Raw genomic sequence first — 555,517 nt, forward strand, 5'->3', positions numbered from 1 at the left:
GCAATCCTTGAATTTTCTTCTACGGGAAGGCCTTCCGCTTCTGCGTGCACAGACAGGCGTAATAAGACTGGATTACTATCGGCTCGTTGGTCTAGGCAGGGATGGGCCAGTCAGGGTCATCCGGCGGGCCGGATGTGGCCCGCGGGCCGTATAATGCCCAGGTCTGCTCTAATTCCATGCCAATAACAAGGTAAAAGTTTCAGCTTTCAAGTGGATTTCTGATTCTTTCCTCCAGTTCTGCTAAACGTCTTTCCAGTTCTGCTAACGATATCCACACACACAAATTCAGGGTGACAAGGCCTTGGAGACACAACCAGGCTTTAGATGGGGGAGGGGAAAAGCATGATCGGAAAACTGCTCCAACCAAGTCATCAGGAGGTGCGTTTTGGAACTTGGGCTGAAGATTCCCTCCCTCCCAAGAGCTCTGCTTGGAACAGAGAAATAGTTGCTGTATTTGAACAGTCCCTAGAAAAAGTGGAAGGAAAGAATCTGCAACAATCGGTTGACAACTATTCCCTCCTACCTCTAATTTGTCAATGAACTGGATTTGCTGCTTCTGCAGGGCAAGCTTATAAGAGCAGGAGATCAAACTCTCACTTCGTGTGGTTTAGGATTGGGAAGGGAGATCTCCTAAGTCCAAATGTTTAAACCAAGGTGCAATCCAGGATGGGCTTCTTAAAAATATCCCCTCCACCCAAGCTCACACCCAACTCGCCTAACTAAGTTATGCATTCACTTCATTGAAAAGGTAAGCCAGCTCCTCAGGAAGCCACCGGCATTCAGGCTGCTTGAATGAGATAAAGGACACTCAGGAAGGGGGTGGAAAGATTGGGGTGGGGGGCAGCGGCTGGAAGAGCACAGCAGCTGTTCCCTTGTTTCAATGAATCTAAAGAAAATGCCATCACAGGGACGCTATTATCAGTTTCCTGTGTTTGGAAAACAGGAGTCTCAAGTTTCCATCGCTTTGGGGAAATATCTCAAGACAGGAGAACTGAAGCCCAAACATCACTCAGCACAGGCAATGGAGCATCTCGATTTGAAGGAGACAGAAGGTCAGAAGAAACTCAAGGATACTTGGTGCAAAGTCACCAGTATGGGACAAAAGGAGTCGCATGGCGTAGTGGTTAAGTGCTTGCGCTGCCACTCACATGGTCAGGAGTTCAAGCCCCCTGTCGGTCAGATATCCTGGCAGCTGGCTCATGGTCAACTCAGCCATCCATCCATCCCTTGGTCGGTAAATGAGTACCTAGCACAGTGGTGGCGAACCTATGGCACTCCAGATGTTCATGGACTACAATTCCCATCAGCCCCTGTCAGCATAGCCAATTGGCCAAGGAATGCTGGCAGGGGCTGATGGGAATTGTAGTCCATGAACATCTGGAGTGCCATAGGTTCGCCATCACGGACCTAGCACATAGCTAGGGGGTAAAGAATAGCTGGAGAAACCAATGGCAAACTACCCCACAAAAACGGCTTGCCTATGAAATCACTGCTTGCAGTGGTACCCCAGGGTCGAACACGACTGAAGGGGAAACTTTACCTTTATGGGACAAAAGGATCAAAAAGATAGTTATATTCCCACAACCACAATTTCTGCATTCTTGGGGCCCCACTATTCTCTAAAAGGCCATGACTACCCGTATTCTCAGGGCCCCTGTACGCCACCCGTTAGACAGTCACAACTATCGAATTCTCTCACCCATTATCAGCTAGTTGCAGGAATAAAAGTTTCATAGGTATAAAGCATTCAGAGGATATATGGTGATTTATGGGGGTGGTGTGGGGGAAATCAACAAAAGATTCTCTGGAATAGTCTGGCCTTTCCAAAATGCATCCAAGATCTGGGAGGATAATGATGATTTTTTAAAAAATCGGGTCACTTAATTTTTAAAAAAAGCTACAATAACAATGCAATTCTGTGCAGAGCTACTTCAGTGTAGGCCCAATGATTTCAATGGGCTTTGACAAGAGTAACTTAGAAGAAGAAGAAGAAGAAGAAGAAGAGGAGGAGGAGGAGGTGGTGGAGGAGGAGTTTGGATTTATATCCCCCCTTTCTCTCCTGCAGGAGACTCAAAGGGGCTTACAATCTCCTTGCCCTTCCCCCCTCACAACAAACACCCTGTGAGGTAGGTGGGGCTGAGAGAGCTCCGAGAAGCTGTGACTAGCCCAAGGTCACCCAGCTGGCGAGTGTGGGAGTGTACAGGCTAATCTGAATTCCCCAGATAAGCCTCCACAGCTCAGGCGGCAGAGCTGGGAATCAAACCCGGTTCCTCCAGATTAGATACACAAGCTCTTAACCTCCTACGCCACTTAGACTTTCTTTTGAAAAAATAGCTATAAAACAGAATCTGAACTTAATGGAAACATTCATTTGCCCAAGACTCAATTTATGATGCTCTCTAGGAACTGGCTAAATCTTTCTCTTTGTAAAGCAAACACCAGAAAAAGATCTTTGTCAATCATCACACAGCACAGCAGGTTATGCAAGCATATATTATGGTTGGACATTGGGGGGCAGGGAGTGGAAAGTCACCAAGAAACCATCCACTAGCTGAGCAACCTTCTATTCCTGTTCCATGACTACATGATCTCGGCAACTGACTCAACACATAATTATAAATATCAAAAGAACATGGAAATTTGTCCTCCATCTCATGGAAAACACTGATCTTCCCCATTAACTACAACCTTACTCCTGATTGAGAATGGTTAACTTTTCTGGGGTGAATGCTAGACAAGGCAGTTCTAGGACAAAGGAGAAGAGGCAGACTAAAGCAGAGATGCCTCTATCTACTTCCTGGAAGTTAGGATCAACAGCAGCTTTCAGCTGAGTATTAGGAATTTGGACAACGGGTCACTATAGCGATTGTGTCTAATCTCTCTCATTGGTTATCCCAAATGGGAAGCCATTTTTACTATTCCAAACTTAGCTTTATTTGATGTATTGTCGAAGGCTTTCACGGCCGGAATCACTTGGGTGCTGTGTGGTTTCCGGGCTGTATGGCCGTGTTCTAGCAGCATTCTCTCCTGACATTTCGCCTGCATTTGTGGCTGGCATCTTCAGAGGATCCTCTGAAGATGCCAGCCACAGATGCAGGCGAAACGTCAGGAGAGAATGCTGCTAGAACACGGCCATACAGCCCGGAAACCACACAGCACCCAACTTAGCTTTATTCGCATTTTTAAAAAATGACAGGGAGGGTTTTTATTTACTTTTTGCCATCAAGCCGCAGCTGACTTACAGTGACATCATAAGGTCCTCAAAGCAAAGGACCTCTGGAGTTCTTTGGTAGGCTCTCCTCCTAGTACTAGCCAGGGCCAACTCTGCTTAGCTTCCAAAATCTGACGACTCTGGGTTAGCCTGGGTCAACCAGGTCCGGAAGGGAATAATTATAACCTATTTTTTCAAAGATAAGTATCTATTTGGGTTGCTCACCACTTTACCCACTAAACTTGAGGAAACAGACATTGATAATACCAAACCAGCCTGCACTTTGTGTGAAGGCAACTGAGTAACTTCTTGCACATTTTTATTCTCACCTGTTTGTACAGAGTTGTTCAGATTTGTTGATTTTTAGTGACTGTCTTTTTAGGATGTCAGTTTAGGAACTTATGATATGAATCAATGCAATTTGTAAAGCCACAGCAACACTCCTAACCGACAAAATTTAGAAAGTCACAATTCTCAGGAGTAAGAGAAAGTAAATTTCGTCTTCTGATATTTTTTGAACATGCTATTGATACTGGATCATTGCACCATAAGCGATTTCAGAATGCGTACTTCTCTTAATGTAGGGCGCCAGGGACATTTGAGTGGTCGGAAAGTGGCTGTTCTAATAATTGGTTAATAGGCTATCTCTCACATGCCAATCAAGATCTATGAACCACAAGTCCCTTGGAAGACCAAAATCCCTAAGGAAGACTGCTACCTCCAGGTCAGTGGATCGGCACCTTGTTCCTAAAGGGCATCCTATGGTCAGACTTTGGCTATGCATGGTATTCAATGCAATTTAATGCCTTCTCAAAGTCTCTCCTTGAGTCTAGCGTGGTTAGTGTGTGGCATGCCACAGTTCCTGGCATGGTCAGTGTGGCTAAAGCATTTCTATTAGGCACTCTTGTTTTTGGATCAATTCTTACATCCTCAGCACACTCCATCTCTCGTAGATAGCCAAGGAAAGGCAGTTAAATAGCTATATAGCTATCATTCAAGTGACTATATAGCAAAAGGGTTTCTTTTAAATCCCACTGTGAAATTAGATTTTTCAATTTTTTCAGGGAATCCTTTATATACAGATTAGTCTGATGAACACTGAACATTGTGAACGTTCTGGCAGGAGCGTTATCTGCCTGTGGACATGGGGTAACCCTATGTCCCCAGGCGCAACTAATCTGGACACAAGGGGAGCCTCCACGTGACCTGATGCCTTCCCCTTGTCTGACTTGGGCTTCCCTCACCCCCGCCAACATCATAATGACATGGGCAGGGGTCTGTGACTGGCGGGATTGGGGCTCCGTGACCGGGGGGGGGGGCAGCGCCCGGAGGTGGTTTTGTCCCCGGCCACCATTTTCCTTCCATATGCCTCTGCGTTCTGGAGTATGATCTAGGCCAGTGGTGGTGAACCTTTGGCACTCCAGATGTTATGGACTACAATTCCCATCAGCCCCTGCCAGCATGGCCAATTGGCCATGCTGGCAAGGGCTGATGGGAATTGTAGTCCATAACATCTGGAGTGCCAAAGGTTCGCCACCACGGCTCTAGGCCATTCTCTGCATGTGCTACTATGTTTCGCTGCTGCACACATGGACTGAAATTGTATAGAAGCATACACCCAACATTTCCATGTGGCTGGCTGCACATCGTGAGGAAAGATCAGTAATGGTAAACAAACTATATCTTGGGTAGCCTGCCTCCAGTAACACAAATCAAAACCACGGAGATGAAACATTTGGATCAAATATGGCCTCACAGCGAATGCCTGAAGAGCAGCCTCACTTAAAAAGAAAACTGGGAGCTGCAGAGGCTTTTTCACTACTTATTTGTTTTGGAATATTCCTTGCTGCCACAAACGGATGTCAGTTGGCGTTTTGAAAGGGAGAAAGAGATTTTTACAGAGAGATTCCAAAGCAACACCGTTGGCTGGCGAAATCAAATTTTAAAAGCAAGAAACCCAAGATGCTACATGTCTCCTAGACTTCCTGTGCCAACTCATGCTGTTTTTCAGGCATCTGTGTTGCCAGCTCCAGACAACCTAATATTGAAAACTGACCCCAGGAGGTGGAAGAAGGCAAGGAATGCAGAAATCCCAGCTTACGGGCAGCAAACTGCAATGAATGCCAACCAAGGGCACAATCAAGCAGGAAATTCTCCTGCAAATGCTGCACTTAATTTACTCACCATTTCAACAGGGCTGATGCAGGAAAGCTTCCCGCTCAACTGTGCCCTACATAAATTTGCCAGAGGTGGGGGGGAATTCAAGTTTCAACCAATTACCAGCCTTGCTCTTAATAGATGAAGGGGCAAAAATAGGACCAGAACAGTGTGCCTTAAAGAAATGCTTCCTTTTGACCTGGCAGTGGTGAGATACTCCTTTGCAAACAGTACCTTGCCGAAATAAAATCCCAGCACAGCCCATAAAATTTTCAAGCCATGGAAAGTAGACAGTTAATTATGCATGGATACATCTGCTGGATAACATACAATGCTTGTTTGGGGCTCTCTGCAGGTAGGTAAGCAAGACATCCAAGAGGTAATTGTGCTACTGGTGGACAAGTCACAGCATACATTGTCCCTCTGGTTCACTGGCAGAGGATCTGCTTCGTATGTGGCCCAATCCCTGGCAATCCAGTAAAAGGATCAGGAAGCAGGCGGTGTGAAATACCTCTGTCTGAGACCCTGGAGCGCTTCTAATATTATGAGCAGACAATGCTGTCCTGGATTCACTATAACACAGCTTCATGTTCCCTCCTGTTACTGAGAACAGTCTGCATGGATGGATCGATGGAAAATCTCACCTATAACTACACTTACTAAGTGGAATTTTAATGGCCCAAGAATTTGAGACACAATACGATCAAACAAACAAACAAAAAATGACTGGGAGAACAGGAATGGTTAAAGCAGTGAAAAAGCAGATTAATCAGAAAATTAATCTGATAATTTTCTGACTTTTCAACTGCGTGGGGGCGGGGGGGAACCACCAACCCCCCCTTTTTATGGAAAATATCACTATTTCATCAATATGTTCTGAAGTCCTAAAACACTGTAGTCATCATTTGTCTAATATTGCCCATTTTTCAGGCATGCTGTTAAAAGGTAAGGAAGAAAGATAGAGAAGAAACCTTGCAAACACAGGGGAGGGTGCCCAAAATCTTTAGAAACAGACCCCAAAGTTTTATTTTATTTTAAAAGCACCTTATTCTTTTTCTTTTAAAAACAGGTACATCTACTTGCAAGCCAGAGCAGTGCGACTTGCTAAAAGATTGCTGTTACTGCAGTCTTTTGTCAGACGCTAGTCTATTTTAAGCGTGTTGAAACGAACTGCCCAACCACGTGCTTCACTTCTCCATCATACGGCTTTCCCCGAGTTTTACTACTTCTGTTGTACAATCTGGTTTATGATGCAGAGGGAGCTCCAAAGCCAATTAACTAACTCTGTTAACTTTGCATGCTTTTTAAAAGGATAATCGAGAACGGATCCAACTGAGGTGTTTGTTTGCTCTGCCGGCAGGCAGGCAACAGCGTGCCACTTGATCTGCAAGGCTAATTAGTCCAATAACAATCAAATTCCTTTAATAAAGATCGGTACACATTCACAAACTTGTGTGTGTTGTGGGTACTTTTCATTTTAAATGCTCAGGACAACCCTCCTTCAAATAGTAATAGAAACACCAGTCACTCAAGAAAGGGTGTTAACCCAGGATCCTGTTTACACAAGATGGTTAAACTAGAGAATCGAGTGCACACTGTATAATTAAGTATCAGCAGATCACACAGAGGAGGTCCAGCCCCAGGGAAGGCCAATACAATTCATGCCCCTGTATAAGTAAGCCCTCATAAGCCAGAACCTTAAAAGGCAAGTCCAGGTGTGGGCCTCCAGTTCACATTTTAGGACACAAGAGAGCACAATTACATGAACAGGATGGTGACCACGATCTGCATCCTATTGCTGGTGTGGTCTTAGGATTTCTCACACCTTTGTGGCAATTAACAGTGCCACCTGCCACAGTCTAGCTGTCACTGCCATAAGCTAGCACTGGTTTTGTGCAATTATATAAGTGCCCCCTATGCAGGACAGACAATTTGGAGAAAGATGCTTCCATCAGTTATGAGATCACGCAAGTTACTGAAAAGCTTGCACACATGCTGTTCATAAAACACACCTGCAGATATCGAGGATTCTTAGGGTTTCATCGCACTGTTTTTCCCTTGTGAGCCTCCTCTAGTAGGTCTCTGAAGAGGAAGAACATAAATTTCCTAACTTTGCATTCCTCCTTACAAAGTATTGAACCCAAGCTGCAAGCTTCAGAAACCGGGACAGACCTTGTCTCCTTAAAATTATTCCAGGCAAGTCTTTGTAAAGATAAAGATTGTTTTCAACAAGATAAAGATTGTTTTCAACAAAATGCTTGGCATTTAATCCCAGTCTGTACCTTTGGAAGGTGAAGAGAAAGCTTTAAAATGCTTGAGATTTGAACATATGGCTCCAGGGAAGCTATGCACTTCAGGCCCGACACATAGATCACTAAGCCATCTTCTCTTGATACAGCTATTGTTAGAGGGAACAATGGCACGCAATAGACACCATTCCTCCAAACTGACCGGCAGGCTTTGGCACACACTACACTCAAACAGAAAAGAGACAAGATTGATACAAGAATCTCAAAAAAGGAGTAGTGCCTTTCTCCTTAAAACTCCATCTGTTAAGTTAGCGTGCTCCATTTAACACTCACGTCACAGATCTGCAAACATTTCAGAATGTAAAAACAGGCCTACATTTCTATAATACAACATGACTTCCACAAAAGTTAGGAAATAGCAATTTTGGTTATCAACAGCACTGCGCAATTAATATTGTTTATGCTAGCCACTGTTTTAGATGTACTTCTTTATATGCGACCTTATCTCCTCAGACACAAGGCGGCTAACAGTGCAACTCGAAAGTGTAAGGTCAAATTTCTCCCACAAATGTAAATGGTTGTAAAAAACATAAATATTATATCCAGCAACAAAAGCACCATGTCAACATGAAACTTCGGATGTCTCCTCATATGCGGACCAACCCCTTATAAGTGAGGGAGACAAAAGGAACTACAGATGTTCTGAGAGGGAAAGGAAGGACCCCCCCCCCCCGGGAATGGACACAGATTGAGCAAGCTATCATGGGGGCCACCTGAAATAGATAAGAATGCTCACGACAACATGGGGAGTTGGATGAATTTTTGCTTCCATGCTGAGAGTCTCAAGTTGTCTCAAGTTGTCTGGAGGGTTTTTATTAAATCCAGATATTATCACTCCTTTTCTAAAAATCTAAATCAGGACCCAATCTGGCTTACAACACCATGCTTCTTCCCCCTGCGTTTTAATCATCCACCAATAACCCTGTGAGGTAAATTAGGCTCAGAGCATACACAACAGGCCCAAGGTCCCCCAGTGAGTTTCTCTGGCGGAGTGAGGATTTGGATGTAGGGTCTCCCAGATCCTAACACCATGCTGCCTTGAATCAGAATGGGGCCATTATAAAGGGCATAACTTGCAACGAGTCCCCCTCCCCCCCAATGTGCCCTATGGGTAGAAGCACAACAATTACCTGGTGGACTGGTTTACACCTAACATTCATGTCATACTTTTTCTTCTTTTCTTTTTTTTACGGATCAGGGATTCTGCCTGAAGCAAAGTCACAACCCAAACCAAACAGCCTTACAGCATTCTTTTTGAGACCAGGGAAAGATAAAAGTTGTTTTGATTCGAGCCTAATCGAATTCCTCTCAACTTGCAAACTGGAGCCAGGGCACACCTGACAGCTCAGGCAAATAGTAAAGTATCCAGGAGACAGTTCGTCTGTCCAAGCAGAAGCTGAAAGGCAGCATATAAATAATTAATACTCGCTACTTTACAGGTGTTTGTAGGAACAAAGGCGAATTAGGGAAGACAATGGTTTAAATGTCCTAAGACTTTGGAAAGCAGCAGGGGGAAAACCTTTAACAAATGGGGCTGGACAACAATAAATACCTACAGATTCTAGAGAACTCAGCTCTGAGGCAAGAATATAGGGATATCGTAGAGTTGGTGTGAAGACAAAATGTAGGAGAGAAGAATTATGGAAGGCCCCCACAGGGGAGAAAGGTGGGGCATAAACAAAGATAATAAATATCTTGGCAAATTGCTGTCTCATACATACTAAACCCCCAGCATGCACCCGTGAACATATGGTACCCAAGTGCCTTGTTATACGAAAAGTTTAACACTCTCTCTGAAATATTTGTTTCCTTGCCTTCAAGTTAACAGAGGATGAGGCGATGAACAACACACCGGAACCGTAGGTTCATCCATCTATGTAGTGTAGGGGAAAGCTGAGTTTCTAAGAACATGTTAAAATCCCTCCCAAAGGCCAAGTTAACAAAACTAACATTTGTCGACTAACACAGAGGTTAACCTCAGCTTGCTAAAGCACATCTGCGTAAAAGCCACTTATGCGCCATCTAAGAATTTTAACAAGGCTGAGAACACCCACATCTTTCTCCCCCCTTCAGAACATTATCCAAAGATGACTCCTCTCTCATCTAACTGCCTGAACCCGACACACCCCTGTTGCATTAGATACTCCTTCACCTCCATGTGCCTTATATTACCTCACCTGTCTGTTGACACCTGTTATAAAGCCAAGTAGAATTACATGGAGGGGGAAAAAAAGAAAATTGTGCGTGGAGAACATCTGCAGGGGGATGTTGTGGTTGGATCCCATTTCCCAAGATTGAATACACATATGTACAGTAAAGAAAAGGTTTCTTTCCCTCTTCTCAGGGGAAGAGTCAAGAGTCTCCCTACCACAGTCTAAAAAGAGTCACTTTCTTCTCTCTGTAATACTTTAGGAAGTCCGAATTCCCAGCTGCCTCCCTTCTTATGGGGGGGACCTCTGCAGAACACATTTCAAAAGCAGGAGTCTTTCCCCCATATTTTATTTATTTATAAATTTATACCCCACTTTTCACTCCAATGGAAACCCTAAGCATCCTACAACACTCTTTCCTGCTCCTCTATTTTCCCCACATTCCCATTACCCTATGAGTCAGGCTGAGAGAAACCTACTGGCCCAAGATCCTCCTGCAAACTTTTATCCCAGGACAGGTCCAACTCTCACCACCGCACCTCGCAGTTTTGGAGAAGAATCCACCTCCCTCCCCTCCTGCCCCAATACCAAGTGTTCAGGTTTGACATTCCACCTGTCTGCACTCTTCACCACCTCCCACATTGTAGGGTGAACACCCTCCTCCTCCTTTCTTCACATCCTCCAAGGTTTGAGAGGGAACCTTTCCCATATATACCCTGGGACAACCCCTGCCCTTTCAGGGAGGTCACGCCACACGCTTAGGATGCCTCTCCACCTATTAGGTAGTTGAGGCTTCTTTCCACCCTCTCTTTTGTGGGTGAAAAGTAGAATCCTCCCTCACCCTCGCCACCCTTTTAGGGCGCACTCCCTTCCTACCCCTTTTACCGGGGAAAGCAAGGTCATTCCCATTTTGGGGGATCAGCCGCTTTCCCTTTTTTTATCTGCTGCTCCTCGCCCCTAAGCATCTTTGACTCCCACTAAATTGAGGGGGGGAAGGGAGTCCTACCTGCCCATAAACTTGGGGGTGGGGGGTGGCGGCATGGTGGTCTGTTCCCCTTCCCTTCTCCTATATTTCTGGATAGATTCTCTCCCCTCCTAAACTTTTCTTGGGGAGGGAGCAGAATCACTCTCCTTCTTCCTTCCCTTTGGGAATCTAGTTTGCCTTCCCACCCCATATTTTGGGGGAGCCTCACTCTTGACCCAGTCCAGTGCCTCGATTCCCAACTCACCCCTCCTGCTCATGGGCCGGACCCGCACCGCCACCTTCACTTTGGAGTCCCCCATCTCGTCCGCCCTGCTGCTGCCGCCGCCGCCGCCGCTCCTCTCCGCCTGTCCTCGGGCTTCCGTCTTGGGAGCGGAGAAGGAGAAAGGAGGCGGAGCGTGAACTGGGGGAGGGAACCTTCCCACATGAACTACATTACCCAGCACCCTACGCGGGTTTTCTCCTCCTTCCCAAAGCAATCTCTCGTGTGGCATGACGGGAAACGTAGTCCTAGCGGCGGGAAGGGCGCTTGCTGGGAAGTGTAGTTTGGGAACATGCTTGGGCGTTATACTGGGCGTGCAAGGGGCAAATTCACATTCGGGATTGATGTGGCCATGCACCGAAGACAGGTTTATTTACAAATAAGTGGGTTTAAAAAAAATTAAAAAGTTAATCCGTCTTTCCTAAAAAGGCCCATTTAAACTACAGAGTTTAAATCAAGAGCATGTTGTGTTTGTTAAGTGCCGTCAAGTTGCTTCTCATGGAGATCTATGAATCAGTGTTCTCCAAAACACCCCATCATTAACAGCCTTGCTCAGGCCTTGCCAACTGAGGGCGAGGCTCCCTTTATAGAGCCAATCCATCTGATGTTGAGCTTTCCTCTTTTCCTGCTGCCTGCAGCATTTCCTAGCATCATTTTAAACTTTTATATATTTATGTTTATATATGCTTTTATATTGTTCACCGCCCTGAGCCCTTTTGGGATAGGGCGGTATACGAAATCAAATAATAAATAAATAAATAAATAAATAAATCATTGTCTTCTTCAGTGACTATTGTCTTCTCATAACACTCTCCTGCAATACCACGTTAATATATATATATTGAATATATAATAAAAATACAAAATGATCAGTCTAGGATACAGCCATGGAACCAGTGAGAAATTACAATTCTAGTATATACATGATTCCGGGCACTTTATCACCTGGTTTACGATAATTTGAAATTATGTATATGCGTCTTAAAGGGGATAAATTTAGTTTTTGTAGAATTGGTCTACAAAAGAAAGATCTGCGAATCTAAGAAGTATCACCTCTGGTCAGTATTTTGATGAGCATACCACAGAGAAACACCAGCCTTGCTATGTAGAAGCTGCCAACGGCAAACCACCACTGAACGTCTCTTCCTGTGAAAATCCCGTGGGTTTGGTAGACTGTGATTTGATGGCAATCCCTCCCCCCCAAAACCCCTCCCCCCAACCCAGTTAGGGGTACTAACTGGCCTGGAGCAAACTGTCCCTTTTCTGTGAGCAGCTAAAGTTTAGCATCATTTAAGTAAATACTATCTCATTGATGCCGCAACAAAGGGACCTGTTGCTAACAGCAGGGCTATTATAGCATTCAAGCTGAAAATTATAACCATGTTGCTCTTGTTTTCCACCGGAAAGATCGCAAGGAGGAAACTGTTGTCAGTTGAACTCGGGGCCTAACTACGTGTTTTGGGGGCCTGTTCACCTGGACATGCACTGGGGGCTCTGTGTTAAAACTTAACTCTCAGTGCCAACGTTTGGGAAATTTGTAGATTTGGGAGCAGAGCTTGGGGAGGGCAGAGTTTGGGGAGGGGAGGCAGCTCCACAAGGATGTGATGTCACCCTCTGTGATGATACATCTAAGTCATAATTCAGCTGGTTGAACTCCTTTTCCCGTAAATTCACTCCTCATTTAAAATTCAAATATTAAATGTGTCATATCACTTCCCTCTGTCTTCTTCTCCCTCCTTACTTGTCTTGTAGGCTTCTGTATTTATGCAGTTTCTATCTCAGACTAACCCTTTGATTCTAAATATCTTCAATTCAACAGCCTTTATTAGGCATATTAAAATAGGCTCCAGAGCATTACAGACATTTCTGAAGTACAAATCAAAAGTACATTCAAAACACAGACAGATAAACTGTATCTAGCATTGGACATTACTTAGAAAGTTCTATCACTTGTAAAAGAAATTTTGCTACTTTTTCCAAGAGCACGGCCTCTGTATTATTTAACAAAAGCTCCACAACAGAGTTGTCAGAGGCTCTTCCAGATTTGTCTAAGACCAGCCCAGGAGAGAAATTCCTAATACCCGCATATCTCGGACAGTCAAGTATAATGTGAGCAAGAGTCTCCACTTGGTTTTTACAGTGTGGACAGACCCGATCCTAGAGAGGGATAGATAGGTAGCGACCCTTTGTAATGGCTGATGGAAAAGTATTGCATCTGGCCCTTGTAATAATCCATCTCTGTTGGGGTTCAGTTAATAGTTCAAGATATTTGGCTATGTGCCCCTGTTCTGGTACTATTCCGACAGAAAGGGGTGAGCATGATTTATTTGCTTGCCCCAACAAGATATGGTATTCCTGTTCTAGAAGTCTGCTTCTATTCTGCTATAACTGGCTGGCTAACTGACCAGGATTGCCTGATCTCATCAGATTTTGGAAGTTAAGTAGGGACAGTCCTGGCCAGCATGGGAGACCACATCTGAATGTCACTGGCCTTGAAAACCCTAAAAAGTCACCATAAATTGGTTGTGACTTGATGGCAAATAACAACAACAACATCTGTCAAATTCAGAAGGCAGCCCTGCTGGGATCCGCACGAATACTACGCCGATACATTACAACTTCCTAGGCCTCTGAGTGAGGCTCGAATTGTAATGAAGGCCAACAACCAGCTAAAGATCTGGCAGCTGTGAAATCTACAACAACACCAACAATAACAACAAGCTGCTATCCAATTATGTTCCATACAGTCTAAAACACCTCAAAATCTTCTTCAGACATTGAGGAGAAAAATCTACTCTGAAAACATTTAGGAAGATGCCAACCGACATTTTATGTTATTTTCACATACTCTATTCTATGTATTTGTTTCGATTTAGACTGGGACTGCAAGAAGGGGAGGTTAACTCCCCTTCCGAGCTGTTTTCCTAAGTTGAACCAGATACTTGTACCATGTGAAGTGCTGTGCATCTGGATGGCACTAATAAATAATGGATAATAACAGCAATGTTTTTATCTCCATGATTATTTTTTGCAAACTGAATTGTAATAACTTTTAATGGTGTGTGAGTGTTTCTTTAAATGAGAGGTAAGTTGTAAAAGGAAGGGTGGATGAGAGAGTGAGGTGATTGGCTGACACTTGAGATAAGCAGTGAAGGGTGGGTGTTTTTAAGAGACAGAGAGAGGGGCAGTCAGTCAGCGAAGACAATTGGAAGGAGCTGAAGTAAATAGAGAACAGTATGATGTGAGAAGCATAGATGTCTGACTAGAATCCTTCCCAGTGTTATATAAAGTGCAAAACTGCTCAAAGAAATAGGTTGAATACACGGGAGATCAGAAATGGAGGCAAATCCATAAATTATTTCCTGTAACCATTAAGTGAAATAAAATATATAAATACAATTTTAATTTGTTCAAATTAAGCTGGAATCCTTCACCAGTAGCTTATGAGGGTTTCTTCCTCAGAACCAAAGAGAGCTTCGAAACCACTTTAGAGCTTGGACACAATAGGATAAATTTAAAAAGGAGTTGGAATTAAATTCCTGGTGGCAGCGATATATACTTTGGAAAGGAAGAAATAAACAGTATTTTGCACATATATTTATTCACAAAGAAAAAGAGAGAGTGGTCATCTCAGGAGTACTAGTACTTATCTGAATTAAGCAAATATGCATATTTATTTGTACGTTGAATTATCAAAGGAAAGGTCTATAGGACATACACAGCCAGCCTATAGAAGATACGGATGCCCATTTGTTTTTGAACAAACTGAAAAGTGATCCTGCAAAAGAAAAAAGAAAAAAAAGAAAACAGGTTCAAGAGGAATTCAAAACAAGGGGGTGGAAGAGTCAGGAGAAAACAGGATATATCTTTCTGAAGTTAATGGGAAGAAACACAGTCAAGAAAAACAGGGGAGATCGGCCTTTTAACTTACAGGGAATGTTCCCTGTGGCCAGTGCCATAGAAGCCAAGGGCAAGCAGTGATAAGCCCCAGATCCTTTACCAGTAACTCATTACCAGTAACTCAAGGACTGTTCAGCTAAGACATGACCAACAGTGCCAGTGATGGGTGTTGAGTTGACTCACCTGCTGTCATCTCCATTGCTGCCACCAATTAGCAGTGATGCAGGAGGAAGCAATGGGAAAGCAAAGCCTGTTGCTAGCTCCGTTAGCCAGGTTAAGCAAAGCCCGCTTCCACACAGGCAGAACATTGCACTTTCAATCCACTTTCACAATTGTTTGCCAGTGGATTTTGCTATTCCGCACAGTAAAATCCAGGTGCAAAGTGGATTGAAAGTGGATTGAAAATGCATTATTCTGCATGTGCGGAAGGGGCCTAAGAGGCACTGCATGGCTGGCTTGGAGTGCCACAGGGACAGCTCGGCCTGACATATTCTAGGACCACCTTTAATTTCACAGTCCACCCCTGGAGAAATCTCATATGCTGACAATTAATGAAACTTTTGAAATGAGAAAAAACCCCACCCATTTCTAATCCAAGGTTCTAAAAACGCAGCCTCTGAATGTGAATTTTTGATTTAATACCCCCAACCTCCCTGGCCTAAGCTGGGCTCAGAGCGGCTAACATACATGGCTCACCTACAATCATAAAGTAATAATTTAAATGATTAACGATTAAAACATTTCATAAAAATTCCCCTGATGGTGAGCTGGGATCAAAGTCATACCTGTAGCCACAAAGGTTTGAAACTTTTAAAAAATGGACGATGAGATTCTTGGGATGTTGAATGCATGTCAGTTATCTGTACAAATGAATGTTATAACTTCAGCCATACATACGCCTGTCTCTACTCAATGCCAAAAAACTGAGGACGAAAGGATGGAAGAAAACAGAGGCAGATGGATGGCTTATAGATGGGGCTTTTTTTCACTATGAACAACTCACCTGGGCTCTGAACCAGTTTTCAGTGCCAGTCTCATCCTGAGTGATGTTAAGTAATAGATATATTGTCTTCGCTGCTAAATAACCATAACCAGAGGTGGGATCCAGCAGGTTCTCACAGGTTCCAGAGAGTAGGTTACTAATTATTTGTGTGTGCCGAGAGGGGGTTACTAATTGGTGATTTTGCCACGTGATTTTTGCCTTAGTTACGCCCCTCCTCTCAGCAATAGCGCGCAGAACTTGAAGCAGTCTAGCAGGAGGTGCACCGGCGTGCGTGGCAGCCTGCGCCTGCATGCATTTGTTTCCCGCCCAAGGACCGGTGCAGCGGCTGCATCCTTGCCACAGCCCCGCCCAGGAATGCCCCACCCCCAGAATGCCCGGCCACGCCCCCATCGTGCCCAGCCCCATTGGTGCTACGCCACAGTTTGAATCCCACCACCATGGGAACCTGTTACTAAAATTTTTGGATCCCACCACTGACTATAACTACTGGCTTTGATGGTTAGGGAGAAAGATACAAGTGACTTCCACCTGCACTGGATCCCTGCAGTGTCTGTCTCCTAAGGGCATATGAAACTGCTTTATGTTGAGTCATCCTGTTGGCCCCTCTTAAAGGCGAAGGTAGTCCCCTGCACAAACACTGGGCCATTACTGACCCATGAGGTGACCATGTTTACTAGGCAGACTATGTTTGTGGGTTGTTTGCTATTGCCTTCCACGATTTACTCATTTTGCTGACTTCAGGAGGATAGAAGGCTGAGGTAACCTTGAACCAGCTTTCCTCACGATTGAACTCAGGTCTTGAATAGAGCTTTGACTGCAGTACTGCAGTTTACCACTCTGTGCCTACTGGTCCCGCTTAGTATTTTCTGCTATGATCATTCAGAAACTGCTTTTATTGCACTAGACCCGTGGTGGCGAACCTTTGGCACTCCAGATGTTATGGACTACAATTCCCATCAGCCCCTGCCAGCATGGCCAATTGGCCATGCTAGCGAAGCAATAAGTATAATCCTATACGCCTCACTAAAACAGTTCTTTTATTTGCATTGTTTCCCAATTCTGTAGTGCTAGGGCACTGTTGATGGAAGGTTTCCCCCTAAACCACAGGTGTTAAACCTGCGGCCCTCCAGATGTTCATGAACTACAATTCCCATCAGCCCTTGCCAGTATAGCCACGTTCATGTTGAAAGGGACTGATGGGAATTGTAGTTCATGAACATCTGGAGGGCCGCGAGTTTGACACCCCTGCCCTAAACCATTTTTGTGTTCTGTAATCTGCCTTGAGCTTCAACGAGAAAGGCAGACTAGAAAGGAAGTAAATAAACAAAATGGCAAATTAAAATATTCCTTGTAACGGTGTGTGTGCGCATGCACGTGCATGCGTGTAAAAGAAATAACAGAGGCCATTGCCCTTACATCCTGTTTGTGGGGCTTTCTGGGGGTATCAGTTTATTCACTGTGGATAAAGCTTTCTGGATCAGTAAAATATAACTTTAAGTAATGCTGACACCTTGTGGCTGAAGAAGAGAATGCACCCACAGAACATTTCTGATGTGACTGATCCGAATATACTGATTTTGGTTAAACGAATGTAAAAAACTGTAGACATGGTATATTGTTTTAATTTACCAAGAACCAAGAGGAGGGGGTGTGGCTCAGTAGACAAGCGCATGTTTTGCATGCTGTTACTGTCAGTCAGTGTAGAGAATACTGACCAGTATAGAGCTGTTTCATGTGTGTGGGTAATGTTCTGAAAATCAGCTATAAACACCTGTATCTGTAATGAAAATGGAAAGGCAGTAACCCTTACAGGTATACCAACAATGCAATGTTAAGAAAACTTATGCCCATCTTAGCCCATTGATTTCCATGGGCTTAGACTGGAGTAACTCTGCATAAGATCTCACTTAAAGTCTTTCAGTCAAGGGACAGCAAGTTTCTTAATAATTTAGCACAGTTCCGCTCCTTCTGCAGAAAAGGGAGAACTTTCCACTTGACGTTGAAATATAGGGAGACTTTTATAGCAAACCACTGATGTCTTTTGTAAAAACCGATGACCAGAGATTTTCAGATGGCAAAATTAGCGCATTTGACCAGAAATGTCAGTACACCTTGCAATCTTCATAGGTATTTTTGCTTGTTAGGATCACGCACACAAACACACAAAGGCACAACACACATACTTCTGGATCAATCCTGTGATGTTGCTAAACTCTGGCATTGCTAGTCTGGCTCCTTCATCTTTGAACCAGGAATTTCTTCCTGTCTCTGTTTCCTCTCTTCCCACTCTGCCTGCTTCTGTATCTGGAAGCCTGCTCTTCTGCCTCCCCAGAGGTGGGAGTGAGTGGCCCAGCCCTTGGTAAGGACTACTGTTTCCATCCCTCTGTGTGGGAATAGCCCCCCCCCTCTCACACACACAGAGAGAGACAAAGACCAAATATATGTGATCTCCCCCACTAACTGCAACCTTGCTCCAACCAATCTGTTTGTCAGAATTATTTATTGTATATTTGTACCTCACTTGTATATTGTATTCAGAGGCGTAGCAAGGCGGGAGAGTGCCTGGTGCACTGGTGAGTCCTCTGCCCTGCCCCAGAACGCCCACCCTCAGAACACCCTCGCCACACCCCCACAGGGGTGCACGCCTGGTGCATCGTGCACCCCCCACCCCCTTGGAACTACGCCTATGATTGTATTGTATATTTAAATCTGGGTCTCCCAGATCCTGGTCCAACACTTTAACCACTGAATGATGCTGCCTCTTTTGTTTGTATGCTTCATACAGAAGCAGCTCGAACCCCAGAACCATTTGAGTTTTGGACAGCTACATGTTGAGCATGCGATCTAGTACGGTGAACCTTCAGTTCATTCAACAGCTTAGGATACTGTTTTGTACCTGGAATGGCAGGAGAAAGATGTGTGGCGCACGCGCACCTGAAATCCCAAGGGGGGGGGGGTTGAGTGTCAGATGCTCTGAAACCCATTGCTCTACCATAGGCCTCCTCGCTCTGCCCTGCTCACAGGTGGGTTGGCTCCTGCTCACTGCTTGAATAAACGTGTCACAAACGAAGCGGGAAGCAGGTTCTAAAGAAAGCACGGTGGACGTATGGCAGGTAGCAGTGCATTTGGGTGTGCGCATGATATGCTGCGATGTGTCCGTTGCACTGTTTTCATTTTAATGTTTTTATTAATATTTTGAACAGTTTGATAGGCTTCTGCAAAATGAAAAGGAAATATAAGACACAAGCAGGGATCTGCAAGAAACTCACAGGCGGAGAGGAATTCAGCTGCTGCCCCATTTGCTCACTTGCTCACCTCCTGCCACTCTACCTCCCATGCCCTGCTCACCCCCCTACCACTCCTCCCACCTACCTGATTTAAGCAGCTGCTGCGCAAGGGGCTGGGCCAAGGGGTGGCCGTGGCTCCTGCTCCTCCAAAGAGGGCCCTGTGGTTCCCAAGGTGCCTGGCCCCACCTGCCAATTCTCCAGAGGCATTTTGACATGACTGTGGTGCTTGTAATAATCCTGCCCATCATAGTGAATTGCTGTGATATCAAGGTCCTGTCTGGTGGGTATATGGCCTTGCAGCCACAGTGCAACCCTGGGGTGGGGGTGGGGGTTCACCTCTTTGCCTTTTCCCCACAGGCGACTTGCTCAGCAGGGAACTTGGTGCCAGGCTGTTGGGCACTAAGTCTCCTATTCATGCACTGATCAGATCCAAACATTATTTAGCCTCAGCCAGGGGCATCCAACTCTGGCCCTCTGGATGATCATAGACTACGATTCCCATCAGCCCTTGTCAGCATAATGCCCTCTAGCCACGCCACACCCTATATTTAACAGGTTTCTCAAATGTTGATTGGGCTGCATCAATGATGTTTTCGTGACCTTTAACCTGATTACGATACTGGTTAATTCTTGATGCTCCAAGGCTAGGGGTCTTCACTCTGTCCCCTACAACATATTCCAGGATCTGGGAGACCCAGGAATAAAGATTGTGGTGAGCACAGATTCCTTGGCAGATGCCCAGGGTTTTGGCAGTGCACAGGGTGACATGGCAGTGGTCCCTGAAGTCTACAAATGGCTGCTTTAAGAGATCACGTCAGCTGCAAATTCAGTGCTTCAGGCTGTATGGATCATGCCCACATTCTGAGGCTGGCAAAAATGTAAACATTCCAGCCATCTGATCACAATTCTATCTTGGATGAAGAATGTGGAGTTTGAGTGGAGAAAGCTAAGAAGAAGAAGAAGAAGAAGAAGAAGAAGAAGAAGAAGAAGAAGAAGAAGAAGAAGAAGAAGAAGAAGAAGAAGAAGAAGAAGAAGAAGAAGAAGAAGAAGAAGGAGGAGGAGGAGGAGGAGGAGGAGGAGGAGGAGGAGGTGGTGGTGGTGGTGGTGGTGGTGGTGGTGGTATAGGAAACCTCTAAAATTCAGGTGGGTCCAGCATAAGGTGTTGTACAAAAAGAAGTTCTAAATGAAACTCATCCTTCTAATCTCCGCAATGTCCTCAAATAGTATGTGTTGGGCACTAGAGGGCGCTCCTCTTTTGCTTCTAATGGCAAGCAAAATTAAACAGACGCCTCACAGCATTTTAAAGACTGACAGAATTTTGTTCCAGATGTATCTTCCTGTGAGTGCATTAACTTTCAGTGTGTAATCTAGCTAGAGTCCTAGTGAGAAAGGAGGGCTATAAACAAACAAACAAATAAGCAAAGCTAATGCTGGAACAGGTTGTTGTTAGTTTTTAAGATATTCCAAGATTCTTGTCTATATTTAGCTCTGGGAAGCAAGTGTAACCTCAGCTTGTGAGTTCTGTGTAACCTCAGCTTGTGAGTACTTGGAAGGAGTTGCAAAGAAACTAAATTTAAAACAAAATGGTTTACTTTCTTAACAAATAACACTTTTAACATTTAACACTTAACACATTACAGTCCTGTTAAGTTGCATTTTCAAGTCCTTATATTTACAGTCTACTGATACTGCCAAGTCCAATTCTTCTTTGCAAGTGGGTTGGCTCCTGCAGACTCCAAGGGCTTGATGAACAGGATTCAACATGATGAAGGTTTCCAGGAGAACTCTCACCCATTACAACCACAAAAACCCTGAAACAATAAACTCCAACATTTACAGCATAGCAAAAACAAACAACTACCTTCCCACTAGTTCCCAACAACATTGCAGTTACCTTAACAAGGTGTTAAGGGCTTATTATACAAATCAAGGTCCAAGTCTGGTAGTCCTGTCTCCTCCAAACTACATGAGCTCTGCAGCCTCCTGCTGCTTTGAGTCTCCACCCCTTTCTGGGTCAACCCAATCTGAGCATGGGGGTTACACAAGCAGCTTGAATTAAAGAATGATTTTTAAATTGTTTGAGAGATGTGAAAGCATATCCCCCTCCCCTCTACAAAGACACTGGTCAATGCCATGATTCAATTTGTCTGTTTAGGTGTGCAGCATGTTTCTGATCCGAATTCAGGAGGGGAAATGGTAGAGCTCGTCTGTTCCACTCTATATCGAGCTCTATGGCAAAACTATCATTGGGCTGGTTCCTAGGCTGTGTTAACTCATTGCCAGGTCTGCAGGCTTTCAGACATTTGGAAGCAGAGCTTATGTTTATGCCATCCTTTGTACTTTTAGTATTCGCATGGACACTGATGCCCAACTGAAATAAAGTCTGCTGACCTCTTTTCTCACAGCCCAATCATTCTTCCTTTTCTTTTCTCTTGAAATCCTGACTTGCGCTTGTACATGTTGGATGCCATTTGTTTTTTTAAAAAAACTTATAAATAATAACTGTTGTCATTCCACATGGACTGCAATTTCATACTTGCACTCACGTGATGCCGGATTAGCTGGCAGCTTGTGTAGGGAAATGTATGCCTTAGATTAGGATTTCTATCTTTCTTTCAACTGCAACAAGAATGGGAACAGAATCAACTTGAATGAATGTAAGTTTCACCTTTTTGCAATTAAAAAAATAATAACTGTTTTGGCAGGTCTCAATGGCTCGTGTGAATGTCAGAACACACGTGATCAAGGTCATGACTAGATTGTGTTGCTCGAGGAGGTGTAATAAGGGAGCAGGCAACCCGGATGCCAGCACACTATTGGCCCTCTGTCTTCCCCCTCCCCACTGACTCAAAACAAACCTCAGTTGACTACATGTGTGCTTTGCAACTTCTCAGTTTTTTAACATAATGACTGCTTGTTCAGCATATGGCTGTATGAAAAGGATTCTATAACATTCCTCAGGTAAGTGAAGTTTAGTGTATTGACGAAGGCTTTCACAGCCGGAATCACTGGGGTGCTGTGTGGTTTCCGGGCTGTATGGCCATGTTCTAGCAGTATTCTCTCCTGACGTTTCACCTGCATCTGTGGCTGGCATCCACCGATGCCAGCCACGGATGCAGGTGAAACGTCAGGAGAAAATGCTGCTAGAACACGGCCATACAGCCTGGAAACCACACAGCACTTGAGTGAAATTTGCAAGTTGCAACTATAAACAGGGCCCCAGTTCCTGGGCGCCCCCTAAACTTCAGCCTATTCAGGCTTATGGATAATACAGGCCTGACTGGTCCCTCTCTGTCTGCCGCCAAGTTCCTCCTTCAGGATCCACAGTTTTTACTTGAATCGCAGGGACTGCCCTTAATGTGTAGAGAATCTATTGTTAAGAAGGCACCGTAGATTGATTCTGGAACACATAATGGAACGTTCGAGGAGAAAGTAATCTGCTTGACATATTGGGCTTGTACTAGGTCAAAGTACTTATTCTCTGATGGGGGACATCAACATGATTAAAGTACTTCTGCAATAGAGAGAAAGATGGGTTTTGGAGCATAGAAAGGGCTGGAAATGGGACATCTTAACCTCTCTCCCTTGAAATTCAGAATCACAGACCGTCGGCCAGCACAAAGCAAGCCTGCACAAGTGATGTTCTTTTTACTAGGACGATATGATGTCAGTTGTTCCAAAATGCTGTAGCAGCCACATTAAAGAGACCCTTCAAATCAGTGTGTCTCCCATGCAGTTCAAATGGTTGTGTTACTGACTTTTAAAGCCCTGTAGGGCCATGACCAAGGAGTGGCAGAGAAGGTTCCAGGTTTAATCCATTGCATCTCCAGTTAAAAGCATTGTGTGTATGCGTGAAGTACAGCCAAGTCACAGCTGATCTGTGGTGACCATGTTAAGCCTTCTAGGCAAGAGACAGCCAGAGGTGGTTCACTATCACCTGCCTCTGAATAGCAACCCTGGACTTCATTAGTGGTCTCCCATCCAAGAAATAACCAGGGCTGAACCTGCTTAGCTTCAGAGACCCAACAAAATCAAGCTAGCCTGGACCACACTGGGTAACATGGAAGATCTGCAATCCTGGAAAATTTCTGCCAATCAGCATAGACAGCACTAACTTTGATAGACCAGCAATAGTACAGTGCAGCTTCATGTGTACTTTAGGGACTGCCTCACTGCCTCCACCTATATGAGTCTACTAATAGCTTGAGATCTTCAAATCAGTGTATCAAATCAGGGAGCAGCAGTGGCGTAATGGTTAAGAGCAGGTGCATTCTAATCTGGAGGAACCGGGTTTGATTCCCCGCTCGGCGGCCGCTTGAGCTATGGAGGCTTATCTGGGGAATTCAGGTTAGCCTGTGCACTCCCACACACGCCAGCTGGGTGACCTTTTCAGAGCTCTCTCAGCCCCACCCACCTCACAGGGTGTTTGTTGTGAGGGGAGAAGGGAAAGGAGTTTGTCAGCCCCTTTGAGTCTCCTACAGAAGAGAAAGGGGGGATATAAATCCAAACTCTTCTTCTTCTTCTTCTTCTTCTTCTGGAGATGGCCTGCTCCAAATGTCAACTTCATGTGAGTTGAGGTTGGTGAGTGTGTGCGAGAGAACCTCCTCGGCCAGGCCACGCCCTTCTTCTGGAGATTCATTAACCTTCTCATTACCGTCCATCTGGCAAGTCCCTTAAGACTGTTCTCTACCAGAAGGCCTTGTAAGGTTTTTAATCCTGTGATTTGATTAATGTGGGTTTGTAATACTACTGTGTGTCTTATATATACATCTTTTTTCAGCTGTTTTAAGAGTCAAATCTTTTGTTTCTGATAGGATTTTTGTCTCAGACATTGCTCTGGCATTGATTTAAAGGGCACTTTCACACATGCAAAATAATGCACTTTCAATGCACTTTCACAATTGCACTTTCACAATTGCACAATGCACTTTCACAATTGCACACAGTAACATCCAGCTGCAAAGTGCATTGAAAGTGTATTGACAGTGCACTATTCTGCATGTGCGGAAGTGCCCATAGTACGTTTGTCATTATTAATGCTATTAATTTCATGATTGCTGTTACATGATTAATAGAGCCATCCTTTCACCCTTCTAAGTTCATTGACTTTGACATGGTGAAACTGATAATATTCGAGTAAATCTTATAGAACTAATAAAAATAAATAATTTCTCTAGCTGAGGCATCACAACAAAAAGGGCCCACTCTGATTTAGAAAGTGGGACATAAAGTGAGAATTTCATGGTTGATTGTCACTGATGGACATGTTCAAATGGATTCCCACCAGCATGTTCACAGTCTCTGTGCCCTGAAAGTATGAAGTAACAGAATGAACTATTTGGCTGTGAGAATCCCATGGCAGCAGGAAACGTAAGTCAGAAACTCTGTGTATTGTATGGAGACAGGGGTGGGATGGGGGGGGGAGTTAATTGTCTGTGTCAACACTAAAGATGGAGAATCTCTGTTACAGCAATGATTTCTTTGTCAAATGTTTAGGAATCTTGAAGCTAAGGGAAGAATGTCACCAAAGGCTTAAGAAAGGCGTAGTTCCAGGTGAGGTCTGACCAATGCAGAATAGAGAGGTACTGTTATGTCCTTCAACTTAGACACTACTATACTCTGTTGATAGAACCCAGAATTGCATTGGTTTTCTTGGCTGTTGCATCACACTGCTGACTCATGTTCAGTTTGTGGTCTACTAAAACTCCCAAATCTCTTTCCCATTTACTGTTGTCAGGCCAGGTGTCACCATTCTATATTTGTACATTTCATTTTTCCTGCCTAAGTGTAGTATTTTACATTTATCTCTGTTGGAATTCATGTTGTTAGATTTGGCCCAGCTCTCTAATCTGTCCAGGTCATTTTGAATGGACATTCTCTGGGGTATCAGCTACCCCTCCCAATTTGGTGTCATCTGCAGATTTGATCAGCATGTCCTTATTCCATCAAATATTGAATAGCACCAGGCCCAGTAGAGAACCCAGCGGCACCCACTAGTCACTTCTTTCCAGCATGAAGGTGAGCCATTAGTGTACACTCTTGGGGTTTTGTCAGTCAAACAATTACAAATCCATCTAACAGTAGCGTTGTCTAGTCTACATTTTATTAGCTTGTTTGCAAGATTGTCATGGAGGACCTTGTCAAAGGTGTTGCTGAAGTCAAGGTATGCTACATCCGCAGCATTCTCTTCATATACCAAGCTTGTCGCTCTGTCAAAAAAAAAAGAAATAAATATCGTCTGGCATGACTTGTTTTTGAGAAACCCATGTTGACTTTTAGTGATCATGGCATTCTCTTCTAAGAGCTTACAGAGTGTCTGTTTAATGATCTGCTCCAGAATCTTTCCTAGTATTGATGTCAGGCTGATTGGGTGGTAATTGTTTGGGTCCTCTTTTCCCCATTTTTGAAGATGGGGACAATATTAGCCCTCTAACAGTCTGCTGTTCTCCAGGAGTTTTCAAAGATTATAGCAAATGGTTCTGAGATTACTTCTGCCAGTTCGTTTAATACCCTGGGATGTAGTTCATTAGGCCCTGGAGATTTGAATTCATTTAAAGTATCCAGGTATTCCTGTATTATCTCTTTATTTATTGTGTGTTGAATTTCCCTACTGCATCTTCTGTTCCATTTCCCCCTGGTTGAGCACTGTTTTCCTTTTGGGAAAAAACCAAGGCAAAGAAGGTGTTGAGTACTTCGGCCTTTTCTTCATCCCCTGTTAAAATTTTGCCATCTTCTTCACGCAGTGACCCTATCATAGCCTCCCCCCGCTTTTGTTATGGACATCACCAAAAAAGCTTTTAAAATTATTTTTAAACTCTCTGGCAAGCCCACTCTCATCCTGTACTTTAGGCTTCTTTGGTTTCCCTACATGTCCTGGCTATTTGTGTGAATTTCTCTTTGGTGATTTCCCCCTTTTCCCATTTTTTGTACATGTCCCTTTTAAATCTTAAGTCTTTAGACATCCATCCTGGATTCCTTGGACACCTCCCCTTTTTCCTCCTCTTTGGAACTCTTTGAAATTGTGCCTTCAAGATTTCACTTTTAAGAAACTCCCATCCATTATGCACTTCCTTCTCTTTTAGTACTTTTTACCACAGGATCACACCCAGTAGTTTCCTAAGTTTACTGAAATCAGCTAAAGTCTAGAATGCATGTCTGACTATGCTTGGCATCCCCTTTCCACTGTATAACAAACTCCAGGAGAACATGGTCACTCCCACCTAAAGATCCTATCACTTTTACCCTATTAACCAGGTCATCATTGTTGGTTAGGAACAGATCTAAAATAGCCCATCTCCTTGTTGTCTCTTCCACCTTCTGGACCATGAGATTGTCTGCAAGGCAAGTGATGAATTTATTGGACCTTATAGTCTTGGCAGAGTTTGACTCTCAACAAATATCAGGATAATTGAAATGACCCATTACTACTACTTTTCTCCTTTGTGAAAGTTTGGTCATCTGTTCCAGAAAGGCATCATCCAACTCTTCAGTCTGGCTTAGTGGTCTGTAATAGACCCCCATAACAAGATCAATGTTGTTTCTGTCGCCTTTAATGCTTTCAGCCTGGCTTCCAGGATTTAAGTCATGGACTTGGTCAAAGGTGTAATCATCCCTGATATATAACGCAACTCCTCCTTTCCAAGTTAGTCTATTTCTCTAAAATAGGTTATACCGAGCAATTATTACATTTCAACTATGAGGCTTATCCCACCAGGTTTTCATGATGCCTATTATATCATATTTGCTATGCCGTGTTAAGAGTTTATTTCCCATGCACTGTGCATCAGTGTAGAGACATCTAAGGCCGTGGTTCATTCCCCCGACTGATTATTTAAGCTTTTATCCTTTCCACTGTTGAGTTCTTGAACTATTCACTCAGTTCCCTCTATAACCTTTGGACTATTATCTCTAGCACTTGATGAACTCCTGTCCTCTTGAATGCTGTCTTCCTCCCTTACATAAGTCAGTTAAAAGCCCTCCTGATCAGGTTTGTGAGCCTTTCTACCTACAGCTGCGAGGTGCAACCCATCCCTTGCCAGTAGTCCATCTTCATGAAACTGCAGACTGTGGTCTACAAAGCCAAAACATTCCTGGCAGCACCGCCTGCAAAGCCAGATGCTCACTGCCACTATTCTTCTTTCCCTCCCTGGGCTGTGTCCCCCAACTGGGAGTAGAGACGACATGACAACCCATGCATCCTGATCCTTCAGCTTCTGTCCCAGAGTCTCAAAAATCCCTTGTGATGTCCTGAAAGCTGTGTCTTGTAGTGCCATTTGTTCCCACGTGGACCAAAAGGAATGGATAACTGTCAGTGGCCTTGACAAGCCTTGTCAGCCTCTCTGTGGCATCACGGACATAACAGGAGACAGCACACCTCTTGGGACATCTTGTCAGGCCTGCAAATCACTGCTTCTGTTCCCCTCAGCAGGGAGTCCCTTACTTATCTTTTGCAGGGGTCATTCTATGGGCTGAACCTCCTGTCACTTGTACATTCTCTGAGGGCTGGCTCTGTTGCTCCTGTGCCTGTTCCTTATTCTCACACTGACAAGGGAGAGAACTTCAAGTCAATTCTGTAGCTTCAAACTCACAGAATGTTTCCTGGTCCCTCTACTTCTGTGTGTCACATTCCTCCAAATGCCCACCTCCTGTGTTTGAAAGCTGCTCTCCAACTCAGAGGACTCACCAGTGTGTTCTCCACTCAGTGCCCTCTTCTCCACTCTGTCCAGGAAAGTAAAACAGTGGGAGGGAGAAGGGAGAAGGGGTTGAGAGACTGAGAGAAGTAGGATGAAAGGGGAGGAGGTAAAGGTGGAAGGAATGGGATAGCTACTCCTGAAAGTTTCTTGTGGATCCCTACTTGTCTGATTCTACTCTGTTTGGACTCAAATGGGATCCTAGGTTTCCCCACTACAGGTGTTCTGTTAGTGAAACATAGAATAATTGTTTTGTCACCCAAGGCTGCTGAGGTGAATGAGAGAGCAATCCTGAGGAAGAATTCTACACAGGTCTATTCAATAGAACTTACTCCCAGGAGAATAAGAAGAGTTGGTGTTTATGTCAGAACCCCCAATAAAAGACAAACTCGTGCTGTATTTTAGGCCTCCTGACAGTTTATACCTGACTTTTCTCTACCTGTAAGGAGTTGCCAAGCTGTTTACAATCGCCTCACCCCCCCACGAGTACCTTGTGAAGCAGGGGGGGGGAGGGGCTGAGACAGTTCTGAGAGAACTGTGACTCAACCAGCAGACTTCATGTGGAGGACCAGAGAAAACAAACCCTGTTGTTTGATTGGAACTGTGAACCACTCTGTTCTTGCCCTGTATACAGATGTTGCAAAGACATTTCATGTACAGTGACTCCTAGCATTCTGTGGTCTTTTGGATCCACTGTTTACAATATTGTTTTACTGTACACTTGTGTGTATGTTTTAGTCCCCATAAAAATTCTCCCATTAATCTGTTAAGCGTATGCTGTTTTCCCTGTTAAATACCCCATCTTACCACAAGAGGGCGGTTTCAGGTGAAATGTTCCATATAGTGACGTGCAATTCTTCACATGAGGGCACAGTTAGCTTTCCGTGGGCAGAAGGCTACCACAAGAAATACTGTCACTCCTCCAACTGGTTATGTGAATCAGCAGTGCTTGTTCTGAATTCCTGTGTGCTGCTGATAAACAGGCATGAAACAGGGCAGGTCCGAATGCACTCGTCCCATGTTTTTGAAGTGACTGGTGACTGTGTGAGAAGATTGCTTCACAAACATATTCCAGCCTTCTTGCATTTTGCAGTGCACAATCTGATTTCAGATTTAATTCAGATTTAATTTAGGTGTGGAATGGGGACACGTTTTAACCAACCAGAGGAGCTGCATCAACAGAGAGAAGGGAGCTGTCCACAGAAACCCCACAATTAGTGGTGCTGAAATGGAGCTGCAAATACCTCAGCAGCGGCATCTGTGCTGTTTGGTTGACTGACTCTGCAAGGTGGGCCGCTGTATGAAACAGGTTGTCAGACTAGGTGGATCGCTGGCCTGCTCCAGCAAGGCTCTTAAATTCTTAGCCATGTGCCCCAGCTTCCATTGGTCCCGTGCTTTTAAAGGGCCTGGTGCTCCAATAAAGCATTCTTCTTCTTCATTGGCCACATGCTGTGATGGCAGATGTCTCTCATTACAAAATGGCTGCCTTGAGAGACAGAGCCAATCACAAAATGGGGAGAGAGACTGGCTCTTTTCTTTGGGGAAAAGAAGGTTTTGGTTTCCAAAGGAAGAGGAATATTGCTTGGCCACCGAGAGCTGTATCTGGGCCCAAAGACATAGAAAAGTCTGTGTCTGCGGCCAGATTTGGAGTGCATGGGTGGCAATATGCCTGCCTGTTGTCAGATCAGCATTTTGTTAGTCTGTTAGCCAGCAGGTCAAGCGTCAACCAGCAAGCAGGCACCAAGAAGCATATTTGTAGGTGCCCTGGCATTCCTGGACCTCATGTTGGGGATAAGTGAGCTAGAGGATTCTGGGTTTAATTTGAAAAACTTCCTACACAGAAGGGAGCCTTCAGAAAGGGTTAATACCTTCACTATTTGTGAGCTTTTAAGGAGGGTTAAGCAATAGTGGGCCTTTCAAACACGCACATACATCAGCCTATGTTTTAATTGCTGTTGCCTTGCTGCTTTTGTGGTGTGTATGGTGTGCGCGCGCGTGTAATCTGGCCCTAAATCCTCAGGATGGGGCAGGTTTAAAAACAGACATAAATCCATGAAATGCATTATTTAGTATGCAGAGCCGATTGCCTGCCAAATAGCAGCCTCGCCTTTGTTTCAAGGCATCCTGATAGCAGGTGTGGGATGCCCCTGGTTCATAATAAAAGAAAGCCAAAGGGCCTTCTTGTGTGGAGGCCGGTACTCTTGCCTGCTTCCAGGAAAAGGCAGGGGCTGGGCATTCCCTCAGTGCTCTGCTTGCCCCCTCGATTCCAAGCAATTATGCCAGTGGAAGAACAGTTTTATGGGCCACTCCAGCATTCTAAATTTAGAGCAGTTAAGATGATTTGCAATTCTGTTGCTGGGAAAAGGGAGAGAGGGAGGAGGCACCGGGGCAAAAACAGCGCTGCCGAACCAGCGCTCCCTGCAATCACGGCTCGCCGTGCTTCCACTGATACTGATTTTGGCAGGTTGACAGCACAGTCTAAGCAAGGGGAACAGAATGACACCGCTAGTTCTTTTTATAGATCAAAGCAATTCAAATTAGCTTATTTCCCATGTGGCCTTAAAAAGGATTTCCCTAGAAATCTTGCACCGGCAATAGGGAATTTATCTATCACATGCTTATCATACCTATCACAGTTTTTATCTGCCAAGAAGCTCGGGGTACCTTAAATGGTCCTGCCCTCCTCTATTCCATTCACACACCAACCCTGGGAGGTAGGACAGAGTGACCCAGAATGATTGGCTCAGTGAACCTTGTGACTAAGACAACTGGATCCCAGGTCTGACAGTAGATTATCTATTGATTATCTTTTTTGAATTAAACATCTCATTAGTACTTAAATGGCTTTACATCACCAAAGACATAAAATTTTTTTACAGAAGTGCAAAATATATTTTCTGTAAGGATTCCCAGTTTTGTCTGCACTGAGTATTTCCACTAAAATTAACTTTTTACCACTTGCTCTTTAACAACCGAGGTAAAATTGGATCTTTAGAGCTACTACTACTAAAAGTCACATTTTTCTCTATTAGTTTCTATTTTAATGACCCCTAACCTTCAAAATCACTGATCATCAGTTCATCTCTCTACTTGTTATCTCTGTTTCCCCCATAAATGTGTGGTCTGCGGTGGAGTGGGGGAGACGGATGCTTGTGTCCAGGATGGCCAGTAATTGGCCACAAATGTTCAGTAGAGCATATCTTCTTAATATCAGATTGCATCCCTCCCATCTCTTAAAAGGTAGCAGAGCTGGGATTTCTTATGAAGGCATTGCCAAGATGGAATAGAAAGTGTTAGGTGGGTACGATGTCAGTCTCTAGGGGTGGGCTAGAGTATCATCAGTGGCATACCTGTTTAGAGATAGGGTGTACCCTATGTCCACAGGCGCCCCCATGGGGGGGCACCAACATTTCAGGGTCATTTGTGTGTTTTTTGAATTTTTTTGTGTTTTTTCACGTTTCAGCCTGCAGGGGCACATTTTTAAAGCTAGCAGCACCAAAATTTCAGGGTGTCATCCAGAGACTGTCCTGATGATAGTCCTGATTCTGATTCTGATTCTGATTCTGATTCTGATTCTGATTCTGATTCTGATTCTGATTCTGATTCTGATTCTTCTTCTTCTTCTTCTTCTTCTTCTTCTTCTTCTTCTTCTTCTTCTTCTTCTTCTTCTCCTCCTCCTTCTCCTCCTTCTCCTCCTTCTCCTCCTTCTCCTTCTCCTTCTCCTTCTCCTTCTCCTTCTCCTCCTCCTCTTCCTCCTCCTCCTCTTTTTCCTCCTCTTCCTCTTCTTCTTCCTCCCCCTCCCCTCCCCCTCCCCCCTCCTCCTCCTCCTCCTTCTCTTTCTTCTTCTTTTCCTCCTCCTCCTCCTCCTCCTCCTCCTCCTCCTCCTCCTCCTCCTCTTCCTCTTCCTCTTCCTCTTCCTCTTCCTCTTCCTCTTCCTCTTCCTCTTCCTCCTCCTCCTCCTCCTCCTCCTCCTCCTCCTCCTCCTCCTCCTCCTCCTCCTCCTCCTCCTCCTCCCATATCATGATGAATTTCCCAGCCTGGAGCTGGCAACCCTATGTTATAGCTAAGGATTTTGCATGTAGGAAGTCCCAAGGTCTGTTTCTAATTACAAAAGATGTCAGGGAACAAAGGTGGGGAAGCTACCTTTCCCCCTAAGATCTTGGAAATCTGCCGCTGGTCAGATCTCATGCTCCTGGGCTGATTCAGTAGATGGCAGCTCCATATGTCTTTATTTTAGTTTCTAGGTTGTCCTGATTCTGGGTTTCTGAAGAAAGTGTACATGCGCATGAAAGATAATACCAAGAATAAAACGTTATCATCTTAAAGGTATCACTGGACTCAAAGTTTTTTTCTCCTAATTCTAGGATTGGGCAAGTTGCAATTTTAAAAATACATGAATATGTTATCCTGAATTGCCGGGGTGGTGGTGGGTGGGGGTCAGATTTGACAAAATGCATCCAAAATTTTCATCCCATTATTTCCTCATCCAGGTTTAACCAGAATCTCCCAGAAGTCATTTCAACCGGCAAGCAGTAGTGTAGTCTAACCTGACATCTGCTTGCAAGGAGTTTCCTTTGGTTTTCTTTTAAAATTGGGTTATATATTCCACGCTGTGATTCCCTTGCCTGTAGTCTGAAAAGCTGCAGCCATACGAGATGTGGAACATGTGATGTTAGATCAGTGCTGAGTAGCCAAGGAGAGAGATAGGTCCACAGAGGTCCCATTGTAGCATGCCCTGGTCAATGACATCATTTGTTTGAATAACTAAAGACACAGTTTCTCCTTCCCCCGTCTCTTGACTGTCATCACAGCTGATTTATGGCTACCCTGTAGAGTTTTCAAGCCAGGAGACATTCAGGGGTTGTTTGCCATTGCCTGCCTCTGTGTCACTCCCCTGGTATTCCATGGGGGTCTCCTATCCAGGGTTGAGCCGGAGAGTATTTGACTGGCCCAAGGTCACCCAGCAGGTTCCCACAGCAGAGTGGGATTTAAACCTGGACTTCCTAGAGCCCAGTCTGACACTTTAACCACTACACCTCAGTGGCTTCTTCCTCTAAGCACCAGCAATTGTGACATTCCCTCCTATCCACAGAGGTGACCCATGGAGACCTGGATCCTCATTCTGGGGAGTCTGGGATGCCATATGCTGACCACTGCTGATTGATACCCAGCCAACGTAGAACAGTGGCGGAGCTACAAGGGGATGGTGTGTGTGTGCCGTGCACCAGGCACATGCCTGGGGGGCATGGAAAATCACCCTCAGGTCCCTCCCCCTGCCCCCCACGGTCCCCCACTTCCCTTTCCACACTTCCCTTAGTTCCTTTCCTTTTCCTAGAACTTTTCAGGCTGAAAAAAGGGCCTGTTCACAGTACAGCCTAAAAACGGCCTGAGGAACTACAGTTCCCAGGAGACCTTGGGGCTCACAAGGTCTCCTGAGAAATATAGTTCCCATCAGGCCGTTTTTAAGCCTGAACTGCGAATAGGCCTTTTTTTTCAACCTGAACAAGTTCTAGGATAAGGAAAAGAACTAAGGTAAGTGTGGGAAGGGGGATGGAGGGGCGCTGCGGGGAGGCATGGGGTGTGAAAAATATAGACTGTGCACCGGGTGCAGTTTGGCCCAGCTATGCCTCTGATGTAGAACATCCTTATGGCTTATGAACTGATGGGGGGAGCTCTTTCTTTGACAAGATTGCCTCCTCCTCAGATGGAATGGGATATTCTGAGGGGCTGGGATGGGTGTGGAACTCTGAGGGTTGAACCAGGTATTTCAGAGGCTGATGGCTAACCATGTAAATTATTTACTTAAAACACTTACTAGCCACGTTTCTCCCTTGCAGAACTCAAGGCGATGGCAATCTAACAATGATTAAAAAACACATTTCAAAAATTGCGATGCTCAGTATTCTGCAGTATTGACGCCTTCAATAGGAAGGCAGAACCAAGGCTCGGGATTGTCCAGGCGGATCCTGAGAGTGTTCACTTGCAGCCCTTTCCAGTTAAAGCAGCAAATAACTGGATCAGGCCATCGGCATGATTTCTCCAGGCTAGAAGCATAATTCTCTTATCACAGGGCAAAGCAGCATAGGAAATGAATGAAATTCTGGTCAAAATGGTTGCCTCCACTGCTGATGCTGGAGTGCTTTTATTTTCACAACAGACAGAGACCAAGACTGGAGGCAGGAAAATTCTGCCACCACCAGGAATCCGCCGCTCAAAATGCTGGTTTTCTGATTTTTCATGATAAGGCCGTCCTTATTCTGGCTTATAAATGGTATCTTAAGTGCATTATTATGACAGCTGCGAGCCTTAATCAATGTAATTGATGAATCAATGAACATATGAATCGCAGATTAAAAATTGGCACTCCTCTTCCCAATTAAATAGACGGGGGCATCTCCCTCCCTTGACACTTGATTTGAAAAAAAGCAACAGCACTTGCAAAGGGTGGGAGCTTTTACTTATTAAATTATAAGCCACCCTACACTTTCCACAGTATCTTCAAAAATGCACCTGCATCTGAGCGTTTTGCTCTTTGCAAATGTCTTCCGGTTTAACTGATGAATTAATCAGCTCATTAAACCACGTGATGCGTCTGTCAGCGGCCCTGATGAGGAGTTCTAGCCATTATGATTTGGAGGCAATCTCAAGATTGAAGAGCTGGGTTTCTGGAGCAAGTAAATGAAATGTGTATTGTTGCCTAGGAGGATGAGGGGGAAAACAGGGCAGCTGATGCTGGATCAGGCTTCCAAAGGCTTCCCTTGGGTTGCTGGGCTCCTTCTTGCCCTGTATCTCTCTGCCTTCCCATCCCTGTAAGATTTTGTCGAAGGCTTTCACAGCCGGATTCAACTGACTGGAGTGGGTTTTCCAGGCTGTGTGGCTGTGGTCTGATGAATCTTGTTCCTGATGTTTCGCCTGCACCTGTGGCTGGCATCTTCAGAGGTGTGTCACAGAGGGAAGTCTGTTACACACTGTGTCCAGTGAGAAGGGAATGTTTTAGTGGGGTGTAAACTGTCATGAACCCAGGTGGGGAACCAATCAGTAAGTGTTTGGGTGGAACTTGCTATGCAAAGGTGTGGTTGATAGTATAGTAATGCGGGTGGGGTTTTTCAGTTCAGGGAGTGATTCACATTTGCATTCCCTGCAGCAGCAGCAGTATTGGAACAAGATCCACCAGACCACGGCCACACAGCCTGGAAAACCCACCACAACCTGTAAGGTTTGCTCTTTCACTGACCTTTCTGTCTATCCTTCCATCCAGCATTACATCTGATCTTTCAGTGCATTTTACTTTTTCCCCTACAGGCTGTCCTGGTCATAGAATAGCTAGGTATGTGCCCAGGCAGTCTCCATCAAACCCTCTCCGTTTTCATGCTATCTGTCCCCATATTTGCTCAGCCAGCTTCTTCTATTGCACAGCAAGTCATCGTACAGCCCCCCGTAGTTCACAGCCCCTCCCCTCAATTCACTGAGTGTACGTTGACCTTGAAGCTTGACTCCTGAAGGTCATTCCAGGCTATTGTCTGCCTTTTAAAAAGACCACTGCACCTTCTGTTCCCTAGAATCTCAAAGGAAACAAAACCAGACTGGACCTCTGCTATCACACACACACGCACACGTGTCTGTTCCCTAGAATCTCAAAGGAAACAAAACACACACTGATACTGAGGCTGCCTGACTCCTCTGGCAGCAGGTTAAAGGTGGCAGAGTGTGTCTAAGGCAGTGCTGATTTCCCCCCTCCCCCCACAACAGCAAGTGATTCATCCCTTGGCACTCACCCCAGAGCTCTTGCTTAACTTCTGTTCCTCTGAATGCAGCTTCTGACAGAGAACTTCTTTTGGATACCATTGGCTGATTGACTGAGGTAGTCATACACCAAATTTCTCCCTGATATAGGGACCCAAAGCACCATTGTTCTCCCTCCCCTATTTGAGCATCCTCATAACAGCCATCCCGTGAGGTAGATTAGGCTGACGGAGAGAGTGGTTGGCCCAAAGTCATCCCATGAGCTTCCATGGCAGAGATGGGATCTAAACCTGGGTTTTTCAGACCCTAGCCAGACACTCTAACCATTATACTACAAAATATGCCCTGTGGAAGGAGGACCCCATTTTCTTCCAGTAGCAGAACTGGAACATAAGCTAGATACCTGATACACTTTTACCGCATCCTTCTTTTGATGCACTCTTGGGGATACACATGAGTCTCCTCATTTTATACCAGCAACAACCCTGTAGGGCAGGCGAGGTTGAGAGAGAATGATGGGCCCAAGATCACACACTAGAACTGGAAGGACTGCCTTTCCTGATATAGATCTACTTGCTCACTCGGGACTCAGGAGCAGATCCTTTTTAGAGGTTCCCTCTGTTAGGCAGATTTGGACCTCACTGTCTAGACCTAGAACATTGGGGTGTATGTGGGAATGATTGTAACTTCTTCCCTTCAGCTGTGAAAATCACGTGAGGCGATTGTCTTCCAGAGGCACCAAAGTTCATATTTTTGGCACAGTCAGATGCTGATACCTGTGATCGATGCCCGGTGTTGTTAGGCCTGTTTCTTCTTTTGGCTTTTTAAATGGTAGGTCACTTGCTGCCTTGAGCATTGGACATACAGTCTTTTAAAGAAATAAAGAACTGACTGGGGAACGGAATCCACCATCTTAGCCTGGCACCTTAACCATTTCACTGTATGGGGCTTGCCATCATTAGAACTGAGTTGGAGCAGACCAAGAAGTTCTAGTCTGGCATCCTTGAGTCAGCCAGATGCTTCCGGAAAATCTACTAATAGGGCAGCACAACAGGCCAGAGGCGTATCTAAGGAAAATATAGCCTGGTGCACAATCTGACTTTTCTGCCTCCCCCCACATGATCAGCCGCCCTCCCCCATCATGACCAAACAATGTTTTTTTGCACCAGGTCTTGAAGTCAGTGTATGGACCCAGGGGGAAGGAGGAGGGGTGTGGGGACGATTTTCCACCCTCCATGTGACTAAATGGCCACAGTCTGCGGACATTTGGCCCCATATGTTACCCTGTGTGGCACGCCCATGGTACTGACCCCTTTGGCTCTTGGACTCCAGCATGGGATAACTCCAAGGCAGGCTTCCTCTGAACATGGAGATACTATTCAGCTTTTCAGACATATCCTCCATGAATGTATCCGGTCTCCTTTTTAATATGAGTAATGTAAAAGCCCTGTTGAATCAGATCCAAAGAGCCCAGTGTGGTGTTTCCAGCAGTGGATATCCAGATGTTTTAGATAAGCATGAGGGGGTCAGCCCCCCTGGTTTGCCTGCCATAAACTGGCTTGGGACATATCTTAGGCGGTCCTGCCGTAAATCAAAGGCCAAGTTTGTCCCCCTCTCCACTTTTTTTTTTAAGGGGGAGGGATTTGTTCGAATGCTACTTGGCCATGGTGCATGGGATCTAGAAATGGGCTGATTGCAGAGAACCTGATGGGATAGCCCTGGCTGGGGGATAGAGGCCCTGAACTGAGTGCATGGAAGCCATGGAAAGAAAGCATTTCATCTCACAGCACTCACTTGACCTATGGAACTCTCTGCCCCCGGATGATGGCCACTCACTTGAGCTTTAGATGGGGACTAGAAAAATTAACAGAAAATGGGTACATCCAGGGGCTGGATTGGAAAGACCTGGCTGCTGCGTGGGATATCCGAGTTGATCTGCACAGCACCTCTTCAAAGTAGTCCCTGAAGGGAGCAACAGCAGAGACAAGCTTGTCACCCAGCTCTGCGGGCTTCCAAAACCACATCTGGCTGGCCACAGTTGGCAACAGGATGCCCGGTTGCCACGGCCGGCTGCTGTTCTTTTCTTCTTCTGTCCCTTTGATCTGTTTGCCTCTTTGGCTGAATGATGGGGCTCTTGGGCTCTTTGCACGTGTTCAGAGTGTAGTGCCGCTGCCTAGGGTTTGAAAAGGGATTCCTCCTCCTTTAGGGAAAAAAGCTTTCCCCCAAAAGACGGAAAAGCTTTTGTGCTGCTGAGAGGGGGGAGAAAAAAGGAGGGGGTTGATGCATTTCAATCAAGTGTTCCCTCCAGCCCACCTCCCACCTGCTGTGGCGGGGGAGGGGGAAGTGCCTCCAAGCCTCCCCCAGTGGGACTGACAAAGGCCGGTCAATGTATACATGGATGGACGGGGGCAATGCTTCATGAGAGGTTTATGTATGGAAGTGTCAGATCAGAGGTTATCAGTCTGGAGACCCTGTTTGATTTTGGGGGGGGGGGAATTGGAGGACGCAGGTGTGCCCCCTCCCTCTGTATCACTAAAGGGGTGGGAGAGAGCTCACTTTGCTCTTCTCTTGTCCTTCCTTCTATAGATGCATCCATCATCTGGTTTTGGAAGACTGGTGTTAGAAGGCGAAATTGAATCGGCCTACTGAATTGGACTAAAGGTCCAGCTGATCTGGCATTCTGATTCCAACGTATGCCTCTGGGATCATCATGGGCACCCGAGGGCTTCCTCCTGTCACCTGTCCCAGCAGCCAATATTCAGAGGTAAACTGCCCTTGCACATGGAGGTTTCCATTAGCTTTCATGGCTACTAACCAGAACACTTCTTGCTAAAATGTTATGATTCAGAATTTCCCAGCTCTGATATTTCACCAGGGGGACAGACATCTGGCTTAATACTTCCTACAATGTATTTGACTCCTCTTAGAAGATGGGTAGGTTCCTGTACTAAAACCTGAGCAGGTTTAAGCCACATTGCACTGTGCCGCTGGACTATCCTCCTAATCACACTTATCAGGGAAGTAAGCACCACTGAAATTAATGGCACATAATTCTAAGCAAATACATTTAGGGCTGAGATGGCCATTCAAAAACCGATCCACATCGAGCACTTCTTGAAGTCCCATTGATTTAATGGGAGAGACTACAGTATATTTTACTTGACAGAAAATTCCACTCAATTCAGCGAGGCTTGAGGTAAACATTTCTTTCAGTGAAATAAAAAAATGGAAAGCTGGTTGAACCAGCAAAATCTGTATCTGCTTTGATTTTTAAATGCCTGTTCCTTATACTGCAGTTGGCTGCAGAAAAATGTTTGGTTGTTGCGGGATTTACTTCTGAATCAGCTTTGCATAAGGTTAGATTGCATTTGAGAAAGGATTGATTTGCTTCAGTTCTGGTTTCTAGACTTCTGGTTGGATCTGCAACCCAAATCCTATATCATTGATAGAATATCCCATATTGTTGATTATATTGACTATGTAATCCGCTTTGAGTCACAGTGAAAAAGGCGAGGTATAAATAAGGTAAATAAATGTAACACCCCCCCCCCCCACCTTGTTAATCAAATGCCAGATTTATAAACCCATCCTTACATTCAGGTTGATTTGCCTGCCTCCTTCCTGAAATGAATCTAGTGTTTATTCAGTTTTTTAAGTATGCTTTTCTGGTTTTTTTAAAAAGGTATTTTTAAATGTATTTCTCATGAAAAAGGGCAAGTAAGCTAGTGGATCACAAACTTGTGATTCACTAGGAAGATCTCCAGGGCAACTGGAAACTGGTTTCTCATTTCCATAATATTTCTCCTTTCCATAATGTTGTGGTTGGAAAAAAAATCACCATTGGGCGCATTCTCTGCCCACAAAAATGCCCCTGCTGGGCTGTTTGTTAAGCAGGAACCTTGAGTCTTGGCTGTGACTCCAAACAAATTCATGCAGAAGTAAGTTGCAGTCGGTATATGTTTTACCTTGAAGGAAATCCCAGGAGGGGGAGATGCATTGGCTCAGTAAAAACAGCAAAGAGTTCCTGTGACATCTTAAAGACGACCCTGGCAGGAGATTTTGTGGCTGCTACCCATCCTCCAGATACATTAAAGTGTTACCCTTAAGTGGCAGACACCCCTCTCTCTCTCTCTCTCTCTCTCTCTCTGTCTGGCTGTATTTTTCTCTGAGTTTATTCTAACATGGCATAATTCTTTTTCAATGGGAAAAAAGCCTCTGTGAGCAGAGGAAAGGCAGAGCCCTTCAGGGGTGGGATGGGATATAAATCCAAAGTAAGTAAATAAATAAAAGTATAAATCTATATATATATAAATCTAAACATGTGTTTGTCCCTGATGGTCTCCCTCAGAAGCTGCTGGATGGATTGTCCCCAAATTTTCACATGACATTCCTCCCTGTCGCGGACAGGTAATTGGACCTTCAAATCGCCGGAAGTCAATACCTGAGCCAGGTAAAATGTCTTTTTTCTGGCGCACCAGGCCATGAAGCTGGCTGTGTTTAACTGTCACCCTTAGAATGTTCGTGCAGCATTTCTGTGGCCTGAGGGGTTAGTATGAGGGCTTAGAATGTTCGCACAGATGGGCAGAGATGAGCAGTGAAAACAGTAAATAGGTAATACTGTAAGGTAATACAAGTGGAAGTGAAACACATACACACTTTGCCGTGTGAGACATCAGGTGGGGCTCCCCCCCCCCCGACACAGACATGCAGGTAACTTTCACTCTCTGTGCCTCACCCACTACTACCACACAACACACATACTCTCATCCACATCCAGCTCATCCTCACACACCTCACTCTGCCCTCCCTCACATCCAACCACCACTTACCCACTTCCTCACCCATATTCACCACAGCTCTCTTTTACTAAAAGCGAGCTGGAGTTTGCCTTTTTCTTCTAAGAAAATCCGTGGGGTGGGGGCGAACCAACACTACCGGCTCTGCTTCTTTTGCACATGGCCGTTTAAGAACCCAGGGAGCTGGCCTCGATCTGAGCGCCTCACCACCCTGCCTCTGCTGCCTGACTGGGATAGCCTCCTTGCCCCAGTTCTGCCTTACCCAAGCCAGGACTGTGCGTGTCAACCAGCCTCATGGACAGCAGGATTTGCACTCTGGACAGTTCCGTTGTGGAATGGGAAGGGTTACCTTATACTAAAAAAACAAGACAGCACCAAATAATGATGTGCATTGAAAAGGGAAAGAGGGATTCCATTTGACCACCCCAAAAGGCTATGCTGGGGATCATTGGACCTGCATGGACATCTGTGTGGGTTGCGGACTGTGATGAGAAGGACAATTGCCACAGCAATGCGTGGCCGGGCCCGCTAGTATTTTAATAAAATGAATACATTTGTGCAAGCATGCACAACATTTTTTGTGCAAGCATGCATGCTGGGTACAGCTAGTTTATTTCTTAAAAAAAATAGATTAGGTGTGTGTGTGTATGGGGAGAATGTAAAGAAGAGCCTTACATAAAGATGGAGTCTTCCTTTCTCTGTTATTTTCTCTTCCTTCTGGCAAAGTTCTGATGTGGTTTGCACATGCCTGGATTTAAAGGTGGGTATATGGGGCTGCCTGTATAAGCAGTGGGGTTGGGAAGCCATCGGAGGATAACCCTTCATGCCTCCAATAAAGCAGGTGCTGGCTCATACAAGCCACAATAATTGGCTAGCCTTTAAAATGAATACATGAAGTTGCCTTATAATGAGTTAAGAGCACTGATCCATCAAGGACAGCATTGTCCATTCTGACTAGTGATGGCTCTCCAAGGTCCCAGGCAGAGGCCTTTCACATTACCTACTCCACGATCCTTTTAACTAGAGATCCTGGGGACAGGACCTGGAACTTTCCTGCATGTAAAATAGGTAGAATCAGAGAATCCTAAGAGGCCATATAGGCTATCTAGTCAAATCCCGCTCCCCCCCCCCTTAATGCAGGGTCAAACTGAAGCATTCCCAACAAGTGTTCATCCAATCACCTTTCACTGCTGAACTATTACTGTTACAAAATGTTTTCCTAATCCAGATGGTGCTTTTCTACCTGTAATTTACACCCATTGTTGTGAGTCCTATCCTCTGCTGGAGGACAACTCCCTGTCCTTTAAGTGATAACCTTCAAATACTTAAAGAGAGTGTAACTCCTATGCTAAAAATGGGATGACCCAGAAAGGGGTGGAGTCTGAAAAGAAGGAGAAGGCTGCAGAACTCATGAGGTTGGAGGAAGCAAGGCTACCAGGCGGGGACCTTGATTGATTTTAAGCCCTTAACACCTTGTTTAAGGTAACTGCAGTGTTGTGGGGAACTAGTGGGAAGGGAGTTGTTTATTTTTGCTATATTGTAAATGTTAGAATGTATTGTTTCAGGGTTTTTGTGTATGTAAATGGTGAGAGTTTTTCTGGGAACCTTCAACATCTTGAATCCAGTTCACCAAGCCTCTGGAGTCTCCATGAGCCAACCACCAGCAGGAAGAATGGACTTGGCATCATCAGACTGTAATTAGAAGGACTTGGAATGAAACTTGAACAGGAGCTTGAAGTGTCCAGTTAAATGCTAATGTTTGATAATTGTCATATGTTAAAGAAAGCAAACCATTTTGTTTACAATTTAGTTGTTGCAAACTCCTTCCAAGTTCTGCCCCACAGAACCCACAAGCTGAGGTTACAAGATCATGTCCCCCCCTCAATCTCCTCTTTTCCATACTGAACATTCCCAAGCCCCTCACCATTTCCTCGTAGAGCTTGGTCTCCAGGCCCCTGATCGTCCTTCTTACTCTCCTCTGTCCCTGCTCCTTTCTGTCCATAATCCTTTTTGAAGCGAGGTCTCAAGAGCTGCAAGCAGTACTCCGGGTGCAGCCTGACCAGTACCGTGTGTGGCGAGACAATGGCCCTTTCAGCACACCCACAATAAAATGTGTTGAGGCAGGAAATAAAACATTTCCTCCATGGAGTTCTACATGGTTCCCTTCCCCCCCCCCCCCATTTCCCTTTGAGCCTAAAAAACACTTTAAATTAATCCTCATCTTTAGCAATTCTTTTGTGGAAATGTTTTCACTTTAACCATTGTTTAGTGTCAGTGTTTTCACTTGCTAGACGGGTCTCTTAAAATGTTTCCTATGCTGCTCTACAGTCCCCAGGTTTCCTCCTTGATTCCGTTTTCTGAGCTCACTCCATCTTGCCTGTTTATTTTCACCAGTAAAAAATATTTATTTGGGGGGATTGAATCTTCGAAGCCTTGTGCACACAACCAGTGAGAATTGCAGCACAAGATTTTGAAGAAATGTAGCATCGAATCCACAGAGAATCAAAACAAGGCAAAACCCAGAACTATCACAAAATGGTGGCGAGGAATCACTTTGAGGGGCTGAGTATGGACAAACGGGGGGATAGAAAAGGTTTTGCAGACATTTTGCAGAAGTTTTAAGGGATCTGTACGAAAATGGCCTATGATCTCTTGCGATTTGGTTGTTGTCTTTTAATACATCTCAAGACTGCAGTAGCCTTTTTTTTGCCACTGACTGCTCATATTTAGCTTACAATCCACCCGTGCCCCAAGATCTTATTTACAGAGACTTACTCAGAAGCATATCCCCCCACCTAGCATGCCTGCTTCTCATTTTTGTTACCCAGATATAAAACTCTTCACTTGTTGAATTACATCTTGTTCCCATCTGCTCACTTTCCCCAGTGTGTTCAGATCTCGTTGAATTTGAACCCTATTTTAAGGTGTGTTCATTGCTCTTCCCAATTTGGTGTCACCTGCAAATTTAATGAGCAGTCTCTCCACCCCTTCATCCAGATCATTTATAAAAATAGCAAAAAAGAGTGGCTGCCGTCTCTGCCTGGGGTGGGGCAGAGAGAGGGGCAGGCTCAGCGCCGGCATCAGGCAGCAAATACCCGGCCCAGAACCAAGCCCCGTGGCAACCCACTGGACACCTCTCTCCAATCAGATGTAATGCCATTGACAACTATTTTGGAGGCATTTCTTCAAGCAGTTTCCTGTCCACCTAGCTATCCTAGAGTCTAGTCTGCAGTCCTCCAGTTTACCCATCAGAACATCATGGGGAATTTTTATGGAAATTCAGGTAAACAACAGTGGGCCTGTAGCCACTTTTATATTGCTCACATGCCTGAAGAAGCATTTTCTGTTGCAGTGAACCTCCCTGGCCAACCTCAGTTCACTCTGAGCTTTGGCCCCTCTGATGGCTGACCAACAGTGCCTAGCAACCCGCAGATCCTCGTCTTTAGAGGTATGTTCTTCCCTCCATTTCTGAAACATTTCCTTTTTCTGCCTAAGCTCATCATGGAGTTCTCTGTTCATCCACAGTGGATTCTTGGCTTTCCACCCACGTTTCCAGCTCCTTTCCCTTCCAGCAGCCTTGCCTATGGAATGACTCCCATCATACCTCTTTAGTTAAAGTTTGCCCTACTAAAATGTAACATACACATCTGGATATGAAATTCCTTGGCCCTCCACAGCAAAAGGCACTCTAGGAGAACATGATCACTTCCCGCTAACGTCCCCACCACTTTCACCTCAGCTACCACTTCTTCCTTATTGGTTAATATTAAATTGAGCATGGCCAAGCCCCTCATAGCTTCCTCCACCATTTGAAAAAGGAGGTTGTTGACCAGGCAGGTCAGGAAGTTAAATGACTGTTGATTGACTTAGTCATGCCACCGAGGGGGGGGGAGGGGGCATGCCACCTCTCACTCCCTGCCCTCCCTTGCATGTCACCCCTCCCCCTCCCTCCCTTCCTTCTCCCTCCGCTAGGGTGGGTGGGTCATGTCCAGATGCCGAGTCCCCTCCCTCCCCTCCATTGCATGCCACCCCTCACTCTCTCCCCTCCCTCCCTCCCCTTCCCTTGCATGCCACCCCTCCCTCCCTTCCCCCTCCCTCAGCTAGGGTGGGTCATGTCCAGATGCTGGGGCCCCTCCCTCCCTTGCCTTAAAACCCCCTGAAAGGTCACGTTAAGTCAGTTAAAGACACCCTAACTCTAAAACTTCGACTAATGAAAGTGTGAATTTTTTTATTAATTTCCCTCCTCCCCCAGCAGACTTCTATTGCCCTAGGCAAGTCCTCAGGGCCCTCCATCCCTCAAAAGAAGCATTTTGGGGGCATTTTAAATCATAACAGGAGAGGGTAGGCAGAAGGCACATGCTTTGTAGAGAGGCAGGCCAAAGCAATTGTCAAATTACTGTGACTTAGCAGAGTTTGCCTCCCAGCACACATCAGGGAAACTGAAGTCACCTATGACTGTCAGATCATGTTGCTTGGATACACTGTCCAGTTGCTCAAGAAAGTCAGAATCTATCTCTTCATCCTGGTTAGGAGGCCTGTAGCAGACTCCAATTACAATCCTGTTTGTCTTTCCTTCTCTTATCCTCACCCAGACACTTCCACTGAGCTGTCACTTGCCTCCTCCAGTATTTCCTAACAAGCAAACCCTCTCCTCACATACAGCCCCCCCCCTCCTCTTTGACCCTTTTGGTTTTTCTTGAACTACTCATATCCATCCATCACTACATTCCAGTCTTGGGAATGCCTACTAAATAATATCCTTTGGGCTGCATTAGAAGTTCAACCTCTTCCTTCTTATTGCCCAAGTTTAGGGGATTGGTACGTAGACACCTGAAGGCCTAGATATTTGGTTCCATGTGACCTGACCTTCCCAGGTAGGCCTCTGTGGATTGCTCTCCATTCCTATATTGTTTATCTCCTTCCCCTTGTGGTATCAGTTTAAAGCCTTCATGATGAATCTCCCCAGCTTTCTGTCAAACACATTCTTCCCTGACCTTGATAGGCAAAGTCCATCACAGGCTAGTAGGCTGTCTTCTAGAAGACCTAGCCCATGACCCCAGAATCCAAATCACTCCCACTAGCCCCACCAGTGCAGCCAGTGGTTCAGCTCCATTGTCTCCTGTTTCCATGCATTCCTCTTCCTCTGACCAGAAGAGGAGAAAAGAACACTACCTGTGCCCTCATTTCCTTTCGTTGCCTCCTGAGTGAGGCAGCAGTGGCGTAGTAGGATAAGAGCAGGTGCATTCTAATCTGGAGGAACCGGGTTTGATTCCCCGCTCTGCTGCCTGAACTGTGGAGGCTTCTCTGGGGAATTCAGATTAGCCTGTGCACTCCCACGCATGCCAGCTGGGTGACCTTGGGCTAGTCGCAGCTTTTTGGAGCTCTCTCAGCCCCACCTACCTTACAGGGTGTTTGTTGTGAGGGGCAAGGAGGAGCAAGGAGATTGTAAGCCCCTTTGAGTCTCCTACAGGAGAGAAAGGGGGGGATATAAATCCAAACTCTTCTTCTTGTCTTCTTCTGAGAACTTCATAATCATCCTTAATGCTTGCGATGGTGCTCATGGCCATGTTTTTCTTTCCCACGCAGACCGTGACAAATGGGTTTGATGAGTTTTAGAATCCAGTCTGCCATATCTTTAGTCTTTGCCCCTGGCAAGCAAGACAGCTCTCGGGCTAGGGAGTCAGGCCTAGACACGTGACGTTCCATAGCCCTCAGCAAAGAGTCACCTTTTCCTCTGTGGCTCTTCCTCTGCCAGTGTTTCCATCTCTGTCACCACCGTAAGTACCTGGAATGGAACCCTCAGCTCAAACGGCACTGAGTACCATCTCACTTGATGTTTTTGGGTTCATTCTGTAGAGCTCAGAGTAGTTTCCTTAGGGAAACCAAGCATTCTGTGGCTCCTTGGACCTATCTTCCCAACCCTCATATCTTCTGTTAATGAAATCTTCCCCTTCCTTGACCTCATGAAGGGTAGCAATTCTTTCCTTCAGGCTCTGAACCTTCTCGTCTAAAAGCCCTATCAGTTTACACTTTTGAAAGTGTGCAATAGTAGTACTTGAGGGCACTCAATGACATTGTTGGCAAATGGCTGGTTCAACAAGAAAAAAAACCCTTCTTTACTCAATAAGTAATTGAACTGTGGAATTCAATGTACACAGCTTTTTGAGAGCCAATGTGGTGTAGTGCTTAAGAGCAGGTGCACTCTAATCTGGAGAACTGGGTTTGATTCCCTGCTCTGCCATTTGAGCTGTGGAGGCTTATCTGGGGAACCAGATTAGTCTGTGCACTCCCACACACGCCAGCTGGGTGACCTTGAGCTAGTCACAGTTCTTTGGAGCTCTCTCAGTCCCACCCACCTCATAGGGTGTTTGTTGGGGGTGGGGGGAAGGGAAAGGAGATTGTAAACCCCTTTGAGTCTCCTGGCAGGAGAGAAAGGGGGGATATGAATCCAAACTCTTCTTCTTCTTTTTTAAAGGGTGGTTAGACAGACTTATGGAGGAAAGATCCATCAATGGCTATTAGCCACGGTGAATAAGGGAACCTTCATAGTCATGGGCACTAACTCTCTAAAACCCTGTGCTAGGAGGCAACATCAGGAGATGGCCTTGGCATTTGTGTTGTGTTTTCTAACCCTTTAAAGCAACTGGTTGACTGCTATGTGAAATAAGATGCTGGACTAGATGGACCTCTGGTCTGATCCAGCAGGCCCAGCCTGACCCTATGCAAGTTTACTCAGTCCAGTGTGTGTGTGGATAGGACTGCAGTCTAAATATGGAAAGCATATTCATATTCCACCTTTCTGGAGCTTAGGTAAAGCCTTTCACTGCTGCCGATGAACGTTTGCACTGGAGAAAAACAAATCTTGATCCACGTTGGGGGAAAGAAGAAAGCCATGCACTGGTGTCATCCCCCAGATGTATCAAACAATTGTGATATTCACAAAGTAAATTGGGAGATTCCCTCTAAACCTTTGACACACACAAGCATATCCTTCTGTCTGCTGGATACAGGGACAGAGCGAGGGGGGAAAGCGCCCGGTGCACTGGTGCGTCCTCCACCCCTGCCATGTCCCCATCCACCCCGCCCCACCCTGGAATGCCCCCGCCCCCGGAACACCCTCACCACACCCTGGCAGGGGCACGTGCCCAGTGTGTTGCGCACCCCCCTGTCCCCTTAGAGCTACGCCTCTGGCTGGATATAATCTGAGCTAAAATTGTTTGATGGTGGTTCTTCGATAGATGGGACTGTAATGGCTTTTTAAAATATTTTGCTTATTGTAGGATTTAAATATGTTGTGAGCTGCTGTATTCTAGTAGCATCTTAGAGACCAACAAGGCTTATGGGGTACAATCCTTTGAGAGGCAAAGCTCTCTTTTAGCTGTGGGAGACGTAGGAGAGAAAGGAAGGAAGGAAGAAGGCAGAACGAAAGACAGGTTTTGAGGATATTTGTTTATTCATTTATTTAGATATTTTAATCTCACTTTCCCTCCTAATAGGGACCCAAAGCAGCTTACAAAAAGTACACATTTAAGCACAGCTACATAAAACACGGTGTAGAAAAACAAAATGAAAGACAAAAAGCAGAGGAGACGGTGTGGTTGGTGTCCACCAAGATAATCTGACCAAGACCCCGGGCTCTGATCCAAGAGCTCAGAGCCATGAGCTTCTGCTCTTTGGCTTGGGTCACATTTGATACATAGGCTATTTATTATATCAATGTATACAATATGGACAATAGAAAATTCCGCTGAAGTCAGGACTCAGGGTGGTTGGGAAGGCCCTCCAGCAAAGATTGCTGAGTTATACAAGGGCTTAGATCTCATCCACTGAAATCAGTTGGACTTTGCAGGGCTGAAGTTTGCCTGCAAACTGACGCATCATTACTGAGAAGGATAATGTCAGAGGAAGCATTAGGTCAATGGTATCATCACTATATCACCGTATCTAACAGTAAACCCAGCTGGCCCCTGTGTGCCACCCACAGATAGGTCAGGCTTGGGGAACTACCTAGGTGTGCAACAAAAAAAAGACTCCATAAATTAACAAAAGAAAAAGTCTTTGAGAACCAGCCTGAGGAGGACTGAGCACATTCCAGGAGGCACAAAATAGTGATGGCAGCTGACAATCCATTAAACGAAAAAGAGGGAAAAGGAAACAAGCAAGATCAAGGCCCTGATAGCTTATGGAATCCTGTAGGCCGTGGTGGCGAACCTTTGGCACTCCAGATGTTATGGACTACAATTCCCATCAGCCCCTGCCAGCATGCCCAATTGGCAGCGGGAGATTTTGCATCAGTATCCAGTTTGCTTGCAGCCCCCTCCCCCAGTTATTCCAATTCTACATTGGGGATGGGGGTGCAAGTACTAATGGGGAGGGGAAGGGAAGGGGTAAACCATAGAGAGTGTTATCCTTTTCCTACAGTAAGTCAGTAAAAGATAGTTGTTCTTGAGGTCTAAATAAGCAGCTTCCTGTTCACCTAAGAAATTGGGTGCTATAGCACAATTACCCTCTGCTGCTGATTGTACAGACCTGAGCAGTATAGTGTGAGAATGGTGGGTTTTTTTAAATCAATAGACTGGCTTGGAGCATCATGCTGCCCCCCCATCACACTTCTGCCCCAGAAACTCTGCTCTTAGCGATCAGGAAGCCCCCAGAATGGCACGAGGGGGAAATTGAAGGTCTTGCAGTATGGGTGAAGGGAATCTCCCTCCTTTCATTAGCAAAACAGTCCCAGAGTATTTTGAACTGCTTGAAGCACATGCCATAGATCTGGTTAATGACCACCATTACAACCCTGTAAAACAATCTAATGCAAATTCTAAGCAATGTTGCTATTGGGGCTTACGCCCAGCCTGTCTGCCCCTTTCCTGCCTGTCTCTCTTTGCTCTGTCACCCTGTGAATCACATTTAGAACTGTGAATGCAGTCATTTGTTGGGACGCAAGCTGAGTAAGAATGCATTGGGCAAACATGTCATCTGCATTCAAAATTGGGCTCAGAGTTCCAGAGATCCCCAGCTGTTAATCTCCTGGCACCCAAGCGAGTGTGGGTCCCTTATACACCCAGTCCCCCTTGCTAGAACTCTGCGCATCTCCTTCCTGCTAAAAGCTACTCATTTTTTCCCCTGGAGGCATGTCCAGCAGTTGCCAAAGCACAAAAAAACAAGAGAGGACTGCAAAGAGATGAGCACAAACTGAAGCTGGCTAGCCTTCCTTTCTCAATCATTACATCAGGGCTGGAGCCACAGTTAGGTGGTGATCACCTCCCTTGGCCATGCAAAGCATTCATCTAATATTATTAAACAGAAAAGGATCCCATGGGAATGTTTGTAAAGGATTTTACCTCCCCGATCTGAAATGAAGCTTACCTCTAAAAACAAAGAGTTTTTTGTCACCTTAAATTTTGTCGCCTTACATTTTTTACTTGATTTATTGAAGCATGAGCGTCTGCAGGCTAGAATCCACTTTATCGGACACACGAATTGCCTCGCAGGAGTTTGACAGCGAAAAGGGTACTTGCATTTGTTCAGATTTCAGCCCACTTCTCCTAGCATCTCACCCCCTGCTCCAGCTTCTCAAGGGGAAATGTAAGTTTCTCTGGCCAGGGGGCTCTCTTTGCTCGCTTTGCTTCGGTGCATCCTACACTGTGCTGTGCATATTGGCAAAGGTATAAATAAGCAATTTTAGGCCCTTGGAAAGGTTGCTTGATGCGAGTGGAGCATGCCATGGGACGTGAGAAAACCGGAGAAAGAGAGAGAGGGATTTTCACAAGTACAGTAGCAGTGGATATGTTAATCCAGAGTATGACATTTGTGAGTACTTGTTAATGCATGATAGGGCCTAGGAAGGAAGCCATTTTGAAATCTTGCTCCACATAATCCTCCCATGCAAATTGCAGACGTGCAAAAATGCAGCGTCTGATTTCTGCTTGTGAAAACTGCTAAAGGCTGAAATCTTGTTTGACTGCAAAAGACAAATGAGGAAAAAAATAACCACAAGATCTCTGACTTTGGTAGAGAAAGAGGCAGGTGCATATGAGCCCACTGAGAAACATCGATATCCCCACCCGTCAGCGTTTCACTTTCCTGAGCAGGCCTCAGCAGCAACACATTTCCTGACATGGAACACAACTGCTTGGTTAAATCTAAGGCTCTGCGTGCCACCCTCTCCTTCTCTGTGTTTGGGTCTTGCCAAGTGAGGTCTCCCACTTTCCACAATAGCAAGGAGGACTTCCTTTGAGAGGGTAAATATGCCAGGGCTCATGGCAGGACCTTCTATGTTGTGTCCCCCTCTCCCCAGTTTGCAATCAATTATCTGCTGTGATCATTCATAGTCCATCTTTACAGCTATTTAGAGTACAGTGTAAAATGCTTTTATCTGGCTAGCCTTATTTAGGTCTGAGGGAAATTTTATGATTGTTTTCTAAAATATAATTTTATTGTAATTGTACCGAATATGAATTTTTTGTTATAAATTTTAGATAATATTTCTTGATTAACACTTGTGCTTCTGGGTTTAAAATTATAGCGCTTTTCTCTGATTATGTACTTTCCCTCTCTTTCTGATGTCTCCCTTGTTATCCTATTTTAGACTTTGTAGCAGGAATCTATAATTTTAATTATTTAAATGGCCTTGGTATCTCAGATGCTTCCAGATCTTGTATGAATTCTCCTATATAGGGTTGCCATATGTCCATTGTGGATGGGATCCAACCCCGTGGGGGCCTTGCTGGCACTCCAGCAGTCAATGGGAGAAAGAATTTTTGTTTCAAATTGCTGTCCTGCAATTGTAACCCCTATGATCAGAATGGGTTGACCCAGAAAGGGGTGGAGACTCTAAGCCGCAGAAGGCTGCAAAAACTGGTGAAGTTGGAGGAAGCAAGGCTACCAGGCTGGGACCTTGATTTAATCCATTATAAGCTCTTAACACCTTGTTTAAGGTAATTGCAAAGTTGTTGGGAACTAGTGGGAAGGGAGTTGGTTATTTTGGCTATAATTGTAAATGTTAGAATTTATTGTTTCAGGGCTTGCTATGTATGTAATTGGGGACCTTCATCATCTTGGATCCCATTCACCAAGCCTCTGAAGTCTTCATAAGCCAACCACCAGCAGGAAGAATTGGACTTTGCATTTATCAGTAGTTTGTCAAGATAAGGACTTGAAATGCAACTTAGAAGGACTGTAAATTGTTAATGTTAAATGTAAATGTTAAAAGTTTTATTTGTTAAGTAAACCATTTTGTTTTAAAATTTAGTTCTTTGCAACTCCTTCCAAGTTCTGCCCCACAGAACCCACAGTTAGAGGTTACACAATGACTTGAGATCACTTCTGAGAAAACCCAAGAGGGATATCATGCCTCTCTAGGACTTGCTGGAAACTCCATGGTAAACTCATAGAGTTTGTGGCAATTCCCAGAAGGACTTACATCAGTCCTCCGGAAAACCTGGGTTTGATCCCTCCCTTTGTCCTTGTCCTGCTGAGTCTCCTGCTGGTTGCCAGTCTAGGTCTGGTGACCTGGTTTCCACAGTTCAGGATCAGCTGTAAAGATCCTGCTTCAGTTACATATATATAATCATATAATCTCTATGACAGGGCCTTTTTGGTGGTTGGTCCAGAGCTTTGGATTGCCTTTCCTTAAGTGACTTGCTTAAGGAAGTCCTTTCAGTTTCCTTTGGCCTTTGACCACAAGCTGGTTTCCTAGTCCTTTTTCTACAATCTGTCCTGCTGTTAATAAGTTTTGTTTCATTTATTTCATCAATTATGTTAATGCAATTTTTCCAAGGTTGTAGACCTCTTTGAAACGTCATGCAAAGCCTGTTATATGACATGTTGCAAACAAGTAAAATAATAAATGGTGCTCTGCCCCCAGTTAGTTCTTCTTTTGGACTTCAGTATCTTGTAGCCTCATCCTAAGCACATTCACTTGGAAGTAAATCCCACGATATTTAATGGGACTTCCTGCAAGTCAAGCCTGGTTGTGGGGTTGGAAAACAGCTCCTCCAGTTTCTGTGAGATGACCTGAAAATGAAACAGCTTTTCCTCTTTAGAAGAAGTCCCCTGGGATGGGAAAGACTGACAGCCAATCAAAACCTCAATTTATGTCCATTTTAATGGTTGTTTTTAATGTGCGTTAGCCTGAGTTGTCCTAGGGTTTACTCTTTTTGTTCAAGTTTAAAGTTTAATCAAAATGATTTATTTCTTTATTTTTAAGGACACTCTCGGCTGAAGGACTTTGAGACTCTCTCAGCTGAAAGGTCAGGTAGGAACTTTAAACAAAGCTGATAAATTAAGGGAAATAATAAACCCCTGCATTTTGTGACACAGTTCCTAAATCTCGAGGCAACCACCATGATATGAAAGTCACCCTCCTTTTTATGCAGAGTCAATCAGATCAGAGCCAGAGCATTGACACTTTCACTGGGAAGGAAACGGTGCAGGGACCATTCCTGTGGGGTGATAGGAAAACCTAAACAGACAAATCCTCTGTAAACCCCGGGATATTTATTTCCTGCTTTTGGATTAGGGTGCTAGGCTGCAATGCACCAACCACCTCTTTGACCACAACATTAAAGAAGGCTGTGACATGATTTGGGACTTGCCGCTGCTTTTTTGTCTTAAATATACTGACTTGGGTGGGAGCCTCTCTTTTCCACAGAATATGAAATGGAGTCCCATATTTGCTTGATACGTGCAGGGGGTTTCAAACAGGGCCTCCCCCACATATACGAGGCAGCTCATATGAGTGACATACTGTGGGATGCTGCTGAAAAGTACCATGTATCCCTAAGCAATGACGACAAATGTCTGAATTTTGTATGTGGGTGTGAGAAAAAGGGGAACCATGTGCCCTTACTGAACCATGGATTTTAGAACATGAAGCACATGTGAAAAAAAAACTCCCCCTTCTTTAGTGCCGCTCAAATGGGGCTAGAATCACAGCCTGAGGCCTCTCGCTGCCTGATTTCTCGGCACTCGATTCCTGCCCTGGTTGCCTGCGTGAGTCAACTCCACTGAAAAAGCTTTCCATCTGATATGACTTTGAATGGGCCCGAAAGGCAGTGCACTGAATGACTGAATGAGGGACGGGAGATCTATCTTAGTCTACATCTCTCCTGGTCTTCCGATGCATGCAAGTCATCCCTTGATGTGGCAGACGCAACCAGGCCTTTCTCCAAAGCAACACCATTGATCTAGAAGGCTCTTTCTGGAATAAGCACAGCCCACCAATAGCTGCAACTTCCTGCGGCCAGGGCAGTGGATGGTGGTGGACGTCTGTCTGTGTGTTGTGCTTTAAATCACATGTGAGTGACAGCCTTGGCTGGCCAAATAAAGGCAAGGGGCTTCCTAGCCTCACTCTGCTAAGAATCGCTGTCAGTTCCTGGCCTCCTCAGCACTCCCTTGGGGGCTTCCTGCTGGGCTTCCCCAGCCAAGCCCTCAATGTCAAAGTGACTTGGAGGTCTTTCCTTCCCTTTGTCTGTTCAAGCCTCTTTTGGTTCATGGCCTTGGGCAATTTTTCATTCCCGGTTTGCCAGGGAGCCGGTCAACCCCCTCCCCTCCTTCCTCCTCCTCCTCCTGTTCTTTTCTTTGAGTCCTATAAATAATTTGGTTTATTATTCTGCACACCCCCAACCCCCTCCCCCCCCCCCGCCGCCTTCTCTTCCTTGCAGGAGCTGAGCTGCTGGGATGAGGGGGGGAGGTGTGTATAATGAATGGAGTGGGTACGGGGATCACTTCTGGAGGGTAATTGGTCCCCATTATGGAAATGCTGGGGCAGCTGTTGGGGGTGAGAGGGGTGTAAGGAGGGGGGGACGGGATCTGTATTACCATACAAAGAAAACAAATGGGATGTTTATCCCTCCAAAAGGCTGACAGGCAAACTGCCCCCATGCACACATGCACATCCCCCCCCCCAAATTTAAATTATAAGCAGTTTCTTAGCATTGGGCAATGGGGGGACCAACTGTCCAAGTGACATCTCTTCTGCACCAGTGGATACCCTATTCCCAGACTGCTGAAGCACCTTGCGATACATTTCATTTGTTAAAATGTTAGTTTCCTTTTTTTTTAAAAAAATGCTCTAGTTATTGCATTGGGCGGGGGAGGGGGGAATCTGGTGAGAAATTAATGCTGATCCCACCTAGAGAGAAAGATTTGATTTCCCAGCAGAACTAGCTACAATAAAACTGCAGGTATGAAAGAGAGAAACTCACTTGCTGTAGAAACACAGCTGCGAGTATTGTGCATTTCCTTATTTTCTCAAAAAAGGGTGCAGACGCAGTTGACTTAAGCACTGTTTATGTCACCATGCAATGTATGTATACAGTCTCTCCCCCCCACCCCCACCCCATGCAAACACCAAACATTTACAGATAATTACCGGTATTTGTAAGGATAAAGAAACAGACAAGGGAAAAAATAGAAAACTGCAGCAATAAATGTAATGGGTTGAGTCTGTTATGCATGTATAAAGGGATGTGGGTGTATATAGGTCTAATCTATGTTTGCCTGTAGTATATAGGGACACAGTAGTCCAACATGTAACTGCATCCATTAAATCCATACTCATTTAAAGCCAAGGTCAAAGTCAAATTTAATGATTTTACAGATGGTGCAGATCACAAGAATGTATTCTTTCTGTACAGTTAATGCATTCAAATTACCCTACAGATTATAGTGTGGCATATTCATCACATCTGCCATTAAAATCCATGGGAATTTGGTCCCCTGTCGCAACACAGTATTGAACACATCCTTGCCTTTTGTGTATGTGTACATATGTGCACACAGACGTCTTGCACACAGGCACACCATTGTAAGATATGCACAATCCAGCCCAAGTCGAGCATTGGTACATCTCACTGATTTCAGTGGGAGAGAATGAAGTGCCTGGTGAGTCTCTCTCCCATTTAAATCAATGGGACTTAGAAGTCCTCTGTGCTCTTACCCTGTGCTTGAAACATCTCTTGAGAGATGCTAAATTTCTGCCTCATCTCACATCTTTATATGCACTCAACCGCCATCTATGCTACGTCTGAACTAAGCTACCTCTTGGCGCATTTGACTCGCTTATAACATCTATCACTTCCCTATATCGTATGGTTTCTTTCCAGCCAGGGCTGGAAACTTACACACTAGTGATTAATTTAGTTAGCACCCTAGCTCTGGTGGATTGAACTACACTATGACCAAGCCAAGGTAACATTAAAAGATACACACACCTAGGTCATGGATACGATCCTGTCCTTCTCAAAAGCGCCCAGGGATGCTCCGCTTGAAATTTAAGAGACACACAACCACAGCCTTTAGTGCCAAGATGATGCACCAACACACTGCACAAAATATTTAGATGGACCATTTTCCTCCCATCAAAATGACAAGCTAGCACTTTTGGTAGCAACGAGGGTGCCTGACTGCAGATTGTGGGGTAGAAATTAATGGCATGCAAGGTTGCATGTAAAACTGAGGTCCTGGACGCATGACATTTGACTCAGTGGGACTGAAGTCCTGAGTCAACATGCGCAGGATTTGACCCCCATTACGAGGAGGAGAGGACAGGTCTCTCTTGGAGATAAACTGGAACTGTGGTGACCGAGTCCGCAGCTAGCCAGAAAAAAGGTTTGCTTTGGAAGTGCCTGAACCCTGTCCCTCCAGGAAAAGAAGAAGTCAAAATCCTTGAAGTCCCATTGATTTCAATGGAAGAATAATCCTAGGCGTACTTACCTGGGAGTAAGTCCCATGGTTCCCAGCGGAACTTACACCAGAGTAAACAGGCATAGGGTCTGGTGGTTGAAATCAGGGGACCTGCCTTGCCAACGGTGACCTTTGGCTGGGTGGAGTGTCTTTTGTGCATCTCTTTCTCTCTGACTCACACACACACACTCACACACAAACACAGAGCCTTCCTGGAGTCCCCCTTTTCCTGCGTTTTTTCCTCTTCCCCTCCGGGTCGAAGTTTTTCCAGCCTCGTTCTTAGCATTCACCGCGTGCCTTAATTGTATGGACATTTAAATCAAGGTCCGCTGTGAACACGCAGAGAGGGGCCTTTGGCGGCGGCGGGCGCTGCAGCTGGCCAGGGAGGGGGGAGCCCCGGCAGCGGCAGCCCCCATCAAGGAGCACCCTCTCTCCCCCCCCCCCCGGTGCTGGAGGGTGGGGTAGGATCAGAGGAGGGGTGGGGGTCAGAGCCAGCCTCCCCCTCCTCACAATTCCCCCTTTCTTCTCCCCCACCCCCACCCCCACCCCCACCCCCACCCCTCCTGGCCCTCAAACAATAGGGGGAAGGGGAGACGATGCCTTTGTTCTCCCAGCGCCGAGCGGGATCCGCTTAGATCTGCTGCCGCAATGGGCGGTGGGGCCTGTTTTCTTCCCTCTCCCCCCCCCCCCCAAGACCTGCTGCGGATGCTGACCCAGCGTGGGGGGGGGGGGCAGGGAGAATCTCAGGATGGGGAGGGGGGAGATGATCCGTGTCTGGCCCTTACCTCCCCCAAGAGCATCCTTTCCTCCCCGCGGCTGGTGCTGATGCTGGCGGCGATGCCGTTTTTGGTCCCCTCGCGAAGACGCTGGCCTCGCAAGCTTCGCCAAGAGGAGACCAAGGCCCGGGAGGGAGGGAGGGAGAGAAAGGAAAGGGGGAGGGGAAGGAAGCGACCCCCCTTGCCTCCGCTGGCTGCGGCAGTCCGTCCTTTAAAGCTTAAGTCCCAAGTGGTGTGTCCCCCCCCCCAAAAAGCAAGCCACGGCGGCGGCGGGGGGGGGGAGCGAACGGAGCGGGGGCCCATCTGGCTTTGTCAAGTCTTGCATACGCTAAAATGCTAATGACCTAGATAGCTCATGCAAAATGCAGCAGCGGAGGAGGAGGAGGAGGAGAGGAGGAGGAAGAGGGAGGGGGAGGAAGCCGGGGAGAAAGAGACGGAGAGCACCAGATGTCCCCCCCTCCAGCCACCCACCCCTACCCTGCCCCACCCTGGCCTCCGAGCCCTTCCTGCTCCCAGCTGGACCATACCATGGCCAGAAGTCACCCCAAAAAGGGGGTTGGGGGGCGCTACCCCCCCACCCCCCAGTCCCATGGATCTGGATCCCTGACATCAGCCGGCTGCATTGCGCGGCTCCCCCAAAGCCAACACAAACACCCACTCGGACACTCAAACGCCCCTTCACGCCTCCCTCGGTCCTTTTCCAAGCTCAGCCACAAAAACCTCATCATCCCCGACTCAGGTCCATCTGCCAGCCGCTTTCCTAGAGTCTAGAGCAGGGATCGGTCCTGCCCCGCATCCAGGCGACCCACACACACGACCCCCACTCCCAAGCACACTCCCCGTGGTTTTCTCCCGGGCTGGAGGCAGCGCAGCGCCCCTTGCAGCCCCACGACCTCCCCGGGTCCCCTTCCAGCCTCCCCGCTCCAGCCACCTGCTTCCCCAGCCCCAGGTGAGTTTCCCCCCCTCCTGGGGCGGGGAGCCTTGCGAACTCAAGACCCAAGAACTCAAGTGTCGCTCTCCCTGACACCCGACCACAACCAGATCCCAACAGCTCGGCTGGATCGATCGAAAATGCCATCCGCGCCCCAACATCCAGCTTCCAACAACGGTCAGCCAGCAACCTCCGCGGTTTTGCAAGCAGAGCACGGGGCCAGCAAACCTCCTCTGCTCTCCCCCGCGGCTGATCTTCAGAGATACACTGTTCCTAACCCTGGAGGTTCCATTTAGCTGTCAAGAATGAGAACCGGCGAGACACCTTTCCGCTAGGAAGGTGCCTAGTCTCCTTCGCGAAGCCTGCTGAGTGAGGAACCCGGTTCTCCGCCACACCCCCCCCCCCCGCACAGCTCCGGAGACAGCTGGGCGCCCCCTCCCCGATCTCCCGGCTTCCTGGGAGGGTGCAGCTGGAGGGCGATCTCTTGGCTCTTTGGGGGTGGGGTGGGGAAGGCCAGGCGGGAGGGAGGGAGGGAGGGAGGGGTGCTAGGAAGACAAGGATGAAAGTTGGGAGGGGGGGGGAAGGCTGGCCCGGAAGGCTGACAAGCGCCCAAATCCAAATCCGCCGGCGGTGAGGGCTCCGCGGCGTCTCCAAACCTTCCGGAGAAGGCAGCTGGTCCATCTCGGTCCGCAGGCGGGGAGGGGGGGGTCCCTCTCGTCGGGCGCCCGTCGTCGGGCCAGGGGCCCCGGCCAGAGAGGCAGGCTGGGCGGCTTGCTGCTGCTGCTGTTGCGCTGGGCTGGAGGCAGGCGCCGCTCCTCGGGCTGGAAACCCCGCAAGTTCCATCCTGGGCTAAGGGGGGGTGAGATGGGGGGAGGAGGAGAAAGAAAGGAGGCTGCGGATCACCTGGGGGGGAGGGGGAGGAGGCAGGCGGCCTTAAAGGGCCAGGCGCAAGGTGGGAGCGGAGCAGAAGACCCCCTGCCTGATCTGGCCCAGCCGCCTGCCCTTCTGCGGGGCTCTCCAGAAGCGCCTTCTCTCCCTCCCTCGTAACCCCCCCTCTTTATTCTTGAAAGGATTATGCAGCCAGCCTCCCAGCAATCCGCCCTCCCCCCCATCTGCTGCCCGCCTGCACGAAAAACAGGACTCTCAGCTAATCCCCATCAGAAGCGCTCTTATCAGCCACCAACACCGAGGAGTCCCGTCCTCTTAATTCCCCACCCCCACCCCACCCCTGTGCAAAGTCTTGGAGGTGCCCTTTCCTTCGTTCCTTCCAGTCCAAGGATGATGGAAAGGATATGTGTTTGTGTGTGGTGGGGTGGGGGAGGGGGTGGGGAGGGAAACTAGGTTTAGAAACCTGGCACAGAGTATCCCCCCCCCCCAGCTCCAAAGGAAGAATATATGATCCCTAAACCTCTCTCAGAAGACCGGTAGGAAAGAGAGTGATCCCTCCCTCCTTCCCAATGATCTTCTGGAGGTGTCACCTTGACCACTAAGGTCATCTGAAGGTTCCCTCCAAACCGGTCTTTGGCTGCCCAATATGAGTACAGTCGAGAGTCTGGTCTGTAAGCAGCCCTTTTCGTGCACGACGGGACCACCAATATCTCCTCCTCTCATTACATGCCCAAAACGCAGGGAACATGGATCTACACACATGGCTGCTGTCCAGCGCCCCCACCCCCAGCCATTTCAAGCACACGGAAAGGTCCAGTGCCCTTCTTGGGACACGCCATGCCAGACATTTAGGAGACTGTCCACGTTCGCCAATGCTTCTCTGAACTGGCGGGCGTGGGGCTGGAGGTGGGTGGGAGGGTGGGAGAGACAGTATTCTCTTGTGAAAGTCAACTCAACCACCCCCGCATTGGGGAGATTTTCTATGGCACAGTCCTAGGAGTGTATATCCCGATTGTTGTAGGGAGACCGCTTCCTCCCAAAGCTGCAGGAGGCCCACCGCAGTTTCAAGAGGAAAATGGACAGAGAGGATAAAAAGTAGGACATCCCCTGGAAGACGCCTGCGCTCCTGCATCGCGCCTTCACCCTGCCCAGCTAAGGAACGCTTCATCAATGTAATCACGAATGTAGAAAAGCCGGGTGTGTATTTGTTGAGGTTAATCATACCACCACCTTCATTTCGTTGCCTTGTTTGAGGAATTAATCTCTCTCTCTCTCTCTCTTTGCGTGTTGGGAACAGCAGTTTGACTGCCCTTGATGATGAAACTCGGAACAAGGTTGGGGAGAATGTGTGTGCGCCCAGGCGTGTGTCTATGGCGTTGCTAAGGAAGAGAGGGTGTAGCTGTGTTATGTAGCTGACATCACTGCAGTGGAGTAAAATTGACAGCTCCCCAGGCTGCATGCAAGCTGCAGTGCTTGCTTGCTTGCTCTCTCGCTCGCCTTCTCCTTCTCCTTCTCCTCCTCCTCCTCTTCCTTCTTCAAAAGTCCTTCCTTCCTTTCCCCAGCCTCTCCACTGACAACTGCAGAGAAAACAGAGCGATTCCTTCCCCCACCCAACCTCCCTACGCTCTTCCAACTCACCTCGCCGCATTCAAGGTGAATTTGAAGGAGAAGAGCCCGGCTGATTGCATCCCCTTCGGTCCTGGGCATCCGAGTTCAAGAAGGACGTGGGCAGAGTGGGATGGATTCAGACAGGAGACGTTGTGAGGATTCAAAGCGATCTAAACAAAAAAAAAAGGAGGGAGAGGAAGTAAAGTCTGAAGGAAGAGGCGAGGGTATGTTGAGCCTAGAGAAAGGGAGATTGAAAAGGGGGGTGGAGGAAAGGCAGAGAAGGAGGATGCGTTGATAATTATGGAGCCGTGCAGGAGGACCTGAGAAAAGAGAGCTCAAGTAGCCTTCTTCTGAGGACAGGAAAAGGGAGAAGTGGTTTTGGAGTGCATGGACACAGGCTGCCGATAAACGCTTGAAAGAATTTGCTCACCTGGTTCAAGCCATTCAGCCAGAGATCCAGTTGCTTACGATGGCTGTGTTAAGGGAACCCTGGATGGGTGGCTGTCAGTCAGTGAGCTATTTCATACACTAAGTGGAGCAAATCGGGGGTTTGAGTTTTGTAGATCTGCATTTATGCTATTATGTTTACAATTTTCATTTCTGTTGTTGTGTTCAGGCACCAAGCAACCCCCCAAACCCCCAATTCTTCCAAGCAACCCCCAAACCCCTGATTCTTCTACTTCCTTGTGTCCCCAGTTTCTGATATGGCCACTTTACATTTGATCATGTGCAGTAACCATTTAGACTATTGGTGCATGTTGCAATAAGAAAGATGGTAGTGCCACAGAGTGTGAGGGTAGAAATTGTGGAAAGAGAAACTGGAGGCAATGTGTATGTGTGGAGGTGGACTCTTCATAATACCTGGTTCTCTTTTGTAAGCAAATCCATGCCTCTTCTCTAGTCAGCAAGCAAGATGCACAGAAAAGTTCCCAATTGGATTGAAAAAGGCATATTCGGAATAGATGGGAAGCACTTTCCCCAATGATGGCTGTTCAGAAACTTCTTCAGGACCAAGGACAGCAGTCAGGCAACTTAGACATTGCTCTATCAGCAGCCTCAATGGAGTGCTTACCAAGCAACACAGGATCCAAACACGCTCAGGAAAAGGTCCTTATTGTTTCTGTGTTTGTACATCTGCATTTGAAAATAGCAATGCAGGCCATAAAAATATGAACAGAAATATACTTCCCTTCCCTAGGCAAATAATTTCTAGCTCTTTCCCATCAAATAGGAAGTCCAAAGCTGACACTTGGAGTCACATGCTCTTGAGGATGCATCTCGTATATCTCTGAGAAGAAACAACTCACCAAACAAACTAATAAAAAATCCACAGGCTGATTTCATAAAAAATAGTGGCGATGGAGTTGCCTTGAATTGTTTACAACAGATACGAACAGAATCAGCAACATCTCATCTCAAGTAACCTTCTGAAGGCTCTTAAAACAGAACTGGAGCTCTGCATGGTGCACAGTTGTTATTGTTGTTGTTGATATAATCAATCAATCAATTAATTTGCATATACTGCCCAACCCCTGAAGGGCTCTGAGCAGTGTACAGTAAGGCCAAAAGGCAACAACAATATATAACAATACACAGTATAAGTATAAATAACACATTAAAAACATTTAAAGCAGCAGATTTGCCATCTAGGTCTGGCCAAAGGAAAAACTGATGGTAGACCAGCCGTGCCTGCCACGGAAGCACCAATAAGCCAGGGCAATTCAGATAATACCCCCTTACCCTTATAACTACTTCCAGGTCTGGCTTGTATACTGATTGCTTTGAAGAGCAAATTGAGCAAGCATGAAAAGAACCTAGACACAGGTCAGTCCTGACCTTGTATCTAACGGTGCTTTTTCCTCAGCAGAGGCAATTCGGGTTTGATTCCTGCCATAAGCTCAAGTCTGGTTATGGTGACCCACTCCTTGTTGCTCCATTTCACAAAGGACATTTTCAGCCAGGACTGGAGCTCATAAAAGAGACTCAGCTCCGGCCAAAGGAGACTGACTGGCAAAAGAAAACTTCTTGTACCAAGTATCCAGAGGAGGTCAAGTGGTAGCCCCTGACCTTTAGAAAAGCTTCCAGATCAGACATATTAATGTCTGCTCTTTCTGTCTGTAGAACATCTATGTCTTTGTCCTCCTAGCTGTGCAGAGTGTTCTGTCAGTCTGCAAGGGGGCACCAACAGAAGGAGGACACCCCTCACGAGAGCAAATCTTGGGATTTTAGACTGTGCTTTTTTTTAAAAAAATAGATTTGTAGCCAGGAAAAGCTCTTAGCCAAACACCTGTCAAGGCTGAAACCAATAAAGCTGATTTAATAAAATAAAATGATAAAATCAAAATAATAAATACAATTAAACAAGAAAACAACATAATTAAAAAGCCACCATAAAATAACATTTAAAAAGTAAACATTCACCGGGGGCAAGAACAAGAATGAAGCAAAACTATACACAGAATGTTCTCCAGTGCCCGGTGTTGTTCAGCAGATCAAAAGAAAGAAAAAAAGAAAAAGGAGGTATAAGGGCAAAATGGGCATAAGGTCAAGGCCTTCCTCCAATGTTGCTTCCTAGTCCTGGCATTCAGAGGTTTTCTGCCAGTGAATAGAGATAGTTTCAGAAGGTAGCTGTGTTGACCTTCAGTCGAATAGCTTGATTCATGTTCAATAGCACCTTAGAGACCAACAAGAGCTAGGGCAGAGGCTTTTGAGAGACAAAGTTCCCTTAGTCAAGGCACGAGAAATGGCGATCCCCAAGACTTTTTATTAAAGTCAGAAGGCTGGAGGATGCTTGTAGAGGATGCAAAGGTACAATGTATATTGTAATCAGCTTGATTAGAGCAGAGGGGAAAGGCTTGGAGGCAAAATATTAGCATCCCCTATGAATCAAGACTCCTATGTCTCTGTGTAGCCCTGGGTGGGGGGCAGGGGCATTGCTCTGGACTTGTGAATCCCTTCTTTCTTTAGTGTGTGCTTGGTGTCAAGTCACATATGACTTATGGTGACCCCTGTAGAAAGCCAAAGTCTGTCCAAAGATTGCTTTGCAGGCTTTATGTGGGAAAGTGGGGCATTTCAAGTTGGGAAATACTTTTCTTCACCTAAGACTCTTGACTAAGTTGCTGCCAATTTGGGAAGGATGCTCCAATGCTGAGAAAATGCACCAGTTGTCTCATTTGATTTACAGGAGTGCAACATATTCCTCAAGGTGCATGCAGAGCACGCTCATATGTGACTATTTCCCAAGTTCCCAGGCACAGGAGATACTCAGAGATTCCCAGTTTTTAACATCAAAAACTAATCTTAATGACCTTTGACATTTTATGTCCTTTTCATTGTTGTATATTTCACATAGTAAACAAATAAATAAAACCCTTCAGGGGAAAGAGTGAGGACAACAATAACCTTGACACCAACTAATTCAAGTAACTCTTTTGCACAAAAATATCCTATGATGCCACCATGTTCCAGCAAATAGTCTGAGAGCTTGTAGGATTTTGAGTATGGCTTGAGTATGGCTCAGCCAGAGCAGGAGTTACCTGGCCAGGGGGGTCATTCTATCTCAGTTCAGGGAGTGGGATCCAAAAAGCAGAGAAGCATCATGTTTCAGGACCATGGAAAGCTCCCAGTGAAGAAGGAAGGCCGGCCTGAACTGAAATGACTACATAGCTGAGCAGTCCTTTGAGTGCCTGAGCCCCACTCCTCAGCTGAAAAACAGCAGGGATGTGGACACAGCTGTGGTTGGAAGCTGTTAATTCCTGCCCTGGTGGATAGTGTCCAGGTGAACCTTTGTCTTTTCTGTTGGGAAGCAGGGGGAAAGTGAGTGATGTTGCTGAACCACAGGATCTACTTCCTTCCATTAGGAGTCTGGTGATGTTTAGCAGATAAAAAGAAAGAAAGAAAGAAAGAAAGAAAGAAAGAAAGAAAGAAAGAAAGAAAGAAAGAAAGAAAGAAAGAAAGAAAGAAAGAAAGAAAGAAAAAAGGAGGCTTAAGGGCAAAATGGGCATACAAATCAAGGCCTTCCTCCAATGTTGCTTCCTAGTCCTGGCATTAAGAACATAAGAACATAAAAACAAGCCAGCTGGATCAGACCAGAGTCCATCTAGTCTAGCTCTCTGCTACTCGCAGTGGCCCACCAGGTGCCTTTGGGAGCTCACCTGCAGGATGTGAAAGCAATGGCCTTCTGCGGCTGTTGCTCCCGAGCACCTGGACTGTTAAGGCATTTGCAATCTCAGATCAAACAGGATCAAGATTGGTAACCATAAATCGACTTCTCCTCCATAAATCTGTCCAAGCCCCTTTTAAAGTTATCCAGGTTAGTGGCCATCACCACCTCTTGTGGCAGCATATTCTAAACACCAATCACACATTGTGTGAAGAAGTGTTTCCTTTTATTAGTCCTAATTCTTCCCCCCAGCATTTTCAATGAATGCCCCCTGGTTCTAGTATTGTGAGAAAGAGAGAAAAATTTCTCTCTGTCAACATTTTCTACCCCATGCATAATTGTATAGACTTCAATCATATCCCCCCTCAGATGTCTCCTCTCCAAACTAAAGAGTCCCAAACGCTGCAGCCTCTCCTCATAAGGAAGGTGCTCTAGTCCCTCAATCATCCTCGTTGCCCTTCTCTGCACTTTTTCTATCTCTTCAATATCCTTTTTGAGATGTGGTGACCAGAACTGAACACAGTTATGCAACTGTGCATTCAGAGGTTTACTGCCAGTGAATAGAGATAGTTTCAGAAAGTAGCTGTGTTGGCCTTCAGTCGAATAGCTCGATTCAAGTTCAATAGCACCTTAGGAACCAACAAGAACTAGGGCAGAGGCTTTTGAGAGACAAAGTTCCCTTAGTCAAGAAAGAAGAAATGGCGATCCCCAAGACTTTTTATTAAAGTCAGAAGGCTGGAGGGGTGTTGTGGAGGATGCTTGTAGAGGATGCAGAGGTACAATGTATATTGTAATCAGCTTGATTAGAGCAGAGGGGAAATGCCTGGAGGCAAAATATTAGCATCCCCTATGAATCAAGACTCCTGTGTCCCTGTGCAGCCCTGGCTGAAAAACAGCAGGGATGTGGACACAGCTGTGGATTTGAAGTCGTTCATTCCTGCCCTGGTGGATAGTGTCCAGGTGACCCTTTGTCTTTTCTGCTGGGAAGCAGGGGAACGTGAGTGAGGCTGCTGAACCACAGGATCTACTTCCTTCCATTAGGAGTCTGAATTCAGAGACAGCAGTCAGGTAGCAACTCATTTTCCTCTATGTGATCTGCAGGTGTATGCTTGTCTCGGGTCACCGTGGGAGGAAGTGGATTCAGGGGTTAGATTCCTGCTGACATGTAGCTGCACAAGCCCCTTCTGCTTTGGAATTACTAAGTTATTCGTGAATTAGGTCATGCCAGCCAGTATGCCAGCACCTCCAGGGTGTCTTATTCCACTGCGGAATGCTTCTTAAAATTACAGGGTCTCTCCCTTCCCCAAATTTCTTGTTCCTGGCCGTGTATCAGAGTTAATTCTTTTATAGTTTTTCATAGCAGCCCAGAATAGTCAAAAGTTGTTCTCATCTCAGTAATTCTTACACCAATGAGTGCCAATGAGGTGGAGTGACTAGAGTGCTGGGCCAGGATCTAGGAGACGCAGGTTCGAATTCTCAGTCTGCCATGGAAGCGTGTGTGGTGACTTTGGCCCAGTCACACTCTCTCAGTCTAACCTAACTCACAGGGTTGTGAGGATAACATGGAGGAGAGATGGGCAAGGTAAGTCACTTCTGGTCCCTATTGGGGAGCAAGGCAGGGTATAAATGTATAGAAATAATTAAATACATCTTGATAGGTGGACCGATATTATTATTCCACATTTCAGATGGATGAGAAGTAGGGAGGTGGAAGCTATCTAAGGTCACCTGGTGATTCATTGCTGAGACAAGATTTGAACTGGGGTTTTTCTGGTTCACAGCCACTGCAACAGACCAGGTCATTCTGCTAAAAGGTCACATAATCACTTGCTCCTTGTCAAATACTAGCAGTTAATTCCTTAAGATGCCTGAGTTAAATCTGGCACAAAGATCTGTTCCTTGGAAAGAGGGTGACCTTAAATCCCCTCCTATTCTCTATCCTCTCTGTATGTTTCCATCGCTTATTTTTTTTTGTAGAAGAATTTAGTCTGTGCACCTGTGCCATCTAAACATAAGGCAGATCATCACCCTAAGGAGCACAAACAACGATTAAGTCTTTTTTTCCTTTTCTGCAGCAAAGAATTTTGCTTAAAGAGATAAGCAGCTAGTTGCTATACATTTGCCCTCAATATTACAAGAGCTATCTAGGCAGCAGATTTATCTAGGGAAAAAATTACAGCAAATAGCACAGAAGGGCTTCTAGGCATTCAAACAATTTGAAGGATGCCATCTATGATGGTGACATCAGTTGCATTTCTCTGTCCTCTTCTTTGAAATTAGTGGGGTGAAGCCTAATGGGAAAAATCCTAACTTCACAAACACACCAGTGAAGTCAGAAATGACAATAACTAATAACAATAATAAAGGCATCTTGCGACTGTGTAAATAAGTCAATGATAACATGTCTGACTACCCGATGGCAGTATCAGAGAGAGCCTTCATGTCCTGTATATAGACTTCTCAGAGGCATCTGGCTATCACTGTTGGAAACAGGATGATCCATTACATGGCTCCTTGGTCCGATTTTTCTCTGGAAAAGAGACTGATTTTGACAACATTACACATTTTTAATTAGGATAGCAATTTGATTTCCCCCTGTTCATCGGCAGTTGTAAATTGTGGTTTTGATTATTTTTTAATGCATCACATGTATTTGCATGTTGTTCTTCTGTTTAAGTATAAGCCACCTTGGTTTCTGGAAAGTAAAAAGGCAGCTAATAAATATTGTAAGCAATAAAGAAATTTCATACTTGAGTTCCTTAAGAACATTTGGGCTCGTATGAGTCAGACCCAGTGATGCGTTAGATTTTAATGTGTCCACCAGTTAAATAACTTCATCTCTTACCGCTTCTGTTTGATTCGGTTGTTCTGATGCTCTTCTTTAAAATGGTGCCTGAAGTCAATTGTCCAAATGGTGTTAACTTAAGCATGCCTGGCTATGCACAGGGTTAAGATGAAAGGGGTTTAACGTAAGCAGTTTGCACGTGGGATTGCAGCCTCATACTCTCCTGCTTCAACTGAGCTTTCCAAATGAAACAGCATTGCAAAATACGCAGCAACTGCCTTCAAAATGGCTGCCAGATGTGTCTTTCTAATGCAAGATTTCTTCAGTGTTTTTGAGTCACGTAGCAAATGTTTAAAACCAAGCTGTTTAACCCACAAGCCTGATCTCCGAACGGAGGATACGTTCTAACAGCAGTCTTTCAAATCTGTCTTCTGCTGACCATATATTTATAAGGTTGCTGTGGATTTCCCATCTATTGGAAAAGCGATGTCATATTCTCCTGAACTGATACTGACTCAAACATTTGCAACATGTGCAGCATGAAATCATGGCAGTGCATTATCTGTGGCCAAGGCTTTTACACTGCTGGGTGCAATCCTTTCCACATCACTTTGCATTTATATTACTAGGTCTGTTATATTGCAGGCTGGGTTCCCCCATCTCACCCTGCCCAGCTAATCTTGTTTCACTTTTTCTGTCTGTTGTCTGTTATTTTTTTTCCTGCAAGAAAATTAAGATCTCCAAGGCACAATGTATAATTCATTAAATGATATGTGCGTTTCACTGGCATGTCGTTGGCACAGAAAACAGCTGGTTGCAGACTGCCCTTTCATGCTTTATGAAATTAGTAAGCAAAACAAAAAGAAAACAGTTGCACAAAAGCTAAATCTTTCCAATCATGTATCCTTCACTCATCCCACTCATGGTAAATTTAAAGGCCTATAGCTTGAGAACAAGGTTACAAGAGGTTAAGGAAAGATAGAGGGTCTGAAGGCCGAAGGTGACCCAATTACACAGGAACTGAAGCTGTGAAGTGATGTGTCCTGTTTTAAAAAGTTGAACCCCACAGGATAAGTCTGAAATGCAGGAACAAGTGGAACTCAGCGGGATGTGGCGAATGAGACATTTCACAGGCACAAGAGGATCTAATGCAAGGAGTCTGCTGGATGCAAGATCTTCAGGACCACGGACAGCTCTCAAGCAGCCCTCCTTGTTTCTGCAATTTCTGAGACAGTACCAGTAAAGGGTGCAGGCCGTAGACAGCCTGTAACGTCACCCCTGAAAGAGGCCATTTTCTCTCCCTGAGCCTAGCCCTATTTTTGTTCACAATATTCTCTTTGTGGATGATGCAGCATCAAATCAGGAAGGACAGAACTGGCTCTTCAGAGGGCTGAAGCTGATTACCAGGTAGTCTGGATTGTTGGTTCCTTTATGCAGTGGAGTTGATTATCTCTTCGGTTCTTTCTGAAGTCCTGTTCTTGAGGTGCATGTGTGAGTCACTGTCTAGATTCAGAGACATGACAGCACCCTCCTCTGTGTCTGAGCCACTTGTTAGAGACCATGGCTTGAGGGAAGCACCAATATGTAGCACCAGGGGATGGTTGGAAGACACATATTATGGACATTTTACAGAAACTAAGCAATATATGTTTGTATGGGAAACCTTCTAGGATCCTTATATGCCCCACACTGCATTCCAGGATTCAAAAAGTCAGGATGGAAAGTCAATAGCTAAATAAATAAAGCTGTCTATGCTGTGCATAATTGCAGGATCACCCAATAGCACATCTTAAAATTAACATTTGTGCATCAAGCTAGGAAGTGGAGGGCTCTTAAAAAGATGTTTGTATTTGTTCAGCAAAAGCAGAACCATCTTCAACAGGGCATTCATCAAAACCTGAGCACCTCCCAACACTAAAAGAATAGTTGACAGTTACTATTTTCCAGCCTAATTTTACATTGCTGGGTTGGGTTGTTTAGGGACACATATGGGACAAGTCCCATTTATTCTACCCATGAAATGCCTGAAGGCAACAACTCTGTTGGAGGGTTTTAAACTGCTGCTGTTGTGCCATGATATACAACTTGGCTTACTTACTCAAGGTATCTGGCACTATTCTTCCTCCTCCATCCCCATGGGCACCCCTCCACATTGCTCTGCTGCTCTCTGATGGAGGTGTACTTTGATCAGGACTGTGCAGGTTTATGATGGAGAAACAGTGAATGGGAAATCTTGCTTTGGTGTGAAGGTGGCTTTGGTCCCTTCCCATTTTATGTTTATTTGACTTGTGTCCAAGCAAATATAATTACAAACAACCATAGGAATGGAAGCATTTATTCTGATAAGCCACTTTGAGCAGGGATCTATAAAAGCAGGATAGGCATTCCCCGAGTAAGTAAATACATACACATACCTTTCTAGACTGGATAAGCTAACATAATACAAGTAATGTGATAAAAGTCTATTGAGCACACAGATGCATGAGACACTGTACACAGTATCAGACTTCCCAACCTCAACATGTACATATACATCATAGTGCCATAAAATATTTATTTCAATACAAATATTTATATCAAAATGTTAGCTGGAAGTCCACAATTGGCAAGGAACAAAAGTTAAGAAGTCCTGACTCTTGGTTATTATATCACACTCGGAAGTTTAGAAGCTCCCTTCAAAAGCCTAACACAGTGGCTGCAATTGCCACTGAAGGCAATTGGAAAACAGTGTCAAACTAAATCCCACTCTCAGTTCAAATAGGTCTTGGAATTCTGTGAGAAGCAGCAATGGGAATTTACCACAGCTCCAAGGAATTGCTGCGGCATGGAGCTTCCACAGCAATTCCTGAATTACATCTGGTCCCCTACAGCAAATCAAGGAAATCAAGTTTTACAACCAGATTTGCAATTTTAATAAAGAGTTCTGGCTGTGGAACTGGGATTTTTTAGCTGCAGATCTGAATATTTGAAAATTAAGGATTCCAAACTTCTCCCTGCCACCTCAACAAGATATGTTTAGGTTTGGTGTTGGAGAAAGCCAGGAGCAGAATATATGTTCCCTTCTGGTGATATGTGTAAAAAATGGCAGTGAAATAGCAAGTGGAATTAAAACATGGAACAGGAATGTTTTCCCACCTTTTTAGAATTTCCAACATTTGACACTCTGACTAGCAAAACCAAGGTGGAGCTTTGTGGTATCTTAAACTCTAACAGCTTTATTGTGGTAAAAGCTTATGTGGACTGGAATCAATTTCATCACATGCATACAGATTGTAATCAGCCAACCTGGTAAACAGTGGGGTCAAAAGACAATCAAAGGTAAGAGATACAGACTGTGACATTTCTACAGAGGATCTACAGCTGAATTGTTCATAACAGAAGTAATAGGTGATAAGACAATTTTCCTAGACATGCTAAGCTAATTTAATGCCTGCCGCATGAAAGGAATACTATGTGGTGTAATGAGAGAGTATTAAACTTCCTGATGTAGTTGGTAATTGTGGGTTTTCTGAGCTGCATGGCCAAGGTATGCCACTTTTGCTCCTAATGTTTTGCCTGCATCTATGGCTGACATCTTCAGAGGGAAATGTGCCTCCCCACAACTTTGTTAGGTGACAAAACATATACCCCACCACCAGAGGCTTAGCAAGCAGGAAAAGGACCCAGTGCACCGGTGCGTCCTCCGTCCCTGCCCAGGAATGCCTCCACCCCACCCCCACAGGGGTGCCCCCCGGTGTGTCATGCCCCCCCTCCCCCTTGGAGCTATGCCTCTGCCCATCACATAATCACTCCATGCTGTGTCACGGAGATAAACACATCTCACCATGACATGCCTCTGAAGTTGTCAGTCATAGATGTGAGCAAAATGTTGGGAGATCAATTACCAGACCACAGCTCTGAGCCAAGAAAACCCGCAACAGTCAGTTGATTTCAGCCATGAAAGCCTTTGACAGTACATTCTGATGTAGCATTAGCTCACACGCATACTTCAAAAGTGCCATGGAGAGCCATCCTAAGCAGGCCTATTCAAAATTCTACTCCAGTCTGTTCAGTGGGGCTAATTCCCAGGAAGTGTTCTTAGTATTGCACAATGTTCCCTGGATACAGCCCAAGTGTTTACTACCAAAATGTTCAGCAGGGAATCACAAATACATGTGAAACAGGTCCACAGAAGTGATTATGGAGGCTTCTACACTCCTAGCTTTCCGGCAAGGCGACAAAACAAGGTTATTCTGGAGGGCTTTGGGGGCAGCTTGAGCCCAGGCAAAGGGGGAATATCCTGCTGGTGGGATATAAGGAGTTTTTAGATAGCTTTTTGAATATGATTTTGTGGTATTTTAATGTATTGTTTTAAAATGTATCGTTTTATCCGAATGTCTTCATATATACACATATTTTACATTGTTACTCATCTTGGGTCCTGAAATGCTCAACTGAAAAGCAGGCACATAAAATTTTTTAAATAAATTGTATTTTCCCCCTGTTTTGCTTCATTTATATCCGGCCTTTCTCCCCAATGCAGCTGAAGCAGCTTATATGGTTTTCCTCTTCTCCATTTTATCCTCACAACAATCCTGTGAGGTAGGTTAGGCTGAGAGTACAGTGTGTAACAGACTTCCCACAGTGATACACCTCTGAAGATGCCAGCCACAGATGCAGGTGAAACGTTAGGAACAAGATCCACCAGACCACGGCCACATCCCGGAAAACTCACCACAACCAATTGAATCCGGCCGTGAACGCCTTTGACAAAACATTGGTTCTTGAATTGTTCAAGACTTCCTTCGACACTGGTCCAGGTTACAGAGCTGAATTGCATCAATGAAACACCAGAAGATGAGTGGCTTGCAGAAAGGCCTATTAAGGCTGACTTGGTTTGTCTATAAACAATCTGGAACAAAATGTGGCCATTTGGGGCTCATTTGAGGAGGCTGCTGAACGCTGAAAGAAAAGTTATTGCAAGGAAGAACCAGTGTTGCTAAGGCAGTGAAATCGTCCGTGGGAGGTCCATTAGAAATTCCATTAGGGCCTAGATGTGATTGTTCTGTAATGTAGAGGTGTTTTTAAAAAGTGAATCCAGACATGACAGGTATAATATGGTTATCAAATTGAGTTTTTTTTAAAATCCAAGGATTCAGTCCTAAGTAGAAAAATGTTGTTGGCTTTCATATACGAAGGGTGGCTTTGACACCAGATTTTATAAATGTAGCTCAAGGCACAGAGAAGACAACTCTTCTGGGAGTCTGTGGAGGGAGGAGGGAAGGATGGATAAATAATGTATTGGGGCTGTAGAACTCCACTCATGGAATAAACTTTGGAAACACGTACACAGAAATGCGTCTTTCTTGACAAAAATAGCCACCTGCTATTTATGTTCTGAAAACTTTCCCTCTTCTCACAGAAGCCTCCTTCTGCTGTTCCTCCTAACTATATTTCCTTTCATCTGCGAGTGAGAAACTGAAGCACGCTTGGTGGATGGGTGTGGGCCACATACCTGGAGACAGAGGGATTGCTTTCCTCTGTCTCCCAGATGGGCTCTGAACAAAGGTTCCTACAGCTGGGTTGGCCGTTTCCTCCTCAGACCAGGTATCCTGGTGGTGAATTCAGTCGTAACTCCCCCCCCCCCATTTCCAAGGCTGCTGAGGTTAGCTTTTTGATATCTAGACTGGATCAATCTCATTTCTTTTCCTCTGTCCTTCCTGGAGACAGGCTGTCTTTGTTTCTTGACGCAGCTCTTTCACAAAACTTGAGTTTCCTCAGTCCTGCCCATCTCTCCCTGTCCCCTGACTCTTCACTGCTGCCAGATCTTTTCTCCATTTGTAGCTCTGGCTTGCAGGTTGGAAACCCTCCAGGCCAAGATGATGGCACACAATTATGGTTCACTAACTTTTTTCTTTCATGAAGTATGAAGCCTAAAAACTTGCTTTTCAAATCCTCAGAACACCCAATTTGGTACGAGAGCACAGATGCACGCTTACATACTGAACAAGGGTTCTGCGACAAACTGAAATGCGTCTTAAATTTGTTTCCCAGTCTTTGGGAAGTCAAAATGTAAGCGAAATAGTCGTAGGCTGGTGTCAGTTACATAAGCCCGCTCATGCTGCATTTTCTTAGTGCTTTTTGAGTCTTTCAAAGTCATTCACAAAGTCATCACCTCCACAATTTTCACACTACCCTTGTATGGTAGGCCAGTATCATTGGCATGCATCCCTCCATCCATCCACAGAGCTGGACTTTCCCACTTCCCTCTTCCGCTGACATGCCCTCCCACATTTTGTTCCTGGGGTTCAACGGACCCTCAAGAACAACTGCACAAGGGGCAAAGTAGAAGTTTCTGCTAAGGAAGTAGAGAACTGCCAGACATTGAAACCCTCTCTTTTGCAACTGGAAATGCCTTTCTTCTGCAGGAGGTGTTTGCCAGTGTTTTCATACTGCAGATAGGGAAGACGGATATGAACTTCATACTCAGCTACTGTGTTATTATTGCTGTTTGCTGTGCCTGGAACTACCCGGTGCTTGCAGAGGGAACTACCTTTACTTTAGTGCCTATCTAGAGACACCTGCTCCTACAGATCCTTCAGCAGGAATAGAATCTGACATTGAGGTGGATCCAACCATCTTTCAAAGAAACCACCTCTAATGGAAGAGCTACAAGTTGGAGGAAGACTCCTTCAGCTGGAGGAAATCTTCAAATCGGAGTGGTAGGTTGGGATGACTATCCATCCACTACAGGCTCCACCCGTCAGTACAGTAGTCCCTTGCCAAACAGAAAGGGTAACAGGGGTGAATATTGGGCAACTGCAGTTATACAAACTCGAGCAAACGCTTCAACCGAGATGGAGGTTACATCAGCTGCTGCCCGTGCAGCATATTCCTATCCCCCTCCAAACTCTTTTTCTGCTTGCAGTCACTGTTCCTGGAAGGAATGCTCCTAAATATGCCCCCAACAGGATCATACTTTCCTTATGCTTTGTCTGTTGTGGCTTGTGATGCTCCAAAAGTCAGAAAATGGTGCAAGCTGATTTCATCTCCACCCCAGCCTCCCCTCCTCCTCCCCTCTCCCCTCCCCATGGCTTGATTCACTGCCCAGGGCTGATGCACCAATGGCTGGAATGCTGACTGCAGCAGATTGCCCACTTTCTCCTGTTAATGCAGGGAAACGCAGCACTGAACAGAGCTTGCAGCCTCATTTTGGAGGCTCCCCCCCTTGGTGAAAGTGATTTGTTGAATTTGCAGCAGAGATAAATCTCAGGTGGGGCGCGGGGGAAGGAAAAATCAATTTACAACTGTGTTGGACGTATCTGACAAATCTTGCAGGGCTGAAGCAAAGATGAAAGTATCCTACACATTCCTCAAACCATTTTCCAAACGAATGGCCAGATGTCCCGCTTGGGCCTGCTGCAGGACATTTAAAGGGAGGCAGGTTTAATGCAAAACCTACACCTGTTCCCCCACCGCATCCTAAACATGCTCACAGATGCAGGCTTAAACGTCAGGAGAGAGGTGTTCGCTAGAACATGGCCATACAGCCCAGAAACCACACAGCACAGCAAAAACACACTATTAAAACAATTAAAACCAAAGCTGAGATATGCATACAAAAATCTAAGAACAATTAAAACATTTCGCAGCAAGGAGGCTTCATTGAGGGATTTCTAAGCCAAACGAAAAAGTCCTCACCTGCTGGCAGAAGATGACAACAGAAGGGGACAGGCAAGTCTCTCTAAGGAGACAGTTCTGGAGTACTGGGGCCACAACTAAGAAGGCCATCTCCAGGGTTGCCACATGCCTAATCTCAGAAGGTGGGACACCCAAATCAAGACCTCAGAAGATGATAATAGTCAGATGGGTTCATGGGTTCATAATGGAATAGGTATGTTGGCCCCAAACCTTGTAGAACTTTAAATGCTAACACCAGCACTTTGAATAGTGCCCGGAAACAGGTTGGGACTCAGTGTAGCCACACAGAGGGTAGAAAATATATAATTGTATTTTTAACCAGGGAAGGCAACTTTTTGGGTCTCAGTACCAAACAACCTACAGCATATACCCATGAAACTGTTGGGGCCAGCCCCATGCTTCCAAAATGGGGAGAGAGATGAGAGTTGTATTTGTATGCTGAATCGCTGATGCAAAAAAGATACTTAAGAACATAAGAACTAGCCTGTTGGATCAGACCAGAGTCCATCTAGTCCAGCATTCTGCTACTCGCAGTGGCCCACCAGGTGCCTTTGGGAGCTCATGTGCAGGATATGAAAGCAATGGCCTTCTGCTGCTGCTACTCTCGAGCACCTGGTCTGCTAAGGCATTTGCAATCTGAGATCAAGGAGGATCAAGATTGGTAGCCATAGATCGACTTCTCCTCCATAAATCTGTCCAAGCCCTTTTTAAAGCTGTCCAGGTTAGTGGCCATCACCACCTCCTGTGGCAGCATATTCCAAACACCAATCATATGTTGCATGAAGAAGTGTTTCCTTTTATTAGTCCTAATTCTTCCCCCCAGCATTTTCAATGAATGCCCCCTGGTTCTAGTATTGTGAGAAAGAGAGAAAAATTTCTCTCTGTCAACATTTTCTACCCCATGCCAATTGTGGCTAGACCCCAATCATATCCCCCCTCAGACGTCTCCTCTCCAAACTAAAGAGTCCCAGACACTGCAGCCTCTCCTCATAAGGAAGGTGCTCCAATCCTTCAATCATCCTCGTTGCCCTTCTCTGCACTTTTTCTATCTCTTCGATATCCTTTTTGAGATGTGGCGACCAGAACTGTCCAAGTGCGGTCGCACCACGGCTTTATATAAGGGCATGACAATCCTTGCAGTTTTGATCAGGGGATGGGCCCTCTGTGCCAAGCAAAATGGCCTGGCAGGCTGCTGTTTGGTACGCATGCTGGGGGTTGCCTGCCCCAATCCTCCCCAAAGGCCCTCTCTATGAGTCGTGTCATGGCCAAGGGCAGGACAGTTCAATGACTGGGCTTCTTGCATGTCTGCCTGGCCTCACTTGAACTCTGAATGTGAGCTAGTTGAGACTCATTGTTCTCATACAACCCCAGATTTTAGAGATAAATCAGTACTAACTGGCAAGCTCGACTTCAGGGAAGCTTGTCTTATATTATTAGTCATCCCACTGAAGACCCTCTGATAAATATTCACAGAACCTTATGGGTCACCAGCTTGGATATGACCATAGTAAAATAATAAAATACTTGAGTGAAAATCCCAGCCAAAACCTCAACACCACGGTATACAATAGGTTTACAAAGCCAGCCCTGCTCTAGAATGGAATCTCCCAGCCACTTCTAAACAAATATTTAGGGATCACGCCGGACCTCTCCCTATTAATCTTCGGACTACGGCAAAATGTCCTTCCAGAAATCTCTTTGTGGTAACAGATTCGCACCTGGATAATTATTTAGGGAGGGAACGACAGTGGCTTGATAGAGCCCAATCTTGTCCGATCTCAGGAGCTAAATAAGGTTGGTACTCAGACGGGAGATCACTAGGAAACTTTCTGCAGAGGAAGGCAATGGCAAACCATCTCTGCTTCTCACTCACCTTGAAAGCCCTTTGCTGGCGTGGCCGGACGTCAGTTGTGACTTGGTGGCGCTTGAGTACCTAATTCTTCAGGTTGGTACAGGTTCCTCCATGCCTCATACTCAGCTCTGCTTATGTAAGAAACAGAAATATTTAAGAAATCCAATAACTGGCAGACTGGGAAGCTAGTTAATAGGCTGATGTGAGGAAGATACTCTTGAATAAAACCGGCCAGGAGAGTTTCTTCGGATAATGCATTGGGGCCACCGGCCGCCTTCTAGCCACCAATCCGGGGAGCATGCCACCCAGCTGCTAAACAATGCTCACTGGCAGGAGGACGACGCGCGTTTTGGAATTGCAGGAAGTTAAATCATTTATACTGCACAAAATCAAACGTGTGCAACAGTGTGCTTTATTTTAACCACAAGCTTGTTTAGACTTGTGGCTTGAATCAGTCATTTTAACCCAGCTGAAGGAGTGAACATATGCTCAGGGGTGTTTGCTATCCATAATAATCTGCAGCACATTATGTACTTGTTAATCTTAAATGTGGGCAAATTGGCTAGAAATACCTTTCTTGACTACATGCAAAGACTTAGAGTGATTGGCTGTTGTGGGTTTTCCAGGCTGCGTAGCCATGGTCTGCCCATGTGCCTTGCCCCAACTGCCTCAACGCCTCTGCACTGTGGGGGCTGAACAAATAGGCTTTTGCAAGGGGAAATCTCCTCTGGACCACGCCTTGGTGCTATTACACCTAGCCAGTAAATATTCAATCAATGCAGATAACAAACTCTACGCTGCCTTTATTGATTTAAAGGCTGCCTTTGACTCTGTGCCGAGAGAACTTCTCTGGACAAAACTGGCTGCCCTCAACATTGATGCCAGACTCTTGTTCTTAATTAGGCAACTACACACAAATACCAGTTGCCGGATCAAGTGCTGCCATGAAGGCCTACTGCACAGCACCAAACTCCAAGTACCAAAGGGGTCAAATAGGGCTATGCCTTTTGGCCCCCACTCTCTTCAATCTTTTTTTCTAAGTGACCTCCCCTCTGCCCTCTCAGCAGTGGCCCAAGCCATGTTCCAAAACTGGGTACATCCCAGCCACCACCTGCTTCATGCACATGACTCTGTCCTTCTCTCCCAACCTAGAGTTGCCCTCAGACGCTTAATGAAGGCATGTGTGGACACTGCAACCCAAATTATGACCACAACAATTATGAAAAAACCAAGGCACATTCTCTAGGCGCTTGAAGAAGCTCACATGGGTAATTTAGAAAAGGCACCTGAAACGAAACATGTTAAGTGCCATAAACACCAGGCCTCTCATTCTCCTCAACCCTTCATGGGCAAACCAGTATAAGGCCGCTCTCCTAAATGACATCTAATGGTATGTCAGCACCTACCATGCTTCTTTAGACAGCAGTGGCTACTCCTTTATCCCTCCTCCTGCCCTCAAATTTCTTCTTAATGCCAAAGTCGCCTCGAGATTGTTTCTAATGGAGTCCCACTTTGGATTCATGCCATTAACCACCTCCTTGAATTCTCTTCTAATCCAATTTTTTTCACAAGATAACTGGACTCTAAATTGTGTGCCCTATGCAGCCTTTTTTTGTCTGGAGTTAGGTCAAAACTCCTCTTGGAATCAGCTGCTTGGCTAAGGACTTTTAGGATTCTGAACGGCGAATTCCGTCTCTCCTCGGACTGTAATTCCTTTGGTCCAACTGCCTGCTCTGACACCCATTCCAACCCCTGGTTTTTCATTTGAAGAAAAAATTGCCTCTATCAGACTGTCAGTGGATTCACTTTGCCCTTTGTCCTATTCAGAAGCTTGTAGGAAATTAAAAGGTCAACTATTGGATAGAGAGTTCTCTACCCTAATCACCGCAGCCAAGAAAACGTGCTCCCCCCCTGTATTTTTTTTTTTTTTCTCTCCCATTTGAACGGGGCCACTTGGCACACTACCTGTATTGCTAAATAAACCCTGTTCAAAGGGAGAGCCATAATGCTCGCCATAGGTTTTAATGTTATGCCTTCTGCCTTGTTACATGGCAGATTTAATAAGCAAGACAAGGCTAAAAGATTGTGCCCATGTAACGATGGCTCAGTTGAATCTCTGGCCCACCAATTACTTCACTGTCTCAGATTCAAGGAAATCAGATCCAAGTATGTGAATCTCACTCCTTTACATTTACCCGATTTATTTAGATTACACTACTTGTTGGACAACCCTGATCCTCCTCTCTGTATGATAGTGGCAGACTTTCTCCTGGAAATTACTAAATGCAGTAGATTTCCTTGGTCCTAACATGTATATCCTATATTGTATATGCTTTTTAATCTGTTTTTATTATTGTTGTACTGCTGTCTATGCCAATAAAGGCTTGCTTCTTGCTTCTGTGGCTGGCATCTTCAGAGGCATGTCACTCAGAGGAACACTTCTCTGAGCCGCAGTGGTGTAGTGATTAAGGGCAGGTGCACTCTAATCTGGAGAACCGGGTTTGATTCCCCGCTTGAACTGTTGAGGCTTATCTGGGGAACCAGATTAGCCTGTGCACTCCAACACATGCCAGCTGGGTGACCTTGGGCTAGTCACAGCTTTTTGGAGCTCTCTCAGCCCCACCAACCTCATAGGGTGTTTGATGTGGGAGCGGGGAAGGGAAAGGAGATTGTAAGCCCCTTTGAGTGTCCTTACAGGAGAGAAAGGGGGGGTATAAATCCAAATTCTCCTCCTATTCTTCCTCCCTCCTTCTTCCTCCTCCTTCCTCTTCCTCCCCCCTCCTTCTTTGTCGTCTTCGTCTTCTTCTTCTTCTGACATGCCTCTGAAGCAAGTGAAACATTTGGAGTTAAAACTACCAGACCACAGCCATGCAGCCCAGAAAACCCACAACAGCCAGCTGATTCCAGCTGTGAAAGCCTTCAACAATACATGTTAAAGCTATTGTGCCGGATTGTTCAGTATTTCCTTGGTTCTTTTCAAATAGGGGTCACACAGCTGCCTCTTTCAACACCCTGCAAAAATAAAAATTGAGTCAAAGATGTATTTATTATCCTGAGAATTGTTGTGTTTGCAAGCATGCGTTGACCAAGCATGCTACCCAAGGATTCTGCAGATAATCAAGAAGGGAAAAGATCAAGCATTCACATGATGGTTTTTACAGTCCCAAGGATGCCTGGGTGATCCATTTGAAATAATCTATAGACATCAGGCAAGTAACAACCCCTTTCGGGGGAGGGGACTGTGTCCTGTCCCCCAAGTGAATCTATTTTTGTTGCCCTGTACTTGGCTAGGACAGAGTGGGGGAGACACGACAGTTCTTACAATGGGTTTATTACTTGAGAGAAACAAGACCCTAACTCCTCCCCTGAGTCTATCTAAATCAGAGTACTTGCTTGTCTTGAGCAGGTTTGAAGCTGTAGACTGTGTCTTCTCTTGGTTGCTTTCAAGAAAGTCCACTATGTCTTGCTTCCTTTCAGTTCTTTCAGTCTTTTTCTAGTTCTAATTACTGTAAACTTAACTTGTGCTCTATGGACCACCATACAATAATATGGACATCATGAATATTCCGGTCTCCAACTACCCTTAGCACCTCAATCTGACTGGCTAGAACTAAAACAGGGGATTGCTGGGTAAAGAAAGGACACTGACTATTGGGAAATGTCTTAAATGGTCAGGGCTAACTAAATTACCCTCCATTAGAAGACTTAAAACTGAACTAAAACCATGCTAACTATGGGGAAATTAAAGCTTAATGGGGAAATAACAAAAGCCTCTGTGGGGGCATGACAGACTGAATCTACTGCTGGGAGTGACACAGGGCTGTGTTAGCAGATTTACCCTCCCTGGGCAGTTGCCCTGGTGGAGGGGCAAATTCACTGGCAGGCAGTCACCATGACCCTCCATGGTGGTGGAACGCAGTGCTGAACGCAGCATTAGCATCCCTGCACCCTTGCTGCCAGCAGTGTAATAGGGGCAGTTCGGGGGCATGGCTAGGAAGGAGCCAATGCTAGTCAGCTTCCACCTGGCAGTTATCCGTATTGCGCTGGCAGCGTAAAGTCCATTAAGCCCAGTGGGGGCTTTCCAATGGATGGGGAGGCTTTTAACCTCCCCACGCTGATGGAAAGCCCCCTTGGGAAAGAAGGGCCACAGCACCGCATCCAGGTGCCCAGATTTTTGGATGAGGCTGCTTGTCCCCATCAGCTCATGTTCATCTCCCACCCCTCAAACTGGGAGCAGATATGAGATTTTATCAGCAAAGAATCTCCCATACGTATCACATCAAGTGACTCATTATCCATCATCTCCCTCTAGATGTCATTAAATACCCTACCATTTTGAAAACCTTTTTGGATGAGACTGACCTGACTTGATGGTTGAGGAAAAGGAAGCTTTGTTTGCGATCTTCACCGCCACCACAAAGGACTGCCGGTGGACTCTATATTGTGTTCTGCCTGATCCATTTCAAATCTCTTACCAACATCATTGAGGCTGAACAGCCTCACTGACCCACAGGCCGCACTCCATTTTGGCTCTCCAAAGTGTCTGGGCAGCAGAGGGCATCTCAAGATCCTGGCTATATTAGGGAGCTCTTGTTCTTGCTTAAGGGGGAAGGACACCAGGCAGCAGCCATTCCTACAAGCTACGACAGCGTCATATTCTAAGCAGTTACCAAGGATGTCACCGTGGTGCCACTGAGACTCCCAACATCCCCAGATTAATCTGGATCAATGGGTCGATCAATTCTTGTGGGATCCTATCGCTACCCAAGGCTTCAGCAGATAATGATCACACCACAACAAAGGCTTCAATTTGAGCCCCCAAATTCTTGCCCACTTCAGAGCAGTGAGATGAGGCCGAGAAGGCACTCTTTATTTCTTTCATTCCGCAGAATGTGTAAAATGCAAGTGTTCGGGAGGCGATTTTTTAATAAAGGGAGCAGGGTTGTAGTTATTGCCTGTGAAATACTAAGCAATTAATTACATTCTGCACTGTATACATGTTCCTGTTTTGTTGCATTGTTCTCCAATTTTGCAATCCCACTTTATTGTATGTTTTCAAGCTTGCCTAGAGTTTGTAATTTATGTTTTATTGCTTTGCTTATTGTATGTATAACACTGTTTCTATTATTTGCCTTCAGGCCCAGTGAGAGAGGCAGTCTATATTTGCAGTCAATAAATAAAACACCTGTCCTTTTTTCATATGTTGGGTCTAAAGAATCTGTGACCATCCCATGGTTGCCTTGGAGGAAACGAATTCTTGAGCATAGCCAGATAAGGTGAATTCAGCATGGATGCTGAAATCCCTTGGAATAATTACTCTGACCTAGGGTGCTGTGTGGTTTCCAGGCTGTATGGCTGTGTTCTAGCAGCATTCTCTCCTGACGTTTCACCTGCATCTGTGGCTGGCATCTTCAGAGGATTACTCTGACAGTTTCAACATTAGGCTCCCAACCAGATTCACCAGTATAGGTGTGGCACCTACTGGAAAGTATCAGTGACATTTAAGGAATATTTTCTTCATATTTAATAGACCTGAGTATGGTTTTCACCTGGCCCACTTTGGATGGCCCAGTTTGATGGATAGTACATCAACAGGATCCCTAACCTGTCCTTGGAACCCCCACAAGGGAAAATACAACTATCATTAGGTAGTGAGCCAGCATGGTGTAGTGGTTAAGGCGGACTCTAATCTGGAGAACCGGGTTTAATTCCCCACTCCTTCACATGACCAGCGGAGTCTTATCTAGTGAACCGAATTTGTTTCCCCTCTCCTACACATTCCTGCTGGGTGATGTTGGGTTAGTCACAGTTCCGTCAGAACTCTCTCAGCCCCACCTACCTCACAACGTGTCTGCTGAGGGGAGAGGAAGGGAAAGGAGTTTGCAAGCTGCCTTGAGTCTCCTTACAGGAGAGAAAGGCGGGGTACAAATCCAAATTCTTCTTCTTCCTGTCTGTATCAAGTATCTGCAATAACGGAAAGAATCTCAGAGGGCTATAACAACTCATTTCATGTCCTCCCCTCAACTAAGACCGGTAAAGGAGCACGAACACAGGTGGTACCAACTGACCCATCTTTCTGAGGTGGTTTGACTAGGATCTGGGAGGCCCAGCTTCAAATTCCTTTTTAGTCACGGAAGCATTTTGTGTGACCTTGGGTCAATCACTCACTCTCAGCCTCACCTATCTCACAGGGTTGTTGTAAGGATAAAACAGAGGAGGGAAGAATATTATAGGAGGGGAGAAAATCCCAGTGGGTTTGGGTTCCCACTGGGGAGAAAACCAGGATATTAATATCTTAATAGATAACATTGCATCACTACTTCACCCAGCCAGGTTTAGCCACATATGTCAGGCCTATATCTTCCTCCATAATTAATTCATGGTAAATGAAATCATTACCAGACCTGGAATTTCACAAACCTCCTAGTTATACAGGGATACAACTAGAGTCTTTTTGAACACGTGCCAATGGATGGGGCAGAGATCAGACACAGAGCAAGTGTGGATAGGATTTCTCTCCTAACACTCCTTGCAACATCCTACCTCCTGTATCTACTGGTTACTGACATATCACTGATACCAACCACCAGTGTACTTCTGGGCATGTTTCAATATACCTTCTCTCTCTCTTTCTCCCCTCCCCAGTCAGAAATACCTCATCCCACCAGTTTCAGAATCTTTGCCCAACAATAGGATGTTTGGGAGATCATTAATTCACAGGGCCACCATAATTCAGAACCCACCTCACAGCACATAGCAGACACTCAATTTCAGTTTTACACCAGATGTCCTAAAAGTTCATCGTGGGGATACAGAGGCCAAAATCTCTTCCAATTGCTGCTCCTGAGCAACTAGCAGCCAGAACGCCACTGAATTTTGAGGTCCCGTTTAACCCTCATGATTAATAGCTACGGACCTCCATGAATTTGCCTAATTATCCTTCAAAACCACCTATGTTATTGCCTGTTGCTGCATCCTGCAGTAGTGAGTTTCCCCAGGTAATTATGTGTTGTGTGAAGAAGTATTCTCCTTGCCATAGCTGGCCGACCTGACCAAGTTGAATCTAGGTCAGTGGTTCTCAACCTTCCTAATGCCGCGACCCTTTAATACAGTTCTTCATGTTGTGGTGACCCCCAACCATAAAATATCTATACCATGGGAACTTAATCTGGATGCTGATTGGTCTTAGGCAACCCCTGTGAAAGGGTCATTTGACCCCCAAAGGGGTTGCGACCCACAGGTTGAGAACCGCTGATCTAGGTGGTATGTAGTCATGCTCCATTGTTCACTTTTTATTGGCCCCTCTGAACAGACAATCCCAAGCTCTTTAACATAGCTTTCTCATGTCTCTAGAGTCCATATCAGCCAATACTGTGGAATCATGTTTACCTGGTACAGAATGTATTAAATCGGATCATGCTTCTGCATCAATCCAGTTCTGACCCAGCATTTACCTTTTTGCTCTGACCTGGATAGCCCAGGATAGCCTGATCTTATCAGATCTCGAAAGTTAAGCAGGGTCAGTCCTGGTTAGTACTTGGAGGGGGAGACCTCAATGGAAGTCAAAGAGTTGCTACCTACAGGCAGACAATGGCAAACCACCTCTGTTTTTGCCTTGAAAACCCTAAAGGATGGCCATAAATCATCTGCAACCTGATGGCTCTTCCCTCCATCACCTCCATGCATCTATTTAAAATAAATGCAGTCTTAGCCATGAAAGTTCTCAGAGCAGGTTACAGTAAATCTATAAATTTACAATAAAGCAATAAAATAAAAATTTGAAATGAAAGGAAATTGTTCTTTTTTTTAAAAAAAAGGCCAGGGAAGAGCTTCAACTAAAAAAATCTCCTGAATTTCCCAGAAGCAGCAATGACAATAAGCTAGTAGCAGAAATCTCGTAATAAAAACAGTATCTTAAAACTAGCAGGCCTAATAAAAGAGAACTGTAGTAAAAATGAATAATATGCAAAGGGTCAGAGAAGGCACAGGCATAAAACTACTACCAATCAACCATCGACAGGAGTCCTAGGGAAAGAAATAAGTTTTAACTTGGGGCCCAAAATATAAAAGATGCAGCCTGGTGTGGATGGATGTTGGGAGGGCATTCCACATGCTGGGAGGGCATTCCACATATCCTTAGAAACCTGATCCTGCAAAGTTGTCAATGCCCAGTTTTGTCCCAGCACAGCCACACAATCAGTTAGTAGGAAAAGGAGTGAAAGGGAGAAATTGTGGTTTGGTGGTGGAATATCTGCTTTCAGCAACTGCCTTAGCACATGCGTTCTCTGTTGCATCTGCTGCCTTGTGGTACGGCCTGCCCAGAGAGCTCAGAAAAACTCCCCCTCTCCTGGATTTCCACAAAATATGCAGAAATGAATGTGAACATCCCCTCTGCTGGCCAACCCTGCAGTATAGGCCACGTTGGCCTTATAGAAGTTAGGCTGCCCTTTTGATGCAACTCTGACTTCTGTTCATAAGCTCTTTACTTTCATCCGGTAGTTAACAGCACTGCTGCAAGCTTGAGCCCCTTCATCACACCAACCAACCTCCCTCGTTCCCTGACTACCTTTTATCCCTCTCAGGAGGTTCCCTCACACCTGGGAGCTTTCCTGCATCAGCCTCCTAGTGGCTGGCAAGCTGTCTGTCATGCCCTGCCAGCCTGGGACTGACTCGTCATCTTTCCTGGCCCTCCTCCTTGACTGCAGCCTGGTTGAGGCTGTGGTGGCCCCACCCTATTCTCCAAGGCTGCTGTGGGCTGCTGATTGCAGCTTGGCTAGGGCTGTGCTACCTCCACCTTTTTCCCTGGAGCTGCTGAGGCTTGCACTTGCTGCATAGGCCCTCCTGCCATTTTTATGAAGTCTCTCTCAACTCCTGGCTTCCTGGAGGTCCCTGCTCCTGCTGATAAACCAGGGCTGCTGGTTGTAGGATGCTCCAGGCTCCACAGGTGGGAATCTTTGACGCGGAGAGGGATGGAACAGGCTGACTGGTGCTGGGAGGCAGCCCTGTCTCTGGACATAAACTTTTATAGAAGGCTGACCTAGACTGGCAATTGTTGTTTTTGTAGTCAAATCACGGCTGACTTAGGGGTGACCCCAAAGGGCTTTCAAGGCAAGAGACATTTGGAGGTGGCTTGTCACTGCCTGCTTCTGTATGGGCTGAGAGAATCCGAAGAGGACTGTGACGGGTCCAAGGTCACCCAGTAGGCTTCACGAGAAGTGTGGAATTGAACCCAGTTCTCCAGATTGGACTCTGCTGCTCTTAACCACTATACAAAAACTGGCTCAGTAGGGTGGTAATAAGGCAGCACAATACTAAATGGTTCACCAACTTGTGGTCAAAGGCCAAAGGAAACTGAAAGGACTTCCTTAAGCAAGTCACTTAAGAAAAGGCAATCCAAAGCTCTGGACCAACCACCAAAAAGGCCCTGTCATAGAGATTATATGATTAATACTTATGAGAACATAAGAACATAAGAACGAGCCTGCTGGATCAGACCAGAGTCCATCTAGTCCAACACTCTCCTACTCGCAGTGGCCCACCAGGTGCCTTTGGGAGCTCACATGCAGGAGGTGAAACCAATGGCCTTCTGCTGCTGCTGCTCCCGAGCACCTGGTCTGCTAAGGCATTTGCAGTCTCAGATCAAGGAGGATCAAGATTGGTAGCCCTAGATTGACTTCTCCTCCATAAATCTGTCCAAGCCCCTTTTAAAGCTATCCAGGTTAGTGGCCATCACTATACGCTTCTGTCTCTTTTTGGTAGTTCCAGACTTCTAATCTCCCAATGTGTTAGTTACTGAATGTCCCATTTTGTTTAATGTACTGAGGCACTGTGTGTAATGCACCTTGAGCCCCTGTGAAATAGGTGAACTATGAAGAATGTCAATAAATAAATGCAGAGGGTCCCAGGTTCAGTCCTCAGCATCTCCAGGCATGTGAAAGAAAGACCGCTTCCTGTCAGACCCCAGAGAGCTGCTGCCAACCAGAGTAGATCATATTCATCAGGAAAGGCCAAAGTCTGATTCAGTATAAGGCAGCACCATGTCTTCAAAAGAGAAATTAGGGAATGCTGAAAAGCAGAATAACAAGTTCCCTCTAAACCTGATGCTATGAAGAAGGCTGAACCTACGTTGCAATTGCAGGGATGAACTTCCATAGTAGACTTTGTGCTGAAGCAAGATATGTCTGCTTTCACCAAAATCAATATGACTGCCACACCTTGAAGTTTTGGGAACACCCAGAATATGAATGACAGAAGAGTTTGAGCATTTCCATATTTTCTTTGAATATCAACTATCTGTTGGGGTGCTGTGTGGGTTTCCAGGCTGTATTGCCATGTTCCAGTCGCATTTTCTCCTGATGTTTCGCCTACTTCTGTGACTGGCATCTTCAGAGGATCTGATGGTAGTAAAGCCAGTGGAGTATATATACCTGTGGAATGTCCAGGGTTTGCCTGTTAACCATTTGCCTGTTAACAAGTGTAAAGGGTGCAATTAGCAAGCTTGAGAAGAAGAAGAAGAAGTTTGGATTATCCCCCCTTTCTCTCCTGCAAGGGGACTCAAAGGGGCTCACAATCTCCTTGCCCTTCCCCCCCCCCACAACAAACACCCTGTGAGGTGGATGGGGCTGAAAGAGCTCCAAAAGCTGTGACTAGCGCAAGGTCACCCAGCTGGCATGTGTTGGAGTGCACAAGTTAATCTGGTTCCTCAGATAAGCCTCCACAGCTCAAGCGGCAGAGTGGGGAATCAAACCCGGTTCCTCCAGCTTAGAATTTGCATGTAACAAGTAACTATCTGTCACTTGTATGTATCCTACCCTTTCTCCAAGAAGTTCAAGATGACTCACGTGGTTCTCTTCTCCTCCATTCACTCTCAACAATTTGCTCAAGGTCACCCACCAAACTTCCTGGCTGAGTGGGGATTTGAACTGTGTTCAAGCGCTCTAACCCCTAAACCACCTTAGTCCACAGAAATATTCTGTAGCTGGCTGTTCAGCCTGATAATTCAGAACCTTGTACTTTGGCAGCATCCTTTAGGATTCTGAATCAGCACCCTTGAGTTTGATAATTACTTTGGTTTACTTTCTGTCTTTCTTGGCACAGGGACATCCGTTTGAAAGAGCAGCAGAGCTGTACTAGCAGCGATGTCATTAAAGGAGGAAAAAGATGCATTTTCCCAGAAGCTCTTGGAGCATTCAAGGCTCCTAAACTGTCGCCTTGGGATGCCATCTGGTCTCTTTGAAAGAACTGGCTGTTATCCTTCATTGCAGTGTGCTGTTTAAGATCTTCTCGGTCTCTAAAGTGACATAAGCAGGTCTGTATTGCTGCATGCACCACTTGCTGCTGCAGTGGCATGATGGAGAAAGGATGGGAAGGAGTGGCATGGCCACCACCACCCATACAATTCCATGCAGCATCCTGTAAACACTCCCCTTGGGATAGTGGCCGTCACTTAGAGGCAGGCAGAGTACCTGCTTTGTCTCCACAATGCCCTGAGCCCAAGCTCTAATGAAGAGGGTCTCACTTAGCAGGGCCCTGGGTACATCAGTTCCCTGCTTGAAGTGCTACAGTTCCTTGCATGATCTACATTATCATGTGATTTCAGTTACCTGTAGAAACCAGCTCTCACTGCTACAATCACCCTTTCTCTCATTTGCCTTTCCTTTCTGACTGATAGCACAGAGAGTGCTTAGGGAAAACATATACAACTACTTTGTATATGAGTGAGCTTTTGTCTTTTAGAGGGCTACAAATGGCTTCCTCTCAAACTTCAGAATGTGCTCCATCATTGTATCTGGAGCATGGTTTGGGCCAGAGGTGTATCTGGGCCAAACTGCTCCCGGTGCGCATTCTATATTTTCCACCACCACCCTGCAGTGCTCCCTCACAGCGCCCCCTTTCCCCCCTTCCCCAAGGTCTTCTGGGAACTGTAGTTCCTCAGGCCGTTTTTACTGTGAACAGGCCTCTTGCAGCCTGAAAAAGTTCAAGAAAAAGGAAAGGAACTAAGGTAAGTGTGGGAAGGGGGGTGGGGGGGATGCCGCAGGGGGAAGGGGGAGGGGCCTGGGGCAATTTTCTGTGCCCCAGGCGTGCGCCCGGTGCACCCCCTGTCCCCTTGTAGGTCCACCACTGGTTGGGGCTTGCTTGCATGAATCATCCAGCATTGTTGTTGTTCTGAACTCCTCATAGAATGGATGCAAATCAGGGTACTGGTGGTCCCTGGGAGGGGTGTGAAAACTTGTAGCTTGATGGTTTCCAGTGCACAGGATGAGTGTTCCTCCCCCTGCCCCTTGGAGACGGGACAGGGATCTTTTGCTGCTGGGAGTCCTTTTTCAGCAGAGATCTTGTGACATTGGTTAATTTGTGCTCAGTCTTTTCTGGTGGCTTCCATGGATCATGAACATCATTGCCACTGCCAAAACACCCTCTACACTTCAGCATCTCTGCTGGGGGCCGAGGAGATTACGTGATGGGGAAAAGATTGGATTTATTGTTAAAGACCTTCACAGCCAGAATCAATTGGGCTGTGTGGCCAAGGCCTGGTAGTTTAAGCTCCTAACATTTCACCTGCATCTGTGGCTGGCATCTTCAGACCATGTCAAGGTAAGATGAGCCATGGAGAGAAACACGTCTTACTGTGACATGCCTCTGAAGATGCCAGGCATAGATGCAGGGGAACACTGGAGCGAAGACTACCAGACCATTCCCACACAGCCTGGAAAAACCACAATAACCTGATATGATTTCCTTAAGACATCCAACAAGTCTTGAATCCAGTTAACCTAGAACCAGTCCAGTGCCCTAGTCCTGACCCACAATGAAAGGAAAATCCTGTTGTGCAGTGCCAAGTGGAGATGAAAACTTTGGTCTCATATTGCTTGCTTGCTAGCTAATGAGTGCTGACATTGACCCAGTGTGCTCAGTGGCTTTCTGTGTTTTGTGAACGACCATAGATGGTTGGTGGCTTCTGTCTATGACTTATCGTATGTACTGGATGGTGGTGGTGATGGAGAGTAAACAGCTGGAGGTGGCAACATGGCAAATGGAGGAAACAGGAATCCGAATTTTGAAGTAGCCGGAAGGAGATTCTGAAAGGACAGCTCCAGATGGCTACCCTTGGCTTTTGGTAGAACTGATATTACTTACTGCCCAGCTGAAAGCCAACCTCCTCTTGCCTGCCACATGTATAATTCACAAAGATAGATCACAAAACACCATACATCTCCAGTGCAACTTCAAACAAGGACAGTGCCATACCACATACATTATTTTCCCTGGGTGGCTCAATGGCATCCTGGAACAGGTAGCACATGCAAACTGAGCATTCTCCCATACCACCTCTGTCTTTCTTGGGGACTCTATGCAAAGTAAGAATGGTGGTGGGGTCAGTACAATGGGCCTTATGAAATCTCTGATCTAGCCACTGTCTGGAACCAGCCCCATGAAATGGATCGTGTAAGCAGGCTAGCTACAGCCCCACAACTTCCTATCCCACGAGGAACTGCAGTTTTGGGAAACGAAAACAACGACAACAACCAGAATCTAAACTGAAAACAGTGGCTTTTTGCATGCTTAGTGCTTTCAAATGATGCTTCTTCCACACTTTGTCAGGATCAAAGGCCAAATGAAAAGCGTATTTCACAGCCTAATTAAGAGCGTTTCATCCTGAAAGAGAAAACTGCCTGCATATGAGCTTTGAATCCAAAAAGAAAGGGCTCCAGCCATTTTCTCCATCATATCCTACTGAATTATTTGCCTGTGAAGATGGAATCCCATCTGTTTTTGACACTGCAGACCCCATTAATATTTGGACTGTTCCACCCCAATTAACTAGAAAAGAATGGGAATAATGTTTTAATTTCCTCTCTGGAATAGGAGGAGCAGCATTGCCTTATTAATATCTGCGTGGCCAGGCTGGAACTTTCTCGTTTGCATGCAATGAGATTTGAATCTGCTTTTTGGATTTGTGAGGTTAGCGAAGGAGTTTGTTGTTGTGCTCATGCCCCAAAGGCTAATTAGCATTCAAAAACTAGTGGGGCTCTTGTTCACTTTGGGGGCAACTCGATGGATATCCTCTGATGGGACCTGACCCAGACTTACAGGATCAACTCACTTTTGGTTGAGACCAACACAACACAGATGGCAGAGGAGGCAGCAGACGCCAAGCCAAGAGATATCCAGAAGAAGCAGGATGGGGCTGCAGGATGGGGATGCTGGCAGGGAATGATGGGAACTGTAGTCCATAACATCTGGAGGGCCACGAGTTCAACACCTATGCTCTAGACCACAGGTGTCAAACTCGTGCCACTCCAGATGTTCATGAACTACAATTCCCATCAGCCCTTGCCAGTATAGCCGATGCTCATGTTGGGAGTGACTGATGGGAATTGTAGTTCATGAACATCTGGAGGGGCGCAAGTTTGATGCCCCTGCTCTAGATTGAGTAACAGAGTTTGGCAGATAGGTGGAGCCAGTCACATCATGAACTCCTGCCTGGGAAAGGCAGCCCAGCTTCTGGTTGGCTGGAGGGGTAGAGAGGAGGAGCCAGCTGGAGAGGGGATTGCATCACTGACCTATTTAAGAAGAATCTGCAGCAGGTCAGGGAGGATGAAGTATTGTTGCTTAGGCAGTGTAGAAGAGGAGAGGGAAGTGGAGGAACAAGGTAGTACAACCCCCTTCCCTCTCTAATTGGACGCTTTGTGGGTCCTCCATTCAGGTCTGGCTCTACATTTTTTAAAGGGGTGGGGGGCAAAGGCACAAAATGATGCCCTCATATCTTATATACATGTTTATATGTGTGTCATATAACAATTCTTTTAGAGAAATTATGATGACCTCTATGAAATGATAATCACCTTTTTACATTATTTTTTCCATCTGTAATGCTCGACTATTCCCTCCATCCCTTGGCACACATAAACGCCCAACCCAAGGAGAAAGCTTTTCGGCCTAGCCTTTTCTTGGACCATTTCTAAAATGCAGCATGCATAATTTTGACATGGGAAACACCAAACACGCCTCATGATCCTTTGCAACCTGATAAAGGACAACACAAGAAAAGCATTATCTGGTAGTGATGCTGATAGAGGCTAAATAAGAACATAAGAACATAAGAACAAGCCAGCTGGATCAGATGAGAGTCCATCTAGTCCAGCTCTCTGCTACTCGCAGTGGCCCACCAGGTGCCTTTGGGAGCTCACATGCAGGATGTGAAAGCAATGGCCTTCTGCGGCTGTTGCTCCCGATCACCTGGTCTGTTAAGGCATTTGCAATCTCAGATCAAAGAGGATCAAGATTATTATTATTGTTGTTGTTGTTGTTGTTGTTGTTGTTGTTGTTATTAATATTAATAATAATAATAATAATAATAATAATAATAATAATAATAATAATAATAATAATAATAATAATAATAATAATAATAATAATAATAATAATAATAATAATAATAGTGGGTTTATAAGGGCAGACCCTCCTGGAGGGAAGCTCAGGGTGGCAGTGAAACAACATATAGAGTTAGTACAGTCAGATTGGGTACCAAATGCAAATATAAATAAATTTAAATATGGCTCTAATAAAAATAAACCCAACCCCATTAAAATGCATCATTAAATTAATTAATTAACTCAAGATGGCGCCTACTATCAATTCCCACAAGATTGGTAGCCATAAATCGACTTCTCCATAAATCTGTCCAAGCCCCTTTTAAAGCTATCCAGGTTAGTGGCCATCACCACCTCCTGTGGCAGCATATTCCAAACACCAATCACATGTTGCGTGAAGAAGTGTTTCCTTTTATTAGTCCTAATTCTTCCCCCCAGCATTTTCAATGAATGCCCCCTGGTTCTAGTATTGTGAGAAAGAGAGAAAAATTTCTCTCTGTCAACATTTTCTACCCCGTGCATAATTTTTTATGAAGGACTTCAATCATAATCCCCCCCTCAGACGTCTTCCTCTCCAAACTAAAGAGTCCCAAACGCTGCAGCCTCTCCTCATAGGGAAGGTGCTCCAGTCCCTCAATCATCCTTGTTGCCCTTCTCTGCACTTTTTCTATCTCCTCAATATCCTTTTTGAGATGCGGTGACCAGAACTGGACACAGTACTCCAAGTGCAGTCGCACCACTGCTTTATATAAGGGCATGACAATCTTTGCAGTTTTATTCTCAATTCCTTTCCTAATTATCCCCAGTATAGAGTTTGCCTTTTTCACAGCTGCTATTCATTGAGTTGACATTCCCATGGAACTATCAACTAAGATGCCTAAATCCCTTTCCTGGTCAGTGACTGATAGCACTGACCCTTGTAGCGTGTATGTGAAATTTGGATTTTTTGCCCCTATGTGCATCACTTTGCATTTTGCTACATTGAACTGCATTTGCCATTTCTGAGCCCACTCACCTAATTTATCAAGGTCTGCTTGGAGCTCTTCGCAATCCTTTGTAGTTCTCACCACCCTACATAATTTGGTATTATCTGCAAACTTGGCCACCACACTACCCACCCCTACTTCCAGGTAATTTATGAATAGGTTAAAGAGCACTGGTCCCAAAACGGATCCTTGGGGGACACCACACACACACTTAAATGACCAATCTGAAGCTACTGTGCTGTAATCATGGGGCAAGACTCACTGGAAAATACAATATTGCTAGGAAATATTGACGACAGTAGGAAAAGAGATGGACCCACCATGAGATGGATTGACTCAGTAAAGGTAGCCGTGGCCCTCAGTTTGCATGATCTAAGCAAGGCTGTTATTGAAAGGACGTTTTGGATTCAGAAGTCAGAAACAACTTGATGGCACAAAAAGCACATGAACCTCCATTTGGTTCTGGAGTGTTTTCCAGGCTGTGTGGCCGTGGTCTGGCCACACAGCCCGGAAAACCCTCCAGAACCAGTTTAATCTGGCCGTGAAAGCCTTTGACAATACATAGACCCTCCATTCTTGTTCTCTTCCCTTCCCGTCTTTTCCTAAGGCGCAAAACTAGGCTTTTGGGTTAAGGCCAAGCTTATCAGATGGGGGGGGGGGGTAAGTGTACTTGTGACCTTTGACAAAGCCAAACATAAGGCAGCTCCCAGTTTTAAAGTGGTGGGGGGGGGCGGGGAGGGGCACGTCCTCTTTCCCTCCCCCTCATTTGGCTCCAGGCTGCTACAGGGCTTGCAGCACCTCAGCAACGCACAAGACTGGGGGTGGAGAAAGAGGAGTGCATTAATACTGCCCCCCAGTCACCCCCCCCCAACTCTTCTCCTCCTGTGAGTGTTTAGAACTTGCCTCATGCCCTCCCCCAGAGATCTTGCAAGACTTGAAATGATGGGGGGCAGGAAAACAAGGAATTGGAAGTTCCTGCAAGTTGAAGAGTGGAGAGCACCCTGGCCTGGGAAAGGGGGAAGATTCGCAAAATCAAGGAAGGTTACCTTGGTGTCTGTGTCTCCCACTGCACAGAAATTGACATCTTTGAACATCTCCCACCTCCTCTACCTCCTCACAGCAGACTAATTAGGGGAATGGAGCATGTGCAGAACGAGCCATCTCTTCCATGCAACTCAGCCTCTCCCACCGCCTAGCAGCAGCCTAATTGGTGGAATGGGGCATGCATGCTGTAGAATGAACCATCTCTTCTGGGCAACTGAGTCTCCCCCACCTCTTGCTGCTGCCCCCTCTTTGCCCATCGCCTGGGGCACCTGTCCCCTTCAACCCCCCCTTAGATCTGGCCTTGCCTCTACTGCAGGAGAAGTCATGGCAGAGCAAGAGCAATTCAACGTTGATCATAGGAAGTGTCACAGCAAACAAATAGTTTGATTCAGCATAAGGCAGCTTCAGGTATTCATAGTGATTCAGACAGATCAGTAGTCCTGATTATCCAGTGAAGTTACTTGGGGAAGGGGTTAGCCCCGGGGCCAAAATCAGTATCCAAGATGTTACACAGCTACTGCATCACCAGGAAGTAGATTGCTAAATCTCTCATTTCCTAATGGCAGGTGTGTGTTAGGTTTGAAAATTTGTGGTGTGGGGAGAGGAAGGGAAATCAGAATGGGGCTAGTCATCTCTGTATTAGATTTGGAATGTTACTGATAATAACTGGTTATCTACAAACACATTTCTAATTTCTCTTCAGTTGTTTGGTTTCATTGACCTAATTCCTCCCTCTGTATATGCTATTGTGATTATTTCTCCTGCTACTTCTTTAAGACAAATGTCTTGTTACCTGTTGAATGCAGAAGTTCAAGGCTGGATGGACCTCCAGGGAAACAGAGTTCCAGAGCTGCAGATTGCCTCGCCAAATAATGCTTCTCTATTTCATCTCGCTGTTTGTTTGTGAATCATCGAGGGAGCTCTAGGCTGCACTTAATGAATCATAGAGTTCATGACACTAGGGGCATGGATGGTGTCTTAAGCAGTTATTTTGAGTTCAAAATGTTGACTGCTTTATGGGTCAAAGCCAGTACATTTAAGTGTTCTGGGACCGTACTAGGGAGCCACTGCAAACCATTGCAAACCAATAGAATATAAACAAGCCCTAGTTAAATAAGATGGGATGGGGGACGAAAGGGAGGCAAATCTCCCCCCCCCCCCAATGACTTGTAAGGAGATTTATTTAGCTGGGAAAATGAATTATTTCAACCTGAACAAGAGAAACCAATGAAGTATTTGTTATGCAAATCTTTTCATTACTGCAAAGCCAGAGTGCTGATCACAGATAAATCTCTTTGTAGTCTTTTTTTTTGCAAGAAGCTACCACCTAGGCTGATTATCTCTGCAAAAAAAAAAAAAAGAGAACAGACGAACCCCATGAGTGATACGTTCTCCCCACCCCCTCCGCTTTTCTTTTTGTCACCAGGAGAGAAGCGTCCGGATGGCAGGTAAGAAACTGCTGCGTTCATCAAAGTTTGTTCATTTGAATTTCTCTCCCTGTCTCCAGCTGAGGTGACATCTGCTCTTGAATGACCTCAAGTGGCTTCTGTCAGTGGAGTCTCCTCAGGGTTGGTTGCCCATTCTTCATATGCGCATATATTACAAGCCAGCTGAAAGGGCTCCTCCCGGTCTTCTTGGATTTCTGCTAGTCCTCTCAACAATTCAAAACAAGGAGGAAACTGATGAAAGGCAGGCAGCATTTTGCTTATGGTTGGCCCTGGTCAGACTCTTTGGAATAATAGTGTTATGTGATGGTTTAATGTCCATCCACCTTCCTAGAGGCTGTGTCCAGACAGGGATGCAAAAGCTTTCTTTTACTTATGGTGGCAGCAAGTTGCTCTGAAGCAGGTGCGAACAGCATCTATACACCCCTGTCCCTGCACAGCTCACTGCATATAATCCCACCCTCTGGTCCTTCCGTGAACCTGTGCAAAAGTACAGATGTGATAGTGGTCACATCAGATCCTATTTATTATGTAGGGCTGGCAATTAAGAAGAACAAGAAGAGTTTGGATTTATATCCTCCTTTCTCTCCTGTAAGGAGACTCAAAGGGGCTTACAAACTCCTTTCCCTTCCCCCTCACAACAAACACCCTGTGAGGTAGCAGGTGGGGCTGAGAGAGCTCCGAAAAGCTGTGACTAGCCCAAGGTCACCCAGCTGGCGTGTGTGGGAGTGTACAGGCTAACCTGAATTCCTCAGATAAGCCTCCACAGCTCAAGCAGCAGAGCGGGGAATCAAAGATAAGAGTACCTCCAGATTAGAGTACCTCTGGTTCCTTCAGATTAGAGTACACCTGCTCTTGACCACAACGCCGCTGCTGCTCCTTAAACACTCCAAAACACTTTTTTTACATCATCAAGAAAGCCATTCTGCTGAGTGTCCATGCAAGGTACTCTTGAGTGATCTCCTTCGCAACCACACTTGACATTTCCCAGAGGTGCCTCTGTTCCCCAGCCATGACCTCCTCTTTCTTTTTGATACTGGCTTCTATTCAGATGACTTCAGTTTGCAGTTCACCTTGGACCCTTGGGTGTGATATGTCTGGAGCAATGCTCTTCCCTTACTTTCATTTAGGGATGCTAAGAATTTCTCCACAGAAGTGTTCAACAAGCAAACGTACCATGTTAGAAGGTTTTGTTGAGACATGGGCCAATCGCCCGATGTGTTCTGATCAGGTAAACAGCTGTGAATGCCTACTGAAGAGGTTGGCTTCGGGTGTTTGTAAAACTGCACATGCTCAAAGACGCTGCCTATTCAACCCACTCGTCAGCCATTACCATCACTAGGGACTACTTGGATGTACACTAAAGGGTCCATTTGTATTACAGCATAGAATTTATCGATGACTGATTTGTCTATTTAAACAATTGCCTCCTGAATGGAGCGGTCATGCAGTAAGGACAGTGGCGTAGCAATGGGGGAAAAGCACCTAGTGCAGGGGTAGGGAACCTGCGGCTCTCCAGATGTTCAGGAACTACAATTCCCATCAGCCCCTACCAGCATGGCCAATTGGCCATGCTGACAGAGGCTGATGGGAATTGTAGTTCCTGAACATCTGGAGAGCCGCAGGTTCCCTACCCCTGACCTAGTGCATTGCCCCCACCCTGCCCCAGAACGCCCCCACCACACCCTCGTTACACCCCCACAGGGGCGCACGCCTGGTGCGTCACACCCCCTTCCCCTTGGAGCTACGCCTCTGAGTAAGGAGTGTGGAGAGTATAACTCAACAGGTGTGTGAGAAAAGCTGATTTCACAGGACTGCATAGTTAGGAAGGAATACAGTGAAGCATCCTGCGGAACAGCTGTGAACAGGTTGATGAATAGTCAAACCGATCATCATGCAGTCAGCTCCTGCCTGCAAACAGGCTATGAACCAAACTGGCAGATGTATCTCTGCTTTCATTTCACCACTGTCGTGTGTTAATCTTGGTGTGTGGAGTATTTATTTAAGATGGTACTATCTTGTAAGGGTGGAATTCCAACTCAAAAGGTAAACCCTATGTCATGACTCCTTCCAACCAGACCGGCAAATCTAACTCAGAGTCCTCTGGGGATTAGGGAAGGCACAGCACTACAGAGATGCCTGCCAAGGATGTACCAGCACCTGATGATGTATCATGGGCATCAAAAGCCACACTGCCAGACCCTGCAAGGAAAGCCTTGCCACTCGTGCTTGAGTCAGTCACTAGGCCTCTGCCAGTCAGGACTTGAACCCGGGTGCACAGATCCTCGAGATACTCTCCTCCTCTGCAGGAACAGCAGCAGTAGAAGCCCCAAGCTGAGGCAGCACAAGGGCTGCCAACTTCCAGGTGGCACCTGGAATCTCCCTATATTACAACTGATCTCCAAGCAACCAAGACCTGTTCCCTTGGAGAAAACTGCTGCTTTGGAGGATAGATTCTATGGTGTCTGTCTTGCTGAGGTTCCTCTTCTCCCCAAACACAGCCCTCTGTGTGTGTGTGTGTGTGTGTGTGCCCGTGCGCATGCATGCATAGACTCTTCTACAGCTATGAGGTCACTGCCATCCATCCATTATTTCATTCAATATATATGTTGCTCTCTTCACATGGGTTTGAAATGGCTTCTGTGGGGCTTCCTTCCGTCAGAACCGTAAAGGTGGGGATGTTAATCTCACTACCCCCACCACAAAGTAACACTGAATTTGTGCAAAGGTGTACATAAATACACCCTTAAAAATGAGACACAGTGGAGTTTCATGGCAGGAAATAACACTGAGTGTACGCTGTCCTACTCTCCTCAGCCATCCTTTATCTCCCCAGAAAGCCATGAGCCAGATGAGATCTGAGACAACTCTAAATGTTTATGGAAGTTGACCACCTTCTGCTAGGCCTGGAATTTTGCCAGGATCAAAGTCTTCTCAGCAGTCATCCAGGCCAGCTGGGAAAATGAGATGCCTCCTGGTATTTAAAACCCTCAGCTAGAAGCCAAGCGCAGTATGTTTTTTTCCTCAGCTCTTAGAATTTTCCGAAGCCTCAGCACTTCAGCTGCTGTTGCCCCAACTGGTTTTTCTGGTTTACTTCCTTTTTAGGACCTGGCATTGTGACCCAGGCTTGGACCACCAATATTATGTTCCTTGTGGTTGGGAGAAGGAGTTTGTTGCTGACTCTCAGATCTGTATGGATCTCTGGCAAAAGGGCCACCATCTGCTTGCTTCCTATGCAACTCTGTATTTCTCTTGTTGCCTCTCTCAGCGACATGGACTTGGAGACATTTTATTCCTCCCACTGGCAGTGGAGTTAGAACTTTTCCTATGCATTTGTTCTGAAAGCATTTATACTACCAGTGAAGAAAAAAAATGTGTGGCCAGCATTAGTCCCATTGCCTTCTTTTAATTTTTGTAAATGATTTTTAAAATGTGTGCATGAGGTGGTGGAGGTGAAAGCAGCATGAAACAAAAGGAAAATTTAGTAATAAAATCAAGAAATATTTCACACACATTACTCGAATTACTGACTGGCCTCTACATCTTTCTGTTCTCTTAAATATCTTCTTCACAGATGTCTTCTCTTGAAAAGTTCTTCACATGGCATAGGTTGCCAGGAGAATCACAACCTTGCTCACATGTGGCTCATGGTATTCTACAAATAACAACACACCTATGAGATTCCAGTGGTCGAGTATTTTCTCAGTGCTTGTCCCCGTTACCCTTTGTAGAGTCTGTTTGAAAAGATGGTTTGTTCCTAATCTTGTTGTGAAAGTAACAGATTTTTTTTGTCATGCTTATATAATGCACTTTCAATCCACTTTCAATGCACTTTACAGCTGGATTTTACTGTGTGGAATAGCAAAGTCCACTTGCAAACAATTGTGAAAGTGGATTGAAAGTGCATTATTCTGCATGTGCAAAAGGGGTCTCAGTTTGTGCAAACTATGGAGAGATTAGTCCCACCAACTGGTATACTTCACCTTTCTCCATCCTGGCTAGTTCAATCTGCCAGAGGGAGATTTGATATCCTGGTGGGAGCAGACCATCACTCACTCCAGGAAGGATTTACTTGTATGGTTTTGAAACAATGTGAAGGCCTTTTTATTAAAGAAATCATTTTTGTTTCCCATAGCCCTTAACAACAGCTATTGTTCAGTCTCCAAGGTGCTCAAGTGTGTGGTGGCATCGTCACAACCATAGGCGTTTCTGGAGGAGATAGTATGACAAAACCTAATTCCAAGTTGCTAATTTTTAAACATTTACCCAGCTAACTTGACCAAATTCCATTTTGTCTAAAGGCCAAAACCTCCCCCTCCTTTGTTAGAAGCCTGTAGCCTGTGGATGTGAAACTTCTTTTGCCTATCGCGCCACAGCCAGGCCTACAATTCCTTTCTTGTTTAAACAATATGTTAATTGTATGAACATGAAAACTGCTTGAAGGGAATTTAACCTTGTTGCTATCGAAGGTGTGTGAATTGGCTTCCACAGGTGATATCACACCCTAGTCTGAAAAATTTTGTTAGGTTTCAAAATGTGATTTGAATATTTCTTGTGATTGGCCATCTTATCTTTCTCTTATTGGCTAAAGGCCACCTTGTTGTAGTTTTCCATCCCCTGAGAGGGCTTAAATTAGACTTTGTTTTTGTTTGGGGAAATGTTGTCCCTCAGCTCTTGGGTGAAAATATGTACCAAAATTCCCTCCTTATTTTTTGGTTCTAATCTGCCATGTGGGTTGATGACATCTTATGATCTGCTTGGATTCGTCAATGACTGTGCTTACCATACACACAACAAACCACTTGAAAAGGACAGGTCCCATGTCTCAGTTGTAGAACATCTGCCATGCAGGCAGAAAGTCCCAGGTTTAATCATTAGCCCTTCCGGCTAAAAGAATCAGATAGTAGGAAATGTGAAAAACAATGTAAGATGCTTAGCCAGAGTAGCCAATGGCCTTTTCTGCACAAGTCACTGAAAATATTTGCAAAATGTTTAGAAAACATTTTCACCCCCCCACACACACGTTTGTTCACACCTACCCCCTCCCCCCATGATTCCTGGCTGCCATTTTGTGCTTATGTAACCCCTATGTTCAAAATGGGTTGACCCAGAAAGGGGTGGAGACTCAAAGAAGCAGAAGGCTGCAAAAACTCATGAAGTTGGAGGAAGCAAGGCTACCAGGCTGGGAGCTTGATTTAATTCTTTATAAGCTCTTGACACCTTGTTTAAGGTAACTGCAAAGTTGCTGGGAACTAGTGGGAAGGGAGTTGTTTATTTTTGCTGTATTGTAAATGTTAGAATTTATTGTTTCAGGGCTTGCTATGTATGGAGTTGATGGGAGTTCTTTTGGGCACCTTCATCATCTTGAATCCCGTTCACCAAGCCTCTGAAGTCTTCATAAGCCAACCACTAGCAAAGAAGAATTTGACTTGGCATTATCAGTAGACTGTAAATATAAGGACTTGAAATGCACCCTAAAAGAACTGTAAATTGTTAACTTTAAATGTTAAAAGTGTTATTTGTTAAGAAAGTAAACCATTTTGTTTTAAATTTAGTTCTTTGCAACTCCTTCCAAGTTCTGCCCCACAGAACCCACAGATAGAGGTTACACTTATTCCATCTTTTTTTACTTCTCTGTGGATCCGATGCCTCGATGCTTCAAAGCCTCCTGATGCGATTCTTCTTATGTCGTGGATTTGAAGCTTTGAAGATATCACCCCCTCCCAATTAAAAAAACCTGATGGAAATAAACAGGTGAGATGACAGAGCGAGCTCAGAAAATGGTTCCGAGGAGGAAGTCATTCCAGAGAGGTGCAGGAGACTGAGAAATAATGATTGGCTCAAGTTCACCCATTAGGCAGAGTGGACATCTGAACCCAGGTCTCTCTTATCATAGTGCAGCACTATAACCACAATACAACACTGACTGGTTCTGCACAAGTCTCTTAAAACATTTTTAAGATGTTTTAGATCCCTCCAAAATACAATTTACGTCTGAATTTTACATCTGGCCCCTGTGGCATGGTGGGAAGGGAAGTCACCATCAGATCTGAGTTGTATTTATTTATGTATTTGTTTATTTATTTATTACATTTTTAAACTGCCCTCTCCTGGAGGCTCAGGGCAGTATACAACATTTTCATATTATTTATATTGTTTTTATGGTTATGTGTTGTTCACAGGCCTAAGCCCTACTGGGGAGGGTGGGATAGAAATAGGGAAAAATAAATATTTTTATTCACACTCATCTCCTTGAAATGACTCCAAACCACCATTTTCTGTTTTTCCCTGGTGTGTGGACAAATCAATATTTTTACGCTTTGCAGCCTCATGCTGCAATTCCCAGAGTCTTCTGTAGTCCGTGCTGTGAGGATTAAGGCCCCCCCCCCAAATCTCAAAAACATTGTGAGATACTCCAAAAACAGGGCAAGGGGCTTCTGCAGGCAAGGAGTGAGTTCAAAAAATGGTGCCAATGAGGTAGAGAAGGGAAGGCAGAGAGGTTGTGAAATGTCTTAAAGGGACAGCACAGGCAAATGAAGCCGTTTAAAAAACATTTCAGCCAAAAGCATTGCTAGCAAAAAGAATGTACTTAAAATGTTTTGAGGCTGCAAATAAAACATTTTCTGGGGGAAACAATTCAGAACTCCTTGGAGGAAACGTTTCATTTCCTGCCCCAAAATGTTTTAAAGTGTCTGTGCGGAAAGGGATAGGAAACACCACCTGAACACCAGGAGGTACATCACAGGAACAAGGCAAGGGCTACTGAGCTGTCTTGCCTCACCATCCTGCTGCTCCTGTGAGTGCATATGCAAAGAGTTGCAGGAGGCAAGGCACATATGTTCTCGACACATGTACACCAGCGGCATGGACTTTCCAAAAAGCAACAAAAATGGAAACCTGATCGTGAGTCACCTGACAGACTAACCCATGGGTTGAAGACCACTGACCAAGGATATCATTCTATCTGGTCAGCATCATGGAGATGATGTATGGCATTCCAAATTGATTGGAGGAAGGATGGCCTACAAGTGTAAGAAAAATACTTCAGGGAAAAGTTACAGGGGAAATGCACCTTGACAAATTATTTGAAGGGAGGAAACCTGGGTTAGCATAATGGTTTGTATGCTAAGCTCATCCAACAATCCTGATACCATCTTGAGCAAGATAAACTAACTGAACTACGGGAAGTTACCCTTTATATCGATTACTCATTAAATAGATAGCACTTGTGATGGATGGTATCAATTTTACATTTGTTTCATAATCACACAGGGAAGTTGATCAGCAACCAAAAGGGGATGAAGTCAGAGAGCTAGTGTAGTGAATTTTCCAGAATGTTGACCTAGAGGAGACTTGGGTTTATACTCTTTACTCAGCCATGACGTTACCTAGTGGTGCAATCCTAAGCAAGGGGTTTAGAAGAGTGTATCTCTGTTCAGAATAACATTGTTGGTGACTTTGTGCTCATTGTTTCCTCTTAGCTTAGTTTACTAAACAGATCGTTGGATGAAAGGGCAGAGGAGTTCCTTGGGCCCGCTCCATTCCTTCGAGGAAAAGCAGGATAAAGATGTAGTAGTCAATGGAATCAGAAATTAAATTGCTCCACTATTTATGTAAGAAGCATCAGCTGAACATGCAAAACACTGAAGCACCAAGAAATAAATTCTGTGCCTTTGGGATTGCTGCATCTTGTTATTAGGATCCCCAAAATAGAGGGTTTTCTCCACTTCTCTAACATTCTATTTTTATTACTAATCTGCAGGTACAGTATGTTAAAATGGTTCCTAATTGTTCAGCCAATGTGTGTTGAAGTAAGTGATGTAGAATTCAGGGGTACTTGCTCCCAAGTAAGTATGCTTAGCATTGCAACTTGTAATGTATCCTCACCAAACCCTTTCAAAGGTTCTTCAGTGTCACCCACAGGTTATAGGTGGGTTACTGAGGCTAAAAATGGTGGTTCCTTGCTGGCTCTAGTCATGGCTTCTGTTCATTGTGGTGAGGAAGCAAGGCTTGTGTTCAAACACTGAGAAAATGCAGAAAACATCATCAACCTATTGGACCAGACATTTTCCCCTTGGATTTCTTGGGCCAGTGCAAGCATGCCGACTTAATTTCTGTTGAAACTTCCCCCCTCTGAGTTACTAATGGACATATACCTTATTTTCCAGCAAATGGCACATTATCACTAATGGGGGAAAGAGCTGGAAGGTGTTTTTTCCTTTGCATCAAGTATGCACAACAATTTCTAATGAGCATTACTGGGAAAGTATAAAAAGGAGGCACAGATTAATGTTTCCCTTTTACCATCCAGGAATTATAATGTATATTTCCATCATTTTCTCTTTTTTAAAAAAACCCTCCTCAATTTGGCTCCTGTTGCTGCTTTCTACTGTGATTATCTACGAGATTGTAACTAACATGGCAAGCCAAAGCATGAAAATGTTATTGCACTCCTAGATTTAATTGCAAGCAATATACTCTTCTCTAATCACTTGATCAGCCTTCACGGGCATTTAGTGATTTGTTCCCTTTTCATTTACCTTTTTAATTTCCTCTATTTATTTGTCTAATCCTATGACCTGGGAAAGAGCTGGAACAAAGGCTACTGAATGTTCACTAGATGAGAGTCAAAGGTTGTTCTACTTGTAATAGCTTGTAGCTTCATAAAGGGTTAAAAGGACTATCTCAAAGAGAAACCATGAAGAATTGCCCTCTCAGTCATACTATGTACACAAGACTTTACAAGACTTCCTCATGAAAGACACACACTGGCCTTCAAGCCTACAAAGGACACTGAACGTGTCATTTCCCAGAAAGCAGTTGTGGGTCGAGACAAAAGTTTGGATTATGATGACATGAAAACCCATCCATGTCTGTGCCCCTTCTGTTTTCTTCCCATTCTTTCCCCCAGCTTTTGTTCACTTGTCAGACTTATCCTATGAGGAAATCAAGCCCTCAGGTGAAGAGTGCTAGATGAGCAGGAAATGCTTCAGCGCTATTTTATAAAATATGACCCAATTCTGTAAACAAAACAATTAAGTAGCGAGTGTCAATTATGAGAAAAGACAAATGCATAAATGAACCCAATGAGTTTGATTCCCATCCCCAATCAATTTTGATTAACAATGACATCAAATCTCCTTTTCTAGCTGTACCATCTGATGGATGTTAATAGCTAGCTTCTGCACAAAAGTAGTTATTTTCAACCTATTCATTTCTTTTTGCCCTTCCCATCTTCCAGACACTCAGAAAACCAAATCAGATTGCAAAGAACACCAAGATGATCTTCTGGTGAACAGTGGTTGCTACACACTGAGTTTCAGTGTAAAATGATGCCCAATTGGGGCAAAAATATCTGATCACACAAGTACAGGAAGAATCTGAGCTAATTGTCAGTGACCAGGAAAGAGCTCTTGAAGTTGCAGTGGATAGCTTGATGAAAATGGTGACTCAGGATGCAGCAGTAGTGAAAAAAGGCAAATACTGTGCTAGGAAAAGTGTTAATCAAAGCAGCAGAACACACACACAATCCTAGGACATAAGCAGTGTTGAGGGGAAAGATTTGGAATAGATTAAGGGAATTGGGGAATATGGGTTCTAGTCACCTGGTCTTGGAGTGGAATGGTCTGATGAACAGAACTCAACAACAACATCGTGTTGGGGACAATATCAACACAGAGGTGTCCAGAGATATTGAACACTGGCTATTGGGAGAAGGGGCTTCTTATAGGGAAAAAGGGACCCAGTAGTCACTAGTTCAAATAACTTTGAAAAGGGATTAGACAAATTCATGGAGAAATGGCCAATCTAAGGTAGCTAAGTGGGACCTCTGTATTCAGAGGCAGTATACTTATAAATATTACTTGCTGGGGGAGGGACAACAACAGAGGCAGATTTGGGTCTCTATGTCCTTGCTTGAAGGCATTCAGAGACCATCTGGGTTTGCCAGTACAGGAAGTCGGATGCTAGACTAGATAAGACTATGGTCTGATCCAGCATAGCTGGCATTATGTTTATATGTTTCTACTTTCTTCTATCCCTCATCTATCTCCAGCTTCTTCTCAACTTGCCACCAATGGTCTGTCATGCCCCTTAATATTCTGTGCCTGTTCTTTCATTCAACCCAGGTCATCTTCTTATGTAATTGTCCTTTCCTAACTTCCATGACCACTATCTTCCATTAACTTGATGCTTCCTTGGGCTCCTGACATGTCCTTTCCTCGTTCATTGCTTCCCCTATGCCAGTGGTAGCGAACCTCTGGCACATGTGCCGGAGGTGGCACTCAGAGCCCTCTCTGTTGGCATGCATGCACAGAGTTCGTCATGTGGGGGCAGAAAATTTCCCCCACACCTAGGCTGACCTGGGCCGCTGGGCACGACATGCACTCACCTCGGTGAGCAGGGAGGACTCAGCTGGCGGGTCTGGTGCCTGTGCTGCTGCCCAAGGGGCTGCTGCCCAAGGGGGGGGGGGGCAGAGACAAAGGAGGTAGAGATGCCAGAGAGGTGCAGCAATAGGGCTTGCTTCTGAGTAAACCCTCCTAGGGTTGTGATTCACCCATTCCAAGTATTGCACGGTTGCTTCAAAGCAAAGCCACCGACTACCACCAAGCTTACTCCTAAGTAATGCGCGCCTTGGAGCCAACCGTTTTTTCTAAATAAAAACCTCAATATTAAGGTTAAATTGTTGTGTTGGCACTTTGAGATGAATAAGTGGGTTTTGGGTTGCAGTTTGGGCACTTGGTCTTGAAAAGGTTCGCCATCACTACCCTATGACCACCATCCCCAGACTCCATCATTTAACTTTATCATTTATCATAACTAACAGCCCAGATGCACATGCATCCACTTCTGTGACATTAGAGCAGCTCAGCCAATAGTTGCCAGCGGTTTCCCCATCCCCACAAAATCCCTTTGTTCATTATAATACTGACAAAAAGAGTACTCTGCACTAGCTAGTTTTGCTAATTTATTCATATTTTACAATCCAGTCACAATTTTTTTTCTTGGAAAATAATGTAAATGCATGACTTTGGCAGCTGCTAATGTGATTGAGAATGAAAACGACAATGGCATACTGCTACAGGGGAAAAATCTAATTTTAAAGAGAAGCTGTCAAAGTTTACAGTAATCTAGTCTTAATTACTCCATTTAGAATTTGACTCTGGTGTCTGAGTTTAACTTTAATTACTCAGAGGTCTGATGATGGTTCACAAGGGACAGCCTCACAGAAAGAGATGGGGGTTGTTTCAAACCGAGAATGTCCATCTTTTGGTCTGCTGCTCATCGTTCCTGGGCTGGACCCTGGTGAAGTCATAACAGTGTATTTTGTACCTTAGGCTGCTTCTTAAATAAACAGAGGAGCAGTTTAAGTTCAGGAGGGCACATATTGACCAAATGAAAGAGGACATGGTTGGCTTCAACCACAATGAATAAGCCAATCGAGCAGATTTCTGCAAATGTAACTTTTTGTAACACAGTAAATTGAAAATGGAGGTGGGGTGGGATGTAGCCCCTCTTCCTATCATGTGACTCAGCTGTCACATGGCTTCTTGTAACATGGTTGGAGCTCAGTGGGCCCTAGGCTCAATGGGTTCATCTTAGGTCTGGAAAGGTTGAATACCAGTCTTAGGTTAGCCAGGAAGTCATAGTGAAGTTGGTATTTGAGCCCATCATTCTACTTAATGATCTGACTGAGAATGTATTCACTCAAAACATTAAGGAATTGATGCAAACGGAGCTGATTGACTGAAGGAGTAAAATAGGCAACCCAATCAAAAGCTGCTGGAAAGAAGGTCATCTTTTTAACACTCCTCCCATATAACTCTGTGTAAATGAAAACTGAGCATGTCTGGAACAAAGGTTCTGGTCTAACCCTTAACATTATACAAATTATTAATATAGGGTAACTTTGAAAAAAATGTTACACCAGTCCCTGAAGTGATGAGAACATAAGAACATAAGAACAAGCCTGCTGGATCAGACCAGAGTCCATCTAGTCCAGCACTATGCTACTTGCAGTGGCCCACCAGGTGCCTTTGGGAGCTCACATGCAGGATGTGAAAGCAATGGCCTTCTGCTGCTGCTGCTCCTGAGCACCTGGTCTGTTAAGGCATTTACAATCTGAGATCAAGGAGGATCAAGATTGGTAGCCATAGATCGACTTCTCCTCCATAAATCTGTCCAAACCCTTTTTAAAGCTATCCAGGTTAGTGGCCATCACCACCTCCCGTGGCAGCGTATACCAAACACCAATCACACGTTGCGTGAAAAAATGTTTCATTTTACTAGTCCTAATTCTTCCCCCCAGCATTTTCAATGGATGCCCCCTGGTTCTAGTATTGTAAGAGAGAAAAAATTCTCTCTGTCAACATTTCCTACCCCATGCATAATTTTATAGACTTCAATCATATCCCCCCTCAGATGTCTCCTCTCCAAACTAAAGAGTCCCAAATGCTGCAGCCTCTCCTCATAAGGAAGGTGCTCTAATCCTTCAACCATCCTCATTGCCCTTCTCTGCACTTTTTCTATCTCTTTGATATCCTTTTTGAGATGTGGCGACCAGAACTGAACTTAGTACTCCAAGTGTGGTCGCACCACTGCTTTACATAAAGTACTGTCTATTCTATAACTTCAGCCCTCTTTCTCCTCTTCCCCACCTCTTTCTGTCCAAACCAGTCTGTAGGTACCATCTTTTAAACAGTGTTAGCTCCAGATCTCCCTCTTATTTCAGATTACTGTGCTACAGAAATACTGTGCTACAGATTACTGTGCTACAGCATTCTTCAAAGGCTCACAGATGGGATGACTCCTTTTAGATAAAGGCAATCATGTCCGCTTCCATGTATCCAATGCTGTGAGATTGCCACAGCTGCAAATACTGTTTTTACTGGAAGTGTACTTAAGAGAAGGAACACAAATGCAATGCTGCAGTTACTGTGGAAATCCACCAGATGGCTGAAGGGAATTCATGACTTAAAAGGGGGAAACCGCCTGCAAGGAATAGAAACCCCTGAGGGAAAGATGACAGTTGATTATTCCACATAATGGTATAAAGAAGTAAACAGAACAATCTAAACGCCACAGGATGTTACTCCTTTTCACATGTTCATTACCCACTTGCCTGTGAATTTCTTAGCTTTATTAGGAAGGCGCTGGTGTTGAGTAGAGTTTTACACCAATAGTAAGAACCTAAGAAGGGCCCTGCTGGATCGGCCTCTGGTCCATGTAGTCCAACATTCTGTCTCACACTTACTCTGAAGGGCCAACAATAGGGCATAGAGGCTGAGGCCATCCACTGATGTTGCCTTCTGGTATTGGTTTACTGCTTCTCATCATGTTGGTTCCTGTTAGTCACCATGGCTGTAAGAACATAAGAATAACCCATCAGGAGGGTTAAATCTGACACAGGTCGCATTCGGCCTTTAAATTATCATCAGTGCTGCAGCAGACATACAGCAAGATTTCAGCAATTATAACAAGGTTTGATAGAGACCATTCACATGTAACTTATGTTAGCTGTATGTACGCAGAAACCTGGAGTACTCAACATGAAGCTGTTTTCCATGTTTGCAAACTGATTCCAGAGAAGCATGGCTAATTGCACTTTATAAACTCACAAGTGGAGACCCACAAGAAACTTGTGAGTGTAGCTATCCCATTCCCCCACTATTGCTTCCATCCTGTCCCTTTACTTCTCTCTATCTCTCACACTTTCCCCCTTCTGCCACCATTTTTTACTCTTCCTCCATGCCTGTAACTTTCTCTTTCTTTCTGCCCCCCTCCCCCATCACTCTGCTCCATCACCCTCTTGGCTGCCCACCTCCTTTAATCCCCCATGGCAGCGGTGGTGACAGCAGTGCTTCTTGCTGCCCACTTGCTTCCTGCCATCACTGCAGCACAGGCAGTAGCGCCTCTCCCAGAGATCAGTTCCCCTTAAGAGTTGCCAGTTCCAGGTTTGATGAATTCCTGGAGATTTGGTGGAGGACCACACTGGAGGTAGACAACACTGCACTGGCTTTTATAGGATGGGCTACTGATGAACAGTAGCAAGCAGTCAGGCCTAGTTATGTTGTGTAAGTTAAGTGGTATCAAGTCACCCAGAGGGTGCTGCCAGACCTACCATTGCCAACCTCCTGGTGGAACTTGGGGATCTCCCAGAATCACAATTGAACTCCAGATGACATATAGCTGTCCCCTGGAAAAAAATGGCTGCTTTGGAGGGTAGACTCCATGGCATTATATCCAGCTGAGGCCTCTTCCCTTCCCTTCCCTTCCCTCCCCAAATCCTGCCCTGCTCAGACTTTATACCACAAAGTCTCCAGCAATTTACCAACCTGAAGCTGGCAACCCTAGTCAGGTCTGACCCCAGTGAGTCTTGTCTCAAAGGCCAAAATAGGTCTGGAAGGGGCCCTTCTGTGATTTTTACTCACAGAAATTGAAGGCTGGAATGCTATGGTTGCCTAGCAACAGCCACTGGGGGAATTTGTTGCTTAAAGCTACTAGAGCTCCTTTTTTTAATGCCCCCAATGTATTTTATTATATTTTACATTTTTCTACAAACCTGGGGCCCTTGTAGGAAGATCCGTCTTGCCCTTTCATCATTCCAGTCACTGGATTTCACTATCAAAGATTTGGCCGACTTCACTATTAGAATATGAGATGTTTCCAATTCACAGAGTATACTATAGCTGGATCTTTTACAATTAAAGAGCCAAACTATGTCAAGCTATTAACAAAAAGCTAGAATAAGAAAGTCCATTTGCATAGCTAAACCTGTACAAATTAGCATTATTGACACATTGATGAATAATCCATATAGTTTTTACAGCTTGAACACACATGTTTGCAAGCCCTTTATTAGGAAGTGGTGCACATGAGGTCTCACAATAAGTAATAAGGAGCACCTTAAGTGATTGTAGAGAACTGGCATAAATCTGTTCACGCTTGGGACTACCAGCAACTGTTCACCTGTATTATTTCTATAAGAAGCCATTTATTCTTATGAAAATCTTGGTCTGCTGTTTTCTTCACATACTGACTATTCTAGCATCCCACCTACCCCTCCAGTATGTGCACGTATGGGTTAAGTCACTTTCAACTTATGATAACCCTTGGAATTAATGACCTTGAAAATGCTCTGTCATTAACAGCCTTGCTCAGGTCTTGCAAACTGAAGGCTGTGGCTTCCTTGATTGAATCAATTCATCTCCTGTTGGGTCTTCTCTTTTCCTGCTGCCTTTAACTTTTTCAAGCATTATCCAGTATCCATAAAACAGTATCCATGAAACTTTCAAGCATTATTTTCACAGTATCCATAAAACTGTCCTCCGACACTGCATTTCAAAACGAGTCAACCCGTTTTCCCTGTCAGATTTCTTCATTATTGAACGATGACACCCATACATAGTGAAAGGGGACGTTATGGCATGAATTCTGGGCCTTTCCCCACTTACCTTAAGCTCCCCACTACTCTCCTCAAGTAGCGCGGGGGTCCCGGGGCACTCCCCATGACAGGGGCGGCGACAGCACAGCTGCCCCAACGCTGCCCCTCTCGCGCCCCCTCAGCGTGCAGCATCCCTGGCGCTCTTGTAAATTGCGCCTTTTGATGACCCCGCGCTCGTGGGGACGCCCGGGCGCGTGGCATAGGGGGGATCCTCGAGAGTGGGGCTGCTAGCAACACACCCTTACGCTTTAGGATCTTTTCTAGCTCCTTCATGGCTGCCCTTCCCAGTCTCAGTCTCTTCCTGATTTGTTAGTTGCATTCTCCATTTTGGTTGATAATTGAGCCAAGGAAAAGAAAATCTTTAATCATAATCAACTTTATTATCCAAATCATTATTTGCATGGAGGTCCCATATCCAAAGGCATCCCCTTTTTAACCCTCAGCAAACATGTGTATTTTGGAGCCTTAAATATAAATTAGAGAGGGGCAGGAGGGGGGGAATGAAGCTGGTCATCTGGTTGCGGCCCACCCACTGTGGGGGGAAGGGGAGGGTGGAGGGCGGGGGTCCAGAATCTGGTCATGACTCATTCACCCTGGGGGGAGGGGGAAGGAGGGGAAGGGGATGAGCTACTTTGAAAAGAGAGTGTTTGCATTGTGGAGGACTCGGATCTTCCCTTTTTTCATTGAAAGTATCCAAAATGTTCCCTAGGGGAGATCAGGAAGTTAGATACATAAGTATCTAGGGCTGGATGCTCAACTTGATTAAGGAAGGACAGAAATCTTCCTGTCCAGTTGTTAAAATATAAGGGAAATTTTTAGAATTGGCTCACTGTTTATTGTCTTGGAGAAATGGATTGTTCATTAAGATCAAATTATAAGGGAGGAAGCTCCAAAATCTTTGGGGGACATGGTCCTCCAACTGTCTCCCTCTTAGGAAGGACTTTGCAAGATTGATAGAGGAGCTTCCTTACATTCCTTGCAACCTTAGCATTACTCACTGACATTCAATATAGTTTGATACAGATGCCATCTATCATTTCTAGGCCCATGCTGAGATGTACACATGTACATGTGGGGATCAAAAATGAGGGTCTCCATGGGGTGAGGGTCCTGGGGATATCTGCCTTAATGTTGCGTGATTCCCAATTAGCCATTACTTCTGTTTTCTTTTTGTTCAGCTGTAATTCTGCTAAGGCACTTTCTGCCATAGCCTTCATCTGCAGTCAGCCCTCCAATACGCCTTCAGCCAAAAATTTAATTTTCTTCTTTTAAAAAACATATTTGGCTCTAGAGCTTCAGGTTGCAGACCCTTGTGGTTTTGATACTCCTATTTTGTCACTTATCTGATGAAGCTGGGCTGGATTTTAAAATTTTTAGGGGTGCTCATTTTTGATTAACACATGCCCACTTTACAGGTACTATCAGATTCACAGTTTCACTATATCTGTCAGACTGGGCTAGGAATAGTGTGAAATAATTTCATTGATGACAGAAACCTCCAAAGAGGCACAAAAATTAACGTAAGTTTCAGATAAAATATGAATATATTGCAAACATGCTAGCCTTCTGAAGAGCAGCTTGTTCCATGGCATGGCAGATTGCGGGGAACTTTGTATGTTCAGAGCCAGTGTTGAAAACTTGTTCCTTGAGGAGAAGCTAGGAAGACATTGAATTGCAGTCAGCAGCAAATTAGTGTATTCCTTCACAGAAACTGGTTCAACTGACAAAGCTCAAGCATGCAATGCTGCTATATTGTGCCAGCAACTTACAAGTCCAGGAGGGCTCTACAAATCCCATGGGCCAGGTCATCATGACATCTAGAAATTTCATGGTGGAGCTTTTTGTTTTCAGCAGTGATTTCATTGTGGTGTCTGTCAACAACTCTTGGAGGAAGTATGAAGGGTTGTATCCAACCAGGTTTTCCATTGGTGGGGAAAGGGTCCCCCTCTTTTACCTCCAAAATGGCTGTGTTTGGGATCACTGGACCTGCCTGTAGCAAAGCCATGTGGAATGTAATGAAGGGAATGTAATGAATTGGTAGAGATTGAGCAAAAAAATCTGAATGGATCCAACCCAAAGGCCATTTATGACTTCACATCACAATGTTTTGTTGTGTGGCATAAAATAAATGCACATTAATTTATTGTCACTGCTTTTTGTAAGTAAACTTAATTTTATACCATTCAAAAGTGGTAGATGAATTAATTTCTTACCCATTTGCCTTCTCTACTGGCTCCAATATTTAGCTATATTGAACATTTAAAATCAAACAATGGAATTACGAGAAACTGGGGAGAAGTTAGACTAGGGTTAGAGGTTTGCTTATTGTTGCAGTGATGACAACCAGGGCTACCTTTACATTTATTTAGAACATCTCTTTTGTCATAGCTTTAACAAAATTATGAGAAACTGTGAAGGAGCTGGGAGGTTTTGTGGCAGCAGTAATTAAAAAAATTGGTCATTAAAATATGAACACCCGAAGGCTACACAATTAGTCTGGCTCCTAAATCCCTTTTGCTGTCTGAATAGATGGCTAGGAATGGTGGTGTCTGATTATTGTCTTTCCTGGTTTCTTGCCCTTCCCCAAATTAGACAGGGGTTCATCTTTTTTGCTAGGAAACAATCTTATTATCTTCCTAGGGTTCCCTTCCGCTGGTGAGTTAGGAAAAGTAGCAACAAAATGACTGTACAAGTGTGAAGTCCTCACAAAACCCAGTTCAAATCTGGTGAGAACTGGTAATATTTCAGGGTAACATGAATGGCCAAGAGGTCTAAACTGTTCAGTCATCAAAGACAAAATTATTTACAATTCACCTGCTCCTGAGGATTTATTTTGATAAATATGGTGAGGCAAGGCACCGTTTTGTTTCTCAGTGCCTCATGATTGGCAGTATGCTCAAGGAAATAATTGAATCCTCTCCCCAAAGTACATGGTACTCACCATGGTACTCTGTCCAGCTTCTCCAACAATGTACATTTAAAAAGGTTGACAGTTGTCTCTTCCAACCATCCATACCCCTCAGCTCTTTTTCTGGGGCTACCACATCACTAGTCCCCAATTCCTTCAAAGACTATTCCTGCCATCTAGCTCATGCACAGCATAATTATTTAAATACAAGAATTAATGCATGCACACTGTGGATAGTCAGGTGGGTTTTCTTAGGGGAGGGGAATAAAATGTTCCCGATGCCCTAAATAAAGCTCAATCTGATTTAGCACATATATTTTGGCTCACATTGAGCAATATAATTTTCTGTCCCAATATTAACCAACTAAGTGAACTGAAGTATTCAATTAGGAAAAAAATAATAATCAAGTGTGGTTTAAATATTCTCCAAGCTTACCACTTTAAACTCTAGATTCAGAAGGAAGCTCGTGTTGCTGAATTGCCTCTAAAAACAATAATAATGGTATTGGCTCTGGTTTATAAAGGGTTAAGCCAATGTAATGAGGGTGAGGCAAGTTAGGTTCTTACCTTGGGTGCATAAAGCTGGTTGGGAGGGAGGGGGTGAGGCTTGAGTTTTTAACTTTTGTATGCTGTGTTCTTAACAGATGCATTTATGTAAGAGGATGTTTCAATGCCCTAGCCCCCTAGGGATCTTGTATATAGGCAGGGCATAAATGCAAACAATAAATAGAATGAAATAAAGCTGAGAGACACAGACAAATATATGAAATATGCATCTGCTATCCCAAGGCACCATGTCAGTAGGAAAGGGCACATTTCTACAACTTCAGATTGAACCATCCAAATAGGGGTCTATTAGGACAAAAGAGGCAAAGTCCCACAAAGCTCCTCTCCTTCCTGCTAGCCTCCTCCTCAGTAAAAGAAAAGTCAAACAAAACGCTTACAGAACTTAGGGGTGCAAAAAGAGCTTCTGAGGAGTGGATCACTCATGGAGCAGGAAATCAGCCAGACAAGTGCTTGGGGCTTTGGAAGAGCAAGGAAGGGAAGATTGCTAAAAGAAGTTGGAGAGAAGACAGAGAAGCTCAATAAATTCTTTGCAAAATCCATTTATTTATTGACATTTTGCATGTCTGTTTCACCCAGATAATCATAGGTTATGCCACATTCCAGATTGTATTTGTTCATTTCTACACTATATAAAAGATCACTTAAAAGAAATCAAAATAAGATTTTAATATCTTTGTTTTTAAAGTAACCCCTTGCCAATAAATGACACGTCAAAGTGAAGGGTTACTAGAAATACTGCCCAGAGTCTCCATGGGCAGATCTGAAAAAGAAATAAACATATCCGTGGCCCATGCCTGAGTACTGGCTTTCCTGCTGACTTCAGACTCAACTAAAAGTTGCTGGTTACTATGCAGCCTGAAGCCAGCATAGTTTATGGAAAGCTTCCTCCTTTATGCACCCCTGCATTCTTTCAAGATTTGTTAATGGAGGCATTTTCTGAAGTCATCTAGCAGAAAGGGTAAGGCTAGGTAGTTGTAAGCATAAGTCCTTCTCTTCAGCCCATCAATCAGCAAAATAGCGATAAATATTCTGAACTAACTTTCAGGATTGTCCTTGCTAAAATTACCAAGGTAATCCATGGGCAATGCTGGGAACATACAGAAGCATATAAATGAGTTTTATTGTTCATAATATCTGAGAAATGTGGAGAACTGCTTGCCTGTCTTGCAAATGGACTAGACTGGTTTTGTGCATTTCCACACGAGCCTATATTTTCATTCACAAACGCACCTACAAATTTTGCTGAGCTCTGGCAGTGCTGCAAATAAAGACATACAGCATTTCTGGTGAGATGTTTGGAAGATTGTTTATATATGCATTTAAAATATTTATACGCTTCATTTTCAGTTAAGTTCCCAAGGCAATATAGAGAAATTAAAACAAACACCAACAAGAAGAAATTGGGGGGAAATCAGTGTAAGATTATTAATGTATGATGATAATTGTGTACTGTCAAGTTGCAACTGACTCAGGATGACCCAGGGCCATGGGATCTGCAATGCAAGAAATGCGCAGAGGTTGTTTGCCACTGTCATTGCGTTACAACCTCTGTCTTCCTTAGTGGTCTCCCATCCAAGCACTGACTGTAGCCGACTCTGCTTAGCTTCCAAGCTCGACAGACTGGGTTATTAGGCTTCTCGTTAATGTATACTGCTTCATAAAATAATGATTATGTTTAAAACGATTAAAAGGCAGAGCAGCAAAAGTGTATTGGCAGCAGTAGGACAAAATCAAAATACTAATAACTCCAAGAAAGAACCACAAATGCCTGGGAAACATGGGGAACATATTTAACTGTCTCTTAAAACCTTACCGTTTCTGTTCCAGATAAACATTCCACACCCTAGGTGCCACAACAGAAAACCTAGCTCCTCGTCACTCAACTTTCTTCTGAAGGTGGAGGACCACCGAGCAGATTCTCTGCACAGCAGCCGATTGTTTCTTCTGTACATTAATATTTCTCTGTACATTCTGGGATATGTACACTGTACATTCATTGATGTTCTTCTTCACTTGTCTCCACTGAATAGCACATAGACTGGCCAGTGCCTGTGCATATGGTTGTTATGATACAGAGATGCATATAATTGTATCTGCACAAAAAGGGCCCATAACTGTAGAACTTGCATCCATGGTAATGCAAACTTTAGTTAATGCAGGATGGGACAGGGGACTAACGGAAGATTTCTGTCCTCCTCTTAGTAGCGCTGGTCTTAAGATAGTGCCCTTGGGATAGTTCCAAAATCAGAAAGGCACAGCGGAGAACTCTCTCATTTCTTTCTTACCATTTAAGGTAAGCTCATGGCAGACCAGAGTTCTTTGGGGCGGGGGGGCGGGGGGAGATTGGACAGATTCACCAAAAAAAGGTCAATTAATGACTGCTAGTATAATAGCTGAAAACAAAACCTTCATATTACAAAGCACTTTTATTTCCAGATAAGGGGAGATTTTTAAAAGCACTCTGCTGTGTAAAATCAAGTCCATTGAGTTCACTATCTAGTTTAACTATGATTGAGCAGATGCCCTGACAGCACAAAGAGTAGAGGCTAAAGCCTCCACAGTCAGACATACTGGGCCTTTCCCCACTTACCTTAAGCCCTTCACTACTCTCTTCAAGTAGCGCGGGGTCCTTGGGCACTACCCGACAGGAAGGCTGACCACAGCGAAACGCCGCCCTGCACGCTGCAGCGGATGCGTGCCCCCTCAGCCTTGCTGTAACATCCCTGGCGCTGGGAAAGCGAGCGCCCTGTTGATGACCCGCTTATACAGAGCAGGGGTTGATTAGGGGCCTTGAGCGCACCAGGGAATTGCTGCGCAGCTGAGTGGCATTGCTTGGCAGCGAGCATAGGGATTGCTTCGAGTGGGGAAAGGCCCACTGCCTCTGAATATGGAGATTCCATTTCCATGTAATAGCCTACCTTAAGAATCCTACAGGATCAAGCCAAAAATCTTCCCAATTCCAAGTGGCCAATGGGATATTCCTGAGAAGCTCAAAAGCAGGGCATGAAGGCAGGAGAACTCTCCTGTGTTGCTCCCACTTCACCCAGCAAAAGGTACCCAGAGGAATACAGGAATTTTTTTTTAACATCTTCGAGACTAACACTTCTCACTGGAGTTTTTCCTCCTTCAAAGCTAAAGATCTCAGCCAAGGTCAAAACAACCTAATTTAGAGTCCTGCTGGTTACAACATCAGGAACTGCAACTCCAAGACCATAATCTGAATTTATTTGCTGGGGAGAAAGACACAAGCTGAGACCAGATATAGCTTTACAAATACAGTTATCCCTTCCACATCACATCTTTCCCAGTTTTGATATATCACAGGTTGGCATAAGATATTAAATGGGAATTTTTGGGAGTTTTGCAGAAGCATCAGATGACACGTGAAGACCAGCAGATTACCCAGAAAAGGTTTAGAAACTCAGAAATGCATTGTGTGTATATGAATGCACGCATACATACATTTCTATATATAGTATTGCATAATATAAGTGCCCCCCCAGTTGGCCTTTCCATCTAGGCCACCACCTAATATGACTTGCCGCTCTCCTCCCCCCTTCTTTCCTGGGGAGAATTTTAAAGTGGGGTTGGTCGGACGCCTCTACTATTATTATCATTATGTTTGTATCGCTGTTTTAAAGATTTTAGTAATTCATTTTATTTATGCTTGTGCTGTACACCGCCCAGAGCCCCTTGGGGATGGGGCGGTATAAAAGCCGAAACAATAAATAAATAAATAAATATATCTATATTGTACCTTTTAATACCATAAGCATACACAATTTCTTTTTTAAAGTTGAAAGAGAACATTCAAACTTATTCTTCGGTACAGCAGGAGGGTCAAATTTTTTTACATGGATTTCCAGATTTGTGTGTGTGTGTGTGTGTGGGGGGGGTCCTACTCCTCCAACCTCAGCGATGTGAAAGACATAACTGTAGTAGGATGCTTCCAATGCAGAACTGGCGACTGGGTCAAGTGAGCCTTCGTACGTTTCTAAATTTAAGTCATTCCTGGTCCCAGCATACAAACATTTTTTCTAGATACAAGCCCCATTAAGCAGAAAAGTTTAGGGCAAAGCACTCGACGGGAAGGACGTTGGGCAGCGTGATCCGCAGCAAACCCGAGCGCACAATTTATACTTCGCAGTGACTTCGGGGCTACTTCTCTGCCAGGCCTGACGCTGAGTGACAGCTGCGTGTCCTCGCGCCAGCGTCTGTGCGTTGCCGACTCGCTTCCAATGCTTTGGCGCATGTGCAAAGTCCTCTCGAGCACCCCAGTCCGCATTCCACGTACGCCCTTCCCCGCATGAGTGGGGGTGGGGGTGTGTGTGGCAATGACCTCGGTTGTTAACCGCAGGCTCCTTCGTACGGTGGCTGGCATGGGAAACGCCGTTGCTTCGTCTCCGGCGATATCCAGTAAAGAAGAAGCCCTGCCTGGCAGAAACCGGAGCCTCGTTCGTATCCCAAGTAAGTAAACTGTGGAGCAAAAGAAACTTCTTAACGAGCGCTTTCGCACTAGGAAGCGAAGAAAGGTGCGTCACCCGACGTACGCATGCGCACAAAATAGCAGTGACCACGAAGTCTGGAATAGCGTTCCGAAGGTTGAGCGCATGCGCTTTGGTTCTCGCGAACTTTTCCTGACGAGTGGACCCAGTGTTCAAACTGAGCATGCGCGCCTCTCAAAGAAACGGTGTACTGCGCATGTTCAAAGATGTTCTGAAGTTTTTATATATTGTATGTTTTATTTATCGTGTTTTGTAGTTTTTCTATATTTTGTAGTTTTTATATAGACATATAGGTAGCTTATATATAATATATAAATTATTAATTGTGAGATGTGATAGTGATTACTCAATATTAGTTTTTTAATTTTATTTCTGATGGTCAGTAATCATTTAATTTTATTTCTGATGGTCAGTAATCATTTAATTTTATTTCTGATGGTCAGTAGTTTCATTCTCCTCAGTTAAAACTTGCTCACTGCTGGTTGCTAGGTCCCACTTGGCAACCAGTGAGGGAGGGATGGAGGTTAAGGTTACCACAACCAAGCTGGGAAAACTCCTGGAGGTTTGGGTGTGGGGCCTGGTGAGGATAGGGTCCTCAGTAGGCTCCTATGCCATAGAGTTCACATTCCAAAAAACCTGTTTTCTCCAGGGAAACTGATTTCTATAGTCTGAACATGAGTTGTAATTCTGGGGAATGCCCAGGCCACACCTGGGGACTGGCATCCCTTTAGTATTGTTGATTACAGTATTTATGTATGCCTTTGGTTTGCTGGGTTTGCTTTACCTCTACCAGCAGGTAAAGGTTTTTCCCCACACTATGGAGATAAACACCATCTGTTGATTTATGTACATCAGATTGCTGCTGTCTAGGAGCCAGGGACAGCTGAAAACTTGGCAGCTCTATTGGCAGGTGAGAAGGTGCTTCTAGCTGTGGTTATTAAATGCCATTTCCTAACAACTACCGTACTTACATTTATTTTCAGTTTATTATTCCAAGGCTTTGGCGTTGAAAAGATGCCTCTTCTGCTTCATTGGATTTCTACCCAAATCTTTTCTATTCTGTTTGTTTTTGTGTTCTGTGATGCATTGGTGGCAGCCTAAAGCAGAAAAATAGCATACTAATTATTAATAAATATTTGCCTGGCAGCTTATTCACCCTACTTTTGCACTTAGGAATTCATTCCACAAGTTGCGGTATGTTCAGATTATACCTGAAAACACCTCTTGTTATTTATTGTGGCCCCTGTCCAGTTAACCTTTATGATGTCAGAGGATTCAATGTATTTTCAGCTGGGTTTGAAAACTGACCCACAGTGAAGATTTCTTTGGCAATTTACTGTAATTAGAAGAGCCAAGAATAAATTTCAGTTCTTCACCTACTGAAAATTTGTATGAGTATGGTCATGTGGTTACTGAATATTCTGTGCTTCTTCAGTATAAGATTACAGTGGTAGCTGACAGTGCTTGGGTTTAGTATTATACCCAAGTGTACAAACTCTCTTCCACCTGATGACCCTGGTGTGCATGCAGTGCGAATCTGGCTATATCCGTTATGTAAGGTTTCCTGTTCATACATCCATCCTTCTCTGAAGTTTGAGTGGTTGGACGGTTGCGTGCAGGTGGATATGTGAGGATTGAATGCTTTTCCTGTGTCCTTTTAACACATAACAATGGACTTTGCTGGATTAGACCAAGAGTCCATTTAATCTACAACTTTATCTCTAGAAGTGATCAGCCTAATGCTTCTGTGATGCTCATAAACAAGGCATGATGACAGTACCCTTCCTTTATTGCCTGTCTTAAGCATTTGGTGCTTCTGAACATAGAACAGAGATCCACAACGTGGTACCCATGGGTGAAATAGCACCTGCTGACACCTTTTCTGATGCCCAATAAGTATTTTTAGAAAGTGGGCAGGTCAAGGCCTCTGATTCACTGCTGCAGATCTGGTTGGCTCTGCAAATGTTTAAAAATGTAGCTTTGGCAGCAGCTACCACCACAGCATAAGAATCTGCTGTTACTGAAGTTAAGCTGTAGCAACCATTTTGTAGTTGGCTCCACCACCATTTTGTTGCTGTGTCTACCATGCCATGTCAGAATTCCAAATGTGCCTGCAGACTCAAAAAGGTTGGAGACTCCAACTTGCAAGATATAGTATATTGACTGGTATCCTCTGATAGGCCTGTTTTCCATGAAACTGCCATATCTTTTTAAAGATTTTTGTGCTACTGGTTATCAATCTGAGCTTTTTGTGCTCAAAGGGGCCATGCTGATTTGACTCACCCGATGCTTACAGTCATACTCTAGCAAGATGAGCTTGTCTAGATTGAAAAACAGTGTATGTACCCACCTCCTGCAAAACAGCGTCTTTTTGTTGTCTAATTCCTTAATGCTGTAGGGAGAAGCTGTGACTGTGATATTAATGGAATGGATATTCGTGGAATTCTTCATGTGACTGCTGGAAAGGAGGCAAAATGTCAAAAATACACATATAACCTTTGATGGTTGAATGGTTCCTACTGTGTATGCTGTTACGATGACTGAGCCACCTGTCATATAAGCACAGCTCCTGGGTTAGCACTGCAGTACTAAAAAGCCTACATTTCCTTATCTCCTTTAAGTAACCACAGAGAGTTACAATCTCTAACCCCCTGCACCTGAGAGCTCCCCTTCAAGTCTAGGGAGTTCTTTGAAAACTGCTTAACATTCCTCTCGCACTGCTGTGTGCGTGGGCCTGAAGCTTTATAGCGCAAAGCTGCATCCCCACCCCACTTGGCTTTTGATGGGCTTATCAACCAAAGTCTTGCTTTCTTTCCCCAAGAGTTCCCCTTGGCAACAAAAGGCAGGTTGCTGAGGAACAGCATCACTTGAGAGGTGGTGACTTTCCCCAGTTGGCAACTGCTTGATTGCAAAGATGACAGGAAAGGGAGAGATGTGGCTGGTTCTATATTCATAAACATAACAGGAAATGAAAAGGAGTTTTTTTAAAATATGGGACTGTTGTATCTCTGTTGTGCAAGGGTGAAGGAAAGCCTCAGTGACTGAAATTCCTTATTCTGCATGCTGATTCGAGATATGCATCTGGTCCCACAATAAAATCTAGAAAACAGACACTACATATCTGTAATCTGACATTTTTCCAGCTACCTCAAGATGTTTTATATTATTTTGGTATTTTCACAGAGATTGTGTGACGAAGGTTAAGATGTGAGACCTTAATTTCTCAACCTTTTCAAAGTGAACTTTTTCAATAGGAGTCCTGTCCCAACATGTATTGAAATTAGGGCTGGCCCACCTATCATTGGTCCACTCAGCAGACCACCTGTTAATCCAAGATGCCTCTGTGTAGTTCAGGGGTCTGCAACCCTCGGCTCTCCAGATGTTCATGGATTACAGATCCCATCAACCCCTGCCAGCATGGCCAATCCATGATGTTTGCACGAGTGGATGACTGGATCCAATCCCATACTTGGTTAGGAAAGGCCATAAATAGTCACAGGGCAGAAGTTATGGGTTCTCTTTTATGGGTTCTATTTCTCGTTTATGGGTGCTATTTTATTTTTGTATGCCTAGGCCCCTTCCGCACATGCAGAATAATGCACTTTCAATCCATTTTCAATGTACTTTGCAGCTGGATTTTACTGTGCGGAATATCAACATTCACTTGCAAACAACTGTGAAAATTGATTGAAAGTGCATTATTCTGCATGTGTGGAAGGGGCCTTAGTCTCCTGTATTGGTTTTATTTCTAACTTGTGTTTTTTTTCACTCTCGTCTTTTGCTTGCCTTATGTGGATTCTTTAGTAGGCGATAGACTGCTAGCATTCAGGAGTTTCTCATTTTTTGTTTAAGATATTTTAATTTTTTTCGCCATCAAATCACATCTGACTTACGATGACTCCTGGTGGGGTTTTCAAGACAAGAGATGCTCACAGGTGGTTTGCTATTGCCTGCCTCCATGTCATGACCCTGGTATCCCTTGGAGATCTCCCATCCAAATACTTGCTAGGGTCAATCCTGCTTAGATCTGATGAGAGCAGGCTCTCCTGGGCTATCCAGGTGAGGGAAAGTTAAGATACACATTAATAAGAGTTTGCAAATTTAAAAAACAAACAAATACAGTTTATTAACTACTATGCATATACTCCACAGGCCCTGACCTGGCTAGCTTGATGTCATCGGATCTTAGAAGCTAAGCAAGGTTGACTCTGGAAGTTATTTGGATGAGAGATGCCCAAGGAATACCAGGGTTGCTCTACAGAGGCAGGCAATGGCAAACCACCTCTGAACGTCCCTTGTCTTGAAAACCCTTTGGGGTTACCATGAGGCAGCTGTGACTTGATGGCAAGAACGAAAGAAAGAAATCTCTTTTGACTACTAGTTAAACAGTTGTGGTGCCTTCGTGTAGAAGGGAAACACCTCCCATGATTTGACCCTAGTTAAACATGTTAATTCCTATTATTGTCCTGTTTCCCAGCATTTAGCAATAGTTATACCCTACCAGCTATGTCTTAGGACAAAAGCTGTATCTTGGTTTCTTTTATTTAAGACCATCGAATTTAAATACAGTAACTGGAGATGCTTCCGTCTCCGGGGCTTTTTCCTTTCGTACAAGTCAGTGACAAGACAAAAGTCTTAACATTAATTTAATACAATCAGTGTTTATTAACATTATGGCTGGAACCTCCTTCAAAAGGAGCTCAGCATGTTTACATATCGTCTGCTGACGCTTCTAGAGAACACATTTCTTATCACTGAACGGTGCATTGCTTCCAGGACTCCTGAGTATAAATTTTTGTAACCACTGTTTGTACGAAAGTAGGAAGTCAGGAAGGCGATTTGGCTGGATGAAGTGCTGCCGCCACCAGGGTTTGGTTTCTGACCAACGATTTTCGTTCAAAACGATTTTGGTTCAAAAGACGTATGTGTGATAGATGCAATGCATATTCATTGATCTGCAAAGGGCATCTTTTGGAAACAAGAACTCCGGCAGCCTGGCACAGGCTGGAGGTCTGCCAAGACTGCTTGGGAAGCTTGCCACGCTGTGAGCGAGAGAAAGAGAGAGATGAAGAAAAAAGGGAAAAAAGGCAAGACTTGGCACAGCTCAGTCAAACCGGCTTCTTTTGTCTGCTTTCTCAGCTTGAGCTTCAGGAAAGAAAACCATCTTGGGGTAAAATTGGTTTTCAAAGTGTTAGAAGGTTATTAAAGTCTTTTGGGGCATTTTTGAAATGTGGCGGTACATTATAATTCAGCCATCATTGGTGTGGGAAACCACAGCTTTTCTTAAAGAAGTCATCTCAGTATCTGCCCTATACATATGGGATATACGGTATTTGTATTTCTATGTATAAGACTGCACGGGGGCCGGGTGGGGGCGGAACGGAGGATTCTCAGATTATTCAGTTACCTGCAGAATATAAATTCTTACTGATTTTCATTTGCTTTTGAATTCAGTTTAACATTTTTGGGATTTAGAATGGAAGTTTGGTTTTTTTTCCCACGGTCATAATTCATTGAAAATGTTAACATTTAAAGGATTTCCTCCCAGATATCTTCTTGAGTCATCAGTGAAGGAAAAGTATAATTTAAACACTGTGGTAAAAGAGTCTTTTCTTAAAGCAACAGCATTTATTTTAAGTGATTCCTCCTCTCTCAAGTACTTTCCCCCTCAAGTAGTGACAATACCAGAGACCAGGATGTTCAGCTTGAAGACACTTCATCTGTGCTCGAATGCAAACAAGGAGCTAGGAAGATGGCATTTTGGTTGCCCTAAAATGTTACGGGGGCATGCTTTTAGAAGAGATTTGCAGGATCAGTGAATTGTTCATTGGAGGAGGAGGATTCTAACAGATGGAGAAACATGTACTTCTGTCATGGTTTGATGATGGCAGGAAATGGAATTTGGGCTGATTACTCCGGATGAAGAAAGTTGTTGGTTAGTAGTTTCTGTACCTATGATTGTTAGTAAAACAAAACAAAACCCGCACAGTTTGGTTGTTTGAGATGACTGGATTAAATGATTCATTGTGGTTTTAGTTACCAAAAGTAATTTTTCCCCTTAAAAACTGCATGTTATGCCAGGAGAGAATAGGGGAATAACGTAGTTGTGTTTTTAAAATGAGGAATAGACGAGTTTTTATTACTGTACCGTATTTCTGCCCTGCCACTAGAGGAGAATAGATACAGATTTTTATGAATCCTTTTAATTTAGAATAGTTGGCAAACTTTTGAAATATAAGATTGTTCAGTTGTACCATCAATTGATAGAATAAGGGTTGTTTTTTGTATACATTGGATGAAAGTGTAAAAAATTTAATTTACTGCTGTCTTCACTAAAAAAACCCTTGAAAATGTGGACTGTATATTATTGTTACATTACATTTCCTGTCTTAAGCAGGCTTATACAAAAACTAATTAACTTAAAATCAACAGAACTTTACTACAAGTAGTTGATTTATGACTGAACTGCTAGGGACCAAAAATAGAAGTTTATATACTAAAACAAGTGGATTAAAAAAAAGCATATTACAAATCATTAGACACTTGTGTATGTGAAACTTTTTTTTAGAGATCTTATGCTAAAACAAATACTCTGCTAAGTCTGTATTAAGTCAGTTTTAATTTTCTAAAATGGATGTTCTTGTTGGTATCAACATTATTAGATATTAAATGGTTGGAGGTAATTATATAACTTTTTGAGGGTTAAAATGAGCATGATCTTGTTAAAATCAAGGATTTATAAATTAATGTAATGGGTTTAAGAGTGCTTTACTGAGACTGATCTGTGCCCGTCTGAAACTGAAAATATTCAGTTCTATTTTTGGTTGTAGATCCTAAAAGAGGGTACTGGAATAATTCCACTTTTTTCTGCTTAGGTATATATATATATAATTAATAGGAACGACGTATGGTATGCAACATGTTTGAAATATACTTTTAAATATTTACTGATGATTCATTCGTAGTATCATCTTCAAAACTTAACAAACTTTTTAGCTGCATGATTGTCAAAAATTGTCTCAAATGGTGGTGATACACACTTTATGCACGTTTTGTCCTAGTTCTGTGAAATATTTGAATAAAGTTCTCTCTTCTCAAAAAGAGCCGCTTGAAAAGATAACTAATTTAATGTACAGTTTCTTTTAAACGATACATTTCTCGTGATATGGGAGTTAGTGTGCAAAAATTCCAGTTGCTGTTTTAAACTGAAATTCATTTTGAAGTACTATTTTGAATGCATCCCACTTTAAATTTCTGTTGAAACTTCTTTGAAAGCAATTTAATTTATAAAAGAACACTGAAACTTTACATTGCTCTTGGGGAATCTCTATTAATGGGTTTTATGTACCAACAATTCTTAGGAGACTGTACATTTCTGATCCTGGAGTTTCAGGGAAAATATAGTTGCTAGCAGTAAGAACAAAAAATGTGTAAGGCCCTCTACATAAATAGTGCTTAGCCATTGTTTGTTTTCCTTAATTATAGTTAAACATCAGGATCTCAAACCACAATAAAAGACCAACTGCATGCCCAAGATAAGAAATCTCTAGTTTTAAGAAGATGTGCAAACCGTAGTTTGCATCACACCTACACTGTGCAAACTATGGTTAGTGCATTTTCTCCATCCTCTCTGAGACCCAGTGTGGTATAGTGGTGGGCTCTAATCTGAAGAACTGGGTTTGATTCCCCACTCTTCCACATGAGCGGAAGACTCTAATCTGGTGAATCAGGTTTATTTCCCACTCCTCCACATGAAGCCTGCTGGGTACCTTGTGCTAGCTGTGGTGTGGAAAGGAAGGGAAGGCAAAATGTTAGCCACTTTGACACCCCTTTTGGTAGAGAACAATGGGATATAAAAACCAACTCTTCTTCTTTTTGCAAGGTGACAGATGTGTCTTAGTGTCTCTCTGCAAAGAATCTATCCTTCTGATGACAGGATTTAGCTCAGCAAACTAAACCATGGTATCATTTTATGTGTTCAATTGTCACTAGTGTCAAGGCAAGAGATTACAGTTATCAAAATGTATTAAGATTCTGGTTTTCTGTTTTCTTGTATTCTACCTAATTCCTTTAAGTAAAGCTGTTGTAGAATAGAGGTTGGGATTTAGGTTGACTGGTGATTAAACATTTATTCATTTTTTATTCCATTTTTCTCCACTCTGGGTACCCAAAGTAGCTTACAATGTTCTCCCCTTTTCCATTTTATCCTCACATCAACCCTGTGAGGTAGCTCAGACTGCGTGTGTGAGAAGGACCCAAGGTCACCCAGTGAGTTTCCATGAATAAGGTATGTTGTGCAAGGAATACAACACAGCTATATGATTCTTTCATAAGGCAATATTACCTATTTACCGGTAATTTAGTTTTCAAGGGTAGCCATGTTGGTCTGCAGTAGAACAGCTAGATTCTGCTGGATGCTACCAGAACCTACTGGACTTGAATCTAGATGTTCCAGCTAGATACTACTAGATGCTACTGGACTTGAATCTACCAATTGTATTTATCAATTGTATTTATCAATTGATACACAGGAAGAGAAATGCTATAACCTCATCTTCTTAGATCTCAGAAGCTAAGCAGGGTCAGTAGTTGAATGGGAGACCACCAAAGAAAATTCTTCAGGGAAAGGCAGTGGTAAACCAATTCTGGTCGCTTTTGCATGGCCCATTTAGATTGGCGTGGGGCTGGTAAAAACACCGCTGTGGGGGGGAAGATTGCACAGCTATGCAGCGGCGGCGTTCCCCCCAATGGTCTTTTTCGGAAAACGTCGGCTTCCATTTGGTGCCGAGCGAACGCCACTGGATGGAAGCCGGCATTTTCCCTGTGCCCTGGAGGTGTTGCCATGGCCACGGGGGCGTGTCTCCTGGTCTCTCCAGTGCAGTGGTGGCCAGGAGACAAGGTAAGAGGGATCTGCGCCAGTGCAAATGCGGCCCCATGGGCCACTGGGGCCATTCGCAGGGCACTGTGTGAATGGCCCGGGGGGGGGGGGGGCACCGTCATCAACTATGCTGGTACACCTCCGCTCATGAGGCTGTGCAGAAACGGCCTCTGTTTCTCACTTTCCTTGAAAGCCCCTTACTGCAGTTGCTGTGAGTTGGTTGTGAGTTGACAGCTCTTACATACGTAAGGTGCTTCCCTTTTTATTAGATTAACATATTAATCAGGAAATCAGGAAAGCTTCATTGGAAAGGAAGGCAAACCCTTGATTAAAATAATTATTTATCTTAAAGCAGAGCTTCCCAGAGCCATCATGGGTCCCTGGACACGGATTCCATGCAGAATTACAAAGTCAAAACACCCTTGACGGATGGCCATCGAGCCTATTTAAAAACTTCCACAGGAGTTTCCACCTCACTTGGATGCAGTGTGTTCCACTGTCAAACAGCCCTTATAATTAGTCCGTAATAATTAGTCTGCTATGTTGTTTCATAAGGTCATGATTCAATTCCTTTATTTGAATAAATTACTTGGCCTTTAGGCTCATACCTTTACCTTTAGAAAAGTGGACTGGATTCTTTTCTCATAAAAGAGAGAAGTACTCTTGTTCTTGATTTATTTACACACCTTCGACAATCACAAATTAATTATCCTTTCCTTATTTTCCAAGTATTTATGTCTTGGCGTGTCTATCTACTGTTCAATATTGGCAATGAAAATGTCTCTAGTGGAGATCTGTAATACTCATGGCTTGACTTTTGTTCGTGTGATTTGAAAGTTTGTTTATAGTGTTCTACTTCACAAATATATTCTCAAAAATGTGAGCAATCGTATGAACACTTACCGTAAGCACTTACAAACCTCACAAGAACATAGTTATTTATTTTGCAGAAACATTCTCTCCAGTGTTAAGAAAAATTGATAAACCATTTGGTATCTTTTGAACTACTGGATGATCAAAGGAAAATTATGAATGCTGAAACATTCTCCACTGGTGTTATACCACTTAGGGAATTTTGATATGTAAAAACAAAAAATAAGATCAATTCAGAATGCTTTCCAAAGTACTTTTAAAGTGGAGCCACTATCACAAATTGTCTGAAAAATAATGGTTTTGTAAATACCTTTTATTGGGGTCAGCTAAAATGTTACAGTTTAGTGAAAAAGTCAGAATCACAGAACTATTAATTTGCCTGTCTGTTTTGCAAAATAGAACAGCCCAGGAGAAGGAAAGGGGGGATGGTAGTAATGAAGATAACTCCTTGTATCTGCAGACTACAAATGCCTTCCATCCAGTTTTTCTTCTGATGAAAAAGGAAGGAGAGGAGTGGGCCTTTGGCCTCCAAGGCCCTGGAGATTATAGGATCTTCATAGCTTTTTGTATCACTGCACTGTAGTTGGGATGGGAATTAAGTGGAAGAGCTGGCTGGATCCAAACTGAGTCCTGCAAAGGTAGGTTGTAGCCCGTTCTCATATGCCTAGGGCAGGGGTCTGCAACCTGCGGCTCTCCAGATGTTCCTGGACTACAAATCCTGCCAGCATGGCCAATAGTCCATGAGCATCTGGAGAGCCGCAGGTTGCAGACCCCTGGCCTAGGGCAATGATGATTGCCACTTTGGGGTCAGGAAGGAATTTTCTGTAGGTCAAATTGGCCCAGAAATCCTGGAGATTTTTTGCCTTCCTCTGGGCATAGAGTTGGGGTCACCGGGAGACTAGGGGGATTCCGGGAATTTCCTGCATTGTTCGGGATTTCACTGAATGACTCTTGGGATCCCTTCCAGCTGTGTTTTAGATTTGTTTAATATTTAAATCTTTATTTTTTTAATGTGGTATTTTAGCTCAACTATTTTGTGCTATTGGGCTATACAATTAATATGTGATACTTAATTTTTTGTTTACTAAATATAAATGAAAGTCGTATCATGTTCTTTTTAGGAAAAAATTTCCAATTCATATTTTTTCTAGAAAAGTCTACATAATAGTTTCTTACACAGGAGGGATACATCCAGTGGTGGGATTCAAATACTTTATCAACCGGTTCTACCTTGCCCCTCCCAAGTTTTCTGTGCCCCTCCTGAGTTTTCTGCCCTCCCCCATGCGATCGCCCTCCCCCACCTTGTCACTCTGTCCCCCTCACCTCCACCTCTGGGCAGGGAGGACAGCTGAGCCAGCTGGGCAGCGCTGGGGCAGGTGGAGCAGAGGGATCCAGCTTGGCTTGGCTCTCCATCCCGCCTAGGAGCCCGGGGTGGGGAGGAGAGCTGATCCAGGTAGCATTGAAGGGGGAGTGGAGCAGAAGGCTCTGGCTCGACTCAGTTCTCCTCCCAGCCCTGGGCTCCCAGGGCAGAGAGGACAGCCGAGCTGGGCAGTGCTGCGGGTGGTGGTGGAGCAGAGGGCTCAAGCTCAGGAGGAGAGCTGAGCCCTCTGCTGCACCCCCCCCCCCAGTGCTTCCCAGCTCAACAAGTCTCCCTGCCCTGGGAGCCCAGGGTGGGGAGGAGAGCTGAGCTGGAACCCTCTGCTCCACACACACACCCAGCGCTGCTTGGCTCAGCTCTCCTCCCCACTCTGGACTCCAAAGTGCTAAAAGCCCCGCTGCCGTTCCCTCTCCCAGGGGATGAGGAGCGAGGGGGCTTTTAACAACCGGTTCGCCAAAATGGGGTGAATCAGCTGAATCCCACCACTGGATACATCTAAAATTTGTTTATTTAGTTGCCAATGCATTCCAATGTAAATTTTTTAATTGCTCAAATCTCATATGCTCTACTAAGCATTATTCAGGACAGAGCTTTCCAGGAAAGGGCACATAGCAATAAAAAAAAGTTCTGTAACCAAATTTCTTGATATGATTTCTTGAACTTTAGCTTCAGCTCAATTTCATTTTGTAGCTACTTTAGCTCTTCCTCCACAACTTCCCCTTCCTTAGTATCTGAAAATGCATTTATCATCCAATCTTGAATTTCTATTGAAAGAAGATCCTTAAATTATTCAGAAATATCTTCATGCAGTTTATCCAAATAGTCACCAAAAAAAAAAAAAAACACCTATGGCCCAGTTTGTATTCCACCTTTCTCTTTCAGGTTAGATGGGCTTGGGAAACTGCTATAGCTTCTGATGGCTTATATTGCATTTGAATGGAATTAACTTTGAAATAAACCACAGATTTAGCCTTAATAAGATTTTCCTCATTTCCTTGCAACTGCAAATTCATTTCATTGAACTTTGCAAATAGTTCTGATAAATAAGTAATACGTATGGGATGATGGATTGCAGTGTCAGTATGTCTGTGGGGAGCATATTACAAATTTGAACCAGGACCAAAACAGAATACTTGGGCCCTGGTGATTTGCCCTACTTTTAACTCATTTTTGTACTCTGCATTAGTGTAGAAAGAGACTTGGTGAACCATTGGTTGATGGGGCGGGCTTAGTTATCAAGGGCGATACATTTTCTACTGTAAACTGCAAGTTCAAGTATAGAGTTGGAACAGGAAATTGTTTTCACAATGCACAGAATTTGTAACTCAGTGGACCTTTGCAGTACAATGGGTATAACTCTAAAGTAAACTTTTAAAAATTGCACCCCCCCTTTTTTCCCCTAATGCTTCATTCTGCAGTGTGAGTTCAGGTGAGAGTACATTTTGCATTTTTATACAGCTGGGTTGCTATAACAGATGATCCTAATAAATAGACTCAAAATGTTCCCTCCACTGCACTGTGACCCTGTACGTGTTCTGCGATTGCCCTATGAACTGCAGTCATTGCTCTTGCATCATAGCTGCCTTTGAAGAGGCAGGTTTGCCTGTGGGACTGGGAGAAAAATCAGAAGAAAATTAAATGATTAATTAATGCAATCTAGTGTCTTTCACCAAAGGCTTTTCAGGGACTTATTTAGCTCAATTAATGAGGGAGCATTCCAACAGCAGGTTTTTGGTGTAGGTTTTTGAAGATTATAAAGTGACATTTTATAGCTGCTGCAGGGGAAATGATCTTAGAGCTCTTTATGCTGAACCACCCACAGTACTTATACCTAGAAGGGAGAGATTTGAGAGCTGCTACTGTATTCTTTTTACAAGACAGGCTGTACAGACTTCTGTGAGGATGTGATGGATGTTTGGAACAAAAATATAAAGTAGTTTTCACTTGGGTCCAATCCAGCAGCCGGTGTTGCATATTCCTACATCTCCTCCATTCTTATGCAGATAACTTGCAAATAGTGCCTGATTGTAGGAGAACCTGTCATCAAAGTCAAATAGAGACTGTGTGTTAAGGAATCTATACAGATATAGGGATTAGACTTCAGGCCTATGATACACTTTTCCTTGGTGTGTTCCTGGCTCAGGTCAACAGATGTGACCTGGGAGTTTCAATGCTTCCCAGGCACATGTAGGCCCAATTTAGACTGGGGTGATGACATGTGGAGAGAAGAGGCCTAAGCCTTTCCTCAGAACATTTTTTTTAATGGCACAAGCATTCATTATGCAGAATAGTCCAATTCTAGAGCGGGACAATAAAACTGCATCATCTGCATATAATAGTATGGGAATGTGGGAGGGACCTAGTCTGGGACTATGACCATTAACTTCTGAGAGTGTCAGTGGCAGATCATATAAAAATATGTTGAACAAGAGGGGTGCTAAAATACAGCCCTGTTTAATGCCTCTTTTAACAGGGATGTTGCTTGTGAGGAGACCCTCTGGTGAACAATTTTACTTGGCATGTTGTTTTGGAATAAAGCTGCCTGATTAAGAATTTCAATCTAGAGTCAACATTCCAAGAAGTAAGCTTTTCCTTTAGTAGATCTCTCGAGATTGAATCAAAGGCCCCTTTCAAATCAATGAAAGCAACAAAAAGTTTGTTCGAGCCATGACTTGCAGATCTATTCGCTAAATGAGACAAAACTAGGCCATGCTCCAAAGTAGATTTGCCTTTGCAGAAACCCACCTGTTCAGGGCCTAAGATCTTAACTTGACAGGCCCACTTTTCAAGTTTGGCATATGGAAATTTAGCATATAGCTTGCCAATTATTGAGAGCAAGCTAATGGGGCGGAAGTTGGCTGGGTCACTGTGGGTCCCCTTTGAATATATAGGGACCACAATGGCTTTCCGCCACATTTCTGGAACAATGCCTGTATTATTTATTTGGATGAACAGAGCAGCAAGGAGTTGAGCCCCCCAATCTGGGTTTACTTTGAGAATTTCTGCGGTAATAATATCGGGGCCTGGGGCCTTTCTAGATTTTATGCACCCAACCAAACCAGCAATTTCCTGATGTGTGACTGATAGCCAAGATGGCCATTTGGATATGTTCCTTGGGGGTTCAGTTCTGTCAGCTAGAATTTAAGAAATTTAAGACATTTAAGAAATATGAGAACCAGTTATTTGCTGGAGTGACTGACATAGTGGGATTACAGGAACGACATGTTCATAACAATTTGCTGTCCTGGAACAGCCGCTAGGAGCTGGTATTTGCCCTGTTAGGGAAACTTTGTATATAGCCCATCAGTACTTACTAAGTTTCCCCAGCAGATCTATTTCAAGTTGGAAAAGGGGGCAGGAGGAAAGGTGTGAGCTGTTTTTCCTGTGTGCTGCTGTCCAGATCTGAACTGGGCCTGCATGTGTTTGGGAAACAGGGAATTCCCAGGCCATGTCTGTCAGTGTGACTGGGGATGTACCCAGGAACAGTTTATCAGGGATTTAGGTTCCTACATTTCCAGAATCATTATGATGGGAAGTTTTTTTAAAAATAGTAAATACTGCTGCACTTCATATGTATGTATAGTTGTTCTTTACGCTATCCTCATGAGTTGTTATATGTAATGCAGAACTTTTTGAACTGTTGTCAACTCAAATTCAGTTACAGCCCAACTGTACAGAATTCTGTTGGAGAAGGTCAACAGTTCTGTTCGTGGAAGTGCAGGTTCCTTTTCAATCGCAGTGGCAAAGTATTGTAATGGTTACCTGATGTAAAGTGAGCTGATAACCTCTGTAGTAGTCTATTTGAATTTAAAAATTGTAACTGCAAAGGTACTTGGTACTGCCCAAGGGACTGAAAGTTTTGTTTCTACATGCATTTTTTAAAAAGTACATATTGTATGACTAAAATAATTATATATACTGTTTCATTGTTCTTATTACAAATAGGTTTACTAGGCATGTCCTGACAACCAGCAAGGGATGGCTAGGAAGGAAGATAGGTGTTTGTGCACCATTGTGACTAGCAATGAATCAGTCTAGCAATTACTGGAAACTCTGTGATGAAACCATAGACTTTCCAGTAATTCCTAGAGAGGATTTATATCATTCATGGGTTTTCCCTGCAAAGGGATGTCACACCATTAGGTTGATGGCTTTTTTTTGGTTTATTTTATGTTGTCAAACAGGTGACCATTTTTTTTATTTATTTTACATGGACAGACTGATGGCCTTTTTATTTTTCTTGTGTGCAAAAGGAGCTGGGGGCAAGAAATCCCCTGGCCCTTCTGTGGGCTCGGCAGTCATAATTACAAACCACGTTAGAACTGTTTTTATGAAAGCAGTTGCCGTAACATGACAGCATTTCAAGATTAAATGATTTGTTAAAGGTTAACTATTTTTACATCTTGTCTTTGGCCTGTTGAAAAGCCAAATTCTAAGCAACAACAAACCACTGACTCCTGTTAAGCAGATAAGGCAAAGGGAGAATCAACTTCTGTGCACTCAGAGGCAAGGTTTGTTGCTTTCTTAATACGTAGAGTGAAGTTTGCATCCTCTTTTGGCAGTTTCTTGCTGTCTTTGTCCACAATGCAGGACAAAAGGTGATGCCACGTGTAGGTTTTTTCCTTTCAATTTAGACGCTTTAACAAAACTGCTTCATAAGCCAAAATTAATACTTCAACCTGCTTATTTTTATAAAATGCGGGTGAATACTACCTTTTGGTACCTGCTGGAGTCAGAGATGGCATGAACCGCAGGACATTATAGTCTTTACTATTACTGAAAAGGAAAGTAGGGGGGGGCATGTTAACGGGGAATAATCAGATCTGGTTTTGAAATCCAGTTGAAAGAGTTAATTGCATTTTTAAGAGGGCCTTCTCTAGCTGCATTTTCATACCTTTAATAACCTCTTTTATTATGTACATTTCACTTGGGAAATTACATTAAGATTACATTTGTTAATTATTTTATTTTTCTTAATCATGTTTAATGACCTCACAGCTCTGTGTTTTTTAATGAGTTGGAAGACACCTTATAGTTTCTGTTAAGAGGTGAGCTAGTGTTTGTACAAGAGGCTCGGCTGACTTTCAAAATGCTGTTTTAATTCTTCTCCCAAGAAAACATAGGGTGGCTAACATTTATAAATAGCGTAATTTTTTTTCCATGTTGCATTTTAAATTGCAGGGTCAGTCCTGGCTAGTATTTTAATGGGAGACCACCAAGGAAGTCCAAGGGCACTACTCTGAGGCAGGCAATGGTAAACCACCTCTGCACATCTGTTGCCTTGAAATTCCTATAGGGTTGCAACAAGTACGCAGTGACTTGATAGCACTTTTCACTACCGCCATAACTGACTAGAACTAATAAAAAGTTTTGCAGTGGTTCCTGATGATGGAGGCTGAGTTGAAACAGGGCATTAAATGTAGGTGATAAGAAGCACTCTTGGCGCTGCTCTAATTCTTGAGGTGGGTAATCGAGTCTGCTCTGATACATCAGCCTTACCAACCAGCACTAGCTTTGTCTTGTCCAGATTTAGATTTAGCTTATTTTCCCTTAGCCACTTGGACACTGCTTTTAGTCAGGAGTTTGGACTTTATAGACTGTAAGGCCCATCCTTTCCTGCTGTAAGGCTCCATGTCTACACTCCACAACAAAAAGCATTCTTGAAACAAAAATCATAGAACGTATCTGTCTGTCTGTCTGTCTGTCTGTCTATCTAATCTATTATTTATTTATTTATTTATTTGATTTGATTTGATTTGGTAGACCGTCCTACCCCCGAAGGGCTCAGGGCGGTTTACAAGCCAACCAAACACAATATATTACAGCTAGAAAACAATCGAATAAGCTCAATTACAGCAATAACTATGATAAAAACAGTAGCAGCAGTAACCTTTACATAATTAATTAAATTAAATTAAATGGATGACGTCCGGTACTAGACCCCGGGAGGGGACTGGCAGATGTTCAAATAAGCCGATGACACATAGGGCAACAGGGAGGGGCGGACTCAGTGGCCAGCCTCCCCAAAAGCCCGTTGGAATATCTCGGTTTTACAGGCCCTGCGGAACTCCCCAAGGTCCTGCAGGGCCCTAACAGATGGAGGAAGAGCGTTCCACCAGGCAGGGACCAGGGTCGTAAAAGCCCTGGCCCGGGTGGAGGTTAGCTGCATCTTCAAAATACCTCAACCTTCAAAATACCACACCTTCAAAATGCCTCAACAGAATCCTCTTGTGTACCTTGAGGAGGTTTCAACAGCAGAAACACAATGGCAAAAAGTGATGCTGCCCCAAAAACCCTATCAGATAATCTAATAATAGGTTAGACTTCCACTAATCTAATAATGGGTTAGATCTTCTACTTCTGGAGTTGGGGCCAGGATCTTTTCCTGGCAGACGTTGATAAGCAACCAGTAACATAACCTCAGTGATGCCAACTGCCGATTCCTCACAGCATAATAATACCGGGTTACATTCGATATTTCAAAATCCTGGTCTATTTTATCCCAGTTTCTCCCTTCACATGGGTGCCTGTTTCCATGAAGGAATCAAGTTAAGACCAGGAAGAAATATTCTGATTTCTTTCACAGGAGCTTGGATTTCTTTGTTTTTACGATGCAGCCATGTATGCTCGAACATCCCCAGTGTGCTGCATTCTGATTGGCTCTCCCCTCCCAAAGGCAACCCTTCTGATTGGTGGATCCACAACAATTGTCGGAAAACCAAGCAGGACAACCCCCCCCCCCCCCCCGCCACACTTTCTTTAGCTTTGGAAAAGAGACGGTGCAGGGAGCAACACGGCAAGCATGTTGTGCTATACAAAGTAAAAAACTTTTGACCAATACTGGGCAGAGCACTATGTCCCATCCCTATTTAAATGTGTGTAAGAAACCACAGCATGAGACACTCACCCCCACCTCCCCCCATGATGTACCAAATAACATTTGAGTGGTCTTTAGGGCTGTCACGGGGCTCTTGAGAACATCTTGCCAGGCAGGCGCTTCCCCACCCCTCCCCCCCGGACCCTGTTAAGAATGTGAGCCCGGAACCTCAGGGCTGGGCTCTCTGGGCTGCGGCTCGGCTAGCGAGCAGTGCTTGGTGAGAGCGAGCAGGAACAGGGCGAGCACTCATTCTTTCTCACATGGGCTCGCTTGCCTGGCTCCCGGAAGAGCTGTCAAAGGGCAGAAAACTTGCTTGGGGAACGTTTTGGAAAGGGCAGGCGGTCACACCGGCCGGCAGCTCAGCAGAAATGAAACTGACATGATATGAGGCGAGGTGGGGATGTCAGGTGACGGGACCAGAAAAATAAATCTGTTTTGCTCCCATGGTGTTCCCATGGAAGTGGGTTCAATGCGGGATTTTGGAAAAGGATTGCAATTTTAGCGGTTTTTGAAAAACCTGGTATGAGGGAAATATTACAGGACAAACCTGCTTCAGGACCGGGAACCGTGTGAACTGCTTGGCCAAACCAGGATATTTCCCTTGCTCAACCCGGGATAACCACTACTAGAGTGAAAGGGAGGAGTAAGATGGTATACCTCAGGTTTCTTCCCATGCTTGCCTTAGGATAGCTTCAGGCGTGACCAACACAAGAAGATCAAAGTAGCTAAGGTAAGAGACTGCAAGGGAGAGACAAGGCCTAGTCAGTCACTGTACGTAAGAAGACAAATGAAGAAATGAGTTGTATTTTATTCCAAGATTATGGGCTTGAGAAATACAAAATGGAGTTGCCAGTAGAAAGGAAGAGAAAAAAGCTTTGAGCAAGAAATAGTTAAAGGTCAGTTTTGGGAAAACAGAGTTTCAAATGCTTAAGTCACTATCCAGTGAGAAAACAACAACATTGTCTTAAGCAGGAAGGCAAAAGAAAATGTATAAACAGTTTAGTTGGTGGTTGTATAGATTAAAAGCTTAGGTAGTTTTCCTCTCAACTTCATGTAAAGTAAAACAAAAACAGCTAGCTGGACAACTGACAGGAAAGGGAATGGGTCAGGTAGGACTGAAAGAATAGCATCAGGAAAAATACAAATAATAAGCAGAATACTGAGGTGATCAGAGATATTCATGTCCAGGAAAGATCAAAGAAAAGAAAAACAAAAGAAACGGCAGAATTTTGCATAAAGAACATGATTAGAAATCCAGGTCAAGGCTTTGTTGAATTACAAGGATGAAATCCAGAGGAAAAAGTCTTTTTTGGTGGTCTGAGGGGATTCCCTCTTCCTTTTTCATGTACTGAAGACATTATAGAAGCCAACCCTATATACTGAGGGACTTGAATATGGCGATTAAAAGCTTGAAATTCTCTTGAGAATTTAACCAGAAAAGCCTTCCAGACATCACTATCATAGTTTTAAAAGCTATATTTGCTAGGAAGCGTTTTATAATTTTATTATATATGCACCCATTACTCAGAGGTTCTGTAGCTGTTATGGAGAATGCCTTCTAAGCTGAAATATCAGGAGTATTCCAGCTGGTCTTCATTTCCCGTGAAGCTACATGGATGAGAAGCAATGTGTAAAGTAATTACCTTCATGCAGGGTGTTATAGATCAAACCCAACAGACTGAATTGAATCTGAAAGCAACTGGGAAGCCAGTGAAAAAGGCAGGCCAGAGATGGAATGTGTTCCAAGAAACAAATGCTTTTCAGTAGCTAAGTAGTTGCATTGCGTAACCGTCAAAGTTTCTGAACTTTCGGATTGCTATAGCAGTCAGTGCTGATGGCTAGAAAAAAATATGGACCTTGCAACCTTAATCATTAACAAATACAACACTAAGTGTGTTTTATTATGCAATCAACCAGATTCTGACTAAGCTACTTGCTAAAAATGTTCTAATAACTCAGCACTGAGACAGATGCCAGATGTCCTCATAGTCCTCTCAACTGTGGGTCATTTATCTCCTTTGTTCATTGAGTAGCAAGTCCTGTGGTAGTAAGTATAAATGCATTTCAGCAGTGGCGTAGGAGGTTAAGAGCAGGTGCACTCTGATCTGGAGGAACTGGGTTTGATTCCCAGCTCTGCCACTTGAGTTGTGGAGGCTTATCTGGGGAATTCAGATTAGCCTGTGCACTCCCACACACGCCAGCTGGGTGACCTTGGGCGAGTCACAGCTCTTCAGAGCTCTCTCAGCCCCCCCTACCTCACAGGGTGTTTGTTGTGAGGGGGGAAGGGCAAGGAGATTGTAAGCCCCTTTGAGTCTCCTATAGGAGAGAAAGGGGGAATATAAATCCAAACTCCTCCTCCTCCTCCTTCATCAACATTACACATGAAGTGTACAGCAGCCAGCACATAAGGAAATGGTTAGAGGTATCCTTTAAGGAAACTGACAGAACTTGTAGATGCATACAGTGGGGTGGGCTGTGACTTGGTTGGTACACTGTGTCCATTGCATGTGAAAAGCTCCAGCTGCCAGTCAGAGTAGACAATACTGAGCTAGGCGGACCAGTGCTATGATTCATGTAAGGCTACTTTTATGTGGTCACATGTAGTTTGAGATGTTCTTTCCCACATAGTTTTGGTTCCTTATTGGTTAAATTGCAAATGGCTCTTCAGTTCTGCTGGCAGCTCATTTGTGAGAAGGAAACTCTGACAATATATTTTGCATAGTTTTCAGCTGTTGCTCCTATGGCATCTTGTAGCAGTGTGAGAATAACTTCTTGTGCAAAAGAGCGAGAACAGCTCTCTGCACAAACAGGCAGCACATAAAACTCATTCTTAGTGTTTGGTATGCTCAGGACTTCATTTTAAGTAGAGATTGACAAATCCTGTATTCATTCAGATTGCAGTTTTATTGCTGAGAGCAGCATTCTTGAACCCTTAAAAGAAAATGTTCATTTTTTAAAATGCTTAAAATTGTCTTAAAGCAGATCACAAATATTGCACATGTTTGTTCTCCCCTGAGCTGGAGGACATCTTGTGGGTGTTTCCCCATCATCCAATTGGGGAAGCAGGAAATGATTTTTCTTTTTTCCTCTTCTTGTCGGAGTGGGAATGCCCCCTTCCCCAATTCTATTCCTGCCTCAAGGGTTGGAGCACGTAGCTAGGTTACTTGCTCTAGCTCAGGGGTAGGGAACCTGCGGCTCTCCAGATGTTCAGGAACTACAATTCCCATCAGCCCCTACCAGCATGGCCAATTGGCCATGCTGACAGAAGACTGATAGGAGATTATCCCTAATTTATCTGGAGATTCCTATGCTTGACTTTTAGACCCTATTCCTTATCTCTACTACCTTTTTCATTCTTGTCTCTGTCTTTCTGCCTGTCGCGCCTCTCCCTCCTTTCCATCTCTCACTGGGGGACTCTTTCTCTGCCTACGCTCAACCTTTTGAGGGAAGCTCTTTACTGGAGAGATCAGCATGCAGAGTGTCGGGGATGGGGGTGGGGTAGTATCTAGGTGATTGAGATGCATTCCTAACTCAATGTAATTGCTACAACATATATGTAACCAGCCTGCTATATGTTACCACTGCCATACTGGGGCATTCTTTCCTTGATCTGTACTTTATGGCTTCACACACTGAGTAGATAACTAGGCTTTCCCCTGATTTTGGTCTCATGAGAACAAGGATTATTTCCGTTATCTTGTGGGGGCAGAAAGCCAGGTGACTCTCTATCTCTGTCGCCAACCTTGGGCCGCCTCAACCCATTTCTTGGGAAAATAGGAGTGGAGGACTAACATTGGAATAAAGGGGATAGCAAAGCCAGGTTCACCAGAACTGGCTTTGTCAAGCTGGGTGCTTTGATGCCTATCAATAAATGCTAAAAATCCTTCATCATTGAGGTGTATCAGGATCTGAAGTTAGAACCACCTCCAGACACCACTACCCACTCAGTAAGAGGAGCAGCCATGAGTGCTGCACTCTCCAAAAATGCATCAGTGGAAGAGGTGTGCAAGGCTGCCACCTGGGCTTCCATTTCAACATTCATTAGACTCTATAAAATAAATCTGTGTGGCTCTGCAAATGCAGGCTTCAGGTACAAAGTTCTACATCATGTTCTGCCTCTACAGGACGATGATCCACCCTCTCAAGGGACACTGCTCTGGGAGGCTCTATTTCTCCTCTGAGTGGAAGGAGGACATCTTGCCCTCCCTTTTTGTCATTGTCTTGCTAACAAATCCTGTTTCATGTCAGTCTGTTTTTTCATCAGGTAACCTGATTACCTGTCCTGATTATTGTCCTGATTATTGTTGACTATTGCTCACCCCTTTCTTCATTTCTTTTTCACTTTTTAAGGTTAAGTGTTATAGTTTACAGTCATCTACTAGTAATTTATTAGGCTACTGCTTTCGGAGTTTTCGAACTGGGGAAGTGGATGTTCCCACTCCAACAGGAAGAGGAAGAAATAAAAATAATTTCCTGCCTCCCCTATTGGATGGTGGGAAACACCCACAAGATGTCCTTCTTCCACTCAGAGGAAAAGGACCCTTCATGGGTAAGTAGCAATGGTCATTCTCACTTAGTGTCACTATAAATGCTTTACATCTGTAAGGAATTCCAAAGAGCAGAAATAAAAAGGCTTTTGATTATAAGTCCGTTTATTCAGACATCCTGGAAAGCACACACACACGACATGGCAGGAATGAGCTTCCCCGCTCGAACAACAGGTTATAATGCTGACTAACCCATCCCCCCTGTCCCGTTCTCATGAGAACGGAATTCTACTATGCAACAGCGAGATAAGCATTCTCACAACGTTGGTGCAGGTCCTGTCCGGACGCTTGACCAGTATAGTTAAATCTCCTTCAAAAAGGTCCAGGGATTAGGGCTGTAAGGGAAACAAGAACGACTGAGATCCTTACACTCTGCCTCCCCTAAAAGAAATATCCCTTTTCCCCCTCCTCCCTCGGTTTGTCGAGAAGGAAAAGCTTGGTGAAAGCGGTAGGCAATTAAAGAGGGGGCATCGATATTCTCCCTTATACACCCATTGATTATAGCCATAGACGAATAGCCAACCCATGACACCAAGATATTGTAGAGCGCCTTTCGCGAAGAAGCGAGAGTCCAGGATAGGCGTCTATTTCATAATGCTTATGTCCATCAATTATAACTGGCGGGGGGGGTGTCTCGAGAGTCGTCGTACCAGGCATCTGAAGCGGGAGCCTCCTTGAGCAAGCTGGAGATATGGAAAGGCAGGATGAATGTTACTTAGTGAGATTAGAGCAGATCTAAGCGAGCAGTAACATCATTGATCACTTTTGTAATCTGGAAAGTTACCCACAAATTTCTTGCCAAGTTTTGAAGTATTTGTAATGCACGTCTGGAAGGTTGTTTTAGTGGACAAATAAACCCAAGCTCCAACACGTAGAAGAGTGTTCTGGCGCGTGTTTATCTGCCCTGAAACTTTGGAGGCTTCTTGAGCCTGTTTTAAGGTAGACTGAACTGACTTCCAGCCTTCAGCTAGTGACAAAATCCATTGATTAGAATTCACAATTTGGCTGCAATACCTCCGCCCGACAGCTAAGAGCACCTTGTGGAAGGAAAGGATCGACAAGAGACTACTTCGATAAGGGGTTTTCTGTGTACTGCTATGAACTACGTATTATTGTAAGCATACTCTCTGCGAAGGGAAGCTAATTCACCACCAGTTGTCCCTGATGGTAGTTTGTATAACAAGCGTAAATATTGGCTCTAGTAGTTCTGTCTCGTCCGTTCACTTTTGCCCGTCACTTTGAAGGCGTGTGGTAGAAGTGGCGGCACTGCTGGTGTGGTTCCCAACAACTCCAGGAAAGCCTTCCAAAAATCGAGAAATGAATTGAGGAATGACGATCCGATACCGCACCTTCTCTCCAGGAGGGAGAGGAATGCAGGCCCGGTAGATGTGTTGAATGAACAACCGAGGGCTAGTTTGGGAGCTGAAGGTATGTGTGGTGCAAGGGAATGAAATGTAGCTTGTTTGGAGAAAGAGATCCACCACCACCCACACAACACAGTGTTCCCGGTGACTGTTACGGCAAGTCGGTGATAAAAATCCATTGAAATAACCTGCACCAGGGTCAGGAGGCAACAGGGGATAGGTTTCTAGTAACCCATGAGGCTTTCCGGTATTGACTGGCCTCCGCACATATGGAACACCCTTTAGCTGTAAAGACTCAAGCGTCCCGCTAGCATGAAGTAGCCACCAAAACTGAAGCCGGCCGAGGCCAGATGAAGGGTTTTCTTACAAACCGAAGTGCTTCCAGCCTGTGAGCATCATGGCATGCTTGAAGAACCTGCCGGAGGAGGGAGGAGGCATTACCAACACCCCTTTCCAGACACCATCCACTCAAAGCGTGGCTGTGCATCTTTTCCTCTGTTGGCAGCTTTCGCGTAATCCCGCCTCGCTTGAGGTCTTGAAGGAAGAGGGGAAGGCGCATGGCTGGGACAGGCGTGGGGGGGGGGGTAACGTAGAAGGGTTGTGGCGGGTGACAGCCAATCCTAGCTGGGAGGGAGAGAGAAGCGGTAGCGTGGAAGATATCCCGTGAGGATCGTCTCCCCTCGGGGAAGCGGAGACAATGCATCAGCCAGCTTATTGCTTTTACGAGGGAAAAAAATGGACCGGTAAAAGGGAGCGAAGCGAGAATCAATGGCCCAATAATTGTTTAGCGGACATTTTGAGGGGTGTGGAAAGCGCCAGCCAAATTTTATGATCCGGACCAGACTTGAAAGGGGTGCTTTGGCTCCTTCTAACCAATGGCGTAAGTGCTCAACATAGAGTTTGATGGCAGGCGGTTTTCCTTTATCTCCGACAGTCCAGTTTAGTTGAGGAACCAGAAGAATTTTTTGGATAAATAAGCACATCACGGTACCAATTTATTGTCTTTATTTTTTTCTGCAAGAGGGCGGCGCTTCCAGCGCCTTTGTCGAAGCATCCATGTATGAGGAACTGATGAAGAAAGGCTCAGGGTCGTGGGATGTGTCCAGAATTGGCTCAGTTGTGAAAGCTGTTTTCCAGCTGCTGGAGCGCTTAATTGGCATTCACTTGGCGACCAGGGAGGGGGAGGGCCCGGGCTTGGCAGCCTTGGGTGTCCTTTCCTTTAGTGCGTAAAAGATCAGTGGCGGTAAGGCAAGTTTGGCAAAATGGGGAATGAAGTCCTGATGAGAAGTTAGCAAAGCCTAAGAAAGATTGCAATTCCCTTCTATTGGTGGGGGCAGTCCAGTCAACCACTACTGACCACTTTAGCGGGGTCCATTTCTGAACCGTCAGAGGATATTCGATAGCCAAGGTAGTCTATGGAGGTTTGGTGAAAACAACATTTTGACAACTTGGCAAGAGGGAGTTATCAAGTAAGCGTTGTAAAACTTCCGGACTAAAGCCTCATGCTCTTCCAGTGTCTGTGAGTAAATCAAAACATCATCCAAATATCGACTACTCCCTTGTACAATAAATCATGTAATGCCGTTTATGAGGTGTAGAAAGCCCTGGGGCCCCAACTAATCGAAGGGCATTATTAAATATTCATATTGCCCGAATTTTGTATTAAATGCTGTTAAATCGTTTGTACCCTCAGCGATCGCGAGAACAAATAATAAGCTTCCATAAATCCAATTTGGTAAAATCCGGCCTTTGCCTAGGGCATCAAAAGGTCCTTTATTATTAAGGGCAAAGGATATTTGTTGGAGATGGAAACAGCATTTAGTCCACGATAATCAATTACACAGTCTTAACGAACCGTCCTTTTTCTTAACAAATAAAACAGGGGCGGCATGGGTGTGTTTTGTGGCTCGCCGTATGAAACCGCGGGCTAAATTTTTTTATCTAAGAAGGCGGAGAGTGTAAGGATCTCAGTCATTCTTGTTTCCCACCCACAACCTAATCCTGACCCAACGGAGATTCTTTTGGCGATCCGGCCCGGGACCACCAACGTTGTGAGAATGCTTATCTCGCTGTTGCATAGTAAATTCGTTCTCATGAGAGCGGGACAGAGAGATGGGTTAGTCAGCATTATAACCTGTTGTTACGGCGGGGAAGCTCATTCCTGCCATGTCGTGTGTGTGTGCTTTCCAGGATGTCTGAATAAACGGACTTATAATCAAAAGCCTTTTATTTCTGCTCTTTGGAATTCCCTTGCATTATGGCAGGAATCTAACTCATTTTTTTCTCTTGACTGTGTTTGGATCTCTGGTGTTCTAACATGCAGAGATTGAGTACTCTTGACCATGTGGAAGGCACGATAGCCCCATAGGGTTTGAGCCTTGCTGAACTCCGAGGATCCGGGGAGATGATCGGTTTTGGCTGAATTCTAACCTCTCCGACCTCGGTCCAGTTGAAGTCTGCCTCTCTTCCCTTAGGACCCGTCGACATGGTTCAGATCGTGTGGAGATGCATGAGACTTTGGGGGCGCTATCTATGGATCGGCGCCTGTTGACGATTCATTTCCACCCGGCGGCGTGTGGATTACAAACCCAGATGCAGCCAGTCCCTGAGGAGTTTGGACTATCTACCATTCATGCTGACACCCAAGAATCCATTGAAGGTTCCTGGACAAATGCCGAGGACATTCCCAGAGATCAGCAGTGGCATAGTGCGAATTTCGTCCCAAAGAAGTTACAAGCGGAAGCAGGGGCGATGGCGAAGGTTGGATCGATGATGAAGAGGGTTCCACACCACCTCGGCAGCACCAAACCGGGGCGAGCGGCGAATGGGTTGAAAATCGCTGGAGCAGTTGGATGATGGAGGAAAAAAAAAACCATCAGAGGAGGAACTGGATCCCGATCCCGAATGCGTTACCCATGCCCTCGAAGAAAATTGGGACAGTCGCGGTAGCCATGCTGCAATTAGCCAAACTTGCCTGGGGCTGAGGCGAACTGTGGGAGGAAGGGCCTTGAGGAGAATCTGCAGCGGGACCGTGAAAGTCTGCAGCGGGACCCGTGAAAAGCAACGCCAGGAAATCCAAATGGAGTTGGACCGTGAAGCGTTGCGTCAACGAGTATCAACAGAATCTAACGATTCATGACAAAGTGCTGGATCAGACCAAACTGGATTTACAGCGTGTAGTAGCGACAACATCAAAGCCATCAAACCCAGAATGAACTGACTTTAGCCGTTACAGCAGGCGAAAGAGCTAAATTGGATCGAGAGGGCAGCTTTGCCGCGTGCGCAAGATACCTTAACACGCAGAAGGGAATTGGCTGAGCGAGGAGCAAACTCTACGATGGCAGCGTGAGGCGTTGGTTAGAGCCCCAGTTGGTGCCACCACACCTTCACCCCAGCACCCGGCTGACCCTCCCTCCACCTGCGGTGCCAGTATCGCTGACCCGGTTCAACACTTTTCAACCTGGGGCACCTCCTCAACCCCTGCTCCTCAAGCGCCCCTACCCTATCCAGTACAACAACCAGGTTACATCGCGGCGGCAACTAACCGCACCTAAATGATTGAAGAGGGTTCACAGACCCCCATCCCAGCTCGTTTGATGGTGCAGCGTCCAAACTTCCTACTTTATTCTGCAACTCGATGCTCCTATGCAAGAATCTCATGATCCTATATATCGTTCTGAGCGAAAAAAATACGAGACGGTGGGTCGGTGTTGGATGGGGGTAGCAGCTGAGTGGTTTGTTTCTCTTTATGAATTGCAGGGAATGATACCCGCTTGCGGTGGCGGGCTTTCTCAGCGTTAGCATTACGATTCCAAGATCCCAATGCGCAGTGCCATCCCGGTATAGTAAAACCATCCAACAGGGCAACGGCGCTTTGCTGATTTTGCCCGTGAATTCGGCTGCGACAGTAAACTTCCACCCGGACTGGCCCGGCGCATGAAATCGCAGTATTTTTTCAAAGCAATGGATATTAAACGTTGAAACGGTGATCCTTATTAGGATCCATAAGCGTAGCGGTTGGATCGAGCTTCGGCATTTATAACCTGTTGTTCGGGGAAGCTCATTCCTGCCATAATGTAAGGAATTCCAAAGAGCAGAAATAAAAGGCTTTTTTGATTATAAGTCCGCTTCCCCGCTCGAACAACAGGTTATAATGCTGACTAACCCATCCCCCCTGTCCCGTTCTCATGAGAACGGAATTCTACTATGCAACAGCGAGATAAGCATTCTCACAACGTTGGTGCAGGTCCTGGCCGGACGCCCGGCCAAAAGAATCTCCTTCAAGGTCAGGATTAGGCTGTAAGGGAAACAAGAACGACTGAGATCCTTACAACATCCCTTTGTTGAAGAAAAAACAACATAAAGCAAAAGTTTATGTTCTGTTACTTTGCTGCCTTGTTCTAATACAAAGAACAAAGTTGCAGGATGCTATCTTCAAGTACACAGCTGCAATGGCAAACATTTGTACTATTCAACATAGCATATGCCCAAACATACAGTATGTTTTTATAATGGAACATTTAATGTACAGAAGGCATATCATACCGAAACTAAATATGCATGTGTCCTTTTACATTCAACACCTTGATATAAGCCAGGACGGACCACAAATCTCAAAAGGTGGTAGTACCCACAGCTTGACAGAATGTGGCAATTTTTTGCCTGATCTTCCGAATATCTGTTTAAATGTGCTTAATGTCATTAACAAAATACGATGGGTGGTAGTTTCTAGCATGCAGACTCCTCCTTGGGCAGCCAGCAAGTTTAATGTAAGGCAAAAAGGTTCTGTTGTGTGGCTTGAGCTAAGATGTTAATTTCTTTTTGCAAAATTGAGAAGCATCAGCAGTGGCATTGCCAAGCACTTCCATGACAGCTGATAAATTAGTTATAGTATTCTTTCATTCTGAAACTCCCAGCCCCAGCGGTAACACAGAGTTTTATGGAGCCCAGTATTTCTAGCTCAGGATAGCTTCCCTTTTAGGTGGATGGAAAGCAGGTGGATGGTAACCAGTATCATGCCAGGTGACACAAGAACTAAATACCCCATAGTGCAAATTCCAATCCAATTGTAGGTTAGTATTTTATAGTATTTTGTAGACCCAACTCCCAAACAACTAATATAATCCGGGAGCTGTTACCACAGGATGCACAGTTTCGGTTCCATTGTGGCAATAAGAGGCAAAACTGGAGGTGACAGTATAGCTGGCGTTGCAACATATTAGTTTAACCTTTCTTCCTTGTCTTTCTATCACATTCGTTTTATTTTTAATGATCTACAAAATGTGTTTCGGCTGTGCAGGATTGGGGTAGAAAAACTGTGTGGCTAGTCTCCCTGTTCTAGGCTTGTCTATTTTCTAGACTGATTCACTGTTTATGAGTGCATTTAGCTCTGGATACAAATACTTTGTGCATGCACAGTCTTACACTGTTTGGATACATCTGCCTCCCCCATGCATCTGGCCAGTGCGCCGGACAGAAAAGAAACATTATAAAAGATGTGCTTTCTTTGATTATCTCAGCTGGGTGTGTGTGTGTTTTCTAGTATCTCTGTTTTGTTCTTTTTTGCCTGACTGACTGCTAGCTAATAAGTTCTACCAACGACCCAGGTGTAAAATCTGCACATGCACTCTAGGTTAGTTGATTTTAAGTGGGATGGTGGCTTGCCCATGATAGTTCTAGGTCATATTGGCTATCCAAGTAAGCTAGTAAGTTCTGAACAGCCACAGCCGCCTGTCATTCTGAATGCCACCAACTGTACAGATGCAAAATTACTTGAAATGCTGTTCATTTTAAACTCCAAACAAACCATCAGTGCAATTTTGTGTGCTTCTTCGCTGAAATAGGTAGGCATTCTTGACAAGCTGCATTCAGTGTTTGAATGCCTGTTTTTGAACTTTGAATCATTCCTATTTTAGAAGATAAGTGCACTTACATACATAATTTGATCAGCCACACAATTGGTGTATTTCTGAGTTATTTAACCTGTTCTCTCAACTTCCTAATATTGCAATCATTTGTAATATTGCAGATATTGAGTCTGATTTTCGCTATTCCTTTGGTTCAGGCTATAATGATTTCCAAAACAGTATCTTTGTTTCAACAGCAAAAATGTTGGCTTTCTATTGCTGTAATTGCCACAGTCTTATCTGTGCTTTCTGGTAACATTCTACTGTCTGCATTATGCTGTTGTTTTTTAGGTTGTTGTTTGGGGAACTTTGGTGCAAGTCTCAAAGTTCTCCTAATTTCCTGTTTGGCTAAGACAAGTACTATGTTTTCTCAAACGTAATATTGGCTGTTTGGGTTGCACATCAATTTTGCTAATTGCTATGATCTCAAGTATAACTTAGCCCAATTTCTTTAGCACCAGGATTATACAAGATGCTGTACATAATGCAGAAGTGGTGTAATTCTTGCCTTGGACTTATATTAGACAGGAGAGTAGGAAATGAGCAGGTGAAGAAAGGTCCAGAGCTTCATATATAAGCAGGAGAGAGCAACATGAAAGCCAGAAGTGAGGTTAGTAGTTGAAGTATTTGTACATATTTGCTCAAAAATAAGAGAGGACGGTTTGCCCTGCAGTATAAGCATGCAGGTACTTTTGAGATCTGATTGGCTTAGAGTGCAGTCGGTCCAGATGGGGCGGGCAGGCGGGCGGCGGGGGAGGAGCGCTATGGCAGCCATGGACAGCGTAGTGAAGGTGGTGCCGTACCACCTCCAAAGGGGCTTTGGGCGGTGTGGAATTGAGGGTAATTTGAAAACTCTCCTGCCATGAGAATTGCTGTATCGCCCAAACAGGTTTACACTGCACAAAAGTGAAGTGTAAGTCTGTGGGCTTGGAGGGCATCATTCCTGGCTCAGAATGCCGGTGGAAGCCGTATGAAGTCAGCTCCACTTCCGGGAATGCTGCAGCCCATCCACTCCCTGAGCCAGTGTCCACTGGAATGCCAGTGTGGCTCCACAGCAGTGTCCACCTCTGGGTTTGCCTGCTGTGGAGCTGTAGGGCAGTTGGATACCCGTCTGTTCCTTCTGCCAGCATGGGTGCCTTTTATGCCGGCAGAGGGGGCAAATGCATTGATGTTCCCTGGATCTGGATTGGACTGCCCTTCTATCTTTTGGGGTGAAACAACTTGAGGTTCCAAACCCCTTCCCCCCCACGACCAACAATACAAGTCCAGTTAGGTTAATCAGTATACCATACCAAGGCAAGGTGCTTCCATTTCCTTTGCAGAGTCTACGCTTGAAGTGGAAAGGGGAGAAAGAAAAACAAAGGTGACTTACCTTTAAAAGTGTCAGAAAATAAAAGTAATAGTGCAAATAAACCCAAACCCCAATCCCATAAAGAGTGTACAAAAGACTTAGCATGTTTTATGGACATCCATGTTCCCAGGATGACAAAAATAGATAGGTACAAAATATTGGCAAAAATATGTCAGTGTTGTCAGCCAGTTACTCAACTACAGAATACTCATCAAGATAGCAAATTGTACACTTAACATAGCATTCAGCCTAAAGCAAAATGATGATGGATCTTCTTCAGGAAACTCCAGATTCATTAGTGGTCTCTCATTTCCTTATTCAGAGAACTTTGGTCAGTACAGCAACTCTTCAGAAACAAGCAGCCCAATCCAAAAGTGGGGTGGGGGGGAAGGGTGGTAGAGTGGTAGCTGGGGATGGGTCTGCTGTGCTGCCTCCACAGAAGTAATCAGTGCCATGGGCGCCATGGGAGAAGGGAAACATGTTTACTCCCACAGGGAAGCCCGTAGCATGAAGTGACCTACGTCACAGTTTTTGGTGGTGCTGGGAAGGGGGGCTCTTGGCCTGAAAGTGCTCTTCAGTACATTAGAAAGCACATTAGTTGGCTCTGCCTCTGGGAACGCCTCTGGAATGCCCCCCTCCAAACTATCATGGGCTTTTGCAGCAGAAGCGTGCCAGCATGGGGCTAGCTTCCAGGTTTGGGCACTGTGGTGGCCGGCTGCTGAGATAAATCCCTTGGCACCGGTGTCTGTGCCAGTTTACACGGTATCAGTGGCATGAGCACCGGTGCCAACCTTTCTGCTGCTTCCAGTGCGGCTTCATCCCCCCTCCTTTGGTTTGCACAGAAAAATTCAAAAGTTGTGTTTGCATAAGATCAGACCACTAATAGAGATAGAATTTGAATTCTTACAAAGACAGGGCAGCCATTTTCAGATAATCATGATAATCAAAAATCAAAAATAAATGAACAGGGGAGGGGAGGAGGCCGAATAACTGTCAAGTTGACTTGGAGCTTCCTGGTCATGAGTTCTTGAGCCTGTTCATACTGAACCTCTATGAAATATCTTCAAGCCTGATTTTGACCTTCCTCTAAAAGAAAGATGTACTCCCTGTCTGTTTACCCTTGTTCATTGGCAGTTACATGAATGGTAGAAGAGAGGGTGCCGTTTGATACTTTAAGGTATTAGGCGGAGGAACCTCTCCTGATCAATTAAGTTTGCTGCTCTTGACGTGAGAGTTGAATCAGTATGGTTTTTTTTAAAAAAGGAGCTGTCTCCACTAATGGAATGCTCCTGACGCTTAGACTGTAAGAAGCAATGGTTCACACACAGACAAATATTGGTATTCATTGTTGCCTGCATTATTTACTAACTTCACTGAATTCAAAATTGCATTACAATAAATGACGGGGGACTTATCTCCTAAATCCCTCCGTAAAGCTAGCCATTTTGAAAGCTTTTCTTTCTAGTTCAAATTCTGGCTTTTGGAGTTACACAAGAGACAGTTAGAATCTTCACTATTCCCCAGGGTGCTTGTTTAAACAGCTCCTGTTGGCACATGTTCCCTTAGCGTGCTAATGAATTCCAGATCCCAGGGGTTCCTTTACAGAGCGGTTTTTTTTTAAATTATAAGTTTTTACACTTTAAAAAACCACAAAAGGGGCAAAGCTCTCTATCTCAGTGCTGAATTGGAAAGCTGATATGTACAAACTGGTTAACTTTTACTGTGGAAAGGAGATATGTGAAGCAGACCATGGTTAGTCTGCAAGCCTTCTGATTGCTTGGACTTGTCTGTTTGGATTTTATCTCTTCTACAAGATTGGATAAAATATTTTTGTGTGTGTGGGGCAGAGGGGAGTTCCTCAGGGTTACAGTTAGGATAATGCAACTACTGCATCTTTTCTTTTCTTTTCCAGTCCATGCTCTCTTTTTGACTGCTGCTACAGGGCTGGCCTTTCCCAGCAAACTCTTTCTGTATTTTCAGTCTCTTTTATGCATTCGATTCTGTTGAGGAGAGTTGCCTCAAGTCAGCAGCTGCTGTCCCAAGTGTTCTCCAAGAAAGCGTTTTGTTCTCTGTCACTGTGGATGGTGTGATGGACTGCAGAGAAATGTGTATTTTGAAAGTTTGGTTTTGTCAAAGTATAATTTGTTTACCTCCAGAGTGAGGCACAGAGACGCCTAAGAACAGGGGAGCCCCTGATTGGCTGTGCTCTCCTACACTCTGATTGGGCAAGTATCTGTATGATGCAGAGCGGGAGGAGGTTAAACTCCTTGTCAGTACATTTTGGTTTGAATCCGTGCTGTTAAGAATTATCTGTCTTAACTGAGTACAAACTAAACAGATCTGAGGGGATATTTCTATCAGAGTGTGTGACATGAGCTGTTGTTAACAGCCTGAGTGCTGGGAGAAAGCAGCTATACACTGACCAAGTGTACTGGTGGGAAAGGTGTTTTTCAGAGGGCCAAGTGAAGGTCATATAAACCAAATTAGGAATTTTTTCTAGGTAGAGAAGGGTCCTAGTGTACCAGTGGGTCTGGGGTATAGAAATATGCTTTAAGTTTACCTCAGTAGAGAGTTTATATTTTGTTTCTGAGGATTTTACCCAACTGTGAGGGCTGTGCAAGGGTACAATGAAAAAGTACCAAGCCAGAATTAGGACCCTGTATGTGAATAGCTGTCAGGGGGATTGTATCTATGTGATTGAGATGCATTCCTAACTCAATGTAACGCTTAAAACTACAAATCAATGCTGCTACAAGATTTATGTAAACAGCCTGCTATATGTTATCACTGCCATCTGGGGCATTCTTTTCTTGATCTTTATGGCTTCACACTTTATGGCTTCACACTTTGTAGATAACTAGGTTTCCCCTGACACTCTGGTCTCATGAGAACCGGGATTGTTTCCATTATCTCGTGGGGGCAAGAAGCAACTCTATCACTATCTGGGGCGTCTCAGCTCTGAACTATCTTTCACATTTCCTGAGAAAACAAAAGGGGGGGGGGACTAACAATGGAATAAAAGGGGTGGCAAATTCCAGGTTCATCAGAACTGGCTTTGCCAAGCTTTGGTGCTCTAATACCTATCAATAAACTCTACTGATCATCGATACAGAGTCTATTTATTGGCTTAAGGTTCGAGACCTAACAATAGGCATAAGCCAGAACATCTAAGCAAAAGAACTGTACAAACTGTTCAGGACGTGGTTTTAGTGTTTCTACATTTCCATCTATAAAAGTAACATCTAAGCTAAACTGAACTAAGTAATCTTAAATTCTGTGATGAAGAAACCAAAAACTACAAGTCTCTGTGCCAAGCTGTCTTGTGAACACTGTACATATATTTATCCTGCCTCCTGCCTAGTTTACCTCATCCTTATCCATCTCCAAGTTGTTATTCCTCTCTTTGCCATCTCTACTGTCTCTTACTTAAACCTGTTATTCTATTTAAGTTTAAATCTACCTCAAGTATTTATTTATTTGTGCCTTTGAGAGTGGAGTACCTGTGGAAAAGAGAAATAACAGTCAATGGGCATCCTCCACCTTTTGGGTATGAACAGGGCTAAGGGAAAGTGCTTTCTACCTTATGCTACCATTATTAGAGGCACTTAAGTCCCTAAAGGAAAAAAGGCAGGGAAAACCTGAGTGAGTGGATTCCCTGCCTGAAGAAATATAGAAGGTGAAGGGGGTGCCTGTCGCAGATGGCACCTAGCTTGCAGTTTCTTTTATGCACCCAGAATGCTACTGAGGTGACCTGCCACATGTGTGAAATTTGGTCTTGCTTTAAGGCCTCTGAAGCTCAGGTGTTATGAAAGTATGTAGCTAGTTACAGATTGACCTGGTGATGAGACAGAGCTCCCTGGTGACTCATGGGAGCAAAAAGGAATTTCAGTGAGTTCAGGACATGGTTTTAGGGTTTCTACATTTCTCATTTCTGATTTGAGGTAGGCTGCTCCCAGCAAACAATTCCTCTCGTTTTAGCACCAGGTGAAACAGTTGTGCCAAAAGTTGATGCAAATTGATTCAGTTTAGCCAGTTCAAAAGGCTGGTTTTGTGACTAAGGACAAGACATCTGCGACTTACCCTGGCGAAAGTTCTTTTTAAGATGTTGTGAGTATTTTGTAAATTCAGATTATGCAGAGGTTTTGAGTACATTATACATTAAAGTACATTATACACTGAGTACATCATACATTAAAGGTTTCTCTTTCAGTGAAACCATACCACTGTTAAGCACAGTCTTCTAAAGAAGCGAAGTGAATCAAAGACCAATGGCGGGACCTTGTCATGATATGATGTGTAACTCTTGAAATACGATATGCAACTCTTGAATTGAATTTTTGATTTGAATTTAAAGAGCTGTGAATGTACATGTTATACGTTAGGGATTGTATTTAGAGATTTGGATATCCTGTCCTATAATATGTTTAGTTGTATATAATATATATAATATAATATATATGAATATAATATATACAACTGAAACTATATAAAGGATTTATCAAGTTTGGATTGGATAGTGGTATAATAATTGTTTTGTGTTTGGAGTCTGTGTACCACTTCCCTTTACCACTAAACCCTTTCACAGTTTGCTGTTAAACGCTGTGTCTGAACAAGACTGGTCCTGATGACTCAATAGGGCGACAAGTCTCCTGCTATGGTTGGAGAAAGCATTGTACCTCTTTCAGCTTTCACTTGGTGTCCCCAGCCAAGCAGATCCACCTCATCAAGGTGTCCGGATTTCCCGCTACCAACGCCCACTGTAGAACGTCGGGATCTAGCCCATCTTCGAACATATGGATGAAATTGTGCTCAGGCCAGTTAAGGGTCCTGCTGGCCAGCTGACAAACTGATCACATTGATGTGGTCTCCCCATTGCACTCATCAACCGGATTTTCCCTAAGGACATCACAGCCCTGTTTCATCCATAGTAAAGCCCAGCTACTTCTCTGGCTGACTCCTTGCTCTGGATATGTTTGAAGGCATGTTTATTGTTTGTCTTGGCACTTTTAGCAATCTGCTCCTCAGATTCTCTCTTTGCATGCCTAATTATTAACTTACTAGCAGTAAAGCCTTTTGTGGAACTTAATACAGTGAACTCTAGACAGGTTGGGGGTTGAGTGCAGCCCGGGGACTGGGTGGGCCTCCTGCCTTTCTTCCCCCCTTGGGGCACCCATGCCAGCTGCATCTTTCCCTCAGTGCCCAAGGCAGTTTAACTTACCAGAAGTGGGGGGTGGGAGTGGATGTCCAGTGGGCAACAGCAGCGAGCAAGCAAGCACTGTGTTGGGGGAGGGAGGCCGGGGCAGGAAAAACAGCAGGCAAGCAAGCAGTGAGGTGGGGGGAGGCAGGCAGGCAGGCCAGGCTTGTTTTTTTGGGTGAGGGAGGGTGGATGGAGGACTGGGGAGGCTGGAGCCGGGCCTGGTGGGGAGGGCGGCTTGCTGCCATTTTCCTGGCAGGCCCGGCTTGCTCCTTGATTGGGTGGGGGGGGGGAGGCGGGTAGCCGATTGATTGGGCTGTGAGGGATGCATTGGCAACCAATCACTTCACAGAACTTACTTCCACAGCTGGAAGTGAGTCCTGTGCATCCATTGGTTGGATGTGCTTTGTTGACTCAAGTTCCATTCCCTAGTGAATTATGTCTTAGGATATTTCTGTTGCTGGAGCTTGTGGTCTCTTCTACTCGCTTCATTGGAGCAGACCTTCCATGTTTTAAAAGAAGTGCAGCAATTACTGGCTGATCAAAATAGAGAGGTATAGTCCAATGTCATAAAACTTAGTTTCCAAATGTTTCAGTAGGCACCATTTTCTGTTCTGCATGCTACTGCCTCTTCCCAAATTGAATTATCCTTTCAAATGTTGTGTCCCGTACTGCCATTTATATATTTAGTTAGATCTCTAGCCTGCCAAGATACCGTACATTCTAAAAACAATGGTAATTAAAATGTGCTAAAAATGAGTCTTAACTAAAGCAATAGTAAAATTAATGGATCTTTTACTACAACATACTTGCTTAAATAAATGCTTTATGACTTTCTGGAAAATATCCAGGCTTGGTCATTGGACCTATAGGGAAAGGCTCTCCAGAGGTAGTGAACCAGTGATAATGCTGATTTGTATAAATACTCTTATCTTTTCCTTTGATGCACAGAAGGCATGGCCAAGAGACTGCCCTAATAGATTGCTGATGGTATCCAAAGTATGTACACCTTGAGCTTTTATATTTCAAAACTAGTGTACTGAATTGAGTCTGAAAGGCAGCGCAGGGCCAAATCTACTTATCTATTACAATAGTCATGTGATTGCCACTGCCCAGTGGATGGATCCCACTTCTATGGCCATAGCTCTGCCTGGGGTATTGTGCCCCCCCTGTCCTGAGGGCGCTACGCCACTGGTTACCGGAAAAGACAATAACAATGCTAGGGGAAGTTGAAGGCAGCAGGAAAAGAGGAAGACCCAGCAGGAGATGCACCGATTCAATGCCGGAAGCCATGGCCCTCAGTTTGCAAGACCTGAGCAAGGCTGTTAATAGGATACAAGTCATATGGAATGTACCTCCTAAATATATTATTGGAAGAAATGAAGTCCCTCTCATGTCATTGAAGCACCTTTCCAGGGAAGTGGGGTATTTTTAGGATCAAAGGATGTATGCCAAAACTAAAAAAGGTTTATATGGAAGTGAGCACAGTAGCAATCATAAACACATTAATATGTGTTATACCACTAATTCGACATTCTAATGCAAACAGAGTTTTAGGCTGCAGTCTGAAGCAGTCTTCTTTGCAAACCAGTATGTCCAAGTATAGTAAATATTTGAGGCTCTGTTGAGTTTGTTTGTCTTAACCCAATACCTTCAGCTGAACATCTTTGTGATACAGGCCCTAGATAGCCTTTTGAGTGTGCCTAATGTTTGTCAACTGCTCTTCACAGTTGTTTCTCCACGGGCAACAGTAGCAGCCCTTTATTTAAACTGAAAAGTACCGTTTTAATGAGAGCATTTGTATCCCAGCTTTTCTACTGTCATCAACCTCTTATAAAATGAACTACACAATGCTGATTACAGATTAAGACATTTTAGCCTGTCTGTTCACTGTCAGTCTGTGTGCCCATCAAATGACATGCTTGCCTTTAAGCTTATTCTCTCCTCACCCCCCTCGCCCCCCCAATAATTTAGTCCCCAAGGTTGCAGGGAAAAAATATTCAAATGTACCTCTGTTGCTTTACAAAACAAAGCTGTAGTTGCTCCACCCCCACCCCCCCACCCCCGCTTTTCTCTTGAACTGACCTAGTGCAATTATGCATTTTCCTGAGCTGCCGTTATGTGTGGCTGCTCTGTGTTCTTCATGTGCTTTTGTTTGTGTTCTTTAATAATTATAGGGAGTGAGACGGACAAGCTCTGTGGGCACAGAAAGCTGTTGTTTCATTGTAGTCGTCTGTACTCAAGGTCTGTGAGACTCTAAAAACACTTTTCCGGTCCCTGGTTTTTTTGGCCTTCTTGCCTGTTTACTTCAGTTCTTTGTAGTGAATTGCTGATTTTTTAAACTTTCTGTACGGAACTTGCAGGATGTCCTCTTAACTGGGACAGATTTTCTTTATCTTTGGGATTATTTACAGTATGTAGTGTTTGAAAATCTGGCTGCGGAAGCTGGTTTTACAGTCTTGAAGGAGAAATTAATCATATGACAGATAATATATTATACAAACTCGAGACAATTTGGATACTGCCGTTTACAAAAAATACATATTTATCCAGCCTTTGAAATAAGTGTGCAAAAGTGACTGCTTTTTAAACTGACCTGTTAATCACCATCACTCATCCCTAGGTTGTCACATGTGGCCTGAAAGGGGGAAAAAAATAAAAACTTACCTGTAAAGCTTCTCTGCTTGGTTGCCTGAGTGCATTTTCCACTGCTACCATGAAAGTGACTTTGGGAGAACCTAACAAGAGCTGTGCTGAATCAGACCAGTGGTCCATCTAGTCCACCATTGTGTCTCACCCAGAGGCCAACCAGTTCCTCTTGACATCCAACAACAGGACATAGAAGCCTTTCCCTGATCCTGCCTCCTGGCAGTGGGATTCAGAGGATGACTGCCTCTGAACGTGGAAGTTCCCTTTAGTAATCGTGGCTAGTAGCCACCGAGGGTGATTAAAATGTGAATTCACTGCTAGGGGATGTAGCAATGGCCACTGTGTTAAAAGGTGACTAGATAGATTTATAGAGGATAGGTCTGTGTAAAGGAGTGTTTCCTTTTGTCTCTTGAATCTACTGCCCATCAGCTCTAGCTTGTATTCAACTATGTTTTGTTGGTCTTGCACCTGGGTGATTTAGTATGCCATGATTTGCTTGGCTGCACCCAGTCTCAAGGGTTATGGGGCTGTGCTGTTGCTAATAGTCGAAGTGGAATAAAAGTTTAAACAGAAATCAAGCACTGAACTAAGCCATGAACATGAATAAAAGTGTAATGCTATGGGACAGTTGGTCAATTTAATCATTAGATTGTGGCAAAAAGCAATTTTGTCCCTTGAGTCAGAAAAAAATTATTTATCTGTTTACTTATGTTATTTATAGTCTGCCTTTCTCACTGGGACTCAAGGTAGATTGCATGGATTAAATCAGTACAACCAACAGAATAGAACACCCAAAAGCAATGCAGTAAGCAACAGAGGGCCTTTCCCCACTTACCTTAAGCCCCGCGCTACTCTCCTCAAGTAGCGCGGGGGTCCTGGGGCACTCCCCACAACAGGGGTGGCGACAGCACAGCTGCCCCGACGCTGCCACTGTTGCGCCCCCTCAGCGTGCGGCATCCCTGGCGCTCTTGTAAAGGGTGCCTTTTGATGACCCCGCGCAGAGCACCAGGGATGCCGTGCGCTGAGAGCAGCGTGCGGCATAGGGGGGATCGGGGTGAGTGGGGAAACGCCCAGAGACCTGGGAAACCAACCAGAGGTGAAACACAGCATAAGTATTAACAAAAAATTAACATGGCATGTCACAAGAAAGCAAAAATCACTCCGCAGGAGCCTACTTATTACAATAGACAGTATAAATTTTGTCGAAGGCTTTCACAGCTGGAATCACTGGGGAGCTGTGTGGTTTCCGGGCTGTATGGCCGTGTTCTAGCAGCATTCTCTCCAGACGTTTCGCCTGCATCTGTGGCTGGCATCTTCACAATCCCCAACCCCTTACCTTTGCTTTGCAAAGCAGTGCCAATCCTACAGCAGCATCTGAAAGGGAAGCTGCCACATCTCCCACAGCATTCTGGGTTCAGGGAACATCTGACCCAGCTGACAAATTCAAGCAGGCCACTAAATGAGATGCCAACTCTGTCCACAGGCAGGACAAGCACTGTTCCTCCACTGACATTTCAAAACACTGCAAAGGTGGAAGCCTTCAGACTAGTTAAGAATTGGCTCTTGGATCTTGATTTTCATAATTTGACTCGTGCTGCCAGGACAACCTGTTCTCCGACTACATTATTAATCCCATGCGAGCGTGGAATTATGGCAGCATATCTTCGTCTGCTGATTAATCCCACCCAGAGGAGAGCCTTGGCTACTGCAAGATGTAATGTGCTGCCATCAGCTCTGCTGGAGGGAAGATTTAAGAATATGGAACGTTCTAAAAGAGTTTGTTCATGTGATATGACTACGGTTGAAACACTTGACCATTCTTTGTTTCTATGCCCTAAATACAATAAGATACGCATGAAATACATGAATTCCATTTTCTTGCAATGTTCTCAGTGGCATGAGGGTTATAAGATACCCAATCTCCTGAACAGCTCTGATGTGCTCTTTTGTGAAACTGTTGCAAATTTTATACTGGAAATTAGTAATTTTAACTGTATTTCTTAACCTTATTTTGTTTTAAAATTTTGTCCTGTTTTATATGCCAATAAAGGCTTGTGTTGTTGTGGAATTATTACAATGTGGCCCTATTACCTGTGCAGAAAGTCCTCTTAAATAATTCAGCTTTTCATTGTTTAGAGAAACCCTGGAGGGTGCTTCCTGACCTCCTCAGGCAGGCCAGTCCACAAGTTTGGGACCACAACCAAGAATGCATGTATAGGGGCAATTATTGCTCTGTGTGACACTGTCATGGCAGGGCATAGAGGGAGAGGCCGTCCCCATAGATATGAGGGACAAAGGTCATGGAGGGCTTTGTATGTGATAGCCAGTGGCTTAAAGTGAGTCTGGTAACTGATGGGCATCCAATGGAGTGATTCTAGAATGGGAGATATATGCACTCTTAGCTGTTTAACCACAGCAGCCAGGCAGCGATTTAGGCTTTCTACTGCATCACCAGGAGATTTGGATAAGGATGTATGTATGTATAACTATATATTGTATGCATGTTGATGACAGCGAACCCCAAATCTTCTAATAATGTGGTCTAAGTGCTTGCTTCAGCAGCACATATGCTAAAATTGGAATGATGCAAATAATTTGGTCTACAAGCCTTACAAAGAGATTGTATAGCGTGGGGGTGGGGGGGAGGATCGCACTAGGTAAGATCTCATCCAAAGTGTTTCACTCTGGGTTCCAAAAGGATGCAGACAAATCCAAGGATACAGACAAATCCTCGTAGGATTTAAGTTATAATTCAGGTTTTTCATCTAAACTCTTGGCAAGCACCACTGTACTGTGCTTCATTATTTAACGTATTGATGACAGCAAAACTCTAGGGCAGATCACAGTGACATAAGGTTAATAGATAAATATAAGATTTTTTTGTTAAAAAAAAGTAGTGGCGACCAATGACAGTGTTGAGGTGTAGATGATGTAGAATAGCCTCTCCCTTTAGATGTATGCAGTCTAATGTTGATTGGACAAACTGCCTGATGTTTGGAGTATGCGAATTATCGGATACCTCTCCTGTCACCCTGGCATGTTCCCAAATGTGATGTTACCACTAAGGTTAATACCAGAATAATGAATCCTATTGAGAGGGCAAGAGAGTCTAGGGAGGGAAGAACTCTGCAGCTGGTCAGGAGCCCGGATGTTTAAAAAAGTTTAAATTGCCATTATTTTAAATAAAAGGACCTGACCTCTGGAGCCCATACAAAATAATGGCCCTCTAAAATGCTGCATGTACAGGGGTGCTGACTAGTTGTGGGGCACTGAAATAACAGCCCTTTAAATGTTAAGGGACCATCATTTTCTGTGGGGCTGACCAGGTCTACCACTTGGAAAAGCTGTGGATCCAAGCCTTGACTTACCTTTTTGATGAGAAGTGAGCCTGCCCTATACATCCAATCTTCAGAGCCTTGAAACCTCATTCCAACCAACTGTTGGTGTGCCTCCAGGATGACGTTTCAGTACCTCTGCCAGTATCAGAGGTGACTGAGCCCGTCTTGACAGCTGGAGAATGGAGGGTGGGCTACAGCTGTGACTGGTGGGGTCCGACTCCTGCAAAGCTTGGCTGTCCTGCAGAAATCCTGAGCCAAGCCTCTGAATAAGTTAGAACAGATATATAGAAATCAGTTTTGCGTATTCTGCAGGCAAAGAATATGATGAGGAAGAATGAGAGAAAAATGCCTTGTATTGATTACTATCCTTGAATTGCTGGTGCCTGCAAATTTTGTTTTAAATACATTTTCTTTATAATATGTCAACTGCTGAACGAATCCAATAGATTTATGCTGAGATAAATCACTGAAGAGTTGTGTGCAACTTGGAAACTTTTCACACCAAAATCAATAAAAGATATTCTCATTCGCTTCCCTAACTGCATCGTCGTCCATTTGCAAATTATTTTGCATTTTTTAAACAGGAAGTAAAAAAAATGATGCTTAGAAATTATTTTTGAGAATGAAATATTGTGGTCAGCATAACAAACCAATTTTGGCTGACGTTTTTGAATAAATTTAACCAGTTGTATAATTGTTTCAGAAAGACAGTTTGCCTTTTCCCCCCCCCCCCCCCCATATTGTTAAAAGGTTCTTTTTGAAAAGAAGCAAATACATAGCTCCAAGAATCTTCAGTTAAAGGGATTACTTAGGATCATAGGAAAAGCCCTGCTGGATAAGACCAGTGGTTTATTCCTTCCAGCATCCCATCTCACACAATCATTCTGGAAGGCCAGCAAGAAAGCGTGGAAGTCAAGGTCTTCCCTTAATGTTGCTTCATATCACTGGTATTCAGGGGATTACTTTCTCTGTATGTAGAGATTCCCTTTAGTCAACATGCCAAGTAGCCACTAATGGACCAATCGACCATGACTTTATCTAATCGCCCTTTAAATCCTTGTGTGCTAGGGGCCATGACTACATCTTCTGGCAGTAAATTCAACTTTTAATCACTCATTTAATAAAGAACTATTTCCTTTGTTCATCCTGAATCTATCGCCCATCAACTTCATTTAGGTTAGTAGTTAACAGTGCTCTTGCCTTTTAAACGCTGGAGGCAGAGTAGATGCAGAAGTATCCCTGGGCCAGAATTTGGATACAGCACAGTAGATACTATTTTCTTGTTCACACAGGAATTGTTATGGCCCAAAGTCACACACACACTTTTCTAGGTAGCTGCATCTCCTCATTAATCTGGGGATGTGTTGCCGTGCACTCTCTGTACTGAAGATTCTGCATGTAGACCTGGTTTTTTAACAGCAAAAATGGCTGCAAATAAATAAGTTAAAAGAAAGGATTGGCTTTCTGATGGAATCCTGGTGTATATTTATGTGGATGGGGAAAAGACAGATCAATGATTAAGAACTCCAGCTTGTGCTGATTTCATGAAGCAGTGATTCACATTATTTATTTCCACTTTTCAGTATGATGGAATGTTACATCAGAACTACTTTTCAGGCATTGTGCATTTCGATGTAGGGTTTTTTTGCTGTCAAGTTCTAGCTGATTTATGGCGACCCCTAGGGTTTTCAAGGCAAGAGACATTCAGAAGTGGTTTGCCATTGACTTCCTGGTGTCACAACCCTGATATTCATTGGATGTCTGTCTCCCTTCCACATACTAGCCAGATCTGACATGCTTATCTTCCTAGATCAGGATATCCTGATCTTGCACCATCAAACTTACACACACACCCCCATTTCCCCCCTCACTGCAATGGGAAAGAAATAACCTTCCTTGCAATAGAATCATAGAACCATAGAGTTGGAAGAGATCACAAGGGCCATCAAGTCCAACCCCCTGCCATGCAGGAACACACAATCAAAGCACTCCTGACATATGATCATCCAGCCTCTGTTAAAAAAACATCCAAAGAAGGAGATTCCACCACTCTCCGAGGCAGCGAATTCCACTGTTGAACAGCCCTGACAGTCAGAAAGTTCTTCCTAATATTAAGGTGGAATTTCTTCTCCTGCACCTTGAATTCACTACATTGTGTCCTAGTCTTTGAGGCAGCAGAAAAAAAGCTTGCTTACTCTTTGACATGACATCACTTCAAATATTCAATCAATCAATCAATTATTTATTTACAGTCAACGACCAGTACAAGAAAACAAATACACTTCAAATATTTAAACATAGCTATTATGTCCCCCCTTCGCTTCTCCAGAGTAAACCTTCGCTTCTCTTCTCCAGAGTAAACATCCCCAGCCCCTCAAGTCTCTCTTCGTAGGGCATGGATTCCAGACCTTTTACCATATTATATGCCCTCCTCTGGACACGTTCCAGCTTGTCAATATCCTTTTTAAATTGCGGTGCCCATAACTGAACACAGCACTCAAGGTGAGGTCTGACCAATGCAGAGTAGAGTAGTACAATTACTTCCCTCGATCTGGACGCTATATTCTTATTGATTTGCATTGGCTTTCTTGGCTGCCATATCACACTGCTGACTCATATTCAGTTTGTGGTCTACTAGGATTCCCAGATCCCTTTCGCATGTAGTGTTGTCAAGCCAGGTGTCACCCATCCTGCATCTGTGCATTTCATTTCTGCCCAAGTGTAGAATCTTACATTTATCTCTGTTGAAATTCATTTTGTTTGTTTTGGCCCAGCTCTCTAATTTGTCCAGATCATTTTGAATCCTGCCACTCTCCCCCTCCTAATTTGGTATCATCTGCAATTTGATTAACACGTCCTTATCATTATTGATAAAAATATTGAATAGCATTGAACTGTTCCATTTGGGACCTAGATGAGCAGCTAGGCCAGGGATTCTCAACCTTTTTGATCCTGTTGGCATGTTTGGAATTCTCACAAAACATGTGGGGCACAACCACAAAAGATGTGTAACAAAATGGCTGCTACAGGAGGCAGAGCCAGCAACAAAATGGCAGCTGCGGCTTACCATCAGTCATACAGTGAAAATCCTTGTGCTGTGGCAGCAGCTGCCGCCAAAGCAATGTTTCTGACTGTCTACACAGCCAATCAGTAGCCTTGCTGGGCAAAAGCCCCACCTCACCCTTCCCACTTTCTAAAAACACTTGCTGGGCATTAGGAAAGGTCTTTGTGGGTACCAAGCTAGGCCAACATTCCTTTTAAGGCTTAGTGAGCAAGAAACTACTAATCTACTCTATGAGTCAGTCTTCTTTCGTTGTTGGAGGAGAGGATTTCGCAGTTGTTGATTTATTCCCTCCCCCCATTCTTCAAAGACCCTTAGCTTGTCCATAATCAGGCGCAACTGGGTTAAAGGTATAGTTTATTGACTTTGCGGTAGTATTAACCATGTTTCATATTTCAGATTAGATTGCAGCTGGCTTTTATCACCACTTTAGGTTTTGTTACTTGCTTAGTGCCTTTTGAGTTTTTTTACATGAATAAACACACAATCTAAGTGCCAAAACACAGGGTCATGCTTTCATAAGAACTATGTGCCAGTTTTGCAAGGCGCTATTGGAAAGGAAGCGTAAATCAAGCAATGCATAGGTGAGTTTGCAGCTTCCTCCTGCAATGTGAGCAAGAGCCCGGAGTTAGGAGCAAGCTGTCTGTTTTAATTTGGCCAGCTTCATCTTCAATTTGTGCCTTGTGGTTTTCTGCGTTTATTTTAGAAAAGCAGCTCTCTGATAATTGAATTGCAAATGACGATGGAATTTAGCTTTTTTTTTTGAGAGAGAGAGGGGGGGGGGTATGGAGCAAGCATCTGAAGTAGCTCTTGCCAGACTTTTCAACATCAACGCAACTGAAAGGCGAATGATTTCCGAAAAAAAGAATGTTTCACGAAATAATTTATTTGATATGGTAAAGCCATTCGTTGCATAATTTCTTTCTTGTTACTATGGGAACACATTTTCATGTTGCAATGATTGTTAATCAGGATTTGCAGCTATGCCATTTTCATCACAAGTCCCTATATCCTTATAGATTGAATCATGGCTTTCATCGACAGTGGCATAGATCAACCATTACTGCCAGATATAAAATGGCACCAACCGTTCTGTCATTTTTCTCGTCGTTACCAGAAACAAAGAATACAGATTTAGCTATTCCTGGAACCCAAGAGTGTTGCTCGCTCCAGTTGTGGTTTTGATCCTTAAGAAACACACCGGGAAGAGTAAATTGTAGAATACCCACCGCTCCAGAATAACATGATTTCAAGAAGCAGATTCCACCCGTGTTCTGTTTTACAGAGCTAGAGCATTTACAAGGGTAGACAAGACATGATGATTCTGCCAACAGTTCGAAGTTGTCCTGTGGAATCATCAGCAAACTCCCAGCTTCTATAATGTGACAGAATCCCAGCTTCTATAATGTGACAGAAATTCAGGAGCAAGTAAGGGAAGAATTCCTTGCAGTGCTGGGGTTCCCAAGGTGTCTTGCCTGGTTTATTTATTTTATTTACTTATTATTTGATTTATGTGCTGCCCTTCCCCAACAATGGGCTCAGGACAGCTTACAAAAAATCAAGTTAAAATCCAATACTATTGAAACTTCAATGGCACCATAAAACAAACCTTAACTTAGAGGAATAGGGTATGGGAAAGGAAATGGGAAGAGAAAGGAAAGGAAAGGAAAGGCAAGAGGAATCAAACGAGCAGGGACAGGGAGACCAGATGTGATGGGATATGCCATTGTTGTCCTTAACCATCTGACAGGTCTGCGAAACATAGACAGGTCCCACAGGGTCTGGGTCTCACTCGACAGAACATTCCACCAGGCTGGGGCCAGAGCCGAAGATGCTCTGGCCCTGGTTGAGGACAGCTGGATATCCTTTGGGCCAGGGATCACCTACAAGTTGTTATCCATAGAGTGGCTCACGGTCCTGAATTTGGAGAGGCGACCTCATAGATATGGTGGCTCCAGACTGTTGGAGCACAGTACTGCCGACCATTTTAACTCCTTGTCCAGTAAAGCTGAGAATGCTAAGAGCTGCTGATTTTGACTGTATAAATGTAGGAATTTAAAGCTTGCATTGTTTTAGCACAAGTATCACATCATCAGTTGTGATCATATAATTTATACATGCTTAGTTGAACTGCAGATTCAAGCTACTTGACAGCTGACCATGGGAAGAATCCAGCTGTACAATGAGGCTTTTATTCTGCTCCCCAGTTGCCAAAACCTTCATGACTTTTCTTTGCTACCTTTTTTTAATTGACAGAATTTTTTAATTTACAGAATTTAATTTACAGATATTGCCTTTCTGCAGAGGCGTAGCTCCAAGGGGACGGGAGTATGAGCGATGCACCGGGTGCGCACCCCTGTGGGCGTGTGGCGAGGGCGTTCCAGGGGAGGGATGGGAACATGGCAGGACGGGGGTGGAGGACGGGGTGCTTTCCCCCCTTCCTATGCCTCTGCCTTTCTGCCCTTACAAGGGCTGCCAAGGTGGCTAATGATTTAAAATATACAGGATGAAATTACATTATAAAACTATTAAAACCAACCCTCCACAACGTACATTAAAAGAGTTAAAAACAGAGTGAAAATACACACAAAACAGTAAAAATACATACAAAACATTAAAGCAATGTTTAGAAAGGAGGGGTAACTGAGGTAATGCCAAATGAAACAAAAACGTCTTCACCCACTGATGGGGGAAGGCAACAGAAGGGGACATATGACTCCCTGGGGAGAAAGAGTGCCAAGCCTTTGGTGTCATGATTGAGAAGACTCTCTCCTTCATTGCTACCTGCCTGATTTTAGAAGGTGGGGTCACCTGAAGCAGAGTCTCTGAAACTGACTGTAATGGTCGGGTGGACTCATAAGGGATTAGGCGGTCCTTCAAGTATGTTGGCCTCAAACCTTATAGGGCTTTGAAAGTTAAGAACACCACCTTGAATTGTGCCTGGAAACAGTGACATGGTCCATATGACTTCTTGCATAGTTCTGTATCAAAGTTTCCAAACACCTTCCAAGACCAGTCCCATGTACAGCAAGTTGCAGTAATCAACTGTAGATGTAACTAGGGCATGCATCACAGTGGCCAGATTTTTTTTAACCAGGCAGAACTAATCTAAGCTGGCAAAAATTCGTAAAAGTCTTCTCCAACACCACAACCCAAAGGCATCCAATAAGTTTTTCAAATAAATAAATAAATGGCCATCTAGGGCCTGTGGGGTATAGGTCTGTTATTCTTTGGTCAAGGGACTTGTGCTGTCCTGCACCTTTGTGAACCTCTCTCTGTGATGTATTTGTTTTGAAATTCCTAGAACTACACTGCTTACCAATGCATGTTTGTCCAGTTTGCAGTTTATGCCGTGCCTCAGTGGTATCGTTCATGCTGTTAACTTATTGACATATATTCACAGTTTCTCTAATTTCAGGTCAGTTTAGGAGAGCCAAGGATTTTTGTGCAATAGTTACATTTTCACTTGGTTGTCTTCCAGTTCTACTGAGCGATGAATAATCAAAACATTAACCAGGAGCAAGTTGCAGGGTTCTTTTTGGCTGCCTCTGCCATGTTTGCTTATCTCTTTTTCTCCCTTTTCTTCATATTCAGCTCCGCAAATGCCCAGCCCCCAACCGTAATTCTGATTGACTAAATTAATTCCGCAGCATCCTGCTGTGAATAATTATGTTAATCCTGTGTGAATTCAGATCCCTCCTCCCCCAACCTTCTTCCCTAAATTAGAATGTGGCAATTGTAGCTCACAGCTGGCTCATCAGAGGTGGCCAGTTTGGGAATTGGCACATCTGACTATGCTTAACTCTTTGCCTTGATTGCTCAAGACGATACATGTAAACCCCATGATTACTGCCATTTTGTATGTTTCTCAAATGGGCTGCCTTCCCTCCAAGGCTGAATTGTTTTGAGAGAAGTGACAAGAATTTCACCCCTTCCCCAAAACCCCATCTGATCAGAAAGCACTGTCAGGGATATGTCAAGGATGAAATTATAGGTGAATGTGTGCTTTGATTACATTGTTTTGAACAGATTGCTATTAGTATACTGAGATGATGTCTAATTCCCCCCCCGCCCCCAGTGCCTTTAAGGCAAAGCTAGACATTGCATTGGTGATCCTGAGTCATAGTATGTTGGGCTGTGCCAAGCAGCTGTCAGGGTGTGGATGGGGCCGATTTCAAGCGGGAGATGCTGATCTCTTTCTCTTCTTGCTACGTTCCCCTCCCCCAAATCCTCTCAGCAGTTTTTCTATTAGCCAGGCTAATGTACGATGAAGAATCCAACCGGGATAGGGGCAGGTAGGTGGGAAGGTAAGGCGTACACATATTTTAATAGTTTAATTAGTTTCAAAATGCAGGTGTTGTCTACACAGAGACAAGCGCGGTTAATTGATCTGCAGTTTCCCTGCAGTGGCTATCCCGTCCTGGGGTTTTTTTTTCTGATGCTTTTAAAAAACCTGACAATGTTATTATATAGGTATGATAATACGTGTAACAGTTTCTCTGAATCCCCAGCTCTCCTTTACTTAATTTTGTTGAAAAATGGGAAAGCAAGGGATTTACGCAACCTGTGTCACACATTTTTCTAATGTTATAGGTATATATTGATATTCAGTTGCTTTTTAAAAAAAATCCCCCCCTCAGTTGGGAGGTAGAAATGGCTGCCGCAGGGAAAACAGCTGGCCTGTAAACAAGACTGGGAAACAAAACTTTCCCGCCTACATGGCAGCCAACCAGGCTTTACTGTGATCCTTCTTGAGATGCCAGCTTCCAAGTGGGACCTGAGGATTCTCCAGAACCGCAGCGTATCTCAAGGCTACCAAGATCAGCTCCCTTGGAGAAAATGGATGCTTTGGAGGGCCGAGCCTATGGCATTGTACCTTACTGAGATCCCTGTGCTTCCCAGGCTCCACATCCAAATCTTTGGGAGTTTTCCCCGCCTGGAGCTGGCAACCCTACTTCCTCCATCCCCATCCAGTGGCCAAGGGGGATCTGGCCACCCTAAATCTTTCCTAAAACTTTAGAACAAAGTAGGTTTATGAAAGACTGGGGAAACTCCAGGAAAGCCCTGGGAAATGTTTGGTGATGGCCACTAACCTGGATAGCTTTAAAAAGGGCTTGGACAGATTTATGGAGGAGAAGTCGATCTCTAGCTACCAATCTTGATCCTCCTTAATCTGAGATTGCAAATGCCTTCGCAGACCAGGTGCTTGGGAGCAGCAGCAGCAGAAGGCCATTGCTTTCACATCCTTCATGTGGTCACCCAAAGGCACTTGGTGGGCCACTGCGAGTAGCAGATTGCTGGACTAGATGGACTCTGGTCTGATCCAGCAGGCTCTTTCTTATGTGAATGATGTTGCTCTGTATTTGGTACTTTGACCTATTGCTCTTGACTGATCCACCTGGAGAACTGAGTAACATCTGAGGTTATATTTTATGCGCTTGTATATTTTACTGAATTGTATCTTTTTTTAGTGTAGTGTATATCAGAATTGTATATAGGAATTTTATTGCTGAAGTAATGGAAATACCAATTTTCACATATTCCCCACAAATTAGCATTTCTTATAGCTCGAGGCTCCAATATTTCTTTACTGCCCAAAACCTCATCCCCACAGCCCACAGACCATTCAGTGATCATTATAATCTGGGAATGCCATGTGGTTGAATTTTCCCATTCTTCCTCAAGGTTACCATAGAACCCCAGAGTTGTGTGACCCTTGTGAACCATGGAGCAGTTAAGATCTGTTTCTAAAATGGAGCACTGCCACAGTTTCCCACTCCTGCCGCTTCACTGTCTTTCTTTAAGACATCTTAGGCCTATTCTCAGATTCTTAAGATATGTATATCTTTTGTACATTTCAAAATTTTTGACATGATACCGCTTTCTGACATTCTTCTGTTTTCTGATGTTTATGCCTGGTTTGCTTTTAAAAGATGTTTGCTTTCATGTAGCCATTCAGTCACATCATCATTGGCTTTGTTCACGGAAATCTTACAGACTAGTCCTACCTTAGCAAATGTTGCTGTTTGGATTCTGCAGAGGCGTAGCAAGGGGGGAAAGCACCTGGTGCCGCCCCTGTCCCGCCCCAGAACGCCCCCGGAATGCCCTTGCCGCACCCCCACAGGGGCGTGTGCCCAGTGCATTGCGCACCCTTCCCCTTGGAGCTACGCCTCTGGGATTCTGCACTGCATCGAGATTGTCTTTCTCTTGTCTCCTATAGATGACTGGTAGGAAATTCTTATTCTTGAGTGATGTTTCACTCTTGTTTTCCTATTTTGCCTTGGTCTTTTTATGAACATGGACAAATCACACTTACGACATAACACCTTCAGTTTATTAAGTCGGTGCTGACTTGTGGCCCAGGTTAGCAATTGTTTAGATTCTGATGAACTTAAGCTTAGTTGGGAAGAAAGGGAACTGGAACAGAGAGAGTGGTGGATGGGGGCACATCTGCCCTAGCCAGGATTGTCTTGGATGAGTCCTGTGTGTAATAATAGCTCATAGAAGCAGCAGCCTGAAGCATTCGATTCCTGACTGAGCCTATTTCAGACAATAAATAAATAAATAAATAAATAAATAAATAACTATCCAGTACTTTAATATTTGGTTAGCCGGAGGCTGGAGACAGGTAAGTAGATTCCAGAACAAAACATCCAGGCATGTTGCCATTCTTTGTGAATTAATGAGTCTGAAAAGAAAATTGACATGTATTTAATCCAGTGTAATGCTGCTCCGGGTTGACTTGCTGAATTTGCGTCTCGTAGCTGAAGGTATCCAAGGTTTAGTTTTTTATATTATCAGGTGCGTGCATAACTCATTTCAGCTTGCCAGAATCTGTCCTCTAGTTTTCCCTCCAATAATGGCTTTTGATTTCTATCCCATCTGTAGGGCAAGGACCACTTACTGCAGACTTTTTCATATTCACAGTTTGTGACAATACCTTTATTTGAAGATCCTTGAGTTTTCACTTGAAGCAGAGGAGGATGCTCTTCTGGGTACTCCCCTTCCTGTGATCCCCGGAGGCAGAAATTAGGTTGCTCCTTTTTGTCTCCAAAGCAGAGGGAGTGGATCCTCCACTTTACGTTTTCCTTCTGCCACCTTGCAAGTTCACGATTCCTGGGGAGCCCCGAAATGCTTCTTTCTCCTCAAGCTCTCAGGTTGCTTTTTCCTATCTCCTATCCAAAACAACAAAAAAGAGAAACTTCTGCCTACTATTTTCTTTTACCTTTGGGGAACGTTGACAATGGCCTCTACTGCCTCATTGACAGGACTTTTGGCTGCACTGCCATCTTTGTCTGGAGAGACGGAGGAAGTCATTCCGCAGCAGTAGGGGTGGGAGGCAACTCTGTCACTTGCACCTTGTGACTTCTGGTGCAAAATGGCAGGTGTGCCCTGCAGAAGTTTGTGAATGGCAAAGGGACTCTGCTGGGACTGTAGACAAGGAGGAGCAGATGTCTTCTGTGTAGGGGAGTGATCAGCAGGCGGGGACTCCCTACAATTCCACAGAACTGGGTGGAGAGGAAGGTTTCAGTGGGAGATCAAAGGGCAGCAGACTCTTCAATCCACAAGAAAAAGACTTTGGAGGCCCACCTGCCTTCCCTCCTCCTATTATCCAGGTTTCTTCCTAAGCAAAGGGCTCTGCAAAGGATTGCAAAACACTTTGTCTGTAGCCTATCTGGCCCCTCCAGGAGAACGACCCCTCCCCCTCCGCAATGGGCTCTCAGGCATCCTGTTCTCCACAGAGATGAGAAGATTCCTCCACCTTTTTCTCTGGGTATTCAGAACAGGAAATGTGGGGATTTTTAAGATGAACATGACCTTCCCTCCCAGGTGCAACATTACCGACGAGTTTTTTCCCCCACAGATGAACTCTCCTTGCTTCTCTGTAAAGCCCTTAAAATGTTCAAGCTTTCAGTCCCTAAAGCAGATCAACTCCCTGACCCTAAAGATGACTCTGAAGGGGAAGTCATGCCTGATACTAAGGAAGTAGGGGCTTTTCCCCCTTTCCTTTTTTTAAAATGCAGCTCAGAAATTAAGTATTAGGTTGTGCCAGTTACCCAGAGATATGGGCCACTGCAGAAGGCTATATTCTTTCTGTCCTAAGGCCAACAGGTTCTTCTGGCCTAGACCTACCAAGGAAGGATGAGGGATCTTTAATGGATGTCACTGTTAGAAAAAGTGATGCTGTGCTCTGTAGAGTCCACAAACCAATGGCTTTATAAAGGCTTCAACGACCACTTCCTACGTAGTCAGAGCATCTGTCCTTTTGGTTAAGAAAATTGCTCAGGGAATGTCCAAGTTTAGCTAACTTTGCTTTTAGGACAAGGGAGTACCATCACAGGGTCAGGACTTCTTAACTACTGTAGCTGGGTACATAGATACTCTGTTAGGTCAAAATCTTTCAATAGAGGACAACTTGTTTTTTAAAATAAGCAGAGAGAGAAAGAGAGAGAAAGAGAATTTGGATTTGTACCCCATTTATTCTCTCCTGTAAGAGACTCAAGGTGGCTTACAAGCTCCTTTCTATACAACCTTTGTCTAAGACAGGGAGGGGTTCACTGGTCACTCAGTTTCTGTAGCTAAGGGACTGTGCATGTTTCATATGGGTAAGGTGGTACTTTGTACAGATCCCTCCCAACTTTATGTCAGGGGTGAACTCATTGCTCCATCAGTCAGCTGAAATTTACTATACTGAATCATGCCATCCAGAGGGGTTTTATATTCTGGCAATATACGTATATCAGTCTTTTTATGAGTGGGACAGCAGGTGGAATAAACTTTGACATAAACAGGCGATGTTATTCATTGATGATGATGCTTTTTAAAAGAGCTTGAAGCAAATGCGTTGGGGTTTTGAGAAGTTTTCTACTGGCTTGTTGTGATTGTAAAGGTACAAATACAAAAGTTTTCCTTTAGTACATGAACATGCAGTCTGGTCACATTTTACACTGGGATTGCTGCTTCCATGGGAGCAGTTTACTTGTGTGAGCAATGCAGCATATGCAGCCAGAATTGTGGTCTCTTTAGCTCTAAAGTGTGCTTTGGTGGTGGTAGCTGAAGTTGCCAAACGTATATCCTGGTTTGGGAGAAAAATAATAATAACTGAATGACTTTTCATGTGGGACTTTTCCTCTGAATGACTTTTCCAAATGACTGAACGACTTTTCCAAATAACTTTTCCTCTGAAGATGCCAGCCACAGATGCAGGCGAAATGTGAGGAGAGAATGCTGCTGGAACACGGCCATACAACCCGGAAACCACACAGCACCCAAATTTAATTTATTTATTAATGTTTGTCATTTATAGTCCACCTTTCTGACTCGGACTCACGGTAGATTATACAGGCGGTGCCAAATATAATCAACAAGGTGGGATATTCAATACAATAGAACCAATCTGAATCTAAAATCAGTACCAAACCGATATGAAATCAGAAACCTGATAGTGGCAATGCTTCTGCAGCTCTTCCTCTGTACCCAGCTGGCCAATGCAGAACTTTTCCCTACCCAGTTGGCCACTGGTTGCTCAAGAAACTCTGCTTCATCCTCCCAATTAAGTAATGCTAGGCTTCAGATAGCTGGGCTTATTCTGTTGGAAAGATCAGTCCTTTTCCTTCAGGCAGATAGTCCAAAAATGTTTCTTACGTAGTTCTTTATTTTGGAGACCAATTAATTTGACTCACTGCACAATAAAAGTACACAGAACACGCTCCCATTTTTTCTGGATGCCTCACTAATCCGATCAAAAGGTATTTAACAAGGCTAGACATTCATTTGTTTGGTAGCCTCTCTTCTACATGCTGAATCATATAAAGAAAAGTAATTTCTTGGGCAATGTAAACTGGATAGGGAGAATTCTGGAAATAAATCAGAGTAAAAGCACAGACTGTGTGGATATGTGTGGCTTGGTTCAGATGTATCCACCCATTTTAGGGTTCCTTTTCTTGAACTGTGGTTTGCCATAAACTAGGAATTCACTAATTTTATTACTGTATTTAAAGGGAGAAGAGAGCCCATTATTTGGAGGATCTGCCAGTCTTGATCACCTAGCTAGGGTTTGTTGTTATGTCTTTAATTCTGTGTGTAGCAGATTGTGTCCCTCTGTCCTCTCCTATCTGTTTATTGCCTGGAATGTGAATTTCCTGATTAGAAATGTCTGTAATTCACTCCTTTGATTCCTGGTTCAAGACCATCAGCGCTCTTTGTGTAAGTAATTTCCAGTAATATCTAACCTTTTGTCTTGCAAACGATATAAAAATGACACAGAGACAATGTCATCCCTTTCCTCCAAGGAAAATTATAGATGAGGAAAATAATCAAATGAGAAAACAGAATAACCTTCATCTGATAGCTCAGTGATATGAGTGTCAATGCAGGTAGACTTCCCTTGGTAGAATGATCCAGTGGACAGTGGTAGTGCAGAAAATTTATTCCGCACACTACTGCTGAAAACATCTTATTCCTGAGGATGGTGGGATGTCATCCATGACTGAGATCAGCCTTCCCCCCACCCCTTTTTTTGCGCAGATGCTCCAGGCATAAATGTCAAACTTGCAGCCCTCCAGATGTTATGGACTACAGTTCCCATCATCCCCTGCCAGCATGGCTAATTGCTCATGCTGGCAGGGATGATGGGAATTGTAGTCTATAACATCTGGAGGGCTGCAAGTTTGACATCTGTGCTTCAGTGTTACTGCACAGTTACTTTTTGAAGCGGCAATTCAAAAATATCTCAGGCTCCATTTCTACTATTGAGAACTACTAATCCATAATGGAAGTCAAAACAACTCCAGAAGCAGTTGTCATTACCTGGAGAAACAGAAACATGTAGTGACCCTCCAATCACATTTTCTGGCGGAATTTGACTTGCAATAACACACAGTCATTGCTACAGCATTCCCAGATTAAATGTAGCAATTACTAATAGTATTCTTTTCAACTGCCACAGCTTCTCAGCATTCTATTGCTGTTGTAATGACCCCCCCCAACGTTAAAATTGCTCTCTGCCCTAATGTTATATTGCTAGTTCAATGTGAAATTGACAAAGCTGATTCTTGCTTCTTTGTATCTCTGCCTGAACATTAACATTGCAAGTTCCATGTTAAATTGACAAAGCTGATCCAATCGACCTTGCTTCCTTGTATCGCTGCCTGAACATTACATTGCCAGTTCAATATGACAAAGAGAAAATGTTTTAAAAATTCCTTTTGAAAACAGATGAGGAGAGGGAGAAGAAAAGGGCTGAAGAAAAAGTTGGGCAGCTATAACGGAGTGTGAATATGGGCAGGTGTTTATGTGGTGGAGGAAAAAAACTGTTTCAATACGATTGCAGGCTGAAGGGAAGCTGGCCTGGAAATGGATTTTTAAAAGTTGTGGTTAAAGTGCTCGGGAAAACAACAGAGGAAAAATGAAGGGAAAACATTTCCAGAACCAAATGGAGGAAAAAGTGTGTGGAATTAAAAGGAAAAAACCCCCCGTAATATTTGGCTGCAGGACTCAGCTAATAAGGCCATCCGGACATCAAGACTAGATTATTGTAATACACTCAACTTGGAGATTCCAGATGGTAAAGATTTCTACCCCTCACCTGTAACTGGAGCATGTCCACTTGCTGCCCATCAGTTATTGGGTTCAGTTCAAGGGTACTGGCTATCAGGTTACAAAACCCGTCATGGCCTTGGACTCTCAATCTACAGGACCACCTCTCCTGATGGGCTGGGTCACGACAGCTTTGCTCATCTGAGCAGCTTTGCTCATCTACAAGTACCACCTTATAAGTGGGCCCGTACACACTTCTGTTATAGTCCCTGCCTTGTGGAATGGCTTGTCTGGGATGCTGAAGGAGGCTCCCACAGCCCTGTCATTCTGCAAACAATGTAAAACAAAATATAGTGTCATAGACTTTCACAGCTGGATTCAACTGGTTGTGGTGGGTTTTCCCTGTGTGGCCATGGTCTGGTGGATCTTGTTCTTACTGATTGGCTTCCCCACCTGGGGACATGACAATTTATGCCCCACTAAAACATTCCCTTCTCACTGGACACAGCGTGTAACAGACTTCCCTCTGTGATACACGTCTGAAGATGCCAGCCACAGATGCAGGTGAAACGTTAGGAACAAGATCCACCAGACTACGGCCTCACAGCCCGGAAAACCCACCACAACCCATAAAACAGAATAGTTCAGCAGAATATTTTCATAAAGTTATTAAAGGGGTTTTAAACTAGTGTTTGACTAATGTGTCTATTGTCTGTTTGCCACTCTCACTGCTTTGTTTTTCTGTTTGTTTAATGCCACTTTCTGCAATGTTGTATCTCATACTTCGTTTCGGACTGCTTCTAATCAAATGCCTCCTCCAACTGAATGCCTTGACTTACACTGAGTGGTCTGCTTTGAGTCTTGGCATGAATGACAGGCCATCAACAAAGTAAATACATTAAAAACCCTTCACGTATAATCCTTATTCTTTTGTCACCTCAGTGCCTTCACTTGTGATCCGATTGAAGGTTGGATTAAGGAAATTTTTAGATTGAGATTATTAGTATGGTTGAGAAACTAAGTGCCGTAATCCTCCAAAGACAGACTGATAGAGGCACTGAAGTAAGCAAGTAAGCCATGATGGATGGGAGCAGGTGAATCTTAGCTTCTAAGGAGATCATCAGAAAAATGTCTGGCACAACCTTGGAAAAGATGTATAAGGCTCTTAGGTTATTTATTTATAACATTTATTACATTCTTTTCTTCTGAAAGGCAGGCAGCCCCATCCAAACAGGAGATGGCAGGCCACTGCGTTGATGCAGCTCTGCCCTGCTGCTCCCATAGAGGCTTCCCAGTGAAGTGGGGAGGCTTGCGAAGTGCAAAAGTCTCCCTGCCTCTGAGAAGCTTCAATGGGTTGCAATGGACGTATGCTATCTAAAAGAGTGGCTTCAGTTGGAATTGCGGCCTGCCAGCCCAACACTGGCAAAGGCTGGGAGGGAGCCTCCCCTGGCCATGCCCCTCCCCCACTACGCTGGGGGGGGGCAGCATCCCTGGGACATTTGCACGGTGTCCAGCATGGCATTCCAGCACTGGGCAGTGGCCACATGCCAGCGGTATCACCCCTCCATTGGGCCAAGTGCACTGGGAAGGTTGAATCCGCTGGCGCAGTGACGTGCTGCTACGAAGAGTGAATTCGGCAACCCCCTTTTTGGGTGGGACTCTGGGTGTGGTGGTTTCTAGTGGTCTCTTTATCCGATAGTGTACAGAGCCATATCTGCTCATCTTTGTAGCGTGTGTCATCAGAGTATTTTTGAGCCAATAGTCGAATCTGTAAGTGAGATCTGAACTAGAGGTTCCTGATTTCTGTCCCATGTACCTGTCTTATATCCCTTTTTCCTGGGAAGGTTTATTGAAGTCCCATTTTATACTGCTAGTTCTGCACTGTTAACTTTGTTATGTCCTCCCCATCACTCTGTGCTTTCCTGAACCTCTCTCCTACCCCCATTCCACACTTCTGAATAGTGTTCACTGTCGTGCACCCCCCACCCCCACCCCCCGGTTGCTGTAGTGAGAGGCAGCCTTAGGTGATTTAATATACCATCTTTTCTGTTTGATTTTCTCTTCTTATTGGGAAAAAATGAATGCTCATATAGAATGATGCAGTTTCTGTTCAGTGCTCACACTAATAGGGGTTATATGAGTATTTCAAAAAGCAGATTCCACAGTTCCTGACAGCATTTAGTTAGATTTAGATCAAGCAAAGCACATTTAGATTAAGCAAATGCAGTTTCATGATTTTAGAAGGAAGGCGGTTCAGATTCTCACATTCGGATGTAAATTGATTGGACAATTCTGCATTTATTTGGTTTAGCACTGCAGGTTTTCTGATTACTAATTCGACAAAGACACAGAGGTCATAAATACTTATAATTTTCCCCAAGGTTAGATCGAATGTGTTAACAGGAGTAGAAACATTAACTGGCCACGTTTACAAAGGCTCTTCAGAGGAAGATTTTCTGAAGAGTTTCAGGGTTTCAAAGACTTTTTTTTGCCTTGGCTGAAGAATGTTTCACTTTAAAAGGGGAAAATTAGCTTTGTTAATGGAAAATAATGTTAAAGTCTGAGTTAAACCATTGCGTTAATTATCTGGAGGTCATTTCGAGAAAATTGCTACCAAACACATTGAAAAGATTTTATATTCTCACACAAATTATGATCTTCTGTTTCTATGGAGACTGAAACTGTTGTTCATAAAAGCTTTTTAATGGAGGTTTACAAAAGCTTAACACTGAGAAATCTAATGTCAGTTTAACCCCCCCCCCCCCGCAAAAAAACCCCACCCACCCTAACCACATAGGGCCAGTTTTACTGTTGGGGTAACTTCTTCGACTTTGAAGTAGTAAAACCAGGGATGAATTGAGCTCATGGTGGCTAATGTAATGGTTATTATTTATTTCTATCCCACCTTTCCCCTCACAGGCTCAGAGTGGTTTCCAGAATGTTAGTGCATACAATGAAATCAAGATTAAAATCAATATCAAATTCAGGGGCGACTAAAATTTCGCCTAGGTAATTTAAAATCCCTGGTTTTCATATATACAAAACACAACAGACCCAAAGCAAAATCCAAAACTGGAAATCAGAAACATGCCAACCTACCAAGCATCCACAGGAACATAAGCAAAAGGGAAGTAGTCATGGTGAAGGAGCAGAGGATTTGCTGTGGGGTGTGGACATCTAAAGAAACCCTATGCTTGTGGCAGCATCCCCTCAGAGCCTCTGCTCTTGGGTAATACTGTCAGTCACCATCTAGGGGGTTAACACTCCGGGGCCCTGACTGACTGCCCCAGAACAGTGCTGAGCTTCAGCTGTCAGAGTGTATATGTAACAGAGAAAACCCTTTCTCTAGCCTAGAAGGTAGTGCTCAGTAAATCTCTGGCAAGGCAACTGTCTTACCCTTCCTAATGTCTTTGTTGCATTAAGTAGCATGAACTAAGAAGCTGACCCACAGTGAGACTTAGCATTAAAAAGTTTATTGAACCTAAGATCTAATTAAAAAAAATATCCTATGCACAAATGAAGGATTCTCATCTTTTTGTTTTCCTTCCAGGTATGGGTAGTTTCTTCATTGCCCTTCCTTGAGATTCACTTTATAGATTACTTGACAGCGGTTTAAGAAGGAGAATAGCCCAGTGGTCTATTTGTTCTAGCATCCTCTTTCAAACAGTGGCCAGTTCTGGAGAACCAACAAGCAGGGGCACAGGGCCAAACTACACATGATAGCATCACTGGAAACTGTGGAACTGAACTTGGGCCATTTACAAATGCTGCAAGGGATTTGGCCTATAGCATGGTGGGACCAGGAGGTCTTGTTTCTGTTTCATATCCCTTTTAAAAAGTGAGGAAATAGCTGTGGGGGTTGTTTTGACACTTGAAAAGGTGTGTGAGTGGGGGAGACGGACAGGATAATATTTCCTGGCCCTGCTGCACTGTGGTGGCATAGATCAGACCATGGATGCCAAACATCAACTCTGGCCCATAGGGGATAAGGCTTCCCTCTCCTGAGGCTTCCTGACAGTGGGATTCAGAGGTTTACAGGTTTTGAAGGTTCTTTTGAGTTAGTGTAGCTAGTAGCCAATGACTAACCTACCTATGAATCTCGGGAGATCCCCATAATCTCCAGCTTTGTTAAGTGCCTCTCAAGAAGAGATGTAAAATTTCTGGAAATGTTGAAGCTGTGGGAAAAAATGTTTTCCTGAAAAAGGTGTAAGTTGGGGAGAAGGGGGGTGGGTGGGCGGGAATTGAAATATATGTAGTCCTTTCTCATAAAATCCATTATTTATAACTTAGCTTATGAAATTATATCAAATTGAATATTTTTGAAATTTAAAAAAGCATATATATCTTTTAGTTTGTTACAAGCAAAATTACAAATATTACAAAAATACCCAACATTAGTGTGTGTGAGAGAGTGTGGCGAAGTGCTGCACCCTATGCTGTTTTAGCACATTTCATCAATTCCAAAAGAATAAAACATATTTCATAGGATTTTTCCCCCAGTGCCATGGGGAAAAGATGAATGTTCTACCTTTTGAGTGAGGAAAACCTTGCAAAGTAGTTCATTCATTCCAAAAGAAAAAAAATATTCATAGGTGCTTTTTTAGTGTACCCCAAAACTCTCAATTCAGGGAAATTAAGAAGTTCTATTTATTCATATTCTTCACCTTGTGAATGGTTTTAGAAATCTCTGTCATGTTCCTCCTTGGTTGTCTTTTTTCTTCTAAATTGAAAAGTCCAGACTTTTTTTTTGTCGTAAAAAAGATGTTCCCACCTCTTCATAATCTTCGTTGCTCTTTTTTTTTTTTTTTTTGCTTTTTGTCTTGTTTTGCATTCGGGTGTCAAATCCTCGATATCTTACATGACTTGGTTAGTCAAGATCCTGTCAAAATTGGCCTGTCTTTAAACAGTGGCTAAGTGCTTTTGTGCAAATTATTGCTCGAGAACTTTCATGAGAGTTCATGCCATATTAAAATAATTAGGTACTGTAGCCACTCTCATGTATTCATTTATACAAGAGGTTGTGAAAGCTTTGGTGTAAATGGAAAAATGTTTACAGATTTCATTTCATTTTTTTTTACACAATGTTCTAGTGCACAGGTGTCAAATTCACGGCCCATGATGGGAACTGTAGTCCATAACATCTGGAGGGCTGCGAGTAGTGCACAGTTCTTCTGTGAGAAGATGCTATGTGCATGTAGTTATCTTTTGAGTGGTCTGGAAACTGGCAGACCCTGCTGAAATGAATGGGGTAGGGGACCATTCTCTATCTTCTGGTTTAGAAGGCTCCCCTCTCTTCTTTTGGGCAAACCTCAAAGCAGGCGGTGAATACTTGGCCCTAATATCAAATTAAAATTGAATCCCTGGCAATTGGAATCCTTCACCGAGAAAGTAGAATTTTGTGACCTGTATAAATGGTGTTTTAAAAAAGCGCACCATTTCCTTTATTTTATAAATTCTGTTCTGCAATTTTTGCTGTTTTGCATGATCTGGACTTGCTAACAGTAGGGCAGGTAAGAAGCTATTCAGGGCACTGATAGTCCCAATCACTTAAAGGTTGCCAGCTTCCGGGGTGGGGTGGGGTGGAGATCTCCTGGGATTTCAACTGATCTCCAGGCAACAGAGATCAGTCTACCTGGAGAAAATGGTTGCTTTGGAAGATGTACTCTGTGGCAGTAGACCCCTTCAAAGCCCCTCCCCTCCCCAAACCCTGCCTTCCTCCGGCTCCATCTCCAAAAGCCTCCAGGTGTTTCTCAACTTGGATCGGTCAACCCTACAATCGCTGGAGGGCTGACTCGTGATTTCCAATAATTCAATACATATTGCCCAAACACATTTAATAATGTTTTCACAGCTGAACAGGCCATTTTAAATGGCAGAAATGGAGAAATCTGAACTCTTCTTTCTGTGTCACAGTCCCCTCTCCTGGCATACACCTTTTCTCCGTGGAACCCGATTCCCATTTGTGCATCCTGGAAGCAGTGCTGACATTGCTTGTGTCTGCAGGCAGAAGTTGTGATTGCTAAAGTTTCCTCTTTGGAACACTGCTTACATGCAGCAGCTGCAATTAGGATTGAATTACTCTGCCAATAATTAACATCGCTAATTCTTTTGATGTAATTACTGCAAACAATAATAACTAGCCATAGTGACTAAAGTAGTAAGAGCTAATGCAGCCCTTGCCCTGCAATACGTAAAATTGCTCCATTTTTAACCAAATTTCAAAGTACAGCATGTATATATGCACTAGTCATCATAATAAGGATAAAAATAATAAAAAAGACAGTGCAGTATAAAATTTCCCCAGCAGTTTAGTCCCATGTGAGGTCATCTAACGTACAAAAAAACCAAGGAAGATTCTTGTGAATGCTGCTGATAACATTGATTTAATTAAATATCTTCCTTAATTCCTAGTTTTCTTTTGATCAGTTTTTGCTTTTTCTTCTTGCAGGAATTGTCCAATAAACATTCCACAGTCCTGATGTATTTTCTTAATTAGATGGTTGCGATAATGGGTCCCCATGCTGGACTTAATTTTTGTGCACAGAATACAAAAAGTCTGTAATGTTTGAACATATATATAGAAGAGAATTTCACTGAAACATCAGACAGGCCTAGTATGTTAGAATTATTCATTTATTTAAAATATTGATACTCCACTTTTTCAATCAAATTATGAAGTCATTTGGCAAACAGCCTCTGGACCTCAGAAAAGGCCAGCGTATCCTTTTTCCTCATGAGTGCAGCTATTCCTCCCTCCCTCCCTCCCTCCCTCCCTCCCTCCCTCCCTCCCTCCCTCCCTCCATCCATCCATCCATCCATCCATCCATCCATCCATCCATCCATCCATCCATCCATCCATCCATCCATCCATCCATCCATCCATCCATCCATCCATCCATCCATCCATCCAATTTCTACCCCACCCTTTCCCAACACATTGGACTCAGGGCAGCTTCTAACAAATTTCTTAACAATAAAAACATAGTAACGTTAAAACCTTAACTAATAAAACCTTGTCATGCTAAGACCACTGAAGACTAATCAAAAGGAAGGCATGCCCAATTAAATTCTAATAGAAGAAAGAGCAGATTACATCAATGGATAACATGAAAGATGAAAAGGGAAGGAAGAGAGAAAGGAAGGGGGAGAAAGGAGGGTAAAGGGAGGCCAGCAAGGCAGAGCCATTGTGGCCCTCAACCATAGGCCTGGTGGAACATCTCAGTATTGCTGGCCCTGAGGAACTGCATCAGGTCCCGCAGGGCCCAGTTCTCACTTGGGCTACTGGCATTGGAACAGGTGGAGGTAGCAGCACTGCAGACAGGCTAGCTGGCTGGTGGAGTGGGTGGCCATGCAAGCAAGTGAGCAAGGAGGATGGGGTTCCCCTCCCGTGAGTCTCCCAGGAGGGTGGCAGTCCATCCATCTGCAGTGCCGTTGTCTGCCTGCTTGGCTCATGAGGTGGGGGGGGGGCGGGCAGTACCAGTAGAGGTCGGGCAGTACCAGGGGGCGGGCAATATTGCCAGTGGAGGTCGAGGTGGCAGCAGTACTTGCTCCTCCTCTCCAGCCCCTTCTCCTCTTCCCTGCTTGCAGAGCTGCCGCCGCCTCCAGTTCATTTACACAGTGAGCAGCTCCTCCTCCTCCCTTTTCATCCTACCAGCCACAGACACATCTTCTGGCTGGTTTGTACTACTGACAGGATTGCTAAGCAGCCCACGAAATGGCAGCTAAAAGCTCGCAATATAGTGTTGCAAGATCTCTGTCTCCCCCCCACTACACATTTCCCCCCTGCTTAGGATTTTTAGGTCCACTTGGGGCTGCCTCTGGTTTGCAGAAACACACTCTCAATCTTTAGCTGGCTTCGGCATGTGGGTTTTACTATCTGGGTTCTGAAATCCAGGCTCATCATTACATGTGCGATAAAACCTTGCATTGCTTGGGATTAAGTGCTTTGCTTTTCCTGCTTTATTTTAATCGTTCTTTTTAATTATGTATATAGGAACACATGAAACTAATGAACAGAGAAAACAGATGACCAAATGTATTCTACAGTGGATGTCTTTGGAAAGTTACATGAAACGAATGAGATTTATTTCCAAAGATGGATCTAGTTGCAACTTGCACTGTGTTCTAAGTAAGGCAAATGTATGTTACAATACTACTGTGAGCCGAAATCCTAGGTAATAATTTTAGTATTTTTCAAACATATAGGGTTGTACCGATGCCGCCATATTGGGATGCATATGAAAAAAGCCAGCTTCAGTGTTGTGTCTGGTCTACTCTTTCCAGGGGCCACTCCCCACTTACCTCGTCTGAGTGCAACCCCGCAACGACCCCTCGTAGAAAAGCCTCCGTGGCTTTTGACAACGGAGACATTTGTTCCCCACTCATTTTCCATTCAGGAAATAGCGCGGGGTTCCACATCAAGAGTCAAAGAGGCAATCGAGCGTTCTGATTGGCTGGCACGCATGTGCATCATTTACACGTGGGAGTTGCAGCCAGCCGAAGGCGGGGCTCCATTTTGATTGGCTGACCCGAAAAGTTCGTTTGGATAAGCTGAAAGCATTGTTTTGAGGCGTCTGCACATGCTGACGTCACTACCTGTTGCAAATTGCTTGGGCAGAAAAATGAAAGTAAATATCGGTTTCGGTTTACACCGCCGACAACCCTGTGCTCAGCGGCACTTCGCCAAGCTGCAAAACAGTGGAGCTCGAGCAAAAAAGAGCAAAAAAGAGCAATGTTGGCACGTCTTGTTGTGCACACGTCTCAATTTCCGAGCACTTTCTGACGGGGACACCCTCCCTAAACAAAATGGCAGTTCCTGTTTCCTGATTGGCCGGAAGCTGCGTGTCAGAGCGAATCAGCCGCGTGTAAACAGCCGAGGTTCCCCACCCCCCTGCGGCACCTGCGGGGTTTTTGAAAATGTTGCTCTTTTCAGAGGACCTAATTTGCCGCGCGACAAGGAGGTGGGAGAGCGGCAAATTAAGGGCAGCTGCGCAGTGGGCGCTGGTGACGTGGGGAACGTCCATCCTCCTCGTGTCTTTTAAAGAGGTGACCCCGCGGCTTATGGTGAGTGGGGAGTGGCCCCAGGAGAACTTTCCACTAGCATTTTACACTTTCAGCTGTCACTTTATTCATATATTATTGTGCCACAAGTGATAGATTAGAAGCATCTTTTAGTAGTGCGGTAGCACTGAGACATTCAAATGACTCTGGGAACTATGTTGCTCGAGCACTTCCTGCACTATATCGTTTGCTGGTCCAGAAGCTTATAGGCTCACTCTGTAAAAGTGGAGGTGCCATTTGTATCAACCTACAGCCCATTCTGTTAAGAGGTTTCCCTGCTAGAACACCCTGATATTTTTACATACCTTACGCACAACCATTCAGGATGCTTGGCCAAAGGTGAGAGAGTTACAGCAACAGCATCTCCCCCCTCCTCTTCCCATTTTGCTCTCTTGATCTTTTGTCACCGCTTTGTTCTCCATTTATTGTCTCTCCTGAGTCATCAGTATTGGTCTAATGGACTGGAACAGCCTAAGGTGAATGATAATTACTTATTGAGTCGCTTATAGCCCAAGTGAGAATAGCGCTTATTACATTTGTAATAATAGAAATCTGTATTTAATACAGATTTTTTAAAAAACCAGCCTGAAACAAATATGTCAGCCCATAATGCCAAGCAACTGAGATAAAAGCACAACACGGCTTAGGGGTAAAAGACAGTGGAGTTGCCTGATTCCAAGGCAGGTGGATAGGTCTAGGATGTGATATATGAACAAGCAGAACCAGCTATGCTTCAGCTGTTTACCACTTCACTGAATTTAAGGGATGTCTGTACTGAGGAACATCTAACCCAGACATTAGGTGATGGCCTGCATTTATGTGAGCATTATACCTGGGCAAATCAAGAAGCAGTTTTAAATATTTGGAGATGGATTCATATGAATTCAGCTGCATAATGAAGTTGCCTCTACTTGCCATCATCAGCTCTTCTCAGTGTTTTGGAGAACATCAGAACTCCCATTCACTCCTTGATTTTTGAAAAAAAATATTTCTATGTGCTGCTGCACTGGATAATATCATAAACCACATCTTGCTGTCCATCCTGTGGCAGTAAAGTACAAGTGGCTGTGTTTGTGCTGCCCTTAAACTCTGGAAGAGACTTGTATTTTTAAGCAGTTCCTTGATGGGAGCAATTTTGTGCATACTTCCGGCTGGCATTTTTTGCTGCATCATTTACTTTTTTTAGCAAACCTGTTTAGCCACAGTTTTGGTGCACGGTCCTCCAAGTTGCTTGGTTGCTTATTTGTTTATGTAATTTCTGAAAATTTATATCCCGCCCATCACCAAAGTACCTATGCTTACAGTAGCGCGATAACATGATAATACAGACAGTGGAAATACTTTCATGTAGGTAGCCATGTTAGACTTTAGTAGCAGAACAAATTTTGTATCCAGCAGTACCTCAGAGATCACAAAGTTTTGCAGGATATAAGCTTTGGGGGTGTACATTTTGAAGAGTAAAATACAAAGCACCCTTAGGATGCCTTTTAAGTAAATCTTTGCCTTCCTCAGCTATTTTTCATTTGTTGCAAATTTGTTTTCCATTTGTCAGTATTGAGCTGCAGTCACAGGAATTGTAACTGCAACGGAGTGTACTCTCACCTCGAGGCTTTTGTGCCATGCAATAAGAACACGTTGATAAAACGTTTGAAGAAGCTGCAGCTTACTTTGATCTGACAAAGCAAGTTTTGACTTGGGAAAGATCTTCCCTGGGAAATTTTGTATCTAAGGTGCTGTTGAACTCAATTAAAAATAAAATAACAGAACCAGCAGCTTAACAATCAAGAGTAGTCAGCATTGGATCCAACACCAGTCTTCTAATGCAAGTAGCCTGCATGTGATCTACCAAAGGTATCTGGTGGGCCATTACAAGTAGATGGACTAGAATAATAAATCACAGGTGTCAAACTCGTGGCCCTCCAGATGTTATGGACTACAGTTCCCATCATCTCATGTCAGCATGGATGGACTCTGGTCTGATCCAACAGGCTCTTTCTTATGTTCTTATTACAAAAGCCTATCTGAACAAAAAGATCACCATTGCCCTCAAAGCTGCAAATGACAGTGTTGGCAGTGCCTTAATGGGGTGGGGGGTTGGTCCTTTCCACACAAACCTCTTAAAACGTTCATAAAACATTTTCAATCCCCCCTTTTGTTTGCACTTTCCCCCTATGAAACTATTCCTGGCCACCATTACATGATTTCCCACTTTTAAAAAATTCTCTGTTGAGTCGATGTTTCAATGCTTCCCAGTCTCGTGCTGCATACTCATACTTACTCATACTTACTCATATACTCAATGCTTCGAAGACTGCCTCCCCCCAAAAAAGAACAGAGAAATGCTGCAAATAAACAGGCAAGGGGGAACCTAGTGAGCTCAGAAAATCGTGCTGAGGAAGTTCAGGGAAGCAGAGGAGTGTGGGAAACATAGTAAATAGGTTGCACTGCAACTGAAAATGTTTTCAAAACATTTCCGCCAGAGAATAGTTTTAAAAGGGGGTTCATTTAAAACGTTTTGAGGCTGGAAATAAAACGTTTTGGCATAAAAACCATGTGAAACTCCATGGAGAAATGTTTTATTTCCTGCCTGAAAACGTTTTAAATCAGTTGTGTGGAAAGAGGCTTGGTACACCATTGGAAAGGTCCTGCTGAACCACAGCCTCTTTCCATGTTGCTTTGGTGTCTAGGTAGGCCAGATTGGAGAAAGAGGCCCTGGTTCCAAACAATTTTAGGGGTTTTAAAGTGAACACCAGCACTTATCTTCGCACTTTAAATAGCTCACCCTAAAAATCAAGTTTTTCTGTGCATTTGTCTGAAATCTCTGAGGTGGTTTAGCCAGTGCCGACTCTTTGTGGATATGCAGAGCAGAGCTTTAAAAAAGAAAAGATTAAGACCTTTCTTTGAGAGTGTAAAGTAACTGCAGTTGCTAAAACAAGGTGTAGAGCTAAATCAAGGAGTGTGCAGCGGCAGAGATTGTTTAATACCTTGAAATGCCCTCAACCAGATTAAAATAAACTTTAAAGATTATAAATACTACTCATCATGGAGGAGTAGGCCTAGGCGGACTCCTAGGAAGGAAGGAAGGAAAGGACTCCTATATTGAGGAGGAAAGGACTCCTATATATATATAAAATCAGTCAGTATTTGTTTTAACAGAAGTTGCAGCAAGGTTATCACCTGTTTTAAGGCACACTAATTTCAGTGCTAAAAAGAACCTTCAGTCTAGGTAGATAAGATTGAACTCAAGTGTAAATTGATATGTATTACAACAAAACAAAACCTTGACAGCACTGTTAGAGTCCGAATTGAGAAGAGCTCTTGGGGGCATCATGGAGAGTTTGATGAAAAATGTTCCTTTCAGTGCACTGCAGAAAGGGGGGGTGGGGAGGCAGGCTCAGTGCAATGAATTATTAGAGAACAAGGACTGAAAGGGGAACAGAAAATATTACCGTGCCATTATATAAAATCTTTTACAGTATTTGACAAGTTCTTATTTTTCCACCTAAAGCAGGGTACAGACCTGAGGGAAAGTAAAAGGCAATAAATAATTGGGAAAGTAGAGCTACTTTGTCTTTCCAAGGCAGTATAGCTCTGTTTGCTAGATACTGGCGCACACAGCCCGGGACTGTTTAGAGCCTTTTTTGAGGCTGCCGCTGAGAACTGAATCAGAGCTGGCTCCATATTTTAATGGGCCCTCAGCAAAGGGTGTTCAGCCTCCCCCCCCATCAAGAGCCCTGCCTCCTCCAAAGTACCTTTCCACCTGTCTGTGCCTCCTAGTCCTGTCTGCTCACAACCTAGTCCTGTCTGCTCCCGCAGGCACCTTGCATGCCCTTTTCACAATGGCACTATTATTATTATTATTATTATTATTATTATTATTATTATTATTATTATTATTATTATTAATTGTATTTATAAACCGCCCTCCCCCGAAGGGCTCAGGGCGGTGAACAAAACATAGAAATAGAGCACACAGTAAAATCAATAATATCAAATTGGATTATCAGAAGCATCTCGGTGTCAACAATATCCACTCACCGCGCTTCCAAAGAATCCTATAAAAATGGCTCCAAAGCACAATAGCGCAGCGACTACAAGTAAATAATTGTCTATTAACCTGTTAATCCATCTACAGACCGAGAAGGCAACAGGCATTTGGTGCAATTTTAACAAGTAGAAATAGTCCATCACACAGTGCTGTCCCCCCTTCACAGAACGCGGGGAATCGCTGGGCTGATCATGTTGAAAGATGGCCCCCACTTTGTAAGCTGTGGAAATGTGCTTCCTTCAGGAGCTGGTTGATGTGGAAAAAAAAGCATCTTGGTATAGTGCCGGTCGCTCATGGAAATACTGAAGAGGGGTCAAAGAACTTGATGCTGACATTATCTCAAGGAAGCTGGTTTCTGGTCCACTACTTCTATTCGGACTGCTTATGTTGCTATTGCTGCAGCCACTCTCATCATCATCACAGTTTATTTACGGTCATTGACCAGCAAGATCCAAAAGAATGAGGTATGTGTGTTTGGGAGTGTCACTGGTATGGTCACCATTGTCTGCAAACTCTTTCCTGGGAGTGGTGAGCAGTTTGGGCAGCTGGGAGTATAGGAGGTGGTGCACTTGCAAGCAGATGGGCAATGGAAGGGTGCCCTGATAGATGGAAGAGGAAGTGTGTGGGCAGGGGGTGGCGGCTGTGGGTCCTACTAGACCAGGGGTAGGGAACCTGCGGCTCTCCAGATGTTCAGGAACTACAATTCCCATCAGCCCCTACCAGCATGGCCAATTGGCCATGCTGACAGAGGCTGATGGGAATTGTAGTTCCTGAACATCTGGAGAGCCACAGGTTCCCTACCCCTGTACTAGACCCTGGTAGATGCCCCAACTCAGAGTATGTTGATGCTGGCTTTGGTCAGAAGACTGGAACAAGTAGATTTTTGTTGTGACCCAAGTAGGCAGTTGCTATACTCTGTTCCACAGAAAGATAAAAGTAGAGTTGTATGTTTGTCTGCCACATGCTGGACCTTCTTTGGTATAGATAGGTCCGCTTGGGTCCTAGTGCCTACCTAGTTCTGCTCCCCTCCACCTCCATTCGCCTTCTGCTGTTCCTCCTTCCCCTTTAAGAGGCTGAGTGTGGCGAGCCTTGCTGCTGCCATTACTTTCTGCCTTGTTGGTGAGGCGGCCTGAGGCTCTGTCTTCCCTGCAGACTCCTGTTGCCGCCACCAGCTTGGGGCCTCAGATGCTGCCCCCTCTCCCAAGTTGAGTGCGGGTGGGGCAGGGACTAGCTCTGGGCACCTTTCTTCAGATGGAAAGTGAGGGTACTAATGAGAACATCCAGTCAGCAATTTACTTCGTTTCCATAAGAACATATAAATGCTCTTGTATCATAGTACCATGTTTAAATATGAACAGAATAACGGTTTTGACAAAGGCAATGCTTAAAAATGAATGATAATTCTTATATTCATTCAGGACTATTTTCCAACGTGGAAGCATACCATATTCTTTAATGCCACACCACAACTGCCTGCACTTTTATCTTTTAGTGGAACAGAGCATAGGCCTAGTCAGAGCATGATGATAGCTGGTAATTGTTATCACAGGTAAAGGTTTAACAGTATTTTCTTAAAAGCCTTATGAATACTTCAGTCAGTTGTGATCCACATAAAATTTCTTATGGCTTGAATTTTCACATTGAGATTGAAATTTACAAATATTTTATACATCCCTAAACTGTGCAAGAAGGGGGTACAAGTAAATTGCCAGTTTGCTTGGGTATCCAACCACATGACTTAGTGAGAGAGGCAAGGATAAAGCTTGGGTTATTTGAAAATCCTTCAGGAGACCTATCTTACCATGCTGAAACGGAATCCTTACACATCCCTGCATTTCATCCCCCCCCCAAGTTATCTCAAAGAGGGATAAGAATAAGATTGCAAAAAAACCCAAAACAAAACTGTCAGTGTTTACTATCAATGGAATGTTTTGAGGGTAGTCAGGAAACTACTGGTTATTTCCTGTTTATTTCCAAAGTTTTTAAACCCAAACTACATTTATTCTAAAGTATATTAGAACTTAATTTGGAAACGAGGAAAGTCACGACTATCTCAAAGCATTTTGGCAACTGGAAAGGAAAAGCCAAATGGAACCCCCCCCCCCACACCCACTTATCATCATAGGACACAATCCAAGGGAGAGTTTTCGCACTCAGCACCTGCTGAAATCCATATGATCTGTACAAGAGCACCCCAAATCCACTAACTGAAGTGGCTGCCTCTGGGGAAGTAATACATCTAGGCTGATCTGGTGCTGAGCAGGGGGGTTGGACTAGATGTTCTATATGGCCCCTTCTAACTCTGTGATTCTGTGATCCTCAGTTCTCTTTGCTGGAAAAAAAAATCTGAATGACCAGATTGTAATACCATAAAAAAAATTCCACATTGCTATGCCGCGGAGGAACATTATGAGGCTAAAGACTGGGGGGTTAGTTTGAAACAGATTGTAAAGGGGAGGCCTGGAACTATCAAGCTTATCTGAGCACTACTCCTGATCATTTATCAATGTCAGATGGGAGTGGGTGGGGGTGGGGAAGAGGCACTGAACCATTCCAGCTCATCTGTTGACTGACAGCTGAATGAAGCTTTAATGAAACCTCCAGGCAGATAATCTGCCATCAGAATGGGGGTGGGGGAGTGTGTGTGTGGAAGAGAGATACTCTATCACAGGCTGCATATTGCTTACAGCTGCTGACATCTTCACGAGGGGGTGGGGGAACGTCACTTGTGCTGTATTAGCAGCATATTGGAGATGTGCAGCTCCAGAATGATAATACAGTGACAACATTGGGCCAGATGAGAGGACATCAGGGTTTTGTTCTGCTTCTGTACCGAGAGAGTCAACTCAGAAATGTCAGCATTTAAGCGAGCCGCAACCTGCTTGTTGGCGAAGTATAAAGGGAGTTGGGAGACTCCTGTTTCAAATCTCAGTTCACCCATGGCCATAAATGAGCTGTGGTACTCTTGGCTGCAAACTGCTATCCGTACGTTAGGGGATAACAATATAAACATTATTTTAACTCTTATGCTTTATCTTAGAACTAGGGGGATTTGGCATACTGTGCTAAATCGTGGCCTCTGTCCAGTGCTGAAAGCTGAGGAATCATTCAGTCAGCATCTGCTCACTGCTTCATTTTTGTATGTTTCAAGGTAATGGATTTGAAATCCATTGTATATCGTATATTTTAAATGAGCAAATTTTATAAGTTTCTGATTGGAAATACTGAGTCGACTAAACTTGTATACTATTAGTAGATATGATTATTAGATTCTGCAATAAATTTTACAAGATGAAATTGCTGGTGTGGTGGACTGTAGGAAAAGTGTGTAATTTAAAAGTGCAGGACTGTCAGGAGCCATTATTGTTTACATTCCAGAGTGTCACATAGAGGCCTAGGAACAGGGAAGCCACCTGATTGGCTAAGGCAACCCTGCACTCTGATTGGTCACAGGAGACTTTATGTCACTAGGAGGGAGGAATAATCCTGGCAGAGAATAATCTGAAAGGCTTTTGGAGTTTGAAGTTCCTGAAGTAAAGAGCTATCTGCCATATCTAAGCTCTTAAGCTCTTAACATAACAACTCTGAGCAAATTAGTGGTAGCCAGTGTTATTTAGCCTGACCTACTGTGTGACAGCCCTGTGTGCTGTGGTGGAAAGCAAATATACACAGACTAGGAGAACTGATGGTTAGGCTATTGAGGGCCCAGGTTGAGGGCCATATGTATAACCAAGGAGTGGAGGAAGCACGCTCCCTGCTCCCCCACAAGTTTCTCCTTTCGCTATTTAACAACTATATCTTATACTTTCCATTCTGATATTATGCAAATTTAAAGCTGCTGTAAATGCCTTTAAACGCCCTGAAATTTTACAAGCTGGAAGGGTTTTGAAGAGCACTGTACGTTAATGATAAATGAGCAGATGCCAGTCAGTGATTTCTCACTATTGCCGTTGCAAAGTGTAGGAGTTAAGATACTGACTGGCCCTTATTAAATCTCTTGAGAAAGGCTACTAACAAATGTTGTAAATAAATGAATATTCCCCCATGGACCAGCTATGGTTCACTAGTAACCAGCTTCTGGTTGGTCCCCTGTTTGATTGCCTCCTTTGTACCTATCAGAGCTGGGGGGTTCCAGTAGTGTATTCTGCCTTACAGTAAGGGCCCCTTGAGGAGATTATGGGGGCTTTTATGACACTGCTGACCTCTGTGATTATACTATGATGTCTGTAAAATTTGAGAGCTTACCTAAGCACGTTTCCTGGTTCCATCTTCAGATCCCATTATTCCCTCCCAGTTCACTGAATGATACTAACAATACCATCTCAAACAGAGTTATATCCTGTGTGTGTGTGTGGGGGGGGGGGGGTTGCATGCTTCACCCTCCTCTGACTTAAACACTATCCTCTGTGACCTTCTGTGACCTTCATAGTGAGAGAGAAGGAATTTTGATATCAACTTGATCCTTCTCCTCTGTGCAACCTACTTGAAAGCTATTGATATGTCCTCGTCAGCTACTCGTCAACCTCTTTTAAAGGCAACCCTGCAAGCTGCATAGGTCCTGTTTAGAGTTTCCCTCCACAGGAAGGAAGTCTCATGCTGATGGGCAGTTTCCTCTTCCCCAGTACCAGTTATTGGGTGTTCTCACCTTGCCTACCTTCATCCTGGACCAGTTGATTAGCTGAGAGAGCCATCTCTTACAGCTCCTCCTTCTCTCCATTCACTGCCCAGCTGATCAGTGGATGGGGCTTTGCTTGTTAAAAGGGACAGGTGTCTTTGTGTGGCTTCACCCCACCCACAGTGGCCCACAAGGGGATGAGCCTACATCAGTGCATTATTTGATATCCTGCCCAGCTTCTTGCTAGCCTGAGTACAATGGGCTTGTGTATTATTGGTGTTTGTGGGGGTCCCAGCCCCTTTAGAGCTGGGTTGTGGGTCATCAGCAAGCCCAGTTGCCTCACTTGTTCCTGGAGGGGGACAGAGCATGGCCCCCTCCCCGTAACAATTCCCAGTCAGCATAGGTGCTGCCTGGATACCTCAACAATTTAATTGAAGTTGATGGGCATAAGAGGATGTAACTCTCTTAGGATGGCACTGTAAATAAGTCAAACAGACATTCTGGGCCTGAATGAAATAATACAATGCGTGTATCAAATTTAATTGCATAATGGAATTTGACAGCAAATAAAGCTGACAGCTATAAAAGAATTCGTAGAAAATCAAAGAATGTAGTCTGCAGCAAAGTGGAGAATCCATTCTGATAAATGAATTATTTGAATGATAACTTTGGCCCTTTCCTCACAGACACTTTAAAATGTTTTGAGGCAGGCAATAAAATGTTTCCTCTGAGGATTCCATATGGTTTTTACCCCAATACATTTATTTCCAGCCTGAAAATGTTTTAAAGACATTCTCAAGAATAGCAATTATTTTGCTGAAATGGTGGTTGTGGGTTTTTCCAGGCTGTGTGGCCATGGTATCCAGTTGAATCTTCCCCTAGTTGGATACCCCCATGGTATCCAGTTGAATCTGCCCCCGTGAAAGCCTTTTGCTGAAATGTTTTCAGTACATTTTCATTTCCTGTGTGATCTCTTGAAAATATTTCCCATCCCTTTCTGCAGTCCCCAGACTTCTTCCTCAGTGCCATTCTATTTCACCTGTTTATTTTTGTCAGTTTTGTTTTTTTAATTTGGGGGGGGGGGTTTGAAACCTATGAAGCCTCAATTACATGAGCTACGGCAAATTGCAGCACAAAGCACTGAAGCATCAAATCCATGAAGAATTTTTTTTTAAAATCTGGAAAAATCACCAGGTGGTGGCCAGGAATCATTTCAAGGGAGTCAGTGTGAACAAATGGGGATGACTGAAATTTTTTTTGCAAATGTTTTTGGTGACGTGCGGAAAGAGCCAATGATTCTACAGTTTTTAAAGTATACCTCATAACAAATCGTTAGCCACATCCTAAGTTATTGGCACCGCTAGTCAGTATTTTAGATTTGTTCCTCAGAGGTGAATTGTATTGAAGAATAGATTCCTTACCAAGATGAAGAGAGCATACTAATTGTACCAGCATCCATAGCAACCCTGCTTACAGCCACCAATCATGGAACTAATGACATTCATATGACAGCAGGGATGGAAGCAGTCAACCAATGCATGCTGAGGGTGGCCACACACCCCTGATATCAGCCCTCACCTGACAACATGCTGGACACATTAAGAGGGAACACAAGACCAGACACGTAGAGGCAATGGGGACATCTGGGGCAGCTTGTCCCGGGCACCGCCATTGCCGTCATGTGTCAGGAGTGGGGCGGGAGGGGGCGCACGGGCAGCTCACGTCCTGGGTGCAGTTCCCTCTTCCTTCGTCACCACATAAGACCCCAACAAACACTTCCTCACTCACTCTCCCCCTCACACACTTGGGGTAGGTGAAGCTAAGGAACAGCGAGGAGCAATAGACACTAGGGCAGCACTAAAGGAACCCACAATCCACAGTCATGGAAAACTTGCTTTTCAGCTTCCCAGTAGCTTACTGAGGAGAGGTACATGGGAACCTTGGGCTGCTCATCAGCAAAACAGAAGTACATGACAGGTCTAGAATCTGTATCTTGTACTCTGGGCACCACGTACCCGGCTGGGCCCACAGGAGCAAGAAACCTCATAGGACCTTGGAACATCCCAGCATCCTTTATGTCAGCACCATCCACAAAGACAAGGGCAGGGATGGGATGGTTGCAGAGAAAAGCATAGTATAATGGAAATGCACAGGCATAGCACACCCAATGGTGGGATTCAAATAATTTAATAACCGGTTCCGGTGGTGGGATTCAAATAATTTAACAACTGGTTGTTTACAAGCAACACTTTAACAACTGGTTCTGCCAAAGTGGTGCAAACCTGCTGAATCCCACCACTGAGCACACCCCTAGTTTGAACTGTGCGTTGCTATAGCTACCAGACTGCCCTGGAGGGAGTCCGGACAGTTATGGCCTTGCACCATCAAATTGTACAGGCAGAGGATACAGATCTTCCAACACCAGTACATCCTCTATGCAGCTAATGTATGTTTCCTGGCTGTCTGTTTCTACACGCTATTAAATAGCATTGGGAATGAATAAATGCTAAACAATGTGTGAAAAATCTCTACATTTTCATGCAAGAAAAAGCAGAAATACTAGGAACAGAGGCGGTAAGCATTCCAGTAAATTTAGAGATGTAAGTGGGGGGGGGGGGGCAGTCTTGTGAGAGGAAGGGGGAAGTGTTTCAAAGAAGTGTAAAGACTGATTACGAAGTTGCTTAACCATCTTGATTCCAAAATTACGGGTTGAAATTGAGCGAGAGTAATGTTCATTTGGTGTGACGTAAATAATGTAATAGTAATAGTGAGAACAATCTAAGTAGGTGTGTTCAGAGGGGCTTACTTTCAGGAAAGAGTTCTTAGGATTTTATTGTAAGGTTGCAACCCTTAGAACAGCTTCCCGGACGTCAGCTCAATTGAATAAAATGGAACTTACCGTTGATTAAATTTAGGATGACCGTGTAGGTTCCTTATTGTCCATATAAGTTGCAATAGTGAAAGTTATTTTTTTCTTAGCACTAATTAGGAATTTGGCTTCATGTTTAAGCTCATCTCAAAATAGTTTTGGGCTTATTTACTGACATACTGTGCTAGAGAACGTTACATTTTGTAGCATCAATCAGCATGTAGACGGTAATGCCATTTGATATAATAGACGCCATTGAATGTGGGGGTGTCACATCTTGCTACATCAACTGCATGAAAAAAATTGCTAGCACTATTTTAAGCTACCACAGTGCCCTTTGTCACTGTCAATTTTAATAAGTGAAAATAATTTTTTTCAAGTATAACTTGGAGCCATATTGTTTTTATTAAGTTCTGCGTAGCTGGATGAAAAGTAGCAGAGAACACTTGGAGGCTGCTACACTTTAAGGGCATAGCAATTTTCTTATCTGTTGGTCTGGTGGCGTGAGCTACGCAACCCTGAGGAAATGTGTTACCTGGTAATGTGATTCTTATTCAGGCCCTGATAGAATATATCAGTATGTCTCATCCACAATGTGGCTTGATCGGTAGGATATTTAAATGGAGCTGTGGAGAGATAAGACAGAGCTTTTTACAAACCCGAGGGAGGTCCCTAGGTTGGCAGAAAAAATGATTTAAAAAAAATGCATTTGTGGATTTTAAAACACTCACATTTGTAAGGTTATGGGGGCTGCATCAAAATGCTGTCTGGAAATGTTGTGGGAAAATGGTTAAAACAGAGCTGGTTGAAGCTAAATCCATCTAAGACGGAGGTCCTATGGCTGGGTTGGCAGGGACTGGGTGGAGTGTGCCAACTACTGACTCTTGATGGCATGCAACTAATACCTGTGTCAGTTGTTAGGAATCTTGGGGGTGATACATGATGCTTCCTTAACCATGGAGGCTCAAGTCATCCACATGGCCCACCAGGCTTTTTACCACCTTCGCCAGGCAAGGTTATTGGCACTCTACCTATCCCAGCTTGATCTAGCTACAGTGATCCACACAATGGTCACCTCCAGATTAGACTACTGCAATTTGCTTTACGCAGGGCTACCCTTGGGGCTGCTTTGGTCCAACTTATGCAAAATGCAGCCAGCAGTGGTGTAGTGGTTAAGAGCAGGTGTACTCTAATCTGGAGGAACCAGGTTTGATTCCAAGCTCTGCCACTTGAACTGTGGAGGCTTATCTGGGGAATTCAGATTAGCCTGTACACTCCCACACAAGCCAGCTTGGGTGACCTTGGGCTAGTCACAGCTCTACAATCTGTGCTTTGCCTGCTTCATTGGCTGCAAGTGGAATACAGAATCAGATTCAACGTCTCGGTGCTTACCTTTAAAGCCCCAAATGGTCTGGGGCTGTCGTATCTGCAGGACAAGTCTTCCCATATGTCTCCCAAGGGGTATCATGTTCAGCAAATAGCAACCTGCCTGAAAGAGATCCGGCTGGCCTTAACCAGGGCCAGGCCTTTTTTGACCCTGACCCCCTGCCAGGTGAAATGCTCTGTCGAACGTGACCAGGGCTCTGCTGGACCTGGTGCAATTGCAGGATCTGCAACATGGAGCTGCTCCACAAGGCCCATGTATAAGGATGACTTGGGCCTAAATTGAGAAATGTTTTTTTTATAATTTAATGGCTTAGATTGTTATTTTATCTGTTGTAATCAGCCCTGAGACCGCAAGAGGAGGAGTGGCCCTGAGATGTCATCAAATAAAACAAGTGAAACTGAATAAATAAAAGGGTAGAGGCTAAAGTGGACTTTAGGGAAGGAAAAGAGAAAATAGCAGGGCAGGGGGAAATGAGATCTTGCTGCAGGCTGGCTCCTGGCTTGTCAAATGTCCAATTCTGAACCATGCCATAGAATGTGGATCATTAAATCCATATAGTGAAGGCAGGGACAGGCAGAAGGGCTTCCTCTACAAACCTGAAAGTGGCACCTGGTGTTTTTTCCCCCCAGAAAAATCTGGAATCTTAAAAAATGCATTGGGAGATTAAAGCTGTCCCAAATAATAGAAACAACACCTGTAGCTTTAAGAAATGAATGGTCATTAAGCTCCTGCATTCAGGGACGTATGAAAGGAGCAGCAGTGGCGTAGGAAGTTAAGAGCTCGTGTATCTAATCTGGAGGAACCGGGTTTGATTCCCAGCTCTGCTGCTCGAGCTGTGGAGGCTTATCTGAGGAATTCAGATTAGCCTGTACACTCCCACACATGCCAGCTGGGTGACCTTGGGCTAGTCACAGCTTCTCGGAGCTCTCTCAGCCCCACCCACCTCACAGGGTGTTTGTTGTGAGGGGGGAAGGGCAAAGAGATTGTAAGCCCTTTTGAGTCTCCTGCAGGAGAGAAAGGGGGGATATAAATCCAAACTCCTCCTCCTCCTCCTCCTCCTCCTCCTCCTCTTCTTCTTCTTCTTCTTCTTCTTCTTCTTCTTCTTCTTCTTCTTCTTCTTCTTCTTCTTCTTCTTCTTCTTCTTCTTCTTCTTCTTCTTCTTCTTCTTCTTCTTCTTCTTCGGTAGGGCAAGCCAGGGCACATGCTTTGGGCACCATCTGAAAGGCCATCCCTGCCTGCTTGCAGCAGCACATGCTTTGAGCACATGCAGAGATGCTGAGCTGGTGGGAAAGCCCCAGAAAAAGCCTGTAAAGAGAATGCTGCACCCAGCATTGCCCTTTGGAAGGAAGCCACTTGATGAGAAAAAGGGTGGTTGGCTGTGGGCAGGCCTGGCCAAGCCGGACACCTTTGGCATTTGGTGGAGGAGGGCCCCCTTTGAGCCTTATCTCCACCTCTTTGCCAGTGTCAGGTTCACCTGGGTCAGCACTTGCGCAGTCAGTTGCCCAGCTGCTCTTGCTGTGCAACTTCTGCAGCTTGGCCAGGCCTGGTGGCCGCCTCCATGTGACTTGCCTTGGTGACTTGCTGCTGTGCAGCTTTTGCATCTTGACTGGACTTTTCTTGGGGAGAGGACGCCAGGGAGGAAAGGAGGGAAAGCTGGAGATGGGGAAGGAGATAGAGATAGGTTGGCTGGTGGCTGGATAGGAAGGAGACGGGGAAGCAGGAAAAGTGGTGATGCTGTGGGAGCTGCCAGAGGGCGGGAAAGAAAAAATAGTGCGGAGAGGGGAAGAAAATGAGATGCCCCCATAAGTTTTTGTGGGCTGCCTGCTTGTTGTGTCTTCTGGCCGAAAAAACAAAAATGAGATCAAAGAGGTCTGGGCAGATAGTGAAATGCAGTGTTTTACCATTTGGGACAAGGGAACAACTAGTTCTGCACTTCTCCTTATTCCTGGGTATCAATCCAGGAGAAGAGGAAGAAGAAGAAGAAGAAGAAGAGGAGGAGGAGGAGGAGGAAGAGGAGGAGAGGAGGAAGAGTTGGATTTATATCCCCCCTTTCTCTCCTATAGGAGACCCAAAGGGGTTTACAATCTCCTTCCCCTCCCCCCCCCCCTCACAACAAACACCCTGTGAGGTGGGTGGGGCTGAGAGAGCTCCAAAAAGCTGTGACTAGCCCAAGGTCCCCCAGCTGGCGTGTGTTGGAGTGCACAGACTAATCTGAATTCCCCAGATAAGCCCCCACAGCTCAGGCAGCAGAGCGGGGAATCAAACCCAGCTCTTCCAGATTAGAGTGCACCTGCTCTTAACCACTACACCACTGCTGCTCCTTTCCTAGGGGTGCTTTGGAGAGGCAGGCAGCCCTCTTATGCAAGAGGAGGTGGCATATTTAATATTTTTATGTAATATGGCCATGCAGATAAGATAAAATGGTCAAAGATGAGAAGAGCTATTTTAGGCATACCCAAGGGGCTGCACAGATCCGGTGGAGTTTTGCGGTACTTTTAAAAATAGGTTTAATGCTCCTTCACAAACCTGCTTTGAGATTCTCTTGAGTTTCAAAAGCGATTTGCTGTGAGTGGCAAAAGCGTTCAGTGATTGAGAAACAAAAGCTCAAATTCCTATTGAGCATGTGAGGCTGGGTGAGCGCCCCCCCCCCCTTGTCCATGGTAGGTAGCTTATTTTCTGCTGGAGCAGCTAAGCCGAGTTTAAAAGCATTAGATAGGAAAGCACCATCACAAATGGAGACAGTATCTCTCTTCATGTGTCATTGGTTCTGCAATTTCACCTAAAGGCACTAAAGTACTTTTCTAATCTTCCAGCACCAGCTTAGTCTTCTGCTGTTATTTCTGGGACTTCTCTCTTTTTCTCCATTGGCTTTTTAAAGACGTTTTGGCCATTGGCTACCAAATATCTTTGTCCAATTATCTTTTTAAGAATTAAGTAAAACGTTGGTGTCTCTCACTGGAAATTGAAATTAGTTTGCATTTTCTACAGAGGACAAAAAAGTAAACTGTTAGCCTCCAGATATATACTGACACTTCTTTACAGCAGTGAAGATTTGTTGGGTAGACCAGTGGAAGGGGATCAGCCGGGCAATCACATCTTAACTGTGACATGAGAAACATATCTTATTGTGACATGCCTCTGAAGATGCCAGCCATAGATGCTGCTGAAACATTAAGAGCGAAAACCAGCAGGCCACGGCCACACAGCCTGGAAAACCCACAACAGCCAGTTGATTCCAGCTGTGAAAGCCTTCAACAATGCTTACTAATTCATTGATGTCAGTCCTGAAAGTATCAGCGCTTCTCCATTTCCCTTAAGCTGAGCTACAGTCCAGTTGACTCTTGCTGACTTGGTTAAGAGACTTAAGGGGATACTTCACTGATGGAGAAGCAAGACCACCAAGGGATTCCAGGGTTGCTATGCAGAGGCAGGCAATGTGGCAAACCACTTCTGAATGCCTCTTGCCTTGAAAACCCTACAGTGTTGCCACAAGTTGACAGCAACTTAACTACAAAACAAACAAGCAAACAAAAACCAAACTCCATCTACTCCAGAAATGGTCAGCTGTCTTGACTCTGCTGACCTGGCCACGTGGAGCCATGCTATGGTTACCTTGAGGCTAGATATGGGTCACCAGGGTAAACTGATGTTCTTCAGAGTCATTTCAAGTCAAGAGAATGGCATAGTGGAGAGACCCGTTTCCATGCGGTCAGGCCCCCATAGGCTTGGAAACTCAGTTTCAACATGCGTGGATTCCGCGCAGCCCATTTATAACGAGTTGCAGTCATTATAAATGAACTTGTTTTCCTGTTTTTGTGTTCACATGCATCCGTGCAGGCAGCGATTGGAGTCCATGGAAACAATCCAGGTTGCTGTAGTGCCTTGGCACGGAGACGCTGCTCTCTTTTAAAAATTTACTTCCCACCAAAGTGTAGCTGCGCAGGCATGCACAAATGAACCCCCACAGCCATGCTGATTCTCATTGTACGACTATCTGCACCTGTGTAGCTATGCAGATGTAAGCTGCAATTTTTTTAAAAAAAGGAAAATGGAGGTGAATAAAGCTCCTGCCCAGACATTTGCTTGCAAGGTGCTGCAACCTGGGATTTTTTGGAAAGACTTGCTAGTACCACGATTCTCAAAAAATCACAGTTTGGGGGAAGTAGCACAGGGCAGATTCGTTCTAGGGGCGCGATCTGTGCAAAGCCCACCCCCACCCCCCACAGGGTTTTTACTGTCCTACACCCATGTATATTGGCCTGTGCAGAATGGGCCATGGACATCCTAGGCAGGACATGACTGGTATGATGGACCCATAAACAGCATAACACATCGCTAGGCCCTGAGTTTAGCCTACCTGATAGAGTTATTGTGAGGATAAAATGGTGTGGAGACCTGTCATGATATATATAAAAAATGAGTAAAGCTTCACTAAAAGGTCATCTTCTAAGTTAGCAGAAGTTTGCAAACCCCAAGGCTGGAGACAGTCAGTCTAGGGGCAAGAAGTAGCAATAATTGACCTTTAACATGATTGGTGAATTCAACTGTAACTCTAGACCAATGAGAGGCTGTTGCTTGGGCAGGGGAAAAGTATCCTATTAGATGTATGCATTGTATATGCTATGCTAAGTTAAGATAAAGATAGAGTCTGAGTTAAGTTCAGTGTGTGTTGAACTTTGTTATTGCTGAAGAGTTCTGCATAGTTTTATAGTCTTGTATAGAATAGACTTGTGTAACCTTGCAACTGCTAAAGTAAAACCTTCCCATGGAAAGAACATCTTGCGTGGAGAGTATTCTTTTCCAAGTGTGGTAGGAGGTTGCAGTGAGTGCAAGAAGATTAAAGTTACCAGAGTGACTCCGCTTTAAACTCTGCTGATAAGACCTTGCAAGCTGCCCTGAGCTTCTTTTGAGAAGAGTTGGCTAAAAATTAAATAATAGTAATAGGGTTGGTGTAGTCTTATAAGTCAGTGATCCTTTGTCTTCAGACATTTAAAGCCTCTGGGAACGGCTTTGGACTTTACTGTAAAGACTTTTTATGTCTTCAAGTGAATGGAAGGTTGTTTGAGAGAATTAATGGAATCCTGTGTACATGCTGGATTTGTACATAACAGCAGTGCAGTAAACTGGTTTTAAAATGTAACGCGGAAGTGAATTTTATTTCACACGGGCATAATTGAAAGCAAGTATTTTAAAAGCCTGTTAGCTATAAATGATAAGGATCTAATTATTATTATCGATTTTATATGAGAGTGACTTTTCAAAGTAAGGTTGTTGAGCATACTGTCTTGTAAAAGCAAGAACTGGTGGGGACCAATCTGAAGGTATAAGAGTCTCAAGCTGACACTGACAGGCTGTATCTACTTGCCTGTTCCTTCAGCAGCTGAAACAAACAGTACAAACAGTACATTTTTACCAGCAACGCTATTAGCACTGACCTTCGTGATGAGTTTCGTGATCAGTTCCCCCCCTTCAACGACGAATAAATGTGTTTCAACTCAAGGACTACTGTTAAGTTTCTAAGCCTTTCATCAGCTGTAACTGTTTAATTCCAAGGCAGTGGCTTTTGGTGCAGTTTTGTGATATTTGAGCTTTTTAAGTTATTCTTTAAATGTTGAGAAACAAATATGTTTTAATGTAAGTATATATGAGATGAATAATTACAGATTTACAATCCCTAGTTTACAGGGGTCAAGTCATGCATCAAATTGTGCCCCACAGTCATGGAATCTACTACAAAAGCAATAAAATGAACAAGATTTTCAATAGCTAAGCCAATTGAGAAGGGGAAGTGAAGTTGCTCCTTGCCTTGGATGCCGTTTGGGTCAGGGCCAGCCTTGTCTGAACCAATAACACTTCAAAGAGCTCCGAGTGGACGTTGCCTTCTGCCAAAATGCCTGTTAACCAGCTAGTTCTGCTTCAGAAGTGAGCCAAGTCATATCATTCAGGAAACATTAAAAGTCCACATGATCTCTCAGTAGTTTGACATGGGGGTGGTGGAATTTGTTTTTATCTCCAAATACTGTTAGCTGCATCTGATTTTTTAAAAAATCATTTTACTCTATTTTTACCCCACTTTTCTCCGTGGTGAGCCCTCAAAGTGGCTTGCGACATTCTCCCCTCAAAATAACCCTGTGAAGTAGTAGTTTAAGCTAGGAGAAAGTGACTGCCCTGCAGGTTTCCATGGCAGAACTTGGGTCTCCCAGATTCTTGTCATGCATGCTAGCCACCTTGGCCACCCATTGACAATTGCAGCCAGATCCAATCCCTAAGGTATTTTTTCCTTGCCCCCTGAAGACCCTGCCAATTTTACTGAAGGAAGATCAGGTCAAAAAATGCCTTGATCTGGATGGCCCAGGCTACCTTGAGCTTGTCACATCTCAGAAGATGAGCACTGTCAGCTCTGGTTAGTTCTTGGTTGGGAGACCACCAAGGATGTCCAGGGCTGTTATGCAGAGGCAGACAACAGCAAACCATCTCTGAATGTCTTGCTGAAAACCCTATGGAGTCTGTTGCCAACTGCTTTGTCCGGCTTTTTGAGATATTTTGAGATATAAGCATTGCTTATCAGCAGAGTTTAAAGCGGAGTAACTCTGGTAAGATGAGAAGTCTTCTTGCACTCACTGCAACCTTCTAGCACTCATGGAAATGAATACTCTTCACGCAAGATGTTCTTTCCGTAGGAAGGTTTTACTTTAGCAGTTGCAAGGTTACACAAGTCTATCTATACAAGACTATAATACTATACAGAACTCTTCAGCTTTAATAAAGTTCAACACACGCAGAACTTAACTCAACTCTATCTCAACTCAGCATATACAAATGCATACATCAGGGATACTTTCCCCCACCCACGTAACAACCTCTCATTTGTCCAGAACTACAGTTGAATTCACCAATCATGTTAAAGATTAACCTTTGCTACTTTTGCCCCTAGACTGACTGTCTCCGTCCTTGGGTTGGGCAAACCTTCTGCTAACTTGAAATGACCTTTCTTGTGAACATTGCTATGCTGCCACTGTATAGACCAGTGCTGCTGGCTGGCTCCTGAGGCTCACTCTGCTATTTGCCTATTCTGTTGGATTCTGTTTTGATTCTTTCCCCTCAGTGTTCCCCCACTAAGTGTAGACATAGCTGATTATGGGATGTGTTTACATCCATCCATCCATCTTCCCTCCCTCCTAGTCCTGGATGGCCTCCAGTGTGATTTGTTTAATCCACATGAGTGAGGGGACAGCCATCCTTAGATTGCTATTTGATCAATGATTCCACATTGTAACATTGGATTTGGACCCAGGCTGTGACCTAAGAACATGTGCCACAACTAGTTTTCTTCAGCAGAACAGGGATGCTTAGTACCTTGATAGGAGACTGCTTGAGAACCTTATGGGTGAGTTTCATGATAGAAGAAAAGAGGGAAACAAATAAACTGATCATCCACATGGAGTGTTGTGTGGTTTCTGGGCTGTATGGCCGTATTCTAGTAGCATTTTCTCCTGATGTTTTGCCTTCATTTGTGGCTGGCATCTTCAGAGGATCCTCTGAAGATGCCAGCCCCTGAAAATGCCAGCCACAGATGCAGGCAAAACGTCAGGAGAAAATGCTACTAGAACACGGCCATACAGCCCGGAAACCACACAACACCCCAGTGATTCTGGCCATGAAAGCCTTCGACAATACATCCACAAGGAGTTGTCAGATTTTCAGAACTTGACAATCTCCCCTTCATGATTCTGTAAGATTTTGCAAGCTTGGGCTAGTTAGTTCTGCCCTTCCTTTTCAATTTACTGTCAGCTAATCTCAGCTATTCATGCCTCATAGAGAATATTCTGTTCTTGTCAAGCCATTATTATCCCCACATTTCTTTTGCATAAAATAATGTTTTTGTGCACACTTGTATCTTTGGGTAGCCTGTTTTTGCTACTTCCTTGGCTGGCGTAGAGTAGTGCCACTAGATATACAGAGTATAATGTTCCTTTTTAATTTTGTTTGTCATATGCCTGAGCACATATGCTCCACAACTTGCTTTCTGCTACATTATAGTTCTTTTATTGTGAAGACTTATCATTGTGTGACACTTCCTGACTCCCAGGCTTTCATGACCCGCACTGAGCTAGCTTTGAACTCTGACTCAGAAGCTTCTGAGGAGTCTGAAACATGGCTTGGGGAAGAACAGGGAGCTCCAAGAGAATCCTGCACGATAGATACACCTGGCCCATTTCTCTAGGATTTACCCCTGAAGAGCCTGAAGCTGGAGGTCCTTCAGAACTTGCTCCTGAAGAACTCCTGAAGAAGCTCCTGAACTGCTCCTGCAGTTGGAGATCCTCTACCACAGTGGTTCTCAACCTGGGGGTCGGGACCCCTTTGGGGGTCGAACAACTCTTTCACAAGGGTCGCCTAAGACTCTCTGCATCAGTGTTCTCCATCTGTAAAATGGATAAATGTTAGGGTTGGGGGACCACAACATAAGGAACTGTATTAAAGGGTCGCAGCACTAGGAAGGTTGAGAACCACTGCTCTACCAGAACCTGCCTCTAACCCACCAGGACCTGGGACAATTGTTCTAGTTCAGAACATGGTCCACAAGCCCACCAGAATCCACTTCCACTCAGCAGAAGTGGGGGAGGTAGGGCTTACACTAAAATAACCCAGTGCTAGGTTTGAAGTCTACCTTTGCCTTCTGTGCCAGATCATGGGCCCGGGATGTAATCTTTTGCAGGATTTTTGCCTCATTTGGTCCTGGACAAGATGAGTCCCAGCTGCTGCTTTCCTCTCAGCCTGTTTAAACCTTGGGCCGGGAGGGAGAGCTTACTGGATCAGCTGGGCCGCCACATGTAAGCCTAGTGTCTTCAGCATTTCCACCCTGTCCAGCCTAGGTTTAAGAGTCTGGAACTACTTTAGAAGACCTGACTTGCCCAGCCTGCAAAGTACAGAACAGAGACAGGAATGGGCCACCTATAGATGAAGTCATGAGTACAGGAAAAAATTTCCCCCTGGTATAAGAACCTTGTCTTTCTTATGGAAACATCCAAAGGCTGATTCACACTTAAGACGTTGAAGCACGTTGCTGCTTGTTTCCTTCATGAATTCCAGGAAATATTGACTACGTTTGAAAGGAGAGCCTTCTTCTTAAAAACATGCTGTGAACTTCTGCTAGAAAGCAGTGGCTGGTCAGGACTTCCTAGTTGCGTCTCATGTAGTTACAGATATGTTTCCTCAGGAAACAATACAGTGCTCCCTAGAATGTACACACACAACGGATGAAGTGTAAAATTGTCTGATGCAAGAAGTATGAATCAGCTTTGCTAGCTGTGTAGGACAAGGTCTTGAATAAAGCAGCCCGCAGGGAAACCGCGAAGAGTATCTGGAAAATCAAGAGTCCTCATTTGTTTTTAAGAGCCGAGGCAAGGGGAGAAAGAACAAATACCTGGATGAGGAGAGTGGCATACGGCAGGTAGTGTGTGCCACAACACAGAGGGCCTCTGAGATATCAAATTGGATTTGTAAGATACCTTTGTTTTTCATCGCCTGGGCGATGGAATGGTTTATTTGAGATTTTGCTACCTTTTTAAGGGAAGGGAATCAGACTATTTGAATATTTGTGCACGGTAGCAAAGGGTCTTCTTGCGTTTCAAGCCTGAAAAGAGGAAGTGGGGCAATGTAATGGGGGGAGGGGGGCAGTTAGGGTTGGCACAGCACCAATGCAACCGAGCTTTCTCTTAAGTACCTTGCTGTGCCATGGCCAGCAAGCCGACGGGCATTCCCTTAATCCACATGGAATTGCTGTATGCCTACCTTTTTCCCCAGTATAAGTTCACACCAGCAAATGTGGGCATTCCTGGACCGAAAGGGCTCAGGGTGCTGACTAATGCTGGCTTCACCCGTGGGAATGCCCCATTTGGCACCAGTGTTAGCTCCTGCGACTGAGGTACACTGATGTGGCGGCTGTGCTGGTGCCCGTCTGTGGGGCTGCTGTGCTGCTCCCAGCACTGGTGTAAATGCCCCTATGCCAGTGCAAGGGACATAGACACTGGCACAGGGTCACGTCCTGAGTGGTTTGACCTTCTTTCCTTTGCATGGCCGTGTAAGTAAAGAGGCTGCATTCCTGACTAACATCTTCCAATGTCCATTGAATCTTAGGGTAGCTATTCTCTCCCCGCCCTCCACTTTTAAAAAAATAAAGTATGACGTATGCATGAAGTATGAATCAGCTTTGCTAGCTGTGTAGGACAAGGTCTTGAGTAAAGCAGCCCGCAGGGAATTCTGAAAACTTTGGAATTCTGAAAACTTGGACTTCGATTCCCCTCCCCCCCACGAGAAGATGCTATTATTGGTCACTGAAAATTCGCAGTGTGTCCCCATGACCATTCATCATGCACTATGGTTTCTGTCAGTGATGGAAATGTGAAGGAAATCGTCCTCCTTGCATTTAAATTGTAGTTTGCAGAGATATCTGCTGTGACCAGCTTCCCAGAGAGGAAGGGGAAGAGTCCTATTGATCAGAGAGCTGAGGTGGAATGGAATTTGGTCAGTAGTCTGTTGTGGGTGAGAAGAACTGAGGATTTGATTAGTTGAAACCTCTAATGTGACTTCAGGGGGAAAAAATGCTGGGCCCATTTTGTTGATTTCAAACGAGGGCTCTGATTGATTCCAAAGCTGATTGGAGAAGTGTTTGAAGTTTCATTATTTGTGCGTTGGAAACAAAATTAATAATGACTGAAAAAGCACTTCAGCTGTGGTGAGGTATTGGTGTGCGAGTTTGAGAAAGGAAGGCAACAGTACTTTGTTAAGCCTAGTAAAAATTCTGTCAGGCTCTAATGTTTGTTGTGTAGAGAATAATCTCTCCCCTTGTTAACGCACCAGGCTGCTTCTGTTTTTCAAATACAATGCTTCCAAAAAGCATTTCCACAAACCTGGTTAGTGCGTTTGCTTGGCGTTCATAGCTTCAGTCTTTCTATATCCTGTTGTGCTTCTGGACCGCATTGGCCAAGGATCAGATCTATTTCCAACATAATACTTAATATGTGTTTCATAAGTCCCAATTTAAAAAAAATGTAGAGCTCAAGTGTGCCAAGAGACCAGCCCTCTGGATGGACGTTGTTGAAAATCAACACACTGATATGAATAAACATGTTCAAAAAAGCTATTGCATAGATCTGTAAATCACAATAGTCATAATCATAGTATATAATTGTAACTATTGCCGTTCAACATTTGAGCTCTGATAGTGCTAGATGTTTTATAGAAAGCATAAAGATCTGTGTCTTTGAATTTTTCAAAAATACTTAACAGGCTCGTATTTTCTTACACTTCAGGTAAACATCATGTGAATGGGAATCGCATGGCTGAACCTTTTCCAGAGGGAATGCACATGGCAATATTTGGTAAGTTACTCTGATTTTATCGATTGATTATGGGGGTTGAATCCATAGGAGTCCTTCCAATTACAGCGTGACACCTCCTTTGAGTGGGTGGATCCAATGGTGGGATTCAGCAGGTTCGTACCACTTCGGCAGAACCGGTTGTTAAAATGCTGTTTGTAAACAACCAGTTGTTAAATTATTTGAATCCCACCACTGGGTGGATCCCTTTGGATCTGGCTCCTGTCACTGCAATGAACTGAAGTGTAAAAAAATACTTTGTGAATCGTCTTTGTTGTTCTTTTATGCCATCATCCACAACAACTCTGTGACCTGTCCGAGGCTACTTTATGATTTTCATGGCTGAGCCCATAAAGTTGCCTTATAATGAGTCAGAGCCTCTGTCTGTCAAGGCCAGTATTGTCCGCTGAAATAGACAATAGCTCTCCAGGGTCTCAAGCAGAGATCTTCCATGTTACCTACTTCCTGATCCTTTTAACTGGAGATGTCAGGGACCTAAACCCGAGACTTTCTGGATGCCAAGCAGGTGTTCTGCCACTGGGCCACTGCCACCTCCTATTAGGAGTTTGAATCTGAATCTTCCGTAGACAATCCCAATACTTTTAACTAGCCGGTCAAAGCACAGAGCCCCATATGCAGAGGCGCTCACACCTACACTCAAATCAGCCCCTCCACTGAAGTGAACAGGGGATCTCCAAGGGCACAAGTGTTAACTAGGCATTGAATTACTCCAGGTGGATATGCAAGGCTACTGCTGAGACCAGCGTTTCTTTGCAACTTCCAACAGGGAAACCACAGGCAAAGTGAAAAACGAAAATGGCTAATTAGGGCGAAAAGTACATTTCTAACCATATTATCCGATCTTCTGCTAAGTGCTGCATGAACAAGACAGGAATGCACCTGCGGTCTTCCATGCAGGCCTACTAATCATTCCATTGTGTCTGCACATCAAACTGGAAACTATGCTGTGCTGGAAATGGAAGGGTAAAAATTTTAGCAGCCAGTGTTATAAAAAAATGCTTGTCTGCTGACCCTCAATCAACAGTTTGGGTGGACTATCACGTGACTGCCTTTGCTTTTGTAGGTGTGTGAGTGCTGCTGAATGCTCCTGTAGAGTACACATCTGAGTTGTATACAGTTCACATTGTCTTTATACACAGGAATTCATAGTCTATTTGTCCTCCTATAGTGTATGAATTCCATACATTACCATTTTAAAAAATATCTTTATTGTAGTTTCAAAAGAACAATGAAAGAAAAGGTATAAAGCAACAAAAAAGACAAGATGCACACATAAAACATAATAAACTATTTAAAATGACTTCTAGCTTATTCACATAGCTCAGGGGTCTGTAACCTGTGGCTCTCCAGATGTTCATGGACTACAATTCCCATCAGCCCCTGCCAGCATGGCCAATTGCCCGTGCCAATATATATATATATATTTGTATTTTTCATAAAGTTGTATGTTTAAAAACCAGTGAGTTACACACAGTATTGTCCACTATTAATTCTGTACTTTTGCATTTTATTTCCTGATTTGAATAATCAACCAGATTATCATACATATCATACAAATTCCTTCGTTTGCCATTTTCCCCTAGTATATAACACCTTGTGAGGGAATAGCCACTTGGGGTGGTTTTTAGGGCATAATTTAGGGTATCTTAGGGCATAATTTAGTGTTATATTTTATCCCCACGCTATACAATACACATCTTATATAATGATTCTTACAAATCTAGTGTTCCCCAGTTTATCCATACATACCTGACCATTATTGTTAAACAGACACAACTGCTCATGTAAACAAGATCTGAATAATCTTTCCCATGAAATACTTGGTCATTGTTTTGAAGTGATCTACATTTACTCTCCCTCAATTTTTTTCTCTTCTCTTGTCCTGTCCAACCTCAAATACCACGCTGCATTTAGTTCTCAGTGTTATTTAACTCTCACTTAATAGGGGCAAAATCCACCACAACCATGTCATGCAGCTGCGGTCCTCGCGAACCTCTTGAAGAGGAAGGTGACCCCAGAGGTTGCCATACCAGGACTATTATTGACCTTCTCTGTCATTTTTTGCTTACCTTTAAATCCTATCTGTTGTTTGGAAGCAACAATTTGTTTGTGGCTTGGGAGTAGCCAGTAGCCCTGAGCTGCAGATTGAGAACAGTCAGCCTAAAGATGAACAGCCTAGATGGCATTTGCTATGAATGCTTCCCATAATATTCGGTTGGACATATTCCCCTTAACGAAGGACATCTCTGATTCTCAAGATGAAATGCCTTTTCTACATATCTCAAAAGAAATTCTTTGCCAGTCATACTATTCCCATCATTATTTACACTAGTACAAATTGAGAACAAAGGATGTTGATGGAAAACGTCCCCATTTTTGATCTGACATGTTTTCATTTTGCACTGGCAGGATGGTTATGTGAGGCATGGGGAAACAAAGGCACTGGGCACCAGATGAGTTCAAAACGCTTGCAGTCACTGTGACATTACCAAGGACAATTTTTGAAATACCCTGTGGCATAATAAAGGGAAGCTGTCCTTGATTGAAGTTGTGCTAACATTCTTTTATTTCAAAGGATTGCCTCTCTATCTTTTCATATATGTATTCTCCTGTGTTTGTTCCTGAGGAAAAGAGTAATATAGCGGAAGACTCATGGTCTGTATCTCCTCTAGTACCTTGTAGGACCTGCTTATGCTTTTTTAAAATAGTCTTGTTTCCCAAGGTAGTGGAATTGCAATTTTAAGCCTGGCAACGTTTTTCATTCATTTTTCTTCTACTGAGTTTGTATGTTCTTTATTCACCTTTTTAATTGCATTGAGTTTGATTCCAAGTCAATGTGAGCTGTTAATAAAACACAAATGAAAAAACAACTCTAGCGTTTTGATTATTAGTGTACAATAAGAAGTATAACATTCTTGACTATTCTCTTTGGAATTGTTTTGAAAGTAAAGCACTTGTTGGATTTAAGGCAGGCTTGGATTAATATATATAGTTCGTGATTTCTGTCCTTCTGGTGCATCGGAGGTATTTATTTATTTATAGTCCTCCTTTCTCACTGGAACCCAAGGCAGATTATGCAGAATGACTCAATACAATCAACAGGATGGGACATTCAACAAACAGTGAATTGAAACTAGGGCTGTAGAACCAACCAGAAATCTGAAGCAAAACATAAGTATTAATATGACACATTAAATGATGCAATTACATAGTAGAATCTTACATACAACACTCTACCCATAGCACGATACAGCATAGTCCTTCATTATTTACCCAAGTAACTTAAGAGTCAATGTATTGGATGGTTTAGAGTTATGGCCTGATATTTTCCATAAAAATGCTCATTAGGTCGTATTGGAATTATGGAAGAATTTATTCCTACATCTTATTGACAAGGAACTGTTTATGTGTGTGCATGCATCTGCATCTCTGCTGACAGAAAAGGGATGGAAGGTTGATTTTGTTCCCTTCCACTCTGCAGCCAGAGGTGTATATAGGGTGGAGAAAGGCAGGGCATGTGCCCTGGGTGCCACCCCTTGAAGGGGGTGCCAGCCCGTGCCCCACAGCCTCTAAGCAGCTACCTTTGGATTATACCCTGCCCTGAACTCCACATGTTGTGGAGTTGAACACTGAGCCCAGCTCAGTGCTCAACTTTGCTTGCCCTGCCCCAAACTCCACCAGAGGTGGAGCTTGGGGATAGAACCAACAGTATAAAGCTGGAAATGGGCAGAGCAACTGCTCAGTCTAAAGCCTGGCTGGGTTGAGCCTTAAACTTCTGGCTCAAAGCTTGCAGTTTAAAGCTGGATCTGACCAAGCTGAACCCAGCATTGAACAGCTCACCAGCCCTTAAACTCCAGATGGAGTTGCGGGTGGGGGAGCCAGTAGTGATTGACCTGGGTACCATTTTCAATGGATATGCCCCTGACTGCAGCCCACCAACCTGGGGCACTCTGACACAAAAAATCATTTTCTATGAGGCCAGAAGGATTGCTAGTGGGAAGGGAATGCAGGCAAAATACCTTGAAAATCTGGTTGGTCTCTAAGGTTCTACAGGACTTTAGCAGGAAAGATCTGTGATTGTTGTTCAAGTGGATCACTGGAAATGTAACCCCTATATAAGAATGGGATGACCCACAAAGGGGTGGAGTCTGAAAAGAAGCAGAAATCTGCAGAACTCATGAGGTTGGAGGAAGCAAGGCTACCAGGCTGGGACCTTGATTGATTTTTATAAGCCCTTAACACCTTGTTTAAGGTAACTGCAATGTTGTTGGGAACTAGTGGGAAAGGAGTTGTTTATTTTTGCTATATTGTAAATGTTAGAATGTATTGTTTCAGGGTTTTTGTGTATGTAAATGGTGAGAGTTCTTTTGGGGACCTTCATCATCTTGAATCCAGTTCACCAAGCCTCTGGAGTCTTCATGAGCCAACCACCAGCAGGAAGAATGGACTTGGCATTATCAGACTGTAATTGGAAAGTCTCGGAATGAAACTTGAACAGGACTTTGGAGTATTAAGTTAAATGTTAATGTTTGATAAGTGTCATATGTTAAAGAAAGTAAACCATTTTGTTTAAAATTTAGTTGTTGCAAACTCCTTCCAAGTTCTGCCCCACAGAACCCACAAGCTGAGGTTACAGAAGCAAACCACAAGATCTTTCTGATCTCTTCGGTGTCTCACAGCATACACACACGGATGTGAACACAAGAATCTGTCTTATAATTGAGTATCAAGCTCTGTATTTTCTACTCTGATTGGCAAAGGCTCTCCAAGGTCTCCAGTAGTGGGCTTTCATGTCACCTACTCCATGGTCCCTGTAACCAGAGATGCCCGGGATTGAACCTGGATCTTCTGCATATAAACATATTCTACCACCTATCCACAGCCCCATTTTTCCCACTGAAATGAGGGTCGCCATCAGTTGGAAACGATTTGACAGCACTTAATACAAGCACATGGATGATAAACAAGCTTCAGGCTCTGGTTTCAGATTCTGGTTTCATTTACCCTAGCCAAGAATTGAACACAGTGATTGTGTTCAAAATTAGTTTAACTAGACCATAATTTCATGTGATGTCTGGAATACCCTGTTTCTCCAAAAATAAGACCTACCCCCAAAATAAGCCCTGGCATGATTTTTCGGGATTTATGGAGGATGCTTGAAATATAAGCCCTACTCCAAAAATAAGCCTTAGTTACAGATTCCCCGGCACAGCTGATCTGGTCACATGAGGGGGGGGGGAATCATGGAAAAAAATAAGACATCCCCTGAAAATAAGCCCTAACACATCTTTTGGAGCAAAAATTAATATAAGACCCTGTCTTATTTTTGGAGAAACAGAGTAGTTTCATGGGATCCCTCTGAGTGTGACTCTTTTGTCCAGGATGCATAGTATTTTCCTTCACTGTTTAAGGGTCTGAATTGTATAGCTGAGGCACCAGAAACACAGTAAGAGAGAAGATATATATACGCAACAAAATCTCTTTTATAGGATTGGATGACTTTCATGCTATTTCTTCGACATGTATATTCTCTTCTACTTGGGATTGAAGTTCTCCAGTATGTTGCATAATTAGAAAAGAAGTCTCAGTTTGTTATTTGCCGGACTGGCCTATGCGATGACCATGCTAGGAATCAAGTGCTCAGTTTTTAAAATTGTTCTTGGTGATACTACTGTCTTTGGAGAATTTACAACATTCTTGATGCTGCCTGTGAAACCTCTGCTGTTTAAATTGAACTAGTAGGGCACCCGTGCTTTGCTACGCATACTTCATCACAGGCTCTCTATGAATTTCGGGGTGACATTCAACATACTTCTTTACAACCTGTTTGTGAACTTTGGGGTGACATGCAGCATATTTCCTCACAGCCTGTCTGTGGACTGATGGGTTTGTTTTCGCGTTATTTTGCAGCAGCTTCCTGTAGTTGTCTTTTTCTAATGCAATGTGTTATTGCTCTCTTTCATCTGGTGGGCTCCAAAAGACGTAATTTGGAAGCAGCAGTTGTATTTTCGGGATGCAGAAAGGAAGTATTCTGCCATTGGATGTTGATGAGTGAGAAGGCTGTGAAGAGGTTCAGGGTAGGGTTGAAAGGCAGGGAGCTGGACTGTACTGCCATTGCAGCATATTCCTGGGGACTCATCCCGCCACTTCAGAGCATGACACCAAGCACAGGGTGATCGGAGGCAATAAACTTGTCTCCACAGTAAGTAATCTGATGTCCATATGCAAAACCCAACAAATGCTTAGTAGTCCAAGGTGATGGTGTGGTTTGTAATCTATGTTGATAGTATTTGGCTATAGTGGTGTTGTTAACGTGAGGGTGGGTGCAGGAGTACTTTTTCACAGCCTGTCTGTTAACTTCGGGGTGACATTCGGCATACTTTTTTGCAGCCTGTTTGTGAACTTTGGGGTGACATGCAGCATATTTCCTGACAGCCTGTCTGTGGTCTGAGAAGTCTGTGTTCAAATAGGTTCACATACGTTGTGGAGGGCGGTGGTAGAGTGCAGTTGGTGAAGGACATGAAGCTGGTGGTGTTGAACTGTCACCCTTAGAATATTCGTGCAGCAAATCTGTGGACTGAGCGGTTGGTTTGCCGTTAGAATGTTTGCGCAGATGGCCAGAGATGAGCAGTGAAAATAGTAAATAGGTAATAAATCAAGTGGAAGTGAATATTTTGGGAAATCCTTTCTTAGTGAGCACCTGGAGTACATAAGGAACAGGTGTGCCAAATTTCATGTGTGTGGCTTCAGTGGTTTTTGAGTTCTGTTGATGAGTCAGTGAGTCAGTCAGTGGTATTTTGCGTTTATAGATATAGATTCCTAGGTTGGCATTCTGTCAAGGCATGGCTTCAGGCCATATCTCCTTCGTTTCATCAGTAGACTTTTATCCCATATCTTCAGACCATTTTCTGGTTTTATTGGAATGTTCTACAGCAGTGGTTCTCAACCTGTGGGTTGCGACCCCTTTGGGGGTCGAACGACGCTTTCACAGGGGTTGCCTAAGACTCTCTGCATCAGTGTTCTCCATCTGTAAAATGGATAAATGTTAGGGTTGGGGGTCACAACAACATGAGGAACTGTATTAAAGGGTTGAGAACCACTGTTCTACAGGCTTCTGATTCACTACAGAAAAGCTGGTGGCCCAAACTTTACTTTTCCCAGGGAAAGTCAGACATGTCCTCAAGTCACTGGTTTTCTCTAGTGAAGATGTTGGGAAAAGGCCAGATCCTGAGCCCTAAAGGTAAGAGCCGGTTTCTGGACTGGAGGTGTCTGCTCCGGGCATCAGAAGGATTCAGTTTTGGTGATCTGAACCGATACGCAGACTGCTTGGGAATCAGAGAGCTCTGAGACCCAGAATTCAATTCCACATTAGTTTCTCTTAGTACTTTTATCTAGCATTGGATGGCTGCAGAACATTCTGAATGTACACTTCTTAGATTGTCAGTGATATTGTCTCTTTGTTTTTTGTATATTTCAACCAGCAACAAAGATAAGAGCTGGCCAGAGAACATGACTTGAGTTTGAAGTTAGTTTCTGAAGTTTCAAAGAAAGGCCATGTCTTTCTGATCTGTTTGATGGCAGGTATAGCTTTGTTCTGTTAACTGTGTTTTCAAAGGAACTTTGAAGGTGAAAAAAAGGCAGCAGAACTATTATGATTCACTCCAAGAAATGACCTGGCCTAAATTGCTCCAGACCAAAAAAAAAAAAAAATCCAGTAGAACCCAACCCCAACCCCCAATCAAGATCTCAAGGTTCAAAAACAAAAATTGAATCCTGTAATATGATGACATTGTTTAAAACAACTTGGTAAAATGCTGCTTTGAACCTAGCTCATTGAAAACATATGGATGAAAATATACATGAAGGGACTTTAGTCCAAGTCAGACCATTGGTTCCTCTCATCCAGTACTCTCTCCTTCTTTGTTACATATCACATATTTCTAGGATCTTGTGCATGTTTTTTTTCTGAGTCTCTTTCACCTGGAGGTGTCAGGGATTCAACCGATTTAGCCCTGTGGGCAGTATAAAAGTCAAATAATAATAATAATAATAATAATAATAATAATAATAATAATAATAATAATAATAATAATAATAATTTTTAAAAGGGCCTGGCCGGGGAGGCTGGGACTGGGGGAGGGACTTAAGTGGATTGGGGAGGGACATAAGGACCAGGGCCTGGAGGGCCAAGAGGAGAGAACTAGCTCACTAGTTCCTGGCTTCAGGGCAAATAAGAAACTAGATCAGGCTTCTTGGTTTGTGGTGGGGGGACTTATCTGAGTCTTCATGAAGGGTCCTCAAGCACAACAGACTGGGTTGCTATGGGTTGCTGAGGGGACACAGCAACACAGCAAACTCTGCTTGTGATCTGAGTTCAATCTCAACAGAAGTCAGTTTCACGTAGCCAGCTCAAGGTTAATTCAGCCTTCAATCCTTCTAAGGTCAATGAAATGTGTACCCAGCTTGCTGAGGTAAATGTCTATGACAGGAGAGGGCAACAGCAACCGCCCCCCCTCCCCCACCCGCCAAACGTGTGTGATGTCATCCCATGGGTCAGTAATGACTCCATTCTTGACAGGGAACTAACTTTACCTTTAACGCGCACGCAGATTTTATGGCTTCCCACTAAGCTATGTTTATGAGTTAAGCAGAGTTTCTATATATAGAGCTGCTATATTTTTGGTATTTCTTATCTGCAAATCTTGATAATCAGTGAAACACTCTTGAAGTCAGTAGAATTTTGCTGAATTGAGATTCTGAATGACTTGGTTAACTGGCCATGTCGGTGAACGAATGCTTCATTTTTATGCACACTTTGAATATTATTTGCATGCATAAATTGGCTAGCCTGAGAGGATTCCCCCCCTTCCTGTATGATCGCTAATTTAGTTAATTATTGCTCTGCCACCTTTAAAGATTGCAGATGCCAGGAAGCAGAACATTAAATGAATGTTTGCCATTAATACAAATTATTGTGTTTTGACAGTTTGCTAATCAGCTAAAAGAAAATTATGCTGTAAAAATGGTACGATTGCCATTTAACCAACCCTAAGGCTTTTGTGTGGATGGGGATTCTCTGCGCTAAAGGCTGCACATTTTGAAAGCCAGAAATGCTTTTGTAATGCCTTCTAAAATGATGACAAACCTCTTTTGTTTAAGGGAAACAAAGATTTGGGCATTTGCAATAAATGTTGGAAAAAATCTAGCTGTGTGAGGGCAGTGGGATGAAGGGAACAGTTCTAAGATGCTGAGATGGAAGTCCCATTTTATTCAATGGGGCTTACTCCCAGAGTACAATTCTTAGGACTGCAGCTCCAAGAATTTCCTTGGGAGATAGTTTAAGATTAGCTGGCTGTGTTTTCCAGACTGTGTGGGCATGGTCTGGTAGTTTTTTCTCCTAATATTTTACTTGCATGTGTGGCTGGCTTTTTCAGAGGCATCTCATGGTAAGATGTGTTTCTCTAGGTATCACCACGGAATTTAAGGTTACACTCTTGAAGCCAGGTTCAGAGTCTTGGACTGCATACTGAAAATGAAAAGACGTGAGCTTTTAATCTGCACCTTTCTGTAAATTCATAAAAATTGAAATAATAATTAAAAAGAACTTGTGCTCTAACAGCATAAGCTTTCACAGGTTACAGTCTGTTTTGTCAGATGCTGGGGAAAAATCACTTTTTAAAAAGAATAGTGCTGCTTTAGGAGAAAGGCTTTGAGGTTTATAGCCTTCATTATTTAAAGGCTGCTTGAAAGAGAAACACTTAATTTTTTAAATTAGATCTAGGAACAGCTATTTGTTAGTATTTTGAGCAGGTACCTGAACTCTGTTATGTGCTGAATGAGGGCTAGTAAATAGAAATTATACCCTGAGCATTCAGATTCATGTGTGATTATTCTCTCCTCCTGTGTCTTTATATATAACATTTTCCCTCTTGTTTTCAGGGACCTCAGGATATTGTTATTGTGTCTTGTTTATGCATCATCAACTTTGGGATATTCATATGTATTATAAATTGTACACTGAGGACTACTTAGTCTAGTGACTCTCAGTCTAAAGGCTAAATTTCAAGGCCTATGTTTTTAAATTTGTATTTTAAGTGTACCACATAATACATTTATTTATTTTGTTTACTGAATTGTTATATTGTTTCTGCTCAACTTTCATGTTTCCTAGTTATTGTACATGGCTTTGTTCTTCCTCCACTTTATCCTCCCATCAGTCTCTTGAGGTTGGTTAGGCTGAGATAGACCATTTCCACACAAGTCACTGAAAAGATTTGCAAAACATTTTCAATCCTCCCCGTTTGTCCTCACTCACACCCTCAAAAACGTTTCCTGGCCATTTTATGATTTTTCCGTTTTATTTTAATGTCTCCACAGATATGTAGCTTCGAAGCTTCAGAGCCTTGGGCTGCAATTCTTTGTGGGCTGTGTCTTTTTAGCTTCGAAGAGATCGCCCCCCCCCCCCAAATCTTTTTAAAAAATGAAGGACGTAAACAGGCGAGATGATGGAGTGAGCTCAGAAAATGGCGCCAAGAAGGAAATCCAGGGACTTTAGGGAGGCTTGTAAAATGTTTTAAAGGCTTCTGCACTGTAAGTGAAAACGTTTTGAAGATGTTTTCACAAAAAGAATCACTAAAATAGAGGATGCATATAAAATGTTTTGAGGCTATAAATGAAACATTTTTGGCTAAAAACTATGCGATACTCTTCAGACGAAATGTTTTATTTCCTGCCTCAAAATGTTTTATTTTGGTTGTGCGGAAAGGGCCATAGCGTAACTAGCCCTGGTAAGGATTTGAATGTGGGTTTGCCTAGTCCTGGTAATTGTTGGTAGTTGGATGACAGTTGATTGGTAGATGTGAGGTTTTTGATAGGGGTTGCCCCTCCCCTCACTAAGAGCACTTGTCCAGCCTGCCCTGTTTTGTTGCTGATGTACATATAACAGTGGTGATTACAAGCTTTGTAAGATGGGTTTTAGCAGTGACCTTGTTTCCATCTTTTCTGCAAACAACAAGCTCTTTTTAGACTGCTGCCACAGGCTCTTTGCTAAGCTGCCCCTGAAGATCACTCGGAGGCTTTCGGTAATACAGAATGCAGCAGCTAGGGTTTGTTTTTTTTAAAGTTAGAGCACTGAGAAAGTTAGAGCCACTGCAGTGGCTACAAATTTCCTAAGTTCAAGGTGCTGGTTTTCACTTTTGAAGCCCTCAATTGTCAGAGTCCTGCATGCCAGCAATTCATCTTAATAGCCCTTAACAGTCAGACTCTGTCATGATTGAGTTCTGGTCTGGCTGAATCCTGTAATGTCTCCTGACCGGGAGGTGGGATACCCTGTCTTGGCCTACTGTCTGTCTACTATCTGTCTTGCTGCCTTTGTAGTTTTGTTTACTGGCATGAGCTAATCTGCTCATTGGACACCTCCTGGTTCCTGCACTTCAAAGTCTTGGGGAGTGTGGATTGTTTTGCTTTGATGAAGACCATGTCCTCTTCTTCCCTTGGGCGCAGCTCCAAGGGGGCGGGGGTGTGTGTGACCCTGTGGAGGTGTGGCGAGGGCATTCCGTGGCATGGCGGGGGCAGTCTGGGTCAGGATGGGAGCATTCCGGATTGGGATGGGGGCGTTCCGGGGCAGAGGATGCACCGGTGCACCGGGCACTTTCCCCCCCTTGCTACGCCTCTGGTGCTGCTCCTTCCTTGGGAACTGGCACTATAAGGTGGTGCTCTGCTACGTAGTGGGGCAGGGGAATGGAGTGAGGGTATAATGAAAGCTGCTTTGGCGCCTATTCTTCTGTCAATGGAAGTCTAAACGCCTTATCCTGATGCTCTTTTCAGTGAAGGAAATGACTGAACATGAAGTCTCATTATTGAACAGTTTAGCGGCACGGCAGTGTCCTTTATGCTGATACTTTGTCTTATACCACTTGCTCCACTTGGCATCTTATGACTGAAATACAATTGAAAACTTACTATAGCAGACATTTATCATCTTTCCTTCATGATTTTGGTACATATCGGGACAGTGTATCAATCTCCTATTGAAGATTCTAATGTTGTATGAATACCCAGGTGCCACTGGAAGCTATTTTTGGAAATCAATTCATCTGAATCATTAAGATTATAATAAACATTATTTCTAGTCTGGATGTTAGATATTTTAGTTTTGACCACTGAGGAAGGCCATTTGAATGAAAGGCATCTGGTTAACCAGGGTCAAAAATTGTCTAGGTGCACCTATTTGTGTTAACGTACGTGTAAGTGAATATATGGACCCTTAGCATGTATTGATGGTTTTAATTGGTTTATATATAAAATAAATGTACAAAAATATTGAAAATTATACATACATACACACACACATACACAAATATTTAAATAATTTTATAGTTACAGGTTCTTTTTTATTTCCTTGACCCTCAGGTACTTAATTCCAGAGTCCTACATACCTCGAGTACCTATTTTGGCTGCTTCTTCTCCATGCATGTAATTTTCTTTACCTGTGGGATACAAGAGGTCACAGATTTGGAATTTCCATTGTGTATGCTTTGAGGAATGGCTTTCCCTTGAGAGTTTTGATTGGCCCCTTGGTTTTACAGCTTCCACCTACTTTCTGGATGCCTTCTGTTCTGTTACAAAGTCTGCAGGCACTGGATTGCCCCATCTGTTGTTTTCTTTTTACCACCGTTTATTACACAGTGTTGTTTTGTTGTATTGCTGTTTTTGTTCATAAATGTGCTTTTGCTCTGTCATGTGCTGTCCATAATCCTCAGTGTTTTGAGTGAAGGCATGAACTTGAACATATGTTAGTCATCATAGTACTTTGGGTTTTGTCTCTCGCAGGTATGGGCTGTTTCTGGGGAGCAGAAAGAAAATTTTGGAGGCAGAAGGGAGTCTACTCAACTCAAGTGGGCTATGCAGGGGGACATACCCTAAATCCTACCTATGAAGAGGTCTGTTCAGGTCAGTCTGTCTGTTTCATGGATTGTGAGCTTGGCTTTAGAGCATTCTGAAGTAAAAACACATCATAGGAGGCTGAAACTCTGCAGATAAGGGCTTAGGCAATTGAAATATGAATATTGCTGTGGATAAGCTATTCTCTCCTTCCTTTAAGTAAGTCTGTCAGATAGCTATCACCGATGAAGCTAAAAATAGACTAATAATTACAGAAGTGTATAAAGAAGAAGAGTTGGATTTATATCCCCCCTTTCTCTCCTATAGGAGACTCAAGGGGGCTTACAATCGCCTTGCCCTTCCCCCCTCACAACAAACACCCTGTGAGGCAGGTGGGGCTGAGAGAGCTCAGAAGAGCTGTGACTAGGCCAAGGTCACCCAGCTGGCGTCTGTTGGAGTGTACAGGCTAATCTGAATTCCCCAGATAAGCCTCCACAGCTCAGGCGGCAGAGCAGGGTATCAAACCCGGTTCCTTCAGATTAGAGTACACCTGCTTTTAACCACTATGCCACCGCTGCTCCATCAAACAGCAAAAAACATCAAAAACTCTCAAAATAAACCATGGCAGAATAAATCAGTAAAAATATAAATTGAATAAGGTACAAGAAGAGAGTGTTGGCAACCGATACACAATCTGGGTCTGTCTAAAACTCTCCAAAGAGCTCCACTTTTTCCTGGCACTAAAACATCACCAAGAAAGGAGCAAGGTGAATATTCTGGGGGAGGGGGTCTCAGCTCTGTTCTGTAGTCTCAGATCCACTGTCAAAGTTGTACTATATTGAATATGAGGAGGCCTGGGCTGTCTATTCTAACTGGGAGCAAATCACCAAAGGCCCGAAGCAAGGTTCTTTCGCAGCTCTGTGATCTCACGAGCTTTCTCAACTGGAAATTAAAACTGAAGCACGTCTGTGGAGGTTTTCTTATTTTGCATAATTTATTCTGCTTCTGCTAGTGACTGTGTGGAGGGAGAGAGGAAGAGAAGTCGTGTATGTTCTTAAAACACTGCCCTTAGAAGACTGGAGATTCTGCTCAGCGTCTCCCTGCCCCTACAACGCACTTCTGATGCTTGTTTCACTAGGCATTGCAGTGGCTACACACTTTGTAGTTTCACAGGCTGCCCAATCCAGTATTTGTACAGGATGCTTGTGGAATATACATAGTCCCTACCATGCAGCTCCTTTGGAGTGGCAAGGGGTGGCTGGGTGTTGGGGAGGATGGCAAGGGGTGGGGGAGGGTTGCAAGGGCCACTGCTCTGTATGGGGCAGGAATCAAATGTGAGTCTTGTGAGTCCTGCTCCCTCATTGGCTGAGGGTTCATCGTTGTGACATTCGATTCCCTTAGTGCTTTATTGTTTAGGATGGGGTAAGTGCTGTGTGTGAAAAAGGCCTTCCCTCTCATTTTTCTGTCTCTCTGTCCTTAGGAGCATAATTCTGTCTGGCGGATGCACCCCACATCCCTTGAAACGTAACACAGTAAATTGTCCCCAGAACATTTTCCCCTGATAGACGTAATCAAGGAATTACCTCGACGTGTCCTCTTTTAGAGTATGAGATGCAACCACTTTTATAATAAAGATAAGATAAAGAGTTGGATTCAACAATTCTCTTTAGCTAAGTGAGGAATCTTGAGTCTGCAACCTGCGGCTCTCCAGATGTTCACAGACTACAATTCCCATCAGCCTCTGCCAGCACGACCAATTGACCATGCTAGCAGGGGTTTATGGGAATTGTAGTCCATGAGCATCTGGAGAGCTGCAGGTTGCAGTTCCCGAAGATAACTCCTTCAGTTGGAAGAAGGAATTATTGATGGGCTCCCTTCTAGTGGAAGATTCCTCCCTTAGTGGAAAAGAACAATTAGAATCTAACTCAAGATGTTTTTTTTCCAGTTTTCAATCAAAATGTCTTACCAACTACATCAACCTTAAAATTAGATACTTCCTGTATTAAGTTATGCCCTTAGCCCATTTGAACCCTTTCAGTCTCATTTTGGTTGCTGAGCACTGCCTTCAGAAACAAGATGAAAACCAGGTGCCTTCGCTATGATATTATAATTGAACATGTGTTAGAGTTGCTATGCATTTCACCTTTCTTGCTAGTAAGATAGATACCATGATGCATTGGACTGATAAGTACCCAGCTAGAGAATTATTTTTACATCACAGTGAATTGTCCTACAGATGCAAATGTGAAAGGCAATTGCAATGGATAAGTGTTTTGGGCTTCATCCAGTGCATTTGACTCAATACACAAATACACATTTTTTTGGCAAACATTATGTGAAACTCATGGTGTTTATTCACTATGAAGTATCTCTTCATAGTTTGCTTACAGATGTTCCGAACAATTATTTGTTTATCAATATATTCATAAGCAATGTGAAATCTGCGCATCTTAAGTGGAACTGGTCTGATGGAGGGAAAAATGACTTGGTAGTTCGTCAGCTGCTTCTCTGCAATTACGCACATCTACACAATTTTCTTGAAATCAGTCTGTTTTTTATATTATATTTCTGATTCAAATGTGAATGTGTAACCATGTAATTTTCTGGAATTTAGGGTCTTTAAAAATAATCATATGGGGGAACATGCGCTTTAAATAGTCATTATTATAAAGTTACGATCACAAGCAAATACCTCCAAAGTCTTTTGGCTGGCCCGTATTTAATCAAGTCTCCTCCCCCATTCCTTCCTCTCAACAGCTGTCAGTTATCTTTAGTATGTGTCAGTGATCTTTGGAAATTAATAGCAATTTAAATGTAAGCATCCTGCATTTAGCTTAGTTGCCATGATACTTGCAGTGTTGTTTGACAAATTATGCTGGTCACCAATTTTATTCATTTTATTCATGCTCCTAAATGTAAAAATCTTGAGATAAGTGATTGTTAGCCATGAAATTACTTTCATCCCTCCTACCTGCTGTCCTGGTCATCTGGAATTGTAATGTTTATTTATTGTTTCTATGCATTTATTATCACCTAACTTCCTCTTTGTGTAAATTAAAGCTGGTGGCAGCCAAAACGGCAATTGGTGGTGTGAAGTACAATAAAAGCAGCCACTGAATATACAGCACACATGTAGTCGCCTCATGCTAATGGAAATCAGTCACTTTTCAGTGCCTGCCTGAATGAGGAAGTTTGCATGTTGACCTAAAAGGCAGGGGAGAATAATACACTGGTTCATCATGGTGGCCTCTGTGCAGGCATACGTGGGACTGTGCTTGTGCAGGCCAATGGAGCTTTTTCGTTAACATTTTAAGAGCTTTTAGCCATTAGTTGAGTTCTTTCCCAGTCAAAAGCTTGGGCTAGCTGCCATCCTGCCCAGGATCATGTGACCTGGGAGGAGGGGCACACTCGTTCTTTCCAGATCTCTCTTCGCCACAGCGTGGAGCAGAGGTGCTTTTGCTTACTGTTAGTAGAGCTTGGCTGTGACCTAGAAAGGTTGTTTCTAATAACTTTTGTTGGGCTGGTTTGTTTTAGTTCATTCTTTTATCTTTAGTTCTTCATCATCTTTAGTTTCTTCATTCATTTTACTTTATTTTTCGGGTTTAAAAAGGACACCCACTCGGCCCCTCCTCGGACTGAGGCAAAATGGCACCCTTGAAATCTTTCCACTCATGCAGTGCTTCTTTAACAGCCTCCAACAACCATACCGAGTGTGTCGTCTGCCTTGGTGAGGGCCTGGTACAAACCTCATGCAAGGCTGTTTGCACTTCGCAAGCAAGATACAGAAGAAATGGGTGGCTCCGCTTAAGGCTGTGTTGTTTGCCGGGGTGTTACACCTCGAGACTTTGGAGGCTGGACCATCCAGGGATGCCCAGTTTGCTGCTTCTGCACTGAACCAGTCCCCGAGGCAGTTCTTGGTGCCTCCTAAGAAGGCCAAAGGAAAGACAAGACACTTGGCTGCAACATCCTTGGAGAGCACTGCACTCCGTCTTGAAGGGCATTGCACTTCTTCCAAGTTCCCCAGTTCACTGGGCTGCAGGCTTATCCCCTTGAGCCTTCATGTCACCCCCTCCCTGGAAGCGATAAGCTTCAGCACACCTGCAGTAGCCCTCTCTAGAGAGAAACCGGCCAGCACAAAGCAAGAGAGGCTGCTCTTGTAGGCAGTGACCCTGGCACTCTCCAATGGCCGTGTCATATGTGGCCTCCTCCCCCCATATGTGGCCTCCTCCCCCTCCCCAATCCTTGTGGGGAGATATTTGGTTCTCCTCCCTGGAGGATGGACCTATGGATTGGGCAGCCCTTTATACTTTTTGCAATTGCTTGGGGTGCTGCTCCCCCAGTCCTTCCTCCTCCTCTTCCTCCAGCAGCAGTGGTGGAAGCAGCCTGCGATTCCCCCAGCCGTGGTATGGATAGGCAGCTTGGGCTCCTCTGGCCCCTCACAGGGCAAGATGCTGCACACTTCTGCTCCTGACATAGTCTTTAGTGCTGCCCAGCCGAGCCTCGCTGGGGTGGAGAGCCATCATCATGGGCGAGGAGGAATGCACCCGCCTCCTCCACTGGAGAAGCAGCAACAGCTGTGGCAGTGGTACAAAGGGGGTCGAGGCTGCGGCTTCTTCAGCAAGAAGCCTGCTGCCAAGTTTGGGCCCAACCTGGTTTTTGCTATTTTCATCACACACCTTAAGACTTTAGCTCCTTTAGGGCTGGCCTTCCCAGTCTCATTTGCCTTCTGGTTTTTTTGATCGCAGTCTCCCTTTCCGTTGAGGACGGAGCCAAGGAATAGAAAATCTTGACCAATTTCAGCTTCTTCATTTTCAGTCTTAAAGTTGAGTAGTTCCTCAGTAGCAGATGTTCACATGGGAGGACAATATGGGAAAAGTGGTATTTCAGGTACCTTGTTTCCATGCCACGTAGGGTTTTAAAGGCAAGCATTGGTACTCTGAATTGTGCCTGGAAACAAAACAGGCAGCCAGCACAGGTTTTTACTACAGGGGTGGTATGTCCATTCCCCGACCACCATGTTTAGTACTAAATGACACTTCTGAACAACAGTCTTCAGAGGCATCCCCACATAGTGTATATTATAGTAATCAAGCCCCAGTGTGATCAGAATATGGATTACCATTACCAGTTCTCTAGGGAGTTTCTCTCTGTCCTACATTATCCCAGGAAAATTCACATAGAATTTTGCCCTAATACTTTGAAAAGTATGGGCATTGTAGTGAGTAATGCAACAAAGAATTAAAGCCCCTTCTTTCCAAAGTCAACGGCATGTATATCCCCCGTTAATTAAATCTTTGTGAGGAGTATGTAGAAGAATGAGCATTCCTTTTTCTCTGCCTTCCTCATTTCAGATATTCTGTGTACAGTAATTTTTCTCATTAAGATATTCAGCTATCAGATGGCTCTATAACTTGAAGCAAAAAAATAAATAAATCAGCGCCTTGGTAATATAACCAGGACATTATTACACCTTGCCAGATGTGTGTGTAGCTTTCCACTATGTTTTAGATGCATAATTAAACTACAAACATTATCCTCATTTTCTATAGCTTCTAAGGATACCTGAAGGGTTTTGAGAACAGGCTCTGAAGGAGATCACAAGATTAAAGTCTTCAGACTGTAATGAGAATGGTTCAGAACATTTCCTTTTATTGTTCGAGCCATTGTCAAGAGAATGAATTCCTGTTGGGCTTTTGTCTGTACTCCCTATAGCCTCTCTTAGAGGAATAAGGTGTAAGAATGTAAGACTGATTTACAGAGTCAGGGGAGACCATCAGAATGCTGTGAATCCTTTTTCCCGAATTCTTCTGCTTGGTTGACTACTGGATTCTGTCACTTTTTTGGAGAGCCAAGCTCACCTGGGCTGAATGGTGAACAGGTCGGCCTGTCAAAGTATTCTATACAATCAGAGAGATAGTCAGGTGCTGGCATTTTGTAAAACTTCTACCAATTAGTTTTCCCATTTATTTGATTGCAAGTAAATAAAAATTTGACAAAAAGACATTCACTTCTAACAATTTTCTGACACTTTTACGCAGAGGCTTAGCTTCAAGGGGACAGGGTGTGTGACGCACTGGGCACGCACCCCTGTGGGGGTGTGGTGAGGGCGTTCCGGGGGCATTCGGGGGGCGTTCCGGTGGCATTCAGGGCAGGACAGGGGCATTCCAGGGCGGGACAGGAATGGAGGATGCACTGGTGAACCGGGCGTTTTCCTCCTTGCTACGCCTCTGCTCTTACGTGTGTTGTGAGATGATCTGAGGTGCCTTGAAAACTTCTCAGGGGTTAGAACTTCAGTAATTTGCAAAGTCTGTAATTGCAGTGTAGTTTCTCTCAAATATATCTTGCCAGCTATCATTGGTCATTCTAGTGCAGTATGCAGCCACAGGTGAGTTATGGGTTTCTTCTAATGTACTGTTCACCTGGGGCAAGGGTGAGGCCACTGTTCACTGAAAATCAACATGGGTTTCTCAAAAATAATCTTATCTCTTTTTCTGAGTGACAAACTTGGTAGATGAAGGGAATGCCGTGGACGTAGCATACCTTGATTTTAGTAAAGCTTTTAACAAGTTGCCCCATAATATTCTTGCAAAGTAAGCTAGTGAAATGTGGACTAGACAATGCAAGTGTTACATGGATTTGTAATTAATTGACTGACCAAACTCAAAGGGTGCTCATCAACAGCTCATTTTCATCCTGGAGAGAAGTGACTAATGGGATGCCCCAGGGTTCTGTCCTGGGCCCAGTGCTATTCAATATTTTTATCAGTGACTTGGATAATGAAATAGAGGGCATGCTAATCAAATTTGCAGATGATACCAAATTAGGAGGGGTAGCTAATACCCTGGAGGGCAGGGGCAGGATTCAAAATGATCTGGACAGATTAGAGAACTGGCCAAAACTAACAAAATGAATTTCAACAGAGATAAATGTAAGATTCTACACTTAGGCAGAAAAAAATGAAATGCATAGATGTAGGATGGGTGACACCTAGTTTGACAACATTACATGTGAAAGGGTCCTGGGAGTCCTAGTAGACCACAAACTGAATATGAGTCCTCAGTGTGATATGGCAGCCAAGAAAGCCAATGCAATTCTGGGATGCATCGATAAGAATATAGTGTCTAGATCGAGGGAAGTAATTGTACCATTCTACTCTGCATTGGTCAGACCTCACCTTGAGTGTTGTGTTCTGGGCCCTGCAATTTAAGAAGGATATTGACTAGCTGGAATGTGTCCAGAGGAGGGCAACCAAAATGGTAAAAGGTGTGGAATCCATGCCCTACAAAGAGAGATTTAGGAAGCTGGGTATGTTTAGTCTGGTGAAGAGAAGGTCAAGGGGGGACATGATAGATATGTTTAAATATTTGAAGTGATGTCATGTCAAAGAGGGGGCAAGCTTGTTTTCTGCTGCCTCAAAGACTTGGACACCATGTAGTGGATTCAAGGTGCAGGGAAAGATTCTAGGAAGAACTTTTTGACTGTCAGGGCTGTTTGACAGTGGAATTCACTGCCTCGGAGAGTGGTTGAGACTCCTTCTTTGGAGGTTTTTAAACAGAGGTTGGACGATCACATGTCGGGAGCACTTTGATTGTGTGTTCCTGCATGGCAGGAAGTTGGACTTGTTGGCCCTTGTGGGCTCTTCCAACTCTATGATTCTATGAGGCATACTTAGAGAATCTCATCTCTCCTCTTGGGCAAGGGGATTTCGATGCCAAACTGGCTTGTGTTCTGGAATTCTCTGAGGCTGCTTCTGCACATGTGCAGATGCTATATTCTGGATTGCACGCGGGTTCCCAAGTAGAACAATTTCTTACAAATTCCGCAATAAAATAGGTAACTCCTCTGGTTTATAAAAGTTGTCACTCTTATGCAACCAAAATAACAGGACTGAAAAATTTAAAATCTATAGGTTGTCTTTCAAGCCTGGTTTTTTATTGTTCGCTACACCTTGGCAGTATGGATTGCACTAAATGAAGTTATCTTTCTCTTGCCATCCACTTTTGGGGTTGTGTTTCCCAGCACAATACTCAAAAAGCACTCCCTTCGGTTTTGGTAGCAGCGTTCTGATAGCATTGCGGTGTACAAAATAGCAAGGCTTGTTGCCAAAAGTGGATGGAACCTCTGTGAAACACACGCACACCTGCTTGGCCTTGAGGCAAACAATCAGATGTATATTGTTTGAATGAAGTAGTTTGCCCTGAGTATTAGAACATTATATAGAAAGGAGAAGACACACAAGAGGGACACAAGAGTGAACAATGGGAATGGAATGGACTATAAGTGAAAATTTCCGAAGGACAGCAGATGGTGTAGGCTGTCTGCTTGTATATTTCTTGTTTATTGCAGTGTTTAATTTTTTTTTTAATACTCTTATTTTCCCTCCAAAATCAAAGCCCTGGTTCCCTTAAAGACAATACACTAAGGTGCTGTGGTGATAATAATGAAGACATTTTCAGGACACATTCTCTTTTCTTGAAATTGTGATATTTCTGTAATTACTGTGTGTGATATTATAGCCACCATTTATACACTGCCATTCCCGAGGAGCAAAAGCTCCATATGTTGTGTGTAGTCTCTTTCACATTAGGGTAATGATTCTGAGTAATTTTAAAACGAGGGACCTTCACAGACCATTTTGTATTTAAATGAGAGAAGCTTAAACTTCTGTCTTGGTGAAAATGTTGTTGATGGAACAACATCAGTGTCATGAACTAAACGAGGAGGATAAATTCTTCACATGAATTCACTGGGCTTTAAAGGGGCTTTGTTTTTTTTTCCTCAGGAAATAATTTGGTTCCAAGTATAGATCTAGTACTTCACACTTCTAAACTTTCGTTTAGCAGTCAAGTTCTTTAGCCAGAACCAAAATGATGTACAGACTAGATGGCAGTCTGTAACCTCCCTCACAGGAGTCATGAAGATAAAAAGTTGTTCCAAGATCTTTGGGAGGAGACACCATAATGTCACCAAGAAATAACTAATCCTTTTTTGTAGAGGATGGTAGAAAATTTATGATAGGCAGACACGGAAATTTTACATCTTTGCACTTGTGGCTTGGTAAATGTTACAGGACACAAATAGCTCCAGCTTTTTAAAAGGTTGCCTGGTATTCTTCCTCAACATGTTTCCTCTGGTGATGTCTGGCAATATATCATCATGGTGTGATCAAAGCAGTAGCCAATGAAGTGGAGTGGGCATAGTGAAACTTGCCATGCACTGATCTCTTGTTGTGTGTTTTTAGTTACTGAATGTTAGCAGGGTAAAGAAGATGCGGGTTGCTGGTTTCAGCAGTAGCCTCATATCTCCTGTAATTTTGTTCCATCCTAAGTAAATTCAACAGAACTACAAAAATCAGGATGGATTTGATTTAAATCACTAGTCAGTAAGGCTAAATTTAAATCACTAGTCAGTAAGACTAGATTTGAATCATGGTTTTCTTCATAAAGACACATTTTTCTTGGTATCATTTTAATATTTACTACCAGATGAAGGTTTCATTGTTAAAATAATAACTTTTCAGATTAGTTTTGCAGCTATATTAGAAATATATAGATAGTTCATCTCACAATAATCTGATAATGATCTCCAGATTCATTTGAGCTACCGGGCCTTGTATTTTTTTTGCTGAAGAGTTTACATTTTGTGTGCCTGCCTGCCTGCCCTACCCATAGGTAGAGAAACGCCATTAAAATATTTCCAAACTGGGTCTCTTTTACAGCCTGCTGCCCAGTGGTGCGATCCAAAAATGTTAGTAACAGGTTCCCATGGTAGTGGGATTCAAACTGTGGCGTAGCGCCAATGGGACGGGGCAGGGTATGTGGCTGGGCATTCTGGGGCGTGGCTGGGCCTTCTGGGGCGTGGCCGGGCATTCTGGGGCTGGGCATTCCTGGGCAGGGCTGTGGCAAGGACGCAGCCGTTGTGCCGGTCCTTGGGCGGGAAACGAATGCACGCAGGCGCAGGCTGCCACGCATGCCGGTGCACCTCCTGCTAGACTGCTTCAAGTTCTGCGCGCTACTGCTGAGAGAAGGGGCATAACTAAGGCAAAAATCTTGTGGCAAAATCACCAATTAGTAACCCCCTCTCGGCACACACAAATAATTAGTAACCTACTCTTGGGAACCTGTGAGAACCTGTTGGATCTCACCTCTGCTGCTGCCATTATAGATTTTCTCCTTCAGGGAGAGAATAAAATGATAAACCTCCGGTTGTGCACTCAACAATCCCAAGACTTGTGGCGTAGTCTGCTCAAAAGGATTCAGTTTCATTTTTAGCTCCTTTTGGAGTTCTATTTCACGCCAAACAACCTTCTATACATTGAACTTTTTGAAACTTAGCACTTAAGAGGTAAGGTGTTGATTTTGTGTAAATAGATTTGCAAAGGAACAATGGAATTAAGGTCTTTTTCTCAACTCTGCATGTTCATTGTATAACTTTTTTTGCTATGAAAAAGAGGCATCTTGTCTCTGCAGACATACATTTTGTAGCTTTGAGAACGGCAAAACCAAATATCTGTAATAATGAGCCCTATCCAAGGGCGGGGGCAAATCCACCATGCCAGCAGATTCGTTCTCCCTGGAGCACTTACCCTGGCAGAGGGGTGATTCTGCCAATGTGCTGGGACACAGTGTAGGACTTGGTGCCAGTGTCCTAGCTCCCCTGTCACCAACATCATAGCAGGGGCGAGCTGGGGACTCCAGCCATTTGTGGCATTATGCTGGTGGCCAGAATTCCAGATTTACGCTACTCTTTTGGGTAGCGTAAGTCTGTTGAGCCCCACACAGGCTCCTTGATGGGCGGGAGGGGGGGGGGCTTTTTTACTTTTTGCACCTCCCCACACTGCTGGAAAAATTCTTTGGGGATGGGTGCCAGTCACCCTGCTCTTGGATAGAGATGCCCATATTCTAGATGGAAAGTTTCCCCCAAAATAATCTTGCAGAAACCTCTGGAAGTACATGATATTGTGAGTGGATTAATAGAATTAATTTACCAAAAAAAGGGAAATATTTCATGAATATACATCATCTTGCTGCAAACTAAAAAACTAATCTTTAGATAGATCTTTCCTCAAAGCATTTTATTTTAAAAAATCAATTTACATTTTAAAAATCCGATTTAATTTTTAAAAAATATATATTTTTGTCCACCCTGACAAAAATAGAGCTAGTAGAGAATACTTCTATTTGGGCCAGATGGTGATTATAATTCATGGAGAGTATTTCAGACTTACACAACACTCTTCTTCATACTGGGTGGGTGGGGAGTCTACGTCCCTGGACCAGAATATGCTGGTTTGCCAGTCTATAGTGGGGGCTTGCATAAGTGCTCACCAGTTCTTCATTTTGTCTTTGCAAATGATGTTGACACAATTAGTCTTTTGTTTTCTTTATTGATAGCCTATCTTTCTACCCGAGACTCAAGGAGGATTACAAAATATAAAACAATGGAACCAGATACCATAAGAAAACAAATGTGTAATAGGACTGTGGCCCATAATGTTCAGAAATGAACACCAGTAATGGTTCTGGACCAGCCTGGAAGTGGGAGTTGAGGCTAGTGAGCTTAGGCATGCAGGTGGGGAATGACCAATGCTGTCCAGCTAGAAGAAGAATGCCAGAGATGATGGATGAAGTACAGTAGAGCAGGTAAACCTTTTGGAGGAAATTAAGACCTTCTAGAATGACTTCTTTAGCAAGGAAACTGGCAGCCAACCATAATGTCCATGTTGATGGTCACAATGGAGTTTCCTTCCTTGACAAAATGCAGCTCTCATTGGTGGTCTGTCTCCTGCCTTGTGTCTTAATTCCTCATCTGAGGACCCCTTGGCACAGCTAAGTCTAGCTGGGCCATGACAAGTAGCCACTTCCTGTAAGTTTTCTTGTTTGTGTTCTGATTTCCCAATAGGTTTAAGTCAGTGTTTGCTTGGTGAAGTGGCAAAAATAGAAATTAATTGTATTTTCTTTCCAAACAGTAGCAAATGTTAATTGTGGCTGAAATGCCTCCCAGTGATTTTGTTCTAATGTCACATTTCCATAAAGTGTATACAGCTGAACTTTCTATTGAATGTGCTATATTACTGTGATGTGACTGTATCTAATCTCCAGTTTCTGAGTAAAATGGCAGTAAGTGATTGGCAAGCAGGCTTTATTTTTATGCTTGCATAGAAGAAGAAGAAGAAGAAGAAGAAGAAGAAGAAGAAGAAGAAGAAGAAGAAGAAGAGGAGGAGGAGGAGGAGGAGGAGGAGGAGGAGGAGGAGGAGGAGTTTGGATTTATATCCCCCCCTTTCTCTCCTGCAGGAGACTCAAAGGGGCTTACAATCTCCTTGCCCTTCCCCCCTCACAACAAACACCCTGTGAGGTAGGTGGGGCTGAGAGAGCTCCGAAAAGCTGTGACTAGCCCAAGGTCACCCAGCTGGCGTGTGTGGGAGTGCACAGGCTAATCTGAATTCCCCAGATAAGCCTCCACAACTCAAGCAGCAGAGCGGGGAATCAAACCCAGTTCCTCCAGATCAGAGTGCACCAGCTTTTAACCACTACATCACTATGCCACTGCTGCTTGCATAAATGTGCCTACATTGGCAACTGGATTGGATACCAATGGATAATACAGATTGGTACAACAGACAGGTTTATGGCATGGGTGCGAGTGGAGGCAGGAATGGGATTGCAGAGTGGGGTAAAAATTGAGGAATTCATGCATAAGTATTGGCATATCAAGGAATGTATCATGAATGGGTGATCATAATAGGTGAATTCAATTCAATATTCGGGAAGTATTTTTAGACATTCATAATCACAATCACCGCTGTAAGTTTCTGTTTTATCTATTCTATTTCATTATAATTTACTTTACAATATTGTTTAACATCCATATCAGAATCATTAAGCGCTATATAGAGTATCATAGTTATGGTAATTACTATTTAGTGCCCATTATTATATTAGTACCCATTATTATATTATATTACCCATTATTATATTAGTTCATTGCTTATTATGTTGTTGTTTAATATATTTTATTTATTTATTTATTATTAGATTTTTATAACCGCCCACCCCCGGAGGGCTCTGGTATATTATATGTGTATATGTCTGATATATGTGTATATATCTTTTTTTCTTTGTCTTGGAATGTAATTGTTATTTGGAAACGATTTTCATTTTCATTTTTTCTTTTCTTTTCTTTTCTTCTATTCTATTCTGTTTTGTTTATATCTGTTAAAAGTAAACCTTATCTGTTTTATTTTATTCTCTCTTTATTAATTTTTACTTTAGTTTTTTCTTTTTTCCTTTCTTCTTTCCTATCGTAATGTATTTCTTAACTTTTAGTTCTGATTTTCTTGTTATTAATAATATTGACTAACTATCATAATTTGTACTTTCACCATCAAATTTTGAATATATGAATAAATGCTTCTGGACACTCATGCACAATATATGAATAAATAAATTATTAAAAATAAAAATAAAAGGAGTGTAGTCAAATGCAGTCTATGTCCTGTTGCCAAAGCCAAATAATCTGTGCAAAGGATGTGATACAAAAGATCCTTTGGTTCCATAGCCTATATTGTGGATGCCAGTGTTTCCATTTTTCTTCATCTATCCTCTGTATAATACTAATCACTGTCTTCGATATGAATAAGGAAAGTAAGTGAGAAAGTAAAAATAGGGCATTATTTTACAAAAATGCAGAAAGTGACTTCAGATGTGGTAGATAAGATATTTTCTTGGCACAAGTTCACCTTATTTCCTTTAATGCCCTTATTTTATTCTAATTTGCATCCACAGTTGTTCCAGAATGGAATTATATATGCACATGAATGTATAAATTCAACAAAGTAATTGATTCTTGAGTAGTAACATGTAGTGGTCTCTTCAATTTCTTCATTTTGACTACTACTGGTTAACAATTCTATTTTTATTTGAAGGTAGCTGACATACAGCTCCATTGAAACAGCTGGGTGCCCCGACGTGGTGCCGCAGCTGTGTCACCCTGCCAGGAGGGCTTTCCAGTGGCATGGTGAGCCAAACAGGTGAACAAATCCCTTGCCACCAGAAAACCCTCCATAGAACTCTCATGAACTTATGCCACCAAAAAGATGGCATAAGTCCAGATGTCAAGGGGGATGGTTTTTCTGGCAGCGAAGTGGGGTGGGTGGGAGTTAACTAACATCAGCTCTGCCCCTGGCAATGCTTCTGGACCACTCCAAGCCTTTTTGAGCCGGTGGGCACATTTGGAATTCTGAGACTGTGTGGTGTGCACAGAGGGTGGAGCCAATTACAAAGAGTGGTGGACTTTAATCTTGAGAACTGGGTTTGATTCCTTGCTCCTACACATGAGCAGTGGACTTGTAAGCCACTTTGAGAATCCTTAGAAGTAGAGAAAAGTGGGGCATAAAACCAGTTCTTCTTCATATGCATCAAGGCCCAACCTATATAGGTGTAGCTTGCAATGACTGGAGAGGGACAAATATCTGTTCTGCAAGATCTGCCGCCTCACACCCAATGTGGAGAGTTTCCCCAGCTAAATTCAACTCTGTTGAGGGTCTGGTAGAAGGACAGGGCTAGATCCTCTTCCATTGCCTTCTTTTTCCTATGGGGATGGATTGATGGTGAATCAAAGTTGTTTGCATTTGAGTGGCTCTAAAACTTTCCACACATAGTTCTTAAAACATATTATTCCCCTTCCCCATAGTAAAACATGTTATCCCTTCCTCCCAGACAGTTATTCCAGAGTCCATATCTGAAGGCAAGCATTAATGAAAATTGTTGGGCTGGTTGGCTATATCTGTCCTTCCCAATAATTCCTCTTTAATTGGTAGGGAAAAAAAGTGCCCCTCAAGTAATGGCTATATTTCATGGCAGCAGCTGTTGGGTATTCAATGATGGGAGTGACACGATAGTGCTTAAGTGTACAGGGTACTCATCCTATCTGTACAACCAAGTTAATCATCCACAATTCACTGAACTGTGGAGTTACATTCACCGAGCAGCGGGCTGCCTTTTAATTGTTGCAGCTCATTTTCTGCATCTCGCAAGATCTTTTGTCTCAGCTGCGCCAGTCTTGGTTGCAACCCTAAAACTGTCAGCCTTCCCTCCCCCTTTTTCCTTGAGGAGCTAACAATTCTTCTTGCTGCACAATGCTGCTCAAATTGAACCAGATGCTGCCTCAATAGAGCAACCTGCCCATCTTGAGGCATTAAGCCCAAAATTATTTAGAAAATTGAAGCCTTCAACTTACTTTGGATTAATGTGATTAAGTCGAAGTTGTTTTAATTCATCGCTATCTCTTCCTTTATTAAAAGGCATCACATCATTGGGAGCAGGATGGAGGGATATGCCACCAATTAAAAGTTAAATTGATGACACAGAACAAGTAAGAAAAGCACTGAATGTTTCACTAGCAACTAAGTCTTCACCGTGCAGGATTTTTGATAGATTTAGCACTACACACACTCCGCAGTGGGAGCTTACAGTTAATAATGTAAGCTTTAAAACATCAAAAGTAACTTTGCATGCTTTGCATTTGACTTAAAGTAATAATGATTAATATAATTAATGCATGTGCTCTCCCCCCACCCAACCTTCCCCCACAAATAATACATTTAAAACAAAATCCATATATAAAGTTTTCAATTAAAATTGCCATCATGGCTACTGAAGCACAACGAATTAAGCATTTCTTTAAATCTATAAAGGAGTGACATGTATCCATTCACATGTCATACTTACATTTGAACCATTATTTTTAAATTGTTCTGTTGTGACTGGGCTATGCAGCATTTATTGAATATGATATGTGTATAAATAGCAAGGCTCACATCCATTATTATTCATTTATTGGGGATTCATCAGCCAAAGATTATATGTTCCATTTTTCACGTGGGTTGCGATGACCTTATTGCATTGGCATTGGTTTACACATGTAGATTAGCTGCCTCTATCTAACATATATGGTAGTGAACAAAATGCTACACTGAAACATCTACAACTATATATAGCTGAGATTGTACTGTGAAGTATAGAATTTGGTCATGCATCTCTGGTAAGTTTTTCAGGCTCACGAGAGCATTCCTTTTCAGTTCTAGCTCTGCAGTACTTCTTGAGAATAGGTTTATTGTGCCATCCTTGCAATTCTCCCATTCTGTTGTGTTAAATTTTAAATTATGCCGTTCCCCTTAGCATTGGACCAATCTCCCGCTGTCTGTGAGAAAAGAAGGTGGGTGAAAATTGCTGCTGAGTTTCTATATTGCTCCATTCATTGATTTGATCTGGAGGCATGTGCACATGCCATATTGCCTGTGACTTCCAACTGGCTGGGCTGAGTTGCATGGTGGAGAACTTTAAGGACTTGTGTGGAACATCTTACTTATACCCCTTCCTACACTATTTCCTCTTTTTCTCCTCCTGGCAGCCCCAATATCCTCCACTTTTCTTGCTTCCTTGTTTCCTTCACACCTTCCAACCATTCTACCTTTTATCTGCCCCCCTCCCAATCTTCACCTATAATCAGAGGTGGGATCCAGCAGGTTCTCACCAGTTCCCGAGAGTGGGTTACTAATTATTTGTGTGTGCCGAGAGGGGGTTACTAATTGGGTCTGCTTTTCCATTAGAAATTCCATTAGGGTCCAAAAAAATCATAAAGTCCTGTTGTTTCAATGTTGAAGGTTAGCGTGAGGTAGAAAATTGGATAATTCCTCCTGTTGGGCTGTTTTTTAAAAACACATGCTTTTAGAAACATGGTAAAGTTCCCAGCCATGGAAAGTATCCTTCTTTTGATTTCTAGAAACAAAATTAAGTATTTGAAAGTATTAAGTATTTGACAGGCAGTCAATTGGAGAAGTAGTTGTTTCTGTTGGCAGTAGACGATAGGACTTGCTACAATGAGTTTAAATTATGGACAGAAAGATACCAGCTGGAAATTAGGAACTTTTTTTTACAGTAAGAGTTTTTTACAGTAACAGAGATAAATTACATTGCCCCACTGAATCCCTCTGCCACAACCCCTCAAAGCCCCGCCCATCCCCATTGGGCGCTTACTAATGCTTGAATCCCACCACCAACCCACCTTTGACCTAAAATTTCTGTATAGCCACTGCCTATAATTATTTTTTACTTCATTTATGCCCTGACTTTCTTCACAATAGGAGCCAAAGTGGCTTCATTCGCCTCCATTTTATCTTCATAACATGTGAGATAGCTGAGCCAAAGTCAACCAGTGAGCTTCCATGGCAGATTAGGGATTTGAATCTGGATCCCCAGATCCTAATGTGAAACTCTAGCCACCACACCACACAGGGTGAGTTATACAAGTTGTGTGGCAGTGAGTCGGCTGGTTGCTGCTGGACCTGGCACAATGAGTCCTCCCTCAAAGGTCAAAATAGCCTCAGACAGAGCCCTGCGCTTTTCCCCGCCTTTTTTGACAGAAACAAAGGCTTGAATGCAAGCAGTAATGTTGTGGTTGTCGAGCAACAGCTACTGAGGGCAGTCATTTCTTAAAGCTACAGACATTTCTTCTATTATTTTGGAGGGTTTTAACCCTCAGATTTCACATTTTTCTGCATACTTGGGGCTTTTCTCAGGTTTGAAGAAAGCTCTGTTTTATCTGTCCATTATATCTCTAGCTCGTGAATGTATTTTTGATTATACTAACAAGTTAACACTTTAAATATTTGACTATTGCATGACAATATCGCACCTATCAACTGACCAGTTTTTTTTACCAAATGCTAGGTAGCAGCATCTCCCTGTTCCAGATTCTAACTGCAAAGTGGGATTGGTCCAGAAACCCAGAATGAAGGTCATGGTTCTCATTAGAGCACAGTTATCTGCCTTGAAAAAACAATAACAAACTCTTTCAATGAATTAGGTGCAGTATTATTTATCACCCCCCCTCCCCTGAACCAATGTAGACATTACCCCTTAGAATGTCTTTATGAAATAGGTTCTCTCAGGATTCACTGGTTTTCTCTTCTCTTCTGATACTCTTGGTTTTGATTAGAATAGGAAAAACAACAATGTGTGAATAGGTAGATTTCATGTGAATTAAATTCATACCTGGCAATTTTGCCAGTTTTCATGAAAACTGTAAATGTAAAAATACCCAATAAGCAGTTCCAAATAGATAAGCTTTAGGAGTCACGATATCACGATGAGCGTTCTTTTTTGAGAACTGAAACCATAGCAGAGATGGAGAAAAGGAGAAACTGTTTACTGAACCCAGTTTTAATTAATTCCCTCTATGGCTCAAAATAAGTGGTCTTATGGTCCCTTACAGCATAATTAATCATCAGTAATAATTTATTTTATATGGCTTCCTGAGGTTAAATATGGGCACAGCAATTCATTAAAAATTGGACGAGAATTAATAACAGATAAAAGGTTTGCCACAAAAAAACATAATATCTGGTAATATTTATCGAGGGCCGATGATTGATGTATTCTGTGTGTTATCTGTTAAACTTGGGAGTTTAAATCTGGGTCAGGTCTCTGCAGAAATATGCGGGCTGGTGTTTGATCATTTTCCAACAGTTAATATTCTCTGAGTGAAAAGACAATTTTTCATTTTTGTGATTCTTAAGGTGCTGGTCATCAGTAAGTTCGGAACTCTGCAGAGTATCTCTAGAAAACAGTTATTTCTCTTTGAAAACGCAGTGCTGAAAATATTTAGGGCTTGTCTGTATAACATTTGGGTTTGTGGTATTTTAAAGAACACTTGTGAGATTGCTCAAGCATAGGAGAGACAGGATATAAAACAGATGAAATTATTCAAACTTCCAAGAAAAGCAAAACTGGTGTGTCTAGCAGTCAGTCGAATCCTCATTTGAGACTGTGTTTTGTTCCACACGTATCACTTCTGTATTGGCAATTGTGTACAGTACCCTAGGTGGCAAAAGCACCAAAGTCAACCAGTGAGCTTCCATGGCAGAGTAGGGATTTGAATCTGGATCCCCAGATCCTAATGTGAAACTCTGGCCACCACACCACACAGGGTGAGTTATACAAGTTGTGTGGCAGTGAGTCGGCTGGTTGCTGCTGGACCTGGCACAATGAGTCCTCCCTCAAAGGTCAAAATAGCCTCAGACAGAGCCCTGCGCTTTTCCCCGCCTTTTTTGACAGAAACAAATGGCACCCCTCCAGCATCTGGGGTCCAGGTGCCCTGAACCCCAGATGCTGGTACATTGCTGATGCAGGTATGACACTAGTGTCGCTAATCAGTATCTTATGTCTGTCAGCATAGAAAAGAAACTCCTCAAAAGTTGCATCATCTAGGATTTGTGAGCATAGCAATTACACTAGTAATGTGAACATACCCTGTCCTCAGCCGTTTATGCAAATATCCAGTAAATGCATGGCAGTGCTGGCATATCTCCCATATGTTCCGCTGTCTCCACCCAGTCTCCCCAGGACTGAAAAAGGGAAGGAACAAAGGAATCATGGTAGTTTCTGATGTGTAGAGGAATAGGGTGGGCCCCAGAGGTGTTCCAGGGTAAAATGGCGCCCGGAGGCAAAACCTGCTCTGGGTGCCCCCCCACCCCCATCCCACTTACCTTTGCCAGTGGATGCTCCAGTGGTGGCAGCCTTCACCACTCCCCTTCCCTCTGAGCAGGCAGCCCGCTTGGAGAAGAAGGGAAGCAGCTGGAGGGGTGCCATTTGCCTTTGCTGCTTCTCTCACCCACATTATCCTCTTCGACAACGTGGGTGTGCCAAGGGAGGCCGAAGACTCTATGGGCGGGGAAAGGCATCTGGTCACGTGGGGGGGATTTTGCACCCCACACATGACCAGACTAATTGCGCCCGGGGACATGGGTTACCCCATGTCACTGGGCAGGTATGCCTCTGGTGGGTCCACAAGGAACTCTGTAACATTCTCTTGAGAGCTCTGCAGATGGCAATTCAAATCCCTTCCTGCAAACAACTTTTTCAGATGATAGCAAACAGAGAAGGAATCATGGACACTCCAACCATACCCAGATCACAGCTTACTCGCCAGGAGACCTTCCCATGGGGTAACCCTTTGGCTTCTCCTAGGCAAGGGTTCAGATCCTTGGAAAAGGGCAATAAGGCCCAGAGGACCAGCTTTTTGAGAGGCAAAGTATCAAACTAGAATAGCTGCGCAACGACACACAAGTATATGTTCATAGAAGGCATTGTTGTCATTTCCCCATATGGCCAAAAACAGCCATATGGAGAAATAGGAATGAAGACTTTGAATTCCACCTAAGGGAAAGCTGAGAAGAAGGTAAGGGTCACCTTCTGGGAGGCAACATCAGAAAAAGACCTTGGCCTCCATTCCCTGTTATTGGACCTCCAGATGAACTGATTGGCCACAGTGTGAGACAGGATGCTGGACTAGATGATCCACTGGCTCTTCTTATGTTTTGACCAGCAGTGATCTTAGCAGCAGCAAAATAAATGGAAAGAGTAGAACTAGAATCCACATCTCACCATTCATTCATATAATGACCATTCATTCATCTGCAGTGCCATTCATCAATCTGCAGTGCCATAGCCCTGTAGGTGTGCTTGAAAGCAAGCAGAGGCAAGGAGAATAGTTATTTTAGTATGTTTTAAGGTATAACATTTTGCTGGTGCCAGGAACAGGGTGTGGGCTGAGAGGACGAGGATGTTGATTAAACCACATTCCTCCCTGACATGTCTCCGGTGTTTCCCACAGCTGGCCAGGGTACTGGTGCAGGTGTGCCCCATCAGATTTACAACCCAATCCTATTGGTGGGGCACTATGTTGGTACATCTTTGTGTTTTGCTGCGTTGCAGCTTTGTTGCCATCCAAAGAAGTTTCCCAATTTGTCTTTAAATGGTGCTGTTACTATAGTTTGAAATGCAAACATCTGATAGAAAACCTGGATTGGTGGTAGAGTTCCATTCTGGTCCCCTGTGGGGATATAAAGAAGAGTGTGTGCAGTACTGTGGTAGATGACCTGCAGTTTTGCTGGATTCAAAGGTCGTTTCCACACGGCCGTTGGAGAGTCGGGACTGCTCGCACGGTCCTGTGCAGGCAATCCCAACGCCGCCACTGCCCATAGTGGCGGCTTCCCATGGAGCCGCCCAGAGTGTTTGCGAGGCACTTACCTTTTCTTCCTGTGCAGCTCTGGAAATACATGTCCACACTGCCCTCCGACCCCTGGTGGGAAGACACCTCTTTTGGAAAAAGTCGCTCCCTGAACAAGTTTTGAAAATGGCATCTTCCCGCCATTTCGGGGGCCTGCACATGCCAGCTGTGCGAACAGCACCCCAGGGACAGTGTTTTTTCCATCCCTAGGGTGCTGTTTTTTGGCCGTGCGGAAACGGACAAAATCAGACAAGTATTACATTCCTAAAGAAAAGAGTAACGTTTCTGTGTCCTCCGGCAGAATCATCGTCAACGTATTTACAGAACAAATGAAACCTCTCAGTGACTAAGCATCTCATTCCCTCTTATATCTGCCGTCCTCCTACCTCTAAAATGTGTTTATTTCATAGAGATTGGGCTCTTTTTGCCAGGGAAGAATAGTGCCATGCTCTGTATCACATAAAACTGACATACCCCAGACTAACACTGTTTATGCCATGGTAGGAACAGCTTCATTTGCAGAAATAGAATCCATGAAGGAAACTTAACCATGTGTGAAGCTCTCCTTGGTCAGGCTGTTAGCACTTCTTTCTCACAGGGCAGAAGAGAAAGGTGTGGGAGGGGTACAACTAGGGTCTGGCAGGACCTGCTATTCTCTCCTGGCATTGGTTGAAGGGCATTTAAAATTGTGTCCTAACAGCCAGGCTGAGAGAATAGCTTTTGCTGGCAAAATGGCAGACACGTTGGCCGGTGAAGCAAGGTTGTAGGAAGCATGTGTCACCAGAGCCTAGAATGTTACATAGAGCCACTATTTTTAAGGGTAAAAGTGCTTGGCAAAGCTACAGACCTCAAACACTGTAAGCATTCAGCACCTTTATCTCATGGGGGCCAGATTTAAAAGGTACAAAAGCACTTTTAAAAAATGTGTTGTAATTTATTAGTGGAGAAGTCCTGTAAACCTTGGTCTACTTGGGGCTTCTCAATTATACTTTTGTCAAACTATGAAAGGTTTGTAGTGTAGCTCTTGAATGACAAAAAAATGTTGTTTTTAAAAAATTGTTATTTTCCAGCGGGTGCTACAACAATTGTTTAATATTCATGCTTCAGGAAATAGTGAAATGATGTACTGTATTTCCAACAACGCTTGCATGAAGATGTGTTCTATGCATTCATGCTCATAGGTTTTCACCTTCTTTGCTTGTTTGGTTTTTTAATAGTTTATTTACTACATTGATATATCAGCTTTTAATCTCTGATATATAAAGCAGCTTAAACACTACCCTGCCCTTGTGTATATCTTACCCTATATAATTTGCTAGTGTCATGACAACGAATCCTCAGCCAATGGGTATGCAAGCACACTTATTGGCTGAGGGTGTGTGGTCGTGCTCAAAAGGGTGCCGCTAAGCTGCCCTCCCAACAGGCCTCCTATCTGCCTCCCCATTCCCCCAGCCACCCTCCCCCCATCCCAACAAGCAGCCCTGGCCCAGCAGAGAAGCAGTGTCAGACGGCCCCCCTGCTGGGCCTCTCACCAACCTCCCCATTCCCCCATTCCCCCACACCCTGCCCCAACAAGCAGCCCCACCCTCCTGTCTGGGGCCCTAGCCTACAAACTTTCATGCTGCCCCAGATCCTGACAGGCAGAGCAGGGGCGCCTTGGTGCCCACTGCCCCGCTAGCCTGGCAAGACCCTCCTACCTCCCCACCTCCTCCACCAGACCAGCCTGGCAGGCAGAGTGGGGGTGCCTCGGTGCCCTCTGCTCTGCTAACCCACCCCAATACTCACCTTCCAACACTCCCCCACTCCAAGCCACAACCTTTCCAACCTCTCCCATCCCCAAGCCACAGACTCAAGGCCAGATAGGTGGAAACAATCATGCTAGGAAGGGTGGGGGGGAGCCGCTACTGCCCCATTAAAACCCGTTTCAGGGAAAAGTGCTTCCCCTCCTGACCTTTGCTAAGGCCCATTACATCTCCCCTGCAATGGGCTTTGCTGCTAGTATTTATATATTCACCTGCAACATCTGTGTGTATGACAAAGCAAGTTATGTCACTAAGATGCCAAATGCCACAACAAATCAGTTTCTGTTCCGCAAAGATTCTTATTTTTATGCAGGTGAACTAGCCTACAGTGGTAGGAGAGCAAAAATCAATGCTATCTGCAGAAGAGTCATGTTCTGAATGTGGAGTAGGGAAAGAAGCAGAGGCTTCAGTTAATGCTGGGGCAGAAAGCTGGGTTGCAGAATGACACAGCACACCCTGCCAGTTTGCAAAAGTGAGCATAAGGGAGATGAATGTAAGACTCTTACACGTCACCATACCTTTTTCAGCATGAAGATGACAGGAGATTTGTGAATTCCTCTGCCATTTCTTGGATCTTCTGTGTTCTAGAATGCTCTGCTTAGTCCTAGTGCCTACCTAGTTCTGTCCCCAAGAGATTTGGACTCAAACGAAGTGTTCTATAACAAAGACGGTCCACGGAATAGCAGATGAATTCACAAATCTTGCTGAAAAAGATATAGTGAATTGTCGAAGGCTTTCATGGCCAGATTCAACTGATTGTTGTGAGTTTTCCGGGCTGTGTGGCTGTGGTCTGGTAGATCTTGTTCCTAACGTTTCACCTGCATTTGTGGCTGGCATCTTCAGAGGTGTATCACAGAGAGAAGTCTGTTACACACTATGTCCAGTCTTCCCTCAGACTTCCCTCTGTGATACACCTGTGAAGATGCCAGCCACAGATGCAGCCACAGATGCAGGCGAAACATTACGAACAAGATCTACCAGACCATGGCCACGCAGCCTGGAAAACTCACAACATGATATAGTGTCCCTGTGCAGATATGCCCCTGGGAAAGTGCAAGGAAGAATAGAGTTTAAGTATGTGAAGGGCTATTTTGCACAGAGAGAGGCTGCAGGGATAAAGTGGAAGTTGTTTGAGACCAAAAATAAAACCATTAATTATGCTATTCAAGGTAGAGCAAAAGGAGGTGCTGTTAGGTGGTTTTGCCAAGAGGGGCAGGTTGGCCTTGGCTCTAACAATGTAGGGTTGCATGGAGGTCTCTTCTCTGTGTGCACTACATGAAGCAAGTAATCTGGGGGCTAATTATTTGGCAGCACAGAGGGAGGACTCATTGGTTTCCCTCATCAGCATTATGGCCCAGAACAAATGCACATAAAGCTGCCTTATACTGAATTGGACCATTGGTATGTCACAAATGGTATTGACTGTACTAACTGGTTGTGGCTCTGGAGGGTCTCCAATAGAGACCCTTTCACATCATGCGCTATTCAGGCTGAAATCTTAAGAACACTTTCTCAGGAGTCAGACCCATTGAATAAAAATGGGGTTTAGTTCGAAGAAGACTTGCTTAGGATACCTTAGGATAGCTTTAAAAAGGGCTTGGACAGATTTATGGAGGAGAAGTCGATCTATGGCTACCAATCTTGATTCTCCTTGATCTCAGATTGCAAATGCCTTAGCAGACCAGGTGCTTGGGAGCAGCAGCAGCAGAAGAAGACGGCCATTGCTTTCACCTCCTGCATGTGAGCTCCCATAGGCACCTGGTGGGCCACTGCGAGTAGCAGAGTGCTGGATTAGATGGACTCTGGTCTGATCCAGCAGGCTAGTTCTTATGTTCTTACCAAGGATTGAACTTGAGATCTTCTGCATGCCCAACAGATGCTCTACCACTGAGCCACAGCTTCTTTTCTAAATAAAGACAACAGATTTGAGGATCTTTTAGCTCTCCAATATCACGAGATTAGCACTTGACTTCCCAAGCCAAGTAATCTATAAACTGTGAGTGAATTACATGCAACTCCCGACTCTGACTAACAGCTCTGGTTGTGCAGAAATCCAGAGCCAACTTTGTAGGGAACCTTTGATCATGAGGTGGCATAGGGTCAAAAATATGTATTGATTCAACCCTTTTACTTCAGACCCCATGATCACCCATTAATTCATTCACTGCATTTCTAGTTTTCTGTTCTGCCAGTCCACTCAAGGCTGTTAGCAATTTAAAGTATTCAAACAAACAATAAAGCAGCAGGCTTCCGCAGGAAAGTATGCCTAGCCACAAGTATCATGCATATCCCAAACAAGCCTTGGGGAAAAGGCTCCTATGTTTCCAAAAGGGTGAATGTCTGGTGAAGCAATCACAATGATGAAGGCACTAGGATTCATAGATGAGATACCCATCTATGTTGACGAATGCAAACATGATGATTCAAGGGGAGGGCAGTCCATGACAGTCTTGTTTATTGTATTGTTGAAGGCTTTCATGGCCGGAATCACTGGGGTGCTGTGTGTTTTCTGGGCTGTATGGCCGTGTTCTAGCAGCATTCAGCCCGGAAACCGTGTTCTAGCAGCATACAGCCCGGAAACCACACAGCACCCCAGTCTTGTTTATACTGAACATCAGTTGTTTTGCCTTCATGCAGCCAGCCATTGGCCAATCTATTAATCAGAGTATCCTCTGCTCACCTGGCTTTGAAATGTCCTAGTAGAGTTGCATGTTACCAGCATATTGATGATGCTCCATTCTACCACATTATGGTCTACAAAGGCTGTGACTGGTGTCCCCATTCTGCAACCTATGTAACAGTTCTGCGTGTACTGTGCCCGATTTGATGTGTGACTTCAATATGGATTAAGGAGGGGTATCACCCTCCCTGTTGTCAGACCGAGCCATGGTTGGTTGGGGGAGCCCAGTTTTCTAGCTCTACCCATCCTGCAAACCCTTGGGCTGCCTACCAGTGCAGTGCCAAGAGGGGGAGCCCATTCTCTGCGTTGGCTAGTGTACCTGCAAGGACAGAAAATCTTGTCTGGTCTTGTTTTCACCCATATCTGCCTTGCAAAATACCCGCAAGTTACCTGCCTCACAACCTTCCTGACAAGATTAAGGTAAAACAATACCTTCTACTGTGGAAACCCTTCCCACCTCCAGCCCTGGTCTACCTTCTTCAATGAAACAAAGAACATGCCCATGTATTTGCTCTTGAGGTGCTCCTGCCAGCTCAACTTTAATGCTAATTTCTTTCTCTGACCAACTTCTCTCTAAAGACAACCTTATTTACATTGGCATTGTTTTACAGTTGTAGATCAAGACGGAGCTGTTCCGCCGGGCCTTTGGAGAGTCCAGCCGCTGATGGTGCCCCCTTCCGCTGGCCCCCTTCCGCTGGCCCCCTTCCGCTGGCCCTCCGCTGGTCTCTTTGTTGGCCCTTCCACTGCCATATATCTGGGCCTATAACATCTATCTAGACCTACCGTTCTCCCTGGGGGTGGAAGAATTTAATATTAGGCACCGGGCGCCACCTACACCTGTGCCTATATTTATTTTACATTTAAATGCTAATGTTTAGCTAGTTTTCGCTGCTTTTATAAGTTTTAGCCTATTTATGATGTTTTAAAATTGTATTTATTATCTGCTGTACACCGCCCAGAGCCCCTCGGGGATGGGGCGGTCTAGAAGCCCAAAGTATAAATAAATAAATAAATAAAAATCAACTACCGTCGCACTTTCAGGTGCTCTTGGCTTAGCCACTTAAGCCAAATGCTCAAATCATTGGATTAACTGCCCAATACTTAAGTTTAATATTCTTCCAGGAAGACAAAGACCCTCCTTTGTCCAGGAAGATTAAGATTCCTTAGCATGGCTAGAGGTCGGATCTTCCCTATGAATTAGCCCTTTGCCCACCACTCAGTGCCCAGGACTTCTGGGACAGGTTGTGGTTCAGCTGTGCTTCGTGCAGTCTGCTTTTCCCCCACCTTCTTGAAGCTCAGTGCAGGCACTGGGACTCTGCTTTTCCAGACTCCTTCTTCAGGAATAGATCGAATAACACATCCCTCCCCCCCAATTCCTCTGCTTTTCCAATCCTATACCCTTAACTGTGTATGCATCCTAGGACTGTGTGTATGCTTTGCTGCTTTCATTATTGTGTGCCTGTACGTTTATTATTTTCTCTTTAATAAAATAGTTAAACTGTATTTTGCTCTCCTGTGGATTTCTTGCTTCAGCAACTTGCTATAAAAGTTAGCAACCAAGATTCTGAAAAGTTAGCAACCAAGATTCTGAACTAAGCAAAAGGTCTTCTCTCGCTAATTCCCCAACTTCAACAGAGATAGACCCCACCACTTCAGGTAACATCCTCCCCTCCTCCTACCTTTGCATTTTCCTGACCTGAAATGGTTGGGAGAGAGCTATTTTAACTCTTGCAGGAATTAAGAAATTAGCACAGGACATATGTTGGAAATCAACCCTTAAACTCCATGTGAGACAAGATAAAATCCTGCACGACCAAACAGCTCAAATGCTGTAGTCTTAAGAGTGCCCCCCCCCCAAACACAAAATACCACAGTTTGATACCATTCATTCAGGTAGAAGCAGAACTACTGGAGTGTGATACCCATCGCAGCTAATTGATTCAGAAGGTTATCACAGACAATACTTTTGAAAGCTGCTAAGAGATCAGTATCAAAATGATTATGTTCTTCCTGTCTCTTTCCTGGCAGATGTTATCCGTCATGGTGAACAAGATAATTTCAGACAGTGCCCAAACTAGATTGGGTAATATTGAAATAATGCATTCACTTCATGGAAACCTGAACATACACAGTAACTGGCTATTAATGATACCAATAGTATCATCTTCAGCTTACCTAAAAATATTGATTCTGGACTGAAGAAAGGCCTGATGGACAGTAAAAGCTGCTACGTCTACAGCTTACATTAGGTCCCTCACCAGAATGTATGATCAGAAGAACGAGGTGAAGTGCTTTACATAGGTTGCTACTGCCACAGGCTATGGAAAGGCCTTTTGCACATTTGTTTACAGTGTATTTTGCCACCAAATGCTATGTTTTTTTCTTTTAATCTCATAAGTTCTTTTTTCCTCTGGTTGGTTCCAGAAACATTTTTCCTTCATTTTTCCTCTGATATTTTTCTGAGCACTTCTACCGCAGTGTTTTTTTAAAATGCATTTCTGAGCCAGCTTCCCTTGAGTGTAAGATCACGTTGAAATGGTCTTTATTTCTCTGCTTTGTCAATTTCATCTTAAATTAGCGATGTAATGTTAAAGTAAAGATACACTGTGTCCACCACTGGGAGCTAGTGGAATTGACAAGGGAAGTCGTTTTTGCGGAAAAAAATTGCTAAGGGACTACCATAGTAATGATTGTGTGTTATTGCAGCTCTGATTTGGCAGAAAAATGTGGTTCTTTGGGCATGGGAAGACTGCATGTTTCTGTTCCTTTAGATAATGGTGGTTTTTTTAGGGTTTTTTTTGTTTACCCACATACTCCATGTAGTTGTCAGACTTTTCTTTCGGCCATTTTTTCCTCTCCATCCTCCATTTTAAAAAGGATTTCCCCCTTCTTTTTCATATCAGTGATGTAAGGTTGAATCAGAGATTCAAACTGGCATGGTTGATTGGATCAGTTTTGTCAATTTCACATAGAACTAATGATCTTAAAATTTAGGCAGAGATACAAACTAACATGGTCAATTGGATCACTTTTATCTGTTTCACATAACGTGGAATCTTAACATTCAGAGACAAAGTCTGAACAAAGTAGCTGGTTAATTGGATCAGCTTTATCAATTTCAAATCAGAACATAAATGTAACGTTAGGGTACTGAGCGATTTTGAAGCTGGGGGCAATTGAAAAGAGTACTATGAGTAATCACTGCATGTAATCGAGGACTGCTACAATAACAGTTATTGCTTTGGCTAGAAAATGTGGTTGTCTCTCTGTGTGTTTCTGTTTCTTCAGGTAATGGTGCCTGCTCCAGGAGTTGTTTTGGCTTCCATTTTGTGTTGGTAGTTTTCAATAGTAGAAATGAAGGCTGAGACATTTTTGAATTGGGGCTTTAAAATGCAAAAGAAAAAAAGGGGGAGGGTTGTTCTTCTGCATCACTGATGTCATGCCACTTCCATCAGGAATACATTTTCAGCAGTAGTTTGACCACTGGAAAAATTTATGATAAGCTGCTGTGCATGCGGGAAAGGCCAAAGACAGGGAGTTAACTTCACTGAGGAACACATAAATTCAGTGTGTAGGTGGCACAGAAATGGCTGTTCAGAATGCCTGTTTGTGTGTGCATGTGTGCGCATGCATGCATGTGTTTCCAATTTTTCTAGTTTGGAATCTCCGTAGCGAGAGTTTCCTTCTGTTAATCCTCCGAGAGCGACTATGTTTTCTGAGTGAGAAATGAATACATGATAAACAGGCAATTAGCTGCTGGCAACAACAGGGTAATAAAATTTTATCACCCTCTGGTCTAGAGCTCCTTAAAACCAAGCTGGGGAGCATGAAGATTTTCTTGAACAAAGCAGATTATTTAGACCTGTTTCTGACTCAGCACTGAGACTGGAACGACCTTGGTTGTCCTCTTTGCTGGAGAGATGTGGAGTTATTCTTCTGAATTTTTCAGCAGCTTCTCTTGTATTGAGAGACAACATGCATAAACTGAATAAATAAAATAGTGAATAGCCACAGGCCAGGTAACAGGTGCATTATAGCAAGGGTGACCAGTGGCTAAAATGAAAGTTGCCAGTTTGGCAAGTGCTGCTGTTTGAGCATCCTCAGGTTGGCAGTAGGACATCACAACTGGTGCTGAATGGCCCCTACCTAGACAGCCCAGTTCAGCTCAATGTCTGGATGGAAGACCACCGAGAAAGCCTAGAGTTGCTACGCACATCTTTTGCATTGAAAACCTTATGGCTTTTAATGAGTGAGTTCTGAATTGAAAAAAAATGCTGGATGAAAGGATGCTGAGACACTGTTGTCTCATAATATACAAGGACCTCAGGTTTGTTCAGGTTTGTTCAGTAGCTACCCATGGCCTGTTTCCCACTAACGCTATTCCACAATATGTTTTCAATTTAACAGTACCTCAACACAGAAGGGCCTTCATGCTAGTCAGGCTCAACACCTTTGCATGTAAGGTAAACAAAGGACATTACGCAAGTATCTCCTATTTGGATAAAAGGTGTGAATGTGGAAATGGCCGTATTTGAGGCTATGGAGCACATTTTATTGAACTGTAGTTGCTGGGGAGATTTGAGCCAGATGTCTTTAACTTAAAATTTTATTCTTCTTTGCAACTTTTACTTAGTTTCTATTATCTGACTCAGGTAATAGGATTATTCTACTAGTAGCTAAGTTTTTGTGGGTAATAATTAAATATAAAGGGGGTTGATTTCTTTTGGGGATTATATTAGTATGATTCTGCCTGTGGCCAGTGGGCTGTTAAAGCAATATCTTTTAAGTAAGTATGTTACCCAACAAAATGTATCATGCTAGGAATTTCAGTGCCCACTTTTATTTTTTTTCTCTCCAAAAAGCAGAACTGTTCCCTATCAGTAGCTGGTTACCAAATAAAACAATTGAGTTTCAGACAGCTTCTTTGTCTTATACCTTTTGGGTTTGTCCTTGGCATATTTGGAGGTATTGAGAATGCATGTTCCCATGTGTCCCTTGAAAGTCCCTTTGGCAATGATGTCCTTGGAAATCCCCTCTGTGTCTGGGAGGGTGGGGATGGGTTATTTTAATATGATTTTAACTGTTGTTTTAATTGTAATATTTTATTCATGGTGTTTTTATCGTGGTTTTTTTATTGTCTTTAAGCTTTGTAAGCTGCTTAGAGACGCTAGTACGAGGCAGGGTACAAATATTATAAATAAATAAAAATAAATAAATTTTTAAAATGCTTGAACACCTTACAATTGGTGATCTACCTGCTGTGCTCAATTACTTGATGTCTGAACCAGGAGAGCTGTTCTTACTTGAACTAGACAGTAATCATATGACAGTCCCATAAGGTAGGCTAAGAGGTAATGACTTAAGTCTTCCATTGGTGCAGTGGAAATTTCCTGCCTCTCCTCTCTCAGTATAGCGTACTGATGTCTACACAGTGTTGCTCTGAGGGGAATAATGTGCCTGTGCAGTGTCATGGGTGAGGATTCTCTGCAGCAGGAAGGAGGAATCGGCAGAAATTTCCAATAGTTCAACGTGCAGTCTTCTTACAAGCCAATAACTTGGTCAATACATCTTTGTGAACTCTGTAGGTGCTCAGGAATTTGCCCGGAAGGGCTGTAGCTCAATTTGTATGTACAGTATCCCAAATTCAGTTGTTGACACTGATAGTTAAAAGGCTTTGAGGTAACAGTGCCAGAAAAAACCTCCGCCTGAAACCATCACAAGCTGTTTCGTCATAGGACTAGGAAGGATGAATCTGACACATTATAAGATGGTTTCACATATTCTTATGGGGCTGTCAAGTCCCAGCCTGCTGGAATGTATTGTCAGCTTTTTGTATTGTATCCTGATCTCTGCAAACACTGGATTCTGGATTTTCACTGGATTGAAAACCACATTTGGAAAATACATAATCTTTAGTCTCTGGAACAGGGGTCTGCAACCTCCGGCTCTGGAGCCACATGTGGCTCTTTCAGCCTTATACTGCGGCTCTGCATGGCCTGGAGGTTGGAGGGTAGCATGGGCATGTCCCTCCAGAGCAGCACTGGAACGAAAGATTGAGTGGAGGGGCCGAACCGGAGGAGGCTCCGTGCATGAGGGTGCCGCTTTTCGTGTCCCCTGTACTCACCTCTCCTTCCAGCGCTGCTCTGGAGGGCTGGAGGGACACGTCCACACTGCCCTCCAACCCCTGGAGGTCGGAAGGTAGCATGGGCATGTTCCTCCAGAGCAGCCGCTATCCCCCTCTGCCATCCCTGAAGCCGCTATCCCCCCTCTTCCCCACGTCAAGCAGAGGGGGTTTCCCTGCCCGGCGCCGCTGCCTCCTGCAGCGCCGCCATCCTCCCTCTACCCCCCGCAGTGGCCGCCATCCCCCTCTGTCCCTCCGCAACCCCCTCTGTCCCTCCAGAGCAGCTGCCAACCCCCCTCTGCCATCCCTGCAGCACTGAGCAGGTCATGGCCGCCATCCCCCCTCTGCCCCATGGAGCAGGCGGCTGCCTGCTCCGTCAAGCAGAGCGGGTTTCCCTGCCCGGCACTGCTGCCTCATGCAGCATGAAAAGCAGTGACACCAGGCAGGCCGTGGATGCCATCACTCCTTGGGCAGAGGGGGTTTCCCTGGCCGGCGCTGCTGCCCCCCGCAGTGCGTTGAGGCGGCGGCACCGGGCAGGCCGCAACCACCATCCCCCCTCTGCCCCATGGAGCAGGCGGCTTCCTGCTTTGTCGGGCAGAGGGGTTTCCCTACCCGGCGCCTCCGCCTTCCAGCGCTGGAAGGAAAGGTGAGTGGAGGGGCCGAACCGGAGGCGGTTCCATGCGGTTCCATCTCTCCGGCTCAGTAGATCTTTGGGGCTGTGGAAAATAGGTCCAAAAGGCTCTTTGGATGGTAAAGGTTGCCGACCCCTGCTCTAGAATATTGGACAATCAGCCACATTACTGCTTTAACCTCTCAATTGAGACACACTGTATTTAAGGAGTGGCCTTCTGCTCAGTTAGACTATTACTTCGCCTTGTTCCTGGCTCTCTATTTTGTCAGTGACTCTTTAACATCCTGAGCAGGACCCTCCCCCCGCCCCCAATCCTTGCTATTAAGAATTCTTTAACTGAAGATGTCTGGATTTGAAGGTAGAACCTTTTATATGCAAAATGTGTGGCAGTCTGAGTTATCAGGCAATGTCAGATTTGGGAGGCAAAGGAGCTATTATCTACACAATGGTAAGATTGGGGGGATGACAGTTTTCTTAGCTACATTTCTTATGTGCCATTTGGGGTTCTGTAGGGCAGAAGACAGCACTTTGCTGACCACTGAGAACTATTTATTTAGCAGGTCTGTTTCCATGAATAGTTTTATTGAACACTGAAGTTCTGCTTTCACTGATATTATTTAGCAGGTAGTTTCCATCCACTATCAATGCACTTTGCAGCTGGATTTTACTGTGCAAAATAGCAGACTCCACTTGCAAACAGTTGTGAAAGTGGATTGAAAGTGCATTATTTTGCATGTCTGGAAGGAGGCAGAGTGAAATCTGCTACTTGCTGGAAGGCTGAGAAAACTCAGCAGGGGCAAAATATTGCTAGTGGACACTGGTCCCTAGTCTGTAATAGGTTTTCAGTTTCATTGCCCGTCGGCCATATATTGAGTTTGTTTTCCTCCTCTCCTCCCCGAGCTCAGACCATGCATTTCAAAGCAACACAAATTCCTGGGCTTCCCAGAGAAACCGTAATGTACTGAATTGACAAGATGTATTTTCTTCTGTGCTGTAAAGAAAGATTGGACCTGTGGCTTTGAAGTTTTTTAAGAAGTTCGCTTCAGATGTCTCAGTGGCCAACTTAAATGTGTTATTTGTTTCTGTGAAAGGGGCATGAAATGGGGTGGGAATCTTCTTTTAAAATTGTCCCTGCAGTGAAGATTGTTTTGTTTTCATCTTCGTGCAGAAAGTGCACAAAGTGAAGTATGCCCACTGTCCGTTTTCAGAGGCTCCATGCAAGAGGACTTGTATATTTATAGGGCATGCACATGAATTGTAGCCAGTACTAGACATTGCCACTTTTCCTCTATTTTAATTTTATTTCACAGGACCATCAGCATGCCTGTGCTTGTCATTCCTGACTGAGATGGAAGGGAGATACCAAGGGGGAGAAAAAATTCCAGAAAGCATTAGGGAATGCCCAAATGATGCCAAACAGCATTCAAAAATCAGTGAAAGGAAAAAGGTAAATCTAGGAAGTGGGGAGTTGACATGCAGAGGGACCAATACCACAAGGGCTGTAAGGTGGGAGGAAGTATCAACAGGGTGAGGAAAGTGTCCAGGGATAGGAAAGAATAGGTGGAGAGTTAGGCTAGGAGGGTGGATGAAAAGGGAGGTCATATAAAGAAGAAGAAGCGTTGGATTTATATCCCCCCTTTCTCTCCCGTAGGAGACTCAAAGGGGCTGACAAACTCCTTACCCTTCCCCCCTCACAACAAACACCCTGTGAGGTAGGTGGGGCTGAGAGAGCTCAGAAGGACTGTGACTAGCCCAGGTTACCTTGCTGCGTGTGTTGAAATGTACAGGCTAATCTGAATTCCCCAGATAAGCCTCCACAGCTCAGGCGGCAGAGTAGGGAAATCAAACCTGGTTCCTCCAGATTAGAGTACACCTGCTCTTAACCACTACGCCACTGCTGTTCCTAAAGCAAAAGAGCAAGCATTTTGGGGAACAAAGAAGGTGAGTAGGAGTGGAGGGAGGGAAGAAGGCTGGACAAGCCAGATGAAGCAACAAGAGAGATGTGTGAGAAGGGGAATGAGATTTCCTCTCCCCAATAAGTTTCCCCTTCTTGTTCCCTCAAACAAGAGGCTTGATGGCTGAGTGCCTCTCAGGAGGACAGTGAAGTATGGCCACTGATGAAAACAAAAAGAAATCTTGGTGAAACAGCTCAATGAGAATGGAGTATGCTATTGAGTGTCAGAAAACGGAGGGAGCCCATAACATGTGCTTATAACATAGTATTTTAGAGGCCATGAAATGTGCATCCCCAAACCTATTCCCCTAAATTGTTCCATATAGGATAATGAAGATGAGGTAAAAATAAATATCCAGTGGTGCTCAGGTTTGAGCTGCTTCCTGCTCACCTAAAACCAAACCCTCAGCAACCAGAACTTTAGCATGGAAACTGTTAGCAGGAAGAGGGGAGCAGAGAGCCTGCTCATCCTTAAGGTCAGCTGTACTAGTGGGAGGGGGAAGTATGCAAATTGTTTATTTCTCACCTTCTGAGTTTTCATCTCAGCCTCCCCTCCCTCCCTCCCTCCCTCCCAATATTGTCATGAAGCAAATAACTCACTCTTTAACACTGGTGTAATGTCAGGAGCCTGTTTGTCTTCCACAGCATAGATTTGGTGGATGTCAGCGTTTGATCTTGACAATTTTTGTCTGCCGTAAAAATCTAAGTCCAGAAATGACTGTTTAGCATTAAATGCCATAACATCTGGCAGTTTTAGTGCTGGTCTTTATTCAGTGGCAAGAAGTCTACGTGATTGTTCCCTCAAGGGTGACTTTGGAAACATTGTAACTTTTGCACTAATGTAGATAATAGATATCGGTAGCAGTAGTATAATATAGGCAAATATGAAGATTGCTCAAGATCACCCCTTTCCTGATGATCTAATGGTATATCTGTGAGTAACATCTGTGTCTCAAAAAATGTTGGAAGAGAAGAAACTCATACCATGTTGCTTTATGGCACTCAAAACCATTGGCCATCTTTAATTGCTTCTTGTTCCTTGTTAAAATACATTGAACAAATTTATAGTTTGTAATTCCTTTTGATCATAAGGCTCCCTTAAAAAGGCTTCTTTGATAATCTCTGTTTTCAGGGTATTTTTGTGCCTGTCTTCTAAAACAGCAGCTTTTCACTACTCCCATATTAACTCCAAAAGTAAATTATTCTGTTTCCATATTGTCTGCACACTCACTTTAAAGGTGGTTAAAGTACTGCAGTTTCTTACTGCTTTTCCTTTACATTGGCACAAAGTGATATCTTTCATATTCTGATACGTTGGATCTGAGGTGTAGTGGTTAAGAGTGATGGACTTTAATCTGGAGAACCAGGTTTAATTCCCCACTCTTCCATATGAGCAGCAGACTTTTATCTGGCAAACTAAATTTGTTTTCCTACTCCTACACATGAAGGCTGCTGGATGGCCTTGGGCTAGTCACAGTTCTCTCAGAAGACGCGCTCCAGGCATTAACCTGGGGCACCATTGTGGCGGGAGAAGGGGGGAACGACCGTCCAGCCGTTCCTCGGCCGGAGAAGCCCCTGTCACTCTCTCAGCCCCAGCTACCTCACAAGGTGCCTGTTGTGGGGAGAGGAAAAGGAAGGACTTTGTAAGCCACTTTGAGACTGCTTGCAGGAGAGACAGGCAGCATATAAATCCAAACCCTTCTTATTCTTCTTTGAAAAATACTTAAGGCCACTATCTCTTTACCTCCATTTCTCCTGCAGTGCTTGAACACCGATGGATTATTAAGTGGTAATGTAAAATTGCACTACTACCTCTTTTCAGGGGTGGAAGTTTAGTGGCAATTAGAAATTTAATTTTTTATCTGGTGGTCAATATTCTTGACAGTATCAGAGATGCTCTTGCTCTAGGTTTGAAGTGAACCATAAAATAGATGTAATCTCTAATTAACAGTTCAGAGCTATTAACTAAATCTGTTGGGTAGATTATTCTTGCAAGGGAATTATCCACTAATTTGTAATGAATTGCCTGTGTCTCCTTACACTTGGTGTAGTTGTAATTGTGGGTTGTTTAATACCAGATATCCAATGGTAACTTTTTGACTCACATGGCAATAACTAACAGCCCAATTTTCCAGAAATCAGAGAGCTAGGATTGACATGGGTATTTATGCACATGTTGGATAGGAACTTGGTACAGTTCTTGTGGAATTCAAACCCTGGACAGCATTATAAAAACATTAAAAAGTTGCTGTGCTGGATAAGACCAGTAGTCCATCTAGCCTAGCATTTTTCTCAGTAACTAACCAGATGCCTGGAATTCAATATATTTGCATTTCTTAAGACTCCTTGGGTGTATGCCACCAAAACCAGGTGACAGACCCAGATATTCAGCTACTGTGTAGATCTCTGCTCTGGTCCATAGTCAGTTCTAAGCCTCAGTTACTAATACAGAACACCTTTTTTTCTGCACTTTTTCCAGCCTTTCAAAATCTATTTGGAGATACAGCAACCAGAATTGTTCATTCAGAATGAGGTCATATTGTAGTTACATAGGAAGGACTTTAAAGTATTGGCCATTTGATTTTTCAGTCCCTTTCTTAATAGTTCTCAACATGGAAATTGCCATTTTCAAATTTCCATGCACAGCGAGTTAACATTTAAAGGAATTAGTTTCAAAGTTGTTCTGCCAACTTTTTGATATTAAGTGTCAGTTCTCTTGTTCTCTCTTCATTCACATGAAGCTGGTTTTGTACAGGTTTGATGTGTCCCGGAAAGTTGCCCAGGGCCTAACAAACTGAAACCCTTTCTTCTAATGTGACTTTCTTATCCATGCATTCAGACCCCTCACCTATGCAGGTCTAGCTTGAAACAGTAGCGGTTCTCAGAATGCTACATCTGAAGTCCTGGAATTTAACCTTCTGCCTAGTAACCTGCATTCTTCCTCCAGGGCTGCATGACTGCATTTCCTGATTTGACTGGTGTCAATGTGTACCTTGGTCTCTGACTCCTTTCCCATGCTCCCAGTCTATCTAGATAGCATGTGGTTTATGCAGTCTTCACACTAGGCCAGTGATGATGAACCTTTTCGAGACCGAGTGCCCAAATTGCAACCCCAAACCCACTTATTTATCGCAAAGTGCCAACACAGCAATTTAACTTGAATACTGAGGTTTTAGTTTAGAAAAAATGGTCAGCTCCGAGGCGTGCGTTACTCAGGAGTAAGCTTGGTGGTAGTCGGTGCTTTGCTTTGAAGCAACTGTGCAACTCTTCCAACGGGTGAATCATGATCCTAGGAATGTTTACTCAAAAGCAAGCCCCATTGCCGGCAACTGAGCTTACTCCCAGGTAAAGGATCACGCTTTGATCTTCGCATGAAAATCAGTGGGGTTTAACAGCGGTTAACAGGGCTACCTACACTGCTTCCCCAAAACTAGGTCTTAGGTTTAATGCTAATAATTGAGCCCAGCTGCCCAGGCCAGCCTAGACGTGTGTGTGTGGGGGGGGCACTCTGTGCGTGCTTACAGAGAGGGCTCTGAGTGCCACCTCTGCCACGCGTGCCATACGTTCGCCACCACAGTAAAATGCCCACCACAGTCCCTGCTTTTCATATTCCTAATGATTGAATCTTCTGCTGCCAAAAGCCAAATTTCCCCAACCCCAGAGAGATATCCTCAGTATGAGAGAGTATAGGTTTTTCATCTCAGAAGAACAAGGAGGAGAGTTGGCTTTTATACCCTGCTTTTATCTACCTTTAAGGAGACTCAAAGCAACTCATGATCACCTTCCCTTTCCCTCCCCACAACAGACACTTTGAGAGGAAGGTGGGACTGAAAGAGTTCTGAGAGAACTGTTAGGACCCAAGGTCACCCAGCAGGCTTCATGTGAAGGAGTGGAGAAAACAAATCCAGTTCACCCGATTAGTCAGTCGCTCTTAACCACTACACCATGCTGGCTTTCTTAAAGGGGTCCATTCTAAGTGATTGCTTCCCTGGCATCCTCCTACTTGAACACCCTCAGTCTCCTTGACAGCAGAGGAGCTGTTAGCATGGAAATGGGACTGTTCCAACAGTTCCTTGTTCACAAACCTTGCTGTTTCTCTCAGCTTCTCCAGGTCAGCAACCCAAGCCTCAGTGGAATGGACCTGTTTCCTGAGAGCCACTGAGCAAACCCATTCAACTTCAGTCTGGCTGGCAGATAATCACACGTGTGACAATTTCTGCCAAACGGGACTGCAGAATGGTGCAAGCACAGTGTTCACCCTCAGTCTCCTTGGCCCCTTCCGCACATGCAGAATAATGCACTTTCAATCCACTCTCAATGCACTTTGAAGCTGGATTTTACTGTGCGGAACAGCAAAATCCACTTTTAAACTATTATGAAAGTGGATTGAAAGTACATTATTCTGCATGTGCGAAAGGGGCCCTTGAGTACCATTTTGCTCTTGGTACCAAAAAGAGTGGTGTATTGGTTTTGAATGCTTAAGCTGTCTGAAAAGGTAGCACAGAATATTATGTAAACAAGTGTCGAAAGCCCTCCACCTGTTTATGTTGCCACTTGAAATTTATGAGCAAGACAGAAGTCCATTCTTTGGGGCAGACTTAGCGATTAACACTAATTCTTCTTCCCCTGTTCTTTTACTGAAGGAAAAACTGGCCATACCGAAGCAGTGCGAGTGGTATATCAGCCGGAAACCATCAGTTTTGAGAAACTACTCAAGGTCTTCTGGGAGAATCATGACCCGACGCAAGGTAGAGTGATGAGTGAGCCAGTATTTAATTATCTTACTAATTACAGCTGGGATAATTAGTGTTTGAGCTGCTCAGAAGTGATGAACCTTGAAATCGCACTGCAGCTCGAGAGTATGATTGCAGGCATTTATTGATGGGGTGGGGAAGAGTGAGGAGTCGGAAAGGCACAACGCAGCCTTTTTTTTCTTCCCCTCCCCCACAGATGTCTGTGCTGTGAAAATTCCCTGAGAGAGAGATACAATAGAAATTCCTTTCACCTTTGATTATTACAGTTTCCTCCTTAATGCAATCTTTTGTCTCCCAAATTAAAGCCCCATTTCGCCAAAGCTTCAAAGGTGATAATTTTAATGAGGAACGGAGCCTTTATCCTCTTTGAGTTTGATGTTCTTTTCTTCGTCTTTCCAGAAACACTACAGCTCTCTTTTTATGATTAGAGGACATGAGGGTAAGGCTGTAAGGTGGGGGTTTGGAGGCTGTTAGTAGCAGTAGACGAGGCAAATATTGTCTTAGTAAATATGAATGTGCTGTCTTTGAAAACAATGGGCTGTAAGGACGTGTAGGAGCAGTTTCAGCCTAGAGACGGTCATCGGGATGGTTACTGCCGTGCATGGCAAGGGGTCATCCTTTCTGAACAAGGTCTTGGCCGTGGCTGTACCTGACAGGCAAAAGTGAGGCGTGGATGGAGCTGTGGTGACTTCACTGATAAAGAGGAATTTTTCTAGGTCATGAGAGAATTTGGTGTGAGAGCAGAACACGCCTGTGATGCAGCTGGGTGGTGATCAGGGCAGGGGTTATCCTTCAGTTTGCTGTCCTTAAGCCAAGGGTGGCTGGGAAGAGCTGCAGTTCTCTCCAGAGGCTCGGAGCAAGAATTGTGCCAGAGGTACTTCTTTCAGTCTCCACTTCTTCCCGCTCGTTGCCCAGCATCCCCCTTCCCCCTGAGGGACTAACAGTGCAGATTTCCTTCAGAGAGTTGTCTCCCTTTTATAACACAGTTTCTGCCTTGCATTCTTATCAATCCTTATAGGAGACAACTGTAATTCACCCTTTGTCTTTAGCATCTTACAGGGGCGAAGCGAGGGGGAACTGCGCCCAGGGCACCCATGCTCCCCCTGCCATGCCCTCGCCTGCCCTCGCCCCCGCACAGACGTGCACCTGTGGCGTTGCACTCCCCCATCTTGTTGGCGCTGCACCACTGACATCTTAGCAGCAGCAACAGTAGATGGTATGCCCCTTTCATAATGTTTTTATTTCTAATAAGAAGTGCAACTTTACCCTAGCACAGGGATGTCCAACTCTGGAACTTCAGATGTTCATGGACTACAATTCCCATCGGCCTCTGCTGATGGGAATTGCGTTAGTCTGAATGTGCAAAAGCAATTACAAGATGGAATATCTATCAGCATCACATTTGAGTACTTGAGGCCACATTTGTGTAGCTAATTTATTTAGGATGCCAGTACTGAATGGCCCTAGATGACAGACCCGGTGAAGCCCTTTCTCAGTGATGATCAGACTTCCATGCTCACATATGAAGCTGCCTTATACGAAATCAGATTGCTGGTCTATCAAGGCCAGTACTGTCTACTCGGGCTGGCAATAGGGTCTCCAGTAGAGGTCTTTCATTTCAGTTGCTATGTGATTGATCTTTTTAACTGGAGATGCTGGGGATTGAACCTGGGACCTTCTACATGTCAAGCTGATGGTCTGTCACTGAGCTGCACATGCATACATTTGTCTCAGTTTGCTCTGCATCTTCCTCGCCCTGCCCCTTTTCACCTAGAGGGCTTGTTTGTTTATCGTTGGATGGGAAAGGCTGATCCTTTTATGGATGCTGCCTGAGGAATCTATCATCTGCAAATAATTAGAATTAGACACCAGAAATTACATTGTTTTTCTAATGAGCAGATGTGTCTACTTAGAGGATGGGAAGAACAGCTGTACCCATCTGAAATGCTAAAGCAGCCCTAAACCGCTATTGTGCGTTCTGCTACAAACCTGCAACTTCATTTTGACATAGAAAAAATGTGGAGGGAGCAGGATCTGTAAACTGGATTGTTTCTCATATTTATGTGAGCGCACTTCCTCTGAAGCCTTCAGAAATTCTAGGTAACCATATTGGGAATCTGCTGGAAATGAGTGAGTCCTCGATAACAAAATGTCATGCTTCCATTATGATGTTTCCAGTTTGGCCTGTTTGATTTCACGTGCATTCTACACAGGCTTATGCATGTGGTTCTGCAGGCTGTCATGTGGTGCATTTTTCATTTTGCCAACAAACTCTCTTCTATCTAGTTGTTTGAAGGACAGGAAAGAGAGAAAGGAAAGAAGGAAGAAGGGGACATAATGAAAGGAAGAAAGAGGAAGGAAGGAGAGAGGACAGAGAACAAAGGAAGGAAGGAAGGAAGGAAGGAAGGAAGGAAGGAAGGAAGGAAGGAAGGAAGGAAGGAAGGAAGGAAGGAAGGAAGGAAGGAAGGAAGGAAGGAAGGAAGGAAGTGTTGCTGAATTCGCTTCATGGGGTGGATTTATTGTCATGCAACCATCTTTTTACATGGAAGGAGCTCTGTCAATTTCATGTGTGGCATCTCCCCATCATATTAAAGCACACTGAAAAATTCTGAAAGCCAGATCTAGAAAAGTCTTTTCAGTGACTTTACTGCTGAAGTGAAATTAGTGAAGACCTTCTCCAGAGCCACCTGTGCACGGTTGCTATCTGGGTTAGAAACTTGTAGAATATATGTTACAGGTTGAGACTTTGAGATACGCCCAAGGAGGTAGAGATGGAAGCGAGGGGCTTTGAAAAGCCAGAGTGGTGTAGTGGATAAGAGCAGGTGGACTCTAATCTGGACAACCAGGTTTGATTCCCCACTCCTCCACATGAATGGTAGACTCTTATCTGGTCAACTGGATTTGTTTCCCTTCTCCTCCATATGAAGCCTGCTGAATGACCTTCAGAACTCTCTCAGCTCCACCTACCTCACAAGTTGTCTGTTGTGGGGAGAGGAAGGGAAAAGGAGTTTGTAAGCCACCTTGATACTCTTTACAGGAGAAAAAGGCAGGGTATAAATACAAACTCCTCTTCTTCATGACAAAGCCTTTGGGAGTACCATGACTTTTCCAACCTCACCTTGAGGGGTTATTAAGCTCAGAATAAACAAAATGTTTTGCAATATTTTTAAAAGCAGACAGTTCAGGTTTAACTGGGTCCCGAGATGCTCAGTAGAAGAGTGAAGTATGAATATTGAACATAAAATAAACTGGTTCCAATTCTGAATAAAGTTCACGGAGGCTACCAGTCACTACTGAAAACCCTCAGGTCACTGCCAGCCCTCAGGCAATAGCCTGTGAAAATTGGGGATCCTGTTCCATCTTGACTAGTGGCCTGTCTCCAAACAAGCAGTTAGTGTCCATGAGAAAGTTAACAAAGACATATAGCATCATCACATGATTGGGAAAATTTCCTCATCTTCAGTGGGTCACAATTGAAGGTACTAGATATTTTTAAAGCATTGCAGGGCTACTTCAGATAGTTTGAACCCTGTAATTCTCACGCAAGACCTATGTTATTTTCTTTTGCTCTTCCCTAACTGTTTAACTTAATGAATGAGGTTAACTCGAGGCATTACGTGTGATAATGTAGACCTCTTCAGTTGAACTGAACTTGAACCAAATGGGAAGGAATGTACCAGCAAGCCTTGTGATAGTTGGACTGACAGCAACTTTTCTTGTGAGCCACAGGAAAGCTGCTTTTCAGACCCATTGGGTCAGTTGGCCTTGGCTATTTATATGGCATGGCTATTTATAGCAAAGCTGTGGTGTTTACACATTATTGGAATGTGTAATGAGAAGCTAATGTGAAATAAACACACATTTTTCTTAGCCCACTAACTATTAACTGTATTTTAAACAGCAACCAGACTTCTTCCAGTGCAGATGGGTGTTGGCTTCAAATCATTCAGTGGGTTGGATCCAATCAGCTTTTCCACTCAGTCTTGCCAAACCCTCCTCCTTACTCCTTCTGCAGCCCCCTGTGCACATGGTTTTTTGTCCATTCAGATCCTGTGGCAGTCTCTTTTTGGTGGTCAAAGAAGACTTCTTTTCGTTTTTCACCAGCAGTACAGCTTGTTGGGTTCAATCCAGTATTTTTCTGAATGATCTGAAAGTTCTGCCCAAATGCCCTGGGACTATCGCACTTGTGGGCTTATCCCAATATTTCCCTCAATAAGCACTGCGCTCATACGGAACCAATCTGCTGGTGATCTCTGGCTCAAGAGAGGGCTATTTCACATGTTATGTAGGGTTTTTTTCCCTGCACTGTTGCAGGGTCTATTTATTTATACTCTGCTTACATCCAAGATCTCTAGGCAGCTGCAACATTAAAATATCCCCATGCATAAAACCATTTCTTAAAAATACTACAACGTACAAAAGTTAAAATCCCAATCCTCACCCCCACTCCCTCAACCTGCATCATAGAAGGGATATTCAGGGAGACTAACCAAATTCCTGGGTGAAGAGGAAAGTCTTTGCCAGGGACCTAAACCCATAAAGGGTAGCCGCAAAGTAAACATCTGAGAGGAGGCTATTCCAAAGCCTGGGGGTAATCACAGAGAAAGACCTCCCATGTACTTCACCCCTGTATCTCAGCCGGGGGCAGGGTACAACAAGGAGAGATTCCTCCTGTGACCTCAGTGCCTGGCCAAGTACTTCAGGTAGGCAGGGCCGAAGCCATGTAGGGCTTAATATGTTAACGTCATCACCTTGAATTATACCTGGAAATGAATTGGGAGCCAGTGCACTTCCTTAAAGGTCAGCGTGATGTGCAACTGGCTGGAATACATACCAGCAAGCAACCTCACTGTAGCATGCTGCACCAGCTCTAGCCTCTGGAGTGTCTTCAACAGTAGCCCCACGTAGTGAGTAGAGGCCACATTAAACTCAGTGGATGTATTTCTGATTAATAATGTGTAATATTACAGTAGGGGATGCTAATATCTGAAATGATTCTGCAGTGGGTTGGGCCTCAGAGGTCTGCCTCAGAAATTCTTATATACCCCAAGCTTGTCCAAATCAGACTAACCTGGAAGAAGAGAGCATATGCAGTTATTCTCTGAACTCACATTCCTCGAGGAAGGAACTGAAAACTGCAGTTGTGTTAAATTCCTGAGGCATCTCAATCCCCTCTAAGTTCTCAGCATACATGATAGAGGGAACCCTTGGAGACCACTTGGTGATGCTGGAGTGCAGGATTGAAAGTCTGACACTGACCCTTTATCAGCCGTAAAATGAAGCTTGGTGCTTAGCAGAGAAGCTTAGTCATTTAGCTGATCAAATATTATTTTTAAAGAAATTATATTCTGGTTCTTTGATTGTCGAGAATGGTGATCCTTTCTGCCGCTATGTTAAATGTGTTTGATTGACTTTGGAATCCCGCCTTTCTGAAAGTGGTGGGATTAAAAACATTAAACAACCAATTCGGGTTGAGCGGGGGTGGTGCTGCTGCCCCCCCCCACTCAATCAGAGCTGGCTGCCGCTTCCCCCACCCCCGCTGAACCTCCATCGGCAATGGCAGATGAAGCTTGAGGGAGGTGGCGGGGCTGCAGCAGCTGGCAGGGATACGGCTTGCTGCCAGCTGCTTCCACCTCCTCCCTCAAGCACCATTGGAGGTGGCCTTGGCCTCCGCCAATGGAGCTCAAGGGAGGAGGTGGGGCCACAGCAACCAGTGGAGCCCAGCAGGGCTGCAGCCGCTGGAAACCCTGCTAAAGGTTGCCCATGCCTCCCGGCCGCTGCCCTAGCCCGGGAAGGCCACCACTGGCAGGGGGCAGAAAACTTTGTAAATCAAAGATACATTTTTACAAATGAAGTAAGAGCTTTGAGCTGCCCTTCACAGTTTTGCTGTGCCATTCCAAAGAGAACTACAGATTGTTGTAATTTATTTCCATTATCATTGGGGTCCTTTGAGAGTGAAGAGAGAATGACAATGGCTCCACTGGTTTTTTGTCTCTTGTAGAAAGGAGATTAGAAATATGTCATTTCCACCTGTGCTGCCTTTCATGTGTATCCTTATACACATATGGACTATATACGTATCAACAACATTGATTAGACCAAGGTAGACACCTGGCTTTGTAAGTCCTTTCAGTAACAGTCATCCATCCATCCATCCATCCATCCATCCATCCATCCATCCATCCATCCATCCATCCATCCATCCATCCATCCATCCATCCATCCATCCATCCATCCATCCATCCATCCATCCATCCATCCATCCATCCATCCATCCATCCATCCATCCATCCATCCATCCATCCATCCATCCATCCATCCATCCATTTTTAAGCCGCCCCTCCCCCCAAAATGGCCATAATAAGACAACACAATAAAATCCATTAAAAAACATTCCATGCAGATGCTTCATGAAATGGATCAAGTTTCCACCCAAGGGGTTGGCCACTTGTTGGGATAATGGAGGGGGACTGTGTAGCCTGATTATGGAGAACCACAATTGTACCTTCTCCAAAGAGAGGCACTGCTAACTCCTAAGATGGCTGCCCAGATGTGAGCTGAGCCAAGATGGAGTCAAGACTTATTGCATACTTCTGGCAAGGGGGAAACATTGTATGTCTGTTAAAATGCCAGTTTAATATATATTCATTGTTGTGGCCGCTGTTCAGGCCCCTTGCCAGGTTTTCAGAGGACTGGGCTATACACAAAGCCATATAATTCCTGTTATAGCCAGCCCAGAGACCAGCTTCACCATTTTCTACTTACGATGGACTACGTCCTAATGAGAGAAGAGTACATCTCAAAAAAGGAAATCCAAATGTTGGTCTCATGAAAAAATTCCGTGGGGGTTCCCCACAGGGTTTTTGACTGCGTGATCACCGTTCTCACAGCCAGCCTTCAATTCCACAACAGGCAATCAAACTACAACAGTCATCAGTTACAGAAGGGTAAAGGGTCCTTGCAGCAGTTTCATTATAAAATTAGTAGAAATCTCAGAGAGCCACATCCTATTCTGCTTTAAATGACCAACCCCTGAACCTGTTAGCAGATGGAATAAAATAGTAAGTGCTATAGAACTACCTGTGTAAGATGTACAAGAAGGGTTTTATTCAAGGTATTTTCTCAGACACAAGAACTGTTGAAGGAATGTTACTGTGTATGGAATGAGAAATGCCTTATATTCAAGCTGTATTCAAGAAAGAGGCACTAGGGAATGATATTAACAACAGGATGTTGGGGAGGACATTGATTCATAGGGTCACCTTGTGTGGCAAGTGACTTAATGTCACTTACTTAAAGGCGACCTGTGCCAGGGTTTGTACATACAAGCATCCCTACACATGCAAGTCCAACGTTGGCTTTATGGGGACCTTCTATTCTTTTATATGAAGCACAACAAGGCTTGTTATTCCTCCAAAGAAGAAAGGAGGAGGATACAGATGCTTAAGCAAGATGAAACTTAGAGATCTAAGCAAGGTTCAGAGTAGAGAAAGACTAGGGAGGAAAAAGTGGGATAGCTTTCAGTCACAGAACCATCCTAGACGGTAGGTACAGGTGGTGATTCTTGACAGTTAAAAGGCAGTAAACCTTTTACAAAAATTGTAGTGTCCGTTTAGTGTCCTCCCTGTGTTTCTTCCATGTGGCTAGTCTTGAGAAGAAGCACCTGGGAACAGAGGGCAGATGAAGATGCCATTGGTACGTGGGAGAGGAAAATAGGGGATTGGGGAATGCAGAGGTGTAGCAAGGGGGGAAAGCACCCGGTGCACCGGTGCGTCTTCCACTCCCACCCCGCCCTGGAACGCCCTTGCCACACCCCCACAGGGGCGTGTGCCCGGTGTGTCGCGCCCCCCACTCCCTTGGAGCTGCGCCTCTGGGGGAATGAGTCCCTGACAGGGTGAGAAAGAATAGGAGAGCCATATGGCTTGCTGGCTGAAGGCAAGGCAGGAGGTTCGACTGAGAGTGAAGATACAACATGATTGAGTTTGAGTAGGTAAAATTTAAATCATACAGGTTGTGTCCTGAAGAAGGAATGCTTTTGTCACATGTCAGTAGTGAAAGAAGGTTCAAGTATGGAAACCAGCTCAAAATGACAGTACTCAAGTAATCCCTTCTTTTATCGGGCTAGCGACCTATGATTGCATTGGAGAGGGGTCTTAAATGTTGCACTCTGTACTAAACATATAAATCTTAGTGTACTTCATAATCTATAGTGCATTTGCTGGGAATCAAACAAAACCCCTTCAAAAAGTGCTGAGTTAGAATTTATCAAAACTAATTAATAAACACTGATTAAGTAAATCATGATGTCTTATACAGAGACTTGGATTTCTTCAGTCAGTACAATCTCCAAGGTCTGCAGGATACACTTCTTGAAAATTAGAATCGTCTGTTCTTAATATGTTTTATCAGATGACAATGTTGTACCAGACACAAAATCAATACTAGAATTGGAATTAATAGATTTTTAAACCACTTCTAGGACAGTTGGATTGGCTACCTGTTTGGCTTTCAGGCACCCTCCGAATCCTAGTGTCATGTGTTTTAAAGTGGCCAGAACTGTGCATACAGTTTAGGAAATGTTCTCTGTTTAAACCTCCCCCTTCTTTGACATCAGCAGGGACCATCTTGCTCAAATGTTCTTTTGTACAAAAAAAATGAAATTGGGGGAAAGACTGGGGCATGACCTTCTTACCATTGAACCTTCTGTAATCAAATGCCTCGAAAGGCTTATCTAATCCAAACTTTTGAGCAGTTTAGCAGTCAGGGAATCAGTTAAACAACCACAGGGATAAACAGTCCCAGTGGTGGGATCCAAAAATTTTAATAACAGGTTCCGATGGTGGTGGGATTCAAACAGTGGCGCCGCCGCACACACGCACCTCCAGTCCCTATTGGGCAGGGAGGTTGCTTTAGTAACCCCTTCTCGGCGCTCAGAAAAAATTAGTAACCACTTCTAGAGAAGTGATGAGAACTGGTTGGATCCCACCTCTGAACAGTCCCCTTTCTGCCTTCTCCCTCTCACTTAATCACCTGCCTGTTTCCAGCTCCTGTCTCCAGCAAACCAAACCCACTCTTCTTGCCTGCCTGCTCCATCCACCCAGCTGACCAACTTGATCTTCCCTCATTCAGGCAGCAAACCCAGTTGCCTGTTTTTAATTCTTTGCTCCACTTATCAGCTAGCACTAGCCCCATGTGTTTTCCCCCTAGCCACTCACATGTTTGCTTTTTCTCTTCGTTGTGGAACACAATGTCACTTGGCTACTTCCATCATTGCCTTCTTTTTGCACAGCATCTTGGGTTGCTAGCCAATTTTCTCCCAGCAATATCTGCAAATGCACAGACTTTGTTCTTTATTTGAAGGAGCAGCATTCTTTTTTTTTAAAAAAAACCTTTTAATTTTTTTTCTACAAGCCCATGTGTTTCTTTCAAGTCTTAGTATTGTGATGTTTTAACAACTGTGGCTCTTTTGGTATTTATTGTGGGTTTTGGCAAATGAGGAAGGGTTTTTAAGAAATAAATCCCTGTTTTTCTTTTAAGATTCCTCTTGATCTTGGCTGTCTATGTTTTTATATGTTTAAATGAGACATATTTAAGGTTACCATGAGTGGACTGACTGAGGGAAGTTAATGGAAGTGGGATGTACAGAGGGTGCTTTGAGACTTTGAGATGTCACACTCAAAAATGTTCTTGCTTTAGAATTTCTTCTCTACAAAGTTCAACCTTCATTATTGCTTCCAAAATTGTCCATCCTTCATTATTGTTGTTCATCCTTCATTATTGCTTCCGAAATTGGACTTTTTCTTGCTCATTGTGTTAATGGATTTCAGTAACTAATAGTTACCCAAGCTGCTACCGGACACAAATGTAGCTCTAATAGTTACCCCAAGAATTTTACACCAAACATCAGTACTCGTTCTCTCTCTGTGTGTGTGTTCCTGTGTCATAAAGTTGCTTCAGACTTACAGGCACTTTATGAATTAATGATCTCTGAAATGTTCTATCGTTAACAGACTTGCCCAGGTCTCACAAGCTGAGGGGCAGTGTTTTCCTTGATCGAGTCCATCCATGTCATGTTGGGTATCTCTCTTTTCCTGCTGCTTTCAACTTTTCTGGCATTATTGTCTTTTCCAGTAACTGTTGTCAACATGGTGTAGTGGTTAAGAGCAGTGGCTTCTAATATGAGAACCAGATTTAATTCCCTGTTCTTCCACATGAGTGGCAGACTCTAATCTGGTGAACTGGGTTTGTTTCCTCATTCTTCCATATGTAGCCTTCTCAGTGACCTTGGACTAGTCACGGTTCTTGCAGAACTCTCTCAGCACCACCTACCTCACAAGATTCCTTTGACTTCTTGGTTGCAGACTCCCTTGTGGTTGATGATGGAGCCAAGAAACGTTCAACTCTTCAGGGATGTTCTTAAGTTGTATTTGGTACTGTGAATGTTTTGGTGTTTTCTTCAGCTTTATTCTAATTTTCAGTATTAACGCTTCACGATCTGTGCGGTAATCAGCTCCTAGTCTTATTTTCGCAAAGAGAATAGAGTTTCTTCATCTTAAGAACATAAGAACATAAGAACAAGCCAGCTGGATCAGACCAAAGTCCATCTAGTCCAGCTCTCTGCTACTCGCAGTGGCCCACCAGGTGCCTTTGGGAGCTCACATGCAGGATGTGAAAGCAAAGCTGGCCTTCTCGCGGCTAAGCTGCCCTGAATCCACCTGGTCTGTTAAGGCATTTGCAATCCTGTAGATCAAGGACTGGATCAAAGATTGCAGCTATAACCTGATCTCCGCCTCTCCGTCCATAAATCTGTCCGAAGCCCCTTTTAAAGCCTATCCAGGAGTTAGTTGGCTATCACTCTCTCACTCTCCTGTGGTAGCAGTATCTTCCAAACACCAATCAAGCACGCGTTTGAGTGAAGAATTGTTTCCTTTTATTACAGTCCTAATTCTTCCCCCCAGCATTTGCTAAATGAAGTGCCCCTTGGTTCTAGACAATGTGTAGCGTGAAGAGAGAAGCCATTCTCTCTGCCAACATTCTTTTAGGTACTCCTGCCCATGCGCATAATTTTAGTAGACTCCTCAAATCATATCCCCCCCCTCAGCGCCCAGCCTTCCAAAACCAGTAAAGAGTCCCAAACGCTTGTGTCTTCTCTCCTTTTCATAGGGGAGGTGTCTCCAACTCTTCAATCATCCCTTGTTGCCCTTTCTTGCTCTCCGCACTTTCTTTTTTTTCTATCTCTGCACCTCAATATCCCTTTTTGAGATGTGTGACTCAGAACTGGACATAGTAATGCTCAAGGTGCTGGTCGCATCTAGCGCTGCTGCTTTATATATAAGGGGCGATGACACCTTTTTTTGCAGGTTTTATTATCAATTAAGCACCTTTCTAATGATCCCCAAAGTATAGAGTTTGCCTTTTTTCCGCTGCCATGCATGTACTGAGCTGATCCATCTCCATGGAGCCACTCAACTAAGATTTTAAATCCCTCTCCCATGGTCATAATGACTTGGATAGCACTGACCCCTGTGAAGCGCAGTATGTGAAGTTTGGATTCTTTGGCCCCTATGTTGCACCTCACTTTTACATTTTGCTACATTGAACTGCATTTGCCATTTCTGGAGCCCACTCCTACCTAATTTATCATGGTCCTCTTTGCAGCTCTTGCGTGAATCACTTTTGTGAGTTCTCCATCACTACACTTGGCATAATTGGGTATCATCTGCAAAACTCAGCCACTCACGCTACTACTCCAATTCCCTACTTCCAGGCTGGGTTCATTTATGGGAATAGGTTAAAGAGCACTGGTCCCAAAAGCGGATCCCCTGGGGACAATTCACTCGACCACATCTCTCCATTGTGAGAATTCTCCCCATTTTACACCCACGCCCTTTGTTTCCCTGACTCTCGAACCAGTTTTTAAATCCATTAGGAGGACTCTCCCCTCTTATTCCTTTCAGCCACAGCTGACACATCTCAGGTTAGGAGTAGAATGAGATGCTAGGAGTAGAATGAGATGTCCCTGAAGAAGAAGAGTTGGTTTTCTCTCCCTTTTAGAAGTCTCAAAGCAGCTTAACATCACTTTCCATTCTCCTACCCACAACTGACACCTTGTGAGGTAAGCGAAACTGGGAGAGTTCTGTGAGAACTCTGACTAGCCCAAGATCACCCAGCAGCCTTCATGTGGAGGAATGGGGAAATGAACCTGTTTTATCATATTAGAGTCTGTTGTTAACAACTATGCTGCCACCTTGGCCTTCCTTACCTCACCTCCCAAAGTGGCAGCAGTCTGCCTTTGTATGCTATAGTGATGGATGACCACAAAGTTTTGGACTGCTGTTGCAGTACAATTCAGAACTCATACAGTTCAGCAGAGCTGCAACAGTGCAATATGGGAACATGTACATTCACCGGGTTGTATGGCCGTGAGATATGTCACAGTTCATAAGCAGGGAATGTTTCTGTGCAGTACTGTACCTTTCTAAGGTATGCTTCTTTTTCACTGTTTGGCATCTGTTATCAGATCATGCTGATGTAGCTAGCTATATGTTCAGCCGAAAAGCTTCTAGAATGACAAGTGTGCCATGGCCTTTCTCACTTCTGAGTGCAGCATAAAAGGCCCTTCCATAAAAGGAGCAGCAGTGGCGTAGGCGGTTAAGAGCTTGTGTATCTAATCTGGGGGAGACTCAGTTTGATTCCCAGCTCTGCCAGCTTTCTTGAGGATTGTGGAGGCTTATCACGGGGAATTCAGATTAGCCTCTGTACACTCCTGCCACACACGCTTCTTTAGTTAAGTGACTCTTGGGCTAGTCACAGCTTCTCAAAGCTCTCTCAGCCCCACCTACCTCACAGGGTGTTTGTTGTGAGGGGAAGGGGAAAGGAGATTTGTAAGCCTCTCTTTTTTTGAGTCTCCTGCAGGAGAGAAAGGGGGGATATAAATCCAAACTCCTCGTCCTCCTCCTCCTCCTCCTCCTCCCCCTCCCCCTCCCCCTCCTCCCCCCTCCTCCTCCTCCTCCTCCTCCTCCTCCTCCTCCCTCCCTCCCTCCTCCTCCCTCTTTCCTTCTTTCTCCTTCCTTCTTCTTCTTTCCTTTCCTTTTCCTTCTCCTTCTTCTCCTCTTCTTCCTTCTTCTCCTTTTCCTTCTTCTTCTTCTTCTTCTTCTTCTTCTTCTTCTTCTTCTTCTTCTTCCTTCTTCTTCTTCTTCCTTCTTCTCTTCTTCTTCTTCATCTTCTTCTTCTTCTTCTTCTTCCTTCTCTGTTCTTCTTCTTCCTTCTCTCTCTCTCTTCTACTACTCCTGCCTGTCGGGTTTTATGGAAAGAGTTTCCTTTTTCCATCAAGGGGCAGGGCTGTTACCATCTCCAGTGCCCCATTTCCCACCTTTGTAGGATTAGTTTCTAGGAATGGCAGTGTATTTTGATCAGAGTAAATCTTGGAGATTCAATGGGTTTTCCTGTCTCTGTTGTTGCTCTTTTTTTTAATATTGTAGGCTTCTTTTGATTTTATATTGAGTGAAGAAACAGCTGCATAAAAGTGCCTTAATAAGTTTTTTTTTAAATATGGCTGTTAACTGGCATTGACTTATATTAGTGGTCTGGCAGATCATTGTGCATAGTATTCTGAATCACACAGGTGCAATGATTCTCCTGCCCGTCTGAAATCTCGTTTTCCTCCCAAAGCCAAAGGAACCACAACCTATGGCCCTTTATGCATGCAGTACTCCTCCCCCTGAGGCTGTTTACTCCCCAGTGGGGTCTCCACACATGTCTTTGTTGTTACGCACTCCATGTAAATGTCTTGCTAATGATTCCCCTGGTAGCCCAGTAAATCATTTTGGGTTCCCCTGCTCTTTGGGTCAGGAGGTTGTTTTCCACTTTTTTTTTTAAACAAATTGTTGTTTCTGCAATAGATCCAAAGTGGTTTAAAAAAGAAAGAAGCCCTATTGATCCCCTGGAAATGCTGGCTGAGGAGAAGAAGAAAAGAGTTTGGATTTGTAAAGAGACTGAAAGGGGCTTGCAAACTCTTCCTCTCCCCACAACAGACACTTCTGTGAGTGCAGGGTGGACAGGCTGGGAGAGAGCTCCTTGAGGAGGAGTCAAGTGGACTAGTCCAGGGTCACCCAGCAGGCATGTAGGAGTGGAGAATAGGTCAATTTCCTGCAGGTGAATGCCGGTCCTAGCAGTGAACATACATTTCCTTCGGGTCAGATTTCCAGGTGCACCCACATTTTACCTTCTCTGGACCTTACTGTGCCGCCGATCAGATACACAGTTTGTGAAAGCAAGTGAAGTGTGATGCTTTCCCTGCCTGCACAAGAAATTTGAAGCAGACCAGTGTGCATTTTGCTTCCTTTGGATCCACTCCTCCCCACCTTCCTCTGCCCACTCAGGAGAAGTCCCACCCAACCATCATAGTGTAGTGGTTAAGAGCAGGTGGACTCTAATCTGGAGAACCAGGTTTGATTCCTGGCTCCTCCACATAAGCAATGGAGTCCTATCTGGTGAACCAGATTTGTTTATACTGAGCCAGCATAGGAACTTCTTTCTTGTAAAAGCTGCTCAGGATGCCTGGGAAAATCTGCTAAGCCAGCTTTGTGGTAGAGTGCGTCATGTTTCTCACTTTTCCAGATAAGCACCTTCCAGGCTGGGTGCATGAGAGGACTTGAATAGCCTCTTTAAAACTGGATTCTTTGAGTGATTTCCAGTGCCCCACAAATGTTTTAGGAGAGTCTTGATTTCGATAAATTAAACCAAGGCACACGAAACAATCACTCATCTGATTTTTCTTAGTACCTTACAGCTGTACTTGTCTGCTGGTGGTGTCAAGTCACACATGCACGGTTCCATATCTGCTTAAGCTGAGAGTGCCATACACTTGGATAGCAAAATGTGGGTGCTCTAGCTGGCAATTTTAGCGCTTTGTTAATGTTAGAAGGAAGACAAAGCTGGATTGTTTGTAAACTGCGGTCCTGTGGGTGTTCAGATGGAAGACAAGACACTAACCCACCAATCTCTTTCTGTGTTTTGTCTCGACTTTTCCCAGGAATGCGGCAGGGGAATGATGTCGGCACGCAATATAGATCTGCCATCTACACCTACTCCTCAGAACAGATGGAAGCCGCCCTGAGATCAAAGGAAGATTACCAGAAGGTAATGTGGGGCAGGGGCAAACCACCTCTGTTTGCTTTTTTGCCTTATAATCCCCAAAGGGGTCACCATGAGTCAGCTGTGACTTGATGGCACTTTCTACCACCAGTATGAAGCAGGACATGCAGTTATGGGACTTCCAGGCTTTTCATGAGCTCCTTACTGTTTTTGGAGATGTCATGTCAGTTTTAGCCCTCAGCCCATGCATTGTTGAAAAGATTCTCCAAATTCCAAATGCCGAGCATTAGTTTTCTAAACTGCTGGGACTAGATGCCCGATAGTTTCCCTGTCTGCTTGTTATCTTTAAATACTTTCCATCAGAGATCATTTTGGTCTTGATATACCATTTTGTAGCCTCGAATATGGCGGAAGAGAGAATTTGCCTCTTGGTATTGTGAACACCATACTGATGTCACTTCTTATTGGTGGCAACTGCTGATTCCCCCGTGATGTTGGCATTCATAGGACGTACTTCCAATCTCCTCTTCCTCTCGGTGCATTTGAAACTATGGAGTGTTATCCTTTTCTCTAAAAAGCTTTGCAGGCAATAAACAATTGAGAGTTGTTATTCAAACCTTCAGCCAATTTTCCCCATGTCCATTTGCTTACTTGTACAGTTCTGCCAAGGAATGGAACCGTGGTGTTGTAGCCAGAGGATTCTGGGGGCAGTCTCCCCAGGAGTCGTCAAGATGAGGATACTCAAGAAGTTCGTGATCAGAGCCTACCATTTCCCAATAGGGCAGCCAACAGAGACACATATTCTCTCAAGTGATATATTATCATATATTCTAATCACCAAGTTGGCCAAATCTGAAAATACTTAAATCCAGCGACAGGAACTGTGAACAGACAAGATAGTTCTTTCTACAAACCTGTTCATAAATGGCGGCTGTGAACTTCTCTTTCTGGCTGACTTTGGCCTCTGGCCTGGGTGGAAATCGCCCCGTCAAGTTAGGGCTCTGGTGGGACTTTGTCATTAGTTCTGCAGGGCATCCAGAATAGAGGTATTCTGCCTGGCCCATGGTTGAGGACTGCAACGGTATTGAGTTGGCCTCCCTTTACTCTCCCCCTCTTATTTTAGAACCCGATTAGGGCAGGATATAGATTTATAATGAGGATCTGATTGTTGTTTTACATTTGGTTGAAACAGTTGTAATCTGCCCTGAGCCCATCAGGGGAAGGGTGACCTATAAGCCAAAATATAATAAAAATTAAATACATAAATATCCCTGACCTACCTCACAGGGTTGTTGTGAGCATAAAAAGGAGAAGAGAATGATGTGATTGCATGCCATGGCTTCTGTCCAAATACTACTTTTCTGTTCATGAAAAAAAAATCTTTTCTATTTGTGACTTTCTCCCTCGTCTCTCAAATGGGAAAAACTAAGATCCATGTGCTAAGTCCGCTTAGGGTTGCTGCAAAATCCGAGCTATCCAGCCATTGGTTATCTCTTGTAACTCTTTGTTTGTAGAAAACAAAAGTAATGTGAAATCTGCTCTTGAATTCTCTTCAAGCAAAGCAGCCAAAACAGTAAATGCTCTTTGATAGTACTTAACTTATAAAATACTTGCATTTTGTAATCATTAAAACAGTTTAGGGGTGAACATGATAAGGCAGCATTGTAGCATCTTATTCTGTGGCTTCTTCAATTATTTCTAGGCTTTCCCTCAAGGCTGAGGGATTTAACATTATTATTCTCTCCATTGTATTGCTGGCTAGGCTGGTTCTCGTAATATCTAATTCCTGTCTTAGTACCTAGAGGTAACTTTGTACGGGGAAGTTTTCCTTGGTGGAATAATAATACAAAGCTTACATTTAAGTCATTATGCTTACGGTTTTGTGTCATCTCAGTCTCTGGGTACCTCGAATCTGGGTCTACAGAAGGGTTAGGCCCATTGGACTTGGAAAAATGTTGGAATCAGCAGACTTTGACTCTCTCGTAGGGCCTTAATTTCTATGGACGATCAGCTTCTCTGCCCCCTGGTGTGCTCAGGTTGGAGCTGGCTTTGTCCTCCTTGTCTGCTTTGGGCTGCCAATCTGGATGTAGAAGCACTAGCGTGTGACTGACTGATAGAAGGTGTTAAAGTCACCGTGGTATCAGGCAAGTGTCTGTTCCCTGATCCCAAGTGGCAGCTTGCATTGTAAGGACTTCTCTGTTTTCAGTCAATCTTTTTGTTTCTCCTCCTCTTCCTCCCCCTTGCTGACTTGCTAGCTTTCCATGTACAGAGTTTTTCCCTGCCTGCAATTTAGACATGATGACACTATGTTAAGCAGTTATATCTTGCCTTTTCTCTATGATGCTCAAGTGATCCCAAGTGGTCAGATTTCCTGGTGTGTATTTTAACTTTAAAAAGCAGCTGAAGTGGGTGGTTTGTATCAGGGCCATAAAGCTGGGATGGGGGGGAGGCCCTCAGAGGCGTAGCTGCAATGGGGACATTCAGGGGTGGCTCTCACTCTGTGACGCCACCATTGCAGCTTCACGGGTTGGGAGCAAGCAGGGCATATCAGGGTGGGGCATTTCGGAGCGGGGCATTTGGGAAGTTTATGCCTTGGGTGCAGTTCCCCCTCCCTTCGTCACTGGGGGGACTGATGAACCATTCCTCCCCAGTTAATATGTACTGCCCCTCCCAAGGTACTGTTGGCACCAGAAGGGAGACAAGGTAGGAATGATATGAGTGCCTTTTTTTTGTTTTGATGCTGCACTAGTAACTTGTGGGTGGGAGCAATTTCTACTGTGGAAAAGTGTGTCTGTGCATATGTGTAGTAAGGGTTAATTTCTCCTGCCCCAGCACCCTATTCCCAGTCCAAATCTTGTCTGCCCCTGCCTCCACAGCTGCTTTTAAAGACCAAATTATGTGTCCGAAGATCTGATCACTGATTCCTAATGTAATGTGTTTATTCCCCTCATGTCTTTATGGTTGAAGTTCTGTTGCTTCTTCATCCATCTGTACTCTACTGATCTCTTCTTCACAGTTTGCTCTTGAGCTTTCTCCTTGATTCCTCTGTCATTTAACATTCTTTCCTTATAGCGCAGTATGCCATCATTCCTATACCATTTCCACTATTTATCTGCTCAGAAATCTGTTGGAGGATTAATTCACTAGGAACTACTCAGCTAGGTTCTTGAATTTGGATTTTTTCCCCAGACATTTCCCTTGTAAGTAAAAGTGAGCCTTTTTCTTTCACCCAAAACTCTGCAGTAAACACACATTGAAGACAGTGGCCAGACTGTGCCTCTGCCACTGCTTCCAGATCTCTCCTTTTGTCTTGGCTTTTTGCTCTTCTCTTATGCCTTTACCATACTCTCTTTTCTTGCTCTGTCTCTGCCTTTGTTTCCCCTTGTGATCTATTCCTTCATTTTCCAGGCAGCACAGCTGGGGCAGCTTGTTCTCAAAGCTAGGGAGAGGCTGTGAAGAGGTAGCCTTGATAGCAGGTTGGGGTGCAACGATGTCCTGAGCCAGCATGGTACCAGCTTTCTACTGGTTCACAGGGTTTTTCCACCTGGAGGTTCCCCATGAACGCAGTTTAAGAACCACTGACACAGCCTGTCTCAAACTCAAATGCAATTTTCAGTCTCTGGGGACTACGTGGGATTGTGTGTGTAGGGCCGCTAACATCCAGGTTGTAACTGATCTCCCCATGAAGTTCCATGAAGTCTCCATGGAGATCAGCTCCATGGGAAGTTCAGCATGCTGGCAGGGATGATGGGAACTTTGTAGTCCATACATCTGGAGGGCTGCGAAGTTTGACACTCCCTGCTGCTCCTGAGAATGGGACTGCTTTTGAAGGTGGCCTCGAAGCTATACTCACTGAAGTCCCTCCTGCCTTTAAACCCTGCCCTCCCTCAGGGTCTCCAGTCCCCCCTAAACCTCCTCCAGAAATTTCCAACCCGAAGTTGGCTACCTATGATGAATATGTTGCCCTATGTATACAGACAGGTTACACAGTCTCTGTGCATTGTGGATCTTTGGAGGGCACATTTAAAACCATTTAGTAGTATCTTGTGCATTAACCTTGCAGTTTCCCAACTCCAAAGAAGCTCGGGGTGTGCCTGTGCTGATTCTGGCACAGAGAGAGCTGAATGTGTTCATGCTAGGGGAATCTTTATGGATTTCACCTATAGCTCTTGCACACTTCTAAGCTCCAAGTACCTTTGGCTGGGGAGGAACTGTGGTGGCATTAATATGTGTGTTTTTCTAGGCCTATCCTCAGCCAAATGGTTCCAGTTGTGTGTCCTCTTGCTTTATTTCTCGTGTTGATGTACCGATTTCTCTTACTATGTCAATTCGTTTCCACTATATCTCTTGTGTGATCATCCCCCCAACCTTCCTTGTCATTATCTCTTCCAAATGTGCAAATTGGTGTTAAATATCAACTGCCATAGCAAATAAACATCCAAATTATTCAATGGCATTTTATTACAGCAGAGGGGGAAAGCTGCTGTAATTGACCCGCCTGCTGTAAGATGTGAAAATCCAGAATTATGACCAAGGGAGATCCTGGTTTATTTCATTGCCCTCTGGTGGCCCTGGGACAAGACTGCAGCACGGTTAAGATAGAGCAGCTGACACGCTTTTTTAAAAATCTCGGTGCAGAAAATTTACCATGGCCTCAGTTAACTGTTTCCCATTATTTATGAAAACAGGATAATATTTTGAAGTTGAGAAAGTTTACCAAAACCACACTAAGAAAAAAAAATGCAAGCTTTCTTTTCTGCATTTTGCGTGTTTCATTTTGCAGCTTGCGACATATGTTGGTTTAAATTCTAGATGAATCCCATTTCAAACCCCTTGTATGCAAATCCATGTTTGGAGCTGAGTTCGGTCCAGCGTTGCTTGTGGGATCAAGACCTGACAGAATCCAGAATAGACAAGAACATGCTAAAAGCCACCCTGCCTGGTAAACAAAGGTGCTGTCTAAACGTGACAGAGCAGGGCAAGGCCGTGGGTTCACTGACTGAGCACTATTGTTTTGCAGGTAGCGAAAGTGGGATGGATCACGTGCTGGGGCCGTCAAGTGGCAGCTGTGCGCTGGAGCAAATGGACTTCATTGTTTCTATGGCTTTGACATCAGGCAGAATCACATGAGAAAAGCATCCTCGATATGGGGAACAAATAGGAATCTAGAGAAAGGCAAGAATACAGCATTACTATAACAGAAGGTCAGCCAGCTGGCAGCCTTTTTCTGTTTTACTTTTATTTAATATAGGAGGTTGTTAGAGAGAATGCAGCCAGTTTCTATCGGCACCCAAACCACTTCCATACAGCTTGTGTGTATCCAAGCAGGAAATGGGACCGAGTCCCTGACACATACCACGGGCATAATAACATACGGGTGTTGCTAGGTCTTTTCCCTGGGACTTGGCCTCCCACCTAAGCGAGGGACAGTGGCTCCAACACTGGCAGAGCACTCCAGCTTCTGGCATGGAGACGGTCTTGTGGTTCAAAACCCTCCCAGAATCTAAAGTTAAAAGGCTCCAGGGATGGTGGCGGTGCGGATGGCGAACCTTTCTACAAGACTGGGAGTGCCTAAGCATTGCAACCCAAAACCACCTATCATTTGTATTACTGCAAAGTACCAACACTGCAATTCTTAACTTTGAATAATCGAGGTTTTAGTTTAGGAAAAAAAAACAGCTATTGGCCCAAGGCGGCTAAGCATCTAGTGTAAGGGTGCCTATGGTAGCTTAAACTCAGCAACAATTTCGAATGTAAGTGAATCCAATGACCCTTGAGTGCGGTTTATACAGAAGCGCTGTGCTTCCCATTGTCGTAAGTGTAAAACCGAGCTTTTACTCCCCAGGTGGGAAGGATCGCCCAGGCTAGCTCCTTTAGGATGTGTGTGTGGGTGTGTGTGATTCTCTCCACTTCCCCAATATGGTGAACTCGCAACATGTGCCCACAGAAAGGGCTCTGAGCGCCACCCACTGGCAATTGTAAGGGTTTGGCAATTCCAGTCACAATAACAAGACCTCGAGAATGGCTTCAGGAGCCTTTATTAGAACTGTCGTCTCTGACTTCCTATGGCTTGGTAGTAGCTGAGACTGAAGCCCCAGCCCTGGCCCCAGTGTATAAACTCTTTACAGTTGGCAGCCAGGTTAACCCCCCACCTTGGCGCTCCCCCCCATATTAGCATGAGAAAGGACAGCTTGAAGACAGCTGCGTAGATACATTGTTGTTTTGGGATGGCTTGGCTTCTCCCTGGAAGGGCGACAGGGGAGAGTCAGGTGGACTTGCATTCTACTACATACTACTGCAGTAATAAAAGGCAGGGCCTCTGGCCTTGGGCAAGTACCTTAATACAAGTCCAGGTTGCAAGCCAGACATTACGCCCAGGTACATGGTTCTTGCGCTTTTTTTGGCAGGGGCCCAGGTCGGCGTGAGGGCCTGAGCAGGCACCTCGCGCTTAAGCCATAGGTCTCGCCACCACTGATGTAGGTAGGTGGTGATGCAAAAGACTTCTCCGCCTGAGACTCCTAGGAGAACCGTGGCCAGGGGTCTGAGTATGCAGGGACTGTCCTCGATGGGCCAAGGTCTGATCTCAGTAGAGAGTAGGAATTTGATGAGACTCTCCTAGATGTTCATGTTATGGCTCACTTTATCAGGCTCCCCTGCCAGGCATGGGCCAATTGGCCATGCTGGCAGGGCTGATGGGAATTGTACTTCCTATGAACATCTGGAGTGCCATAGGTCTTACCTCACCAAGCAGGTATAAGGCATCTTCCTGTGCTCCAGCGTATTTATCTTCCTGGCAAGCCAAGCAGAACTGCTGCTTCCCCTCCCTGCACTAATTGGCAGTTGCTGCAGAAAACAAGTTGAAAAACTGGATGTGTGCACAGTCTCTTAAGGTGGACTTTAGGGGAACATTTATGCCTGCTATGTAAACACATCCGTTTGAATTTCTGTGTGCCAAATGTGGGCATTAAAAACATTAAAACACACACGTTTTAAGCACTTTGTAATTGATTTGTTGCGTTGCATTCAGTCCCTGCAAAATATCGAAAGCATGTGTATCATTGTGGGATGTCTCTCTAGGCTTTCAAGCAACTGTATATTTTTCATCTCCATTGAATAGTTATGTCAAAAAGGTTTTTTTTAAAAAAATATTTAAAATAAATAAATAATTTTATATGTATAGATTGTCTTTTTTAGGAGGAAATTCATAGAGGCTTAGGAGCAAACTTTTTTACACTTCCCAAAGCCACCCTTCACTCCCAAGTTGTTATTAATTAATTAATAGAAGCAAATTCCAATTAGGGAAGGGCAGTGTTGGAAGGCAGTTTGGCATGACAGCTGTCAGAGGGAATATAAAAGAGACCATAACTCAGTGAGTAGGAAAGTTTATTGTTAAATCACTCTTCTTTCCATTCCTTACAAAAAAGAGCCCATTTGGAGGTTTGGGTGTTATTATTTGAGACATTTCTATCATGCCAGGAAGTTATGCCCTCAGTCTTGAAGAGGCTTGTAACCAGAGAGGTGGGATCCAGCAGGTTCTCACAGGTTCCCGAGAGTAGGTTACTACCCCATTATTTGTGCTGAGAGGGGGGGGCTACTAATTGCAGATTTTGCCACGCGATTTTGGCGCTAGTTACCTCCCTCCTGTGCAGCAGTAAAGTGCGCAGAACTCTGAAGCAGTCTAGCAGGAGATGCACCGTGTGTGTGGCAGCCTTCGCACCTCCGCGCATTTGTTTCCCTGCCCAAGGATTTCGCATGGCAGAAAGGCTGCCAGCGCGCCCTGCTACAGCCCCGCCTTGCGGAATGCCATGCCCCCCGGAATGCCCGCCGCCACTGGCCACTGCCCCTTATCGTGCCCTCACTTAGCCCCATAGGGCCACGCCTACAGCTCTTGGAATCCCACCACCATGGGGAACTCTGTTACTGCAAAATTTTGGATCCCACCACTGCTTGTAACTGTAATCCTAGGGTTAGCTCCTTGAGGTTCTCCAAGGAGAAGGCAGATTTATTCTTCGTGTGCTCAGACGAACTGTGTTCCTTGTTCACATACTGGCACAGCTAACAGTTTCTGCAGCTTAAACTTGGTAATTCTATCTCCAGTTATATTTTCTTACAGGGAGGAGACCAAAAAAAGAGAAGTCCTTCATGGTATTCAGATAACAGTATCTAATTCGCATGGAAATGGGCTTCAAAATAGGTTCACATATAACTCGAGACTAGTGTCCATTTATCTAGTACAATCTCTTTGAAGTGTTCTTGCAAAAGCACAGCTGCATTTGGCTACAAACATGCTCTCTTTGCTCTTGGGATTCCGCAGTAGAGAGTTTTATAGGTTCATTACCATCATTAACCTGCAAGTTTTAACAGAAAATGTTAGAAAGGGGGGGACATTCTTCTTACTATGACGGTGGTTGAAGGCTAACTTTTAAAATGGGTCAGGTTTACTTTATGCACGGATTTCATTATTAATGAAACTATTCCTTTTGTTTTGGAAAGAGATCTTTTTCGTGGTGCCCTGGTTGGAACAAGAAAATATAAAACATAATTCCCAAAATGCCAGTTTGTTGTGCATTTGAAACTTTAAAAAAAAAGAAAGAAACTGAGCATTTTTCCCCCTCTCTCTCTTTCAGATTGACTCTGTGCCTCTGGTGGGGACATTTAATTCTGAATGTGATCTGCCTCCCCCTCTTCTCCTTGCCTGCTCCCTCCCTTCCTTCCAACACATTTATCTTCCTTCACGTGACACGTTAAATGTGCTGCAGAGCAGCAGTGGGGTTGCCATGGTAGCCGGCCTAGGGAACGTGCCCATTGGCTGCATCCTCGGGAGGAAGAAGAAAAGGCCTGCCATGTCAGGGGTCGCATGTGCCTGCCTGCCATTGTTTCCTAACAACTCTGCGCCGGGTATATATTAATAGACAATGTCAGGGAAGGGCACCATTCAGGGGTCACTTGAATCCGCTAGCTGCGTATCGCCTGCTTGGCTTGGCCAGTCCACTCAAGAGTCCCTTTCTCCTGCCCCCCACTGATGTCATTAACTTGACTCCTCAAGGATGGATACATTGCCCAAGGATTAGTAGGGTCAAGGGGCCAGTGGAATAGCCGCTAAGCAGGGCATGCGACTCACTTTGTTCTTACATCCCCTCTATGTTTCCTTTGTCCGCTTCTAGGATTCCAGCTTTAAATGTACACAGGGCCTTTACTCCTGCCAGTTCAAATGGCGGAAATGCAGATGACAGGCCTCAGATATTATAATTAACTTCCATTTACCGCACAGCTGTCATCGGAATTGCTATGACAATTGGAGAACCGAGAGGGCCTTTCTGCACCTGGACCAGATTTAATTTTAAACTCCTTTGATCTTCTCTCTCTCTAAATTACATTCTGACAGTGCTTCATTTGTAAAATAAATATTTGAGGTTTTAAAGTACGAACTTCACATTTTCAATATCTGTGCAACAAATTACACAGTCCCCCCCCCCCAGCTGCAGCTGTGGCTGATCAATGATGAGGGGAAAGCACTTTGTGCATGACCAGAGGCATGTTATAGTCTTCAGTTGTCTTGGCAATTCCAAAGAATGTATCTCTGTTATTAATGGAATTATTCATTCTGAGATTGCTAAATTCTTGAGGCTGGGGGTGGGGGGTGAGTGGGAAGATCCTCTCTGGCAAGTGTGATGCAGGTCAACTCCGAATTGCCGTATTTATTAGAAAAAAAAAAGGAAGGCAACCTCTGAATGTAAAATGACACCCTCTTACGTTATGGTATACCTTCCAATATTTCTACAGTAAGGCATTACCTAACTTGTGTGCAAATATAAGACAACCCTCCTTTTTAAAAATGGCGTATCTGGAAACATGGTCGTGATTCCTGAAAATGGCTGCCACATCTCAAAAAAGGATAATTGAAGAGATAGAAAAAAGTGCAGAGAAGGGCAACTCCAGGGATGATTGAAGGATTGGGAGCACCTTCCTTAAGTGGGAGGAGAGAGGCTGCTGCGATTTGGGACTCCTTTAGTTCTGGAGGAGAGACGCCTGAGGGGGGGGATAAGGATTGAAGTCTATAAAAAAATTATGCATGGGTAGAAACTGCTGATGACAGAGAGAAGTCGCTCTCTCTTCTCAAGCAATACTAGGAACCAGGGGCACTCTATTGAAAAATGCTGGGGAAGAATTCAGGGACTACTAAAAAGGAACACTTCTTCACTGCTAAACGGTGATTGGTGTTTGGAATATGCTGCCACAGGCAAGGTGGTGGGATGGCTTCACAATTTCAACCTGGATAGCTTTAAAAGGGGCAAAGGGCTTGGACAGATTTATGGAGGAGAAGTCGATTTATGGCTACCAATCTTGATCCTCCTTGATCTGAGATTGCAAATGCCTTAACAGACCAGGTGATCGGGAGCAACAGCCGCAGAAGGCCATTGCTTTCACATCCTGCATGTGAGCTCCCAAAGGCACCTGGTGGGCCACTGCGAGTAGCAGAGTGCTGGACTAGATGGACTCTGGTCTGATCCAGCAGGCTAGTTCTTATGTTCTTATGTTCTTACCTAGTCTTGCATGGTGGTAAATACAGTATGTGATAATACTCTAGTGCACACTACTGGGCCTTTGTGGAGTACATCATCTTCTCCCCCCAGCATTGGTGTTGCATTGTATTTGCTCAGAATACAGTTGCAGACAGTGCTTGGAAACTGGAGCGAGAATTGTGGGCAGGGGTTTTTTTTGGGGGGGGGGGTTGCAATGCAGGCTGTGGCATCATGGCACTCCCAGCAAAAAACAACAGTAGTGATGAAGGTAGCTACCCTATGTTCCAGTTTTTTTTTACCAGCAGAGATCTGATGCTACATATGGTGGTGCAGGGCTTCCCCCTCCCCCCTCAGTGTTTCTCAGAGTGGTGGTGGGGGGGGTCAGGGGATCCCCATCCCCTGCTCTGACCAAGGGCATGGCAGTCTTTAACTGAGGATGATCAATCCAAGATCACTCAGTGAATAGTATGGCGTGTTTTGAATTTCAGTCTCCCCAGTCCTTGGAGAAACAGTGGCAATACAACACATGCCGGACCTCTCCTTCCCACTTGCCTGCACCATACACCGGCTGCCTGTGTTGTGATCAACATTAGCAGTTAAACTCTCTGTTTTAAACAAGTTCTGATGTTCTTTTACCTTTGATGGTTTTCCCTATGAGTCTGTTTGTTGTACTATAACATGACTCCTTGCTGCTCCAGTGACATAGGGCATAGTAGTGGAACCTCCCTAGTTTCTCACTTGGTAATCCGTCTGAAAAGAATCGATGAAAACCAAAACCAATGAAAACCGAGGCAAACTTTTCCATAGGAATCAATGTAAATCCAATTAATCCGTTCTAGGTTAACTCCAAAAAAACATACTCAAAAAAAACATACATTTTGGTGGAATAAACATAGTGCTGTGAATATTGGAAAAACAGTAAATAAACAATAACAACACTAGGGACCCAGCTTCAGAGCCAGTGTGGACCAAATGGGTCGCGACCAGAAAGCTGGGTCCAAAAGAGGTAATTCCTGGTTGTTCTTGTCAGCCTTCTTTAAAATTTGTCTGAAATGGGGCAAGAGCATTGTCACTTAAACAGGGTTGCGAGTGACATCGTGGCCTGGGCAAATTAGCTTTCTCTCTTGTCTGGGTGATTTTTCTCCACAAACCCTTGCACCTCACTGCAAATTGATGAAAACCGAGGCAAATCAATGAAAACCGAGACAAATTTTTCACTGAAAAAATCGATGAAAACCGAAACCGATGAAAACCGAAGGCAATGAAAACCAAGGTTCCACTGTATCTAAAATATGTATGTATCAAAGGTAGCAAGACTTCATCTCTTCTACCCACACTCCCTTTTTCAGGGATATTATAGAACAGCGCATATTTTGTACTCATACCAGTATGGGGCAAAGGAGGAGCCCTTTAGACCCAGCTGAGATATGTATTTCTCAGCTGCTCAGAAGTAACCAAGAGCTGTTCCTGTTGAAGCTCTCTTGAAATGAGTGAGACCAGATTAAGTGTACATGATTCTATGTGACAGTCGTGTATATCTTTGTCAGATTTCCACATTCCTTTGGCATATGTTTTTCTATCCTTCGGGGGTTTTCAAAATAGATTTTAAAGTGTTCAGGCAGTGTCTGGCAAATTCAGTTCTTAAAAGAAAGAGTTGGAATTGTGCTCCTTCCCTAACAAGTTAAATCATTTTTGGGAGAAACATGAAAACATCTTTTTTTTTTCTTTGAACAGAAGTCAGTGTGAATTAAAAATAATTTTGTTGGTATTTCTGGGCTTTATGGTGTACTCTGCTCCTATGCAAATGATGGCACTCTTTTCCAGATCCTGTAGATAACAACTTTATGAAAATCTGCATTTCTCAGCAAGCTAGCAGATGAAATCTGTGCAATGTGCATTAGAGCCCCCACCCGAAATCTACTGTTTCTGATTGGAGGCAATCACAGAACACTGAGGGGAAGCAATCACCAAGCCCATATATATCCACCCTAACATTTCTTAACTGAAAGATGTGTGTCTCTTACATAGACCTGGAGGATAAACTTCAGTCTCTATTGCTGTGGCTTCATTGCTGAATCTCCTAGCTGTGTTGTGGGATTAGGATTCATAAAGAGATTTTTTTTTGAAAAGTTTTTAAAATATTTATATCCTTCATTGTCTCCTCAGATTTAAGTCAGCCAACAGAAAAATACTTTGAAAACTTTGCATAGCTGAAACACAGTTTAAAATGTAGTCAAATTTAGAGTTTACCCTCTACCAATTGCCCTCTGGAACAAAAGTATTTCATGCACTCCCCTAAAGACAGGGCAGAAAGGTAGCCTCCGTGTTCTCTCTAATGGACCATTCCAGAGGACTGGACCTACCCCAGAGAAAGTTCACAACCTAACTGTAGCCTTATTTGTGACCCTAGGAGAGGGCACTAGGAGAAAGCTGAGTGGCATTACTGGCACATAGTAGTATGGATTCAATATTATCCCCCCCCCCCCCAGAAGGGTTGCCTGCTGGCCTACCTCTTGACCATTGTCAATAGCTCTGAGTCATGCCTGCCACCCAAGTTAATTCAGTCATCTCATATTAGACATGTCTTTCTTCTCCATTACATTAGCTAGGAATCCCCTCGTCCAGTAGAAAGTTCGGGCTAGCCAGTAACAGCTTGAGTTTTGATTCTTTCATTAATGGGGTGTCGGATCCGAAAGCTCAACCAGCAGCACTGCTACACACATTTCACCAATGGGCAACGAAGCTCTAACCCCAATGCTGTTACAGATCCTAGTTCTGCACCAATTGTGGCCAATTACACAGCTTCCTGTATTCGAACCTAGTAAATTCATGGGCTTAAGAAGGGTGTGCTGAGCCCTCCATTTTCATAGTTGATTCTGCTCCCATATCTTCTTCTACCATTGACATGACAGAACAGAATTCCTTCCCTTCAGACTGGTAATTGGTTCTGCTGCTGATTCGTCTTTTGTCCCTGGCGACCCTGAAATCACAGGACTTCTTCATCAAGACAGGCAGAGTATGTTTTTCTCTCTCTTCCACGCTGGTTCCCTTTCTGAATTGACCCTCCACATCTTTCTATCTGCTCTTTTCATTTTTTAGTTTCTTCCTTCCCCCATTCTTAGCTGGTCATCCTTACAGCCAGCTGGTCTTCTCCCAGTAGCTTTCCCGCGGCAATGTCACCTCTTTCCTCCTAGCCTGCAAAACCTTCTTGTTTTAATCTTCTGTACCTTCTGGTCCTTTCTTGGGGTATCCCCACAGCAATCTCTTCTGTACAGGTTGATTTTTTTGTACTAGTCACATGTGATGAACACATCATTGGGGATCAGCTTAGTGTAGTGGAACTGAATGCCACGACTGTGCAAAAAGTGAAGGGTTTTTTATTGAATTGCCACAGATGGCTTTGTTGTTTTGAGTGATTCCATCTTATTGCCTTGTACCAATGCCCCTTTTTATATTCCGTGTCTCAGTTAGATCAGTAAAGGTTCCTTTCTGGTTAAGGACAAAAATACTAGGAAAAGTTGAAAACAGCAAAAAAAGATGAAGACCCCTCACAAGATGGATTGACTCAATCAAGGAAGCCACGGCCTTCAGTTTGCAAGACCTGAGCAAGGCTTTTTAATGATAGGGTGTTTTGGAGGTCATTAATTCATAGGGACACCGTGAGTCGGAAGGGACTTGGCAGCCCCACCCCCCTTCCTTCCTTTTCTAGAAGATTTACTGCACCATTCTGGGAATTGAGTATGGACTAGACTCAAACAATCTTCATCCTGGAAACTGTATCCTAGTCCTACATAGTTAGAGGATGCTGCCCATGTGCCTCACCTTATACAGGAATCAACATGGCTAACACAAGTACAGCAAAATAGTACAGCAAAATCCAAGAGTTCTTTGGTTCTATTTAGAATGTGCCTCAGAGAAAAGCAGAACATTTTCAGCGCAAGGTTGAAAAATACCTTGATGTCTTCTTTAATTTCTTTTGCTTATTTGCTTCTCCTTCCACGGTCTCATGCTTTCTTTCCGTCCTTCCCTTTAAATCAGTGTTTCCCAGTCTCTGGATCCTTCCTGATCCAAAAATGAATCTTGAAGCCAGTGAAAGTGGGTCCTCGGCTTTTGCAGTTTTGATTATTTGGGAATGCTCTACATTTTGTGGAGGAGATGCCCGTACAAAGTCAGTTTTGATCTGCGGGTCACCAAACCAAAAAAGGGGTTGAATCTCCACTGGGTGACCTTGGGCTAGTCACACTCTTGTCAGCCTATCCTACCTCACAGGGTTGTTGTGCAGATAAAATGGAAGAGTGGGAAACAACGTGAGCCTCTTTGGATTCCCATTGGGGAGAAAGGCAGGGTATAAATGAAATAAGTAAAACCAAATTTCTACCTTCATTGTCTTATATTGCTCTTTTCCCATCCCATCTCTTTGATCTGAGATTGCAAATGCCTTAGCAGACCAGGTGCTTGGGAGCAGCAGCAGCAGAAGGCCATTGCTTTCATATTCTGCATGTGAGCTCCCAAAGGGCCCTGGTGGGCCACTGCGAGTAGCAGAGTGCTGGACTAGATGGACTCTGGTCTGATCCAGCAGGTTCTTTCTTATGTCCTTATGTTCACTTTACTCTCATGACAGGCCTGTGAGGTAGGCTATGCTGAGAGTATGTAGCTGGCCCAAAGACCACTCAGTGAGCTTCCATGTCAGAGAGATGATTTGAGTATAGATCTCCCACATCCTAGCCAATACTCTAGTCATACACAGGTGTCAAACTTGTGCTCCTCCAGATGTTATAGACTACAGTTCCCATCATCCTCTGCCAGCATCATGCTGGCAGGGGTGATGGGAACTGTAGTCCATAACATCTGGAGGGCCACGATTTTGACACCTAGTCTAGTTCATCACACTGGTACTTAGTTTTTAGTGAGTGTCCAAGGACTCTCAAGAGCACGTGTATGATTGATCCTGGGCATTGTGAACTAGGCATCTTGGGTCGAGCCATTAAAGACTTTAGAAGAAGAAGAAGAGTTGGATTTATATCCCCCCCTTTCTCTCCTATAGAGACTCAAAGGGGCTTCCAAACTCCTTACCCTTCTCTTCTCCCCTTTAATGGTCAGCAGGACCCAAGAGGTCCCAGTTTGTCACAGTGACCTTGAAGGAACTGCTCAGAGACCAACAAGATTTTTTTTTCGGGTTGGAGCTTTTGAGAGTCAAAGCTTCCTTTGTCAAATACTACAAGGGGACTTTGACACTTGAAAGCTCATACCCCCAAAATCTTGATGGTCTCTGAGGCACTACTGGGCTTGCAGGGCAGTACAGCCTCCCTCCGAAACCAGTTTCTTGTATGGACCACACTCTGTTTTTTCTAGGCTGTGGTCATTTGTGGGAAAGGAGAGTTGCCTGCTGAATTCACTGCAGCAGCTTCCTTTGTTTAAGGAGGTCTCTTTGGGCAAAACCAGGAAGACAATATTTCACAGGCAAAATTGAGAAATTAATATTTTTCAGTGCTGTATTTTTTCATTCTTTAATTGGTTTGTTCTTGCACAGTGGCCAGTGCCTGAAATAATATTTGCCTGTCTTAGGATTTAATAATCCATTTCAAAGCTTTTGATGTTTTAAGGTTCTTTTCCGTTCTTGTCTTGTTGGTCTTCGGTAATAACCATGAGAGGGAGCTGAGGTCGCCCTAGCCCTCCTTTCTCAGATAAGAAACAGTGGCTGAGGGGTGAATCCATGACTGAGGTGGAGTTTCGATCCAGGCCTCCCTGTTCCAGTTCTGGCCATTCAATCTGGCTCTGCTCCTGTTGTATTCATTTTACAATTACACTGTTGATTAATGCTGCTGCTTCTGATTTGCAGAAGATTAAAAAATGGCAGAAAGTGCAAATTCTGTGAAACCATTGTGGCGGAAGCCAGGTACTCCCCAAGCTTTTTGGTTTCTCTTATATATTTTTTAAAAAGCAATAAGATTTGGTTTGTAGAGGGTCTTATTCTGAGGTCCTCTCATAGACACAAACGCACGCACGCACGCACGCACGCACGCACACACACAAACACACACATACGTACAGAAACCCATGAAATTACCAATTCTCTTTGCAAACCCACACACGCATAAACATCCACACAAAATCAAGGGCAACGTTTAAACCTCCTAACCTTGACACAACATAATTAACCCAGAAGCAGTCCTTAATTTGAAAAGAAATCCCTCAAAATATTGGCATGGAACATCCTTGTAGCATTGTTTCTCTAACTGAATTAAGAGAGGCACATGAAACAGAGGTCAACTAATGGAATCACAGAAACAAGCCCTGGGAAAGGAAAAAGGGGGAGACAAACGGAACAAAACAAAGGGAGAGAAAGGGTTGTAGTCTCCGACATGCTATTGTTTATGGCAAACTTGTTTGGTTGAATTGTACATTTGCCCATTATCTTAACTCATTATGGGCACACAAATTGCATTCCTTGCTTATTGTGAAGTCGGCATACTGTTAACACAGCCACAAGGGTGCTAAAGTAGCATTATTTAAGCGTCATTAGTATGCAACGAGGTGCCTTGCTTCCCACTTAATCCCTTTGCAAAGTGAGCCTACAAGCTCCCCCCCCTCTCTTTGTTATAGCAGTACTAGTCTCTCTGCTTTTAATGCAACACTAATAAGACTTTAAACTAGAGAGCTAAATTAGGTAGACAAGAAATTGAGAGGAGGGGGGAGAATTGAGGTGTGTGGAGGGGAGCCGGCGAGACCTTGGAGAGTTCAATTGTATGGAGAAGATGTGAAGGGCAAAAGCAGGGCCTGGAAGAAAAATGAGAAAGATACAGCATAATGATGTCAGGACACCAGCTAAATTGTACGGCAAGTCGTGGGGGAGGGGAGGAGGACACTGGGCTGCCGTTTTGGCCATCGGTCCCTTGCAAATGTTTCATCCGGCTTTGAGATTATAGTTGGTTTCTTTATTGCTGCTTTCTTGCATATTGTGCAGTGCTAACTTCTGGAGACACGGTACCCTGGGAAGAAGCTCCATCCGAGTCCATCAACGCCTTGGAGACTTAAGATCTTCAGGGTATAAACTTCTGGGAGTCAAAGCTTCTTCATCAAATACGAAGGTACCTGACGAAGGTAGCTTTGACTTTCAAAAGCTTATACCCTGAAAATCTTGTTTGATCGCTAAGGTGTTTCTGGACTCAAATCTAGCCATTCTACCGCAGAGTAACACTCTACTCTCTAAAACGACCCCTGGGATTATCTCCTGTGCAAACACCATTGCAGTGCATAGGGCCTGTGCAGGAGCGGGAGTGAAAGTAACTGCACAGCATTTCCTGTAATGATCAAGTAAGCACCATCAGCCCGACAGCCCATCCGCCATTGTACTGCTGCACACGTTATTTCCCTAGAGGGGGGGGAGTTCAGATGAGAAAATATGCAGAATTATTAACCTTTCATAGAAATAACACAGAGCCATAAGGACTAGCAGCTGCCTATTAGAAACGGCTGCATGATGATATCAGCCACAAGTGTCCTACTTTTCTACTGCAGCAACACCAGCCATGGTGTATGTGTGCAAGGTGGCGTAGAACCTGTTGGCTGGGTGCAGATTAGCTGCTTAGCAGATCTAGCATGTGCTGAGGAATGGTGCAATCCAACCCGCCTGCCATAGTACCATTAAATTCAGCCCTCTATTAGCATGTCCCCTGCTCCTAAAAAGGCGGACCAGTCAGTGAATTCATAGTGGCCCTTCCTTCAAAAGCTAAGTACTTGTCAGGAGTAAAAAAAAAAGATATTTGAAGAAGAAGAAGAAGAAGAAGAAGAAGAAGAAGAAGAAGAAGAAGAAGAAGAGGAGGAGGAGGAGGAGGAGGAGGAGGAGGAGGAGGAGGAGGAGAGGAGGGAGGGAGGAGGTGAGTGAGAGGGAGGGAGGTTGGATTTATATCCCCCCTTCTCCTCCTGTGGAGCCCCAAAGAGGCTTTCATAATCTCGAAGTTGCCCTTCCCCCCTCACAACAAACACCTTGTGAGGTGGGTGGGGCTGAGAGAGCTCAGAAGAACTGTGACTAGCCCAAGGTCACCCAGCTGGCGTGTGTGGGAGTGTACAGGCTAATCTGAATTCCCCAGATAAGCCTCCACAACTCAAGCGGCAGAGCAGGGAATCAAACCGGGTTCCTCCAGATCAGAGTGCACCTGCTCTTAGCCACTGCTCTTAGCCACTACACCACTGCTGAAGAACCCAGTGTTACCCAGGATGCTTTATGCGGACACAAGAGTCACTCATGGGTCGGTTTTCTGCCAGCCAGAGATATTTCATAGAATCACAGAGCTGCAAGAGACCCCAAGGGCCATCAAGTCCAACCCCATGCAGTGTGGGAAGACACAATCAAAGCACTTCTGACATAAAATGATATCAGCCACAAGTGTCCCACTCCTCTACTACAGCAATACCAGCCGTGGTGTATGTGTGCAAGGTAGTGACAGTGGTGGTCTTCCTGTGCACCCCATCCTTGGCTTCCCAGCCAATCAGGATGGATATGATTCAAATCGGAACGAATTAAATCATGATATAAATCACTAGTCGGTAAGTTAGTTCGATCCTCCCATGCTAAGTAGCCCAAGCCCGGATGAAAAAGGAGGAGGGTTGAGCGTTGGGCTAGCAACCCATCCCCGGAAAATGCCCAATCGCTATGGAAACAACAAAAAGAACTTCCAGGTCAGTAAGACTTGATTTCAATCATGGGGGTTTTTTTTACATAAAGATTCCTTCTTGCTAGTGTAACCTTAACATTTACTCCTCTTCTTCAGCACTGAAGATTTGAGCCTGGTACCAGATATTGACAATATTTGCAAGAAAATTACCTGGAGATGGAGCTTGTCCCATTTGGTTTTATTTTTAATGTTTGTAATTAACGTCTGTCATTGTGCAGTTCTGTTTTTAAGTTCTTACTCAGTTCCTTTCAAATTTCAACAGCATCAGCAGTAAAACAGCTATTTTCTGTGTTTTTTGAAAAGTTTCAGAAATGGGTTTCAGCGTGGTGTGGTGAAGAGCAGGTGGATTGTGATATGGAGAACCGAGTTTGATTCCCCACTCCTCCATCTGATTGGCAAAGACTTATCTGGTGAACCAGATTTGTTTCCACACTCCTACATGCTGGGTGACCTTGGGCTAGTCGCAGTTCTTCGGAACTCTCTCAGCCCCACCTATCTCACAAGGTGTTCGTTGTGGGGAGAGGAAGGGGAAGGAGCTTGTAAGCCACCTTGAGTCTCCTTACAGGAGAGAAAGCGGGGTATAAATCCAAACTCTTCTTCTTCTCGGCATATCTTCAACATTCCTCTTAAGCCCAATGTTGAGGATTTTGTCCATAGCAGCAGAGGCGTACCAGGGAAAAATGGAGCCTGGAGACATCCATTCTCCGGGCACCCTCCCTTCTATGCCTGGGGTGGCACCCCTGGTCCCACTCCTGAGCCCCACTCCCTCATGGCTGCCAGCTCTGAGCCAGCAGTCCCTTCTGCCCTTCCCTCTGGGGAGGACAGAAGCAACTGGAAGGCTCCGTGCTGGGGCCTTTGCTTTTATAAGCTTTGGGGTGGGACCATGCCTCAGAGCCAGCAGCCGGGAGTGGGGCAGGGCTTGGGGGGAGCTGGCAGCCAGGAGGGGGGAGAGGTTAGGGGGGTCCTCTGGATTCCTTGGCCCCGCCCATGTCAATGACAACATGGGCGGGGCCGAGGGTGTCTTCCTGGTCATGTGGGGGTGGCCGATTTTGTGCCCCCATGTGACCAGATCGGTGGTGCCCGGGGACAGAGGGGACCCCCTGTCCCTGGGGAAATATGCCACTGCATAACAGTGCCATCTATTTCTGGGACACTGAATTCTTTGGGTAGGAGGTGCAGCAAATGAGCGCTTCATCCATATGTTATTAGGTTTGTATTCTCTTTGTGCTCTTCTAAATCTCTTCTCACCTTGGATACATTTGCAGCATTGTCTGTGACTAATCTTCGTACTAAATATTTGAATTTTTGTTCATATTTTATTATTGCTTTTGCTGCTAATTCTTGTTAATATGCTGCTGTATGTGTGTTTCCTGACATATCAGTGGTTTCTGCAAGAAAGACATTCCCTTCTTCTGTTGTTATACAAGCACATACAGCAGCATCATTGTGGAAATTACTCCACCCATCGAGATGTAGGTTAACACTCTTACACTATAGACCTGTTGGAAGTTGCTCCATTTCTCTGTCATATATTTTATCCATCAGTTTCCCTACAACATCTGCTTTGCTGGGTGAACTGTATCCTCGTATCAGTGACTGAACCATATTAATGAATATGCTGCCACAGGAGGTGGGATGGCCACTAACCTGGATAGCTTTAAAAAGGGCTTGGGCAGATTTATGGAGGAGAAGTCGATCTATGGCTACCAATCTTGATCCTCCTTGATCTGAGATTGCAAATGCCTTAGCAGACCAGGTGCTCGGGAGCAGCAGCAGCAGCAGCAGAAGGCCACTGCTTTCACATCCTGCATGTGAGCTCCCAAAAGCACCTGGTGGGTCACTGCGAGTAGCAGAGTGCTGGACTAGATGCACTCTGGTCTGTGTGGGTTTTCAGTCAGATAGAAAGAAGAGTTTGTCACATAAATAAACTGGGCAGTTCTTTCATCAGTTACCTCTTTTTCAAATCTGCTGGGTTTTATCACAGATGTATCTATGGTGGCTCCTAGATGGTTGGATTTTTCTTCTAGGTGATATACTGGGGATATTTGATGTGTTTGTTGCTAATGAAACACTCTTCTGGACAGATAACTCTGGAACTGTGGAGCAGTAGGATGATGATCTCAAAGGTGGATAGTTTCCAGAATCCTTTAGGGTGATGATGGATTCCCTTAAACAAAAAAAGTAAATGCTGTTATTTTGTTATTGATACTGTCTCAGCCTGTTGAACATTACTCATTGTATTCACTGCCACTCAATACCATCTCCAAAAGGAATATTTGTTTGTTTGAGCTCTTTGTTTCTGCATCAAAATGACAGAAACATGCAGTAATAATTACAAATATATATTTTTGCTCAAATTATGACAATTCCTCAAGGCAGTCTTTAAGAAATATGATGAAATCAAAACATTTACCAACTTGAAGACCCTGCCTCTTCAAACATCTTCCTTTAGTTATCTTCATCAAAACATTTCTTATGATATTGTTTCATTTGGGCTACTGGGCCTTGCATTTCTTTGTTGCAGAGTTTGCATTTTGCATTTATGCCTGCCTTACCCATATGTAGAGGAACTTCATTAAAATATTCCCAATCTGAGTCTCTTTTAGGGCCTGCTGCTGTTATAGATTTTTTTTCCTCTAAGGAGAGAATAATATGATAAACCTCACGCTGCATGCATAAAGATTCCAGACTTGTGGAGTATTCTGCTCAAAAGGTTTCACTTCAATTTTTACTTCTTGACCCACCCTCCACACACTGAGCTTCTTGTGCAGATCTATAAACGTAGTGTTTAAGGCACAGATTTTATGGACTACAGTTCCCATCACTCCCTGCCACCATTATGCTGGCAGGGGATGATGGGAACTGTAGTCCATAACATTTGGAGGGCTGCGAGTTTGACACCTATGAAGAGGTAAGATGTTGATTCTGCGTACAGAGAATTGCAAGGGAACAATGGGGCTAAGGTCTTTTTCTGAACTCTCTGTTTAGTTTATAACATTTTTGCTGTGAAGAAGCATGTTATCTCTGCTGTCACAAATTAGTGGTTTTGAGAAATGCAAAGCCAAACATCTATGATAATATCTTCTAGGCAGAAAAACTGCCCAAAACTGTCTTACAGAAATCTCTGAAAGAGCAGAACGTTGTGAATGGGTTAATGGAATTAGTTTATCAAAAAAAAATTGAAACATTACATGAATATACAGCCTTATGCTACAGAATTAAAAACTAACCCTTATTTCATGATGCACAAATTTTGGACTGTAATGTATCTTAAATGGAAAAGTATTTAAGATAGATTTTTCCTTAAAAAAATTTCATCTAAAAATTCAATTTAAAATTTTCAAAATCTGATTTAAATAAAAAATCTGATTTTTAAAAGTTTTTAAATCATTAATTTTTATCCACTCTGCAGCCAATGCCTCTAGTTTTTAGCTGAACATTATGAAAGACACAGAGATGCTACTTTTCTATGGATTATATCATGAAACCACACAAATAAAGATGGTACATTTTCTTGGCACAAGGGACACTGTGTTGATAGAAGAGACTCTTGTGCTAAACATGTCTTGTACTGATGGAACATACCACGTTTAGCTGTGTCGTTGTGGTAGGGATGTGATCTGCTGTTTCTAACACTTTTTTATGATGTTTAGATAAATAGGGTGTTGTTGTGCTGTGCATTGTGCAACTCCTTATCCAAACTGTTGGCCATAGGACAGAGTCACATCACGCGTTGAGAGCCAGCCTGCTATAGTGGTTAGAGTATCAGACTGGGATCTGGGAGACTGATGTTTAAAACCTTCTCCACCATGGACGCTCACTGTGTGACCTTGGGCCAGTGACACACTGTCAGCCTTGCCTACCTCATAGGGTTGTTGTGAGGATGAAATGGCAGAGAGGAGAACAGTGTTGGTTGTTTTGGGTCCCCATTGGGGAGGCAGGTGAAGTGTAAATGTCTTAAATAAAAATAAATGAATAAGACATGTTATATCTTTACTTAGATAAGATGATTAAAATGGCACGAAGAGGCACAGAGCAGCAGAAACTCCTTATTTGTCATTAACATCCACTAGCCCCCATTCCTAATTGATGGGGATACAGGGGAATTGTGTACCTCTGTCACCGTGCCTGGGCAATGTTCTATGCTCCATGATGGCTTACTTACCAAGGCCTCCTGCACATCTAACTGGTTTCTTTTTGTCTTCTTATTCTACCCCATGTACTGTATGTCCAGAAGAAAACAAACATATTCAAGAATTCATATGGGGTTATCTAGTTTGGTTCCTTTAATAACCTTGAGATATAGCATAAGGTGAAGAAGAGTGGCTAACCCAGGAGCATCCAGGATGGGTCAAAGCTGAATGGAGATTTGGCCCCAGGTCTTTCCAGTACTAGTCCAACACTTTGTCTGCTGCTGCCATCAAGACTATCATATCTATTTCCCATCTAGTCACAATAGTTTTTCTCATTCAGTACTGTACACTCCAACCTGCCTAAGTGGGATAAATTTACTTGCTTGCTAAATACAGGGTGACTTTGTCTAATCACTTTCTCTCAGCCTGTTGTCCCTCAATGGGTTGCTGTAAGGCTAAAGTGCGGTTTGGGTGCCCAGGGAGTCATGTATGCCGCCACGAAATCCTTAGATGAAGGGGGGTGGGGGGTGGGATAAAAATATGTGTGATAATTTTTTAAAAATAACTAAACTGTGCACCAGCATGCCTTTATAAAAACTAGATAAAATGAAAGGGCATGTTTTAAAAAGAATACAAATAGCCTGTCAGTAAGGTAAAAAACACAGCTTCCAGTTTAATCCCAGTTATTTGTTATAAAATATCGTTCAGCACTTCTACAGAGACCTACAGAGCAGTGGGATGGAAAGGGTTAACCCACAGATGCCAGTCGACTCCAGCCCATTTCACATATGGGTTAATTTTCCTCTTCCATCCTCTAGAGGACAACTCTGGCATATCTGGCTTGAACAGCTTTGCTTCATCTTAAATACCAATATTGTAAACCGAAATGGTCCAATCTGCCCAATGAGTTTCTTGTCATGACGTGCACGTGTGGCGCGCGCGTGCGTCTTCTTCTTCTTTTTAATATCAACATTCCCTTGATATCTCTATCGTAATTTCACAACGTATGTGGAGGTAGTTGGCAGGATCACCCTCGGCAGACGCAAAAAGGGCTCTTACAGAAATAGCTTGAGTGCTCTGCTTTTTTGCTCATGCTTCACTTGGGAATACCGCTCGGGAAGGCCTTTCTGCATTCCAAGCTGTGTGTTTGTATTCAGCATTGCCTGTATATGGAGCGAGCCGTTTCAGAGTAATGCTCGCCTGGCACAGCGCCCTCCTCATGGAGGTAATGGGAAAATGTGTTCTTCCTATAGTATATTGGCTTGGCACAGGCTGCTTGCTGGTGTGATTTTGGCAGCTGTCGGGGCCAGCTGCCCAGTTCTGGCTAATCTCTTCTCTCAGAATATTAGCAGAGCTTTTTCGAGCGCTCTGTTGCCAAGAGTCAAATTGAAGGTCATGTTTGACTGGGCTGAAATTCTTAGAGTGTTTTAAGCCGGACAGGTCCAGAAGGTTACCTGGTCCAATCTCCTGCCCGAAGACATCACCTTACACTTTCACCAGCTTCTCACACACTAGTCCTTAAGATCAACAGGACTGGGTACCACATAATGCAGCAGGCTATTTGACTAGTTCAAGTAAATATGCCATCCCACACAAGAGAGGGAGGCGAAAATACTCCAGGGCTTAACTAGCCAGCGTGGTGTAGTGTTAAGAGTGGTAGGCTCTTAATTGGGGAACTGGATTTGTTTCCCCACTCCTCCACATGAAGGCTCCTGGGTGACCTTAGGCTAGCCACAGTTCTATCAGAACTCTCTCAGCCCCACCTGCCTCACAAGGTGTCTATTATGGGAGAGGAAGGGAAGGAGTTTGTAAACACCTTTGGCATCATGTGGTTAATAATAATAATAATAATAATAATAATAATAATAATAATAATAATAAATCATTATAAAGCACTTAAGTGCTCAAAGCACTGGCTTGTTCATACTTACAACTGCCCTGGAAAGTAGGGCAAAGAAAACAAGTTGCCTAAAGCCATTTAGCGGCTTTATAACTGAGGTAAGATCTGAAATAGGAGCCTCCTTAATCACATCTCATTCTTTTAATCATTGCATAACGTTATATCCCCTCATCCTTTCTAAGATATGCAAAGCAAGAGAATATCCTAATCAGTGGAATTCTGGCTACTGAGAGTAAGGGTAAAAGGATATCATTCTCCTTCTCCACCTCTAGCAAATCCCTGGGTGCCACCAGTGTCATGCTTTTGTGGGTGATGCGTTTGTGTTCTGTATTTAAGATTTTGCTGTATTAGTCCCTTTAAGTGTATGACTGATACTCAAAGCATAAATGTAAATAGTTCAATAAATAATAAGTGTCATTAGTAAATACTCCTGCAAACTACACAAACCTAGGCCACAGGTATCTTTCGAGAAAAAATCAGGGCCATTTTTCCAGGGTACAAACCCACAAACCTTGCAAAATCAGTGACCTGACTCAATTTAAGGCATTAGCTAGCATGCATCATTAGCCTTTCATGGCTTTTGACCCTCATATCTGCAGGACTGTCATATGCTCCACCAGTAGAGTTTTGTTCATTGGAACAGGGTCTTCTGCAGGTGGCAACCTACAAACGGGTAAAATCAACAACTACCCCTAAATGTGCCTCCCCCCCCCTCCCATATTGTGGAATGCCTACAGAGGCTAGAAAGCCTCCTATCCTCCTGACTTTTTGCAAAATTGAATTATTCAAGAGGACTTTTCTACACATGCAGTGAACGAGTCATGAAGTTACTTAGAACAATTATTAGGCACTGTGATCGATAGGACTGTATCTGTTGAAGCTAGGATCCTATTGTATAATTTTGCATAATTTGCACGTTAATAATTATGCTTTGCTTCAGTTCTGTTTTTGACCATGTTGGTTAACGACGCTAACACTATGGCACAGCTTATTGAACGTCTCATCCATTGATTGTATCAGCTCACTCTCTGTAATACACCTTGGGCCCAAGTGAGAAAATCAGATCAACAATAACATAAAGTGTCTGGTCTGTTAACATGCAAGTCCCTTATTGTCTCATGAGGGGACCTGCCACTCTTCTGCTGTCCCTTGAGTAGCCAATAGCATCCTTCCAGCCATATCTCCTTAGGCAGGGCCTGCTATGCAGCAGTGGCGTAGTGGTTAAGAGCAGGTGTATTATAATCTGGAGGAACCGGGTTTGATTCCCCGCTCTGCCACCTGAGCTGCGGAGGCTTATCTGGGGAATTCAGAATAGCCTGTGCACTCCAACACACGCCAGCTGGGTGACCTTGGGCTAGTCACAGTTCTTCTGAGCTTGGAGCTCTCTCAGCCCCACCTACCTCACAGGGTGTTTGTTGTGAGGGGGGAAGGGAAAGGAGTTTGTAAGCCCCTTTGAGTCTCCTACAGGAGAGAAAGGGGAGATACAAATCCAACTCTTCTTCTTCTTCTTCTTCTTCTTCTTCTTCTTCTTCTTCTTCTTCTTCTTCTTCTTCTTCTTCTTCTTCTTCTTCTTCTTCTTCTTCTTCTTCTTCTTCTTCTTCTTCTTCTTCTTCTTCTTCTTCTTCTTCTTCTTCTTCTTCTTCTTCGCAAATTTGGAAAGCTCCACTGCATGTGTATCAAGATCTTCATCGGTCTCTTATGTGGCAGATCTTCCTCTTCCTGGAGTTGCACGGAGTTGGTGGAAATGCCCACAGAGAAACTTTGTCAGTTCATCACTTTGGTGCTATGTGGGAAATGCAGAAAGAAGAATCTCTTCCTCCTCCCCTTTGTCAAGTGGACTGGGGGAAATTTAATGCAAGATCCAGCAGAGTTTCAGTGCAGCTTTCAGGGAATTCATTGTCCCAAATCCTCTGTAGATGTTCCTTCAGAATTCAGTTCGTGCATGGAAGCAAAGTTGTCCTAACTTGAAATCTGTACAAAAAAACCCTAGTCTTTGCCCCATAAACTAGGCGAGTCTTGCTAACAGGCAAATTCGAGCAGGTCCTCCTATTGTCTCCGTCATAACATCACACTTCGTTGAACATGTAGTGCTGCCTTTTGGCTTTAAGGTTTGAGAGTATGTTAACTTTGTCTGCACCAGATGGTGATCCCCCATCCTCCAAAGCAACACCCACCCCTCTCTAGCACAGCCCATAACGTGCGCAAGCATCATTTGTCGGGTGGGCCGTGTTCTTTTTAACGCTTCACTCGAGCGGGGTTCCTTAAACACTCCCTAAAAATACTAAAATATTTTTAGTTGTCGTGTACAAATCAGGTTGTGTTGCACATTTCCCTGGTGAGCAAAAGTGATGAGTTTGTGTTCATTAACTCTGGGCCATCTGGTGCAAACACGATGCAGTCTGTGAATCAAAACACGCATCAAACTCCAGGGATCAGAAAGACTGCCAGGCCCTGTGTTTGGGATGGGGGGCGGGGGGAGGGGGGGAGTGAGGCAGCAGTGGACTATATAGATATTCTCTCTCTTTCTCTTTTAATTACCTTTCCTCGGCAGCATATCTGAGGTGCTGCTGTGGCTGTCTCACGGAATGACATTGCCATCTCTAGATCGGCGGTCTAAATAACCTTCAGAGTGCTTCTTTGCCTCTGAAGCAGCTTCGCTCATCATCTTGTCTATTGGGTGGCACACGCCAAAGTGCGAGCAACAGAAACTACTGCGACAGCCCCGTAGAAATAAACGGGAGCTGTGGAAAAGCACAGGCCCAATAAAAAGTTTGGTGTAACTGGAGGGTTTGTCAAGAGGAGGTGATCCAGTGGAAAGGGGGACCCAGTGACGAAAGAGCTCTTTCAACTAGTGTGTATTCCAGTAGAGGGAAATACAAAAATAAGGTGCTTCATGTCAGTTTACGTAAAAATCACATCCCGTGCATCTGAGAGATACTTTTTTAGCAGGAGCAAAAATTTGTAAACAAAAAACTTGTTTCCTGCTTGCTCTTATTAGGTGATATGAACATGTCTGCACTTTATGTCTTACTTTTACCTAAGTCAACCACGAATGGCTGATGCATCAAGTGCCTTAACCAAGTCCTGCTTTCACTGCTTTTATCTCTGTGAAAACAAGTACCTTATCCTAGCTATCATTGCGTTGCTCCTCCTAAAATATTAAGTCATTGTTCCTGATATAATATCATTTTTAATTGGCTGGTCTGCAGTTCACATATATCGTAATCTCTTTCAAGAGATATTTTGGCTGGAATCTCCCAATGAGCAGAGCCCTCAGGGGAAGGAATATTACTATTCTGTATCAAATGCTGTTCTGGAAGGTATCTGAACCTTCAAAACAAGATGGTGAGGGGGCTACAGTAGATGCTAGAGAGACAAAGAAGCCTAGAACCATTCAGCGTAGGAGACTCAAAGGGGCTTACAATCTCCTTTCCCTTCCCCCCTCACAACAAACACCCTGTGAGGTAGGTGGGGCTGAGAGAGCTCCGAAAAGCTGTGACTAGCCCAAGGTCACCCAGCGGGCGTGTGTGGCAGTGCACAGGCTAATCTGAATTCCCCAAATAAGCCTCCACAGCTCAAGCGGCAGAGCAGGGAATCAAACCCAGTTCCTCCAGATTATAATACACCTGCTCTTAACCACTGCGCCACTGCTGCTCTCTCTTCACTTTTGTTTCTTTTTCAAGATGGGAATGGATGATTTGTGTTATGGAAGGATCTAATACTCTTGTTATTAATTCCAGACTTGTGTCTGGAATGATCTGATAAGAATAAGTCATACCTGTGGGAATCAGAAGTAACTCTTTTGGTACAAGTGTTGGGAGAATCAGACCCACAGTTGTTCCTATGGTAGCCAATTGCAATGTCACTAGCAGAAGACACTAATTGTAGGTGTGGGGAATAAGAAGCAAAAGTAGATCAGCTCTGTGGTGCAAAAGATATGGTTTCCATGCCAATATCCTTATATAGAATGCACTTAGCACAGTAATTTTAATAGTGCTGGTTTCCTAGGTTTGTGTGGGAAGGGCATTATCAAGAAAAAAAATATTTGACAGACAAAACTGTGCCAAGGAAAATTCTCTGCGAAAAGAACACAAGTCCCAGTGGTTCACCATCACTTTCAAATAATGTCTAAGATGAACGGGGCCTACCCCAAAAGAGGCAGTGATGTTGAAAACCTAAGTGGTATCTTGGGTCAGATAATGATCCGGGATTCTGGCCACAGGGAAGTTCACAGTCTGTCAGTTAATGAAGGGGGCATATCTCAGTGGGAGAGCATCTGCTTCGCATGCAGCCAGTCTTGAGTTCAGTCTCTGCCATTGCCAGTAGAAAGGACCGCGTGGTAAGTAGTCTTCAAAAGCTCCACCTGAGACTCTGGAGAGCTGGTGCTGGTCCGTAGATGATACGGACCTTGATAGACCAACAGCCTGATTTTGTATCAGAAAACCGCATACATTTGTGTGACATGATGCGGATTTCAGGAGCTTATTCTTAGCTCTAAAACACAGGTGTCAAACTCGCGGCCCTCCAGATGTTATGGACTACAGTTCCCATCATCCCCTGCCAGCATCATGCTGGCAGGGGGTGATGGGAACTGTAGTCCATAGCATCTGGAGGGCCGCGAGTTTGACACCTATGCTCTAAAATAATGATTGTTTTAATATAGCCACTGAAAATCAAACACACAGCATCTCAGACAACATTTTTCAGTAGAACGGACCCTACTGCAGAAAAGAACTGAAATGCTGCAGAAATAGGGGAGTATATGGGGATTTATAATCATTGCATCTGATGTGCTGTCTTTGAATGTAGGGCTTTTCATGTCTGTTAGACTGCGATAGCGGCTCTGAGCCAAAATTTAAGGCTGATAGAGTGGGGTCGGCTGCTTTAGGCAGTGGGGCTGCATTACACAGGAGATAGGATCCTACAAGGGTGTATGTTCATATAGTCAACTGTCCACACCTCTTCTTTAAGCAGCAGAGTTAGTGCTACACAGAGAAAGGTGGTGTGTTATGGATTCTACCTGCAACAGTTACTCCCTATCACTAATGGCCCCATCCAAGGGGGGAGGCCAAATCTGCCACAGGGAGTGGAATACACTTGTACCTGTGAATTTGCCCTCCCTGGAGTACTTGCCCTGGCAGAGGGGGTGAATTCACTGGTGATGGCCACTGCAGCCCTCCCTGGCACTGAGTGTACACCCTGCACTCCCAGTGCTGCTGCCACCATAGTGGGAGCAATCCAGGGGCGTGGCCGGCGGGGAGCTGACACTAGTTGGCTCCCTCCCGCCCATTGCCCACTTTGCGCTGGCTGCCCAGGCTTAGGCTTGTGTCACCAAAATGGTGGTATAAGTCCATTAAACCCAGTGGGAGTTTCCTAGCGGCTGGAAGGCTTTTTTGCCTTTCAAGGCTCCTCATGCCGCCAGGAAGTCTCCATGCAAGTGGTGGGCCAGCGCCACCTTGGCACCACAGATGGGTGCCTGGCCCGTGGAATGGGGCTGTTAGTCACTAAGGCAAACTCAAAGCTATGCAGTCACAGTTCTGCACCATGAAGAGCTAAAATCTGCATCTGAGCAGGGAAGGTAAATAGCGAATGTATGGCTCTTTAGACTGTCATTGGCTGAGAGAGTTTTAACTGTACTAAGTGGTGTTGAGTATTTAGTAGTGATTTGTCTTTTTACTATTTTCTGGTTGCATTTTACGTTTTTAACATGTTTATAAGCCACTTCAAGTACAGCAATAAGGCAGCATAAAATAGGCCGTTTTGGGATGTTTCCAATCCTTTCTAAAGATCTTTGGCAGGAAGAGCCAACAAAATAAAAACAACCCTCTTGCAAAATAAAAGGAAAATTCAAGAATAAAAAAGTGACTTCAGTCCCTCAACCTATTTGTATAGCTCAAATTGGGAATTACTACTATTTATAGTTGTGTAGGGTGTTGATTTGAGCTCCAGGGGATGATGCCCATTGCAAAGATATATTATACTTGCAACCCAATACTGAAAGCTCAACAATTAAGCATTTGTACCTTAGAGCCATTTAGAAGTACTGGATTTAGTAAACTGCCTTCTCAGGAGCAAGTACCCTTTCAACATGATTGATGGTGAAATTTTGCTTTCTGCTTGGGTGGTATGAGCCAGGCTTTTCCTGTTTAAGCCATCTGTTTCTTCCACTTTTTCATCTTACTCCTTCCCCAGAAGGCATTTCTCCAGTGGTCAGTCATGGATCCTTCTGTTCAGAGCAACTGGGAGTGTTGTTATAATGTCTGTAGAATTTTTAGTTTGCAAAGGGGCATATCCACAAGGCTGGTAATTAACCTTCCAGTTTGAGAGGTGGGAATTGGAGATTTGCCCAGGATCATTCAAGAGGCCCGTGGCTGAGATCTTACTGGTTTTATTAATTTTATTGAAGCCTCTTGAGGCTTGATCCACAGAGAAGCAGCTAATGCATTGCTTAAATAAATAAATATGGAACTGTTTAAATGTCATTATTTGTTTTGAACTAATTCTTCCATTATTGATTTGCTACATTGACTGCTCTTTGATCTTTTTTTCCACAACAGACCATTTTGTTTTGTTTTGCTGCATTTCTCTTATTTTCCTTCTGTGATTGTCTCCCCGCCCTCCTTAACACCAGAAGCTTTGTATTTCTGTCTCATGAAGAAAATATGTCGAACATTGCATAGGTGCTATGGATTCTGTAATAGTGAAACAAATCAAGTGTCTTGCAGGGTTATTTTAGCAGAATCTTACAACACAGACCATGGTAAGAATCACTGTTTTGTAGTGAATTTTATCACAACCTTAAGGATCTTCCCTCCAGTTTCTCTTAAGGTTTTCCTGCAGGAGCATGGTAGAAAGGACAACAGGTTCCCAAATCAGTGACCTATGAAATAGAAGAGAAATAATAGTAAACCAGTTTAACCACACCTTCACAATTTGGGGGGAGAGGGAGATTTTCTCATGAAAATGCCATAATTTAATACAAAATTCAAATCTTGCAAAAATTAACTGCAGCCAGCCTGTGAAAACAGAGAAATTTTAATTGTTACTTGAGCAAGCATGTACAACCAATCTTGCAAGGTGACATGTTTAAAAAAATTACAATCGACAGTGTATTGGGAGAGAGGGTCTTCTTTCTGCAGGCAATCCAGTCATGTATGTAGTTGGAATTTCCCAGGTTTAAGTAAAGGTTGGCCTTGACCTGGATAGCCCCAAGCTAGCCTGATCTTCTCAGATGTCAGAAGCTGAGCAGGGTCATCCATAGCTAGTATTTGGATTGGAGACCTCCAAGGAATTCCACGGTTGTGATGCAGAGGCAAGCAATGGCAAATCATCTCTGAACATCTCTTGCCCTGGAAAACCTTACAAGGTCACCACAAGTCAACTGTGACTTGACAGCCAAAAAAAAAAAGTACAAAGTACGGGTTGTCCATTGGACCATCTAGCTATAGGTCCACTCTCCTATTCCAGGATTTTCTTCTTAGGAGGAATGAAGATAGGCACAATGAGAATTTAGCCTGTCCTTTTGTTTCCCTTTAACAAACTAAATTAAAGGCCAAACTATGCATTATGCTTTTTGGTTTATGGAGCCTAGGTTTCCCTGGGCTGACTTTTAGTCACACAGTCACATGTTAGCTGCAAAGGAACTTGTTTTCCAAAGATATGGAGCTCTGATTCACCTTGAAATCTTAGCACCTCCCTCCCTGCTGTGTTTTTCATTTTCCTGATCCGAAATGGCGCCAAGGAAGGGAACTGTTAGCTTCATTGGGGTCTGTACATCAGTACAAGCGCAGCCCTCCCTCCAACAAGACTAAAAGTGCTACCTGGGTACATTTCATGTAAGGGAAATGAAATGAGAAATGGGGGTGAATCTGCTTTGCTCCAAGCGCCTCGGTCACAGTCCGAATCATGATCTTCGTATTTAGAAAACAAGTTCCTTTGCAGTTGAATCATAGTCAGGTGGGAAGAGCCAACATATTAGATTAAAAATGTATCTTGTAGTTTGCCCTGTAAATTTATAGCTGCTTCATCATGTAGGAAAATAATGTCTGTTACTTAAGATTGTTTTCCTCATTGGAAAAGATGAGTACAGCACAATATTGCAGGCAAGCATAGCACAGGACAAAATGCTAGGTTGGGACCCAGAAGACTCAAATTCAAATTTCTTATGTAGCCATAAAGCTCACTTTGGTGGCCTCAAGCCAATTATTGTGCTGCACAGGACTGAAAAAATTGCAGGTCTCCATCAGGGAGGAAAGGATGATATAAACATCTAAATAAATAAAATGGGACGGCAGTACATTAGGATGACTTGAGTCCTTGGGATAGGGCAGGGAACAAGACCACAAACAATGAAAATAACTAGTTTCTGAGCATTTTGCAGTCTCTGCAGAAATAATAAAGGAGCCCATATAAGGAATGTTCATATGCTCACGCATATGTTCACTCCTGAAGGACCACCTTGAAGTTCCCCTTAAGTCAGGGAAACAGAAGGAAAATGAAATAATTTTTGGAAGGAAAGAAAGGTACGGTGATGCTGATAGAACGTTTGGGATCTTTGCCCACCTGCTTTCCCATCTTCTGCTTTTCTACAGACTTTCTATTCCTGCAGCCACTTTCTTTTTGAAATCAAGAGTGTTTTTAATTATTATTAGAAGCAAAAGTACGCTTCAGTGGCAATTCTGGTGGTTTCCAAACAATCTGACTTACATAACATTCATTCTTGCCGACTGTCATCTTATATTTTAAGATCACTACAGAGACCCAAAGCTGCTTAAAATTAAGCTTATTTGCTCTCGGATAGCTTAGTTTGGAAACACTAATATAATATTTATTGATGTTTAGCACATCATTGTTAAAATAGATCAATTGCAGAAGTTGCTTTCCGTTGCTGCTAGTTCTGCTTCTTGAAAATATGCAAAATCTGCCCTGGCTTATTTGACCATGAGATTAAGCTGCCTACAAATGTTTGAGGGTCTGTATTTGCAAATGATCATCATAATAAAAAGCATCTATTTGACACTTTTCGAGCATTTGAAGTGCATCATATTCATTATTTGTAATAGAACTTATCATTTGTTCTGCAAGTCAGGCAAAACAACATCACAGAGGTTGGGACAGGCATTTTGGTTAAGGAACCAGCAGTGTGGGGGTCCCTATATACAGGAGCTGAGGCAGTGATTCCCAACCAGGGTTCCGTGGTACCCTGGGGTACCCTGAGCATGTCCCAGGGGTACCATGACTATGCTATTGCCAGCCCCCCCACTGGAATCAAATGGATTTTGAAGGGGGGGTGGGTTGGAAGCCTCATGGGCTCCCTTTAAACAACATTGAGAAACAGCATTGTTTTATTTGCCTAAATTCGGTGTGGATTCGGGGGGTAGACTTAAAGGGAGCTCTCCCTTTAAATCCCCCCAATCCATGCTGAATTTAGGCAAACAAACAACACGGTTGTCAACGCTGCTTTCCCTCCCCTCCCCCTGCTTGCCACTCCCCCCACTTACAGACCAAAAACGGAAAAAAGCCCCCCAAAATGCAAAAAAATAAATAAATCAAATGACCCTCAAAGGTACCCTGAGATATGAAGATCGAGGTCAAGGATACCACGACATTGAAAAGGTTGGGAAACACTGGGCTGAGGTGAGATCTGTCTTAAGGCCCCATGGGTGCACTTAAGACTTTGGGGAAGTAAGGTGTATCTCAGGTTTAGGAGAAGAATTGGGTGTTTTTTTGTATGGACTCTGGGTGACAAGTAAAGAGGAGGTAATGGTAGAAAAGAGGAAGCCAAAGAGAACGAGAAGAGATGGACAGTTTAGAAGCAGGGAGAATTCAACTGGGCATTAAAGGGCAATCATGTGAAACAGTTTCCTTTCACTTAAAAGAAAAACAGTGGGCTGAAATGAGGAGTTTGAGGTTGGGGGAGGAAAAAGAAAAATGCTTAATCCTTTCCATGTCTCCTGTTGTTTCTACTCAGTCTCACCTCCTTCCACAGTTTATGGAATTAAAAAACACACAAATGTCTTTGTTCTCTGTAGGAGAAGCTGACAAAATCCCTAGTCCTTAAGAAAGAGCTGCAAACTGCTTCTGACTTATGGCTACCCTGTATGTTTTGCAAGGCAAGAGATGAACAATATTTTGTCATTGCCTGTCTCTGCCTACCTCTGCATAGCAACCTGCACTCCCTTGGTGGTCTCCCCTCCCAGTACATCTGACTCTGCTTAACTTCTGAGATCTGATGAGATCAGGCTAACCTGCGGCATCCAGGTCAGAGGTTGTGTGGAACTACTGAACATTAAATGAACAGATCAGTTCACACAGACCTGCGAGTTAGTAATTTCAGATGGTTTGCAGCTTCCAGATTGCCCAAGTGGATATGTTTTAGATATGTGTGGAAAACTACCCTTCCATTTAGGCGTTCGGGTGAAACAGCTGAAAATCAAATTCGTTTGGAGGAATATACACTGAATTATGGAAATTAATTCAATTTTAAATTGCTGAGCACCCTAGGCAATGGGGAGAAACAAATCACCAACAGTAGGTGGAATATCAATAGAGCTATTCCAAGCCACAAAAATCAAGCCCATCAAAATCTTAACAAGAGTACGCCAACAAATATGGAAAACAAAACAATGGCCCACAGATTGGAAATGCTCAGTTTGCCTTCCAGTTCTGAAAAAAGGAGACATCAAAGACTGAACTAGTTATCAGGCAATCCCATTTATTTCTCACCTGCGTAAGGTGATGCTCAAAATTGTACAAGGACTCTTACCATTTCTTCACACAACGTGTGATTGGTATTTGGACTATGCTGCCACAGGAGGTAGTGATGGCCACTAACCTGGATAGCTTTAAAAGAGACTTGGACAGATTTATGGAGGAGATTTATGGCTACCAATCTTGATCCTCCTTGATGTGAGATTGCAAATGCCTTAGCAGACCAGGTGCTTGGGAGCAGCAGCCGCAGAAGGCCATTGCTTTCACATCCTGCATGTGAGCTCCCAAAGGCACTGGGTGGGCCACTGCGAGTAGCAGAGTGCTGGACTAGATGGGCTCTGGTCTGATCCAGCAGGCTCTTTCTTATGTTCTCATGTATGAAATGAGAAATGACATATTCAAGCTGGATTCAGAAAATGAAGAAGCACTAGAGATCATCTTGCAAATTTATCTTGGTTACTGGAGCGTGTGAGAGAATTTCAGAAGAACCAAGTTTTTACTGCATTTATTTTATTTATTTCTTACATTTAGTATGTTGCTCCTCCTCTTCTGGGCTTAGGGCCACGTACGGCATTCATATAAACAATAAATAATAAAACATGTAAACATGCAATAAAACACAGTGGCTGAAGTTAGAATCTTCTGTGGCATTGCTTTAGTTCATAGATGCTTTCACAAGCGTGCACAGCCATGTCCAGTACACTAAGAACCACATCGTCCCCAGGGTTTACAGTGAGTCTGGATGCAACTGCAAATACTTATGGAGTCTAGAATCTGTAGGCTACTCACAGGAAATATCTACTGCTTTGCCATACGTATCAGTGTGTGTGTGGGGCTTGGGGGGCTCTTAGCCTGAAACCAGATTGGTCTGGGTTTCCCCCCAAATAGACGGGGTGGGGAAAAGTTTTGAGCACATGGAGCTGCCTTATACTGAATCAGACCTTCAAGTTCAGTATTGTCTACTCTGACTGGCGGCCGCTTTCCAGGGTGTCAGGCAGAAGAAGGTGTTTCTCTTCAGCTGCTGCCTGATCCTTTTGGAGGACCGCCAGCATGCAGGTGGGGCCTGGAGATCTCCCAGAATGACAACTGACCGCTAGATGATAGAGATCAGTTCCCCTGGGGAAATGGCTTCTTTGGAGCATAGGTGTCAAACTCGCGGCCCTTCAGATGTTATGGACTACAGTTCCCATCATCCCCTGCCAGCATCATGCTGGCAGGGGATGGTGGGAACTGTAGTCCATAACATCTGGAGGGCCGCGAGTTTGGCACCTGTGCTTTGGAGGATGGACTCTATGGCCCCTCCCGCACATGCAGAACCAATGCACTTTCAATCCACTTTCACAATTGTTTGCAAGTGGATTTTGCTATTCAGCACAGTAAAACCCAGCTGCAAAGTGCATTGAAAATGGATTGAAAGTGCATTGGTTCTGCATGTGCGGAAGGGGCCTATGAGATGATACCCTGCTGAGGTTCCTTCTCTCTGCAAACCCTGCCCTTCCCAAAATCCACCTCCAAATCCTCAGATAATTCTCAATTCCAGAGTTGACAACCCAATTCTTTTAGCTGGAAATAGAATAGAATAGAATAGAATAGAATAGAATCTTTATTGGCCAAGTGTGATTGGACACACAAGGAATTTGTCTCCGGTGCATATGCTCTCAGTGTACATAAAAGAAAATACATTTGTCAAGAATCATAAGGTACAGCACTTAATGATTGTCATATAGGTCTAGTAAGCAATCAGGAAACAATCAATAGTAATAAAAACATAAAATGTAAAATCATAAAATAAAATGAAATGTCAGCACAGGCTATAGTCATACCAGGAAATACCAGGAATTGAACCGGGAACGTTCTGCACACCAAGCAGATGCTGTACCACTGAGACAAAATAGAACCTCTTCTATTTTGGATTCATCCGCATCCGAAATTCAACTAATTTTCAAGAATTTTCTCTCCCCACACGCTGGATTAGAAACGTGCTTTTCTAAATTAGACGGTTACGGTGAGGGCGAGCAGCAGGGGTTGTGAAGCCGGTTCAAACGATGTGTGATTCGTGCAGCCCTCTCGTTTTTCCTCGTCGTTTGCATCTTTTTAAAGTGCTGATTGGTGGAAGAAACTTTTAGCTAATTACGGTCTTACTTTTCCCCCTGTGAGCCTCACTACTGTTCTTAATTTCCTGACCAGCTTGTGCCCCTCCCCCGCGCCTTTCCTAGCATCTGTGGTCGTTTCAAACAGAGCTGCACTACCTGCTGCTCTGACTTTCTAACATACCATCCATGTTGGATTGCCAAGCAGTGAACTGCCAGCCATCTGCCATCCAAATCAAAATTTACATTGTTTCTTCTTAAAATAACGCCTTCGGAATACCAAGTAACTCTCTACATCAGGTTTTCAAAGTTGAAAGCCAGCCAGGATTCAAAAGGGGGGGGGGGATAACAAATGTGCCTCTCAGACAAACGCTGGGAGAAGAACTTTCGAGAGGAGAAAGGTTTTGTCCAATTTTCTCTCCTTGCAGCCTTGGTCTTGTATTTATAGAGTGGTAGAGTGGGAAAAAGGTACCAGCAGACTAAGACCAAGGGATGCAAGAGCACTCAGGTAAACATCTCCCTCCCTCCAACCCAATGAATACTGCAGACGATTCACTGCAGAGCAGATAGCTCCAGGTGACTCACGTGAGCGAGCCAAGCAATATCGTGCAGGGGGAGTGTAAAGAACAGAGTCATTATTTATTGATGTAACTATTCATACCTGTTTTCTCTTGTTTGTTCTTACGCCAAGTCGGGAGGTGTGACACCTGAGTCTCCTTTTACTGTTGGGGAGTAGAAGTGTAGAGAGGGCCTCTTCAGAAAGCCCTCAGCAATGCAGGGGAGGTGGATCTCCACCTGGAGTCCAATGCACTGGTGACTTCTGAAGGAACCTGGCTCTTGAAGGAGCCCATTTGCATCCTTTATCCAAAGTACCACCTTGTTGGAAGGACAGGTATAATTGAGATATTTTGTATGCTAAGTACTTACCACGGCACAGTATATCATTTGGACTCATAAGATCTAAACAGATCCTGGCAACATCTTGGGTTTAGTTGGGGGGCACAGACTTGAGGGGTGCTGGCACTGCATGTGTCATGATGTGGCTTCTGGGAACCCATCATCACAGTACAGGTTTCAGTGGGTTTCCATGCCGATGATTCGCCTACCTAATCTGGGTTGGAAAGGCAACATAAAAATGTGTTAAATAAATAAAATAACATTTCTTCTGTGCATGATACATACCAAATGAGCAACTGAGCTACCACACTGTGTGGAAAGCATGGGTCATCTGGTTATCAGTGCATACCAAGTTTTTAACCCGCCCATGCAAAAGTACTAGGACTGGTGAGCGCTATCATTCTTACAGTGACGTTTGCTTGTCAGAAAAAAAAACCAGGGGAAAAGAAATGCAAGACCATCGGGATTTAAAGAACTGCCATTCACAGAGACTCAGGGAGGACATAAGCCATTGTTCTACTTGTGGCAATTTTCACTCTAGGGCCATTTCTGCACAGCCAGATTTGCGGGGCTGCATCGGCATGAATGGCCCCACGGGCTGCGCAGCTAGCGGAGCAGGCTCTGCACAGCCGCGCAGCCCCCCAAACGCCTTCCTACCTTGTCCGGGCGTCCATTGCTCTGAAGAGGCCAAGGGACACGCCCCCATGGCCAGTGCGACGTCTGCAGCAACAGAGACCAGGAGGTGTGTCCCCTGGCCTCCTCAGAGCACTGGAAGCCTGGACAAGGTAGGAAGGCATTTGGGGCCGGCGCAGGGAATACGCCGGCTTCCATCCGCTGCCATTCGCTTGGCAACTGGTGAAAGCCGGCATATTCTGAAAACCTTGCTCCCCGAGCGAGGTTGGAATACATTGTTTGGGGAGGGAAATAGCGGTGCTGCATCGTATTTGCAGCACCCCCTGTGCAAAGCGTCCCCCCCCCCCACAATGATGTTTTACTGGACTGGAATCAGTGATTCCAGCCTGTGCAGAAAGGGCCTATGTTTCTGTGGGGTCTTAGAGACCAGATGAGCTACCTTAGCTTGATCAGGGACTCATTCACTGAAAGCAAAGTAGCACACACATGCATAAATGGCCATAATCGGTAGTCAGTATAGAGAAAGTGTGAGTCACTGGCAAGAAAGGACAGAAGGCAGTGGGTTGGGTAAAAAAATTCTGATCACAAAGAAGAGTGTGTGCTTGGCAACTCAGGATATCCAGTCACCCTGCCCTACTTGAGAGAAAGAAACTGAGCTCTGAGCTTTGGCAGGATCGAGAAGAATGAGTGATCAAGTTTGCAGTGCAAGTCTGACTTTTGCTTGTCCATCATTCCCCAGGACAAATTTATGGTCCAGATTAGATGGTTCTGCAGATTCTGGCTCCAGGCCCTCATCTGTTTCCTAATTCCTGAATCCTGTGGACAGCTCCTGCTCTGGTTGGCTCTTAGCGGGCCAATCTTTAACCCTGTGACACCATTGACTGAGTGATGGAGCTGGATGACTTGGAAACGGGACAGATCAAGTATATTCACCAGTACAGAATAGCTGAGTTTTAGAAGCAGGAAAAGAATCTGATAGTTGCTGGTCCAATGGAGGCAGGGGTATGGGCGCAACACAGTCTTTATGCAACATTGTAAATAGAAGAGCTAGAGAGAAGAGAATCTGATTGAATTGGGTTGCTGAGAACAGAGAGTACAGTCTATAAGTATGTTTCTTAGAGCAGCTTTGACCGCTATGGAGATGAGTGGCCGGCTGAATGGAGGAGTTTATGCATATTCGGCTGGCGTCTAGAGCTGCTGGTGACTTAAAACCCATTTTCAATCTCTGCACTCACCCCGCTGCCCAAATGTAGAGACAGTATCTGGCTCCTGAAGTGCACAGTCCTTTCACACCCTCCTAGTAGCATCTTTCCATCAAAAAAAAAAAATCATGACGCTGAAGAGTGCTGGGTGCGAATCTGTTACATTATTAATATTCTCCCTGACAAGGAGGCATGATTTCCCCTGGCTTTCCTCCAAAGTGTCTCTTTTTCTTATTTTTATCTTGCCAATTTTATTTAGGCGCATATTGGGATCTTTGATGGTTTACGCTGTGACTTTAAATCAGAATAAGATGAGGCATTAATTATCTATAAACAAAGTAGGAAAGGCTGAGCAGTCATATTCTACGTGCACAAAATGCACCTTTTAAAAGTTACAAAATTACCTTTTGAAACTCACCTGGAATTCACACATGCAGCTGATTGATTCTTACATTAAGGACTCTGTACAATTATGTGAATCCTTGAATCTGTTGCCTACATGGGTCTGTCAGATGAAGTAGCAACAAACTATTCCTTTCTGAACTTCAGGAAACCATGGTGTTTACTGTAAGTGTCTTCTATGGGATCTGTGGACCCTTGTAAAAATGGGAACTCATATTTCCATAACTAAGTAAACTCCAAGCACACAAAAGCAGTTTTCATTGCCAGCCATGCTGCTGTATGACTTCGGCTTCTTACAGTTCTATGCTAAGGAGAGTTAGAAGGGTATAACTTGGTTTAGGATGGCACTTGCTTTAGGAGAGCCAACATGGTGTAGTGGTTAAGAGCAGGTGGATTCCAATCTGAAGAACCGGGTTTGATTCCCTTCTCCTCCACATGAGCGGCTGACTCTTATCGGGTGAATCAGATTTGTTTCCCCGCTCCTATAGTCCCGCTGCGTGACCTTGAGCTAGTCACAGTTTTCTAAGAACTTTCTCAGCCCCACCTGCCTCACAAGGTGTCTGTTGTGGGGAGAGGAAGGAAAATCAGTTTGTAAGCCACCTTGAGTCTCCTCACAGGAGAGAAAGGTGGGGTATAAATCCAAACTCTTCTTCTTCACTGTGAATCAGTAACCCAGATTAAACACTCTGCTTGTAAACATTTATATGAAATGTGAAACAAAATCTTTGCTTTGTCATAGAATACATAAAAGTATCATAGTACATAGTACATACTACATAAAAGTGTCATAGAATACGTAAAAGTATACATAAAAGTAGTTAAGAGGCCGTGGTTCAGTGATAGAACATCTTCTTGGCATACAGAAAGTCCCAGATTCGATACCCTAGTGGCATAGCGCCAAGTGGGGGGGTATGTGTACATGATGCACTGGGCGTGTGCCCCTGTAGGGACGTGGCAAGGGCATTCCAGGGGCGTGGCGGGGGTGTTCTGGGGTGGGCTGGGGCGTGGCAGAGGCATAGGGCACACACATGCCCCAAGTGCAGTTCCCCCTCGCTCCGCCCGTGCAATCCCCGGCATCTTTGGTTGTAAAGACCAGGTAGCAGGTGAAGTGAAAGACCTCTGTCTGACCCCAGACAGCCACTGCCAGTCTGAATAGACAATATTGACTTTGATGGACCAAGGGTTTGAGCCAGTATAAGACAACTTCTTGTATTGCTAAATTATGTGAAAGCGTTACAGATGCATGCTAATTTGACTTCAGTGTATGCCAATGGAATCATACAGACTGCAGGAACTAAAAAGCTATCTAAGAGAATCCTAGAGGTGAGCCTTCAGAATCCAGATTGTAATGTCACAGAAGAGAAAAGCATGGAAGAAAAGGTAGTGCAGAGGAATAATCCCAGTTGACACACTCAAACAAGACACATTGCATATTTGACAGGAAGGCTGTTATTTTGGGCTGTTTATTACCTTTGCTAATCATCCATATGGGCAAACTGTTTTGCAGAACTGCCTTCCCAAGTCGGTGATTATTTCCCCATTTTACAGGTTAATAACTGGGCCCAAGAAAGAGAAATGTTTTAGCATCCTTTCTGCAGGCCACGCTGTTTCCTTCCCCCCAGAAGTGTCTGACTGGTCAGACTCTGCCCCCTTTCCCAGGTGCTTTTGACAAGGTGAAAAAGGATATTTCCATTTGGATGGAAGCTCATGTATTTGTTTTAATTTCTTTTCCATCAGTTATATGGCACCAAAATAGATTCACAGTGTTTTACTGTACAAACAAAGTCATGGAGTTTGGCTGCTTTCATAATAAGGACCTTTTTTATTATTATTTCCTGCCTCTCTGAGGCTAAAGTCACTCTGGCTTTTCTTATAAAGCTTCAAACACTAACATTTTTCTCTCTCTTAGAAAAGCAGCCTGTATGCCTCAAGGGTCTAAACAGAGGCTAAACCAAGCATCATAGCCATGTAGTCTTTACTCCTTTTGATTCAATTTCTTCTGTAAGGAGGAAAAGGGTGTAAAATATGTGTGTCACAGAGATCCCAATGCCCCAGTGTTTGGTTTCTTGAGGAGTGCAGGAGTCTCATCCTTTTGCCTTTGTGAAAGTTTCCTATACACACACCTCTGTGTTCACACAAGCTGGGGATTGTGCTTTTTTCCATACGATTTCACTGCCAGCACATGAAAAGAATCTAACACAGGGATGCTGAGGTTTTTATCCGCCTGCTGATCTATTCAAGGAGAAGATGACAAAGGAACACCAGAGCCCTTTAGAGCACCTTGCCTGTTGGTGCATTTGCAGTTTTAAAAGTCTCGGGGTCTGTGAAGCTTTGCTGTTATTCATGCCTTCCGGAATGGCAAACTGAGTCTGCGTTTATTCTGCATTCATCAGGATGGGTCATCCTATCAAGGCCGTTCTGTACTTGGATCTGAGAGACAGAAGACGGGGCTGGTGCTGCTCCGATTAATCGTTTAAGATCAAGTGAATAGAATCATTGGACTCTTTGTTGCAATGTTACCTGTATCCTAGATTCCTATGCCCTCATTTTCAGCTCGTATTGGAAAGTCACCGTTTCAGTATTTTCAGAATGAAACCCTTTTGAGAAACACAGGTGAATTTTTTTGTAGGATTTTTTTTCCTTTTGAAATGGGGACATAGAGAGAAGGAAGTTCCAGAGGTTTCACAAAGGTTTCTCAAAATGTTTTTCACCACTGCCATGAAGTACAACATATGGAGAGCACGCCTTTTGCCCTTTCCTCCTGCCTCCAAATAACTAAAATGCCATTTTCCACAAAAATCCACAGCCTGCCAATAGGATGAAGGATGGGGTGTGGAGGAGGGTATTTCCTCAGTAGCAGATGAACCAGTTTGTTGGGGGTGTGTGTGTGTGTGTGTGTGTGTGTGTGTGAATCTCAAGGAAATTTTCTTATTTTTGTTTTCAACATTTGCTATTCTGGACTTGAAGGGGAAAAATGAGATTTTAATCTACTTGAACGTGGCATATTAATTTGTAACATGGTTGCCGTCAACAAAACGTAAAATTATATGAAAAAGTAAACTGCGCCTCAAAACTGAATTGAAAAGACTCAGAATTCAACTTTTTTGAATTAATGAAACTTTGCCTCAATTAGGAAATGATGTTGAGGTCTACTTCACTGGCGTACCTGCCTAGGGACATGGGGTACCCCTTGTCCCCGGACGCATCGATTGAGGTCACGTGGGGGGCGCCAAAACATCCTCCTACACAGCGAGGGATTGAGCAAGCCCTAGCAAGCAGGCACTGAAGCAGCTGACTGCTCCCAGTGATGCTGTGGCCCCGCCCACTCTGTACGGTGGCCTGGAGTGTCCGGGGGGCGGGGGAGAAGTCCCACTGGGCTCCCAGGAGCAGGACTGGGGAGCTCTGCCTCCCCTCCCCCTAACCCAGCATGCCTTATTCGCCTCAAGTTAAGTGTGGCATTACTCAGAAGCCGCACCAGCAGGCACAGGAAAAGGCAAGCTGAGCAGGGAGCCCAGAAGCAGCAGCAGAACTGAAGATGATGCTGACGTTTGGTTGGAAAACCTTCAGATGGGGGGTGACTTGTGAGAGATTTACATGCTTAAAAGTTAAGCACCCCTGTAACTGGCTTGGGAGCTGTTTCACAGGCCAGCAGCCTACCTCACAGGGTTGGTGTGCGAACATCAGCCACCAGGAAAGTGGTGTGGAGAGAGCCATGCCTGTTTTGGCTGGGGGTAGGGGAGGCAGGTGATTTTGTGAGAGACATGACGCCTGATGTTTGTTTGGTAAACCTTCAGATGGGGGGGGGTGCACTTGTGAGAGATTTACATGCTTAAAAGTTCATTCCAGCACTGGCTTCTTTGGGAGCTGTTTCTCAAGCCATAGTCGCCTACCTCAACAGGCTATGTGAGGACAATAATTAGGGAAAGTGGTGGGAGAGAGAGCCATGCCTGCTTTGCTTTCAGTGGGAGGTGATTTTGTGAGAGATGCTGCTGACGCCTGTTTCCAGGTAAACCCTCAGACAAGGGGGGGGGTGACTTGTAAGAGATTTAAATGCTTAAAAGTTAATTCCCCCTGCACTTTCTTGGAGCTGTTTCTGTGCCATGCTAGCAGCCACCCTCACAGGGCTGGTGTGAGGACACAACTAGGAAAGTGGTGGGCGAGAGCCATGCCTGTTTTGCTGTGGGTAGGAGGTGATTTGTGAGAGATGATGCTGATGTTTGTTTGGCAAAACCCCTCAGATGGGGGGGTGACTTGTGAGAGATTTACATGCTTAAAAGTTACCCCACTCTGTAACTGGCTTGGAGCTCTTTCTGAGGCTAACAACCTACCTCTATAGGGTTGGTGCAGGACACAATTAGGAAAGAGAGTTGGTGGGGAGAAAGCCATGTATGCTTTAAAGGTGGTGGGAGGTGCTCTTGTGAGCTGGTGCAAAAAATCATTGGCTTGGTCGTTGTGGGGGAGGGGTGGTCAGCCCATACCTGGGGTGGGGGTGGGGGGGCACCAAACTCAGATTTTGTCCCCGGGCTCCAGTTTGCCTAGATTCGCCCCTGGTCTACTTGTAACCATATTGAGGCATGCTTTCATTTATACTCCTGTAATTCAATAGGCAGCCCATGTCCAAGATCAGGACTATCAAACATTTTCATTTAGCTCTCCTCGTCTTTGCTTCTTTCTTTTCTGTTCCTTTTCATGCCTATTTGATCTCTTTTGTAGAGCCTAGGTTTCATCCACCATTTTTTTCTGAGGGTTAGGGTTGATGAACAATTGAAGAAATGTGTTCTATTCTAATGTATTTGAAGTATTTACAGCTTGTATTCGCAAATTTAAAAATTCCTACTGGGGCAGTATACAATAGTAATCAAAACAATACAATAGTTAAACTAATAAGTAAAATCCAGTATCATGAAGGTCAATAAAATGATGAGTAAGATCATGAATCTCTAAGGTGCTACTGGACTCAAATCTTGTCTTTCTAGTGCTGACCAACATGGCTACTCACCTGAGTGTTGTATCTTAGTTGGGAAGGTGTAGTGGTTAAGAGCAGGTGGATTCCAATCTGGAGAACCGGGTTTGATTCCCCACTCCTCCACCTGAGTGGTGGAGGCTTATGTGGTGAACCAGATGTTTTTCCACACTTCCACATTCCTGCTGGGTGGTCTTAGCTAGTCACAGTTCTTTTGCGCTCTCCCAGCCCCACCTACCTCACAAAGTATATGTTGTGGGGAGAGGAAGGGGAAGGAGCTTGTAAGCCACCGTGAGTCTTCTAACAGGAGAGAAAGGTGGGGTATAAATCCAAATTCTTATTCTTATTCTCCTCTTCCTCTTCTTCTTCTTGATGTTATTAGAAAAGATGATGGAAATGAGACCTTCCCCCAAATAAGACTCTTGATTATATATTTCATTATATTTTTGCTTATTGTTATTCCTATTTGCATAAATGGAAGGGCAGACCATTCAGACTTGGCTTTTCTTCTGCTGGCCACCGATGCTTTCCAATAAAGCCCTTTGAACTGATGGTTTTGGAGTCTTGTTTGGTCTCAGATCCAGTGCTTGACAGCTCTCATGTAAAGATCCTGTGGATCCACTGAACATGCAGGTGGGAAGATGTGAGGGAACAGGTCCACTGTGAAGTCATTTGCAATGACTCAAGGAGTTACTTTGAAACCTGCTGCCCAACTCTGCTTCCTTGCCGAGGCTGTGGCCACAATGCATCATTCGAGTATTCACTGCTTTGACTCACCCTGTTGTTGTTGTTTTTTTCCTTACTGCAGCTGCAGTGCAGTAAAATATCCAAGTGGCGTGTATGTAGCAGTTATTCTTTAAATACCATGCAGAAGCCTGGTTGGAACATTTTGTACGTAAGTCGGAATGGAAGATAAACGCCTGATCAGCCCTGCTGGCTTCTGAAAAATGCATTGATCATTCCGCAGCAACTGAAGTTTGTCTTTCTGAGCAGCTCTGCTGAGCTACTTCCAAGAACCACACATTTAATCAAAAAGAGACTACAAGTACATTAGAATTTTTTAAAAAGCCAGTGTCAAGAGTTCAGGTTCCAACACAGTAGCACCTTAGAGACCAATAAAAGTTTAGGGGTATAAGCTTTCAAGAGCCAAAGGTCTCTTTGTCAGATACTCCTGAAATTACCCAGAGTTCAGGGCGTCATTTTGGAGAAGGAGCAGCAATATTTCACCTGCCACAGATGCAGGCAAAATGTTAGGAGCGAAAACCACCAGACCACAGCCACACAGTCTGGAAAAACCACCAGACTGACAGTATGATGGAAAGGATCGATTGGGGAAAGGATAGGCGGCGGGAGGTAATGTGCGTTTGCTCCACCCCCAATTCATGGGCAACTAAGTAAGAGAAGGAGCATCGCAGGGTTCTTCACTTCTCTTGATCCAGGAGTGGGCTACAAGGAAGGGAGTGGGCTTAAGAAGTTGAATGTTATGGGGGTTAGGGTGAGGGGTTAGGGTGGTTAGTGATGAGGGAACAGAGCTTGGGTGGAGAATGTTGTTGGAGCAAGAACTTGAGTTCTCCATAATTTTCTGTTCTTTGAATTGCCTAATTTAGTGGGCTTTTAGTTATACAATACAATACATTACAAAGACCTTTGTTAGGCATATTTGTGCTACATAAAATTACAACAAGAGAAGGTATAATGTATGCTATTAATTCCCTCTTAGCGACATGACCTTCAACAAGTAGTCAGCTGTTTTTCCTAAAATCAGAGGATCATTACTATTAACTAGTTTTACCATGCAAACTTTGGGAGACGCTTTACCCATGATTGATGATAATAGAGCTTCCCTCTGTGAATTATATCTTGGACAGTAACATACAATATGCTCCAATGTTTCCACTGCAGTAGGACAATGTGGACATACTCTGTCTGATAGGGGGAGCTTCTCAATCCGACCTTGTAAAAGGGCAGGGGAGAAGACATTGCATCTGGCTTTAGTCAGAACTCAGCGTTGTTTGGGATCTGAAATTTGTAATAGATAATTGGTCATCTTACCCATGTTGGGATTGATACCCAGGTGTAATGGGGATCATGATGTTGCATGGCTGATTAAATATTGTTGCTCCTGATGGGCTTTTAGTTCACAGGCATAATAAAGTCAAGGAGCCTGTTTATGGGCTTTTGTAGTAGTATGGGCTTTTGCGTTATCGGTCTACTGGACAAAAATCTAGCATGGCCTATTTTCTGGACTTGGTGGCCCTCCCAAGCCCTTTGAGGAAAGGTTCAGGGACTTGGGAATGTTCAGTCTGGAGAAGAGAAGATTGGTGGAGGCTGAGATTGTTTTTAAGTATTTGAAGGGCTGTTGCTTAGAGGAGGGCAGGGGGCTGTTCCTGTTGGCTCCAGAGGACAGGACTTGCAATAATGTGTTTAAATTGCAGACAGAAAGGTTCCAGCTTGATAGTAGGGTTTTTTTTTTTGTTTACAGTAAGAGTTGTGCAGTAGTGAAATCAGATGCTTTGTGAGGTGGTGAGCTCCCCATCATTGGCGGTCTTTAAGCGGTGGCTGGACAAACGCTTGTCTGGGATGCTCTAGGAAGGCAGGCTGATACTTCATTAAGCAGGGAATTGGACTAGATCAGGGGTAGGGAACCTGCGGCTCTCCAGATGTTCAGGAACTACAATTCCCATCAGCCTCTGTCAGCATGGCCAATTGGCCATGCTGGTAGGGGCTGATGGGAATTGTAGTTCCTGAACATCTGGAGAGCCGCAGGTTCCCTACCCCTGGACTAGATGGTCTGTATAGCCCCTTCCAACTCTATTATTCTCCCCTTTCCACTCAACCATTTGCTTTGGACATGGAGGGGGTACTGATAGAAGCCTCCATACTCAGCTGAAGGGCAAGGCCACCGTCCCTGGTTCTGACTGTGGTAGTGGGACTGATGAATGAAGACGAAAGAAGGAACTGTGACTAAAATCACTGGAATTTCCCTCCTCCCTCCCCCCATCAAATATGACTGGCCTTTAGCTAATGCTTAACAATGTAGAGTGGTTGTATCTCCCCTCTGCAAGGATTCTCTTTATTTCCCACCAGGTGGATCCTTTTGTCATCACTAGCCTGTTTATGGCTGAAAAGAACAAACAACTTTGTCTTCCTGTAGGAACTAAGAAGTAGCAGATGTGTTGTGATGCATGACAAGTGGAAGCACCTTCTTTTTTAAGGCTCCCTTTAGTCACCTTTCCCTCTCTTTCTTTCCCTTCCGATCACCAGTGTAACATCCAATCTGGAAGGAGCTGGTAGTCAGTAGCAGGCAGAAACTCTCTTTATCCTTGTTTTTCTTTTATTCTGGGCCGCTCAAAGGGGTGCGGTTCCAGTCTGCAGTGTTTGGAGATGGTTTGGCACTGGGAAAGATTCTTCATTTAAAACATATATTTAGGCTCCAAGTGGCTAATAAAGAGATAAGTTGGAAATGCATAAAACATAATAAAGCAATCTTGCATCAAGATATGAAATACAAACACCACAAGACTAAAAGCAGTAAAGCCAGCTCTGCAAAATGATTTACCTCCACCAAATACCCTTTTGAAACACACAAACAAATAAACAAATGCCTTCCTGAATGCAAAACATAAAGATGTCCACGGCACACGTTTATGAGAGCCAGTATAGTGTAGTGGTTAAGAGCGGTGGACTCTAATCTGGAGAGCTAGGTTCGATTTCCCCACATCTCCACATGAGCAGCAGACTCTTGTCTGGTGAACTGGATTTGTTTCCCCACTCTTACCCATGAAGCCTGTTGGGTGATCTTGGACTAAAAGGGGCATACTGCCCATGGGGACAGGTGGGGTCAAATGACCCCAGGCACAATGGCGGGGGGGGGGGGCGCCAAATCACCCCTACCACCCTCTTCCCCTGCACCGACCTGGCTCGGAAGAGCTGGGGAGACGCCTAAAGACACAGGCGGCCAGCCATGGTGCCTGTCTGAGCTGCCTCCTTCCCTCCCCAGGCCCTCAGGAGTGGGGGCATCTCGGATGGGCATTACAGTGGCAGACCGACTCCTGGGCTGCTGCCATGGCGCCCTGCCCCCGCCTCCTTGCAGGCCAGCTTCTGCCCTCCCCAAGGACTGGGGAGGGCAGGAAGTGGCCTGAGGGGGGGGGGGCTCGGACAGGCGCCGCAGCAGCAGTCCAAGCCGCCCCCGATCCCCGCCCCCAAGCATGGAGGGGCATGGGGCGCCCAGAGCAGGTGTTGTCGCCGGGCACCATTTCCCCCTGATACGCCTCTCTACTAGTCACAGTTCTTCAGAGCTCTCTAGGCCCCATCTATCCCACAGGGTGTCTGTTTTGGGGATTTCTGTTAGTGACACGCAAACCATCCAATGTCAATCAAGAGTGCAAGCAAGGAGCCTTTTACCCCCAATGCACTGCTTTGCTTTTCCCCAATGAAACTGAATGCCAGCCATTCGATGATAGCAAAAAACGCACCCCACAAATACCACTGGCATCATGGCAAAACCTGCTCCGTGCTTCCAGCGATCTTTCCTGATCTATTTCGATGTTTATACCTAGCCTTTTTCCCCCTTTTGCACTGGTGACTCAAAACTTACAACACCGTTCTCCTCTCCGTTACGCTGTTATCTTCACAACTATCCTGTCCACTTAGATCAGTCAGCAAGTTTCATGGCAGAGAAGGGATTAGAACCTAGGTTTCCCAGATCCCAGTCAGACACCCTAACCAATATACATGCTAGCCTGAGAATCAAGCCTGCTGTAACCTGTGTAGCCCCTTCCTGGGTTCTGTTTCATGGCCACACTGGATGTGACAGAATGTTGGGAGCTGGCATTTTATATAGGACTACATTTCTTTTGTGTCTTGCCTCTTCCCAGCATCTCATTTTCGCTGTGGCCTTTTTGAAACAGGGAAAGCTCAGCCTCTCTTTGCGTACGCAAGGGCCAGTTGTACCTGTTATACAACAACCTGTGTTGCTGTTGACGTAAACTCCACAGCAAAGAAAGACATCAAAATGCAGCCAGGGGTACGTGTGTCAGCACTTGTTTGAAGTGGACTGGATGTCAAATTGCTCTGAATGTAGCTATCGCCGGGCCCAGCCAAAAGGGAGCGGAGAATTGCGAAGTGCACTCAGGATTCCTTTCTTTCTCTCTCCGGAGCAATATTCTGAATTTTGAACCGGTTTTGACCTCACCTGGTCTTCCAGATGCCGAGTGATAAGTACAATGGCCCAGTTCATTTATAATTTACAAAAGGAAAAGAAAAGGGGGGGAAAAGGATAACCTTTAAGCTTTTTGACAAGGTCAGGTTCTTAAGAGCAGAAAGTGATAAATAGATGGAGTGTAAATAATGCTTCCTGACACTTCCAAGTTCAGCGCAAGGTTGGAAAGGCTGCTGCGTTTTTTTAAGGCGGAAAAACCACCCAGCCTGATATTTGTATTTGAACTCTTCTTTTGTGGGAAGTGGTGGCAGGAAAAGGGCTTCGTTTAAAAAGCATAGATGCAACTCATCCCCCCCAGTGAGGAGATGCAGTGTCTGATTTGCCTTTAATATGTCAAGCATCCCCCCCTTTCCCCCCATAACCCACTTCCACTTATTAGGAGGAGAGCTGATGCTTGTCCCCAAACGAGAGATTTTCTGCTTCCCTCACAGACCTGCCTGGTCTCCCCAGCTGTCATCACCAGAGAGCCCAGTCTGGCCTTATTTTGTTCTTTGGGTGTTTCGCTTTGAATGTGACAAACGTAATCGCATACTAGAGGGAGGTTTGTGTGGAAGATTTCCCCACATCCCGCCTGGCCTGCCATTTCTGAAGTCGGGGAATTCACCTGTGCCTTTAGGAAGTACCAAGGTGCTGTTGCCCAAAATTGTGTCTCGGGGGTGCCAAGCTTGGTGGCCGCAGGGAAGGGGGCGAGGGGGGGGGGGCACTGCTGTGTGTGTGGCATGGTTCGTCCTTTTTTTTTTATTATAATGACTTGGGGTTTAAGGGATATGGTAGATAACAGGGCAAGTGGGGAGAGACCAAAGGAGAACTCAGGGGAGGAAGGATGGGCAGTTATCTTCTTTCTGTGGTGTAGGAGGTTAAGAGCTCATGTATCTAATCTGGAGGAACCAGGTTTGATTCCCATCTCTGCCGCCTGAGCTATGGAGGCTTATCTGGGGAATTCAGATTAGCCTGTACACTCCCACACACGCCAGCTGGGTGACCTTGGGCTAGTCACAGCTCTTCTGAGCTCTCTCAGCCCCACCCACCTCACAGGGTGTTTGTTGTGAGGGGGGAAGGGCAAGGAGATTGTAAGCCCCTTTGAGTCTCCTGCAGGAGAGAAAAGGGGGATATAAATCCGAACTCTTCTTCTTCTTCTTCTCATTGGAACTACGAACAACAGGAGCCACCAGAGCTCATTAGGGTGAAAGCCAACACATTCAGCTCTAAGCAGTGCAAGGAATTTAAAGGGTTCATGCTCCACTGGGAATAGTTTGCAACATATATAGAGTTTTGGCTTAATGATAAATGAACAGAGATTTAGTAGGCTGTGCTGACCAGGTGGTGCACTTTTGTGGAAAACAGGGCCTGACAGTGAGTCAAGAAGGGTTTATTTTCCCCACCCTCCTTTTGGTTTTTACATATAATAATATGACCTGTTTGAGGGAGTACCTTGTGATTATTTATTTATTTATTTGGTTCAATTTATATGCTGCCCTCCCCAAAAGGGCTCAAGAGTGATCTACACATTTATGAGAGGCATGGCAGAGTCCTCCCTGCATTTGACTGCATGAAGTTGGAGCTGCCATGCTCCCACCGCCCCAGGCTACAAAAAACCCACCTCCATAGAAAACTAGTGCATCAAAAAGGGGGCGTGGCTTCCTCTCTTTGTGGGGGGGTCTGTCGTGGCAAAACGTTTAGAAGTCAGTCTCTGTTCTCAGTATCATGGTCTGATAAGTTGATGGCTGCCATTCTACCATCTTATAACTTACCGTGCCGTTGATGGCCTTGACCTTTGGGATGATGGTGATCCATTAGAATTGCCCTTCAGAGGTGGATTCTGTAACAGGCACCCCTTCCTTGCTTTTGCTTTCCCCATTAAACTTGCAAGCAACCCTGAGAGCAACTTGCCTTTCTCTGTATTTGTTTATCTGAAATGGCCTCTCAAGTCTCCCTGGCACAGTTCTTTGGGTTTTGTTTTGTGGGGAGGGGGTGTTGTGTGTGTGTGTCTGTGTCTGTGTGTGGGTTTTGTTTTGCGCTGCCCCTCTTGTCTTCCATTGTTGAGCTCCTGACGAGAACTGTGCCACCTTTATTGTTTTTACACAGACATTTATTCATCAAAACAATGCCTTTGTGAGGCTATTCAGGGCTCTGTGGTAAAATTCTTCAGCCTCCAAGCTCAGTCACCCCTGTTCAGGAGGACGAGCAGCTATCAGGTGATGCTTCTGCAATTGTCTTGTTAAGTTGCCAGTTTTGAACTGGTGTTAAATTGATGTAGAAAAAATTCCCTTTTGCCACCATTGATGGAGCTTGTCCTTGGGATGAGAGGTGCGCCTCTAGGTGAGGGCTATTCATTACATCCTGCAAGGCTGACATACTTCATGCCCATAGTTTTACTGGTGTGTGTTAAGTGGTAACAACTCAGGATGAAATTGTGGCAATTTTATTTACTTCTTTCTTTGCTTCTCAAAAACCATCTGTCGGCAAGAGCTTTGATTGTCAATAGTGATACCATGACAAAAGGCCTACAAGTTACTATCGAAGAAATTAAAACGTGTGTTGTTGGTTTTTTTTTAAAAAAAACAGCCTGCTGTAAAGAATTTTCCTTGAGACTGCACATCTGACTGTCATTAAGAGAATTATATGGAAAATCTTCAAGGGAAAGCAGATCTTGACCCGTCTTTCTAAATCTTAAACACCTGAAGCCAGAGGTGGGATGCAGCCTATTCGCACCTATTCGCTAGAACTGGTTACTAAAATTTTCTCAGTTTCGGAGAACCGGTTATTAATGAATAACTCCACTAGGGACAAGGGGGTAATCTCTGTCCCTGGGTACAACAAATCTCATCGAGTGGGGGATGCAAAATCACCCCCCAGGGCCCCCTGTTCCCCTGCCCCCCCATGGCACTCCATCGCAGGTGTAAGGAACCAGCCAGCCAATACAATATATAGTAATTCCCATTTTTTTGCCCATTGGTATAAAAGGTTGGGAAAGTAATATAGGTAAAGATTTTTCATATATTCTCTTTTCCCCTTCTTGAAATTCTTATATACTGTAAGAGAGAGGAGTTTAAACTACTCTTTTAGATTAAGGATTTTGGATCTCTCCCTCTGTTAGTTTTCTTTCAAGTGGTAAAGATAAAGTAGTTATAGGAATCTGAAGGGGAAGTAGAAAGTAGGGAGGGAGGGAAATATGGGAAGGAGGGAGGCAGTATAGGATGTTTTAGTTGGGGGGGGTTTGAGAGAGACAGACAATTAGATATGTTTGTAAAATGTTAACAATTGTAAACAGTTTTTGGTTTCTCTCCTTATGTTATTATTTAAAATCAATCAATATAATTATATAAAAAAGTATTATAATACACTGCCTTTCACTATATTGCTTTTTTAATACTTTAAACAGTCATTATTTGAATCTAGAGGCGGGGCGAAGGGGAACAGCACCTGGGGTCTGCGCGCCCTGTGTCCTTGCCACAGCCCCGCCCAGGAATACCGCGCCCACGGAATGCCTGGCCACGCCCCCGTTGTGCCCCACCCAGCCCCATTGGCGCTACGCCACTGTTTGAATCCCACCACCATCAGAACCTGTTACTAACATTTTTGAATCCCAGCACTGCCTGAAGCCCAGAGTAACCATTCAATATCTCAGAACTAAGCGGTGGTTTTTTTTGGTGATTGTATGTGTACGCGTGTGTGTGTTTTGCAAAACCTTCCAGCTTTACCATCTGGCTTATGTTCTGTTTTTGTTCTCTTTCTGCATGTTCCATTTCGACCGTGTGTCTTGAAATCCTGGCCAACATTCCCTCTCTGCAAAGAAAAATTGGGAGACGCTGATTTGCACGGGGAAACCGTGACCAGGAGGGAGGGGATCTAACCCTTGTTTTGCCTAAAGTCCCTCCCCCCCACCCCGCTGGGTCCTCCCACTGCAGTCTGCAGTTTTCCATGTGCAACAAACACAGCTCCAAAGAGTGGGGGGAGCAACTAGTGATGATGGACTTGTGAGGAAAATGTCAAGCATCCTTCTCCCCAGCAGATCACCTCCTCCTGATACTACTTTGCAGAGAATATGCAGGACCTGGGATTTTAGGATGTGTAGCTCAAATCCAGCCTAGCACGTACCCCCAGTGCTGGTGAAAACCTTATTGGACCTCAGTGAACAGAGACAGGAAATAATCTGAATTCAAGTAGCATCCAGCATTTTGCTTCATTAGTGCGTTGTGGGTTTTCTGGGCTGCATGGCCGTGTTCCAGTAGCATTTTCTCCTGATGTTTTCCCTGCATCTGTGGCTGGCCTCTTCAGTGGATCTGATGGTAGTATAGCAAGTGGAGTAAAACAATACAATATATACGCCCATCTGTCCATCCCAGGGAGGGAGACCAACAGCGCGGCCTGTGCAGCAACCACCCTGTAAGGGTCTGTTACTCCAGTCAATAATTGAGACTCATGATGATATCAAGAGCTTTATTGAACCATGTCAGGATCCCAGTGATGAGTAGCCAAAGCTGGGGGCTCTGGCTCCTGTCCCTGGTACATATCAGAACACTTTTTACTCATTGGCATTCCCCCCTCCCACCTTTCTCAAAACAATTTGCAACATACAAGGAAGAGTAAGAGAGACCACTGTTATGGAATCTGAGCTTGCAAAAGACTCCCCCTTAGTCCCAGGAAATGGGAGATAGAAGGGATGTATGCCTGAATCACTAGTGACAACGCAAAGCAATGGAAGGGCCATCCAAACCCCAAAAGGTGATAGCAGGCCAGGTGCGGCCTTGGGCAAGTAGCAGGAACTGCCAGACTCTGTGGAGCCAGGCCAGTGCCCTGGGATGCCAGGCTCAGTGGGAGCTGAACCTGACCCACCCAAAAGGCACCTTGACAGCCCAAGGTCTGCACCTGCCAACCGCAAGACTGGGATGGATGGACAGGCGTATATATACTCCCCTTGCTTTACAACCACCAGATCCTCTGAAGATGCCAGCCACAGATGCAGGCAAAACATCAGGAGAAAATGCTACTGGAACACGGCCATACAACCCGGAAAACCCACCACACACCAGTTATCCCGGCCGTGAAAGCCTTCGACAATACATTTTGCATCATTATTTGTTTCATCTTATTTCCATGAAAAGATCCATCTTCTTAATCAATAAATACTAATTGCTTTTCTGTCCTTGCCTGCATATGCTGTGGTCTTTTATTCTTTCCTTGAGAGAGATTCTTTTAAAAAAACTTAAAATCAAAAGTCCTGTATTTTATTGCTGGGGGGTGGGGATGGGGAGAAAGAATGACAGGCCCTAAAAGAATTAAACCATTCTGTCCAACTGTCTTTGAAAACATATTGTCCTTACAATTGTCCTGAAGAAGGCCACCCATTATCTCATCCCCTCACTGCAATTTCATTTTGAAGAGGATGTCACTAATTTAAGCACCTTCCTCAGGGACTCCATTGCTTCCCTTGGGAGCTTATTTTGTGGCAAGACCAGCCGCTCCTTGAACTGGAACGTTTCCCAGCCTCGTTGCCAACATCTGCTGCAGAGAGCTACTCTAGGCTGTTGAAGGCGTTAAGAACACATTGTGTTCTCTCAATCAGGGCCTGTTCAAACGTAAGTGGCATTTACTGAAATAGCACCAGTGGACGCTACAGCTTCAGACAGCATATGGGGGGGGGGGATTCACGTGTTTGAAGCTCCCCCGGTAAAAATCAAAGATGTCTGTCTGTGGGGAAAGGTGGCATTCCTGGGAGAAAAGGGATTCAGTCTAGCCTTCTCCATGATATACTATTTGCCGATGTAGGTTGTCTGTCACACTGTACAGCACACTTCAGAGTTGCACTTTGACACCGTCATCAACCCTCAGTGGGAGTCTGGTGCCCGCAATGGAGAATTTAGAGAATGACTTCATTATTACTGTTATTGTTGCTATTAATTACTTCATTTATAGCCCACCTTTTCCCACTGAGACTCAAGGCAGATTACAAAATATGAAACGCGATTCAACTAGACAGCAAAGTCTTCCAGTAAACAATGCAGTAGGACTACGATTCATGAGAAGACAACACTCACTGGAAAAGACAATAATGCTAGGAAAAGATTGAAGGCAGGAAAAGAGGAAAACCCAGCATGGAGATGGATTAATTTAATTAAAAAAGCCACAGCCTTCCATTAGCAAGACCTCAGTAAGGCTGTTAATGATAGGATGGCCCTTTTGGAGGTCATTCATTTATAGGATTGCTTTAAGTCAAAAGCAACTTGATGGCACATAACACACACATAGGAGTAGGATTTCAGCAGTAGAAAACAGTTCAAAAGAAAAATTGTCTGAAGCATGAAGAAATTAGAGGACATTGCCATAAACAAGAGAGATCACACTTACGATAAACATTGCAATGATGACTACAATGCTATACCATATAGAAACAACCTCTAGTGCTGTTCCATTAAATTATCACTCCAATCCAGTGGCGGAGCTACAAGGGAGTGGGGGTGCGCCGTGCACTGGGCGTATGCCTGGGGGGCATGGAATTTGGCCCAGCTATGCCTCTGCTCCAATCCCTTTGTAAGAATGCCCTCCTGAGCACATCTGTTTTGCACATTCTGCAAAATGACTGAAATGTGAGAGGGGGAGGAGCATTGTGACCACTTCAAAACAGAAGTCAGCCAGCTCTTCCCACAGGAGCTACATCAAGTGACCTTGACTGGGCATCAGGTGAACAAAGCATTTGCCCTTTTATTGTACACCCTCATGGATGAAATACAAGCCACCTGGATGAGATACAAGCCATGGATTCAGTAAAAGAACATGTGCCTTGTCTATCTGGGGCCTCTCCACTATCCCCAGATAATGATCCTCAAGTACCAGGGCTAGGAGAGATCCTTGCCTCAAGCCTTCCTAGGTCTACGGCAATTCCTGTCCAAACTGGGCTAAGTGGGAATAGATGGAAATAATCATAATAATGAATAGGGTGCTGGAAAACTAAGGTGTCCAACTATAGAACCTTCTTATAGTGCATTCAAAATGTTTTACATGTATCATTTCAGTCATCCATATAACAACCCTATAAGGTATGTCATTATTTCCCTTCATATTGCAGGTGGAGGAAAGGGATGGCTCAGGCTTAGGCTGTCTGGTGAGATTAGAGCTGACTCCCTCCTGAATTAGAGCCCATTCTGTTAGCCATTGAACTATACTTCCCATCTGAGATGTGATCCAGGCATTACTCCCTACCTCTCCCTGCCCCACTAAAGCTGTGTTGCTAGTTGGGCAGATGACCATGTGTAAATACCTAGATGGGCCATTAGTCCAACTAGCCCAGGATTGTCTACTCTGAACGACTGCAGCTTTTCAAAGCTATGACCCACAGTTTCCCACTCCGGTAGCTTCCATTTGGAGGTTTTTCTCTGATTTGGCTTGCAAATGGAAGCAAAGTTTTCTTGGAAGGACCTACATTGTCATTCAAGTCCATTTCAACATTTCTCCCACTCTGCTGTGATCCTTTCCATACCTGATTTGGGACAGTCATTTTGGAAAGACTGAAGTCAAGGCATATTTGTATGCTGTGTGGACACACCCATATCAGTACCAATTCCCTTGCTTTGCCCCCCCTCCCACACCTCAGTGGCTGCTGTTTCCTCTGCAACCGAATCAGCAATTGACATATCACTACAGTGATATAATGTTATAACAATCCCTTTGTCTATTTCTCTGAATTCCCAGTTTTCGTTTCCAAAAAGTGTCTAGCCCTTTTTCATTGTGGAGATATAGTTTTGTTGAAATATTTTCTTGCTGCCTTTCCACTGGATCAGGGTCTCCCAGGCGACGAAAATGAAAACATTAGAACAATTAAAAGCAACATTTAAAACGTTAAAATACTTCTGTGAAAACACATAAACATACAGCAACAGGACCAGGGAGGAAGCCCATAACTGTTATTGTCCTTCCTTTGTACAGCTAAGAGACTTACTTTTTATTATGAAGTTGGGAATGCAGAGGACCTTGTGTTATAATGCTATAACAATATGTTAGCCGAGAGAAGAAAAGTGTGAAGAAGCTGCTGTGAAGATGCCGTTACAGCACTGCAGTGGCAGTGAAATCTACGTGGAAAATTGTTGGTGTGTAGAAGTGGCCTTGGTTCCCCTTTTAAACACGAAGTGGCATGAATTGAACCAGGGCCTTCTGCCTGAAACGGCTTTCCCTTTGAGTTATGGGCCCTCCCCATAAAGTACTACAGTCCGCTTAGTTTCAATGTACAAAGTTGCTGAGGAGCTACACTGGAATCAGTTTGTTGTATTGTGCTGGGCTGAGCGGCAGAAGGCCATTGCTTTCACACCCTGTATGTGAGCTCCCAAAGGCACCTGGTGGGCCACTGTGAGTAGCAGAGTGCTGGACTAGATGGACTCTGATCAGATCCAGCAGGCTCTTTCTTATGTTCTTATATGAGCATGAATGTTGCCGCTCTCCAAGGTTTCAGGAAAGCCTCTTGCCCACCTCTTGTAGCTGAAGTCACTTTTAACTACAGAAGTCAGCGACTGATGCCAGGGACTCTGCCATGGAACTATTCTTTCTTCTTTATTTCATGACTCCTGCCCACTCTGCTGATATGACATTCCTAGCTTGCCAGCTCCAGCTTGAGAAATCCCTGAAGATCTGAGGACAGATTTTGGAAAATGGAGGGAGCGATGTGATGACACAGAGTCTACCCTCAGAAGCTGCCCTTTTCTCCAGGGGAACTGTCGTCTGGAAATCAGTTGTAATTTCTGTGAGAACACCAGCCCATCCCCCCACCCCCACCCCGAGGCTGGCAACCTTGACTCCTAGCTTGAGGACTATGACAAAAGAGGTGATATTCAGTGGATCAAACCACGGTCCCGTGTGACGGATGATATGCCGTGGTGGTCGTGTTTGTGTGTGGAGAGCGTTAACCCTTTCCCAGACCTTTGTGACTTGGAAATGAAGTGATAGATGAAACCCAGCCCACTTTCGTGTTCTCTTAATCGTTCTCCCCTCCCCCCTTGTTTGAAATGCCAGGATTTTTAAAAGAGACTATAACTTCTAGCGTCAATAATCACTCTTCCATCTGCTCCGACCTGCTGCTTCCAAATCTGCTTGTTCTCAGCTGCTGAGCTTTCAGCTTCCTGCTTTCCTTCCTCTTGGAGACGGAGATGCCAGCAGTCCCTAAACGGTGACAGCACGGCGGAGAAGGATTTTTCAGTTCAGCTGGAGCCCTGTCAGTAGAGGGGAATATTAGAATTAGAGAGGTTTGCCCTACTTTTTTAACCACGAGTTCTTCCCTGCAGTAAAAATACTATCCTTTCCCCTTCGTGTTGTACACAAAGATGTAGGATTTCAACACTCGCGTGAGCAACGGGCTCTCTGTGGTTTTGCAGAATTGCTATTATTCATATTCATCATGTAAGGAGCAAGCATAGATTTATGGTCTCTGGTTGCCTCGCCTGCCAAGTAATTTCAGCAGGGCAGAATCTGAAGCCTCGTTGGGCTCCTCATTGGCTTACACTTAGAACTCAGTGCTCTCCAGATAGCTCAGGAAGGTTTCCTCTATCAGCTCTCACCAGCATGGCCAATTGGCCATGCTGACAGAGGCTGATGGGAATTGTAGTTCCTGAACATCTGGAGAGCCGCAGGTTCCCTACCCCTAACCTAGATAAAAACATTGTTATAAGACTGCAGGTTTAGTAGTGTTTCTTAGAATCCAGAAAGATGAGATCTGGGCACTGGATTCTAGGGTCATGTTTTTGGGGACCCATTTTGAACACCCAGTTTCAAAATAGCTCGGGGCCCTCATACCTGCGGGACCGTCTTACCCCATATGTCCTGAATAGGCTGCTGCATTCTGCAATGACGGAGTTGCTGGAAGTCCCTGGCCCTTCAATGATGCAGCTGGCCTCTACCCGGGTCAGGGCCTTTATGGCCCTGGCCCCTGCCTGGTGGAACGCTCTTCCTCCAGCTGTCCAGCTGTCCGGGCCCTGTAGCACCTTGGTGAGTTCCATAGGGCCTGTAAGACTGAGCTGTTCCTTTGAACTTTTGGTGAGGCTGGCTGCGGATTGGCTGCCCACTTATGAGGCCCTGCCATGGTTTATCATCTCTGGCAGTGCTCACACTGGTTTAACCTCTGGGTGCTGCCAGCCCCTCCCAGTCCTAAGACCAGCCTTAAGACCAGGTGCCACTAACATGCGTTAGACTGTTATTATTCTGCATACTGAAATTTAAATGTTTTTACATGTTTTTAAGTAATTTATTGGTCTTTATTGTATTGTGGCCTAGAGCCCTTTGGGGATGAGGCAGTCTACGAAATCTAATAAATAACAACAACTACAACAACAACAACAACAACAACTACTACTACTACTACTACTACTACTACTACTACTACTACTACTACTACTACTACTACTACTACTACTACTACTACTACTACTACTACTACTACTACTACTACTACTACTGGCTCCTCAAAACTGCCAAAACATCTCAGCCCTTTCTGGAACTCTCTAATTCCCCTAATGACTTTTGGGCTCTAATATGTTATGCATATATGGAAGACTGCAAAGGGTTTGGGCCACACTGCAACCCCATTTGTAGCAGGAGGAGTGGAGTGTATGCTGAGACCTGAAATCCCCCCCCCCCCGCTTACAATACTTTCTGAACTTCTTTGACTGACTAAACAACAACAAAAAAGATCATTTATAAATCCACAATGCAATCCATGGGCTGGGGGGTTGCATGACCCTAGTGCTGGTGTAAAGAACACTCATACCATCGTAAGGGGCATTCACATCACAGCTGGGTCATTGAAGAAGAAGAAGAAGAAGAAGAAGAAGAAGAAGAAGAAGAAGAAGAAGAAGAAGAAGAAGAAGAAGAAGAAGAAGAAGAAGAAGAAGAAGAAGAAGAAGAAGAAGAAGAAGAAGAAGAAGAAGAAGAAGAAGAGGAGGAGGGAGGGAGGAGTGAGGAAGCTGGGAGGAGGAGGGAGGAGGAGGAGTAGTTTGGATTTATATCCCCCTTCCTCCCCTGTAGGAGACTCAAAGGGGCTTACAATCTCCTTGTCCTTCCCCCCTCACAACAAACACCCTGTGAGGTGGGTGGAGCTGAGAGAGCTCCGAAAAGCTGTGACTAGCCCAAGGTCACCCAGCTGGCATGTGTGGGAGTGCACAGGCTAATCTGAATTCCCCAGATAAGCCTCCACAACTCAAGCGGCAGAGCTGGGAATCAAACCCGGTTCCTCCAGATCAGAATGCACCTGCTCTTAGCCACTGCTCTTAGCCACTATGCCACTGTATTATTTGGACAGAAACTCTCTTATGGAACTCTCTTATGGAATAATGGCCATGAATTCCGCCAGATTCATGAAGCCTACCTCTCACCGCTGCCAATCCATTTTGGAACTGATCTTGGACCATCCAGTGTTTTGGTATGCTGCAGACCTGGGATCACGCTCTTGAAGGCTCCTGGCGTTGCTTTGGGATTCAGACCATGAATGGAATTGTCCCGCAGTCCCCCTTTGTAGTCATTTCTGCTTACTACAGTCCTGGGCTTCATTCCTGCTGTATGGTGGAGCCTTTCCAGGTTCCCCCAGACTCTGATATGTAGGGGTAGCAAAAAAGGTCTTCTGTGCAGCACTAACAGTATGCCTGGACCTAGGCATTCAGTGATGTCACTGACAAGCGCCAGGGCCCAAAGGTCTCATTAAATAAAGTAATATACCAGGCACGTTGCTCCAGATTATTACTGTGGTGTATTTGGGCGGTGGGGGGGGGGGATGTGACCCATTCCTGCTTATCAAATCTTCTTTAAATTATGAATTAATCAAGCATTGCAGGTTAAAAACAGGCAAATAAATAAGAAGCTCAGCGGGGAATGAAAAGGGCAGAATGTGAAAAATAGCAGCAATTGGAAGACTCTGGACCAACCTTGGCACCCTGCCTTTGGAAGGCTGGTTCTCATTTCAGTCTTGCTATTTCCACTCTGGTCCCTTCTCGCTCCATGAAATGTCTCCTTCAGACATTCTGGGTTTTGCCTGCTTGCATGGTGTTCTAATCATGCACGTTGCAAAGCAAGATGGAAACTCCTCTTTACATCAGCACAACCTATTCGCCATCTGACATTACATTATACTCTTGCTTGTTCAGGCGACCCTGAAAAACGTTTACAGGATCGTCCATATTTAAATGCTGATTTGAAAGTTTCTCCCTAGCAAAGCACAGACAGCTGCCTGCACACACAGATGAAGGAAATCTTTTCTGCATGTGCCAGGTGTACCCAGCGAGATAATGGAGTTGGCTTTGAGAGTACAAACGCTGAATTATTCATTTGAGAGCTTTACATGGTCCTGTGGTTAGAAACAGAGAGGGTCAAACACTTGCTGACCAAACTGTGTTACGTATGTCTGTTTCTCAGCAGGTCCCACATAGCTGAGATCCCTATGTGATCTGCTGTTTAGAACCTTGGACTAAATTCGGGGAGAGCCGACGTTGAGTCCCCACTCTGCCACAGAAGCATAATCTCAGTGTTACCTTCTTCACAAGGTTGTTGTGAGGGTTAAATAGAGGAGAGGAGAATGACATAAGCTGTTTTGGGTCCCCTTTGAGGAAAAAGGCAGGGTACCAATGAGGGTTTTGAGGGTTTTTTTTGGAAATCATATTGAATCCTAATGGGACACATCTGACTTGTGGAGGAAGAAGAGATCAACTCCACCCAATAGCCAGAAAAGCTCCCTTCCCCAGTAAAAACAAATCTGATAGAAGAGTTGAGATTTTCCACAGACTGGAACTGAACATGCTTTATAACAGGTGAAATACATACCAGGGGCATTCAGTGGAACCAGGGAGCCATACTCAGAGGTCTGCAAACTGGCTCTCTGGATGTTCATGGACTACAATTTCCATCAGCCCCTGGCAGCAAGTGGCAGGGCTGATGGGAATTGTAGTCCATGAACATCTGGAGAGCCACAGTTTGTAGACCCCTGCTCTAGACAATCATTCAGAGTAACTAATCAGCACATTGTTTTACTGTAGTCACTGTTGGCCAGCTTCTAATCCATCCTAAGTCACCTTCCATACAATGTAGTGATGGGAGAGTCCTCTCTACTCTCCCACCCCACTTCATGGAATGCAGAGCTGAGCTTAGTAAGCTGGTATTTTACCAACAAATTGGCCAAGAAATCAGTTTGTCCAAGCCTCGCTCCAGGTCTTGGAAAGACTCAAAGCTTGTGGCACACCATGGGCATAATGAACCCACCATGGCTCTCCACCCCCGCCACCCCATCTCAAACCATCCACAATTTACTCAGCTACGATGGCGAGTGTTGCTGATGTTACTGCTGTCACAGCAGGCAATGAGGCAGCAGGTAGCAAGCCTCTGCCTCTCCTGCCCTTCCATCCCCTTGTGCCTCAAATGCTGTTTTTTGGCAGTATCCAAAGAGTCCACTCCGGTAAAGATGATTCCCAAGGAGCCTGACATCCATATGTCAGGCAGCCTGGAATATCCCTGGCATGCCGCTGAGAGGCTCCCAGAGTTCCTCCTGAGCTTTTCTTGCTCTCTGTGGTTCTTTTCATAAGAACCTCGCCAATTTTGCCAAGGCTTTGAGAGTCAGGGAACAAGAGGTCACTTAACTCCTTCCCTCGCTATTTGTTACAATTGGTCAAGTCCCTTCCCTTCCCTGGTTACCTGAATCTGTTGGTAATGTAAACACCCTTCCAACGAACAGAACTGTTTCCAAAACATCTCACTGAAAAAGGGAAGTAATGTTACCAATATTCCTATAGAAGTACCGTACTTGGAAGAGCGATTTGTAAGTGAAAACTAAAGTGTTTGCGTGTTGTGAATGTGTATATAGTGTGATTGCTCGAAAGGATAACACTAATGAAGGCTGCCATACTAGGAAGAGACATGGGTGAGGGTGAGAAAAAAATGTTTGGGATGCTCTTTTAATTCCCCCCTCCCCATATTTGGGTATTTTAATAAAAAGGACAACTTAAGCTGACAGGAGGGAGAGGTGGGGGAGGGGGAGGAGGGGGGCCATCAGGTCTCTCGAAACTTCCTGCGGTAATCTAACGGAACAGTTTTGAGATTTCACAATGCTCTCCGCTTCCTAATTAGGACAAGCTTAAAAGGGAACAGTTGGCATTCCCGTCGGTGAGGGCTGTGTGTTACCTGCAGCAGGCCAAGTCGAGAATGAAACTGATTTTTCTCTTACCTATGTTCTGCGTTCAGCAGCTGCTCCGAACAGGTGCTGCCTCTCTTCCGAACAGATGGCGCCAAAAGTGGATTTGTCGTTGGCAAGTTCCTCCACGAAGCAGCCTTCTTCTTAGGTGCATTGATGTGTGCGCAAAGAGGCACTCGCGAAACAGGCCCCGCTCTGTAACGAAAAAGCGTCTCAGCTCTTTGTGAGAGGTCGACGGCAGGCGAGTTTTCACTTGGACATGGGGACTTCCGGGATCGAAAGGCATTTGCCGCTTGGCTGTCAATCCACAAGCTTCCAAAATGTTGCTCTGTCTGTTAGATGGAGCTTTCACTGTTATGCATATCATAAGATACACTTCAGTTTTAACTCTATACTCCATATGATGAACTGGGTGTTTGATTAACAGAGATATGGTAACAGAGAGTATACAAACCTGTGATTTGAAACATTTTGTATGGGGACAGCTCAGCACTGTCTTGGATTGACAGCTGCTGTTGGCCCTGGGAGTTCTTAGTGCAGATTCTTTTTGAAAACCTACCGGTGGATCCAACCATCTTCCTATGGAAGAGCCACTTAAACTGGAAGAAGGCTTCTGACTTTGCTCAGAAGAGTGGGAAGAATAGGGGTAAGGACTGAGGTAGGATCCACCCCATTGAGTGGCTTTTGGGATCAGTCTGGGTTATATTATGGATGGACTTTTTGCCTTCTGCCATTTTGCTTGTGCTGCTTTTTCTAGTAGTTCTGTATTCTTGGAGCTTGGGAACATTAATTGGTTATCCTTTGATGGGCAGAATGAGAGTTTCTCCTACGTCACCCTGCTAGATCGATCCCAACTCTTGTAGCATTGTCTTACTGGGCCTGCTGCAACACTTTGTTTGCTTGTCCTGTTTATAAGCCTTCCCATCCAGACAGGCTCAGGGCAGCTTATAAAACTCAATACACAATAATGCAACAATAAAATCACTATCCAATTTAAAATACAGTTTCTATTCCTTGTACCATATACAATAATGAAACACAGCAGGGGGGAGGCCAGTCAAGATGTAATACCATCACTGCCTTCAACGATAGGCCCGTTGTACCTGTTTGTCATTCACATACATGTACACATAGGAAGGTGAGACGATGGAGAATGTAAAGGCATGATTGGCCCCACATAGAAGAAGAAGAAGAAGAAGAAGAAGAGGAGGAGGAGGAGGAGGAGGAGGAGGAGGAGGAGGATTTATATCCTCCCTTTCTCTCCTGCAAGGAGACTCAAAGAAACTTACAAACTCCTTTCTCTTTCCCCCCCTCACAACAAACACCCTGTGAGGTAGGTGGGGCTGAGAGAGTGCCAAAGAACTGTGACTAGCCCAAGGTCACCCAGCTGGTGTGTGTTGGAGTGTACAGGCTAATCTGAATTCCCCAGATAAGCCTCCACAGCTCAGGTGGCAGAGCGGGGAATCAAACCCGGTTCCTCTAGATTAGAGTACACCTGCTCTTAACCACTATGCCACTGCTGCTCATGAGCACATAAAACTGCCCTGTAATGAATCAGCAACTCTCCTGGGTTTCAGGCAAAGGAAGGTCTTTTCCTTCACCTACTATCCGATTCTTTAACTGGAGATATTAGGGATTGAACCTACGACCTTCTGCATTTCAAGCAAATGCCTTTCCAGCTGAGCCATGGCCTCTTCCTAGGTACCTGTTCGCAACGCCCATGAACAGCAGAGTGGAAAGGGGAACGTACATCATGCCTGTCCTGCTGTAATGTAGTTGCCATCCCAATACAACAAGTTCCTGCTAAAATTGGTACAGTAAGGTTTTAGTGGTTTTGTAGAATGGATCACCAGTGAGTTATCTCCTAACTTAACATCTGTGCCACCCTTCCATATGCCACCAATATGTTACATCAGTCAACTGGTGTTTCTCTGGCAAATCATTCTGCACCATAGGTCTGGAACAGTGTGTTGTTCTGTAGTGGTGCCACAACCCTACTATTAGTGCTTCTGTTACAGTTGTCATCCATGCTCCGAGTCAAACGTGTATTTGAATGCTCAGAGGCTCAAAGATCACGCAAAAATTAGGCCATGATCTAAAGCCCACTTAGCTTGAAAATGTGTTTTGATTCCTCTCTACTTCACAGTGTCTAGTAGCCCTTTTTGTGACTTTTCCTACCTCTGTTTAACAAAGTTCATTCCCAGTAATTCATTCATTCAAGTGCCATAGTGGCATCAATGGGACCCACATCTAAGAATGTGTGTTGCAAGTCACAGTGTTAAATAAGTCCTTGTTTAGAATTTCTTATTGCATGCACCCGGCAGGCCCACATGCCGAAGGATCATTTGTTCCTCTGCACACATCTCCCCCCCCCCCAAAAGCTACAGCTGTCTAACATCCCGCATCTTCTTTGTCCAAAGTTTGGTCTGGCAGTTCTCTGCTTTGCCTTTGCTTCGCAAGCTTCATCACATTCACTGAAGTCGCACGATCCAGCGTAAGCTTCAGGAGACAGAGGCACTGACCGAAAGGGCTTTGCTCGTTTCCTTTCTCTCTGCGCACAAAAGAAGCCCATGCTTGCCTGGCTTCGCTGTTCATTTTAAACAAACAACTGGAGCCAAAGCAACCAGATGAGACTGACATCTGTCTCTTCGATTCGTGCCAAGTCGCTGCTGTGCCGTAGCTGGCAGGAAGGAGAGGGGCAGCAAATGCCAAGTTCTCTTGGAAAGGCCAGGAACATTCCTCGTGTTACTTCCACTCCCTCCCTCGCCTCTTGCCGGGCTTTTCCTGTGGGGCCTGGAGGGCTCCTGCAGCCTGCGATAGGACATCATCTGGAAAGATGTAAAAGACAGCTAAAACAAGGGAGTGGAGAAGGTGTTTTATGGGCAGCGATTAAAAGAGCTTGCCCCTGTTCATCTTGGAACAAGGGAGGCTGTGGGAAGATATGATGGACAGCCTGTTAGAGTAATGCAGCAAAGGAAGCGGAGTTGTTTAAATTTAGGCGGACGGTCGCTGCGAGAGCTGCTGAAAAACAGAGGAAGGTTTTTAAAATTTATTTATTAGTTTTATCACCTGCCATCCCCTCTCAAGATGGGCACCGAGCGGCTCACAATGAATAATTCCGCACAATAAAACATATCATTTTATCATATCAGTTCCTTGAAATCTCAGGCAATAAATTGCAAACCCATTCAGAGGGGGGAAGCAAATCGGAGAAGGGTAAATGAAGAGAATGGAAATAATACCAACTGGTAAAGAAGTTACTAGAACCAGGGGGCATTCATTGAAAATGCTGGGAGGAAGAATTAGGACTAATAAAAGGAAACACTTCTTCACGCAACGTGTGATTGGTGTTTGGAATATGCTGCCACAGGAGGTGGTGATGGCCACTAACCTGGATAGCTTTAAAAGGGGCTTGGACAGATTTATGGAGGAGAAGTCGATTTATGGCTACCAATCTTGATCCTCTTTGATCTGAGATTGCAAATGCCTTAACAGACCAGGTGCTCGGGAGCAACAACCGCAGAAGGCCATTGCTTTCACATCCTGCCTGTGAGCTCCCAAAGGCACCTGGTGGGCCACTGCGAGTAGCAGAGAGCTGGACTAGATGGACTCTGGTCTGATCCAGCTGGCTTGTTCTTATGTTCTTATGAAGGGAAAAGAAGGGACAAGGCAAGAGGAAGGGAAGAGGGGGATAGATGCCAATTGAAGAAGAGGAGGAGGAGGAGGAGGAGGAGGAGGAGTTTGGATTTATACCCCCACCTATCTCTCCTGTAAGGAGACTCAAGGTGGCTTACAAGTTCCTTTTCCTACCTCTCCCCACAACAGACACCTTGTGAGGTAAGTGGGGCTGAGAGAATTTCAGAGAGCTGTGACTAGCACAAGGTCACCCAGCAGGAATGTAGGAGTGTGGAAACACACCAGATAAACATCTGCTTAAGATGGAATGCTGTTGCTGTCCTCAGACACAGGCCTGGTGGAACATCTCCGTCTTACAAGCCGTGTGGAACTGAAGCAATTGTTATATGTAGATGATCTTGTCTTACTTGTCAAGAACTTGTCAAGAACTAACACTGGATTCAAACATTCAATCACAACCTTTGTAGACCATTGCAGAATTGAACTTCTAAAAATAAATGACGATAAATCCAAAATTATGGTATGTTCCAAATTGCTATAAAATCAAACTACATTTGGACAATTGGTGTACATAAATGCCAACATGTAAATGGATTTTGATATTTAGGAATAATTTTCCAATCAAGTCTACCATGGTTTGAACACATCAAATACCATTAAGTACAAAGTGAATTTAACACAACTGGCTTTAAAGAAAATTTTCTATGTTAAAAATGCTCACTGCTCTGTATTATTCCAGCATTTTTAAAAGCTTATAAGGCCTTGATATTACTTCATATGGCTCCCAAATTTGGTTTCTGGGTTCAACAGAGCAGTGTGAAAAACTACAATTAACCTTCTTTCGTAAATTATCAGCCCTTCCATTATGTATTGCTTCTGATGTAATACAACTTGAGCTTGTCCTTCCTAAAATGTTGGCATTGATATGGGAAACTGTTATAAATTATAAGGATCACTTAATAGTGCAAAGAATGTTCCAGTTTTTGCAGTGCTAGCAATATGGCAGTGAAGTTGGTTAAGATGGCACAGAGCAAAATTAAACAGGGTAATGTTCACCTGGTGAGTTAACTACCCAAACAACCCCACGAGGAAGTGTTCTCCAAAAAATTTAGGTTTTAAACCTACTGCTAATGCTGTTTTACTGTTGTATTTCCGCATGTTAACAGCCCCTAAACTGAGACGAGCATATATGATTGCACTCTGTAATGTACTCTCAACAGCCAAGATAAAGGGCCGTTATTCACCAGCTCCTTCAAGTCAAAAATACTATGCCTGTCAAATGAATGTACTCAATTCATCTGTTCATGTGGTTTTTTTGACTGTCCTAAATATGAAGCAGAAAGGAAAGTTTCTGACTAAACGGACAGTCAAATTTGCCCCTTTTCCTGATGTTGTGAAATTAAGGTTGCTTCTTCATAATCTAAATCAAAACTGTGTCGTAGATATGGCAAAAAATTTTTTTGCAGTTTGCTGTCAACGTTTTTAACAATGGGCGTATGGCCTATGGGCTGTTAAACTCAAATAAACGATGAACAATTCTACAGTGTTTCATCGGAGTGAATTTTAATCCTCATCCTGTTGAACATCTACATGAAACCTCTGGAAGAAGTCATCTGGAATGTGCAGTGAGGCGTTTGTTTATCGTGCTTTGATTGTGCATTCCTGCATGGCAGGGGGTTGGACTGGATGGCCCTTGGGGTCTCTTCCAACTCTATGATTCTATGAGATCACAACCCTCTTTGTTTCTCCTTTTCAGCTAACAGATGAGGCAGTGAATTTTCAGAACAGGTGCCCAGAACTGATAGTGTGATGGAAGACTAATATATGAAGCTGAATCCAGGCAGAATATAGGTTTTGTTAGTAGATAATTTAACAGATCATGATAGTGATATAAAGTATACTTTGGATAGGACCATACTATCCCTTAGAGCAGAAGTGGTCAGAAGGTAGTGATTGCTCATTCTCCAGGCAATTAAAAGTAACTCACTGCCCATTCTGCAGGCTGTAATCAGTTTCTGATTCTTCCCTTTAAAGGTACTGTAGTGGTTTCTCAGTTCTCTTTAACGCAGAGGAGAAGGAGGCACACACATACATGCACTTTTGCTCTGCATGAAGAAATTACAACACCAGTAACCTTTCCTATCTTCCTTTACTACTACTCCTTGATGCACATAAACTTATTCCAGACAGTAAAGGAGCATGCTATGTTGACTCTTCCCCTTGCATCAAAGCTGCTATTTCCTTCTACCAGGAAAAACAAGGTAACTATATACATTTTCTCCCTGCTGGGCAAGTTACAGTAGGGAAGAAGTGCTTTGGGAAAACAGCTAAGGAAAGATTTCCTCACCCAGGTCCCATAGAGCTGCTCTGAAATGCTGCCATTTTTGTACAAGTCTCCATTTTGTGACTGGCTTCAACCGCTAAGCCACCATTTTGTGACTGCCTCCATTCTCTGAGTCACCATTGACTGGTAGCTCCCAAAGCTCTTGAAAAAATGAAGTAGCTCCCGCTGCCCTCCTCTGTCTTAAAGACAGATTTGTAGTTTGGTAGTGCTGTTAAACCTTGCATTTCTTATGAAGGCCCTCATGGGATTTGTAGTTTAGAGGGTTATGGCGATCATCCTTAAATGGCTGCCCTTCCTCCAGGGCTCTGAACCAATCCTTTGGCTTCAGGAGTGTCAGCTTGGGCAGGTTTTTATTTGGATTTTAGTTAGTGTTTGGGGGTTGGCTTAGAGAAGAAACTTATTTTAGGGTGACAAAGAAGCATCCTTTTAAGGGGCTTTCATTCTTAACTGATGTATGTAGGTTCTGTGGAGAGGTGCTATGTGTAGGAAGACAGGAGCCTTGAACCTGTGGAGGTAGCTTGACTGGGAGAAGGGGAACCAAATCTCCCTTCAGTGTTTATTTACTTTACTTGAGAGCCAGTTTTAGTTTATAAGTTGGAGTAATCCACACAATAATAGTTACTCTACCAAGTACTTTATTTTCTGTTAAATGAACTTTTGTTCATCTTGATCTGTGCGTCGACTGTCAAGTCAAATTATTTATGAAAACAAGATCTCTGTTTACTTCACAAATGAGTACAGATTTGCTCTGGCAGGTTTCCAAATAAGAGACCTTTAGAGAGGTTATAGCTTACATTCTACCAGTCTTTTGATCAAAGGTTGTGTCCCCCTTTGTATTTGATTTTGGGGAGTTGGAGTGTAAAGAACCTATATGAGAGTTGGGGTGGGGGGAGGAACTGGACACAGGGGTGGAGCAAAAGGAAACTGCACCCGGGGCTTGCGCACCCCTTATACCCCTGCCGTGGCGCAGCCCGCCCCGCTCCAGAACACTTCTGCTCCGCCCCTTCACAGCCTGGCCACACCTCCGCCACAGCTCCACCTGGGGCGTCGTACCCCCCACCCCTTGGGTACTACACCACTGACTAGACATTCTTCAATTCAGAAGGCAGTTACTTCAGAGCCTCGCCCCCGTCTCCCTCACCTCATTGTTACCACAAGTGCCTTTCACCATCTTCAGTTGGTATACCAGTTGTGGCATCTGCTGAAAAAGAATAATCTTGCAACATGCTTTGGTAGACATGCTTTGTCAGTGTTTGTACTTTAAGGGAGAGAGGGATATGGTTGAAAGAACAGGTCCAGTGTTAGTCTAACGGATAGGAAAAACCAAAACAACTATCCTTTTGAAAGTAATGTTTACACTCAACTCTACAGTGTTATAGACAGAATTCTTGCTTAGGGTGCCATAGCCCCTTCTTGCTCCCTTGACAACAGAGAAAGGAATTCATCATAAGATAGATTTTCAGTTCCTTTATTTCCACTAGAAGAGCTCCTCTGCAGGGCCCTGTACCCTTTTGTTACCACAGGTCTGCTTCTGGTAGTTTAGCTTCAACTTTTGTCAACAGGAGGATATAAAATAGACCATAGAAGTCAGTGTCTGACCTCCTGTTCCCACTTGTTAGCTGCTATTACTACATTGCAGAGAAGTGAGTACATTTTGAAGTAGACTTATTTAAGATATTGGCTTGAGCAAGAAGGTTCCTTTTATCCTCAAGGAGAATGTAAGTGAGCTGTAGGTCAAAATTTAGCTGTCAGACTTGGCCTTTGGGTCTCCATCTGCGTCCCAATAGTTTGACATAAATGTGGAGAATGGGGGAAAAAAGGTCACCTTATTTCCATTTCTGTAAACCTAAACTTAACACTGCTAAGAGGCTCCAATCCAACCCTGACCCATCTAAGCACAGTAGCAGTTTACTGCTCTCCAACTCTCTGAGTTTCAGGACGGAGCAGAGATGCCTCTTGAAAACATCCTAAAGTTTGACACTCTGGCCAATGCAAACAACAGGCGTAAATGTGAAATGGCTGCATGTTCTTGGTTGGGAGACAGCCCACCACGTTCCCACTAGGCTTGAGCACCAATACAAAATACCAATAAAATTTGAGTTTGGGCTTTTTTAACCCAGACTTTTTGCCGAATAAAGCTGATATCCATTGGCTTTATCTGGCTGTTTCTGAAAAATATTCAGGTTTAAAAAACTGAACCCGAAATTTTACAGTTCTTTCCCTGCACCTCCCCCGGGGGTGGTGGTGGGGGGAGAGCTGTCTCTGCCAGTACTTTCCTGCAGGGCTTGGAAAGCAAGGGGGGAACGATCCTGCATGTAGGACTGAACTAGTTCAGCCCCACATGCATAATACAGCTCTGACAGTCAGGAAGTTCTTTCTAATGTTTAGGTGGAATCTCTTTTCCTCTACCTTGAATCCGTAACTCCGTGTCCTAGTCTCTGAGGCAGCAGAAAACAAGCTTGCTCCCTCTTTGACATGGCATCCCTTCAAATATTTAAACATAGCTATCATGTCCCCCCTTAACCTTCACTTCTCCAGACTAAACATCCCCAGCTCCCTAGGGTCTCTCTTGAAGCACTTGGAGACATGGGGAACCCAGCCTGCTGGATCAGACCAGAGTCCATCTAGTCCAGCATTCTGCTACTCGCAGTGGCCCACCAGGTGCCTTTGGGAGCTCACATGCAGGATGTGAAAGCAATGGCTTTCTGCTGCTGCTGCTCCTGAGCACCTGGTCTGCTAAGGCATTTGCAATCTGAGATCAAGGCGGGTCAAGATTGGTAGCCATAGATCGACTTCTCCTTGTTAAATCTGTCCAAGCCCTTTTAAAATATCTCTTCATAGGATATGGACTCCAGACCTTTTACCATTTTGGTTGCCCGCCTCTGGATATGTTCCAGCTTGTCAATATCCTTTAAATTGCAGTGCCCAGAACTGAACATTCAGGCGAGGTATGACCAGTGCAGAGTAGAATGGAAAGCCGGAAGAGTGGGAACTTCCCTGACCTTTTTAGGTTGACCATTCCACAATGGGGGGCACAAAGGTGAAGGCATGTATACAGGCAGTTGTTGATTTTGCCCATTTGCAGGTTTGTACCTGCAGAAGGCCCTGTCCAGATGAGTGGAGCTTTCATGGCAAAGCATACAGAGAGAGCTCATCCTCTTTTTGTTTGCTTCTTTTGACATTGGTCTACCTCTCCAAACATTTTTGTCTCCTCCCACAATGTGGGAATTGCTTCTTGTGTTCTGAAGTCATCTCTAAGAGAATTTTCCCTTCAGAAACAGTCAAAGACGTGAAATGGAACTGAGGAAATAGTGTAAAAAGACAATTAGCATTCAAGTGAGCTATTGGAGGTGGGGAGGCGACTGCACATGGACATTCTGTGTTGAATGTGTTATGTCTCAAAGAATCAGGAGTCGGAGGAACAAAACATGGTGCTTTATTTCAAAGCTGCTACTCACACATAGCCTAAAATCACTCTGCAGCTGTGCTCAATATAACACACCTACTGATTACCAATTCCAGTGCAACAGCTGCAGACTCTTAAAACAATACAGTACCTCACAATCAATACAATACATTACACCCCTTCCCCCTAACTCCTGTAATAATCTGGTGGGATTCTCTTTCGCTGAGATCGTCTCAGCTCCCGCTCTGGCTCCTGAGTCTGTGTTTGTTCCTGGTTCTGCAAAACAATTGGACCCTTTGCTGTTTCCTTATCCTGCATCTCCATCTGTGCCCTTAACGCCCCAGGTTCCTCTGGGACAATTGGACTATTTACTGCTTCCTCATCCTGCAGCTCCATCTGCCCCCTTAACGCCCTAGATTCGAGGACCTGGGGTTCCTGATCTACTGTTGGACCTGGCACTCTCTTCCTTACTTGGTCAACATGTCTGCGGATCACCCGCCCCTCTTCAGTTTCCACCCTATAAGACAAGGGCCCTGTCGGCTGCCTCACAACTGCTGGGACCCAACATGGACCTGCTCCATAATTTCGGACATACACCGTATCATCCCTATCAAATGTCCGAGGTGCTTTCAACACCTGATCTTCTTTCCATGGACGATCATCAACTGAATCGGGATGCATTCGGTCCAGCAACGTTGTAAGTTTCCGATTCATTAGCAACTCCGCAGGACTCCTCCCGGTGGCTGTGCACGGTGTTATGTGCTGTGTTAACAAAAAATTCGCCAACCGACGGTGCCAATCCCCCTCTACTATTCGCTGTAATGCATCCTTCGTTGTACGCACCATCCTTTCTGCCTGCCCATTCGTAGCCGGATGAAAAGGGGCCGAGGTAACCTGGCGAATAACACCATTGGCCAGGAATACGCTAAACTCCTTGGATACAAACGCTGTCCCATTATCCGATACCACCGTATCCGGGAGGCCATGGGTTGCAAATAACTTACGCAGTGCCCTAATAACTGTTTGTGATGTCATTGACATTACTGGCACTACTTCTAGCCATTTGGAATATGAGTCCACTACGATGAGAAACACCTGGCCTTGGAAAGGCCCTGCAAAATCAATATGTACCCTTGACCACGGTCTTTTTGTGGACTCCCATTGATAGGTAGGGGCCTGAGGTGGGGCAGGTCGCGTTATCTGACACTCCCTGCACCTGGCCACCCATTCTTCTATTTCACTATCCATCTTTGGCCACCACACATAACTACGGGCCAATGCCTTCATTCTCACTATTCCGGGGTGCCCTACATGTAAGGCCTCCAGCACCCTAATCCTTAAAGCTGCTGGGATCACTACTCTACCTCACAATCAATACAATACATTACAGAATGGCACCCCTATTTTGATTTTAACACGTGCATCTGCTTTAACACTTTCATCTGGTTCTCACTGAGATGGTCAACTTGTATAGATAACCATGTAGGGCCAGGGGCTCACAAATCCCTGGAGACACTCTAGTGTGAATATGGCTGACTTCCCAGTTGGGCACCAAAATATACTGAAGCATGGGCGATGCTTTCCTCCCCTTGTCCTTGCTGTGCTAAACTGGTTGCTGGCTTCGATTTTATATTCATCTTAAAGAATCTGAGCAGCGTCAGAGGAATCTTTGACAGAGTCGCAAGGAACCTCAAAAAGCTGAGAAGGCGCCCTAGGAATTCAGGCAGAGTGGAAGTCTGTTGGAGGAGGCTACCACATAAGTATTTGTGCTGGAGAACTAGCAACCTCAGGCAGTCAAAATAATACCAGTCATTTCCATGAGACCCAAGACTAAAAGCCCATGTTAAGAGCCAAATATTCCCAGCAGCCGCACATTGTGCAGTGTTAGGTAAAAGAGAGGGGAACTGGCTATAGCTGTTTACCCATGCAGATTAGACTTAAGTTGAGTTCCTCGTTTAAAGCTTTAAGTATCCAGGCATCGAAACAGCTCAGAGAGGCAAAGGACACAGGCCTTAGGATGTTGTGTAGAAAGGGACTTAAGCAGAAACACACATGCACAAACAGGCAGCAAGCCAAGGCGGTTAGTAGTTAAGAGTGGCAGACTTGCAGACACTAATCTGGAGAATCCGGTTAGATTCCGTGCTCTTCCACATGAAGCCTGCTGGGTATCTTGGGCTTGTTACAGTTCTCTCTGAACTCTCTCTGCCCCGCCTACCTGCCAAGGTGCCATTGGGGGAGTCACCGAGGAGGTGTTAATAAGCTTCTTTGTGATACAACACAGTGCTGGGGAGAAAATGCAGGTATAAAAACAAACTCTTCTATTTGGATCCATAAAAGGATGCTTCAGGGACAGATTCTGACCCAAATGGTAGATTTACGGCAAAATACTCCTTTCTTGGATGGCTTGAATGAGGTGACAGGGTAAGCCAGAGAGTAAGCCAGGTGTGACCTCTACCTGGATGAAGAGGTGGAGGGGAGAGTTCTGAGACCCGGGGGTATTTCCATATAAAGTAGCAAAGCAGAGATTTGTAGGCAGGTAGAGGGTATGCGTGGGAGCAGTCTGGGTTGCTTCAGTGATATGTGGCTTTGTCGGGCATTTTCAACAGTCTTTGTTGTGTCATTGGTACAGTCTGACCTATTTGTAGGGAATGTATATGCAAGTACAGTGCTTCCTTTGGTAGAATGCTAATGCAGCAGGATCCTTTTGTGGCTCAAGGCGCACTGAGAGGCCTTGATTAATGTTCTGAGGGCTGGCATCTGGAGAGGCCGCTGGAATGGCTGTTTTCCTCAATGAGCACAATGACATCAAGTGCCGTTTCTGCTTACTCGGCTGGCTCTTGGTTGTGGCGGTTGTCCAAAACTTATTTACTGGCCCATGCAGAGATAGAAATTAGAGAGCTGTCCCATTTCTGTGTGTGTGTGTGTGTGTGTGTGTGTGTGTGTGTGTGTGTGTGTGTGTGTGAGAGAGAGAGAGAGAGAGAGAGAGAGAGAGAGAGAGAGAGAGAGAGAGAGAGAGAGAGAGTTTAAGGTAAAAAATATCACTTCAGAATGCAGGTTGGGCTATCATGATCTGAACTGCTCCCCTCCCTCCCCTCCACAGACAACTGGCAAGTTGAGAAGAAAGCAAGACTAGAATCCTTCTCTTTGGCTTCCTAGTTTTTTGCAGATTTTGTTGCTATTGCTTATCGAAGCATTTATCCTGTGAGGTCCTATTTGGAATCCTAAGAGAGTACAGTGCAGATAGAGATTTAACCTTGTGGTAAGAACTGAGTTTTAAGTGGGGATGAAGACTAACGGTCCAAGCAAGGCCTTCAGGGAACGGGTGGGTTTTGAGGAAGAATTTGAAGGGAGAACCAGTAAGGCCAGCGATCAGCAAGGCCAGCTTGAGAGTGCCGTTGTGTCCACCAGTACATTTCCTGGTACGCACTTGCTTCTTCTTCAAAGCAAATCGTCAGTCCTGGCTTTTCTCCTTTTCACTGAGTCAAGGGCCTCTTCTTTGCACCTGCAGAAAGCACCTATTCTGCAAGAGTCATCTCTGTCATAGGATGCTTGTTTGAGACTCTCCCAATATTTTGTGATTGATCCCAGATCCCATGGTAGCCATTTTGTGATGTCACCCTTTCAGTGTTCTCCAGAAAATGCTCATAAGCTCAACAAGGTTGGGGATCGTGGTGCAGAAGTTTGGGGTGTAAGGTACAAGCATATGGGGATGAGAGGGAAAAAAATTCAGGAAATACTTTAGCTCAGTACCATATAATAGGGTTGACTCTCCAGACAAACACAAAATTGTGTCTATGATTGGTTACATCAGTAGTTAATTAAAGCTCGGACACTGGGCCTTTTGACTTTGTTTCCAATAATACTTTGTTTTCATCCACCTTGCAACAAAGAGAAAGATGTCCAGGAAGCCGCTTCAGAAACCAAAGTGGTAATGACTAAGGTTGCATTTCAGACCAGTTTTGCCAATAGTATAAATCCATTTCCCGTACTTCCTTGACCTAAAATTACATGCACACGCACGCACGCACAAACACGCACACACACAAGTTCACTTATGTAATTTTAGGTCAAGGAAGTATGGGAAATGTATAAAATAGTACACAATGTATAAAATAGTACACAAATGTATAAAAACAGTACACAATGTATAAAACAGTACACGGGGCGGGGGTAAGGCGCCGTGCCCTGGGCACACATCATTGCCATTGTGGGGAAAATTGCCTCCGCACCCCTGCCCCTGTGCCCCCCACTTACCTTTGTTTGAGTTTGTTGCTAAGAGTTTGCAGCTACCTTAGAAAAAGCAGCCTGGTGGGAACTACACTTCCCAGGAGACCTTGTGAGCCCCACAGGAGTCTGGGCTCTCCAGGTCTCCTGGGAAGTGTAGTTCCCATCAGGCTGCTTTTTCTAAGGTAGCTGCAAACTCTTAGCAGCAAACTCATGAATTGCTAGGACATCTACAGTACTAAGGTAAGTGTGGCGGGGCACTGTGGGGGGCGAGGGGTTGCAGGGGACAAGCACCATTTTGCCCCAGGTGCCATTCCCCCCCCCCCCCACGGCACTGATGCACAGGCACAATGTTCCAAATCCGACATGTTGAAAAAAGAAACGGTGCTCAGGGTGGAGACAGGACAGAGAATTACAAAGAAGAATGTGCACTTCTTTATGCACCAGGAGCACAAACAATCTCAGGATCCAGATTGCTGGATAAACCTCATTCCTTCCTTCCATGATTTTATGTGGCAGATCACAAAAAAAAAGAAACAAACACCCTGTGTAGATTCATTTGAGGTCAGAGTGTTCCACCCACTTGAATTGATCTCTTGAATTGATCTCTTGAATTGATCTCGGGAAGTTTGTAGTATCATTTCAGTGTTCTTGAGATCAGACTGTACCTCCTCAATGACTTCATGTTTGCACAGTGAGCTGAAGCTTCCAACTAGCCTGCCAGGTTGAGCTTGAGAACCTTCTGTTCTCTTCCTTTCAAGCCTGTGTATTTGTGACTATTATAGTGTGCTAACACTGGAGTGGTTACTTAGGACAGTGTTCAGCATAATCTCAGGGCCAAATCGTATGTTACAGGCTCCACATGGTGGACACATGGATGTTGTAATTAGTTCACTATACAGAGATTCAGGGAAATAATTAGGAATTGAAGGAGGAGGAGGAGGAGGGAGAGGGGGATGAGGAGGGGGAGGAGTTCTTGTTGTTTGGATTTATACCCCACCTTTCTCTCCTGTAAGGAGACTCAAGGTGGCTTACAAGCTCCTTTCCCTTCCTCTCCCCACAACAGACACCTTGGGAGGTAGGTGGGGCTGAGAGAGTTCCGAAGAACTGTGACTAGCCCAAGGTCACCCAGCAGGAATGTAAAAGCGCAGAAACTCATCTGGTTCACCAGATAAGCCTCTGCCACTCAAGTGGAAGAAGAAGAAGAGTTTGGATTTATATCCCCCCCCTTTCTCTCCTGCAGGAGACTCAAAGGGGCTTACAATCTCCTTGCCCTTCCCCCCTCACAACAAACACCCTGTGAGGTGGGTGGGGCTGAGAGAGCTCCGAGAAGCTGTGACTAGCCCAAGGTCACCCAGCTGGTGTGTGTGGGAGTGTACAGGCTAACCTGAATTCCCCAGATAAGCCTCCACAGCTCAGGCGGCAGAGCTGGGAATCAAACTCAGTTCCTCCAGATTAGAATCCACCTTTTACTGCTATAATCTGAAAAATCCTTTCAAGGCAATACTGTGTAAATATTTTTCTGGTTGACAACATAATAATAATAATTTCATGGTCACTTTAATGTGTACCTTTTCAATAAGATTACAAATAGCAAATAAATGCAGAGTTTAAGAACCAAATCAAGAGTTAACTTAAAAATCAGTGATATTTCATTGCCCTGCACAGGCTTGTTTTCTTATATACCTAACAGGAGCACAATAGATTATGTAGATTAGACAGGAAAAGTTGTCCAATTTGCATACTTCATCCGAGATGTAAGGTTTTATTATATGAAGAAAAAAAAGATGTTTTCTTCTTGTGCAAAGTATGTATCCTTGAAAATACTTTGTTGGTAGCTTACAGTCAGAATAGTCCTGACTACCCTGATCTCATCAGAGCTTGGAAGCTTAGCAGGGTTGGCTAATGGGAAGTCTGAATACTTGAATGGGAAGTCTGAAAAGAAGAAGACTGGGGGAAGTTAATGCCAAACCACCTTTGCTCCCCTTTTGCTTTGAAAACCTCATGGGAGTCATTTGTGTGTTGACAGCATACAGTTGTTATTAGATGACAGTCTACTTGCTTGGTGGACATCAGTGAGCGTTCGCAGGGATTCTCACACAGTTCAGCTCAGCGTCCCCTCGCAAGGAGAGCCGTCTTTTCCTTCCTCGCTGTGCCCCTTCTTCCCCACAAACTCAGCACATGCTGAGCGAGCATTTTCCATTGTGTGAAATTGCATACCAAAGGCTAAAAACGTACAGCGCCAGCACGGTGGCGGGAGGATGCGTGATCCTGGGTTTCTGTGTGAATCACCTTGCGATTAGTTTCCAGAATGAGTAGTTTTGTTATGGAAACATGCCCTCCTGTGGCAGGAGGCTGCTCAGCTTGGAGGTTGTTGCCTCTGTGGAAAAAAAAAATTACCTCATTACTGAGGAATAAGACCATACTGTGGAGAGGAGCATCTTCTGTAACACAGGAAGAGATTTTCTTTTGGCTAGACGTATCGACAAAATGATTCATAATAATGACCAATTCTGCCCACTCCTCCCCCACCCCTCCTTACCATAGTTCTTCCTACCTCTACTTGACTAATCACTTCCTTCTCCTCTTTTGTCCCCTTTCAATGCCCATTTCTTTCTCAATACGTCCTTGGCCTCTTCCAGTTCTCTCATTTGCGCTTCCAGGGTGACTCAGCTCTTCCCTATCCTCAGCGCTCCCTTGTCAAACTCTACCCATCCTTGCATTTTCCTGCCCCCTGACTACTTTGGATCTATGACGTCATCCCCAGGTGCATCCCTCTCTGACCACTGCAGAGGCTCTCCTCTGCTGCAGTGCTTGATTCCTCTGCTGCTAGAGTTTTTCACGTAGCCCTTATGCATGCAGGAAGGCTAGCAGCAGGAACAGCAGGCACAGCAGCATATGGAAGCCTTGACCGATGTCAGACAGAAGCGCGAGGGAAACGTTGCTGTAGAATTCAAGGCACTGTGTTTTTCTATCAGCTGAAAAAAAATATTTTCAGAAATTCACGGTCCGGGAGTCTTGGGCGGGGGTGGTGGTGGTGGTATACTAATGGCTACTATTAAACCTTTCTGTTGCACCTTCTGGAGCTGGCAAATGAGCAGCGCTTCCATTTGTCTGCATTTCTAATTATTCAGTAGCTCTGGAGGCAGTTCAGGCCGTTCATTTGGCGAGGGCGTTCTGAAACCAAGATGCAAACCTAATGCTTCCCCACTGAACGATACCTGTGGTCTTGGTTACCTGGTTTCTTATTTATCATCAGCCATGAGTGTAGCTCCTTAATGCAAATAGTTCCTAAGATGCTCTCTCTTCCCATTTTTCTTTTTTTTTCTTTTTTGGGCAGGTATTGACAGAGAACGGCTTCGGCCCAATCACAACTGAAATCCGAGAAGCTACCGAGTTCTACTATGCTGAAGATTACCACCAGCAGTATCTAAGCAAGCACCCCAGTGGCTATTGCGGACTTGGAGGCACTGGGATTTCTTGTTCCGTTGGCGGGGAGGAGTGAACTTGAGTTGTACAATAATGCTCGGCGCTTCTGTGCAAACTGTGAGGCGGAGGGGAAAAAGTGTTCTGGTTTTGTGCTACGGTTTTCCCGCTGTCTTCAGTGTGCTTGCCCACAGGCAGGTGCCATGGTTCCTTCCTATAAATAAAACCGTAGCTTTGTTTAAATGCAGCGAATTGGAATGCAACGCTTTTTGTGAATTGCACCACAGCAGATGGGGCGAATCATGTTTTTGAACGCTCTCCCACATCAAATTCCATAAATACAGGAGACAGCAGAGGAAGACTTAGCCTTCTGTGGTGCACTAGCTTTAGGAGATTTGTTTTTTAATCATGAAGAGGGGGGGGGGTCTCTGTGCCCCAGAATCCTAGCACCATCACTCTCCTCTCCCCTCCCATGTACTGACAGCAGTCTCTGTTAACTTAGGACAGTGGTGGCGAACCTATGGCACGGATGCCAGAGGTGGCACTCAGAGCCCTTTCTGTGGGCATGCGCAAACAAAGCCCCCCCTCCCCCCCCCGCATCTAGGCTGGCCTGGGCCGCTGGGCTCTATTATTAGCATTAAACCTAAGACTAAGTTTTGGGGAAGTAGTGTAGGTAACCCTGTTAAGCGCTGTTAAACCCCACTGATTTTCATGCAAAGAACAAAAGCACAATCCTTTACCTGGGAGTAAGCTCGGTTGCAGGCAATGGGGCTTGCTTCTGAGTAAACCCTCCTAGGGTTGTGATTCACCCGTTGGAAGAGATGCATGGTTGCTTCAAAGCAAAGCCACCGACTACCACTAAGCTTACTCCTGAGTAACACACGCCTCGGAGCCAACCTTTTTTTCTAAACTAAAACCTCAGTATTCAGATTAAATTGCCGTGTAGGCACTTTGCAACAAATAAGTGGGTTTTGGGTTGCAGTTTGGGCACTCAGTCTCAAAAAGGCTCGCCCTCACTGACTTAGGATCTGCCACCCAAACTGGACCCAGAGAAGGAGAAATTAGCTTTAAAAGGATTCCAGAAAGGAATAACACAGGATCTTGTGGCTCCTGTTTAACGTGGTGGATCTCAGTAGAGGTACCCCAAAATAAATTTACGAAAGAAAAAAGGGGAAAGTAATTGTAAACATGTGTGGCTATTGTATACAAAACAAAATAAAAAGAAATAAAAATGTAAAGAACGTACACTAAACATTCTGATTCTCTAAGTAATCACACATGCACACCGACAAGCGAGCACACATTTAAAAAAGGGAGGAAGCTGGAAAGTTTTAGGAAAGGGACACACAACCTTCAATCCAGGGCTTGAGGTCTGAAGAGGTCCACAGGCAGACACAACTGAGGTCCAAGAAGCAGAGCAAGGAGCCAGCTGAGCAAGAAGGAAAAAAATGTGAAGTACAGCAGGAGTTCTCAGAAGGAAGCCAGAGTGATGACCAGCAGAGTTTTGGGCGGGAAATCTGAGGAACCCCTTGTCAGATCTGGGGCCCCTTCTTCTATGGACAGAAGATCCCCAGATTAGGTGGGGGGCTGACCATTCCGACCTTGGGTTGGGCCAAGATGAAAAGGTCAAATCTCACTGGCTAATTTGAAGTGAACCGCGGTCAAACTTCGGTTAGAAAAAAATGGGGGAAATACCTTGACTGGGCTATTGTGAACCAAATCTGCATGCTCACAAAGAGGTTAGGCAAGGCAACATGATGAACTTACTTCAGTTAGGCCGAAGTGAGCCAAATCTGCACGGCCACAAAAGTCTGGGTGAGGGAAGATAGCTTCTGAAACAGGATGGTGGGCAAATTAACAAGTAAAAAATGGAAAAGAGGAACCGGGAGTTGGTTAATGAAATATCAGTATCCTTGGGCTGGGCATACACTTCTGGGATTTGTCAGGATATTGGGTGATGTCGCCAGTGCTGAAAAGCATTTTATTATTGGGGAATGACATGTCGCTGAGCTGGAGGAGATGGCACTTGTTCTGCCTTCCTTGAAGCAATACCCTTCCTCTTCACCCCTGGGAATTTCCAGTGTCATGCCGACCACAAGTGCCTCACGAGACTCCCCAAGTTTCAGATCCCCTGGCACTTACTTTTGTAATAGGCACTTTTACAGCCTAAGTCCAAAAGAAGAGAGGAACCCTACTATCGGGTCTCAGCTGGAAGAAGAAGAAGATGATGATGATGATTTTGGATTTATATTCCACCTTTCTCTGCTGTAAGGAGACTCAGGGTGACCTACAAGCTCCCTTCCCTCCCTCTTCCCACAACAGACACCTTGTAGGTGGGGATGAGAGAGCTCCGAAGAACTGTGACTAGACCAAGGTCACCCAGCAGGAATGTAGGAGTGCGGAAACACATCTGGTTCACCAGATAAGCCTCTGCCACTCAGTTGGAGGAGCGGGGAATCAAACCCAGTTCTCCAGATTAAAATCCACCCGCCCTTAATCACCACACCATGCTGGGTGGGGTCCTCACAAATGCATGTTGCTTACTTATCTACTAGATATACTTCTGGACTAGAATGGTAGGCGAAGGGAGCATAAAGATATATGCTCAGGAACAGGAGAAATGGAAGTAACTAAAAATATGAATTTGGAACAAACCTGGTGGGTGGGGAGGGGATCCACTGTGGGGATTTTGAGCACAGAAACAAACCTGGTGGATGGGGGTGGGGAATGGCTAATTATAATGTACACTTCCACACATGCCATTTCTCCATTCTCCATATCCTTCTCTCAATGTTGATTAAAAAAATAGCACCAGGGCTGCATTTGGCTGTGTCCTTAGCCCCTTATGTCTGTGCTAAAGTGTTGATCTCGGTATTTTTGTTATCACGATTGGAGAGTTTAATTTTAACAAAGGGAATCGTGAATAGAGGTGAGGTAGGTACAACCTAGCATGCTGCCTTCATAGCTGTGGTGCAAAGGTTTCTGTGGACCTCTTGAGAAAGGGGACTAGCTGGTGATCAATGTGAAAATCAAGAGTTTTGGTTTCTTTTGGGAGGCCTCGTGAAGGACTTGAAAGGATTTTCTGCAACGCAAAAGGATGCTCACGGTTTTCATTTTAAGCTTGTTCCACTCACAAGTGTTACTGCTATTAAACGCAGTCGTCAAAACTGAATTCTGGGAGCATTCTCTTCTTCCACCATTAGTTTTATTGGACTGGAAGGTGTATAATTGAATTACAGGAGGATTTCATTGTTCCTTAGCTGTAAGAGCAAGTCTCATTTGGGAAAGCAAAAGAAGGGTTAGCTCTACTGATCTCAGCTTTGGTCTGGATCAATAAGAAGGCTGCCTCAAATGTAACATGAAGCAGAGCTGCAAACTGCAAATGAAAGCGACCACGAGTTGCTATTTTGAATGCACAAACACCCAGGCAGAATTGCTAATTGACTAGCCCAGCGGATGAACAGGTTTGCATATTCTGGTGAGTAAACTTCCAGCACCCAATTTAATCGAATTCCCTGCAGGTCGGAGAATGTGGGACCAAGGGTATAAAACAAGTGACTAATTTCCACAGTGAGAGAATCTGGTCTGTATTCGGACCATAGTGGATAATATGTGTGACATATGTTGGACTAATCACTTATGACATCAGTGAACTAAGTTCCTAAGAGATACAGGGCCCAATTTGGTTCTGGAGCATGTGCAGAGGGGCTACTGCCTTTCCCACCAAACTGATTTCTGAGCTCAAACAGCCATAGGGGAGCTGGTTGTCCTGCTGTGGGGTTGTCAATCCCCCACTCAGGCAATAAAGCGCTTGGGAGGTTCAAAGGATTTTATTGAAGGCAAACCAGGAAAAAAAAAAAGGCAGTTCTGGTGAAAGCGCAAAAAAAAGCAGTTCTGGTGAAACAGTTGATAATATGGGGAGCTGTGTGGTTTCCGGGCTGTATGGCCGTGTTCTAGCAGCATTCTCTCCTGACTTTTCGCCTGCATCTGTGGCTGGCATCTTCAGAGGATCTGATAGTAGGAAAGCAAGTGGAGGGTATATACCTGTTGGAGTGTCCAAGGGGGGGGAAAGAACCATTGTCTGTTAACAAGTAAAGGTGCAATTAGCAAGCTAGATTTACATGTGTTCAGTGGTATCCACCCATTAGCATGTGAGTAACAATGAAGATAGCAAGGCCACTAGGTGAGGGCATCTGAATAGAAGTAGCTTGTCCTTTGTTCCCTTTGATTGTATTACTGTCTATAGTCGTTCTGTGTTTGGGTGGAGCTGATTAGTCACTGTCTTGATTCTAGTGTTTTTCAACACTGGTAGCCAAGTTTTGTTCGTTTTCATGGTTTCGTCCTTTCTGTTGAAATTGTCCATGTGCTTGTGGATTTCAAGTTGATAATATGGATAGCACGATCCCCACCCCTGCATGGGAACAACAGAGTTAGTAGTGACAAACCTGGAGGCTCTTCCCAGCCGCAAACCTTAAGGACAAAACTAGGAGATAATTAAACATGGCAACTTGACAGGGGCACCATGTGCTGGCCTCAGTATACATGCTATAGAGCCATGGCGGTGAACCTTTGGCACTCCAGATGGCCAATTGGCCATGCTGGCAGGGGCTGTTGGGAATTGTAGTCCATAACATCTGGAGTTCCAAAGGTTCGCCACCACTGCTATAGAGCAAAGAGGGGCCCCCATTGCCATTTCAGTTCAGAAAACAACATGGAAAGGAAAACTGAGGCCCCTCTTTCCCCTGCACTGATTTCCTGAGCCAAATTGGGCCTCAGGATTCTGGGGAACATTCATTCCCAATGTTACATGTGATTGCAAATCAGGTCAGGGATTCCCCACTCTGACCATTCCTACACATATCTAGTTCGGCCCTTAGAAGCCAAATCCTATTTGTGTGGCAAAATGTCTCAGGCATTGAGGAGAATAGAAGTCCTAGGTATGTGTGGGGAGACACATACATGCGTGGGGTGTCTTTAGTTCCTTTTCCCAGCCAACTTCCTGTCCTTCACACCTCTCAGGATATGCTGTGCAAGAAGAAAAGTAGAGCAGATTGCTGTTTTCCATTGAAGGTCTGTGTTGCAGGCCTTTCAACATAGATCTTTCTGAAAGGGGGCTTGTTATGAGTTTGTCCCTTCGTTGGCTATCTTGCTTGTATCCAGAACTGTGCTGCAAAATAATTCATTTCGTTTCCTCTGTACTCCCAGATCCACCTAGCCTTTACTTTCAGAGCTCTCCTTGAAGCTTGGGACCTCCCCTGGACCAAATAACCTTCTGCTTGGTCCAACCCACGATTGGCCCCTCTCTCTCATGAAATCGCCCTTCAGCCTAGCTCCTTTTTCATGATGTGTTTAGGCACAGTTCTCACCAAAAGCTGAAATTAAGGCAAGGCATTAATACGTGAACTAAAGGGATACTCTTCCCCTCTTTTACCCAGTGCAACCGGTTTAGTGCATGCGAAATGCTCCATGAAATCCATGCGGTCTGTGTCTGTAATGAGTTGGTTTGGTTGTGAACCACTCATCAATCAGCGAAACCCTTATTTTTCAGCCAATCTGTGCGTTCAAATGTTTGCCCTTGGACAGGTTGTAACACATAACTCCTTCCCTCCTACTAAGCCTCCACATTGTGCTTGGAATGCCTAGTTCCTATAGTAACAGAATGCATTGTGTAGAATATTATACCTCTGAATTGTTCTGTTGTTCACTGTCAAGGAAACCTGCACTAAATCTAATTTCCCAGGCATGGGGTGACAAGAGAGTGAAAGGGAGAAAGGTGTATAATAATGGCACTGGTTCTTTCCTCACACTGCTTTTACCTCCTTGGTTTGTACTTGTTTGAAGGGGAAGAGTGGCTTTCCCCCCTTTCAGCAAGAAGCCACCTTGGCAAAGAGAATACCAATTTCTCTGGAGTAATAACAATTTTAAGCTTCAAAGTCATCACAGTTTAACACAGAGGTATCAAAGTGTGTCTTTGGTGTTTGAATTGATTCAAGCATTTTGGTATCTCTTTCGTCTCTTACAGCTAAATCATTTTTTTTAATCAACTGAATTTTGAAATCAATAGATGGGAGTTCTACCCACTCGCCTGTCTAAGTCCACAATGTCTTCCCAAAGTATTAGAAAGATGTCATAAATTCTGAGACTCCTTTCCCATCCCTTTATCAGTCTTTGTTAGAACGAATTACTAGAGGCTTTTTATTATGCTAGAACAGGAGTCGGCAATCTTTAGCACCCAAAGGGCCATTTGACCCCGCCTCCCCAATCCCCGCCTTTGCCCCCGGCCTCCCTAAGCCCTGCCTTCAGCCAAGCGGGTGGGATAGACAGTGGTGGCAACGCCAACAACAGCAAGTTGCACTTGGGACGCAGCAAGCACGCCTCCTTTCCCTACCCCTCCTTCCTTCCTCCCTCTGGCATCCTTTCCTCTCCTTCCCAGGCGCCAGACGAGGGAAGGAGAGGAAAAGACGCTGGAGGGAGGCAGGAAGGAGGGGGTAGGGAAGGAGGCGTGCTCGCCACGGCCTGAGTGCAACTTGTCGTTGTTGGCACAACCGCTGCAGAGCCGCAGTACGAGGACGAAAGAGCCGCATGCGGCTCCGGAGCCGCGGGTTGCTGACCCCTGTGCTAGAAGAATAAGAACATTTATTGCACCAAAACCAAGACCTAGTCTACCTTGAAGTCTAAAACATCGCATGAGATTTCATAGGGCACATCCCACGTTACTGTATGCCAGAACTAAACAGTGAAAATTGTCTGGTTATGTATATAAGTACACACTCACGCACACACATCCAACAATGGAAGGCGGGGATTTTGCAAGACAAAACTTTTTCAAAAGCAATGAACGCATAATGAAATTGGAGATGCTGTATGTGACCAATTGACATAAATGGGATTCCATTACATGCCATTAAATTCATAGGTGGGTTCAGACACACCACTCACAATCAAGGCAAGAATGAAGTGTGCATCATACAGGAGAATATTACTGATCCTAGTGATATAACCACCGTAATGTCATAATTAAGGCTTGAAGACATTTTATCAGACTGTAAATAAAGTCCACTATTTCTTCCTCTTAGTTTCCTTTCCAGGTTTGGTCTGTTTCCTAATACAACCGACAGAGAAATATGAGTTTTTCAGCTTGGAAGACTTTTCAATTTACTTCTTGAGTGGGCTAAAGGAACTGTGGCGATGTCCTCTGAAGGTTGACCAAGATCAAGTTCTTTTTCTTTCCATGGGCTCCCTGTAGTTTCAACGTTCATGGGAGTAATTGTGTTCCATGTAATAGCTGTAATAAAGATTGATCCTTCACTTGCAATGATTGAATTGCTGCGAAGATACCTACAATATCCTTTCCGTACTGCAGGTGGCCATTTCTGTATTGGTTCATTTCATCTGCAGGTTCTGATATCTTTTTCCACACCAATTTGCCACTTTTAGTTTTATACCATACATAAGAAGAGGTTAAAAGCCTGCTTGAGTGAACTTGGGGGATTGTGAACTTCCTTACTGTTCAATGATGTAAGGGTCCCCATTAAAATTTTACGTATTTTTGTCTTCCAGCCAGCCTCACCTTGCAGGCCATTAGTGTTGACGTTCTTCTTGAGCAATCTCACCAATTCCCAAAGAGCTTCCTCTGGGTTGTCTTAAGTAAACAGTCGTGTTCTCACTCCAAGCCAAGCCAGCTTTTCCAACTTGTCCTCAGCCAGTTTTTAAAGCTTATCTAGGGCTGCAAAAGCAGATTCACAAGGAACTGAAAAGAAGCTTCTTTTATCTTCAAGAAATATTCCACAGTCCATCTTCTGTATTTCTTTGGAAACTGTAGCAATGCATGTATTTTCAAACCAGCTGTGGATTTGGCTGTCTCTCCATTTTATTTATCATCCGTTCGGTTGCTTGTCTTGCACTCTTGCTCTCCAATATGTAGGTTAAGGATCTAAATAGCTAAAGCAGTAGGTTGTCTCATCTTTTCTTTCCTTGTAGCCTTTGCACCTCATGCAAAGAAGAAGAGTTGGTTTTTTCTCCTGCTATTTTCTCCTGTAAGGAGTCTCAAAGTGGCTTGCAATTGCCTTCCTTTCCTCTCCCCACAACAAGCACCTTGAGAAGTAGGTGGTGCTGAGAGAGTGTGAATAAAACTGTGACTAGCCCAAGGTCACCCAGCAGGCTTCATGTGGAGGAGCGGGGAAAACAAACCAGTTAACCAGATAAGAGTCAGTCACTAATGTGAAGGAGTGAGGAATCAAACACAGTTCTCCAGATCAGAGTCCACTGCTCTTAACCACTACACTACACTACACCAAGTGGAGATATAACCAAACAACCCAACATGGGCCTTTTCTGAACAAGTAATTTAAAATGTTTCCAGGACTCGGATTGACAACTCTGGCCTGGGAAATTCTTGGAGATTTGGGTGTGATCTGAGAAGACAGTTCACCAAGAATCCATGGTATACCATAGAGTTTGCCATTTTCTCCAGGGAACTAACCTCTGTCGTCTGGAGGTCAGTTGTCTGGAGGCTGGCAAACCTAAACTAACCAGTGAATTGTCTTATTGAAGAAAAATAATCTACATGTACATCATGGATGAAGTACAACACAGCCCCTAACATTTAACTCCAAGTCAAACGTTTATTAAAACCTCTTTAATGCTGCATTTCATACAGCAGGTTTTCTAAAAGATCACAGTCCTACCAAAAAATGATTTGGCAGTATTTTTCCTCCTGAGATTTTTTTTCTCACCCCAGTATTTTAAGAAATTGAATAAGGAAGTAATAAATATTAACTACAAACACCTTCACAAGATTCTTGGAGTCACTTACAAACAAGGAAATTCTGCCCAGAAGTGGTATACAAAGGCTGCAGGACATTGTGACAGAGTGATGATGTCATCTTGCTGGCCACATCCTACACCTATCAGGTCACTGTCACCCGAAGACCTTGATGCGATGTGTACCATCTGGAGAAAAGCAAAAGAAGAAGAGTTTAGATTTATATCCCTCCTTTCTCTCCTGTAAGGAGTCTCAAAGGGGTTCACAGGGCGTTTCCCCACTTACCTTTGCTGCCCTTTGCTGCGCGCTACTCTCAGCGTGCGTCATCTCTGGCGCATGCCCGGGCGTCCCCACGCAGAGCGCGGGATCATCAAAAGGCGCCGTTTCAAGGAGCGCCAGGGATGCAGCGCACTGAGGGGGCGCGAGAGCAGCAGCGTCGGGGTGGCTGCGTTGTTGCCACCCCTGTAGTAGGGAGTGCCAGGGGACCCCGCACTACTTGAAGAGAGTAGCTCGCGGCTTAAGGTAAGTGGGGAAAGGGCCTATATCTCCTTTCCCTCCCCCACCACAAAAAACACCCTTGAGGTGAGTGGGGCTGAGAGGGCTCTGAAGAACTGTAACTAGCCCAAGGTAACCTAGCTGGCATGTGTTGGAGTGCACAAGCTAACCTGGTTTGCCAGATAAGCCTCCACAGCTCAAGTGGCAGAACGAGGAATCAAACCCAGTTTCCAGATTAGAGTGCATCTGCTCTTAACCACTACACCACGCTGGCTCTCCAATGAGGTAGACCACAGAAGATATGGTGCCAGACCTTCAAATAAGATCTAAACGAGACTCGCATCTCATGGGATGAAGTTGAGCTCATAGCAGCCAACTGAAATTGGAGAATGCTTGTTGCCCAATGTGCCCAGTTGCACAAGCGGAACTAACAGACTAATTGAAAACAAAATAATTTAAAAATTAAATGCTATGACAAAATACTAAAATCCATCAGATTTAAATATTGCATTCATGCAAAGCTCACCTGCTTAAGAAAGCTCTTGTACAAATTGTTCAGGTTCAGATTTCACAAGTCCTTAAAAGAATGGAAGCCTGCCCCCACCCCAATTCAGAAGAGACCACTAAAAGCAGAATTGCACATTAGGTGTAATTCTATGATCATTTTAAAAGGTTTTCAGTAGTGGCACCTTGCTAGTGGAATGCCTTCCCCCTCACTTGATACCTAAGTTGCTTCAGGCAAAAACGTTTTTGCTCACTCACCCTTTCAATTAAGAGCTCTTGTAAACACAGTTTTAAGTCTGGAAACTGTTATTTTAGGCTGTGAATGATCTGTTTTTATGGTCCGTGTTTTTATGCTGGGCTGGGTTTTTATTGTGTTTCAATGTCTTTGAAGGTGCTGATTTTTATTTTGAAGCCGCCCCTGGCAGGTTCCTGGGAAGGTGGCATAATTTTTTTCTAAATAAAATAAAGGACGGTATATGTACATTATGTGTTGTTCTGCTTGCACAATCCTTCTACAGATGCCTTAATGTAGCCTGATCCTAAAAACTGAAATGGGATATATGATCTTCATTACAAAGGTGATTTTTTTTCGCAATAGGTTTGTATGCTGACACAAATCCTACTGCTTTGGTGATAGTTTTTTTTCTCACTGCCTAGACAGTTATTAGATTTTAACCCCCCCCCCCGCCCCCATCTGAATTGTCTGCTTGTTATTGCCATGTATTGTAGTGGACACATCATGGGCTCTTTTACTTTCCATGAGCTTTTAAAATAGATTGAATACGGATTTTGCTGATTTATTAATTTTTTATTAAAGGATCACTTCCAATTTCAACTTCTGTTGTCATGTATCACATTTCTGTCTGACCCTTCCTCTGAGGATTTCAGGGTAGTTTCCATGGTCCGGCCTAGAGGTGAGGCCAGATGGGGTACTTGCCCACCAGTGGTTCTGATGGGCCACTGGAGTGCCCATTGGCAAAACACATTAAAATAACGTTGCTTCAACAGCAGCTGCCACTGCAGTATATGTTTCATTCCTCTTTCCCAATGTATATTTTTAAATTATCCTTCTTCTCCCCTGGGCTTAGGCTTCCTTTATGCGTGTGGCTCTGCTTTCTGTGGCAGCCATTTTGTGGTTGTGACTATATTCCAAAGATGCCCACAGGCTTCCAAAGGCAGAAGACCCCTGGTCCCAACCCTTCCTCTGTTTTATCTTTGCAGCATCCTTATGAGGTAGGGGAAGAGAGAATCATTGACTTAAAGTTGTCTAGGCTGTTATCCTGAGAAGGCTTTTTTGAGAGGAAGCCCCACTGAGTAAAATGGGACCTTTTGAGTAGGCCTACTTAGGAGAGCATCCTTAGTGAGCTTCATGGGGCTTTGAACCAAGGTCTCTCCTGGCCTAGTTTGGTACTCTGTACTATATTGGCTCTGTGGTTTATTGCTCCTGTTTAAAAATTTACTAATTTTACCAGTCTGTTACACAAAGGCTTAAGCCATTCTCCAACTTAAGAAGCCTCCTTCCATCTTAAAAGGGTTTTCCCTTTCCTCAAGCTTGTTGAAAGCTCCTTAGCTAGGGTTGCCAACTGTAGTTAAGGGAAATTCCTGGTGCTCTAAGATGGTGTCAGGAGAAGGTGAAGTTTGGAGTAGGGAGGGAACTCGGCTGGGATGTGATTTCATAAAGTCGACCGCCTGGAGCTGCCTTTTCCTCCAGGAAGAGTATTCTCTGTAGTGTGGAGATAAGGATGCCAGCTTCCAGGTGGGGCCTGGGGATTTCCCAGATTTACAGTTGAGCTCCAGACTACAAGATCAGTTCCCCTTGAGAAAATGGCTGCTTTGAAGGGTGGATTCTTGCATCCCACTGGAGTCCCTGTCCTCCCTGTGCTCCACCCAGTGGTGTATCTACCTAGGGACAAGGGGTACCCCTTGTCCCCGGGTGCCACTCTTCTGGTCACGTGCGGGGCACAAAATTGCCCCCCCTCTGACCAGGAAGTCCTGCTGCCTCGTCATTTTCCCGTGCCTCGACCCCGTCTGAGGCATTCCTGCTGCCTCCAAGTGCTCTCAACCCCACCCTGGACTTCCCCTCCCTTCCCCCCCTGCCGGCTGGCCTCCCAGCCAGCAACCTGCAGTCTCTTCTGACCTCCCCTCCGGGCAGGGCAGAAGAGACTGCAGTCCCGGCCTCGGAGACCTGCTTTTATAAGCACTGAGGCTTGGGGAGCAGGAAGTCCCACCCCTTCCTGCTCCCCAAGCCCCACCCCCTGGTCTCAGTGCTTATAAAAGCAGGTTCCCAGGCCGGGACTGCAGTCTCTTCTGGCCTGCCCAGAGGGAGGAGCCCAGCTGGCAGGGGGAGAGGGGCAGGCACCTTAGACCTTGCCCATGTCCATGGTGACATGGGCGAGGTTGAGGGCAGTGGGGGGTGGAGGCTGGGGGCATCAGGGGCAGAGCTGGGGTGGTGGGGGGTAGAGCCTGGTGGGCATCCTGGAGACAATTTGTCTCTGGGCGCCATTTACCCCTGGTACGCCTCTGGCTCCACCCCCAAATCTCCCATAATTTTTCAACCTGGAACTGGCTACCCAAACCCCTACCCCTGGAGGGGACCTATAAACCTTATCTGGAGATGAATTATAATTACAGGAGAACTTCAGGATCCACCTGGATGTTACCAAACCCATCCTTTGCCTGGGGAAGGTTCCTTAGGTGGGGTAAAATTCCTCCAGGCTGAAGCAGGAGACCACCTTTTTCCTGCTGCTGCAGGGCATGAAAAGATGAATCACTCCCTGGACTGATAAGCCCCACCCACAATACAATACTATCAACCACATCGTTGCATAACAAGTTCCACCCAAAGACTTACTGATTGGTTCCCCACCTTGGGACATGGACAATATATACCCCAAACATTTCCTTCTCTCTGGACACAGTGTATAACAGACTTCCCCCTGTGATACACCTCTGAAGATGCCAGCCACAAATGCAGGCGAAACGCTAGAAACAAGATCCACCAGACCACAGCCACACAGCCCGGAAAACCCATCAGAACCACAGTTTTCCTGTTTTTAATTTTTAAAAATTAAATTGCATGTAAGTTTATGGACTTTTTAGATGGCAAAAGAACCATGTACATTTTCTAAATGACCTTTGGAACATTTAAACAAATGCTAAAGATTTTTGCTGAAGAAGAAATCTGGGGTCAACTTGCCTGGTTGAAGTCAGACCCAACATTCCACTATGAGGTCACCAACACTGAACAGACTGCTGAGTGATGTCACATGGAGGATGGTGATGAGAGCAGGGCTTTGAGTGATGTCATTTCAGGCCTATACGTTGAAGCAATAAAAGGTTGCTTCTGACTACTTCTGGTCTAAACATGAAGGTGAGGAAACATTGTCAAACAATGTTAAAATGCTGCCTGGTTTTCTACTACTTTTAGTGTCTGTTATAAGAAGCTCCCACCCAAGTAAGTGGCATTTCTTTCCATCCTGTTTTTGTTTATTACTGACATCCATGTTGCAAAGAGGACACAGGAACTGGAAGGCACAAACTCAAACTCAAAGCCCAACTCAAAGCCCAACTTTCTCAGCTTGGTGACAAAGCCTCTATTTTGCACACAGAATGTTCCAGATTCAGCCCCAGTGATGTTCAGTTAAAAGATGTCTGCTAGGAAGTATTTTTCTCTGCCTGAGCCCTGGGCAGCTGCTGGCTATCAGAGCAGAAAGTATGCTGTTCTGCGGTCGGATTTAGTATTGAGAACCTTCAGGTATTTGTGAAGAGCAGGTAGACTCTAATCTGGAGAACCGGGTTTGATTCCCCACTCCTCCACTTGAGTGGTGGAGTCTTACCTGGTGAACCAGGTTTGTTTTCCCACTCCTACATTCCTGCTTGCTGACCTTGGGCTAGTCACAGTTCTTTGGAGCTCTCTCAGCTGCACCGACCTTGAGTCATTAGAGAAAGGTGGCACATAAATCCAAACTCTTTTTTGTGTGCAAAATATCCCAGCCTTACCATCTGCAGTTAAAGCAGTGACAGCTAACCTTTTCGAGACCGAGTGCCCAAATTGCAACCCAAAACCCACTTATTTATCGCAAAGTGCCAACATGGCAATTTAACCTGAATACTGAGGTTTTAGTTTAGAAAAAACAGTTGGCTCCGAGGCGTGCGTTACTTGGGAGTAAGCTTGGTGGTAGTCGGTGGCTTTACTTTGAAGCAACTGTGCAACTCTTCCAACGGATGAATCACAAACCTAGGAGGGTTTACTCAGAAGCAAGTCCCATTGCCAGCAACCGAGCTTACTCCCAAATAAAGGATAATGCTTTAGTTCTTCACATGAAAATCAGTGTGGTTTAACAGTGCTTAATAGGGTTACCTACACTGCTTCCCCAAAACTAGGTTTAATGCTAATAATCGAGCCCAGCTGCCCAGGCCAGCCTAGATGTGGGGGGGGGGGAGCAACTCTGCACGTGCCCACAGAGCGGGCTCTGAGTGCCACCTCTGGCACCCGTGCCATAGGTTCGCCACCACTGAGTTAAAGGATCTCAGGTGGGAGGTATTGGAAAAGACCTTTCCCTGCCTGAGACCCTTCAGAGTAACTGCTTGTCTCAGTAAGCAATATTAAGCTAGAAGAAGGACCAACAGATCTAATTTAATGTGAAGCAGCTTCATAGATTATGGGTCCTTGGCCAAGTTATATTGTCCTAGCAGAACCAGTATTGCCGGCCCAAATATGTAAAATGGACACAAAGTTTGCAAAGTACAAAATTATTTTGATAGCAGAACAGCTAGTCCTGCAACCAATGTCCTTCCTCATTGTGTGGCATTACCAAGTCATCTTAGGGACAGAACCAAGAACCGGAGAAGCAGCAGCCTCTGGCTTAGAGAAGCTTCCATGGAAGGTCAGCATTGAAGCAAAAAACAATCACATCTGTGGAGGGGTGATCCTGAGTAGCTGGTGGATCTTGTCGGCAGCACACTGTTTCGCAAAGGAGATGTAAGTATCAACATTTGTGCAGAAGGAAGGAGCAAGAAGTACTACCAGCAGCCAGAGGTTTCCAGTCCCCAGCCTCGCACATGGGGAGACCAAGCATACCCACAAAGATTTTGCCCTTCCCTGCCCCCTCCCCCACAACCCACAACCCCCCATCCCTGTTCCTTGTTCCTACTGACTGATGTATGAAGACCATTCCAGTTTTTCTACTTTGAGAGTTTTTCTACTTTGAGAGTCAAGATAAGTGATCACCAGAAATGGAAAGACTAAATGCCGGCAAGTAACTTGTGTTTCTGATGTAGTGTCTGACATGTTGAGATTGCATGGGATCATAGAGTTGGAAGGGGCCACACAGGCCATCTGGTCCAACCCCCTGCTCAACACAGGATCAGCCCTAAAGCATCCCTGGCAAACGTCCATCCAACAGCTTCTTGAAGACTGCCAGTGAGGGAGAGTTCACCACCTCCTTACACAGCAATTGCATTGCTGAGCTGCTCTTACCACAATCTTTCCCCCTAATATCCAGCCTTTCTGCCCATAATTTATACCCACTTTTGCAAGTCATGTCCTCTTAAACCAATAGCTCCCTGCCTTCCTCTATGTGGCGGACCTTTAACTGAAAGACAGCAATTATCCTCCCCTCAACCTTCCCTTCCCCAAACAATATTCCCAGGTCCCTCAGCCTTTCCTTGCAGGGCTTGGTCTCCAGACCCCTGATCATCCTGACTCCTCTCCTCTGCCCCCATTCTGTCTGCAGCAGGGGTGGTCTTGAGGTGATCTAGAACTCATGGGTCCATGATCAACCAGACTTTCCCATCCTTGAGTGGGGAATGCATGTGACAGCTATGAGGAAGGTACTGGGTTGGTTGAAATTTCTACTCCTACATTTTAAATCATCCTTACACCAACTCAGAACATTGGTCTTCCTGGTCAGGGCCAATGACCAGTTCCATTTAACGTTGTGGGTCATTGATTCTTTTTATTAATAACTCTCTTTCCTGCTGCTTTTCTGCTTTGCTCCCAAGTCCTCCAGATCTTGAGATAGTAGTTGGCTCGAAGGGGGACCAAGAGAGAAGAAGGACGTTGGATAGGATAGTCATCCATCAGGATTTCAATAGCTCAAGCATGGGCAATGACATTGCTTTGATCTTGCTGGACTCTCCCATAAAGTTCAGTGAAGGCATGTTCATTTCTTTGCCCTTGATGCACGATCTCCACGTATGGAAAGACTGCTGTGTTACCAGATGGAGCCCCAGCATGGCCGGTAGTGCATTTCATCCAAAACTACTAGTAGTACTATAGGGAACTGTGTTGGGATTTGGGAGGGTGTTTAGAGTCTTTTGGCTCTGGATGCCCGCATAGGTGAGGGAATGTCAGAAGGGAGTTCAGTGGCAACTGGGTTGTCTTTCTCCTCTTGCCCAGCTGGTCCAGGTTCTCAGCATCCAGTTAAGCTTTGAGGAACCCTCCCTCTCTTGGCTATTTCCAGTGCTCAGAAGCAGCCACTCAGCCAAAAAGATATTCCTCCATGACTGATGCCCACCTTCTGCTTCCTCTCTGAATGTCTTGTGGCTGTCATCTTGTGGCATTGAGATTGGCTTTCCTCTGACAGTGTGATGATGCCTGTGGTACACTGGGTTTTAGCCTTGGCTGTGGGATCTATCCCTGTGCAACTAGCATAGAAATGTAGTTATCCTGCCTTAATAAAAATTCCTATTAGGTAGATAGTGGCAATGAAGGACATGCCAAAACATTATGGCTGCATGCTTCTCCTTTCCACCAATAGATGACTGGTGCTATCACTCTGCATCCAGTTAAGCTTTGGACTTCCCAACTCTTCCCTACTTTGGACTTCCCAACTCTTGACCCGTTCCCTCTAACTGTCCCTTTAAATATCAGTTTGATGTGCAGCAATACCACAGAAAGCTTCAACTGCTCATTTTCAAACATGAAACCCTCTTTTTCTCCTGTCCAGTTGGCAACCTTATGCTTATCCCTGTAGCTTGTGCAGAAGGAGGATGAAGCCTTTTGTTCTATTGGTGGGAATATTATCTCAGTCAGGGCGAGAGTGCTCAGTCTGGGCATCAGATCAACATTTAACCACGAAGCTGGATCTCCTCATTGCCATGAATACACAAAACACTCATGTCTTGACATGCTAAGAATGTTGGGGCTTGAAAGGGGAATCTCATGGCCAGACACTGGGACTTAACAAAGAGAGCTGTCTTGGCTTCTGTGTTCACTATTTTGGGGGTTCTTTGTGTACGGGATGTCCAACATTAGCCCTTGAAACTGGGAAGCAGTGTGAACAGCCAAGTCTGGTTCACATACCGGGAGCCTGACTTTCCAAACCTTGCCTGGTCAACAGAGCAGTATTTTCTGCAGTACATCCAGGCTCCAGTTTTGGCAACCCACAGATCATCTACAGTAGTTTTAAAATCAGACTGAAGCCACCGGCAGGGTTGGAGAGCACACTTGGTCTACGTGATGGCTGCTAGCCACTCAAACTCGTCCTGACTGTGGAGTTTTCAATCTGTAACATCACAACAAAGCCAAAAACCGATACTGTGACATTGTGAGGTTCGTCTCTGATGTAAACTCTGTCCTTTCTGGATGACTCTCAGCTGTCTTCCTTCCCTTTGTGTCTGTAGGCGGCCAGAAGAGGCCATTCAGTAAGCTGGAGAAAATGGGAACTACTCTGATCAGCAGACAGCAGTGCTCCGAGAGAGTCCAGGGGCTAACAGAGGATGTGCTGTGTGCTGTCTCTGAGGAAGGCAAGAAGGACAGCTGTGAGGTACAGCGAACTTGAGCTTTTGCCATAGGGACAGGAAGTAGACGGAATATGGCCGTGTACTTTGATCTATTAGTTACATTAGTGTACTCCTGCTGGTAATATATAACTCCATAGCTCCTAAAGAGCTGGTGGAAGACCCACCTTTTGTTGTGTACTCTCAAGCAGTGCAAGGTTTTCAAGATCCTTGGGGCCACCCTTAAAGACCAAGCAAAATCCTGTCCTAGGAATCCTTGAAATAATGTAAAAATATTACAAATTGGACAATTTTCCAGTTAAAATTAATCTTCAGTTCTGTTTTCCAGAACCTAACTGGGCATTCATTCATTCATTCATTCATTCATTCATTCATTCATTCATTCATTCATTCATTCATTCATTCATTCATTCATTCATTCATTCATTCATTCATTCCATCTGACCCCGCATTTCCCAGTTCGGCCTCTGCGCTCGGCAGAGGCCAATCTTCTGGTAGTCCCCGGCCCCTCAATGATGTGGTTGGCCTCCACTAGGGCCAGGGCTTTTACAGCCCTGGCCCCTGCCTGGTGGAACGCTCTTCCTCCAACTGTCCGGGCCCTGCAGGATCTTGGAGCATTCCAAAAGGGCCAGTAAGACCGAGCTGTTCCACTAGGCCTTTGGAGATGCCGGCCACTGATGGCGCCCCTTCCTCCCTTTTTATCATCTGAGGCCCTTTTCCATCTTTGGGCCTTCCTTCCCTCTCAAGAGGGGTTTTTTTTAGATGACTGGACGCTATATTTTTTACAGTTATATTTTACTTCATTTTGTATGCTGTATCTTAAATGGTTTTAATTCAATGAACATAAGAACATAAGAACAAGCCAGCTGGATCAGACCAAAGTTCATCTAGTCCAGCTCTCTGCTACTTGCAGTGGCCCACCAGGTGCCTTTGGGAGCTCACATGTAGGATGTGAACGCAATGGCCTTCTGCGGCTGTTGCTCCCGATCACCTGGTCTGTTAAGGCATTTGCTTAGGCATTTGCTTAATGCTTAGAGCCCTTATTTTATCTTATATTGTATTTAATTTATTGAGAGGGCTCCTTTTGCTTATTTTTGTTTATTTATGTTATTTATATTGAAATGTTGTACACCACCCAGAGCCCTCCGGGGGTGGGCGGTATAAAAGTCAAATTAATAATAATAATAATAATAATAATAATAATAATAATAATAATAATAATAATAATAATAATAATAATAATAATAATAATAATAATAATAATAATTTCGTTCAATTTTTAGACCCCCTTCCCCTACTTGCATGGACTCAGAGCAGTTTACAACATATTAAAAATAGTTTACACATTAAAATAAAACTATAATATTTTCTACCATTATGGCACCTTAAAAATAAAATCCAGCGGGATGAGCTGGTCTGATTTAATGCATAATATGAAATCTTAAATATCCATAAAAAGTAAAAGGGAAAGGACAAAAGGAGGAAGGAAGGCCAGCCGATGATGGATAGAAACAGTTGCTGCCCACAACCCAAGGCCTGGTGGAACTGCTCTATCTTACAGGCCCTGCAGAAAAATCCGGCTGGGCCCTGGGCTCATTCCAAAGAGCACTCCACTAGGCCTAAGACAGAGCCAAAAAGGCTCTTGCTCTGGTTGAGGACAGCCGGATAGCCTTGTATGTCCCTCAAATGAAAGGGAATTGAAGAAGTTTGAATGATGATGATGAAGAACAGTTTGGATTTATATACCCCCTTTCTCTCCTGTATGGAGACTCAAAGGGGCTTACAATCTCCTTTCCCTTCCCCCCAACAACAAACACCCTGTGAGGTGGGTGGGGCTGAGAGAGCTCCGAAAAGCTATGACTAGCCCAAGGTCACCCAGCTGGTGTATGACAGGCTAATCTAGTTCCCCAGAGAAGCCTCCAGAGCTGGGAATCAAACACGGTGCTCCAGATTAGAGTGCACCTGCTCTTAACCACTATGCCACTGCTGCGCATAATATTTATTTTGTGCTCTTATTTCCCCCTTCGCAGGGTAACAGTGGGGGCCCTTTGATTTGCACCTACGGAGACATCTCCGGGAAGTGGTTTGTGATCGGAATAGCCAGCTGGGGGGACAGCTGCAGAGGAGAGGAGGGTCCTGCAGTCTACACTCTTGTCTTCAGCCACCTTGACTGGATCCAGACTGCAACTGCTAGAGAAGGGAAGCCATTTATACCCAAAGGCACGGACATCATTGGCGCTTCACCTCACTCAGGAGTGGTCGAGAGTCATTTTGCTTTTGATTCTCCCCTCGGTCTCCTTGTCTGTTTGATACTGATGGTTTATGAATCCTACTAAAATCGGCCCATTCATTCATTCATTCATTCATTCATTCATTCATTCATTCATTCATTCATTCATTCATTCATTCATTCATTCATTCATTCATTCATTCATTCATTCATTCATTCATTCATTCATTCATTCATTCATTCATTCATTCATTTTCTGCCTTTCTCGCTGAGGCTCAAGGCAGATTACGCAGAGTAAGTTAATACAGTCAACAGTATGGGGCATCCAATAGAACCAATTCAACAGGATTTGTATAATAGAAATCTGGGACAAGCCAGAAATCTGAAAACCTGAAGGAAAGCATAAGTATTAACCTGATGCATTAAGCAATGCAACGATTACACCATAGGATCAACATACAGCAATGTACAGCATGAGTTATTCAGAGTAGTATAGAACCGTCACCATCCCTTCACGAAAACACCGTTCTCAGGCATTTCACTGTAGTATAGTCCTATCTGTGTTATAAAAATCACCTCTTGAATAATTCAGTTTTTCATAGAAGAAGAGAAGTGTTTGGATTTATATCTCGCTTTTTTCAACCGTAAGGAGTTGTGAAGTGGCTTCCATACTCCGTCCCTTCCCTTCCTAGGTGGGGCTGAGAGAATTCTGTGAGAACTGTGACTGACCCAAGGTCACTGAGTAGGCTTCATGTGGAGAAGTGAGGAAGCAAACCAGGTTCACCAGATAAGAGTCTACCGCTCAAGTGCAGGAGTGGACGATCAAATCTGGTTCTTTTGATTAGATTCCACATACTCTTAACCACTACACTATGTTGGCTCTCTAATATGAGAATGCGAGCCATCCAGACATCAATTAGATCCTTCCGTAAGGTCCATAGCAGAGAACACGCGTGTATGAGCAGTTTCTGATTTTGCCTGTGTGCAGGCTGGCACCTGCAGAGGACCTTGCTCAGCTGAGTGAAGCTTTCATGGCAGAACATAGTGAAGAGGCAGTCCCACAGATATGAGGGACCAAGGCCACAAAGACTTTGTACCTGATAGCCAGTTCCTTAAAATGAAGATGAAGAAGAAGAGTTTGGATTTATATCCCCCGTTTCTCTCCTGCAGGAGACTCAAAGGGGCTTACAATCTCCTTGCCCTTCCCCCCTCACAACAAACACCCTGTGAGGTAGGTGGGGCTGAGAGAGCTCCGAGAAGCTGTGACTAGCCCAAGGTCACCCAGCTGGCGAGTGTGGGAGTGGACCGGCTAATCTGAATTCCCCAGATAAGCCTCCACAGCTCAGGCGGCAGAGCTGGGAATCAAACCCGGTTCCTCCAGATTAGATACATGAGCTCTTAACCTCCTATGCCACTGCTGCTGAGCCCAGTAACTGATGGTCAGCCAATGAAGCAATTGCAGAATGGCTGTTAATATGCTTTCTTTAACTATACCAATAATACCTGAGCTATGGCATCCTACCACAACTGCAGGATCCCTGTTGGTTTTGACGGCAGCTAAATGTACAGTGCATTACAGTAGACTAGTCTCAATGTTACTGGTGGCATGGATCCAGGTAGCCATATCAGCCATATCAAGGTAGGGGGGTCATCTTCCGGACTAGACGGAGTTGGAAGAAAACATTTTTGGCAGCTCTGTTAACTTGCTTCTCCAACAGCAATGTTGGAACCAGAATAACCCCAAGACACTTAACTGAGTCAGCTGCCACGGAAACAATTTTATTTTAATCTGTGGAGCTGATCAGATCTTCAGCAACCAATCAGATGCCTGACTGGGCATGTTTTTTTTTTAAAAAAAAAACAGCAGGCACAATGGCATCCACAGGCACAATTCGGGGACCTGAGCTTCAGTTCTGTCACGTCTGTTTACCACATTTTCATCCCACACTTCTTCCAGTACTATTCACAAGTAGCTTGCCTTCACTTTATCCTCAGCAATCCTGTGAGGCGGGCTGAGAGTGAACGGCTGGCCGAAAATCACACAGGGTTTGAACAAGCATGCTGCTTGCTCAGTTCTCAGCACGCTCTATTGTTTACCAAGGAACCTGTTGCTGGTCAAGAGGTTTTGTGCAATGCATGGAGACACCTTGTGGCAAGGTTCTGTAACGCAGGCAGCTTAACGCTCTGACCTGGATAGTCCAAGCTAGCCTGATCTCATCATATCTCAGAAGCTAAGCAGGGTTGGCCTCTTGTCAGTATTTGGATAGGAGAGCACAAGGGATACCAGGGTCATGACACAGAGGCTGGGAGTGGCAAACCACCTCTGAATGTCTCTTGCCTCAAAAACCCCACCAGGGGTTGCCGTAAGCCAGCTGTGACTTGGTGGCACTTTATGCAATCACACACACACATACAGCCTCTGACACAGACCCCAGTTCAGCCTAGTATGGCCTCCAGTTTGCCTCTCCTGTGAGAACTTCTTCTACTGTCCTCCACACCTAGTGTCCTGGATCAGTATGCCTTATAAGCCCTCACTGATACTATGGTGGTGGTTATTACCACTGTAATGAATATTATTTATTAGGAATCGGCAAAGCAGAAGTGTCAGAGACCTCCTTCCGCCGATAACTGTTGAACCAAAACATGTTTTCCCTGCTTCCACCTTTTCTTGTCCCTCCTTCATTCTCCCTCCCTCCCTTCCTTCCTTTCTTTTTTCCTTCCTTCCTGGAAGGCTGCAAGGTCCCTGTGGTTCCATTATCAAGCCAGCCATGTGAAATTAATACAAAGCCATTTTCATCAGTGTGATTCGCTCAGCACGTTGGATAATTAGGCTTTATTTTCCCTTCAGACAATATAACAAATAAAGTCTTGACTTTTACGCTAGGATGGACTTTGATCTTTTTTTTTCCTTTTTGCCTTCAGAAGGCAGAAGAATTAATTTTAGTTTACAAGGCCACACTGCAAGTACCAAAGCAATTAAAGGCAATTTGCTAGAATGTTTCTCACTGTGCAGTTGCAAAGGGTGTCTGCCAGGGCATGGCTGCATATATTCTGCACTTAAAAAAAAACCCCACCAATAAAATACAGTACAATTATAAATCGGAGCCAAGGGAACCCAAATTGTGTGCCAAACCCCCCTTCCCCTAATTTGTGACCTTTACAATTTGTGCAAATCAAAAAGCTTGTGTTTCTATTTGTCTTCTAATGCACTGGAACACCTTTGGCTTTGCAAACGCTTTGCTCTGGTGACCGATGATTAACTTATTGACGATGGCAAGTGAGAAGATAATACACAACTGGAAGCCCATGAGAACAGCAGATGGGGTGGATGAGTGACTGGGAATCTGTCCCATCCACTCACGTTTTCCCCTCCAAGCTACTTGGATCTCTCAGGAGCTTATGAAAACCAGTTTCTCCTTCCCCCCTCTTTTCCCCTGCTCCCACCAACTGACATTCAATGGCCATGAACATTCATAACGTTCAAGATGGAAAGGAACACACCCAGTCTTCTACAGACTGCTGTTTTGAAGGGCAAGAGGGGGGGGGGGGGGGAGGTTTCTCGTTATAATTTATAAAACAACATGCTTTTACATACATTGGAAGTCCACCAAGATGCAGAAGCCATCTTTTCAGTGTGGGTTGACCTGCCCTCCCTATCAGCCTCCGTTGGGTTGGGATGAAGCCTGGGGAAGGTGGCCTTTGGTGAGGGGCCCCAGCAATGCATAAGGCCACCTTCCAAAGCCACCATTTCCTCCAAGGGAATGTGATCTACGTAGTCTGGATATCAGTGGTAATTCCAAGATATCTCCCCCGCCCCCAAAGCTAGCATCCCTAGCAATCATGATGGATGCTCAGACACGGATCAAAGAACACGAAAGGCACTGCAGACTATTTCAGCCAGAAAAATCAGCAATAGCAGAACACATGATAAACCAACCTGGACACAGAATATTATTTGAAAACACAGAAATTCTGGACCACTCTGACAACCACTACGTCAGACTACACAGAGAAACCATTGAAATCCACAAGCACATAGACAATTTCAACAGAAAGGAAGAAACCATGAAAATGAACAGAACTTGGCTGCCAGTGTTGAAAAATACTAGAGTCAAGACAGTGACTAATCAGCTCCACACAAACATAGGATGACTATAGACAAAGGAAACAAAGGCCAGGATACTTCTATTCAGATGCTCCCACCTATTGACCTTGCTATCTTCATTGTTACTCTCATGCTATAGACTTCATTGTTACTCATACTTCTTTTCAGATGCCCTCACCTATTGACCTGGCTTTGTTACTCATAGACAATGTTTCTTCACCCACCCTGGACACTCCAACAGGTATATATACTCCACTTGCTTTCTCAACATCAGATCCTCTGAAGATGCCAGCCACAGATGCAGGCGAAACGTCAGGAGAGAATGCTGCTAGAACACGGCCATACAACCCGGAAACCACATAGCACCCAAATGATGGATGCTATTGAAAGGAACAAATAGGGGCACCTGTAAGAAATAACAGCAGTGTAGCCTAAATTGTCTGACCTCTGTCCCCTTTTACTCAATCTTCACCTCAAAGGTATTATTTACACTCAAGGGTGTGAGCTAACTAAATGGATCATTTCTCCCTCCCAGCATTTCCCCTATTTAACTGACTTTGAACTACTTTCAACATTTCCATGCCCCCTGGACCGTAGCTATAATTAAGCCATTGGGGGATGTCTTTTTCTTTTGGTTAATATTTCTTCTGTGTGCTCAGGTAATTCCCTGAGAAGACAGAAAGCCCTACTTTCTCTCTGAGTTGCCTGGGTTGCCTCAACCCAGCCCATTTTCATCCTAGTTTTGAAAAAGAGGAGGTTCCATTTATTGTTGCTGTTAGAAAATGAGAGTGGTGAGAGGAGAAATTTTGGGCACCTTAATTATTCATTTCCTGCATGGAACTGTGCTGAGAAGGACTGAGTCTGACCAACAGCCCACCGTGCTGTACAGCGGCTAAAATTCAGTTGAATGCTTCCCTTCGCAGACAACAAGTAGCTGACCTACCCTTCTTCAATAGTTACCTGGATATCAACACCACTTTAGGGAGACTGCAAACTTCTAGCTTCAGACAACTATTAGGCATACCTGTGCGTTTCAGCCAATGGGCAATTTATAATGAATTCTGTCTCCAAAGACTGGAAAGCAAAGTATGGCATTCAACTTTCAAATACTGGCTGAAAATTCATTTCAGATCCAGGGGTTACAGCTTATTGCTGTATCTGCTAGGAAATACTTACCACCCCCTAAAACCTGGGCGCAAGACATCTATAAGCTCAGCCAACTAGGCCTTAATGTTGAGTCCTACTCAACATGCAGTGATAAATACATCTTCCATGTAATTAAAACCAGAATAGAAAATGTTGGGAGACAAGCCTTTTCCCCATCTAGACCTAAAATCTGCTTGCCACAAATTTACTGTATTCAAATACCTTACAAACAAGCCCCTTCTTATCTTTACACCCTGGATTCTCCACCAACCAGAAGAGCATTTATGTTGGCGAGAAAAAACGCCTTCCTCTCCAATATCTTATCAGGTAGATTTGCAGGCATTAAGATCCAGTATACATTCGAGTGTAAAATAAAATTACCTATTAATTTCTAACCAAAATGGCATGATAATTGAACATACTCATAATTTGCTCTTGGTGGTTTACCTCTCCTACAGCCAATTCTGATAACCCTAATTTAAGAAATCTACCAGGTGTTCACTGGCAGAGAATACTCATTTTTAATGGTAATTGAAGGTGTAAGAAAGCTTGTTTCACCATGAGACAGTATTTCTTGCCATATTGTTTTCTGAATTTGGATACTGAGATGCATATTCCACCTTTGCCATATTGATTAGAGGCAGCCCACCTCTGAATAATATCAGCAGAGCCTTAGCAAGGGGGGAAAGCGCCCGGTGCACCAGTGTGTTCTCCGCCCCGCCCCATCCCAGAACGCCCCCACCCTGCCCCGGAATGCCCCGCCCCCATAGGGGTGCACCCCGTGCGTTGCGCCCCCTCCCGCCCCCTTGGAGCTATGCCTATCACAGCTGGAATACAAACCATGGAGGAAGGGTTATTGCCTTCATGCCCTGCTTGTGGACCTCCCAGAAACATGTGGCAGATGATGGTTGGAAACAAAATACTGGACTGAATGGATCTTTAATCTGAGCCATGGTGATATCAAGCCCCTACTGAGGACAGGGAACTCTCTGCTTCTGGCTCCCTTTTCCTACTGTTACTTCTATGGCTAGTGGAATAAAAGTAATCTTTAAAAAATCCTCTCTAGGAACCAGTGGAAACACTGTTGTTTTACTATAGAGTTCTGATGACTCCTAGAGAGGAGTGACATCACTTCTGTTTTTCCCCCTAAAAGTGAGGTCACTCCGTCACTTTGGAACATACCTGCCCCATTCTCCTGCTGGTTGCTGAGGGCTAGGCCACGCTTAACCAACAGGGCTGATTGTGTGAAACTGCATAGAAAAGCCCGGAAGCCATTTTAACAGTTGTGATGGTTCCTGTCAAAATACAGAGAGAGACGATAGCTAAGTTAACTTTTTTAAATGATACTATCAGGGAGAATCATTCTATGAATGTTATTAGCCATGATGGATGTGAACGGTACCGCTGTATTCAAATACAATATAGCTTTTATTACAAGACTGTCAGAACTCCCTTGCATAGACAATGAAACAATTGAAAGTTCAAAAGATTTTATTGCTATAAGTAGAAAGAAGGCAAAAGTCTGTTCTGAGGAACTCGAACAGCAGATAATATACTCCAGTGTCCCCCCCCCCCCCATGTGAGAAGCTCAAACACACATTCTCTACAACTTACTGCCAAGGTTACATGGGCAGACAAATGCAGATAAGACACCTGTGGGAAGGAACAGTACAGAACAACAAAGCACAGCAGAACACAGCAATAACTCAACAGTCTCCCATCCCCCATGGCACCCATTCAGACAAAGATGCCAGTAACATGCAAAAGAAGTATCACCCATTAAACTTCCTGTGAGTTTCTTTGGACTCAAGAGATCTGGCAAGGGGGACACTTTGGTCTGACCCCATTCTAACGTTTGCTGAAGCACGGGTGCTTCTGTTTTGCACTGAAGGTCTCATGCAGCACGAAAGAGAGCAGGAGCATTGTATTCTTGGCAAGCAAGGAAGGATGAGGAGTGGAGACTGGCAAGAGACCTTTGGAACTGGAAGAAAGTGAGGAAGAGATGCAAAGATGCAAAAACGTCACAAGGGAGGCAGAGGAGGCCTGGCAAGAGGAGCCAGGTGTATGGCTGTTAAGTCCTTTCAAATAATTGAGTAATTACACTGTGAGACCTCTAGGTGGCAGCATTGTTTTTCTTTCTGCTGCATTTCCCTCTTGTTTTATCCCCCTGTAAAGCGCAGTCAACTAGCAACTGGCTGATGATGACCCCAGCAAGAGGCATTCAAGGTTAGTGAGGTGGTTTGCCATTGCATTCCTCTGCAGGGTCTGCCCTGGGAGTCTCCCCTCCAAGTGCCAGCCCTGCTTAGCTTCCAAGATCTGATGAGATCGGGGTATTCCACGCTGCTTTCCTCTCCTGTTTTATCCAGGTGAACAGAAATCCTTTTAGGTTAAAGTTAGGCATGAGACTTCAAAGGCCCCCGATGTATCTTCCATCGGGAATAGCATCTTAAGACTTGAAATGCTTGAAAGCAGAACTTTTTAAGAAACAGTCAGTACACCAGATTTCATATATTCACAAGGTGTTATATGACTTTCTACCTTTCCCAAGGCTTGAACTAAATCTGCTGTTTTGCCTTCATTGCTCCTGCTTAAGCCCCTTTAGAGAAACTCTAAGCCCCAGAACCTACCCAATGCAGCCACAATGCCAGGACTCAAGCCCACAGCTGACTTTGAACAGTAACTTGAGAGATATCAAGCTTGTACATTGCTGCCACCACCAGCTGTGGTCAAAAGTGGGAACTGCAAGTAGTTTTAACCACACTTGCCAAGGAAACCTTTTAGCAGAGTAAGCAAGATGATTCTCCTTACAAAATCTCCTGGCTCATGATTGCTTGGAGCGGGGAACCGACTAGAAGGATTCCTATTACCATACCATATGCTTTATTGTTTGCAGCTAAAGGTCATTGCACTGTAGAACAACAATTTAAATATACCAATATAAAACAATATTCAACAATGTTATAACTGTCGAAGGCTTTCACGGCCAGATTCAATTGGTTGTTGTGGGTTTTCCGGGCTGCGAGGCCATGGTCTGGTAGATCTTGTTCTTAAAGTTTCGCCTGCATCTGTGGCTGGCATCTTCAGAGGTGTATCACAGAGGGAAGTCTGCTACACCTGGACACAGTGTAAAGACTGATGAATAACCTGGAGTACTGGGTTTGATTCCCCACTCCTCCACATGAAGTCTGCTGGGTGACCTCAGGCTGGTCACAGTTCTCTCAGAACTTTCTCAGCCCATGCTGAGGCAGGCAGTGGCAAACCACCTCCAAATGATTCTTGCCTTGCAAAACCCTATGGAGTTGCCATGTGTCAGCTCTGACACACACTTAGGCACTAAGCAAACGTGCATAATGCATATTGCTTCCGTTCTGCAGAGGATCCATCGGTTGCTGATTGGTTGCCAGGCTCAGTTCTAGCTCCTACTTACAAAGCTTAATTACCTTAGAGTGACAACCTGCAGGCCTGCCTCTCCTCTGAGCTGTTCTTCGCTAAGCAAGCCTTCTTGACATTCCATCCTGCAAACAGGTAAAATTGGCAATGTGGTTTCCACACTGAGGCCCAGACTGCCTGAGGCCATCAAGAACACCCCCGTGCTTCTCTCATTTTGCAGAATGTGCAAACCAGAAGATATTATCCTTGTAAGAGGATCAGAACTTGAATATAAAGGGCCAACTTCTATAACAGCAGTATTGTAGTATATTGCAGTGTTTTTCATACTGCAGCTCTGTGAGTTCAGTGTTACCTTTGTAACCCTTCCTGCATTATGGTATGTCAGACTTCAGACAGTTTGGCTGTTGTGAGTTTTCTGGGCTGTTTTGTTGCCTTGGACAGCTCTGTGTCCTCTTGCCCTTGTTTCCCAGGCCTTCAGTCCTAGCTTCACTGCATTGTTTTGTTCTGTTTTGTACACAAATGTCTTTGTTTGATAGAATTGTTCTGCATGTTTTGTGATCCGCCTTAAATCTCAGTCAGAAAGCCGGGCTGTCGTCTACATCTAATAATAACCCTCCCTTATGTAAGAACTCTGCAAAAAATTAGTACATCCAGGAGAAAAAATAAAATTAAGCCCAGTCCTTTGTATACAGTGGCATTTTCATTCATAAGGCATTGAGAGCCATCATGATGTAGTGGTTAAGAGCAGGTGGATGCTAATCTGGAGAACTGGGTTTGATTCTCCACTCCTCCATCTGAGTGGTAGAGGCTTATCTGGTGAACCAGATGGGTTTCTGCATTCCTACATTCCTGCTAGGTGACCTTGGGCTAGTCACAGTTCTCTCTGAATTCTCTCAGACCCATCTGCCTCACAAAGTGTCTGTTGTGGGGAGAGGAAGGGAAAGGAGCTTGTAAGCCACCTTGAGAAAGATGGGGTAGAAATCCAAACTCTTCCTCCTCCTCCTCCTCCTCCTCCTCCTCCTCCTCCTCCTCCTCCTCCTCTTCTTCATCATCATCATCCAGGACAACTTCAAAAAATGTAATGGCTCCCCTGCAGTCTGAAATGGTACATCCATTCTGCCCCCTCTTTACCTCTGCTGCACGTGTAAATCAGCCTCAGGCCCCTATTTGTGCTGCTCACTTCCATTCAAGATGCAGCTCCTTTCAATCCCATCTTTCTGTCTTTCCTGAAACCTCCCAGCCTTCACAGACCTCTCCTGGACCCATAGAGAGTTTTTCCCCCACATCTGAGGTGCAAAGCAGGCAACGGCCACACCCCCTGGGCAAACTTGGGCCCAGATTTGCTCCGTTGGCCAGAAAATGCTGGCTCCTGCAAAGCAAGGCCTCTTGGCATCCTGAATACTATGAAAGTGTACCGAGTCAACATATTTGCCTACTTTGCGATTTGGAGCTCGCTGCAGATATGAATGGAGGAAGGGCTCGGGGTTCACCTTTTCTTGTTGTTTTTATTTTTTTGCCAATAATGTGATGGGGAGGAAAGACAAAGTTGTGAATTAACAATAATAACAACAACATAATGAACTGCCTCCGCCCCACCACTTTCGTCTTCCCCTGCACCTTGCTATTCATTCATGCTTCTGACAATAAGGTCTGGGAGTAAACAAAGACTCACAATAAATCCCCCCTTCCCGCCCCCCTTCTCCTGCCTTCCACCCTTTTCTTTTCTCCAAGAATAGATGTCTCCTCAGCTCCCATTTACCTTCATCTCCGCGGAGGCTGAGAATCCAACTGACTGCCGCTTCCTCAAACCAAGTTCAGGGTTCCACAAAAGGCGCACCATTTCCTACTCAGTGTGGGAATCTCACCTTCTTCAGGCAACATCTGCACAGACACCCCGGTCTTTCTCATCTTTGTCCTTAAGTTTTTTTCTCCTGTCGCAAAACAAAAGTGAACAGAAAAGAAAACCTCAATAACATCCTCAATAATGGTGACGAACTCTGAATCAGACATTATAAAAAATGTATTAGTTTATTGAAAAGAAAGAGCCATTAATTGCTGTTAGCTATTGATAAGGAAATGGAACTTCCACGTTCCGATGCAGTATACCTCTATCATTTTCTGAGGGGCAAACGACAGGGGAGAACTATTGTGGTCATGCCCTGCTTGTGGGCTTTGCGAGGGCATCTGTCGTTCCTCTATAGGAAATGGGATGCTAGACTAGATGGCCTCTTAGTCTGATTTAGAAAGGCTATCCTTAGTTCTCTGTAACCGTCTATGAGCTCCTTTCAGAGTTCCAAGACTCTTCTTCTCCTTTACAACCCATTCATTCCAAAAGGCATTCAGATGTTCTGATTCTTGTCTTGTTTCATTTTAAATAATGGCACTGCTGATTCCATATTACCATTGTTATGTAAACTGCCTTATCTATGAAAATATTTCAAATAGACGTTTAGATAATGTGTCAACACCTACCTGGGAATCAAGACAATCAAACCACATGACAACATGGTTCATTTGTCTTGGCCAGACCCCCCCACCCCTCCTGGCACACACAGACACTTGCATACACTGTTGAGTCAGATGGGTAGGGTGATGGACTCTAGGTTATCTGCTTTTAATGGAGATCATACAGATTTATGAAGGATGAAGTATATCTCTGGAAACTGAGAAGCCCCTGGTTGGCTGTGGCTGGAAATTTGGCATTGACCATATTCATTTTCTAAACAAATAAACAAAATAAACAAAAGTATGATAGCCTCAGTTTTGTCATTTTAACTTCTAAGGAGAGTTCAAACTTGATTTGATCTAGAACCCACTCGTTAGTCTTTTGGGCAATTCTTGGTCTCAGTCACGCTGTCTTCCCATGCTACAAATCGAAGGAATCAACTTTCTTCCTCTCAGCTTTTTATATTGTTCAGCTTTGACATCCATAATATGGTATTAATTATGTTGATCTTGGTCTCCAGTAACACATCGGTACACTTGAGGATCTTTTTTTAAAAAAAAAAAATCTTTTCTAGCTCCTTCATGGCTGCCCTTCCCAGTCTTAATCTCCTTCTGATTTCTTGAAGAAGAGTTTGGATTTATATCCCCCCTTTCTCTCCTGTAGAAGTCTCAAAGGGGCTAACAATCTCCTTTCCTTTCCCCCTTCACAACAAACACCCTGTGAGGTAGGAGGGCCTGATAAAGCTCTGAAGAACTATGACTAGCCCAAGGTCACCCAGCTGGCATGTGCTGGAGTGCACAAGCTAATCTGGTTCACCAGATAAGCCTCCACAGCTCAAGTGGCAGAGCGGGGAATCAAACCCAGTTCTCCAGATTAGACTGCACCTGCTCTTAACTACTACACCATGCTGGCTCTCTTGGTTGCATCCTTTTACCATCTTTGCATTGCTCCACTCACTCTTTTCCATTTGTTTGCAATTGTGACTACTGGCAGGCCAGAACTCAGCAGATTTCTGAAACCTTATAGGGTTCTCTGGCTACTGTCCCTAAGTTGAAGAACACCCACCCTAAAGAAGTGCAGGCTTTTCTTGAAAACATACATATTTCAGAAGGCCTTTGAGTGAACTTCATTTTATCTGTGAGGTTTTATTGAACTTTTTAGATTAATTGTTGTCTTTGATGTTATTTGAGAGCCACGTTGGGTGACCACTGAATGGAAAGGCAGCACATAAATCACCTGAAATATGCAAGTACAGGAATGAATTGAATAAGATATAATTCCAAACCATTGAAGTTATTATAAGTTGAAGTAAGCATTTGGACTGGTGCTTGGAAACAAATAGAGTCAAAGAGGCCCTTTCAGTACTAGAGGAATAAATTCCCAGTTACAAGCTCCAGTCAGTAGCTTGGCTGCTATATTTTGGGTCAGCTGATGTTTCCGAATGTGTGTGTAACGCATTACAGTACTCAAGCCTGAATGTTATCAGATCGAGGGAACTGGTAGCGTCAAGACCATTGCTGCTTAGTGAAGGATATTATAAGATTAAGAGTCAGGTACATACTGGCCCATTATATACAGAATGCTTACCTTGGGGCTCTTAGCTGCGCAATGGGGCTGTAGTGTGGTCTCCTTGGCTTTCTCTGTTTACACACAAGGAGCCATTCACTGCCCGCCTCCCAGCTGTTTGCTGAAATCTCAATGGGTCTCTGCTTTTCATGGCTCTCATAACTCCGCCCTCACCTCCCTCTTAAATGCACAGATCTCATCATATTCAGTAGTTGCAAGATAAAATGCTTTGTTAAAGCCCTTTAAATTGCAGTTATATCAATATACCTGTGATCGTAGTTAAATCGATATTATAATCCCCCCCCCCCCCCCCCCCCCAAGAAAGAGGAAAAGCAGTTCCCTGGGCCACAGGCTGCTAAAGAAGGGGACCATCCTAGAACTGATATTCTCCTCTCCTCTCTCCTCTCCTCTCCTCTCCTCTCCCCTCCACATACCCACTTCCTCCTGCTGCTGCCAAAGAGGCTTGTTATTTCCAAGCACTCTCTGTTATTATATCACTATTTTGATATATCAATATGAGAATTGGAGGTCAGTGTGTTTTGGTTAAGCCCATGTGAGTGAGCTTCTTTTCTGTGACTTGAAGCAACTGGCAACATGGAAGGGAGGGGAGCGAGGGGAAAGTGTGGATGGTAGTGCAAGGGACCGGGAAGGCTGGCAGTGGTGGAGGGAAGATGTTTGGGTAAAAGTGTGCTCACTGATAAATCTGTTCCACTCTGGCAGTGGAGTAAATTAAAATCATGCTAGCGGTGGTCTCGTTTGCCACGGAGAGAATGGAAAGTGAAAGCAGGATTTGAGGAAATACATCCATACAACAAATCTTGCTGCAACAGACATTCGCTCCATCACCATCAGATCCTCTAAAGATGCCGGCCACAAATGCAGGCGAAATGTCAGGAGAAAATGCTACTAGAACACGGCCATACAGCCCAGAAACCACACAACACCCCAGTGATTCCGGCCATGAAATCCTTCGATAACACAACTTCTGTCTAGCCTAAACTAGCTTCTTAGTCCACTAACTAAAAATACTCTTCTAGTCCATTTAATTAGCACTAACCCCCATCGCGCAGTGGACATCTTGTGCGTAATCGGCCACTGTGAACCAGCATGGTGTAGTAGTTAAGAACTGGGTTCAGTTCTCGACTCTTCCACTTGAAGCCTTCTGGGTGATCTTGGGCCAACCACAATTCTCTCAGAACTGTCTCAGCTGATGCAGAAGCAGACAATGACAAACCACCTCTGAACGTCTCTTGCCTTGAAAATCCTGTGGGGTCGCCATGAGGCAGCTGTGACTTGATGGTGCAAACCCGCCACACACACACACACACACACACACACACACACACACACACACACACACACACACACACACACAGAGAGAGAGAGAGAGAGAGAGGGGGGGGGAATATATGCTAGCATTAGATATGAATTCTGTTTATACCCATTTACACATAAAAAGGTACCATCATTACTTGATCCATGCATTTGGAAGGGACAGTCAAGTGAATAAATTCCCTTCTTTCTCAGACTAGCGCAATGTGGCTGAGCCTTTAGAAAAAAAATATCCTGGCAACTTCTGCCTACCTTAAGTATGAATGAACAGAAGGACCTAAGGAAGCACCTGCTGTGAAAGGAAATCCAGGACAACTTTTATTATCCCCTTTCATAGGTCTATTCAGGACTACATTAGGGGTTTCCTCTTCCCTTCCTTGGTACTTCTCTGCTCATTCATGACAGAAAATACAGGTTGTGGCCACTTCATTCTATGCCAGGCAGCATCACCATGGTTTCCAAATCCTTAGCCACAGAGTGTTATTTTTAAAACCACACTCTCCAGTGAATTTATTATGATGGTGGTTATTATTCTCGAATGAAAGATGTTGTGATTGTGTGAAACTGGTCGACAGCCCCCCCCCCCCTTTCAAATTGTAGCTGGCAAATCCTGCTTCCCTTCCAAAAGCATAAATGGCATTTTAGTAAATACTCGGATGCTGTTTCTCACTTTAGTGATAGCTGGGTTCCACCCGAATTTCCCCCAGTAAACACATCAAATTTGAAAGGAAGATGCAGGTTCCTATAAATGCAGTGTTATGAATACAGGGAAGCCACAGCCTATATGGGGTCCGAGGCATTTGTGTTTACCTTTCCATCACCCATTAGTGCAAAAGATCTAGCAAGAGAGATCCTATTTATTGAATTGAAAGGTTATATGTATGAAATGATATGTATCTGTAATTTCTGAATTGCACCGCGTAATTCTTCTATGCTTATATAACCACATTTATGATAAATGTAAGATGATTAATTAGTACCAAGATGACAGAATTGAGTATATTGAATTAATCGTATTGTAGTTTGCTTTTTCTTTTCTGCATTCATTATAATACTATGTTATGTTAGACTGATGATGAAATCAACCAGACAGTAAGACAACATTTAATGTTCCTGAGTATTCCTGCTAAAGGAATACAAGTTTCCATTTTTTTGTGTGTGATTATCACGTTATTCATATGTAAATGTTATATTTAAATTTGTTTTAAATTAAAAATGTAATTTAATTTTGTTTTAAATTTTAAAAAATTGGGTGGGAGAAATAAAACATTTCCGGATCTCTGCATAGCAAGAGGGGGGAAGATTGCTAGTTTAGTGTTTCCAAATAAAACCATTTTGAGCTGAAATAAAATGTTTTCAAAATATTTTTGGGGAAAGCTGTGCAGAAACTCCTCCCCAAAATGCTTCTATTTCTGTCCTCGAGATGTTTTATTTCTGTTGAGCAGAAAGAGCCAATCACTTCACTCTCTCATCCCCCTTTCACCCCCTCTTCCTTCTACAACTTACGTCTCATTTATAAAACACACACACATACACACACCATTTTAAATCATTACAGTGGCAACCTGCAGCTGGTCAGAGTTGACAATAGTGAGCTAAATGGATCCACAGTCCGACTGTCCATAAGGCATCAGCTGAATATGTTGTTGATTGCCTAGAGGGCATGTTCTAAACATCTTACACCAGAGGTCCACAACTTGGTACCCATGTGCATCATGGCACTCACTGACACCTTGTCTAATGCCTGCCAAGTGCTTTGAGGAAATGGGTGGAGCCAGGTAGGGCCTTGGTCCAGCAAAGCTTCTGATTTACTATTGCATCTTTGACTCGCTGCACATATTTTTGGGAAAATGTTGCTTTGGCAGCAGCTGCCAACACAGCACAAGGATCTCCACTGTGCTACTGAAGTTAAACTATGACAATCATTTTGTGGCTGGCTCTGCTTCCTGCAGCAGCAGCCATTTTGTGGCAGCCATTTTGTTGTTGTGCCCACCATGCCATGTCAGAATTCCAAATGTCCTTTGAGGCTGAAAAAGGTGAGGGACCCCTGTCTTACATAACTAAGTAAATACATGAGCCTGGAAGTAGAGAGAGGCGTCATGCACGTAATACAATTATGACATAGGCCCTTTCCGCATGGGCCTTTTGCAGTGCCCTGGGGACGGCAAAAACGCCGTCCCGAGGGCGCAGGGGGGGCGCAGCTGCTTTGCAGCCGTGCCGCCCTTGCTCCTCCCCAGCGGCGCGAAACCGCCATTTTCCCACCTCGCTCTCCGAGTGAGGTTTTTGGAAAATGATGGCTTCCAGCCATGGAAGGCGCCACCCTTCCCCCCTTGCCCAATCGACTTACCGTCCCTGTGACCGTCCGGTGCGTCGCCGAGGCCTGGGGACACGCCCCCCTGCCCTGTGACTCTGGAGCGGTCGTGCAGGGCAGGGGGGCGTGTCCCCTGGCCTCGGCGACGTGCCAGACGGTCGCAGGGATGGTAAGTCGATTGGGCGACGGTGCAGCGCGGTGCTGTCTTCCCGGTCGTTACCAGGACCGTTCGTGTGAATGGTCCCGGGGGGGGGGTTTGAGTAGGCGTCATGTACGCCGACCCGACCCCCAGCGTGGCCGTGCGGAAGCGGCCATATATTCCATAATCACCTGCAAATGGCTTCTCCACAGCTAAGGCCCCTTATTTCTTGAAAGGATCTCTGACCTTTCAGGTAGAATCCATAACATGTGATTAGGAATATTTGTTCTCTGTACTGGAGTTTCAGCATGGCCAGCAATGAGATAAATCCTCTTCCAAAGTTGTCTTCAGCTGGTAGAAGGGAACTTGCATTTATGTGGAATGATTCTTGCTAATTCCATTTCCCATTGCAGAACCCCATTGTCATATCCTACACTATTCTTCGGGGTCTTCTAACCTGCAGGAGCATCAGTTTGGGTAATACCGGTACATAGGACTTCAGAAAAAAGGTGGTAGTGGTGGAAATTACCTTAACGAGAGATTTCCTCCCACATCTTATCAGAGGATCTGAACTAAATCATTTTAAAGGCTTTGATTATACAAAGCTGTCTATCTGTTAATGGTGATTTACAACCTTTAATGCTGATAATACAAAAGAGTAAGGGGGGTAGAGTTCTGTTCTCTGAACTATTACCCACCAATTTAGCAGAATATTTGTACAATTTTTTAAATCTTTTATTAAAACAAGGAAATATTATTTTTATTGAGCAAAAAAAAATGCAGGCATGAAAAAGTGAACCCTACTGTGAAGGTAAATGCTGTGCAGGTAAATGTGAAAGTTATCAAAGTTCCTAGCAAGTAGTACCGATTCTTTATTTGGTCATTTGACCAGCATGAACAGTCCCAGCAGAGACCCTGGAACACCGTATTCTGCTCGCAGTGTAAAGGAACTTTGCCACTGAGTTTGAAATATTAGGGACTTTATCTTCAAGCAGAACATTGACTAATGATTGATAAAGGCAACCAAAATAACAAAGATGACCAAAGGGCCAGAACAACAGAGGCAATATTAGACATTTCTTGATATCGCCATAAAACTCATAATGCAGTAGAATGTGTGAATTTGACCCTATCTTGTTTGAAAGTACCTAGTTTAAAAAGCAAATCAGATTTCAGCTTTTGTCTTGCTGCTTCTAAGCACTATCAAAAAGCCCACGTTACCCACCAAGAAACCTCATCGAATCTGAGACTTCCATCCACAGAAGCCTGATTTGCTTCCTGCAGGAGTGCGCACACAGTTCACATTTGCTAACAATGTTTCTGCATCAGGTTTTTTGAGAATATTGAGAATTTTGAGAATATTAACTGACCCATCTATGCATGTTTTGGCATAGAACTTCCCACTGCATCTTTCAATCCTGGTCTTAAAATGCAACACAATGGGACAGTCCTGAGCGTTAAAATTTAATATACCCATTCAGGGTCAGACTGCAAGGGGTGGGATAATATTTTCAATGTTCAATTCTGTGCAAAGCTTCCCAATGCTCATCCTAATGTGCCACTTTTCTACTTACAAAGAGTGTTTTTAACACGGAAGAATATTTTTTTAAAATGTCAGTCTACGCCTGCACTGACATGATCCAGTTCACTCTTCTCATTTTATGTCCCGGCATGTGAAAACCAGGTCTCATTCTGACACTAGTTTAAACTGTTCCTGTCAATTTTGAGGGGGAAGGGGAACTACATATGATTGTTTGAGGGAATGAAGGTCACTTTTGATTTGAGATGATGTGAGAATCTTGACTGTAAACAATGCTCGCATAGTATCCATGTGTTTGGGGTCAGAGCAAGTGCTCCTTTCTCATTGATAGGGGATGTGCTATTGTGTTCTCGGCTGCAGATCTTAATCTATATTGTTTATTGCACCAATGTCCAGATATGCTTTCTGAATGTCAGACTCCTGGCTATGTTTCCATAACAGGAAGCTGCCCATTCACTCCTGCTGTATGAAGGAACTCCATTGTATGCAATAGAATCCATATCAGAAATCGGAAATCAGCTCACAGAGGTGTTGCTTGTTGTGCCAAGTTTCTTAGCATCCCTTCTAAACCAAAAAGGCAGATGAAAATCAGTGGTGCTTTGCAGAGCCTCTCTGAAGTACCAGAAAAAATGTGTAACTGTCATTCATAGACTGAATGTTTTCCCAGTGGTCAGTGGCCAAGCTTGGAACTAACAGAGCATTGAACAAATTGGTTGAAACTTGTTTATGAGTAGCAGAGAACTTCTGTAGTGTTGTGGGGAAAGGAATGACCTGGGGACCCTTTGGGTCACATATGACTTGTGACCTGAAGTTACAAGTGGCCACAGTCAGTCAGTCAGAACAGTCATTCTTTCTCTCAGTCTGTTTTACCTTGCTTTGTTATTGTGAGAGGAAAAAATGGGACAACCTATGTTTGCTACCAGAAACTCTTTGGAAGATTCACTGAGCGCCACCATGTTCCAATATTATGGAAGAGGGAGGCAAAGTTCTCCTTGTCCCATGTATAATTTTATAAGCCTTTTCCATGTCTGCCTTAGTGATATTTTCCTTTGAATTAAAAAGCCCCCAACATTCCCTTTTATGGCAGGTGAGAGGCCTTTTGATCATTTTGCTCACCCTTTTCTAACTCTGTAACATTTTTTGAAACTTGTAACCAGAACATATATGTGGTAGCAGAGAATATGAAGCTAGACTAGAGTGTTGTGACCCAGTATAATGCAACTTCAAGTATAATATTTGCAAAAATGTTTTTTCTTACACAATCACCACTAGAGGGCATTAAACACCTGCTACTTGTTCCTTGAATGTGGTGGCAGGCAAAGTCTATATATTCCAATCAATCAGAAATGAACTAAGAAGATAATTACAGACTGACCGCTTTTGCCATCACTCCCATTCTTAGATCCCATACAGAGGCAACATAAGTAGAGTGGTAAGGGTATATTCACTGCATTTGGGTCAGATCTGGAAGGACTGAGCCCAGAAGAATTTGTTCTCCTGATTTCTAGAAGAAGCTGATTATGCATATAGTTATGCAATGTGAACTACAAAATGCTCTGTTCCTTCAAAAGAAGAAGAGTTTGGATTTATACCCTGCTTTCCCCAACCATAAGGAGGCTCAAAGTGGCTTACAATCGCCTTCCCTTCCTCTCCCCAGAGCAGACACCTTGTGAGGTAGGTGGGGCTGAGAGAGTTCTGAGAGCAGTCCAAAGTCACCCCTCAGCCTTCATGTAGAGGAGTGGGGAAACGAACTTGTTTACGAGATTACAGTCCGCTGCTCTTGTGGAAGAGTGGGGAATCTAACTTGGTTCTCCAGATAAGAGTCTGCTGCTCTTAACCACTACACCACGCTGGCTTAATGTGAGGAAATGGACAGCTGAAGCTTTTCATGGCAGGGAGGTAATGACATCGGGCTTTTCCACAGACTTCATTTAAAAAGTGTTGAGGCAGAAATCAATAGTTTCCTCTATGGAATTCTGCATTGTTTTGTCTCCAAACGTTTTATTGCCAGCCTTGAAATGTTTTAAATGAATCTTCTTTTAAAGTGATTCTCTGGCTGAAACACTTTGAAAACGTCTTCAGTTGCTGTGTGATCCATTGACTATGTTGCTTATGCTTCTCTGCTTTCCTAAACTTCTTGCTCACTCAATTCCTGGTTCTTTTATTTTTTTGGATGCCAGTCTTCAAAGCATTGAGTATGCAAGGAGTAGAGAATGTAGCACGAGGACGTGAAGCACTGAAGCATCTATTCAACACAGAACTGAAAAGGGGAAAAGTCACAAAATGGCTGCCAGGAATTGTTTCAAGGGAGTGAGTGCGAACAAAGGGGGAGGGGGATGAAAACGTGTTTGTTTTTTTATAAATATTTTAGAAGATCTGTGCAGAAAAGGCCACTAACTGGCAAATAAATCACATTAAGCTTGTGTTAAAGGAATAGGATGTTTTTTTTCCCCTTTGGGCAGCTGGGAACCCTATGTGCAGAGTAGTGATTGGCTAACCTACAGTAGTTTTTAAAATTAAAAAAACTTTAATGTTTATTTATTTTTAAAAAGAACAAAAAAAAGCTAAATAAGATTTTTAAAATTAAAAGAAAAAACAAAATATACATAACCACAGAAATATAACAACATTTGGGGATCTGCACAAAAAATGTCTATAAATGGTTTCTAAATATCTAAGAATAAGTCTATGTGCAATTGCCATTTATACACCACACATTCAAATATTGATAGAGTTTAAAGGTCCCCAATCCCACTGATTTACCAGAGGTGGGCTTTTATCTTTCCATTGTTGTAAATACCAGTCATTTAGGTGTAGTAAGGGCATGGAGAGCCCATTTTCATTGACCATCAGTTAGCATCCAAGAGACAGGCAGATAGTTTAGAATGCTCAAAAGTCAATAAACAATTCTAAATACAAAACTGAGATCAGTGATAACTTCTTCCCAGAAAAATAAAATGACTGAATTTGGCCAAAGCATATGTTTAAGGGATTCACCTTGTCAGTTACAATACCAAAAATCAAACACTGTACTCTGTCCTTTGCTAAAGAGTCACTATTGTGTCTAGTGCACCCTAAATATTATTTTTAGCTGATTAAGTCTCATTTTAAGATTCATGGAGAGAGCAGGTATAAACGTTGTCACATCCCACTGCTTAGGCAAAGTAGGGCAGTCAGCTCCTTGTTCCATTCATTCCTGAGACTTTGCATCCCTTATTTATTAATCAACATCAAATATTTATAAACAATTGTTGTCGGTTTTGTCTTTTGCCTTGATTGAATTAGAGTTTGCAGGAACAACAGGCACTCTGAGTCACTTAATACCACAGGGCCATATTTAAATACCAACACAAGTATTGCTTTTTTACTGCAGGTAACAATTCTTATCTAGACCTCAGCTGAGAAAATGACAGAAATTCATCATCAGAATCTACAACAGTCCAGTTTACAAATCCCCCAATTCTTCTCAAGTGATATAAATGAAGATTAGGGAAGCCAAATCCTCCTTCATTGGATAGAAGACATCTGAGGTAGTGGGAATCCCCACATAAATTCTGAAACAAGTTATTACAGCCCAGTCCAGATCATGGAGGCAGCTGGAGACAGCACTGCTGCCATGTTGCCAAGCTGCCTCCAGAGGGCTTTTTGGAAGCACAAAGATGAAGACAACAGCAAAATCCTTTCCTGCCTCTGGAAAGCCCCCCATCTGGGCCAACGGACCTTTTGGGTGGCACAATTCCAGGGCCAGGGCTGCAGCGCAACTGGCTACAAATCCCAAGTAGGAGCCGACTAATGTTGGCTCTACTCTGAGAATGTCCCATCCCTCATGCCAGTGTTTGTTTCAGATGCCAGCGCAGCCCTGCTATGGCTGGGGCTTCTGGCTTTTGTGCCAGCAGAGTGAGGGGCCCTTAGCTACCCACATTTGGACCTGATGCCGGTACTTTTGCCCCTTGCGGCAGTGGGGTGAGCATTCCACAGATAGGTCCACCTCCCCTGCTGGATTGGGCTGTTAATTTTAGAAATACATCTGCAAAGAATACAAAAAATTATTGCCCGTAAAATAGAAATAATACTAGTTATAATATTCATCTGGGTACCACCCAAAATGCCCATAGGCAAATACACTCCATGATAGAGTGTCTCTCAGTGGCAGCAGCTCAGATTCTGTCCAGTTAATCGAATAGCCAAACAAGTGCCCAAAGGCATTGATCATTTTTATTAACTCAGGAATGGAAGACTGAGGTTCCAAAATAAATAATATAAGATTATCTGCATAAAGAATAATTTTAAATCCCATAGAGTTATGTACAAAGCCATGAGTGTTATTTTGTGTAATGACACATTAGAGGTTCCAGACAAAAATAAAAAATAAGAGGAGAAAGAGGGCAACCCGGTCTAGTATCACCCTCAGGAAGGAATATTGTGGAAAGTAGGCCGTTAGTCAGCACCCTGTATCTGGGAGATGAATAAAGAATTCTAAATTCAAACCCACTTCAAAAAATTGTGGGGAAAATCAAATGTCAATGTAGATTTTGTCAATCTCACTTTAATATGCAACTTATCCTTGAAATCAGGCTCCATCCCTGAAGACTGGAAGATGGCCAATGTCACACCAATCTTTAAGAAAGGATCTAGGGGGGACCCGGGAAATTACAGGCCAGTCAGTTTGACATCTGTTCCTGGTAAATTAGTAGAATCTGTCATTAAAGATAAAATTATAAAACATGTAGAAAAGCAAGGATACCTGGCTGGAGAAAAGAGTCAGCATTGGCTTTTGCAGAGAAACAAATCCCTGTCTGCCCTTACAAAACTTACTAGAGTTGCTTTGAAGGGGGATGTAAAACAGGCATGTGGATTAAGGGGGGGGGAACCAGTGGACATTGTCTACTTGGATTTCCAAAAGGCTTTTGACAAAGTTCCTCACCAGAGACTATTGAGAAAACTCAGCAATGAAGGAATAAGCAGGGGAAGTCCCTCCCTATGGATTAAAAACTGGTTGAGAAACAGGGAAGCAAAAGAGCTGGGTGTAAAAATGGGAAAATTCCCTCACAATGGAGATGTAGGGAGTGAAGGTGTCCCCCAAGGATCCGTTATTGGGGACCAGTGCTCACTTTAACCCTATTCATAAAATATTATGACCTGGAAGTAGGGGTACGGAGTAGCAGTAGGTATGGCCAAGTTTGCAGATGATACCAAATTATGCTTGGCAAGGGTGAGTGAGAACCACAAAAGGATTCTGCGAGGAGCTCCAAGCGGACCTTGATAAATTAGGTGGAGTGGGGCTAAGAAATGGCAAAATGCAGTTCAATGCTTAGCAAAATGCAAAGTGGAGTGCAGCATAGGGGCAAAAAAATCCAAACTTCACATACATGCTACAGGGGTCAGTGCTATCAGTGCACAAGACCAGGAAAGAGGGATTTGGGCGTCTTAGTTGAGTAAGCAGTGCCTACCATGGGAATAAGTCAAGGCTCAATGTATGGCAGGCTGTGCAAAAAAAGGCAAAACTCTATGCTGGGGATAATTAGGGAAAAGGAATTGGAGAATAAAACTGCATAAAGATTGTCATGCCCTTATATAAAGCTGTGTGGTCGCGAATCAGCTTATTACTTGGAGTACTGTGTGTTCAGTTCACCAATGGTCGCCACATCTCAAAAAGGATATTGAAGAGATAGAAAAAAGTGCAGAGAAGGCGGCTGATGAGGATGATTGAGGGACTGCAGCACCTTCCCTTATGAGGGGAAAGGCTGCAGCGATTTTGGGACTCTTTAGTTTGGAGAGGAGGCGTCTGAGGGGGGATATGATTGAAGTCCTATAAAATAATTGTATGCATGGGGTAGAAAATGTTGACAGAGAGAAATTTTCTCTCTTTCTCACAATCACTAGAACCAGGGGCATTCATTGCCAAGAAAATGCTGGGGGAAGAATTAGGAACTAACTAATAAAAGGAAACACTTCTTCACGCTTAGCGTGTGATTTGAATTGTTTTGGAATATGCTGCCACAGGAGGTGGTGATGGCCACTAACCTGGATAGCTTTAAAAGGGGGGCTTGGACAGGATTTTATGGAGGAGAAGAAATGGGATTTATGGCTACCAATCTTGATCCTCTTTGATCTGAGATTGCAAATGCCTTAACAGTCCAGGTGCTCGGGAGCAACAGCCACAGAAGGCCATTGCTTTCACATCCTACATGTGAACTCCCAAAGGCACCTGGTGGGCCACTGCGAGTAGCAGAGAGCTGGACTAGATGGACTCTGGTCTGATCCAGCTGGCTTGTTCTTATGTTCTTATGTTCTTATGTTCTTAGAAAATATAAATTTCCAGTATATTTTGCCACAAACTTTTTCAGCACCAAGTGAGAGAATGGATAATTGATCAGATCTCTGACTATTTACAGCAATCAGGTGAGTGACCAGCCTAACCTTTCCTATCTCATATAAATCTTACCTGGTCTATCTGTACCAAAGTTACAACAACCGCTTGGAGACTGTTAGCAAAAATAACATTTAATATCCTCAAAGAAGTAGGTTGAAAATTTGCAGCTAGCTATGGTCTTTTCTGGATATAGGGATGACGGAGATATGGGTATCATATGACAATAATGGCAATGAGCCAGACTCAAAAATCTTATTATACAATTGTTAAAAGTTTTGCAATCAAAGAAATCTGCAAAGATTTTATACCATTCATTAGGCAACCCATCTGGTCCTGGAGATTTGCCATTTTTCATTATCACTGCCTTTATTTTGTCCATGCATAAAGGTTCAGCAAGCATCTGTTGCTGAATAATACGTAAACTTGAAAGATCCAGGTGAGAAAAAATATTTTGAGTTTTTTCCTATAAATTCTTTGCATTCACTGTGCTATTCAGAATATGTATAGAACTGTAAATTTATTTCACTACAGACAGTGTGGGTTATATTCTTCTCAACATTGTTCTTATTTTTTTTTTTTTGCTGTCTTAATATGCTAAAATTTTGCCGGGTCTCTCACCACTTTCCCTATATGACTGTTGCAGTTATGGCATATTCTGCTTTCACTGATGGTATATTATTAAGTTCCTATTTAACCTTTTGCTGTTCTCAGTATAGATCTGAGATAGAAGACACAGCAAACTGGCTTTAAAGATATTTCAGTCTATCTCTCAAAGTTATTTCTTTCATTTCTTTATGCTTCTTCTTGTGAGAAGCATATAAAATTATTCTCCCTCTAATAAAAGCTGTACAAACATCTCATTCAATAGCATAAGTAGTAGCTATTCATTGACTCACGTCCTTGCTATTCATTAAAATATTCTGATAACTCAGCCATCATCTGATTTTTAAAAGTCTCCTAATTAAGAAGAGAAGCCTTAGGATGTCATAAACTAGGTGGTCTAACTCACTGTGGAAATTGAAGGATGAATGATATGGGGGTGTGAATCAGAAATCACAATAACATCTGTATCGTGGGCAATAATCTGGAGCATCATAGAAAATGAAACAAGAAAGTAGTCTAACGAAACATTTTTTTAAAAGTAAGGTAGAGCTTTATTAAGAAAATTAAAAAGATACTTAAAATCAAACAGATTTACAGCTTAGTGATAACAGGTACACAGAAAAGTAACAAAGCGAAAACCAAATTCTACATATAATATTAGAAGTAAAAAATAACAATTATATTATTCATATAAAGTCTAATAATTGAAAGTATTTTAAAAACCCATCATCTGGTTGAGGCCCACCCACCCTGGGGGGAGGAAGGCCCAGCATCTGACTGGGGCTCATCAACCCTGAGAGGGGAGAGAGGGCCCATCATCTGGTCGTGACCCACCCATCCTGGGGGGATGGGGAGGGGACCTGGCATCTGGTCATGGCCCACCCACCCGTGAAATGAGTTTGTAGGCCACTTTGAGACTCTTTACAGGAAAGAAAGGGGGGAATAAATCCAAACTCTTTTTCTTCTGTATTGTCAAAGGCTTTCACCGTCGGAATTACTGAGGTGTCGTGTGCTTTCCGGGCTGTATGGCCATGTTCTTGTAGCATTTTCTCCTAACGTTTCGCCTGCATGTGTGGCTGATCCAGAGGCAGAGTGAGGGGGAACTCTTTGAAGAACAATGTTGCCCTTTCCAGAATTTTTAAGGTTTTAGACACTAGTACATCCGATCCCAAAGCATCTTCTTAGAACAGTATGGCTCTCCAGGGAAATCTATCCAGGCACCTGAGATCCTTTAACAGAAGGTATCAGAGAATGAACTGGTGACCTTCCCTAGGCACAGAATATCTGTGCTGGTGAACTATGGCCCTTTACCCAAAGGACTTGGTCAAACTGCAAGATTTTGATTATTTCAATAAGTGTGGCCACTGTATCTTCCATCAATTGTGTGCATTCTCTCAATTTCCTCCCCCAGAGCACGGAGTGGGGCTGAATTGTTGAATGGAAGCCTGTGCAGACAGGATGCAAGCTGAATGCCAGGTGCTGAAATATTTTCCTGTGCAGCAGCGTAGTGCATGTGAATTGCTGATAACGTAAACAATATGGTAAAGGAAAAAGTAGTAGGGGAGAAGAACAATTGGGCTCTGGAAATCATTGGGACACAACACCTCCCCCCCTCCTCATATTTATGCTGCCTTCTCAAGCACAGAAATGAGTGTGTTGTTCAGAAGTGTACCAAATTTGGCCCCAAAGTCTGTTTGCAAAATTGCCTTTTGCCAATCCAGTGGTGAACATGTCATCAGCTAGCAACATCTACTGATGTTTCAGTAGCAGGCAGTGGATTGGATCCATCCATCTTTTCCATTCAATCTCGCTTAATCCTGTTACTTAATACAGCTCCCATTCCCCGTGCCTTGGATCCACGCAAACCCCATGATCTCCCTTATAGCCTTTGTGGTTATCAAAGGCAACTTCCTCTTCCTTTGTGTCACCACTTGATGGATCCAACCCAGTGTTTGGCAGTATTAGGCATCTAATGTTCAGTACAGTATCTTCCTATTGAAGTCAGTCACAATCACTATTGGAAACAACGTAAGACACTTACTGTAAGGACTAATAAATGGTGAAGTCCATCCATCTGACCAACCCAGAAACATCTCTTGAAGAGTTGAAGCTGGAAGATGATTTTTGATCTCAGATTTCAATTCAAAAGTTATCAAATAATGATGTAGAATTTGGAAATCCAAACGTCAAGGCATGACAATTCATGTAATTTCACATCCCCCACCCCAAATGTGCTTTAGAATATGCCATACTCATAAGAACATAAGAACTAGCCTGCTGGATCAGACCAGAGTCCATCTAGTCCAGCACTCTGCTACTCGCAGTGGCCCACCAGGTGCCTTTGGGCACTCACGTGCAGGATGTGAAAGCAATGGCCTTCTGCTGCTCCTGAGCACCTGGTCTGCTAAGGCACCTGGTCTGCCATACTATCCAGAACTCTCCTTTTTTAAGCAAACACACATACAAACAAATGGAACCAAACTGTGGTAACTGGTTTTTATGGGTTTACCGGATTATGTGGCCATGGTCTGGTAGTTTTTGCTCCTAACGTTTTGCCTGAATCTATGGCTGGGATCTTCCAAGACATGTCATATCATGCTAAGATGGTGTTCCAGATTATGCCAGCTTTCCTCTGTCTCCAGCATTACACATAAAGGGGGAATATAGGCCTTAATAATAAGTTACCCTTATTCCATGAAATATGAATTGCCATCACTAAAAGGGTTAAGGGAGAAAGCTCATTACAGTTAACCACAATAACAGAAGAAATCAATCTACCCAACTGCCCCTTAAGTCTCTGTGGGCCTTTTCCCGGTATATCCATCACCAAGTATGCATGATAGCCATCTAATTCAAGTAGGTCCACAGTCCAAGTTTCTTGTAGTGCAATGATGTCACCATTTTGATGGAAGAAGAGGAGATGTGTTGAATGAGATAAACATCTGTGCCGTCCTGCAACATTCCAAGAGAGGACCAAGAGGGTGCTAAGTCCTGTGGAAGAACTTAATTGTCAATCTTCATCACTGATTTTGTTTAAGTCAACCTCTCTATCCAAAATTATGCATCCATTCCTATTTGTGGAAGCTGGTCGAGCTTTTAACACATTTGCCTTCTTTACTTGGTGTAATAACGGTTGAGACATCCCCATCCTTTCATCCTTCAATTGTTTTTGGTCTGGGCACGCCTCATCTCCGGAACTGTCTGTAACTCAGGAGGATCACATTAATCCTGTTGTTTCCATCTGCTCTGGACTTCCCTCTTGGTTGTCCCCCATCCCTTGATCAGAATGGCTCTTATTGGCCCTCAAGAGCTTCAGGCGTAGTTGTTCTAATCTGTCATGGTAAGATGTGTTTCTCTCTGGGGCCCAATGATAATGTCACATAGCTTGAACATAAGAACATAAGAACATAAGAACAAGCCAGCTGGATCAGACCAAAGTCCATCTAGTCCAGCTCTCTGCTACTCGCAGTGGCCCACCAGGTGCCTTTGGGAGCTCACATGTAGGATGTGAATGCAATGGCCTTCTGCGGCTGTTGCTCCCGATCACCTGGTCTGTTAAGGCATTTGCAATCTCAGATCAAAGAGGATCAAGATAGGTAGCCATAAATCGACTTCTCCTCCATAAATCTGTTCAAGCCCCTTTTAAAGCTATCCAGGTTAGTGGCCATCACCACCTCCTGTGGCAGCATTACTCCAAATGACCAATCACACGCTATGAAGAAGTGTTTCCTTTTATTAGTCCTAATTCTTCCCCCCAGCATTTTCAATGAATGCCCCCTTGTTCTAGTATTGTGAGAAAGAGAGAAAAATTTCTCTCTGTCAACATTTTCTACCCCATGCATAATTTTGTAGACTTCAATCATATCCCCCCTCAGCCGCCTCCTCTCCAAACTAAAGAGTCCCAAACGCTGCAGCCTCTCCTCATAGGGAAGGTGCTCCAGTCCCTCAATCATCCTTGTTGCCCTTCTCTGCACTTTTTCTATCTCCTCAATATCCTTTTTGAGATGCGGCGACCAGAACTGGACACAGTACTCCAAGTGCAGTCGCACCACTGCTTTATATAAGGTCATGACAATCTTTGCAGTTTTATTATCAATTCCTTTTCTAATGATCCCCAGCATAGAGTTTGCCTTTTTCACAGCTGCCATGCATTGAGTTGACATTCCCATGGAACTATCAACTAAGACGCCTAAATCCCTTTCCTGGTCTGTGACTGATAGCACTGACCCCTGTAGCGTGTATGTGAAGTTTGGATTTTTTGCCCCTATGTGCATCACTTTACATTTTGCTACATTGAACTGCATTTGCCATTTCTGAGCCCACTGGTTCATATGTACATACCCATTATTTATTTTTATTTAACTATGTTGGACTTTGCTTTATGCAAAGCTGCCTTAAATTCCCCACATGTAGAATAGTAAAAATAAAATCAGCCTCAAAACTATCCAAAAATGCCAATGAAAACTGCATTTGGGTGTAAAGTGATCCATGCAACGGTCATCTCCAGATTAGACTATTGTAACTCGCTCTACGCGGGCCTTCCCTTGCGTCTGATTCGGAAGTTAAAACTGGTCCAAAATGCAGCTGCGCGTCTGCTTACAGGTAATGCCATCTGGGATCATATCCAGCCTGTGCTACGCCAGCTGCACTGGCTCCCAGTAGAGTTCCGAATCATTTTCAAGGTGTTGGTGTTGACCTTTAAGGCCTTACGCGGCCTGGGACCTTCGTATCTTCGGGACCGCATCACCCCACATGTCCCAATACGGCCTTTTCGTTCAGCAGAGGCCAAGTTACTGGAGGTCCCTTGGCCCCTCGATGATACAGCTGGTTTTCCACACGGGCTGTGGGCCTTGGCCTCTGGCCCCAGCCTGGTGGAACGCTTCTACCACCAAAGTTGTCCGACCTGGCGGGATCTGACAGAGTTCAGCAGGGCCTGTAAGACGGAGCTGTTCCGCCGGGCCTTTGGAGGTACCAGCCGTTGATGGTGCCCCCCCCCTCCCATGGTCGCGACATCTGCGCCTGTCATCTTGGGATTTGCTGCTCTTCCCTCCCATAAGAGGGTTTGAAATTGGGATTGCGGATGCCATCTTATAAATTAATTTATTTATTATTGTCAGTTTTTATTTCATCATTGCTTTTTAAAAGTTTTAGTTGTTTTTAACTGTACCCGATGGTCATTATGTTGTGCACCGCCCAGAGCCCCTAGGGGATGGGGCGGTCTAGAAATCTGAAAATAAATAAAAATAAATAAAAAAATAAAGTGCCATCAAGCCAATTAATGGCAATACCAGCAAGGGAGAAGCAGAGATAACCAACCAACCAACCAACCAACCAACCAACCAACCAACCAACCAACCAACCAACCAACCAACCAACCAACCAACCAACCAACCAACCAACCAACCAACCAACCAACCAACCAACCAACCAACCAACCCTCCCTTCCCCCCATCCCCCGAACTTACATCTTTGTGCAAGGTTGAAGAACTTATTCGTTATTTGTTATATTGTCCAGTATATGCAGCCATCCAGACCAAGAGAAATCAGACCTTAATAAACTTCTGTGGATCTGATAAAGATCACATTGCATTTCTTATGACTAATGTTAATTAACTATTACCCATATGGTTGCTACTTCTGGCAGTTAGGCTAAGGAGGAAATTTATTTGTGCAGATTCAGAGGGAACAGTAAATTAATAATACATGTTTACTCTTATCCTTGATTCTATTAGGATATCTTAGATTTCCTTTTTTGGTTGAGAACTGTTGTGAAAGTATGATGTTGTATTGTGATTTTCAAAGCTTTTCCTGTATCGTTTTGTTGCAATCATGTGTACATGTGTGTAATGTTACAGCCTACGGCTTCAACGTAATAAATACATCGTCTTCCTCTGCAGAGTCTTCCTTGGTGATCTCCCTAACAAGTACTGACCATGCTTAGCTTCTGAGATCCAATGTGACTGAGCTATATCATACTGCCTTCCCTTCCCCAATAAAATCTGCAAATGGACCTGGCTTGTGTCACCGAAACCTGGGTACGTGAGGGCGAGACCGTAGCCTTAGGCGAGGTCGCGCCCCCAGGTTTCGCGTGCCTCCACCAGTCTCGAACCCAGGGCCGGGGTGGTGGTGTAGCAATGTTCATCCGCAATTCCATTCCCTTCAGGGCAGTCCCCGTCCCGGAGATCACCGGCATGGAGTGTGTTGGCCTGGAGTGGTTGGCCATGGAGAGGTTGGCGGTCCTTCTGGTGTACCGGTCGCCTAGCGCACCGGGGGACGGCCTTCTGCGGCTGCTAGAGGTGGTGGCCGACTGGGCGTTGAGGTTTCCCAGGCTTATTGTCCTGGGTGACTTCAATGTCCATGTCGACACCGCCTCATGTATGGCGGCTGCGGACCTAGTGTCATCCATGGCGACTCTAGGCCTCTCCTTAATAAATTCTGGCCCCACCCATGAGGCCGGGCACACGCTGGATTTGGTCTTTGGGTCGGGGGTTAATCTGGTCGTATCCTCTATTGATAGAGTGCCATGGTCCTACCACTATGCCCTGAAGCTGCGGCTTGACATGCTGCGCCGCCCCTGTCTAGGCGACGGGCTGATTTATGCCCGCCCACAGAGACTTATGGATCCAATTGGTTTCCTGAATGCTCTGCGGGACCCTGAACCCGCCGGCACACTCGATGAGCAAGTGGAGGATTGGAATTCCCGCCTCTCTGATGCCATCGAGACTGTTGCTCCCCGGCGTCCTCTGCGCCCCCGCTCACGGCAGGCTCCATGGTATACAGAGGAGCTGCGCCAGATGAAACGGGTGCTCAGACGTCTAGAGCGAGTGTGGAGGAAAGCTCGTGACGAAGCTGCGCGAACATCCTATAGGACGTTTATGAAAGCCTATGAGATGGCGACGAAGGAGGCGAAGAGGGCTTTCTTCTCTTCCTCTCTCGCATCTGCTAGCTCTCGCCCGGCTCAATTGTTTCGGATAATTCGATCTTTGACCTCTTTATCAGAGGGTTCTACAAATCGTGAATTGGCTATTAGCTGTGAGGCATTTATGAGCTTTTTTGCAGACAAAGTCGCGTCGCTCCGCCAGGACCTTCCTGCCACCTTAACTACAATTAGTGAACTGGAGGCTCCCTTGCCGTCTTCTGGCCCTTGTTTGGCCCGGTTTTCCCTGCTCTCCGAAGCTGCTGTTGACAGGATCTTGGCTGCTGTTAGACCTACTACCTGTCCTCTGGATCCGTGCCCTTCCTGGCTAATTAAAACTTGCCGGGAGGAGTTACGACCCCACCTGTTGAAAATCATCAATGACTCTCTTGAGCAAGGAGTCTTTCCAGATGGGTTGAAGGAGGCAGTGGTCCGCCCACTCTTGAAAAGACCATCGTTAGATCCTGGAGATCTGGCCAATTACCGCCCCGTCTCGAATCTTTCGTTTCTGGGGAAGGTAATTGAGAGAGTGGTGTTGGAGCAGCTTCAGGGTTTCCTGGATGAAACATCAGCTTTCGACCCCTTCCAGTCCGGCTTCCGTGCTGGGCATGGGACGGAGACGGTTCTCGTCGCTGTCACAGATACGCTCCGTATGCAACTTGACCGAGGCGGATCGGCGCTGCTGGTGTTGTTAGATCTCACCGCAGCGTTTGATGTGGTCGACCACGACCTTTTGGCCCACCGCCTGGCCGCCTCCGGGGTCCGGGGCACTGTCCTTCAATGGATTGTCTCGTTCCTCCGGGGGCGGAGTCAGCAAGTGTGGTGTGGGGACAAAGCTTCCCAGAGGTGCCCGCTTCATTGTGGTGTGCCTCAGGGGCATTGTTGTCCCCACTGTTATTTAACATCTATATGCGACCCCTTGCTCAGTTGGTACGGAGCTTTGGGCTGGTCTGCCATCAGTATGCTGATGACACTCAGCTCATTCTGTCGATGGAGGCGGGAGCTGTCACCGCCCCTGCAGCTCTACAGCATTGTTTGGAGGCGGTCGCTGGTTGGTTACAACAGAGCAGGTTAAAACTTAATCCATCGAAGACGGAGATCCTCTGGCTTGGCCGGGGGGGAGAGATTGGGGAATTCCAGCCGCCGGTGTGGGAGGGGGTCACATTGGCGCCGACCTCCTCCGTTCGCAGCCTGGGGGTCCACCTGGATTCGTCTCTTTCAATGGAGACTCAGGTGGCCCATACAGCCCAGGTTGCGTTTTTCCATCTTCGCCAGGCCCGACGGCTGGCCCCCTTCCTCTCCCAAGCTGACCTAGCCACTGTGATCCATGCAACGGTCACCTCCAGACTAGACTATTGTAACTCGCTCTACGCGGGCCTTCCCTTGCGTCTGATTCGGAAGCTAAAACTGGTCCAAAATGCAGCTGCACGTCTGCTCACAGGCAGTGCCATCTGGGATCATATCCAGCCTGTGTTGCACCAACCAACCAACCAACCAACCAACCAATGACCAAATCCAACCTTAAATCCAATAGCCCTCCCTTCCCCCCCATCCTCCGAATCCCTACATCTTTTGGTGCAAGGTTGAAGAACTTTCTATTCAGTTATTTGTTTATATTGTTCCAGTATATGCAGCCATCCAGACCAAGAAATCAGACCTTAATAAAACTTCTGTGGATCTGATAAAGATCACATTGCATTTCTTATGACTAATGTTAATTAACTATTACCCATATGGTTGCTACTTCATTGGCAGTTAGGCTAAGCGAGTGAAATTTATTTATTACTGCAAAATTCAGAGGGAACAGTAAATTAATAATACATGTTTACTCTTATCCTTGATTCTATTAGGATATCTTAGATTTCCTTTTTTGGTTGAGAACTGTTGTGAAAGTATGATGTTGTATTGTGATTTTCAAAGCTTTTCCTGTATCGTTTTGTTGCAATCATGTGTACATGTGTGTAATGTTACAGCCTACGGCTTCAACGTAATAAATACATCGTCTTCCTCTGCAGAGTCTTCCTTGGTGATCTCCCTAACAAGTACTGACCATGCTTAGCTTCTGAGATCCAATGTGACTGAGCTATATCATACTGCCTTCCCTTCCCCAATAAAAACTACTGACAAGTAAAAAAAATGCACAGGTATCAAACTCGCGGCCCTCCAGATGTTATGGACTACAGTTCCCATCATCCCCTGCCAACATCATGCTGGCAGGGGATGATTGGAACTGTAGTCCATAACATCTGGAGGAATGCACGTTTGACACAGATCTGCCACCTTCCCCCCCCCCCCATGAAAAAAGCTTTTCAAGTCCTGAGAAATGCTAGAAGTGGGGGGGGGGAGAGAAGGGGCACAGAAATAAACAAAGCTGGTTGTTGCACTAGGAGCCAGGGCAATGAAACAGTACACAGTATTACAGATATAGTCATGCCACAAATGTATACAAGGGCCAATTTATTTTCAGTCTCTACTGCTGAATTTGCATTTTTGTTGCCACCGAGTTGACATTTTTTGTTAAGTTACCTGCTGTGGAGTGAGGGAAGGTGGCATGGTATAGCCCAAGTTTGTCAGATGTGAGAAGCTAAGCAGGGTTGGTATTTGGATGGGAGACCACCCAGGAAGCCTCTGCAGAGAATGGCAAACCACCTCTGCTTCTCGCTTACCTTGAATACCCCTTGCTGGGGTCACTGTAAGTCAGTTGTGACTTGATGGCACTTAAGTCCATATCCTCCATGAGATGGGAGGGACCCCAGCTTTCTTTCCTTGTTCTACAACTTCAGTTCTTCTCTAATAAGTAAGCATGTGCAGTTAACATTTTTATGCATGCCTTATTTTACGCTTACTTTTATTGCCTATTAAACTAAGACCAAACTACAGCTCAGAAGTAAGATTTCTGATTCAGCTGGGAGCATTATTACGAACTGTTTTGTCAGCAATTGGCACTGGGTTGGAAAAAGTGACACCAATTATGTATGTCAGGTCTCCTCAGGAAAGCAAAAGATATATGAAATCTAGCTGGAGAATGATCCATCAAGGCCTAGAATGGGGCACCAGGCCTGTCACAGTGGCAGGGTATTGAGTGAGCCAGCAGTCTCTCTGGACAGACAGGTTATGGGGAACATTATATCATCCCAAGTCGATCGTCCAGCTGAAGAGAGTGAAAAATGACACTAAGATGGTTTTTGCAACGGAATATTGACTGGGGAAAGCCTGTACATCATATTGGTTTTAAGCTCACATGCTCCTAGTATTGTAATGTTAAGTGACTAGTGATTAATAGATGTATGAAGTATACCTTAAGTACATAATGAAAGTCCTGTGTTCTGTTACCAGCAGCAGCCAACCAGATGGCTTTAGAAGGTTACAAGAATTACAAGCTGATGATGGCCACGTAGGCTTGCCAACCTCCAGGTGAGACCTGGAGTTCTTCAAGAACTGCAACTGATCTCAGGTGTACAGAGATCAGTTCCCCTGGAGAAAATGGCTGTCTGGGAGGTGGACTCTATGGCATAATGGCTGTCTGGAAGGTGGACTCTATGGCATAATACTCCAAGCTAGCAATCACCAGGCTACAGACACCAGTTCTCCTGGCAGAATAACTCCTGTAGAGGCTGGACTCCTATAAAATTACATCCCTGCTGAGCAACATGCCCTCCCCCAACTGTGCCCTCCCCAAAAGTACCACCCCCAAATATCCATAAATTTCCCAAGCTACATTTGGCAAACTCAGAGGTATACTGCCTCTGAACCTAGATATTCCATTCTGTATGACTAACACACAATTAATAGACCTTGCCAATCTCCAGGTACTAGCTGGAGATGTCACAGTCACAGTTCTCTCAGAACTCAGCTCACTGCAGAGGCAGGCAATGGCAAACCATCTCTTGCTTTGAAAACCCTAAGGGGTCACCATAAGTCAGCGGGGATATGATGGCGCTTTCCACCACACTTTTTACTACATAATCCTCAAGAAAGAGGAGTTGGGGTGAATTTTGAAGTAATAGGGGGATAGGGTAGAGGGGAACTCGTGGTTGGCTAAAAATCTTCTCAACAGGTAGTAAAGTGAGGTGAGGTGACAGAATCTTTGTAGAACCAGCTGTATCACTTCAGACTATAGGTGTGGGTATTTACATTTTCCATGCTGCCCCATGTAGAATCTATCAACCTGTATATTAATTTGACAAACATGCCAATGAGCAAGGTTCTACATATGAGGTAATAGTTTTCTATTCAAAGGGAATGACAAAAGTAGGGGGAGTTTAGAAATATAATCCCCGCTCCGCAGTCTGGAGTGGCATAGTGCATTTTATATTCAGGTAAATATGGTACTTGAATAAGAAATGGTAAATATGGTGTTTATAAGTCAGTAAACAGATTTCATTGTGTAACTGGCTTCTAAATAAACATGTTTCATAGCTGAGCACGAATATAAAATGCAGAGATGTGGTAGAAATATTTCGTTGGTGAATTCTTTTGAGGTGCATAAAATGGGATGAACCAAGCTGTTTTAAGTTTCTAATATCACCTGACAATCTTAAAAATAGTCACATCAGCACTTGATTGCTGTACAATTAACTTGCGGAACTCACTGCCACGAGATCTGGTGATGACTAATTTCTTAGATGGCTTTAAAAGGAGATTAGACAAATTCAAGTAGGATGGGTACTCGAATGGTGTTAGGCAGGATGGCTAATTGGAACCTCCACATTCAGAAACACTGTATCTGAGAAGGCCGGTTGCTGCAGGACAGAAGCCTGGGAGGCTTTGTGGGAAAGGTCTGACTTGAGCTTTCCAGGGCATCGGGTTAGCTACTGTAGAAAACAGGATGCTGGACTAGGTGGAGTATGGGTCTGATTTATAGGCCTCTTCTTTTATTCCCCTACATATTGGATAAGTGTATCATGATGATGATGCCACTAAATATCATGATTTGAAAATTGAGATTCAGAAACTATAGCACAGACCTTCTGAGGTCGTCCCAGTGGTAATTGGCACCCTGGCACCCTACTGAAAGCACTAGGGCTGCACTTGAAACATCTTCAGATCAACAGCATCCGTATGTATCAGATTCAAAAGGCAGCCCTGCTGGGACCGGCACAAATACTACGTTGATGCATTACAACATCCTAGTCCTCTCGGTGAGAGTCGAATTGTAATGAAAGGCCAACAGCCAGCTAAAGAACTGGCAGCTATGATATCAAACAAAATAATAATAGATAATGAAATAATAATAATAATAATAATAATAATAATAATAATAATAATAATAATAATAATAATAATAATAGTAAGAAAAACAAGAAAACTGATGACAATCCACTACTCATTACACCCGCGTAGTGATGTTGACAGACTTTACCTACCCAGAAAATCAGGAGGTAGAGGGCTTCTGCAAGTGAGAACAAACGGTGGAAGAAGAGTAGAAACATGCAACTGGCAGATTATGTAGCGAAAAAACAGTGAAAGAAACCAACATTGATGGAAGTCAACAGCAAGAAAAACTGCCTCAAAAGTGCAAAAAAGACAAAGAGTGAATACCCGTAAAAATACACTGCAGAAGGCAGAAGAGAAAAACTGGCAAAAGAAGGCTCTCCATGGACAAAGTTCCTAGAAAAATTGAGGACAAAATTCGGACAAAGGAAAACCTGGTTGTGGCTCACAATAAATGGAACTTTGAAAAAAAGGGAGACTGGAGGAAGCTTGATTCTTGCAGCTCAAGAAATCAAGCAACCCAATTCGAACAAACGCCATCAAGCTTTCAGAATTCGAAAAGTCAACTACAGATCCCAAGTGCAGACTCTGCGGTAAAGCGAAGCAGGCGAAACAATAGATCATCGATATTACCTTAGCTGCTGCAAGAAGATCGGCGCCAAAGGAGCATCGGATTCGCTACAAAGCAGAGGCATTAATTACCGTTGCTCCAGATGGATTCACTGGAACTTGTGCCACAACTACCATCTGCCTGGTGCATTTGACAAAGAACTGGGTGGAATCCACCAAACTCTGAAAAGGTCTCTGAAAATGAATACCGTAAAAACTACTCTGGGACTTCCGAATCTCAGACTGACAAAGTTTTGGAACACAATACTCCTCCGGGACTCCCTACGCGTATTGTGGAAAAAAAGAAAGTGTGGATAGTTGATGTTGCAATTCCTGGTGACAGCAGGATTGATGAGAAATTTTCTTAACTCCGGGAAAAAAACTTACACGATCACGCAGGGATTTTAAGGATTGAACTACAAAGACTCTGGCACAAAAGAGCTGTAAGTATTGAGAGGTGGTCTCCAGTGCAGTGATTCAAGGCACACTGGGTGCAGTGCCTAAAGATCTTGAACGGCACTTAAAAACAATTGGCGCTGACAAAATCACCATATGTCAGCTGCAAAAGGCCACCCTACTCGGCTCTGCACGCATTATTCGTCGATACATCACACAGTCCTAGATGCTTGGGAAGTGTCCGACGTGTGATGTAATACAAAATCCAGCATATTGATCTTGTTTGCTGTGTATAACTGTTTTATAATAATAGTAATAGTAATAGTAATAGTAATAGTAATAGTAATAGTAATAGTAATAGTAATAGTAATAATAATGAAATCCATGGAACTGTCAACATCAAGCAAGGAATTTTCCAAGGTGAGTCATTATCGCCCTTACTGTTTGTCATTGCCATGACCCCACTTACGTTGATTTTAAAGGAAACAAAGTTGGGATATCAAATGGCCAAAGACTCAGAAAAAAACCTCACATTTGCTGTACATGGATGATTTGAAACTCTATGGGAAATCAGACACAGAAATCCAGCACTTGTGAACACAGTCCGAATAGTCAGCACAGACATTTCAATGGAGTTTGGCCTGGAAAAGTGCACCACTGTGGCGATAAAGAGGGGCAAGTTCACTGAGAGTGATAGCATAGAAATGCCTGATGGCCAACTCATCAAGTGCAACCAAAAGAAATCTTATAAATACCAGGGCATTTTGCAGCTGGATAACATCAAGCACGGGCAGGTTAAGACGGTGGTCAGCAGAGAATACACCCAAAGGGGTCAGGAAAATTTTGAAATCCAAATTAAATGATGAGAAGGCATCTACACCTGGGTACGCTGCCAGAATCTTAAACTGGACGCAGCCTGATTTAGATGCACTGGATAGAAAAACTCAGAAGCTTATGAAAATGCACTACACCTTACACCCACGTAGTGATACTGATAGACTACTATACCTTCCCCAGATATCTGGTAGTGGAGGGTTACTGCAAGTAAAGGAAACAGTGGAGGAAGAGCAACATGTGCAGGCCAGTTATGTCAATGAAAGTCAAGAGCAGGCATTGATTGAAGTGAAGAACAGGCATTTACTGAAAGCCCAGAGAACCAAACAGGGGAAAAATGTGATTAAAATGAGAACTGAAAGCTGGCACAACAAAGCATTGCACAGCCAATTTCTGGAGAAGGTCAAGGGCAAGGCAGCCAATGAAAAGACCTGGCTGTGGTTAACAACGGGAACTCTGAAAAATGAAACTGAATCACTACTTTTAGCCATTCAAGAGAAGGCAGTTGGGATAAATACTAACAAGTCCAGAATCGAAAAATCCTCAGATGATGCAAAGTGTAGATTGTGCAAGGAAGCTGACAAAACTGTAGATTGTGTATTCAGCTGCTGCAAAAAGAGTGTCCAGGCTGAGTACAAACAGAGGAACATTCAGTGGCCAAGATGATCCACTGGAATTTGTGCAAGAATTAAGACATTAGGACAGGTAAAAACTTGGTGGGAACATTGTCCAGAGGAAGTCATGAAAAACGAGAAGGTCAAGATCTTGTAGGACTTTCAAATTCAAACGGACAGAGTATTGGCACATAATACACCAGACATCACAGTGATTGAGGACAAGAAAATGGACCATCATAGCACTATGGCCTGGCGGACAATTCAGTGGTCATTGAAAAAAAAGAACACCATGAAGGTAGCTTAAAATACTCACAATTTGGTAAAGTAAATCAAGTAACAAGCGCTTTTATGTGGCACAAAACCAACTGATGATTTCATATCCCAACTGTCACCTCGGCACCTCTGGGCGCCATTCTCGAAAACACACTTAGAGGGTGGCACTCCCGAAAACATCTCTTCAAATTGACAAAATCAACATGTGTCCAATTCAGAAGGCAGCCATACTGGGATCCACACAAATACGATACAACGTCTGAGGCCTCTGAGTGAGGCTTGAATTGTAATGAAAGGCCAACAACCAGCTAAAGATACTAAACAAAATTCAATAATAATAATGAATTTTATTTGCACCCCATCCTCCCCTGATTCGGCTGCGCTCATATATATGTGTGGCTACACTTCTCAACACATTTCTTCCAGAATATCTCTATAAAGTCAGTGGGTCTTCTTGGGAATGTGTGGGTAGAGGACTGTGATGTGTGTGGGAGGCAATTATAAATTAAGTCTTTAATTAAAGATTTTCTTTCTCTCTTTTTTCTATATATACAACGCCCCTGTCTACCCAAGAAATTCCAAGTAAATATTCCTGGCTCCGTCTATAGATCATACACTCACTGTAGTGACATAATAAATAATCCACCCTAAGTTTTTAAAGGTAAACCCCAGCATGCCATTAATAACAGCCCAGGCACCATATATCAAAGTGAAGTCTTCCCATTATAGCTGATCCCTGGTCTCAGCTCACCTCCTGTTTCTGCTCACAGTTTGGTTTGCTGACTGGAATCAAATACAAGACTATTGGTTCATCATCTCATCTTCCAGGGTTCTTCTTTTCCTGGAATTTCAGACTAACCAGCCAAGTGACTCATCAGCTATTCACTTGAATGAGATGCAAAGGAAAGAATATGGGGGTATTTAAGATTAGATTGGAGAGAAGGAGGCATATGTGGGTGACAAGAGATGGAGGCGTTTAAGAGAGTTGAGCCTCCAAACTCATTTTCCCTGCCAGGATTTGTCCTAGATTTGAATTTCTAAAAGGTGGGGAAACATTGTTGACAGAGGCGTATCAAGGGGGGAAAGCGCCCAGAGCACTGGTGCGTCCTCCGCACCCACCCCATAACGCCCCTGCCCCGCAACGCCCCCCCCCAGAATGCCCTCGCCCTGGAATGCCCCCGCCCCACCCTGGAACGCCCTCAGCATATCCCTTGGACCTAAAACTCTGATTGTTGATCATATCCAATGAGATTACATATGTCCATGGAAGATATTTCAGACAGTTTTATAAGTATATGAAGGACTTAAAGCACAAGACAGTTAAGAATGATTCCACCAAGTATTCCATGTAGTAGAAAAACTCAGATTAATTTTATTCCTTTCAAATAACCATTAAATCTGAAAATCTGCACCATTTTTTTTGGGGGGGGGGAGATTCTGGCCCCTTCTGCACATGCAGAATAATGCACTTTCAATCCACTTTCACAATTGGTTCTGGAGGGTTTTCCGGCCACACAGCCTGGAAAACCCTCCAGAACCAGTTGAATCCGGCTATGAAAGCCTTCGACAATACACTTTCACAATTGTTTGCAAGTGGATTTTGCTATTTCGCACAGTAAAATCCAGCTGCAAAGTGCATTGAAAGTGGATTCAAAGTACATTATTCTGCATGTGCAGAAGGGGCCTCAGTGATAACAGTTATGTGGATTCCCAGATGCAGCATGCGTGTCTAATTCAGGAGAACTCAAATAGCAGTTTTATGTGGACATTTTGTGGCTAGGTATTATTCTTAACAATCCTGTGCATCAAGTTGTTACATTATATGCATTAGGTTTTTATATCAGTTCCATAGTTGTTTTCCGCCTTTTGTGGTTCCAGGGAAATCAGTCATCGAGAGAACCAACTCTGAGAATATGCAGAGTACTTTCTCCTCCCTTCTGAGAGAACCCCAGATTTTAGACCTCTTAACATCATCTGAGAATTCTCCCTCAAGGATCAAGCCAGATGATATACTAAAAAATCCATGGTCAGACTTGTGACTTTGGTAAAAAGTAGCCTCAGGTAGATGGAGTTTCAGTTGGGACCAGGGCTGGTGGAAGGTATGCTCTTCTACACTATGCCAGACTCAAATGGCTCTTGAGAGCTGCTATCTCCTACATTAGAGGAAACAGACACTGTGCAGGCAACTTGTATGTTCCTCCCAAATAGCAGCTAGATTGGAGGGGTGTGTTCAGAGGCCAGGCAGATACGCAAGGGAGATGACTTGGCTTGAGTCCAGCTTGTCAGGGCTTTCTATGGTTGCTGCCGGCCAAAACAAAACACACTGGAAATCTATTCATGAATCTTTCAGAATGTCATCCCAGCGTTCTTGACTAGGGTTCAGAGGTGGGATGCAGCCTATTCGCACCTATTTGGTAGAACCGGTTATTTTCTCAGTTGAGAGAACTGGTTATTAATGATTAACTCCACTAGGGACAAGGGGGTAATCTCTGTCCCTGGGTACAACAAATCTCGTCAAGTGGGGGACGCAAAATCGCCCCCCAGGGCACCCTGTGGCCCCCTGCCCCCCCCCCATGTGTGTCTGAACTGTATGAAATTAATACAATATATAGTAATTCTATTATTTTTTGTTCATTGGTATAAAGGTTGGGAAAGTATTATAGGTAAAGATTTTTCATTTTCTTTTTTTCCCTTGAAATTTATATTGGAAAGAGAGGCGTTTAAACTACTCTTTTAGATTAAGGATTTTGGATCTCTCCCTCTGTTAGTTTTCTTTCAAGTGGAATACATAAAGTAGTTATAGGAATCTGAAGGGGAAGTAGAAAGTAGGGAGGGAGGGAAATATGGGAAGGAGGGAGGCAATATAGGATGTTTTAGTTGGGGTGTGTGTGAGAGAGATAGACAATTAGATATGTTTGTAATATGTTAACAATTGTAAATAGTTTTTGGTCTCTCTCCTTACTTATGTTATCATTTAAAATCAATCAATATAATTATATAAAAAAGAAATAATACACTACCATACGGTATATTGCTTTTTTAATACTTTAAACAGTCATTATTTGAATCTAGGGGTGGGGCGAAGGGGAACTGCACCTGGGGCGTTGGCGCCCTGCTTCCTTGCCACAGCCCTGCCCAGGAATGCCCTGCACAACCCGATTGGCGCTATGCCACTGTTTGAATCCCACCACCATCGGAACCTGTTCCTAAAATTTTTGAATCCCACCACTGCTAGGGTTGCCAATGCTTAAAATAACATAGTTTAGTTCTTGGGCTGGGCAAAAACGCTAGTTTTTTTTCCAGAAATAGAAGGCAGGTGACAGGGTAGACCAGAGTACCAAAGGCCATACAGGAAGGGGGCAATGTGGTCATCATGACCTTACAAAATCTGGTTCTGGCACTGGTGTGTTGCAAGCCACTTTGGGGATTTATCAGTCCTCATAATTAATAATTTCAGTTGTTGCTCTTGAGCCTGAGCAGGAGTTCTCCTTGGGAGGAAGCTGCCCCCTTGCCCCTCCATGGCTGGATGCTTCTATTAGTGCTTTAGATTTCTTTATCCATCCCAGCCTTGCTGAGACTTGTTGGCTGTCCTGGCATTTTAGTCAATTTCAAGCCAGGTGTTCTAAGCAGGTCATGTAAGTGTAGCCTTGCAGTGTGGCAAGCTTGTGCTAACGTGAGCAGGAAACCAATGGAGTTTTTGGACAGGCGGGTGAAAAGAAAGCATTTTTTTGTCTTTCATCTGGAAAACAAAGCTCCCCCCCCCCCCGCCCCCCGCTTGTGGTTATTCAAGAGAGAAGCAGTTTTGGTCTCTGAGGGAATCAGGCGAAAAGTTCCAGTTCAGCAGTTGCGTTGGCAGCACACAGACCGTCCCTCCTGGGAGTCAATTAGCACAGCCTCTGAAATGACGAGAGGGGAGACTGTTCTGCTTTGGCCATCTGCCCTGAACTGAAGGGCCAGTTGCATTCTGGGCTTTGTCCCTCATTAAACATGGCTTTGCTCTCCTTTTCCAGGGCAATTGGAGAATCAGGGCGTAAGCCTTATACCTGAGTCGGACCACTGGTCATTGGCTCTGAGTGGCAGCAGACCTCCAGGGCCTCAAAAGCCACCTCCGGCAAGTGTATAAGGAGTCTCAAAGCAGTCTCAAAGCATCTTTCCCTTCTTCTCCCAACAACAGACATTTTGTGTGGTAGGTGGGGCTGAGAGTGTTCTGAGAGAACTGTGAATAGCCCAAGGTCACCCAGCAGGCTTCAAGTGGCGGAGTGGGGAAACAAACACAGTTCACCATATTAGAGCCCACTGTTCTTAACCACCACACTACACCTGCTCTGCTCCCTCCCCCCCTCCCCCGTATTTTTCAGGTTCAGGTTTAAAAGACCTGGAATTTTTTGAAAAATATGAAAACAGCTGAACCCCAATACCAGTGTGTGTGTGCGTGGGGGGGGGGTTCCCCTGGCTTTGTCTGGATTGTTAGAAAAATGTTGAGTCTATTCAATCTGATCCCCCAAAATTCCAAGCCTCTGAAGTCCATTTGGGTCTTGTGGCTGGTGTTGCAGAGTTTCTCGCTGGGCTCAGTCCCTGTATTAATCTATTCATCTCTGCACCACCTGACACCTCTGAGACCCATATGGACTTTGGAGGTGGCAGGGCAGAGTTGAATGCTGGATTCAGGTTGGTCAAACCCCGTGCTTGGCTCTGCATCACCTCTGAAGGCGGCATGGACTTTGGAAGCAGTGGCACAAAACTGAATGATGGGCCTAGCTGGACTGACCCCAGGGTTCAGCTCTCTGCTGCCCGAGCAGGGGACTGCAGTGGCCAGCAGGTAAGTGAGAAGGAGAGGGAACAGGAGGGGTGGTTCCCCCATCTTTTTTTAATGGCAGTGGGGCCAAAGAGGCCTGAATAATGCCCTCCAAAATTGACATTTTTGGGGATCTGCTTTTTGGCTCACAATAGTGGCACCATTTTTTTCTGGAAACCCCCTCCCCCCCCCCCGAAAAATACAGCTAAGGTATTTTTCAGGCTCCCCCCCACCCCAGTTTGACTTTTTTCAAATGCACACCCCTATTCATAAAGCCATTGTGAGTTGCGTATGACTTCCCCTCAGTTAAATATAACTTAGACTGTAGTCTATGTACTCTTATTAGACAGTAAACCCTACTGAACTCCGAATTCGTATTTCCACCTCACCTCTTTAAGTTTCTCTCTCTCTTTCTCTTCTGTCTTCATGTAGCCTGAACTGTGTATATTTGCTCCAGGAGGGGAATAGATACTTCTAATTTGAAATGTGGCAGTTTTCTTTCTCTTGAAAAAAAAAACAAGATTCACAAACGAATTAAGCAAGTTTGTTTTATTTTCAAGTTTTATGCTTCCATTTAATGCATTTCATATAAATACTTGACTAAAAATTTGACTATTATAAAAATTGCAGGTCATCATGCAAGGAAAGAAAGCCATCTGGACACAAATTATACAGTTGTGCAAATGAGATTTGTCTGTTATCCCCAGCTCTTCTCCCTGGCAGTCTTCTTGGCAAGGAGCTGAGATATGTCTTCTCAGCGGTCATGACTGAGATGGTTTCATGGTCTTGCTATTCATTCCTATCTGTCATGCAGACTTGGACCACTGTAAAATTCAAGCTAGTCAACAGCGTTCAAGGGACATGTAAACTGGTTCAGATAACAGTAGTGTACGTAGTCTTCCTTCACACCCAAAACATCTATAAAAGCACATTGTTTTTCCACCTTCAAAGATCTTCAGCAGATACACAAACCCAATTACATTCATAATTCTTGAGAGACGTTCACTTTGTCTGTAGGATTAAATACTGATTTTGCCATTGTAATTTTTGCACAAAAGAAGATTCATTGGTGTGTTCAAAGATACTTAAATACTGTTATTAGGAATGGTTATGTTCAATAACAATGAAAGTGATAAGCCAGCATGGCGTAGTGGTTAGAGCAGGGGTCTCCAACCTTTTTGAGTCTGTAAGCATCTGTGGAATTCCGGCTCAGCATGGTAGGTTCAGCCCACTGGTGGAATTCAAATAATTTAACAACCTTTTGATTTGAATAATTTAACACCTGGTTGTTTACAAGCACAATTGTAACAACCGGTTCTGCTGAAGTGGTGCGAACCTGCTGAATCCCACCACTGGGGCAGCCCCAAAATGGCTGTCAGAGGAGATGGAGCTAGCCACAAAATAATTGCCATAGCTTTACTTTAGCCACACAGTGAAGATTCTTGTGTTATGCTGATAGCTGTTGCCAAAACAATTTTACAAGTCTTCACAGCTAATTAAATCTCCAAGAGCCATTACCTAGCTCCACCCACTGTTTAAAAAACTAGCCAGAAAAGATTTTGCTGGATGTCATAGTATCTACAAAGAGCACATTGGGGACCTGTGATTAGAGTGATCCATTCCGTACAGCACAAATAAAATGTTTTGAGGCTGAAGTATAAAACATTCCCAGCAGGAATTCCGCACAGCTTTTTCCTCAAAACATTTGGGAAACGTTTTATTTTTCCTCAAAATATTTTATTCCAAAAGCACTAACTCGCATTTCACAAATGCATTTCTCACATTTCTTGTGCAAAAAGCAGGAAATGTCTTATTTTTCCCACCTGAGTGTACAGCTTCCACTTTCACCTTCTCCACACCTCGCCCTCGCCATTTGTTGCTGCTGCAGAGTCTCTGTACCGCCAACCATTTGCTGAAGGTTCCCCATGGAGGTTTTCTGTGCTGGCATCGCATCTGGGCAACATTTCACTGATTTACGTTCAGGAGTCAACTCCGCGTTGCCTGCTGATTCTGGAAACCTGTTGCTTCCCCCCCCCCCTTTTGTTCTCAGTGAAGCAGATTTGAATTACACAACTTGAATTGCCGATTCACATATCTAGTCTGTGTAGCATTGAAACTGCTTCACTGAATTAAAAAAGGGAAAGTAAATCATTGCCGAATTTGGCAGGCAACTCAGAGTTGATTCCGCTACCTAAATCAGTGAAATGTCACCCAGACGTGATGCCAGCCAAAGCCATATCTAGGGAAAATAGTGCCTGGGGCACTAGTTTTCTGCCCCCCTCCCCCCGGGCTCCATTTTCCATAGATTTTGCCCAGGGCTCCATTTTCCCTAGATATGCCTCTGACCCAGCCTGGTAGGTAGGCCTGAAGAGGCAGGGAGAGGCAGGGGGAAGGGAGGGGCAGGCACAGAGGCCCCTGCCCCCTCTCTGTGCCCCTTTCCAGATTGGAGTTGCTCAAGGGTAACCCCGGCCAGGCTCTAGGAGGAGCGGAGGGGCAGCTGCCCTCCCACAACAGGAGCGTGGAATGGGGAGAGTTTTCCTTCAGGTCTTCCCTTCTGGTGGGGGTCACAGGCCATGCAGAACAGGTGGGGCCGCCTGCCCTGCCCAGCTGGTCTTTGTGGCTGAGGCTACCCTGCAGGGCATGGGGGGGCTATCAGGACGGCATGGACCCTCCCCATCCCAAGGCCCTGTGCAAGGTGGCAAGTGGCCCACAGGTGAGGCAGAGCGGCGCGAGCCTTTCCTCTCCTTTATGCCCCTTCCCTCACCTCTGCACGCATTCAACTGGGCTTGGGAGCTGAACTCTGCAAATGCTCAAGGCACACTCCGGCGGCACACCCCACCCTCTGCACATGCTTGCGACTCCTTCCTCCTGCCCCAGCATGTCTGGTAGAGCCCTGAAGAAGGGGGGTCTCCTTACTGCCTCTCCGGCCCGGGGTCCTCCCTGCCGCCGCTTCCCCTCCTTGCCCCTTCGGGAGAGGGGGGAGGGAGCGGGGACAGCCCAGGCTAGGGCAGAAAATCGCCCCCACATGACCAAATGGTGGCCACATGGGGATACATGATCCCATATGCCCCCATGGGCCCCTGATGCCAGCAGAGGAAACTTCCATGGGAAACCTTCAGCAAACAGCAGGCACCAGTTAGAATCACAAGCGTCACAAAATGGCAGGCACAACAAAACAAAACTGACAAGTTTTACAGTCAGGTAGCAGGCAAGGAAAAAGATCTGTTTTTGCCAGGAATGCTTGATTTTCCTGTGCTGTGTGGGACAAGAAAGTCAAAATGGTTCTTTTAAAAACATGTGCAAGACATAGAATAGAATAGAATAGAATAGAATAGAATAGAATAGAATAGAATAGAATAGAATAGAATAGAATCTTTATTGGCCAAGTGTGATTGGACACACAAGGAATTTGTCTCCGGTGCATATGCTCTCAGTGTACATAAAAGAAAATACATTTGTCAAGAATCATAAGGTACAGCACTTAATGATTGTCATATAGGTCTAGTAAGCAATCAGGAAACAATCAATAGTAATAAAACATAAAATGTAAAATCATAAAAATGAAAATGAAATGTCAGCTGGGCTATAGTCAGCCTGGTAGTCATAATTGGGAGATGGGTAATGAGATGATGAAAGAAAAGTGGTGCAGTAATTATATAATAAATATATAATAAATAGTTTGACATTATAGAGGAATTATTTGTTTAACAGAGTGATGGCATTAGGGAAAAACTGTTCTTATGTCTAGTTGTCTTGGTGTACAGTGCTCTGTGGCGGCGTTTAGAGGGTAAGAGTTAAGAGTAGTTTATGTCCAGGATCTGGTCAGTAAATAATTTTTTTTCACAGCCCTTTTTTGACCCGTGCAGGTATACGAGTCCCTCGAACGACCAGGTTAGCAGCAATTGTTTTCTGCAGTTCGTTATTCTCCTGAAGTCTGTGTCGATCTTGTTGGGTTGCAGAACCAAACCACACAGTTATAGAGGTGCAGATGAACTCAATGATTCCTCTGTAGAGACTGTATCGTAGCTCCTTAGGCAGTTTGAGCTTCCTGGGTTAGGCAGAAGAACATTCTTTGTTGTGCTTTTTTTAATGACATTTTTTGATATTAGGTGTCCATTTTGGGTCATGAGATATGATGGAGCCTAGAAATTTAAAAGGAGTCTCTACTGTTGATACTGTATTTGTCTAGTATTGTGAGAGAATTGGGATGGGAGGGTTTCTCCCTGGAAATCTACCACCATTTCTCTGGTTTAAGTGTGTTCAGTTCTAGATTGTTCCGAAGTGGCTACCGAGGCTAGTTATTTCAACCTCCCACGTCTGTATCACGGTTTTCATGGTTGTCTCAGATAGAGACCAATCACTTTCATTATTATCATCTACAAATTTCGAGTATTTTAACAGATGGATCATTTGAGATACAGTCATTGGTATACAGAGAGAAGTGGTGAAAGTACACACAGCCTTAGGGGGGCCTATCATTACAGGTGTCTGATGTAATTTTTCCTAAGCTTCACCTGCTGTTTCCTACATCTGTTAGGAAGCTTGTGATCCCACTTACAAATATGCTCAGGTGCTACTAGCTGAGATTTAGTTTGGTTAGAAGAATGTCAGGTCTGATAGTCTTGAGTGCTGAACGAAAGTGAACAGAGAGGACCCTTGCATGGGTCTTTGGCGATTCAAGATGCTGTGGGATATAGTGCAAGAAGCCATATTAACAGCATCATCTCCTTCGATCTATTTGCACCGGTGGCACAGAGTGCAAGGGGTCCAACAGTGGATCCCGTGATGGTTTTTTCAAATGGTACATCCACTAGCCTTTCAAAGTTTTCATAACTAGATGTGTTAAGAGCAACTGGTCTGTAGTCGTTTCAGTTTCATGATGGAAGGCTTCTTGACACTGGGATGATAGTGGAGTGTTTGAAGCAGGGAAGGAACATAGCACATCTCTAGTGATTTGTTAAAGATTTGGGTGAAGATGGGGAGGGGGCCAATTGGACAGCACAGACTTTTTTAGGCAAGAAGGTGTTATCTTGTCTGGGCATTTGGTGCTTTTCCAGGCTTCTGTCTGTAGGAAAATAGATCTTGCACTTCCTTTTCTAGAGATCACCAGGGGGGTTGTAAAACCCAATGAAATGGAGTTCAGTTATAGGAAGTTTGGCTATTGTTGGTGCATCTGAAGAGATAGAGGTTGTGGAAAGGTGACTGTGGGTGTTTCAAAACCTACAGTGCAGAACCGCGTTCAGGTAAGTCTGCCAATTACTTGATTTCCTTCCAGCTTGGGAAGGTGGTTTACTGTAACGGTGATATTTTAGAGAGTTTTCCACATGTTTGCTGTTTGGATTTTGGTGAAAACTGAGATTTTTAGCTTTTCAGAGTAGTTTCTTTGCTGCTCTGATCTCCTTTCTAATTAATACATTTCTGGCCCTGATTGGTACAGCATTCTATGCCCTTTCTGTAAGAGCCTCTTCTTTGGAGCAGCGTAACTACTTAAGTTTAGCTGAACCAAGGTTTGTTATTTACTACATAATAGAATAGAATAATAGAATAGAATAGAATAGAGATAGAATAGAGATAGAGATAGGAATAGAATCTTTTATTGGCCAAGTGTGATTGGACACACAAGGAATTTATTGTCTCAGTTGCATATGCTCTCAGTGTACATAAAGAAAATACATTTGTCAAGAATCATATAAGATTTTTTAGCACTTAATGTGTAGTTGTCATATAGGTCTAGTAAGCAATCAGGAAACAATCAATAGTAATAAACATAAAATGTAAAATCATAAAAATGAAAATGAAATGTCAAAGCTGGGCTATAGTCAGCCTGGTAGTCATAATTGGGAGATGGGTAATGAGAATGATGAAAGAAAAGTGGTGCAGTAATTATATAATAAATATATAATAAATAGTTTGACATTATAGAGGGAATTATTTGTTTAACAGAGTGGGATGGCATTAGGGAAAAACTGTTCTTATGTCTAGTTGTCTCTTGGTGTACAGTGCTCTGTGGCGGCGTTTAGAGGGTAAGAGTTAAGAGTAGTTTATGTCCAGGGATGCTGGTCAGTAAATAATTTTTTTTCACAGCCCTTTTTTGACCCGTGCAGGTATACGAGTCCCTCGAACGAGGCCAGGTTAGCAGCAATTGTTTTCTGCAGTTCTGATTATTCTCCTGAAGTCTGTGTCGATCTTGTTGGGTTGCAGAACCAAACCACACAGTTATAGAGGTGCAGATGAACTCAATGATTCCTCTGTAGAGACTGTATCAGTAGCTCCTTAGGCAGTTTGAGCTTCCTGGGTTAGGCAGAAAGAACATTCTTTGTTGTGCTTTTTTTAATGACATTTTTTGATATTAGGTGTCCATTTTAGGGTCATGAGATATGATGGAGCCTAGAAATTCTAAAAGGAGTCTCTACTGTTGATACCTGTATTTGTCTAGTATTGTGAGAGAATTGGGATGGGAGGGTTTCTCCCTGGAAATCTACCACCATTTCTCTGGTTTTAAGTGTGTCTCAGTTCTAGATTGTTCCGAAGTGGCTACCACGAGGCTAGTTATTTCAACCTCCCACGTCTGTATGCAGCGGTTTTCATGGTTGTCCTCAGATAGAGACCAATCACTTTCATTATTATCATCTACAAATTTCTGAGTATTTTAACAGATGGATCATTTGAGATACAGTCATTGGTATACAGAGAGAAGTGGTGAAGAGTACACACAGCCTTAGGGGGGCCTATCATTACAGGTGTCTGATGTAATTTTTCCTAAGCTTCACCTGCTGTTTCCTACATCTGTTAGGAAGCTTGTGATCCCACTTTACAAATACATGCTCAGGTGCTACTAGCTGAGATTTAGTTTGGTTAGAAGAATGTCAGGGTCTGATAGTATTGAATGCTGAACTAAAGTCAACAAAGAGGACCCTTTGCATGGGTCTTCATGGCGATTCAAGATGCTGTGGGATATAGTGCAAGAAGCCATATTAACAGCATCATCTCCTGTCGATCTATTTGCACCGGTGGCACAGAGTGCAAGGGGTCCAACAGTGGATCCCGTGGATGGTTTTTTCAAATGGTACATCCACTAGCCTTTCAAAGTTTTCATAACTAGATGTGTTAAGAGCAACTGGTCTGTAGTCGTTTCAGTTTCATTGATGGAAGGCTTCTTGACACTGGGATGATAGTGGAGTGTTTGAAGCAGGGAAGGAACATAGCACATCTCTAGTGATTTGTTAAAGATTTGGGTGAAGATGGGGAGGGGGCCAATTGGACAGCACAGACTTTTTTAGGCAAGAAGGTGTTATCTTGTCTGGGCATTTGGTGCTTTTCCAGGCTTCTGTCTGTAGGAAAATAGATCTTGCACTTCCTTTTCTAGAGATCACCAGGGGGGTTGTAAAACCCAATGAAATGGAGTTCAGTTATAGGAAGTTTGGCTATTGTTGGTGCATCTGAAGAGATAGAGGTTGTGGAGAAAGGTGACTGTGGGTTGTTTTCAAAACCTACAGTGCAGAACCGCGTTCAGGTAAGTCTGCCAATTACTGCTGATTTCCTTCCAGCTTGGGAAGGTGGTTTACTGTAAACGGTGATATTTTAGAGAGTTTTCCACATGTTTGCTGCTCTTGGATTTTGGTGAAAACTGATTTTTTAGCTTTTCAGAGTAGTTTCTTTTTGCTGCTCTGATCTCCTTTGTTAATACATTTCTGGCCTGATTGTACAGCATTCTATCACCCTTTCTGTAGGCCTCTTCTTTGGAACGACGTAACTGCTTAAGTTTAGCTGTGAACCAAGGTTTGTTGTTACTACATTTTAAATGTTCTGTGCGGAATGGAGCAGTGTCAGACCAGACAGGTCTGGGAGACACAGGTTGGAATCTCTAGTTCGACCATTTCCACACAGGCTATTCGCCCTGGGTTTGCTGTCCTTGTCAAGTAGGGACCCCCCCTTTTTTACCACAGCATCATGGTACATTTGTGCCCCTTGTGCACCTGGCTTTTCTCCAATCTTTCTGAAAGCTGTTTTAGGAAGGATCACAGGAAAGCCTGGATGAGTGCCGCCATGTGAGTGGGAAAGTTTCAATTTCCCTGCCCATATGACAGCCATTTCTTTTCCCCTGCAGTGGACATTTCCCTTTCCTGCCCTGGTGGTGGGGATTTTTTATCACCAAAAAAGTTAGTCAGTAGCACTGGCGTGCCTAGGCAAACTGGAGCCCTGGGCAAAACCTGAGTTTGATGCCCCCCCATGGGCGGCCACCCTCCCCCACCGTGACCAAACAATGGTTTTTTCCACCAGGTCATTTCAAAGTCACCATCACATTATAGAACATGCCCCAACTCACGAATCTGAACACAGCAATGGGCCATGCCACACAGCAGAAATATTTTTGAAAACATTTTCAAAATACTTTCAAAATGTTTTATTACTGCTATGAAAACATTTTATGGTGTTGTATCCAGTCCCCCCAATTGGGTGAAACAGCATCACTTTCAATGTTATTTAAACTGGGGACCCCACATTCTCCCTTTAAGGTGAATTTAAAAGGAGAATCTGGGCTTCCTAGTTTGAACAAGTGATGCTGGAATCCACCCCCAAATAGCATCATTTTCAATTGTGTTTTAGGCCTTGAGAGAATAAAAGAAAGAAAGAAAACAAGCATTGACAGGAAGGGGGTGGATTTAAAAGGAGAATCTGGGGAAACTTAGGGGGTGCTTGCTGTCAGGGGTGCAATTATTAAGATAGCAGCACCAAAATTTTCAGAGTATCTTTGTGAGCCCTTACTGATGATATGCCATTTGGACTTTGGTGAAGTAGTTGAGTTCAGGGGTCCAAAATTATGGGACTCCTCAAAGGTGTAGCCCCCATCTCCTATTAACTCCCATTGGAAACAATGGGGGATGGGGGCACTCCCTTTGGGAGTCCATAAGTTTGGACTCCCTAAACCAAACCTCACCAAACCTAGGTGATATCATTAGGAGAGTCTCCTGAAAAATCCCTGAAATTGTGGTGCTGCTAGCCTAACAACTGTGCCTCCTGCAGGCCAAAAACAGAAAAAATACTGAAAATACAAACAAATCCCACAAACAAACCTGCATTTTTGGTGCCGACCACAAGGGGCGCCCTGGGCAACTGCTCACTTTGCCCAATGAGAGGAATGCCTCTGGTCAGTAGTTCTTTTTATTGCAGTTCTCTAACAAAAGGGGCTAGAATAGTGTTGTCATCCTCCAGGTGACGCTGAAGATCTCCCTGAATTACAACCGATCTCCAGATGACAACGATCAGTTCCCCTGAAGAAAATGGCTGGACTCTATGGCATTATACCCCAGTGAGGTTCCTCCTCAAGCTCCATTCTCAAATCTACAGGAATTTCCCAACATAATGCTAGCTAGAGACTTGCTTTTTGTTTTATATTAAGGTGGAAAGTCAGAGAACCTAATCCACAGATTGTTTTAACATTATATCAACATGATATTCAATTCCCAATTTAAACAGGTAGAAAAGTTCTGGTGGCTTATGGGAAAGGACGGGGTAGCTGCTGCCAAGGGACTGGGACAGGGAAACAGTGGGGAAACCTGTCACGTGGAGCATTTGGAACCAGTGTTTTATTGGCAGTTGCCATTGAAGTTCACAGTGTGACCTTGTCCCAGTCACTATTTCCCAGCCTAACCTACCTCACATATTTTTGTTGTAAGGAAAATGGAGGAAGGAAAATTGATGTTGTAAATGACTTTGGGTCCCCACGAGAATATAAATATCTAAATAAATGAAGTATGAAATATGTTGAATGTCAACATGAATGGTTGATAGAGATTTTTTGGAGAGTTTCAGCATGCATTGGTTTGGTTTGTGCTTTTCAGATGTACCCTACTGAGTGCTGGAAATCTGTAAACTTTTGCTGTTTTAGAATATTGTTGAAATCCACCAAACATCAGACATTCATACTACTGTAATTTCCCTTGATGTGCACAAATGAAAGTAGATACCTTCAGTGGCTTCTGGGTGCATTCAATATTGTTCCAAGTTTGCAAGTGAAAATATACATATATATCACATTATGCACATGTCTGTACACAAATGGAAGCAAATATAGGGAGAATGGGGGATATGAAAGTCACTAGCAACGTCCAATGGAAATACATCTGCTTTTAAAATCTGGGTCTTATAAAGAGTGCCAACCCTCCAGAAATGAGAATAAACACACTCTATGCAGAATGCTGCTTAAAATGTCTGGTTTTTTTAAAAGAAAAAGATCCCAGAAAAAAGTTTCCCAAAATGATACTCAAAAGTACACTAGAAATCAAGGTCATCTTGATCAATTGCCTCTGTGCTGTTGCCTTGCTTTATTGATGTCTGGCCACCATTCTCTTCGTTTTTACTGTGTTTGGCTTCCTGAGAAATTGCTTGGTCTTCTTCCTCTTCCTCTTCCACACTCTCAGGGTACATCTTGGCAGGTTTATTGCTGGTATTTGTTTCAGTGTCTTCATCAACACTGTTGTTGTTGTTGTTCACATCCTCTTCTTCATTGCAATCTTCTCTATCACTCCCATCCTCTGAACCCTTCTGGGATTGCTGGGAACAATTACTTATGGAAGAACGGCAGGAGAAGGCAGAAGCACTTCTGGGAGGCTGTTGTCCTTCAATGAGTTCCTCATTTTCATCTTCATTGTTTTTTTCATCTTCATCATTCTGAACAGGTTCGCGGCTCTCTTCTCCTTCAGCTTCCTCTTCATCCTTCCCAGCATTGCCACCATCTGCTTCTATTTCTGATGTTCCTGAACATGCCTCACAGCCTGTCTCTGGGCTAACCTCTTCCTCAGCCTCCTGGCCATCAAGGGCCTTAGTCTCGTCTGCAGCATTATCGTCTTCTGCAGCTTCTTCTCCAGTTGCTGCATCAACAATATTTTCTTCACAACCAGATGCATTTTCTTGGTTATCGCCTTCATCAGCTTTTGGTTCCTCTGTTGCACCATCAGTTTCATCGTCAAATTTGGGTTCTTCCTCAGCTTCCATGTATGTTTTCTGATTTTCTTCCTCCATCTCCTCAACTTCATTTATTTCTTCATTATTTTTACTTTTGGTTTCCTGACTATCTTCTTCAGGTGCTATTTCTTCCTTTGCTTCTTCCTCTTCCATTTCCTTTGCTTCTTCTTCCTTTTCTTCCTCTTCTTTCACATCATTTACTTCTGTGTTTTTCTCCTCTTCTTCCTTTTCTACAACTTCCTCTTTAACATCCACCACTTCTTCCATTCCTTCATCTTTTATTTCTTCCTCATTTTTAGATTCTTCTTTCATATCCTCTTCTTCCTCTTTAACTACTTCAACGTCCTCCTCCTTCTTGTCCTCTTCCTTAGTGTCATCTTCTTCTTCTTCAACATCTTCCTCTTTTTTATCTTGTGCTTTTTCCACTTCTTCTTCTTCTTCCCCCTTTTCTTCATTTGCTTCTTTCACATTTTCTATGATTTGTTCTTCATCCTTTTCTTCTTCATTTTCTCCTGCCTCTGTTACATCTTCCTGTTCTTCTCCTTCTACTTCAATCTCCTTAGTTTCATCAACTTCCTCATTCGCATTTTCTCTGTTCTCATTTTCTTCTTTCTCCTCTTTTTCTGCATCTTCCTCTGTTATATCTCCTTCCCCCTTTTCTTCTTCTTCCATTTCTTCTTCTCCCTCCTTTTGTTCTTCTTCTTCTGCAATATCTCCTTCCTCCTTTTCTACTTCTTCCACTTCTTCATCCTCCTTTTCATCATCTCCATTTTCTTCTTTTTTCTCTTCCTCCTCCATTTCTTCTTCCCCACTTTTATCTCTTTCTTCCTCCATATTCTTTTCTCCGTTTTCATCATCTTCTTTCATATTACTTTCTTCCTCTTCCTCCTTTTCTTCTTCCTCCTCTTTTGCTTCATCTTTCATAATCTCCTCCTCCATTTCTTTCTCTTTCATTTCTTCCTCTCCCTCCTTTTGTTCCTCATCCTCTTTGGCATCTTCCTCCTCCTTTTGTTCTTCCATTTCATCCTTTACCTCTTCTTCCACTTCCCTCTCTTCCTCCTCTTTTTCTTCACCTTCCTCTTTCATATTTACACTTTCCTCCTTGTCATCTTTCAGATCTTCCTCCTTTTCTTCTTCTCCCATTTCTTCCTCTCCCTCCTTTTGTTCTTCAACTTCCTCTTCCTCATCTTTTTCTTCACCTTCCTCTTTTTTAATCTCTCCTTCCTCATAGCCATCTTTTATTTCTTCCTCTTCCTCTTTTGCATCATCCTGTTCCTGTTTTATGCCTTCACTTTCTTCCTCATCTTTTTCTTCTTCCTCTTGTTTAACATCCTCTCCTTCTCTTCCCCCTTCTTCCTTTTCTTTTCCCTCCTCATCCATAGCATCTCCTTCCTCCTTTTCCACATCTTCTTCCTTTTCCTCCTCTTCCTTTTCTTCTACCTCCTTTTTCATATCACCTTCCTCCTCCATTTCTTCTTTCTTTTCCACCTCTTCTTCTTCATTGTCCTCATTCACATCTTCCTCTTGGTTCATTTGTTCATCCACTTCCTCCTTTTCTTTCTCCTCCTCCTGTTCTTCCTCTTTCATATCTTTTGCTTCTTCCTGTTGTTCTTCCTCTTTGACATTTTCTTCTGCATTTTCTTCTTCCACTTCCTCTTTTGCTCCATCCTCTTTTACTTCTTCCTCTTCTTGTTGTTCCTTTACTTCCCCTTCTATTTCTGTTTCTTTCTCTGTATCTTCATTTCTTGCTTCTTCCATCTCTGCTTCCACCTCAGCAGTGAGAATTTCTTCATTGACTTCCTGCTCTTCTTGTTCATTGGTTTCATCTGGGTGTTTTTCCTCGCTGGACTCTATTGCTGGATTTTCCTTGTGTTCAGCAGTCTCTCCTTCTGTTGGCTCAGTAGAAACTTCTTTCTCATCTTGAATCTCTTCAGAGATACAATCTGGCTCCTTTTTTTTGGTCTGCAGAATTTGCTGGAGGTCAAAAGCTTTCACAACTGGAGCATTGGACATCACTACCATAGTATTCTCTGGGGGTATGGAAGACATTTTCTTCCTAATACAGGCATCACAGGGACAATATTCATCATCACTTGGTAGGTTAACAGAATCATCTTTAATTGTGGTACTAAAAAAGTAATCCATTTCATCCAGGTCATGAGATAAATTCCTTGTCTCTGGCTGCTTAATGTGGCCTCCATTCAATAGTGACATTTTATGCATGCTTTTCAAATGTTGTCTTCTGCCTTCTGTTTGGACTGTAGATTCCCGTCTCAGATCACTCGTTGGGGGTCTTGGAACCCTCTTGCCTGCCCTGCTCTGAATTTTGCTTAACTCTTTCTCTATGCTCTTCTGAATCCTCTTGCTTACTTCCTCCTTCAGCTCTTCAATCATCACATCCAGCTCTTCATTGTTTTGCATGTTCCACTTCATTTTGAACTCATTCATGGCACTGACATAGTGAGTCATGAACTCTTTTTCGATCTTTTTCAAAAGTCTGAGCACCCAAACTGGATCAGGGTCCATGGATCTTTTCTGGGTTGCTGGAGAAGTTGTCACAGGGGCCTGGTGAGTGACTTGGTTGCTGGGTGCCTCATCCAGCAGCTGCCCTTCTTCATTTGGTTCCTGCGCTGTTTCATCAGGAGCTTCATTTATGTTTGGGTCAGATTCAATTGCAGCATTGCTTGGCTGTTCTGTGCCTCCATCCTCTTCCTTGTCTTGATTGGAACTATTTTCCTTTTCAGGATTCTCCTCAAGCCCCTCTTGAGTAGGGGGTGCCTCAAGATCTGTTTGAGCACATTCTCCATTTTCATCTTCATTTTTGCTGCTGCTTTCATTCTTCTCCTCTTCTCCGGTATGTTCTTCTTCATCATCCTGTCCCATTTCACATTCACTGCCCTGGTTGTCATGTGCCTCAGCCACTTCCTCTGCTTTGCTGGACTCTGTTTTTTCTTCTCTTTCAAATTTGGAGCAAGATGTTGGTGGCCGAGAAAGTCCCTCTTGTTCTCCTTCATCACCTCCAGCTTCTTCCTCCTCCAGGAATGAATTGCTCGGAATGTCATTGTTCTGCTCCTCAATTGCTTCTTCTTGTGTGTGTTCATCCTCGTCAATTTTCTCTGGTGATAAGGCACGATCCATGGCACCGGCCACACTTCCCTCTCTTGAGCCTCCATCACCACTGCTAACATCCACCCCTGAAGAGGACATGGCTGTGAAGTCACCATGTTTAGAGGGATGGTCCTTGATACTTGGGGCCACGCTTTCCTGCTCCTCTCCTGGCTGTTCTGTGCTGGGGCCCTCTTTTTCAGAGCCACAGCCAAACCAGACAGTTTGGAAAATGTTCATGAGCTCCATATACCTCTGCCTGCTTAAAGGTTTTGATTTGTCTGGGGGATCTAGCTCTTCCTCAAGGAGCTGCAAGCTGGCGAGGCATGTGATCAAAATACTGGCTGAATTGCTGAGCTTCCTCCCCATCAAAGGGGATATTTCGGGCAAACTGTATGAACGATCTAATTTGGCCTCTTGCTTAGAAGCCAGCAGAGCTTTCATGATCTGCACTGAAGTCTGAATGGTGCTGGGCAAGTCTTTCTGAGGGCTGAAGATGGCTAAATGGTCGCATTCGACTCGGTCAGTCCCAGCCTTGTCCGACATCACTTCAGAAGGCTTCTCCTCACTGGGGGCCCCGGTGACTTCCACAGCTGGCTCTTCAGCTTGGTCTTGATCTGCTTCAGCTGCTGGTGTGTCTTCAAACTCCTCAGTGTCTTCTTTCTTCTTATCTCCTTCCAAGCATTCTTGGTGGTTAGAACTGCTTGGTATTTCTGCACTTAAGTCTGTGCCTTCCTCCCTGTCATCCTGCATCTCATATTCAAGTAGTGACATTTCTGAAGGAATGTTACGCAGCCATTCGTGCACAACTTCTTCTGGCGTTGCCTTTGGAAGGGAAGAGGGTATAGTTTCACTGTCTACATCCTCAGCAACCTCTGTCTCCTCTTCGTCTCGTGGGTGCTCTTTCTCCTGTTTTTGCGTATCTGAATTATTCCCTTCCACATTTGCTAGGTCTGCTTCAAGTGATTTTGACACAGAAGAAGCCAATCTAGAATCACTTATTTCTTGGTGCTCCTTGTCTGCAGTTGGCTCTGATTCGATACCCACACTGGCACTGTTGGAGCTTTTCTTCAGTACCACTGTCCTCCTTTTCCGGTTGCCAGGTCTTCCCTTTGGTGGGGCAGGGGAATGCACACTGTACATGGATGCAGATTCTGACACTGAGGCTCGGCTGGAATTCTCTGCATCAGCCCGGAGGCTGTTTATTTTCATTTGAGACGCCTGTGCCATGCTAGATTGTGAGTGGGCATCTTCACTTCTCTCTGCCTCTGTACATTTCGTCTTGGTCCCAGAACGGGAGGATATCCTTGAATTCACACTCTGGTGATCGTTGCTCTTGGCTATTGCCACATGGCCACATTTTGAGCATGTCGATTCAGAAACGCTTCCTGTTTTTGACGATGGTAGCTGAGAAGTAATTTGGGCAGTTCCATTTTTGTTTTTTTCATTAGATTCTGAGCAACTGGAATGACGAGAAGATGCCTTGCTAGCAGCCTCTGGTGGACTCTCTTTCTTGCTTCTTCTGGAGGACTTGCTGTAGCATTTGGAAACGTTGCTCGCGCTCTCATCCTCAGTAGCAGATGGTGGTGCCTCTTCAGTTAGGTGAGGATTTGAGTCATGAGACCCATGACCTTCTGTGGGTGTTTTCTCCAGTTCAGGTGAACCTCTGGAACAGTGGGAGGCTGTGCTGTTAGACCTGACATCTTCTGCATGCAGAGAGCTTTTTGTTTTCCTTTTCTTTGTGGTGGAGGAAGACACTTTAGATGACACTTTGGAATCTACCTCCAGGTGATTTTGACTCTGTTTGCTTTTCTTTGATATTCTGGATGATGAAGAAGCCATGCTGCTAATCTGTATTTCATCACTGTTACTTGGCATGTCCTCACAGGTCTGGGGATCAGAGGACTTTCCCACAGAACACCTTCCACACTCACTGACATCATCCTTGGCTGACTGCTCAGATGCCACGTTTTCAGAGATGGAATTTGTTTCATTGATGTCTTCTTGTCCCTTTTCAGCGTCATCTTCTGTGGCTTCTTCCTTGGGGCAGTGTTCACTGGAGCAAGAAGGAGTCCCTCGTTCATTCTCAGAAGTCTCCTCTTGGTCTTCCTTGTCTCTTGGGCTGCTGTGTTTACTGGATTTGCTGCAGATGCTATTTGGAATATCATCTAAGTCTTCTGTTTTCTTAACACTACAGGATGAAAGGCTCCTTGCCACTGTGCTGCTTTCTTCACACGCTTTTGTCTGGCTGTCCACAGAACACCGAGATGCCTTTGATCTGCTACTCCCAGCTTTGCCTTCTTTTCCTTTCGCATCTTCTCCCATTCCCGTAGAGACTTCAGTGGCATCATCGTCTTCATTTTGTGAACCGGCTGGGCAAGCTACATTTTCTGGTTCCTCAGGAGCCCCCCTTTGGCTTGTGTTTGGCTGGGTATGGTCCCGCTGACAGCGACGTTTTTTGACAGCTCGGCCATCCAACCTGTTCTTTACAGTTTCTGAGTAGGAAGAAGACTCACGCACAATGTGCTCAGAGTATTCCTCCCCGCTAGATGAGGTACGGATGCTATCTGTCAAAGAGGCAAACTTTCTTCGGACGATTCTCCGCTGCGACGAAGTACTTGAGCAAGAAGAATGTGTGTACCAGGTGTTCCTGATTTCAGGCTCCTCCTTTTGGGAAGCGTGCATGGGATTCTTCCAAATATCATAGTCTTTTTTGTATCGCCGGCCACAGTTGTGACAGTGGGTGTCTTCCAGCTCTGACTCGTCAAGCTTTGAGATGTAAGAGTCCGCATCGCAAAGATATATCGAATCATCTGCCTCAGAGCTTGCCTCTAGGTTCATTTTCTCTACAGAGTCTAATCCGTTGTCGTCTTCTATGCCCAACTCTTCACCGGGCATCTGATTAATCGGGCTAGACTTCTTGAGGTGCGTGGACCAATGGAGAGTCTCATCATTCAGCAGGCGGAAGCGGACTTTCATCTCAACTGATAGGCTGCCATCTTTGTTCATGTGGACCTTCTTTTCGATGTCATCGTTGACTAAGTTATGGACCAGATCCCCTGCTTTAGATTGTGGACAGTTGTTTGAGCTCGCAGCACCATTCTCTGGCGAGGTTGTCAGGCCGTTTAGAAAAGACTTTTCGGATGACAATGAAAACCTTGCTGATCGGTTGCTCAGAGACGACCTTGGATGAATCACACTCTTCTTGGCTTTCAGGCCAAAGTTCACTGTTTTAAACATAAATGGGAAAACACAGAAAAAAACATTAGAAGTATGTATAGGTTAAGAACTAAAGAAAGGGTTATAGCTGAATGACACTGCTTTGTATTCACAAAATCTTAAGTTCAGTTCCTGGCATTTCCAGTTATAAGATCTCTCAGGACCAAACTACACAATATGTTTGGCCACAGGTTTGGTCAGGATTTCCCTGACTCGGCTGTCTTTTCCTGAAACCACACAGCAGCTCTATAGCCACAGTGCCACAGGAGCCAATTTGGATTGGGTGGGACTGTGGCCCTGAGGAAGGAGGGGATCCAATAGCCCCCCAGTACCACTTTCCTGAGCTGAAACTTTTCCAAAGGGGTGCTTTTTGCCATATTGGCACACGCAGCAGTCAGTGAATGTGCCGCTCTCAGGCCCCTTCCGCATGTGCAGAATAATGCACTTTCAATCCACTTTGCAGCTGTGTGAAATAGCAAAATCCACTTGCAAACAATTGTGAAAGTGGATTGAAAGTGTATTATTCTGCACATGCGGAAGGGGCCTTAGTGGAGAACATGTTTTCTGCTTGGGAAAACAGCATGGCAGGGAATGGGCGTGTGTGTGGAAAGACTGAGACCCCTTTTTCCCTGGTGCCACAGTTCCAATCTGAATTGAGACCTGTAGTGCTTGGTTAAGTGACTGCCTTGCAACTGCTGCATTCCTGCAGGGAAAATAAGCTAAGTCCAGGAAACCATATCATGTAGTTTGGCTCTCAGCAGCAAGGGTGGGAAAGATTTTTGCTAAGACCTAGAATGGCAGCTGCCATTCAGTGTTTGTTTGTTTTTTGCAGTATGTTTGATTGCATTGGTTGATCAGAGAAGAATCTGGCAGAATAAAACCGATATTGAAAGGCAGGTATTCTATCAACATGAATGAGGGTTGTTTCTAAGTAAACAGGTGAAGTCAAGGGAAACAGAGGCATAGTACTGTCTTGGCAGGTTTCCTACAGTTTCCCTGCCTTAGTTCCTCAGCAACAGTCACCTGGGCCAACAAGGCTTTTGCAATTTTTTTTAAAATCCGCACTAGAATATTATTATACTGCTAAATCATTGTAATGATAGATTTAACAAATTCTGTGAAATCTCAGCTTTCAGTTTTTAAAAACTAAGTCTCTAACCTATTCTGTTGTGAAGATAATGACTTTTTCCTTATATATCCATAAAGAAAGCAGATAGAAATGTACTTTTTAAAAATAGAAGCTGAGAATTCAGAGGACCTGTTATACCTATACACACTCCGGCTGTTTCCGCACGGGCGAAATACAGCGCCCCAAGGACAGCAAAAACGCCATCCCTGAGGAGGTGTTCGCACAGCAGGTGCTGCTGCAACACAGCAGCACCGTGCTCGCGCCGCCCAAGTGGCGTGGAAATGCCACTTTTTCAGAAGTGGCGCCTTCCATCTGCTGCTGTGCGAACGGCAGTGGATGGAAGGCGGCGTTTCCCTCCTGCCTTCCCCAACTGGCTTACCTGCTCCTTCTGGCTTCCGTCGTGTTATGGAGGGCAGGGGACACGCCCCCCTGGCCTCCATCTCCAGAGCCATCGCGATGGCAGCCAGCAGGAGCAGGTAAGCCGGTTGGGGAAGGCGCAGCCTGTGCGAAGGCTGCGCCTTCACCTGTGCCCCTACTGGGACTGTCTGTGTGAACGGTCCTGGGGGGATGCATCGGCATAATTTAGAATTCAAGGCCGTAGGGTCTCTGTGCCCTTTTGGCTAAGATTATGTTTATTTACATCTATTATTATTAATTCCTGCCTGAGGAAAAGGGGCAATCACCTGCCCAACAGGAAGGGGGGGGGAGTTTATTTCCTGCCTTCCCAGTGGGACAGTGGGAACCATTTGAGCAACACAGTAGCACTTTAGTAACACAGTGCATATATTTGTGCTGTTGAGGCAGCTGCTGGCAAAGTATCATTTTGAAAAGTCTGCACAGCTAATCAAATCTCTAATAATCTGGGCAAAAATCTCTATCTGGCCCTGCCCACTTCTTAAAAACACTAGGTATGCCACAAAATGTGTCAGTAGATGCCAGAAAAGGTGTCAAAAGGTGCAATGTGCCCATAGACAGGATCTTGGGAAGACTTTGCTTTGAGGGATCCAGGCAAAAAATCCCAATTCAACCAAGAAGCCTGTGGAATGAGCTTCAGTCTGTTATTCTTCCTCTATCAATCACATTTAGAATAGAATAGATAGAATAGATATTTAATTTATATACCGCCCTCCCCCGGAGGGCTCAGGGTGGTATACAACACAATAAATAAACAATAATATAAAAATATGGTAGGACTGAAGTTAACCTGTGGCCCCTTCCACACATGCAAAATAACGCACTTTCAATGCACTTTGTGCCTGGATTTTACTGAGCGGAATAGCAAAATCTACGTGCAAACAGTTTTGAAAGTGGATTGAAATGCATTATTCTGCATGTGCAAAAGGGGACTAAGGAAAGGACACAGGGATCTGAACCCAAGTTTCCCCAGTCTAGGCTACTACTGGTGTATACTACTCCACTCTGGCTTTCCTCACAGGGTTGTTGTGAGAACAAAAATGAGACAGAGTTAATTCTGCCTGAACTCTTTGAAGAACACAAAAAAGTGTCATATTGTAATAGATGAAAAGTGTAACCAGATATAAGATTCATTATGTGTGGGTATTCATTTGCTTAAAATCATTACTAGCAACTTTATTTCCTAGGACTCAAGGCCATTAACAAACCAAACTGCAGAAGCTGATTCATAGCAGTGAATCAGCAGGATAAAAACAGCACATCATATACTTGTGCTTCAGTAGTGTGGAAGTGGGAAAAGAACACAAACAAATACCAGGCTCTGAAAGATGTAGCAAAGTGCTCATATGTAAAATTGGAGAAATTGGGCATGTTGGTTTCACTTTGGAAATGAACAGGGAGTCCAGAACACTAAAAATCAGGTAGACGTTGAGAGGGGAGGCAAATTGCAGATGCATCTGTATGTATTATGCTCTGCCTGCGCACTTCCTGTGGCATCCGGCTGAGCAGATACAGCAAGGCTTCCTCCGCTGCAGTTTAACCACCCTGACCCCTTCGCACGATATCAACTCATCAGAAAAAGACAGCCACTTTCTTACTTTCGCTGGTTTCACCAACATTGTTGCTGTTGGATCGTGAAGCCAGGCCGGGCAATTTCTCCGAGGAGGGCTTTCTGGAACTCTCTGTCACGATTGGCTTGAAGGGCTCTCGTCCCACACAGATGAGCACAGAAGGGCAATGCAGCAGGGCCTGCATGCTGTCAATCTGGAGAGGAGAGAAGCACAGCAGTAGTCACAGCTAGGTATGTGTGAACTTGCCCTGCCAATCCTGCTCAAACTCCCTTCGTCAGATTCCTTCATCAGATTGCAAAATGAGCTTTGACCACTAGGACTTACACTCTGGAAAAGTTTGTTGGTCTTTGAGGTACTGCTGGACTCCAATTTTGTTCTTCTACTATAGATGACCCAGGTTGATATTATGCTCAATATTATGCTCAAGACAAGGAGGGTGGGGTATAGCATCCAGATTAGAGCATTGGGACTGGGTTGATAATATTATGCTCAAGTGTAGCAGTTAGATTAGAGCACTGATAATATTTTGATAATATTTCATGAACTTTTACGTTACAAACACTAGAGCATTTAAAATGTAGACTAAGATTTTTTAGTTGGATATAGAGAACATATGCCAAACAAAAAGCAAGGATATTAATCAATGACACTCTTACAAAGGAATTACAAATTTAAAAAGGAACACGACAAGGATGCCCATTGTCTTCATTGTTATTTATTTTGGTACTTGAACAGTTGATGACAAAGATCAGACAAGACCAAAGAATTAGAGGTTGGCAAATAGATGGAGAAAAATTCAAGATGAAAAGTTATGTGGATGATGTGGTGTTAACAATAAGCAATCCTCAACTATCATCTAACTAAAATATTCTCTCAAGTATTTTTCAGGATATAAAGTCAATAGATTGAAAACAAAGTTTATTACAAAGTTTTTAACCAGATACTGAAAAAGCTACTGGATGTGATGGCTTATCTTAGGTTAAAGATCTGAGGGTCAATCTGAATTGACAAAAGGCTATTTTATATCAGAATGGCTCCAGGATACAAATAGTCCATTCTATCAAGTTTTCTACCAGCATGGCCAATTGGCCATGCTGACAGAGGCTGATGGGAATTGTAGTTCCTGAACATCTGGAGAGCCGCAGGTTCCCTACCCCTGCTTTATACAAAGACAGTCATGCAGTAACAAGGAAAAAAGCCGCTCTGAGCCCTATGGGGGAGAGCGGGATACAAGTCCAGTAAATGAATGAATGAATGAATGAATGAATGAATGAATGAATGAATGAATGAATGAATGAATGAATGAATGAATGAATGAAATACAAGAAGATTGACAAAGATGATCCAAATTGAGATTATCTTGGCTAGGAAAAATTGCCAGTGTTAAAATGAATGTTTTCCAAGGCTGAACTTTTTGTTTCAAATGTTACCAATATATATACAGAACCCCCCCTGAAACAATGGCAAAGTCAGATTAATAAACTTATTTGGAGCAATAAAAAACCAAAAAGAAGATTTAAGGTGCTACAAGATGAAAAAACCCCAAAGGTTTAGCCGTGTCTAACATACAACATATTACCAAGTTGGAGGACTTGTATGGATTTCTAATTGGATTAAAAACCCAGCTCAAAGGATTCTAAAATTAGAAACAGCAGATTTGAAAGCAGGAATACATAGCTATTTGTGGAGAAAAAAACTGGACCAGAAGAAAGATCTGACTGGAAAAGATGTAATAAGGAGAGAACTTTTTGGAATCTGGACTAATACATGCATGAGACTAACAATGCAGCCCAGATCCTGAAGGGGACTGGGGATGGCCTTCAGATGGTGCAGGGAGGCAGAGGAAACAAAAAGCCTTCCCAGCCACCCAAAAGCCCTCTATAGGGGGAAACAGAGTTACACCACCCAAAAGGGGGGCTTAAGTCCATCCTCCCTGCCACCAAAGTTCCTGGGGCAAAAGCCCTCCTCCAGGAAGGCCCCTGGGGCACCCCCAGTTGTGCTAGCCCACAGGTTAGATCAACACAACTCTGGAAGGGGTGGTTGAAGGTGAATTGAGAGTCACAGAAGTCCATGGTGCCCAGTCATCTCCCTATTTGCCCTCCTGGCTGGCATAAGTGCCACTTATGCCAACTGGAAGAGCAAATGCATCAGTGCGAGCCAACATCACCTCCTACAGCTATTCCACCACCACCACCCATGGATTGGGTTCCCTGTCCCCTAATTTCACCTGTAAAATCTCCCATGGAAGCATAGTATAACAGAGAGAGAAGAAAGAATAATAACATAATCTATAGAGAAATGATCAATCTGCAGGGGAAAATTAGGTCATGGCAAGAAATAAAAGATGAAGGAAAGAGTACAATGGCTGATATACTTCTAATTAATGACAAGACTCAGAAGAGAATTAAAAACAGGGGAAGTAATATTAAGAGATATGACAGTTTGAAAAAGAGCTCATATCACAAAAGCAATACCTGCTGGGAAGAATATATAAGATCCTGCTGAAATGAAACAAGTTAAACGTTGCTGATACTGAAATGGAACAAATGAAAGACTGTATGGTGAAATGGATGCAAACTTTCACGAAGAGATCTCTCTCCAACAATGGAAGCTGTTATGGTCCAAAAATATTAACTTTACTTCCTGCCAAATACCAAAAAAGCATTGGTACAAAATGTTCTATAGATGGCATGTGACGCCGAAAGGTATTATGAAGATGAGCAAAAATTTGAACCATCTCTGTTGGAAATGTCAGGAAGAAGTTAGGTCATTTTTTCATATGTGATGCACATGTAAAATCAAAAAGTACTGGTCAAATGTATGTGCAAAAAATACTGAAGATCAATTTTCCGTTTGCTGCAAAGACAATGTTATTAGGTATCCTTCCAGAGAATTTTCCAAAGAAACTTAAATAATTGTGTTTGTATCTATTAAAGGCAGCTAGAGTAACAGTCGCGACCAGTTGGAAATGTGAAAGATATCCAAACACAGAAATTTGGGAGGAAAAAGTAAGAGAGTATGTAGCAATGGCCAAATTAATGAATATTGTAAATAGTCAATAGTTTGATAAGAAGTGAGAACTGCATTTTTGTATGCTGTTGAATCAGTTACTTGAAAAAATACCAATGTGGATTAAAACTATAATCAAAGGAATTAAATGAATGTTAGTAAGTTAGTATGTTAGTATGTTATTAATACCGGTAATAGTTGTTAAGGCCATTATAATATTAAGGCCATTATAATATTAATAGTTGTTAAGGCCATTAAGTAATTGTTTATTTGACATATAATAAAGTGGGTATTGTTTGAATAGCAGAATGTCAGGTAAAATAAGTAAGATGGAAGGTTCTCTCTTAAATTGGTATCACGTTTATATTATATTGAATATTACAGTCCATCTGTCACTGGTTTATATAGGTGTATATTTAATGTGTTGTTTGCTAAGTGGTTTGATGTTCATTTTATAATTTTTCTTTTTGTGTGTGTTTTTATATGGATAAAAATTGATTATTTTTTTAATCACTTGGTCGTAACATCAGTGTGTCAGCAGACCCACTGGAAACTATTCATTAATACTTAGATGTGACGTTGACACATCACATCTGGCACGTGCCCTGTCCCCAAAGCTCTCATGAGTGCCATGAAGTGGTCTGGCTGCCTTAGACAGCTGGGATAATATTATAGAAACTAAGATTAAACAGAAATAGTAGGGTAAAGCCAAGGGAATTTGACAAGTAGGCAGGGTTCTTCCTTAGGTGGGAGGAAGTTTTTCCAGTCTAAGAAGACTTCCTCCAACTTTAGAACAAGAGTAGGGTTTCCAGCTGCTTTAATGGGAAAAAATGCCCTGTTCTTTTAATAGAAGCCTAATAGAACATTATTTACCAGATGTTGTTCATTGCCTCCATGTTTTTTTTTCCACACAGAGCATTCAAAACATTTGCCAAATGTTTTGAAAAGAATAATTTTTGTGGGTTTTGTCTGCATATCCCAGAATAATAAAGCATTTCAGTTGCAAATGGTCCTTTAAAAAAAAGACAGACACATGTCTTTGAAGCTATGGAGACTTGAAATATGCACAGCCTTGTCGATGTGGACATTGTATCTACGTAGCATCAAATCACACAAAAGTTTTTAAAAGGAAAAACGGAACATTTGCGTAATACACAGGCAAAAATGAATGTATTAGTGAACAGCAAATAAACATTCTGTTCAGTACAGTAAATAATATTCTATTAATTAGGCAGCCATGATGCCAGATGAGAAAACATCCATGGGAAACTTCAGCACAGAGGATCACTGAAGCAGCAGAAAATGGCTGGTGGCAGAGAAATGAAAGCAAGAGTTTCAAAAATTGGACAGGAGAAATAAAATGTTTCCTGATCTCTGCACAGCAAGGAGGAAACATTTTGAAATCGTTTTGGAAAAAAAGATCACTAGTTGAAAGATCAAATAAAATGAGTTGAGATGGAAATAAAATGTTTCCAAAATGTTTTGGGCTAGAAGCTCTTGGAGGAAACATTTGATTTTTCTGCCTGAAAATGTTTTATTTGTGCTGTGAGGAATGGACCATTCTGTGACAAGCATCAGCTGCCCATTTCCACGCCTTAAGCCTCTGCTAAAGAGGCAGGATTTTTCTGTCTCTTCTGACATTCGGCAATCCTAGGAGCCACCTAAGATGGAGAAAGGCTGCAAACTACCCTGAAGGCCAATAATTGTCTCATGCCTTGTTTAACCCGCAGGCTTGCAGAAAACTGAACTACAGCTTGATAAAGGGTGATCTAAATTATTATTGAACTATTCTGAGTTCTTTAAAAAGCAATTTAAAATATTAAAATAAAATTAGACCTAGTGCTGAACTGTCAGCCACTTAGCCTTAGAAGGCTAAAGACTCTTGTACCAAAGAATGTATTGCATCGATTGGCCCTGAGAGAAATATTTCATGAAAAGGGGATTCTTCCACTCCCAATTAAAACAAGATTGGCCATGCTTCTACTAGGCCTTTGAAGTGAAACGAATGTGGGGTTTTAAAGGACACAACGTTTTCCCCTAAAAATGCTGATAACTAAGTGAGAAGCTCATTTTTTATTAATGGCCAAGCAGGGCTTGATGTGTTTACTCCTTTAAATCCTTTCTTCCTTGTCTGAATAGCCAACATCCAAAGTAGGGCTGCATACATAGGTAGTTTCCCACTGGCCCAAATGGACAGAGATCTGTCATTTTTTGTCACTTCTAGGGAATTCATGATAAGCTTCCAAGGCATCTCAGGTTTCCCTGGAACATAATTTGAAATCAACACGACCCACTTCTAAATGCCAGTGTTTAGAAGCAACCCCAGGGGAACAGCCTTAGCCTTTATTTCCTGTTTGTTGGATCTACAGCACAATTGATTGGCCATTGTGTCAACAGGATGCTGGACTAAATGGACCACTGATCTGATCTGCCAGGGTACCTTTTGTGTTCTTACAGATTATTTTAAGTGTGTCATGATCAAATTCAGGCTCCTTCCCAACTTCTTTCGCCCACATGAAATTATGACTGAGGGACACCTCCTAATTAGCTCCACAAGGAGTTCCTTTATTGGCCAGTAGAGATTCCCAATGAACTTTTTCCAGAAGTGAAATTCAAGGCAACTTTCAAGAGAAACCACAACAACTTTGAAAGGACTACAAAGTTTCTTGAGGGCTAATTCGTTCCCTGCTGCCCTGCTTTTTCTAAGTAAGATCAAGTCTCAGGTGTTTTCTCTCTTTGTGGAAAGGTTAAAAGACCTGGAGTATGAACAGATATCTAGGCCTTTGATAAAAATTTTCAGCAGGCCCTGAAACTCCAGTTAGGTTTTGGAACTAAGACTTGGCTTAGCACTTTGTTTCAACACTACATAGATGCTATAAACAGTATACATCTCTTGATATGCCTACATGGTTGCTTTATTCTCTTGGGCTCCTTCAAAGGGAACAAAAGGATTCAGCAAAGAATGACGAGACAGTAAGAGAAACTCCGCCTTCCTTCAAGAAAACAAAGAAGCAAACAATTCCTGAAGAAGATAGCCCTCTTGTATCACCAAACAGTCCACAGTTTGAAGCTCACCTCTTATATGAGCTCACTATGGCCTTAGCTAGCCTACTCTCATCTTGACACTGGAGATTGTGCGGATGAGGCTAACAGTACTGACACACCATGCAGGAGTGTAATATGGATGACAACCAGGTAGTTTTCTTGAATGATCTGACCCTTCAAAAGCTATGTCTGTCTGTCTATGCTGATGCATCAAGTGATAATGTTTATTTTTCGGGATTCTTTCATTTCAGGCTACAGATGTGGAATGATGTGTATCTGAACATTTGTCCGTTTTGGGGAAAATGTCTGCCCTAGCCTCCCCTTCTTGCCATTCCTCTGTGAGCACAGAAGGTGTGTGGGAACTAGAGACAGAAGGAGAACATTGAATCAGGCAGGCAGGTCTCCCACCAACTTTAGGCTGAAATGGAACAGCTCAGGAAGTAGGTATCACCTGATTTTCCTGCCTGTTCAAACTGCCCCCCTCTATCATCCATGTTGCAGGCACCAGGGAGGAACATTCTAGAAAATTCTGTGACTGTTGAGAGAAAACTGTCTGTGTGGAGAGAAAGAGTGAGAGCAACTGGGACTTAAGGACAAAGGGAAGGCAGCGAAGGAAAGAGCAGGTGAGTTCTTAAATAAGGGGCATATGCGCACGGGGATGAACATTTCAACAAATGCATATGTGTGTTGGTTGCCATCTCCCAATTGGGAAATTCCTAGAGATCTGGTGGTGGAGCTTGGGATAAGTATGGTTTAGAGAGGGCAGGGACCTCAGCAGGGCATAATGCCAGGCTTATAGTTGAGGCAGAAGCAGTGTAAGCAGTAACCTCTACCAACGTTTAGCCTCCCTCTTGCTTACTCGTCTCCCCCTATTAGTATTACTATTACCATATTGAGATTTTATTCACAGTTCCATCCATTTCACAGCTTTATGCCAATGTTGTAATTAAAAAAAAGAATTGTATTTCTTGTATTTTATATAATGGAAGCCACCCTGAGCTCCTAAGGGGAAAGGTGGCATACAAATATAATAAACAAACAAAGAGTCTACCCTACAAAGCAAATATTTTCTCAAGGATAACTGACAGGGGCATACCTAGGCAAACTGGGGCCCAGGGACAAAACCTGAGTTTGGCGCCCCCCCCCCACCGGGCGTATGGGCAGCCACCCTCCCCCACCATGACCAAACAATGATTTTTTGTACCAGCTCACCAAACACCTCCCACTCCCATCAAAACATACATCGCTCTCTACCCACCAACTCTTTTCCTAATTTCCTAATCACAACAACCCTATGAGGTAGGTTGTTAGCCTGAGAAACAACTCCAAGCCAGTGCAAGTGGGTATTAAGCATGTAAATCTCTCACAAATCACCCCCATAGCAAAAACATTTGCCATAAACAAATGTCAGCATCATCTCTCTCTCACAAAACATTCCTTCCAAGACAGGAATCCACTCCCCAAACAGCATCACTTTCAATGGGTGGTTTAAAACTAGGGAGCTTCCAAATTCTTCTTTTAAATCTCACCTTAAAAGAGGGAGAATCTAGGGTCCCCGGTTAAAACAAGGGTAATTGAAAGTGATGCTGTTTTGGATGGATTCTCCCAATTCCTGAAACAGCATCACTTTTGAGGGTTGGGGATCTCAGAGATAAAGAAACAAATAGCAGAATTTGGCTGGAATTCTGGGCTCGAAATGGGGTGGGCACATATCGGACAAAAATTGTCCGATTATGTCCTGCCTAAATATAAAACAAATCTGCTAATGCAAAGGTATTTGGGATTTTTGGGGGTATTTTTTGGTGCTTTCTTCAGCCTGCAGGAGGTAGCATTTTTTAAAGCTAGGCAGCACCATGATTTCAGGGCATCATCCAGAGACTGCCCTTGGATGCGATAGCCACTAAATCTGAGTTTCCAGTGATAAATGTTCTGGTTCAGGGGCATCAAAGTTATATGGGACGCCTCTGAAAATGGAATGCGCCCCATCCCCATTGTTTTCAATGGGAGCTAACCTGAGATGGGGGCTACCCATTTTGAGGGGACCATAACTTTGGTCCCCCTGAACATCACTCAAACTTGGGTGGCATCATAAGAATAGTTAACAAGATGATACCCTATGAAATTTTGGGTGTCACTGCAGCCTTTAAAGAAATACATCCTCTTCCAAGAAATTTGCCCCAAGATTCTTTTGTTTTGCAGTGATTTCTTTTGCTCCATTGCTTAGCCTAATGAGGAATTTCCTGGAGGCAGGGCTGCACATTTTTGAAGATAGAGGCACCAGGATCTTTCAAGGTGGCCTCCAAGAGGCCTATGAGTAATAGCTTATCCAAGCTTGGTGAGCTTTGCTTCTGGAGTGGGGGGGGGGAGTTAAGAGAGTTCTGAGAGAACTCAGCCCACAGGCTTTAATGTGCAGGAGCGGGGAAACAAAATAAGTCTTTTGGGGGCCCAAAAATTGAATCCCCAGAAGCAAAGGTCTCCAAACCTGGATTCTATTACCAGGAGGCCCCTCCTGGAGCCACCCTTAAAGTCTGGTGTCTCTATCTTCAAAAATGTGCAGTCTGCCTACACACTCAGAAATTCCCCATTGGCTACAATGGAGCAAAGAGGTAGCATGCAAGGTAAGGGAGGGAGGGGGCCTGGCATCTGGACATGGCCCATCCACCCTAGCGGAGGGAGATGGAAGGGAGGGAGGGAGGGGGAGGGTTGGCATGCAAGGTAAGGGGAGTGAGGGAGGGGAGGGATTGAGTGGTAGCATGCAAGGGAAGGGAGGGAGGGGGCCGGCATCTGGACATGGCCCACCCACCCTAGCAGAGGGAGAGGGGAGGGAGGGGGAGGGGTAGCATGCAAGGGAAGAGCAGTGAGGGAGAGGGGGGAGGGAGAGGAGGGAGAGGAGGGAGGGAGGGGTAGTATGCAAGGGGAGGGAGGGAGGGGTTCAACATCAAACTGATACTTGCAAAAAAATCCTTAAAAAAACATCCTTTGGGGTTGCGCCTCCTACCCTTTCTTAAAATGCCCAAATTACCAATAGGCTTAGCCAGTCTGGGGACTCCCTGCTCCTGACTCAATAAAGATTGGCAACACTCCATGAGACCACCTTTGGATTGGGCTTGGTTAAAAAAATGCCAATTTTTACCAAATACCAAGTCCATACCAGATCAATCCTTAATTTAGAATGGCTCAAAGAAAACATCCCTCTTCCTCGTTACCAACATCTTCCTTCCTGCCCATCTTACTTATTGTGACCAGGCAGACAGGAAAGAAAATCACTCCCTTTTCCCTTGCTGCCTCTTCCTTTCCCTGGCATTTCACACTAAAATGGCTGGGACACTGCGGGCTGCTTTTACAAGAATGCACCAAGATGTGGCTTCTTGAACGCTTTGCAAACGGCACGCAAGGCATTGTGTGTGTGTGGATTTGGAGAGGTTGACTAGAAAGAAGAAGAGGAATTTGTCAGCATCGGAGAAGAATTCAGGAGCTGTAATGTTCCCCTGGGAGGAAAGATGACATGGTACAACCCGATCTCCTCAGATCTCAGAATCTAAGCGGGGTTGGTACTTGGACGGGAGGCTACCCAGGAAGATTCCATAGAGGAAGGCAATGGCAAGCCACCTCTGCTTCTCAATTGCCTTGAAAGCCCCTTGCTGGAGTTGCTATAAGTTGGGCCCTTTCCGCACAGCAAACGTAAAGCGCGTTACAGCTGGGATAAACTAATCCGGCATGGCCCTGGGCCATTCACAAGGCTGGTCGTCCCGTGGTCAGCAAATGCATTGGCTGGGGTGCATGCCTTTACATGGAGGCTCATCTTTTTAAAATTTACCTCCCGCAGCTTTGCAGACATGCACGAGTGAACCCCCACAGCCATGCTGTTTCACATTACGACCCTTTGCCCCTGCGCACCTATTAAGATGGGCATCGGGAATTTTTTTTTTTAAGGATCATGCGGCTGAAAAAAGTGCCTCCCTACCTGGCCGTTCTCTCAGAAGTGGCTGCAATCCGGGATTTTTAAAAATAATCACAGATAGTGTGATTCTTGAATAACCCATTTTTTGGGGGCGGGGGGGAAAGTAACACAGGGCAAGGTAGTCTGTCATTAGGGACCCTCTGTATAAGAAACTTCTGATAAGCTTCTAACGAATTCCCCAGTTCTCTGGGGCATGGTTTGAAAGCTGCAAAAGTGAAGTAAGTCGATGGATATTAGCTAGTAATACCTTCCAAGCCTTCCATGGGCTTGCCCTCCTTCCTCTCTCTGCTTTAGTATCCTGATTTAACCCTGCCTATGTCCTTTGGCTTCACCACTCTCAGCTGTTTCCTGCTCTCTGGCCCTTTAATTGAGAACTACCACCCGGAACAGCTGTGGGATGTCTCCTCTCTCACTTCTGTCAAGTCCTCCTCACAGCACACTTTTCCCTTGAATTCTTCAGCACAATCCCTGCGTCTCCCTTCCCTATCGAAACTGCACCTGTGCAGTGAAATAAGCAGATTTCCTAACCACCTGCTGACCTCCGACTTTCTTTCTGCTTTCCATTCCGTTGAACCTTAGGTTATTTGACCTTATACATTTAGAAAGGGTGGGTTTTGGACTGGTGTTTTCTGCAACCTTTTGTGGCCTCTGGATGGTCTAGACCAGGGGTCTGCAACCTGCAGCTCTCCAGATGTTCATGGACTACAAATCCTATCAGCCCCTGGCAGGGGCTGATGAGAGTTGTAGTCCATGAACATTTGGAGAGCCGCCGGTTGCAGATCCCTGGTCTAGGCTAGCCTGATCTCATCAGATCTCAGAAGTGTAAGCAGGGTTGGCCCTGGTTAGTATTTGGATGGGAAACCAGCCAGGAAGCCACAGGGACACTATGCTGAGGTAGGCAGTGGCAAACCACCTCTGTCCTTCTCTTGCCTAGAAAACATGTTAACTTGATGGTGCTTTCCACCCCCACCAGCCTGCTTTGAGCCACTGGGATCATTAAATGGTTCTTTCTGCTGAAAGAAGGCTTTGTGGAGAGCAGATGAGTGGTTGTTGCTATTCTTGGACTGCCTGCTTGAAATTTGTGAGTGAGATATACGATTGAATATTTTTCTGTACACTTTTGAAACATCCCCTGCATGTAGAAAGTAGAAGCCAGGTTTAAGAGTTTTAACCCAGCCTTTTTCTTAATGTACTGGTTTTCTATGTGCAGGAGATTTTCTTCTGTGAGGCATTCATCTTTCCCTACAACCTATATACCGTTTGAGGTGGTATAGACCAGGAACAATTTTGTTGCCTCATTTGTGTATAACAGGCTCAAAAGACTACTATTTTTGAAGCCTTCTCTTTAGTACTATTTTTTGAAGCCTTCTCTCCTTTATTGTTCACCCTTTATACATATGATTGTACTCCTGTCTATCATAGTAACACCATTATCAAATTTGCCGATGACACAACGGTGATGGGGCTCATCTCTGGAGGGGATGAGTCTGCCTATTGGAGTGAGGTGGACCGACTGCTCTCATGGTGCAGGGAAAATAACCTGGTTCTTAATACTAACAAGACAAAGGAGCTTATAGTGGACTATAGAAGGAATAGCTCAGAAATTCAGCCGTTGACTATAAATGGAGATCAAGTAGAGGGGGTGGCTAGTTTTAAATTTCTGGGTGTCATGATTAAAGAGGACTTGACCTGGGGCGTACAGACTGCCGCGGTGGTTAAGAAGGCCCAGCAAAGACTGTACTATCTGAGACTTTTAAGGAAACAACAACTGAATGGAAAACTCCTGGTGTCCTTTTACCGCTGTGCTATAGAGAGTGTCTTAATCCTTACTGCATCTGTGTATGGTTCTCCAGTTGCACAGTGGCAGATAGGAAGGCGCTCCAAAGGGTGATCACTACTGCACAGAGGATTATCGGCTGCCCTCTCCCCTCCTTGGAAGAACTCTATAATTCCCGAAGCCTAAAAAAGCCCAAAATATTCTGAGAGACCTGTCTCATCCAGCACACTCTCTTTTTGAACTGTTACCATCCGGCAGAAGATACAGGTCTATCAAAACTAGGACAAAGAGGCTTAGAGACAGCTTCTACTCTAGAGCTGTGGCTATGCTAAACTCTGCGGCTTCGTGCTGATGTGTTTGGGGCTGTGTAGGGATGGTTGGAGGAAGGGGAAAGTGAGGATGGGGTATGAGTCTGACATTGTGTGCATCGAGGAATGCTGCTGTAAATTTCGTTGTGCATGCACAATGACAATAACAATGCTTATGCTTATGCTTAGTACAACTTGGGTTTAACCTCCGTGTGTTGGGGAAGGGTGGGTTAGAAAGTTGGAGAAAGGTTGGAAAAGCTGGGCTCAAATCCTTGCACTACCATGGGGTTTACTGGATGATCTTGGGCCCCTTGTGCACACCTGAACAAACCTACCTCACAGGCTTCTTGTGAGAATAAAATGGGAAAGCGGAAACAAAATACCCCATCCCAGTTTTCTTGGAGGAAGAGTGAGGGGAAAATGAATTAGACAGACTTTTCTCCAGTGTGTTGGAGAAAAAACTTGTGTTTCTCTTTTATTTTGCAGCTTAGTGCTGCAGAGTTCTAGCAAAGGAAGTGCTGAGCTCGTTATATCTAGCGAGGCCCCTTTGCATTTAACAGTTTTTGTTATATCCTCAGGACTGGGCTGGCTGGCTCATTGGCCCAACTCAGACCTTTGTTATCTAAACTGCAAAGACTCACCCTCTTCCCATCAACTGTGTAGAGCTTCTTCACTGTGAACTGCATGATCTCAGAAATTTCATCCAGGAGTGTTTTGAAGCTCCGGGCATTCCTTCTGTTGAGGATAATTGGCCTCCCGGTTGATACATCTCCATTTTTAACCAACGTGATTTTCTTTGGTATCCTTGGACTCTGCTGGGCGAGAGCTGCTGCATAATCCTCCCGCTTGGCCTCTTGGGCCACCCTCTTGAGCGCACTGGTCGGGCGGCTATTCCGTGGAGGGGCAGCCCTCCGGCTGGGCGCACCAAAGCTGATGGGTGTGACGTACTTCTTGTCAGAGCACAGGTAGCATCCTCCATCTTCCAGTTGCTCCAGAGTGTTGATGCAGTGGACCCCCCTTGGCGTCGTGATGGTCCGTACCCCGAAAGGCAGGGGGACCCGGTGGGAGAGGTCATCCATGAGGGCATTGACACTCTTGAAGCTGCGTTGGTTGATGGCCATTTTGACACCTCCAAATTGAGGATCCCCGCTCTTGTAGAAGGTTATCTTCTTGGCCGGGGGCACCTGGGTGACACCATTTGTTCGAGCCACGGGGGGAAGGGGCTGTTCATAGCTGTAGGGGCCTGCGGTGGAGAGGTAGTCAGCCTGTGGTTGGGTCATTCTGATGAACGCTTAGGGGTAACTGCAATGCAAGAATAAAGTTAGTGTGAACAACGTGATAACAAAGCCTGTAGGTCTCCTTGCATGAATCAGATGAAGAGCATGGCCTGTGAATCTCAGGCTGAAATGCAGCTGTCTAATCCCTCAGTTTGATAACCTAATCCTGCCAGCTGATCTGTTGGCAGATAAACAGGATTTTGCACAAATCCCGCTGAAACAATTCACCCTCATGCAGCTGTGGTTCTTCCTCCTGCAGCTGATATCTCCACTCTGCCTTTATTAGTTCGCTTATTGAACGTATGTTAGCATCTGCCTTTCACATGCACATACCTAGGAGGCCACAGAACCAATTAAGTAGCAATAAAAAGGAAATAAAGCAATTGTAAAGTTACAACACAACAGTGGGGCAGGTGGAGCAGCATAGTATAGCATAATGTCTAGATCAGGGGTAGGGAACCTGCCGCTCTCCAGATGTTCAGGAACTACAATTCCCATCAGCCCCTACCAGCATGGCCAATTGGCCATGCTGACAGAGGCTGATGGGAATTGTAGTTCCTGAACATCTGGAGAGCCGCAGGTTCCCTACCCCTGGTCTAGATACTCAAATGCCCTTGGAAAGAGCAAAAACCAGGCAAAGATTGAGACAAATGAACCTCCCTTGCAAGGGAATTCCATAATCTTGGTGCCGCCACTGTGAAGGCCCTGTTGCTTAAATAATGGGGGTAATGTGTATTGTGACCAAAGTGCATGGGTAGCTTTGTATGGAAGCAGGCAGTTTTTAAGATATCTTTGCTCTGCACCATTTAGGGCATGACCATTCAAAAGCAGCACTTTACAGTTTGGATTTCGAAACCTCCAGGAGCTACTGACATTAATACAAAACTAAAGATGTATGCGCCAAACAATCTTCCCAGGTCAAAACTCTGGAAGCTGCATTCTTGCTGTTCTTGTAGGTCTTGTCTTCCTTAAAGTAGCCTAAGCATATCGATATATTTCGGTTACGAAAGTATGCAGCTTTGACCTCTTACTAAACAGAAATTTTAAAAAAACTTGGTAAATCCAGCACAGCATTTCTGCACGTTTTCCAAGCAGGTTGCTGAAGTTGAAACTGCTGGGCGATTTGGATCTGGAAAGATTTGGTGATCTGTAATCTGAGTTCTTTTCCCGATCGTATTTAGCAAAGTCTCTAAATTAATGATTTCGGGAAAAAAAATAGTGAGAGGATCGTGCCTTATTACCATTTTAACCCACGGCAGCACATGTCAGTTTGAACCTTTTAGTATTGTTTTCGAATAAGATAGGAAAGATGGCGTAAATGGTAATTAGCTGTCCTTGCTGTTGCCCTGCCTGGATGGCCCAGGCTAGCACAGGCTCATCAGATTTCAGAAGCTAAGCAGGGTTGTCCCTGGTTAGTGTTTAGATGGTGTTTAGATGGGAGACCACTAAGGAAGTCCAGCGTTGCTATACAGATCCAGGCAACAGCAAACTACCTTTGATCACCTCTTCCCTTGAAAACCCTTCTGGGTCGCAATACTGTTGACAGCACCTATGACAACCCCCTCCTTGCCTTTATTATGAGTCAAGAGGAGATGGGGACTTCAGAGGGAGAGCGAGAACGAGAGGGAGGAGTCTAATATCATTGATCTGGATTTTCAAAATTTGGTAGGCTGCCAATGCTGCCTACATACCCCAAACAACCATCAAATAGCAGCTGTGAGGATAGGAGCTCAGCAGAAGTGTAGCTCGAAGGGTGCCCCTTTGGGGGTGTGACAAGGGCATTCCGGGGACATGGCGGGGTCAGGATGGGGGCGTTCTGGGGTGGGACGGGGTGGGGGTGGGGGATGCACCAGTGCACTGGGCGCTTTCCCCCCTTGCTGTGCCTCTGGAGCTCAGTTGAGGACTAATACTAAAGACACAATACTTCCCTGCCTTTGGGACACTTCTTCTGAGTCAGTTGCATGGCTTGCGTTTCTTTTGTGGTGGAACTCAGGTGTAGTTTAACACAAACACAAGCCATTTCCAGTTGCAGGTATGGAATCAGACAGACAATTTGTGCATTTTTTAAAAATCCCCAAGTAGAAAAAATGAGCATGTCAAGAAGAAGGGAAAGCAAAACACGTTTGCCTAACATCCATTTTCTGTATGCAAGGAATTTGGTGAGGGGTGGGACTGAGAAGCATTCAAACACCTACAGAATTTGGTACAGTCCAGGCTTAGCAAAGACCTCTGCTGTTCACGTGAGATCAATCATGGTAGTCCCTGGTCTGGAATCTCTTCAATTCCAGTCAGACACTTTACCCTTTCCCCATCTGAAAAATGAGATAACACCTGGTTGGTCACTGTGTGAACAGACTGCTGGACTTTATGGGTTTTGGTCTGATCCAGCATGACTTTTGTTAGGTCTACCTTATAGGGCTGTTGTCAGAATAAGGGCTTGATGAGAACCCTCAATAGTGCTAAACATGATTGTCCCAGTTCTTCATATCCCTCTTAAGCAAATCAAAATGGGCTCTACCCTTTCATAAACCACAGCCGTTGGCTGATGTTGGCTGAAAGAGGCTAAGTCCAGAGGTGGGATCCAACGAGTTCTCACCACTTTTCTGAGTGCCGAGAAGGGGTTACTAAAGCAACCTCCCTGCCCAATAGGGACTGGAGGTGCGTGAGTGCGGCGCCGCCACTGTTTGAATCCCACCACCATCAGAACCTGTTATTAAAATGTTTGGATCCCACCACTGGCTAAGTCTGGTATTTGCACTAACATACATATGGCTGAGGAGCCTGCCTTTTATTGGTACAAACATGTTCCCTGCCCTTCCTCCAAGGAGCTCAGTGTGGCATGCATAGTTATCTCCCACCCTTTTGTCTTCACAACAGCCCTGTGAGGACTGCTAGTTCCTAGTCCACTTCTCTAACCATTGCAACATACTAGCCCGGATCCTTTCCATCATGTCCTCTGCTGGTGGACAAAAATGGGCTGTTGTAGCCTACTGGCTTAGAGAATAAGCAGAATTCTTTTGCCACAAGTTCACCAGGCAGTCCTTGGTAAGGCTCTCCAAGCCACGCCATTTCCTGCAGTAATCCTAGCCTACTTTGCAGGAGTGTTGTAAGGGCTGCAGCAAGATAATGCGTGTGAAGCACTATGAACAGTGAAAATGCTCCATCAATGCTAATCAGTAAGCCCCATTCTTTAACCAGGCAGTCTTTGGCCAGCTACTCAGTCTCTGCTCTGACCTACCCACCGCACCACATTTCTGTAACAATGGTGCAAATATATAGAACAGGGGTAGGGAACCTGCGGCTCTCCAGATGTTCAGGAACTACAATTCCCATCAGCCCCTACCAGCATGGCCAATTGGCCATGCTGACAGAGGCTGATGGGAATTGTAGTTCCTGAACATCTGGAGAGCCGCAGGTTCCCTACCTCTGATATAGAATCATAGTATTGGAGGGGTGCATACAGACCATCTAGTCCAGTCCCCTGCTTAATTCAGGATCAACCTAATGCATCCCCAACAAATGTTTATTCAGCCGCTGCTTGAAGACTGCCTGTGAGAGGGAATTCATCACCCCTTTAGGTAGCCAATTTCACTGTTGAAGAACTCTTACTGGAAATTTGGCCCCCTAATATCCAGCTGATACCGTTGTGCCCATGATTTCAACCAATTATTGCTAGTGCTCAGATGCATAACCAGGGAGGCAAGGGTTTTTTGACCCCAGGTGCTCCTGGGGGGGGGGGCGGGGTGTGTGTGTGTGCAGGGAAGCGCTCCCATCCCAATTGATCTAGCCTGGCCTTGCTCCTGGAAGTAAATTAATCTTAATTTTACAGCAACCAGAGGCTTTTGTGGCGGTAGTGGGGAGAGGGGATAGAGAAAAGTAGCCCATGTTACCCTTTTGCTGCCAGCGAGAAAAAGCCTCTGGTTACTTTAAGATTAAGATTAACTTACTCTTAGGCAAGCAGGGCTCTTTTTCTCTGGCCTTGTCCCCTCCCCCACCCTTGTCCTGGCTGCAGTGCCGCTCACCTAAGAGCAAGCTAATTTTAATTTTAAAGCTACAAGAGGCTTTCTTTTTGCGGGGGCGGTGGGGCGGGGAATGATGATGTGGACAGCCTTCTCCCTACCCCTCTGCCACTGAACTCTCTCCCTTCCCCCTTTTGCTCCCTTCCCCTCATTTCTCTCCCTTTCCACATTTCTTTCTCTATTCCCCCCTTCCCCCTCCCTTCTCTCTTTCCCCTTCCCTGTCTCTCTGGATGGCGGACACACTACTGAACAGTAATATGTGAGAACAAAATCTTGGGATACAGGGTTCAGTAAGTTAAATATGAGCAGTCAGTGTCATACAGCAACAAAAAAGGCTATTGTGATCTTGAGGTGTATCAATAGGAGGATGACATCCAGATGGGGAAGAGGGTATAGTTTTAGAGTTTCCCACAGGGGCTGTTTTTTGTAGATATGCCCCTGGGAGTCCTATCCTCTGCTATAAACAGAAACAGCTTGCTGCCCTCCTCTAAATGACAACCCTCCAAATACTTAAAGAGAACAACCATTCCCCTCACCCTAAATCATCTCTTCTCCAGAATGAACCTTCCCAACTCCCTCAGCCTTTCCTTGTAGGATTTGGTTCCCAGGCGCTCTCCTCTGCACATGCTCTGCTCTGTCCACATCCTTTTTTGAAGTGAGCCATCCAAAACTGCACACAGTACTCCCGGTGTGCTCTGACCAATGCAGTGTACAGTGGGACTATGACATCCTGTGCTTTGGATGTTATGCCTCTGTTGATACACGCCAAGACCCCATTAGCCTTTTTTTTGTTGCTCCATCACGCTGGCTGCTCATATGTAATGTACGATCCACCCGTACCCCAAGATCTTGTTCACACACACTGCTACCCAGAAGTGTATTCCCCATCCAATATGTGTGTTCCTTGTTTTTGTTGCCCATAGAACATGCTGAATTGTATCTTATTCACATCTGCCCATTTTTCCAGTGTGTTCAAATCTCTTTGCGTTCTGTCGCTTGGTGTGTTTGCTGCTCCCCCAAATGGGTATCATCTGCAAATTCAATGAATAGTCCTCCCACCCCCTCAGCCAGATCATTTATAAAAATATTGAAAAGTACTAGGCACAGAATCAAGCCTCACGGAGCTTCACTGGACAATTCCAATGAAATGTCACTGACAATTGCTCTTTGAGTGAAGTTCTCCAACCAATTCCCTATCCACTAAACTATTCTAGAGACCAGTTTACAGTCCTCTAGCATGCCCATTAGAACATCATGGCAAACCCTGTCGAAAGCTTTACTGAAATCTAGATTGTTGACAGCATCCCTTTGCTCCAGTAAGCTCATCACTTGATCAAAGAAGGGAATGAGGGTGGTTTTGGCAGGACCTATTGGGACAAATAGATCCTGGCTTCCCCAGATAACCAAGTTGTCCTTTCAGATGCTTGCATATTGCCCCTTTAAAAATCTGCTTCAATATCTTCCCTGACAGAGGTTAGACTGACTGGCCTCTCGTTACCTTGATCATTCCCCCCATTTTTTTAAAAAAAAATTGGGATAGTTTGCCCTTCTCCAATCTCGTGGCATGTCTCCCATCCTCCAAAATGTCTGGAAGATGATGGACAAAGGTTCTGCAAGCTCTCTAGAAAGTTCTTTGACCACTCTTGGGTGCATACCATCTAGAGACCGAGGGGTTTGTACTCATCCAATGCAGCCAAGTGCTTCTCAGGTACCTCTTGGCCCGGACACCATGCCTTGCCTACTACCATCTCTAGAGGAGCCTATTCGTTTCTTCAGGAGTAAATTAAGGCAAACTAGCCATTGCGCCTTTCTGCTTTCTCTCTGTCCTCTGTCAGAGTTTCTCCATTTTCACTCAGCCGTGGGCCTACTGCCTCTTTTATCTTGTGTTTGCTCCTCACATATCTGAAGAAGCTTTTTTTTTTGCTGTAGCGAGCCTCACTAATGCACAAATACTGTTAAACATATTAAACAAGAGAAGCAGCAGCAATTCAAAATTTATTCACCTTGTTTATATGCTGCCTTTCTCCCCAATGGGGACAAAAAGCGGCTGACATCCTTCTGTTCTCCTCCATTTTATCCTCATAAGAACCCAGTGAGGTAGGCTTGGCTGAGTTGGTTTGACTGTCCCAAAGTCACCCAGCAAGCTTCAATGGTGAACTGGGAATTTAACTGTGGGTCTCCCAGACCCTGGTGTGACGCTCTTAACTGGTATACCCTGCTGGCTTTCTGCAGTAACAGCAACAATTACACAGCAGTAACCCAAACTATTAAGAATTCCAATGCAGGCAAAGGAGAATCTGAGGTTAGTGTTAACTGCCTTACAGGGTACTTGCACTTAATGTTTTAAAGCTGGGGTAAATGTTTGGGCCAGGCAATAGAGGGGCATCAGAACCAATGCCACAGCCCAGTCACAAGATATGCTAAACCCGTTATCACAATGAGCAGTTACCCGCAAAATACTTGGCCTGAGTTACTTACACAAAATTGCCTCATGGTTTTCACGTGTAATGCCTAACTGTCTTCCCCTTCTCAGCAAAAATCCAAGCGGTTGACCACAGTTGTCCGGTGGCACTTGAGTAACATCGGCAAGCAGCCCAGTGAGAATCAATGGCCGTTCTGTGCTGCCAATCAAACTGCCCTCAAAATGACTAAGCACGTAACTCCCAGGGTTAAGCAGGACCGTGTTGCTATCATTAGATGGCAAAGCCACTTAATCTCTCTGAAAAGGTCTTCAAATCAGCTTTGGATGCAGCTGAATCTGCCAGCAGTTATCTTCCCCTCCCCCCACCCTTTACTGGTCCTTCACCAACATTGTGCCATTGACTTCAGCATTAACCCTTCTTGGGTGATGAGCAAAATCCACCCCCTGGGGCTGGAGCTGCTTGAAGGCATTTGGTCTGCAACAAAGTTTTCATGCTACCTTTTCCACCGCTTGGCGTGCTTAGAGCCAAGCCATACTTCCCAGGCCAACTCCCCTGATACCAATCGCTTGCTTCAAATTGCATGTGTATTGCAGGAATTAGAGGAGGCAGAGAGAATCCCAAGGCATTGGGGAAAATACTGGACTTCTGACCATTGGTGGCTTCCTCTCCCCAAGATTTGACATTTGCAATTGTAAATAGAGCTACACACTTCTAAGACTGTCTTGACTTAACTCTCCTTAAGAAAGTTGTAAGATCTAGATTGGGAAATTCCTGGTGATTTGGGGGTGGGGGAGGTAGAGTGGAGAGGATTTAGGTAGGGAAGGGACTTCCGCATGGTATAATGCAAGAGCCTACCCTCAAACCAGCCATTTCCTCCGGGGGAATTGATCTATGTCAGGCCTTGTGGCCAGATAAATTAGAATTGTCTTATCAGCCTCTGTCAGCATGGCCAATTGGCCATGCTGACAGAGGCTGATGGGAATTGTAGTTCCTGAACATCTGGAGAGCCGCAGGTTCCCTACCCCTGATCTATGTAGTCTGAAGTTAAAATTCCAGGAGATCTCCAGGCCCCATCTGGAACTTGGCAGCCCAAAGTGTGTCTGTTGCTATCCAAAACTATCTTCGTAAGTGTAATTAATAGAGTTCTTGATCGTTTTCATGTAGAAGAAAGCAGATTCCTTTGAAATATGGTGTTTGAGGAGAGTTATACAGACCATCAGAAAGACTAATAAGTGGGTTCTAGAGCAAATCAAGCCTGAACTCTTTTACACAGGTGTCAAATTCATGGCCCTCCAGATGTTATGGACTACACTTCTTATCATCCCCTGCCAGCATGAGCAATTAGCCATGCCGACAGGGGATGGTGGGAACTGTAGTCCATAACATCTGGAGGGCCGCAAGTTTGACATCTAAACTGAGGCTATCATACTTTGGTCACGTTATGAGAAGACAAAAGTCACTGAAAAAGAAAATAATTCTAGGAAAGTTTGAGGCCGGGAAACAGGAAAACCCAACATGAGATGGATTGACTCTATAAGGAAGCTGCAGCCCTCAGTTTGTAAAATCTGAGCAAGGATTTATTCAGACATAACAAGATGACTGATTCATAGTCCCCATGAGTCAGAAGTGACGGCACTACTAGGTTTGAAGTTGTATTTTGCTTCCTATTGTTCAGTTTGGATGAAAGAACAGATTACATTATTTCATCCAAATGGAAAATTATTGGATTTAGAAGGCCATGGCTTGAAATTTGATTGGCTTGCCAATTTATATTGTGTGGTCAACAGGGATTTTAATAATCACTACATCAGACATTCCGTATTCAAAGTATGAAATAAATTCAAACCTGAGCTTTGTTAAAAAAAAAACCACACACTATGGTGACTGTCACCACAAAAAGTTATATAGATATGAAATGACTCTGAACAAAAATGGGTTGTACATACAGACATATATTGATACCCTAGATTGTTCACAAGAAGACTGTAAAATGGCAACTAGAAGCAGTTACAGGCAAAATTTTAAATTGATTTTCTATGCATAGTTACAGGAGAGATTCAAACTGGACCAAAAACTGTATGATTTTGAAGAAACAGAGAAGAAATTTGAAAGGGGATTACGTACAAATGATGCACATGTTATTGCTAAGATGTACAAACTTTTGTTGAGGCTGAAACCAGAAGGGGAACAGGTTAAAGAATGCATGATAAAATGGGCTACTAATTTGGGGTATAACATCCATTTTGAACAATGGAAAGTATGTGTGCAAAAGGCTTTAAATATATATTAAGTTCTAATTTGAAAGAGAACTTTTACAAAATGAAGTATTGATGGTATATGATGGTAGAAAAACTGATAAGGATGAGTAAAATGTTTGAAATTAGTGCTGGAAATGTGAACATCAAGAGGGGACTTTTTATCACTTATGGTTGACTGGTGGAAAAGCTGAATAATTTTGGAGGTCAATATGTATAATAATACAAGAGATTTTAAAGACCAATGTGAAAATTAAACTTGAGGCTTATCTGCTGGTACTTATGGACAGATCTCTGGAAAGAAAACATGGAACTTTGTTTTTATATACGGCAGCAGCAGCAACAATACCATATGCACAGAAATTTTAAACTCCAGCTCTAACTACAATTGAAAAAAGTATTATAGCTGGCCAAGATGGCCAAGTTAACGTTATTACTTAAAGGAAATAATTTAACTAAATTCATGGGCCCTTGATAGCATATCTAAAAAAAGAAAAAAGAATGACTAGTGACTTTGAAGATTAGGGACTGTTAAAATAAGATCCAATAGCCAATTCATGGTCAATTGGAAACCCTTAGCTAGGCAAAACAGAAAAACGTAAACTGATTTCTAGTGGTTTTGAAGGTTAAGGATCGTTAAAAGCAAGATCCAATGGGAAAAAGTGAGATTTTAAAAAATCAAAATGATGTTAAATATTCTAATTTTATTTTCATGTCTATTGGTATGCGACCGATGATCACCTTCGAGAACCGGATGGTGGGCGCTTCAGCGCCAAGACGACATTACTGCTAAAGAGTCGGATAAGATCGGCGCCGCCGCTTCCTACCCCAGACAGGGCTGGAACGGCAGTGCCCCCCAGAAGGCAGTAAAAGCCCCGCGTCCGCTGCTGAGGCTGATCGTCTTGCTCCAGAAGGCAGGCAGCCTTCCAAAACCCGACATTGTGAAAAATCTGGACGCTGACAAGTTCTTCATACGGAATGTCCCTTCAAACAGGATGGATGGTCAGTTTACTATTGGTCAAATCCTGAAAGCTTAAATATTCATTGTAGAAGAAACTGAAAGTATCTATGAAATAAGTACTTGATAATTTAGTCAACTTTTGTCTTTGTGCATGTTTTAGACTTTGATTTTTAAATTCAAATAAAAAACTGAATCTAAAAAAGGAAGTGACGGCACTTAACACACGCACACAGAGGGAGAATTTTTATGTAATCATTTGTGGTGATGCAAGTCTATGAAATTTGAAACAACAATAAATAGTACTGGTAATAATGTATTATCAGTAGTGGACTCCGCAAATAAAGCCAATAAAGTCAATCCACGTAAATATGCAGGGCTGAGCCCATGACAGTACAAGCTCCTGCTTCAGCCTTTACTGTTGTCTGTTTAAAGCACTGCTGAGAGCAGCTGTTGGGAAAGACTAGCCACAGTCAGAACAGGCAACACGGAGCACAAGTAACGTGTTGTTGATTCCAAGAGCAAGATGTTGTACTTCTTTCTTTCCTTCCTTCTTAGGTTTGGTCAATACACTAGAAATTCAGTAAAATTCGGATTCGGATTTATTCAGGCATAACATTATCTGAATGCTTGAATAAGACAAATAACATATTCAGATATACCCAAATATTTGGGCATACCTGAAAAATTCAACCGGCTTTGATTTTGGTATTTTGGTGGTTTTGGCGCTTTGGCCTGCAGGGTGTATTTCTTTTAAAGCCAGTGTCCTAAAAAACTTTCAGGGTATCATCCGCATTGTCTTGATGAAAACATCCGAAGTTTGCGGACGCTTAGTTCAGGTATTGAAGTTATGGATATTCAAAAGCGGTGCAGCCCTATCAGCCTATATTCAGCAGGAGTTTTCCCATCCAGGCATTCTATCATTTCACCAGCATGGCCAATTGGCCATGCTGACAGAGGCTGATGGGAATCTGTAGTTCCTGAACATCTGAGAGCCGCAGGTCTCTACCCTGACCTATTAGCCCCATTGGAAACAATGGGGATGGTATTCTCTTGGGGTCCATCTGTCACCCCCCTTATTTCAACTCTTCGGTAATTAAATCCTTAGTGTTATCATCAGGACAGTCACTGGATGATACCCTGAAATTTTTGGTGCCACTAGCTTTAAAAATGCGCCCCCTGCAGGCCAAAATGCAAAAAATAAAATATACTGAAAGCCCAATACCTTGTATCTCGATTCGTTCATATTCAGGCAGGACATATTTGGCCGATTTTGGCCCGAATATGGATTTATTCAGACATAACATTATCTGTATGCCCAAATAAGACAAATAACATATTCAAATATACCCGAATATTCGGGCCAAATCCACTATTTGTTGCACCCCCCTGCCCCCTTGTACCTCCACCACAGCTAGAAAGAGCAACACTCCCTTTTTCTTCCTCCCAAACCAGCTGGCTTTAGTAAGGTCTTTCTTCCCTGGGCTTCCCTGGGTTCACATTGCCTCCCCTTCACTTATTCCCACAATTCCAAGCTATTTATTTATTTAGAAAATATATATGCTTCTTCCAGAGACCTGCTCAAAATGGCATATGGTTAAGATAGTAATTCAAACCCATTCAAACACATCCATAAAAAAGAAAGCTATGAAAACACCACCTTGGTGTTTTCCCATCCATGCTATCCTTTTATCTAGACCCAGAGGTGTGGGGGGGGAATGGTTCCCGGGGCAACACCTGCTCCGGGCGCCCCATCCCTCCCCCCCGCACCCCACTTACCTGCTCCGGGGGCGGCCCTGCCAGGCTGTTCCTTTAGCTGGTGGAGTGTCCGCTGGCAGAAGGAGCAGCCTGACAGAACCGGGCCGAGCGGAGGGGTGTGTGGGGCAATTTTCCACCCCCACATGACCTGCTGGAGTGCGCCCGGGGACATGTAACCCCACATGTCCCCATGAGTGCTCTGCCTCTGTCTAGACCAGTCCCAAAAAGATGTTGTGGGACATCACAACTGTCTCAACCAAGTAATTCATTAGTCTTATGGGGCAATTGTGCTGTATAATTGAACTCTGTTATTGGGACAGTCGGCTGAGGGTTCGGAGACCACATCTGCCAGATCTCACATGACACAACTGCTGGTTGAAGCAAGGTACTGGTTCTAAACCGCCCTATTAGATCACCTCTCCATGTGTTGTGTTATGAGTGACTTACAGTAAACAAGCATATCAAATTGAATTTTTCATATCTATCTCAAAAAGCAGTAGATAATCCAATACAGCTGTAGGAGCAATACAGATGGCTCCACATTATGGTCAATCCAAAACAACCAAGGAGTGGCTGACTGCTCAGAAGCAGAGTGTAGCTCTCAAGCGAATTCTCTCGCACTTTCTCTTTCAAGAAGATGGAGGGACTGACCTGAAGGTGCAGGATTTAATCTTCTTTTCCAGGTCTGTGGGAAAAGGCTTGGGGTTTGGAAAAGACAGAATCAAGAGGACAAGCTATTTTCTGTCTAGCATAAGAAAAAAAATTTGGAATCTGCCATGTTCCCTCACTTCCTACAGGAAGTCAAATCTTGAAGTATCAAGTGCAATTACGTTTGTTTAGTTAATTAGATATCTATGGCTTGCTTTCCACCCCATTGGGGGCCCAGCCCAGCTTACAACATTCTTGTACTTTTTGTTCTCACAGCAACAATTCTGTGAGGCAGGTTAGGCTGAGAGAGAGGAGGATTGGCCCAAAATCACACAGTGAGCTTCCAGGCAGACTGGGAATTCAAACATGACTCTCCCAGATTCTAGTCTGATATGCCAGCCACTACATTGGGCAGATACTAAAATGCAGTTGCCTCTGTTTGCCTCAGGGCCATGCAAGGAAGGGAGAGGGGGTGCCTTTTGTTTCACTGCTTGAAATGGGCTCACTCCTTTGTTATTAGTATGTTAAAGGGGGAAATGTATGTTTTTAAAGGACATGCATCAAATCCTTTAAAACATTAATAAGAAAGCCTGGTTTCAGTTAGTGAAAGCAACTGAAGGTTTAAGGATTAGAGGACATGCATTTTGCTTGGCCTTAAGGCCTGGTTTTCACACACACAAAAGGATAGGATAGATCTTGATCAAGGCCAAGATCTAGGTTTGCCACATCCAATGAGTGGGAGGAGCCTGCTGAGGTTTTTTCCATTTTTTCCCATTCATTTCATTTTTTTTCATTCCTTGCCTTTTGGGAGGTGGAGACTATGATTGCAGATTTGAGTTGATCAGGAGGTTACTAGTATGGGGTCAAAAATTTAAACTACCACCCTTCAGTTCAAAATATTTTATTTATTCAGCAAAATACTTGGCATGAGACACACGTTTAGATGAAGTTCTTGATGGTTCTGCTGTAAGGACATTCAGCTCGCAGGTGTAGCGAGTGTTTGAGTAGCAAACAAAAGTAGCGAGTGTTTGAGATTGCTTGGACTCATGGTCTGTCCCCAGAATTCAGTGTGTTGTATTCAAACACAGACACAAAAAGAAAATTTTACTTAAAGTATGTTGTCCCCAGGCCATACAGGACTTTACAAGTCAATATCAGTACCCTGTGGAACATGACTGAATTCATATAGTCACTATGAACCTCCACTGCCAACAGTCTAGCTGAGGCTACCAATTGTAGCTTCTGGGCAGTCTTCAAGGGCAGCCCCACATACGAAGTATTGCAGTAATCTCACATAGATGTTATTAGGACATGCACGCACCACAGACCTTTTCTTCCCAGGAAGGGCTGCAGTTGGCTCACCAGCCAAAGTTGATGAAAGGAACCTATGGCCACCTCTAATACCTGTTTATCTTACAAGAGGTCTGGATCCAGGAGCACTCCCCAAGCTACGAACCTGTTGCTAGAGGGGGAGTGCAATCCATCCAGATCAGGGAATAACACATTTTGTGGGTCAGACCCTCCTGCATAGCACCTTTATGCTCCCAAATGCTCGCAAAAGGCAAGGAAGGAGCAGTAGTAACATAGTGGCTAAGAGCTCGTGTATCTAATCTGGAGGAACCGGGTTTGATTCCCAGCTTTGCCGCTTGAGCTGTGGAGGCTTATCTGGGGAATTCAGATTAGCCTGTGCACTCCCACACACGCCAGCTGGGTGACCTTGGGCTAGTCACAGCTTTTCGGAGCTCTCCCAGCCCCACCCACCTCACAGGGTGTTTATTGGGGGGGAGGGCAAGGAGATTGTAAGCCCCTTTGAGTCTCCTACAGGAGAGAAAGGGGGGATATAAATCCAAACTCCTCCTCCTCCTCCTCTTCTTCTTCTTCTTCCTCCTCCTCCTCTTCCTCTTCTTTATTTTGTTGGGATTAAATTTCAGCTTGTTAACTCTCATCCATTCCAAAACTGCTTTCAGACAACCTGTTCACAGTTTCCACAGCCTCCTGTAGACAATTGCTCTACAACCTTCCCCACTCCCTTCCTACCTCATCTGTGACTTCCCCTGAGGACTATTCAATGACAAATACAAGAAGGAGGACTCTTTGGAGGATTCGGCGCTGTGAATGGTTGTGAGGGGCTACTGGTCTCCCATCATGGTCATCTGCCAAACATAGCAGGGGCCCAGCAGCACCTCCCAGGCTGACCGTACACCTTTCCCCCCTCCCTCCACACACCTCGCTGGCTGCTATGTGGTGACGTGTAGTGGTTAGAGTGTCAGACTAGGATCTGGGAGGCTTAGGTTCAAATCCCCTCTCGTGCCATGGATACTAGCTGGGTAGCCACAAACACTCAGCCTAACCTCTCTCTCACAGGCCCAAGATAAAAAGGATGAGAGCCACTTTGGGGTCCCATTGGGAGAAAGGCACGATATGAATATAGTATATGAATGAAGTAAATACATTAGTGCCTTCTCTGGAAAGGGCTCTGTCCCTTCTCTGGAAAGGGTTCTGTCACTGGGAGGAAGACATCTGGGGAGGTATCACTGAGGGACAGTAGATCACATGGTCCCCAATGTCAATGGCTGGGGAGAGGCAATGCAGCAGGCAGACTCAGTGTCTTTGGCACAGGGAGGGTACTGGTAGGATAGGTGGGCAACTGACTCCAGTTCTCGATGCTGTAGCAGGGACTCAGAGCCCTTGCTGGGGCCTTGGGGGTGGCAACTGGGCAGGAGAAGCTGGAGACCTGTCACTGGGGCAGATACTTTCTCCCAGGGCATGGAGAGGTTGGTAGTGTCATGCACCTAGAGGGGCTTCTGGAGGTCACAAGGGACATCAGGATCATGACGATTTCCAATTGAGAACTATTGAAGATGCTCGAATGCTCATTGGGAATACTGGGAGTCAGGAATATCAGTAGACTTACATGGGGTCCATTGAAATACCTAACTGCACATAAAAGTTACAATGATTGCAGAATGGATTCAGAATGATGGCCTCTGGGCGCAGATAGATTGCTCTGGGAGTAAAGTGACAGTGCCCAGAGTGGAAGGATGGTCATTCCACTCTCAGAACACTTCTGCTCCACTGAAGAGGCTACTGGATGATCTGTGTCCCACATCTGAGCCCACTCCAGTATCCTTTCTCCTGTGCTGCTGCTCACAGGGGGCAGAGGGGTAGCCTGGGGTGCCCTCAGTAGCATGGCTGGGCTGCCAGGAGGAGCTGCTGAAGGTGATCAGGAGAGACTCCTGATTGGGTGCACTTTCTCTGTCATCTTTGCATGCCCCTTTCTTGATGACTGCAACTTTTGTATCATATTGGCCCTGGACTTGCTTGAGATTGGTGCCAGTGGGAGAACGCTGGGGGCCTTGCCCACTCTGTCAGCTGCCCAGTTGGAGTTAGCCATGGCACCGTTCCTTTAAGGGGGTGGGAAGCATGCTGCAGAGTCGGTGCCTTGATCTGTGGCCCTGCCCGTCAGCTGTATCATGCACAGAGCTGGGTCCCCACACCTGCTGACCTGTGATTGGTTTGCTCTGTCCATGACTGCTTTGCTGTTGCTTCTTATGACCTGTATGGGACGTAATTGCTGATGCGTTTGCAGCCTCTGTGACCCTGCTTGCTGGACTTCTGCCTTCCTCCCAGGCCCTTCCAGAACCCTTTAGGGCCGTGGTGGCAAAACTATGGCACTCCAGATGTTCATAGACTACAATTCCCACCAGCCCATGCTGGCAGGGGCTGATGGGAATTGTAGTCCATAAACATCTGGAGTGCCATACGTTCGCCACCACTGCTTTAGGGAATAGATTAGCAGCCAGGTGCTGCAGGGCAAACTGCCTTTAGGATTAAACTGTCCCAAACCAAAATTCTACATCCAAAACTGCACTGCTCAGTTAGCATAATTATAAATTGGTTATTTGGTGATCTTGGGTTTCACAAATGTGCTTTTATTTATAATTTGATTTCTAGCCCACTCTTCCTCATATGAGCTCAGGGCGGCTTCCAGCAATACCATTCAATAGACATTTAAAATGATCAGGTACATAGCTAATGTCGCCCTGAGTGCAACTTATGAAAGGGGTGGAAGTAGCAAAATACAAGGCTAATAGAACAATCAGCACTAAAGAGAACAAGGAAGACCTCAAAATAAGCAGCATTCGACACTGTTGGGGTGAAATAGAAAGGGGCAAAGCACGGAAGCATTTTTTAGGGGTTTATCATAACCACAAGCTCTAGAAACATTTCTTTCAAAATGAAAACTACATTTGAACAGTATTGTCGAAAGCTTTCACGGCTGGAATCCGTTGGCTGTGGTGGGATTTCCAGGCTATGTGGCCCTAGTCTGGTAACACCAGATCACAGCCCAGAAAACCCACAACAGCCAAAACTATGATTCCCAGAATGCCATATTTATGTCAGATATCAGACATTCCCTTTGGGAACTCTGCCTTCCTTGATTGGGATGTCAACGAACCAATCCCTGAAGCATCAATATAAGGACCCGAGCCAAATTTGACATCCTTTCACAGCACGTTTTTATAAGAGAGCCTAGCATTGAATATGAACGAAGAGTGTATTTATTAGCTGCTTCTCCGTGTTTCAGATCAAAGTGTCTTCTATTAAGGGTATCAACGCAATAAGACTAAAATCAGTGGAAGTGATAAAGGCAATAGAAACAGCGGAAACAACAAAAAGCAACACAAAAAGGACAAGCAAAAAATCCAATATAAGATCTCAAGAGAACAATTGAACAACAACAATTGAAGATTCACCAAAGACCTTCTTAAGGAACGAGCAAAGGAGTTTTAGGTTACTGTCCTGATCCTATTGACTATATGGTACATAACCACAAATTGCAATTAAATCTTTGACTTACCACAGCAAAAGCAGTCCTCAGAAACATTACTCTGTTGAGCCCCCAATCCAAACAAAGGCCCTTCCCCACTCTTCCAAGCAATGCTGTAAAAAATCCAGAGATTTTGAAAGAGAAGGTTATCTTTTCACACTGTTTGAGATTCCGGAGGGCGACCCATTTGCTTTCCCCAAGGGAGGTGGTGGAAACATTGGCTTCACACGAGACAAGAACTGCTTCTCTTGTAAATATGTAAAGAAAACTGAGGGCTGTTTCCCTGGAGGGAGCCACTCTGAATAGGATTAGGGTGAGCACAAAAGCTGCTTAGGGCCAGCCACCATCTGCAAAGCAGGCGCGTAAGGAGGTTATAAAGAACATTAGCCTCGTGATGGCCATAGGTGGTGGGATACCTTTTTTGGGTGGGAAATCAAATTCTGTGGCTTCAACATAGGGTTACCGACACTGGGTTAAGAAATTCCTGGGTATGGTAGGGTTGGTAACTTCTAAGTGGTATCCGCAGATCTGCTGCTATTACAACAATAGAGATCAGTTCACTTGAAGAAAATGACTGCTTTGGGAGGTAGACTCTATGGCAATCTACCCCATTGAAGTATCTCCCCTCCCCTCCCCAAACCCTGCTCTCCTCAGTCTTCACCCCCAAATATCCAGGTATTTCTCACCCTGGAGCTGGCAACCCTAGGGGGGATTTCAGTGGGGTAAAATGCCATAAAATCTCCCAAGCAGCCATTTTCTCCAGAGGAACAGATCTTTGTGGCTGGAGATCAGTGGTAATTCTGGGAGATCTCTAGGCTGCCCCCGGAGGTTGGCAAAATGCTTCAAAAAGATGCACTGTTTTGAGTCTCTCCGAATCATATTGGTGGTTACTCTACTGCTGACTATGACCCCAAATTCTCTCCACAGGGCTTGAAGGAGAAGTGAGGACAAGCTGCCGTGTTGCCTTCATTTTGTGTATAGTGACAAGCCATTTTGTCTATCATGATCACTAGGGCTCATTCCGCACACGCAAAATAATGCACTTTCAAGCTGCTTTCACAACTGTTTTTGCCATTCCGCACAGCTTCAAAGAGCCCTGAAAGCAGCTTGAAAGTGCATTATTTTGCCTGTGCGGAATGAGCCTAGGTGATTTCTGATAAACTACTGGATTGGCTCCATCCAGCTATTTCATTCAATCTCAACCAGTGCCCTTGATTACTACACCTTACATATAGCTTTTGTACATGTAGGCAGAGCCGGGGGGGGGGGGGAGGGTTGCACGATGCACCAGGCGCGCACCCCTGTGGGGGTGTGGCGAGGGCATTCCGGGGTGTGGCGGGGGCGTTCTGGAGGCGAGGCGGGGGCAGGATGGGGGTGGAGGATGTATCAGTGCACTGGGCGCTTTCCCCCCCTTGCTACGCCTCTGCATGCAGGTCCGATGAGCACTTGCCTTTTTTGGATGGTCAGTTCCTTTTTCACCATTAGGAAGCCAGTGGGAACCAACCCAATATTTTTCTCAGTCCCACGAACACCACCACAACATACCATGTGGAGATAATGCTACTGACATATCTTATAGGATTGTTGTAAGGATTACTGAAACAAAGCATGCAAATCACTTTAAAATGTTGGTTATATAAATGTGCATAGTGTTTATGGCCCTTTTTAAAGCATTAAAGTGATTACTTAAACACGTATTAGGTTCGGTAGATCCCTTCCCACCACTTACTGCAGGGCTTTCTTATGCCCTAGTAGTGAGAGGAATTGCTGAGTCAGCACATCTGCACCTTGGAAGAAACGTGTTCAAATGTGCCTCAGTTCATGGGTGATGGAAGGAGTTTGCAGCAGTTCACAACTTTCATAAGAAAAAAAATCTTCATCGTTCTCTTTTAGATGAATATTTTTGCTGCTGGTTCCTTGTTGCCTATTTTGTTGGTTAGCCACATTGCACTTCTATTAACACTGCACGCTGATTCTCCTAGCTGTATTCCTTGATGCGTCAACATCTGCCAAGGGCCCCCCTCCACCCAAGTGCTCCCCAACTGCCCCGCTCCTGCCAAGTGCTCCCTCCACCCAAATAGCAGGCTCTACAGTCACTCTGATCTACCTATATCTGATAGGCTTCTCCCTTTACTTGACAAAACCTGTCTTTGGCTCCACCTAGTGACCAAGTATTTTTTTAACAATCAAAAGACAGAAAGCATGGTCCCCAATCACAAGGGAATCCTATTGTGTGTTTTGACTTGGAGGGCAGAGGGCAGGGTGGAGGAATGCTGCATCTGCTAAAACCGTGGAAGATTAAGGCAGTGTGCATTGTGCAACAGAGTTTTTAAAGCATTTCAAGTGCATTATCTTGCAGCCCTGATAACAACCCTGTAAGGTAGGTCAATCCCATTTCCATTTGGTAGCGGCATTGGGAGACTGAGCAAGAGAGACTTGCTTGAAACTTGTTAGGGAGTTTGGGGCAGAGGCTGCTCAGACTCATAGCTGCTGTGCCACAGCAGCTCTCTGATAGACTGCTCTTCCTCTTCTATAGCGAGTCAGTTGTCCATTCAGCAGCAGCAACAGCAGCAGGCTGGTCCACTGTCTCTAGTGTTCTTGATCCTCCCCCTGCCCACAAACCATATTCTGTGCTTGATGTTCCTTTATTGTGTTAGGCTGCAGGCACAGAATCAATGAGTCACCACAAGGGTGCAGCAACACCTGGCCTGCTGCCACTGCTGAGCCTCTGAAGAGGCAAATATCTGGCTCTTCATTGGTCAGTTATGTGATTATGTAAGATATGTAATTATGACAGATGAATAGGAAAGCCCTGTACTATGCAATATTATTTTAAGCACTACCAGCAAATTAGTTATTTGTTTTTTTAAAAAAAATTACCTTTCCAACAAAGGATCACAGACCAGTATACATGACCTTCCCTTTTATCCTTACAACAATCCTGCAAGGAAGATAAGGCTTAGACAGAGTGAATGTCACAAAGTCACTCAGTGAATAGAGAAATCTGAATCCAGGTTTCCTGAACACATGAAACTGCCTTCTGCAGAGCCAGACTATTGGTCTCTCAAGCTCTCCACTGTCTTCTCTGCTGTGCAGTGGCCCTCTAGGGTCTTCGACATCACCTGCTACTTGATCTTTTTAAATGGGGATGCCAGGAATTGAACCTGGAATCTTCTGCAGGCAAAGCAAGCGCTGTATCGTGGAGGCACAGCCGCATTCCGAGATTGGGATCATTGTAATATAATATATGGCCTTTGAGGCATATTTTTTATTCATGTCCCTGCTAACCTATTCCTTCTTTAAAGGAACAAATTCCTTATTTAGTATTGCTAATGAAATAGAGGAGATGCACCAAAACTGCAACTTTCATTTAATATATTCCCAGGACAAATCACTCACATTTCTGACATATACATCTTCCTAGGGCCTTGCAATACACTCCCTATTTCAAAGCCCTGCAGGGGGCAACCCCAGTCTAGGCTGCGATTGCCGATGCTGCACCTGCCTCCCCTCCCTCTGCACGCTAGTAGAGAGTGGCTTTTATCTGCTCAGAGCCACATGAAGTTTCTGTGATGAGATGTCCCCTTTCCTGTTTTCCCTCTTTACCTGGCACTGGAGACGGAAGGCGGAGCTGGCATCAGGACGAGTGCCAGTGTGGCTAGCTGCCATGGAAACCTTGCCAGGTGCTGGGAATGCTTTAGCTGAGCAACCTCTAGCGTCACTTGGGTGACACTCAATCTCTCTGGGTTTCTTTCGCCCTGCCTGATAATTCGCTTGGTTAATCTGAAATCCTGATTAGCCAAAAGACCTTGGCAGGGTCTCTCCACGTTCTCCTCGGAATTGCGAGGCCTAGCGGACGGAATTGCCACGTCTGGAGCTACTAGAATCAGCAAATGCAGCTATACAGCTCTGTGTGGATTCAGTACACAGAGGACCAGAGCCCAGTGGGTATTACTGAAAAGAGCAAATGCCAAAAAGGGAAGAAACAAGGCTGTCGTGAAATGTGGCTTTCAGAAAAGGAGAAAATAATTTATATAGTGCTTTCAGTGTTCCATGTGCTTCAAGTATACACTCTGAACATCCCTGGAGGGAAGAGCAGTATTGGTTTGATATAGATAAGGGCTCAGACTAAGAGACAGGGGCTTGCCCAAGGCCATCTCATCAGCTCTTACCTGAGATGAAATTTGAACCTGGGACTTCTCATCTCATCATTTTGGGAGCAAGCCTAAGCAGGTCTACTTGGAAGTAAGGTCCAATTTAGTCAACAGGGCTCACTCTACGGAAGGTGTTTTTAGAACTGGAGCTAGTATCTTGGAGTGACTGCTTGTTATTTTGACACACACACCCCTTCCCAAAATTATCTTTGCAGAGGTGTGGAGAATTAGGGAGCAGGGCCCATTTTTCAGGGAGAAGTGACATGAAGAAGGAAAGCATGCTTAATCCTTCCTTCCAATTCTCCCCTACAAATCCCTTCACTCCACTTGATTTTTCTCTTACCTTAGAGCTGGCTGAGGTGGGGTGTGTGTGAATTATTTAAAATCAACAACAATAACAAGCTCATTATGAGATAGTTTGCCATCACCTTCCTCTGGATAGCAACCCTGATCTTCTTTGGTAATCTCCACATTTTTAAATGTAAGCTGCTCAAGTAAGACTTTGGAGAGGTGGCATAGAAATATCTGAACAGATAAATAATACTACCCGTGGCTGACCCTTCTTAGGTCTCAAGCTCTGACAACTTCCAGCTAGTCAGAGTTATTTAGGTTGCTCTAAGGCTGTGGAAAGATGTGGATGGGTGAAACAGCCTCTGTGATAAGTGAACACCAAATGCTATAACTGTTTTTAAAATGCTTGTTTATAATCACTGACTGATTAGTTTGCTCACTTATTATTTATACAAATGGCTGACAAACAATATGTGTGAAGAAGCTGATTGGGGAGAGGGCAGAAGGCCTCCCACCCAGCTGCCTAACAGCATGCACTGCACTGCTGATTGCCCTGTAGAGTATGTGAAAAGTAGTCCAATAAACTTGTTCAAACTGCTTCCTAACAGCCAAACTGCTTGGCAAAAAAGAAACATTGGCTCCCTGTCCATGACTGGTGAGCTGAGTTCTGTTGTGTAGAGATGACAACTACAGGCCCCACCTGGAGGTTGGCAGCCTTATAGAGAGGGGATGTAAGCTTCTCCTTCATGCTTCATAACAGCCAAACTGCTTGGCAAAAAAGAAACATTGGTTCCCTGTCCATGACTGGTGAGCTGAGTTCTGTTGTGTGGAGATGACAACTACGTGCCCCACCTGGAGGTTGGCAGCCTTATAGAGAGAGGATGTAAGCTTCTCCTTCATAGGCTGTTTGTGCAATCAAACTCCCTCTCCCCTCACTTTGCTTTCTCACTCCCACCTTTCTTTCATGAGAAAACAGAATGTAACACAGCCTGGTTCAGATCAGGGAAAAAACCGTCTCTCCTGTTAATGGGGCAGGACATCCCCTCCCCCAGTCTCTTGGCAAGCCTAATGAGAAGTAGGCATCTGCCAGATTCCTGAGATGAAAAACTGGGTTTCGTTGGACACCGTTAAAAAGGGGCCCAAAACTTGCCAAGCCAGTTTGGCTAACCTCCTCACACTGCTCTAAAATATCACTAAGTCATCTTGCTTTCCACACAAAGATTTGACAAGGAAGTTTTAGAAAATGGCTAGATATCAGTTCAATTTTCTTCTCAGGAGTTCCTGAATTGGTGTAAAAGCATAGCTAGCAATCACCAGAACCCGGCCAAGCCCACCAGGAGGTGCGCTGTCCTAAAATGTAATCGTGGCCTTTATGTTCTTTGAAATGCTCCGTCAGTCACACTGCCACGGAAGGGAGAGCTAACAGAAGCTTTCCCTTTCCCGTTCCATGGTTGTGCATCACAAGCCAACATCTCCTAGCAACCGGCTCTGCAAAGGATGGCCAACTTGTCGGCTGAGGGCGTTGAGACGGTCATTGAGCTGCAGGTAAATACAGTAAAAGTTGGATCTGATTCTTGCCACAGGGAGGGGGAGGGGAATCCCGGAAATATAGTATTTTTTTAAAAAGTTGCCAAGCTCCGTTCTCCTGGTAAGCAGGGCAAAGGCAAAAATGAAACAAAGTCTTGGGGCAAAAGATCTTGGTTGAATTTGCAAGTGGAATCTTCATCTTGGACTACAGGTTGTGTTTGGAAACAAATGTTAGCCAAATATTGATAGCAAGCTCGGAGTTCACGCACAGGCACAAGGTTTAAATGTTTAATTTTGAAAAGCCACTTGGTCAATCCAATGTTTTGTTTCCTTTTTCCAGAATATGTTCAGGGTGTCTTTGTGGGGGGGAGGCTTGTTTTTAAGGCAAGCAATCAAGTGTCGTGTCTTTATTAATTGTATGTTAATGTTCTGGAAATAGGAACATAACCCCCAACACTCTGCAGACAAAAATAGGTATTCTTATACCAAGTTGTACTACGCATGACCTATCTCCAATGGGTCATACATGCTGTATTAATGGCAGACTGCCCTATATAAGTGGGTACTTACTTATATGTGTGCTGTAAGGATCCATCCAGATTTAATTGCCAGAGGTTTGGGGGAAGGAAGATGATAACTGGAGCAATTCCTGCTACCAGTATTTTATCAAGGGGTCCAAAAAGGTCAAAAATAGGCTCAATGAATTACAGGGGGGGGGAATACCAGAAAATGGGGACTATCCTTGGTTAATGGGGACTGTCAGGTTGTATGCAGGAAACAGTATGGTAACAAAGGTGCAGTAGGTGGGTTTGATTTTCCTAGTCGAGGAAGTCCCAATCTAGGATGAATTGTCATAAAAGCATATCTGCAAAGCTGTTACTGTTAAGGCCAAGGGACCCAGCCTATTTCTCTGTGATATTTCTCTTCCCTATGTGCTAGACAGCATAGGTGCTACCAGATTGGTTAGAAGTTATTTTGCTATTGCTTTAGTATTACACTGAAAGAGTGTTTTCTCAGCAGGACAATCTGGAGATTTTTCAGAAGGCAGGGGTTACCAGGGTGCTTTCCAGGGAACCCTTGGCCTAAGAAAGTTTCCCACAAAGGAAAGACACAATTTGCCCCTTCTCTGCCATAACAGATTCTATGGCTTTTTACCCCAATGTCAGCCCTCCCCTCCTCAAACCCGTCCTCCCCAGGCTTCCAAACCTTCCGGAATTTTCCAAGTCAGAGTTAACAACCCTACTGTCTCACCCTTGTGCCACATGACTCCCACCTCATTCACCTGCATGTGTGAACCAGGCCTGAGATGATGATGTTTGCCTTTGCCAGAAGAAACGGGGGCGCCAGTATCTGAGGGAACTGCTGGAATGGGAAGAGTTTGACGAAATCCGGGATTTGCGTCGAAGCATCCGACTTGACACCATCTACTACAGTCTCGTGTTTGCGGCTGAGAAGGGCTTGCCCTGGCTGACTGTGGCTGAAGTTGGGAACTTGACGGTAGAGCTGCTGGATGAAACCCCAGGTAAGCTTTATAGACCCTGGAGAGCATCTGTCAGTCTAAGTAGATAATACTGACTATGATGGCCCAAGAGTGTGATTCACCTATAAGGCAGCCTCACAGATTCATATAATCATGATTATGTTGATTATGCTGATGTTGTGTCTTTCTGCAGCCTCAGAGGTTTGAAACACGGTGACTCAGCTGCCATAGACACTCTGCAGTTTAGCTACAATTTGTCTGATAAACTCGTGAGTTTGAAAGAGTTAGGCCTTCCAAATGAGGACACCAGTGGCGTAGCGCCCAGGGGACTGGGGAGGTCTTGCCCCAGGCACGCGCTGGTGCGGGGACATGGTGTGGGCATGGTGTGGATGTTCTGGGGGTATTCCGGGGCAGGAGGGGGCGTGGCAGGGGTGCAGGGCACACATGTGGCCTGGACGCAGTTCCCCCTTGCTATGGCTCTGGAGGACACAATTAGCATTTTCACATTTGCATGGCATATTGAAAGCATTTTGTGTATACTATCATCTTGTAATCCTTGCAAACAACCCTGCAAATTAGGACAGTGTTATTATCTGCATAGTGCAGGTGCCAGCAGCTAAGAGAGAACAGTTTGCATGGAGAGTGGATGGCAGAGGCAAGAGAGAAATGGGATTTCCTGAGTCATAGCTCAGTCTCTCAGCCACTTTGCAATGCTAAGCTTGCACTGAGGTATCACAACAAACCAACCCCTTTCAGATGTCATGACTGTGCATCACCGGAGCCTGTCGGCCATGGAAATCGGGAGCATGTACTACCTGTGATCCTCCTGTGTTTTTTTTAAAAGAGGCAATGTATGGATTTGGTACTCGCATACCATCTTTATATATGTTACAAAAAGTTCTGGTGGGGGTTTTTTTTGTTAGATTATGATTCAAATATGCCTATGTAAAGTGCCATCAAGTTGCAGCCAACATAAGGTGACCATGTAGCACCAGGGAGCATACATTGAAAATGCTGGGGGGAATAAGGACTAATAAAAGGAAACACTTCTTCACGCAACATGTGATTGGTGTTTGGAATATGCTGCCACAGGAGGTGGTGATGGCCACTAACCTGGATAGCTTTAAAAAGGGCTTGGACAGATTTATGGAGGAGGAGTCGATCTATGGCTACCAATCTTGATCCTCTTTGATCTGAGATTGCAAATGCCTCAGCAGACCAGGTGCTCGGGAGCAGCAGCAGCAGAAGTCCATTGCTTTCACATCCTGCATGTGAGCTCCCAAAGGCACCTGGTGGGCCACTGTGAATAGCAGAGTCCTGGACTAGATGGACTCTGGTCTGATCCAGCAGGCTCGTTCTTATGTTCTTATGTTTTCAAGGCAAGAGACTAGTGGAAATGGTTTGCCATTGCTTTCCTCTGCTCAGCGACCCTGGTATTTCTTGGTGGTCTCCCATTCAAGTGCTAACCAGGGGCTGACCCTGCATGGCTTCTGAGATCAGACCAGATCAGGCTATAATTCAAAGATAACAAAACTGAAAACCTCATTGCCTGTTTCAGAGAACATGAAGACTGCACTTCTCAGAAGGATCTGCGTACAATTTCTGACCTCTGGTTACATGGACACATTAATGTCTAAAAGGGTTAGTGTGGTTAAACAGAAATTTGGTATGTGGTCCATCTGATTTTGTTGAATTTTGGAAAACCATGCGGATTTAACCTGATCTTCCCAGAGTACATCAGTGGGCTGCACCCATCCTTGGTTTGTGTAATTCAATGCTGGGTTAGCACACGACCAGCAGTAGGTTAGAGTTCAATTATTGCTGTAAGATCTAAGATCTAAGAGCTAAGGTGTCAGACTCGCGGCCCTCCAGATGTTCATGAACTACAATTCCCATCAGCCTTTGCCAGTATAGCCAATGCTCATGTTGCAAGGGACTGATGGGAATTGTAGCTCACGAACATCTGGAGGGCCGTGAGTTTGACACCCCTGCTAAAGAGACAAGGACTAGAGACTTGTTAGCGTGTGTGTTCAGAGATTGTGGTGTCAAGGGGAATAGGATCACGTTGCTGTCCCATATGTGCATTCAGCAAAAGGTCTACACCTCAAACCCCATTGAAAGCCATAGCAAATAAAAGAGCATTACAATACCTTCTACAGAATACCTTATACAGATTCTCACGCCTTCAGAGAGCCTCATCCACAAGGAGGGAGCCACTATTAAAAGGAAACGTGCTCTGATAGATCCAGGCAGGCAACCTTAAGTGGGGAGACAACCAGGGCATAGCAGGTAGTAGACCATAATTGTCACCCGAGCAGGTATGGAGAGTGACAGGCCTTCAGTCAGGTGGACTGGGCTCCAGGTCACGAAAGGCTTTAAAGGTCATAACCAGCATCTTGTATTGAACTAAGAAGCAAATGAACATAAACGGGGGTGGAGCACTCACTGGGACATGTGGTGTCCCATGTCCCTGGGCATGTACAATCCAGTCATGTGGGGAGCGCCAGGTGCCAGCTGAGTCATTGCACCTGGCCTCTCTTGCAGTGTGGTGCCCGGTGGGCCCAAAAACCAGTGAGTGTGGCCCTGGCACAGGCACCGCGCTGCAGGAGAGGCCAGGCGCAAGGACTTGGCCGGTGCCCAATGGCTCCCTCCTTGCTGGGGTGCCACTTGCTGTGTACCGTGGCTGCAGGCCTCCTGCCCTCCCCGGCTGTCTTTGACAGAGAGGTCTGGGAGGGCTGCTCCTCCTCTGGACCAGCTGAGGTAAGTGGGGCATGGGGGAAGCGGGGGCAGGAGGCATTTGGGCAGGTGTTGCCCCAGGTGTCCTTTCCCCTCCCTACACCTCTGGACAGAAATAATATTTATAATCCTGCAGTGCAGTAGGAACTGTTCCAGAGTGATATGAGTTTTCCAGGCTGTAATTAGAAACAAATGGATCAGTTGATCAGTCCTCCTGAATTGGAAGGTGGTTTTCTGAAGACATTGTCCCCTTACACAATGCAAGGGAATATTAAGCAGCTGCTCTTGGAAGATGCCACTCTTTCTGCTGTACTTTTAAGAGCAGTGCGGCGACATAATAATTTAGCAGACAAACTAGTTCCTTGTCTGGAGATGTGTGTTGGGGAAAAATGCCTTGCATAATGTTTTTTAAAAATTCATCTGGCTTCTACTGAAGGGAGAAATATAAATAGCTGGCAAACCCGAGCCATGCGCTTTGCTGCTCGAGATAATATGAACTAAATTGCTGGTTGTTGAAAAGGTGGGTGGGAATGCATCGTCTAATTAATTACAAGTAGTTATCTAATTAACGATAGTGACATTGATCACATTATCAACTGGAGGGAAAGAGACCATTGGGAAACAACTGAGGAGGCTGGCAAAGGAAGGCCAGGCTCCCGTGTTTTTAATAGTTGGGCACAAGAGGGAGTTTCGGTGGTACGGCTTCTCTCGGCCCTGCGTGCCAAGTTACACCTGCCAGAATTTCCCGCATTCTACGTCTACTGCAGGCTCAAAGCCCCATCTCTGTGCTGTCTCATCACACAACTATTTTCTGATTGTACAAGCCAAGGAGAGGTGAGCCTGTAAAATTAGGCTGGTGGGAAAGATTCAAAGGCTGTGGGGTGGTAGCTCAGTCCTTGTCATCAGCAGGCCGATCCCCAGAGCAGTAAAATTGGTATGCCTATGGTGGAAACAGCTGGGCTCAGCATTCCTGGAAAGGTTATGCAGGTGTTTCTGAGGCACAAGAAAGGTTAAGGACATACCTGCTACCTGCAGAGAGCCTTCCCCCGTCGTCTGGGTAGTGCATGTGTGTATATGTGTGCGAGATCCAGGTCACAGATACAGGGGATGAACTCCACCCTGTCCCAGACTGACATCTCTATTAGCACAGGACTAGATCTTGCATAAGCCGAGACTGCCGATCTATCAATTTCAAATTAAAATCTGAAACACCGTCCCTGGTTGACCTGATTTGGAGCCCAAAGAAATGGGAGTGGGCCTTGCATTTCAACTGATAGAAGTTTGCCCCGCCTGCATTCATTGTCAGAGGGTAGTGACCAGAGCCCTGGTGGTGGGTGGCATTGGTAGAGGTCTGAAGAGCACCACTTTCAGTTTGAGGCAATATCTGCTGTCTGCTGTGTCCCCCTCCATCTCATTTCTTGAGACATTCAGTTAAATGTTATATATCTTATATATAACATCCTTCTGGTATTTGGCTTGGAGTTTGGCTTCCTTGTGTGAGTTCTTTGGATACTCCTTCAGTTTGTACTGGTTCCGATCCTCTCCCTCGCAGATGTGTCTTTGACATGCTGCGGGAACCTTTATTTTCTCCTTACTGGGGATCATGTTACTACAGTACTTCTCTAATAGTTGATTTATTGCTTTAATGCTAAGAGGTGCACAATGTAAGGCTTGGGGGACTTCTCAGGTCTTCTCATATTCTTCACAGTGACTCTTTGTTGCTTCACATGATCTCTTAAACCTTCTTAAGGGCTGAAAAAATGATGTGCTTTAGGCAGGTAAAGAGGCTGGCTGTGGGGTGTGGTGGGAAGGAGCTCCTGTCCCTGTTCCCATTGGCTGGTGTTTTTCACGTTCTTCCAGGTGACTTGGCTTGTTTTTGTGTGTCATTTAGTGTTGGCACCTTTCTGTTTCTGCTCTCTCCTGGCATGGATTTTCATAGGTTATTCTGTGTCTCCTTTTTTTGAGTGTAAAGTGCCGTAAAGTCATGGATGGTTTATGGCAATCCCAGCAAAGCAATTGAGAAGCAGAGGTGATTTGCCGTTGCCTTCCTCAGAGTCTTCCTTGGTGGTCTCACTTCCAAATATCAGCCCTGATTAGCTTCTGAAATCTATACCACGCTGTCTTCTTTCTTCCTGCTTGTTACTTTATATTATATACTAGCAGGATACCCGTGCTTCGCTACGCATACTTTGTCACAGAATTTCGGGGTGACATTCAACATACTTCTTTACAGCCTGTTTGTGAACTTTGGGGTGACATGCAGCATATTTCCTCACAGCCTGTCTGTGGACTGATGGGTTTCACATATTTTGCAGCAGCTTCCCGTAGTTGTCTTTTTCTAATGCAATGTGTTATTGCTCTCTTTCACCTGGTGGGCTCCAAAAGACATCATGTGGAAGCAGCTGCTGTATTTTCGGGATGCAGAAAGGAAGTGTTCTGCCATTGGATGCTGATGAGTGAGAAGGCTGTGAAGAGGTTCAGGGTCGGGTTGAAGGGCAGGGAGCTGGACTGTACCGCCACTGCAGCACATTCCTGGGGACTCATCCCGCCACTTCAGAGCACGACACCAAGCACAGGGTGATCGGAGACCGAGAGCAGTAAATTTGTCTACACAGTAATAAATCTGATGTCCATATGCAAAACCTGACAAATGTTTAGTAGTCCAAGGTGATAGTGTGGTTTGTAATCTGTTTTGATTGTATTTAACTGTAGCGGTGTTGTTAACGTGAGGGTGGGTGGAGGAGTACTTTTTCACAGCCTGTCTGTTGACTTCGAGGTGACATTCAGCATGCTTTTTTGCAGCCTGTTTGTTGAAGCTGGTGGTGTTTAACTGTCACCCTTAGAATGTTCGTGCAGCATGCCTGTGGACTGGTTTGCCCTTAGAATGTTCATGCAGATGGCCAGAGATGAGCAGTTAAAACAGTAAATGTGTAATAACTCGAGTAAAACTGAATATTTTGAAAAATCCTTTCTTAGTGAGCACCTAAACCACATAATGAACCGGCATGCCAAATTTCAACTTTGTAGGTTGGTGGTTTTTGAGTTCCTTTGATGAGTCAGTCAGTGAGTCAGTCAGTGGTATTTCGTGTTTATAGATATAGATTATGATGAGAAATTACACAGTTTAAGGTTGGCAGTGAAGAAATTGAAACCGTTAAAGGTTTTTTAATTCCTTGGCTCTATCATCAACCAAAAAGGAGACTGCAACCAAGGAATCAGAAGGAGACTGCAACTGGGAAGGGCGGCCATGAAGGAGCTAGAAAAGATCATTAAGTATAAAGAAGTGTCCCTGAAGACCAAGAGCAAGATAATTTATACTATGGTTTTCCCCTTTGCTACGTATGTCATGGAGGCCCAGGTTCAAAACCCTACTCTCCCATGGAGTCTTGATGAGTAACTTTGGGCCAGCCATACATTCTCAGGCTAGGGCAAATCATGCAGGTCTCCTTCATATTGAGCATACATACCTTTCAGGTTTGAGTTGGATTCTCAGCTATGCACACATTTCCCCTCTTCAGCAGTCACTCTGCCTTCAGATCAGAGAATCTCTGCAGTCTCCAAAACCTCTGAACTTGCAACCTTTTCTCTCCCTTTGCATGGAAAGCAAATATGCAGGTCTCCTTCATATTGAGCATACATACCTTTCAGGTTTGAGTTGGATTCTCAGCTATGCACACATTTCCCCTCTTCAGCAGTCACTCTGCCTTCAGATCAGAGAATCTCTGCAGTCTCCAAAACCTCTGAACTTGCAACCTTTTCTCTCCCTTTGCATGGAAAGCAAAGGAGATCACCATGTGGTTAGCTTTCATTGGGTTTTCTTTGAGTTTTCTCACTCCTTCCCATCTTCCCTCACCCACCCACAGCAGTTCCTCCCACTCTTCGGACCACCATTTCAGAGCTGTCAGAAAGGGTTTCTTTTTCTATTTTAATGCTGATAGAATTAAAATTGACATAATATTGACATGGTCTAGCAAAGTAATGCCAGACCAAAGATGGGAAAGGGGGAAAAAAGGTGGCAGGCAACCTCCCCAAATGAAAGTTGCACTTAAATAACAAGGAAGTGGCGGTTGGGCAGAATGGCATACTGGCTCAGCTAGGGACACTTTTCAGGAGGCAAATCCTTGAGAAATCAAAAAAGCTGCGGGGAAACCCCACTGTGAAGCAAACAGCTGTGGGGGCAGAATGCAATGCATAAATTGGCCATCATAGCTCACAGGGTTGTTGTAAGGATAAAATGGAGGATAGGAGAATTATGTAGGCGGTTTGGGTTCCCATTGGAGAGGAAAGTGGGGTATGGTGAAGTAAATAAATAATAAATATAGCTGAAGATGAGGACATATAAAAACATAGGTGGGTGTGTAGTAATTTTATTTTTACAACCTTTATCTGCATATCTTTACAGAGATTTGTCTTTACCCCTCTCCTATAAAAAAGGAATATTGAGAAGATTGTCACGTCTGATCCAGCAGGCTAGTTCTTATGTTCTTATGTCTCTAATAAATGTATCATTTGAGCTGCCTCAAGAGTTTTTATTTTACAAAATGGCATGTGGCCAAAACGGGGGGGGGGGGGGGAACACCCTGCAATTTTCAGTCAGGCTTATATTTGTTATTCTGATATTTGTTGGTTGTGATGGGCTTTAGACCAGACTTTAATTTTTAGACGTTCATATGAATCTGCTATGCTTTGAGTTTACAGAAATCGGTGTCATATCTCCCTCTTGTGGTTGGGATGCCTGCCTGTAACAGAAGAAAAACTACACTCACCTCTGTTAGAAACCGAAAAGATAAAACCAAAGATGGTCCCCTGATATCAATATTCATGACTGATTCAAGGATTTCGCTTTCCATAAGCAATCTCTGTAGTGAATGGATAAGAAGGCAAAGGCGTTTCATGACTCAGCCATACATGTGGTTCCCCGATATCTCAGGAGAGTGGCCAACAAGTCGAAACACATCATGGCTTTTGGGAACTGAGTCAGAGGAAAATCCATCAGCTCACAATGTTTGCATTGAACAACTAGGCCAAAGGTAGGGTCAGAATCTGCATATTCAGTCTAGGGAGGAGGAAGGCAGGAGATAAAATCACTGCCCAGCTGAAATTTATTTTTCTGGCCTAGCCAAAAACTCATCCTCTTGGCTTGCGGCTGGAAAAAAAGAAATGAAAAAGAGGATGTGAAGCCCAAAATAAAACAAAGACCTGGTTCTTGGGTTGCAAACAAACATGGAGACAGGAGATCCAAGATCTCCTCTGTGGTTCCTTGAGAAGCTAATAGCCACACTAAGAAGCCCTACATTGAATAGACTGGACAATGGCAAAGCCTCACCATGCCATTTTCCCAATTTAAATGCTGTGTTATTTGCTCTACCCTTACACACAGTGTTCCTGCTCTGAGGTCTGATAATGTATCTGCCATTGCATCTAGTTGGGCCTTGACTGGAGTGGTAATCATGTGTCTGGACTATGTTGCTCGCATGATTGGATTCCTCGCCATATTAACAGCTTGCAGCAACAGGAAATTAGCTTCTCAGAGAGGAGGGTTCTAGCGTAGTCTTTGCCCTCCTACGCTTGTTTTTGGTATACTATTTCTATGTTTAGGATATTTCTCTGTTGCTTCACAATATTGCAAATAAGCCATTATGCATGAGGCTACCCTATATTGAATCAAACCATTGGTTTTTCAAGTTCAGGGTAATCTACTCAGGCTGAGAGCAGCTCTGCAGAGTTCTCAGGCAGAGGTCTTTCACGTCATCTTACCGCCTGGTCTTTTTCACTGAAGATGCCAAAGATCAAACCTGAGACTTTTTGTATGCCAAGCAGATGCTCTGCCCCTGAGCCATGACCCTTCTCCATTGGATAGCATTCAATCTATCCATAAAATAGAGGTGGACCATTAAAAAAATCAGCAAGATAAACCCATTAATTAAAGCTCATAAGATAAAAACCCACTATTCTGGCCATCTCAAGCTGGTCCCTTCAGAGGCTAGGGATCCTATTATACTGGCAGGCCTTCAAGCATCCAAGCTTGTTGCAAGGCTTCTGCGCCCCCAATAAGGGAGGGAGATCCCCCCCCCATCACTCCCATTGCTTTGGTGGTAATGGGAAATTAAAAAAAAGATGCTGGCTGCAGGATCATGTCATTTCCAGTTTAAAAAAATGAGAAATCACAACTGGTAGCTCTAGGAATTACTAGAAAGTCTATGGCTTTGCCATAGAGTTTCCAACAATTCTTACAGCTACTATTTATCACTTCCGGAGCAGCACTAAGAATCTCTGGAAACTCAATGGTTTTACCATAGAGGTCTGACAGTTCCTAGAGTCATTGATGTCACTGCCTCTTTTTTTATCAGCAGTGACACTGAAACTACAGCTAGCACTGAAGCCCCCAACCATATCCTCGATCACAGATTGCCTGCTGGTTGCCAGACACTGCCCTAGGACATTTAAAAATGCCACTTCTAGTTTTAAGCAGACACTGCTCCGAATTCCTTCTGTGGGTTGTGGGCTCCAGTCTGCCAACCCTAAAAGAGGCGGAATATAAATTTTCTGAATAAATAGTAGCATGTGGAAGAGCTGATTCAACTATGGCTGGTTTAGTCTTAACATACCTCATTGAAAACCAGTCTAGTGACAGTATCGAATGTCCAAATGCAATATAGGGTGGCAGGACTCCTATCCCCTACTTTGAGGGTTTGTTTAAAAGAGAGAATTCTTGAAGAAACAGCTGTCCTTATTCTTTCTACACCTGCCACAATTCCTTCTTTTTCACACTTATTAAAACTGGGCAAGGTCTGTCTTCATCGACAGTCTTGTTTCGTTCCCCCTGCTCCTTCCATTAGCATTTGTCCTCTTAGTAAATGTACACCCATATGCAGTAGTGTGAGTTAAGCCTGAGTGGTGTGGTGTCTTTCAAGGGAGCACATTGTTCAAGTCAGAGGTGTAGCAAGGGGGGAACGCGCCAGTTGCACCGGTGTGTCCTCCGCCCCCATCCTGCCCTAGAATGCCCCACCACACACCCAGAACACCCCCGGAACACCCTAGCCACACCCCACAGGGGGCCGCGCCTGGTGTGTCGCGCGCACCCCCATCCCCTTGGAGCTATGCTTCTGGTTCAAGTTCAGAAACTTTCTTATTGAAAAAAAATGCTGATTGTCTCTAAACTTGTGAAGACTACCTATCCTTTACAAAGGGAAATGTTTCTGAACATGAATAACATGCACTCTTGAGATGAACCACATCATATAGAATTAAACTTACACAACTAGATATGTCTACTAAGAGCACAAATGCTAAAGGAAAGAGTAGGGTCTTCCCTAAGGACACCAAGTGTGTTCAGGCCTAAGGCCAAACATGATACACACACTTCCCTGTTAATCGCTCTCTCGTCATATCAACCAAGACCAATTTGTGCAGCAAATTTGGCAAAATGTCAGAAGGCGAATGCTACTTAAAAAAATCAAATTCAACCTTAGAGACCAACAAGGTTTTTGGGTTATAAGCTGTCAAGAGGTAAAGCTCTCTTCATTAGATATAAGATACTTGGTATCTGACAAAGAGAGTTTTGATTCTTGAAAACATATACACCAAAACTCTTGCTGATCTCTAAGGTGCTCCTGGACTTGAATCTCACTGGATAGCTGTTGTAATTCTAGCCAATCTCCAGGGCCAACTCAGAGGTGGGCAACCCTACCTGGGGGGAGGGCAAGCACACAAACAGCACCCGCTGTTCCCCGTTGCCATTTCGTCTTGCTTACTTACCAAGGAAACTGATCAGCTGCCACCTGTTCACCCTCCATTGCCCTCTGTTAGTCCAGTAGCCATTACTGCACACTTTGGCAGGTGAATGGAGCAGATGTTGCCACATGCCCTCTGACCATCTGGCCAAGGAGGAGGAGGAAATATGAAGAGCCACCTTCTTCATCTGGGATTGTTTAATGAAGTCTAAGTGAAGGAGAAGGCCCAATTCTTCTGGGAGGCCAAGTAACACTCTTTCCATGAGAGAGAGAGCGAGAGCGAGAGCGAGAGCGAGAGAGAGAGAGAGAGAGAGAGAGAGAGAGAGCTGTAATTGCCAAGTAGGGTCAAGGAGCTTTAGCAACTGACCAATAATGCTTACTTCTGATGCTGTCCCTCAGCCTATTCAAACGATAAACACCCACAATGCAATATTAGGGAATATGTACAGCTCCCTGATGCTGGACAGCTGTTTGAATGTTCAGTTCCTCATCCAGCTAGAAAAACAGGCTTCCAGTTATTTATGGCTCAAGTTGGACAGTAGACAGCAGCTTGAAACCTGTGTTCTGGACCAGCAAGGGGAGACTGTGAACATGATTAACAGAGAATGGTGATTGCAATGTCATCTGATTCTCTCTGAACTTGGTGGAAGTGTCTGAGGGGGTACAAGAGCAAGTTCCATTAGATCAGATCCTCTAGTCCAGCATTTAAATTGTTGGCCCACCAAGATACTTCTGGGAAGCCTTGAAAGAAGGCGTGAAGCTCACAGCCCTCCCAGTGCTTTTGGTCCTGAGATTCAGAGGTACGCTGCTTTTGAACTTGGTGATCTGATGCAGCTAATTGCTGCTGTCCCCAAAAATTGCTTCATAAACCCCTTCTGGGGCCACTTTTGGTCAGAAATAATTAGAGCTGAAAGGCATAGGTAGGCGTCCTCCTCTTTTTCAAAGCACTAAAACTGAACAGAGTTCATACTTGGGGATGCTGGGAAAAAATATTCCAAGGATATGTTTGAAAATATTCCAAGCAGAATGTTTCTAACTGTGTGCATTCAGATTTTGCGAAATAGACGGAGATGTTCTTTCTCCCTAACTGATTGCAGCTCTGAGCTCCCCCTCACACACCTCTGAGCACGTCCTCTGTGACTTGTGGGTGATACCAGCTGAAAGCTAATCCAGGGCAAACAAAGCTGTGTCTTCCGTGCCTCCCGATATATTTTAGGGCTAGTTCCTGCAAGATATTTGAGCCATTCACCCCCACCCCACTGCAGGATCAAGCCTTGTTGATATCCATTCAGTCTCACTAACTGCTTGGCATCCAGCATGCAAACACATGCACCTCTGGGCTGGGTTCTGCCTTCTGAGATCTCGATTGCCCTGGGTTGTGTACACTGCCTCTCGATAAACATATGTGTTTCTGCTGACCTCCAAATCCTTGTGTGCTTTCTTCTCTCGTCCTTTCTCCCTCTTTGCTTTTGCCCCCGCTTTGCTGCCAAGAAGCAAATTAGAGCTAATGCGGGGGCCCTTGTTTACTTATGAGATAATACCTTCAGTTCACACCATGTAGGTGCGGCATTAGTTTACTTAACACAGGTTTTTAAAAGAAGGGATGCTTTCCAGAAGCCACAAAAGCTTCTGGATTTGGGTCTCGGTGTAAATTTTCTCACTGCAGCTCTTTGGCTCTGAGTGTTCCAGTCTGGGCCTCCCAAGTCGTGCTGATGTTGGGTGCTTCTGTACAAGCAGGAAGGTTGAGGCAGGGCTGGTTCTTTGGCCAAGCCACCCAAGAGACTCCTTAGAGCAGCATAACAAGGAGGGTTCCAACTGGGTTCAGCTTCTTGCAGAATAGGAGGACATGGGCTTTGCCTCCTGGATCTGTTCTGGTGACAAATGGGGCCGAGTTGTTACAGTAGAGGATCATCTCAGTGCTGGATGGTGGTGATGCAGGAGGTGTCAATGGGTGCATTTTACTCCAGGAGAGAAAATATTCTGAACCAGCTTTCATGGGTGGGGGACTTCTGATGCATTGGCCAAGGTGCCAAGAAACATGGTGATCTTTAGCAGGGTGATCTTCCAGATGCCCTAGTTCCTTCCCCTCTCTTCTTATCTCTGGGTGATGTGACAAGATCCCACCTACACAGGAGAGTCTGATAAAATAGCCTGACCTGCTATTGGGAAAGATTAACCACTGACTACAGAGAATGCCTGGGTGGAGAGCAGAGAGTGTCCCAGTGTCATATTTATTGTCACTCAGCGTTTCACAACGCTTGCCTGTTGCATGTTTACATGCCTCTCCCCCCTCCTCAGCACATACACTTATCCATGCTCCACAGTTTGCCTTGGCTTGATACTTCTGGGCGGGTGTGAGACAACATTCCAGCCACAAAGTTCCGCAGCCACTCCCACAAGTATCCAAAACCTATTTTGTCCTTTATGGTGTAAACGAGGACATGGGTCATCTCTCTGACCAGAAACGGACTACTGTGGATAGCAGGGGCCACCCCCTCCAACTAGTGTTTATTCAGGAGATACCCAAAGCAGTTTTAGGGTGGGTCCTATTTGCCTAATGCAGAATTTGAAGGCCCCGTGTGATGGGCAGTCTGTTTGAACATCATCTTGTATATTTGAGCTGGCCTCATATCTCAGCTAGAAGTAAACTTTAAGGGCTTTGAGGATGATGAAGAAGAAAGCAGGAAGAGGGACAGATTTTGTTTGCACTGATTGGGTTGGCTCCAGCCACCTTTTTTTTGCAGAGGAGGTAACCAAAAGATTATGATGGGGATCATGGGACCCACCTGGTCAAATGCCACGAGGAAGAAAGGACTGCAAAATGGGAGGAAATTAAGTAAGATTGAATGAAGAAAAAATATACATCTGGCTGGACCCAACCCTTAATCTTGATTTAAATTTCCCCCTTCTGTTCTCATAAAATAAACTTCTGAGGGGGTGTACAGAATAATCAGTAGAAGCACAAAACTCAGCAACAGTGAAACACTAGAAGAAAAACCATAATCCAATCTGGTAGACCCCTGGAAGAGTGCATGTTTTGCATGTAGATTCAAAAGAAGGCCAAGGCACAGGGCAAGAGACAGTATCTTAACACAGTGATGGCCTGGTTGCCATTTTGTTAAAAAACAACTTTCAGCTAGCAGGGCCCTAGAAATTTAATGCCAGCCACCTGTGTGAGGTGGACTGCTGATATGCCTGTGGCATTTAGGGGTCATGTTTTTCTACAGTGGCATGTAGCTCTATGTCAGGGATAAGTTCAAGATCTAACTGAAGGTCAAACTACACATTATGTTTAACTTGTAGTGCCAATGGGGACTCACAGCAGGATGTCAACTGCGAGTTCTCCATGACAACTCAATTAAGAAGTGCTGCAGGGGCCTTATTCTGGCAAGGACTGAGGGGCTCCTCCTCCTATGTTATTTGCTGTGTTGGGAGAGGGGGCTGCAAGGGGCAAAGAATATCCCCGGGGCCATTTCAGGTTGGGAAGAGAGCACAGAGCAGGGATGCCACCTTCTGGGTGGGACCTGGGAAGCCACTGGAATTACGGCTCATCTCCAGACTACAGAGATCAGTTCCCCAGGTGAAAATGGATGCTTGGAGGGATTGACTCCATGGCACTGTGCCCCACTGAGGTCCCTGTCCTCCCCAAGGCCCATCCCCAAATCTCCAGGAGTTTCCCAGCCTGGATCTGGCAATCCTTACCACCTCAACCCCTGCGGGTGGCCAGGGCATCTTGGCAACCCTAGCACAGAGTGAAAGAGGAGCCTCTCCTCCTCATCCTCCCCCCACCTCCCAAACCATTATCTCAGCCATAATCAGACGCCTGCTGAGTTGGCACACGGAACTTGCAATTGCTGTAGGGCTGCAAACCCCCATGGTGACCATGTATAAAATGTACTGTGTAGCTTGGCCCTGAAGGGCTATACTGGACCCAGAATTATTGTTGGAGAAGCAAGTTAGTTTTCCTACACCCCACCCCCCACAAAAAGCTTTCTTTGATCTTTATCTGGTCTGAAAATCTGTCTTGACCTGATCAGTAGATCCATGCCATAGTTACCTCAAGGCTAGACTATTGTAATGCTCTTTTCATGGGTCTGCACTTGAAGACCACCTGGAAACTTTGGCTGTTACAGAATGCTTCAGCTTAATTACAGTTGGGAGCGAGGTTCGATATGTATATCACTCCTGTTCTGCAGTCACCCCATTGATAACAAATTAGGGCCTAACCAGACATGTCATGTGTTCCACAAGAAGACTGGCAGCCATTTACACCAGCTGCTAGTCCCCACAGAGAACTCCCTGATTCTGGTTGGGACTGCTAATAGGAGGTTCAGGGCCTCCCCCCTTGCTGTTTTTCTGACCAAAAACAGCACTGTGTTATTTGTCCCATCATGCAGCTGAATAGCGTAAGAACACAAGAAAAGCCATCCTGGATTAGACCAAAAGCCCATCTAGTTCAGCATTCTGTTCACACAGCAGCCAACCAACAACCTCTAGGAAGCCCTCAAACAGGAAGGCTGCAACAGCACCTTCCTGCCTGCACTCCCAGCATACTACATCTGGTACTGGAGGGAATCGATGTCCATCATGATAAGTAGCCACTGATAGCCCAGTCCTCCATGAATTTGTCCACTCCCCTTTTAAAGTCTTCCAAGTTGGTGGCCATGACCATATACTGTGGTGGAGAAGTCCACAAATTAACCATATACTGGGTGGAGATGTACTTCCTTTTGTCTGCCCTGAACTTATCACCCTTCATCTTCAGTGGATGACCCCAGGTTCAGGTATTATGGAAGAGAGCAAAAAGCTTCCCCTGACCACTCTCTCCACACCATGCATAATTGTGTAAATCTCTATCAAGTTTCCCCTTTGTTCGCCTCAATTTTACCCTCACAAAAATCCTGTGAGGCTGGCTGAAAGTCACCCAGCAAATTTCCGTGGCAGAATGCATTGACTTGTTCATTGTTCTTACAGTTTTTGCATTTCTAAGATGTCATCTTATATCGTTCCTTTTACCATTTTTTGCAAATCTTGCATCTCAGCAAGAAAAGTAGACTATAAAGTATTTTTGACAAGAACGCCTCCGAAGTTCCCTTTCTAGTAAACACAGTTTTTGCCAATTTTTTTCTTCAGCACTTCCTCTTTGGCTTACCTCGTGCCAAGTCTGTCTTGTCCATATTTTGTTCTCTCACATAGTACTTGTCAGCCCCTGGTCTATTGGTCAACCTGTTTCTTACTGGCCGATCCTCTTCCTATTCAGCTTTCCAACACTCAGCCTGAACACTCTTTTCTAATCAACAGGGCACTAGTTTCCTCCCACCTTGCGACCCTGTTAATTTTTGACCCATTGAATCCTATTGTCACAAAACATACCCTGCTTGTCAGTGTACTATTATTGACAGTGGGCAGCTAGAATATCCATGAACATCCCATTGCAACAAATCAGTTTGGGGCATATGTCATAGGTGTGTCATCCTATTGATTGCACTGATTTACATATCTAATCTACTTTGTGTGTCAGTGAGAAGGGTGGACTATAAATAGCATAAATAAAAATAACAGCAAAACTTAATTTTAAAATGTCTTGGAAAAAGTAGGCAGATTTATGGCATCTGGAGCCCAGGTTACTTTCCCAGGGTGACATGAGTCACTGTCATTCATTCGTTCGTTGGTTCATTCGTTCGTTCGTTCGTTCGTTCATTCATTCGTTCGATTTAATATACCGCCCTATCCCCTAAGGGCTCTGGGTGGTGTACAAATTAAACAAACACATCCATATACCCCAACAAAAGAATTAAATTAAATTCAGTTAAAACAATTTAAAACATCCAATATCTCCAACAGCACAGATCTAATCAACAGTATCAGCAATATCAGTAGCCCAGTCATATGGCAGTCAAGTAATTCAAGCTGGAAAACTGGTCATAGTAAATGTATATTTCAAACTTAGAACCACGGATCTGCCAGCTATCAGTCCCTGCTGCTGGTTTCTTTGATCACTAGAAAGAGGGTTTCCAGCTCCAGTTTGGGAACTATCTGAAGTTATCAGGAGTGGAACGGCTTTATGGAGTCTACCTTCCAAAATGCCCATTTCCTTTAGTTGAACTGATTTCTGTTGCCTGGAGATCAGTTGTAATTCCTGGAGATCCCCAGCCAGTGGCATAGGATGGGTTGCCAGCGCCTGGGGCAAGGCAAGTGTTGCGCATCCTAACCCGTGGACTGTTAGCACTCCCTGAGTCTCTTCCACCAGTCCAGTACTGAACCCCTTACCCCCACCCCCACCCCAAGCACATGTATTGTATTGTATTTTAAGAAAATACTGATGAATTTAAGTAAAATGCATTTAATGCTAGCATACTCAAATTTATTTAAAATCACCTGGTTTTCATTTGTGCAAATTTTTCAGTACCTGTAAAGAACCCTAAATTGAAATCTCTCTCAATTGACGGTGTTACTCAGTCTGTCTTGACTCTTTTGGAAACCATGCATCCTTATTCTGCAATTCCACTGTTTCTCTGTTGACAAATTCAGTTTTCAGACTTTCATCTACAGTTTGCCTGCTGGAAGATTACATATGATATAGTACAGTGGTGGCGAACCTTTGGCACTCCAGATGTTATGGACTACAATTCCCATCAGCCCCTGCCAGCATGGCCAGTACATGAAGATCCTTCAAAAGGGAGCCGCCCCTAAACATTCCCCTGTCAGTGTTGCTTGTCATGCAGTTATCAAAGACAGAAGAGCAATACAGAAAGGCAAAGATAACCCTAGTCCCAATTCAGCTTTTGTATTAAAATATTTTTGCTCAGTACCCTGAGAAACAGATAGTTAGAATGGTCAAGGCAAAGTCCAGGGTGAGGAGAAGGTAAAAACATTCGACACTGTCTCTAACCATCAGTCACAAACTGCATGCATTTTGGATACAATAATGACAAAATACCAAGAAGGGGGGGGGGCAGATGAGAAAGAAAATCAAGCACTCCCAAATCTACACAATGTAAGCTCCAAATAAGTGTCTGTTCCACCACTAAGTTTACTTTAGATCCCACCAGCAATATTCTGGTCACCCTCGCCACGGGCCAAGCAGAGCCGCCCACTATCATGCGTCCAGAGGTGTAGCAAGGGGGAAAGCGCACAGTGTACTGGTGTGTCCTCTGCCCCATCCCACCCCGAAACACACCCGTCCTGCCCTGGAATGTTCCCGCCACGACCTCAGAACGTCCCCACCACTCCCCCACAGGGGCACCCCCCACCACCCACTTGGAGCTATGGCTCTGCATGCGTCCAACAGTGACCACCTTCACTGAAGGAATAGGAAAGGATGCAGACACCCCTATTGTTGTCTACGTTGCCACACTCTGCATAAGTGTGCGTACGGCCAGGAAAACATTGCATCTGATTCGCAGCAGTAAAAAGGCGGGATTGGGATATAGATAATAAGTTTAGGTAACTGTGTGAGGGGGAGGGAACGCTATTTTTAATTTATTATTACTACTTGTAAAAAAAAATTGCTCCCCTGAGAATTTTTGCGCCCAGGGCAACTGCCCCTGTGGCCCAGCCCACACTACACCACTGTCTCCAGCAAGGTTGGCAATTGTAGTCAGCCTCAAGAATTAGCCTCCTCATGAAAATCTAATGTAACTTCCTTCATCTAATAAGTGTTGGAAGGTGTATGTGAGAGCAGGCGAGAAGAGCCATGGAGGCATGTTGACACAGAAGAACGCAAACCCATCCTGTCCTTTCCTTGTCAAACCTTTGGTCCTGTATACATCTTCCTTGCTTTGCAGTCAGCCCGAATCGCGGATGAGAAGATAATGACTGATTGAAGTCTTCTTCTTTTTTAAGTCAGAGCAAGCCAGGAGTTAATCTCCAGAAATCAAACCTTGCGGGGGGAAAAACAAACAAAAATCCATTTCAGATTAAGCATATAACTTTACAACTCATTGGAACAGCTCATCCTCTGAACCAATGTTTTTTGAAGGCTTAAAACGCCCACTGGGCTTTTGACAGAGCTCTACCACCCACCACCCAAAAGCTATCTCCCTCGGCTTAGGGCCAAATGAGATGGTGTGTGCAGATGTGTCTAAAATTCCGTCATGGGATTTTTTTTTAAAAAAAGGAAACATTTTAACCCAAAGCGGCTTCAAAAGAGGATGATTAAGAGGGGAAGCTTGGTGGGGGAGAGAGGAGATAGGGGTTGCTTCATCTGCTCCCAGCTGGATGATTTTGTACTCCAAATTTGCCCCAGGCTGCTGTTCTCTCCCCTAATCAATGGGTGGGCTTCAGGAGGCCTTGTTTATATAGACCACCCTTGATCCCTTCCAGCTCTCTGTACCTTTATTGTTTTTGCTATTACATTCAAGATCCCAAGATGTTTTCTCTCAGTTTAGAAGGCCAAGAGATGCCAGAGGAGATGGTTGTGGCAGAGGAAATTGTAACCTCAGCCAAATACCCATTAGTAGGCTCTTGGCTCTCAGCTGGAAAAGGCTTGTTGCTTTTGCGCTGATATGTAGAATGTTACGGTGATACACGCAAACCCCGAGAAAGAGAATGTGTACAAGGAAGATGTGAGTCAAAGGACACTTTCCTGCTATGTGGAGGCCTACCCTAGTTACTTGCAAGGAGTAGTTTTTAATATATTACCATTCATTTATGCCCTCTGCTCAACAGAGGCCTGAGGCCTGGTCTACACATGTACCACACTACAGCAGCAATGAAGTGGGAGAAACCTGTTCTGGGACAGTGCTTCAGATGACAAGTGGTAGAGCACATTTTTGAATGCTCCCTTTTATGAAAAAAATTCTATACAGGGAGAAAACTAGCACAACTGTCAGCAGGCTGGGCTATAATTTTTCTCCATAATGCACTGACTTTTTTCCCCTGCAAGATTTTTAAAAATATAGGCACTGTTTAAAATAGTATTTCCTACCTATTGACTGAAAGGGCCAGACTGCTTTATGACTCAAGATTTTGTCTTGTGGTGGAATGACAGACACAATTGGAGCCACCTCTGTGGTCGTTTCCCCACTTACCTGCAGCTGCGCGCTACTCTCCCTAAGTAGCGTGGGGTCCCCCGGCACTCCCCACTACAGGGGCGGAGACAACGCAGCCGCCCCGACACTGCCACTGTCGCGCCCCCTCAGCGCGTGTCATTCCTGGCGCTCCTCAAAACGGCGCTTTTTGATGACCCCGCGCGGTTGTGGGGAAGCCCAGGAGCGCACCAGAAATGATGCGTGCTGGGAGTAGCGCGCAGCATCCTTTGGTCGAGGTAAGTGGGGAAACGACCTGTGTTTAGCCAGGAGGCAGGAATTAGACTGATGCAGTTAAATAATAAAAGATGTCTCTTGTTTAGGGAGGCCACATTAACAGCTTCAATGGGCAGCCTCCTGCCTTTGGCCTCTGTCCCCCATAGCTACTCAACAGAGTAGCAGGGAGGTGCGGATCGTCAAAATCACACCTGGCAATGTTATGGTGTCAGTTCGGTCATAATAACTTAAAGTGAAATCACCATATGGTTTTCACCATGGAATTTCAGGGGAAATTATAGAGTGTCCTGCATACATTGATATCACTTTTGGTTACATAACTGGAAGTGGAACTGTGTTGTCATTGGTTGCTGTTTTGATAAGTGTCTGCACCCTCAGTTTCCCAGGGGTTGCCAGCCAAAAGCTGGTATTTGCGGTGGGCATTCAGCTAAAGCCAAAAGGGGAAAAAAAACACCAAAATATCTTATCAGGTTTTTTCAGAGAGGGGGATTCACCCCCAAAAGGTGGCATATTAAATCATGCTAAAAAATTTTTTGTCATGATTCAAGCTGATTTAGACCCGCCTTCATAGCTGCTCCCTCGAGGTCCACGTGGAGATGGAGGCAGCAAATACAGACTCTGTACCTGCATGCTGCATCCCAGTTCCATGTGGAGCTCAGACTCAGCAGCTGTTTTTCAGGTTCGGGTCTAATAGACCTGACATTTTCACCCCCCCCCAAAAAAAAACCTCCAACATTTGGAGCTTGTTAAGAGTTTTTTAAAATTTCAGGGACTATTAAACCCAAACCCAAAAAATACCGGAAAAAAACTGCCCACCCCGAGTTGGCATCCCTTATATTGTTCCAACTTGTTTTTAAGCACTGCTCCTCCTGTGTTCTTGCAACAGCTACTTCCTAAAGCCATATATTTATGTGCAACTGAATCACAGTGCTGAAAACTGCTGTAAAGTTGATGATTCTGCTACAAAACACGCAGAAGACTCTGCCACCTGTTCTGCATCATGTGAGACCAAACCTGAGATTGGATTTTAAAAATTCAATGGAAAACTAAATTACAGACATTTTTTCCTTATGTCAGCCATCACTTTGTGACAGGGCTACAATTCTCTGTGCTATCTGCTTGTGCCGATACTGCTGTCTACAGCTCTTCAAGGAACTATTAGAACAACGGTTCTTGCTCTCTGGAGGTTATTCTTTTCATTTCTAGCAAATGATGGATAGTATCAGTGGACAAGGAGTCTCCTGTAAAAATAGCTTCTCATTGTCTGCCTAAAATAGTTCTCAACCTGTTTAATTTATTACAAGCTTTGTGGATGGATCACTGCTCTGTTTAGTTTAAACTAATATAATCCCAAATCCATATTTATTGGGATCTTTATAGTGCTATCTTATTGACCCATCAGATCTCTGCAAACAATAGGCCAAAGAAAGATGAAGCTTCTCAGCCCCACCCGGCCCCTAGAGAAGTAACTTTAAAAATAATTAGGCCTGGATAATAAATGATGCATCCCTGATGTGTCCCATTAAGTAAATATTGCTTAGCACTAATTGCCTTGTTCCAGCACAATGGCTCCAAAACGTCTGTCCTTCCGCATCTTGCTTTTTGCGTGAATCTACATAAGGTATTTGCTGACTTCAGTTCTGGGTGCAAAAAAGTGTGGGCTATAATATTGTGTTCCCACCTCTTCTCCAGTCATTCATAGTAAAATTTCACTTCCTCTTTTTGGGGTTCTCTAAAATTTCCTGACTTCACACACTGTCCTTTCTTCTCCTCTCTGATGTAAAGAGTTCTTTACACTATAAAGGTGTATAACAGAGGAAAGCAGTCTTCCCAAGCTTTAACAGAAATCCTGGTAGGTAAAGAGTACATAACATTAAACTCATGTGGCTCCCATGCCTTCCATATACCCAGTGGTGGGATTCAAATAATTTAGCAACTGGTTCCGGTGGTAAGATTCAAATAATTTAACAACTGGTTGTTTACAGGCACCATTTTAACAACCGTTTCTGCCAAAGTGGTGCGAACCAGCTGAATCCCACCACTGCATATACCCCATGCCAGAGAGAATATTGTGAGGAAGACATGGAGAATTGCAGATGACTCTACTAAAGTTCTCAAAAAATCACCCATAGGAATAGGTGTACACTGACCATATGAAAATCATCACAGTCATGAATTATAAAGTATAATTCACATGTGAAGTAGCTCATAGTAACAAAATGCATGGTCTGGTCTGGTGCATGTTTTGCAGTAATGGGTTGGATGAGGGTCAATAAATTGAGTCTGAATCCAGACAAGATGGAAGTGTTGTGTGTCAGTGGGGTGCGGATCGATGAATTGGGGAGACATCCTGTAGTTGATGGGGCTGTATTGTCCTGATAGGGACAGGTGCAAAATCAGAAGGTGCTCCAGCACTCTGCTATGATATTTGAAGCTCAGGTGGAGCTGGTAGCCAGGAGTATGTATTCCCACCTCCAACTGGTTGGCCCGCTATGACCCCTTCTGGACAGAGACATCCTGGCTACAGTAATTTATGCTTTGGTAACCTCCAGATTGGACTATTGTAATGCTCTTTACATAGGGCTGTCCTTGAAGATAGTTTGGAAGCTGCAGCTAGTGCTGAACATGGCAGCAGAACTGTGAATTGGCCGGATGCACATCACACCGGTCTTAGAAGAACTGCATTGGCTGCCAGTTTGCTGCCAAACTCAATTCAAGGTGTTAAATAAACAAACAAACAAACATTCAAAATATCTGCTTAAAGCTCAGTCAGCATTCTTTCCCTAAAGCTACAGGTGAGATTTCTATGATTTTTAGGAGTTTTAACCACCTAGGCTTTTTAAGATATATTTCCGTCAGGTTTTATAGAGAAATTTCCTATACCTGATCCTAGCTCCATTTTGTGGCTCTATTGGTTATATCCTCTATGGTATGATTTGAAATTAGACATATGATGAAACATATAGCATTTCACATAATTAGTGACCAGCCAAGTATATTGAAAGCAGTGCAAAATCTTCTCGAAACTGATGCTAGATTTTGGGAAACATCCAAACTCTTGGGCCTGTCTTTGTATCAGACAGTTGGTGTAAAAACATATGATGCCATTGCATTGATATGACTCAGACACATTTCTACATAGGCAGAAGCTACACAAGGCAGTATAATAGGATTGCACCCATCCACCCTGCCTGTTGAGTGTGCTAGCCTGGCTCCAGGTCCAATGAATATGTACATGTTAGACATAATGTTTGCATAGAGCACAAGGACATAAAATCCAGTGCCAAAGGACTATGATATCTGACTGTTAACTCACATTAAGTTGTGTGTGTGTGTGTGGGGGGGGGAATCACTTGATTTGGGCTTTCCCTCTCAATCTTGCCCAATTATTACAGCCTTCCTTCCAAATGGTTTGTGTCCATGCAGGTCCTGTGATCTTTCACACAGTCTGTTTTGGTGGTGAAAAAGAAATCCTGCTTCCTTTATCACTAGCAGTATAGCTGGTTAGACCCAGAAATGAGAGTGGTCAGGCACGATCCTCATCTTCCCTGGTGGATAGCTTCATGTGGGTGGTCATCTGAACTGGGTTTTACCCTGCTCTCCTTCCATCAGCCTTATGTAGGGTTCCCAGGAGGTCTTTGGCTCTTGCCCTGATAGGGATGGCCCAGGCTAACCTGATCCTGTCAGAACTTGGAAGCTAAGCATGACTGGCTGTGGTTAGTACTTGGATGGGAGTCAACCAATGAACTCAGGGGTTGCTATGCAGAGACAGACAATGGTAAACTCCTCCACTTGTATGTTGAATTAAAAAACCCTACAGGGTTATCATAAGTCAGCTGTTACATGACAGCCCTTTCTACCACCACTCTGGCCAAATTCTGACTCTACACTTTTACCAGGATTAGTGTATCATGTGCCTTTCAAGCATAACTCGGCTTACAACTTTTCTTCCTTGAATGTATTGGGTTACAAATTGCAATGATGAAATAATCTGATACTACCATTACATGGATATTTTGGAGTATACTGAACAAAAGTTTAAAAGTAAGTATACAGCTTTGGGGAACAAGGTTTAACAAGGAAGATTTAAGAATGCGAGCATACAAAATAAACTAAAATATATCGAACGTATAAAAATCTACTTCTTTAACTTTGTTTAAATTATGATTTTCTCAGGCGCAGCAGTGGCGTAGGAGGTTAAGAACTCGTGTATCTAATCTGGAGGAACTGGGTTTGATTCCCAGCTCTGCCACCTGAGCTGTGGAGGCTTATCTGGGGAATTCAGATTAGCCTGTACACTCCCACACATGCCAGCTGGGTGACCTTGGGCTAGTCACAGCTTCTCGGAGCTCTCTCAGCCCCACCCACCTCATAGGGTGTTTGTTGTGAGGGGGGAAGGGCAAGGAGATTGTAAGCCCCTTTGAGTCTCCTGCAGGAGAGAAAGGGGGGATATAAATCCAAACTCCTCTTTCTCTTCCTCTTCTTCTTCTTCTTCAGATTTATCGCAAGGGGACCATAGCTAAAATTGAGTTCTCTGTGAGGAAAGTTGGAAGTCTTTTACTTTGTGAATTTGTTTAAACCTATGAAATTGTGAAATTTGGATTTTGGAATTCATGCAATATATTATGCAATGTATTGTTGAATGAATGAATGAATAAATAAATAAATAAATAACAAACCAACACATATTCCCCCTCTCTGCCACCACAGGTTTGCCCATTTCACAGGCCATCCAGCTCCTACAAGAGAAGCTTGCTGCCTTCCAGGTCAAGCTGCCTGGTACCAAAGTACGTGCTGTGTGTGATTACTTTCACAACACTTTCATCAAGCATTACTGGCTGTACCAGTTCACATTAGGGCGGGAGAGAGACTGCCGTCAGACATTTGCTAGCCTTGAAGTCTACTGTCCACCCACTCCTTGGCCACTGATGGAAGCCATGGATGTTGAAGTCTGGAAGTACCAGCAACAGCTGGCTGCTCTCTCTGAGGCAGAAGACCAGAAGAGGGCAGAGGTGGCAATTATCCGAGAAAGCTTGGCCCAGGAGAGGGAACGTACACTGCAGAAAGTGTACAGAGATGTCCAACGACAACCACAAGTCCTTAGCAAAGAGGTAAAAGGAGAGAATGGAATGCACAACGATATCCTGAGCAGACATGACTATGTTACTGATTGATTTATACCCCACTTTTCTCCCCAAAAGGGAACCAAAGCAGCTTACAACATCGTTTCTCTTTCCTTCATATTATCCTCACAAAAATCCTTGAGGTAGGTTAGGAGGAAAGAAAAAGGCAAACCCGAGGTCATTCAACAAGCTTCCATGACGGAGTGGGGGTTCAAATCTGGGTCTTCCCGCTTTTCTAACACCACTACATCATCCACCACACTGGCTCAAACTTTAAGAGGCTCTGAACTGATTTGACTAGTATTGATTTAGCTGGTTTTCACAAGGAATACCGTGAGAAGGAATTTGGCACAAACTGAGAAAAAAAATCACAATTTTTTTAAACATTTCCTAACATAAAGTACTAGTTCCCAGAGTTCTGTAGAGAAGAAACCCTGACTGCTAAAACGTAGCTAATGTTTGAGTAGAACTGTCTCCTGGTTCTTGGCATAACCCTCAAATGGTCACAGAATGAAAGGCCTGGAAGTCTTGCTGAGAATACTTGCCAAGAAGCAAAAAAACCCAAAACCTATTTGTTCTCTTCCCATCCCCTTCATCACAAAAATTAAGTGAATCAAATACAAAATTTAGCCCACAATGTGCCACAAAAAAGGTCATTTGCTGAACTAAATAGCCCTGGAAGATCCCAATATTTCTTTCTTGCATGGCAGTAACTAAATCACCTGAAGTGGGAAGAGAGAGGGGTTGTAGCCCTGACCTCCACAATCTTGCTGCCTCTCTCCTCCCCCACAAGGTCTCTCCTTGACTCACTACAACCATGAAAAGGGGCTGTCAATCAGGGGTACAGCATGTACTTTGTATACATTAAGACTCAGGTTGAAGCCCTAGCATTTCAAGTTAAAAAGATCTTAATAGATGATCAGGAAAACCCTGCCTAAGACCTTGGAGAGTAATTTCCAGGCAGAGTAAATAAATACTTCTCCAATGGTGTGAGGTAAGCTTCATGTTCTTGTTGTCACTAATGTCCCCACCTTCAATATCTGGCCACAGGTTGCCTTGTCCCCATCAGTCCACAGTCCCACGCCATGCTCTAGTTAGTGCTGAGAGGCCTGAGTGATTGGCACTTCATCTCCTGGCCCAGTCAAGTTTTACAAGAAAGCAGTGGGTTGTGATTCCAGAAAGTGCTCCCATTTCACTAGGTATTCAGGGGCACTGTTGCTTCATTCACAGATGACAGATAGAGCTTCTGCAATCAGCCAGCAAATCAATTACTACTTGCACATGTCTTCGGTTTATTTTGTGAACTGACTGAATGTGGATCTCTGTGGTTAATGCAGTTCTTCAGGCTAGGCCTTTGGCTGCCTCTTCCAAACTGTCTGTCTCTCCCTCCCTCCCTCCCTCCTGCCCTTCCTCTCTGGTCTCAATCTGCATAATCAAGCCATGACGGGTTTATCGTGGTTGGGACAGGGAAAACATCCTCTTGCCTAGGCATGCTTTGCCGGGTCTTCTCTGCCTGGGAGCAAATTGGTTCGGAGAATTTAATGAAACGCTGAGGCGTTTTTTATTGTCAGGCTGTCTATTGAGTGGAATTAATGGGCCATTAATGCCCACGCGCATATGTCTCACTGTGCTGCCGGCAATGGTAGGTGAGTTCAAGTAAAGCCGGAGACCGTCACCTTTTGAACTCCAGTGAAGAATTGGGGCGTCAGTCCCAAGGGGCATAATGGGTTGTTCCACCCTATGCATTGTACCACCCTATGCATTGAGAGGAAATACTCAGGCTTGCTCTTCCCAAGGCTTGGATCTTGCCACACTATGCTCAAGGTCTTCCAGAATGAGGGATGCCAACATCCAGGTGGAACCTGGGGATTCTCCAGAATTCCAGCTCAGCTCCAGACTTACAGGGACACGTTCCTGTGGAGAAAATGTATGTTTGGAGGGTGGATTCTGTGACATTGTGCCCCACTGAGGTTCCTGTCCTCAGCAGACCTCATCCCCAAGTTTCTGGAAGTTTCCCAATGTGGATCTGGCAACCATACCCCCATCCTCTGCCACTGGCTAGGGAGGACCTGGCACCCATATCAGGATCTATGAATCTCTTCCAGTCAGCAGCTCCCAAGAGGTTGCCTGGGGACCAGTCACTGCTGCATGCTTGCTTGCTTATTACCTCATTCTCCCATTGCTCAGAATAGCTAAAACAGTGCAATATAAAAACAGAAATAAAAAAATCAAGAAATTCAAGTTTGCACTTTGGAAAAAACCCTCAATAGAAAGAGGTCGAATACATTAGCACTCTCATTAAAACATCCATTCCAGACAGATGAATTCCAAGGTCTCAAAGAAAAGATCTATCAAACGACACAGTCTTTCAGGCCTTCAGAAAGATGAGTAGAGGTGCGATCTTCCAATGATTTCCATGGAAAACCCACTGGAAAACATTCTCAAATAGGGTTCAGCAAGTAGTACAGACTGACTGCTGCGAAAACAAAGTTGAAAGATGCTGCTGAGTGGAACTGAGTTGTTGTATAGGTTCATATAAGGAGCGACAGGCCTTTGGGCCTGTGTGTCCCAGGCCAGGAAGGGTTTTAAAGGGCATGAACTTAACCCAGCACCTGATTAACAGCCAGAATAATTGTTTTAATATTAAAGAAATACATACGTACCCTCACGTCCTGTCACAAACTTGTTCAGAAAAAACACTAAACTGTCTTCAAGGAAAACCCCTTGGATATGTTACAGTAATCTAGTCCGTTGGCTGCCTTGCATGCGTAATACTTGGCTACCTTCCTAACCCACTTGAAACTGTAGGCCCCTACACTTTGTCCTTGGCTACTTTCCAGCCTTGTCAGCACAAAGCTCTGTTCCCAAGCCACACCCTGTGTATGCAGAGAGGAATAGCACCAAGTCACTGAGAACGTATCTCGCAAACATCAGAGGGCTGAGGGCCAAAGCAGGTGTGCTGGTGGCGGCCATGTTTGTTTAAGTATCTATCTGCCTTGCTCTTATAAGTGAGAAAAAGTGTAGTCTAATTTTAACATGTGTAAGGGGTAGGGAGGTGTTTCAGCTGGTGATGGGGGAGAGGACTTGTAATAATAGGTTTAAATTATGGGTTGGGAGCTATTGGCAGGATATGAGGAAAACCTTTTTGACAATGACAGTTCAGTGGTGGAACTGATTGCCCAGAGATATGCGGGTTCTACTTCCTGGGAGGTATTTAAGCAGAGATGGACCAATATTTGTCAGATATGCTATAGGTTATCCTGCATGTAACAGACCGGATGCTCTCTTTCCCCCTTCCAATTTTTTTGATGCTATGGTTCCACTTTGGGGAATTTTAGTTCTGTGGTCCTGAAGGAAATTTTTTTTAGGTTACTAGGCAAAATGTTAAAGGCCAGGAGCTCAAAGGTAGCATTCTCAGAATTGCTATGGTTCCACATGCAGGGCCAACTAGGCAGGCTCAAATTCGATGTCTCAGTGCACAAATGAGAAAGTGGTGCTGGAAGGAAGGGTTTAGATTTGTTAGGCACGGGGCAAACTAAACCTGTACAAAAGAGGCAGGTTCTACTTGAACGAAAGGGGAGCACTTAGGGTATGATTGGTAGGAGCACAATAGAATTTGGGAATGAGACCAGGTTGACCAAGAAGGGCCATGCATGTCTGTACGCCAGTGCTGGAAACCCCTGAGCCAAGATGGGGGGACCTGGAGCATTTGGTGTTAATGGCAATTTACATATAGTGGTTATCTAAGAAATAGGCTGGAATGGAAAAAATCAATGGGATATGTCATCCCTGGGAATAGGTTCTACAGACAGGACAGGGAGGAATTTGTTGGGGGAGATGTTGCTTTGTATATCAAAGGCAGCATAGAGTGAAATAAGCTAGAAAACATGATAGGAATGAACTCTTGAGATGGAGAAGGAAACAAAGGAGGTGACTGAAGCAGATAATGTGGCCGCCTGAAGAGGGGAGAATGAGCTTGAGGGCAGGGGCGTAACGAGGCAGCCCTGGGCAAACTGTAGCCCTGGGCAAAACCTGAGTTGGATGCCCCCCCCCCACATGGGCGGCCACTCCACCACAACCACATTTTTTGCACCAGGACATTGGTGCCTGCAGGGGGTGCATTTTTAGACATACCAGCACCAAATTTTCAGCGTATCATCAGGATACTGTCCTTATGCTACTCCCCAAGTCTGGTGAGGTTTGGTTCAAGGAGTCCAAAGTTATGGACTCCCAAAGGGGGTGCCCCATCCTCCATTGTTTCCAATGGGAGCTAATAGAAGAAGGGGGCTACACCTTTGAGGGTCCTTAACTTTGGCCCCCCTGAATCAAACTGCACCAAATCTGGGGGGTATCATCAGGGCAGTCCCCTGATGAGACCCTGAAAGTTTTGAGACTGTGCCTTCAGAAATCCCCCACCCCCAGCCTGCAACCCCCATGGACAGCAATACAGAAAACTCAATGCAGAACAAAGATTCTTGGGCAAATTTCTGGGATGTTCCTGCAGGGGGCGCATTTCTGGATGTATCGGCACCAAAATTTCAGGGTCTCATCAGGAGATTGCCCTAATGATACCCCCCAAGTTTGGTGCAGTTTGGTTCAGGAGGGCCAAAGTTATGGACCCTCAAACTGAAGCCCCCATCTCCTATTGGCTCCCATTGGAAACAATGGGGGATAGGGGCACTCCTTTTGGGGGTCCATAACTTTGGACTTCCTAAACCAAACCTCACCAAACTTGGGGGGTAGCATAAAGACGGTCTCCTGATGATACCCTGAAATTTTGGTGCCGCTAGCCTAAAAACTGCGCCCCCTGCAGGCCAAAAATGGAAAACCACTAAAATACCCAAAAACGAACCCAGCATTTTGATGCCCTTCACAAGGTGATGCCCTGGGCAGCTGCCCACCTTGCCCAATGGGCATTACGCCAGTGCTTGAGGGTGCAGAAAGACAACACAGACAACCACCTTGTGTGGAATAAAATTTGGCCACAGCCTGTTTATTGGTATACTGGCTGAAGGAAGCAGAGGCGCAGCATAGGGGACGGATCGGGCGCTGGGCAGCACATCTGCTGTCCCCCAGTAATAACCTTCCCCAGCCCTATGCATGGGGGAAAAACCAACACCTGGAGCAAGCAAGATAGTGGGAGCCATCTGGGTGCTGGCCTCTGGATGAACTCCCCTTGCTGCCAGGGGGCACAAGTCACCCACAGCCCCCACCTGGGCATACAGTACACATGAGACCCAATGCAAGATGTAGATGCTGTTGCGTCAGTTGGGAACAGCGACCACAACACTATTAAGTTCAGCAGTCATGTCAATGGCAACTTTCCCTTGGGGTCTAAAATAGTAACATTTGATTTCAAGATTTATTAGAGGAGACAAGTTAGAAGAAATTTGAAAGGCAAACTCAAGAGAAGAGTTTGCTTATAAGGCAAAGTGTTAGGATTTATACTCTGCTTTTCTCAACTGTAAGGAATCTCAAAGTGTATTGTTGAAGGCTTTCACGGCCCGATCCAACTGGTTGTTGTGGGTTTTCCAGACTGTGTACCCCACTGAAGTTCTCTTCTCACTGGACACAGTGTATAACAGACTTCCCTCTGGGATACACCTTTGAAGATGCCAGCCACAGATGCAGGCAAAACGTTAGGAACAAGATCCACCAGACCACGGCCACACAGCCTGGAAAGCCCATAACAACCAATCTCAAAGTGGTTTGCAAACTTTTTCCTTTCCTTTCCCCACAAATCCAGTTCACCAGATAAGAATCTACTGCTCAAGTGGAGGAGTGGGAAATCAAACCTGCTTCTCCAAATTACAGCACACTGCTCTTAACCACTACACCAGGCTGGCATTTAAATCCACACTAGTTGAAGCCCAGATAGAATGCATTCCCCAGGTTAAAAAAGGTACTGCCAAATCTAAAAGGACGACTGAGCAGTTAACTCAAATGAAGGAAGCCATAAAAGACAAAAAGATTACATTTGAAAGTGGAAAGTCTGCCCCAATGAAGTAAACAGAAGGGACCACAGACCCCTTCTGTAGGACAACAGTCCAGGGCCTGACCAAAGAAATTTAATTATGCAATAATTACGTGAACATAAAAAGAAATTGAGGAGAGGATTCCCAAAGCAGCCAGAGAGGCAGTTGGGCACTTGGATGACCTCTTCTCCAGGCTGAACTGAACATTCCCAGTTCCTGCAGACTTTGCTCATTAGGTTTACAGCCCAATCCAAAGCGGGAGCTGAATGGCTATAGGAGGCTGTGCAGGCTTGTGCTGCCAGGTTTGCCCTCCCAGCTGGTGTAAGTAGCACTTATGCTGGCTTGAAGGGCAAACTGGAAGGCAGGTGGGCACTGCAGAGCTCAGTGGTGCCCAGCCTGCCTCCGGCTGCCATGTCCAGAGTTGTGTTGGCCTAACTTGTAGACTGGCACAACTGGAGGCATTCCCAGAGTCGACTCCTACTGGGCTTTCATGCCAGGAACCCCAGTGACAGGGAGAACAGATTTTCGGCACCCTTTTGGGTGTGCATTTTCCCCTATGGAGGGCTTTTGTACAGCCAGGGAGGTCCCACACTGCCTAAAAGCTCTCTGGAGGTAGATGGGCGGCACAGCATCGGTACAGTCCCCAGCTGCCTCTGGGATCTGGATTGTGCTCTTAGTCTCCAAACACCTACTCATTCTTGTTGTTCTCCTCTATACCCTCTCTAAAGTTTTTGTGCCCTTCCTATAAAAAGTGCCCCAGAACTACAGTACTCCAAATGGGGTGTGACTAGTGCAGTATACTTCTGATACTGTCCTATCTCATGTCCTGAACACTATACAGCTGTAGATACAGCCTAAGATTTCATTTGTTTGGGTTTGGGTGTTGTTGTTTTTTGCTGTTGCATCACAGTGGCTGCTTATAGTCAAATTGCAGTCCACCAAAACCTCAAGTCTGTCCTCCAATGTGTACATTACTGCTGATTCCGCCCAGCGCTATCTGTCAATCTATCTAGACAGTGTGCGATGCCAAAAACCTTCTCAACAAACTGGCAAGTCACTGTGAAGTCAAAATGTCTATCGCAGATCTTGCTGCCTATATTCCTTAATTGAATCACCTACTATTAAAAGCCTACCTCCCACCCACCCACCCACCCACCCACCCACCCCCAACCCCAGAGGAGTATTCTCAGTGCAAGAGAAGATGAAGGCAGAACAAATTAAAGCGGAATCCACACAAGACAGAAGTGATGCTGGTGAAAAAAGTCAGATGTTTTAGCGTTCCAAAGTTCTTTAGATATTTTAGAGTTATTGGATCCAGTTGTAGTTGATGGCATGGAGTTGGCTTTGACAGAGCACGTTCAGAGCTTGGGTGCTTATGGACTCAACTTTAATGTTTCAAAAACCATTTGGTGCAAGAGTGCCTTCTATCTATCAAACCAAGAGTGCCTTCTATCACTTAACTAGATGAAATTAACCCTAACCCTTCTTAGAGCCAGCTGATCTGGCCATGTTGTTCCATATTTTAGTAATCTCAATGCAATGCATTTTGCATTGGTCTGCCCCAGGTGTTCTACAGGTAGCAAGTGTATAGACTTTGGATTCTCTGCTGTAAGGTAAGTTTTGTGGTGAACAAGGAGGTTATTGAGATCACTGAGACTGGATTCATATATAAACCAGTAAGATATTTGTTTGTTTGTTTACAGGTTGGTTTTAAAAGAACAGCAGCACAGGTCTCCAGATTCACATCGCAAAAAAGATTCACATCAGATCTCCAGCACAGAGCCAGCTGGGCATAACAGCAAGCCCCATTGAAGTCTATAGTGGGAAAAGTTAGTTAATTTTTCCTACCATTGAACTTGCTGAAGAGCCTGGCAGATTCTGTGCTCTGCAGTGGCACCATTGTAGTCAGTGGGGAATTTCTGAATGTGTAAGCACTGGCTACACATTTTTGAAGATAGAGGTGCCAGACTTTCAAGGTGGCTTCAGTATGCCTCCTGGTAATATCATCCAGACTTGGCGAACTTTGCTTCTGGGGGCAAATAATGGGTGGGTTGAAAGAGTTCTGAGAGAACTCAGCCAGCAGGCTTCACGAGCAGGAGTGGGGAAACAAAATAAGCCTTTTGGGGGCCCATAAAATTGAATCCCTAGAAGCAAAGTTCACAAGCCTGGTGCCTCTATCTTCAAAAATATGCAGCCTGCTTACACACTCAGAAATTCCCCATTGGCTACAATGGAGACAAGACACTGCAGAACAGAGAATCTTGGGCAATTTCTTGGGGTGTCTGTCAGGGGTGCATTTTTAAAGCTAGTGGCACCAAAGTTTCAGGGTATCATCTAGAGACTGTCCTGATGATGCCACTCGATATTGGTGAAGTTTGGTTTGGGGGGGGGGAAATGTATGGACCCTCAAAGGAGTAGCCCCATCTTCTGTTGGGTCCCATTGGAAACAATGGGGGATGGGGCACCCCCTTTGGGGGTTCATAACCTTGCCCCCCCTGAACCAAACTTCACAAAACTCATGAGATATTATCAGGACAGTCTCCAGATGATACTCCAGATGATACCCTGAAATTCTTGGTGCCGCTAGCTTTAAAAATGCGTCCCTTGCAGCCCAAAATGTGAAAAACACCCCAAAAATACCAAAAGAAATCAGACAGACCCGAATTTTTCAGGTATACCCAAATATTCGGGTATATCTGGATATGTTATTTGTCTTATTTGGGCATAAAGATAATGTTATGCCTGAATAAATCTGAATTTTACTGAATTTCTAGGGTATTGACCAAACCTATTCAGCACTCTCTGAGTAAATGTCCCATTGTTGTACATTTTCATTAAGCAGAGACTGAGGTGAACAATGGTTTGCTTTTCAGGCTCTGGTGTGCCTTGTCAAAGAAGCAATTAAGACCCAGATCCAGAGTCTGCATGAGATTCTCCAGAATGAGATCCAGGTCACCTTTGAAATGTTGCAGTTAAAGCTTCAGAAAAAGGTCCTGATGCTCAACCCGCCGGTCCCATACCCTCCACCACCCACCCCTGAAGAAACAAAGGGATCCGGCAAAAATCCAAAGAAGCAGGGGAAAACAAAGGAAAATGTTGAGGGAGAGAAAGAGAAAAAGAAGAAAAAGAAGAAATAATTTGTATTGAGGTGCGCACATGAAGCCATACTTCCCTTTCCAGTTCCACCTTCTTTGTATTGGGAGTCTAAGAGATAAGATGGTTAACCTTTGACTGGGATGTACCTTCTCAAACTGCAAGTAGCATCGTACATGATTGAATGCACATATGAAAAGACCCTTCGTTCACTCAGTGGGGGAAGAGTTACAGCCTAATTTCTGATGCATGCTAATTTTCTATGGACTGGGGATTTTTTTGATAGAAGAGCCTCTTCCACTATTTTGGAAACTGGAAATTTAATCTGTATACCGCCCTCCCCCGAAGGGCTCAGGGCGGTGAAGTCTACACCAGCCATCTGAAAAGGTACAACCCGGGCATAGGTTTGACTACCTCTCTGAGAACTTGGCCTGAAACTGTTTGTTCTCCGGAGAAGAACAGAGATCTACAAGCGGAGGAACCCAAGCCTGTGTGTGCCTAAATGTATGCTGGTATTTAAAAGTCACCAAGTATTGCTGGTGTGGAAATTTGTAGCCACCGATCCTTAGGATGGTACCCAGTGCTAATTGGTGCTTTAACTATTCTCATGACCCACACTGAAAAGCTATCCCTAATAAAGTTGAAAGTTTTATCATCCTTTTAAACTTTGGCTTTAAAAAAGAAAGCTTTGCTGTTCTGTGAAATTTCATTGACACAACTGCCAACATCTGACAAACAAAAACAGTCACATTTCTAATGCTCTAACCCTAACCCTTCTCTCCATCCCCCCCCCCAGACAAAGCTAGGCCCGGCACCAGCCCATCCAAGACCCCTCCAACCCTCCCCCTTCCCTGAACACCAAGGGACTATTTCCCCAATCCCTACTTAGGAAACACACAACTTCCACCTTACAACGCCAACCACATTTCTTTCTTTCTGTGAGACAGTGTATAATCTACAGCATAAGCCACTGGCAGAAAGAATAGTCAACACCATGAAGGAGTTCATTTCAGATGCCTTCTGAATGTTCTTTTGTAGGTTACTAGAATGCCCTGAAGCAAAACAGTAAGATGGGATTCTTGAGCCGAGGATTCATAAGTCTGGGGGCTGTGGCTAAAAAAGTCCTTTCTTGCTGCCAAAATTATACCACAGGCAGGCTTGCATGAGTGGAGGTGGTCTCTCTCATCCCCTTGACCCAATCTGTGTAGGGTTTTAGAGGACCTTTTAAATTGCATCTGGATTGTATCTCACTGATGGTATATATCAGGCCACATTTAGAACTCTGTTCCGGTCTCTACCGCTTCATTCTCCAGCAGATATTAGACAAAGTTCATCAAGGAGTCAGAATCTATACATCAGCTTGTGGTAGAAGAACAAATACGGGCAGGGATCAGGTACTAGGATTCAAAAAGAGATCACAGTCCTCAGCTACCAGCACATGAATCAAACTGAAAGGCCTAGCTGGAAGGTAAAATGCTTATACCCCCAGGGCACATTTCAGTGGTACTCTCAACAGATCTCATTTATCTAACACCTAGTATGTATAGTCTTCTGCTGGCTATCTTAAGTGTTCTTAACTAATCCTGGGCCCTCAGGGTTAGAATTTGAAAATCCAAATAAATAAATGAAGTACATTTTACAAGATGCATGGAAAGCAGAGTGAACAGCATGCTTTTAACTCCCCCGCCCCCTACTCAGATATTTTAGGCAAAAGCCAGTGCATGCTAAGATGGCTTTTGCCCTCTCCTCCCGCCCAGTTCTTCCTCTTAGAAGACCTATTTTCATAGTTTCTTTCACTCTTTCATCAGCAAGTCAAACAGGAAAGAAGGTCACCTTCTGAGTTCCACCCTTCTACTCCGTTGCTTTTAGGCTTCTCTGCCTTCCTTGTTTTAGCCTCTTCCCCCTCCCCTTCACTACCATCCCTGGAGTCTTAGGGGAAGATCAGACACAATTTTGGCTAATCCCCATCATCTGAGCAGATCTAGCAGTTTCCTTCCTGATATGCCTAGTGTTCTGCTTACTCCAATGCTCTTGGGGAGAAATGAGTGAAAGAAATGGCATGCAGGGAAAACAACATAGCGAAATCAAGTAAAACGACCAAAGCATCTACTTTAGGGTGGGATGCTCAAACAAAATGGCTTCCTGGTAGCAACTGTTGACGATTACGGTAATTACAGGGGAACCTCAGTATTCTAGCATTGTTTCTATGAATAAGGTACTTCCAGAGAAAAATTATTGCCATTACTGTAGACTACAGTCCAAGAACTAACCTCTCTGTTTACCCTGGGAGATTTTTAAATACTGTGATCTCCAAGGTCCCCTACTGTGTTATTAAATTTTAATGCAAAAGTGCATAATCAGGATCAGTAGAATTGCCGACCTTTCAGGTAGGGTCTGGAGATCTCCTGCTATTACAACTGATCTCCATATGACAAAGATCAATTGTCCTGGAGAAAATGGCTGCTTTGGAGGGTGAACTCTATGGTGTTGTATCCTTGTCATGCCCCCACAGAGGCGTTTGTTATTTCCCTATTAAGCTTTAGTTTCCCCATAGTTAGCATGGGCTTTTAGTTCATTGTTAAATCTTCTAAGGGAGGGTATTTTAGTTAGCCCCTGTCTCTTTAAGACATTTCCCAATAGGCAGTTTCCTTTCTTTACCCAGCTATCCCTTGTTTTAGGTCAGAGGGAGGTGCTAAGGGTAGTTGGAGACTGGAAAATTTGTGACATACTTATTAACATACGGTGGCCCATAGAGCACAAGTTTAACAGCAATTAGAATCAGACAAGGACTAAAAGAACTAAAAGGAAGCAAGACACAGTGGACTTTCTTGAAAGCAGCCAAGAGAAGACACAGTGTACAGCTTCAAACCTGCTCAAGACAAGCAAGTACTCTGATTAGATAGACCCAAGGGAGGAGTTAGGGTCTTGATTCTCTCAAGCAATAAACCTATTGTAAGAACTGTTGAACCTGGCTTGTGTCTCCCACACTCTGTCCTAGCCAAGTACAGGGCACCAAAATTAGATTCACTTGGGGGGCAGAACAACCCTGCTGAGATAACCTGCCCTCCCCAAACCCAGCTGTCCCCCAGGCTCCACCCCCAAAATCCCCAGGTGTTTCCCCACTCAAAGCTGACAACCCTAAGAATGAGTTGGTACAGATTAGTTATGCCTTAGTAGATAAGGGATCCAACAAAGCTTAAGGTATCAGTGTTACGTGATCTAGAGAATGCATTGATATTTAAGAAATAAGTAGTTTGCTGGATCTGACCAAAATCCATTGAGATCAAAACTGTCCCTCACTTAAGAGCATCACTAGAGGCCCTTTGCTTGCAATAATCATTTTTGTAATAGAGGGGTCAGCCTTAAGGTGGATTCCAAAGTTCTCCTGGAATGTCATCAGATTTCAAGACTGTTAAGATCAGTTTGCTGAAGAAAACAGCAGCACTGGAGGGTGGATTCAATTCCTCGAAGAAATAGGTCATTGTCTTTAAAGGCACTAAAGGTAAGAGCCCAACTGGGAACAGAGGGCCTTTCCCCACTTACCTTAAGCCCCGTGCTACTTTCCTCAAGTAGTGCGGGGTCCCCTGCACTCTCCACGATAGGGGCGGCGACAGCACAGTCACCCCGACGCTGCCGGGTTGTTGCGCCTCATCAGCTTGCGAGCACTCCCTGGTGCTTGGAGAAAACGGGCAGCCTTTTTGATGACCCCGTGCAGTAGCCCAGCTGGAGTTGTGGGGACTGCCTCGGGCGCTGCTGCTACAGGGATGCCGCGCGCTGAGAGCAGCGTGCGGCATAGGGGGGATCCTTGTGAGTGGGGAAACGCCCTGAAACAGGGACGGGACTGCTGATGGCTGGGTGGTCAGACTGGAATTTTCACTGGGAAAAGCTTGAAGACAATTTTGAGAGGAGTTTTTTTGGGGGGGCGGGGTTGAGTGATATGAGACAAGAAATTTAAATTTTGCTTGCTTCACAGGAAGGGGAGGAGTTTGAGGTGCTGACCTTTCACCTGGACATGACATCACAGGATGATTTCATATCACTTCTAAACTCCCTTGCCTCGCCAGACTCTGTTGTCCCCAGGAAATATCCCCAAATTGCCAGGAATTTCCCAAGTCAGAACTGGCAATTCCTGGACAGGAGCTTCTTAACCCCTTCCCAGCCCTCCCGTGGTTTTTTTTTAATGAAAATCGCTCCCCTTCTCCAATGGCTTTTATCTTTTTTTTATGAGAGATACAGGTATTCATTTGCCCTTCCCTCAGGGGCAGCGCTATACTCAGACGGACAGATTTTCAGCAGTAAAAGAGTGCAAGGGTTAAGAAGCCACTTCCCCTTGTGTATGGACCTTTCCATTCAAATTGCTACATCAGCTGCTCTGCCATGCAAGAACTAAAAATTAAACATGGGCCACCACAGATGTGATGCAGTGCTTTGCCATCAGCAGACCTGAGTGTGTGTAGTACTACAAAATTTACATGTAGCGCCCCATAAAATATAAACACCTAACAAAACAATGTAATATTTCGGGGTCAGTCCCTGGAGCCACTTTGTCGATCAGTCAGATTGATGTGCCCTGGGAACTCCCCGTTGAAACTTAGATTTCGAAACACATGTGGGCCAGTTTGAATCCAGGCTGCCATACGTGGCTTAAGCCTCACCCCATCCACCCCTGCCCTCATCCCAGACATGATGGGATGGTCTTGGGGAACTGTCGTTTGCTCCATTGGGAAAGCACGTGTATTTGCTTGACAGAATTTTATTCGAACTTTTAAAAAGACAAACAGAAGCAACAACTATAGGAGTGAAAGGGAGGGCTCTCCATTTCCTCTGTGCCAAACATAAACTCAGTTTGTAAAACTACCACTTGCTTCCTAATTATAATTATGAAATCATAATTCAATTAATTCTTAATTGTTATTACTAATTAAGTAGGATTCACACTTTTCTCTGTTATATCCGTTTAGTTATTCTCCTAGTCTTCAATTCACAAAGGGAAGCACATGTATTGATGAGCTCCATGTAAATTTCCCCAGTAAGGAAAATGGTGGTTCCCTTCAGCCATTTCAGGCGGAGAAAACTGTGCTGGGAAAGCCTTGACAGGACTTGTGGATGGACCTGAAACAGTGCGTTGTGTAGTTATGCTCTCATGTCTCTCTGTATTCAGGGGACTCCTCAGGTATGTAGAAAAATCTGACCGTCAGAAAAGAAAAGCAACCTACGGAAACAGTCTGGCAAGATATCAAATCCTTATAGTCCATCGCAAGTACTTGACATAATTTTGCACGTGATGTTGTGTGAGTTTTGCGCTGTTAAGTGTATACACAGGGAGGAAGGGGAGAGGGAGAGAGAAAGAAATGCTCTTTCTCCCAAAGCACAAACAAGTCTTGATTTTTCCTCAGCTTAAAACATGAAGGTAGTACAAGGACTCAAAACATCCGGTTGGAGGGGCTGGCTACTGTTATCAGACAGGAAACAGTGCTGGACACATCCTCTTCTTAGTCTCAGCACCAAAAGCCACCTCCAGTGGCAGCATTTGGCAGGAAAACACACAGCAGAGCGTCTTATTCCTTCTTAACACAGCAGGAGCCTGCCCGTCCTTCGGGAACGTGACACTCCTTTCCTTCGTCTGACATCAGAGTGGGAGAAAGTTTTCTAAGCAAGAACTGCCGCCTTGGTATTCCTGACTGACTTGTAAATACAGAAACATCACTTCTCCCTCAAATCTTTCTCCTTCCCTTTTTGGCACCTGATCTCCTAATTTAGCATAGCTTCTGGCTACCACCAGTGAGCTTTCCTTGTTAGAATTGTTATTACAAACAATAAAAGTAAGTCCCTAGTCAGCAACTAATTTTTCTCCCTGTGACACATTAGTTTGAAAAGCTGCCAGCACTGGCTCGGCTTACCCACAAAGGGCACTTTAACCCCTGCCTCTCCAGTAGGAACAGTAGCTTTGGCAGAGCCCTTTCCTAACATGCCAGGAGTCGTGTCAATATGTGTGTGTGTATATGTGTGTGTGAAGTACTGTCAAGTCATGGACTCAATTTCTGTGGCCTGGAATAGCTCTAGTGATGATAGCCCATTTGGGTGCTGTGTGGTTTCCGGGCTGTATGGCCGTGTTCTAGCAGCATTCTCTCCTGACGTTTCGCCTGCATCTGTGGCTGGCATCTTCAGAGGATCCTCTGAAGATGCCAGCCACAGATGCAGGCGAAACGTCAGGAGAGAATGCTGCTAGAACACGGCCATACAGCCCGGAAACCACACAGCACCCAAGTGATTCCGGCCGTGAAAGCCTTCGATGATAGCCCATTTGTTCCTGGGGAATAGTTTCTCCCAACTACTTTCAGTGCAGCTCTCACTTCATTTTCTAAAACTGCGGGTTCTTGTTTGAAATATTCTTCTTGGAAGGAATCTGTCATCCTTTCATCTTTTCTGTACAGCTCATCAATGTGTCATTCCCACCTTTTCTTTATCTTGACCTGTTCACCTTTTGTCCTGTGAATGGAGCTCCCAAAAGTCCCCCGTCCCGTAAATATCAGGCAGATGTGGGCCATATTTTTACTAGGTCCGCAGAGCAAGGGGGTTTAAGTCTGTCTTCCATGGCATTTTCACAACCTGAAATGAATTCCCCTCCCCTCACACCTTGGTCCAATCCGAATTGGGACCCTGTGTACCTGCTAAGTACAGGAAAATAAGTTTTCTCATATCTCTGCTCTCTGCTCATACCACTCCGGCATCATGCCTAGTTTTGTCCTTTCCTGCGTGAGTGAAGACACAGACAAACAGGAGAGGAAGTTTGAGATGCTTGAGGAGAGAACTCTGCCAAAGTCTTATGACTATCCATACTGAGCAGGAAGGGGTTAAAGAGCCCTTTTCCTGCAAAATGCTCTGCATGATGGGAGGGAGCAGCCCAGGTGATTAATAAGGCTCCTGGGATAAGACGTCAGACAGGAATCTCCTGACGTCTCTGCTTACCTATCTCTACAGTCAATTTCTTTAGAGTCCAAAAAAAGCATTTTGTATAATAGCTCAATTCCTTGGCATGTTTCACAAGGCCATGGCTCATGTAGGCTAGCCAAAAGTCTAAATTTAGGGAAGTAGTCTAAGAACCAAGCCTTCTGAATGCTCCAGATCAGGAGGCTTCAGAAAAGAGAAGCAGCACCTCTATTTCCTTTTTTGGCTGACAGTTTTCTACCTCCATAAATTCTGAGATTGGCAGTTAAGGAAGACTGCCACCTGTTTCTTTGACTTCAAGGAAATGATGGCTCAGGGAAACACAGTCATTTGCTCATGGGCTAAGTTCCAGGGCCATCCGGGAAAGGTGATGTAATGATGTCTCATGATCACTTCAGTATCAGAGCAATTTACAAAACAAACAGTGGGGCTGTAGTCTGAGTGGCCATAACTTTTTTTTAAAGTAACCCCTTCCCCAACTTCGGTTCTTGAAAGAGGTCCTGTGCATTTCAGTGCTGCTTATGCAGGAAAACTTCCTTGTGGATCAAACGTGTTGGTCTCCCACTTCAGGGCACTCCCAACCCACTGCTGGAGAACCTCACAAAAGAGCTGCAGCTGCAAATCATATAAAAAGGTCACTTCCTTTCTTTTGACTCAACATGGCTTTTAAGGTGCTGTCTAGACAGTAGCTTCCCCTCACACACCTTTGCCGCATGAAACTGAGAGCAGAAGAAGCAAAGACCAGGAGAAAGAGACACCCAACAACACAATATTTTGCTGTGAGCCACCTACCATACTGCTTGTCTCACAAATTACAACCAATCTCCATTTTCCTCTGGAGAAAATTGCTGCTTTGGAGGGCGAACTCTAGATATCCCATTGATGTCCCTCCCAAACCTTGCTCTTTTCAAGCTGCACCCCCAAATGAAATCACCAGAACTTTCCCAACCCAGAGTTGGCAACGAGTCTGTAGCTGCAAGTCACAGAAGAGTCTGGATTGTGAAGGGTAGATGCCCCAATAACTTAACCCTCTTCATCTGGAAGAGCCCCCAAAGTCACAACTAAGAGCATCCTCCAAACAACACTGGCTGTATGGCAACAGAGCCTCAAGTGCACATAGGAAAGTGTTATAGGTGGTTTACACATGGGATATGTTATCATTATTTATTACTAAACATCCCTGTGAGGTAGGGACTGACCTAAGGTCAGCCAAGCGATTAAGAACATAAGAATGTAAGAACTAGCCTGCTGGATCAGACCAGAGTCCATCTAGTCCAGCATTCTGCTACTCGCAGTGGCCCACCAGGTGCCTTTGGGAGCTCACATGCAGGATGTGAAAGCAATGGCCTTCTGCTGCTGCTGCTGCTGCTCCCGAGCACCTGGTCTGCTAAGGCATTTGCAATCTGAGATCAAGGAGGATCAAGATTGGTAGCCATAGATCGACTTCTCCTCCATAAATCTGTCTAAGCCCTTCTCATGGCAGAGACTCATGGCAGAGACTCCAACCAATACACCATACTGGTTGGCAGTATTTGACACTATATAGTGCACTGGCAAAGAATGGACAACATTTGTTGTGCGCAACTGGATCCTTTGTATTAAAAGTCATCTGAGGTTTTATTGCTGTTTGATTTATTGCTGCTGTAATCTATTTTATGGCTCTTTTTATGACTGTTGTATTGTAATGGTTTTATTGTATTTTTTTATTGAAAACCACAATCATGGGTGACAAAACTGACAAATAAAGCAACTAACAAACTGTAAAGTAATAGGATGAGGATCTCCACTTTTGGCGCTGATTAATTAAGGATCCGCGATTGGATTTTGTGTGCTATAATTTAACTTCAGAGAACACCTATGGGAGAAAAGGAGAATGTGAATCAGAGGCATGATGCTTGTGAACGGTTAAAATAAAATAAAACTATTATCCCCCCCTCCTGTCTGATGAGACCCAGTGTGGGACAGTAGTTAGAGTGCTGAACTAGATTTTGAGAGACCCGGGTCTGAATTCTTGCTCTGCTGTGAAAACTTGCTGGGTGATCTTGGGCCAGTCACTTCCAAACTACACATGACAACATGCATAAACCTGCCACAGGGACTCACAGCCTTATTGCACCTCATGGTAGCCCGATTTGGATCAGGACTATGGCTCCTGCCCCCCCCCCCCGCATACCATTCTCCTGAACTGATGCTGTGCAAAGGATGCTTTATTTGCCCCATTTGGGGGGCAGGGGGCTGCTTTTGCAAGTATTCAAGGTGGTTGTTCCCAGTGGCGTAGCGCCAAGGGGATGGGGGCGTGATGCACTGGGCGTGCCGTTGTGGGGGCGTGGCAGGGGCGCAGGGCACACACGTGCCCTATGCGCAGTTCCCCCTTGCTACAGCTCTGGTTGTTCCCATCCTCCATTTGATCCTCACAACAACATTGTGAGGCAGGCAAGTGTGAGAGAGCATGGCTGGCAGCAGGTCACTGAGTTCTGCAACCAATTTGAATGCAATTATTGCCTCCAGCCACTACACTGGCTACTCCATTTGTTTAGCTGGAGAATGACTCACTGCCCAGTATGCACGCTTAGGACTGCAGCCCTGCTTCTCCAGGGGAGAACTGTGAAGTAAGTAAGAGTGCACGGAAGGCATGAGAGTCAATACCCAATGTTAACACCTCTTTTTCCGCCAGAACGTCTGGCTTGCCCCAGGAATTGTACAATGTACGAGGCACAAAATAAACCAGCTAGAGTTTTGGAGCATGGGGAAAACCACAAGAACGCAACCTGGGGGCGGCTTGCGATTAGTTTCCTTGTCTTGCTTTGATGAGAGTTTATGTAATCACCAGGTGGCAAGATGGTTTCTGTGCGATAATGGAGTTACTGACATGACACCTTCTGTCTCCTGGGCAATTCAGACAGCTGTGCTTTTAGCAGAGCCTCTTTTTCTTGCATCTGAGGTAGGGTTGGGAAGACCAAAGTGTTTGTTGCACAATGCTCCATTCCTCCTTGCGCACCTGTCTCAGTCAATAAGCCATCAATGGGACTTAGATGGCAGGTTTGATTAATGCAATTCAACTTTTATTAGGCGGGATCCATCAGCAGTTCCCAGGTGTGGCATTTAATAAAGAAATTAAATGCCACAGAACGTCTCATAAAAGTAATGACACATTTAAATGTATTTCTCAAACCATCCCAAACAACAGTCTTAATTGCATTCTAAAGAGACCAAGTTCTAGCCGTGCTGGGTCCTGTTCCAAGACAGTATGGGGTAGTGGTTAGTGTGTCGGCTTTAAGCACTGAGATCAGGTTTCAAATCTCTAGCTACCAGTGATACGCAATGGGTGTCCTTAGACATTCTGTGTATATGTCTCTGTGTGTGTGTGTGTGTGTGTGTGTGTGTCAGCCAAGGCTACCTTACACAGTTGTTGCCAGGACAGAACAAGAGATAGCATTACATCAGACCAGGACCAAGAAGGTCTTGGTTCAAATCTTCACTCTAAAATTAACCTCATTGGGTGACCTTGGACCAATCACAGTCTCACGGCAATCAGTAAGGTTGTTATGAAGGCAAGATGGGAGGGACTGTATATGCCACCTGAGTTTCTTAGAGGAAGAGTAGACTTTTAATGAATGTAAAGTGAGACAGAAATATAATAAATACAAATAATACTCTGTAAATTTAGCTATTCCTTGTCTCCAAAGAACTTTGTGATGCGTAATGGGTTAGAGGGACGACTAAGTTGCTCTAACAGAGTTTTCAACCCCTCATAAACTACAGTTCCAGGATTTTTTGGAGGAACCCATGGCAGTTAAAGGGGCATGTTTGTGATGTAGGTATTTATTTAGTTCATTTATTATTATTATTATTATTATTATTATTATTATTATTATTATTATTGTTGTTGTTGTTGTTGTTGTTGTTGTTGTTGTTGTTGTTGTTGTTGTTGTTGTTGTTGTTGTAGATTTCACAGCTGCCAGATCTTTAGCTGGTTGTTGGCCTTCATTACAATTCGAGCCTCACCCAGAGGCCTATGAAGTTGTAATGTATCGACGTAGTATTCGTGCGGATCCCAGCAGGGCTGCCTTCTGAATTTGACAGATGTTAATTTTGTCAATTCAAAGATGTTTCAAGTGCTGCCCTAGTATTTTTGGGATAGCGCCCAGCGTGCCGATTACCACTGGGACGACCTCAGCTGGTTTGTGCCATACGCTGAAGCTCAATTTTCAAATCGCGGTATCTAGTGACCTTCTCATGTTCTTTTTCAATGACCCTGCTGTCACCGGGGACTGCTATGTCGATAATGGTCACTTTTTTTGTCCTTGATCACGGTGATGTCTGGTGTATTGTGTTTCAACACTTTGTCCGTTTGGATTTGAAAGTCCCACAGGATCTTGACCTTCTCATTTTCCATTACTTTCTCTGGACAATGTTCCCACCAGTTCTTAGCTGTTCTAATGTTGTAATTCTTGCATAAATTCCAGTGGATCATCTTGACCACTGAATTTTGTCTCTGTTTGTATTCAGTCTGGGCAATCTTTTTGCAGCAGCTGAGGACATGATCTACAGTTTCATCAGCTTCTTTGCACAATCTGCATTTTGCATCATCTGAGGATTTTTCAATTTTTGCCTTGATCAAATTTGTTCTAATGGCTTACTTTTGGGTGGCTAAAATCAGGGATTCACTTTCCTTTTTCAGAGTTCCATTTGTTAACCACAGCCAGGTCTTTTCGCTGTCTACCTTGTCTTTGATTTTCTCCAGAAATTGGCCGTTTCATTGTTGTTGTTGTTGTTGTTGTTGTTGTTGTTGTTGTTGATGATGATGATGATGATGATAATAATAATAATAATAATAATAATAATAATAATAATAATAATAATCCAAACATGTTTGGATCATCGATGTTGCTGTGCCAGTTGACAGCAGGGTAGAGGACAAAGAGCTGGAAAAGATCACAAAATACAAGGACCTACAAATTGAAGTTGAACGATTGTGGCAAAAAAGAACAACAGTAATCCCACTAGTAGTCGGTGCTCTAGGAGGAATCCCAAGAAATCTTGAAAAAAAACATCTCAAGGAAAGCCTAAACTTGGACAGAACATCCCAGTCCACAGCATGCTGCAGAAAGCAGCACTTCTAGGAACTGCACATATTCCTCACGCAAATACCTCCTAATATCCTAGGGTCGCCAAGGACTTCGATATTCAGAGATGAATTCCAGACACTTGTGCTGTGTTGTTATGTATAATAATAATAATAATAATAATAATAATAATAATAATAATAATAATAATAATAATAATAATAATAATAATAATAATAATAATAATAATAATAATAATAATTCAATTTATTAGACCGACCTACCCCCGAAGGGCTCAGGGTGGTTTACAGGCAACCAAACACAATACATTGCAAATAAAACAATTGAATAATCCCAATTAAAACAATAAATATAATAAAACAGTAGCAGCAATAACCTTTCCATAATTAATAAATTAGGTGGATGACGTCCAGTAAAACCCTGGGAGGGGACTGGCAGATTTTCAGATAAGCAGATAGGGCAACAGAGAGGGGCAGACTCAGCGGCCAGCCTCCTCAAAAGCCCAGTGGAACAGCTCGGTTTTACAGGCCCTAACAGCTGGAGGGAGAGCACTCCACCAGGCAGGGGCCAGGACTGTAAAAGCCCTGCCCCGGGTGGAGGCTAGCCGCATCATAGAGGGACAAGGGACAACCAGTACATTCGCCTCTGCCAAACGGAGAGGGTGAATCGGGGTATATGGGGTAAGGCGGTCTCACAGGTATAAGGGCCCCTCATAGCCAGCCTTTGTCACTGAGACACCCAAACAATGCATTCAGACAGAATGCATAAGGCAGGGTCTAAATTCTGCTAATGAATAAGTTGTGCAATGAACAATAGGATTAGACATGTCGTTCAAGGGTGCACCTATCAGGAATTTTAACAGTGACTGTCAGCTGACGAGGGTTACCAACTGCAATGCAAGTTCTGGTGTTCAGAACTGCAGCTGATCTCCAAAATACAGAGATCAGCTCCCTAGAGGGAATGGCAACTCTGCCAGATGGACTCTAGGTAGGGTTACCAGTTCCAGGTTAGGAAATACCTGGAAATTTTTTGGGTGGAAACGGAGGAGGGCAGGGACCTCAGTGGATTATAATGCCATAGAGGCCATCTTCCAAAGCAATCATTTTCTCTAGGTCAATCAGCAGCCAGCAGGGGCTGATGGGAATTGTTGTCCGTGAACATCTGAAGCGCCAGAGTTGGACACCCCTGCTCTAGGTGAACCAATCTCTGTTACCTGGAGATGAACTGCAATGGTGGGAGGTCTCCAGGCACCACCTGGAGATTGGCAACCCCAATTCTACAGCAGCATATCCCTGCTGAGCTTCCTTGTCTTTGCAAACTCCACTGTTCCTGGGCACCACCCCCAAATCCCCAGGCATTTCACAAGCCGGAGTTGGCTTGGCAGCAGTAGTGCTGACATAACATTAGAACACGGATTCTGCTCTGACATTTCAGTGCTTGCAGGTGAAGGTGGGACTCTAATCCCTGTTGGTGTGTTTAAGTCCTGCATTAGTTTTTATTGCTTCATTAAGGCAGAGGACATGGGTGTGGTCTTGTGTGTGCAGGATTAGATATACGGCAGCTCTCTTCCCGAGAACTGTCAGAGATACTCTACTTATTGAAAACCCACCCAGGCTATTTCTGGAATGGAAAGTCCTCCTGTGTTTGGGAGGCAGGGCTGCATAAAGACACACAGAGGCTCGAAGCTGCATTAAGTTTCACAGGCCCGTTGCATGACTGGGGAAAGGGTGATTAAGGAATTTTTGGTAACTTTGCTGTTGTATCACAACCCGAGGTCCTAAATTGTAAGTTACTTGGGCTGTGCATGAATCCAGCTCTGTTGGGAGGGGCCACAGCTCAGTGGGCGGTTGCATGCCTTGCGTGACAAACGTTCCAGGTTCAGCCCCCGCTATCTCCAGTTGATGGTTATCAGACAACAGGCCTGAGGAAAGCCCTTTCTTTGCCTTTCTCCAGGGTCGGTCTTTCTCCTAGGATCTTCTGCATGAAAAGCATGTGAGCTCCAGATGGCCTTTTGGTTGCAGTTGGTTGCAGGTAACAAAGAAGATCCCTGGTCATGTGCTTACAAGGCAGCAGAAGCTTTTTGTGTCCACAAGTGTCCTCCTTTGAGGGAAAAACAAATGTTGGCTAGGAAGCTAAGACATATCCAATACACCCTGCAAAGGGGTGCCTATGTCTCTTGCAACAGGGCAAATCTCAGGGCCTGCCCACATGACACACTGTTTCAGGTCTATTCCCAAGTCATGTAAACAAGATGTGCACTTGAATCTTGGTGGAAATTTAGATTCTCAGACTTGTGGGGCCAGTTTGGATTGGGACTAGACCACTGAGGAAGAGGGAGTTTCCCAAGTGCTGTTTAATCCAAAATGCCTTTGAGGAACTATCTGCTTTGTTCAGACGCTTACAGAGAGCCAGTGTGGTGTAAGAGCAGGGGACTGTAATCTGGAGTACCGGGTTTGTTTCTTCACTCTTCCACATGAAGCCTGCTGGGTGACCTTGGGCTAATCTCAGAACTCTCAGCCACACCTACCTCACAAAATGTCTGTTGTGGGGAGAGGGAAGGGAAGGAGTTTGTAAGCCCCTGTGGGACTCCTTAGGGTTGAAAAAAGCAGGATATAAGCCCAAACTTTTCTTTTTATCTTCTTTCTTATATCCTTAACAGTAGTCTCTCTGGAGACATTCATATTCACAGTGTGATTAATACCTAGCAAACTTAAAAAATACACCAGACTAACATGACACATTAGCACACATGCATGTCTGATAGCTCTTGCTTCTGCTATAAGGGTTAATACAATGCTCCAGCTTTGCATCCTAGAAGCCAGCAAGGGAAGCGGTAGGCCCGTTAGATGACAAAGGAACAAAGGGTGTGCTAAAAGATGACAGGGAGATTGCAGAGAAGCTGAATGAATTCTTTGCATCTGTCTTCACCCAAGAGGAGGTGAGGAAAATTCCTGTACCTGAACCAAGCTTCTTAGGAGGCGAATCCGAGGAACTAGCGAAGATAGTGGTAGACAAGGAAGAAGTTCTGGCAGCCATTGATAAACTAAATGCTACCAAATCCCCTGGCCCAGATTGCATTCACCCAAGAGTTCTTAAAGAACTCAAGCATGAAATTGCTGATCTTCTCACTTTAATATGTGCCCTTTAATATATCCCTGAAATCAGGCTCCATCCCTGAAGACTGGAAGATGGCCCATGTCACACCAATCTTTAAGAAAGGATCTAGGGGGGACCCGGGAAATTACAGGCCAGTCAGTTTGACATCTGTTCCTGGTAAATTAGTAGAATCTATCATTAAAGATAAAATTATAAAGAAACATATAGAAAGCAAGACCTGCTGAGAAAGTTAGAGTCAGCATGAAAGCTTTTGCAGAGGCAAATCCTGTCTTACAAACTTACTAAGAGTTCTTTGAGGGTGTAAACAGGCATGTGGATAAGGGGGAACCAGTGGACATTGTCTACTTGGATTTCCAAAAGGCTTTTGACAAAGTTCCTCACCAGAGACTATTGAGAAAACTCAGCAATCAAGGAATAAGAGGGGAAGTCCTCCTATGGATTAAAAGCTGGTTGAGAAACAGGAAGCAAAGAGTGGGTGTAAATGGGAAATTCTCACAATGGAGAGATGTCGGGAGTGGTGTCCCCCAAGGATCCGTTTTGGGACCAGTGCTCTTTAACCTATTCATAAATGACCTGGAAGTAGGGGTGGGTAGCGTGTGGTGAAAGCTAAGTTTGTTGATGATACCAAATTATGTAGGGTGGTGGAGAACATGAAAGGATTATGGCGAAAGAAGCTCCAAGCGGACCTTGATAGAATTAGGGTGAGTGGAGGCTAGGAAATGGCAAAATGCAGTTCAATGTAGCCAAAATGTAAAAGTGATGCACACATAGGAGCAAAAAAATCCAAACTTCATCGGGCTACAGAGGGGTCAGTAAGTGCTATCAGGGGTCACAGGTGACCAGGAAGGGATTTGGGTTGTCTTAGTTGATAGTTCCATGGGAGATAAGTCAACTCAATGCATGGCAGCTTCAATGAAAAAGGAAACCAAGAAGCTCTATGCTGGGGATAATTAGGAAAGGAATTCGAGAATAAAAACTGCAAAAGATTGTCATGCCCTTATATAAAACATTGCCGTAAAGCGAGGCTTTGCACTTGGAGTACTTGTGTTTCAGTTCTGAAGTAAGCCACATCTCAAAAAAAGGATATCGAAGAGATAGAAAAAAAGTGCAGAGAAGGAGGCAGCGAAAGGGATGATTGAGGGGACTAGAGCGCCTTCCACTTATGAGAGGAAAGGGCTGCAGCGTTTGGGACCTCTTTAGTTTGGAGGAGAAGGACGATCTGGAGGGGGGGATATGGATTGGGAAGTCTATAAAATTATGCATGGGGTAGAAAATGTTGGACAGGGAGAAATTTTTTCTCTCTTTCTCACAATACTAGAACCAGAGGGCGTACATTGAAAATGCTGGGGGGAAGAATTAGGACTAATAAAAGGAAACACTTCTTCACGCAATGTGTGATTGGTGTTTGGAATATGCTGCCACAGGAGGTGGTGATGGCCACTAACCTGGATAACTTTAAAAGGGGCCACTAACCTGGATAACTTTAAAAGGGGCTTGGACAGATTTATGGAGGAGAAGTCGATTTATGGCTACCAATCTTGATCCTCTTTGATCTGAGATTGCAAATGCCTTAACAGTCCAGGTGCTCGGGAGCAACAGCCGCAGAAGGCCATTGCTTTCACATCCTGCATGTGAGCTCCCAAAGGCACCTGGTGGGCCACTGCGAGTAGCAGAGAGCTGGACTAGATGGACTTTGGTCTGATCCAGCTGGCTTGTTCTTATGTTCTTATGTTCTTATAGAAAGGAGGCAAAATTCTAGTTACTTTGTGATCAAATAAGACAGGGGAAAAGGGCTGGTTGGAATTGTTAAGCCAATGGCTCCTTGTTTTGTAAAGTGGGAAAGATCTGCATTTAAAAAAACAGATCTGCATTTATAACACCCCTCTGTATCCCATGCCAGTGTTTGAATACGCTGAGGAAAATTCAGAGGCTTTTAAAATTTTTAAAGGAAAATTCTGAGGAAAATTTGGAAGCTTTTAAAAATGCAGGCAAAACGTTAGGAACAAGATCCACCAGACCATGGCCACACGGACCCGGAAATCCCACCAGAACCAGTTGAATCCAGCCATGAAAGTCTTCGACAATACATTTTAAAATTGCGTTGACACCTTTCTGCTGTGTTCTCTGCCCGTTAGTGTAGAATATAAAGAAGTTGCTTCCACTAAAGGAGCCTTCTTAATGATATCATTGCAAAGTTCATATCAGCTTCCGTGAATAATCTTGCAGATAAAACTAGATTGCAAAAGAATGAGTTAGACCGCGGCCTTTTTCCATGCAGGTCATTTATAATGTATCTTGCTGCCAAAAGGTAAACTGAGTAAACATTAAGCTGTATATTAGATAGGGATTTGCTAACAGAAGAGAGCCAGTGTCGTGTAGCAGTGACGTTCAGCAGACCCAAATCTGGAGAACTGGGTTCAGTCCCCCACTCCTCCACACAAAGCCTGTTGGGTGGCCTTGGCCCAGTCACTACTGTCTCAGAACCCACAAAGAGGCAGGCAATGGCAACCCACCTCCAAACATCTCGTGCCTTGAAGACCCCATGGGGTCATCACAAGGCATCTGTGACTTTATGGCATTTTCCATAACCATCATGCTAACAGGACTCTTTTGACAGTGCAATCTTAAAGATAACCTAGATAGCTTTAAAAGGGGCTTGGACAGATTTATGGAGGAGAAGTCGATCTATGGCTACTAATCTTGATCCTCCTTGATCTCAGATTGCAAATGCCTTAGCAGACCAGGTGCTCTGGAGCAGCAGCAGCAGCAGAAGGCCATTGCTTTTACATCCTGCATGTGAGCTCCCAAAGGCACCTGGTGGGCCACTGCGAGTAGCTGAGTGCTGGACTAGATGCACTCTGGTCTGATCCAGCTGGCTCTTTCTTATGTTCTTATGTTCTTAAAGAGTCTGATTAACATGCCTGATCCTTTGCCAGAACATGGAAGGTCTCTCAACACGGGGCTTTTACCATCAGTTCTGTATTGTTTTCAAACATTATGCTGGATATTAAATTACTGCAACAGATTCTTAAGTATATATAGAGAGAAAATCTTATAAAAATAAAAATAGAAACACAGAATGCAGATCACAAGGCTAAGCCCTCTCCCCAATTCCTGCCACTGTCTCAACAGACTGGCAACCTTCACATTTAAAAAAAATGTATTTATTTCAATTAAACAATTTAAGAGCAAAGTGAATTTTTTGGCACATGCGCCATCAAATTGGCAAATGCAAATAAAAAGAAGAAAAGACAAAGGGAGAAAGAAGAAGGATTTAGCTGAATGATTGGAGATGTTGGATTCTTTTATTTTTACATATATATAAAAGCAATTGTTCGGCAATCAGCCACATGTTTCATGAACAACATGAAAACAAAAATAAACCAGCATGATATAAATCAGCTAACTAACCTTTACATTAAGATTAACTCCATTAAATAATTGATTAAAAAAAGAGTTCGGTCAATACAAGAAAAGTAGTAATACAAAATGCACGGTGGGGACGGGGAACGTGGTGAAATGTATGCACAGAGATCCTTTTTGGCAGAAACAGACTGAAATAAAAAAAGGTCGCAGTTTTCTTTCTGATTAATACAGTGTCTGCCTTCAAAGATGTTTTGATACTACTGGAGGACAGATGTTATCAACCCTTATCAGTGGAGTTTCCCTCAAACTTTGTGCCAGTAATGAGAAAGTGGGGAGGAGAGAGAAAGATTGTTATTTAGTTCACACTGGGATTTAGTTCACACAGGCCTTCACTGGAACTATGCCTCAACTTCTGAACATTTGGAATAATGGAAACATGACAAAAGATCTCTGTACATGAGCAGTGTTCTCTCCCCGCCATGCTGAAGAACCCTCAGGCAGCCTCTGAGCATCAGAGCTTAGGGACAAGACATCCTGCTCCATGCTTTCTTCCTAGCAGATCTAAGCCCCAGCACCTTTTTTGCTAACCATAAATCTTTGGATAGCTCGCTCCTGAACTTTTGCACTGGAACACACCCTCTTGCAGAGCTGGTGTAGCATTTCTGCAGTGCCCTCCCCAGCCATGAGTTTGGCTATATTGGGCTGCAATAGCAGCTGATATACCCCACCCAAAGAGCACAATTACCTGCACAGCCTGTTCTGGGACTGGGCTATAAATCATTTACACTGGCGTAATTCCACTAAGGCCAGTGGGGTTTCACAGTGCAAGCAGTCTATGAATCATGTTCTCTAGATCACTGAGTAAGATCTTATCTCCCCAGACAACAAAATCTTTGGAGCGGCTGCTTAGACAAGGATCTACCAGAGAGATACGCAGGCCGATAAGTTGCCTGCTGCAGAAGGAAGCTGCTATACACATTCTGTGTTTAGGTGTACACGTAAGACATCACCTTAAAAATCTCAAAAATTCAAGGTGTGAAAGAGTCAACCATGCATATTATACAATATGCTCTTCGGGAATCAACCCTTGGCCACAAATCTGTATTGTACTGTACATAAGGTATTGCTGCATAATCTATATGGTGCAGGGGCATGGCTCAATGACAGGGCATCTTCTTTACATGCAGAAAGTCCCAGGTTCAATCTCTGGTGTATATTTATTTCATTCATTTATTCCCTAACCTTCCTCCTCAATGGGAACCCAAAGGGGTTCACATCATTCTTCTTTCCTCCATTCTATCCTCACAAAACCCCCGTGAAGTAGATTAGACTGAGGTCACCAGCCAAAAAGCTTCCCTAGCAGGAAAGGGATTTAAAATGGCCTCTCCCATATTCTAGACCAGTGGTTCTCAACCTTCCTAATGCCATGACCCTTTAATACAGTTCATCATGTTGTGGTGACCCCCAACCCTAACATTTATCCATTTGATAGATGGAGAACACTGATGCAGAGAGTCTTCGGCGACCCCTGTGAAAGGGTCGTTCGACCCCCAAAGGGGTCCCGACCCCCAAGTTGAGAACCACTGTTCTAGACCTCTCTAGCATCTCCAGTCAAAAGGCTCGGATAGTAAGTAACATGAACGACCACCTAAGATCCTGCTGCTGGTCAGAGTAGACAGCACTGGTCTGGATCCAACTCGGTACAAGGCAGCTTCATGTGGGACCAGAAAGAAAAACAAAACCACAGCCCTGCAAGATGAATTTTAGGAAAGCAGGTGTTTAACTTAGCACCCTCTTCCACACTGGGTACACATATCCACTCTGAGAACCAGCTCCTTTTGATCAAGGATGTTCAACTTTGGCCCTCCAGATGTTCAAAGACTACAACTCCCCATCATCCCCTACCAGCATTATGCTGGCAGGGGATGATGGGAGTCGTAGTCCATGAACACCTGGAGGGCTAGAGTTGGACACCCCTGCTGTTGATATAGTAAATGCACAGCCATATGTTCACGAATGTATAAAGCTGCCTTATACCAAAGCAGGACACTGGTCCATCTCATGCTAACTTCTTTTCTCTGACTGGCAGTGTCTCTTCAGAATCTGAGGCAGTATCTTCTCCCAGAGAGCCTTCAAGCTGGAGACACCAGAGATCAAACATGCGCCCTTCTGCATGCTAACCCTACGTCCGTCTACTGTGCCCCAGCCCTTTCCCTAGTTTTCTCAAGCCTGGTAGCCAGTGGTGAAGAAGCATCAAAAATGGATGCTGGAGCATCAAACATGCCTCTGGTTAGGACATGGTCTGGCATACTCCACCACTGAATTATTATTTTGCCAGGGAGACAGATGACGGGAGTGGTCAGCTAGACAAGTAGTCTCAACTCCCAACAAAGAAAGGATGAAAAGCTGGAATTATTTGCTTTAACCACAGCAGTCTTCAACCACAAGAAGGCTGATTGGTTGGGAGGACACTCTGTGTTCAGTAGTGGCATGGGCTGGTTAGGGAGGATGTGTGCTGCGAGCTTGTCTATCTACGATGCTTTAATTCTAGTACAAGTCAATCCTTCTTGGAGCAGAGTGTTGGGTGACTACTGGATTGTTTCTGACTAGTGCAGACTACGTAAAAACTCAAATTTCAATACTTGGTGGAAATATCAAAGGCCCTAGGCCGTTTTTCAGAATGAAGACTTTAAAGGGGACACTACTCCCTTTTGCACACCTGCAGCAACGGCAAAGCCACGTCCCTGTAGTGTAGCCCCACTTTTAACACTTGTCTAATTTTACTTACTTATTTCTTTGTTTGTGTCTTTATTTAGTGTAGATCAGACATAAATAAAAAGAGAAGGCATGGCAGAAGTGTAAAAAATTGTGCTCCGTGCAGAGAAAGTAGACAGACACTAGGGCCCCTCGAGGTCACCCAATACAACTAATTGGCAACACATTCAAGGCAGATCAAAGAAAGTCCTTGTTCACATAGTACACCATTCTCTTATAGATTTCTCTGGCACAGGATACAGTAATATTCCTTGCTCAGGTGGCACTAAAAGGGGAGGAGTCAAGTTAATGGAGAATGGGTATATCCAATAGCAATTTGCTGTGATAAGCATACCGCCTCCATGTTCACAGGCAGTATCTTAATCTGGCCTGGAGGAACACGGTAGCCCTACTGACCTGTTACAATGAACACATGGCCATCCTGCATGGATAAACATGGGGACTGGATCACACAGTCAGCAGTACGTGTGTTCACTGTAACATGAGAATGACCCAACACACACTTTAAAAAATAATCAAATGATCCCCGTTTGTTTTTCCCAGTCCAGCAAATTCTATTCAGACATATACTATTCCTAATCACATGAGATCCGAGTATGGATTCCCTCAGATAACTTTCGCTGAGCCCTTCAAACAAATTTTTAGAGTAACTTATGAAAGCAGCTCTCTATAAGGGCCATTTTACAAGGAGGCTCAGAGCTCTTGGCTGCGCAGTGAGGTTGTAGTATGATCTCCTTGCATTTCTCTGTTTACACATGAGAAGCCAGTCACTTCCTGCCCCGCAGATGCTTGCTGAAGTGTCTATGGGCCTCTGCTTTTCCTGGTTCTCTTAACTCCACCCATCAGCTCCCTCTTAAAGGCACAGATCTCACCACACTCAGCAGTTGCAAGATAAGGGGCTTTAACAAATTGCAGTTATATCAAGATACCTGTGATTGGAGTTATACTGATATAGTAGCCACTTTCCAAAAATAACCCCCCCCCCCAAAGAAAGGCAAAGCAATTCCCTAAACCAAACTCTGCTGAAGAAGGGGATCATGTTTTAGAACTGATATATCTCCCTCCGCTCGCTCGCTCGCCCGCCCGCCCGCCCAAACGGACACACACACTTACTTTTCCTGGTTTTCAAATGCAATAAAAGACAGTGATTTTGCAGTGATTCTCTGTTTTGATATATCAATATAATAAATAACAAAAATTGATGTAATAACAAATTTGCAAAGGGGGCAGGGGAGAGGTGTGCACGGGAGCGTGAAGGAACGGGAGAGGCTGGTGGTGGGTGGAGGGAAGATGTACAAGGCAAAGCTGTGCTCAAATCTTTCCCTCTCTATGCTGTGCTCAAATTAAAGTTGCGCTTAACATGGTGTCACTTTGCAAGGAGAATGGAAATTGAAATTGGCGTGCGGGGAAATACATCCATACAAGAAATCTCGCTGCAACAGACATTTGCCCCTGCTGCACAGCAGATACCTGATACATAATGGGCCTAAGATTTTTCCCAGATATCCAGGGGGCAGGGTACAAAAATCATATCAAACAGAAGTACAAAATTGGAATATAGAAGCACATGACATGAACCGAAACTGAATCTAATGTTATTGGCATGGATTGCAAGCGTCCCTTAAAGCTCCAGAGTTGTCAGGGGAATAGTATCAGGTTCAGTTATTTCATTTATAAGCTGCCTTTCTTCTTACTGGAGACACAAAGCAGTTTACATTATTCTCCTGTCCTCCAACCCAGAGCGGAAAAGCCCCACTTCTGACTCATTGGTCTTGGCTGACCTCCAGTAAGGAAGAATCATGGATATCAGTGCATATCCAACCATTCATAGACTTTGCAAAGTGAAGGAAAGTCCTTTCCCCCTTCCCTCTCCTCCTGCTGCAGCCCACTGAGCCCCTTCCCCAGGTTGTTCCTTGGGTCACCAGTCCTTCAGCAGCAACATAAAGGGAAACATGAAGGCCTGCAATAGAAAAAGGGAATTGCTACAAATCGCCATACCTCCCGTGTTCTGCAATGGGGAAACTATGGAAGCCACTCTCTGCTATCACCATAACCTGGGATTGTCTGGCAAAGCAGACCTTCACTGAAGAGTGAGAATTCTTTTCATCTGATCTGTTAAGACATTCCATCTGTCATCGAGATTTGATTCTCTGCTTCTTTGAAGTGAGCTAGGAACACTGTTTTGAAGTCAGTCAATATTTAGTGTGTGGGGGAGTTGTTTGTGTGTGATAAATTAGAGTAATTACCTAGTAGATAAAACCCTAAAGATATTTAAGTTCAGCCTAGGCAATCCTGTGGCAAAGGGAGTAGAACGTTTGGAGGCACCTGCAGGCCAGTAAAACTGTAGAGTCCTTTCTGGTTTGGTCCATGGGGCACATCCCCTTCTGTCCAGGCCTAGGAAACGCTGTAGTTATTGTAGTAAGTCGCTGTAGCATCTGCTAGGACAGAAATGAGACTGGTCTCTGACGAATGTGAGACACCTGGGGTTTGAGACACCTGGATGTGTCCATTGATGATCAGCCCACTGGGCTCTGGATGGCTGGTAGCATTAAGATACTGGTCAAACTCATTGCGGTCCATCTCCTCCAAGAGCTCTGCTTGGCTCAGCTGGTCTAGGCTGTCGAAGTTCTGGTGTTCAGGGGGTGGCGAGAGTTGGCCCAGATGGGTGTGGAGGTTGGAAGACTGGATGGCAGGATGGAAAGTTGGAGTATAATAATTGGCCGAGGAGGAAGCTGGACAGCTGGAAGGAGCAGGCAGGATGGAGGAGCCTGTTGGAGAGACTGGCATGTGCCCTAGAGGTTGATTACACTGCAGAGAGCTGCTGGAATATTCCAGAGAGTAAGACCCACCTGGCATGTGAGGGTGGTGAGGGTCTTCTGGGCAAGGGGAGGAGAAGAAGCTCTGCTCAGGGTCTATCACATCCAAAGGAGACATCTCTGGTGGGGTGGGCAAACCGTAGGGGTAGGTGTCCATGGGAGTGCCAACATTGTTGCTGTGGGCCTCCCGGTATCTCCCCAGGTTTGGCAGGACCGAACTAGTAGAATATTCAGCTGGAATGTCCTTTTCTCCTGCTCCCCTGCTGCATGTCCTCTTCTCTGGTATGAGATCCTGATCCCTGGAGAGATTCCCCAGCAGGAAGCCGGGATCTACCCGTTTGCAGATCCGTTTGACCTGTTTCTTCCTTCTGGGACGATACTTGTAGTTAGGGTAATCTCGCATGTGCTGCACCCTCAGCCTCTCTGCCTCTTCGACATACGGTCTCTTCTGGGAAGGGGTCAAAGCCTTCCATGACTTGCCTGCAATGACAAGAAAGGAGAGTTCCCTTTTTACATGACACCCGTAGGAATAACTGGGGAAAACTGCCAACCTGCTTCACTGCCTCAACTCACATTCATCACCTACTATTCTTGTCTTTCCCAGTACCATTTTTTTAATGTCTCTTCCCTGACATCTTTTTATCAAGTTCAATTTTGGATAACAATTTTTCTTTAGGGAGTGGGCCTGTTATTTATTTATTTATCATTTTTTACTTTACTATGTAAAATGCCATGGATGTAGGTGGCATTTTATGAACAGGACAATACTACCGTTCAACATATCTGGCAGAACATTCCCTAGCGGCAAATTCACAAAAATGCATGATGTGTGATGTGCAGGAGATCCTACCCACTGGGTTGTGCCCAGCAATTTGGGATTTGTTCCTTCGCAATGTATTGTGGAAGGCTTTCACGGCCGGATTCAACTGGTTGTGGTGGGTTTTTCGGGCTGTGTGGCTGTGGTCTGGTAGATCTTGTTCCTAATATTAGGAACAGGATCTACCAGACCATGGCCACACAGCCCGGAAAACCCACCACAACCTGTTCCTTCTCAGTTCATAGAATGGTAGAGAGAAACCAGATGTGCCAGCCACTTTTGCCATGATCCACTGGAGAGTGAGAAGGACAGATTATCAGTCTTGAATCAATCTCACTAAGTGGCTAAGCTTTTTTTTTCTCCCTTTCTGTCTGTCTTCCTGAGCATCAGTGTCCCACCTGAAAAGGATAATGGCCCCCATTGCAGAGATGTTGTGAAAAAGAACAAAATAAAGTCTGTGAACTTTGCGTATGGACAATGTTGCACAAAATCTACTAGGCATTTGGTAGTACAGGGAGAATCACATTTAAATGAGAAAAAATATACAACTGTGGTGTCCAATGATACTATCTAGGTCAGCTTTCTGTTTTCAGTTGCAGACAACCATAGGCCTCTCGGTCACAAGCTAAACATGGGAATGACAGCTAGTCCCTGTTGCCTATCTCCAGCATTTGGAATGAAGAGATATCCTGCTTGGAAGTCTCTAGCTATAGTGGCTAGTGACCAATGATAGATCTAGCGACTCTCTTGCTGGATCAAAGGTCAATGTAGTTCAAATTCTGTTTAAGAATGACCGGTGAGATCCCTCGGGAATCTGATGATGATGGCTCTCCTTTTTCTGTCCCCAGCATTTGCTATTTTCAAGTGTTCTGCTTTCTTCTATGAACTGGTCCATTTTTTGTAGCTATTGTACCAAAATAAAACAGAAGTCCAGAGGCACCCTAAAAATGGACAACATTCATTCCGGCAATAGTTCGAATAACGGCTGTTGAACTTTAAGGTGCCTCCAGACTTGTTTTATTTTCCATTTTTTAAAAGATTCCATCTGAGCTAATGCCATGTCACGTGGCAGTGAATCCCATGGGTTAACCATACATTGGATGAAGAAGGACTTCCTTTTCCCATCCTCAAACTATGGCCGACGTGCTCTAGACAACTCCCCAACTTCTAGACTCATTCTCTCATTTGGATACGATGTTTTTAGGTGTTGCTTTGTGAACTGCTGGCAAACTGGAACATGTAACAGAAAACATATAAATAAAACTGTAATATAAATAAAATAGAATATAAAATCAATAAGATTAACAAACAAATTCAAACATTTTATTTATATTAGAGGGAGAAATGTTGCTCTGTAACCACTTTCTCCATACCATTTACAATTTTATTAATTTCCATCTTGTCTCACCCCCCCACCCCTACCCTCCCCCCTCCCCGCAATGCCCAGGTCATCTTTTAAGATCCAAGTGCTTTTGCCTTTCCTTGTAAGTTAACTTCCCTATGAAAATTCAGTGAATTCATTTTTAAAATGAACTTCATGGACAGAGGCGTAGCGGGACAACATGGCGCCCAGGGGAAAATGGTGCCCCCCGTGCCCCGTGGTAGCTACACACCCCTCCCTGTCCCTGTGTCCTGTGGTAGCTAGGCACCCCCATGCCCCCCCACCCCCATGCCCAATGGTAGCCAGGCCCCCCTGCGCCCATTTATCTGAGCTGGCGCCACAGAGCCCAGACTCCAGTTGCCGCTCAGCCCAGGCACTTGCCGGGCGGGGGGGGGGGGCAGAGCCTGGCTAGCTGGCTGCTCCGCACAGCCCAGACTCCAGCTTCCGTGTCGGCCGATGTGTGTGTGTGTGTGTGTGTGTGTGTGGTGGGTGAATCAGAAGTGTGGGTGGCAATTTTCTGGGGGCCCCCACGTGACTCACCAGGGAACACCCAGGGCTGTTGTTCGGATGTCCCCATAATAGCTACATGACTGTTTATGGATATAAGGTAACCATTCAACCCAAAGAATCACTTTTTCATATTTAAATGTCATAAATGTGACTTTGGTATTATTATTTCATGTCTCTGTTTCATAACCTAAGTGTAGAATTGTTTCCTTCCAACTAAAGCCAGGGAACCTCCTGCCCATAGCTTAAGATCTATCGGGAATGCCCTGAAATAGGTGGGGTGAGATTATCAAGCATGTGCGAAAGGGATTTCTCAGCTGTGACACCCTGACTTGGAATTTCCTTTCCCATAAAGTTTGTCTGACCTCTCTTATGACTTTTTAGTAAGTTGTAAAATCCGTTTTTATTCCATGGCAATAACGACTACTGTTTTATCAGTTCTTGCTTGTTCTTCTTATCAGTAATAGTTTATTATTCTTTTAATCCTGCTCTATTGGAACTCCCATGCTTTTACCCACTATTGCATTTGCTGTATTTTAAAAAGTTGTAGATATTTAATATGCTATTACTTGTGCTTTCTTTCCCCTCGATGGCTTTTTATTTCATTTCCTTGTTTAATTTTAGCATTGCATTTTTATGATTAGGGTGTTTAATTCTTGTAAGTCACTCAGAGAATCACATTTTGTGATAGGAAGGTGGTAGATATATTTCCTAAACTTATATAGCCAGAACTTCAAAGTGAATAATTTCAAAGTTAACTTTAATGCCCATGATATTTAAAATCCAGTTCTCAGGACAGAGAGTGTGTTCTTCATGAAGAAATCTGTAGCCCACCAAAATTAGTTGCATATCAAAGCTTATTTTCAATGTATACAACTGAACGACTAAAAGACACAGTGGACCGAAGCCGTCAGACAATCAGTGTTCTGCTAAGCAGAGCTGTGACTTTCTCAGGCCCACTAACTTCAATGGATTTAAAAGGGTATAACTCAGCTTACATACAGAACTACAAATATTGGGAAAACGAAAGGGAAGAAACATACACCGGGACACCATTGTTCAGAACAGAACACAAGTTGTTCATTTGGTTAGGCTGCAATCCTATGAACACTTCCTTGAGCAGTGGAACTTACTTCAAAGTAAACATGCATAGGGTTGCACTGGCAGTGTCGTGTAATGGTGAGATTGTCAGCCTAGATTCTGGGAGGGCCAGGCTCAAATCCCCCTCCATCAAGGAAACTTGTGGATTAACTTTGACTAGTCAGTTTAATTCACAGATAAAATAGATGAGGAGAGGAGAAAGATGTAAGCAAGTTGCTTTGGGTCCCCACTGGAAGAAAAGATGAGGTACAAAGGAATTAAAAAATAACAGGTTTTTTTTTAAAAAAAACAGTGCATGTTAATTCAGAAGGCTGCAAATGAAAGGTTCTTTTGCTCCTGCAATGTTGATATAAAGGGGATTTGAAATACCTACAGATGGTAATTCCTTCTAATATATCGTTATTGTTTTTGTTTATTTAATAGTGAGGTCCCTTTTGCTTCCTTCAGATTTGAAAAGGGGGGGGGGATCCCAGAATCTCTACTGAAGTTTCAATCACACGGCAATTAATTGGAGCTACTTCAGAGTAAATAATTCTGCAGCAGAAGTTTAGTTAGCCCCCAAATCTGACATTTCAAAAGATGAAAACTTCAATTTGGGATTTTGATTCCTTAAGGATACTCATAGAAAAACAATAAACCCAACAATTTTACCACGATTACTGAAAGAAACTTCTCTTCCTTATTTCATAGCATGGTCAAAATACGATTGGTGTCTGGCTGTTTATTTGTTCTCACAAAATGAAAAAGAACCACGGCCCTCATGGCTGAACAACTCAAAAGCTTAGACAGTGCACGAGTATGTTAACGTGCAGCAACATATAAAAGTGCAGTGCAATACAACTAAATACAAATGGATAGAAAATGCCTATGTCACAATACAGTCATAGTCTTAGCAGCATACAAATAAATGTGCAAAGAAGCATACAAAAGGTAGGTGAATTAAGCACCATTCATATAAGGCTGCTGGACTGTAAAGCAACTGGTGAAGTCCCGAAACATACTCAAAAGACTTGATTCACAGTGCATATACTGTCCTTACATATTGTCTTGTGTGGGACTTCCTCTGGGATTCCTTAAAGACATAGGATGAGAAAAAGCAATAAAGTATAAATCAGTCCAAATCCACAAAGCAGTAATAGTCCAAAACGGGCTTCCACAGCTGAAATCCTCGTTTTCAACATTGATAGTTTCCTTCAGTGGAATAATCTATCCATATAATTATTGCACACACCACGACTTAATTCTGGGATATAAAGCGCCCATGGGATAACCGATTTTATATAGTGTTATTGCACTGCACTTTTATATATTGCTGCACTTTAATATACGCGTGCACTGTCTAAGCTTTTTGGGTTGTTCTTTCAGCAGCCAAGGGGGCGGTGGTTCTTTCTTATTTTGTGCTGGTTACGCCATACCTCAGCTTTTTATTTTCATCATGACACATTAACATAGCCAGTCTTCCCGAAAATGGAAGCTGAATGTTGAAATTAAATCCAATGAAATCCAATCTGCCTTGCATCATTTATTACCGGCATAGAATTTTAAGGTTGCGGACTTTTTTTTAAAGTGGGGAATTCTCAGCATAAAGATCTGTATGTTAATTACAGAGAGACGTTGACTTTAGATGCTAACACTGAGCTTTGGGGTCTTGGAGTCCAGGTCAGCTGTGAGGTTATCAATGTGCCAGATGACATCAAGTGATTCAGGATGGTGAGAATCCCGAAGTCAGTCTGCAAGGGACTTCCAGAAGGGTTTCTCACAAAAGATCTCTCCAGATAGGTACCAAAATGGCTAACGCGATTCAATGGAAGTGAGCGCAAAGCAATATATGCTGGGGCAAAAAAGCCGCAGCTCCACCAATACACCGTTGAGGCTTGAACTGGCTGTGATAAACCAGGAAAGAGATCTAGGGGTTATGGTAGAGAGTCCAATGAAATATCAACCCAGCTTGCAACTACACAGGAAAGGCAAACTCCATGCTACAGACTCTTAAGGAAAGGGATGGAAAACAAATCAGGCAATACTGAAACGTCTCTGCACAAATTTTAAGGTGCCGACCCATTCAGAATTTTGGACTGCTAAAAACTGTTTTGGTTTGCCTTATCTTTTTAAAAAAAGATACTGTAGAGCAGGCAAAACAGCAGAGAAAGGAGAGCTTAATGATCAGACAATTCCACAAGGAAAGGTCAAACACTTTTTTTAATGGTTAGATTCTGCTCATAATTTTTAGAAACTTCTGACTCTTTTCCTGTAATACTACAATTCAGAGGCACCCAGTGAAACTGATGGATAGTAGATTTGAGACAGACAAGAGAAAATTCTTCTTTCACTCACTGTGTAATTAACTTGTGGGACTCACTGCCACAAGATGTAACGATCACAATTGACTAAGGTGGCTTTAAAAGGCCACTCGCAGATTCATGGAGAATATACTCATATGGTGCCTGTTAGCCATGTGAACTAAATTAAACCTCCGTGTGTAGAAGCAATGTACCTCTGACTACCAATTGCTGTTGTTGGTAACCAGCAGAAGGATATTGCCTTTACATTGGTTTCGTCACTGTGGGAAACATACTGGATAGACTATTCATCTATCCAGCGGGATTTTTCTTATGTTCATATTTCATATTTAGGCTTAATAAGAAAAGAATGAAAAATAAAACATCCAGTGTCAAAGTGTTCAATTCTTTGCTCCCCATTTCAAAAAGGATACCATGGAACTGGCATAAAAGTTCAGAAGACAGCCACAGAAATTGTTAAGGAGTCAGAGCAGTTTCCCTAAGAGGAAAACCTAAAAAGTTTGAAGAACTGAGGTTAATAAAATTATGAATGTTATGGAGAAAATATGTATGCTTATTTTGAATTCACAATGTAAGAAAGAAAGAAAGAAAGAAAGAAAGAAAGAAAGAAAAAAAGAAAGAAAGAAAGAAAGAAAGAAAGCTTGCTTGCTTCATGGCAATCCAACTTTCAAAACCTAGAAATGTTTGCAGAATTTCTCTCCTGTGTTTCTCTCATGACTTCAATCCTGTGCACAGCTACTTGGAAATGAACCACATCAAAATCAGTGTAATAAAATGCAGTTAGATTAGAGCAAGGCAGCTCTTAAACACTGTTTCAAACAGATTTTGCTTTGGGTGGGATGTGCTTCAAAGGAAGTATTTTTAGGACAACTGTTTTAGTATTTTTAAAAGATTAACTGCTGCTGTAGAGCTTTAGTTTGATTTTCTTTTTACAATTGTGAATGATGCAAAGAAAGAACGGCGTATTGTATAGAGCTTTGTAATAATAGTAGCAGCAATAAGAGTTCTTGACATATTTGGATTTTGAGTTGGCACACTGTTTCAGATTAAGTCTGTCATTCACTTCGGATCCTTTGTTTCAGCAGAAAAGCAGCGTATAAATTTTATAAATAAAATAAACTGAGATGTTCAGGAGACTGGAAAGATAAAAGGTTTTAAAATAGATCTTGGAAATACAAGCAAAAATCGCCATTGTCATTTCTCCTCTAATATTTTTTTTTAAATCACTTCCAGTTCTAATAAATTCCACTGCAAACCAAGTCATTTTATTTTGAAAGGGTGAGAGAGAACAAAACAGAGAAGATAACAAATGAGGAAGTTGGTCTCAGCGCTTCCCGAATTGGATGTTTTTAGGATGTTAATGATGTTCTGGGCTTGTAAGCTGATAAGCGCTAAATTTGTTGGGATTTGATCTGATTTTGTAGATGCGATATTGCCATTGATTTATTTCATATATTTATGACTTCTATCTTCTTTTTCATTTGCAGTTGTAACACTTTTATTTTTGCTTCTGGTACTTGTTTGAGAGGTAGCATAAATGGAACTAAGAAGTACATTAAAATTAAAGATCTGTCTGAATTCCTGGTAGATGAGTGGACATGTCACCAACATGAATATGAAAGGAGGAATACCCTTCTGCTTCAGTTTTAGATTATTTAAAATTGCTCGTTCCCCACACTAGCGGTATACTTTTTTTAAAAATGTGGTCAATTCAGCATCTGAACTAAAACAATTAACTTTCAAACATCAATCAGTTAACTTCCTAGTTAGAAGCAAAGTGGTGCAGAGATTTCCCCCCTTTCCCTATTTTCTTATTAACATTATTTTGGACAGAAAACTGATAATGCATCTTTCAGGTTTATGAACTCTAAAAGTACCCCAGTTAAGATCTGCCAGCCCCCTTTTCTTTTCTCTTCGCAGATTCTGCCGTAAACATTTTACTATTGATCTTGACTATGGCTGAGAAAAGATTTTCTGTGCTTCGAACATGCCAAAATGCTGAACTAATAAAAGACCTTTGTAGCAAGATAGGAAACATACATTTGGGAGATCCCCCCCCCCTTTCCCGTTTTTCTGTAATTGGTTAGAAGTAGTCTTCGCTTGCCTAAAGCGATATTTGCAACGGTGAACATTCAATAATCAGTTATCGGTTTTTTATCAGCTGATCTTTATTTTTAATAAGTTTTTAATAGTTTTTTTTTAAAAAAGGCTTTAGGGTTTACATTTTTGTCATCGGCACATTTTGAGAAACTTCGTTAAAGGGATGGGGTGTGTGTGTGTGTTTTCAAACCACTCCTGTACAGATCTTTCTATTCGCAAGTTTTCTTGCCCCTTAGCAAAGGGAAAGAAAAACATCCTCTTTGCAGCATCCCGATCGCAAATTCCTGCGGCACCTTCGAGGGCTTTCCCAGGGAAAGGAAAGCCGGATTGCGCCTAACAGAGCTCGGGGTCCGAGTGAACCCCCCTTGGAAGTCCCATTGATCTCCACGGGAGGATACCTGAGATGGGAGCGCGCGGCTGTGGGAGGCGGCCCCGAATTCGAATTCACCTCCGCGGAGACTGCGCGCAACGGAGCTCGCCGTCCAGTCCTGGGGTTCAGCGCGGCCGCTTCTCCCTCTCATAGAAGCCGTCGGGGCTGAGGCGCGCTCAGGTCTGACTTGAGGGCGACGGCTTAATGCAGCGACGGAGACCCCCTTTTGGGCTCCGGTTGTGAAAAAGTCGGGAAAGATGCCCCACTTGGCTCCGCGCGCGCGTCAGCTCCCTCCCCCCCCCCGCAGCCCCTCCAACAAAAGAGAAACAATTCTTTACATATTCATGTATTTTAATCATTGCACCCCACTCATCTGCGCTGCTGCTGTGCCTTGCATAAAGAAACGTCAAATAATGGGGGGAAATGCCTCCCAAGAGGAGAAAGGGGAGTGGGGGGGGGGGGGCGCGAGGTTGGCTGCTGCGGGCCTGTCCCAGGTGCACCACCACGGGCTTCAAGGCTGCTGCTGCCCTCCGGGGCGGGGGAACGAGTCGGACCCGTCGGTCGGGAAGAGGCCAGGGCCGAACGGCGGGCTCGCCACGCCGCTGGGGCTGCCCCAAGGCAAGCGCAGGGGGAGAGGAGCGAGAGGTCCCCGCGGGAATGGCCAGAAAGGGGGCGCGCCGTCCAGCCTTGCGCGCTGGGCTCAAAGGCGCCCCTTCCCGCCCGCCTCCGCCCCTGGCTCACCTAGCATCTTGCTGAGCTCGGCGTTGTGCAGGTCCGGGTTCTGGACGGCCAGGCGCTTTCTCTCGTCCTTGGCCCACACCATGAAGGCGTTCATGGGCCGTCGGATGCGGCTCTCGGCGCTGCTTTTCTCCGGCCGGGCTCCCGCGGCGTCGGCGGCGGCGTCGGACAGCTCCAGAGCCGAGCAGTCCAGCCGCTCCGACCAGGCGTAGCCCCCCAGCAGCGAAGCCATGACCCGCCGTCGGGGGGACTCCAACCGGGCGCCCCCGCTGTCCCCCTGCCCGCTCGGCCCGGCCGCGTGGCGCTCTATTTATGAGCTCCTGCCTGCCTGCCTGCCTGCCGTGCCTGCGAGCGCCCGCCCCCGCCTTCAGCGCTCCCGCCCCTCCGCCTGCCCGCGCCCCAGCAGCCGCGGCGCGGGAGGGGAAGGCGGCCAGCCCGCGGGGGCATCTCCCGCCACGGCTGGCTCGGCCACCCTAGGCGCCCCAGGCGCGGGAGGACGCCCGCGGGCACCTGGAAGACCAGCTGCCTCTCCTGCTCCTGCAGCTGCAAGGCCAGCCTGCCGCTTTGCTCCTCATCCCAAACCTCCTCTTCCTTGGTGAGGACCTGGTCCTTTTCAAGCCCCCCCCCCCAATGGGGCTTCACCAGAACTCTCCATGGCTACCCTTTCAAGTGCCCCAAAGGTATCCCCAGTGGTTCAGGGGTAAGCCCCGCAGAGGTCCACCTCAAGGCGTTTTATGGCTAGATCTCTAGGAAAAAAATATGGAACTTTGTTTTTGTATATGACAGCAGCAACATCAAGGATAGACAGACCTGCAGTTGAAGAATGGTGGACTAGAGCTGGCCCAGAGGGCCGAGTTGTCTTTGCTACTCAAAGAAAAGAATGGAATTCAGCTTATGGACAGTTGAAAACCCTTGATTTTGATAAAACAATCAAAGAAAGATGACTGGTAGTTTTGAAGGTTGAGGATTGTCAAAAATAAAACCGACAGAGAAAAGTGAGATTTTTTTAAAACCAGGAATGGCTCTAAGGGGCTAATTTTATCTTGGTGGTTAATGCCCCAGTGCGAAAAAAAATTGCGTTTAGAGTTAATATTCAGTGCAGAAGAAGCTGGGAGTCCATATGGAATGAGTACTGATTGGGTGATCCCCCCCCCCCCTTTGTGAGTGCTTTTGGTGTCGGAAAGATTTTGAAGTACTAACAAAAACCTTAAAAGTCATAGCAGATCCACATCAAGGCAAGACGAAGCCACAATCTATCAAGGCAACCTCTCTGAGCAGACCCTCAGCCCCTGCTGGCAGCTGAACAATGGCAGAGAATCCCCCCAACATCCACCCACCCCCTGGCAAGCAGAAGAGCTTTCCTCTTACAGGATGGCCATTCCAAACAGAACCAGGGCCTCTTCCGCACATGCAGAATAATGCATGTTCAATCACTTTCAAAATTGTTCGAAAGTGGATGTTGCTATTCCGCACAGTAAAATCCAGTTTCAAAGTGCATTGAAAGTGGATTGAAAGTGCACTATCCTGCATGTGTGGAAGGGGCCTAAGTCTCAGCCTCTCCCCCCCCCCCAGCAGAAGCCCTGCCTCTTCCAGTTCCCCTCTTCAAAAAGGAAGAGAACCCTGCCTGTTCATGGCAACCCAAGCACTTCACTCCCATGCTTTTCATGCATCATTCTGTCCCCATTTATATCCCAAGGAACTCTGGCGGGTGGATGTGAATGAATTTAGGCCGTTTTCCTTAAAACAACCCTATGAGATAAGTTAGGCTGAAAAACAGCGACCAGCCCAAAGCCACTGGGAAGTTTCATGGCCCAAGAGCAGCTAACCCCCCCCCCCCCAGCTCTCCATTCCAGATCCAGCACTGTAACCACAAGAAGTTTGTAGAGGCCCCATCTCTTAAAATGGAGAGAAGGTCAGCACAGACCACCTGAGGCAAAAGTTTATGACAATGTCCATCTACCCTTAAGAAACACACAGCACAACGATTCTTTCCCTCTTCCTTCCTCTCTCCCAGCACCCCCTGCCTTAGTTGGAGTCAGAGGTTTTGACAGCTGCTATATCATATGCAAGAAAAGGAAGAACTCTTGAGTAGATAGAGTCGTTTTCCTTTGCCATCCTGTGGAACCACAGCTAGGCCACACACTCCAGTCCAATGCCAGGTCAAGGATTCGTAGAATAAGCATCCTGGACCAGAGACACCAGAGACACAAAATGTGACATTAATTGGGAGCAGCAGTGGCGTAGGAGGTTAAGAGCAGGTGCATTCTAATCTGGAGGAACCGGGTTTGATTCCCAGCTCTGCCACTTGAGCTGTGGAGGCTTATGTGGGGAATTCAGATTAGCCTGTGCACTCCCACACATGCCAGCTGGGTGACCTTGGGCTAGTCACAGCTTTTTGGAGCTCTCAGCCTCACCCACCTCACGGGGTGTTTGTTGTGAGGGGGGAAGGACAAGGAGATTGTAAGCCCCTTTGAGTCTCCTGCAGGAGAGAAAGGGGGATATAAATCCAAACTCCTCCCCCCCTCCTCCTCCTCCTCCTCTTCCTCCTCCTCCTCCCGCCCTCCTCCTCCTCCTCTTCTTTGGACAAGTGAAAAATATACAAGTTTCAGATCTCTCAGAGCGCTTTCTTAGGCTGGTCAGGAAAGCTAGGGTCACATTCTCCATCTTCGGCTTTGGGTACCTCTTCCATCTGAGGCTAGACGGGTGTCAACCTGAGAAAGGGACTTCTTGGTCATGGATCCAAAGCTGTAGAACTCCCTCTGCAGGGAAGTCCATGGGGTTTTTTTTGGTTTTGTAGAAGGCTTTCATGGCTTGAACCAACTGTCTGCTTTGGGTTTCGCTCCCACTTCAGAGGTAGACAAAACAAATACTCCACTACACAAAACACTCCACACTATGCCAGGGAGAGAAACACATCTTACTGTGACATGTCTCTCAAGATGCTCGCCTTAGTCGCTGGCAAAACTTAGGAGCTAAAACTACCAGACCATGGCCACACAGTCTGGAAAACCCACAACAGCCATTTTGATTTTGTTTGTTGTTCCCTCACTAGCTCTTATTAACTCTCCTCTCCGTTGGTGTGTTTTTGTATGTGTATGCTTTATTTGTTTTAAATATTTTGTATATTTGTATTTTAAATACTTTTTTATGGTTTGAAACACTTTAGTATTTTAAAGTTTGATGCCTTGGGAAACCTGAACTGGGCGGAACAGCAGCACCAAAATGTTTTTAATAAAGAAAGTTGTCAAGCCTTTTTTAGCAGCCATTAGAAGAATTTGGATTTATACCGGGGTAGGTCTTATGTTCGGGGAAACAGGGTACTCCTTTTCTCTCCTGTACTGAGACTCAAAGCAGCTTACAAACTCCCTTTCCTTCCTCTCCCCACAACAAACACCTTGTAAGGTAGGTGGGGCCGAGAAAATTCTGAAGAAACTGTGACTAACCCAAGGTCAGCCAGCAGGCTTCATGTGTAGAAGTGGGAAAACAAATCCCGTTTACCAGATAACAGTCCACTGCTCTTAACCACTACACCATACATTATGTTATCCTCATGTTCTCCCCGGGTTCATTGTGAGGACTTTTGATCCCATGTGCCCTCAAGATCTGTGCTCTAAACGCACATGGCACATGCGGATCAACTTGGATCAAGACCACTATTCAGGAAAAGGGGCACCTTTTTCCTGAATAGAAGCAGTCCTGGGGAGCCACTATTTGCTTCACTGGGAAATTTATTCTTAAACATCAGGATATGTAAGTTTCTCAAAGGGAGGAAATAGCAGCTCCCTGGGACTATTTTAACATTTACTTCCCTTATACTGCACTTTTTTCACCCAGTGAGGATTCAAAGTAGCTTACACTATCCTCCTCCATTGTATCTTCACAACCATGGTCCTGTGAGGTAGGTTAGGCCGAGAATATGTTACTGGCCCATGGGCACCAGTGAGCTTCCATGGCAGAACCGGGGTGTGTGAATCCAGGTCTGCCAGATCCTAGTGTAATACCAGCAGGATGATCATAGATACCCATCACTGAGTGTCATGAGTGACAATTTTTCCCTGGCCATCAAAATCACAGGAATTTCTGCACACTCAATTTGTAATGCCTTGGTTCACAAACTCTTCCTGCATTGGTTGTTGTGGCTTTTCCGGGCTGCGTGAGGAAAGAGGGAAGTCTTGTTCCTAATGTTTCGCCTGCATCTGTGACTGGCTTTTTCAGAGGTGTATCACAGAGGGAAGTCTGCTACACACTGTGTCCAGTGTATAACAGTGAATTTTGGCAAGTGAATTCAGTTCTCAGACATCAGATTTTCCGATCATTGTAGGAATAGTTTCAAACCAATTATTTAACTTTTAAATTAAAAGATTTAAAAGACAATACCAGTCTGGGAAGTAGATTGGGACCCAATTACTTTCAGACATAAAATGCAAGTATTGTCTAAGGCTTTCATGGCTGGATTCAACTGGTTGTTGTGGGTTTTCCGGGCTGTGTGGCCGTGGTCTGGTAGATCTTGTTCCTAACGTTTCACCTGCATCTGTGGCTGGCATCTTCAGAGGTGTATCACAGAGGGAAGCCTGTTACACACTGTGTATAACAGACTTGTCACAGTGTGTAACAGGCTTCCCTCTGTGATACACCTCTGAAGATGCCAGCCACAGATGCAGGCAAAATGTCAGGAACAAGATCTACCAGACCATGGCCACACAGCCCGGAAAACCCACAACAACTAATAAAATGCAAGACTCTTACATCAGTTAAAAATGAACTCATTCATATAGTCTTTAGTATTTATATAAATGTGTAGCAACATTGAGCAACAGGTTATATTTCACAGGTATTTTGCCCATTATCAGCCTCACAGCCCAATCTGACATGATCTTATCAGAACCTGAAAACTAAGCAGGGCAAGTCCTTGGATGGGAGACCACCAAGGAAGATCAGGAAGGCAATGGCAGGCCAGCTTGGTTCCTCTCTTGTCTTGAAACCCCCATGAGGTGGACACTCATGGGAACTCTGAAAGTCAGTTGCAACTTGACTGCGCATCATTATTGTACTTTGTCCACTATGCAGAGGCTACCAAGCTCCTTGGAGCTTCCTCTGCCAGCTCATCCTCTTCCTCCTCTATCAGGGTACGGCTGCCCACTTTTGGCTTAGCGGCAAATCATTTGCTATATATGCAGAAGGTCCCATGTTCATTCCTGGGCACTTTCAGCTAAAAAAAAAGGTGTTGTGAAGGACCTCCATCTGAGCCCCTCAGAAAGCTGCTGTCAGAGAAGACACTATTAGCAGAACCGTGGTCTTGACTCAGTACAAGGCAGCTTAATATATTCATGCTTTGGAGTATTGCATGTATGGTAGTTTGCCTGCCAGGCAGGTGTTGGGGGTATATGATTGGGGCAATGACCTCTTGGCCAATGTTTGTACCCTCAGGGTTAAGGTTGCTGACCTGGAGAAGCTGAAAGACTCTGAGACTCCATAGATTATTCATGTAAGCAAACCTTGTAAGGACGCGGAGACACAAGGACGCAGAGACATTACATACCTGCATTTCTGAAAAGCTTCTTACAAAGTCCTTTGTCAAAGGCTTCTGAGTAAACTTAGCTAATATGAGAGGATTGGTATCCTAATGGTTTAGGTATTGGTCAGTTCCCACAATGCAGAGAAATTAAGGAATGGAGTTCCCACAAAGATTGGTTTGGATCCAATTAATTTGTTCATACATAAGACATCCAGGGAAATCAGTGACGTCGCTGTGCATATGTGTTAAGTGCCATGAAGTTGCTTCCAACTCCCAGCAACCCTATGAATCAATGTCCTTCAAAACATGCTATTGTGAACAGCCTTGCTCCAGTCTTGCAAACTGAGGGCTGTCGCTTCTTTTACAGAGTCAATCCACCTTATGTTGTTCCTTTCTCTTTTCCTGCTGCTGTCTTCCAGTCGCTAACACCACGTAAATCAGGATGGTGAAAAACCAGAGTGGATTGTGAAGAATTTTAAGGGGATCTCTTCAATTCGAGTGAGGGGGACAACAATGTGGTGAAAAAGGTTTGTTGAAAGTAAGCAAAGTGATTCAGAGGAAGGTAAATGTTCTATCTTTACAATGATGGGGTCTAAACTGGTAGTAACTTGCCAGATAGTTTTGGTGGATTCATGTTCAATCACTCCAGTGAGAATGTCAATTTAACGTGCAGCAGTGTTTGCTAGGATTATGAAAGGGCTTTTTAAATAAAAAACCAGTCATTATTATAATGCCACTGTGTAGATCTGTAGAATGGCCCTATTTGGAATACTGTGTCTTGGCTGCTGTATCTGGAAAAGAGTATTGTACAGCAAGAGAAGGTGCAGAAAAAGGCAACCCAAATGATTAAGGAGTTGGATCACCTGATGAGGCATCGCTAAGGAGTTTGTGTTTTTTCAGTTCATAGAAAACATGACTAAGGTGGATTTAGAGAATTTTTTCTTCTCTCAAAAAACAATGAGTTGATACAGCAGATTCAGAACAGACCAAGTGAAGCAATTTTTCAGGCATTGAGTACTTAAATAGTAGAATTCACCACACATGTTCTGGGGCAATTACTTGTAATAACATAAGAGATACCCTGCTGGATCAGACCCTGGTCCGTTAGGTTCAGCATGCTGTTCCATTTAATGGCTCTGGAGGGCCTAGAAACAGACATGGCCACCCACACACCCTGCTGGTATTTGGAGATTTGCTGCCTCT

At 44.3% G+C, this 555,517-nt stretch overlaps 5 protein-coding genes across 11 annotated transcripts; 3 read left to right on the plus strand and 2 right to left on the minus strand.

The window, feature by feature from the left end:
• Positions 1-118,877: 118,877 nt before the first annotated feature.
• Positions 118,878-366,984, plus strand: MSRA (methionine sulfoxide reductase A). 7 transcript variants are annotated; one of them, XM_048517268.1, is made up of 7 exons: positions 123,879-124,300; positions 209,376-209,444; positions 222,294-222,413; positions 261,245-261,349; positions 276,390-276,496; positions 358,900-359,066; positions 366,062-366,984. In XM_048517268.1, the coding sequence occupies exons 1-6, from the start codon at positions 124,054-124,056 to the stop codon at positions 359,062-359,064; spliced, it is 813 nt and encodes a 270-aa protein (XP_048373225.1). In that variant the 5' UTR covers positions 123,879-124,053; the 3' UTR covers positions 359,065-359,066; positions 366,062-366,984. The 7 variants fall into 7 exon arrangements, with proteins under 7 accessions (XP_048373233.1, XP_048373271.1, XP_048373241.1 ...); XM_048517276.1 differs by lacking the exons at positions 123,879-124,300; positions 366,062-366,984 and adding an exon at positions 118,878-119,092 and having other exon boundaries at positions 358,900-359,232; XM_048517258.1 differs by lacking the exon at positions 366,062-366,984 and having other exon boundaries at positions 123,880-124,300; positions 358,900-359,232.
• A 7,832-nt stretch (positions 366,985-374,816) lies between these two features.
• On the plus strand, positions 374,817-379,894 carry LOC125439174 (serine protease 55-like). The gene is made up of 3 exons (XM_048508118.1): positions 374,817-374,990; positions 376,375-376,517; positions 378,522-379,894. The coding sequence occupies exons 1-3, from the start codon at positions 374,852-374,854 to the stop codon at positions 378,825-378,827; spliced, it is 588 nt and encodes a 195-aa protein (XP_048364075.1). The 5' UTR covers positions 374,817-374,851; the 3' UTR covers positions 378,828-379,894.
• A 55,813-nt stretch (positions 379,895-435,707) lies between these two features.
• On the minus strand, positions 435,708-474,153 carry RP1L1 (RP1 like 1; the record flags this gene model as incomplete). The annotated part of the gene is made up of 4 exons (XM_048504696.1): positions 474,029-474,153; positions 456,471-457,131; positions 443,757-443,922; positions 435,708-440,623 (listed from the first exon to the last, which is right to left on the minus strand). Coding segments are annotated over exons 2-4 (5,721 nt in total), but the record flags the coding sequence as incomplete, so codon positions are not given.
• A 5,609-nt stretch (positions 474,154-479,762) lies between these two features.
• On the plus strand, positions 479,763-516,041 carry LG01H8orf74 (linkage group 01 C8orf74 homolog). Its single transcript, XM_048517327.1, has 4 exons — positions 479,763-479,988; positions 481,300-481,492; positions 505,896-506,296; positions 515,157-516,041. The coding sequence occupies exons 1-4, from the start codon at positions 479,941-479,943 to the stop codon at positions 515,418-515,420; spliced, it is 906 nt and encodes a 301-aa protein (XP_048373284.1). The 5' UTR covers positions 479,763-479,940; the 3' UTR covers positions 515,421-516,041.
• Positions 516,042-537,784: 21,743 nt separating this feature from the next.
• On the minus strand, positions 537,785-549,110 carry SOX7 (SRY-box transcription factor 7). The gene is made up of 2 exons (XM_048517341.1): positions 548,803-549,110; positions 537,785-539,965 (listed from the first exon to the last, which is right to left on the minus strand). The coding sequence occupies exons 1-2, from the start codon at positions 549,029-549,031 to the stop codon at positions 539,064-539,066; spliced, it is 1,131 nt and encodes a 376-aa protein (XP_048373298.1). The 5' UTR covers positions 549,032-549,110; the 3' UTR covers positions 537,785-539,063.
• Positions 549,111-555,517: the final 6,407 nt, after the last annotated feature.

The sequence above is a fragment of the Sphaerodactylus townsendi genome, linkage group LG01 (assembly GCF_021028975.2).
Source record: "Sphaerodactylus townsendi isolate TG3544 linkage group LG01, MPM_Stown_v2.3, whole genome shotgun sequence".
Classification (NCBI taxonomy): domain Eukaryota; kingdom Metazoa; phylum Chordata; class Lepidosauria; order Squamata; family Sphaerodactylidae; genus Sphaerodactylus; species Sphaerodactylus townsendi.

Bases quoted from the DNA above. Each gene is read 5' to 3' on its own strand.
- MSRA (XM_048517268.1), top strand. From the start codon at position 124,054: ATGTGTGATAGATGCAATGCATATTCATTGATCTGCAAAGGGCATCTT. The intron at 124,301-209,375 runs GTAAAATTGGTT...CTTACACTTCAG, and splicing joins GGAAAGAAAACCATCTTGGG to GTAAACATCATGTGAATGGG. The intron at 276,497-358,899 runs GTAATGTGGGGC...TTTTTTGGGCAG, and splicing joins CAAAGGAAGATTACCAGAAG to GTATTGACAGAGAACGGCTT.
- LOC125439174 (XM_048508118.1), top strand. From the start codon at position 374,852: ATGGGCAATGACATTGCTTTGATCTTGCTGGACTCTCCCATAAAGTTC. The intron at 374,991-376,374 runs GTAGTGCATTTC...TTGTGTCTGTAG, and splicing joins ATGGAGCCCCAGCATGGCCG to GCGGCCAGAAGAGGCCATTC. The intron at 376,518-378,521 runs GTACAGCGAACT...CCCCCTTCGCAG, and splicing joins GCAAGAAGGACAGCTGTGAG to GGTAACAGTGGGGGCCCTTT.
- LG01H8orf74 (XM_048517327.1), top strand. From the start codon at position 479,941: ATGGCCAACTTGTCGGCTGAGGGCGTTGAGACGGTCATTGAGCTGCAG. The intron at 479,989-481,299 runs GTAAATACAGTA...TGCCTTTGCCAG, and splicing joins AGACGGTCATTGAGCTGCAG to AAGAAACGGGGGCGCCAGTA. The intron at 481,493-505,895 runs GTAAGCTTTATA...CTGCCACCACAG, and splicing joins GCTGCTGGATGAAACCCCAG to GTTTGCCCATTTCACAGGCC.
- SOX7 (XM_048517341.1), bottom strand. From the start codon at position 549,031: ATGGCTTCGCTGCTGGGGGGCTACGCCTGGTCGGAGCGGCTGGACTGC. The intron at 539,966-548,802 runs GTGAGCCAGGGG...TTGTCATTGCAG, and splicing joins CGAGCTCAGCAAGATGCTAG to GCAAGTCATGGAAGGCTTTG.